A 551,213-nucleotide genomic window follows, 5' to 3' on the forward strand; every position below is an offset into this window, starting at 1 on the left:
ATCAAAGGAATGAACCAGGATTACCAACTCATATGTTCTTTGGCGAACTTTATGGTTCGACCCCATATGGTAAAAAGGCGATAAATCACATATTTTAAACGATCGAAGAATTGCCCCATTATGTTTAGGCTTGAAACAATTTGAAATAATAGTACTGGACTTCATAACTCACAACTGCTCCAGTTACATATCTGATACTTATCACGGTTTCATGCCTAAATGGTCTACGTCCACAAATCTTGTCTCATTTACATCTTATATAATCCCATAATTGCAAGGCGCATCATCAAGTTGCTGCCATCTATACGGATTTTTCTGCTGCATTAGACAAGATTAACCATCAAATTTCAATTGCAAAGCTCGACAGGATTGAATCTAGCGGCTCTTTTCTGAATTGGATTGAATCATATCTCCAATCTGCTTCAATGAATTTTTCAGTATTTCTCGTCAGAAAACTCTCGAAAGTTGGCAAACTTCATGGAGCAATGGCGAACTGGGACGATGGCTGCATTCCATTATCCCTAGGGTATCGACGAAACCTTGGTTCAGGGGGATGAACGTGAGTCGCGATTTCATTCGCGTGATGTCTCGGCTCATGTCAAATCACTACACATTCAACGCGCATCTCCGGCGTATTGGGCTCGCAGAGAGCGGTCTCTGCGCTTGTGGTAACGGTTATCAGGACATCGAGCATATCGTGTGGACGTGCGTGGAGTATACTGACGCCAGGTTTTTATTGAAGGACTCCCTCAGGGCCCGAGGTAGACCACCTGATGTACCTGTTCGAGATGTGTTGGCAAATCGGGATATTTCATATATGATGCTCATATACAAGTACCTTAAACACATAAATATACAAGTGTGATCCGTTGCATCTGGCATAGAAAGTTCTCCTTTCCTTGGCGAGGTTAAGAATAATCTTCACCTACAGGTTCGGCACTAACATCCGCTCGATTCTCCCGATCCCCTGCCTGTCTACCATCTCTATCGAAACTAACAAGATCTTCTTGCTGTCACTAACTTTTTCGCATATCCCTTCCCCCGTCTCTTCACCATCTCGATGTAAACTAATTAGATCTTTGTCGTTTTTAGTCATTCGTTCCCATACCCTTTTTTCCACTCCGTTTTCCACAACATTTACTTCCCCATGTTTTTGTTTTTTTTTTCATTCTCTTCGGCAACATCATTATAAACGCACACGGAAAGCCGCCCCAGTCAACATGCGGGCCACCCGCCGGATTCTCGTAACCCGGGGGTGTTTACCGCGGACCCACAAAAGAATACGGCAACCTTTGAAATGTTTCCATGTCACGAGAATTATTCCCATGTTTCCATCATCACCGCCACGAAGAATCATATCTGACTGGTCAAACTACGAGGGTTATTACTTATGTATTTAGTCAAAAAAGTACATCGGGTTGTTCGAGCCATTGATGTGGAACAAAGAAACCAAAATTTCTAATGATCTACAATCAAACAGTTCAATCAATCGTCACTCTTTTGAATCCACAATTGCATGAGAGCTTTCGTTTTTAAACTGCATTACACCGGTGCAGTGCTCCAGTATGGCGTAAATAAACTAACAAAAATTACGAAAACATAAACACACGGAACGACCGAAATTAGCTCTGCGCCTAATTCGTATTACTGTTTTTGAATTAGTTGATTTTAACAACAAAATTTCCAAAATAACTATAAAATTAGTTAAAATTGAGAATTTACTTTGCTGAAAAAACTCTTATTTTTAGAGAATGTGTTTAGTTGGTGAATATCCTGGACACAAACCAGCAATATTTCAATCCAACACGAAATTCTCATTGACAACTAATTTTGTTATTAAAATCAGAAAATTTGTTTCTATTTATCTATCACCATCATTACTGAAGGACAGCACAAAGAAACCAAAACTGAAATGGGTATTATTAACAAGTTTATTAGCCAAAAACTCATGAGAAGTGTCAAAGCAAAACAATCCATTAAAAAGCTAAAAAGGACAATCTTATTGAAACTGCTTGAAAATTGTTTGTTGTTTTTCGCATGTGTTCGATATATCTTTATTTAAATTTCTAAACCGATATGTAAAAATGTCGTAAACTGTTAGTGGAAATCGTATTTATTCAGAATTTGTGCGCACTTGAAGCGATTGTGCGTAATAATGTTTTTACGCGGAACAGTGAAGTGAATTTCGAATGTTTCACTCTAATTGTGATGAAGTTTTTTTGTATCTTCAAACCTTCCGAGCTGCGCCGTCCGGTGTACTATTTGTATTCGGTTTTTGTTTTCCGAGTGCTCAAAGTTTTCAGTGAGAATGAAGAAAACAGTGATTAAGAAGAAAAAAATTCAAAACTATGTTTACGTTTCGTTTATGTCTTTTTCTCCAATACAACATCGTATTTATACCTGCCAATATAGAAAAGACAACCGCGTCTAAAATTTTTTCGGCAGTAGTGTGCCATCTAGTGGCTAGTAGTCATTACGGTGTTACCGTTTCGGTGACAGGGCGCCATATAGCTGCAGATTGCAGAAGCCAATTCAACCATTCATATTGGTTGAAAACAACATTATATTTCTTTAATTCAACTAAAAAATTAGTTGAATGGAAATGAAATGTGCCTTAGCTAAGAAATGACAGCACGTTTAATTTGTGAATTCAACTAAAAAAAATAGTCATTTCAACAAATATTTTATTATTATTAAGGGAATGAGAATAAAAAATCTAAATCAGCAAAAGTAAGATTTTTTTAGTTGTCTCAAAAAATAACTAACTAAAATCAGCAAATCAACTAAATTTTTCGCGAAAATGCTGATTTCGGTCGTTCCGTGCAGTAACCCTTGACTACAATAAACCATTCCATTGCTTAGAGCTACACCAAACTTTTGATGAGTGCTGCACCAGTGGTATAAGTGCAGAAAATGTGTAGCACTGGTGTAGTGCTATAGGTAAAAACGAACGGTTTCAGTGCAGCTTACGCTACACCGGTCTAGTGCAATTTAAAAACGAAAACGACATTATAGCCGACGAAATTACACCAATATCCCAAATGTATGCAATTATATCTTTGTATATACCTGCGATACGGATTTCGTTATTTAAGCCTTCCTTCGCCAAGCTTGTGTTCAAGTTTTGTATGCAAGCACTTAATTTTATAGCGTTAAGTTTATCTACCATTATTACCATTCTGCGATTTCGTTTGAAGCAATAAACTTTTTCTCATTATCAATGGAGTTCATCTTATATAAATTAAAAATTAATCTTAACTATTCAAAATTTACCCTGGGGTAGTTGTCAATTTCTCAGGCGAAACGACATAACATGGAATTTCATCCGAGCTTGCATGACACAAGATCATAGCATACCAATTAAAGCCTCAAATAGTTTATGGCACTTTTTGCCTTGAAACAACCTACCTCTAGCATGCTACGCGTAAGACTGAAACGTTAGCTATAATTTTGCTTCTTTTTATACATTCGCGTGCTTCCAACAGAATCGCTTTTGCATTGATTGACCAATCAGAGCGATGCTTTCCCTTTGATATATCGCTTACTCCTTCAAAACCGTCGTCTATGGCAGGGAAAACCGGTATGTCGGAGATTTTTAGCACATTTCCTTGAGTTCTGATTTGCACCCCTATATAGAAAATAAAGATGTGTTCCACATCAAAATGAAAGCAGTATTATATTTGATTAGAAATGGTTATATTGATTCTAAAATATTCCCCTAGATAATCAACACACTTTTGAATACGCTTGAACCAATGTTCATAACATTTTTCACTCTTCTTAAAGTAGGTTTTTGAACGCCTTAACAGCTTCTTCAGGAGTATTGAATCGCTCTCTAAGAGATATCCAGTTCTCACATTTCCCGAACAAATCATTGGCAACATGAATTATAATGAAAGATCGTAAAGTGAAGCTCCGTGAGATTGCTGAGATGACACAGATATCATATGGAAGTGTATTTACTATCCTTCATGAAAAATTGAGCATGAAAAAGGTTTTTTCCAAGTGGGTGCCGCGATTGCTTTCGATGGAACAAAATGCACCCTGCCACAAGTCGATGAAAACAATGGCGAAATTGAACGAATTGGGCTTTGATCTGCTTCCCCACCCCCCATACTCGTCAGATTTAGCCCCCGGTGACTACTGGCTCTTTGCTGATCTTAAAAAAAATGCTCCAGGGAAAAAGATTTGGCTCAAATGAGGAGGTCATCGCTGGAACTGAAGCTTATTTTGAAGCGAAAGATAAATTTTTTTATAAACATGGTATTGAAAAATTGGAAAAACGTTGGAACCATTGTATCACCCTAAAAGGGGATTATGTTGATGAATAAAAAAAAATTTGCAAAAAAAATGTTGTTTCCATTGTTAGTCTCGGGACTTATTGATCCATGTGTTAGAACATGGACTGATCAAAAACGTAGATGGCCACGCAGGTCAACATGAAAAGGGAAGGAACGCCCGTCTCGAACAACGTTGAACTATTCTCTGCACGAAAGATAGAAGGGTGGAAATTAATGAGCAATTATCGTAGAGAATTCGAATCTACTAATATATTATTCGCTGTTGTTATACTTCGTGCCTGTGCGTTTTATACATCAGTTTTTCATTCGTTTATTTACTTTACTCCTCGAATTGGTTCGAATAGCGACACTGTGATGATCGTTGAATTCCATTCTTCACGGAGCATTCTTCATCTAATGAATTCATCATATCTCCTTGAGTAGCAGCAATAGGGGAGTGCTGGGATATGGTTTATCATATGCACATAACACTATGGTGCTGACACAAGGTTAGCGGGGTGAGGAAATGATCAGGATTTATCTTGGATAATTTGATCATGTGTTTATTGCTCTGGGTAGCCGGCTACCGAGAATGCTTTGCAATTTTATCGCGTTTTGTATTAACATGTGCTTTCTACTAAAATGCGAAATTTCTTCCGAAACTCGTAAAACTCCGGACAGCCGGCTGTCGGGAGTTTCGTTATAAATTCATGTATTTAATTCATTGTGTTCTGTTTTTTTTTTGTAATAGACAGCCGTAATGCATCCGTCCTAGTCGCAGACACGCGCACGTCTTAAGCTTAGCTTTTAACCCAAAGAGAAACAGATCAAGCGTTCCCCGAAAAATCGAAGGAGTTTAGTCTAGCCCGATTTTTAGTAAGGAGAAGTATAACAAGATTGTAAACGAGAAAAAATATCTCTATGGAACGATCTCACCAGAATCCAGCTTCTGCTATACACATTGCTGTAAACAACGCGAGATGACACACCACACAGATCGACAAAGTCTTGTGATTTTACATCTCATAAGATGATATTTCACATAAATTTATATTCAAGAACATGTGAGATTGTGTGTTTTGAAAATTATATGGTTCGAAATCGAATGAAATAAAAAACAAAAGACCGTTAGCAACAGCGCGACTATAATCGAGAAACATTAGATCATAAAGTACGTCAGTTAACACTCCTAATACCAAGCCTAAAAAAGTTACGCGAAGCACAAAGCCTTAAAAAAAGTTGGAACGGTTACTTTGAGCTATCATAGCTCAGTTGTTACTTGACCAATTTCGATAAATTTTACACCCTCGAATTTTGTGAAGTTTGTAGACTATTTTAAGTATATCATTATTGGCAATCTTTTAGGAAAAACTAATGAAAATCAGATTTTTCCCGTTCCAAGTTTTTTTTCGAGCTCAAAACGTGCCCAATCTGCATTCATGCGGCACCTGCATCGCGAATCGGATGTTGAGAACTTCAACTTTACCGAGTCATAACTTTGTTGTTAGTCAACCGATCTTCAAAATTTGTTCACCATTGGAAAGGTAATACTACCAGGTAATACTACCAGAAATCAGGTACTTATGAAACTGGAATCGCCCCGAATATTGGCTTTGCAGCAGCATTTGCGATTAGCACAACCAACCAATCTATTTGCAGCTTACAGTTGTCTTCGTCTCGAAAAACAACCTCTTCGTTTGAATGCTTTTTACTGAATGAAACCCTGCACCTATGTTATCAGAACTAATTGGCTCAAGTGGCACGGTTACGGCAAACCTACAACAAAATCAGAATTTTAGTAGTTATCAAATGCGTTTGGGTTGTGCATAAAAATTGTTTAGATCGTTTGTCCAATACAAAAATATTTTAAGAGTTTTAGGTTATTCACTAAAAATTTTAAAATTTTCAGTGAAATCCAAGTTTCAGTTTTTATTTGTAAATTTTGTTAATAATAAATTTTGAACTAAAATATTAAAAAAATATATGTCATAAAATTTAAAAGTTTTGATTTCATGTTGTTTGGCAAAATTTTCCCAATAACACAAATTCTCTGTATTAGTACCAAATTTCTTGAGATTCTTAATTTTGATCATCAATACATTGTTTCTGGTAATGATTCCAATATTCTGAATCAAAAAAATGTACATGTCATCGCTTTAATTTTTGAGTTATATACAAACATGTGAAAAAAAAAATGAAAATTTCATATATATTTATAAATTCATCGATTGTTTAATGTTTTATTTTGATTGTGCAGGAATGGTAGTTGGGCGAAAATTGTAGCTGGTATCACTAGCAATCGAATGATGTATAAAACTATATAGATCATCGCTTTGAATTTCGAGATATTTACGATCATTGTAAAAAGTCTCATCTTTTCTTAGGTCATCTATCTACAGTTTTCATTATAACTTTGGGTAGACAACCCTATTTTTAGTTTTTTTCAGTGCATTTTATTTGTGGAAGTAGTACCTTTCCAATGGTGAACAAATTTTGAAGATCGGTTGACTAACAACAAAGTTATGACTCGGTAAAGTTGAAGTATTCAATATTTTCTATGCGACGTTTATGCCAAAGGAAAGAAAATTTGTAAGCAGATAGGGCATATTAAGCGCGTGAAAAAAACTTGGAACGGGAAAAATCAAATTTTCATTGGTTTTCCTTTGCCAATCGTCTGCTACAAAGTTTTGAAATCAATCTACGAACTTCAAAAAATTCGAGGGTGTAAAATTTATTGAGATTCGTTGGAAAACAGCTGAGCTATGACAGCTCAAAGTTACCGTTCCAACTTTTTTTTAGGCTTGGTATTTGGAGTGTTAATTGACCGAGCCACAGAAACATACATTCTGTACGAATGAAATATTGCGTCATTTGACACGTTAAGTAGTTTTCAATTGCATCGTTTGTAGAATTATGTCACCTATAATATTCATAATTTTTTTCTGTACACTACTGAAAAGTAAATCAAAATAAACACTCGCGGATGGGTTTGCTGCATACCAATTTTTGATTTTCAGTTTGAATCACACGATTTACTTGTAAATTTTCACACAGGTTAGCTTGAATTTTACTGGTTTTGACTGTAACTTGTATTCTGGTAGCAGGTGCGACTGTATGAATGTAAATACAAATTTTACCACACACTTTAAAAAAACCCTGTGATTTTACATCTTATTAGATGCACATAAATGAAGCGTCGCAGTTCACGCAAATTTAAGTGGAAGAACATTTAATATTGTGTCTAAAACTCCATGACATGAAATTCATTAAAATAAAAAAAGGAACACTGATAGTAACCGCCGCGACTTGAACCGAAAATCATTGGATCGCAAGTACGTCTGTTAATCGACTGAGCCACAAAAGCATGCATCTGCTTGGCTGGTGAAAGGTGTATTTAAATTCATACAGTCGCACCTGCTAGCGCAAGTTACAGTCGAAACCAGTAAAATTCAAGCTAATCTAACATTAAGTCATTATAAATAAAATTTTCCGTCATTTGACATATTAGGTCTTTATGAATTACATCGTATGAGGGATTAAGTCACCTGTAAAATTCAAATTTTTTTGGAGTGCAGTCTACAAGATGAGTGCCTCTGTGACTCAGTCGATCAACAGACTTACTTTGCGATCCAATGATTCTCGGTTCAAGTCACGGTGGTCGCTATCAGTATTCATTTTTTTTTGTTTCAAAGAATTTCGTATCATGCAATTTTAAACACAACATTAAATGTTCTTCCACATAAATTTGCATGAACTGCGACACTCCATTTATGTGCATTTAATGAGACATCACAAAACCACAGGATTTTTTGAAGTGTGTAAAAGAATTTCATATGCTATTTCAAAATTACATGGCTAGAAAATCAATGAAATATAAAACAAAAAAATTAGAAACGACTAAGAATTGTACATAGAATCAGTGAGCCACAGAAGCACATATCAGATTGGCAGATAAACGGTGCAAAGAAGCTCATACAGTTGCAGTAGCTACACTCTTCAAAAAAATTAAATTTACGCTTGACGTAAATTCAAGCATGCCGTAATTTCTTCGATGATGACACAATATTACAGTGTGAAGTTAATGATATGCCCTATTTTCACATACTTTGAATTGTGAATATAAGAGAATCACGACGCTCCTTTTGTGTGCATCTATAAAGATGTAAACTTTTCCAAGTGTGTAGCTGGTGCGAAAGCGGCAAATGAAAATTACGTGAAAATGATGTAAAACTCAATCAGGCATGACGAGAAGTACAGTTAATAGATAGAAAAAATGTTATAGAAAGCTAGAGCTTTTTATGTCATTGGTAGGCTAGGAAGAAGTAAAATGTAACCAATATTTAAATATCGAAATCAACACCGATACAATATTTTATATCAGCGAGATTTAACAAATCTGACAGTCCGACCAGAACAAGCTGTAGGGTGCTGCAGAATGTCTAAGCACCTTTGTTGTTTCCATATGACTTTTCAATAGTTGATGATTAGTGTGTATTATTGTTTACATTTCAATCTGCGAGTTTCAAGTAACGGAGCATTTAGTTTTCACCAAAATGAATAAATGGTTCACTATTTCCAACGTTTTACTGACGTTTCGTAACGCTATCTGGAAGTATGATGGGCAGTTTACCATTCTGGACAATAATGTAAATTTGGCCCTGTGAACTAAAACCTGGACCAGAAAATCGTGCAAGCTTTCATCCGTAAAAAGGGTGTTTCTGAACGAGATGTGGGCGGCGAAAAGCTGGGGTCCGTCTGTTCCTTTTATTCGAGTTCAGGAAATTTTTTTTCGAGCTCAGGAAAAAACTGTGGCGTTATTAAATATCTTCAATCATTCTGATTTTCTTACAATCATTGTCCGCTTGAGCCAATATCAGTTCGCGAACATATTTCTAAATGAGAACGGTAATGAAGACAACTGTTCTTCCCGAGAGATATTTAGTGGTGCACCATTTGTGCACTGTCATTGTGAGTTAAACTATATGAAGCAATTATTTCGAAATACCAGATTGATAGACCCAAACTAATAGCACTAATTACGACAACATAAATAACATAGCAGAACAACGTCAGGTACAATAAACTTCACAGTCTTTTGTTTGTGCCGGTCCGGGCTGTTTCACCCGCATGTATGCATGGGGCGAGAAACCGAAACCCCCAAGGGTGAAAGGCGCCCGCGAGAAGTCGTAAATTTTACTACCGGTTATCAAAGATGTTGAATCTGTAAGCCATTCTGTTGGCTACCGGCAGAATGTACCACTCCTGGTCACATCACGAGTGTCCGTGAAAGGCTAATGGTGTGTTCCATTAATTATGGTGTTTAAAAAGTTTTCCAATAAAATGAAGCTACGTGGTTTTCCAGACCGCCGGTTTGTTGTTGTGTCTTTTTCCAAATGGCAGCTGTTCAGGCACTTGCCGAGTCTATTCAAAATAACCTGCGCTCTCGAATGCTAAGTACTCGAAAATAATTTTCTACGAGCGTCAATAAATATTTTATGGGCTAAAAGTTTAGCCACAGCTGCTTTCAGCGAAGCTAATGGTGGCGAGGGTGAAATATGTGCAGCAGCAACTACTTGCAGTAGCAGCTACGTGCAGTAGCGGCGAGTTTGTATTTCGTTGGGATTAGCGTTGATTTCAACAGCTCAACTTTAATCCACTTTACATGTATTTACTCTACAGCGTATGGATTTGTAATGGGCAGTCGAGAACCCGTCGAGCGAAGAAATATGTGTTCGAATGGCTGAATTTATTACCCACATCGAATAAAAGTAAGTACAACAGTCACGGAAGTTTTCACCAATCGTCCAAGCAAAGCAACTGAACACCACTTTCGCTTAAACCGATGTTCTTCCTGGTTGATCGGCCCAGGTTCCGAGTCCCCTTTAGATAACGTTCAAATGTGCGCGAATAAATATAGCTGAAACAATAATGTCGATGGCACATGTGTTCGAAAACGAATTGCCATAATTTATGGTGCCATGCTAACCATAGTCTTACGGATTGTTCTAGTTTCTGATCCTCATGCTACGAAAGCACAAAACGACTGACAATGGTGCCGGTTCACGGTTCACCCGGTATGCCAGTCAAGGTTGTTGGCTCGAATGCCAACGAAAGTCAGACGGTACTGAAAAATGCTTATAGACTGCACGGAAAAACGTTCGCTATTGAAGGTTAATGTTACGCTATCAATAAGCTAAGATTTTGTTGAAGAAATGAAAACTTTTGATTGGAACGAATGCATTAGGATTCTCCAATGCATTCGGACTAATAGAATGCTCTAAGAATTTCCAGTGGATCAAATCTATCAAGAAATCTGCCACTAAACTGTCGAATAGTTTAAAGATGTCCAAGCTTGGTTTGGAATAGGAATTTACCCAAACTCAATCAATTTCATGAAACTATTCGAATCCGATCGAGCAGTGTTTGCATGAATGTAACATATAGTACATAAGCTGAAAACTTGCTGGCATTTTGACCCATATATTACCGACATGTTGAGAGATAAGTAACATTCTAAGAACATTTCCCCTTCCCATCGTCCCGGTACATCAGGTACCTATCGATCTACACGAAAGCCGAGCCAGATTTGTTTGGTTGTTATCTGCATTGGGTGACAAGATGGAGTTATCCATTCATCGACATGAAGCCAGAGCAACAGCGCTTTATGTGCAACCGTGTACGTAGCTCGGAGTCTGAACGTGTTCCGGCTAGTGTCGCAGATGCACTTTACTTCATCATGATAAATGCAATCGATTGATTGGATTCGGACCATTGCATGCTCAATCGAATGAACAGATTACGGATCTACTTATGCTGTCAGTCACAAAGAAACATACCCTCCAATTTAGGAGAGACTGGAGTGCGTGGGATTTGATCCTGTCAGTATTTGCTTTATTTTTTATGAAATTTTTACGATCTGGACAATACGAATGGTACATCACAGATAACGAATATACATGCTCGAGCAAGTTTTCCTTTAAAAATCTGTGCAAAGCTTGAATTTGATCTCTACAGCCCTACTCAATAATTCGCCTCGATCCACAGTGGTCCAAAACTGGAAAAAGACGGTCAAAAGTCTGTACTGACTTTCACTGATTTTTAAGAGCTAACGTGTCTTCGTAGAAGTTGTACAAGATTATATTACGCTTCTTTTAAAAGTGGCACCAATTTCGAATAAAAATAATTTTTTTTTCACAAAAAAAAATATTGCCTTTCTCATTTAGAAAGGCTATGCAATCACTGTGAAAATCGACTTTCGAACGGAGCCTCGGAGACCCATAGTGTTATATACCATTCGACTCAGCTCGACGAACTGAGCAAATGTCTCTGTGTGTGTGTGTGTATGTGTCCGTGTGTGTGTGTGTGTGTGTGTGTGTGTGTGTGTGTGTGTGTGTGTGTGTGTGTGTGTGTGTGTGTGTGTGTGTGTGTATGTGTGTGTGTATGTAACAAAAATATGCACTCACTTTTCTCAGAGATGGCTGAACCGATTTTCACAAACAAAGATTCAAATGAAAGGTCTCATAGTCCCATAGCCTGCTATTGAATTTCATTCCGATTCGACTTCCGGTTCCGGAGATATAGGATGATATGTACCAAAAAAGTGAAAAAAATATGCACTCACTTTTTTCAGAGATGGCTGAACCGATTGTCACAAACTAAGATTCAAATAAAAGGTATTATGGTCCCATAGCTTGCTATTGAATTTCATTTGAATGTGACTTCCGGTTCCGGATTTATATGGTAATATGTAAAAATTTGAGAAAAAGTTTACACTCAAATATCTCTGGAACAACTCATCCGATTTTTGCAAACTAAGATTCAAATGAAAGGTCTAATAATATCCTAAAAATATGTGAAACATTTTATTACGATCCTACTTCCGGTTTCGGAACTAAAGCGTGATAAGTGGGAAATTGCCTGATAAATTCTTCTAGTTTGCAGAGTTTGTTAGTTTGTGGGCATGAAAACTTAATTCGGCACTACTGGTCCCCTCTTTTTCTGTTCCGAGAGCACCGAAAGTGGAGAAGAGAAACTCCTAAAACTAAATTCACTTCGATTTCTCTGCGATGCTTGGACCGATTTTCACAAATCTTGATTTGAATTAAAGTTCATACTGTCTTTAAACCTACTGTGAAATTTCATCCGGATCCGACTTCCGGTTCCGGAGTTACAGGGCGATGAGTGTCAAAGTTTTCAAATCGCCATATAGAGTGACAATATGTACAACACCGAAAGAAGAAGAAAACACAAAACGAACAAGGCGTGCTTTGTTCTATTTCGTACACGTTGTCATAAATTAAATAAACATAGATTTCCCAGTGCAATACTAATGTAGTTGAGAAACCCGTGACAGCAAAAGCACCGTCTGGTGGAGAATGGGTGCGTAAATGCTCCTAAAATGCATGCATAAAGTTGCCTGCGCATTTAACAAAACCACAGTAGCTAATGGAAAAAAGTACACCCGTTTCTCACTAGAGGTGCTGTTAGTGTCACCGTACAGTCGGAAATCTATGTTTATTTGATTTATGACGTTGTGTAGTGATGTCAATAATAATAATAACAATCCTACTACATGTTTCATGCTGCTAATTCATGCTGTTTAGCACGCAGTAGTAACAGAAACGCAGGTTCGTTTCGTTAGATTTAGTTTAATTGGTTTAAACGAAATAGAGCATGAGATAGTAAGTATAAGTTTAACTACGTTCAAAACTGTTCCAATTTGTAGGTCATATTTGTTGGTAGTAAACGAACCAACTTTGGCTATTCCGTTTATCTGAATCCGGTCTCGGAAGAATTGGAAATAGTGATCAAAAACTGTAAAAGGATCTCACTCACTTTTCTTGGAGATGGCCAAACCGATTTTCACAAACTTATAGGTTCAAAAGAAAAGTCTTACAGTTTCATACAGAATTCCTTAATTTGTTGTGGATACTACTTTCGGTTCCGGAACTACAGGGTAAACAGATTTTATAGAGTTTGTCAGATTAGGTTCGAACAAACTTTCCTATTTCTATTCAATAAACAGTTGTTTTTGCGAATTTCACGGTTATATTTATGATGTAATGAGTAATATGAGAAAGGCATCATTACACCACTAGGTGGATTAAAATAGGTTTTTCTTTCTCATTTTGAAGAAAAAAAACATTTGAAGTATTTTTGCTGAAGATATAAATAGTGTGAAAAAATTATTTTATGGGATATATTAATTTTTTTTAAAGCAATTTTTTTTCGATTTGTCTACGTAGAATCTACTTTTATTACCTAAGTATCCACTACAAAGTGCGCGTAAACACGCATAAACATGCTTATGCTTGCACGCGCAACTTAAGCAAATTGTTGGGATTTTTATTTTGTTTACTTTTTGACAATTAACAATATTATAAAAAATCTAAGTGGAACTCGATGCATTTTTTTAGGCCTTTTCAAAGTGGGTTTTAAATATTGAAAATTCGAAAAATTAGCTTAAAATTAGCAGCTCATACCAGTGAGCAGCTCCGAACCGATCAGTTTACTAAAGATAATCTATTCAATGTATCAGCTGATCAGTTCATTTAAATTGAACTGAAGGTTTGTTTTGAGCACCGTTTTTTTGCGCCGTTTTTCTTTCATGATGAATTATTGATGCACAAAGAACAATGCTATGCGAACTAACTTGTTTGCGAATTATTATTATGTCATATTTGAGAATATCTGCAAAAGTGGCATCTCTGAATGTACCTTAGCCTACTGAGTGAGAGGTAAGATTTCTTATTGACAACGGCTCATTCAATCTGTTAAAGAAGGATAAATACACATTTGGAAAAACGAACAAAAGCTTATGCACACATTTCTTCTCATTTATAACTCGCTCTTCAAGAGCCGAAAATCCGTTCAGCTTGTAGCTTGTTTCCACTTTACCAGCAGGGATGCGAGGTCATTTTTTAAAAAATCTGTGATCAAGCCAAAAACCTGTATGTGCAAAATCTGTGTACGTTTCCCCGTTTCCATAATAGCTGATCGGAATCATTTTGGTAAGCAAAAACAAGGTCTCACAATTTCCTACAGCTCTGTAATTTTTGGTGCTAAACTGTGATCAATTTCAAAAATCTGTGATCGATTTCAGAATCTGTGTAAATCTGTGACCATTTTCAGAAATCTGTGAAAATCTGTGTAACTTTTAAATCTGTGCAAAAGGTTGATAATATGTGGAACACAGATTAATCTGTGAACCTGGCATCCCTGCTTACCAGTGCGGTGAACTGGTGAGCTGCGGTTCTTTTAAAAAGAGCTGTGAACTGTCAGCTCTTTCTAAAGATTCGATTCACTGGAATAGCTCAGGAACGAATTGCCCATATCTACGCTCACTGCAAAAGTGAGTTACAGAAATAGCAGACGCGTGACACCCTCCGTTTCTTAATCATGCATGGTTTCAGCACGGCCATAGTGAAAATAAGTCACACGAATAGTACTCAGAATATTCTTATTATAAAATAAATTGGATTAGGAATATAATTTCCTAAAAGTATTGTAAAAGTTTGCTGCATTAAGTTGCATATTTCGCTTCAGTACAAGGATTCCTAGGTAAAAATAGGTAAAATGATGTATAACTTTTTCAGAAAAGAATAAACCTATGCATTACCTTGTACAAAATTATGGGATTTTATATTTTCTACAATTATTCCAAGCAAAATATGTAAAAAAATAACTTGAAACAAGTTATGATTAGAAAACTAGTTTTAATGGGGTTGTCATAATTCAATAACTAAAACTAACTTTGGAATGGCCTAAAAAAAAAAGTTCCATCGAGTTCCACTTAGAATTTTTTTTGTAGTATTGGGCATATCTTTTCCTATAAATTTTGTAAAGGTTTAGTCATAGGCAAAAAAAAGGTAAAATGTTGTATAACTTTACCAGGAAACAACAAACCTATGCACTACCTTCAACAAAAATATGGGATTTCTTATTTTCTTCAATTATTCCAAACAAAGTATGCATAAAAAAAAACTTGAAACTAGTTATGAATAAAAAATTGATTTTAAGGGGGTTGCCACAAAAACGCTTTGTATATCCGAAACGGTGCGACCTAAACTCTTGGTATATTTGACAAAGTAAATTATATTCAATAGTTCTAAAAGTTTGTCGAAGAAAAAAATTTTCTATCTCTTCATAAAAAAGTTATGGTTATATTTTTTGCCAAAGTAGGCCATGAACAATTAGGGATAGAATCAAATTACGCGGTATATATTTGTAAAAAATTTCTTCAAAGCAACTATATGCATTAAAAGAACGGTTTGGCAGCTACTGATTTATGTCCACGTTTTTATTGATTCGAACCACTGTGCGATCTTTCAAAACGTTTTACTACGTTCCAAAACGATATCCAAGTTCTACCGCCTATTATAAACATATTTCAACTACAACATTTCTCACACGATTTTCGTAAGTGCAAAAGACAACATTAGTTCCATGTCTTCACGTAGTTTTAAATCATAATCATAAATCGTGAATTCAGTCGAAGTAAGACAAAAATAAACTTGTGATTTCAACCAACAGCAAAACAGAAATCTAGCATGGAGTGAATGTAGCACCCAATGTAGCACATCTGCGATTGTGCGTGTCCTTGATTTTGTACAGGATCCGGCACTCGAAGTGTAACCAACTTCAGACCGATCGCGCAGCTGACGCACGGGCATCAGCTCTCTAGAAATTTGCTAAATGACAATTCGGAGTTGTATTGTTTACAAGCGCAAGAAAGCATTTTGCCAAAAGTGAACGCGATAAAAAAATCTTGACTTGAGCAAGCGAAGGAGTTGCTTCGTTTGGCCGAAAGTGGTCAATTTCCGAACATTGTATTTTCTGACGAGAAAATTTTTCCAATTGAGCAATTCGTAAACTCTCAAAACGATAGGGTTTACTTGACCGACCGTTCATACGAGAATTTGAGTCATCGATTGGCCACCAGTTATAGTTATTGTCCGCGAGTGGGCCTAAATACCTGCAAGTCACATTCGGCAACTTGCGATTCGTTTTTTGACCGTCTCAAGGTCATAGTCAAGGCAAAAGGTGGTCATATCGAGCAAAAGTGAATTGATTCTGAATTTTGTATTATTTTTACCGATTTTGTACTTTGAATTAAGTAAAAGTAATTTTCCAAACTGAATTTATGGCCTTTTTAATTGGTTACACTTCGAGTGCCGGACCCTGTACTATTTTCAAAATAGGATTGAATTTGCAACAACGAGTTTTATTTAATTTTTGCGTTAAAAACGGTTTCAATGTTGCGACGACATTGCAAATGTTAGAAGAGTCTTTCGGCAACGATACTCTGAAGAAAATTTATTAAAAAGATGGCTTTTTGGTCAAGTGTTGCTTTACAAAATATTTATTTTGCGTTAAAGGTCGACGTTTCGAAGGAATATCCCTTCATCTTCAGGGTAAAACGACAACAAATATTTTCCGTCAAGTGGATTGGAACATTGAGAATGGTCAAAAACGGGAACGGCTTCTCTACAACAGTCAATTCCCCATAACGCAAAATAAATATTTTGTAAAGCATTTCTTGACCAAAAAGCCATCTTTTTAATAAACTACAACAAAGTGGTCGTACCGTTTTGATAATCTGAAGAAAATAGTCGTTTATCAGTGGTACGAACGTGTCAGAAGTGGCCTTGAATCTGTGAGTCGTTTTCAGTCGAAACAGAAGACTGACAGTTTTAATTGATTACAAGGATGTTGTGTATCATGAATTCCTTCCACAAAGCCAAACCGTCAACAAAGAATATTATTTGGGCATCATGAGACGTGTGCATGAAGCAATTCGCCGAAGAAGACCAAATTTTGGGGGCAAACAATTCGTGAATCTTACACCTTGATAACGCACCGTCCCACAATGCGATCGTTATCCGTCAACATTTGGTTAAAACCGAAACGAATACCATTCAGTAACCACCGAATACACTCTATTTGGCTTCCAGCAACTTTTCCTTATTCGGTCAACTCAAGAAACCGCTCAGTGGAACGCGTTTCAGCACCCGAGATGAGATTATGGAAAACTAGAAGATGGCTCTGACACTGAAAACTTAATAATTTTTTTTTCGACAATTGTATCAAGCGCTGGCATTAGTGTGTTGCAGTCGACGGGGAGTTTACGTCCGGACCAAATTAAACGGAAAAAAATTGAATATCCTTAGATTATCTAAAGACCTGACCTCGCGATATTCTACAATACAAAAGATTGAAAAATTTATCCCCAGACAAGCTTAGGGTCTTGTTAGTCAGTGCAAAACAGGCTAACGAGATCATTCAATGTGAGCTCTTCACGCGAAAGCATCGCGTATACATTCCAGCTCGCGAAGTCGAGATAGACGGCGTGATCACCGATCCGAGTCTGACTTGCGAGGACGTTCTTAAGCATGGGGCAGGCGGTTTGAAAAACCCCTACTCAAGAATGTTAAGATACTGGACTGCAAGCAATTGCGCTCAGGATGGGACTAAGTCCTATATCCCATCAGACTCGTATCGAGTGACTTTCGCTGGCTCGGCTTTGCCTAATTACGTGCTCCTGGACCGAGTTCGTTTACCTGTTCACCTTTTTGTACCGCGGGTCATGAGCTGCACCAATTGCAAACAATTGGGACATACAGCATCCCATTGTTGCAATAAATCCCGTTGTATCTAGTGTGGAGGAAGACATGCGGATAACTCCTGCGGCGGAGACATTGAAAAATATCTCTGCTGTAAGAAGGGACCGCATGACCTCTCGAAATGTCCCGCGTACCAACTGCTGCGCAAAGACAAGATCAGGCGTTCATTCAAGCAACATTCCAAGCGTTCTTTTGCTGAAATATTGAAGAGTGTTACGCCTCCAGTAAAGCTTTACGCTTGTTTGTCAGCTGACGAGAGCGATGCTGATGATCCCCTTGAAGGTACATCTTCGGCGGTCCCTCATAGCTTCAGAAAGAGAAGAAATAAATCTTCTAGTAAGCTCTCTAGTAAGGGTTCGAAGGTATCTTCTTGTGGGTCTCAAAAAATTAAAACAACTGGATGTGATGGCAAAAAAACGGAGAAAAAAAAATTTGCTTACTTTTGAAATTATTTCAGGAAATAGCAAATCATACTTTAAAACTAGATAAATTGCAAGGCGTTTGCTCCAACAAATATCAATTGACAAGTTCTCAAAGGTGTACTTGAATTTACCTAAATCAGAAGCCTAGAAGTAACATATTGAAATCTATTAATTGGTTTGTGAGAAAAAGAAATAAACATATTCGATATCAAACTTTTCTTCTTACACATATGACGAATTTCGCGCTAAACCGTATTTGTAGTTGGCAGCAGTCTCTCAAATTTGAATGCAACTTTCTGGACATGTAAGCATCGTCCCAAAATTTCTCTTTGCTTATTAAAAATTGTTCTAGACTGTCTTTTGAAAAGGGCCAACTCTTTTAACCAATGATTTTTTTAAGTTTTATACTAGTGATTTCATTCGGGTTTTTGAATAAAATACTAAAAAAAATCTTTATTCAGTCCTACACTAAAAAAACTAATTCACTTTGAAAATTTCAAAATCGATTTACAAAAAAAAAACATTTCGTGATTTTGATAAAATTTTGTCCCAAGGTGAAATGGGCACTTTCAAGAAAAAAACAATTGTTCCAACAAAAACTTTTTCTTATCCGAATTGATTTTTTCTTAATGCCTTTTTACGTAAACCTAAACTAATCTAAAAGTCACTATAATCCAAGAACTCAATAATTTATAGCTAGTAATATGAGTAATGGACAAGAAAAAGTCTTAGTTAGTAACACTTTTTTCTCCGAAAAATGTTTGGTTGACAAAATTTCAATGAATTCGAAAATCGTGTTTTTTTAAGTATATCGACTTCAAATTTTGAAAATCGATTGTTCTCAGTGTAGGATTCGAGTAGACTAATTTTGCGCCAAATCGTATTCAGGGTTGGCAGCGTATAGACTTTACTACGAAAAGGTGCTTTGCTTACTTTATTTTACGGAACTTTTCAATTAATTAAAAAAAACTACAAGGATCAGCCCCATGGGATTGTTCGAGCCATTGGTGTGGAACAAGGCAACCAAATTTTCTAATGATCTACAATCAAAAAGTTCAATCAATCCGAACCAACACCGAACATCATTTGTCTTGATTTGCATTTGTTTTATGACCGACGAATTATCCCAAATATATGCAATTATATCTTTGTACATACTTGCGATTTCGATAATTAAGCTTCTCTTCGCCAAGCTTGTGTTCAAGTGTTTTTATGCAAGCAGTTTTTTAGCGTTAAGTTTCTCTACCATTCTGCGATTTCGGTTGAAGCGATATACTATTTCTCATTATCAATCGAGTTCATCTAATATAAATTAGAAATTAATCTTAAGCACTCAAAATTTATCCAGAGGTAGTTGTCAATTCCTTATGGGGAAACGACATAACATGAAATTCCGAGCTTGCATGACACAAGATCAGAGTATACCAATTAAGAGCTGAGGCCAGTGTGTTTTAGGGCATGTTAAAGGGCTATTTTCACGCTTCAAATCTGATTTTCTCAGAAACGGTGACGAATATCAAAAAAACCCAACAGACAATCTCCTCAAAATTTAGTTTAGATTATTCTGTGAAAATTTCAGAATGATCGTTTGACTTTAGCGGTCGGGAAAGTCTTTTTTCTGAAGGAAGAGTTGCATAGCTGAAAACGGCAACTTTCAACTTGTTCATTGAATATCTCGCCTTCAAAAGCATGGATCAAAAATCTATCCTGACAATGTCTAGATAATTTAGTTTAGATGCGAATAGTGCATAAGAACATATATATTGTCGCGATAAAATTAAGTGAATGTTATTTTTGTAATGGTAAGTACGTTTCTATGGTGGCACCATTGTTTTCTGCTCTTGTGTCCTGGTAACGTAACGAAACATGAGAGAGAAATAAAATCGGCTCATCAAGGCTGCCAAACAAACGGTAGCTTTATTGGATTTTATGTGATGTAGTCAAACTTGTAACCGAAAATATCAAAACTTTCTTGGCCACCCGGCCACATCGAGAGTCATTTTACACATTTACGAGAGAGCATAAAGAGAAATGTAATACGCACAGCGAGCGACACGGATTTACGCTAACAACTGGCATCAGCCCTTAAAGCTTCAAATCGTTTTATGGCACGTTTTTGTCTTGCTGCCTAACAACAACCTACCTCTAGCATGCTAGGAATAGGACTGAAACGTTAGCTTTAATTTCGCCTCTATTTATAGATTCGCGTGCTTCCAACAGCTTCGCTTTTGCATCGATTGACCAATAAGAGCAATGCTCTCTTTGATACATCGCTTACTTCTTCCAAACCGTCGTCTATGGCAGGGAAATCCGGTATACCTTTAGATTTTTAGCAGCCAAATAGGACACTGCTCGCTACTAATCAAAATTTCAATCATATATAATTGAAAATACGTGGCTTGATACATTCAAATCGAAACATAGAAATATTTGCTATCAAATGATGAAATAATATTAATAATTGATTCAAAACAGACTGAGCTGTAAGTGTTTAAAACCTGACCACATTTCTACGTGTAGTTTTTCTTGAGTTGTTTGACCGTCTACTGATAAATACTATCCATTGAAAAAGATTTGAGGTCGATTTAGAAATTTTTTAAAGGTTTTTCCCCATTTTCAGTGATGGTATACAATTTTTAACCCACTCTATCCTATATTTCCGTGTCCGGAAGTCGGATCCGCATGAAATTTAGAAATTTCTTATGGGACCACAGGACCTTTCATTTGAACCTAAGTTTGTGAAAATCGCTCGCGCCATCTATGAGAAAAGTTAGAACACATATTTTCTTTTTTTTGCACATTTTACCCCATAACTCCCGAACCGGGAGTCGGATTCAAACAATATTCAGGAATTTTTTATGGGACCTCAAGACCTTTCATTTGAATTTAAGTTTGTGAAAATCGGTTCAGCCATCTCTGAGAAAAATTAGTGCAAAAAAACGTTACATACACACATACGCACACACAGACATTTTGCGTACTCGACGAACTGAGTCGAATGGTATATGAGCCTCCGGGACTCGGTTCAAAAGTCGGTTTTCACAGTGATTACATAACCTTTCTATATGAGAAAGGCAAAAATAGTTCTTGTCGAAAAATTACGACGCCAGAAATTGTAGTATTTGTCATTTATCAATAATAACTATTAAAAGAAGTTTGGACCTTTTAAAAAGACAGTCACAATCAATTTTTGTAAAACAAAGTGTGGCTTTTTGTCACAAAATCTATATGTCTAGAAAGTTTCATTCAAATCTGAGAGGACACTGCCAACATTTGTTCCAGTTGGCCCGAAATTCGTCTTATAGAAAATTACAAAATACAAATCAATGTGCTTAAAGGAATTTGACAATTCAATTTATATGGTCTCTTGCTATTTAAGCCCCATGTATGAATATATTTTCCATATTTTATCAGGTCAATCAATTTGCCTAGTAAAAGAATACTTGGCACTTCGAAACTTCCAAACGGATCAGGTTCAATAGGATGGTACCATTAGTCAATATCTGTCAAAAGCTGTTAAAACAGAATACTCAAATTTTTCACAAAGGTGCAATCCAGAAATGGATTGAAAGTCGTTAGACATGACCTACCCCAATTCAGATGAAATCTTGCTCGTTTCAGTATGGAAAACCACGGATGGAGAGATGCTTTCGACTCAAAATTGATTTTTATAAAATGTGGATTTTTTCACATGCCCTACGGAACCCATTGAGCAAAAAAAAGTCTGTCAGATAATTAGGGGCACACTAAGATGTGCCCCCGGGCCCATTAATACGTAAAAGCAGCGTATAAGCCCTTTCTTTAAATCGTTATACAGGGTTGCTCAAAGGAACCTGACACATTTTATTCACCAGTTATACTGAAAGAAGAGAGGAAGAAACCGAACACGGCAGTAGAAGAATGAAGGTTTTGTTTTCTTCTAGTAGGTTTCTATCATGACGCACCATAATGTCGCTCACCACGCTTTTATTAATAACACATTTTTGAAAAATCAGTCGTAGGTTACAATTATTTGTTAAAAGAAATGACTGAAAAAATCACATGCGAGATTTTCATTCATGAAACAAGCATCCACAAAACTCTGAAGCTTAAAGTTCACAATTTTTGTGTCAGCGAAACTTAATGGCGAATTTGCACCCACAGCAATACCACTAAAGAGATAATCGAAAGGGATAAGAATCACCGATGATTTTTTGATGCTACGCTTTAGTTCGACACCGAAGTAATTTGAGCAAGATTTATTTCTTATATTTTCATCAATAAAAAATCTCTAATGAATAAATTCGTATTTGCTTTGCAACTGAGAAATAACGACTGCGATGTTTTCGATGCACGTATGTTGGTTAATGTGAACAACAATGTTTTTTCCACATTCCAAATAGTGATTATAGCGACAAAAGGCTGTTTTAATTCCAGCTGGTTGAAAACATTGCACTATTTAGATTAAACCGCTATTAGGTATGAATTTGATTTATATAAGTAATAGGAGCGCAGCACTTTTCATATCTTGAGCACACAGTAGGTGCAGCGTTTGAATGGCGCGTTTTGATTGGTGTAGCGATAGCGTCTGTTACTTTTGCGTATGATAATTGTGTAATATTTTTTAATCAGCTGCTTATCAAGCCTAGTGATTGGTTTGTTATTACTCCACCATCACGGTATTGCTGAATAAATTTCGAATACATCACCACCTGTAAACAATTTTAGTAGTTCAGTTTTTTCTCATTTCAACCAACCTACGCGCACTGGACATTTTCAAAAAGGTTCAGTTTTTATTCATCGGCGAATTTCTTCATATTGTATTTAGCAAAGGGTTGAGCTTTAACGGTTATGAAAATTTAATTGCAAAAATCTTCTGTTAAAGTTTCAGATATATGCAATGTACGAACTGTTTTCTTAAATAACATCGAGGAGAATGTTCGCTAGTAAACTAGTAGTATCGCGTTTGAAAATAATCAGGAGTAAACTTTTCTTCGGTTTTGTTTCTGAAAATTTTTGTAAAAAATTTCAGTGGTGATTTTCAAAATTTTGGGAGTTTGTTTTTGATGAAAAATGATTACAAATGAATTTCATTTGAATTTACAATAAAACAGAGTAGATTAGGGTAGTTTAAATAAATTCATTTTATTTTATAGCGATTCAGATGGCTCTTCACATTGAAAGAAATAAATTTACCCATAGTAACCTTGCTTCTGGCAGGTTGGGGCTCTCGAGATATTTGGATATGAAATTCAAAGATGTCAGGTTTTCGTATCGTAACTGTGAAGGCCTCTCAACAAACAAGAATGAAAATAGAATTTCATCTTTCGTGCACAGTCTAGAATTTAAGTCAGTCTATTTGCTGTATTCTTTAATCCGTCATTTGGTGAAAATGTACAAATGAAACAAGAATCAGTACGAAGTCGCGCGTCGCAAAAAAAAGACGCTTATTAATTTTCTAATCTTGAAAGCGTTTTATTCTTTAGTATAAATTTATTAATTTCTGTCGTCATGACCGTAGGCGAATTTATATTGTATCTAGCAAAGCACAATTGCAGTCTGCTGATAAGTACACTCTTAGAAAAAATGAAATTTACGCTTGACGTGAATCCAAATATGCCGTAATTTCTTTGGTGATGCCATAATATTACATCTACTAACATGTAACAATTAATTTAGCGTTTGTATTGATGTAAGCTTCAGCTAAATTAACTGTGAAGTTAAAGATATGACCCATCTTTACATGCTTTGAATTGTGAATTTTAGTTAATTGCGACGCTCCTTTTATGTGCATCTATAGAGATGTAAATTTTTCTAAGTGTGTAAGTGAAGTTTTTGGTTGACATTTTGAAGATTTATTTCGTGAAATAAAATGCTGCTAATCTTTATTTTTTAGAAATCGAACCGATGATCGTGTCTTGTTACAATGATTGAGTTCATTTATCTCAAAGCCACGTTTAATCGTTTGATGGAAATTTTTCTAAAGTTCAACAAAAACGAAGGTACAGCGTCCCATACTTTAGCAGAAAGTAATTTATGAGTGTAATCGATATATTTTCCGATATATCGACGCACATGGAGACATTTTGAGATCTCGACAAACTGATTCGAATAGTATACGATACTCGGTGCTGCGGGTCTCGACTCAAAAGTCGGTTTTCACAGTAATTTCATACACACCAAAAAAATCTGAATTTTACAGGTGCCTTAATCCCTCATACGATGTATTTCATAAAGACCTGATTTGTCTAATGACGGAAAGTTTCATTTTTAATGACTTAATTAGCTTGAATTTTACTGGTTTCGACTGTAACTTGCATTCTGTTAGCAGGTGCGACTGTATGAATTTAAATGCACCTTTTATCAGCCCAGCAGTTGAATGCTTCTGTGGCTCAGTCGATTAACAGACGTGCTTTGCAATCCAATGGTTCTCGGTTCAAGTCGCGGCGCTCGCTATCAGTATTCATTTTGTTTATTTAAATGAATTTCATGTTATTAAATTTTAGACACAATATTAAATGTTCTTCCACGTAAATTTGCGTGAACTGTGTCGCTCCATTTATGTGCATCTAATAAGATGTAAAATCACAGGATTTTTTTTCGAAGTGTGTAGCTTTTCTTCATGAACTTGGCAACAACAAGTTTTTTTCTCAGGTTGGAAAATTATTTCGTTGTAGTGCTTTTCACGCCACGAGTAAAATATAAAAACAGAAAAGTGAAGCTATTTCCACCTCCAAGGCAAAAACAATCGCAGTAATTTACACCCTCTGCCACTGTTGACTGTACAGATCACCGCGTTTAGCGACAGCACTCTTATTTTCCCCTTTGTTGTATATTCCGTTGGTACACCAAATCATTTTTACATGACTCCACGTCAGCCAGGACCCGTTCCGTGTTGAGTGAGAGCCTGGTTCAAGCAGCCGGAAAATCGAGGTTAACAGTGCAAGATACGAAAAATCTCACCCGTAGCATCGTCACTGTCGCTACTTTCACGGTTCGACTAACATCAAATCAAACGGCGCGACAGAGACATATTCCCTATCCGTATATCGATGTAAGCGAAGGAACCAACCGTGTCGTGATGGGATGAGGGTTTCACATCTTCTGCCACAACTTTTGCTCCCTGGGATTCTGTTCTGGTTAGTCCATGCCAGGTGCACTCTCTGGATTCTCGAATCAACGTTAGCGAGTTGGACGAGGGCACAGATCAAGAGTACCGAGCGCCTCTACACGAACCTTTCGAAATTTTGTGCCTGTGTAGTTCAGCATGTGTAGGTGTGTGAGTGTTTTACTATAAAGGAGGGTATCCGGGATGTTGGGTTCCTTGATTCAGGAAGCTATTCCCGGGCGGTCGGCACTGATGCTGCCAACATTCGGAAAAAGATGAGATGAAAGATTGAAGCAGAATTACAGACATCCTATTACACTGAATAATTTCCTTTGGTACTTTAGAAGAACCGACTGCTTTGAACTTGGCTAGACGGGCACGTTTTATTTTTCTTTCGAGTTCATAATCTTTCTACCATAAGCTGTGGATAAAAAAGTGCTTTTTAAACGGTGAATCAAAGTTGATGTAAAACTATGCAACCGGATATGTTCCGGAAAAGCAGATCTAGCTGCAGTTAAAATCGGTGCAGTCCACAAAACGGATATGTCAAGTCAGATAAATCGAAAAGATAGAGACATCATCGCTGGAATTATGTTTTTATGTTAACGAATGAACGTAGTTAAGCCATTTGTAATTTCATCGTTCATTCCGACCGGACGTTTTTTCTCGGTTTAGTGCAGGTGTCAGCAACCTATTGAGTTGAAAGAGTCGAACATTTTAATTTACATGATATCAAAGTTTTTAAAAGAGCCACAAAAATTACTTACCAACGACAAATAGTATATGCAAAACCAACTTCTACTGCTGGAATAGGGGAAAAAGTCGCTTACACAAAAATATCGATATCTCCGTTAAAAATGGACGAATTTAAACAATCTATGGCTTGTTGGATAGGTATTACCGTGCGGAATCTAAGTCTGAAAATATATTATGATTTCAAAATCAATTGTGACAGATACTGTCAAAAAACAACACACATACAGAAACACACACATACACACAAGGACATTTGTTCAGTTCGTCGAGCTGAATCGATTGGTATATCACATTCGGCCCTCCTGGCTTCGGAAAATTTTTCTAAAGTTTGAGCGAATTCTTTACCTATTTTTTATATTTATAAGAAAAGGTAAAAAAAACTACTATACTTCAAATGGTTCTAAGTGGAGTTGCCATTTGTGTTGAGAGAATTCACTATCAATTTTACAGTGGCTCTGTTGTTTTGCTGATATCTGCGGGAAATACAATTTTAGTTTTACCTTTTTTTATATATATAAAAAAAGGTGTAGAATTCGCTCAAACTTTAGTAAAATTTTCCGAGGCCCGGAGGGCCGAATGTCATATACCAATCGATTCAGCTCGACGAACTGAGCAAATGTCCGTATGTGTGTATGTGTGTGTGTCTGTATGTGTGTTGTCAACAAAAAGGTCGATATCTCAGGGATGGCTGGACCGATTTTGATAGAACTAGTCGCAAATGAAAGGTCTCCCCGTCACCCAGAACACTATTGAATGATTTTGAGATCGGATGTTTACTTTTTGAGTTATACGGAGCTTCATGTCAAAATTTTTAGTTTTTTGACAGTATCTGTCATATTTGACCTTGAAAACAGAATATGTTTCCATACTTAGATTCCGCACGGTAAAAGCTATCCAACAAGCCATAGATTGTTAAAATTCGTTTATTTTTAACGGAGATATCGACATTTTTGTGTAAGCGACTTTTCCCCCTATTCCAGCAGTAGGAGTTTTGAGCGCTATATGATAAAGAAATGGTTGGGAGCAACGAAAAACACGATTTTTTATACTGTTATATACAATTGTTTCTAAGTACCAAGAAGACTGTAAAGCATCCTTTTTCTTGACATTTTGCGTGGGACCGATTTTAGCACGGTTCGTTTTTGGCAACATAATCGTTCGAATATGACATATGTAAATCAGATGATGGCAGCATTTTCGAGTTGAAAACAATTATATTTATTCATACTACTTACAGCAATAAATGCTGGATGAACATAACACCCAAATACCATTCAAATCAGTTCGTCGAGATCAGCAAATGCGTGTGTGACAAATAATTTCACTCAACATTCTCGGAGATGGTTGAACCGTTTTCTACAAACTCAGATTCATATGAAAAGTCGTATACTCCCAAACAAGGTTCCTGAATTACGTTTGGATCCGACTTCTGAGCCACAGGATGATATGTGAAACAAAATTGAAATAATGCAACTCATTTTTCTCGTAGATGTCTGAACCGATTTAAGATTAAAATGAAATTTAAGAACCGTCTGAGATTTAGATGAAAAGTTTTAAGATCTTATAAAACATCTTGCTTTTTGTCATATACAACTTCCGGTTTAGAGGATACAGGGTGATTAATATAAAAATGTCTATTTCACATAAATTACTCAGGTTTATCGGGTTGGAAGATTTTAATAGTCGATAATCAAATAAACTTATTTCAGCTTTAGCGGTATTCAATTTTCGATTCGGAAGGTATTTAAAAATGTAATTCGCTGAACGATTTTCAAAAGATGTCTACACTGAATTTTAAACATTTTGAATCAAATGTGAACGGTACAACTTCTCAGGTGAATTTAACTGACTTCAGCTACAATGATATTAGAATTCCGGTTCCAGTATCGAATCGTTTCTCAAAGTTCAATCGTTTTCTCAAAAAAGGCCAAATCGAATTTCAAAAACAAAAATTCAATTTGAAAAATTTATGGTCCCATACAAAATCCAATTCTGACTTCCGATTCTGGAATTACATGGTGATGAGTTTCTAAAATTCAAATCGATATAGAAGATTACCATCCCAGAAAAGCTTAAGAGTTGGACTCAAAACTATTGCAATTAATTCGTCATATTAATTTATGGCTATACGAATCCTTTTAGGTTATGCTGGTTCCACCGGCTCTAGAATTACCGTAAATAACCGTAAACTCCAAAGTGGAACTTACTTCGACAGCTCATGGAATGTTCAATCGATTGTCTCTGAAATCTCAAACTGTGTCTTAAAACGACGGTTATTAAAATAATGTCATGAGAACTAAAACACCGAAGAATATTCATGCAAAAAACACATTCGGATTGATAAAAAAAGGTATCATCTCACTGCTAGGTGGATTAATCACGTTTTTTTTTTACTGTACTGAACAAATTCTTTTTCATACACGGAAAGAAATCCGTTACTGCTGTCATGATTAGAAAATCATGAAACCAATCATTTTAACTTATCATGAAATTATGAGCAATAACTCTTCTCCCATGAAAATTAATCATGGTTCGAAAATGCGGTACTTGGAGGATGCATTTCTTTCAAAGCGTAACTCTAATTTTCTACCCGTATATCCTTTTGAACCCTCTGCCTCAAGTGATGTGGAAGATTAATAGAATAACGGTGAATCAAAAAGCAAACATTGAAAAGCAAGACCTACTGAAAATGTTTACTTGATCCTGAAGCATGTTCATTTAATAATCGTGTTGTTTTACCCACTGGCTGATAGAGAATTAAACATAACATACAAATAAAGATAATGAACCGAAAATTGACATCATAAGAGACCAAGCACGGCCACGCTTTTTATTTGACAAACATCAATGTTACATTTTGTTTGAATGTATTCTTACATATTTGATGTGACCGTTGTTGCTAGAATAATATTCCGAGAGCTCTAATCCGTTTAATTCGATTGTGAATTTGGAACACCATCTTACGAAAATCAGAAAAATATTTTGTTCAACCACTTTTAATAATTTGTTATATAGATATAACAACACAAGCTGTATTGATTCACCTAAATATTAAAAATATGGCGATTTTTTTTGCAAGAATTCGACATAGAGTTTCGTTTTTAAGAGGTTTGATTCACACGTGTTTTTTCATGCAGTTCGTTTAAGTGTTTAAATTCTAAAACACAAAATCAAACGTTATCTCTTGCGTCGTCGTTTTTCAAAAACAGAATATTTAAATTCAAAAGAAGTTGGTCGTGCTTTTCACTGAATTTATGTTGCAAAAATGACCATCGTTGCAAAAATCACACACAACTCCTGAATTTATGTTGCAAAAATTACCATCGTAGCAGAAACACGCCTGAAGTTATACCCAACAATGTCAAGTTCAAGAGAAATTTTAATCATGGTGTATTATCATAACATGAAAATATATAATTTCCCCAAATCATGACTCGTTTTGCTCATTTCTAGAATCGGAATTTTGCCCGTGTAGTGGTTATTTGTAACGAGTTTTTTTTAGAAATTGAAATTGATGTAATGTATCGCATTAAATATCAGCTGCTAAAATGATTATTTCCACTTCGTAAAAATTCAATGCCTCTACTAGAAAATCACCCTTCCATGCAGTGTCAGATTCAACTCATTGGATTTCACCGTACACACTTGGATTATGCGAGTTTGTACCGAACGATCTCAAATTGCCGAATATACTTAAATTTTAAGAGTTTCTGTAAGCTCTATATTGACTGATAATGAACCAGTTGAAAAGTATATTTTCGTTCTTAAAAATTTCGATCAAATACATAACCAGATCAGCAGCCAAATTCCGGTGGTAGAAGAAATTCAAAACAATTTGTTTTTACGAGAAGAAAATCTTAAAATATCTTTCTCTTCACAAAACGGTCTTCTATTATCAACGCATTCAGCTGCTGAGCTATGGTAACAATATTTCTTTAATTTTCTTAGTTTGGAATTGCCGTTAAATTCAAAATGAAATTTTTTGACAATTTTTTAAGAAGATAAAATTTAGCAAATTTGCTAAAAAAAATATTACGTAGGAGCAATGCATTCATCATTTGTGCAATATTATCTGAAAAAAAAACTATTCTTAATACAATTCTAACTCCACCTAAATTCATTCGGGTAGATAGCAAAAGTAAACTTCTGCACTTACGTCACATATTCGGCAACATTCATCAAACCAAATTGATTGGAAATAATACATTTGAACTTAATTATTGGTCAAATCTGATGAAACTGTGCGGATAGAAGATAGTGCTATTTGTCAGTTGCGTCACTTCTACGATTAGAACTGCAATACCGAAAGAGTTAGTCATATGATCATGAAATTTAATCAATAATCTAATAGCAGTTTTCCAATTAATATAAGCTTGTTGAAATCGGTTTTACCATTCCGGAAGCGGGAATGCCAGCCATTCGATCTTTGAACTTGATCCACAATCTAAAAGTATAGATTTAAAGCAGAGGCGCGAAATAAGCCCATTTTGCGCAGGAAAATGTGAATCAAGATTTTCGATTGTGAATCAGAAATCCGAACACCGTGAATTAAAAAATTGGGTAACAAAACTAAAATGGCGATTAGTTTTTAAATGGTGGGAGCTGTATATTACACAGAGTAGCCGCAGACCTTATCCATACGCGCTCTTTTTATTGCGAGACAAATTTGTTCTCATTCTCAGAAGACAACCATGCACAGGCGAAGAGCATTGGCTGCTCTCAAAAACACGTTCGCGCCTGTACCGCGGTAGAAATGGATGTTCAACGTTTCGTTCGTTCTCAGCGCATTTAGCCAAGAACGGAGTTCGAGTGCTCCATTCGCATGAGAACAGGTGTAGCAACTTGTGCTAATTAACTCTCCGACAAGTCCCCGATGACAATGTAATATTCATACAATTTTGTTATAGTATTAAATCCTACATTTTTTGGCAATTTTGTTTTCTTAGACTTGTTCAATTACTTTCCTTGGCGTACGGCACAATTGTTAATAATTAGGTTTTCAGAAGCGGGGGAAGAGATCTGGTAATGTTCAATCGTTCTAAAGTTTTTTTATCTACTTCTTGATAATTCTGATGCGATCTTGCTCAACATCACCTTAAGATTTATTTAAAATTGTTTACGTGGTCATACATAAATACTATTCAAATACGATCTAGAATTAAATATAGTGATCACGTAAGTCATTTTAATTATATTAATCTATCTTTTCAACCTGAAAATATCGATAATTGAAGTAATTTTTGACACTTTTATCAATTTTGATTCCGAAAAATATTTTAATAGGCATATATTATAGAATTGTGATATTTCCCAATAAAGATCACTACTGATCTAATTTTTTTAAGATCAGTTGATCAGTGATCTTTGAATCACATCGATCAAAATCAATACTAATCTGTGGTGATTTTGAACTACTGTATGATTCGGTCAGCTTTGAGGATTTTGTAAGAAAATCACATACGAGCAAAATCAGACATGAGTGCCGATAGATTTACATCTAAAATCGTTAATCCTAATGAGGGACGTGAAAATTAGTGACACCAGTAATCCTACAGTAATGTCAATCAGGCTGGAAAATTACAAATTGTGCATCTTTGGGAAGTTTAGTGATTGGTGATAAGGAATATTAAAGGAGTTTGTACATCAACTCGTTTAAGTCTTCAACACCAGAGTTGAATGAAAGAAAATGAATGCTAGATGAAGGTTTTATGAAAATAATCAGATTGGATCGTAATCCAATTCATAATGTAAATTTTACAGCTTTCGCTGCGCAATATCAACACGCAATGCAAAACTAGTAAAAAATATACCTTACCAAATAGTGATTATAGAGACAAAAGACTTTGTTTTATCTCCAGATGGTTGATGCTGATGATGATGATGATGCGAATGCACTATCTTGATTAAATCCAATGAAACGCTATTTGACATGAATTTGATTTTAAGATGTAACTGAAGCGCAGCATATGACGTAGCGTTTCAATGGTGCGCCTAAAATTATTGATATCGGATAATCCATATCCGATAAAATTAAGCGGTAATCAGTTTTGACATTAACGACACTTATACCACTACATCACAGGAACTGTAAGTGACAGCCATTTGAACTTCAAACCTGCTTAATGAACACAGAGTAGCATTAAAACGAACCGAACTTTGTTGAAATGTTGATTCCAAATCAGACAGTAATACTGATAACGATGAAGACATTTATAAATTCTAGTTGAAATCAAAATTTATCTTATCAAAAATCATTCGCTGCAGAATTCATTACAATATCTACAATAAATATGTGATATGAAACAATAATACTAACTATTTTTATTTACTGTGAATCAAAAACTTTAATTATTTCCACCCCTGCTTTAAAGGGAGCCCAAGTTTGTGAGTTTGTGTTTGTTTCCGGTACTTCTGGAATCGGGAACAGGAAACCGGTATAACTGAAATCGATTTGTTTGGCCAGCAACAAGCATAACCTATAAATTGAAATAATTTTTAGCCAAATTTAGAATATTTTTTTCGTTTTTTTACATCGCTCTAAATGACGGGTTGCAATATAATACTCTGCATCTTGTATTTCCGGAACCGGAAGCCGGTTCTGGATAAAATTCTCCATCAACTTATGGGAACATAATACCTTTCATTTGAACCTAAGTTTGTGAATATCGGTTCAGCTGTATTTAAGAAATTGAAATGATTTCCGGTTTAAAGTACTCGATCAAGTTTTTGCGGAACCCAGGATAAAGATCCGTTATAGCAAAAATCAATGTATTTGGTCATCAACTAACCAAACCTATCCAATTGAAGAATTAAACGACTAGTTAAAAATATTTGGCTCAATTTTATCGAGTGATGTATAAAAATACTCGCTTGAAAGTAAAATTTTTATACTTATCATCCTGTGATTTCAGAATCGGAATTCGTATCCGGATGAAATTCGGTTGGATTCAATGGAATTGTAAGATCTTTCATTGGAATCTAAGCTTGCAAAAATTGGTCGCGCGTTTTCTAAGAAAATTTACCTCGTAATTCCAAAGCAGGAAATCGGATACGGATGAAGGTATGGGACCAAAAGACTTTTTGTTTTATTCTAAGTTTATAATCAATAATAGTAAATAAATAAATAAATAAATAAAAATCGGTCCAGCAATCCCCGAGAAAATCGAGTGCACATTTTTGTTACATACGTACATATATACATATACATACATTCACAGATACATACACACATATACACATATACATACACACAGACTTTTTCCAATGAGCCGAATGTCATATAATACTGTGGGTCTCCGGAGCTCTGATCAAAAGTCGATTTTTCCAGCAATTCTCTTACCGTTCTATATGCATAAGCTGTTTCGCATACTTCGATTTTTTAGGGATATTAGCAATCCGTTCCATGTACCGGGTGGTGTCTTTGAGAAACTATTTCGAATGCCTAAGTTCTTGGCTGAAAAGTTTATTACCATGTTGGAAAACCCCTCCAATGCTATTCCTCTGAAAGATAAAAGAACTACAATAAAACTGGTCAATTTATAACAAATTAAAATTTTACAATTTATAAAGTTCTTACAACGTTAAGCTATATTGGCTCAGGTAATATTCCAGTAGCGCTTTTGTACCAAAAATCAGCTCATCATTACCTCTGTTATAACGCCGCGAAAAGTCGTAGCGAATGCACTTACGACGGTTGTTGCTTGTGTATTTAGCCTTAACATGAGAACAGTATTATATTCGATCGGAAATGTTTTCATTGATTTATATCGTATAAAATGTTTTTATTGTTTTTCAAAACATTCCCGAAGCTAATCAATACACTTTTACATACGCTGAATTCATAACATATTTTACGAAAAACTTCTGGCAAACAAATGGTGGTATACCAATCCGAATTGACGGTCTTACGATCATCTAAAGCTGCGGTACCGATATGTCCGTTTCTATCGAAAAAACAAGTTACCATTTTCTTTTAAGTGTTTCGAATGCGAACAACTTTTGTTGGATTTGGTTCTTCTTGAAACACCCACACAGTCGACTGCTGTTTGGTTTCGAGCTTATATGAGTAAGTCCATGTTTCGTCACCTGTGAAGATGTTATACATCAAATTTAGAGCACCACGATTGATTTTTTTCAGCATTTCTTTGCACCAATCGACACAGTTTTTTTTTAATGTGAGATCCAACCTGCACAAATTTTTTTCACGACTGAATGTTCAAGGAAAATAACATATACGCTTTTCACACTAATGCCCAAGGCTGCCTCCATTTCAGGGTACGTCACATGGCGATCTTCCATTATCAGAATTTTCACAGCATTGATGTTTTCTGGCAAAACTACTGATTTTGGAACGACCTTCTTCGCATTCATCGGCAAACAAAGTACGATCACGATTGAATTCGATATACTAGTTTTTTACAGTCGCATAGGTTGGTGCTATACTGCCAAAAGTCGAACTAAGTTGTAAAAGATAAGTATTTGTTAGGAGAATTTGTATGCATGTTTTATGAGTCCCATTTTTTCGGTCGATTTGGGCTAACTAACGTATTCGAAAAAAGCCGAAAATTTGATAAAATCACGACTTTTTTAAAAGTAACGTACAAAATTGTCTTTACAAAACTGGCTTTTCTTCTCGACGAATTCCGAACAAACGACGAGGATAAAATTAAATTGATTTCAAGCAAATAGAAAATATAATTTCAAGATTTGGCACTAGATAACTTGAATAGTTTCATCTAGTTAAACGAAACAAAACATCCTTTGATCCACAAAAAAATATAACTAAAGTGTGGATACTCATACGTTGCCGAGCGAAAGGAAAATATTCCAAATGCGGCTTCAGTTACGTACCAAACTGAGGTAAATGCGCTTAGTTTTGGATAGGCCAGCAAATCAAGAGAAATCGTATTAATAGGTTTATCTGACATGGTAAAAAACTTCTCAGCATAACATTTAGGTATTCGCAAAAACTTCTTAAAGTTGGCATTTGGTATTCTGTACGGTTTACTAGTATCCCCAACAAAAAAACGAAGGTGGAGAAGCAGTTTAATTTTCTCTTGTCGGCATTAACACCTTCTCTTTTGCTGATAGAATTGAACAAATAATAATCCTATGTAAAAAATATTTAATAGTTTAGCTGAACTCTATCGCTATGAGAACTGTTCTTCGGAATTTATTTCTCAACACGTGAATATTTTCTTTTTTAACTACCACAAAATTTCTTCAATTTTTTTCTTTCTCAAGTTTGAGGGTGACCGGAACGCTACTTTCTTCTTCAAGGTTATTCGTTTTCCCGGGCGAAAGTAACCAGCAGCCGGGGTTAACGTATTCCTACGACTTACTTTACTAAGGGCTTCAAGATTTGCCTTCTGAGAGAGTGATAACTTTTAGTTGTATCTAACGTATTTACATAATTTTTGCTAGATGCCATCGGAAATATGATCATCAATTTGTGATAACATTTTCACTTTATTTTTTTATTTAAAAGATATTTTTATTCAGGCCTATTTGCGTACAAGCTTTACGTGACCGAATTAGCCGAATTTCCAAATAAAGCATTTTTTGAAGTGGATCTCGTTGTCACTCTTTTTCTAGGAGGAGAAGAGCTTCCATTTCTCTCCTGCGAGGGTTGAGGGGCACTTTGTTCGTGTCTCGTCTTTGTTCGATGCGGCGGTTTTGTTGTTGATTTCCGTCTTCTTTTCGTTTTCCTTGTTATTCGCAGTCTTGAGCTCGTTGCTAGTTGCTGTAGAAGCGCCTTGTTGTACATTGGTTGCAGTTGTTGGCTGGTTTGATGGTAAAACAGGAGTACTACGCTCACTAGTTTTCGTTGTTGAACGGTTGACCTTGTCTTTGGTTGAAGATGTTCTTTTCGCAGTTTCAGTGCAAGGTTTACCGTAGTGTGCAGGTTGTTCACAAAACTGAAATGTAACCAGCTGATTTTCATAGGTAATCAGCGTTTTACACGGATGTGTCCCATCTTGACCACAAATGATGTAAAATGGAATTGCCTTACGTAGTTGCATACGTACCATTCGCACGCCATTCCGTATAACCGGGAAAAAATTCCGCCATACTTCTCTTTCGATGGAAAGAACTTCACCGTACTGCGGCATGATCTCCCGAACGGACTGATCGGTGGCCTGCGGGGGAAGGTCATGCACGCGTACTTGTATGGCATTGTGCACCATGTGCACAGGAATTTTGTATTTAATGTTGTCACACTCAACGCTGTGCACCTCGTTGTTAACCGAAGCGAATGCAATTGCATCGCTTTCACGTTTAAACATAATGTACACACAGTTAGACGCCTTGTTGAATTGAATCTCACTTACATTATTAGCGTCTATATGCATTCGTTCTTTAAGTAAGATTTAAATTTCATTTGCTGCTGGTCTAACTTTGCAACGCTTGAAATCTATACAAATTGAATTCGGTCTTGCAGGCCACGTTTCAGGCTTTGTTAAATAGTATTTGACCATTCCGTACACTCTATTGTTCACTGCACTGTATTGTCTTTGTTTCTTTTGCTTTGACCGCAAACGATTTTCGACTGTGTTGGGTGAGATGCGAGCACGAACTGACATTTTCACTTGTATAACATAATCAAAAATAATCCAAAATTATAGTTTTCTGAAATGTTTGGTATCAACTAGTATCAAAGAAGACAACTAATGACAGCTTTTTCGTACCTAGGTGAGGATGAAAGGTTAACACTGGATATATTTCGTTCATTCTAGACTGAGCAGGTGTAAAGCAAGTGCAACATCTCGATTAGTTCAAGTCCAGAGCTCAGTTCCAGTTTCAGTATCAAGAATTCAGTTCAGTATTGAATCAATTACGGGACATTCGCGGAGCCAGTTTCCCTTCAAAGACGATCAATTACGTCATCCTGCTGCATTGGAGCAAAAGACATCGGAAAGTGTATAACGATGGGAAACATTATGCAAAATCAGCCCTTTTGATGGCTACAAATGTTATCTAAAGAACTATAAAGATTGCTTCTTTGCAAATCAAAAATAAAAATCATCAGTTTAGTGCAAATTTCGAAGAATTGGTTAAAACTAGAATTTTACTGCATTACGTTAGAGAAAAATGCTCTGAACAGTGTTTAATATCGTAGATAATTTCAAAACTTGGCCCTTCTGAATGTCTGAAATAAATCCCGTACAGCATTTCGATAGTTTCTTTCACTGAAATATGCAAATTGGAAATTAAAAAATTTTTCAACTCTCATTTGTTTCGCGTTATTTAATTGTGTGGTTGGTTATTCGTTTCAAATAAGTTAATTTAGATGTCCCGGGTTGGCGGTTCAATGCATAGGGCACTGATCTTACAAACCAGTTGTCGTATGTTCGAGCCCCGACCAGGAAGGATTCGTAGTGTCAGTAGAATCGTAGCACCAGTCATGCAATGGTACACACTGAATCGGCTGCGATGTCTGTTGAAACAGAAGGTCAAATTCCACTACAGGAATATAATACCAAGGCTTTGCTTTGCAAGCCAATCTAGAAGCGAAGCAGTAAAAGTTGCAAAATTCACACAAACACGAACGATTATCATTTTTTTGTGTTCTTCTCCAGTTATGTATGTGACATTACTCATCCGCCTTTTCTTCAATTTATTTATTTGACACGGCTCAAGATCCTCGAATCCTTAAAAAAGAGAGCCGGTTTATCTTATACAGTTCTGAAGTACACGGAAAGACCGAAATCAGCATTTTGGCGAAAAAATTAGTTGATTTTCTGATTTTAGTTAGTTATTTTTTGAGACAACTAAAAAAATCTTACTTTTGCTAATTTAGTTTTTTTAATTCTATTTCCCTTAATAATAATAAAATATTTGTTGATATGGCTATTTTTTTAGTTGAATTCACCAATTAAACGTGCTATCATTTCTTAGCTAAGGCACACTTCATTTCCATTCAACTAATTTTTTAGTTGAATTAGAGAAATAAAACGTTGTTTTCAACCAACATAAATGGTGGAATTGGTTTCTGCACTTTGCAGCTATATGGCGCTCTGTCACCGAAAAAACGTTAATACCGTAATGACTACTAGCCACTAGATGGCACACTACTACCGAAAAAAATTTCAGTCGCGGTAGTCTTTTCTATATTGGCAGGTATAAATACGATGTTGTATTGGAGAAAAAGACATAAGCGAAACATAAACTTCTTTTTGAAAATTTTTCTTCTAAATCGCTGCTTTCTTCATTCGACTTCGCGAAATCGACTGAAAACTTTGAGCACTCGGAAAATAAAAACCGAATGTTGAAAGATACAAAAAACATCATTTGACATATACAATTAGAGTGCAACATTCGAAACTCACTTCACTGTTCCGCGTAAAAACATTATAAATGGCATAATCGCTTCAAATGCGCACAAATTCTGAATAAATATGCTTTCCACTAAGAGTTTACGTCATTTTTACATATCGGTTTAGAAAATTTATGTATGGATATATCGTAACACATGCGAAAAACATCTAAACAATTTGCAAGCAGTTTCAACAAGACTGTCCTTTTTAGCTTTTTAATGGATTGTTTTTCTTTGACACTTCTTATGAGTTTTTGACTAATAAACTTGTCAATAAAACCAATTTCATTTTTGTTTTCTTTGTGCTGTCCTTTAGTCATGATGGTGATAGATAAATAGAAACAAATTTTCTGATTTTGATAACAAAATTTGTTGTCAATGAGGATTTCGTGTTGGATTGAAAGGATTAAAGAAAAATAAAAATAAAAATTGTAAAGTAAACTTCATTGAAATCAGCAAACCGCTTAGCGATAGAATTGTTGCTAAAATATCATTTTTATTGAAAGCCGGTTTGTGTTAGAAGATACGCTCTACCATACAGTATCGAAAACCTATAGAAAACTATGCTGGTCTTAAGTCAGTTATAAAGAAATGAAATGAGGCCTACATAGAAAGCTGTTCCATAACTTCAAAGAAATGTATTTTTAAACAAAACTTTAACTTTATGATTACTGGATTATTTCGTGATTTTCCTTTATTAAATTGAAGCAAAGCAAAGCCTCGGTATTACATTCCTGTAGTGGAATTCGACCCTTTTTTTTTTTTTTTTTTTTTGTCGTGAATACGACTTACTTTACTATGGGGTGCCTTTTCAAAATTAGCCATATGGAAAAATGGGCAGAACTTAATCGTGAATATCTCGACTTGTATTAATGGCAGCAACATAATTCTTTCACTATTTCATCAAAAATATGATCAGGAATTTAGGATAATATTTTGAACAGTGTGAGATAACCACAAACAACTCAAAAAATAAGTTTTCTGAAAATTTGAAAACAACGCGGAAAACTCTTTATTTTCGCTTGGGGTTTTCGCGCAAGGACGACGATTTTTAGGGTAGTCAGGCACATATCTTCAACTGAACGTTATTAAAGGGGAACCGTGGTCGAAAATCGATCATTTCTTCTTGTGCGTTGGATGGAAGCAGACGTCGGGCGAGAATACGTATTCAAACAGCGGCATCGGAGAGCGCCCTTCTGCGTGATTAAAAACCTCAAACGCTCAGGTCGTAGTTCTCATTTGCCTTCAGGTCGTCACGGCAAGAAGCCGCATTAAACCAATTTCGCATCATTTGGCACTGCGAGCGGATGTGTCGGTTTGTTCGCAAAGCTAGTTTCAATACAAGCAAGAACGACTGCATCAACTGCTGATGGTTTGCATTGGAGAGAAAGAAAACAAGAAACGAAGAGTGGACAACATTATATAAAATCAGCCGTTCTAATGGCTCTTAATGTTATCTAAAGAACTATTACGATTACTTCTTTGCAAATCGAAGGTAGAAATCATCAGTTTAGTGAAAATCCAAAATAATTTGATTTGCTTCGTTCACTTTTCGCTGTGCGAAAATCGTTCGAGAAAAATGTTCCGAACTGTGCTAAATATCGTAGAGAATTCCACAATTTAGTCCTTCTAAAAAGCAGAAATGAATCCTGTACAGCATCTTGATAGTTGCTTTCAATGAAATATGCAAATCCGAAATGAGATAATCGATGTCAAAAATCGTTGAAAATTTTAGTAGTGAAAAGGGGGAAAGTTTCGCAATTCATACAATCGATCTACTATCAATTCGAATTCGGAAGTGTAAAGAAATTGTGTCAGTTTTATTCGTATTCACGACATCCAGTTATGTCTCGGACATTACACACCCGTACTTTTTTTTTTTGCCCACCACACTCCCCCACACCAAAAAGCTTCAATTTGAAGCCCCCTGGTTGTGGACGCAACTAGTCTCAGCGGAAAAACAAGAAACAAATAGACACTGGCAATAATAATACTAGAAATACAAATTTAATTTTGATTCAAAGTCCGCTGAGATTCTATTTATTCATGGTTTGATGTGCAATTTATTAAAGTGGAATCCCAGTGGAAAAGATTTCCTTTTAAGGGATCCACAATTTAATTACTACGCTATGTTGGAAAGAAAGTACAAATTAAATTAGGTAATTAGTTATTAATATGAAATACTGTTGACGATAAATACATTACATTATAAAACAAAAAACTAAATTAGCTAAATATCTCGTTCAGTCTGTGCTTAAAATGGTACTTTAGTCTAGCCGCAAATGTGGCACGATTGCTTATTCCTCGCATGTCAGGCGGAAGTGCATTATATTTAGTTGGACCAACAAAAAGGATCCGTCTTTGACCAAGGCTTGTAGCTGCTCGAACACGAAACAAATTGTTACTACGGCGTGTTGTTCTAGAATGGGATATAGTTGGGAACTGTAGGTTATGGTGTACTGTGGATTTATACAAATTATCATGGATGAATAGCAACGTTTGGACATCACATAAGTATGTTATTGGTAAAACATTATGGTTTCTGTCAGAGTATAACAATAGACTCGAGAATAGTAAGGGTTTATTGAAAATGATTTTTAGGCATCTGTTCTGTAGAGTTTGGAGTTTCTTCAGATGAGAACTAGCGGCTCGCCCCCACACCGATACCAAGTAGTTGAGCTGTGAATGGATATAAGCAAAATAAAAATTTAACAGCACACGCTGGGGAACAAAGGACTTGACTCTCCATAAAACACCGCAGTACGACGCCACGTGCTTGGCAACAAACTTTATGTGGTGAGCCCAGGTTAATGTGGGGTCGAAATATATGCCCAGATACTTGAAATAGTCAACTTTTTCAATAATATTGTGTCCAAGCTGGGGATGATTATGCGTTGGTATAATTTTCCTTGTGGAACGGAAAATCATATACTTAGTCTTTGTGGCATTTAATGATAATAAGTTCGCATTGAAATATTGATCAAGAGTTCTTAAATCACTTTCCATTGAGTTAATAATAGCATTGATGTCACTGTCAGGATAGAACAGAGCTGTGTCGTCGGCGAATAGTCGTGGAGTTCCTTTAAGATGTAAATTATCTATATCATTAATATATAAAAGAAACAATAGTGGACCAATATTACTTCCTTGTGGAACACCAATGTTTATTGGAGCAAGGTTGCTACTGTCACTTTCGATGGATACAAATTGTTTTCTATTAGTCAAGTAACTACGGATAATTGATAATTGACCTTCTGTTTCAACAGACTTCGCAGCCGATTCAGAGAGTACAGAACCATTGCATGGCTGGTGCTACGATCCTATTGACACTACGAATCCTTCCAGGTTGATTGAAAGAAGCTGTGATTACTTACACTTTCTTATACTTACGATTAACAAATCTATAGCGCCAAATTAAAAATCTTAAAGTCCTTGCTCTATACTGATTTTTGTTTTGTGAGAGAGCTTTCCCTAAATGCGAACGCACACATTGAAGAGCGGAATTCTCATAAAACCATGGACAACTGTCATCTGGAGAAATTATGATAATGATTTCAAAAACTAGAAAAATTGGAAATTGTTCGTTATTAATTTAAGTTCTGGTCACCAATTATCTAACATATTTAATTTTATATAAAACATATTTCCATGAAGGCGGTATAATGATACCTGTTTGAAAAAGAAATATTTTTTTTTGTATTTTGAATTTGCATCCTTTAAAGACGTGTTCCTAAATCATATATCTTTTTTCAATTGGAACATTTGGCTTGTTTTCTAAAATTAGCGTTCTCATCTAAGCTTGAGAATAATTTCTTCTCAAACGAAGGCATATAGTTAGTTATCACATGCTTTAACTTTATACCCAAATGCTTTCACTCACGTATCTACTAGCAAACCGAAATTAGCAGTTGGCACAAAATTGTACACGCATTTTTTCACGATTGAAGCATAGAATTGGGAAACAGTCGTGTGAACGAATGAAATTATTCTCAACGGAACATCGAATCTACAGCTTCTCGACAGTGTTGTACTCGATTGCAGAGCTGGGAGGGCAGTGACCGTATCCAAATCTCGACAAAAATGCGGTTCAATCGGAATTGGTTCTACTGATTGCATTCCTATAACGAACGGAGCTGGCTTTCGTTCCGTTTCAGCGCTACCAGACTCGGGGACAGGTCAGCGCAAGCTGAATGGAAAAGTGAAGGGCCGTGGTACCCGTAGTTTACGGTACCTCATGACCACACGTTTCGATTATCCAACCTTCGGCACTGAATTTGCTCATTCATGTATCCAAAGGTTATTACAGGCGTGCTTTGTTATTTATTTTACCACAAACATTTTTCTCCCCACCAAACCAATACAAGCGCTAGCGAATAGGAATGCCGCATGAAAACAAGCTTTTCACTAAATCCTGGTGAGGATGATCGAATGGTGCACAGTGGGATCTGTTGCACAAGTGGCTGAATTTTTATATGTTTTATTGTTCCCATGCGACACGGTCAATGTCGAGGGACTAGTTTTATTAAACATGATTCGAAATTTTCAGGAAAGTTGTCATTCCACGGTTCCAATGAATCCATCAGAATAAATATTTCATTTGTTTTTCAAGTGAAAGCTATATTTGCTACAATCGGCACCACTGTTTAATACCGAAAATGTGCGTGGCACACAGAAAAGCAATCCAATTGATACGATTGTGTAATGCAATATGTCAATGATCAAGATTGAATCTAGGCGACGCTTCGAAATGTGGTACATGTTTTGTCTGTTGCGATTTGGACCGAACAATGATTTTGGGATGCTTATTTATTGTTGCCGAAATTGAACCACATTAGCAAGGTTCCGACAGTATGGTTGTTTAATGCTTAAAACGTAAATACAGCATCTATATTGAATGAAATTGCCTAGTTTTAATTTTATCATTTTGCTTAGTAATTTGTAGGAATGAATGTCATTTTTTCTACGGTTTCTGAACTTCTTTAATAAATATAATATGTTGCATTCGCGTCATCGATTTTGATAAAATCTGTTCTACGTTTCGCCTTCAATTCATTAGTGCATTAGCGGTTTGTCTTGAACCGCGAGGAGGCATTAGCAGTGATTCAATAGTGCATTGATGAGTCTGAAAAGAAACTTAATATAAGTAAAATAGGTTTGTACACTTTCACAAATCGGTAACCCTTTAGGTACATGCCTTACAACAGACTCTAAAACTTTTCAGGTTTGTTTTAACAAATCGTAATCCTTCAAATTTCTACAATATCTTAATGTTTCTGCTGTCAACGAAACTAAGGCGTCATGTATAAATTACGTCATTTGGGTATCGAAAGTCAAAGCGACCAATTACACTTTGGTTAGTCATCAACGAAACGAGAGCAGTACAGAACTTCAGTTCATGAGATATTTTTGAGAAATCGATCGATTCCACTATTAACTCTTTGGGCTACTACTTCCGGAACTTCTGGAACAGGTAATTGGAAGCCCATGGGGTTAACAGAGCCTCAGCCAATCACCTTTTGCCAAGACCTACAAATTGAAGAAATCGACTTTCCTTTTTGTATTGATTATCAAATTGATATTTCTAGCCGACCTAAATCTCCGGAATCCGTAGTCGGATTTTAACAAGATATAATAGCAGTTATTGTACTACCCCATATATAACCTTTAATTTGAGAAGAATGGGGCCCAATAGGTGATTGATAATACCGGTTATCTTTCTCCGAATTACTCCAAATCTACTCCCTCGAGCTATTAGGAATAGTCTAATCTAAAATGTGTTTCATCTTTTATGTTTTATTTAGTTTGAAAACTCAATTCATAGCTTAATTTAGTAGTCTAATGCATATTGTGAGCTTTTAGTGTACACTTTTTCGAATATGACTATTCGTCAGCAAGAAAATTGTTCCATTAACATAATTGGTCTTCAATTAAAATGATTCCATATTTATCTCTCAGTATCCGGCTGTCTAGAGATTGGGGAAAAAATATATAGGTTTAAAAACTTGTAACATTCTCATGAAACTTCTTATAAACTTCTTATAAAACAATTGTCATTGATATCGTGTTTCGAAGTAATATTGGGGATTCGGTTGGTTTCAAATGGATTGGCAACCGTCCTAAGAATTCAAACTGTACGTAATTCATTACAGACTGGGTGAAATACCAAAGTAACATGTCAAGTGTTTTAAATTTAATGGAAGAGTTCCCCCCACTTGAAGAATATGACTTCCTCGTTTGATCGATTCTGGAGGCCGCAGAACGAGCCCAAACCAAACGATTTCTTGGTCCATCGTCTAACAGAAGGCCTCCAAACCCTTGGTGGGACAAAGATTGCTCAGGTTCCAAACACGCGAAACAAAATGCTTTCGAAGCGTTTTTAAAACGAGAAGGAGGAACTCCTCAGAATTTTGAAAAATTCTTGATTATAGAAATGAAGTACAAGAACATACTTCGGGCCAAGAAATGCAGCTATTGGAGACATTTTGTCGAAGGTTTGTCAAGAGAAACCTCAATGAGCGCTCTTTGGAATACGGCCAGACGAATGAGGAATCGTAACGTAGGAAATGAGAGTGTGGATATTTAATTTTGCGAGAAAAGTTTGTCCAGATTCTGTTCCTACGCAGAGCATTATTTGGTAGTCTTCTCCAAATAATGGTTCCCTTGATAGCCCCTTTTCAATGATGGAATTTTCCATAGCACTCATGTCTTGTAATAATAATGCTCCTGGGTTGGACAGAATTAAAGTCAACTTGGTGAAGAATCTGCCCGACCTTGCAAAACGACGTTTGTTGGAATTGTTCAACAAGTTTCTTGAGCAAAATATTGTCCCACCTGACTGGAGGCAAGTGAATGTTATCGCCATTCAAAAGCCGAGGAAACCAGCTTCCAATCACAGCTCATAAAGACACATTGCACTGTTGTCCTGCATCAGAAAATTGTTCGAAAAAAATATTCTTCGACGTCTCGACACTTGGGCCGAGACGAACGGTTTGTTGTTAGATACTCAGTTTGGCTTCCGTAGAAATAAAGGGACGAATGATTGCTTGCATTACTTTTGTCTGCCTTCGCTCAAAAACAACAAATGGCATCTGTATTTTTAGACATCAAAGGAGCATTTGATTCAGTTTCCATTGAAGTTCTTTCAGACAAGCTCCATCAACATGGACTTCTAGCGATTTTAAATAACTAGCGGACCCCTGCACACTTCGTTGCGCAATAATATTAGATTAGATGTAGAAAATCAAAACGACTTATCAATTTTGATGATTATTGAAGAAAAATATCATTATAATGCTCTATGATAGTGTCCCCAACCTTTTTATATCGCGGACAACAGGACAAAATATATAAAACCGATGGTTTGCCGAAACGCAAACAGGCAGCGTACAATTTACCATCCGAAAAAAAATCTCTGAATTCACGCTACAGACTCATAATGATTATTGACGGTAATAGAAAAGTTAAACGGATGAGAAAATGACGTTCAAATTGAAATGGCATCATTGAATTGCGTGAAATGAAAACTTTTTCTTCTTCTAATTTGCCATTCAAAATTGTTGTCTCGACAACATCTGCGATTAAATTTTGAACTCCTCTATTTTCTGCACTTTATTTTGTACTTTGTGTGCTTGTTTCTGTAATTTGTGTGTTTGTTCCTGTACTTTCTGTACCTGGTCCAGTATTTTCTGTATTTGGTCCTGTAACTTCTGTACTACCATCTGCACATTTTGTAAGTTTTTCTGCACTCAATTGTGCCAGTACTTCTTATACTTGTTTCCCTCATTTCTGTACTTGGTGTTGTACATTCTGCACTTGTTCCTGTGCCTTCTTTATTTTCCCTGAACTCTTTTTCTGTGCTTGTTCCTTTTATTTCTGTACGTGTAGCTGTCTCTGTGAATTTCTCACAGCTCAAAAATTATCTATGGGTGGAAATTATTTCGAATACTCTTAAATTAGAATAATCGAACGATCCTCATGATTGCTCGAGATTAGTGAAGTAGAATGGTAGAGTGTTCTGTAAAAATGAATCATCTGACAATTGTTTTTTATTCGATCTCAACATTTGTCCCCAATTCAGGTACACACGTACACTTTGCTTTTTAAAGCAGTTTTTTCCTGCTCCTAAAAGTCCCAAATGATTCAAGCAAAATACAACAAAATCAGTTTGACGGTGTATGAGCAAGAGAGTGAATCATTCGAATAGGTAAAACGTGTCGATGAGTTCCCAAATCTCCGTTCAATCGATGTAATTTAAAAACCAGAAGGCAAACGGGATTTTCGAAGTACTCTGGGTTGATATAATTCGAATCGCGTTTGGGCCAATTGAAGACGTTTGGACTCAAATAAATAACCGAACTTGCAATTTGAAGCAATTTGGAGGTCGTTTCGAGAAAAATCTACACAAAATCCCGTCCAAAAAATGCTTCAAAGGTATAGCATGGGAAATGCTTATGAAAAATTTAAGCCGAGAAAATTTCCTTCTAATTCGAATGGAATTGTTCCTAAAAGTAGAGAGCCGAACAGTTTTGGTGTTTGAGTTGACGGTCTTAATTTGAAGTAGCACCTCATTCTCATTCGTCTGGCCGTATTCCAAAGAGCGCTCATTGAGGTTTCTCTTGACAAACCTTCGACAAAATGTCTCCAATAGCTGCATTTCTTGGCCCGAAGTATGTTCTTGTACTTCGTTTCTATAATCAAGAATTTTTCAAAACTCTGAGGAGTTCCTCCTCCTCGTTTTAAAAACGTCTTGAAAGCATTTTGTTTCGCGTGTTTGGCATCTGAGCACTCTTTATCCCACCACGGGAATCGAACAAACGAGGAAGTCATATTCTTCAAGTGGGGGGAACTCTTCCATTAAATTTAAGACACTTGACATATTACTTTGGTTTTTTATCCAGTCTGTAATGAATCATGTACAGTTTGAATTCTTAGGACGGTTGCCAATCCATTTGAAACCAACCGAATCCCCAATATTACTTCGAAACACGATATCAATGACAATTGTTTTATAAGAAGTTTATAAGAAGTTTCATGAGAATGTTACAAGTTTTTAAACCTATATATTTTTTCCCCAATCTCTAGACAGCCGGATACTGAGAGATAAATATGGAATCATTTTAATTGAAGACCAATTATGTTAGTGGAACAATTTTCTTGCTGACGAATAGTCATATTCGAAAAAGTGTACACTAAAAGCTCACAATATGCATTAGACTACTAAATTAAGCTATGAATTGAGTTTTCAAACTAAAAAAAACATAAAAGATGAAACACATTTTAGATTAGACTATTCCTAATAGCTCGAGGGAGTAGATTTGGAGTAATTCGGAGAAAGATAACCGGTATTATCAATCACCTATTGGGCCCCATTCTTCTCAAATTAAAGGTTATATATGGGGTAGTACAATAACTGCTATTATATCTTGTTAAAATCCGACTACGGATTCCGGAGATTTAGGTCGGCTAGAAATATCAATTTGATAATCAATACAAAAAGGAAAGTCGATTTCTTCAATTTGTAGGTCTTGGCAAAAGCTGATTGGCTGAGGCTCTGTTAACCCCATGGGCTTCCAATTACCTGTTCCAGAAGTTCCGGAAGTAGTAGCCCAAAGAGTTAATAGTGGAATCGATCGATTTCTCAAAAATATCTCATGAACTGAAGTTCTGTACTGCTCTCGTTTCGTTGATGACTAACCAAAGTGTAATTGGTCGCTTTGACTTTCGATACCCAAATGACGTAATTTATACATGACGCCTTAGTTTCGTTGACAGCAGAAACATTAAGATATTGTAGAAATTTGAAGGATTACGATTTGATAAAACAAACCTGAAAAGTTTTAGAGTCTGTTGTAAGGCATGTACCTAAAGGGTTACCGGTTTGTGAAAGTGTACAAACCTATTTTACTTATATTAAGTTTCTTTTCAGACTCATCAATGCACTATTGAATCACTGCTAATGCCTCCTCGCGGTTCAAGACAAACCGCTAATGCACTAATGAATTGAAGGCGATACGTAGAACAGATTTTATCAAAATCGATGACGCGAATGCAACATATTATATTTATTAAAGAAGTTCAGAAGCCGTGGAAAAAAATAACATTCATTCCTACAAATTACTAAGCAAAATGATAATATTAAAATTAGGCAATTTCATTCAATATAGATGCTGTATTTACGTTTTAAGCATTAAACAACCATACTGTCGGAACCTTGCCAATGTAGATCAATTTCGGCAACAATAAATAAGCATCCCAAATTCATTGTTCGGTCCAAATCGCAACAGACAAAACATGTACCACATTTCGAAGCGTCGCCTAGATTCAATCTTGATCATTGACATATTGCATTACACAATCGTATCAATTGGATTGCTTTTCTGTGTGCCACGCACATTTTCGGTATTAAACAGTGGTGCCGATTGAAGCAAATCTAGCTTCCACTTGAAAAACAAATGAAATATTTATTCTGATGGATTCATTGGAACCGTGGAATGACAACTTTCCTGAAAATTTCGAATCATGTTTAATAAAACTAGTCCCTCGACATTGACCGTGTCGCATGGGAACAATAAAACATATAAAAATTCAGCCACTTGTGCAACAGATCCCACTGTGCACCATTCGATCATCCTCACCAGGACACACACTTTTTTCGCTATTATTTTATATATATATATATATATATATATATATATATATATATATATATATATATATATATATATATATATATATATATATATATATATATATATATATATATATATATATATATATATATATATATATATATATATATATATATATATATATATATATATATATATATATATATATGTATATATAGGGTAAGGGCTCCCTATTTCATCTCATTTGCAAGGACGTCGCCTTCAAACCTCGATTTAGCCACTAAAATCACTATAACTATTTCATATTACTGCTTCATTCGCCTTGCTCCATATTGAGATTTGATTCACATTCCTTGGAAATTAAAAAATAATGTTCATAAAACAACAAAAAACACTTATGAAATGTTCACTACTCTGCTCCTAATTTCATCTCAATGGATTTTTATCCATCCTATCGTTGATCCTTTATTCATCCTATAAATTAGCAATGGCGACAGCAATCAAAACAAAATATTCCACTATTACACTCTCAGGTTCAAAATATCAGAATTCTTCTTAAAAACGGCCTAATGCCAACTATGAGACAATATACGATATTTTTAGAACCAGTTTGAAATCATTTCAACGTTTAAAAATTTTTCAGTCGTTTCCGTTACCCCTCGCCTTAAATTTAAAATTTTACTGAAAAGTTAATTTGGTGAACTTTAAATAAAAACAAAGCTGTGATTGTTACTATTTATTCATTAGCCCTTTTTAAAACAAAGTGTAGAGCCATCCATATTCCATCATATGCCATTTATACAGATTTATATGTGTTGTATAGATTTTTGCGTTCGCATACTGGTTTAAACCAAAGTACCGATTTTGTAAAGATTTTCTAAATTTAATACAGATTTGTACAGGTTCGTAGAAAGAAAGAAGTAAAAAATTTGACTTTTCTCTCTGAGTATCTATTAGTATTTGATTGCAGTGATTCTTTAAAAGTTTATTAATCAAAGGACAAATCACATGTTAAAGTGGAAATCTTTTATGTAGATAATTGATTATGAACACTGACAAACATTTATATTAAAATTTGGAACCAATTTTAACTATTTGAAGCCAGATACTTTCATAGAATATGTATTGCGTTGCATAGAAAGTCTATATCTGATCTATCTGTTTTCACTAATAAAATGATGTTAACAGATTTTATTAGTGAAAACAAATTTAACATCATTTTATTAGTGAAAACAGATAGACCAGATATAGAGTTTCTATGCAACGTAATACATATTTTCTATGAAAATATCTGGCATCTCTGTGCACAGCCGATGAAACACACACACTTCACAGCGTTATGTTGCCGTATAGCGGAATGAAACCAGTGCTACTAAATTTGCCACAATGGTTATTTCATTAGTATTTAACATGCTCTTCCTGGTAATATTCGAAGCCAAAAGTTTTATTGAAATATTAATATCAATAATATAATTAAACTAATGTCACGGATACCAAAAAACATACTTTTTGATGAGATTTTGAAGAAGAAAAACAATTTTTGTTTTGTAACATTATGAGATAACTTGGCAACTTTGCGAAACCAAATGAGATGAAAACAAAGCGCAATCAAGTGAACTAAGTGAAAAACTTTCATCTCATATTTTTAAAGACTTTTATTGTTTGTCGGGTAGTTTTTGAAGTATTAAATCGTTAATTAAACAAGTAGCAAGTGAACATTACTAATTATGAAGTCATCCGGCATTCAATGGTAGTGTAATTGTGCGAAAAAGTGATCATGTTTTGAGACGAATAGATTAGTAGATATTAGTAGAAACATGACGAACTGTAAATCTGGAGACGAAAATGTGTCCTAAATTGAAAAGTGAGTTTATTTGAAATGAAAAAAACGATAACCGAAGAACTTAAAACCATTTCTTTCAATAGGAAAGTGTGACAATAGCTTTTATAATAATTTTAAAACATTTCACAGTTTGGTTCAGGTAGGTTTTATAATATTATTCATGTTCAAAGTAATGAGGTGAAGGGATGAGATGGGAATAGGAGTTCAGATGAAATAGGGAGCCGTTACCCTATATATAGATAGAGGTATATAGATTATTTGCACAACCTTTTGTCAGAGAAATGCATGTATTTTTCACATGGCGATTTGGCAACAATCAGAATTAGCTACATGGGTCTCCCGCAAGGCTCATGCCTCAGTCCGTTCCTGTATAATTTCTATGTAAACGACATTGACAGTTGTCTAGTAATTCCATGTAAACTAAGGCAATTGGTAGATGATGGCATGGTTTCAGTTACTGGACCCAAAGCTATTGATCTGCAAAAACAATTGCAAGATACCTTAGATAACTTGTCCGTTTGGGCTGTTCATCTGGGTATCGAATTCTCTGCGGAGAAAACAGAGCTGGTCGTCTTTTAAAGAAAGCATAATCCCGTGCAGCATCAGCTTCACATGATGGGAAGAATGATCCAACAGGTTATGACTTTCAAATACCTCGAGGTGTTTGATTCCAAATGCACGTGAGGAGGACACATTAGGTATCTGATAACAAAATGCCAACAAAGAGTAAATTTTCTTCGAACAATAACAGGACCTAGGTGGGGAGCTCATCTGAAAGATCTAATCAAATTATATCAGACAACGATACTTTCAGTGATGGAATATGGATGCGTTTGTTTTCGTTCCGTTGCAAACTTTCATATTATCAAACTTGAGCGAATTCAGTATCGTTGTTTGCGAATTGCCTTAGGCTGCATGCATTCGACACATACAATGAGTCTCGAAGTTCTGGCGGGAGTTCTTCCCTTTAAAGGTCGTTTTTGGGAGCTTTCATCGCGACTGCTAATAAGATGTGAGGTACTGAGTTCTCTGGTTATTAACAACTTCGAAAGGCTAGTTGAGCTTCAATCTCAAACAAGATTCATGACAGTATATTTTAACCGTATGTCACAGCAAATCGTTTAATAAAAACAGTGTTTAAATTTACAAATGAATGCCAACATGCTAATATGATATTCGAAATGTAATAGGTTTAAAGTACTATGTATTGTGGATGCCACGGTGAAGAAAAAGTTATGTATGTTGTCTACGAAATAAATGTATTTATGGAAAAAAAGTTCTAGAAATTAACAGCAGAATGGTGTCAATATGAGGATCGACTTCTTCCGATTTTGATAAAAAATAACACGTCTTCTGTGCAAAAAACATGCTTAACCACCTAGCAGTGAGATGATGTCTTTTTTTTTATCAATTTGCTTATCAAATCATTCTTTTTCGAGTGCTAGAATATCCAATAGCAGAATAATTCGTCGTCTATAAATATTTTGCTCTCGCTTTTGATATTACATTGACAGAATTTGATATTTTCTCATGTAGACTTTGTTATGGTTTTTGATATTTTAACTCTTAACTAAATAATGGTCATTTCTACTATTGAGATGTTTGGTTTTAATAAAAAAACTGCTATTGGTTTGCCAATCACTTCTTCCCGGGATGTGCTCATAGGGAAAAGAGTCACAGAATAATTTCAACTGAGCATGCCAAACCTATAGTTATTCTTGCTGAAAAGCCAATAAATCAAACGATGGCCTCCCTCATGAAATGAACACAGAACTACAAAACTAAAGCTCAAGTAGGGTACGATTATCACATTTGTGCCATTTCCTTGTAGAATAAGATTATCAGCCCACTCCAGTTCAGAAAATCATTTAGCTTAACCACACAAAACAACAGCAACTAGTTCCTACTGCCATCCTATTTAGAGTGGCTCGTCGAATCCTCGTTCTACCTTCACTTTGCTAAATCAATTCTTTATCCAATTACGGAAAACCTACGAACAACTTTCTCTCCCATCCGTTCATGTTAGTCGGTATCACATCTTTATTAGGTTAAGGCTATGGAAAGTGAGATGATGGCTCACTGGTGCGTATGAAAACAGGCTAGAACATAATAGCGGAGGTAAGGGGAAAACTCCTAATGATGATGGCTCTGTTCATAAGAAACCTGCATTCAGAGCACTCTCATAGGTAGAAAATATTCACGATTCGCCAGGCACTCTAGCGATCATTCAGTGCGAACGCTGATTGTGCACGTTTTGGGACGTTGTTTGGGCTCTACTCCATCGAGGTCCCTTACTTCTCAATTAGATTAATTCATCAAACCATTGCCGGCCACGGCATGCGGTCCATGAACGTCAATTTACATTCATCATGGCATAATTTATTTGATCCGGGTGGCAGTTGATTTGGAAAATTGATTACGGTTAGCAGGAGGAAAACCCGAAAAACAGGGAAATAAGACGGTACATAACACTTCCTGATGACGAAAATGTCCCCACGTTCGTCAGGCAGAAGATGATTTGGAGCCGTCGTGCACATGAAATTTATCCCGCCCTGTTTCACTGGCTCAAGCTCAAGGTGCTGTGTTGCTTCGGATCGATCTGCATGATAAATTGACGGTGCTGCCTCTGCGTGACGTTGCAATTAGTGTCTAGCGTCAGCACGTAACATGGCGACTCTGTTTAGGACGGTTTCTTGACACCTGTGCGGATTTGTCATGACACCGCCGATGCCAAACGTTGAGATTGATTCAATGGTGGAATCGATAAAGGAGCTCAAATGTGGAACTGTCAACTACAAATTGTATGGTGCTTTTCATTTTGTGGAACTGGTTTTCATATAATTCTGGTTACAAAATTAGCATGACTCGTTGAGTGTGATTAGCTATACTAATGCAAGCTGGACGCCGAGTTTCACTATATATGTTACTAGGGAATACTTTTTTTCTACAGATTTTCCAGCTTTAAGAGTCATCCACTGGATACAACTAAAAAAAGGTGGATGGATAATGTCATAGACATAATTGGATGCCTTGAATACGAAAAAATTGGCACACTTGGCTCTTGGCTCAGTTAGGTGATCGATTGTGTGCATTGTGCAAGCTTTCCCCTTTTTCACTACTAGAATTTGAGACGATGCACCTGCACTAAAGTACAAATTTGTTAAATTAAACAGCTTCTATTCTTAAACTGTATATTCTAAACTTGAAATAATTCCTTCTAAATTTGCTAATATAAGCTAGGTACAACAAATTTGTGTTTTTTTTTTGAAAAATATTCAGTACAAAGGTATCTGATTCTTCACGAAATTTTAGTAAGAGACAGTTGCAATGATAATAATAATAATAATAATAATAATAATAATAATAATAATAATAATAATAATAATAATAATAAAAATAATAATAATAATAATAATAATAATAATAATAATAATAATAATAATAATAATAATAATAATAATAATAATAATAATAATAATAATAATAATAATAATAATCGGATCCGGATGAAATTCAGAGATTCCGTATGGGACCGCAGGATTTTTCGTTCAAACCTAAGTTTGTGAAAATCTATGAGAAAAGTTAGAAAACATTTTGATATGTTTAAGTTTCGTTTTTGACTCATCAGTGCATAGCAGTTCAAATTGATCTGCTTTATGCAAAACTCGGTGGTTCAATTTGAACCGCTAAGCAGTTACCAAATTCAATCAACATTGATGATAATAGATGTTTGTTTTACATTTTCCAATATATTAACTTACACGAAAATGTAGATTTTTTTAGTTTTTGATGTAAATATAAGCTTTTACTCCTAAAATTTTACAAGTTGCTAAGTTCATTGAGTTGGTAAGCAAAAAGCACTTACGTCAAATCCATGTAAGTGCCTAAAACTTCTTCAATTTTAAAAATTTCTGTAAAAGTATCGATTTTTTTAGATTTGTGGTAAATATAAAACAAAAATTCTTGAAATTTTAGCTGGAAGTAAATTTAGTCGGTTGGTACACGAACATTCTTGAATGCGTGCTTAGCTGAGTCACAAAAAAACTCTAAAATTAAAACATTTTGGAAAAAATACAAAATTTCTTAAGGTTTTTAGTAAACATGATAGAATTTTCTGTTAAAAATTTCAATAGAAGCAATATTCAATCGAATGGTGATCAATAATGCCTAAATTTTCGATATGAATTTCATGCTAAGTGTAAAACAGGTTTAGTTTTATTTTAATTTGAAAAACTTCTGTGAAATATCTTATTTTTGGAATTTCTTCAATAAATTTGAAACTATTTTTCCCGTACATTATAGCTGGTAATAAATTCAATCGATTGGCTTACAAAATGCTTAGTAGTATTTAGCATTCTTCAAATGCTTCTAATATTCTAAAAATTTCTGTGAAAATTTTGCATTTTTTGAGACATTTTCAGTAAAGTTGAAAATGATTTCTTTCAAAACATATAGCTAATGCCAAATACAATCTTTTGGTATATAAAAATGCATGTGTCGTCGCTTTGAATTTATAATTTATGGTTGGAACCTGAATCCGAAGCCAGTATAGCTAAAGTAAATTTGTACGACTATCTACTAATATGAACAATGGCGTACCGAGGAAATTTGACGCCCGGGCCAAAACAAAATTTGTCATCCCCATCGTTGGTTTAGCTGAACTCCATTTCCGGAAAGATTAATTGGGCGAGAGAAAAAATTGGATTGGTTTGCCGCCCCCAGTCTCACTAGTCTTGTGGATAGTTGTGCTATATAAATATTTAGAAGGTCTTAGACATGTGTGACTGAAATAACATGACAGGAAACGTAAAGAAATGTAATGAAATAACCTTCTCTCGGGCACAGTCACAAGTTTTATTTGAATACTCCATAATGATAGTTCCAGTGGAAAAGTTTTAAGTATGTGTCATAAGCGCCGGTAAAAGGCACACCGAGAATTAGGAACATACGTAATCTTTAGTAACAGGCCCCTCCCGAAACGAAATCCTGGGTACGGGCCTGAAACAAGGGGTAATGATATGTGAGCTATTATTGCATTTGTATTCAAAGACTATTTAAGACAAAGTTTTCGTTCCGTTGTTAATTATTTCCTGCATGGTGGTGCAGCTTAATTCGTCCGTCTTCTGTTTCGCTTTTTTGTAACGTGGTGATCATTGCACTTTGTAATGAATTCCCCCTGGTTCAGATGTGGATGGGGATTGTTTCTTACTAAAAGCAGACCCATGCGTGGAGCTGCACTATCAGCTACTAGTAATACACGACGTTTGTCAGTGGACAAACCTTGAATGTTATATTTTTAGTGGCCCACTGGCGTAAATAACATCTAAGTGTAATAATGAGTGTGGGAAGTGGGGTTCGATATAGTGTTGCAACACGTAGTTGATTGATTGTTGGTTTATCCGGGTAGTATCAAATATCATGAATTAATTCTGATCAATAATGAGGTATCACCAAACGATTGATCTCCAATGAGGAATTCTCGACAACCTAATTGAAATAAATATATGATTACAAGGTTGAAGTTGATCGTTACGTCAGAAACTACATTTCGTTTTTTCACAGCTGGTTCACATAAAAGTCTATTTGCACTATTCCGGGACGGGACCGTCCGGGACGATCCGGGACGTTTCTCTCGGTGCCGACGGTGCGAAAAACTCGGCGAGAAATATCAGTGGCAGCCAAATGGATTTTATGCCGGATCCGGCATTCCAATAGATGTACACGCCGGCAGCTCAGTCATCGCCGATGAGGAAAAAAACGTCCCGGATCATCCGGGATGGTCCCGTTCCGGAATAGTGCGAATAGACTTCAAAGCTAGAATTGGTGGTTCAGGTTGAATTGCTTTGAACTACTAGCTGACGACTCTAAGACTAATAGCTAAGAAAACGTTATTATGAGTTTTAGTAGGTCACGCATTATTGCATTATCGCAGCTCAAATTGCTCATAATAAGCCGTGCTTTGATTCAACTGCTATTCAATGACTTCACACAACACTACCCTGCAATAATAATTAGTTGTTGTTCATCTTTCCTCTCAATCAATTACCCTTCATTAACACAATGTCCGATGCTCGTAATCCATGGGAAATCAATCGGATTGAAATTGTCCAAATCCTTGGAAGCATTTCACATTATTACTCAAGCGAGTGGAATCGGTTTAATTGGCTGTAACCTCTATAGCAAACCGCACTATTTGCCAAGCCGGATAGACATCAAACAGGTTCGCTAACGATTATCCTTGTTTTTCAAATTCGCTTCCCGCTGTCAACAATCTAGACTGCTTCCACTTCACTTTATCTCATCATAACAACAACGCTGTAAGTGCCATCAACAACATCACAAAGTCCTTTCCGTTCCATCTTAATCCTTATGGTCCCCTTCAGTTAAAGTGAAATAAACCGAAAGGAAAGCGGAAAATCGTATAATATTACCGCTATTGTCATTCGGCCAGTGTAAGTGTCAACAAAGTATCGGTAGAATATGGTGTATAACTCTGCGGGCATATGTACTGTTTCCCCTGTGCTTCGGGGTGTTTCACTTTGTATCCACTAGCATTTTGTTGCTATAACTATCTAGTATAGCAGTTAGAAGTAGCGTTTCAATTGGACTCTTTGTATGACGGTGTACGGTTTCCAGCGGTTAACAAGCGAGTGCATTTTCCGCAGTTCCGTTGATTTGATGAAGTGGAGTGTTATAACCTGCTCTAGTGGTATTAAGGATAGGTGAATCTTAATTTTATCTCATCCAATAATCTGTTGGGTTTATGTTAGTGATTGAACATACAACTAACAGTCGCTAAGAATACTTGCTGATGACAGCGTCAGACCCAAAGGTGCTGACTAAAAGGACCATTATACGATACTTTGAATAACTTTTTCACCTTGGCTCTCTGGGTCGGTATCGAGCTCACTACGGAGAAAACTTAGCTGGTTTTGTTATCAAGGAGACGTGAACTAACACAACAACTGTTTTAAAAAAGTGTAGAAACTGGAGTGCCTAAAACCTATAGTTGAAACCATTACTCATGTCTTCATTTGTCATCTTGCACTTGTTGTGGGTAGTCAAAAACCTTCTATGACTAGTTTCCCTTTGGCTTTTTTTCTATATACACTGCTGCCCACTTTTCCTGCGTTTTGAGTAAAATGTGCTATAGATTCGAAAGCAACCGGTACGATGCTCTACCAGTCGACGTCGAAAAGAAACAAGAGAAGAAGAAAAAAATGTCACCTGTCTAACCGGAGCACTTCCCGTCGACTCTACGCTCGGATTTCAACAGACTGATCAGCAAAATAACTTCTCTATGCTCGGATTTCAACACGCTGATCAGCAAGATACAACAGGCAGAACACGCAACTAGAATATAGCGATCAGAGCCGGATAAGGCGTAGGGGATTGGTCAATTGGTTTCTCTAAATTGTATAAGAAGACCGAAAAGAGAGAATTCGCGAGCTTACCATAGTTGGCCTACATTCTGCAGATGAGCAAGGAATCCTTCCGCTGGATCCCGCACATACTTATTTAGGACTAAAAAGATGAACGCAAGCGCAGTTCGAGTACATGTTTGGCTGGATCCATTATTATACCCCAGAGAACAAAATGATTGCCCGACAATTGACTGAAGACGTGATTCGAAGCGGCAAGAGTGCCTGGAAAGAAGACTCAATGGGTCGGAAAGATCATGATACCGGTTTTCTGGGATTGTCATAGTATACTTTTGGAGGACTACTTCAATGCAAGTAATTAAGTGCATTAATGGCACCAATAATAATAGAAATCGCTGTAAAATGGCCTTGCATGAAGCACATGAGTATCGCTACCATGGTTAAAATCAACGGTTTAGGGTTCCAATTACTTGTTTACCTGATTTGGCCTCCTATAACTATTATCTGTTCCCGAATCTCAAGTCATCTCTGAGAAATCGATGTGAGTACCGTTTTGGAATTTTAGACCGTTTCTTCCGGAACCTGATACCGAAACCTGGATAACCAGAGTAAGTTTATATAGCCATGAACTAATAAGATCTACAAATTTAAAAAATGTATTCAATTCTCCACGAATCGAAGTAAGGAGGGGATTTTTGTGCTCTAGAAATGGACATTTAGAAGGTGCGACTGAAAGAGCATGGCAGTAAACGTTAAGAATGGTAGTACAATAACCTTATCGCGGTCGCAGTCACAAATTTTATTTAAATACTTAATGATAGTAGCAGAAAGGATTAAAGTATCTGAAAATTATGTACATAAGTATTATTCAGTAACAATACTTTTTTATCTAAGGGCCCCTCCCGAAACAAAATCCTGGGTACGGGTTTTATGTGAAGTCACCATAACTATAAGCTAAGTTATTTGCAATGGCTGAGCAGAAAAATATAGGATAAAATCCAGAGCTGTAGTGAGCATATCTGGCGCGAACTCAAAAATAGCCGCCCCCGACAATTTTCAACAAACACCAAGAATACGAACAATCATTATTTCATTTTTCTGTAAGGTTTCCAAAAATAACATTTTCAACGTTAGTAAAAACTTGTAGCTCTCTTGAATGTTACAGAGCCATGAAGAACCAGCATACCCCTGTGATAAATTTTTTTCGGAATGATTCAAAATTCAAGAAACTTTTGAACCTGCTTTACGATCAACATTAAAATTACTCGGATGAATGCCATAGTAAAAAAAAAACATTAGATTTTATTTACGACTTTGAGTTTTTTCCGAAGTAAAAAATGCGCTTTCATTTTGATCGTGAATGTATAGATAAAAATAAGAATTGATTTATCGTACTTTTGATACATATTAGCTACATTGCGTCGAAACTAGTTCCAGAGTTAGAAAACGAAACAAAAAAAACTAGTTCAAGCGTTCAAAAGCGAAACATAAAAATGAATCGTATACGTATTATTCTGAAATTTATTTGATGTCAATAAATGCATCGATAGAACATCAAAATGACGGACATGACATTTTTCTTAATGGAAATTACATTTAATCTAAAAAATATTCAATCCTATAGCCCACAACATACATACTTTTCAGCCCACATTGACACGAAAGTAGTTTTGTGAGAGAATTGAATTGTTTAATTCTCGCTCTAGTTGTTTTATTTTCGGTGAGTTGTTCTTGCTAAGTTATTAGACCATGCAAAAGTTTTTATGAAAACTTCAAAACGACCTGAAAATAATTATATTGCATGTAAAAAGAGAAATTCATTATGGCTGTCATGAAAACATAGGAGGGGGTCCATGAAATTTCCGAAACCAAAAAAATATTCACATTGTAATACCACATTCGAAAGGTCATAGACTGGAAACAATTCTCTTAAAGTTTCAACCTTTTCACTGTCATATTGATGGAGCTAGGGTGGTTCTTTTGATTTTTTTTTGATTTTTAAAGAAACCGCTCCTCTGAAAAATTTGAAAGAAATCAGGTATATTTAAGGCATTATGGGAAGGTTTGCATTTATTTTTTCAAAATTTTGAAATCATAAAAAATACTACAAAATTGGGAAACAGTTTTTTCCCTCTTCCAATTTTTGCACCACCCTGGATATTTTAGTGAAAAAAAATTTTTTGGACATGCTAATGTGGTATGTTTTCATATTTTTGAAAAATGTTGACGACCAAAATGTTTGATTTTTCTAAAAAATAAATAACCGTCGACCATGCGTCCTCATCAAAATCTGAGAGAAGGAAACGCATGGTGCTTTGTTCTAGCAGTTTCTAGTAGTAGTCGACCATGCGTTCCCATCAAGTTATGTTAGAAGTAAACGCATGGTGCTTTGTTCTAGTACACGGAAAAAAGAAATCCTATAAAAATCATTAACAAGATCACATGAGCCCGTTTTGATCTTAAACCTATTCAACTTATAATACATATATGTGTATTCGTTAAAAGTTATGTACAAAACATGTACCATTAATTGTAAATCTCCGATAATATTCACTAGGTACAACCAATACGTATTTATGTATATGTACGTGAATGAATTTTATCTGCTTGAGCCAGTGAATGTTATGTGCTTCAAACATATGAAAAAGCAGTTGTGTTGTTCGCAGCTTTAATATGGCGAGTTTTAGCGATCAGTCGTTTGCTGTTTGGGATTAATTCAAAGAATCTCCTGTAGTATTAGCAAATACAAATTAATTATTTTTATTTGTAATATGAAAAAATGCTCCTATCAGTTTTAGGGAGTAGTGAATATAGAAAAATATGGTCGAGATGTCAAAAGTTTATGAGTCATCCAAATGCAACTAGTTACACGAATTACTACATTTTACTTCTTCAAATGTGGTTAAGTGTCTGGAAAATATCTGAAAAACATTGTGTTTAAGTGTGTTTAAGGAAGATCTGAATAAATAAAAAAATCAAAATATGCCCATTTGTTTGTCCACAATAAAAATGAATGCATTAAAAATAAAATCAACTCTACTGAGAATCAATAAGAAGCAACATGTCTTTCTTTATCAGCATCAATGATCCTCATTGGTGTTACACATAAAATATATTAACGAACCCCAATAATTCTCATTGACATTTCATACGAGCAATAATAAGAAAAAATGTATAATGCAATTAGATTCGTCTTTCTTAAATTTATGTAAGTGATTTGCATATAGAAACTATATTAAAAGCTACATGGAAAAATATTATATTTTATAAAGCTTTAAATCCAAAATTGCTTGGTAGAACATCCTTTTCAAAAGCTTCTATTCCAGAGCTACTATATTCCGATACTTGTTGCACTCGTTCTAATCCAAGGATTGATGATATTACCTTATTACAACTTCCCGTTCGCAATTTGAAAAAAATACGACCAAATCTTTCTCATTGACACCAGCATATCACGAAGCTCAATGATATTTGGCAGTGTTAGACCAGTAAAAACCTGGAAGCGTTCCTCTGAGAGTGAAACGAAAAATAAAATCACTATTTTTTTTATATCTGTTGTTGTTTCAAATTTTAGACAAAATATGAAAATATATAGCGCTCTCAGTTTACAAACCATGAAAACCATCATAAAGATATTCTGTTGACGTTTTCAAACACAAAATTCCAACTTTTGCTTTATCAGACATTTTTTTCAGAAAACTATAAACATCCATCGATAACATATCTTTATGATAACTTTTGACACTGTAATGAAATTTTCCTTCTGTCTTTCATTATTCTTTCATTACATCTATCAGCAACACGTGAAAAACTGACACCCGCTCTAGTTCTTGACTGCCGCAACCTAATTTCATATGTGTGATACTCGCGACGTTCATATTTTACTACCATTGAGTTTCATAAACTAAACAAAGCACCATGCGTTTCCTTCTAACAGAACTTGATGGGAACGCATGGTTGACTGTTATTTATTTTTTTTAGAAAAAATCAAATATTGTGTTTTTCGCCTTTCTCATATAGAAAGGTTATGCAATCACTTGAAAAACCGACCAGTAAAAATTGGCCCGGAGGGCCAAGTGTCATATACCATTCGACTCAGTTCATCGAGCTGAGCAATGTCTGTGTGTGTGTGTGTGTGTCCGACTTCCGGTTCCGGAATTATAGGGTAAAGTGTGTTCAATATTGTACACCGTCACTTAAACAGGCGAAACAAAAAACGTAAAAAAAATTCTAAACTGGTCTCAACACTACACAAATCGATAGTCATTATCAGTAGGCAACTAAACAAACCGATTCCGGCTATCCTGGTTCCCGGTATCCGGTTCCGGAAGTACCGGAAATAGTGGTCATATATACCAAAATGGATCTCACTCACTTTTCTCAGCGATGGTTTGACCGATTTCCACAAACTTAGATTCAAATGAAAGGTCTTCCGGTTCCATATGGAATTCCTGAATTTCATCCGGATCCTACTTCCGGTTCCGGAATTATAGGGTAAAGTGTGATCAATGTTGTACACCGTCACTTAAACCGGCGAAACAAAAAACGTAAAAAAATTTCTAAACTGGTCTCAAAACTACACAAATCGATAGCCATTATCAGTAGGCAACTAAACAAACTGTTTTCGGCTATCCTGGTTTCCGGTATCCGGTTCCGGATTCCGGAAAGTGCATATAATAGTGAACCCATTTCGTTTTCTTAAGGATGGCTTACGCAATCAAAGCACTGTTTTATTCTGTATGTTATGCATAACCAATCTCTTGGTTTCTTTCAAAACTCGAAGAGGATTTTTTTGAATAGAATACCGCAATATTATATGTACATGAGAAAGGCATCATTGCACCACTAGGTGGATTAAAACAGGTTTTTATATATGAAAAATAGGTATAGAATTCGCTCAAACTTGAGAAAAAAAAATCCGAGACCCGGAGGGCCGAATGTCATATACCAATCGATTCAGCTCGACGAACTGAGCAAATGTCCGTGTGTGTATGTGGGTGTCTGTATGTGTGTTGTCAACAAAGAGTTCGAGATCTGAGAGATGGCTGAACCGATTTTGATCAAACTAGTCGCAAATGAAAGGTCTCCCCGTCACCCAGAACGATATTGAATGGTTTTGAGATCACACTACTAAAATTTTATGTGAACATTTTTGTTTTTTGACAGTATCTGTCACAATCGTCCTTGAAAACAGAATATGTTTTCAGACTTAGATTTCGCACGGTAAGACCTATCCAACAAGCCATAGATTGTTAAAATCCGTCTATTTTTAACGGAGATATTGAAATTTTTGTGTAAGCGACTTTTCCCTTTATTCCAGCAGTGGGAGTTTTGAGCGCTGTATGGCAAGGAAATGCTTGGGAGCAACGTAAAACACGATTTTTTATACTGTTACATACAATCGTTTCTAAGTACCAAAAAGACTGTGTACAGCATTTATTTTCATGACATTTGGCTTCGAACCGATTTTAGCACGGTTCGTTTTTGGCAACATAATCGTTCGAATATGACATACGTAAACCAGATGATGGCAGTATTTTCGAGTTGAAAACAATTCCATAATTATATTGTTTTAAACTACTTCCAGCAATAAATGCTTTAATAACATAACTCCCATTTACCATTCGAATCAGTTCGTCGAGATCAGCGAATGCGTGTGTGACAAATAATTTCACTCAATTGTTTACTTTTTTTTCGAAGATGAGTCAACCGTTTTCTACAAATTCAGATTCGCGTAGATGGCGGAAACGATCTAAGATTCAAATGAAATCTAAGAATCACCTAAGATTCAAATGAAAAGTTTTAAGATTCTATAAAACATCTTGCTTTTCAGTTAGATCCAACTTCTGGTTTCGGGGATACAGGGTGATTAGTATAGAAATGTCTATTTCACATAAATTAAACCGATAATTAGCAGATTTGGATAGTCGATAACCAAATAAACCTATTTCAGTTTTAGTGGTATTCAGTTTTTGATTTGGAAGGCAGCCAAATTTAAATTTGTACTACGATTTCTCAAAGATGTCTACACTGATTTTAAAACAAATATAAACTATACAGCTACTCAGGTGAATTAATCTGACTTCGGCCATACCGATTTTCGAATCCCGGTTCTAGTATCGAATCGTTTCTCATAGCTTAATCGTTTTCTCAAAAAAAGCCAAATCGAATTTCAGAAACAAAAATTAAAATTAAAATAAACTTATAGTCCCATACAAAATTAATTAATTTTATCTAATTCTGACTTCCGATTCTGGAACTACACACGGAACGACCGAAATTAGCTCTGCACCTAATTCGTATTACTGTTTTTGAATTAGTTGATTTTTACAACAAAATTTCCAAAATAACTATAAAATTAGTTAAAATTGAGAATTTACTTTGCTGAAAAAGAAACTCATATTTTTAGAGAATGTGTTTAATTGGCGAATATTCTGGACACAAACCAACCATATTTCAATCCAACACGAAATTCTCATTGACAACTAATTTCGTTATTAAAATCAGAAAATTTGTTTCTATTTATCTATCACCGTCATTGCTGAAGGACAGTACAAGAAAACAAAAATGAAATTGGTTTATTAGCCTAAAACTCATGAGAAGTGTCAACGCAAAACAATCCATTAAAAAGCTAAAAGGGGCAGTCCTGTTGAAACTGCTTGAAAATTGTTTTGATGTTTTTCGCATGTGTTACGATATATCCATATACAAATTTCTAAACCGATATGTAAAAATGACGTAAGCTCTTAGTGGAAAGTGTATTTATTCAAAATTTGTGCGCATTTGAAGCGATTTTGGGTAATAATGTTTTTACGCGGAACAGTGAAGTGAGTTTCGAATGTTGCATTGTATTCGGTTTTTGTTTTCCGATTGCTCAAAGTAGAGAGAGAGTCGATTTTGCGAAGTCGAAAAAAATTTCAAAACGAAGTTTATGTTTCGCTTATTGCTTTTTCTTCAATACAACATCGTATTTATACCTGCCAATATAGAAAAGATAAATTTATACCTGCCAATACAGAGAAGATTTTCGGTAGTAGTGTGCCATCTAGTGGCTAGTAGTCATTACGGTGTTAACGTTTTTTCGTGACAGCGCCATGTAGCTGCAAATTGCAGAAACCAATTTGAAAACAATGTTTTTTCTCTAATTCAACTAAAAAATTAGTTGAATGGATATGAAGTGTGCCTTAGCTAAGAAATGACAGCACGTTTAATTGGTGAATTCAACTAAAAAAATAGCCATTTCAATATATATTTTATTATTATTAAGGGAACTAGAATTAGAAAATCTAAATTAGCAAAAGTAAGATTTTTTTAGTTGTCTCAAAAAATAACTAACTAAAATCAGAAATTCAACTAATTTTTTCGCCAAAATGCTGATTTCGGTCTTTCCGTGCAGGATAATGAATTCCTAAAATTCAAACCGATATAGAAGATGACAATCCCGAAAAACTTTAAAGTTGGAATCAAAACTATTGCAAGTTATTCGTCATATGCTATACGAATCGGCTGGTTCCTGAATACCGGCTCTGGAAGTACCTTAAATTACCGTAAACTCTAAAGTGGAACTTACTTCGACATATCATGGAATGCTTAATCGATTGTCCCACTTTTAGATTCAAGTTCAATTCAATTTGTTGTTTCGACATTACAGAATAATGAGTGATTAAAATCTCAAATTGTCGCTTAAAACGACGGTGTTTAATATAATGTCATGAAATCTGAAACACCGAAGAATATTGATGGAAAAAAACACATGCGGATTGATAAAAAAGGTATCACCTCACTGCTAGCGGGATTAAGCATGTTTGCAATGGTAGAAATACATATTCAAAAGTTTTGAACAAAAATCTAAACCTTCCCCATAATGCCATAAACTTATCAGATTTTTTTTTTAATTTTCGGAGAAGCGGTTTCTTAAAAAATCAAATAAATCAACCAGATCAACCAATATAACCAATTAATAATTTTAATAAATATTTAACATAATAAAACTACCTTTACTGAAATTTATATTAACAATTATCCTTCTTCCGTGACACTCGTGGAGTGGGCAGTAGTATATGCGGCCTCTAGTGTTGGACTAACATCCCTTGCCATTCCTTAAGCGAACTGAAGCTCAAGTTTAAGCTCAAGCTCAAGGCATTGCATATATCTCTTTTGTACTTTAGTATACTTGGAAGTGTGAAGGAAGTATGTCGGTTTATGTTTGGATTTCGTAACAAAATATTCGACGAAATATTTTTTACTATCAAAAGTATTGGATGTACATTAGTGATCAAATAGTCAAATATAAAGGTTAACCAAGAAGTTCAACGCTAACTGAATCGACCTATGCCATCGCCAGACACCTGGATGCTGTTTTAATGCCAAATTCCAAAAAATAAAATAAAAAATATAATAGTTGCTATGCCAAACATCACCAGTCATTTGTCAACCGAAATTTATCCACTTCCAAATAGAGACATATTGCGGAACGACTCCATAACTCTGCATCACGTCCGCACTTATCCGGAATAGAAAATTGCTTTCCACTTTTCAACATATTTCCGCCGAACGGAATGAAAATGAACAAATGGTGCCAATGATTCATGCCGCGATTAAATTGCAAATTCTATTTCTCCCTTTTCTCGTTCGTCGGAATTCGAACTCGGCCGCGTCTAAATTCGCATTTCGGAGTGAGCGTGTACCGAAGCCGGGGTCACTTTAAGAAAATCCCGAAAACTCACTCGCCCGTGATCATTCGCACCCTTCTCTTTCTCGTTTGGCGGGTCGACGGAACCCCCGTCCATCGGATTCCAGTGGCGTAGACATCGGTCGCCGTGCACATGTGGTACAAGTTGAAATTTCAATTTATTGCCCCGGATCGATTTCTGGGAACAGCTGTTTCAGTGTGCTTTGGTAAAATCAGAAGTAAATTGTGTGGAAAATAATGTTGTTCTTCGATATTTTCTACACTTAGCTTTCCGTCGGTTGGCTGCCTTCTCGATTCCGAAGGCCGGGAAATGATTCTCCGTTTTCGGTTTAGGTGCTCGATAGCCGCCGGTATAGGCGTGATTATGCTGGAAAGCGACGGCGGAGCAATCACACGGGCAAAAGAACTCGATCTATCGGTTGCCTCGGCCAGCGAAAAGGGGTTGCGGCAAAATGGAATTTACCAAGAGTTTGTTCAACCATGCATGGACAGAAATTTATCAGGGCCTATTATGGAGACATTCAGAGCTGGCAGGGAGGATGATTTATGACATTAGCTTTTTTCGGCTGCGAAGGTGCAGGATCGGAACATATTCTATTTTTCAAACGCGTTTTTGCTGTATATGATTATGCTGGTGGAGTGTGTTCTCTGTGTGCGTGTTATCAGGTGCTGAACGTTGTTTATTTAGGAAAAATTCAAATTATTACGTATTAGTTGAGGTATCCGTTATTGTTCAAGAAAATATTTACATACAGTTCGATATACTGTGATGAGGGTATTACTCTCAACGTCAATGGTAGAAACCGTAAATTATTTTATATTTCCTGGGAACACCTGCTAGATTTTTTTCTTCAAGTACATTCACATAAACTTGCATTTAAGGCCATCGTCCAAGTACCATGCGCGCGGGTGGTTTTAGGAAATTTTCGATGGAAATTTCGAAAAATTTGCCAAAACCAAAAACATACAGACCTTTGAAATACATTTATCTATCTACAGGGTGAAAATGGCTGGAAAATTCGGAGGATTTTCCGAGTCTTATCAAAAATAGCTCAGAAAAATGAGTGTTTTTGTGAACGTTCAGTTTTGGAACGAATTTTGCTGCCACTGGTTTCATGCCCAAAACATTTGCAAAAATATGATGGCATGAGCAACTTCTCTAATAGTGATTCGGCGATCATCCATAATCATTTTTTCCACTTTTCCCACATTTTCATCGATTATTGACGTGCTGGGTCGACCGGAGCGTTCGTCGTCTTCAACGTCTTCGCGGCCATCTTGGAAACGCTTATACCACTCGTAAACACTTGTTTTTTTCATAGCAGACTCACCGTAGGCTCTCTGTAACATTTCGCACACTTGGTTACACTTTATTTTTACGAAACTAACTAACAATATTTACTAATTTATTTTTACTAATTTAAACTAACAAAAATCGCCGAGCTAAAAAAAACACGTCTACACCAGCCGCTACAAGACAGAATGTAAACAATGAATACAGCTGAAAATTTCACCATACATTAGGGACATATGTACCAACACAATTTAAAAAAAATTTGACCACCGGACTCTCCAGACGCGCGCAATTAAAAAATTCTGGGAACTTTTTGAACAGACCTCGTATTAGCTATCTTTTTAAAAGTTGGTTCATTCAACCCCTCTCTTTTTCTATTGGGCGAAGTTCAAGCGAGTTTTTCTGATTTGCCTCCTTCGGTACAAAAACAACAACTTTGGCTTCGTACCACTCCATCACCGGTTTCGTGTGCCGGGACAATACAAGTTCCGACCAAAACAGAGAGTCACCTTTGTGGAACAAGAAGGCGGGCAATAGGCGTTTCTGGATACATTCTTCTTTATGTATTTTTCCGTTGATCTTGTCGGTCGTAATGTAATGCTTGTTGGGTTTGCCACACCCACAGATTACCTGCCACACAAAGTAATTCTTGGACATTTCTCTTAAGCAACACTATTATTGAACCCTGACGCAATGTCTTCATTGACGTATTAGACGACTATTTGAACAACTATCATGTTTTTTTCGAATTTTATTACAGTCAAGCAAAAATATATAAGGTATTTGAAAATGATATCGTATGGTTTTTAGCCTCCAGAATATCGTATGCATATCATAAGGCCGGCTTATGAAGGTAATAAAATTGGTATTTCAAATAAAAACCTTTGGTCTCATGCGAAATTCTTAAGAATATCGTGCAAAGTTTCACTAACAAACATAACATCGCTAATGCAGTAAAAAATCGACTTTTTTCGGAGACTGATAAAAAAGCTAAGACAGATAATAGATTTCGTTAAACTTCCCATGGAAGGTAAAGTAATATAACTAAATTTCTTTTTGAGCTGTTAGCAGAATATTCTCACTAATAGTACTGTTGTTGTATCGTTTAATTCCACTTTGTCACGTCATTAAACACTCACAAAGTCACTATTTTCACGAAGATGTATCAAACGTTATAATACAGATACGTATTTCGGAATGTTATTTACTTTAGTTTACCTTCTTTAGTGTATCGGTTTTATAAATTTATTGGTTGTTTTATTTATCAATTCATTTATTTATTCTTTTCGTCAAACAAATGCAGACTACATACAAATAATTTACAATGTTGACTTATACTATGCATTATTTCTACAATAAAGTTGGTTTTTAATGTATTTTTTTGATATAGTAAGGTCGAGATGATTAGAAAATTAATTATAGTGACGCATAATTCGAATGACTGGATTATTCTTTGCAGCATCATTTCTTCTATTTTGTCTTTCTAAAATTAATTTCTGTGTTTGTAATTGACGGACAGATACATAAAAATTTAATTGCGATTGAAGTGAAGATTGTACGTTTTGAGAAATAATCTCGTTAATAAAATAATGCATTGAAAGATTACGACGTTCTTTAAGTGTTTGCATATTGATAAACATGCAGCGTGCTTCATACGATAGCAGAGGAAATGCTGTCCAGCTCAATTTACGAAGTGCATATAAAAGAAATTGTTTCTGGATCGATTCAATACGTTCTTCGTGAATAACATTATTAGGATTCCATACTAGGTTGCAATATTCAAAAACAGGCTTGACATATGTGAAGTATGGACGCACTTTGATTTCGCTGTAAATAATTCACAAGTGTTAGATATTCAAATTTTATTCGATATACTGATAATATTAGACTACAACAACATAATATTATTCTCAACATTTGCTACTTAGCCATTGTAGACTAGCTGGTGCACCTTCTTGCGAACGTTCCTCAATAAATTAAGTACAGACTTCTTGGTGACAAGTTTTGACACTTTTTTCCAATCTTTTTCGAACTGTTGAATGGTTTCGGCTGCCGAGACATATTTCCTAAGATGTGCCTTCGTTAATGCTCAAAATTCCTCAAAATCGAAACCTTAGCATTCATATACTCACTTCGGAAGTTCCGAATCTACTTGGAAAGTATTCCGTTCCGCATCGTGACAGATTGTAATTCGCTTACGATGACGATGAAGAGCGTTAATGCTAGGATCGCTCGATGGGCTTTAGAGTTAGAGAACTATCATTACAGTATACAGCATCGCCATGGCAGGTTCATGAATCATGTCGATGCTCTCAGTCGCCTCCCTTCCCTCGCTGATCCAACTATTTCCGCCATATATTCCGATGACATCGACTTCCAATCGACTTTGGTGGATTCATGTCATATACATTCCTTGATGTATATTTCGCTATTCATTGAAGCAGTGGTGAAATCTTGCCGCAGCTACAAACTGATTGCCAGACCATAGATTTTTTACCAAATTTTTCGACTTCAATCGATATCTCGGACTGGTTTAACACTTGCCCTTCTCGCACCGTATAATATTGTGGTCCCGGCAAGGATTTGTAATCGAGTTGCACGTAGGTTTCGTCGTCCATGATTATGCAGTTCAAATTTCCAGCAAGAATCGTATTGTACAGTTTTCGAACCCTCTGCCTGATCGATGCATTTGACTTCGAAGTGCCCACTTTTTTAGCCATATCCCGAACTGAAACCTCCTTTTTTTTGCTCGAACGCCTTCAGTATACGTTTATCCAACTGAGGGTTAGCAGGATATTTTTTTCGATCCGTTTTCGGTTTATCCTCAAAGGTGTTATCCTCACCGAACTTTTTGATTGCATTCCGCACGGCTTTTTCACTTACTCCTTCCATTTTTGCTATCTTTCTCAGTGACAGTCCGCGTTCTGTGCACTATTTGTACACAATTTTTTGACGTTGTTCTGCTGAAAGTCCACGCATTTCGAAACAAACTAATGAAAACGAATAAACAACTGCACAAATGGTTAGAGAAGAGTGTAAACAACAGGACACAGCCATAAAAATTGACAGATTCTGAACCATTGCGAAATGGCAGCGGTTTTTGGTTGCGTCCATACTTTTTGGGACAGTCTTTACTATATAATAATTTAATTGTGAATTTTGGAAGTTATTATTGAAGCGTTTAATAAAACCCAAAGTACTATTTGCTTTATTGATTGTTTATTGATGGTCTTTGAACGTGCACACTTCTGAATGGAATTGCTTCACTATTTTTGCCATCATGGTTAGAGTGCGACTGATACAGCTGTCAAATGTTGTCTGCTGACTCATGGGTTACTGTAATGGGTAGTTTCGTCGGTGCAGCAATTTTTGTTAATTTTCTTAAATGCAAACGTTATTGTCGAATCCATAATTCGTTCGTATGAAAATTATCATAGTGATTGATGAGATACATAAGTCATAAACATTTTCATAGAATATAGTTTTCATATCAGCCTTTACAAGTTTTGGATGTTTTCTGATGAATCCCGAGATGTGCCTTATGATTTTCAATACTCATTTTGTTTTAGTGTAGGTGCTGATGATAGCTTCTAGAACAACTCTAGTTTAAATGTTTATTATTTTGGATAGCGCATTATAAAGAATTGTTTCTATTAATTGCTAACACATTGGTTGAAAAATCTCGGACGTAACAAAGAGAACATGATTTTTTTAGTCCAAAATCAACTTTATTTATCACCATAATCTCCGTCAAGAGCAATGTAATCATTCCAGCGCCGCTCTTACATTTCAGTATCACTTTTGTAGAACGATTTATCTTTTGCCTAAAAATATGCCTCAATTTCAGCCATAACCTCTTCATTCACGTGAAATTTCTTACCAGCAAGTATTTTTATGTTCTGCAAACAGCCAGCAGTCGCTGGGAGTCAAATCTGGAGAATACGGTGGATATGGGAGCAATTCGAAGTTCAATTCATGCAGTTTTGCCATTGTTTTGTTTGACACGGTTCGTTGTGTTGGTGAAACAACATTTTTCTTGATGAAACAAAATTCGAACGCTTCAATAACGCTATATACTATTCACTGTTAATGGTATTTACTTTTTTAACCCTTAATTGCATGATTTTTCAAAAACAGCCGGAAATTTCTTTTCGATAGTTTAAGTGGTCCAGAACACGGGAAAAATAGTAAAAAAATCCCCCTACAATACTACCTCTTCATGGGTGAAAAAACAATCTGTCCCATGTATGGGACATTGTGCATTAAATTATCAGAAAATCACGAGAATCAAAAGTTTTGTATTTTTTTTTTAATTATTAGTATGGTAAGTTACAAAACCACAAAAAAACTCAAAACTTCAAATTATTTCATAAGTATAGAGAGCTTCTGGATTTTTTCTGGACTAGTAGAAATCAGCTATGTACGAAATTCTTGTTTTGTATTAGGTGGATGGCGCTAACTTCTCTAGATATGAAAGGAATTCTATGAAAAGTTGTTTGTGAGTTGAGAATGCGTCCCAAATATGGAACATCATGCAATCGGTGAAAAATCTACATTACAACGCTTTGCAGATTTTTTTGTATTGTGTGTCCCATATTAGGGACTCAATGTAATTAAGGGTTAAGATAGTTGATAAATATTAGATCACGCATATCCCATCCACATGTCCCGGCTTGGCGGTTCAATACATAGGGCGCTGGTCTTACAAACCAGTTGTCGTGTGTTCGAGCCTCGTCTTGGAAGAATTCGTAGTATCAGTAGAATCGTAGCACTAGCCATGCAATGGTTCTGTACACTCTGAATCGGCTGCGAGGTCTGTTGAAACAGAAGGTCAAATTCCACTACAGGAATGTAATACCAAGGCTTTGCTTTACATCCCATAATACCGAGACCATAACATTTCCAGCCGATCGTTGTGCTCTCGGGTGCTTTGGATGAGGTTCACCAGTTGTTGTTCACTCATATGACTATCGTTTTGATTCCGGAGTGAAATGATGAATCCATGTTTCATCCATTGTCACATATCGACGCAAAAATTCCGGTTTGTTACGTTTAAAAATGGCCAAACACTGCTCAGAATCATCAACACGTTCTCGTTTTTGGTCAACTGTGTGCAAATGCGGCACCCACTTTGAACAGAGCTTTCTCAAGTCAAATTCTCATGAAATATGAAGCCAATAAGTTCTTTTGATATCTTTACGATGTCAGTTAACTCACGCTACTTCACTTTTCGATCATTCAAAACGTTTTTGTGTATTTTCTATGTTGTCTGGTGATTGGTTTCTCTTGGACCACGTTTGAAGCCATTCAACGTTTTGTATTTGTTTCTGATGGAGGGGAGTTCTGAAAATAACAAAGGTACAAACTAATGAATATAATATCATGAAATTTTAACAGCTGTCTTTCAAAGGTTAATAATGACTAACAAAGGTGACTGCAATGAAACGAATTACGAAACTCGTTTATTAATTCATAAAGTCGTATGAAGTTTCAATTATTTTATTTCCCTTTTTCAGATTGAATCATCCACTTCTGGTATGGATGTTGCAGAGATTCTCGAAAAGGCTAAATTTTTGAGAACAGTTGAAAATAAACATTGTTCGATCAAGAATGGCATCAGGTTGCCAAAAAAAAGCGTTTTAAAAGTTAATCGTGTGATCCCGGAGCAACCAACGGGCTGCTTTCACAAATAAACGATAGCAGAGCGAATGTCAATAATCAAAGTCACACCCCTCACCAGTTTTTGCAACCATTGCTTATGCGAAGAAAACGAGTTTGATTAATTCGATTGAAACAATAACAAAACGGAAGCACAGAGAAAACCTAGTGCGTAATCGAAATTAGCTCGCAATTTCCGTCAACTTACTTTTCCATTGATCATGTGCAAGCATTTAACGTTTGTTCCGGAAAACAAAATAAATCTCAAAACTCCCCCAGCCGAGCAGACATAACTACACATTCGAGGCACGTGCCCAAGACATATGAGATCCGAAGTTGGAGCGGAATTAAATTTTTCCTCGGTCCCTCTACCGACCTCCCCAAGCAACTGTGAAGAACGCCAACAAGTTTGCGAAGTGAAAAAAAATATGGGCATAGGTTGTGAAAACAAACGAGCACAAGACAAATTGTACTGGCTGTGTTCTCGTTCTAGGAACATGGTGGTACAACTTATACAGTGCCGGATGTTAGTGGGAACGTGGGGCCAGTTGCTGTTTGTTCGTTATTTTCTACCACGTCGTCAAAATTATTAATCAACCTCACCTGCCGACACACTGTACATAAGTTATCCGGGGAGAAGATTGTTTTCTCAGGTCGCAAATCCCGGAACGAAGTTCATCAAATTTTATGAAGCAATTGAACAGCGATTCGGGAGGCAATAGGCGGTACAAGGTCTCCATTAACACTCTATTGCGTTGTGAATTATAGCGCATAGAACACGGCACGTCTTCGCACTTTGGTACTTTACAAAACGCAAATTAGAGAACCCGAGCTGCCGCGTGTCGAACGTGGTCGATTGATGATTGTTCTTTATACTGTTAGTTTATCGTGTCGGGTTGAAAGGGATTCACTCAAATAAGTTTGTTTTTCTTGAGAATATTCCAAATTAATTTAATTTAATTTAATTTACTGCATATACTATCAATGTCACATCAGGTCTGACTTCCAGGCCAAGAATTTCAATAGACTTCACTTAAAACCAGACCATAAGACCATAAGACCATTGTTTGAATCGAAGTTTGGGAAAAAAGATCCAGCCATCTCTGCAAATCGAAGTGGGTTTCGTTATGGAATATTTGATCTCTGTTTATGGTTCTTGGATTTGGATTTCGGAAACTGGGGACAGGTAATACCGAAGTCGGCTCGATTGACCATCAATCAATTAGACCAACAAATTGGAATAGTTCTTAGCACAGCTCCGAAGTCATGATAATTCCATCATTCATCATGGACTTCAGGGGCGACGGAAGCGTTCACCTGGAAAATATCTGTATTACACACCTGGAAATGCGGGTGCATTCGTGGATGGCTTCCTCTACGGAACATTTCCGAGACTCAATTTTTCGTGCATTCGTTAGGCTTAGTCGTAGTCCATCACTTTCCTCAACAATCAAACCCCTTCCCCTCACCACTCCACACCTGAGTGAAATCTGTTCCACCGACCCTGATGGGCTTATAGTAGGGGAGAGTCGGCAACCTTGGGCCACACGTGTTTTATTGAAAAGTAAGGAGTGTATCGAAAATAAGCTATCCACATACATTTGTGTTGTACGCATGTATTTGTGATGGTTTTTTATGCTCAGATCACAGCATGCTGTGCGTTTGGTTTTCAGCTGTTGCGTATTGAAAAGAAAGTGAAAATTAAGGTTCTGGACACATGGCTAAGTGAGAAGGGTATTACTATGCGAAAATTGGCGAAGCGGTTTGGAATTCATCATAGCAGTGTTAAAACCATCATTAATAATTTTGGGGAACACTATTCTTTGGATGAGCTACCAGGAAGAGGCAGAAAACCCGGGTCTTCACACCCGAAACGGGACCAGAAAGTCTTATCTCTAACCATGATGAACAAATCAATGTCAATACGTGGTTTGGCCAAAAAAGCAGGAACGAGTGTCGGAATGATCCAGCGCATCAAATGAAGACCTACAAGAAGCAGAAAATCTCGAAACAAAGTGTAGAATAGAAGAAGCGAGCAGCAACAAGGGCCCGGAAATTGTATTTGCGTTTTTTGCAGTGTCCGAATGCATGCGTTTTGATAGACGATGAGACTTATGTAAAAGATGACTCAAAAACCCTTCAGGTCCACAATACTTTACAGTCGTCGTGGTGAGCAATGCGGACTGGTCATTTCAAGTGGAGAAATTCGGTCTAAAGGTACTGGTATGGCAAGCAATATGTTCCTGTGGTTTGAATTCAACCATTTTTTACACTACCGGAACTATAAATGCAGAAATCTATCGATCTGAGTGTCTCCAGAAGAGATTGCTGCCTTTATATGAGAAGCATAGTACACCTCCACTATTTTGACGGATTTTACGTCGGCTCACTATGCAATCGTGAATATGGTCTTCAAGAAGACTGGTAAGGCAGCTGGGAACATGCAGGAGTTAAAAAAATTGGGCTCAAGCGTCCAAAAAAATGCGATGCAACACTTGTCCGGAACTTGATGAAGAGCGTTCGATCAAAAGTTGGAAAATTTGTGAAGGAATAACTTAAATTTAATTCGGTTTTCATTATGCTTAAGTTTAACCTCTTACGATAGAGGATCAATTTTTAGTTTGAATAAAATATCGTTTTTTATCATAATTTGAAAGAAAAATTTGTCGATAGCTTATTTTCGATACACTCCCTATTGATGGAAAATATTTGATTTTTTTTATTGTAAGTAAAATGACTAGTTTTAGTGATTTCTTTTAAAATTTTATTAAAATCATTTGTTTATTTCAAAAGAAAAAAATCCACAATCGAGTGTCATGAATAGAGGAACAAAGAGGAAGAATCAGCGCGGATGGTCAGCATGTTGGTCATCGACTGGAGCGGTTTTTCGTGAATGATGATGGTGAATGTTGCGGAAGAGAATATAAGAAACATAGAGAAGAAAATGTTGTTGAAAACGGGTTGAAAAAAGGAGTTCCGGGGGGATCAAGGCAAGATGTCCAAGGTGTTTTAGTGGGTAAAGTCCCACTCGCTGGTTCACAATAGCGGTAGCTTGACAACTACCGAGCGCGTGAGCTGGGAAAGTACATAAGGTATTTCACCTTGTAAAAAAAAACACACACACACTCACACACACATACACACATACACATACACACATACACATACACACATACACATACACACACTCACACACCTAAATGCCCCGAGCAAGGAGATAAACCCTTTCGCAAGAGGGGGTTTGAGGAGGTCTCCATCCAGAACGGGTGCGAGAGAGGAGAGTGAGGCGGTAGCTGAGGGGACGAGCGACAGCAATGTCCATGTCAAACCAGTGGACCGACCTGAGTCCCAGGAGCAAGTGAAGGAAGTAGTCAAGTCGAGTATGACAGCGGTCATAGAACAACTCGACGCGATTATTGAATTCGCGCAGGAGAAATCCAACATTAGCAAGGAGCTGAAGATGAACTTGCTGAAGCTACGTAAGGCCGTGAACGTAGCTAAAAGGGACCAAGAGGCGTTGATAGCGCGGCTACAGGGTGGCGGAAAGTCGGAGAAGTGTTCCCAAACAGAACCCTTCGATACCGATAAAAAACAGGAGGCGGTCGACTATGCGCTCCGGCTCACGATTGAGCGGAACAAACAGCGCCGGAAACGCGCCAGGGATTCTCCAGGAAGTAAACGCCTGACTCCCAAGGCCAAAAGGAGCAAAGTCCATGGCGGAAATGATGGGGCGAAGGAACGTGGCGAAATGCTCAACCCAAACCTCGGCACTCGACCCCCGGATCCGAGTCAAGTAAGCGAACCCGGCGAGAATCCGTGGGTGAAGGTTGCCAAGAAGAAAAGGGTCCCAAAAGATGCTGGGCCCATTCCCGCGAGGAGGGCTAGGGACAAAGGTGAGGCTTTGTTGGTTAAGGCTGACAAAGAAAAGTACGCCGATGTGCTCAAGGCCATGCGGAGTGAGGCAAAGCTAGCCGAGCTTGGCAAAGAGGTTCGCAGCATCCGTCGTACGAAGACGGGAGAGATGCTGCTCGAGCTTAAAAAGGGAGCTCAGGTGGGCGGAACGGAGCTTGTTGCGCTTGCCCAACAAGTCCTGTGCGCTACGGCCGAAGTTAGAGCCCTGCGTAACGAGGTTGCACTCCAGTGCAAACGGTTGGATGAAATCGCCACCGCAGAAGAACTGGCTATGGCCATCAAGGAGCAAGGAGGTGCGGATGTCCCACAGGAATCCATCCGTTTGAGAAAAGGACCACACCCAGATAGCTACATTTAAGCTATCGGCCACGGATGCTAATAAGGTCCTCAAAGTGGGCAGGCTAAAGGTCGGATGGTCGGTATGCCCAGTGACCGCCTACCAACCGCCGGCGGTTGACATGTGCTTCAGGTGTTTCGAACCTGGCCACAAGTCGTTGAACTGCAAAGGCCCAGACCGGAGCAACCTCTGCAAGCGTTGCGGCGGCGAAGGGCACAAGGCGTATGCATGCGAAAGAACGCCACGTTGCATGCTATGCGCGAGCAAGAAGAAGGCCACAAACCACGTCATGGGCGGACCTACTTGTTCAACAAGTGGAGGGAGTAAAACAACATGCAAGTAGTACAGCTGAACCTAAATCACTGTGCAGCTGGCCAGCAATTGCTGCACCAGTCAGTGACGAATCCAAGACGGTGGCGACCTTGACGACTGGTCGATACCCAGTGCAAGAGGTGGTGAAAACACAAGCGGAGGGAGTAGCCATAGCTAAGGTAAACGGAGTTTACTATTGTAGTTGCTACGCTCCACCGAGATGGTCAATAGACCAGTTCACTCGGATGGTCGATGTGTTGACCGCAGACCTGGTGGGTCGGAAGCCGGTGGTGATAGCCGGAGACTTCAACGCCTGGGCAACGGCTTGGGGCAGTCGCTTCACCAATAGGAGAGGACAGACGTTACTGGAGGCCCTCGCCAAGTTGGACGTCGTGTTAGCGAATGATGGACTGAAAAGTACCTTCCAGCGGAACGGAGTCGAGTCGTTTATCGACCTGACTTTCTGTAGCCCCGGCCTAGCTGGAGATCTTAATTGGAGAGTTTATGATGGCTACACCCACAGCGACCATCTAGCCATTCGCTACACGATCGGTCACTTGGCGAGAAGCACAAAGAGGAGTAATATTCCCAAAACTCTATGGGATTGGGAAGGTATGGGTACGAAATGATCAAGAATGAGATAGATCTAATTTGTTGACATCGCGCGTGTGTGTGTGTGTGTGTGTGTGTGTGTGTGTGTATGTGTGTAACAAGAATGTGCACTCGAAGGTCTCTCGGTCCAATAGCCTGGTATTGAATTTTATTCGGATTGATGCTCTGGTTCGAGAGCAACAGAGTAAAATGAGCAAAAAAGGCACTTGATTTTCTCTGAGGTGGAAGGCCCTATAGTTCCATAGCCATGGTATTGAGTTTCACCTTGATCCGACTTCCGGTTCCATTTAATCAAAAACTGTTCAACGTAATCTTTTTTTCACAAGCTTAAGTTCAAATGAAAGGTCTCACAATTCCATAGAACCCAATCAAACTTCTTCACGATACGACCTCCGGTTCCGGAAGTACAACAGGTTCAGTTGAACAGGTTTGGTCAGTAGATGGCCGAATACACTGGTTTTTGTTATCCGGAAATTCGTTCCAGGTTCCAGTAGTAACGGAAATTGTGATCGTGTGCTCCAAACCGAAAGTCACTCTAGTTTTCCAGAATCTCCGACTTCCAGATCCAACTACCGGGAATTATTGGGTTAAGTATGTATGAAATTGCAAACCGTCTTTTAGAGCGATAATGCAAATTCATCTAAATTTGGTTCAAAATTGTTTCAATTTGTAGATTGTGTTGGTTGCTAGTCAAACGAACCGATTTTACCAATGGCTATTCTCAGTTCCCGATTCCGGAAAACCCGGAAATATTGGCCGAAAACTCAGAAATGAAACTCTCTCCAATTTCTCCCAGACAGCCGAATAGAGTTTCACAAATTTAGACTCAGATGAAGATTTTATGGCCTTATAACTGCTATTGAGTTTTGTTCGGATGTGACTTCTGCTTCCGGAACAACAGGGTGAAGTGTGTTTAGAATTTATACCGTCATATACAGCGAAAACATGGTAAAAACTTTTTATAAATTGAAAAGGTTATGCTAGTGTGAGCATATTCTTATGCTCTAATTCGGGATTCAAATAGTTTTTTTGAGGAATTCCTTAATGATATTTATGAAAAATTATTAGTTATATGAGAAAGCCATCGAAACAGACTGTAGATTTAGAAGTAAACATAAGAATAAAATTAGGAAATAAGTTTGAACCAGACTTGAAAGAAGATTTCAGACTGATCTTTGGAAAGGACTTTAGTCAAGACTTTGTAATTGAATTTGGAATAATTTTAGACTAGTCTTTGGACCAAACATCGGTATAGAAGAGCCTATAGATTATGTAGAATGCGTTTTTAACTAAAAAAGTAGACTGGACTTTTCACTATGCTAGGCTGTAGAATCAACTTTTCTTCAAGTAACACGTTAAATTACACATGATTATTAAAGCAGAACTTGACTAAGGATTAGACATAAGACGAGAATAGTTTAAATCCAAGGTTCTACTACGCTATACTGTGAACTGGAATGTACTTCAAATTATAGGTATACTTAGACTTATTGGAGATTTTCTACCTATTTGATATATAAACAAGACACCAAATAAAACTGGACTCGAGTTTTAATCAAGTAAATTAGACTAGCTTTTAGACAATCATTGCTCAACCGGAGAAATAAAGTGAGATCGACTGGTAGAGGAATGAAGTTTTTGAGTACGTAATTGGATCACAGAGAATTACCTAAAATGTTAACTTAACCGACCGTGCACAGTCAGATCAAATACCAAGTTTTTTTCTAGCGGGAAGTCTTCTGAGTTGTGTATTATAACATCAACTGTAGTTCAGTTGGCGGAACGATTTCCCCAAAATTGGAGAAGGTTGCGGACGGATTTATAGCTGTCTCTGAAAGTTTATGACGCCAGTTTATGGATTTCAATATTTTCATTTTACCAATCATAATTTCAGGCTGTCTTTTCGATGGGTAATGCAGAAAAGTTCTGCATTAGGCGTGTTTGCTTGGGGCGTATGTGGACAACACTATGATTTATTTTAAGAGCCCGATCAAAAGTAACTTTTCTAGTCGTTTCTAATTCTGGTTTTACTTTTTGTGTAAGGGACGAAAACGAAAACATTTGAGGTCAAATAGTTTATTTGCGACTTTCCACAGGGGAAATTACAACAAAAACATTTGTTAGTATTTGGTTCTATCATTGTTAGAAAAACTCGCAAGTCCTCTTACCCAGTAATAACTAAGTGATATCTAGATCTGGATTCTGATCCTGAACACTGGATTAGAATACTGAACTATCGAACAAGGTTTCGTGATCAGAATACTGAATCTGAACCTGGATTCTTTAAAAAGATTTTTTATCCGAATATGGATTCTGAACTTGAAGCAGAATTCAGTACTTATATTCGGAACATGGATTTGAATTCAGGACCTAGAATTCTGTTTTCTGAACTTCTGACAGAGTTTTCGAAACTAAACTTTGAACCTATTCTGCACTTGGACTGTGAGCCTGGATTGGATTCTGGGCCGGAGTTCTCTAGAATTCCTCAATTCTAAACTTGAACCACGGGGGGCGGACCTCCCGGGATGTCGACCACGGCCTCAATCACAATCACCAGCGAGGAATACCGGAGCCCCTACATCCACGACCCACCCAGAAGCGGACATCCGCCGGGGTGTACCCCCGGGGATGTTCACCGCGGCCCCGTAGACGACAACACATGAACGGATTCTGCCAACACCCGCTAGCGGCCATCCGCTGGGGACGAGTCCCCCAGGGATGTTCTCCGCGGCCCTGAATGATGTCAACCCATACCCGAACCCCCCGAAGCCTGGAGTGGAGTCTCCAAGAACAGCAAAAAAGATGTTCACCACGACCTAAAACTTTCTTGAATCAATAAACTGTAAACGCACTTCTCCCTCTCTCTTTCTCCTCTCGACTCTATGAAATGTAAATTACTACTCAATGTAAACTCACCCCCTCCCCCAACCTCACCCCCCCCCCCTCAACTGATACAAACCCGGTGAAAAGACCAAACTTAGGTTAAAATCGGGTATAAATAAAAAACTTATAAATAAAAAAAAACTTGAACCTAAATTATTGACAGAGATTCTAAATCTAGACCAGAATTTTGAATTAGGACCCCGGTTTTGGATATCTGATAAGGTTTCTGGATCTGAATACTGAATCTTGACATGATTTTTGAACCAGAATTCTTACAGAGATTCAAGCCTGAGGCAGAAATCTACAGTTGGATACTGAGTATGGATTTGGATTCTAGACCTGAATCTGATTTCTTGGCTTGAACTCTCGATGAAGGTTTTAGGTCTAAATCTGGAGTAGGATTCTGGAGCTGGATTCATGATTCCAAACAAGATTTTTACTCAAAAAAATTGGCAGAGATACGGAAATGCACCAGAATCGTGAGCCTGGAACTAGATCCTGATTTTGGATTCTGAACCTTAAGCTAGATTCAGAAACATAACTCTGGACTTGGATTCTGGGCTGGTTTCTGCATTTGAGTTCTGGTCCTGCATTCTGACCTGGACCTGATACAGAATTTTATATTTGGATTCCAGGATTCCGTATTATAAATGGAACTCAGATCTTGGGCCTGAATTGAGTAACTTGACCTAACCTCTGAACATGAACTTGTGATATGAGTGCAGAATCTGGAAATTGGGACTTTTATTCTGGACCGGACCTTAATTTTGGTTATATGAACATTAACTCTGAAATTTGACTCAGATTCTTGTCCAAAATTCTTGAAAGAGATTTTTTTACCTGAACCTGAATTCTGCATCTGGATTCTGGAATTTAATTTTCAACATGGACTAGGCCTTTGGTTCTGGGCCAGAATTCTGACCCCAGAATTCTTGACAGAGTTTTTGAACCTGAAACTAGATCCTGAACCTTGACTCAACACCTGAGTTCTGGACCTAGTTTCAGAACATGGACCTTGAGCGAAAATCGGGATTCGAATTCTCGGCCTGCATTTTGGGTTATAGACCTGATCTTCTGACAGGAATACATAGGTTTTCGTGTGTTTTGGACATGAGTTCTGATCCCAGGCCTAGATTCTGGGTCTGAATTTCTGACAGTACTTTTGGATCTGAACCTAAATTCTGTACCGGGAAGCAGGATTCTGAACCTGAATTCCGAACATGAATTTGAATTTTGTGTCTGACTTCAGGATTCTGAACAAGATTTTGGACTCCAATTCTGAAAATCATTTTGACCATCTGGATTCTGAACCTGGACCTGATTTTTTCTGTATTTTGTATGAATTGAATTTGGAATATAGACATGATAGGAATTTTCAATGAAACATCAATTCTTGGTCGTAATAGCACTTAACTTTTTATCTTCTCATTTTCGTTTTCTTTCTCATAAATCTCAAAAGAATTGAATTAGATTAGTGCAATTACATTATTTCTGCAACTGATAGATTGGAATGGAATTGTTTTTCGCAACAATAGTTTACTACCCACTGAAAATTAGCTAATGCCCACTAGTGGGCTGTAGGGACCGATTTGGGAATCACTGGTCCAGATCTTTTAGCGCACTGTAATTATAACTAAACTTTAGATTTTGTAAACCTAAACATACAACTTCAGATTAAACTGTAGGCCAGACTTTAGATTAGATTTTGAGGTAGACTTTTGACTTGACCTTAGACTAGAGTTTAGAGTTGACTTCAGGCAAGAGTTCTGACTAAACCCTAGAACTTAAATTTCGACTGTGTTTTTCGCAAGACTTTTGACTCGACGGCGCTGCCCTTGTTGGCGGTTCAACGCATAGGGCACTGGTCTAACAAACCAGTTGCCGTATGCTCGAGCTCCGACCTGAAAGGATTCTTAGTGTCAGAGGGCTTTAGACACAACTTTAACCGTTGTGCACTCGAAAAAAAAAACACCTTTAACCACCCGAATGGGTACCCGGGTACCCATTTTTTTAAATCGCTGTAAGTTGAGCATTTTTCAACCGATTGAAGTAATTTTAGCACTGTTGGATTCAGGAACTTAAGCTCTTTGGGATTGGTACCCATAAAGATGGACATGGTGCTCCTGGTTCCCAGGAACCCGGATATCCTAAATGAGTTCCGACATCGAGGCATTTATACACGGATTTCACGTATTTTTGTAATCTTATCTAAGAATTGCTATATGAAATCAAGTGCTATGCTGAGTTGTTATGTTTATATATTTCAGGGGGCATCCGTTATGTACGTAACATAAAATTTTGAATTTTTCTACCACTCCTTTCCCCCTTTGTCGAGCATTTCTCAATCTATTCACCATGTATTGTCACGTATTTTTGAAACCTCTCCCCCCTAAACGCGTGATGTACTTTATGTATGTTCCCTTATATACTTCACTTTCTTATCTTCAGTTTGAAAATTATTATGTACTTCAGGCCTATTGCGAGGAGCACGCAATACAATTTTTAATTCTGGCAACAAACATTTCGAAACATCACGAAGTTACTTCCCAAACAGTTTCGTTCTCATTTATATTTCCTTTTTTTCGTTCTATGAGAGTAAGTCCAGAATAGGCCAACTACCCTTTAGATGACGTCATTTTTCTACAAAAGGTTCATTTTGGTACGGCCTTTCTCAAATAGCTGGTTTGGAAAAGTTTCAAATTAGTAAATGACATTTATGGTGGAAAACACAAGTGTCGGAACATTCTACGGAAATCCGGATTAACGGGAACCAGAAGAACCTACTACAGCAATATACACGGCCATCGAAAAGTGGATAAATTTCTGAATTTACCCGTACTGAAAAAATTCAAATCGGATGGAATTTGCCTTAGTTACAAGCATTTTTATTTGTGGGTACCCGGGTACCCATTCGGGTGTTTACGTAATAAAAAAAATTTGAGCCCCCCCATTCGACCCCCCTTACTGTAAAATGAAAAGTCAAAGCATGAGAAGTTATGGTCCAACTAGTTCTTGGAATTGACCGAATTGCAGAATCTTAGTTTAAACCTAACTCAGAAATTTCTTATTTTGAAATTCGAAAAGGTACCCGGGTACCCATTCGAGTGCATAAGGGTTAAAAGAGGTTTTTCTATAAACTACTGATTAAACTTTAGACTACATTTAATATTGGACTTTAGACTAGATTTTAGCGTAGACTATAGACTTGACCATGATTCAGGAACCTTTCAACTAGGAAAAGTAAAAAATACTGAAGTCTTTTCTCTACGCGTTTCTTATGCGGTTTTATGTGGCTTTTTCAAGCAGATTTTCGATGTTACGCGTGAAAAAATCCGCGTAAAAACCACGTAATTTCAAAAATCTGCTTAAAAGGGCAGATATCTGAAGATACGCGGAATTTTATACGTAAATTTTCAAAGTTATCCGGTTTTCTTGTTTTCTCTTATCCCGAATTTTTTTTCCAACTGAGCTCTCTGACATTTAGAATACTTGTTGAAATTACACAATTACATTTTGCATTTTTAAGACATTTAGTATAATAAAAGTCGATTTCGGAAATCTCAAATCTCCAGTCCTAAAGTCGATTGATCAGATTTAAATCAGATCTGGACGTTTCATGCATTTCTAAGACATTGGCCATAAAAAATTCTTTAGTTGTGCGGTTTTTTACGTGTTTTTTAATTCTGAAGTTCCACGTAAGAAAGACCTCATTGTAATTTGCAAAATATCCATGATTTTAAAGAGCCACAAATGTTTTCTTGTCGTCTACATATGGTAATTAAAATTGCCATATGTAGCTGATTTTAGGCTAGACTTAAGGTTAGACTTTTGGTTAGACTTCAGATTAGAATTTAGACTAAATTTTAAACTAGACTTTAGACTAGACTTTACATTATTTTTTAAACAAGGCATTAGACTAGACTTTAGAGTAGGCTTTCAACTATATTTTCGGCCGAGATCTAGAGTTAACTTCTGACTAATCCTTAGAATAGACTTCTGACTGGATTGTAGACCAGTTAAACAAAAGTTTGTCCTATACTTCATGCTAGACTTTAGACTGGACCGAGCAAGTTTTCTCGGAACAAATATTAACACACTGCAGGTATACTGTTTATATATTGTTTACTGTATTTAGTTTTGTTTGGCAGACCCCTGAAAACTTTTCTTTTCCGTAACGGTGAAAAATTAATTCGTTTGAAATATTCTTGTTTACTTTTTGTTCGAATTAACGCCGTTCTTGAATGTAGTTCACTGTAATAAAAGTTTCCACAGTCGTGCGAAATATTTCCAGAGTGGTGAGATCCTTTGTATCGCTGCTCCTAAACCGAACATCATCCTCACATTTATCCTGAAAATAACGCATTTCATTTCGGAGCATGTCATTTATGACAAGCAAACTGCCCCTGTGGCCTCTTAGATGGAATTAAATTCATACCGGCGCGAATTGCTCGTAAAAAGTTTTGTTTAATGAAATTGTACAGCAGAAGTTGAACGTACCTAAGAACACGTGAGGGAGTCATGTTTTTCATAAATACACGAGAAGTAATGACATGCTCTGTCTCAACTGCTTCGGCATGAGCGTACATTCGGTTCAGGATAACCGGCAGGTACAGTTAAAGAACCGACATGGCGTCATTAAGATTTTCTTCGTTCGCACCTACATGAGTCAAATAGATAAGCTCACTGAAACCGTCATTGTCACAGGTATGCAGGGCAATATTCCTTTCCTTTCCACATCGAAAGAAGGATGTGATGCTAACTGAATGAGACCTGAAGCACGGAAGGAGAAGTATAAAATAATTTAATAGCGGTGAAAGGTAGCATTTTACGGTTTCCATTAGTATCTTTATAAGGAAATAAAATGAAATTATTCACGCTTATTTAACTGATAGGTCACAGAGCAACGCAAAAATGGAATTGGACCGCTTCATCTCATGGGATTAGTTTCGGAAAAGGATCGACCAGTCCATGGGTGTTTTTATCGTTCCCCATCAATAAACACTCTAACAAGCAAACAGTAACGGGAAAGTAGATGAAAGTTATGGGTGTATAAAGTTTTCTTGGATTTTGATGGTAAAAGGAACGGCTCACCTTTACCGGTCGTTCGGAAAGTTTATGTAAATAGTAATATTAAAACGACTTTCAAGGTAAACTCATTAAGCGTACTTCAATTTTCTTAAAACTTCGAAGAAATTAGTGGTTTGGTAAGTGAGCTGTGTTTTCTGGTTCTAAGGGCCGTTTCGATAATCGATGCGGAGCTCTTATTTACCGTATTTTCTGTTCCGATTTCTTTGGACAATTTCAGAGTTTCCAGCATGAGTTTTTTACGTCTCTGTGTCGCGATTGAATGCAATGTTTGTTTGAAAGCAGATTTGAATAGAGCGTGAGTTGCAATGAACTGATTTTTTTTCTCAACAGTTTCCAAATTTGATGTTTGGATGTGGAGGATTCTGTAGGATGCACGGATCACGAAATATCAGAGGAAACTTCGACGCTAACAGCTTAGAATGAACACGTGATATCAATTACCTCAAACTCATTTTTATTCAGTGTTATGATCAAACGAAAGTTACTCGCTTCAATCGACATCGAATATGAAACTACTAACAGCTGACTAGTTAGCAGTGCTGTTTACTAGGGAGATCTCGATTTGGGTAATATGTGTGCCATCTCTTGGATTTTCTAAGGGCTTTTTGAATGACCCTCTTATATCCGTCTCTCTATTTCACGACTTCATCTTCTCGTAGACATACCATTTAAAGTATCAAGTAACCCTGTTTGAATTAGTTAATTCGATTATTTATTATTGTCGGAGCTCACGCAATTAGACATTTCCAAAGTCATTGGTTGCAGTGATCTAATTCATCTGCCTTTTTTCACTATGACACAGAAAAACCTTTGGTCCTGATTTCTGCAGTAACATATCCTCCTAGCAAATCTCAGAAATCACCCTCTGCTGTGCTATATCTGTCATCGGATTTTTCTGTCATGTTATCACAACTCACATGGCAGAGTCATTCATTGCTAGAGGCTTAGTTGTTCCTGGACTATCTGAACTTCTTTTTCAGATGCTCAAAATATGCTGCCTGTTGTGCCTGTTACTGTATTGATTTTTATGTTGCATCGTTATCTAAGGGTTAACCCGCACTAGGCCGATCCGACCAATCCTTTCTGCTTTAGTTATGTGTGCCTAGTACGGATTTCATCTGTCAACCACCTTACAAACCACGTTCGAACTTACCAGTCTGGGTCATGTTGATTTCAGGAAATCAGTTTTACTAGTTAAGCAAAATCAAACACTGGAGATGCTAAAAAATATTCGATACTTTAAAAAAACGTCGTAGTGTGAAAAACTTTTACCGCCCGGGAACTTCGTAATCGTTTAATTTCCATTATTGATGGAGATATAATTATGTCGTATAAATTATGTCATCTCATCGACACGGAATCTTCTGCTCAGAGCAAATTGGATACCACATTGGAAACCATCAATTATTTTCTTTCTTTTCAAATGCAACAAAAAAGTTTTTTCGGTCTAATCCCTAACTGAACGGGCGTAACACGAATGAGAAACTCAGTCGGTGAAGAACAGTTCAGAGATTTCATTTGCAAAGATTCGAATGTTTTTCACAGTGACGTGAGCACAGATTTGGATTAAGCAATTTTCAATTAATTTCCATTGCCGTGCATGCTTTCCACCCACTCAGCGATGTTCGGAGCTTCTCCTGAACTCATCTGACAGTTCGTTACGTTTGAAGCAGTTTTGAAGCATGGTTTTCTGCCACTAAATTATCCATGGAGAAAGAAAACTAAACGGAAGTTAACTTTTCAATTGAATAATTGATGCAACCTCTTTTGTTCTACTCTGTGGGCAACATTTTGCTATTCCGTTGCTTTTTGAAGTGGTTCTCACTTAACTTCGGTCTCGATTCGACCCCATCAGCGAGTACCATTGGAAGAAAACGGAAATCAACTTTTGAAGTTCCGAGTCACGCTCTACATCCTCGAAACCGTATACAAAGGCAAAGTGACATAAATCACCGAGAAGTAATATAATTGAACAGTATTTTCAATTAAAAAACTTTGAATGCTACCGCAGGGGACAGGTTTTTCAGTTATTGCTTAATTCGTGACTTGCGGGAAAGATGTGGTTGATAGGGACGGGAAACTTTCCATTCCAGATCCAGTTCCGATTGCGCCGCTAGCTAATTGTGAACCATGACGGACTTCTTTTTGTTCCGGCGCTGCCATTCAACGCAAACTTACTTCACTGTATTTGCTTGCAGTTGAGATCTTTCCCTATTGACATTGAACGATGACCGTGGCAATCCGAGTTTTCTGCGGAACTTGAGATTAATGACGCTATCCACAGTTTCGAAAAGAAAAAAAGTTGGGCGCTTTTTTGTGAGAGTTTATTTTCCTACTGAATAATAAGAAACCTTAAAATATATTGATGCGTTGCTGTCGGGGATAGACAATTTTCTTGTTTTGATTGAAACCGTACGATTCATGAAGGTTTCCCATTTTGGGGTGTAGTTTGCAAGATAGCTACAAATGAACAATACAATTTTCAACCTCATTTCAAGTTACAGAAACAGTTGAATGGTACGTATCGTTACAAAAAGTTTGCTCATTTTTTAGTGTATGCATGATTAGGTTTGAAAACTGATTAGGTAGCAATATTTCGGAACATCCAGAACAGCATTGGACAAGGGGACGGGTATAGCGTGATGGGTAAGTCGATGCCTTTCATGCAGCCCGCCTGGGTTCGATTCCCAACCCCGCACATAGGGTCAGAAAGTTTTTCTGGCCCGAAGAGGCGAATTACATTAATGTTAAAGCCTCTATAACCGAAAAAAAGAACAGTATTGGATAAAGCACCAACAGAAAATATGTTTCAAAATATAAATAGTTTTAAATACTACCAAGACTTAGAGAAATCGACTTTAGTTTAATTTACGAGACCGTTTAGGAACACTAACTACATAATTCTCTATTAATTTCTGTAGTGGATGATAATTTTGCCTTAAAGTCTATGTAGGTATAGCGCAAATTTCACAGCTGGCGGTATCGATTATTGCGGACATTGTTTATTGTACGCACAGATAAGAAATAGCTGCATCACTTCGTCTTCGATTTGTTGTGTGTTAGTTTCGATTTCAACTCATTAGTTCAATTTGAACCCTTATACACCGACGTACAGAAAATGAAATAAGAAAGAAAATTAAAATTTGTAATGTGCTATTACCAATATTTACTTCCAAGCCATTAAAACCCTCTTCACATATTTACCCAATTCAGTCTAAATAAGATTATTTTCAAGTATGATTATGAACTACAAAATTAAATTACATGCTGCTGTATGGAAGTAGTTAAATGAAAGTAGTTTTTTGTATCACTTAAAGAATTTTCGTAATGGTGAGCTCAAATCGTCCGCTTCCCTTGTGGCTATTTTTTTCATCGTTTCGTCTACAATGATGTTATTGAACATATTCTTTTAAAGCCATGTGTAATGTGACACTTATTTCTATAAAAAAATGTTTGTCGATACCGACATATTCGAGCATCAACAAGACATATTTTTACAGTTTATTCAATACACGATTCATGCAAAGCTGAAAGGCAGGCTTTAAAGCTTTTACTGATTTAAGTTTAGGCAAGCTATGATTGTTACTGATTTGTGGCGAGTTATAATCTTATGAATCATGTCATATGAGGATATGCATCACATATAAAATTCATTCATCCACAGAAAACTTATACACACCTCGTATATGAATAGTGTGTTAAATTTTTGAATGAATATAATATATAATAATTTTGAACGAATACATTCAGATGTCACCGCGATCGACACTATTTTAGGTGTCGCATTCGAACCATGACATTATTTTGAATACTATCATGGTAAATTTTGGTCGTCAAAAGGTGAGATAACTAAATGCTCACAAGTTCCTATCTCAGGTCTTCCCGTGTTCCGATTATCAAGCCGTAATAAGTTTATAACAAAAAACTGTTTTTGAAGCAAGTGCTTACATAAGTTTGGTCTCGTTAGTAGTTAAAATATCAAAATTTTCTAACAAGTGTCAAAAAGAATATAGTTTAGATACGATATGTTGACAGGGGTGTCTATGATAACATTTGGTAAATAGAATGGCATCCACTGGGTGCTATCGTCTTCTAAGTTAGTAGCAGAATGAGAGGGTATGCTTGTATGTAGTAAATCTTTTAAATGCGAAAATTATTTTGAATTTTTCGAATAGATCAACTATTTCGGATTATGTCGGTCAATTTGTTTTTATTGAATCGTCCTTACATTCTCTAACAATTAGCATTTTCATCTCATCCTCACATGATTCGAAATATAAAGCAAAATTAGTCTAATGAGTAAGAGTAACTAATTTGTACGAATAATATTTCTATTCTTATTTAAAGCGTTTCAAGTAGGAGCGTCTATATAAAAAATATCGAGATGTGTGCAATATCATATTGTGTCCCAAAAGTGCAATTGGCTGGTTTCGAAGACTGAATATTTGGATACGATTGGTAAGAAATAGACTATTGGCTGCAAGATCGGAAAATGGTAATTATTTATACAAAACTGAAGAACATAAACGAAATACGCTTCGATTGCTTGCTATTTGCAAGGGATCAAAGTCTTTCTGTAATGTTTAAATCCTTTCGATGGAAATATTTCTTTGAGGCAGGGCTGGTTGATAGAACGAACACCTCTCGGAACACGATTTGCTCTGTATACGAAATGGGTCATCGGAATTCGATTGAGCTAACAACTCCCTGAGATTGGACTAAAGTTATTTTGCATGTATAATCATTCACACACATGGGAACATCCCATTTTTGCCAAACCGCGGCCAGACTTGGGATGTGGCTTGGAATAAGTTAAACACACACATACACACTTAATTGCTTCACAGGTTGCTATTGTCACAGGTTTTTGAATATGTTTGGTTCAGCCTGTATAAACTGCTAAGCACTAATGAGTCAAAGACGAAACGTAAAATCAAATCAAAATGGGTATGTGCACCTAGCATAAATTTAGGAACAAAATAGAAAAAAAAAAGTTCCCTGAAATTACCACGTTTTTTTATTAGTTTTGTATTGTAGCTTTCAGGAAAAAAAGAAACATTGTTTGTTTTGTACGAGAAAGACAAAAAAAATTGACTCAGGAAAACCTGCAATTCTGCGCCGATAGGTAAAGGGAAGATTTACGTCATGCGCACGGAACGACCGAAATTAGCTCTGCGCCTAATTCGTATTACTGTTTTTGAATTAGTTGATTCTAACAACAAAATTTCCAAAATAACTATAAAATTAGTTAAAATGTAGAATTTACTGTGCTGAAAAAAACTCTTATTTTTAGAGAATGTGTTTAGTTGGCGAATATTCTGGACACAAACCAGCAATATTTCAATCCAACACGAAATTCTCATTGACAACTAATTTCGTTATTAAAATCAGAAACTTTGATTCTATTTATCTATCACCGTCATTACTGAAGGACAGCAGTGTCAAAGCAAAACAATCCATTAAAAAGCTAAAAGGGACAGTCTTGTTGAAACTGCTCGCAAATTGTTTAGATGTTTTTCGCATGTGTTACGTAAACTGTTAGTGGAAAGTGTATTTATTCAGAATTTGTGCGCACTTGAAGCGATTGTGCGTAATAATGTTTTTACGCGGAACAGTGATGTGAATTTCGAATGTTTCACTCTAATTGTGATGAAGGTTTTTTGTATCTTCAAACCTTCCGAGCTGCGCCGTCCGGTGTACTATTTGTATTCGGTTTTTGTTTTCCGAGTGCTCAAAGTTTTCAGTGAGAATGAAGAAACAGTGATTTAGAAGAAAAAAAAAATTCAAAAAGATGTTTACGTTTCGTTTATGTCTTTTTCTCCAACACAACATCGTATTTATACCTGCCAATATAGAAAAGACAACCGCGTCTGAATTTTTTTCGGCAGTAGTGTGCCATCTAGTGGCTAGTAGTCATTAAGGTGTTACCGTTTCGGTGACAGGGCGCCATATAGCTGCAGATTGCAGAAGCCAATTCAACCATTCATATTGGTTGAAAACAACATTATATTTCTTTAATTCAACTAAAAAATTAGTTGACTGGATATGAAGTGTGCCTTAGCTAAGAAATGACAGTACGTTTAATTTGTGAATTCAACTAAAAAAAATAGTCATTTCAACAAATATTTTATTATTATTAAGGGAATGAGAATAAAAAATCTAAATCAGCAAAAGTAAGATTTTTTTAGTTGTCTCAAAAAATAACTAACTAAAATCAGCAAATCAACTAAATTTTTCGCGAAAATGCTGATTTCGGTCGTTCCGTGCGAGAATAATATCTTTCCCTTCTACATCGTATGAATCTATAAATATATGCTATTTTACATTTTCAACTTTAGTCGGTGGCTGGCTGTCAACGAAACAGGTTGATGACAAAATGAGTTACATCCACTCGCACGCTGGATACTCGCTTTTGTGCTGTGTGTGGATGCCATTTTCTTCCGTCGGCTGCACACCGTTTTTGCGGACCTAATTAGAAGAGCTTGTGTCTCGGTGATTTGCTGCTAGGGAATTCATTTCATTTTCAAATTACCGTTTGAATTGGAAGCGTTAAATTACGGTATTTCTGAGCATGATCATCGAAATTCAATAACCGGTAGGTTTCAAAACATTTAACCGAAACAAGCATAGCAAAAGTATTTGTTATTCATAATAAGTATTTATAATAAATGGGATTGAATTGACTGATGTTCGAACGTGTCAATCAGAGCAGGTAAACCAGCTAGATGAGTGGATTATTATTGTCGATAATTTTTCAAATATCTACATATGGGTATTTTGGAATTGAACTCAAATCGGCGACTTCCACTTTATCGAGGTTATTGCAATTTATATAGGTATATAAAAATGGATGTAAGTTTGTTTGTTTGTAACGCCATAACTTCGGAACTACTGAACGGATTGCCATCAAACTTGGCACAGGTACTACTCGCATTTCAGAGATGGTTTAGAAAGAATTTTTATAGGGGAGAAAGCGTAGCAAGTGTAATTAACAGCAGGCTTCTTGATATAACTTGTCCAGAATTCATATAACTTGACCAGAATCGCTACATTTTGAAGACCATAGAAACATTTTGCATACATTAGATATGATTTATCGTGGGTGGATGTAGCAAGTGACTTTTAAAGGGGGGGGGGGGTGTAATGTTTGAAACGGCACAATTCCGAAACTATTGAACGGATTGCCACCAAACTTGGCACAGATACTTCTTGCTCTTCTGAGAAAGTCACAAGGGTATTTTAATGGGGGAGGGAGCGTAGTAAGTGTCCGTAACAGGGAGGGAGTCATAACAAAATTGTCTCATTTGACGAGAATCGATACTTTTTTAGACCATACAAACAGTTTGCATATATTAGATATGATTATATGGGTGGTGGATGTAGCAAGTGCCTTTAAAAAGGGGGGTGTAATGTTTTTAACGGCATAACTCCAAAACTACTGAACGTATTGCAATCAAACATGGCATAGGTACTTCTTGCTCTTCAGAGATGATCATTAGGACATTCTCAGGGGAGAGAGTGTGTAGCAAGTGTTCTTAATTTGAGGAGGCCATGTCAAAATTTATCTTATTTAAAGAGAATACTTTTTAAAACCATACATACATTTCGAAAAACTCAAATATGGTTTTAAGGATATTTGTGGGGGTGGATATAATGAGTGCCTCTAAAAAAAAAGTTTAATGTGAAGTTTATTGAATTTTCCATTAAACGATACTTCTTGCTGAGTACAAATATTATTTGCGCTTCAGATGATTCTAAGAGCATTTTTAAGAAGAGAGTGGGGGCGGGTGGATAAAGTAAGGGTCTCATCCAAGTGAGGAGCAACGTTCAAATTGTTAATATAATCGAACGTAACTTATTCTACGAGAAACGATGCATCTTGACAAATACAGATACTACTTTTATGTCAATGTAGATTAAAAGGTTATTTTAAGGGAGAGGGAGTGCAGCAAGTGCCCCAAACATGGGAAGTGTAAGGTAAAATTGATTGAATAGCAACATAAAACTGCTCTGAGTATTACACTAAGTAGGACAACTTCAGGAATTTTGTTAAGCCTTTTCTTCCCGAAACATTTCCGAGCAACGCCGGGTCATTCAGCTAGTTTCAAATAATATTAAATCGTTCATTTCTTCTAGTGCTTTAGATGGAACTAAACGGGACCACCCGCGATCCCAATACAACCAAGAAATTAGTTGTTGTTTTATTTCGATTGGTTGAAATTTAGTACAACTAATTGATTTTTGTTTTAACCAATCTGTCAGTTTCGTTTTTTGATTAGCAGAAACCATGGTTGAAACAACTAATTTTGTTGGTTAAAAAAATGTTGTCAGTTAGTAACAATTTCAACAACTATATTAGTTGAAACGATTGGCGCTGTTATTGAAACAAAATTCTGTTAGTTGAAAAACAAATCGGATTTAGCAGTTTCAGACATTGAAATTAGTTGAATCAATTCGAGCAATGTTATTGATTTGCGAGATAAATCAAAATATACTTATTGATATACGTCATAATCTCTTTGAAACAAGTTCGGTATGTTGAGATACATGTCATCAATATCGTATGTTTGATATGAATAGTGTTTTTTATTGAAATGTAATATGATTAGTTATGAATGTATTCTTAACTGCTATTTACTATAGGTTATTGTGCGCTTATGTCTAATTTTGCGAGTAGATATTCTACGCATTGGAGTCGTCGATACACGCAGAGAAATTGAGCTTGTTTAAAATAACAAAACAGTCAGTAGATTATAAAATATGATTTCTGTTGATTTCAAGCTAGAATATGATTTTTTTGAAGGGAGAACCCTTTACATCAACAATTGTATCTATTTGATTTGAAGACAAATTCTCATTCTGGTTAACGAAAAACTTGTTTGGTTTGGCAGATTTTATCGGTGAAATAAATCAGCCATTTATTACATGTCAATAAAAGTAAACGTATTTCGCAATCGTGTTTTACATTTATATCAAGAAAAAAATTGATTCATTTTATCTATGATCTTATTTTTGTAATGACAACTGAGTTTTTTTTTGAATTAACCGTATCAGTTTTGTTTCTTAAAAACCGGAGAATTTTCCTCCCGTGGATAATCGAAAAAGTTTGCACGTATTTTAGAAGGAAAATTTAGGTGTTACGGTTTTTACAGAAAATATTTGATGCAGGAATTATATCTGGACCAGATTAATGGAGCACCGAATCATTGATTGTGGCATGTGAAAAATTTGATCGTCCCACGACAAAAGGGCCCAGCTGCTATTTGAAGCAATTAACAATTTGAAAATCGATAAAAATCGAAATAAAATTAGTTTAAAAAGTGACCTTGAAAATTAGTTTGAAAGCAATATATTTTTAAGAATAATGACAAACAAGATGCATGATTTTAACAAACAAGAACGTATGTTGAAATAATTATTATTTTAGGTTTGAATCTTATCATTCATTTCAACTGCCAAGTTTATAAATTCAAAGAATTAATAATATTACCTTTATCTAAAGCTAGTTTATTTTAAACTTATTTTTAAAGTTGAATTTACCATGAAATTGTTTATCAAGAAATTGACAGCCACGCAATATTTGTTATTTTGAACAAAATATTTTTTGAAACAAACTAACGCACTGAGCAAAATCAAATATCTTATTTTGTGGCTTCAAGCAACGATCTTTGCAATTTCAAATCAGATTTTCTTTTGTCACTATTTTAACAACTTAAATCGTTGCGTGAAACCCTAAATTTAGTTACTTTTACAATATTTTTCTCTGCGTAATCGTGACCGGAAGTGATGCCATAAAAACAGTTGAATAAACGTCCAAACAGACCTAGCTTCCGGCGGATACGACGGATCAGTCAACAAACACATTTTAAACATGATATTGATTACTTTAACCATAGAACTCATATTAAACATCATTCCGGTATCTATGTACGCATAATAACTTTTTATCTGTTGAAACAACAACCATCCTTGGCTGTAAAGTAATATTAAATTCAGCCAGTTGTTCGCGATGTTTTTCAAGACATCGGTACAGATCGTTATCACTCTGGAAATGTACAGAAAACATTAAAAACTGTTCTAATATAGTAATCCTAAAAATATATATGCGTAAATCTTTAAACTTTATATATATATATATATATATATATATATATATATATATATATATATATATATATATATATATATATATATATATATATATATATATATATATATATATATATATATATATATACACGACCATACATACGTAGATGTATATAAAGATATAAAAACAAGTTAAGAAGAATTACCTCTGCAAGTAAAAAAAACTTTTTTCAACTAGTTGAATGCAAGGTTTAAGGACTATTCACACATTTCAGTTCCGTGACGGTTCAGTGAAAGTGCCTTCAGTGCGCCGTCAGTGTTCTTTTTTATCGGTACCCTTCCGTTCCGTTTCCGTGCTGTTTCTGTTCCGGCACAGCCAATGCAATGACATACCGACTTCAGTGAAAATGAAAAATATCGGTGACGACGAATTTAAGTTTGCCGGACGGACGCGACACTGACGGCGAGCTGCACTGAAACGGCACTGTGCCGGATAGGTGTTAATGCGCGCATAGAAAACGAATGAAATAATATCAGTATCCGTGCACGGTGTCGTACCGGCACTGAACCGGACCGGATATGTGTGAATAGTCCTTTAAGCTTTTGTTTTACAAGTCCTGGGTGAAGTAAGCATATCATCAAATGCGCGGAAAAAACTTCGTTTATTTTTCCATGTGTCCAAGCATGAATAATGCAACATCTTTGTATGACGAGGACTTTTCAAATGTTTTTTCGCCAATGTTAAAATCTTTCCGATAAACAGTTGGATAAACGTATACTGAAGGCGTTCGAGCAAAAGAAGGAGGTTTCAGTTCGGGATGTGGCCAAAAACGTGGGCACTTTGAAGTCAAATGTTCTTCGTGCTAAAGAACGTTTGAATCTTCGAAGCAGAAACAACCAAAACGTAGTCCGAAACAAGATGCATCGATCAGGCCGAGGGTTCGAAAGCTGTACAATACGATTCTTGCTGGAAATTTGAACTGCATAATCATGGACGACGAAACCTACGTGAAACTCGATCACAAATCCTTGCCGGGACCACAATATTATACGGTGCGAGAAAGGCAAGTGTTGAACCAGTCAGAGACATCGATTGAAGTCGAAAAATTGGTAAGAAAGCTATGGTCTGGCAATCAATTTTTAGCTGCGGTAATATTTCGAAACCCTTCATCACCACTGCTTCAATGAACAGCGAAATATACATAAAGGAATGTTTACAAAAACGACTTCTGAACATGATTCGAAGTCACAAGGATCCTGTTGTCTTCTGGCCAGATCTTGCTTCTTGCCACTACTCGAAATCAACGGCAGAATGCTATACTACCAGAAATGTCACTTTCGTCCCAAAAGACATGAATCCACCAAATTGCCCACAACTTCGACCAATTGAGGAATTTTTGGCATTAACGAAGGCACATCTTAGGAAACATGTCTCGGCAGCCGAAACCATTCAACAGTTCGAAAAAGATTGGAAAAAAGTGTCAAAACTTGTCGCCAAGAAGTCTGTACGAAATTCAATGAGGAACGTTCGCAAGAAGGTGCGCCAGCTAGTCTACAATGGCTAAGTAGCAAATGTTGAGAATAATCTTCTGTTGTTGTAGTCTAATATTATCAGTATATCGAATAAAATTTGAATATCTAACACTTGTGAATTATTTACAGCGAAATAAAAGTGTGTCCATACTCTCTGGGACAGTCTTTACGTAGTCGATTTTTAAATTCCCTTCCAATCTGCGACATATGACACTTCATCCAATTATTGCAAAAATACCATATAGACCTAACTAAATAATGAACAATGAATGAATGAAAAATGAAAGAACAACAAAACAATACTAGTACCAGTAGTTTGATCAATGATCGATCCACACCATTATTGGGAAGCTTGTGAATAAATGCTTTGATTTTCATTTTTTGAACCAAAGCAACTGTTTGTTATAAATCATGAAAGATCGACATTTATCTTTTAACATTGAACTAATCGTTTAAAGAATAAAATTTGGCACATACCTTGAAGATGACGAGATGATAATTCTTTCAATGGGTTTAACGAAAACGATTAGCTATAGACGAAAGCATACACATTTGATTGAGGACATTTCGTTGTAAGCAATCTATTGCATTACAATATCTTTGTACAGGAGTGCAAATGTGTATAAAGTGTTCGATTTTTGTAACAATAAATCAGTAAACATTTTTTAAATTTCCACCAAATCTTTCTCATCATAAACAAGGTTAAACTTATCACTACACCGCTGGTCGCTAAAGACTTGTTATGGAATTATAAATTTCTTCGAACAAAACACAATTTTTTCAAACGCTGTAACCATCGATGTCGTTTCCGGATAAACTGTCGCGATTGGTCAAAACAACGATGGATAGAGTGATGTGCTACGTCCGAGTCTTTTCGAATTTAGTTTTATTATTCTGTTTCATAATTTAGTTCCAGAATTCCGAGCCTGCATGCTGGAACTGTATTTCTGAGCTAAATTCAGTTTCGAAATTCAAACTAAGAATTCAATTCTAGAACTAAAACGCAATCGAATTTTGAGCCTGATTGGTTCTTGAGGATTGCGTCAGATCGAGTTTCTAAATTCTATAAATCGGTTCTTTTTAGATATGTTCTATTAATATGTTCCCAACGAACTATACGATGCTTTTCTACTATGTTAATCTATCATACTGATTGGTTCAGGTCCAGAGCTCAGTTCCAGTGTCAAGAATTCAGTTCCGTATTTAATAAATTGCGCGACATTCGCAGAGCCAATTTTCCTTCAAAGAAGATCGTCAGTTTAGTGCAAATCTAGAATAATTTGATTAGCTTTGTTCAAAATTCACATCAAACGAGTGCGAATAAAGCAAGCATTTGACTGCTTAGCGTTCGGGAAAAAATCTCCGAACAGTGTTTAATATCGTAGAGATTTCTACAATGGGGCCCGAAATGCCAGAATTTAATCCTATACAGCATTTTGATAGTTCCTTTCACTAAAATATGCGAATCCGAATTGAAAAACCTATTTTAATCCACCTAGTGGTGTAATGATGCCTTTCTCATATTACTCATTACATCATAAATATAACCGTCAAATTAGCAAAAACAACTGTTCATTGAATAGAAATAGGAAAATTTGTTCGGACCTAATCTCGCAAACTCTATAAATCCTGTTTACCCTTTAGTTCCGGAACCGAAAGTAGTATCCACAAAAATGAGGAGTTCCGTATGAAACTGTAAAGTTTGTGAAAATCGATTTGGCCATCTCCAAGAAATGTCAGTGAGATCCTTTTTGCAGTTTTTAATCACTATTTCCAAATCTTCCGAAACCGGATTCAGATGAACGGAATAGCCGAAGTTGGTTCGTTTGCTACCAACAAATATGACCTACAAATTGGAACAGTTTTGAACGTAGTTAAACCAATACTTACTACCTCATGCTCTATTTCGATTAAACCAATTAAACGAAATCTAACAAACGAAACGAACCTGCGTTTCTGTTACTTCTGCATATGTAAGTCAAGCAAAACATCATGAATCAGCAGCCGTAGCAGTTATTATTATTATTGTTATTATTATTATTATTTTTATTATTATTATTATTATTATTATTATTATTATTATTATTATTATTATTATTATTATTATTATTATTATTATTATTATTATTATTATTATTATTATTATTATTATTATTATTATTATTATTATTATTATTATTATTATTATTATTATTATTATTTTTGACATCACTACACAACGTGTACGAAATAGAATAAAGCACGCCTTGTTCGTTTTGTGTTTTCTTCTTCTTTCGGTGTTGTACATATTGTCACTCTATATGGCGATTTGAAAACTTTCTTCATTGTATTGAATGGCGAACATGGTAACTTGTGCGTCTTTAGTGCTGAGTCAAATTGTGATAAATTTCGTGTGAAATAGGTGGCTTTTTGCGAAAATTTTTTCGACTAAGCAAGTGACTAATTGTGCTTTAAATAGATAAGTAGAAAGTGTTTTGTAAATACTTCTATTTTGTGCTGTAAATTGTGTCAGTAATCGCCGTGCGGCGATCGCTCAAACAAAGCGGCGTCGTACCGTGGTATATTGAATGCATTGTCTATTGTTTTTGCATGGTTCACTTTGCTTTAATTTCTCCCCCAGCTGTGTGTCGGGCCGGTTTGGTTTGTGCATGAATGATGGGTGAATGTGTGAAGTGTAAGGAAAAAATAACCATATCAGATATTAGAATAACATGTTCAGTTTGCGAGAATGGCTATCACCAGCGCTGTACTGGGCTTACGAGAGTCATGGCCGGTTGGGTTTCAGATACACCGGCGCTTTTGTTTAAATGTGCTGATTGTTTGGAAGGTGCCGCGGTGTCTAATATGATGCCAAAGGATGATGTTCTTTCGCTCATTAGTAATATGAAGAAGGAGATGGAGAAATTCAAATCCATCACTGATTCGTTTGCTGCTGTGCGGGAGAGTATCGAGGCACATATTAATATCGCGATAGAGAGTGGAATCGAGAGACTGATCAGATCTTCCAATGATGCTCTGGAGAGCAAAATGGCCTGTTTAGAAAACAGTGTGGCCAAAAAGTTGGAAGATTTGAAAAGTTTCGTGATTAAGAATAATCAGCGCAACGATAATGAATTGGTCGTAATGAAGAGAAAGAAAATTGTTGCAGATAGAAAGACTCATTCGGAGTCAGATGGAAATCCCAGACGCAAAAGAAAAATTATGTCTAATACTGATGATGAACCACATGATAAAAATATTGATAATGATAGTAATGACGAAGTTTTTGATAAAAATAATAAAAAGTCATACGCGGATGTTCTTTCTGGTAAATTAGCTAGAAATAGAACGAAAAGTAACAGAAAACGTAAGACTCGCTCGGTTATTATGATTGAACCTATTGAGTCTTCGCAAACAAGTGATGACACGAGACAATTTTTGAAGGGTAGGTTGAATCCAAGAACACATAAAATTAGTAATTTCAAAAATGGTAAAGATGGCTCGATTATTGTTGAGTGTGCAGCAGGAGAGGATATTCAGTCAGTGAAAGAAAACATTGAAAGCAATTTAGGTACTGAATACAATGCTGTTATACCCAAGCCCGGGAAACCAAAACTGAAAATAGTGGGGATGAGTGATCGATATTCCTCTGATGTATTTATTGACCTATTGAAAAGCCAAAATCAGGAAATTTCGATTGAAGATGTAAAAGTTGTTGCTGACTTTGAGAATCCACGCTTCAAATATAACAAATTCAGTGTTATAATTGAGGTTGATAAAAATACTTATTCTAGTTTGATGGCCGCCGGTAAGGTTTGCGTCGGCTGGGATAGGTGTTCGGTTTTCGAGTCGTTCAACGTATTGCGCTGTTTCAAGTGTGGTGAGTTTGGTCACAAGAGCACCGAATGTTTAAACAGTGAAAATTGTTCCAAATGTAATTCCGCACATAGAACATCTGAGTGTTCTTCAACTGAATTCAAATGCGTTAATTGTCTGAAAATGAACAAAGAAAGGAAATTGAATTTAGACATTCACCATCCAGCGTTTAGTAAGCAGTGTCCTGTATATCTGAGATTGCTTGAAACGAAAAAGAACAACATTATGTCAATGGAATAGCAACTAATCGATGGGAGGCATTCAGATATTTTGTATTTGAACATAGCCGGTTTGTCTTCTAATTATGTCGCAATGCGTCATCTTATAGAGGATAGACATCCTTCATTAGTTTTGCTCTCAGAGACACATATTGTTGATTCTGACGCTTTCGATCAGTTCAGTGTTCCGGGTTACACTGTTGCTTTTTGCTTGTCCCATTCCAGGCACACGGGTGGAGTTGCAATTTACGCCAGAGAATCAATTAAATTCAGCATTCAATCAAACGAAGCAGTTGGAAATAATTGGTTCTTGGGTATATCAGTTGAAAGAGGCATGCAGATGGGACATTATGGAGTCGTTTACCACTCTCCAAGTTCAAGCGACCGCCAGATTCTGGAAATTCTAGAAAACTGGTGGGAGAATTTCGTCGATTTTGGTAAACTAAATATTATTACTGGAGATTTTAATATTGATTGGCTCAGTGATCAAGGCTCGAATCAATTGAAACAGTTAGCAGAATTCTTCAATTTGAGGCAAACTGTGAATGAATTTACAAGAATTTCGAGATACAGTAAAACATTGATAGATCACGTGTATTCCAATTTCGACGGTGTTTATTCAAATGTGGAATCCGATTGCAAGATTTCAGATCATGAAACAATTGCAATTTCCGTAACGAGTAGCTCTAGAAATGAGGAAGATACGGTGAAAATCAAGTGTTGGAAAAACTATTCAAAGCAAACCATATCTCGACTTGTATCAAGAAGCTTGGGTTGTACACAGTTGACTGGAAATTTGGATCACAGGGCATCTATTCTTACTGACATATTAAAAAAGTGTACTAATGAATTAGTAACTGAAAAGTATGTTAGTTTGAACAGCTCGAGTAGTTGGTACTCAATAGACCTCTTACGGTTAAAACGGGAGAGGGATAAACAGTACAAGAGATTCTGTAGAACTAACAATGATAGTCACTGGAGTAGATATACACAAGCACGAGATATTTATTCACGGGCCATGAAGAAGACTAGATATGAATACATACAGAGGAGAATCGATCAAAATCAACAAAACAGTAGAGAGTTATGGAAAATTCTCAAACAGCTTATCAATCCTACACATAGTGCATCGAAAAGTATAACTTTTGACGGTATAGAAGAACACACAGAACAAATTATATCTGAAAAGTTCAACAGTTATTTCATAAATAGTGTTCAGCAGATCAATCAAAGTATTGAATTGGTAGGTGAACCTGTTGAAATAACACAGCCGATGAATAACTATTGTAGACTTGATAAATTTCAACCAATCACTTTTGAACAATTGAAAAATATTTGTTTTAATTTGGGAAAATCGACGGGTATTGACAATGTAAACTCAAAAGTGATACAGGATTGCTTTCATGTTATCGGACACGATCTACTGGATTTGGTAAATGAATCGTTGTACACGGGGCACGTGCCAAAAGTGTGGAAAGAATCTCTGGTTGTTCCTATCCCCAAGGTTACTGGAACGGATAAAGCCGAGGAGTACCGTCCCATTAACATGCTGCACACGCTGGAAAAAAATTTGGAACTTGTTGTTAAAGATCAGCTGATTAACTATTTGAACTCAAACAGTTTGCTAATACCGGAACAATCGGGATATCGTAAGGGTCACTCTTGTGAAACCGCTTTGAACCTAGTATTGGCAAAATGGAAGGAGAAAATCGAAGCCAAAGAGAGTATTTTTGCTGTGTTCTTGGATCTGAAGAGAGCCTTTGAAACAATTTCAAGACCTTTATTGTTGCAGACATTGTGGCGTTTTGGCATCGGGGGAATGGCACATGAATGGTTTGAAAACTATTTATGTGGTAGATCTCAAAAGACTGTTTTTAACGATGTAATGTCTAGTTCCCTCGGCAATTCACTTGGTGTGCCTCAGGAAAGTGTGTTAGGTCCTATTCTATTTATCATGTATATTAATGATATGAAGCGAGTCTTACGTTTCTGTGATATAAATTTGTTTGCTGATGATACTGTTCTGTTCATTACGGCTAAAGGTTTCAATGAAGCTGTTGCACATTTAAACGAGGATCTAAGTTCGCTGGTTCGATGGTTAAAATTTAAGCAACTGAAACTAAACGTCGCGAAAACTAAATATATGGTTATTTCTTCTGTTAGCACCGGTCATGACGCCAATGTGGAAATTGATGGTGAAATTATTGATCGCGTTAGAGAAATGAAGTATCTTGGAGTCATAATTGATGAAAAGTTAACATTCAAATCTCATATCAATAACGTCATCAAGAAGATTGCCAAAAAATATGGTGTATTATGTCGTTTGAAAAATGACTTAACGACCCATAGTAAGATTCTTTTGTATAAAACAGTCATTTCACCACACATTGACTTTTACCCATCCATTCTGTTTCTTGCTAATAACACACAAATCTTGAGATTACAGCGACTGCAAAATAAGATCATGCGATTAATTCAAAAATGTAGTAGATATACCTCCTCAGATTTTCTACTGAACGCATTACAATGGCTTTCAGTGAAACAGAGAATTTACTACTTAACCATGGTATTTATTTTCAAGATATTAAATGGCATGCTGCCTCGATATTTGTGTGATCGAGTTGAAAGAGGAACTGATTTGCATAGGTACAATACTAGAAACGCGTCTGATGCTAGAACACCAAGCTTTTTGTTAGCCAGATCGCAAAACTCATTGTTTATTTTGTTTATTTTGGGGAGCAGGGAAAAGCCCGATGGAGATGAAATATAGCAATTTCTCTCTCCAGCAGGCATAAAACCTCCTCATCTTTTGTATCAACAGATTACAATGATCCAACAGATACATTTGCGTTGTACAAGGGAATAAGTTTTTTCAATTCGATGCCAAGAGAGATCAAACGCGCGGCGACATTGGTGGAGTTCAAAAAGTTATGTATTTCACACATAAAGTCCGCTTTGTAAGCAAATATTTAGTTAGTTAGTTCAATTTTTTTAGATTTTTTATTTTTTTACGTATTACGAAGATTGTATTTTTTTTTTGTTTATATATATTATTGTGAGACGTATTAAGTTACTATGTTCGGTATGATGATGATGGATTTTTAGTTTTATTGAGAGTTAAAAATAATGAGCAGTCTACAAACGTTTGAGCCTCGCGCGCGAAGCAGGTAGTGACTATTTGGAAAGCGAACAGGACTGGCCGAAGAGCCTTAGCATTCAGTGTGTTAAGTTTGCTCTTGACCTTGATTGCAAGGTTGGATAATAATTTAAGGAATAGATTCGGGAAACTAATTGGGATCGACAGTTGTTGATGGAATTGGGCTTGGCTCTGCTCATCCGCAGTCTCGTTACTCCATCGTAGCTGATGTGTGTAGCGATGAACTGGTCCGGCGGGAGGGGCCAGGTGAATTACTGTCTGATACTGGTAAAGATATCGGGTTCGATTCCTGATGTGATCAAGGATCTTCCCGGGTTGGAAATTTTCTTGATTTACCCTGGATAGTAAATCCGAGATATTTGAATGTTATTTTGTGGTCAGTCGTTCTTTTGAAGAAAAATCTATACCTGCTAGATTAATCAGATCGTTTTCTTTTGTTTACTGGTTAAGATATGTGCAAAAATATTAATTATCATTTAGATAACTCGTTCTGCTCACACCTTTGTAGGGGTATGAGGTGGGACCATCATCATCATCACTTTGACACTCATCGCCCTGCAACTGCGGAACGGGAAGTCGGATCCGGATGAAATTTCACAGTAGGTTTAAAAATAGTATGAACTTTAATTCAAATCCAGATTTGTCAAAATCGGTTCAAGCATCGCAGAGAAATCGAAGTGAATTTAGTTCAAGGAGTTTTTCTTCTTCACTTTCGGTGCTCTCGGAACAGGAAAAGAGGGGACCAGCAGTGCCGAATTAAGTTTTTGTGCCCACAAAATAACAAGCTCTACAAACTAGAGAATTTATCAGACAGTTTTATGGTATTTGTACCTATTTTTAATCATCGTTCGTGGAAAAATACTAATAAAATTAGTAATTTTCCACTTATCACGCTTCCGTTCTGGAACCGGAAGTCGGATTCAGATAAAATATTCTACAAGTTTTTAGGATATCATAATACCTTTCATTGGAATCTTAATTTGCGGAAATCGGTTGAGTTCTTCCAGAGATAATTGAGTGTAAACTTTTTCTCAAATTTCACATATTACCATATAACTCCGGAACCGGAAGTCACATTCAAATGAAATTCAATAGCAAGCTATGGGACCATTATACAATAGCAAGCTATGGGACCATTATACCTATACCATTATCTTAGTTTGTGAAAATTGGTTCAGCCATCTCTGAAAAAAGTGAGTGCATATTTTTTTCATTTTTTTGGTACATATCATCATATATCTCCGGAACCGGAAGTCGGATCAAAATGAAATTCAATAGCAGGCTATGGGACTATGAGACCTTTCATTTGAATCTTTGTTTGTGAAAATTGGTTCAGCCATCTTTGAAAAAAGTTAGTGCATATTTTTTTCATTTTTTTGGTACATATCATCCTATATCTCCGGAACCGGAAGTCGGATCAGAATGAAATTCAAAAGTAGGCTATGGGACTATGAGACCTTTCATTTGAATCTTTGTTTGTGAAAATCGGTTCAGCCATCTTTGAGAAAAGTGAGTGCATATTTTTGTTACATACACACACACACACACACACACACACACACACACACACACACACACACACACACACACACACACACACACACACCCGTACGAACGCACACACAGGCCTTTGATCAGTTCGTCGAGCTGAGTCGAATGGTATATGACATTCGGCCCTCCGGGCCTCGGTTAAAAAGTCGATTTTCACAGTGCACAGTGGTCCGGATCCACAATTTAGGGGGACAAAAACATTTGTGGCTTAGCCTTATACTTTAGAGTTTTGATGTCTTCGGAACAAATGATCAGTGAAAGATAAGCCATTTTTTGAAGTATAAGTATACTCTATTCGATAATGCTATTACAGGATCAGACGTTAATAGAAATCGTTTGAATACATTTTCTAGATTCACTAACTCTCTTGCGCTTCCTTACTGTACATACCAATAGGAAGCAAAGCATGTTTTATAATTGCAGTCCCATGCACCAGAAGTTTATGCACGGTTGGCGACAGAGCATACCATCCATACAGCTCCACAAAACGAATTCTTGTTTGTTCAGTAAACTCCTGGAAAGCAGGTACCGAAATCTTCACATTGCTGTTTATCAACGTTAAGATTATAAAAAATCGTTCAAGTATATTTCCATTTAACTCGATGATTTGCGCTACTGTGTTATATTCTTTGAAAAATCTACGGGCCCATATATCATCATTCGAGTTGCCGCCTCCAAGTAGTGGTTCACCAATACCAGACCCTGTCAGCTTGGAGCGAAATCAATCTTCATTATAGGAACGCCATCGCACGGCATCACTTTCAACATATCATGTCAATTGTGTGGGTGCGCAGTGCTGCTATTTTTGCGCGCAAGAATTTGACATTTCTCTTCCCTACTTCTATGTACGAGATTCGATGCGGACTCACCTGAGGGCACCATGCTCGCGAAAAAGGATGTTTCCAATGAGTTATTCTGGAAATGTGCGAGCTGGATATCTTGTTAATATGATGTCTTTGCTAATACGTAACCCTAGCTGCTCTTTTAATGCCGTTAGTATGTTTGTCTCTTGTTCCTTGACATGCTGATTTTGTCGGTTTCTCAATGTGCAAACAATAACTCACTTTTAGCCAAAGTTCCATAGATCGAATCATTGCGTGTAGAGGCGAAATTCCAAATTGATATTTGTTTGGATTATTCTCATTTGTTTCAGTTCTTGAAAAATTCAGAGCTTTTCCTGAGCGCTTGCTAATGTACCAAGCTTGGGAGTGTATGCCTGTTATGTCGTTTAACACTTTCGTATCGTTCAGGCAGAACACTAGCTTCGTTGATACAAATACTTTCCCCAGTACTGTGAGAGAAAGCTCTGCAATTTCTGCATTTACTTTGTCCACTTCCTGCTGTTAGTTCCGTGTTTTCCTTTTGAAAGATTATTATTTTGGGCAGCAAAGGGAAACAGATGAAGAATAATTGTTGTTCCAGATTATTCAGCCTTCTTGATCAACAATCAATAGCGCAAGAGAGTTGAAATAAATCAATTCGCAAGTATAGGCAGTTCCATCCGCATAACTTCAATTGTTTAGTGAATCTAGAGGATGTATTCAAACGATTTCTTTTAACGTCTGATCCTGTAATAGCATTATCGAATAGAGTAACAACCAACGTGAGTGTACTCCATCTTCCCGATTATGCAGCTGAATTAACATTTTTAATTTTAACACGCTAGAATACAGCAATACCTTATTTTAATATGTATAGCTAATAAATGTCTTACATGAAAGAGCATTTTTCATGTAAAAAACCCAATGTTTGAACACAATTTAAAAAATTTAAAAAAATATCTCCTCCGCCATTTTTTCTATAAACATGCTCGAAAGTATTTTCTATCAAATGAAAGAAACCGATTTTTTTTTCGTTTGCTCCAATGTTAGATATAGCAGTTTAAAAATTATCTGTTTTTGAACTATTTTTGCTCATAACTTCGGTTCAGAAAACGCTACCTTAATGCGCTAGTCATGAAAAAATTGGTTTCAACAAACTCTAAAAGATATTCAAAGACACCAAAATCGAGAAGTGAATATTAAGAAAGCTAGAGCAAAAAATCTGATTTTTTTAGGAACACCCTAAGTTGATCTATTAAAATAGCTGTAACACTAAAACCGTTAGAGATACTACAATAGTGTTTTCGGCAAAGTTGCTTGATATAAGTTTTCCTATAATTTTGCCGAAGGATGCAGTCCTCTATCTCAACACATACGGAAAATAATTTTTGGATCACCCTAATAATAAGAACCACCCTAATACCATATACTTCAAAAAATGGCTTATCTTTCACTGATCATTTGTTCCGAAGACATCAAAACTCTAAAGTATAAGGCTAAGCCACAAATGTTTTTGTCCCCCTAAATTGTGGATCCGGACCACTGTGCAGTGATTGCATAGTCTTTCTATATGAGAAAGGCAAAAATCAACATCAAAATTCTGTATGTTGCTATATTTTTTTCCCTTTGTTCCGATGTATATAGTTGTGTGGTTTAAAACATTTCTCGCAAACAAGTCAGTCTCTAGTATAAATGCATCATTACAATTCTGGAAGTGAAGGAGTTAAAGTTGCGAAATTCACACAATCAACTAATACTAACGATTATTCATTCGTATTTCCGCCCTTCAGTTATGTCTGTGAAATTACTCACCCGCCCTGTTTCATATAATAATATATGGGGCATTCAACGCAAAATCAGCCACCCAACTATTTTTTTTCGGTAAAGAACTCGAAAATATTCGGCACGTATTTTTTTATTTCAATATGATTTTTTTTTAAATTTTGCGTTTTCAAAAAAGAGCCTGTAAACTGTAAAATTTAATAAAGATACAAAAATTCGTCCAACACATGAAATGTGCGTCTTTTCCTTAGCTTTCAAAAAGCGATTCCATTAAACAACCTTCAAAGTTAATATAATGAAAAAAGTTATTAAATTAATAAACAAATAAAAAAAAATCAAACTTGGGCCTAATTTTTTTTTGTTTAAAAAAAGGCGGGTGGGTAATGTCAGAGACATAACTGGATGTCGTGAATACGAAAACAAATGACATGTTCCTTAACACTTCCGAATATCAATTAGTTGATCAATTATATGAATTATACAAGCATTCCCCTTTTTCACATTTTTCGCAAAAACAAAGAAGGCTTCACTTGATCTCGATTACAGTGAGTTTCACACAGCGAAAAGTGCAAAAATCTAACCAATCTTGTCGGAAGCGAAACTAGCTGTGCAGGCGACACAAAACACATCTGCTCGCAGTGGCGATAGAATCCAAACTGATTCAATTTTTGTTAAGAGATTTCCTTTTATGTGATTTCGTTTGTAGCTTTTTCACTAATGGGCGGTTCTAACGGCTATAAAAATAGCCGCATATAGAATTTTAAAGTCGATTATTTCATTTCGGATTTGCATAATTTATTGAAAGAAACTATCAATATGCTGTAGGGATTCGTTTGTAGCATTCAGAAGGACCAAATTGAGGAACTCACTACGATATTCACCACTTTTCGGAACATTTTTCTTGAACGATTTGTTGTACAGCAGCAGCTATTTTCTTCTCTTCCTCAGAACGCGTTCTGATTGGCTGGTGTTGACATGGGTCAAATGAGATAGGTTTTTCAATAGTGTACTATTGAAATACTTCAATGCTTTTGCTATACACGTTTAAGTTGAATAATTTCGATTCTATTGGTAGTTAGATTACATAAATCCTTCCACAGATCACTGAGCTATGAGCTTTCAAAATACGAGGAAGGCAAACGCGCCTTATGAATTATCCTCTTTGATACTCGTTTATACCAAACATTTCAGAAAAGTTTAATTTTGAACTATTTGAGATTATGTCACACAACTGAAAATTTTAATATAAAATTGTGATCCTATTTCCGATGGCATGTAGCAAAAATTATGTTGATTCGTTAGATACAACAAGAGATATTCACGATCAAAAACTTATCACTCTCTCAGAGGCTAAATTTTGAAAAGGCACCCCATAGTAAAGTAAGTCGTATTCACGACAAAAGAAATTTTAGGGGTTTGACCTCAATCTTGGCAAAGTTTCAGAATGGAAAGTTCTATACTTTCGGAGCAGTGAATTTTTCAATCACGACCCGCACGCGCGGAGCATACCGCAGCGCAATTCGCTCGGATACGGGCTTAAAAGGCTATCCGCATTATTCCGATCCGACCGATCCGAGCTCTCTGGCGTTGACTTTTTCCTGCTTCGGCTGTGGCTGAGCTGCACATGCAGCTGTGTACATGTCCAGCTCAACCATAGCCGAAGCAGAGAAAAAGTCATCGGTCGGGTCGGCATAATGCACCGAATCGATACATTTTGGTGAGCTGATCGGTTCTGAGGTTCTGTTAGCAACGTTTCAGTTAAGATCGCGGTGTGAAAATGAATTCCAAATTCAAAAATCGTAGCTGCAATCCATTTAATTTTGAGACTCATATTAGCAAAAATCAAAAACATTCATTGCATCGGGTTTCTTCTTCCCTTCTTTAGAAATTTTTGCAGGCAAATGATGTTTTGTGTGCATCGTGTAGGCAGAAAGCGAATAAAATTGGGGCAAAGAATTTACGTGAGTATTAAAATAATGATAATGATAATAATATTTCAGTCATATACAAATTTTCGGAAGATTATGTAAAAGCAGAGAAATTTCTTCAAAATCTTTTCGAAAAATGTAAAACTATTTCTGGAACACAATCGTGTCACTATGTTGAGCCGCACGGACACAAGGAATTAAAAATGAAAGTTTTCTCTTCCCAGGACACGTTTGAAGTGTTGAGTTTTTGTAAACCAGAAAAACCAAATCATAGAAAAATTGCAACTGTGCAAAAACTTTAATTTGTTTTATTTGTTTATTAGTTTTTTACTTTTTTCATTATATTAACTTTAAAGGTTGTTTTATGGAATCGCTTATTTGAAAGCTAAGGAAAGACGCAGAATTCATGTATTGGACGAAATGTTGTGTTTTTATTAGATTTTACAGTATAGGTTGTTGAAAAAAGGCTCTTTTTGGAAACACGAACCTTGAAAAAATCATATCTCGAAAATTCCACGTAGCAAAGCAAAGTCTTGGCATTACATTCCTGTGGTGGAATTTGGCCTTTCTGTTTCAACAGACTTCGCAGCCGATTCTTAGTGTACAGAATCATTGCATGGCTGGTACTATGGATCCTACTGACACTAAGAATCCTTCCAGGTCGGGGCTCGAACAGACGACAGCTGCTTGTAAGACCAAAAATTCCACGTACCATATTGAAATAAAAAAATACGTGTCAAATATTTTCCGAAACAAAAAAAAAATGAATATGTTTAAAGGCACACTACTTAAACTCTAAGATGCCGAGGGCATTTTCATATTTTAAATAAATATTTACTTTGGGGTAACGGTGATCTACTTTGGGGAATCCTGCTTCCAGGTGGTAGTCTCACCGTTGGAAGTTTTCATATAGGCTTGTCGGAAACACCAATCTGTTGTGGAATTCACGTACACCCATTATTCAACGTTACCCAACAACATGCATCAAACATATCAGGTTGCGCTTGTCGTGAACAGAAATCTCAAAATACAAACGGAAACGGAAGTTTGCCGAAAAACTTGTGTTATGAGTATTATTATAAACACTTCTTGAACTTGACGCAGCACTTGACGATGATATATTAGTAGCTGTAGGTTCTAACTTCCAAAAATAAGCTTTACAATCCAATATAGTGTTGCATAATTATTTGCCTATTTTTCAAATGTATATCTGTTGATGAGAAAGTCAAGTTTACAAACTCTAATTGTCCTTTTTTTTCGATTATGAACCTCATTTTCCTATTTTCGTCTTACTGCAACTTGTGGTCTATGATTAGTCGATTCTAATCAAATAAAAATAGATCACTCCAATCAATTTTACTGTACTCTAATCACGTTCAGTTTTATGTCTCTGTAGCTTGATTAGTCGAAAATTCACTTCTTTATGCTAGGACGAAAATAATTTGGTTTTTCTAAATGCTGCCCAAAGTGAAAGTCAACTTGTTATCGTCGTACGCCCACCATCAATCAATTCTCAGTTACACATCACTTATTAATTGCTATATAATTAAACGCAATTGCCTACCACTTCGTTTTATTTGAGTTAGCCCAGTAGAATAGCGATTAGATTTCCTATTATGAAGGTTACCACAGGATACAAATACCACCACGGCTATTTGAGTAATGCACGCACATGAACCGAAAACAATAGTGCCACTATTGTCCATTTCCGCGGTAGAACTAATTCAATAAACCGCGCTCATTACGAAATAGTGAGCTGCAATGCTGCATTAGCGAATGGTTTGCATAGTACCGACGTTTTAGCGCTTCAGTTGAGCGGACAGGATTGCGCTCAAACTCTACTGTAGCCAGGAATAAATCATTCGTTACGGAACAATTTCGGGTGCCTACAAGGTACTCACCATCGCTCGGTCGATTCTATTGATGCCGAGTGAACCGAAGGCCATATAAATTCTCAAATCATTGATTTAATAGCTGGCTATCATTTTCGATTCGGTGAAATCTAAAAACCATAAATAGCCAGTGGATGGAAGGTGGGTGGGAGTATTGTAAGCACACACCACCCAGTTCGTTGCTCGGACAAAAGATGCGATGCACGGTTCAAGTGGCTACCAAATGCTAGGTTCCAGCTCAGGGTGCTTTTCTACAAGATCATATGGGTCTCGTCGGATTTTATCGGAACCGGAAACCGGTATTTATCACATGTGAGGTTAGTAACAAACCGTGAAGCATTTCGAAACCATAAATAAATTAGTGGAACAAAGATTATGCTGCCGTGAGCCATAATTGACCCCGGGCGCACGAAATGTCGTTTGTTGACGTGAATGTTCGGAAGTTTAGTATGGATGAGTCAATGGAACGACCCAGTCGTCTGACTTCCTGGCGGGAAAAACGTTTGCTACTGACCCTTGCGGTGCAGCGAGCGGCTCAAATCAACTAAAAATCAGGGTCGTATTTCTGTAGCTTGATCCTGAAAACGAAACTGAGCATGAAAAACGGCTCCATTTCGGAACCAACGATTCCCAGTTTTGTGTGGGCTCGATAAATGTGCAATCAATCTTAATAGAAAGTGATGGTTTGTGATTTTAGCATCCCGATAGCAGGGCCATTCATCTTTTGTTCGCCTGTTCCTACGGGAGTGAACAACTGAGTGATAGAATACGGTACTTTATGGTGGTTCCTTGATAACTGGTCTAAAGATTGAGATTTATCGGCAAACTGGTAACGCTGGTGACTGGGTTGTGGTGGCTTTAATTATGTTTTTGTGGCCAGACAAAGTTCGGCTCGGCTAGGGCTAATGTGATTCGAATCGTTCCAACATCTGGGTCGGAAGCTGTAAATCAAGATCAGGAGGTGAAGTGTAGCTGAAGTTTTCTAAGTGGGTCTCGATAGTGGAAATCGGTTTGCTTACTTCTGCTTTCCTTTCGTTTCATCTTACGTTAGAAAGACTATACATGGATAATGGTGTTTCCGTCATATTGAGAAAAACTGGGTAGAGTTGTTTGGGAACTTTTTGTAACTACTTTTCGTTTTCAAGAATGCATTTTGAGCTTTCGTTACTACCCCGAATATTTATTCTGTTAACTGGTTTCTATGCAAAATATTTCCATTCCCTGCAAATGAGATATTGATTGAATATTTTTTCATCCTAGGACCATTGTTCCAATAGTCATCTCATTGGCAGTGTCGCTATTTTATTTTGCTTATTATTCGACTTTCAATCAACGAATTATGATAAAATCAAATACAATATCATTGTTTTGGTTCAAAGAAGCAATACCGCAGAAAAAATAGTTATACAATTGTGCAATACTTATGTTAAAGCGACGCGAAAACTCGAAACGAATGCTGCTATTTTTATCTTACCCTTAAAGTAAATTTATCGAGCAGAAAAAATAGAGGTTTTAGCATATGACATGATTAGTGGAGCTAAAATAAATGAGGGTACTGCTACCCTTTTAACATTTGCTTTTCGGACATAGCAGTGTGCCGAAGACATATTACTAATCTGGTTACAAATTTGTGAATAGTTTTTTTAAAAAAAGCTCAACTGCTAGATTAAAGGTATATTTGAGACTAGTTTTCGTTTAACATGATCGAGTACGCAAAATGCCTCTGTGTGTGTATGTCTGTCTGTCTCTGTGTGTGTGTGTTTTTTTATAGAGGGTGGTAAGGCGAATCAGCAAGCCATACACCTGAGAAGATGGCTCTGGTAGTGTCCGGTTCGACGGACTAAACCCGCTCAAGTGCCTTCACGGTCACTTGATATGCTCCCTCTGTTAGCCCAACCAACACCCCCGGAACTACCTTATGGTATTACTTCGGAGGGTGGTTCACATGCAAACTGCACCACACCGATTAGTTACACTATGCTCCATGCTGAGCCCTTTGGCTCCAATTAGTTACACTACAAGGAATTATGCTCCTTGCTGAGCCCTTTGGCTCCGATTTTATATTAATTCCTGTCACATGCTAAGCCCTTCGGTTTCCGTTAGTATTTTGTTGGTTACTGCTACTTTGTTAATTATCCCTTCTACTGAGCTCTTCGGCTCTATCAAAATGCACGCACCGAGCCCTTCGGCTCCCAATTATCCATCCTACTGAGCCCTTAGGCTCCATCAACATGCATGCACCGAGCCCTTCGGCTCCCAATTAATCCGGTGGCATTTATTACCCGTGCCCGCGCATATGCGGTTATCGTCTGTAATCTGGTAGGATGCCGAGGTTGGTCCAACGATTCCGGTGGAGCATGGCTTCCGGTTCGTAGGCGCCCCGACGACCCGAAACCAGTGTTCGGCGCACTCTACTCGACTAGTCCCCGACCGTGGATGTAGTCTACACCGACGAAGAGTTCCCCGGCGGTGGAACTTCTTCCGAGACCGATTCTTCTTTACGGGCCTATCGGTAGGGTGCCGGAGTCGGTCCAGCGATTCCGGTGGAGCCTATCGTCCGGTTCACTGGTGCCCCGACGACCCGAAACCGGCGTTGCGTCGCGTCTACTCAACTAGTCCCCGGCGGTGGACCTAGTCTACTCCGGCAAAGAATTCCCAGGCGGTGGATGTTCTCCCGTTACCGATCCTTACGCTGCTGCTGCTTTTCTACCTGGGCCGACCGGTAGGATGCCGGAGTCACTCCAGCGATTCCTGTGGACCCTAGCTTCCGGTTCCCTGGCGCCCGAAGATCCGAAACCAGTTTACGACGCGCCTACTCAACTAGCCCCCTGTGGTGGGTCTAGCCTACCCGACGGAGAGTTTCCCGGCGAAGAGACCTCTCCCGAAACCGAGCCGAAAACAGTCCGGCATTCTTCGTCTTTGAACCTAGGTCATTTGGCGCTGCTCTTCTCGCCATCTCCCCTGCAGTGTGGACATAATCTGAATAACTGTCCGGTTCACCGCGTTCCATTTTCCTTCCTCACTGCACATCCTTTGAACGATGTTCTCCACGCTGACATCGGCGCCAACGATGGCAGTCATTTCGCTACGCGGCTGAATAAACCTTGGGCAACTAAAAATTACGTGCTCCGGCGTTTCTTCTGTGTCCTGGCACTCAAGACACAACGGCGACCTTGCGTGGCCAAATCTGTGCAAGTATTACTTAAAACAGCCATGTACAGACAGGAATTGCGTCAGTTGGAAGTTTACCTCACCGTGCACTCGATTTGTCCAAACCGACAGGTTAGGAATAAATCGATGCGTCCACCTTCCCTTCTCCGCGTTGTCCCACTGCTGTTGCCATTTAGTGAGCGTGTTGGCTCTCTCTCTGTTCCGGGCTCGTCCTGTGCCTCGATCCCTGTAACATAAGCTATCCTCTTCCAGTAGCAGACAGATGGGAATCATTCCGTCTATCACGTGCACAGCGTCTGACGACATTGTTCGGTACGAACTTGTCACGCGCATTGCCATCAGTCTGAAAGTGCGGTTCAACTGGGCTCGGTTCCTTCCTGTTGTCAGTGCCATCGACCACGCTGGAGCTGCGTATCGTACGGTCGATGATGACACGCTCGCCAGTAGCCTCCTCTTGCTACTGACAATCGCGGAATTATTGGGCATAATCCGAGATAACGCCAATATCACCTTAATTGCCTTCTTGCATATGTAGTCAACGTGACTGTTAAAGTTCAGTCGATCGTCCAGTATCACGCCCAGGTGCTTGACCTCACGCTTCGAGTTGATGATACACTCGCCGACCGAGATGCTCGCATGTTGCACCGCCTTTCGGTTGCTTATGATGACCATTTCAGTCTTTTCATGTGCCAGCACCAGCTTCTTCTCCCGCATCCAATTCTCAACGACGTCTACTGCATCCATGGCGAGAACCTCCACCTCTTCTCGAGATTCGCCGATTACTAGGAGCGCCACATCATCTGCAAAGACGACAATCCTAACTCCCCTGGGCAGATTCAGCTTCAGCACTTCATCGTACATAATGTTCCACAACGTGGGACTCAGGATGGATGCCTGTGGAACGCCCACCGTGACAGACATATTTTTGTATCCGGCGTCTGTCTCGTATATCAGCGTCCGGTTATGAAAATAACTTTTCAGAATTTGACATAGGTACTCTGGTGTCTTCCTGTGCAACGAGTCGGCTATTGCTACCCAGCTGGCACTGTTGAAAGCGTTTTTCACGTTCAATGTGACCACCGCACAATAGCGGTTTCCCCTTTTCTGCTGCTTCTGGGCCTTTTCCATGGTTTCCATTACCACTCGTATGGCTTCTACAGTGGACCTGCCTTTCCGGAATCCGAACTGCATGTTCGACTGATCGTTCTCGCTCTCAGTGTACTTCGTGAGCCTGTTAAGGATCACTCCCTCCAGCAGTTTTCCGATTGTGTCCAACAAGCATATCGGCCTATATGCTGATGGATCGCCGGGTGGTTTGTCTGGCTTTGGTAGCAGCACCAGCTTCTGCCGCTTCCAGATATCAGGGAAACTACCTTCCTCCATGCATTTTTGGAATGTAGTCCTGAACATGTCTGGATTCTCCAGAATGTGGCCCTTAAAACATTTGGGACCCCGTCCGGACCTGGAGCCTTCTTCACCGGTAAGGCTTTCGCTACCGCAAACAGCTCCTCGTTTGATACTCGGATATCATCGCCGCGGACATCCTATACGTCGTACAGTACTGGCGGCCAGATCGTAGGCTCATGCTTCGGGAACAGGGTCTCGATGATAGTTTTCATTCTTTCCGGGCACCTATCCGGTGGAACTGCTGGGCCTTTCATCTTTGCCATGGCCATCTTATAGGCTTATAGGATTCTCGTTGGCGTTGTTGTACAGCTCTTCTAAACACTTTTTCTTGCTAAGCCTGATTGCCTTGTTGAGTGCGCCTCTTGCCACTCTATAGGGCGACCTTCTTTCCTCCCTTTCGCCGCTGTTGCTAGATCTCTGCATCCTTCTCCTGGCATGGAAACAACGTACACGCAGGTCAGCGATCGTAGATTTCCACCAGTACGCCGGACGTCGCCCATTTCTGGGTTTTCCCATTCTAGGTATGGTTGAATCACACGCACCTGATAGTGTTGCAGTCAGCTCTTCCGCGCTGAGGTTTATTGGGTTGCGCTCGAGCCTCAGTGCTTCCACAAATACGTCCTTGTTAAAGTTCGCTGTTTTCCACGTTCGCTCACCTAACTGCGTTCTGCTTGATTCCACCTGCGAGTCGCGTTCAATACAATACCGGATCGCTGTGGGTGCATTCTTCTCACACTTTCCAGTCCATGCTCCTTATCATTCCCGGGCTGCAGAAAGTGTCATCTATGATGGACTCTCGACCATCCTTACGGTAGGTGGTGGTGGTACCGTCATTGGTGAGATCGACGTTCAGATTAGCTAGGGCCTCCAGAAGACTGCTTCCCCTTGGGTTCGTGAGGCGGCTGCCCCATTTGACCGCCCAGGCATTGAAGTCACCAGCTGCTACTACTGGTCTTCGGTCGGTTAGCTCTTCCGTTAGTTTGTCCAACATCTTGTTGAACTGTTCGATCGTCCATCGTGGAGGTGCATAACTACAGATGAAGACTCCGTTGATTTTGGCTATAACAAACCCTTCATCTGCGCAGTGCACCACTTCTTGAATGGGGTATTTTCTCACTCCCCATATCACTGCTGTTTTGGCTCCGTCTGATGTCCAGTTTCCATCTCCGGGTGGAATTTGGTATGGCTCCGAAATTATCGCAACATCGCATCTATGTTCCGCAACAGATTGCCGCAGAAGATGTTGTGCCGTATCACAGTGGTTGAGGTTGATTTGCACTACCTCCACTGGGACTTCGTTGCACTCGCTCCTTTGAAGGCTGAGCATCTGTTACTGCCTGTAGGGTGTTTGTTATCCCCCGTGGCAGCGCAAATTAGGCATTTCGGAGGCTTCGTGCAATCCTCTGCCTGTGTGCCTCTTCCTCGCTACACCTTCTGCATAGTTTGCTCCTATCCTTGACAATTCCGTGCGAAGTGACCAAAGCCCAGACACTTGAAGCACACGTCCGGTTGGTGGGAAACACTCAGCGGGCACACAGACCAGCCCATCTATTGGCAGCTTAATTGAGGCTACCTTGGTGCCGTCAGGTACATTCCTGATACGGATGGTCATCTGGACCTCTCCTAGCTCGCATTGCTCCTTCAGGGAGCAATTTTACATCCTCCTCCGTGCTAATCACGTCCAGATCTTTACACCGGAGAGTCGCTTCCGGGCACAAGACTCTTACTTCCACCTTGTTTCCGAGATGCTGCCTGACTTGGGGTCTCCTTTCAGCTCGAGGAGCATCTCTCCATTACGAGTGCGCCTGACCTCTTGCACGTCTTCCCCTAGCTCCTTAAGATCCGGGTTCATCCGCATAGCGCGTAGAACTTCGACGTACGAGTCGTCGCTCGCTTTGACGTTGAGAGCCTCGCTCTTATTCCTCGTCCTGACGACCTTACGTTTTTAGGGCGGTTTTTTCTTACTCGCTTTCTCCTTCTTTTTGTTATTTTTGCCGACGACCTGCCATTCAGTGTGTCTGTTTACCGGGTCGGTTGCTTCTGGTGGTGGTTTAGCTCCAGTGACACGAGCATCTTTGTATCTCTTGGGACCACCTGGTCTGACATCTCCAGGCGATGCCCTTTGCCTCTTCGGTGTAAAGAAGGGCGTGGACTGCACCCCAGGGGGGATACTACTCGCCGTGTTGACCTCCCTTGTAGCTGTGTCGGCTACTGCCCTTCGCATTTCCGCTGCGCAACATGCCTCTAGGGCAGTTTTCGCCGCTAACAACTCCTTCTCCCCTGCTTCTGCTCTCTGCACTACGTTTTTCCACTCCTTTACAAGCTGCTCTTTCGTGTGCTGCTTTTGCACCTGCTGGGTTTGCGGCGGCGGTGTCCTCACCAAACCACTCTTGACAAACGGATTTGTCACTTCTTCCTCAACTTCAATTTCGCTTACTTCCATTCTTCAGGGTCCCCACTCCGGGCCGCTATCTCCACTCGTTGTAGTAGTCGCTTATGATCCCTAGGTTATCTTTGCGAGCAGGGAGGCCTAGCGAGGGTTGAACACGTACCTTCATAGGGTTCGTGTCCAGAGCCGGATCAGCGTAGGCCAGGAGTGCTCTCAACTGGGCCTACTACCCACCTTAATTGGTGCGAGTGTTGAACGTTCCCGGAGGCCTGCCAAGGTTTTAACGGGACGGAGAGAGACGTACTGTTGGCCCGCTCGCCGTTTCAAGCCGGTATCACCATTCCTTAATCAGTGAACAGAACAGCATGAATGTAAGCCCATCATCGTCATCCAATCCGTTATCCGCATCATGTCCGTTGTTGTTCGCCGTGGCCAGTATATAATAATCAGGGTCTTACTGGTATCGAACCTGATGTGCCGGTTGGCACTCTTGCTGGGGCTTGTGTGCTTTGAGCGGTACACAGTCGCTTTGCTAGGGCCTACTTGCGGACACATGCAGCTTTTTATAGAAGTTCAACAGAGCCCACTGCCGAACCCCACCACATCCTAGGCAGGCCCCCTAATTCGCAGTGACCATGGGGAGGGGTCGTGTGTGTGTGTGTGTTTTTTTTTTTTTTTTTTTACAAGGTGAAATACTTATGTACTTTCCCAGTTCACGCGCTCAGTAGTTGTCAAGCTACCGCTATTGTGAACCAGCGAGTGGGACTGGCTGAACCTTACCCACTAAAACACCTTGGACATCTTGCCTTGATCCCCCCGGAACTAAGCTAAGCTCAATACTTCGGGGGAGGCTGTGCTCATGCACTTCTTCGTTTAGGAGAAAACGAGCTCCTGCTCTCTATATACATCTCGGCTGTGCTCATGCACTTCTTCGTTTGGGAGAAAATGAGCTCCTGAGTTTCTATCTTTATCCCTCTCGATCCACCTTTGGCGCCTCGACAACCCAATGCCGCTACGTCGCGCCGCACTACTCAACTGATCCCCGACGATGGATCTAGCCTACACCGACTGAGAGTTTCCCCTTTTACGCCATGCGGGACACCCGAAGGAGTGCCGAGGTCTGCTCTGCGATTCCGGTTGGAGCATGGCGTCCGGTTCGCTGATGCCCCGACGACTCGAATCGGTGTTGTGGCGTCTGCTCGACTAGTCCCCGGTGATGGATCTAGCCTACACCGACAGAGAGTTCCCCGACGATGGAAGTTCTCCCGAAACCGACGTTTTCGATACCCGTCTACGGCCCGACCGTAAGGATGCCTGGGTCGATCCAATGATGCCGGTTGGAGGATGGCTTCCGCGTGTGTGTGTGTGTGTGTGTGTGTGTGTGTGTGTGTGTGTGTGTGTGTGTGTGTGTGTGTGTGTGTGTGTGTGTGTGTGTGTGTATGTGTGTGTGTGTGTGTGTGTGTGTGAGAGAGAGAGTGAGTGAGTGAGTGAGTGTGTGTGTGTGTGTGTGTGGGAGGGCGTGGGTCTGTGGGTGGCGTGTATGGGTGTGGGTGTGGGTGTGTGGGTGTGGGTATGTGTGTGGGTGAAAGGTGGTTGGGTGTATGTATGTATGTATGTATGTAACAAAAATAAGCACTCACTTTTCTCGGAGATGGCTGAACCGATTTTCTCAAACTCAGATTGATATGAAAGGTCTCATGGTCCCATCGCCTGCTATTGAATTTTTTTTCAGAGATGGACTGAACTGAACTAAATGAAAGGTCTAATACAGGGTCCGCCATCTAACATTTTTTAAACTAGCGATTATTTCGACGTTGGTAACCTTAATGTCCCTTCTGATTTGAAAGAAACTTAGTTTTATCCTTTCGCTGAACGAAAATGGTTGTGTATATGCTGGAGGAACGCATGAAAATGGTCCAGTTTTACTTTGAATATCATGGTAATGAGTGCCAAGAAATCATCCTCTAGTATGAGGCACATTTTCATCTCGGCGGGTATGTTAATAAACAAAATTGTCGCATCTGAGAGACGGAAAACCCGCACGTTATTATGGAGAAGCCGATGCATGCTCAGAGAGTGACGGTTTGGTGCGGATTTTGATCTGGCGGCATCATTGGACCATTTTTCTTCTAAAATGAGGCAAGAGCCGCCGCCACGGTCAATGGCAAGCGCTACCGCACCATGATTAGCGATTGGTTCTTCTCGTTACTTGAAGAGGAAGACTTGGACACCATTTGGTTCCAACAAAACGGCGCTCCGTGCCACACAGCCAACGCTACGATCGATATTCTGCGCACAGTCTTCGAAGATCGAATTATCAGTCGAAATTCGGATGTCGTTTGGCCGCCTCGGAGCTGTGATTTGACACCGTTAGACTTTTATCTTTGGGGGGCTGTCAAAGATAGTGTTATGTGGACAAGTCAGAGACAATTCAAGCCTTGAAGGACAACATTCGTGCAGCCATAGCTGAAATAAAGCTGCATACAATCGAAAATGTACTAAAAAACTGGACCGACCGTATGGCGTACTGCAAGGCTAGCCGAGGCAGCCATTTGAATGAAATTATATTTCACAATTAACCGGAAGGGTTGTACTTTAATATGAAGAAATAAATTTCGAAATCGGATGAACCGCTTGTGTTTTATTGCATGTTAAAAAAGTTACATGGCGGACCCAGTAGTTTCCTAAAAATTTCTAGAACGTTTTATTCGGATCCGACTTCCGGTTCCGGAACTAAATCGTGATAAGTGGAAAATTACCAATTTCATTAGTATTTTTTCACAAACGATGTTCAAAAACAGGTACAAATCCCATGAAACTGTCTGAGGAATTTTTCTAGTTGGCAAAGCTTATAAGTTTGTGGACATAAAATCACTACTGGTCCCCCCTTTTTCGGTTCCGGAAGCAACGAAAATTGTGAAGAAAAACTCCAAAAATAGAACTCACTTCGATCTCTCTGCGATGTTTGAACCGATTTTCACAAAACTTGATTTTATTTGATGCTCATATTATCTTTAAAGCTACTGTGAAATTTCATCCCGTGTCAAAGTTTTCAAATCGCCATATAGATTGAAAATATGTACAATCATCTATAAATGGTTGATCACCTTAATTCGCACCAATAATCGACAGGAGATTTTACGTATCACACTCTAAATTTCATGTTAACAGATCAATATTTCTTTCTCGGTAGCCGGCTGCCCAGATCAGCCAATATATAACCAATGGTCTGATCCGCCAAGCTTCGCTCTGCTGTCCGATGTATGTTTCCACCATCATTTCAAAGTTACGTGTTACAAAGTCAACGTTGTCTGCGAAACCAAAAAGCGGTATGTACAGACTTTTTGATTTGAAATGACTCTAAAAATTCCTTAGTCATTTGTGATACTTGATGGATCGCCTTTTCCCAAATTTTTCGACATCATCGAACCGGTAACTTCCAACAGAAGCATTGTCTCAGTTTGAGGTATAGTTTGATTAAATTAGACTATTTAAGAAGCTGAGTTGCATGTGAGAACGCTAGTTCACACGAAATAGCTGCTCTGTATTGTACTCAACAATAAAACAGTAACAACAAGTAACGAGAAGAAATCGTTTCACAAAATTTCACAAAGAAACAGAAATGAGCGAACAGGCTACAGTTACAGTAAACCACCTGCCCGCCCGAGAGTAATTTAAACTACCATGTTCTAAAGAACACAGGCGTAGGAAATTATACAGCAATTAAGATTCATTTTGACCGCTTGGAATTAAAAAAAAAACATAAAAAAAATTCACTACCTATTAACTGCAAAATTTAATGTCGCAACGATTTACCCACTCCAAGGGAAGGTATTCATCGAACAACGTATGTTGCTTAGAATTTTCTTTTGTGTGTTCGGGGAGAACAGCGTAGGAGTAGTGCCAACGGAAAATGCATGTTCTGCTCAAGAGAGTAAGAGTGAGAGCAATGTCCCACGAAAGGCTCATATTTTTGCTCTCTGCCAGCATACTGACAGCATCGACGATGGGGAAAATGAGAGTTCTCTCTCTCTCTCTCTCGCTCTCGTAGCTCTGGTGGTTAGCATCCTGCGACTGCACAAAGCTCAGCATATAGTAGCACTTTTCACGCAACAAGGATGTTAGTTTACGACGAGGTTTTGATTTCGAAGGATGGAAAAACCGCCGGCCGTTATTTTCACGTTCGGATAAAAATTGTGATGCGTGAAGAGGCAAGTTGCTTCCATGGAAACTGTTTATATCAAAGCACTACAAGTGGTGCACGAGCTCTGTTTGCGTACGGTCTGGCGGAAAAAAGCGTTTGTTGCCTTTTGTGGTCAACGTTCGCCGACGCTGCGGCTGGCGGGTAGAAAACTTCAATAGTTACGAAACGGATGTCTGGGAAAATTGTTGGAAAAGCGTGCGGTGTAATGTGATGACGATGTGATAATTATACTGTGCTGATAGTGCTCGGATAGCGGAGAGAGGATTATACTTGCATAGAATAAGGTCGAGGAGAGGAAAGAATTTCAAGTGAAGGAATTGTTTTAAAACATGTGTGACCTCGACCTACAAAGAAATTAACGCGGATATTGACAGCGTTGTTGGATGCTAGGACTAACCTGCTAGCGAGTAGCGTGGCATTCTAGCGAATATTTTATTTGCGTGACATCGAGCCTGAAGAGTAACAGTGCATACCAATGAATACATGATTAGTGCTGGCTGGTTTCAACTGAATCTACACTACCAGTGCTTCGCGGTATGCAAATGTTGTGGTTGGAATAGTGAATGACTATCGGTGATTTATATTGATTGTTAGTGTTCCTAATGCTGCGTGAACACCAAAGGAAGAACCGTACATTATAATCCGGATTTATTCATGCCGGAGGTTGAACCCGCGTATGTATATTCTATATGTGAACAACCGCATGGTTTCAGTTTTGTTGCCATTCAAAGTTTTATGGGCCAGGAATATCCTAGCAGTATGTGTCGGTGGGCCACTGAACCCACCCTGTTGCATTCAGCGGGAAAAAATAGCATTCACGTTATTACGATTTGACGCTGATGGAAGCAGGCACCGTGTGACATTGTTATGGAATAATCAAGCATGCATTAAGCATTGGTACGAAACCATTCTGCCAGCATGGAAAACAATAAGCGCTCCCGTTTTCCATGTGCATTTGGCGGTAACACTGCTAATAGTATTCTGCAAAATAGAGTGCAATGGTGTGAGACTAGTTTGTAACATTTTGAATGTGTGAAATGAATGCCTTCTTGTTCCAATTACATTTCGAAATGGTTTCAGCAATACAACTTGGAATGGCACGAAGCAAATTGTGGCATTGTTTGGAATAAAGAAAGAGTTTCCGCTATACAGTGGTTTGAATTGGCCATGAACTAGAAAATTGTATATTTTTCCAAGCTTTAATTTATTTCACGATTTTGATTAGCACTAATATTGGGGAAATATTGAAAACCGATGCTTTTTAATTTTATTGATTACTTGAAAACTGAATTTTTCTATACAGGGTCCGCCATGTAACTTTTTTTTTAACATGCAATAAAACACAAACGGTTCATCGGATTTAGAACTTTTTTTTTCATATTAAAGTACATACGGTCGGTCCAGTTTTTTAGTACATTTTCGATTGTATGCAGCTTTATTTCAGCTATGGCTGCACGAATGTTGTCCTTCAAGGCTTGAATTGTCTGTGGCTTGTTCACATAACACTTATCTTTGACAGCCCCCCAAAGATAATAGTCTAACGGCGTCAAATCACAGCTCCGAGGCGGCCAAACGACATCTGAATTTCGACTGATAATTCGATCTTTGAAGACTGTTCGAAAAAGATCGATCGTAGCGTTGACTGTGTGGCACGGAGCGCCGTCTTGTTGGAACCAAATGGTGTCCAAGTCTTCCTCTTCAAGTAACGCTCGCCATTGACCGTGGCGGCGCTCCTGTCTCATTTTCGTAGAAAAATGGCCCAATGATGCCGCCAGACCAAAATCCGCAACAAATCGTCACTCTCTGCTTCTCCATGATAACGTGCGGGTTTCCCGTCCCCCAGATGCGACATTTTTGATTATTAACATACCCGCCGAAATGAAAATGTGCCTCATCCGAGTAGATGATTTTTTGGCAAAAATCGGCGTCTTCTTCAAGCTGATCGCAAGCCCAGTTGGCCCGTTCCTCAAGCGTATACACAACCATTTTCGTTCAGCGGAAGGATAAAACTAAGTTTCTGTCAAATCAGAAGTGACATTAAGGTCACCAATGTCGAAATAACCGCTAGTTCAAAAAAAAAAGTTAAATGGCGGACCCTGTACATCTAAGTGCTTGAAACGTAGGGTAGTCACCGGAAGTGGATTTTCGGAATGGATCACATAGTTTTTCTTGGCATTAAAAATGCCTTACTCTTCACTATATGGGGCCGGGTGTCAATTTAAAGTTTAAAAAATAGTCGCGTAACCTTTTTGTGTCATAATTTTGAACGTTAATAACGCGGTCATTTGTTGATGGATTGTTATAATTTAACAACCAATCGATTCGGAAACTTTTAACTTAAACATGAATGACGACGTCGTTTCAGTATTTCAATAGTATACTATTTAAAAAATGGTTGGAATCGACCTATGCTTTCATCCACCAATCCCTGTTGTACAAAATGACGTCAACTTCTTGTTCGGCATAGGAGGCTTTGAGTCATGCATAAAAAACACCGTATCGTTATGCGTAGTATGAAGAGAAATCTATAAATATAGGCTGCACAATATTTCTTTGCCTAGTTGATGTTTGACTGTGAATGAAACAAGTAGCTCATCCAGTGAGCTGATGACTGGATTGTATATGCGTTCACTTGCTGGATTGTCGCTTTTGCATTATGTGTTGGTGAAATTTTCTGTTGTCTGCGCAACACCGTGTTCGCTTGAGTATCTTATTTATCATCTAGCTATTGAGGAACCGAATCAGCGTGGTTACAGATTCTTTTGAAATATCCCTTGTATTTAGCAAATTTTTGGTCGATTTTGCCATTAAAAATGCCTTACACTTCGCTTCCCGAGGCTGGGTGTCAATTTAAAACATGCAAAACTAATCGCGTAACATTTTTCTGCCATAATTTTGAACGCTTATAACTCAGTCATTTGTTGATGGATTTATTTAATTCAACAACTAATCGATTCGGAAACATTTAACTTAAACTTATGATATAACGTCATTTGAATACTTCAATTGCATACCATTGAAAAATTGGTTTGAATTGAGTATTTTATTTTGGTTCTCTGGTAACTATCAGGCCAATTTAGAATTATCGGCGATAGATTTTTCGGATCTAATTTGCAGCGCTTGTTCCTCGATGATTTGTTAATGGATTTTCCTAACTTAAATGATTCTAAAGCTTCAATACTGTAAGCTTAAAAATGTTTTAATTTGTCAACGGATCGGTTTGCATACCTAAATCTCCATTCCCATACGAACAAAACGTGACAATGTGACTGAACAAGTTGCTGTTCCACCAGGAATTAAACGCTTCAAAAGATTCAAAATTAAATTCTAAAACTTATCTTAAAGCGGCCCCTTCGGTTTAGTAGTATAAATGAGTTCCACAGGCTCACATATACAGTACAATTAGATGCAATATCATATAGTATCAAAGATAAACTCAAGGTAAGTTTACCTGCGATTTTACATGTATCGTTTGAATAGAAACCCTCGTAGAATTTGGTTAACCGCCAGTTTCAGTTCAATTATTATTTGCTTCAAAACAATAAGCGTCTGATGGCTACACGCGTTGTAACTATCACAATGTTCATTCATGTGTTAATAACATCAAGTTACAAAATGAACAAAATTTCGGAATTTTGGTGCATATCTGTTCCGTATATTCCTAATATGCCAAAGCGAAAATCAATGTAAGTAACTAAATATTTTATGCGGACTGTTTCACATGTTTTCTTCCTCGTATTGTTACCATATTATTTACCGACACTTTCCGAAGATTATCGACGATTTTGAAGGATTAATAAAATTACACCATTACTGAGATTACTGGTACAACATTCTCTTGGATCGATTAACTGTTTATAAAATTAATAAGTTCACCCAGTGAACGACCATTATTAGGTTAAAACTGGGGGTAAATAAACGATATAAATCAAATCAAATTAATAAGTTTGTACGTTTCTCGAAAACTATCATCATAAAATAAAATAATTTCATTTGTTCAGGCTTAAATCTTTAGGTTGTCTGTATCTAAAACTGAGCTTTCAAGTAACTTTGAAGTGTAGTGAAGTTTAGTGTATCATCATCATTATCATCTTTATTTTTGTATTTATTATGAAGACCCTAGAAACGATTCATTTTTAATGTTATTGTGCTCGGTCGTGTCTTGAATACAACCCTCTAATTTTTTGAACTATAATATCAATCGTCGCAACATACGGTTAAACTCTTTCCTCAAAATCCCTGTTGCTAAAACAAACTTTGGATTTTAATGAATCATTTTCCATTCGTCATTCATTCGTCATTCGTCACGCAACACTATAAAGCACCTATTTTTAAGATTTTTTTACCAGCTAGCTTTCATTGTGAATTGCGTGTTTCGAAATCATAGTTATTTATAGAAGTTAGTATGATAGATTAGATTACGATAATTTGTAAGATGTATCATTTGGATGAATGTAATTTGTTGGCAGAAAAGATGAGAAGGTTTTATGCCTGTTGGAGAAGGAGAATTAAAATCTCAGCTCTACTGGATTTTTATTAACCTGATTATAAATCATTATGCAAGAAAAGATGAAATGGAAAATGTTGGATGATGAGATTGAATTGCGACAATTATGAAATTTTTCTTAGAAGAAAGTTTCGTATTTTTTAACCTTCTCCTCAATGGTACTGGTCTACCAACTTATTTATCCTGAGACGTGTCTTAACACAACTTAGCACGCAATCCGATCGTTTAAATATCACCCACGTGTCTTCATATCACGGTAACAAATAAACGACTTTAGCCTTTGTCATATAGAAAGGTTATGCAATCACTATGAAAAACGATTTTTGAACCTAGTTTTATATACCATTGGACTCAGTTTATCGTGTACGCAAAATGTCTGTGTGAATATGTATGTAACGTTTTTCTGCACTAACTTTTCTCCCGTTCCGAAAATATAAAAGTAAAAAGTGCAAAAAATTGTTAAAATAAGTGCAACAACTATTCACGGAGATGGCCGAACTGATTTTCACAAACTTAGATCCAAAGAAAGGGTCTTGTGATCTTATACAAACTTCTTAAATTTTGTTTGGATATTGGTTCCGGAATTATGGGGTAAAATGTGCAAACAAATGAAAATATGCGTACTAATTTTTCTCAGAGATGGCGTGACCGATTTTTACCAACTGAAATAAAACTGAATGGTCTTATGGTCCTTTACAAAACTTCTGAATTCGACCAGAATCTAACTTCCGGCTCCGGAATTATAGAATGATTAGTGTAAAAAATTCAAATTCAAATTACTTACCCACGTTTCTCAAAGATGGCGTTATCGATTTTCACAAACTTAGATTTAAATTTGAATTCCATATGAATTTTACTTCCAGTTTCCGGTAAAGTGAGTTAAAAATTTTATAACATCACTGATTCCCGGTTTCCGATTCCGGAGACACCGGAAATAATGGACATATTTTCCCAAATAGATCTCTTTCACTTTTCTCAGCGATGGTTTGAGCGATTCTCACAAGCTTAGATTCAAATGAAAGGTCATGTGATCCCATACGGAATTTCTGAATTTCATCCGGATCCGACTTCCAGTTACGGATAGTTATAGTGTGTTACAAATTTCATAGCATCCCGATTAACAAGGGATAACAAAATTGTATCTGGGGTTGTTTCGTTTTTTCTATCTAAATTAGTCATAATCTTGGCCTCGTTAATAGTTGAAATAACAAAAATTATAACTTAATTGTTACAAATTTAGTACGACTTTTCAGCTGTTATTACCCATTTTTTGGGGGAAAAGGCTTTATCGTGCAAATCTAAAAATAGATTTCGCGTAGTAAGATGAAATTGCATACCTTTAGGCGATTTGATTTGTGATAAAAAAACATGAACAGTTCAGCGACTGGTTTCGAACCGGGAAGATTAGAGTTGCCAACATACGCTACGATTGTATCGGGGCATGAGAACCAACCGAGGTTGGGAGGATATATTGGCATCATATAATAACTAGTGTAAGTCCATATTGCTACAAAAATAATCTATCGCTCTCCACCTCTTTCGTCGTTTCCTTCCAACCGGCATAGGAATGACAAAGGCTCTATTTTAGAACTATGAGCAAGCTTTTTTTTGGTACTGAAGAATAGTTGTAAATGAACGGAAATGATTATCGTTATTCAAAAACTACTGAACCAATTTTTTTCAAATTTTGCACACACTTTCTACATATAAAAAAAACAGACCCCAACGTTTTCTTTTTCGTTGTTTGTTACTTTGGGGAGGTTTTACAGCTACAAAATGACGGAAAAATCGTAGTTTTCACTTTGAATAACCCAAAAATTTAAAAAAAACTACAAAAAATTAAACAGAAACGTTGGGGTCTAGAAAAACTTCTACTCTAACTATGGTGCGTTCATTTGTTCACTTCTGATTAGTCTGCGCTGAGATACAGTGGACACCGCAAATCATGATTTTTTTATAAGCGTTCTCAAAAATTCCTCTTCACCGACTTATTTCAGAATATTTTTCCACGAAAAAATTACAAAATGTTCTTCGAATGATGCTTTTTATTATGCAAAACATTTGAATTTATTTTGTTGAACGATAATTCTAGTAAAAATTCGCAAAACGATGATTTTTTTCATCGTTTAGAATCTACCCCATTAGGTATGTGAAATAGGAAAAAATGTTTGTTACTGCACTTTATTGAAGCATAGCATTTTTCGGATTGAAAGTCAAAAACATGATTGACAAAAGTGTTTGAACTCTTTTTTTCAATTCTCTAGTATAGTTCTACCTGATATGTAACGGCCCTTAATATAATATCTGGACTTGCTATAATCTTAATAAAATCTGAATGTTTGCTTCTGATTTGGAATCATATTTATAAGATTATGAGATATAAATATTTAGATCACATATAATTTGGTAGAGTCCTGTTATGCTCTGTTGATCGGGATCACTTAAAGGGACGATACAAAAAACGGTTAAAAAAATTTAAATCGATATCAAAATTACTCCAATCGGAAGTCATTATCAGTAAACGGCCAAACAAAGAGATTTCGGTTATTCGTTTAAGAATCGAAAAAAAATATTTTCCCTAGGCTTTGGATGATGAGCTACAGGGCGCGTACCCCCCTTTGGCGGATGGGGGTGGGAGTCAATTTATACTTTGTATTGACAAAGTCGGACCATACCGAGATCGATCGTTCGCTTATAAATGTAAAAGATGAAAATTATTATGTTGTCTGGATCGATCACGGAGTGGACAGGACTAATAATGCTTGAAATTGACAATAGGTCATTAGGTGGTTTCGAGCATTCTTATGCCTGGAATTGGTCACCAATTTGAATTATCTTGATCCAGTTGGGATGAATATTAATATATCATATTCGTCCTGAACTTGGTAAATAGGAGGAATAGGAGTAAATTGACATCTTATGAACCTTTAAGGAACTCTCAAACCTTTCCAATCCGGTTCGGTACTAGCATCTACAAGTTGCAATGACGGCGAAACTGTTTGATCAGGTATAAATACACGCTCAAATCGGGAAAGGTTTGAATGTACCTGAATTTCTCCAACTTTGACACATATTTCACCTTTTAATTGAAAGTGTGAGATGTGTGTTTCTGGAAGAGAGCGGTTCACGTGGACTATTTCATACAACAACACCTAGTATTTCTTTATGAAATACATGTAGTTCTTGTTTCCTGGATGCGTGCTCAACAATAGAAGGCCCAAAACTTAGTATAGACCTAAATTACTCAAAAGCAGTCAAAATGATTTGAAGAAAAAAAACTGTGATAAAATAACTAAGAGCTAGTGCAGCACAATTAAGCAATCCTTCCATTGTGTACATATAGCGTCTTTGATGGACAATCTAGTGTTAAATGCGCATCCTTACATTATATAACTTAACAAACTTACTAACACATGACTTTATTTTATTTTCATCACGAGAGACTATCGAAATAAAAGATTATAGACAAAAACGAAATGGAACGGAATAATCCTAGGGTGCCACAGGAATACCAAAACGAAATTGAACAAAAACCCAGAGCCCCAGTAAAACGACGGAAAATAGGTATTTTCATGTAATAACTCAATATAATATTAACTTTTGGTAAGTAACAATTTTTCTATTTTTATTATTACTTTTATTATTGTCATTATTGTTGTTGTTGTGTTATTATGAGTATTATTGTTATTATTATTGTTGTGATTTTCACTATTATTATTTTTATTGATATTATTATTGTTATTGTAATTATTATTATTTCTTTATTCTTGATAAATTATCAGCTTGAGATATTAACAGGTTTCTCCGGCATAGTCAAAAAACCGATGCAATGGGGAAAAGGAAATGTAACGTAACTTCGACAAAGATAGAAACAATCAGAACAGATTAGAATGGATAGTGTTAGTAGACCAAACATATCTACATTGATTTAAGAACCTTAAAATAATAATCGTAAGTACCGCTTCAGACATAAAAGACTATATAGGAAAGCAGGGCCAAGACCGAAGCGGATACAATGCGAAATTTTTCAAAGTCTCATCGACGAGGACATCTACGACACAGAAGTAGTTGGTAGGATGACAAAATACCAATACGACAGAGACGCAAGACTCAATGATTGACTGGTTACAGGGTGAAGCACACACTTCCTGTCCAAGTGACAAACTCTCTGGTGAACTTGCAATAGAAGATATTCGTATCTTTCGTTGCAAATTGATAACCGTAAAGGAATCTGTCACTTGGGTTACATGCTGGAGGGTTTCCTCCTTCGTTACTAGTGTTCATTTGGGCACTATAGCCTAGTTCGTCCGGTATGGAAAGTGCGGATCGTTGTAACCACCCCCCTCGACCAGAGTAGCCCATAAAGGAAAAAAAAGATCGAAAAAAAATTATTTTGAAGAATACCACAGTATTAGGTGGATTAAAACAGCTTTTTTCTGTTCTATCGTTTGTCCGATAAACATATTTGACGCAATGAAATCTGTACTATGTTCTTTCTGCTATGGTCATTTGTTAATAAGACCTGTATTTTTTTAACGATATTTTTACGTATTTTTCATTACCAGTTTGAATGATAACTTGAAATTTTAAACACTCTTCAGCCAATGATTCCGGAGCCGGAAGTCGGATCTGGATAAGATTTCGATGAGACCATAGAACTCAAGGGACCATTAACAGGGGAGTGGTATAGCAAAATTTTATTTGATTGGCCATCATAACGGTTTAAACCAGATGACCAAAATGACGGTTTGAACCGGAAGTCGAATCCGGATTCGGATGGTGATAAAAGAAACAGCTAAGACAGATAATTAGTTTCAATAAATTTCCCACAAAAGGTAATTATTTAAGCCAAAATTTGCATGTAAGCATGATTTTGAGTTCTTGTTTCTTTTTATTTATCAATTCCTCCTCAGTTTTCGCGACAAAATTGTTGGAGTAGTTCTTCAGAACTAATTGGCTCAAGTGGATCTTAAGCTTCAGGTTGGCACAGAAATTACCGATGGGATGCAACTGGGGGACGCGGGTTCGTCGACTTGGATACCAAATTGATACTCAGCCCCTCGTGGGACGACGCCAGATCCGGCTAGAACACCGCGCATTCGCCCTTATGATATTTCTTGATGAACGACGCAACTTTCGGTAGACATTTCGTACTATAAATTTTCCCGTTTACGGCCAGTCCGGAGCGAAAGAAGAACGGCCTAGCCATTCTCTTCTCGATAATTATCAGCCACAGCAGCATCTTCTTGGAGCAGAATTTTGTGGGCGAAAGAAAATACGATGTATCCTTCCAGTCGTTGCCATCCAGGGTGAGATAGGTCTCGTCGTCCATCATCACCGCCACGTTACGGTTCGCCTGGAAAATCGAGTTGACCATCCTACCGCTGCGTCATTACCTGCAGCACCGAAATCAGTGGACGCGACTTCCACTTCCTGACATGTATGTTCATGTTTGCCAGGTACTTTTTCACAATTTGGCCAGTTGCACCGACCTCTCGGCCATCGGAGCGCACGTTGCGATGTAACCACTTTTCCCTCGGTCTACCTCTTCAGCCTCAGAGTTTCTTGTCGTTCAGGGCCATCGGCCGTCCTGAACCGGGCTTTCTTACGATGCTCTGGTTGTTGTCTAATAATTCCAAGATGTTGTAAATTCCCAAAGAACGTATCCACAAAGTGCCGTACGATGTCCGTTTTCTACACGGCCATTCCTTGAGCGCGCACACTTCTGAACGGAGTTGCTTCACTGTTTTTGTCATCACAGTTTGAGTTCGACTTTTATAGCTGTCAAATTTTGTCTGCTGACTCATGGGTTACTATGATTGATGCTGCATGAATAGTCTCGTCAGTGCGGATAAACTCATTAAAAACCGGCAATCTTTGCTCATTATTTTTAATCAAACGTTTTATTACCATACTTACCTCACCTATCAACCTAGTCCTGTTGTGTTCTTTGCTGTATGTAACAAATGTTTCCATGTAGCTCGATCCATGGCCACTCTTTGCAGCCGCTCAAGGCCCGGATAGCTCCTAAATCACTAGGTGTCCGTCCGGCATCCTAATGTGGTTCTCTGCATTCCGCCGCACCTTGCTTTCGAAAACACTAAGCGCGCGTTGGTCCTCTGCCATCATAGTCCAGGTCTCGTAGCCATAAAGAACAACCGCTCTAATTGGCGTGTTGTAGAAGGTCAGTTTCGAGCGGTAGCTAACTTTATCTGATCGAAGGGTCTTTCTGAGTCCAAATTACGGAAAACTTCCTGATAATAAACGCCTCTGAATTTCTTTGCTTGTATCATTATCAACGGTCACCTCGATATCGTCACCGTCTATCAATATTCGTACGTCTAGCTTCAGTTTTCAGTCCGATGTATGTTTCCTAAATCTTCTCAAAGTTACGTGTCACAATATCAACGTGAAGCCAAAATGCTATTCCAAAAAAGCTAAAATGCTAGTTCACCTTACCGTAGTCTTCTCCGAGATTCGAAGGGACTCTAGATACTCGGACGTAGCACATCACTCGATTCATCGTAGCCTTGACCAATCGGTTCAGTTTATACGAAAAACCGTATTCGTGCATAATCGGCCATAGCTGTTCTCGATCGATTGTATCGTATGCCGCTTTGAAGTCAATAAATGAGTGATACAAATACCTCAGCTTTTGGACATAGACGACGGTGAAGGATTTGGAAGAGTACCTTGCTGGCGGCGTTCAGAAATGTGATTGCGCAGTAGTTTTTTTTTAGTTTTTTCGTCTTTTACACATTTTACCCTGTGACTATGAAATCTTTATATGTTCATAAGAATCGGTAAAGCAATTTATGAGAAAATCGAGGAAACTGTTTTATGCATATTTTACTCCGCTATTTGCACATTTTATTCCGATACCCGGGAACCAGAAATCGAATCTGGACAAAAATCAATAGTCGATTATGGGACTATAGGAACTTTCATTCATAGCTACATTTATTGATATCTGTTGAGCGCGCATTACCCCCCCCCCCCCCCCCCCCGTTACTTCGGGATTGAAAGCCGGATTTGAATAAAAATCAATATGCAGAGCAATGAATCCATCAGGAAATTGCTCCCTAACTTTTTGTCATTTACTGAACTGAAAAGGAACAATAAAAATAAATTTCGACGAGATTGACCAAATTATGATCTTTGCCAAAAACAGCAAAAAACATTTAAAGGAAAGTCCAATACGTTTGCTTCAGGAGTCAGAGCTAATTGGCTCAAGTGGCACATTGTTCATTGTTAGTTGGTACTATCAATTATATTTTTTAAAAACCTGTTAACTTTCATTCAATAGGCACACATATTTTAACACTGAATTCGAAAGTGGATTAAGCAAAATACGACAACAAATTAAAAATCACTCAGAGATGACAGATTAAATTAGTAGTGTTTATTAAGAAAGTGCGACAAACAAAACGTTAACGTAAAATTGATTTTGTACATTTTAACAAAACTTTGAATATTAGCATAATCATACTGAACAGTTGTGGTATCAAGATTTCCAGTGAATTCGTGTAAACGTCATCCCTGTTTATTACCACAAAATCATCGAACCCAATCAAATGTCACTTTGCCACATCGAGACCTACACGCGAAACATATTTGCGATAGAAATGACAATTGTACTACACTGAAAATCGAGTTTTCTCTCTACATTTCTCATATAGAACGGCTATGCAATCACTGTGAAATCCGACTTATGAACGGAGGACCAAAAGGGCCTAGTGTTATATACCATTCGACTCAGTTCGTTTAGATCACAAAATGTCAGTGTGTACATGTATGTTCTTTAGAAATCCCCGAGAAGTTAATTCAGGATCCGACTTTCGGTTGCGGTATTACAGCGCGATAAATGGAAAAATTTCACTTTCATCAGTATTTTTACGCAAGTGATGCGAAACGAGGTGCAAATTTTTATAGAACTTCCTGATAAATTCATCTAGTTGGAAGACTTTGTTAGTTAGTCGATATATAAATCTACTTTGGGACTACTGGTTACCGGTTTCCGCTTCCGAAAGCACCGGTAATAGTGAAGCTCTAAAAACGGAACTCACTTCGATTGCTCAGCAGAAATGTGATTTTTGAATGATTTGCACAAATCATAATACAAATTAAAGATCTTATTGTCTCAAAAGATACTGTGCAATACGATAAGACTTCTGGTCCCAAAATTAGATAGCGATAAGTGTCAAAACTTTTAAACTTTCATACAAAATGATGCAAAAACGGGTACAAATCGGTACGTGCTGGTACGGAAGAAAAAAACAACACCGCCTAGCACACAACGTGCTTCGCTCAATTTTCTATAGCGAGCAGGGTTGCCACATTTAAATCTATATTAACTTGACATAAATGCTTACAAATTGAAAAGGTTATGGTAGTTTATACCCGGAGAAAGTTTTTGATATCATACAATTTTAAAAGAAAAACCCTGTTTTAATCCACCTAGTGGTGTAATGATGCCTTTCTCATGTACAATATTGTGGTATTCTATTTAAAAATTTTCTCTTCAATTTTTGAAAGAAACCAAGAGATTGTTTGGGCATTAACTAGTATAACATACAGAATAAAACAGTGCTTTGATTGCGTAGGTCATCCTTAAGAAAACGAAGTGGGTTCACAATTATATGCACTTCCGGCACCGGAACCCGAGAACCGGTATAATCAAACTAACGGGCGGTCCTAACGGCTATAAAAATAGCCGCATACAAAATTTTAATGTCGATTATTTCATTTCGGATTTGCATTTCATTGAAAGAAACTATCAGGGTGCTGTACGGGATTTATTCCTACCTTTCAGAAGGACCAAATTCTTGGAACTTACAACGATATTAAACACTGTTCGGAACATTTTCCTCGAACGATTTGCTGTACAGTAGCATTGCATGTACATTTTGTTCTCTTCCTCAGCATGTACATTTTGTTCTCTTTCTCGGAACGCGTTCTGATTGGCTGGTGTTGACATGGGTCAAATGAGACAGGTTTTTCAATTGTGTACTATTGAAATACTTTAATGCTTTTACTATGCACGTTTAAGTTGAAAAATTTCGATTCTATTGGTAGTTAGATTATATAAATCCTTTCACAGATCACAGAGCTATGAGCTTTAAAATACAAATACGAGAAAGGCAAACGCGCCTTATGAATAATCCTCTTTGAAACTCGTTTATATCAAACATTTCAGAAAAGTTTAATTTTGAATTATTTGAGATTATGTCACAAAACTGAAAATTTTAATATAAAATTGTGATCATATTTCCGATGGCATATAGCAAAAATTATGTTGATTCGTTAGATACAACAATAGATATTCACGATCAAAAACTTATCACTCTCTCAGAGGGTAAATTTTGAAAAGGCGCCCAATAGTAAAGTAAGTCGTATTCACAACAAATATACTAACTTAAATCAAATTCTGCTTAAAAATGATTTCGTGTATGGAGGGTTGGGTGTATTGAAAGATAAATTCAATAGTATCATTTAAATATAACAAAATCACGATAAGAAAAGTATCGGTAAACCAACCGATCATTTTATATGAATCTCCAGAAGAAACATCGTGGGATTCAAGTGCGAATGGAATAATTTATTCACTGGAATTTACAACACTAAAAACAAGTAAACCAATACATTTGTCAATCGAATCTGTTGCTTGGTTACCCTACATGTTCATACAGGTATTCAAACAGCTCTATACAAATGTTGGCAAATCCGGCTTTTCGAATGCGTCATGCACCGTGAAGCATTCTGCTCTGCGTCGCATTCCCTATAGGAAGATAGATTGCACCTATCGGTGCGTGCATTTATTTTGTTTTTATTTGCATTTATACCGCATATGGCACTATTTTGTCCGCATTTTATCACAAATATTTGGAATTTTATTGCGGTAAACATTGGAATTGGAACGTAACACATTTGACATTTATCACGCAAGTGATGCTGCCCGAGAAGAGTTGAAATCAATTAAGCCATGTTCTACGTATTTCAGATTTGCTAGTTTCCGGTGAGACAGCATTGTCCGGGATTTATTGTGCTAGTGTCACACGGTTTTAGTGCTCGGAATCGTTACTGGCAGGGCAGTGTGCTCGCATGCATAAAAATGCCATAAATTCATACATTATTTTTCCCACTCTCGCTAGACGGTGCATCCTACGATTTTCTGACCATTTGCTCACTGCTGGAGAATAAGCGCACCGGGTTAGCCATTCCGTATGTGTTGCAATCTCGTGTTCCGAGACCATTTCCGTTACCTGGCATCTAGCATCCATCACGATTTGCCATAGAGATAGCACAAAAAAAAGTTCCCACGTGCAAAAAAATAAGCAGTACACGAACCATCTCATAACATGGAAATACCATTGCAACATCCTTCAGACCTATCCTAGCATCCCTTTTTCATATAGCGCCCAAGGTGAAGCACTGACCGCCACACATGTCGTCGTATCTGGCCATTCGGTGCCGTGCCTGCTATTGCTACTGTCGGATCCACCTTGGATAAGCCTCGCATAGGATTAAACACTAAATTCTTCTTTTCATAAAACACAGACACACACCAGCACACACACACACACACACACACGAAGGGGACGTTTCCTGCTTGACATCACAAACAAGGAGTGGGAAAAAAACGTACGAAAATTTGCCATCCCAACCGTAGCACGAGCATAAAACGAATACTCTTATGCTTAATTGCGCGCTAAGCTCGGTGTAATTCCGCATGTCTCATTCAAGACATTTTCCGAAACTATGATGTATTGCTAGAAACGTTGTATTTCAGTTTTTTTTTATTCTCACATTTTTATTATTTCGGTGTGGTTTCACGTATGGATCTAGTTTCGTAGGTAAGTTTGTGACCAGTTGTGGTGTCATTTTATCTCTCCGGTTCTTAGTGACCATAGCCGAGCACAGTGGTGAAACCAAAATTTGGAAGTATCGAATATTCCAGAGTATTGCTACCTTTCTGTACCTTTACTAATCCGCATAGATCCTAAGAGATGTACACAAAAATACTGCAAAACTTTCTTTTGTGTACACTTTTCAGTTGCTGTTGAAAATTGACGAAATTTTGGATAGAACTAATTTAGAGTGTAATGTTTACACGTGCAAAATTTCATCCCAATCTTTCAAGTGATTATCGAGATGTCTTTGAAGCAAGAAGTGCTTTGACAAAAAATATGGAAACATTTGTGAAAAATTCTGACCAGCCCCACAGGTGTCCAGTGTGATAAAATCCTTCCCGAAGACTAAGCGGTGAACTGGCAGCGTTAGGCATATAATGAAGCGGATCGGAATCCATGTTCTCAAGATATTATTATTATTATTATACCGTTTATTTATCCCCGGTTTTAACCTAATTCTGGTCGTTCACCGGGTTTGTAACAGTTTGGGGTCGGGATTTGGGGGTGGTTGGGAAGTATAAGGTGAGGGATTTATAGGGAAGGAGGAGTTTTTACATCGAGTCAGTACATTACATGTTATACATTTCATAGATTTGCTAAGCTTAAGGCAATGTTCTCAAGATACGGAAAGCATTTAACACAACCATAGAAAGCTGTTCCGAGAAAGTTTGGTGCAGCCAAAATGCGACGTAATGGACGATGAGACGTACATTAAAGCAGACACTAAGCTGATCTTCGGCTTGCAGTATTTCGTCAACTAGTTGTGTTAGAAGAAGTTTCAGAAGAAGAAAGTCAGCAAGCCTTACATAATGACCGACATCTTCCGAAGCGTCTGTTGTCCCTCTCCCAGTCCCACGAAGATGATACTTTATTTTGGCCGGGTTTGGCATCGTACAATTATGCGACGTCAATGATGGAATGGTCGTCAAAACTTCACCTAATAGAAAAACTTGGGACGATTATAAAGCCCCGAAAAATAGAGACGGGTTTGAAAAAAGAGTGGATGGAAGTACGTAAGAAAGATGACGAAATAATTGCACAGGATTTGATTGGTAGCGCTAAGCTCAAGGTGCGGACATTTCACCGAGTATAGGGGTTGTGAACCTTTTACACCGAAACCTCCATTAACGAACTAAACGGGGGTTCGTAAAAAGAGGTAGTTCGTAAAAAAAATTTACGTTATTTGGGATTTGGTTCGTAAAGAAAGTTTACGTTATTTTAAATTGACTTCGTAAAAAAGGTTTTGTCTAATGAATGTGGAAACCGCCCACCATATGACTATTTTCGGAACGGATGTGAAGAGTAAGGTTGATGTCAGAGTGACTTCCGGACTATTGATATTCCTTGAAAATACTCACAATATAAATATTTTCAGAGCATATTTGGTATGTAGGTGCCGAAAAAAAGATATTTGTGGTTGTTCTCAAATCCAATTCTTTCCGAAAATACCCATATTGTAAGGGTTTTCAAGGATATAAAAAACCTAAAGTCTCCATCTTGGATTTTAGAACCACCTACAACAGGGCCGGTGAAACATGTTAAGCCCAGGTGGGTAATTTTTCGTACCGGGACAAAGACATCATATTAACTTGATATCCAGCTCTCACATTTCACGAACAAATCATTGGCAACATCCCTTTTTGTGAACATGGCACCCTCAGGTGAGTCCGCATCGAATCTCATACATAGAAGTAGGGAAGAGAAATGTCAAATTCGTGCGCGCCAAAATAGTAGCACAGCGCACCCATACAATTGACATGATATGTTGAATGTGATGCCGTGCGATGGCGTTGCTGAACTGAAGATTGATTTCGCTCCAAGCTGACGGGGTCTGACAGGGGGAAACGACCCACCATTTCGAAGTATTAATTTATTAAAATTTTGTTTCGGTAGAACTTTGCATGGAACGCGAAAACTCGAAATCTGAAGCGTTTTAGGTATTTTGTCTTGATACAAAATTGCGCATATGACATAAAACTACTGTGGGGTTGTTCGAGCTGTTGATGTAGGACTACATAACTAGTTTCAAAATCACTGATGGAAGGTGCTGAACTCGTTCATCCAGTACTTCATAATCGAAAAGTAATGCCTTGGTATTACATTCTTATTGGCGTTCTCGCCAGATTTTTCTCGCTTCGTCAGACACTCTAACTAACCAGATCTTTTGCCAGATTTTCCCAGATTTTGTCAGATTTCCCAGTTCTTTATGGGTTTTGGCTTCTATACGATATGTGGTGAGACCGTTTTTTTTTTTTGCTCGCTGAAAATGAAGCCCGGTCAAGAGTCCCGGGACTGACCAAAAGATGACATTTGTGATGTCAAGCAAACCTTATTTTTCGAAAGTAGCAACCATCAGATGACATGTGTTAAATTTTTACGTCAATCGTTCCACAAATACAAGGTGAGATGAAAAAACTGCAACAAAGTAAAACGCCATAATTTTTTCATTTTTTTTTAAATTTTATTGAATGAAAGCAAAAAATGTCGGAAATAACATCAAATTTGAGAATCGGTTTAGATTTGTTCGAATTGGCCACCTTTGGCACGAACTATGGCCTTCAAACGGCCAATGAAACCATCACACGCTGCCCGAAAGTGGCTCTGCGGTATTTTGTCCCATTCTCGGCGAAGCGCTTGCTTGAGATGATCGACACTTTGGTATTTTTTAGTGCCAACCTTGCTTTCCAAAATACCCCAGGCACAATAGTCCAACGGATTGGCATCCGGAGATTTTGGTGGCCATTGTGCGGTGGAAATGAAGCGAGGAACCTCATTTCTTAACCATTCTTGGGTGGCGCGTGCTGAGTGCGATGGTGCTGAGTCCTGTTGGAATGTCCAAGGTCTGCGGCCGAAATGTTTGCGTGCCCAGGGCTTCAGAACTCCCTCCAAAATATTTTCGCGATAGATTTGCGCATTTATTTTGACCCCACGGTCGATGAATACGAGCGGCGAGCGACCATCGGCTGTTATGGCGGCCCACACCATCACCATGGCCGGCTTTTGAGTTCTGGTGGCCAACCGAAGTTGCAAATTTTCAGCTGACCTCTCTGGCAAGTAAACACGATCATTTTGTTTGTTTACAAACTGCTGGATAACGAATGGTTTCTCATCGGAGAAAACCAAATTCGGCAGTTCACCACTTTCGGCCAAGCGAAGCAACTCTTTAGCTTTTTCGAGTCTAACTTTTTTTTGCGCATCAGTAAGATCTTGCACTTTTTGGAACTTCAATGGCTTTAGTCCAAGCTCATTTTTCAATATTTGCCGAATGGCATATTGCGATATGTTCAGCTCACGAGCCATTTTTCGGCCACTGCGACGCGGATTTCGTTCAATTCGCTTCTTTACTTTTCGAACCATTTCTGCCGATGTTGCTGTTTTTTTTCGTCCACTTCCTTGACGTCGGGCTACGCTACCAGTATCACGGTAACGAGCGATGGTACGAGACACAAAAGATTTATTCACTTTTAAATGCTGGAGGGCTCTAACGATAGCCACTTGTGGTTTTCCAGCCAAATGCAAAGCAATCACACTATCACACTTGAATTCCATCACAAATAACTTTTTTTCTGAAAAATTCCCACCAAAATGCTTTTGTGCGCTTGTAAATAATATAATGAGCTGTCACTAGAATAAATCTGACAGCTGTGGGACGAGCGGTTTAGAAATGGCAGCAGTCTGAAGTTGGTTGCAGTTTTTTCATCTCACCTTGTACTAAGCCTACCGATGTATAAGTTACTTTTACGTTAGTTACGTTATTTTTTAATTTACGAAAACATGGAAATAACGAAGTCCTTGTGTTGATAAAATATTTCTTCTTAAAGGGAAAGTCCAGCACTCAGCAATGAGTTGAGAAGTGTTACTCGCACTCGGATTCATTGAAAACAAAGATTTCTATCATCCGGAAAAAATTAGGCAAGTTTTGATAATCGTATTGGATGAACGCAAAATCAAAGCTCGTGAGATTAGGTGTGCTGAGATGGTTAGCACATCAACAGAATATGCTTTTTCGATCTTACGCGAAAATCTGGGCATCAAAATGGTCTTTTACAAATGGGTGCCATGTTCGCTCACAATAGAACAAAAGCAACAACGCGACAACGATCCAGAGCTGTTCGGCACTGTTTAGGCGCAATATAAAAGATTTCTTGCGTTGGCATGAAACAATGAACGAATCATGGATCCAACATTTTTCGGCGGGGTCGTATCCGCATTCATGCGGAGAAAGTCATCCGAAAACGCAACAGGTAGCTGGGACAATCATGGCGTCAGTTCTTCGATGCTCGAGTATAATTAACATCGACTATTTTAAAAAGGAAAGTACCATCAAATGTGATTATAATATTGAATTACTGATGCATTTGAAGACGGTTTTCCTAGTTAGTTCCTGAACTTTTAATAATAATACGGCAATATCGAACGCCGCAGAGTGCAAGTCGATTCGATGCTGAATCTTGATTTGTGTGAGTGATTTTCGTAAATGCGAGCGCGCTCATTGAAGAGCAGAAATCTTCTGGAAACCGTGAACTTGTGTATACAAATCTGTCGTATCTGTTAGCGGAAACAATGACAATGGTTTGGAAAACAGAGAAAACTAGACATGGTTCATTATTAATTGAAGTTTCTATATCTATATAATATCAATATCAATGCAAACTGTTATATTATATTATAGCATATTATTTCATATATTATCGCCTTACATGTTTTTTGTCTTTCATGTTATTATATAATATGTTGTATGATATTATACTGCATTGCATTATATCATATTATATTGTATTATATTATATTATAGGGTTTATTATGAGTAGTACTACGTACCTCTGCGCAAAATATAAATTTGTTTTCCTTATAAGTTATCATTTTTAAAGTAATCTTTTAACCAAATATCAAGGTCGTCACAAGGTGAGCTTGGTCCTCACTGGTTCCTGTTTCATGCTTACACGTGTGTCTGTGGTGACAATTGGTCGATGGAATGCGTTGATGGCAGAATGAGAGGATGAGAAATGACATATAAATTCATGTCATATAATACCATAGCATATCGCAACATATCATTTTATTCATGCTATTATTTATAATATATTTCATTGTGCTATATTATATTATTTTTTATTATTATTTTCATTATTATATTTATTGTTATTATTACTGATTTGTCATCAATAATAATAACATATATTATTTTTATAGATGTGGATATTATCATTGTTATTAGAAGATAAATATTCTACTTCCTGCAGTATTGCGAAGATAGAAGAGCATAACTGACACTCTACATTAACTGTTATTTTATATATAGTTTTATATAATATAATTATATTATATTGTATGACATTGTATTATATTATATTATATTATGTTAAATTATATTATTTTTTAATCTGTTATATAATTTTATATTATATTAATTTCAGGGAAGGAGCATCAGGGCATCGGACGAATTGATGACTGGACGAGGGATTGTGGATAGCCAGCCCAAGTCACTTGAAGGAAACTTGTTTCCTTCTGAAGGTTTGAAATGAGTCTGGCGCGCCCTTCTCAAACAAACCATCAGGCGGGTTCAAGCATGTATAGCGATATGTTTCATCCATGCACTGGATATTACGGTTGGAAGAGCATGTTTTATTCCCGCGGAATACGAGTAAGTGACTCTACTTACATATCCGCCCAACCCTTTTTGTTCGCTTTTCGGTAACAGCTATAGTAAGAAGGTGAATGGATGTGTCATATCGGAGCTACTGTAAGTCTACCCGCATCCACTGGCAAGTCCTTGAACTGATGGTGGCTTCACTTCACATCACATCACATCACTATATAATATCAATATCAATGCATTTCCAAGCAGTATGTATAATGATATCGAAAATCAGTTAAACATGGTTGAGTACGGTTTCATTTGCATTGATGAGACGCTTAAGCTTGACTCATCGACTAGAAGGTGAATGTTAAGTTACTAAACGACTTCTGCTTGCTCAATTGAACCTTGTCACGTCTCACCATACTGTTGTATATCTTCAAATCCTGACTCTACCTTGAGTACTAGCATTCTATAATTTTGATTTCATTTATTATTTCGAGTTGCAATAAAAATATTCTTATTTGTATAAACAATACTAATATTACCATAGTTTTTCGCTTGAAACTTCAGGTGGGTAATTACCCACCTTTGGAATTTTCGGGTGGGTAGTACTACCCACCGTACCCACCTCTTTCACCGGCCCTGCCTACAACATAGTTTTCCGACATCTACTTATAAATCCCGTTCCGGAAATACCCATGTTGTAAGGGTTTTCAAGGAATGTCAAGAAACCGGAAGTCGCCATCTTGGATTTCAGAACCACCTCAAACATCGTTTTCCGGCATCTACTCATCAATTCCGTTCCGAAAATACCAACATTGTAAGGGTTTTCAAGGAATATCAGGAAATCGGAAGTCGCCATCTTGAATTTCAGAGCCACCTCGAACATCATTTTCCGGAATCTACTTCTTAAACCAAAAATATCCATATTGTAGTAGTTTCCATGGAATATAAATGAGCCGGAAATCGCTTTCGATGTATGCCACAACCTCTTTTTACGAAGTAGGTTCGTAAAAAAAGTTTACGTCATTTGGGATTTGGTTCGTAAAAAGGGGTAACGTATAAAAAGTGTTCGTAAACGGAGGTTTGGGTGTAACTCGGAAAAGTAGAAAATTATAATTTAAAAAAAGTCATAAATATAATATTGTTGTCTCAAACGTTCTTTTTCTATATTTATTTAATTAACTCCAGCTTTAACCTTATTATGGTCGTGCACCGGGGTGGAAATTAATGGAAGTTACATTTTGTTTGGTTACAGAGTTTCAAATCTTTTTCGATTATGTCCAGTTGGGTTAGTCGTTGTTGATTTCTGGGCCGCCAAGGACATCCCAGGCGGAGTGATGGGCGGGGGCTGTTGTCAAAACTTCTACACTACATAATAAATACAATAAAATTTGTATATCCCGCTGTCCCTTGCCGTATTCAAAAAGTCGCATGTCCTATGAGGTTAGGTAAAAAAACAGCTTTGATGCAAAAACATGATAATATATGTTTATTTATTTCCGGGAAATTTCAGAAATATCGATTTCGAGTACAGTCTGTTATCTTCACCTTTCTCAGTTTTATTTTTGTTTTCATTATTTCCTTTTCCCATTTCCAAATGATATCTGAAAAGTCAACCGTTGAGTAAATAAATGTAGTTTCGTGTTTCCAGTAGTTTTTTAAACTCGTGTGAAGCCATTTTCAAAACTGTCATTTCAACAGAGTAGTAAAGGGAATTGCCGATCTGCAAAATGTTGTAAGAATGAGAATACGAGTTAGATCTAGTGTACCCAGGTAACCAGTAAGCACTAATAATGGCATTAAATTAGCCTTTTACAAGCACTAACAATTCTTAAAGCTCTATATCAGCAATCTGAAAGCTTATATGTTGTAAATCAATCAGAATTCAGTTTTTATTATGCACACCAGCAATGACAAACAATGACAAACGACGAATTATGGAGCCAGAGACTGAACAGAAGCTAACTGAAAATGTGATTCGAGACGAGCATAATATGTTGCTCAACAAGTACCCGGTATGACAAAGAAAACAATACTTTTTCCAAGTTTGTTGATCAATATTTTTTTTTAAGGAGAAATATAATTGTTCCAACGGCGTTCCAAAATTTCTACACCACTTTTACACTATGATTACTTCTTAAATTCTATGCAAATCGTTCTCCAGTAAGCTTCTTTTTGAAAACTGAGAACAAGGAACGGTTTCTGAGAACTGAACCTGTCGAAAGCGGTGGATTCAATTCGAATTTAAATATACGAGGTGTGACAAGTAATGAGACTGATCCCATAAAAACCGCATATTGTAAAATTTCCTCACAACTCTACCATACCCTTCGAAGTAGTCACTTTGGACAACTATGCTACGATTCCAGTGCGTTTTCCATGCTTGATCACAGCGAGTACGGTTGCCTGGATGTCTGTAATCGACACAAAATGGGTTCCTTTGACCACTGATTTTGTTCTAGGGAATGAATAACGGGCGAATGAGGCGGTTGTTGCAATACGACGACCCTTTTAGATACAGTGGGGTCTCGCACAACGCGGATTCGGTTTTGCCTGATTCGATGTTGCCGGAAAACCGCGATATATGAGACCCAGAGATTTCGTGGCTGTGAACGGTTATCTCGTTTCGGTCGACAGATAGAGCCACACAATCTTCGGCGAACTTGTTCTGGATACTTAGACAAACAATTTAGTGTAGTTTGACAGACAATTAGTTGAGAACTGCTCCGCCATTAGAGCTTTGATAAATACATGATATAAATCATTCGTTTAACACAGACAAAACGATTTGAGCTTCAAGTAACTCGCAAATTATAGTATTTTGGAGAATGCGGGAATTCAAAGTTTTTCAAACAGCAAATGTTTCAACTCGGAATCTCTCCCTCCAGGTGTAGTTAGCGTGCTTTAATTTTCATTTTAATTAGAAGAATTATGCTCTTATCAAAAAACTTAAAGTTTTTTGAGCGATTTTTTTATTGGAAAGTTGTTAGGAATGTGATACCTCTAAACCCTGATGATATAGCATGTTGGTGTTTTTGGGAAGAATGTTCCGGAGTTCAAAGCAGATCAAACAGTGTAAACAGTATCTTCAAATTCTCCAATTGGTGGCCCTAGTGTGCAATTCAAGGTTGGAATTTTATGTTGACTCATTCAGATGGTTTCTTCGAGAAGTTGTTCTAGGGTTTCAATACCTATTGAATGATTGACTAAACAGTTCTTATTGTATCTACAAGGTAGATTTCAGTAACTGAAAATCAGAATTGTTTGCGAGAATAGTGTTATCGATCAGTTTTTCAATAAATTGGTGGAAAAAAAAATTAGCTCACTAACAATCCACCTCATCTCGAGTAAAAATATGTTTGCGACATGCTGGGAAGTGTATGATCATTGCGGCAAATTTAATTTTTACTGAAATTAAATGAAAATTAAATTTATGGCCATTCACCGTCAGCCATCAGAAAGGATATTCTCATTCTTTTGACTTTCGTTGTCACACTCAAATGAGACTCACACAATTTATCGTCAGTTGAATAATCGTGCTCAGTTTCAAGTGCCAATGACTCTGCCTGTTACATTGTCTGAGCTGAGCATGCATATTAACTCGATGACAGAAATTATCTCCGGCCAGAATTACAAATAGAAAGTGGTGGTTTGAGCTTTCGATTCTCTCCAGCAAATTTAAATCAATAATTTTCGACTGTTCGGAATGAATTGAGATGTGTTCCGAAGCATGTAAATGAAAACTAAAAGAGGAAACAATATATTTATGCATATTCTGTAATTGATACTCTAGCTATCATGATTGGTTTATTCTTCATGTATTATCTAGAATCAATTTAAATATTTACATGAACCTCATTTGAGAGGCGCTTTTCATTCAATTGAAAGTGATATTTGTTATTTCAAGAGATCAACTGACGACGGATAAACTGAGTGTCGATTGGAAGAGAAACGAATGAAAGGCTGAAAGCTGCTCATTCGGTACGTCAGTGAACGTCGTGTGTGTGAGTGTGTGTTGAGAGTGAAATTTACTGAAGCACAGTGATCGGCAGTGTATGTTACATTCGGCTTTGATTGAATGGAATGCTTTACTGTACTGCTCACCAGACATAGGCCTATGTCCACCTCTTTGCAATCAAATTTTGCTGTTAAGATTATGAGTGTTATATATTATATATTGTCTGAGCTCGATGATAACAATAGATGTCAGAAAAAAAGCAGCAACTCGTTCCTCTGGCAAAAAGTAGACTTGTCGATTAGTTCATTTATAGTAGAAGCGACAGCCAGAAGGAACCAGAAGTGACAGCCATTTGGATTGCAAAATTTCGTTCATTGATCCAATTTTGTCGGTTATGTTCCTTATACCATTACAACTCCGGAATCAGAAAAGATAATCACTTGAACTTCGATCCTGTTCAATGACCCAATATTAATTTTTAATCGAGCCTAAGCTTATAAAAATTTGTTTAGCAATCTCTGAGAAAATTTTGCGTTAAAATTGAAAGTTTTTGAAAGGTGATATTACCATTCCATGAGAAAACTGCATTCGATCTCTCAGATATTCGAAATGTTTTAAACATCGAAAACTATTGGACCCGTTCTTTTTTTCATTATATCGTTATAGGGTTAGGGTTAATGTAAGAGTGATTCAAAATATCGATTTAATTTTTATTTTTTGAGAAACTGACCTTTTATGTAAAATTTATAACTGGGTAACAATTGAACCGTTTTATTGAATTTTTGTAGATGTTGTGTAAAAAGCCAAATTGCAAAGTACCAAGTTATTTTTTAAAGACATTCTTATAAATATGCAATGAACGGCAAAGTCAAATTCTTTCCCCAGAACTAGCAAACTAGCAAAGATTCCGCCCTACGACAAAAAATTTTGTTGCAATACTTTGAATTTTCATACTAAAATATTTCAACAATGGCTGCTTCGAAGAGAAATGTTATTGCGAGCATATTTATTGCTCTTAAGCTGTAAAACCATATTCTAGTCCAGGACTCAGGATGGTATTAACTTGATCACATTCCGATGACCCATTTCGTATACATAGCAAATCGTGTTTCGAGGTCACAGTTCAATCGACCAGCCCGGCCTCAATGCAATGTTTGCATCAAATGGCAAACAATTGACGCGTATTTAGTTTATGTTTTTTCTGTTTTGCATACATTATTACATTTTTCGATTTTACTCTTCTATGCATCCAATGTTCTATTTCGTACCAATCGTATCTAAATACTTAGCCTTCGGAACCAACTCTTGGGGCATAGAATGATATTGCATACATATGAATAATTTTCCTATAGACGCTTTTATATGAAACACTAACATTGAACATGAAAAATATTTATATCGAAACAGTTGCTCTTACTCATGAAAAGCATTTCGAATTATTTAAGGATGAGATGAAAACTGTTAATCTACGAATAATGCAAGGAGTGTTACAGATGCTTTTTATTGAAACAAGTGGACTAAATATCTGACTAAACTGAAGACAATTTAAAGCCACATTAAAGAATTCAAATACACTTCAGTAATAGGACTTCAAACTAATAATAGGACGTGATTACATAAAAATCAATTCACACCATCCCATTCTACTACTAACGCAAAAGGCGATAGTATCCAATCGACACCGTTCTATTAACCTAATGTAATCATAGACTCGCGGGGAGGCATTTGAAAAAGGCGTGTCAGTAAAGTCAGAGACATAACCGGATTAACGTGAATACAAATAACAATGACTCGATGAAACTCAAAATGTGCCCTTATAAAACACAATATTAAAACTTGGCTATATAAAACTTATACAGCTCGAAAAAAATCTTGTGATTTTACATTTTATAAGATGCACATAAATGGAGCATCGTATTTCATACAAATTTATATTCAAGAGTATGCAAAATTGTGTGATTTGAAAATTACATGTCTTGAACCGAGAAACATTAGATCACAAGCACATAGATTACTCGACTGAACCGTTGCGCTTAGATCTGTTCCTTGAATATTTGATAAATATACAGCGGCACTTGGTAGCCGAGTGCAAATTATACTCGGGCATGTAATTCTGCGCGAGTGGAATATTGCGTCATTTAAAAAATTAAGTAATTGTGAATTGTACCGTTTATAGAATAATAATAATAATAATAATAATAATAATAATAATAATAATAATAATAATAATAATAATAATAATAATAATAATAATAATAATAATAATAATAATAATAATAATAATAATAATAATAATAATAATAATAATAATAATAATAATAATAATAATAATAATAATAATAATAATAATAATAATAATAATAATAATAATAATGATAATAATAATAAAAATAATGATGATGATGATGATCAATATCGCGATAACCTTCGCCACAAGCACAGTGATTAGTCTCGGAATGTCCAATTCGAAGGAGATGTGCATCTAACGTGTAGTGATTGGACATGAATCTGGACATCACACGAATGAAATTCTACACACATCCAGTCCCCTGAACCATGCCTTTGTCGATATTGTAGGAATAATTTAGTGCACCCACCGACCCAGATCATCATTATTTCAAGAAGCTTGCCAGCTGGCAAGTGTTCTTTGGCGGGACGCGCTATAGAATTCGTTGAAAGCAATCGGTCTCTCATAAATTTCACCCTCAATAGCACCACATTTGGCTAAAATATCGGCTTTTTCATTGTCTGGAATAGAGCAATGAGCCAGGACCCAAACTATTGTGATTTGATAATTATTATTCAATATGACGTTCTGGCACTCTTTTATTATGCTTAAGAAAAAATGTTCATTTTTGCCAGCTGCGTTTGTGACGATTACACTCAAACTATAATGAACTGCATGGATGTGTCGAAAAATAAATTTGAGTCAGGAACATTTAGGAGGCTATCACGGATAGGAATATATCTTGAAGGGTCGATTTCCTGTGACATATGGTTAAAATTTACTGTCATGAATCTTGTTTGAGATTGAAGCTCAGCTAGCCTTTCGAAGTTATTAATAACCAATGAATTCAGTACCTCACATCTTATTAGCAGTCGCGATGAAAGCTCCCAGAAACGATCTTTCGATGGAAGAACTCCCGCCAGATCTTCAAGACTCATTGTATGTGTAGAATTCATGCAGCCTAAGGCAATTCACAGACAACGATAATGAATTCGCTCAAGTTTGATAATATGAGAGTGTGCAGCGGAACGGAATCAAACGCATCCATATTCCATCACTGAAAGTATCGTTGTCTGATACAATTTTATTAGATCTTCCGGATGAGCACCCCACCAATATCCTGTTATTGTTCGAAGAAAATTTACTTTTTGTTGGCACTTTGTTATCAGATAACTAATTTGTCCTCCCCACGTGCATTTGGAATCAAACCACTCCCCGAGGTATTCGAAAGTCAAATCCTGTAGGATCATTCTTCCCATCATATGAAGCTGAAGCTGCCCGGGATCATGCTTTCTTGAAAAGACGACAAGCCTCGTTTTCACAGCAGAGAATTCGATACCCAGATGAACAGCCCAAACGGACAAATTATCTAAGGTATCTTGCAATGCTTTTTGCAGATCAATAGCTTTGGGTCCAGTAACTGAAACCACGCCATCATCTGCCAATTGTCTTAGTGTATATGGGGTTACTAGACAGCTGTCAATGTCATTCACGTAAAAATTGTATAGGAGCGGACTGAGGCATGAGCCTTGCGGGAGACCCATGTAGCCAATTCTGAATATAGCCAAATCGCCATGTAAAAAATACATGCATTTCACTGACAAAAGGTTGTGCAAATAATTATTTATAATCGCTGAAAGTCCATGCTGATGGAGCTTGTCAGAAAGAACACCAATGGAAACTGAATTAAATGCTCCTTTAATGTTTAAAAATACAGATGCCATTTGTTGTTTTTGAGCGAAGGCAATTTGGATGTCAGACGAAAGTAATGCAAGGCAATCATTCGTCCCTTTATTTCTACGGAAGCCAAACTGAGTATCTGACAACAAAACGTTCGTCTCGAACCAAGTGTCGAGACGTCGATGAATATCTTTTCGAAAAATTTTCTAATGCAGAACAACATCGCAATGGGTTGTGATTGGAAGATGGTTTCCCCGGCTTTTGAATGGCGATTACTTTCACTTGCCTCCAGTTAGGTGGAACATTATTTTGCTCAAGAAACTTGTTGAACAACTCCAACAAACGTCTTTTTGCAAGGTCGGCAGATTATTCACCAAGTTGAATTTAATTCTGTCCAACCCAGAACATTATTGTTACACGACGTGAGTGCTATGGAAAATTCCATCATTGAAAAGGGACTATCAATGGAACCATTATTTGGAGACGACTCCCTAATAATGCTATGCGTAGGAACAGAATCTGGACAAACTTTCCTCGCAAAATCAAATATCCATCGGTTCGAGTATTCCTCACTCTCATTTCCTACGTTACGATTCCTCATTCTTCTGGCCGTATTCCAAAGAGTGCTCATTGAGGTTTCTCTTGAAAAACCTTCGACGAAATGTCTCCAATAGCTGCATTTCTTGGCCCGAAGTATGTTCTTGTACTTCGTTTCTATAATCAAGAATTTTTCAAAATTCTGAGGAATTCCTCCTCCTCGTTTTAAAAACGTCTTGAAAGCATTTTGTTTCGCGTGTTTAGCATCTGAGCACTCTTTGTCCTTGTTTGTTCTGATAGACGATGAACCAAGAGATCGTTTGGCCTCTATCAATTTTTGTAAAACCTTTTTTAATCTACTTAGTGGCGTAATGTTCGAGTTCTGACCTGAAAGTTAGTGTATCGTAGTATCGTAGCACTGGTCATAAATAGTCCTGTACACTTATGAGGTGGCTGCGAAGTCTGTTGAAACAGAAGATCGAGTTCCGCATCGGAATGTAGTACCCTGACTTTATTTTGATTTGGGTTTGCTTTGCTAATGGTATGATGACTTTTTCATACAACTCTTATTCTTATATATATTGCAGTGAAATTCTTCGAAATATTTTTCTCTCGTAAGAAAACAGGAGTGATCGTTTAGATATGCCTATTTGCAATATATTGTATTTTATTATATTATAATATAATATATTACATTCTATTATATTATATTATATTATATTATATTATATTATATTATATTATATTATATTATATTATATTATATTATATTATATTATATTATATTATATTATATTATATTATATTATATTATATTATATTATATTATTTACTATAGAATAATTCCAAAGTTTTTTGTATGATCGCACTTAACGACAATTTGAGATTTCAAACACTATAATTCCTGAACTGTATTCGGATCAGAACAAAATTAAAGAATTCCTTATGGGTTAATGAGACTTTTCGTTTGAATCTGAAATTGTAAAAATTGTTAGACATGAACTACAAATTGAAATAATTTTGAATCCAGTTCAGAATTTACTAAGTTTCTGGCACCGTCGCTCTAAATGACAATTTGAAATTTTAAACACTCTGTAACTCCGAAACCAGAAATCGGACAAACAAATATAATGAATTTTGTATGAGAACATAAGACCTTAACTAAGATTTAAGTTCTATTTATCGATTTAAAGATTTTGGACATTCCTAAGAAAATAAAATTTGCTTCGCTTTTGAATGTTTGAGCACTATTTTCGATATTTTCGAAGCCATACTAATATGATCGACAAATCGGATATCAAACATTGCTTAGCTCGACGAACTGAGTCGATTGCATAACCTTTCTATACAAAAGAACAAAAACGATCTTTTAATTTTTCAATTTTATTTGCCACAATAGCAGCAGCATTTAATTGGAAGTGGCATATATGGAGCATCAACTAACGGAAAGGTTTCACAAAGGTGAGCTCTGGGATTTTATACAACAATTCAATGAAAATATCGAAAGATTAATCAATGCTCGATTCTGCATGAGCAACGTAACTTTATGTTTCGAACAGCAAATATCGTATTGAAAGTCTGAATAATATAAAGAAGAATACAATCAAAAAATTATTCTATGCTTCTGAAGCTCTTCTAATTTCGTCAATTAACTTATCTTTATAGTCGAACGGGAACATCCGGTGATGGGACTTTCTAAAATGCACAATTTTAAATCGAAAGTTCGGCTCGTACTACTTGATAGCATCAATTCAAACGACAATTGTTTATAATTGATAGGTATTTCTCGCTCACATCCGTTTGGCAGCTAGATCACCTTAACAAACCTAACAAACAGGGCTTAATGCGATGACGAGTCATGCTGTTTTGACTAGGGTGAGAACAACCAATACACAAACGTATGCAATACCTGTTTGCATTCTATGAATTTGTGCAACAACCCTTCTCCTGCACGGACCTCGAGAGCCACTCAGACAAAGTTGTTAATTGCTCTTGCGCCAGTCTCAGATTGCGTGTAAACATTTGTTTCCAGTGCACACCCGACTGTTGCGATAGGCTAATGATGGGAAGCTTTTACTTTCCAGCAGGATACCTTCTACCGAAGGCCACCCAAACGTGCTCAGTCCTAAGTACCGACTGACTAGTTAGCCGTCGTTGTCAGTTTCTAGCTCTCCCGCTTTCGTGACATGGTTTGCAAGGCTCCGACTGAACGTGTGGAAAAGTGTGTCTTGTTGAAAGGCAAACTAAAAATCAGCATGTAAACAGTCGTTCCGTTGAGTATACAAATGTACAATGTGCGGTGCATGTCAGCAGGTTAATTTACCTCCGCAAATTGAAACGTTCATTAGGAGATCCGGTTCATGACACAAAAAACGATGGAATACTAAACGGTTTGATGTCTTATATTTCATGTGTTTTTTGATACAATCAGTTTCCAAATAACGTTTGGAAGTTGAAGGTACTCAAATTGGCTGTTCAAATGCTTTGTTGTTATTTATGTCATGCGTTGGAGTTTTACTTGAATTTCGAAAGAGAGGTACGACGTTTTGCTCCTGAATTTTGGTATGGAGAACATTTCGAAAAAGATGGATTTCTAATGATGATGGGCTGATGTTTGTTAAGATAATTTCCGAACCCTTGTTGCATATCTAACACATTCGGATTCGCCTTAAGGGGCGGGTAGGGTCTAACAATTTAGAAAAATCCTTTATTTTTGGTTTGTATTTTCCATCGTCATTTAAAAACTGCTTTACCTATTAGTTTTCAAATTTTGCTCATACATTCTTCATATAAAAACCTGCTTTAACACGTTGACTGCCACGACCATTCGTTTCCGAACGGAATATACGAGTTATCTCGTAGGTTGGCAGTCAACGTGTTAAACTAGTGGTGTAATGATGCCTTTTTCATATATCACATATTCTCATATATAAAAGTGTGGTATTCTTCAAAATAATTTTCTTTCATTCTGGAAAAACATCCCATGTCCATGAACTAGTATAACCTATAGAATGAAAGAGTACTCAGGTCGATTAAGCCACCTCTGAGGAAACGAAAAAAGGTACTTCCGAAACCGGAATCTGGAAACTGGTATAATCGAAGTTGGTTGGGGAAAAGTGACTGGGATCCGTTTTTGAGTCTATGGCTACAATCTTCGGTCATTCATCAAAAACCCAAGAACAAGGAAAGCCGAATTAATGTTTCTGACAATGACTACCGATTGGAATAGTTTCGAGGCAAGTTAAGAAATTTTTAAGCGTTTGTTTCGCCGCTTCAAATAACGGTATCCAATTTTCAACACACTTCACCATATAATTCCGGAACAGGAAGTCGGATCCGGATGAAATTTGGCAGTTTTGTGTTGGACGTTTTATTTGAATCTAAGTTTGTTGAAATCGGTCGTACTCGACGAATAGATGGTATATGAAATTCGGCCTTCCGGGAAAATAGATTAAAAAATTAACATGTGAATACAATTATGTAATGAAAACTGCGAAAATGTTACCGCAGAGACGGAACTCGAACTCATAGCCAACTTCTAGCCGTGGGAATTGTTTTGTTAATTAAACAACTCTGCATATATGTCGGCGCTAATGTAGAGAGGAAAATATATATATGTTTCTCTTAAGTTTGTTTCCGTAGATATACGACTGTAAAGTGAATGCCGTGGTGACCAAGTACAGCCAAACATGCTTGGTTTCGACTACTCAATTGGACTTTCTCTTCATGTGTTTTCATATGCATAATTTCTCCGGTTAGGAGTTAGCTACGGATTCGAGTCTCGTCTCTGCGGTAACATTTTCGCGGTTTTCATTACATAATTGCATTCACATTCACATTTTTCCAATCTTCTTCCCGTTGAATACTGATCATATTTATGTTACTTCAATTTGTTGAGTTCTGATAATTTACACTGAAAGTACTTCTTCACCGACTTATTTCTCAATATTCTTCAACGAAAAAAAAAGGAAAATGTTCGAATAATGTATGTTTTTTTCATCCATTAGCCCCTAAAACCCTATGACAGAGCCTCCTTCCATTTTATTTCACATGTTCTAGAGCTGTATGATGAGTGATTTTTGGTTCTAATGGAATGGAATGGAGAATTGGGATAGTCTGATCGAATGTTGTTATATATGTCCTGACAGATGTAATTTAACTCAACAAATTCTTATGTTAAATTCTTTATAGTTTAAAATCAGATTAACCTTAAAAATCTAAAATTTAACTGGGCACATTTTCAAAATGTCACAACATAAGCTTGTAACCAAATTAGTCCATTCCCTTGTAACTATATTTCCTGTTTTATTGTTTTCTTTAATAGTTTTACCAAACAAAAGAAACAGAATGTAAAATGGGTGTCAATATTACGTCTATTACTTTATTTTTCTTTTCTTTTCGTCTTCGACTCGTCAGTGCAGTGCAGTTCAAATTGAACTGTTTAGTGCAAAAACTTAGACAGTTCAATTTGAACCGCTAAGCAGACGTAAAGTTAACGCTATTTGCGAAACACTTTTTTAAATTGCGTTAATGTTGTTTAAATATTGAAAAAATGGGTCTAAACACAAAACATTGAAGCAACTGGTACTTGCGTTCAAGAAATATACCATCAACAATGTTGAACGAAAGGAGATACTCCGTAGATCGGACAACCAAGAAGAACTTCCTCGAATCAGTTTAGTGTACAATTCGATAACAATACACTGAACAATGTTGAAAAACGGCGCAAATTATAAAAATTGGTCCTTCTAATCTCAAAAAACCATAAGAAATACTCTTGAAATATGCAAATCAGATATAAAATAAGCAGCACTGTGCGCAGATCGCAGTGCGAACTTTACTTGAAAAACGTGCTTAATCTACCTAACAGTGAGATAATACTTTTTTTAAACAATCCTCATGTGTTTTTTGCGTGAACATTCTTCGATGTTTTTAGATTTCATGAAATTGTTTTCAGAACCGTCGTTTTAAATGACATTTTGAAATTTCAATAACTCATTACCATGTAATTTTGGAACTGCAAGACGAATTGGAGATAGAAATTGTATGAAACCATAAAATTATTCCTTTCAATCTAAGCGTTTGGCAATTGAAAACGCATTCCATAAGATGTAGAAGTGAGTTCCTCTTGAAGTTTTTGTCATTATTTACTGTACTTCCAGAAACGGTATTCATAGACCAGCATAACCCAATATGTCCATGAATTAGTATGACGAATAAATTGAGATAGTTTTGAGTCCAAATTTGAAAATTTTTTGGGTATCGTCATCTTCTATGACGGTTTGAATTCTAAAAACTCATCATCCTGTGATTTTAAAATTGGAAGTCAGAATCGGATAAAATTCACCAATTTTGTATAAGACCATAAGTTTATTTTGATTTGAGTTTTTGTTTATTAACTTCATTTTGGCCTTCTTTTAGTTTATCTATTCCCGATATTTTCAGAAACAGAATTCGGGAATCGGTGTAGCCGAAGTCAGTTAAATTCGTCTAATGGATTGTTAACCGTTTCAACAGATTCGAAATTTATGCGAATCAGTGCAGCCATCTTAGAGAAATCGTAGTGCGTTCCTTCCGGGATCGAAAACGGAATACCGGTAAATCTAAAATAAGTTTATTTGGTCGTCGATTATCAAAATCTATGAATCCAATAAGTTTATGTGAATTTCTTACACTAATCACCCTGTAGCTACTGAAATAAAAAAAAATAAATAAATCAATAAATAAATGAATAAATAAATAAATAAATAAATAAATAAATAAATAAATAAATGAATAAATAAATAAATAAATAAATAAACAAATAAATAAATAAATAAATAAATAAATAAATTAATAAATAAATAAATAAATAAATAAACTAATAAATAAATAAATAAATAAATAAATAAATAAATAAATAAATAAACAAATAAATAAGTAAATAAATAAATAAATAAATAAATAAATAAATTAATAAATAAATAAACAAATAAATAAAAAATAAATAAATAAATATTAATAGGCAATTGTTTTAAATTTGAAAATACTGCCATCTTTCTAATACATAAGTTACATTCGAATGATCATATTGCCAAAAACTAACCGTGCTAAAATCGAAACGTCGTGGAAAAGAGTGCTGTGAATAATTTTTTAGCTGTCAAAAAACAATACCATGAAACAGTTTTGAAAATCGTGTTTCACTCTGCTCTGAAACATCGCCTTATCATCAAGCGCGTAAAAATCCTACTACTGAAATAAGGCGAAGACAAAAATATCGATATACCCGTTAAAAATGGACGAATTTTGACAATCTATGGCTTGTTGGATAGCTATTACCGTACGGAATCTAAGCCTAAAATAATATTCTGTTATCAAGGTCAATTGTGACAGATATTGTCAAAAAACTGAAAATTTTGACATAAAACTTCGCATAACTCAAAAAGTAAACATTCGACCTCAAAACCATTCAATAGCATTCAGGGTGACGGGGAGACCTTCCATTTGATCAAAATCGGTCCAGTCATATCTAAGATCTCGACAATTTTTTGATATCGTTATCTTCTATGACATGTTGTATGTTTTAAAACTCATCACCCTGTAATTTCAAAATTGGAAGTCAGAATCGAAAAAAATTCATCAATTTTGTATAGCACCATAAGTTTATTTAAATTTGAATTTTGATTTACTAAATTCGTTTTGGCCTTCTTTTAGCTTCTATATTCCCGATACTTTTGGAAACGGAATTCGGAAATCGATATAGCCAAAGTCAGTTAAATTCGCCTAATGGATTGTTAATTAGATTAGATTTTTTACAACATCAGTGTAGCCATCTTCAAGAAATCGTAGTGCGTTCCACAAAAAAATTTTTGGTTCCTTTCGGAATCGAAAACCGAATACCGGTAAAAATTAAATAAGTTTATTTGGTCGTCGACTCTCAAAATCTGTGAACTTGATAAACCCGATAAATTTAAATTTAATTTTTACACCTATCACCCTGTATCTCCCGAACCAGCAATCGGATATGATTAAAAACAAGCAGTTTTTGTGGTACCTTAGGACCTTTTATTTGAATGTTAGATGGACAAAATCGGTTCAGTCAACTACTATCAAAATGAGTGACATTATTCCAATTTCATTACATATATCATCCTATAGTTCCGGAATCAGAAGTTGGATCCAAGTGAAGTTCCGAAACCAGTGGGAGCAAACGACTGTTTGTAAGAGTCAAAGTTTGTAGAAATCAGTTAAGTCATCGCCGAGAAAAATTAATAAAATTATATTTCACACACAAATTTGCTTATCTCGAAGAACTTCTCCGAACGGCATAAAGGTGTAAGAAGTTGTGCTCTTGCAGCAATTGTTGTTACAAGCAGTATAAATCAATACTGCCATCTTTTTAATACATATGTCATGTTTGAACGATAATGTTGTCAAAAACGAACCGTGCTAAAATCGAAAAATTGTATCATGAAAAAGGGTGCTGTGTATACTAGTTTAGGTGCTGAATAACTGCATAAAATAGTATTTAAAACCGTGTTTCACTTTGCTCCGAAACTTCGCTTTATCACCAAGCGCGTAAAACTCCATACTACTGGAATAAGACGAAAAGTGGTTTACATAAAAATATCGATATCCCCGTTAAAAATGGATAGATTTCAACAATCTATGGTTTGTTGGATAGCTATTACCGTGCGGAATTTTCACTAAAAATTTTGACATAAAACTACGTATAACTTAAAAAGTAAACATCCAATCTCAAAACCATTCTATAGTGTTCAGGGTGACAGAGAGTATTTCATTTTCGACTAGTTTGATCAAAACGGTCCAGTAATCTGTGAGATTTCGATCTCTTAGTTGACAACACACATACAGACACACACACATACACACACAGACATTTGCAGTACAGTTCGTCGAGTTGAATTGATTGGTATATGACACTCAGTCCTCCGGGCCCCGGAAATGTTTTCGAAAGTTTGAGAGAATTCTATACCTATTATTTATATTTATAAAAAAAGAAAAAAAAAGAAAAAAAAGCAAAATCGTGCATTCAAAAAACGATACGAAATTGCTACGCTGGTCTTGGCGGATTGCACTCCGATTTCATCACGTTTTTTGCTTTAGAGTTACTTAGGAAATTTCTTTAGGAAGTTAATTTAAAAAAAACCTGTCGCTTTGTCTTGATCGGAGAAGGATAATGGATAAAAATAAAGGAAATTATGATACTTCATGTATAGTACTATAGTACGGAAGGTTGACGACTCATCAGTCTCTTCCATGGGTTTCTCGGAGTTGGTTATTTGGACAGGACTAGGATTCACTCTAAGCAAGTGATAAGACCTGATAATAATATTTACCATCTATCAGTTCAAATATATAGTAACTTTTATACAAACGAGAGTGCAGAATTTTGATAGTTTTTTGGATAATGCGTTATGAAGCATGTCTCCGCTCTCTATTTTCCTTCATAAAATTATGAAATAAATACAAAGAATTGAAACGACCTTACTGGTATACAACATGCTGCTTCTCTCGTTGCGAAATATTGAAATGTAACCAGACTTGTTTCTTTCACTGCTTCACTATCAGGTTACTTTCATCCTTTGATTGACCAGTATTGTGTAATCCGACATAAGGGAATATCGATTCGCTTTCCTAGTTGACTGTGGGAAACAACCAGACCCCGAACAAATACACATTCAAGACGATATGATACTTAAGCAATACAAAACATGAATTGCATTATTACTGTACAATTTTAAATGGACGTTCAAAGGATGAAGTGAAACTACATATTAAATTTTTAAATGTAACCATATTTTGTTGCAAACAAGAAAGTAATGTGTTCTATTAATACATTTACTTTTAAAGTAAACTAAAAACAGAGAGGATCAGAACGTAAATCATTTAATGACTTTTCACATGCTAGATATGGTAACAGATAATAACGAGCGACTAATGGGACTATAATAGTGGAGAGAATTAATAGCTGCGATCTGTTTTATTATAAATGACAAAAGGATATTGAAATAACCTCGTCATATTAATTGGTTTCTACATTCGACTGAATTCATCATTGATGAAAAATTTATAGTTCACGCAATTATTTTCACGCAACGGTTGTCCTAGGAAAATTGGAGACATCATTTTTAGTCATAAAAAAGAGGAACCAAACTTATTCTTCTAGAAAATTGAGCAGTGGCTGTCAGCACGCGATGAGAGCGAGAAATGATCTCGACCGACGGCTTGACACGACAGAGGAGTCTCATATAAACAATAACTCATGCACTTTATGTGCTTTTCATCATTCGTATATTTCATTTTCTCCCTTGACAGCAGGTAACACTGATGTGTTTAGCCCAACCAACCAACCAACCAACCACAGGCGAATCATAAATAATAAACTTCCGACGAGGCAGGAAGCAGACCATGAAAACGAATCCGACTGGGAAAAACGGATGATTTGGTCGCACTCATCGCCATGGAATGACATAAAGTTTGACACAGGTTACGATGACACGGAAGATTTATTCAGTGTACCCGGAATTAGTTCCAGCCGGAAGACGAAGTTCTACGGACTGAATTGGTGCTACTATTTATCGATTATGGGATGAAAATTTATTACCAGTACACCATCGGTCGAACTCGAGAAAGAGTTACTTTTACAGCTTATACTAACGCAATATGGAGCGTATCAGTTTCAAAGTTTTATATCCAGAAGCAATCAATCAGTCAGTCAGTGTGAACATCGTCTGCCTGGTTGCTACTCGAGTTCGCAATACTGCCATGCTCTATTTTTCACGTTGCTTGGCTACTTCTTACGGTACAGGCCGCTCGTTTTCCGCACCACCTGCAAGCTGAGTCATCCAAGCGTTGAAAGTTGCAACCATAAACTTTCCTTCGAAACGAGCTGTTTTTTACCGAAACTTTGTAAGAATCAACAAAGGTGCAATAAAAATACAATCCAGGCGATATGTATAAGACGCTCCATCCAAAAGTCTTTCATGCTTCCTTCATCCTGCAGGTTATACAAGAGTTTGTTTTTCTGTAACTCCTTTCCTCCAGTTGGTCGAGCTGCGGTTTTTTCGTCCTCATTTAATACACAAACTTCAGCAACAACGAGGCCTACAGAAAGTTTTCCACGATCTTCTTTTCGGTTTCTTTTGGAGAATGCAGATCCAAGCTGAAACTATACTTTCCAAACTAAAATCCAAGGGAATGCACATGGTGCGGTATCTGATTTCGCTATATTTGTTTGTTAGATTTGTTTGGTGTGTCGGAACCTTTCATCAAGACATTACTGGATGAAGGAATTTTGTTTTCCTTGAAAGGTTTTCTTTCACTTATTCAAGATAACTAGAATGATTGGCAACCTTGAACTAACTTTCGCAAAGATAGACACATGCGAGCATTTAAGAATATACCTATCTTTCAATATTAGAAGTATCTTCTATAGAACCGTAACGTTAAAACAAGCCTAAGGATTTGGACAAAGTGAACACGATTTATATAGTATATATACGATGTACTGTTAGGGAGCAGCCAGAGTAAGCGCGAAACACAGAGCGAAGTACAGCGAATCATTATGAAGCAAAGCGAATGTACTTTCACTTTGGCGACCATGATTACATGCATGTCGCTTTGATTAACTGTGAAATGCTCACCTGTGCGTGTTGATGTTTCTCAAACTTTGTTCACTTTGATAGCACCATAAAATTTTTAAACTCGATTCAGTCATCTCCGAGAAAATTGAGTGCGTAGAAGAGTGCGCGGTTTGTTGGTTAGGTGACTTTTACGACTATATCTCCAGAACAAGAAGTGTTTATCATGAGCCTTTCGAAATTGATCAATGAATTATCTTCGAATTCGAAGTGGTAACCCGTAAATTTTTATAATTAAATCAATTGTAACTATCTTCAACACTCAAATATATTCATGGCAATATGTATGTATATATAAAAGGTTTTTTATCGACAAATTTTGTTCAGCGATGAGGCTCATTTCTGGTTGAATGGCTACGTAAATAAGCAAAATTGCCGCATTTGGAGTGAAGAGCAACCAGAAGCCGTTCAAGAACTGCCCATGCATCCCGAAAAATGCACTGTTTGGTGTGGTTTGTACGCTGGTGGAATCATTGGACCGTATTTTTTCAAAGATGCTGTTGGACGCAACGTTACAGTGAATGGCGATCGCTATCGTTCGATGCTAACAAACTTTTTGTTGCCAAAAATGGAAGAACTGAACTTGGTTGACATGTGGTTTCAACAAGATGGCGCTACATGCCACACAGCTCGCGATTCTATGGCCATTTTGAGGGAAAACTTCGGAGAACAATTCATCTCAAGAAATGGACCGGTAAGTTGGCCACCAAGATCATGCGATTTGACGCCTTTAGACTATTTTTTGTGGGGCTACGTCAAGTCTAAAGTCTACAGAAATAAGCCAGTAGCTATTCCAGCTTTGGAAGACAACATTTCCGAAGAAATTCGGGCTATTCCGGCCGAAATGCTCGAAAAAGTTGCCCAAAATTGGACTTTCCGAATGGACCACCTAAGACGCAGCCGCGGTCAACATTTAAATGAAATTATCTTCAAAAAGTAAATGTCATGTACCAATCTAACGTTTAAAATAAAGAACCGATGAGATTTTGCAAATTTTATGCGTTTTATTGTTTAAAAAAGTTCTCAAGCTCTTAAAAAATCACCCTGTATAAAATAAATAAAAAAGGAAACGGGTATAGCGTGATGGGTTAAGTCAATGACTTTCACGCAGCTACCAGGGTTCGATTCCTAGCCCCGCACATAGGATCAGAAAGCTTTTTTTTCAGAAGAGTGGAATGATCATAAGAATGAAACTTCTATAATCGAAAGAAAAAAATTTATATATATATATATATATATATATATATATATATATATATATATATATATATATATATATATATATATATATATATATATATATATATAATGTCCTTATTATTTTAATAAATATTTCATCCGATTTATTTACAACAAAGAAGCAATCCATTGGCATTCTTTCTAGTCACAATTTTTGAGAGACAAACGAATATTGATCCAGAAAACATGTGCAGCGATAATAAAAAGTATCATTTCACTATTAGGTGGATAAAGCACATTGTTTTTAAATTCTATTGATGTAATTATGTTCATTTTTTTCGATATAAAGCACAAAACATTTTGTAAAGCTCAAAAACAGTCAAGTCAAATTTATCTTCTCGATATCAATTTGTTAGTCATACATTTATTTTTGATAACGTTTCTAGGCGAGAATTCTTTTTTATTTAATAATATAAATTTAAAAGCACACTGCTTAAGCTCTAAAATGCCGAGGGTCAGACGAGGAATTGTTTCGTTTTGTTAGCTCAGCTTAGAATTTCTGTTTGAAAAAGGATAACAACATTTAATGTAATAAATGGTTGATAAATCGGAGGATTCTTCAGCTTGGGGATGAAATCGATCTAGTAGGCACCATACCACTCCAGAACTATCTTGAAGTAGTGGCAGCTGATCAAATCGACCAAAAACATTACCTTGTTCCTATGCTTACGGAAGAACTGTATGAGCATTGTATCAGCTTCGGTCTTGGCCCTGTGTTCTTATATAGTCTTTTATGTCTGAAGCGGTACGTACCTTCATTATCTAGAAATGATATCGAAATGATTGATCTGCTAACACTAACTTTTCTAATTTGCTTTGATTATTTCCATCTTTGTTGTTTTTTGTATTTTTTGTATCCACTTAGTGGTATATAGATGGTGATTGAAGAGTGAGTGTAGCATTAGTGAAGAACTGAGTTAAAGCAACGTACGTCAAAGAAAGTACCAAGCATTCTATAAAGCAATCTAAGAGAGAGCTACATTTAACATGCAATCAAACTACTAAGTGTGCAGAATTTGAACGATGTTATCCACGCTGTTTGGGGCTCTCAGAGATAACAAAGAGAACATGATTCTATTCTTCTTTCTAAGTCGAAGGACAGAGGAAACAGAAAACATACATACCAGCAGTCATGGGAGATTTGATAAGCATATTTCATATTTCCTTCCACAGATCAGAGGGTGGTATCCGTTCTGCCTTTATTATTGCAATGTGCGAGGGCTATGAGCAGTTTTCTGGTCTTTTGAGGAATATATTTGGTATTTTATTAATCGTTGTTCCGTGCTGTGAGTGATGAAGTAAGTAAGGAATAAGGTATTGTGGAAAGGGAAACTACAACGTATTCTACAATCGACAACATTGCTGTACGTAACAAGAATTACACGTATTTCGTATAGATGTACTAGGTGTTATTGTATGAAATGGTTCACGTGAACCGTACTATTCCAGAAACACACATCTCACACTTTCAGTTAGAAGGTGACATCTGTGTGAATAACATCAGTGTCTGCACCGAACCGGATCGGAAAGGTTTGAAAGTTCATTCACGGTTCATAAGATGTCAATTGAGTTTTATTTCTGATAATGATAGTCCTTCTTTTCGAATTAAATTCACCAGCTCAGGACGAATGTGATATATTAATATTCATCTCAACTGCATCAAGTTAAGGATCAAGAGTAAACCAAGTTAACTTGTGTTGGTAATTTGTGTATTACGTACATTTTATTTAGTAGTGTATTCATATATGCAGTGCACCGAGTTTTCCAAAGTGGATTGCACGATTTAGTTTCAAACAATCTTTTTTAACAATAATTTATTCTCAAATGAATGTTAAGCCTGACATCTTTTTTTTTTTATTCATTAATAATATATTTAAAGGCACACTGCTAAAACTCTAAGATGCCAAGGGTATTTTCTTATCTTGATTAATGACTAACTTAAAACTAGGGTATTATCATTAGGGTAGTGACGTATTCCGGTCGCAATGGTCGATTCTGGCAGATTCAGTTGCAGTTGCAGTTGGCGATCGGCAATGGTCGATGGATTGAATGTAATACGAGTGTCTTCCAGATGACGATTCTACGTGGGTCCGCGAGAAACACCCCCAGGCCACGGATACCCGGCGGGTGGTCCGCATGTTGGTCATCGATTGGAGCAGTTTTCCGTGGACGATGATGGTGAACCTAAGAGATTGAAAGAAACATGGAGAAATAATTTTGTGGAAAACGGAGTGAAAAAAGGGAGTATGGGAACGAATGACTGAATACGACAAAGATCTAATTAGTTGACATCGAGATGGTGGAGAAACGGAGGAAAAGGGAACGAAAAAATTAGTGACAGCAAAAAGATCTTGTTATTTTCGACAGAGATGGTGGACAGACTAGGGATTGGGAGAATCGGGCGAATGTTAGTCTCGAACCTATAGGTGAAGATTATTCTTAGCCTCGACAAGAGAGAGGATATTACGAGTTACACTTGTATATTAATGTGTTTAAGGTACTGGTATATTAGAAGCATATATAAACTATCCCGACTCGCCAACACATCCCGAACCGGAACCTCAGGCGGTCTACCTCGGGCCCTAAGGGATTCCAGTAGCTTCGACCTGGCGTCACGATACTCTACGCACGACCACACGACATGCTCGATGTCCTGATAACCGTCGCCACAGGTGCAGAGACCGCTCTCCGCGAGCCCAATACGCCGGAGATGTGCGTTGAAGGTGTAGTGATTTGACATGAGCCGCGACATAACACGAATGAAATCGCGACTCACGTTCATCCCCCTGAACCAAGGTTTCGTCGATACCTTAGGGATAATGGAGTGTAGCCATCGTCCCAGTTCGTCATTGCTCCATGAAGTTTGCCAACTTTCGAGAGTTTTCTGACGAGAGATTCTGAAAAATTCATTGAAGCATATTGGTCTTTCATAAATATCACCTTCTAATGCGCCCACTTTAGCCAATGAGTCTGCCTGTTCATTGCCTGGAATGGAACAATGCGAAGGGACCCAGACTAACGATATTGAATAAGACCGTCCAGATAAAGTTCTCAAATGTTCCCGTATTTTCCCCAGGAAATATGGGGGATACTTTCCTGGCTTCATTGCCCGAAGAGCTTCTATTGAGCTTAGACTGTCCGTGACAATGAAGTAATGGTCTTTGGGCAAGGTTTCAATGATCTCAAGAGTGTACTGAATGGCAGCTAGTTCTGCGACGTAAACTGAAGCTGGATCACTGAGTTTGTAAGAAGCGGTGATGTTTTGATTGAAGATGCCGAAGCCTGTGGACTCGTTGATGTATGATCCGTCAGTGTAGAATATCTTTTCACAGTTGACTGTTCTGAATTTGTTATAAAAAATATTGGGGGCCACTTGAGGGCGTACGTGATCCGGAATTCCACGAATCTCTTCTCTCATGGATGTGTCGAAAAATACAGTGGAATCAGAAGTATCCAAGAATAGGACACGGTTGGGCACCAACGAAGAAGGGTTAATATTCTGAGCCATGTAATCAAAATACAAGGACATAAAACGGGTCTGAGAATTGAGCTCGACAAGCCTTTCGAAGTTTTCAATCACCCTCGGATTCAAGATTTCGCATCGGATTAGCAATCGATATGAGAGATCCCAGAATCGGTTTTTCAACGGTAAGACGCCCGCCAACACTTCGAGACTCATCGTATGAGTTGACTGCATGCAACCTAAGGAAATACGCAAGCAACGATACTGGATTCTTTCCAGCTTGATGAAATGAGTGTTCGCCGCGGATCGGAAGCAAAAGCATCCATATTCCATAACGGACAATATCGTTGTTTGGTACAACCTGATCAGGTCTCCTGGATGGGCACCCCACCACGATCCGGTTATCGTACGAAGAAAGTTGATTCTCCGTTGGCATTTTTGTTTCAGATATCTAATGTGACATCCCCAGGTGCCTTTGGAGTCGAACCAGACCCCGAGATATTTAAATGTGAAGACCTGAGCTATGGTTTCACCCCCTAGTTGAAGCTGTAATTGTGCTGGTTCTCGCTTCCTTGAAAATACAACTAGCTCAGTTTTCTCCGTAGAGAACTCGATACCCATTTGAAGAGCCCATATCGACAAGTTGTCGAGGGTATCTTGTAATGGTCCTTGGAGATCGGCAGCTTTGCGTCCTATAATAGACACAACGCTGTCGTCGGCAAGTTGTCTTAGCGTGCAAGATGTGTTGATACATTCATCAATATTGCTTACGTAAAAATTGTATAAAAGGGGGCTTAAACATGAGCCCTGAGGAAGACCCATGTAACTGAATCGTATTGTCGACAAATCACCATGCGCGAAATACATGTGTTTCTCGGACAATAGATTATACAAAAAGTTATTCAAAATTGGTGAAAGACCATGCTGATGCAACTTCTCAGATAGGATGTTTATGGAAACTGAGTCAAAGGCCCCCTTGATGTCGAGCAAAACTGACGCCATTTGTTCTTTACGAGCAAATGCCATTTGAATTTCTGTTGAGAGCAACGCAAGACAATCGTTCGTTCCTTTGCCCCTGCGGAAACCAAATTGTGTATCTGAAAGCAAGCCATTAGTCTCCACCCAATTGTCAAGACGAAAGAGAATCATTTTTTCGAACAATTTCCGGATGCAGGAAAGCATAACAATCGGCCGATACGAATTGTGATCGGAGGCTGGTTTTCCTGGTTTTTGGATGGCGATCACTCGCACTTGTCTCCAGTCGTGTGGGACAATATTACCCGTAAGAAACTTGTTAAATAAATTCAACAAGCGCCTTTTCGCAGGGTCAGGGAGATTTTTCAACAAGTTGAATTTAATTCTGTCTAGCCCCGGGGCTTTATTGTTTCACGACAAGAGTGCGAGTGAGAACTCTACCATCGAAAACGGTGTTTCGTTTGTATTTGATGTCGCGGCGCGGGTGGTCTTCTGTTCCGGAACAGAGTCTGGGCATACTTTTTTAGCGAAATCGAATATCCAGCGGTTGGAATATTCCTCGCTTTCATTCGTGGCGTTTTGGTTGCGCATTCGTCGGGCTGTGTTCCAAAGAGTGCTCATCGATGTTTCTTTTGATAATCCTTCAACAAACCGTCGCCAATAACCAAGTTTCTTTGCTTTGACTAAGTTCTTCATTTGCTTGTCTAACGCCGCGTAATTCCGATAATTATCGGGTGTTCCATTTTTTCTGAACTTTTTGAACGCTAAAGATCTTTCCGCGTTCAGTGATGAGCACTCTTTGTCCCACCACAGGTTAGGAGGACGGATGTTGGTTTTCGCGCCAGGTACACGTTTCGTCTGAGCTTGAGTCGCGGTGTCGAGAATCAAGTCAGCCAACAACGTGTACTCTTCCTCCGGAGGAAGTTCTTGTGTTGATTCTAGTTTCTCAGATATCGAATTTGCGTAGTATTTCCAATCAATATTTCGTGTGAGGTCATACGAAACATTGATTGTCTCCGATGGTCTTAATCCGTAGGCGATTGAAATTACGATAGGTAGATGGTCGCTACCGTGGGGATCGGGGATCACCTTCCACGTGCAATCCAACCGTAGCGAGGTCGAGCATAAGGATAAATCCAGCGCGCTTGGTCTTGCTGGTGGTGCGGGAATCCGTGTCATTTCTCCGGTATTCAAAATAGTCATATTGAAGTTATCGCAAAGATCATAGATCGCGGTTGATCTGTTGTCATCATGAAGACAACCCCATCCCGCACCGTGAGAGTTAAAGTCTCCTAAAACTAACGTCGGTGCGGGAAGAAGTTGCATGATACTGCTGAGCCAGTGGTACCCAACTGAGGCTCTAGGGGGAATGTAGATGGAAGCAATGCAAAGGTCCTTACCTTTGATTGTAACATGACATGCGACAACTTCAATACCTGGTATCGATGGGAGGTTAATTCGATAGAAGGAGTAGCACTTTTTGATCCCCAAAAGTACTCCTCCGTAGGGATCGTCTCGATCCAGGCGAATAATGTTAAAATCGTGGAAGTTCAGGGAAACATCAGAAGTTAGCCAAGTTTCGCACAATGCAAATGCGTCACATTTCAGATTATTCACAAGAATTTTAAAAGAATCTATTTTTGGGATGATACTTCTACAATTCCACTGTAAAACAGTGATTGAATCCGTGACCTCGGTGGATGAGTTAGCCATCGAAGGATACGATCGCTGAAAGAAGGGGCCATTTTGCAGTCAACTGCTTCAAAAAAGTTCTAACTGTAGGTATCAAAGCCATAAACAGGCTTTTAAGGGGATCAGAGATATTGAAGGTGGTAAAAATCCAGTCCACAACATCAGAGAATTTTATGAGCCCAGCACCCAGCTGATTCTCTGTTGGGTTTTCAGGGGCACTTGGGGATTTTGGTGTCCCGGGAAGTGGTGGGAATTCCTTCTCAGAATTGAGTTTTCCGAAACCAGGAACTTTTTGCTTCGGAGCTTTTTCTCCACTACTCCTAAATATAAATGTTGGAGGCCCATCGGAAGACATCTTCGAACCCTTACTTGGGAGCTTATGAGAGGATTTGTTTACTCTTTTTCTAAAGCTATGAGGGACCGCCGAAGATGTACCTTCGAATGGGTCGTCAAACTCGCTCTCGTCAGTTGACAAGCAGGTATAGATGTTCGTTGATTGTTTAGGGGGTGTGGCAGTCTTGAGCATGTCAGCAAAGGAACGCTTGGAGTGTTCCTTCAGGGAACGCTTCATGTTATCCTTGCGCATTTTGTACGCAGGACATGCCATTAGGTCATGCGGACCCTCCTTACAGTAAAGACACTTTTCAGTGCGTTTACCGCAAGAGCCATCCGCATGAGACCCCCCACAGTTAGCACAACGGAGCTTATTGCAGCAATGGGATGTTGTGTGTCCCAGTTGCTTGCAGTTGGTGCAGTTCATTAAACGCGGAACAAAAAGACGAACAGGGAGGCGCACTCGGTCCAGGAGGACGTAGTTAGGTAAAGCCGAGCCAGCGAAGGTCACCCGATACGAGTCTGATTGGGGATATGATTTGGTACCATCCCCCGCGATCGACACTGAATGCAATCGCTTGCAATCCAGTATCTTTACGGTCTTAAGTAAGGGGTTTTTAAAGCAACCCATCCCGTACTTAAGAACGTCTTCGCATGTCAAACTGGCATCGGTGACCACGCCGTCAATCTCGACTTCACGAGCGGGGATGTACACACGATATTCCCGCGTAAAGAGCTCGCATTGAACGATCTCGTTAGCCTGTTTTGCACTGGTTAACGAGACCCTAAGCTTGTCTGGGCGCACCTTGTCGATACTCTTAACGGTAGAGTATCGCTTTGACAGTTCTCTCGATAATTGAAGAGTGTTCAATTTTTTTCCATTTAATTTGGGCCGGAAATAAACCGTATACGGTCCGGCCGGGAGTGCAAGTCCGTCGGGATAATTTTTAACGCGGGGTTTGTTGCTATTAGCAGTTGTATCCATTTCATTATCTGGTGGATCAGGATTATGTTTCTCAATGTTTTTTTTTTTTTTTCATAAATACGTTTATTTCATAGGCAATATACATAAGTTTTTCTTCGCCGTGGCATCCACAATACATAGTAGTTTAAACCTAATACATTTCGAATATCATATTAGTATGTTGGTACTCATTAGTTAATCTAAACACTGTTTTTATCAAGCGAGTTGCTATTTTAAATTACATTAAATAAAATACATTTATTTTGTACATGATCTTATAACTATTTCAGGATTGTTTGTATCAGTTCACCACTTATATTCAATATCCTATAGTTGGCTATTGGTTGAACTCATGGAAGAGAAAACAGTTTAACATAAAATAAAATTTAAATTGGAACTCCAATGGATTTAATGAAATGATAAAGAAGTTTCATGTATGGAAGGTCACGACAAGCAAGAATGTCGCGAACTGGGACATTGGATAGTCTACCTTGGGTACGCAAGGAATTTATTAGTTGAGATCTGACATCACGAAACTCCACGCATGTCCAAACAACATGGTCAATATCGCGGTAACCTTCGCCGCAAGCACAATGATTAGTCTCGGAAAGTCCAATTCGAAGGAGATGTGCATCTAACGTGTAGTGATTGGACATGAGTCTGGACATCACACGAATGAAATCTCTACTCACATCCAGTCCCCTGAACCATGCCTTTGTCGATATTTTAGGAATAATTGAGTGCATCCACCGACCCAGATCATCTTTATCCCAAGAAGCTTGCCAGCTGGCAAGTGTTCTTTGGCGAGACGCGCTATAGAATTCGTTGAAAGCAATCGGTCTCTCATAAATTTCACCCTCAATAGCACCACGTTTGGCTAAAATATCGGCTCTTTCATTGCCTGGAATGGAGCAATGAGCCGGAACCCAAACTATTGTGATTAGATAATTATTATTCAATATGTCGTTCAGACACTGTTTTATTTTACCCAAGAAAAACGGTTCATTTTTGCCAGCAGCGTTTGAGCGAATGGCTTCAATTGCACTCAGACTATCTGTGAAGAGGAAATAATGGTTTGGAGATAATGTGACGATTACATTCAAGCTATAATGAACTGCTGCTAACTCTGCTATATAAACAGATGCAGGTTCTTGAAGCTTGAATGAGGCCGAAACATTATTGTTGAACATACCAAACCCTGTCGCTTCTTCCATTCGCGATCCGTCCGTGTAAAACATTTTCTCAGAGTTAATATGCCTGAACTTACTTGAAAATATTTTTGGGATTTCCATAGAGCGTAGGTGGTCCGGGATTCCACGCACTTCGCGCTGCATGGATGTGTCGAAAAATAAAGTTGAGTCAGGTACATTTAGGAGGCTGACACGGATAGGAATATATCTTGAAGGGTTGATTTCCTGTGACATATGGTTAAAATATACTGTCATGAATTTTGTTTGAGATCGAAGCTCGACTAGTCGTTCGAAATTATTAATTACCATGGGATTCAGCACATCACATCTTATTAGCAGGCGTGATGAAAGCTCCCAAAATCGATCTTTTAATGGAAGAACTCCCGCCAGAACTTCAAGACTCATTGTATGTGTCGAATGCATGCAGCCTAAAGCAATTCGCAAACAACGGTACTGAATTCGCTCAAGTTTGATAATATGAGAATTTGCAGCGGAACGAAAACAAACGCATCCATATTCCATCACTGAAAGTATCGTTGTCTGATACAATTTTATTAGATCTTGCGGATGAGCACCCCACCAAGACCCTGTTATTGTTCGAAGAAAATTTACTCTTTGTTGGCATTTCGTTATCAGATACCTAATGTGTCCTCCCCACGTGCATTTGGAATCAAACCACACCCCGAGGTATTTGAAAGTCAAAACCTGTTCGATTATTCTTCCCATCATATGAAGCTGAAGTTGCGCGGGATCATGCTTTTTTGAAAAGACGACCAGCTCTGTTTTCTCCGCAGAGAATTCGATACCAAGATGAACAGCCCAAACGGACAATTTATCTAAGGTATCTTGCAATGGTTTTTGCAGATCAATAGCTTTGTATCCAGTAACTGAAACCACGCCATCATCTGCCAATTGTCTTAGTGTACATGGGGTTACTAGACAGCTGTCAATGTCATTCACGTAAAAATTATAGAGGAGCGGACTGAGGCATGAGCCTTGCGGGAGACCCATGTAGCTAATTCTGATTGTTGCCAAATCGCCATGTGAAAAATGCATGCGTTTCTCTGACAAAAGGTTGTGCAAATAATTATTTATAACCGCTGGGAGTCCATGTTGGTGGAGCTTGTCTGAAAGAACATCAATGGAAACTGAATCAAATGCTCCTTTAATGTCTAAAAATACAGATGCCATTTGTTGCTTTTGAGCGAAGGCAATTTGGATGTCAGACGAAAGTAATGCAAGGCAATCATTCGTCCCTTTATTTCTACGGAAGCCAAACTGAGTATCTGACAACAAACCGTTCGTCTCGACCCAAGTGTCGAGACGTCGTAGAATAATTTTTTCGAACAATTTTCTGATGCAGGACAACATCGCAATGGGTCTATATGAGTTGTGATTGGAAGCTGGTTTCCCCGGCTTTTGAATGGCGATAACTTTCACTTGTCTCCAGTCAGGTGGAACAATATTTTGCTCAAGAAACTTGTTGAACAATTCCAACAAACGTCTTTTTGCGAGGTCGGGCAGATTCTTCACCAAGTTGAATTTAATTCTGTCCAATCCAGGAGCGTTATTGTTACAAGACATGAGTGCTATGGAAAATTCCATCATTGAAAAGGGGCTATCAATGGAATCATCATTTGAAGAAGACTCCCTAACAATGCTATGCGTAGGAACGGAATCTGGACAAACTTTCCTCGCAAAATCAAATATCCATCGATTCGAGTACTCCTCACTCTCATTTCCTACGTTACGATTCCTCATTCGTCTGGCCGTATTCCAAAGAGTGCTCATTGAGGTTTCTCTTGACAAACCTTCCACAAAATGTCTCCAATAGCTGCATTTCTTAACCCGAAGTATGTTCTTGTACTTGGTTTCTAAAACCAAGAATTTTTCAAAATTCTGAGGAGTTCCTCCTCCTCGTTTTAAAAACGTCTTGAAAGCATTTTGTTTCGCGTGTTTAGCATCTGAGCACTCTTTGTCCCACCAAGGATTTGGAGGTCTCTCAATGTTTATCATGACACGGAATTGTATCCGTGCGGGTAAGAGATCTGGGGTACTATCAGGTAATTTAAACGACAAATAAAATAGGAAAAGAGAATATTACTTATCTTAAACAATAGCCACCAATGCCTGGCCTTGGTTAATCGGTGTGATCCGTAGCAAAGCTCGGCCGCTGGGGCCACGCGTTGATTGAATTGTAACTGTGCCCGTGTGCAAAAAAACCTCTAGGAGGAAAAAAGCACACAGCACCGGGTCACGGCACCACTCCAAACGTTCGATCACTATTTAAAGTCTACAGACTTGCACTAGCACTTGAAATCGCCTAACGGTATTGTTTCTATTGTTTCGTGTTTGTCTGGTACACTGCTCACAGTAACAAAAGATTAATCTTTGATTGACCTTGAAGCGGATTAGCACGGCTATATACACACTTGCTCTACCACGAATTAGCATCCGAACGGTACGACGGTCGCGTTAGGAATCATGCCTGACATCTTGAATGAAATATCACTTTTGATCAATTTTTCACCAACGTTTAATGGAAAATTACTTACATTTTATGAATGTAGATTTAAATTCCCTAATAAAAAATTAGAGGGTTTTATTCAAGACACGACCGAGCACAACAACGTTAAAAATGAATCGTTTCTAGGGTCTTCATAATAAATACAAAAATAAAGATGATAACGATGATGATACAGTAAACTTCACTACACTTCAAAGTTACTTGAAAACTCAATTTTAGATACAAACAACCTAAAGATTTAAACCTGAACAAATGAAATTACTTTATTTTATGTTGATAGTTTTCGATAAACGTACAAACTTATTAATTTGATTTGATTTATATCGTTTATTTACCCCCAGTTTTAACCTGGGTTCACTGGGTGAACTTATTAATTTTATAAACAGTTAATCGATCCAAGAGAATGTTGTACCAGTAATCTCAGTAATGGTGTAATTTTATTAATCCTTCAAAATCGTCGATAATCTTCGGAAAGTGTCGGTAAATAATATGGCAACAATACGAGGAAGAAAACATGTGAAACTTACATTGATTTTCGCTTTGGCATATTAGGAATATACGGAATGGACACGCAACAAAATTCCGAAATTTTGTTCATATTGTAACTTGATGTTATTAACACATAAATGAACATTGTCATAGTTACAACGCGTGTAGCCATCAGACGCTTATTGTTTTGAAGCAAATAATAATTGAACTGAAACTGGCGGTTAACCAAATTCTACGAGGGTTCCTATTCAAACGATGCATGTAAAATCGCAGGTAAACTTACCTTGAGTTTATCTTTGATACTATATGATATTGCATCTAATTGTACTGTATATGTGAGCCTGTGGAACTCATTTATACTACTAAACCGAAGGGGCCGCTTTAAGATAAGTTTAAGAATTTAATTTTGAATCTTTTGAAACGTTTAATTCCTGGTGGGACAGCAACTTGTTCAGTCACATTGTCACGTTTGGTTCGTATGGGAATGGAGATTTAAGTATGCAAACCGATCCGTTGACAAATTAAAACATTTTTAAGCTTACAATATTGAAGCTTTGGAATCATTTAAGTTAGGAAAATCCATTAACAAATCATCGAGGAACAAGCGCTGCAAATTAGATCCGAAAAATCTATCGCCGATAATTCTAAATTGGCCTGATAGTTACCAGAGAACCAAAATAAAATACTCAATTCAAACCAATTTTTCAATGGTATGCAATTGAAGTATTCAAATGACGTTATATCATAAGTTTAAGTTAAATGTTTCCCAATCGATTAGTTGTTGAATTAAATAAATCCATCAACAAATGACTGAGTTATAAGCGTTCAAAATTATGACAGAAAAATGTTACGCGATTAGTTTTGCATGTTTTAAATTGACACCCAGCCTCCGGAAGCGAAGTGTAAGGCATTTTTAATGGCAAAATCGACCAAAAATTTGCTAAATACAAGGGATATTTCAAAAGAATCTGTAACCACGCTGATTCGGTTCCTCAATAGCTAGATGATAAATAAGATACTCAAGCGAACACGGTGTTGCGCAGACAACAGGAAATTTCACCAACACCTAATGCAAAAGCGACAATCCAGCAAGTGAACGCATATACAATCCAGTCATCAGCTCACTGGACGAGCTACTTGTTTCATTCACAGTTAAACATCAACTAGGCAAAGAAATATTGCGCAGCCTATATTTATAGATTTCTCTTCATACTACGCATAACGATACGGTGTTTTTTATGCATGACGCAAAGCCTCCTATGCCGAACAAGAAGTTGACGTCATTTTGTACAACAGCGATTGGTGGATGAAAACATAGGTCGATTCCAACCATTTTTTCAATAGTATACTATTGAAATACTGAAACGACGTCGTCATACATGTTTAAGTTAAAAGTTTCCGAATCGATTGGTTGTTAAATTATAACAATCCATCAACAAATGACCGCGTTATTAACGTTCAAAATTATGACACAAAAAGGTTACGCGACTATTTTTAAAACTTTAAATTGACACCCGGCCCCATATAGTGAAGAGTAAGGCATTTTTAATGCCAAAAAGTTTGCAACACTGCTTCAATGCATTCGTATTAGATTGCGGTACACAAAATAAACCAAACTAAATATTTTCTGTTACAAAAGCAGAAAAATAAATAGTTTTACGACAACATTCCATATCCATTGCCTTTCGCGTGTTAAATTAAAAGTTCCTTTTTTGCGGGTTTACTTATAGAAGGTACGTAAATCTTTATATCGCAATAATTTCTGCAAGAGGAAATCCATATAGGAATGTGTTTGTTGCTAATCAAATGTGTAAGTGGAAGTAAGCTGAAACTGAAATAATTTTTCTCGAGCAGTTTTAAGGAAAACGGAAGAGTTTTAGACTAACATTTTCGCATTTCTTGAAATGCAATTTGAAGCAGTATGAACCGATTGGTTTATTTTTCAACCATATGGGAGATTTATTGAGTAAAATCAGGAATAGAAGCGCCGGAATTTGTTTTTACGCACACATTGTTGGCATAACTCATACGCTTGCAAAGAGTCTTACTCCTTAATCCGAATAGGTGATCAATTCCAGGTATAAGAATACTTCTAAGCACTATTTGTCATATCCACTCCGTGGTCGATTCAGAGAACATATCAATTTCTTTTATTTTAACATTTATAAGCCAACGATCAATCTCAGTATGATCTGACTGTTTCCAAATTCTTTACCTTGTGATAGGTATAAATTGACTCCCACCCCCATCCACCAAGCGGGTGTACGCGCCTTGTAGCAGCTCATCATCGAAAGCCCAGGGTACCCGCATCCGTTCTTCAAAGTTCTATAGCGCATCTATGGTTTCCAATTGCCAATTTCAGAAGCTCTGGAAGTTGTGTGTGTCTGTATGTGTGTTGTCAATAAAGAGGTTGAGATCTCAGAGATGGTTGGACCGAATTTGATCAAACTAGTCGCAAATGAAAGGTCTCCCCGTCATCCTGAACGCTGTTGAATGGTTTTGAGATCGGATGTTTACTTATTGAGTTATACAAAGTTTTATGTCAAAATTTGTTTTTTGACAATATCTGTCACAATTGACATTGAAAACAAAATATGTTTTCAGACTTAAATTTCGCACGGTTATAGCTATCCAACAAGCCATAGATTGTTAAAATCCGTCCATTTTTAACGGAAATATTTTTGTGTAACCGACTTTTCCCCCTATTCCAGCAGTAGAAGTTTTGAGCACTGTATGACAAAGCAATGCTTGGGGGCAACGTGAAACACGATTTTTTATACTGTAGCATACAATTGTTTCTGAGTACCAAAAAGACACAGCATATTTTTTCATTACTTTTTTCTCGGACCAATTTTAGCATGGATCATTTTTGGCAACATAATCATTCGAATGTGACATGTAAACAATAATATGAACATGACAAGATGATGACAGCATTTTTGCGTTGAAAGTAATTATATAATTATATTTATTTCAACTACTCACAGCAATAAATGGTGGAAGAACATAACACTCAATTTTTCTCGGAGATGACTCAATCGTTTTCCACAAATCAGAAGTGGAAAGTCGTAAACTCTTAAACAATATTCCTGAATTACGTTTGGATCCGACTTCTGATAGCGGAACTACAGGATGATACGTGAAACGAAATTGAAATAATGCAACTTATTTTTCTAGTAGATGGCTGAACCGATCAAAGATTCAAATGAAATCTAAGAACCATCTAAGATTCAAATGAAAAGTCTTAAGATTCTGTAAAACATCTTGCTTTTTAGTCAGATTCAACTTCCAGTTTAGGGGATACAGGGTGATTAGTATAAAAATGTCCATTTCATATAAATTAATCAGGTTTATCGGGTTTGCAGATTTGGATAGTCGATAACCAAATAAACTTATTTCAGTTTTAGTGGTATTCAGTTTTCGATTCAAAAGGTCCCAGAAATTGAATTCGCACAACGATTTCTCAAAGTTGTCTACACTGACTTTCGCACATTTTGAATCAAATGTAAACTATACAGCTCCTCAGGTGAATTTAACTGACTTCGACTACATCAATTTTCGAATTCCAGATCCAAGTATCAAATCGTTTCCCAAAGCTCAATCGTTTTCTCAAAAAAAAAAAAAGAAAATCGAGTTTCAAAAACAAAAATTCAAATTAAAGAATTTTTAGTCCCAGTTAAAATAATAGAATTTTATCCAAACTGACCTCCGATTCTGAAATTACAGGATGATGAATTTTTAAATTCAAACCGATATAGATGAGTACCATCCCAAAAAAGCTTCAAAGTTGGACTCAAAACTATTGCATTTCATTCGTCATATTAATTTATGGTTATACGAATCCGTTTATGTTATGCTGGTTCCTGAATACCGTCTCTAGAAGTACCGTGAATAACCGTAAACTCTAAAAAAGGAATTTACTTCGACATCTCATGGAATGTTCAAATCGATTAAATTCAAATTCGATCCGTTTTGCAGTTCGGCCAGTAGAACATCGGACTGAAATCTCAAACTGCTTCCTAAAACGACGGTTATTAAGATAATGTCAAGAGAACTAAAGCACCGAAGAATATTCATTCGAATTGATAAAAAAGGTATCATCTCACTGCTAGGTGAATTAAGTACGTTTTTTGACTAAACTCTACTTTGTTCCGTCAAGAGCAATACCATCTGTGCTGCGCTTCTTTAGGATTTCAATAACTTTCCTGTAGAACGTTCTATCTTTTGTCTCGGGCTTATGCCTTCAATTCTGCAAAGATTTCCTCGTTTGAGTATAATTTCCTACCTTGGAGAATATTTTATGGCTGCAAACATGGAAGTAGTCACGCAATTCGAAGCCCAATTTGTGCAGTTTCACCATGGTTGTCGTTGTCGTGAGCAAACGCGGCCTCCACTTTAACTACAGCTTTCTCTTTCTTTCTTTTTGTCGTGAATACGACTTACTTTACTATGGGGCGCCTTTTCAAAATTTACCCTCTGGGAGAGTGATAAGTTTTTGATCGTGAATATCTCTTGTTATACTTAACGCAACAACATAATATTTTCTCCATGCTATCAGAAATATAAACAGGAATTTGTGAATAGATTTTCAACAGTGTAAAATAACCATAAATATTTCAAAAACTATGTTTTCTCAAACTTTTGGAAAAAATAAGGAAAACTCACCACGTTTGCTTGCCTTTTTCGCATCAGGACGACGGTTTTGAGACAGTTAAGCACATATCAGTTCCGATGTTCTACTGGCCGAGTGTAATAGGTAAATCTTGACCGAGGATTGTTATTTTTTTTCTAGTAAGTCTGATGGAACTGAATATCGTGCTGAAATTCTTTCACCAACATCAGTAATAATGGGGTGGTAAACCTAGATTCTGGTTCACCTGATTTCTGAAGTTAATTTTAAGTTCCAAATTTAGTTTCATACTTCTATTTCAAAATTTAGTTCCAGATTACAGGTTCAGAATTTTAACTATGAATCCTATTTCTTTGATTTTGAAACTGGTTTCAAATTTAGTTCCTTATTCAGGGATTCGAATCAATCCAGAGGAATTAGGATTTGATCATCAGAATTAATAAACAAAATTCAGGATATGAATTTTAGATTCTGAAACTAAATATTAGGTCTGAACACCGAACCTTCATTCAAAAAATGAATTCAAAATCAGAGTTTAATTTCTAAACAGAATTTAATTATGCAATTCAGTTTCAGCATTCATTTCCAAAATTCAGAAACTACATGTTGGAACAGTTAATTTTGAACAAGATTTCTGGAACTAGATGCTGGAACTGAATTCAGTTCCTATATTAACACTTGGAATTCAAGTTTAGAATTTAGTTCTATAACGCCATTCAGAAAATTCTAAAAATAACTTCAGTTCCTTACTTCTAGAACTAGATTTATGATCTGAGTTTTTGATCTAGATTTGCAGCTGAATTCGGAGCGTGCCCCAGATGTCTATATTAGTTCTTGATTTTCAACAGTTCTAAACATTAGACAAATTACGCAAAGCGGTTTTTTAGAACCACTAAAGTATTTCCAAAAGAATTTAAAGAAGTTTATTTCTACTGAGTATCTAAATCTACAAAACTGTATTTGTTCCGTATTATTTAAATGTATGGTAGAATATGTTTGCGGTCAATTAATTAGTCATACTGTAGTATAGATGCATCGTTAAAATTCTGGAAGCGAAGCAATGAAAGTTGCAAAATATACACAATCTAATACGAATGATTATCTTTATCCGGAAGTGAGAAAGAAGCATGTCAGTTTTATTCGTATTCGCGTTCTCCAGTTATGACTGTGACATTACCCATTCGCCTTTTTTTCATGCCAAATAGTTGTCATCTATCTCACGAAAATTTTATTTACAGTTGTTAAAAACAATTCGATGGAATTTTTTAACGATTCCTAGCAATGACAAATCTACACACGAAATTATTTCAAATCTGCTGTTTTGAGAATTTCAGGACTAGCGTCATTTAAATTGCGTGGTCCATCAGAATGTCATAAAATCTGAACAGGCATCCTTTGCAGGTTGGAACTTAAGAAAAATAATACGTAAATAGATTTTTTGGCAACTTAATGTATGTATTCGTGCCGGAACTTTTTAACTCAAGTTTTTAAGGGAATAATTAAGTGCGATTGGCTATGAAATTCCCACTTGAGACATAAAGCAAAAAATGCTGAAATTATGTGCAGTTTTTGTTAAGTGGCGACTAAATAAAATGCCGTTGGTCACGACGGTTTTCATTTAACTATCATATTGATAAGTCTGTTTTCAAACAGCTTTTGAGTTTTCTGATTCAAAAGTCAAATAAGAAATCAACAGCTGAATTGAAACAGGTTTTCAAGTATGGTGGCTGATGAATTCACAACATCGACGCCCATAAGCTATCGCTAAATAATGAGTGATAAAATGTTGAATACCTACAAAATAACTGACTAATTGACATTCAATCCCTGCTCATTTTTCAGTATTTCTACGATTCTACATTTTATAATAAAAGAACCTTCCATCGAAATGAAAAAAAAAAAATCAAGGGAAACTAAACTAAAGGCATTGAAATTCATTGACCTCATCCTAAAATTCCGACAAAATTGAATCGATTTTAGACGACACGTATTCGAATATAGTAAGCGTGAGAGTCACGTACCCTTTCTAATCAGTATCAGTGTTTCCATTCTTGCATTAAAATGCTGATGTAGACGTTTCGAAAGCTGTCACTCTTTTTTGATGGACATTTTCTCTACTATGGTGCACTTTCAATAACAAAGCAGTGACATTTTCTTTGTCTACACGTCTGTATAGGAATTACATCCGTTTACGAGGGAAACATACGAAGAAGATTTTGCCACAAAGCTTTGAATCGCTTCAACAATCAGCCCAAATTGCAATGACTAATTGCTCCGGAGAATTAAAACTAATTACGATATTTCATTTCTCTTGCAGGGAAACCCATTTACACGCTCCAAGTTACTGGGCCGCAAGTCGCACGGAACGAAGAATCAGATTGTACCACAAAATCACCACCTTTCGGTACGAGTGAGAATGGCAAAGTTCGAATGGAAAACCTCCCACATGTTCTGGGTAGCGAAGCCATACTCCCCCCACAGTGAACTGATACAGTGGTGAACGACTGCACGAAGACTCGCTTTCCGCTTCAAGTCGAACCGAGCGTAGAAAGGATTAGTCAAGTGAACTGTAAAACTTGCAGGCAAACCGCCCCCGGGAAAGTGCGCTTTTGTTTTTTTTGCTTTCGCTTAGACCGACTCTTTCCGCATTGTACTCAGAGACAGTCGGTAGCTGGGAAAAGTTTTCCTCCCAATACCACCAGTAAATTCTAACAAATTCGCATTGATCCCGTATTGCTGCCGAAAGCGTGAATACAATGTGCAGCGGCAGTAGCAGTGCCAGTTGCAAACGATAATGACGATGAGCTCGACGACACCCGTTGTACAAGTTGCAGCTGCGATTTTAAAAAGCAAAACGTTGTATCGATGGAACTCCGTGCAGGGTAAAGTTTCGGACCGGGAATGAACTGAAAATGAAACCGACAGTAGTGCCATCGTCCTCACCACCCCACCAACGGCACTCGCAATAGCAGTGCAAGTGACGCCACGGTGCAAGTGAGGATGACCAGCTAAGCCGGAACTTTTACCACACTATCAATTCCAGCGAAGCCTGGAGTGGAACAGCGTCGTGCGCCGCGCTCTGATGGCTGTCCCTATTTCGGTTGTGGTGTCACTCATCTATTCTGCCTTTGGCGAAGAACAAAACTCGTAAATTGAGTGTGCTTTCAGAACGCAATAGAGAGAAAGAGAGAGAGAGAGAGAGAGAGAGGGTCAGGCTAAGCCGAGCCCGATTCAGTGTTTTCGTTTTGTTAGGTCTAATGATCTGAACTAGAGCTTTCTCCTTATTCAGATTATCAATGAATGGACATGTCGGGGGTATCCTTGGTGAGCGGATTACGTTCTGCTTCGTGCGAGCCGGGAGGACCCCTGTCATCAACATTAATACTGAAAAATTGTTCTCAGTCATGATAAGACCAAGCGGTGGGAGCGAGAGATGGCTTAGATTAAACATTTTCCTATCGAAACGAAATGGAGAAGACCAGTGGGTAGCTTTAGCTGTTCAGTATTTCCGGAAATTTTACTATGGAATGTTTCTGGATCAAATTTCTTTAAGCTTGAAATGTATTTTTTAACAAGCTCGCTGTTGAACGTACAATAAATTTATAAAGACGGGTGGGTAATGTCTGAGGCATAATCCAATTAACCAGAATGAGATTTATTTTAGTGATCATGTTGACCAGTGTTGGTGATTGCCATTGACAGAGAGCGGCTCGATATTTCTCTACATTGTTTACAACATCGTCAATCTGGTAGATGTTGCTACTAGAACTCGCTGTCACTCAATGCAAGAACCGTGAAAGAATTTTTTTACATTTCTTCGTTCCACCTCATACTCTAACTATTTCACGGCCCTTACCAAAATAGATACAGTCTTGCAATGAACGGCGCTGTGTAGAATTCACCAAGAGAGTCGCAAGATGTCAATTATCGCAGAAAATTGAATCGATGATTCGACTTGATGATTCTCATACTAGGTTACAATATTTTAAAATCCTTGTCTGGAGCATTCACAGACATTTTCATAGACACAACTTATACAAAGGTTATATGCACATAGTTAGAATAAGCGGCAATAGTAAAGTGATTCTGTCGCAACTATCCACTGCCCGTATAGAATCGGATTGCAAAACGACAACAAGCGACCGTTTGTTGCTTCAGAGCGAATCTCCACAGAAGCGTGCTAGCCCGTGATGCTTTTCCGTTCCGGATAAATGATCAAAAAATGCTTCGACTTGAATAACAAACCACTACAGGGTCAATCCTCTTTGAGAAAATTATCTCCTGAAAGTAAAATAATTTTTCATTTTAATTTTCCTTCAAGGTGTCAGATTAGACATTGCACTTCAGTACAATTAAGGAAAGTGTTTCTCAAATAGCGCTAACTTTACGTCTTCCTAGCGGTTCAAATTGAACTGCCAAGTTTTGCATTAAGCAGTTCAATTTGAACTGCTCTGTACTGACGAGTCCAAGACGAAAGGTAAAGAAATGTTTTTCATTTTAATTTTTTGGAAAATATTCATGACGAACGATATCTTGCCGAACAAAGTGAAAGCCCCGTTTTAATTCACCTATTGGAGTGATGTTGTCTTTCTCATAATTGTTTACATTCAAAATTGATGCACATTTAATTTCAGAGTAGAGCAATAAATTTGTATCACCGTCAGTTAACAAAACCAATATACAATTTAAACGATTTATTACATAGTCTGTATCGTCTTTTAAAGTACTGCTTTTTTAAATTTTTACCCTATGGGGTCGGAACTGGAAGTTGGATCCATCATAAAATTCATGATAACTATAAATCCTATAACTTGTGTCTTAGTTTGACAATCGATTACACTATGCCAGAGAAATCGATAAAAATTACGTTTTTTTAGACTTTTGGTTTCTATTTAAGGTAGTTTTGGAACTGGAAACCGGAGGGTATTGCCAGAATCGATTCGTTTGGTCATCAACTAATAAAATCTATATATAGGAAAACTTTTTAGTACAATTGCACCGAGTTTTTACGGTCTCTGCATTGTCGCCGTAAATGACATTTGGAAATTTGTTACACACTTTGCCTTAAACTGTTATAAAAGTCTAGTTTTTCTGAAAAAAATGAACAATCAACTATGTGGATTCACTAAAGTTCTGTTGGAAGAAAAAGCGTGGTGCATGAACTACTTGAACTAAGCATCGTACGTTTCCTCCTAAAACAGAATCAATGGAAACGCATGGTTGATTTATTATTTAAAAGATATTTTATTCAGGCCTATTTGCGTACAAGCTTTACGTGGCGATTTAGCTGAGTTTTCAAATAAAAGATATTTTTCTGTATTGGATCTCGTTATCACCCTTTTTCTAGGGGGCGAGGAGCTTCCATTTTCCTCCTGCGAGGATTGAGGGGCAGTTTGTTCGTGGTTCGTCTCGTCATCCATTGCCGTGGTATTGTTGTTGATTTCGTTGATAGTTGCTGTAGATGCGTCTTGTTGTACATTGTTTGCAGTTGCTGGCTGGTTGGATGGTAAGTTGTTAACTGCAGCTGGTGTACTTTGTTCTATAGGGGATACGTTGGATGGTTTCGTTGAAGAGGATGCTTCACTGTTGTTGGTGACTGTCACAGATGTACTGGGGTTGCTTAGGGTTGGTGTGTAGGAAGCACCGTTGCTTTTTGGGATAGTTGTCTCCTTGTCCGGTTCAGCACATGGCTTACCGTAGTGAACAACTTTTTGGCAATATTGACATGTAGCCATCTGATTGTCAAAGGTAACAAGTGATTTGCACGGTATTCTTGTATCCTGACCGAATGTCACATAAGAAGGTATAGGCCTCCTCAAGCGCATGCGTAACAAACGTACGCCATTTAGAATACCGGGGAAAAAATTCTTCCACTTTTCTTTTTCGATAGAGAGAATCTCTCCGTATTGGGACATGGTTTTGCGAATATAAGGATCGATGACGCTTGAGGGAAGATCATGTACTCGCACTTCTATAGCACTATCTTCTATATATACTGGAATGTTGTACTTGATGTTTTCATGCTCCACATAGTGCACATTATTATTGTCTTTAGCGAATTGAATTGCATCCAACTCTTTATAGAACTGGATATAAACAACATTATTGGTCTCATTGCATTGAAGTAAATTCACACGTTTAATGTCAAGATGCATTTGCTCCTGAAGCAAACTTTGAAGTTCTCGTATCGAAGGTCGAATTTCGCACTGTCTGAAGTCAACAATAATTGTATTCTTTCGTACCGACGGCAGCTTTTGTTCGTTTGGTTCACTCATTTTCGAGGTCTATTGTTCACTACACAATACTATACTTGGTTTCTTCTGTCCCCAACCTAAGCGGTTTTGTTTGTCGACTGACTTGGATGAGATGTAAACCCGAACTGAGGCATGGTTGATTGTTCATTTTCATTTGGAAAAAATATTTTGGTCGTCTTCATTTTCAAACAATATGAAACCGAAACACTTGACCGCGTTAAAAATTTTTTTGTTTATATCTGAAAAAATACAGTGTGGTACCATATTCGAAATTGTAAATCAATATGTTTCAAAAATTTTAAAATTTTTGAAAGTTGCGAACCTCCCCGACAATGTTTTAAACCCATTGCATTTTTCGCGGTTCTCATTACATAATTGCATTCGCATATCAGTAGATACTGATCATATTTATCCCATTTAAAATTTTTTGGTGGAGCGGTAGTTTCAAAAATCAATTAAAATGACTTAACAACTACATCCGTCAATGTCAACGTCAATGTTAAAGATAGAGGTTAGAAATTTTGGGGAAATTGTCTCCAGTCTAAGCTCCTTCAAATATGGTATCACAATAAAAATTCTCTTTGGGAGAAGATTTCACATGCTTATCCGCCTGTAGTCTTCCGTAAAGACTGTCCCAGAAAGTATGGACGCACTTTGATTTCGCTGTAAATAATTCACAAGTGTTACATATTCAAATTTTATTCGATATACTGATAATATTAGACTACAACAACAGAATATTATTCTCAACATTTGCTACTTAGCCATTGTAGACTCGCTGACGCACTTTTTTGCGAACGTTCCTCATTAAATAACTTACAGACTTCTTGGCGACAAGTTTTGACACTTTTTTCCAATCTTTTTCGAACTGTTGAATGGTCTCGGCTGCCGAGACATATTTCCTAAGATGTGCCTTCGTTAATGCCCAAAATTCCTCAATTGGTCGAAGTTGTGGGCAATTTTTTGGATTCATGTCTTTTGGGACGAAAGTGACATTTTTGGTAGTATACCATTCTACCGTTGATTTCGAGTAGTGGCAAGAAGCAAGATCCAGCTAGAAGACAACAGGATCCTTGTGGCTTCGAATCATGGGTAGAAGTCGTTTTTGTAAACATTCCTTGATGTATATTTCGCTGTTCATTGAAGCAGTGGTGATGAAGTGTTTCGAAATCTTACCGCAGCTACAAATTGCTTGCCAGACCATAACTTTCTTACCAAATTTTACGACTTCAATCGATGTCTCGGACTGGTTTAACACTTGTCCTTCTCGCACCATATAATATTGTGGTCCCGGCAAGGATTTGTAATCGAGTTTCACGTAGGTTTCGTCGTCCATGATTATGCAGTTCAAATTTCCAGCTTTCGAACCCTCGTCCTGAACGATGTTTGTTTCGGACTACGTTTGGGTTGTTTCTGTTTCTTATAGGTTCGAAAATTCAAACGTTCTTCAGCACGAAGAACATTTGACTTCGAAGTGCACACTTTTTTGGCCACATCCCGAACCAACACCTTCTTCTTTTGCCTGAACGCCTTCAGCATACGTTTATCCAACTGAGGGTTAGCAGGACCTTTTTTTCGACCCGTTTTTGGTTTATCCTCAAAGGTGTTATCCTTACCGAACTTCCTGATTGCATTTCGCACCGTTTTTTCACTTACTCCTTTCATTTTTGCTATCTTTCTCAGTGACAGTCCGCGTTCTGTGCACCATTTGTGCACAATTTTTCGACGTTGTTCTGCTGAAAGTCCACGCATTTTGGAACAAACTAATGAAAACGAATAAACAACTGCACAAGTGGATAAGTAAGAGTGTAAACAACAGGACGAAGCCATAAAAAATGACAGATTCTGAACCATTGCGAAATGGCAGCGGTTTTTGGTTGCGCCCATACTTTCTGGGACAGTCTTTAGCAACCTCCCAAGTAACACTTTTTGTTACGTTAGCTTATTTGTGACTACTTTTCAACAAGAAATTGGAGTGATTGTTACCAACATCTAGCCAATTGCGAGACTAAAAAGTTTCTTGTAGTTACTAGTAACGTACTGGAGATCGATCGAAAATAAGTCGTTACGTTGCAATGCCATGCTGCAATGTCTTATCTTTCCATGACTTGAAAATAACTTGTTTTTCAAGTAAACATTGTGAACAATTAGTGAATCTAAAATACATGTCTGTGAACAATAAAAAAGCAGCATAGTATTATAAATTACACACTTGATGTTAAATTTTTGAACTGTCGAGTGAAACTGTTTTTTGATGGGTCTTCAAAAATATCTGCCTATGAAGATATGAAAAACAAACGATGAAATTACCCTACGTTCAAATGCTCATAATCAATCCATGTGCACTAAATGCTCATTATTTTAAAGTCATATATAATAAGAATTATATTATTATCGTCATCGATATTCAATCGCTATTTCGTTTTCTACGTGTTCATGATAGTCGAAAAGTAGCTTTGAAAACAGTTATTTTCTTTCCTTATTTATGTTTCGTACACTTCTTGCGATTCCATAGTGTGTTCGTCAAATTAAAGCCAGCATATAGATTCTAGGTTGCATTTTCGTTATCATTACACTTCGAAAACCAACCGATAACTATCTGAATCAGTGCAGATATTGTATGTTATAATCTTGTAATATATCTGTTGTTGCTATATCAATTCACAATTAAGTTAATTGTTACGCAACGGCAAATAAACTTATTTTCAACTAGTAGTTAAAAATATATGTTTCGATTAAATAACGATAACTTATAATTGATGATTGGTTCAATATGACAAAATGATCATCTGGTGACTAAAAATCTAAATAAGTATTTGATAACTAACTATGATATGAAGAAACATTGCTGTCACATTGTTTTAACTAGAGTAATATAAAAACATGTTCGTGCTCTTGCTGCTAGGTAATTGAGCTTAGTCGTATTGGAATTAGTTGCAGATTGCTACTTATACTATCAGACCATAGGACCTTTCGTTTGAGCCGATGTTTGGGTAAATCGGTTAAACTATTCCTGGACCATCGAGACGAGTTCTGTTTTAAAAGTTTTTGGCCATCATTTCCGGTCATCACTCAATCTATATATTGGAATAGTTTTTAGCACAGTTTCGTTGAGTTTGCGAGGGCCTTTGCATCGTTACCGTAAATGATGTAAGAGATTCGAATTTTTTAACACTCTCTATCTGATATTTCTGGAACCGGTAGTCGGATCCGGATAAATTTTAACAGCAGGTTATGTGATCAGAAAGTCTTACATTGTATTTAAAGTCGGCAAATAGGGTGCAGTGGGTCAACATTTTACATATTTTACTCCGTCAATCCGGAACCAAAAGTTGGATCTGGATAAAAATGAGTACATAAAACGTTTGATTTGAATTTAAGTATGCGAAAATTTCCGAAAAAAAATCGAGTGCACTTTCTTCTAATTTTTTCATACCTAACATCACATTACTCCGGAACTGGATGTCAGATCCGGATGCAATTCATAAAGACGCTATTGCAAAACTAGACAAATTTGATTTTGCCAGAGTCGAACGTTCTCTGCTGGATCAAGGCATTGTTAAGTGTATCAGATAATATTTGTGCTTCATCAGGAATTCCACAAGGAAGCCATCTAAGGCCATTATTTTTTTGTTGTACTTTAGCGACAGTAATTTTACTCTGAAAGGACAACGGCTTTCATTTGTGGATAAATTTATAATTTACTACGTAATCCAGAAAATAGGAAGTAGCTAATTTTCGCTGGAGTGATATCAATCAAATGATTATAAATCCCGAGAAATGTTCGATCGTTGAATTGCATTGGTGATAATTCGTGTTAAAAATATTGGCGTTTTCCTCGATGAGAAACTGTCATCAACTGGTTCGTAATAAGAGCAACCAATATTTTTTAGGGATTTTCACTGCCTAAACTCTGTGTACTGTTGGCTGGTGTGCTCAGTTCTTGAATATTGTTCAATTGTATGCAACACATACCACCTCAATGGTGACAATCGGATCGAATCGTTGCCAAACAGATTTATTCGTTATGCGCCGAGGTATGAATGTCATCCGATATTGATTGGAATTTACTCATTGCAAGTTCGAATAGGTTTATTTCGAGATATGACAGCTGGTGGCATTTTGACAAATGAATCCGCGCTTCTTAACGAAATAAACATTAATATTCGACCATGTGCTCTTCATAACAATTTATTTCTTCGCTTTTTTTTGGAACTGACTTTAAATCGTTAGTTATGCAACGCTCTTTGATACTCTTCCTAAAAACCATACTTCTGCAGTTGATTTTATTCGAGTTTTCGATTAGAGTTCATGATCTTTTTAATTATTACGATTCGAATTGCGTTTTTGATTACCATCAACCATTCCCAGGGCAGCTGGTCAAACCCACGAAAGCTGAATTCCCCTATGATGACATATTGGAAGTGAAAATGCTCACTTGTAACCTCTAATTCGGTTACTATTGAGTAAGGTGAAATCATGTGGCATTATTCGACTATTTTTATGACTATCCCTTATCCATAGCACATGTGCATGTTAGATTAAGATGTGAGTTATTTAATAGATTACAGATTATCTTTTAATATAAATCCGTTGAATGCATTTGGTTTGAATTCTCCACGCAAGCCTCGAAACAAAAAAAGTACTTGGATCGATTAGGCCATTTCTGAGGAAACGAAGTGAGCTCCACTATTGTAGATACTTCCGAAACCGGAATCCCAAGACCGGTATAATCGAAGATCGGTTCGTGAAAAGTGACTGCAATCCATTTTTGAGTCTAGGGCTACAGTCCTCGGTCGTTAATCAAAAACCGGAGTCCGGTAAGGCCGAAATTAATTTGTTAGGCTGGCTACTGACAATGACTACCGACTGGATTAGTTTTAAGACAGTACATAAATTATTGTACGTTTTTTATTTCGTCGCTTTTAATGACGATATAAATATTCGAACAATCTTTATGCTGTAATTTCGAAACCGGAAGTCGGATCGCAATAAAATTCAGGAATTTTATATCCGATAATTGTACCTTTCGTTTGATTGTAGGTTTGTGAGAATCGGTTCATCCGTCTCTGAGAAAAGTTAGTGCATTTATTTTCCTTATTTTGCACATTTCACCATGTAATTCCGGAACCGCAAGTCGTATTTGAATAAAATTCAGGAATTTTGTATGGGTCTGCAAGATCGGTAATTTGAATCTAACTTCATGAAAATCAGTCCAGCCATCTCCGAGAAAAGTGAATGCAAAAAATTATTACATACATACATACACACACATACAGACATTTTGCGTACTTGACGAACTGAGTCGAATGGTATATGACATTCGGCCCTATTTCATAGCCTTTATATATGAGAAAGACAAATCAAGCATTTTTATGTTTTCCGCTAAATTTTTATGAAAAAGTTGTAAAACAACGTTATCATGCTCCTTATTTAGTTGAACTTTATTACTGATTGACGAACGATTCGATTCCGGTTTCAAGTCTAAAATATCTCATTCACTATCCTAATTGATGAAATCAGCATTGATTGATGAGTTGTATGAGTGTCATAGCGATGTAAAACATGAATTTATATATACTACAATAAAACTATTTATTCTGAAAGTTACTCTGCCTAAATTCCGCAAGCATATCCATAGACACTACGATAAACAATTTTAGCATCACCGAGCAAACGGACCATGGGTGAAAATTTGTTTGAAGTGTTATTGCGTTCGATTGAAATTTGAATCGCAAACGACAACGACAATAAAGTCATTGAATCGGACACACTGATTTTAAACTTTATGGTATCATTGCAAATGGAAAACGACCGAGAGCACTTGAATTGAATCGATCAGCTATATTGCATTGCATATCCCAAGCAATTCTTGCGATTTTACTAGCATATGCAGCAGCGTTTAAATGGGCTTTACGTAGCAAAAATAAGTTAATTGTATTATTATTCATATGTGAACGTTTCGCTCCAATATGTCCAGTTTTCACATAATGGTATGACTTTTAGGAAAATAAAATTTCTTGGGGCTATGCATTTTAATGATCAAATAGAATCTAATTATCAACACTTGGACAAAAATTAAAAACATTAAAATTTTTCTAGACAACACTGACTCTGGACTTATATTCCCATACAATTTTTTTTTCAAAGATGGCTACATCAATTTTCACAAGCTTGGTTCCAAATGGAAGGTCTTCTGAATTCATAACGAATTTTCGCTTTCCATTCGCATTAAACCTTTAGTCTTCGGTGGTGTTTTACACGGTGGTGCAAAAAATGCACATAAAGAGCACCATATTTTCTTGGGGACAACCTAACCGATTTTCATAAACCTAGATCCAACATTCGGTTTCGGAGTTTTACATATTTATTTATATTTTAATCAACAGACAAAATAAAGTTCTAACGATTATTTCTTAGAATATTCAAAGGCTTTGGGGGGATAAGCGATAAAAAATACAATTTTAAAAGTGTGCTTCTATAACTGACAATAAGAAGAGGAGCGAATTTATAAGATCGGTTTAAACTATAAGATTTACAAAACTTTTAATTTGATGACAGAAAAAAAACACTCATCCAAGCCATTTCGTTTGAAGAAGTACCGAAAGCAGTTTTCGAATAACATTGGAATGGAACTCACTTCGTTTTATCAGAAATGCATAACGCACAGAAATTCTCTAGAACTGGGCTCAAAACTGCTCTCAAATTACGGTTCCAAGCTTTGCTATAAAATTTTATCCGGATCTGCTGAAAACAAAGGGTAATCAGTTTTGAAATTTCTACACTGTCCTAAAGACTGTCCCAGTGACTATGGACGCACTTTGATTTCGCTGTAAACAATTCACAAGTGTTAGATATTCAAATTTTATTCGATATACTGATAATATTAGACTACAACAACAGAATATTATTCTCAACATTTGCTACTTAGCCATTGTAGACTAGCTGGCGTACCTTCTTGCGAACGTTCCTCATTTAATTCCGTACAGACTTCTTAGAGACAAGTTTTGACACTTTTTTCCAATCTTTTTCGAACTGTTGAATGGTTCTGGCTACCGAGACATTTTTCCTAAGATGTGTCTTCGTTAATGCCCAAAATTCCTCAATTGGTCGAAGTTGTGGGCAATTTGGTGCATTCCTGTCTTTTGGGACGAAAGTGACATTTTTGGTAGTATACCATTCTACCGTTGATTTCGAGTAGTGGAAAGAAGCAAGATCTGCCCAGAAGACAACAAGATCCTTGTGGCCTCGAATCATGGGTAGAAGTCGTTTTTGTAAACATTCCCTGATGTATATTTCGCTGTTCATTGAAGCAGTGATGATGAAGGGTTTCGAAATCTTACCGCAGCTACAAATTGCTTGCCAGACCATAGCTTTCTTATCAAATTTTTCTACTTCAATCGATGTCTCGGACTGGTTTAACACTTGTCCTTCTCGCACCGTATAATATTGTGGTCCCGGCAAGGATTTGTAATCGAGTTTCACGTAGGTTTCGTCGTCCATGATTATGCAGTTCAAATTTCCAGCAAGAATCCTATTGTACAGCTTTCGAACCCTCGCACAGTGATGCCAAGGTGGCAGAAATCCAAGAAATAAATTTATTTTTTTCCTGCACTGTATTAATTTTTTTGAATTCTTGAATAAGTGAAGAATTACAGTTTAAAGTTTAAAAATTTTTGAATAAGAAATAATCTCTCCATATCCTCTCAAAGATAGGATATTGTAAACTTTCTTTTCATCCTTCCATACAAAATATATGGCGCAATGACGATGTTTTGCGATTAGAGTTCTATATAGGTAGGAAAGGGCTGCCACTGTTCAATAGTATTTGATTTTATAGCATTTTTTCTCTACTTTTCAGAAAACACTATGCGATCCTGCACATTTCTGCACCTTAAAGGTTATTTTCAATAGTTTGCGGGGTCGACAATAAAAAATCACAGAAACAAGGGCCAGACTTTTGTCGGTGTCAGTAAAATTTAAATAAACGGTTTTATGATAAATAAAATCAGAATATCCATAACATACATAACATAAAACACCTATATAAATGTCGTTATATAAATCTATTTATAATATACCAGGTAGTGAGAGTATCGTTGCAAAGTATAGTCCATCGTTATATACCACCACTAAGACTCGGATACCACGTTTGAAAAATTCTTTTTCCTCAGATTCGACAAATGAATCGATCCAATTTTTGGTGGTGTCGTAGCTGACCTGACAAGTTATGCGCCATGGATGGGAGCAAATGGCAACCGTATGGAACAATGCCAGGTAAAATATGGCGGCTTGGGCAGAACTTTTCATTGCAGCGATTATGAAAATAAGCTTTTACAACTTTCGAAGCATGGAGTCTTGCATTGTCATGAAGCAAAAATACTATGCCATGAAGATCTTCATATTGCGTCCGCTTTTCATGCAATGCTTTGTCCAAATGCATTTGAGTAGCTCATAATAAATAGCGCCCAGTTGATCCCACCACATGCACTTTTTCTGTTCTCCGGAACTATCTTGTAGTCCATATAAAAATTCCCAAATTTGAACCACGAAAACCACTTTATGCATGTTTGCTCGGAGTAATTTTTTTCGTCGTTTTTCATTTTACATAGTTTAATAAGATACTTTAACATAATAAAAATCTACTATTATTAGAAAAGCGATAGGGTTCAACCAAATTTTATTTTGTACTTGGGTTTGTGTTTTTTCATAAAGTCTAAAAACTTAAAAAATGCCAAATGCAGAGCATTTTCCAAAAATTAATATTTTTGTTAAAAAACAAAAAAGCAACACTTTTTTGATTGCTACTCTCCCATCTTCAATCATAGTGCAATAAACTACATCAATTCTATGTTACAACATATCAGAAAATAAAAATATTAAGATAAGAACTTATGGAGAAAATTGATGTTTTCAAGATATAAGGAAAAGTTTTTTTTTCCCTGTTATACATTTTCCAAACAGGTTTAATCATTATTTGAAACATTAGTTAAAGCTCCTAATTAATCACGAAATAAATAAAAATACACAAGTTAATTTATTTAAAAAAGTCGTCATTTTCCGGTCCATAGCGAACGGTGCATCAGGTCACTTTTAGGTGGATCGAATATTTTTATACATTATCAAGATGGAAATATATTCAGAGACTTCAAATTATTAATAAAAAATCATCCAGCTGACGTTTCTCGACGTATTTATGGTTTTTGCCAACTTTTGTATGGAGAGGCATCACTGTGCCTCGGCCTGATCGATGCTTCTAGTTTCGGATTACGTTTTGATTGTTTCTGCTTCTTATAGGTTTGAAGATTCGAACGAAGAACATTTGACTTCGAACATGTACATGTTTGGCTGGATCCATTATTATACGGCAGAGAACAGAATGATTACCCGAACCCGGCCCACGATCGTAACTAGATTAAAGCCTTGTATAAATAAACGATATAATTAATCAATTGATGATTACCCGACAATAGACTATTGCCAGCACGAGAGTTTCGAAGCGGCACAAGTGTCTCGAAGGGTGACTCAACGGGACGGATAGATCACAATGTCGGTTTTGTGGGACCTTCATAGTATACTTTGGGAGGACTATCTCGAATAAAAAAATAGTATGCGTGCTTTATTGAAGCGATTGAAAACCGAAATCGTTGTGATATGGCGTTACATGAAGACCATGAACATCGCAACCATGCACAGTGGTTTGAATCGACAAAAACGTGAACTTAATTCTATAGCTGCTAAACCGTTGATCCGATATACATAGTTCCTCTGGGGAACTCATTCACAAAAATATAATTAGTGATTTGATCACAATAAAAAATGTGCCAAGCCTACTTCGATAAAAGTTCATTTCATCAACTTTTTTCCCTTAAGAGATAGAAAGATGATGCCTTTTACGAAGTTTTAGAACTTCTAACGAGAAAAAACTTCGCCGAAGAAACTAAAGGTCTAACGCATATAGCTTCGGATAAATGAAGCATTTTCTTTTGAAACCACTTAAAATCAATTTTTTGTACATAACTTTTTTCGCAATTATTTTTAGTGTCTGCTATGTTCAAGACAATTGCTTAAACCGTAAAATTACACATTTTTGTTTAAGACTGTGCACGGTTTAGACTTTTCCTTAAAAAGGTATTTAACATTTAAACTTTTATATACACTAACTTTAACTACTAATAGGAAGCAGGGTCGCAGACAAAAAGGCACATACATATACTTTTTGGAAAGCTTAAATCAAGTAATATGAAGATACGAAGTGAGTAACGTGGCTTTTTTAAATTGTGTAAATAAGACAACGAAATATAGAGTGCTTTTTTGACCATTTTCTTAGCAAAAACATTTACTAAAACGACTATTTTTGGTTTATTAGAAAGAGCTTTGTAGGAAATGTTCAAAAATTGGAATCGGTCGTTAGTGTAGCGTTGGTGCAATGGTGTAATGATTGAATATAATTTGATAACTTACACCATTGCCAGTACGCCCAAATACATAGTTTAAATTTAAGTCTTCTAAGATTAATTTTTATGTGTTGAAATGTGTAAGTGTAGCCTGCTTGAAAGGCTGAATCCTTTTTGTAAAATCATGTCATTCTACGAAATACGTTCTTATGAATTAAGCCATACACTGAAAAAAATAATGAAATTCACACGATTTCTAAATAAATTGTACTATGAAATGGACATCATTTGAATAAAAAATTCGATTCAAAACCATCCTCGATGTAAAACTTAATTGGAATACATTAATTTCAATGAATATGACCGTTTATTTATATTGACGATTGGTTTTACTTTTAAAGTATATTTAAAAATGAAGCACAGTGAAGCAACTTTATGTTAAATTTCCTGCTCCAAATATGCACTGTTGGTGTTGGTGAGAGCAGCACTGCATATTATTTTTTAGAACACAAAAGAGTAGGCTGATAATACAAATGCTGGAGCATTTAATCAATGAAAATATAACGTTACATACAGGCGTACACGGTACAGTATCAAATAAAATTATGTAAATGTAAATGAATCTAGACATTTTTCTAAAAGAGAAATGCCTGAACTCGAGTATAAAAACGTGCACAGACTAAGAATAAAGAATAATAATTAACCAGAAAAGTTTGTTTGGTTTTAGGAAATTTGTAACTAATCGGTTACCTTACTGCAATTCTATTACATTTTCTACTGGAGTCGTTTATATCTCGCGGTTTTTTTTGTGATAACGGTCAATAAGACACCTATCAACATTCACTTTGAAGAGGAATTCCGAAAGACTCGGTACTCGCTGAGAGTAAGTCATAATAATAAGCTATAAGTGAAAAGTCTTCTCTTTCGTCTGGTGTTAAAACTAATGCTCGACTGCAATTTCTTGCACAAGTTTTTGCCTAAAGGTAACTTATCGGTCGATATCACAAAAACGCGTGATATGAAGATATACAATTTTATTAATGTACGTTTTTCCTAAGAAAATGATATTTTTACCTGGAGCTGTTAGCGGAATATACTCAATAGTTGCACTATTTATGTACCATTTAATTCCACTATTTAACTGTCACGTTATTACACTTTCACAAGGTCACTATACTTTAATGAAGCATAACAAACGTTACAATACAGATACGCGTATTTCGGAATGTTATATACATCCTTCTTCAGTGTATTGGTTTTATAAGTTTGTTATAAAAAAAAACAAACTTATAAAACCGATACACTGAAGAAGGATGTATATAACATTCCGAAATACGCGTATCTGTATTGTAACGTTTGTTATGCTTCATTAAAGTATAGTGACTTTGTGAAAGTGTAATAACGTGACAGTGAAATAGTGGAATTAAATGGTGCAACTATCTAAGAAAATGGTCAAAAAAGCACTCCATATTTTGTTGTCTCATTCACACAATTTAAAAATGCCACGCTACGCACTTCGTAACTTTATATTACTTGATTTAAGCTTTCCAAAATGTATATGTATGTGCCTTTTTGTCTGCGACCCTGCTTCCTATTAGTAGTTAAAGTTAGTGTATATAAAAGTTTAAATGTTAAATAACTTTATAGGGAAAAGGCTAAACCGTGCACAGTCTTCAACAAAAATGTGTAATTTTACGTGTTTAGTAATTGTCTCGAACATAGTAGACACTGAAAATAATTTCGAAAAAAGTTATGTACAAAAAATTGATTTTAAGTGGTTTCAAACCAAAATGTTTCTGAAACTATATGCGTTAGATCTTTAGCTTCTTCGGCAAAGTTTTTTCTTGTTAGAAGCTCTAAAACTTTGTAGAAGACATTGTTTCTGTATCTCTTAAGGGAAAAAAGTTGTTGAAATGAACTTTTATCGTAGTAGGCTTTGCACATTTTTTATTATGATCAAATCACGAGGTATATTTTTGTGAATGAGTTCCCAGAGGAACTATGTATATTGGATCAACGGTTTAGCAGCTAGAGAATTGAGTTCACGTTTTTGTCGATTCAAACCACTGTGCCATGGTTTAAATCAACGGTGTAGGTTACAATCAGGGCATCACCCTCATTCACCTGATTCGGCTTCCTCGTACTATTATCTGTGCTCAAACGTAAATTTATCTCTGAGAAATTTCGTTTTTCGTTTTGGAATTTCAAAACATTACTTCCGAAACCTGAATACGAAAACAGTATAGCCAAAGTAAATTTGTTTGAATAGCTGCTAATATATCCTATAGAAGATGTTTTCCGTTCCGATCGGATGTGCTACTCTATGTAATGAATTGTCGTTATTTAAAGTAGGAATGTGAATGATCTTAGAACATGTGGCATCATCACAAGTCTTGTGGATTGTTGTACTCTATAAATATAAAAAGGTCTTAGACATGTGTTACAAAAATCACATGACAATGAACGTTAACAAATGTAATACAATAACCTTCACTGGGGCACAGTCACAAAATTTATTTTAATACTCCATAATGACAGCCATGAAAAAGTTTAAAGTGTTTATTAAAAACACCGGTAATACCGAGAATTAGGTATATAAGTAATCTTCGGTAACAGTATTTTTTTATCTGAGGGCCCCTTCCGAAACGAAATCCTGGGTACGGGCCTGATAGACCGTGAACAATAATTTCGATAATGCACTTTGCTACGCTGGTAGATCTTAAGGCATATAATCCAGGTAGTCCCATTAATTGAATGTGAAACCACGAGTATTGACCACCAAAAAGAAGCTAATGTCATCGGTTACGTTGGTAGACCTTGAGGCCTTCATTCCAAAGAGGTTTTCAGGAATCGACAACATCTTTCACAGACATTTTCACAGTAACAGTTCGGCTGAAAAGTTCGTATAGTTTAATAGAAACACACATTTTTTGCCAAAATTCGTTTTTATTATTCAACATAATTGCCATCAGAGGCGATACAGCGAATATAGCGATCTTCCAACTTTTCGATACCATTTTTGTAGTACGATTTGTCCTTTGCCTCAAAATAGGCCTCAGTTTCAGCGATTACCTCCTCATTGCTTCTAAATTTTTTACCAGCGAGCATTCTCTTGAGGTCTGAGAACAGGAAAAAGTCACTGGGGGCCAAATCTGGAGAATACGGTGGATGAGGGAGCAATTCGAAGCCCAATTCATTCAATTTCAGCAATTCAATTCGTTGTTGCTTTTGATCGATTGTGAGCTCACGCGGCACCCATTTTGCACAAAGCTTTCTCATATCCAAATATTCGTGAATAATATGTCCAACACGTTCCTTTGATATCTTTAGGGTGTCAGCTATATCGATCAACTTCACTTTACGGTCATTGAAAATCATTTTGTGGATTTTTTTCACGTTTTCATCGGTAAAAGCCTCTTTTGGACGTCCACTGCGTTCATCGTCTTCGGTGCTCATATGACCAGTACGAAATTTTGCAAACCACTTACGAATTGTTGCTTCGCCTGGTGCAGAGTCTGGATAACACTCATCAAGCCATCGTATCTTTTGAAGGTTGGTACTAACTGAAAATGGTATGGATTTAATTCTAGTGGCGCCCTCTCATAGAAACGATACGAACTTTTCAGCCGATCTGTTATGTCAATTTGTTAAATATAGTACTACGACAATATATGGCTCTCAAAAGTCATGCAAAAGTCACTAGTTACGCATTTATATACTAATTTCTTTTCTCCAGGGAGTTCTTGGATTCCCATGATCTTCTACGAAACAAAACAATTTGATAATGTACAATTCGTAATATTTATTGCACTGAAGCATGTTGAGTGCCAAAATAAACTTTGTATCGTTTTTTTCTTGTAAACGGTACTGAGAAAGGGATCAGATTCATTTCGCACAAAGGGTCATTTCACCAAATGACATTTTGCCGAATCATGCAATTGTCTAAATAATTAAAATTGATTTAAAATAAAGACAAATGAAAGATAATAGCGTTAATGCCCATTTCTTACCTTCTTGAATTCGGTGAAACAACTTTCGGTGGAATGACCCGCTTCCCTGAAAAAGGCATAGTTTCTCCATTAGGTGGATTGACATATGTTTTTTTCATTAAAGTTTTTCTATGCATATTAAATTTTATTCCCAAATGTACATAATTAGGTTGGTTTACCCTTTCCATATAGACGCGATAAGCGATCAATGTGAGAATCAACTTTTTAACAGAGACCCGGATGGTCGAGTTTCACATACCATTCCATACAATTCGTTGAAATAGGAAATGAAAATACCTGTTTATGTATTGAGGGTAAAAATGCAGAACTGATTTTAATAAACTTATGTGGATTCGAACGAAAGATGCTCTTCACCTATCGTTTACTGTGTGTTTTACTAGATCAGACATGTGGTTCATATCGAATTGATTCCAGCCAATCGAAATAATAGTATAGCTTCGATCCAATAGAATTTTTTTCCACAGCCTCAAAAAACAAAACAAAAATATTTTAGAAATTTGGATCAAAATTTTTAATTTATTTTGAAAGACTTGGTGATGCCTGGCAGTACCTGATGCAAATGTAATGTTTAGTATTTACTATGTTTCGTCTTCCTTACATTTAGCTATTAGGCACTAAGACCTATGTATTCTATGCAGATTTGCATTTCTATTGTAATCCTCAGTAGTATCAAAATATATCTCTTGTTACATTTAAGCTGAACAATAGCTTATAGTGTTTATCAAGAAGCTAGTGTACTTGAGAGGCATAAGAGATACAATCAAGATCTCGCTTGTCAGCATCCAGAGGGGGATGAAAAGTAGCATTAGATGGATTGATTGCGTTTTGAGCGTTCTAATGGCACTGGGGTGGGTTGCCGACTTTATATACACGAAATAACGACGGATCTTGGCACAATTGGGTTATCTTCTGAATTGTGTTTTATCATATACAGAATAGATCAATTATTTATTAAAATTTTTCTCAGGATAAGCGAAAGTTACAGGTTCGAGCTCCGTCTCTGGGAAATTTTTTCGTAATTTTCCAGTTATTTATCCTCTCAATCGTTTTTCATTCGTCATGATGTTCAGTAATAAGTAGAATCGTAGAATAAATCTTAATCACGACTCCTCTTTAGGATTCGATTACCAATTGAATCGAATACTGAATCAATTTTCACTCGTTTGGTGTTCATTCAAAGAGGTTTAAATTTTGTGATAAAATTTTGAGCAAAACACACTAGTATATGGGACGGCAAGTCTGAACTACTACTTATATCTCGACCACTATCCAGATAGCTGATTTGGTGGTAGAATTCTCGATAGCAGTATCATCATTTGTATTCTATTAGCCATTCGAATAGCAGAACAAGCTCGAATTCCGCCCTGGCAACGCCTTGGCTTTTACCATAAAACCACTAGCGATGTTGTTCATTCCTGGAAAATTCTTGCTTCGATTTTAAGGGCAAAAAGCATTCGTGACATCACAACCGAGCGAAATCTTTTCAAAATAGTCCTCCTTTCTTCAATCCCCTTCCGAACCAAATGCTATACGAAGTTCAATTTAGTCTTTTGAATTGCAGATTACGATTCGCCCGGAAGAGAAATTCCATTTCACGTGTCGTTTAAGGATTAAGAATTCCACTATAGCACGTACCGCCGTTTGCAGCACTGAATTTGGTAGCCAAAAATAGATTGAAAATCCTTGTAAAACTGTTAGTTCATACGTGGAAGTCAAGATCAAGAGTGAGAGTGTGACTGAAATGCAAATCAGAACAGCACAAGCGAATCGGGCGAGTGAAAAGTGTTGTTTATGTAAGTTGCATTTACATAAAAATCGCATCATGAAGAACGACAGTGCTACATTTATCCCTAGTTCGGATCTAACCCGGCACGCGCTGGAATTGTGGTCGCACCGTGCCACGACAACTATTACATTCTGCTACCGGCAGTAGCTGGAGGGCAAACGGCTAAAAGCTAGTGACGCGAAGACAGCATGCAGCGTATGAACATCCTTTTATGTTTAAGTGGAAGCAAACAACGTGGTCTGGTGGCAATCAGTGGATCGGATAAATTGTTTTCACAGTGCGAAGTAGAGTTGAAGTAAGAAGTGAACTGTGTGCATTGCCAGCATATCAAGTGGAAGGGGAAAAGCAAAAAAAGAGCGAAAAAATAGCACAAGTCAATATCAACAATTCAACGTCAGACTGGTATCGAAACGAGCAGGATTTGCCCGGCAAAAGGGGAGGCCAACAATGGAGATTGTTTACATGCAAATTGTGATGGTGCTCACATTGGTAGTGAAATGCTTGCAAGGGTCGTTGTCTACTGCGCTGCAAGGTGAGTGTTTTGTTTTCCGTATTATTCGATTATCATTGATTGTTACTATGTACGGTGCGCGGTCGTCTGAATGGATTCACAATGGTTTAATCCAATTATAATTCCAATATCACAAATAATCAAACATTATGAATAGTAACTGTTCAACCTGTCATGGGTAAAATTTTCGTTTGTCGGATTTGTAATGCGCAATATATGGACGGTGTCATGCGTATAATGTTAGAGAATATAGGACTTGCAGTTGCGATATTTGAATTCAGATTGACGACCAATTCAACAATAAGTGCTGTAATGATTACCTTTTGATGGTAATGAATTAGACACAAAAATGCTGATCAGTGATGCGAATCATCCGAGTCTCTGATATGTCAGAAAGTAAAGATAGAGGTCGTTTACCATTTACTATCCGTTTACTATGCCGGTTCGGATAGTAAATGGTAAACGACTTTTATCTCTACTTTCTGATATGCCAGAGACTCGGATGATTCGCATCGCTAAGATGCCTAAGTTCGACTCCTCTGGAAGAAGGTAAAAGTTTAGGTGCGAGAAGCTTTCTGCTTACTTAAATGACCCTTGTCACGTCTCACTTTTCCGCACTTTATTTTCACATTCTCGCTCATCCTTGTGGACTATGACTCTATAATGTTCATATTCTTTCTCCTCTCACAATCTCCAGTTAGTTTGTTATTATTAAAAAACCGAAAAATAAAAAAATACTCACTGACCAAACGTCATAAATAAAAAATACAAAGTCGCTACTAAAGTGCAAAGTGTCCTTCCTATGAACAGTTCCTTTGCACAATTCTGCTGCTCACTTCTTCTCAAAAGCATGAGGTTTACGGCGTTGTTTTCCCATATGTCTTACACAGAAAACAATGGGAAAAAGATAAAATTCTCATCTTTTATACCCATATAATTTTTCCGCAGCAGTGATATTTTGTTCTCTTCCTCGGAACGTATTCTGATTGGCTGGTACTGGCGTGGGTCAGTTCAGACATGTTTGACAGTGGTGTACTATTGGAACACTTTAATGTTGTTATGGTGCATGTTTAGAATAGAAAATTTCAAATTTATTAGTAGTTAGATTATTTGAATCCTTCTACAGATCATTGAACTATGAATTGTCGAAATTATGTCAGAAAATCTAACGCAAAAAATTTTAGCTTACTATCTCAAAACTGTCATCTCGGGTACGAGAAAGGCAAGCACGCTTCATGAGTTTTCCGTTTAGATACTTGTTTTAATAAAACATTTCAGAAAAAAAAATTAATGTGAAACTAAACTTAAATTCATTTGAATTTACTTTATAACTGTTACATCACTCACATTTTCGTATTCAATGCTGCTGTATTCTTTAAAACAATTCTCTTTGACTTTTGGAAGAAAAAACCGGTTTTGTTTGGGTACCAGCTACCGTAACCTACAAAATAATACAGTTCGATAAAAAGTTATTAGTTCTCAGATCGATTTAGGGTGACTTTCCATGAAAAATCAATTTTTGCTTTTCTCATATAGGCTATGCAATCACCGACCGACTTTTGAACCGAGGCGCGGAGGGCCAAGTGTCATATACCATTCGACCCAGTTCGTCGAGTAGGCGAAAAGACTGTGTATGTATGTGCGTTTGTGTGTGTGTGTGTCACATTTTTGAACTATTTTTTCTAGGAGATGGCTGGACTGATTTTCACAATCTTAGATTCAAATGAAAGGTTATGCGGAAATAGTGATCATATTTTCTTAAATGTATCTCACTCAATTTTCTCAGCGATGGTTTGACCAATTTTTATAAACTTAGGTCAAATGAAAGAAAATCCTGAACTAAAAAACCTGTTTTAATCCACCTAGTGGTATAATGATGCCATTCTCACGTACATATAATATTGTGGTATTCTATTCTAAATTTTTCTCTTCGATTTTTGAAAGAAACCAAGAGATTGTTTATGCATAGCATGTTTGTTGCATCCGAAAATATTTTAAGCGACGGTGTACAATATTGAACACACTTTACCCTATAATTCCGGAACCGGAAGTCGGATCCGGATGAAATTCAGGAATTCCGTATGGGACCGGAAGATCTTTCATTTGAATCTAAGTTTGTGGAAATCGGTCAAACCATCGCTGAGAGGAGTGAGTGAGATCTGTTTTGGTATATATGACCACTATTTCCGGTACTTCCGGAACCGAATACCGGAAACCTGAATGGCCGGAATCGGTTTGTTTAGTTGCCTACTGATAATCACTATCGATTTGTGTAGTTTTGTGACCAGTTTAGAAATTTTTTTACGTGTTTTGTTTCGTAGGTTTAAGTGACGGTGTACAATATTGAACACTCTTTACCCTATAATTCCGGAACCGGAAGTCGGATCCGGATGAAATTCAGGAGTTCCGTATGGGACCGAAAAACCTTTCATTTGAATTTAAGTTTGTGGAAATCGGTCAAACTATCGCTGAGAAAAGTGAGTGAGATCTGTTTTGGTATATATGATCACTATTTCCGGTACTTCCGGAACCGGATACCGGGAACCAGGATAACCAATATCGGTTTGTTTAGTTGCCTACTGATAATGACTATCGATTTGTGTAGTTTTGAGACCAGTTTAGAAAATTTTTTACGTGTTTTGTTTCGCCGGTTTAAGTGACGGTGTGCAATATTGAACACACTTTACCCTATAATTCCGGAACCGGAAGTTGGATCCGGATGAAATTCAGGAACTCCGTATGGGACCACAAGACCTTTCATTTGAATTTAAGTTTGTAAAAATCGGTTCAGTCATCTCCGAGAAAGCCTAGTGAGATTATTTGACACATACACACACACACACACACTCACACACACACACACACACACACACACACACACACACACACACACACACACACACACACACACACACACACACACACACACACACACACACACACACACACACACACATACACACACACACACACACACACATTGCTCAGCTCGATGAACTGAGTCGAATGGTATATGACACTTGGCCCTCCGGGCCAATTTTCACTAGTCGGTTTTTCAAGTGATTGCATAACCTTTCTATATGAGAAAGGCAAAACACGAAACAAAACGGAAAACTTATTTTTTTTCTAAGCTGGCTTCTAAACTACTCCAATCATTAGTCATTATTAGTAGATTGCCAAACAAATCGATTCCGGTCATTCTTTCAATAACTAAAGAAAATTATTTTGAAGAATACCGTAGTATTAAATATGATAGTATGATTGACTCAATTTTTCCCTCTATTTTCTCAGAGATGGCTAAACCGATTTTCACAAACTTAGATTTAAATGAAAGGTCTTATAGCCATATACTAAGTAACTGAATTTCATTTGGATCCGATTCCTGGTTCTCCAGAATTACAAGGAAATATGTGCAAATTTATAAAAAAAATACGTACTCTATTTTTTCGGAAATTTCTTAACCGATTTTCACAAACTAAGAAGCAAATGAAAGGTCTTAAAACTCATTAAAAAAAATCCTGAAAAGTCCAGATCCGACTTCCGGTTCCTGTTTTACCGTGCGATTAGTGAAAATTTTCAATTTCGTGAGTATTTTTTCACATGCACATTTTTATAAAATTTACTGCTAAATTCATCTAGTTTACAAATCTTGTTAGTTAGTGAGTATATAAAATTACTTTGCTACCACTAGCCCCCGGTTTTCGCTTCCGAAAGCAACCGATTTTCACAAATCATGTTTCGAAGTAATGCTCGTATTCAGTTCGCTTTCTCATCTCATTGAGGGAAGATCATGCACACGCACCAATCTCATCTCAGTCAGTCGATAAAACAAAACCGCTTACGTTCGGGACGAAAGAAACCAAGTACAGTATTCTGTAGTGAATAATAGTACGAATTCGAAATGAGTGAACCAAACGAACAAAAGCTACCACCGCTGCGAAAAAATACAATTATTGTTGACTTCAAGCAGTGCAAAATTCGACCTTGAACCTTGAGAACTTGAAGGTTTGCTTAAGGAGCAAATGCATCTTGACATTAAACGTGTGCATTTACTTCAATGCAATAGGACAAATAATGTTTTTTACATCCAGTTTCATAAAGAGTTGGATGCAATTCAATTCGCAAAAGACAATAACAATGTGCACTATGTACATTAATTACACAGAACATTAAGTACAACATTCCAGTATATATAGAAGATAGTGCTATAGAAGTGCGTGTGCATGATCTTCCCTCAATCGTCATCGATCCTTATATTCGCAAAACTATGTCCCAGTACGGAGAGATTCTCTCCATCGAAAAAGAAAAGTGGAAGAACTTTTTCCCAGGTATTCTAAATGGCGTACGTTTGTTACGCATGCGCTTGAATAGGCCTAAACCTTCTTATGTGACTTTCCGTCAGGATACAAGAATCCCGTGCAAATCACTTGTTACCTATGACAATCAGATGGCCACATGTCAATACTGTCAAAAAGCTGTTCACTACGGTAAGCCATGTGATAAACTGGACAAGGAGACAACTACACCAAAGGACAACGGTGCTTCCTTCACACCAACCCTAAGCAACCCCAGTACACCTGTGACTGCCACCAACAACAATGAAGCATCCCCTGCCACCAACAACAATGAAGCTTCACTTGATCTCGATTACTGTGAATTTCACACAGCGAAATGTGCACAAATCTAATCAAACTGTTCTAGATTTGCATTAAACTGAGGATATTTCCTTTCGATTTGCGAACAACAAATCCTAATAGTTCTTTAGAAAACTTTTGGAGCCATTAGAACGGCTGATTTTGTGCAATGCTCTCCACCGTTGTTTTTTCACCAATGCTAATGACTGGCAGCTGTGACGTAATCGCTCTTGTCGAAAGCGAAACTAGTTGTGCAGACGACACAAAACACATCTGCTCGCAGTGGCGATACAATCCAAACTGATTCAAGTTTTGTTGAGAGGCTTGTTTCTACCTGATTTCGTTTGTAGCTTTTTCACTAATGGGCGGTCCTAACGGCTATAAAAATAGCCGCATACAGAATTTTAATGTCGATTATTTCATTTCGGATTTGCATAATTTATTGAAAGAAACTATCAATATGCTGTAGGGATTCGTTTCTAGCATTCACAAGGACCAAATTGAGGAACTCACCACTTTTCGGAACATGTTTCCCGGACGATTTGTTGTACAGCAGCAGATATTTTGTTCTCTTCCTTAGAACGCGTTCTGATTGGCTGGTATTGACATGGGTCAAATGAGACAGGTTTTTCAATAGTGTACTATTGAAATACTTCAATGCTTTTGCTATACACGTTTAAATTGAAAAATTTCGATTCTATTGCTAGTTAGATTATATAAATCCTTTCACAGATCACTGAGCTATGAGCTTTAAAAATACGAGAAAGGCAAACGCGCCTTATGAATTATCCTCTTTGATACTCGTTTATACCAAACATTTCAGAAAAGTTTAATTTTGAATTATTTGAGACTATGTCACAAAACTGAAAATTTTATCATAAAATTGTGATCATATTTCCGATGCCATGTCGCAAGAATTATGTTGATTCGTTAGATACAACAATAGATTTTCACGATCAAAAACTTATCACTCTCTCAGAGGGTAAATTTTGAAAAGGCACCCCATAGTAAAGTAAGTCGTATTCACGACAAAATATCTTTTAAATAAAAAATAATGCTCTTATTGTTCTAGAAGATACGGTGCAATTCTATCCAGATCCAACTCTCGGTTCCGTAATTATATGGCGATGAGTTTAAAATAAACTGGACAGCATTTCCTCTACCATATGCAGCGTGCTGCAGCATGCTCATCAATATACAAACACTTAAAGAACGCTGCGACTTTGCAATGCTTTATTTTATCAGCGACATTATTTCTCAACGCATTCAATCAACTCAATTATTATCGCAATTAAATTTTTATAAACCTAGCCGTCAACTACGTTCCAGGAAATTATTTTTAGAAATACATACTAGAACAAATTATGCAAAATACAGTCCAGTCAATCGAATAATGCACCATTACAATCAATACTGCGAACATCTTGACCTGACTATGTCAAAAAGTCAAATAAAATTACATTTTTGTCGTAAAAATAATTCGTACTGTGTAAGTAAACATTGTAAACAATTTATATGTAGTCAACGTTTGCTAGACGAAAATAAATAAATAAAAACTGTCGTATAAAATGTCGATGCAGAACCGGTACGCATCGGCACGCGAAGTAGAAAACACCACCGCCTTTCGACGGAAGCACACAACGTGCTTTGTTAAATTTCGTATAGCGTGTAGGGTTGCCACATTCAAATCTATATTGTTCAGGAGGAAAACATGTAAATCTGTAAATCTTTTATTTAATTTGTACACTTTATTAATATTATAACAAAATCATGGTAACGATGCTTTTCTATGAAAGTACACTTATTGACTTTCTTATATAGAAAGTTTAGGCAATTACTTGAAAAATTGACTAGTGAAAATTGGGTTGGAGGGTGTTCTACACCATTCGACACAGTTCATCGAGCTGAGCAATGTCTGAGTGTTTATGTATCTATGTGAGCATGTGTCAAATAATGTCACACAAAAATAATAAATCTCGTAGTCCCATAGGCTATATTGAATTTCATCAAACTTTCAAGCGTCATATTTTTGATATTTTTAAAAATATAAGTAATAAGAGAAAGATGATGACACCAAAACGGATTCAAAAAGGTTTATTATAGTTACTTGCATCATATTGTACATCATAATTCACGATATAACAAATACCGCCCTAATTATTTGTTTACTAGAAACAGTATTATTCAAGGTTTTGTCAATTGAAATAATTATAAATTCATATAAAATAGTTGTTGATAGTTGTGGGCCAACAAATTTTCAAGTTCAATTTTGAAGTATCCATTACAAAAGAATCTTTCAACAAAAAATTCACTATGAAGGTAGGGTTCTATATTAAAATGCCTAAGTAAAGAATTTTTAAATACCTTTCGTTTACAGTTATAAAACATTGTAATTCGGTGGGTAGTCGGCTAGGCGACCGTCTTTTTAAATTGGTGGCGTAACAAAAACATCGGCGGTGGCAAACAGAGAGGATTCTGTTTCAAATGTTTCTTTGAATTCATAATCATTTTGACATTTATTGACGTTAGACTATGTCTTTGTTTTCTATATTGGGATGTGAATTCTCAGGGGCGCAACTAAACATTTACCTTCCTTTAATATTTATCAAAAAATTCACGATGTAGGGTTTGATACAAGACCCTGTACAACATACAGTCTTTCATAATTTATCTTTCGACATTTTGTCGCGGTCCCGCAAAGTTCAGTGCCTTGAATGCCGCCGTCAGAAGTCTCATTTCGTTTGTCTGTCTGAATAGTTCTTTTCAAACTAATTCAAAAGCCAATCTTTAACCATTGACAGTAAAGTACAGTAAAGAGTTTATTTATATAACAGACGTAGAAAACCTTTCTCGCCACGGAACACGGAAGCAACAGATGGAATCTATTCGAGAATGAAGTAACATGGCGTCGGATTCAGTAGCATGGTCGTGGAAAACACCTCACCTGGCACCAGCAGTTATGACTTGTGCAATCAGAATTATCGGTATCCAGATGCGAATCAATCAATATTCACGTACCGTCATATTCTGTTTCATCGAATACCCTGTTGCATATCCGGAGTTCTAATTAGTACTATTTATTATAGAAGGCTATCAATAGAGTTGATTCGTTGACATGCTTCCCATCCATTACCGGCCGCAACATGGCCCCCTTCAACCTTCAACCGTCGCCCGTCGGATTCATCAACTAGGACTAGACTAGGAGCATACCAACGTCGCCTTTCTTTGTACGGAATTCTGAAACGACTTCGTTTACTAGCACAGCTGGATTACTTGCAACAGATTATTAACATTCCTCCAATCAAAAGGACTCACCATCAATGAGTCTTCAACATCACTCGTGTTCAGTGGGCAGTGTGTACGAGTTTGGTGCATTCAATCAGCACCGCAGGAACACAGGAATGAGCGAAAAAAATGGAACGAACCTAGCTTTCCTAGCTTGCGTCCTGTGGCGAAGAGACGAAAGACCGTTACGTGAATGAAAATGGAAAATCGAATAGCGTACGTTCGTTGGGAGAAATGTAAAGCACAATCGCACGTTGATTACATACTAGCAGTTCAGCCTCGGTCGTTGGAAAAACACAGGCAGACAAAAAAGCGCTATGAGTGTGTGTTGCTGTGCACTGTAACCGACGGAAAAGTAACGATATTTGTGCGGACCATGCATGCATGCCTTACTTCCATCGCATCTGAGTGGAGGCGCAAAAGTCTGCAAACGGTCTTTGTCTGTGAAACGGAGCTGATTAGAAGAGGATATCTCGAATTTGGTATTTCCCAGCGATTGGTGCGCAGAGCATTCGACGGGGAATGCTTCCGAAAAGTGTGCTCGAATTTAGCCGTCCCGATGTGCACTTAGTCTGTGCGGAGTGGCGTGGCGTGGCCAACACCATGCGAGTATGAATTATTGCGCTGTAATAATTGCTGGAATTAGCAATTTGTTATAACATGTTCGGATTAATATAACAATAATTTATGCAAATGAGAAAGCACAACAAACACTGCAGAAGCAGAAGCAAACCCCCACTGAGCACGGTTTGTAGTCAAGTATCGTTGTAGGACATGGCGTGCTTCAAAGGGAGACTATTTCCCCAGAATCGTACATGGCAATCAACAAAATTAGGCATTTATCAGTGCGCGTGCACTTCCGGTGAAAATTAATCAGCCGGAAAACTGTTGCTCGTTGCTCATGCAAGGCTGCGTTATATTAAATAATTATATTCCATTGTGCGTTTTGAGTTTTCATTGCACGGCGAATTAAAGTTGGAGTTTGAATCAGCAATGCAATCAGCAGTCCCCTTTTTAATTTGATTTTTCCATGGAAGCATAATCCCTTTCTAAAACTGGTTCAATATAAATAGAAAATTTTAGGTTTAGTAGGTGTCGGAATATATATCAATTTCAATTTAAATCATTTGTACCAATATTGCGCAATAGTCTTAAATCGAAAAAATACAGAAATTAATTTAAACAAGTCAGGGTGCCAGAGAATCTAATATTTTTTAGCAATCGTGGAAATCGTGGACAGATGATGAAATCAGGAATGTCTTGTTCCAATTTGAATGAAACTTCGCACGCGTTTTAAGAATGGCCGACCATTAGTTTGGTACGGATAGAGGTCTCTCGACTCAATAGCGATTTTCAAAAAGGGCGGATGTATTTTTATATTAACTTTTTTCAAATCGTGATAACTCTAAATTGTACAACTTACATGTACAAAAATGGTCCAAGAAGAAATGGTAGGAAATTAATATAGTCTCCGATGATATTTCGATGCAGAATTTCCACTACGCTTCAGTTCAACACCGAAGTGATTTGTGTAAGATTTAATTATTATATTTTCATCAATGGAAAAACCTTTACTGATTAAATTCGCAACTAAGAAATGATAGCTGCGATATTTTCGATGCACGTAGGATGGTTAATATGAATATTTCCAAACAGTGATGATAGCGACGAAAGGCTGTTCCAGCTGGTTGATACGCTTAACTTTTCAGATAAAACCGAATAAAACGCTATTATTTAGTATGATTTGATTTATAGAAATAACAGGAGCGCATTGTCAGCATGTCTCGATCACACAGTAGGCGCAACGTTTGAATGGCGCGTTTGCATTGGCATAGTGGTAGTCTGCGCTCCTGTTACTTCTGCGTACGTTATTCATGCTAAATTGGCTAATATTTTTTAATCAGCTGCATGACATGATTTGTGATTGTTTTTATTAATGTTGTTATTATCATTACAACTATTATTAATCAGAGCACTTGCTGCTTTTAATAATGATATTACTTCACCACCACGGTAGTGCCGAATAAACAACAAATACATCACCATTATTGATTCACTTATTAACCACCATACGTACACTGCATATCTGTTCGAGAATCATATCAGATATATTCAATGTGCAGTTCCAGTGAGAATTGCTTTTTCAAAAAATCAGTACTGAACTTTTCTGAACTGAGTCTTCTGATCGGTGATTTTGTTTGTCTAAAAATCACTTATTAAAAATTTCCCAGCACTGATTATATAATATTGTGTTATATTATATTATATTGTCTTATATTATATTGTATTATATTATATTATATTATATTATATTATATTATATTATATTATATTATATTATATTATATTATACTATATTATATTATATTATATTATATTATATTGTATTATATTATATTATATTATATTATATTATATTATATTATATTATATTATATTATATTATATTATATTATATTATATTATATTATATTATATTATATTATATTATATTATATTATATTATATTATGTTATATTATATTATATTATATTATATTGTATTACATTATATTATACAATATGCTCAATTATATCAACAAAAGGGGAGGGACTGAGAGTGCATCAGAATATATTACAAGTGAATGACTGGATGAAAGAGTGGACTGCCAACCTGAGTCACGTGGAAGAAGCTTTGTGTTTCCACTTGAAGGTCTGAAATGAGTAAGACGCATCCTTATAACAAACAAACCATCAGACAGGTGCAACAGTATAATATACGACGAACTAAATCCTTGCAATTTCGACGTACTAGCGCTGCAGGAGCTTTGCTGGACGGGACAGAAGGTGTGGAAAAGCGGACATCGAACGGCTACCTTCTACCAAAGCTGTGGCACAGCGAGCTGGCAACTGGCTTTGTAGTGCTGGGCAAGATGCGTAAACGAGTGATTGGGTGGCAGCCGATCAATGCTAGGATGTGTAAATTGAGAATTAAAGCCCGTTTTTTCAACTACAGCATCATTAACGTGCGCTGTACACACAAATGGAGACTCGTCGACGAAAAAGAAGCGTTCTACGTGTAGATGGAACAAGCTCATGACAGCCGTCCACGTGAAAATGTACACTAAAAAAAATCCTCACGTAAATCTTATATACAAAACTACGTAAATTCCAAAAATGGCTTCGTTATCGGAGTTTACGTGGTGTTCTTAACAACCATCGGATCCTGATTGAATATAAAATGGGCCGTATGTCAAAATTTTTGCTGTTGCTACATCTTTTTAATGTGTCACGTACTTATTGAAATCATTATGTCAACCATATGTTCATTTTTTTATTCAATCATATAAATTTTTTGTTTTTAATTAACAACTAATTTAAAACTAGGATAGTATAGTTGGATAATGTCGTATTGGGGTCGCAGTGGTCGACTTTGGTAGATCCAGCCTACAGCTGGCGATCGGCACCGGCCGGTGTATTGAATGTAACACGTTGGTAAGTATCTATGTTGGCCGCTTCCTTCGGTCCGTGTGGGTCCGCGGGGAGTGTTTATTTTGTGCTCGGATGCAAATGCAATATGACACAGCATTGAAGTGAGGATTTTTCTGTGTGTAAAATGATCAACAGCCCAGGTAGGAAGGGAGGCAATGTACCGACCGTTAATCGAGCCGAACAGACCGAAAACCAAATCGATCACGTTTTTATCGATGGAAAATTTTTGTCGGATATCAACAATGTTCGCATCTTAGCAAAGCCTTGATATTGCATTCCTGTAGTGGAATTTGACCTTCTGTTTCAACAGACTCCGTAGCCGATTCAGAGTATACAGAACCATTGCATGGCTGGTGCTACGATCCTACTGACACTACGAATCCTTCCAGGTCGGGGATCGAACATACGCCAACTAGTTTGTTAGACCAGTGTCTTATATTCCGTGACCATTGCGAATATAGATTCCGACCACTACTTGGTTGCTACATGCAGCAGTTGCTGGGAGGCCCAACCATCGTCCAAACAGACAAGGTCGGGCGGTTACGGTGGGCCGGGCATGTTGCTAGAATGTCGAAGAACAACCCGGTTAAAATGATCCTCGACAATGATCCGACCGGTATTAGAAGAAAAGGTATGCGGCGGACAAGCTGGATTGATCAAGTTGAGGACGAGCTGCGGACTCTTCGCAGCTACCGACGCTGGAACAGTCTTGAAGCCTCCTGTATACAGTAGAGACCCGCGTGGTCTACGACTGGAGGAGTATCTACTGTAAGTCTATTTGCATCCACTGGTAATGCCTTTAAATGATGGTGGTTTCACACATCCATACAGACTTGATGAAACAATAACCGAATATTTCATCTATTCGAGAAGGGAAGAATAATCTGAATGTGAACCGAGCTCGTCATGGTAATAAAATAACTTAACACAATACCTAGCCGTAGAACAATTATACTTAAAAACAATAATTTCGATTTCAACCTATCCTCGAGAATCGGTATATCTTGATCAGAATGAAATTATGTTAGAAAGAAAAATACATTCTTACAATAAATCTTGATTGTCTGTTGTCAAGCATAAATCGCCTTATAAGCTTTACTACATGCTTTGTTATATCGTTTATTTATACCCGGATTTAACCTATTTGTCGTCGTTCACCGGGTTAGACTATATGCTAAAACTTTTTGTAAATGCTCTGTGAATCATCGTCTCTTTTTCTGGAGAGTTGGCATCACTGGAAGTGCGATGCTGGAAGTGATGCTGCTCTCAAAAAAGTATAATTTCAATGTGTTGTTTGATATGTATAGTTAAAATTTTTGTTGAAATAGTTATTTTGAGTGATAGTTCAGGTGTGACAAGTATGTGTTTAGTAGTGAGAGTGCTATTTATTGAATAATATTGATCTGCAAAGGTAAAGATGCTCAAGCGGCGGATACTGTGAATTTTCCGCCCCAAAATTCAACGATGTTAACCTGTTAACCGATCGAAGCGCCGTCTGCATGTCATTGTCGGTGTTGTCGGATTTCTATGGAATGTGTGAAAGTTTACAAGTCGATCGTGTCATTCAGACTGAAGGTCTAGGGTTGGTCTGCAGCGGACCCATTCGCGAGTGTTTTTATTTTATTATTTCAGTGATCGTGCTTCATCGCGTTACTGACAGCAGAGCGAGCAGAAGAAAAGGAATACTGGTGAGATCGTTGCTTGGAGATATTTTATATTTTTCTTATTATATTTCTCCTGAGTATCGAAAGGTTTTGTTGAGATCATATTGTTTACCAAAACATATCCGGATCTCTTTCCCTCCCTACTAACAAATCTTCTATCCCGTGATCCCGTGGAGATACAGTGGTACCTGCGGTCTCTAGAAACAACGAGTATCTAACATTCCTTTCTTTTCCTCAGTAGCACAGCCTTTGATCGTAGCCAGCGTCGTTATTGATCATTTAATGAAAAGTTAGGAGTGAGTGGGTATGTACAGTGAAAATGATTTGCTTTTCCCAAGCTTCATTTTCTTGATTCATTGTATAGTTCCACTCAATCGGTCAATCACGAAGTGCAACTACGGGCGATCTACTTCAGCTCTGCTCAGCTCAGCTGTGAGTCATCGTCTCTTTCTCAAACGTGAGTTGATGTAGCAGACTTTCTATTCTATTTTTCATTCGGTTTCTCATGTAATGTAGCCGTCATTTAATCACATTATCCTCCTGATAGAATTTCCATATAGGAATCCCACTGTGGCTATCATATTTGTCTTTTGGGACGTGACGACAGGTGCAATAACAAATGAATCCGTTAATTTTGCTATTCAAAAGCATTCTCTACTTCGTCTCTTTAAATTTAAATGTTCAAACCTTCACTGCGGGTAGAATTCACTGCCTACTTGAAACACTGCGCTGTGGGGATAAAAGCATCCAAAACACGATTTTACTCAATGATTTCTCAAATAAGGGGTTTTCGTATATCAAAAAGCCAGTAGAATTGACTAATGTAAATGTAGCCACAATATCCACTGTCACGCCCGTGTTGTCAAGAGATTGTTCCTAGGATTACTATCTGATTGGTTTTAGTTTTAGTTTGTTTAGAAATACTATGTTTAAGTGAATCTGTTGATGCAAAATAAGAGGAGGTTTTATGCCTGCTGGAGAACAATAAAGGCAATGTTTTTTTTTTCAACATAACCTCAAAGAACTCAATCCAGTTATATCCCAAATCACCTCCTTCAAAAAATTCAGAACACAAAAAATCGACTGATGGGTTTTTGGGCTCACAAAATAGTTTACAGACAGTCTCAGTGATCGTAGGAATCATGATATACCGTTTTTCATAACTCGTATCTTTAGTTAAATTTTCATCCATATTCCGAATCAACGGTTGTCCTAAATTAATTAATATTGCGTAAAAAACTATCATTGAAACTATATTTAGTTTTCTGTTTTGAGGTTTCTATGTTTTATAAATCGACTTGGTTTAGCCGCAATTTCCTAAAAAATCGGATTTAGTTCCGTTTTATAATATTTGATCACTATTCCGCTCCCAGCTGTCAACGTAATTAAAAACATCATATTTTTTCATTGTGTCAAAAATTCGAGTTTTTTACCTGAAAGTGATTATTTGCGGAAAGTTTTAATAAAGTTCTTCAGAAGCGCATCGATTGCTTGTTGAAGCATATGGGGATCACGCTCTATTAGAAGTAACATGCAAAAGATGGTTCAAATGGCTCAGAGATTATGAGTTTTATGTGAGAAATGAAAACCGTGAAAGACCATAAGAAATTGAAGACAACGAATTGCAAGCAACATTGAATGAAAATGATAGTTCTAGTCAAAAGTGAAGAACAGCAATGTTGAACTTTGTTTCGAAGACACAAATAAAAAACCAGTTTTGCATCGAATTGTTACTGGCGATGAAAATTGGATTTATTTCAGGGATCCTAAACGAAGAGGATTAACACTTATCCAAGACAACCATCAACATCGACTGCAAAATCAAATCGATTCGTCTATCGACAAATCTCTGTTTGGTAAAAAAACCAGAAAGGTGTGGAGTATCATGAGCTTCTAAAACCAAGTGACACTGTTAAGACCAATCGTTACAGACAGTAAATGTTCAATTCGAATCATGAATTGATCGAAAAAACAACCACAATGAGCCAGATGACACGGCAAAGAAATTTTGTTACACAACAATGCACCGGCGCACAAAACAAAACTGGTTTAGGATACAATCATAGCACTTGACTGAGATATGCTGCCGCACCCACCGTGTTCACTATAATTAGCCCCTTTCGACTGCAATTTGTTTTCATCTACGAACCACGCATTGGCTGTGCAGTACAGCGATTCCAACGAAGAAGTCGAAATGGGTGCCTGATTGGTTTGCTTCTAAAGACGGACATTTCTATTGGCGTGGTATTCGTTAGTAATTGCCAGAAAGGTGGTAAAGATATGTAGAAAGCAATGGCCAATACCAAAACAGGCTCACTTTATACCGATACATCTGGTAACCTGATTGGTAATAAATTTCTTAACTAAATAAGTAATAGTAAAATGTTGTAATAAATTTCCTATGAGTTGAAATAAAAAGAAACTGATTAGGAGTTTAACAATGACCGAAATCCAACGGATAATACATAGGCCTTATTATTGATTACGTAACATTATGTTTATCATACTAAGGATGTATCAAAGGTGTCAAAATTTGGGAAAGCCCCTAGCCTCAATGTGTTGTAATAATTTTCGAATTTAAAAAAAATAGCTGGTGATTATGAGTTCCTCTACTCCCTTTACGTTCGCTCCAGATAGCAAGGAATGCATCAGCTTTAATTTATTCCGGATCACTGTACATCATCCGCCCAGCACCGTTGTTCAATAAAATTACAACCAACGCTGGAATTGAATATGTTTTGAATAACTGAATATTTAATTACCGGAAACAAAGTCAACTCTTTGTACATCGAAGTTGTATTCGTCTCCCTGGATACCACCGCCACTAATTTAACGCACACAAAAGCCAACAGGGTATCGTTAGTTCCTCATTAATTTATTCACGTTGTGAATATTGAACGTAAATGGAATATCGATGTAAAGTACGTGCCCTGACCTTTTATTGTGTGAATTAAGCCGTATGTGTGTATTCTTTTTAGTGTGGTTACTGCTCTAATAAGTATTGCACCAAATTGCTTTTTTGTCACGTCCACTTCATTTCTGATTATATTCATTCTGGTCGCCGTTCCTGCGAAGGAAAACAGAGGACAGCACCTTCAGCCCCTATTCGGAATTACCATGTTAACCTGCAAAAGAGTTGTCAGTTCTCAAAACCGCTGGTGGCTTTGGCGTGTGATTACGTTTTCTATTCCTTCTTCTCCATGGTACAAATTTAAATTTTCTGCCAGCATACATGCATATGTACTTGGTGGACCAGTAGCAACTTTCCACACTAATGCCGGCGAAGGGACCTGGGAAGCACGGAGTACGGTGCGGTTCACGGTACTAGGAGTAACTGTAGGACCACTGGCTATGCCATGCCATGCCAAGTAAGCACATTGAGGGTGATTTGTGGCAAAAAAAGAGATAGAAAAACGAATTCAGCCACTCATTTTGCTACACAAAAGTCGGGTCTTGTTTTATGTCTGAATGAAATTTAAATAAGAGTGGCTTTTGCTGATGACTGCGCTTCTATCGCTTCATTTTATGTAGGTTTTTACGAGCACACGGAAGTGGAAGGATTGCCGTCGGTGCTGGGATGAAAATGTTGCACCTAAGCAGCATATTGTTCGCTTGGAGCTTTCCGAGAATGCAAAATTTGGAACATAAAATGCTTTAAGTATTTTGTGTTGCATAGCGAAAGCACTTTCGTTTAATTGAATTGGATTATTCAAAACTGGTAACTGTGGGAATTAAAAATGTGTATATTTCGTGGAAGAGTCCTTTATTGATGGGTCTGTTTTGTGCAGATCCCTTTTATCTTCAAAAGTTTAGAACATTCAAACAGTTGGCTCTAACAGTTTAGCATCTTCAAAGTAGATACTATGGATTTCACTACGCTGATAATGATTCATCTCAACATATTCGTTCGAAAGCTTGATTAATTTGAACGTGTATTAATAGTTCGCTTCGATAGATATGGAACATTAGAAATGTACGGTTCGACTCATAAAAATACGCAAGAATTTCCGAACCGAGGTTATTGTTTACCTTGTTATATATTTTCCTTACGATTTTGACCCAATTCATTTACTCACTCATTCAGCCAATACTTCAATCGTGTACAATTATACATGGAACGGCCGAAATTAGCTTTGCGCCTAATTCGTATTACTGTTTTTGAATTAGTTGATTTTAACAACAAAATTTCCAAAATAAATATTAAATTAGTTAAAACAGAGAATTTGTTTTGCTGAAAAAAACTCTTATTTTTAAAGAATGTGTTTAGTTGGTGAACATTCTGGACACAAACCAGCAATATTTCAATCCAACACGAAATTCTCATTGACAACTAATTTTGTTATTAAAATCAGGAAATTTGTTTCTATTTATCTATCACCATCATTGCTGAAGGAAAGCACAAAGAAAACAGAAATGAAATTGGTTTTATTAACAAATTTTTAGCCAAAAACTCATGAGAAGTGTCAAAGCAAAACAATCCATTAAAAAGTTAAAAAGGACAGTCGTGTTGAAACTGCTTGCAAATTGTTTTGAAGTTTTTCGCATGTGTTACGATATATCCATATATAAATTTCTAAACCGATAGGTAAAAATGACGTAAACTCTTAGTGGAATATGCATTTATTCAGAATTAGTGCACATTTGAAGCGATTGTGCATAATAATGTTTTTACGTGGAACAGTTTATGCCTTTTTCTCCAATACAACATCGTATTTATACCTGCCAATATAGAAAAGACAACCGCGGCTGAAATTTTTTTCGGTAGTAGTGTGCCATCTAGTGACTAGCAGTCATTACGGTGTTGACGTTTTTTCGGTGACAGTACGCCACATAGCTGCAAATTGCAGAAGCCAATTCAACCATTTATGTTGGTTGAAAACAACGTTTTATTTCTTGCAATTCAACTAAAAAATTAGTTGAATGGAAATGCAGTGTGCCTTAGCTAAGAAATGACAGCACGTTTAATTGGTGAATTCAACAAAAAAAAAAGCCGTTTCAACAAATATTTTATTATTATTAAGGGAATGAGAATTAAAAAATCTAAATTAGCAAAAGTAAGATTTTTTTAGTTGTCTCAAAAAATAATTAAACAAATAAAATCAGAAAATAAACTAATTTTTTCGCCAAAATGCTGATTTCGGTCTTTCCGTGTAAGCAATTTATCTGAAGATTGATGATTGAAATTGTTTTTTACTTTGATTTTTTTTCCTGAATTTCTGTACAACGTCACTAAGATTTGCCTAGCATAAACTTTATAACTACTGAAATTCTACCGGTATTTATAATCTGGCAGATAATTTTCTTTTGACTTAATTTTCTTCGGTTTTAAAAACAGAAAGGAGCAAAGTTATCGGTATTAATAATATATCAAAATATTACTATTGAAAATTTTTAGCTCTGAAATTTTACTGTTTATTTAGTTTTAAATAACATTATGAAATTTTACATTGCAAATCATCAACATATCCGAGAATTGCATTATTGCTTTCAAATCAGTGTTTGGTGGCAAAGCAGAAAGTGAACATATAGTGGTGTGACGCGGTGTGTGTTGTGTTTCTGTCGGGTGTGTTTTCATAGAGTTAGGACTATAATTGAATGCTATGGCGGCCAAGTAAAGCAGAGCATGATTGGTTCTCCTAGTCAGTTAGACTGTTTCTTCATGTGTTCTTATGTGGAGGGTAGTTTAATTGGCAAAACAATTTATTCGGCTAGAAGCTAGCTACGAGTCCCGTCTCTGAGGTAACATATTCGTGGTTTTCATTACATAGTTGCATGTAATTTTTTCAATCTGTTTCCCCAGTTACGCAGAAAAAAACCCTTCTTAATCCACCTAGTGGTGAGATAATGCCTTTCTCTTTCTTCAAAATAGTCTCATGATTTTTTTATTCTTTTTATAAAATAATTTCTGACACTAATTTGGGCTCCTTTCTGATTTTGTTTTTTGACTTTGAAGAGAGTGATGCTACTCTAAAAAGCCCTTCTTAGTCCACTTAGTAGAATTGTCATAGATCTTGAAATATCACCAAAGGGAGAGGTACATCAAATTTCCGAAATCGAAAAAAATTGTTGATACCAAAAGTCTTAGAAATGCATGAAACGACGAGATTTAGTTTCATCTCAAAAATTTTTTTTTCGAAAGATCAACTTTCTGGGAGTCTGGGAGTTTACAAAAAAATTTTTTTGAGATGACACTAAATTTCGACGTTTCATGCAATTCTAAGACGTTTGACATAAAAAAATCGATTTCGGAAATGTCATGTACTCCCCCCTACGGTAGTTTTTCAAGATCGAAAATTTTCATACCTTTACCGCCTGGTAGCACCCCTTAGCTATGTTCGATTTAGCTCAAATTTTGCATGGGGACTTTTTTCGAGATGTTTAAACTTTTGAACAATAGCGCTTAACGAAACTAAAGGTGATCCCAAAATATTGGCACCCTTATATACATTAGAGCGGTAAAAAACAACGTGTTTTGTCGGTTACGTCACTTATGCCATTATATCTCCGGAAGTCACAGCCATTTAATCTTCGAACTTGATTAATGGCCCGACAGTAGCTGTCAAACGAGTATAAGTTTGTTGAAATCTGTTCAGCCATCTCTGAGAAAATTGAGCTCGTCAAAATACAACACGTTTTGTCGATTACGTCACAATTATATCTCCGGCGCCAAAAGTCACAGCCATTTGATCTTTGAACTTGATCAATGTTCTAATAGTAGCTTTCGAACGAGCATAAGTTTGTTAAAATCAGTTCAGCCATCTCAGAGAAAATTGAGCGCGTTAAAATATCTTCGAAAGGTACACACACACACACACACACACACACACATTTCCGATATCGTCGAACTGAGTCGAATGGTATATAACACTATGGGTCTCCGAGGCTCCGTTCGAAAGTCGGTTTTTCCAGTAATTCTAATACCTTTCTATAGAGAAAGGCAATAATGGAATTACACGTCATTTAATTCAATGATCTTTTAAAATAGACTTCAATTGAATCTAAAACTTGATTGAAATCCATCTATGTAAAAGTAAATTAGAATGCCTTGATTTTTCAATGAATTATACAATATATTTTAATTTACTCTTAGTTTTGCTTTTAAAGTATATTGAAAAGTTAAGATCTGAGGAGTAACTTTATATTCAATTTCCTGCTCCAAATATGTTTATGAAAATAGTTGTAAATATTTTTCGTCCCGGGTTGGCGGTTCAATGCATAGGACACTGGTCTTACAAGCCAGTTGTCGTATGTTCGAGCCACGACCTGGAAGGATTCTTAGTGTCAGTAGGATCCATAGTACTAGCCATGCAATGATTCTGTACACTAAGAATCGGCTGCGAAGTCTGTTGAAACAGAAAGGCCAAATTCCACAAAAGGAATGTAATGCCAAGACTTTGCTTTTTTGTAAATATTTTTATCTGTGTTGAAACATTTTCAAATTTAAAATGAAACGTTTTAGTTTTATGGATGACTACATGTAGTCATAATTATTCTCATAATTACTAACAAATACTTGCTGTATGCATTGAAATATACATAAAATGTCTCAATTTTCCTTGAAAATAAATGTTTTGCCATATATGTTAAGATAAACGCCTGATTGTGGAAAACTAGAACAAAATTCATAAAACAAAATTTTATGTCGATTATTTATACCCGGCTTTATGTTAATCATTTTAAATTACGAAAATCATAAATATCTGAACACCCGATCAACTTATAACAAAACAACGGGGAAAAACGCATGAAAACAACGGAGCAAAATAGGGGAGAGGTGGCATGAAAGGGACATTTTTGATTTTAAGATCGTTGTAAGAGATTAATGATATATTTAGATTAGGTTAGAGTCGAATAGAAAGCATTTATCATTAAACTATTAAAGTGAAATGCCATAACTGCCAATAGTAAAAAACCTTGGTTTTTGAATTTCGCATTTTTGAAATATGTTTATTTTGTCCCTTTCATAAATTGACCGTATTGAAAGGGACGCAATAATTTATGAAAGGGACAGTACGTAATTCGAGGGAATATGTTGCAATAATTACATAAAAATCAAACTTAAAAGTGGCTGGCGCTAATTGTTATGCACACAAACACTTTTTTATAAACTTGAACAGAAATCAACTTTATAATACTGTTTTTCTCAGAAATAATGAAAAAAAAATCTCCTTATTGTATAATGAAATATATTCAAAATAAAAGACTAATCAACAGTATCATACCTTTTTTTAGATGTAGAATGCACTAGAAAAATATTAATTGTATTTTTCTTTGAATTATAATCAACAGCCTCCATAAAGTTTAATTTACAGTCTTAAAAAATAAACTAAGAATCATTGTATTTCTTAATGACAGAGTGAGCAAAAAAAATTGAAAACACCTTTAACGCCACAGGTTTTGTGCACCCATTTCGAGCATAATTTACATTGAAACCATCCTTCAGTGCTTTCTGAATATTTTTTCTTGCAAATATAACATTGATTATCATGTCCTGTTTTATCTTTTGCTATGTTACGTTTTCTCAATATTGGAGTGGCTTCTACATTATCTAAAATATCATCTATTGAGTCAGAATCTTTATCTACATTTGACAAAGCTTCGCTGCTGCTGCAACTGTTTGCAATTTTTCGTGCAACTTTGATCTTTTGGCTAACTTTAGGATTTTTTTTAATAACGGTTTTTGTTTTTTTATCTTTTTTGTTACTTCTGGGTTTGTTTGATTCCTTATCGGTTATATAGCTTTTAAAAATTTGTTTCACATGTTTTAAGGTTCGTTTCTCAGTCTTGGATGTTTTTTTCTTTAAGATATCCATCATGTTTTCTAAAAGCAATCTATCCTTTTCAGGGGTTTCAGTTATAATTGTGGTTTTACCTCTACGTTGCTTTTTGGTGCTTTTTCGAGGTGAAGCTTTAGGAAATGGTCGACAGGCTTCCGGAGATATGAGAACTGCAGTATCGTAATATCCAGCTTGTGATTCATTCAGAGTAGAGGGTCGTGGTTCATTGAAAGCGGAAGATCCAAGTCCTGTCCCTTTTACGGTAGATGTTTCAGGTTGCGGTCGAGCATTTGAATCAAGTTCAGGTTGATTAATAAGGTGAGATGATCTATGTGGCAGTTCTTCTTCACTTAAGATAGTCTGAGGTCAGTCTGTTACGAACGCAGGTAAAAAATCTACATCTGAGAAAATATTTTTATTAATTGGCCATGTCCCGGTGCTCTTGAAACCAGAAGTTATATTATTCATATTAAAAGCAGCGTAGAAAGCATCTTTAGCGAATTGAGCCACATTATAAATTGTGACAGTTTTGCCAGGGTTCGAAGTAATCCAGTCATTCATGCTAGCTCTATACCGAGCTTTGAAGGGTCCGAACACGGTCACATCGAGGGGTTGCAGGCGGTGACTGCAGTGAGGCGGAAAGGTTAGTATCATTATATTATTTGCTCGAGCATACAGCACTACATTAATAGTGATATGAGTCTTATGATTGTCGAGGACTATTAAAGCAGGTGATTTAGCATTAGGCTTGACAAAGTGAACAAAATGTTTTAAAGCTTTCAAAAAGCAATCTTCGGTTATCCAACCAGACACATTTGCGAGGCCTAGAGCACCCGTAGGACCATTTTCAAGCATATGTTCCTTGAAATGAACACGCGGAAATATAAATACAGGAGGAATACTTCCGCCAGCGGCATTTGCGAAACCCAGCATAGTTACAAGCGAGGCACGTTCTGTTGAGCAGATTTGACCAACTCTTTTAACACCTGCTTGGGCAACTATCTTCGGTGCATTAGTAACTGTCGTGCATGCAGTTTCGTCTAAGTTCTATACCATACTTGGAGGGAAATTATGCTTTGAGTAACATTTCTCTAAGTTATCGAAAAAACTTTGAACGTTGTGTCTATTGAAGCTCGTAGTTCTTGCTAGTGAAGGATTTTCTGGTTTTCTTACGCTCAGCGAATCGTGCCTTTTTAAGAAACATTTAAGCCAATCTAGACTAGCTGTATTATTTTTTCCCCAAGAAGATGGTATTGTAAGATTTAATCGAACAGCATACTGATAAGCTAGTTCTCTTACTTGTTTAGTCGTCAAGCCATGGCACATTTTTGCAGATATCTTTAAGTAACCTGCCAAAGAGCATTCTTGGTTTACCGTGAAAACTTTTTTATTGCCAATGTTTGGTTCATAAACAAATGAAGTACATCCCGAAGCTTTTGCTTTTGTGACCAGTCTGTGCAAATGGGATTTGCTTATATTGATTATCTTCGCAGCCGATCTCAAAGAAATGCTTTTTGTAACACTTCATTCACTGCCTCTTCAATTTTGTGTGCATCAACCCGAATTCTCTTTGTAGGTGGCATTTTTAATCTTAAAGGATGCAAAAACTTTATTAGAAACCATGTGTAAAAAGCAGTTTTGGAAGGGACAGCTATGAAGGGGACGTCCCATTCATAGCCGTTTGATGTGTCCCTTTCATAAATATCGTATTAAATTTGAAAACTCAACCACAAAATCTACAATATTAAATCAATGTTTACATACCTTATGTTTTCGTATATGTAGATGTTCAGCCTATTTTAAACAGTAATTCATAGGTAAATAATAAACTTGCAGCACTCGATAAAACGTTTCACAATAATTACAGTAAAATTACTTTTGATATTATTTATCAACACTCGCAGGAATTCGCCATGTTTGAAATGACAGAAATATAAAGTTTACCGCGAACGATCCTGTGTCAGGGTTGCCATACGATAGAAATAGTGTTGTTTTAAAACTGTTTTCATTTTACGGGTTACTCGAATTGTCCCTTTCAATACGTGTCCCTTTCATGCCACCTCTCCCATACACCCTCAAAAATCTTCTTCTTTAAATTCAGAAAGGAGTTTAGTTTTTCGTGGAAGAAATACTTTTCAGATTAAAGATTGTTTCATAATGTTAGTTAACTTGGGAATTTATACATAATTTTTCAAGCATATTTCTCCAATTAATGCTAGTCATTTTGACTCCGTAATCATCAGACGATGAATTTGACGATTATTCAATTTAATTGGAAATGTGTCATCTGCAGTAGAACAGATTTTTAAATACATTATTTTAACAAAATAATTAGCAAGCCGAATTTGGTTCAATTTATGACATTTTGTTTTGTAATTAAGAATGAAAAAATAGTTTTGAATCTTCGAATTTAGGTGCATTTGCCCAATTATTTTGATTAATTTTGACCCATCGTAGACAATCAGCCTGTCTCTTTGTTCAGATACGTGTGGTTTTGTGTAATGTAGTATGATTATTTCTTGTATTTTTCACGATCGCGCATCTTTCCCTGCATATATTGAATGGAAAATATTTTATTGTTGAATTAAATAAGACATTTAATTAATTTTTTAAATGAGAAAATTGCTTGAATTTAGTCATGCATGAAATTTTTACGTTTGATTTCCTCTAGGCAAGATATTTCAATATTTCTTTAGGGGGAGCGTTTTACCACTTCTTCCCCTAATCTCATAACTGACGTAAATAACAATGAGTAAGTGGTTTTCGAAGCTTTGTCTGGACCGATTTCGAGTATCTTGGATGCATTTTGAAGCCATTATTATGTTCAAAATGCTAAAGGCAAACACATTTTATTCCGAAAGTTTAATAGTATATGCAGACCCGTGCGCTGGGTAGTGGGGTTTGGGGGTTTTAAGCTCCCCCTCTCCTATGGAAGATTTTTCAACATTAGGTTCCATAAACAATAAAGTACTTATTATCAGAGATTTTTTTTTTATTCAATAATATAATATAATTTTTCAGGCACACTGCTTAAGCTCTAAGATGCCGACTTTTTCTAATTTTAGTTAACGACTAACATAAAACTGTAATATTGGTGTTGAAATTGTCTATTCTCGAGAATCCAGCCTACTTGAATCCGCAGCTGGCAATCCGCAGTGGTCGATGAACTGAATATAGCGTGAGTCTTCCAGATGACGTTGGTAAATATTTATGCTGGCCGCATCCTTCGGTCCGTATGGGTCCGCGGAAAACACCCCCAGGCTACGAAGACCCGGTGGGTGGCCCGCATGCTGGTCATCGATTGGAGCGGTCTTCCATTGGGGTTTTTTTTTTTTTTTTTTTTTTTGTTTTGATTATAGAGGTTTTAACTTTAAGGGCATTTTGACCCTATGTGCGGGGTTGGGAATCGAACCCAGGTGGGCTGCGTGAAAGGCATCGACTTACCCATTACGCTACACCCGTCCCCCTTCCATTGGGGTTGATGGTTATGTTACGGAAGAGAATGAAAGAGATATAGACTAGTAAATATTGTAGAAAAACGGGGTAAAAAGGGGATATGGGAACGAAATGCCTAGAAAACGACAGAGATATAATTAGTTGACAACGAGATGGTGATGAGACGGGGAAAGGGGGAACAGAAAAGTTAGTGACAACAAAAAGATCTAGTTAGTTCCAATGAAGATGGTGGACAGGACGAGGGGTCGATAGAATCGGGCGGATGTTAGTGTCGAACCTGCAGTTGGAGATTGTTCTTAGCCATAGTTAAATGTCGTCGAGGAACGGGGGAACTTTCTCTGCAAGATATAATAGATTACACTTGTATATGAATGTGTTTCAGGAATTGGTATATGAGAAGCATGTATGAACTATCCCGACTCGCCAACACATCCCGAACCGGAACCTCAGGCGGTCTACCTCGGGCCCTAAGGGATTCCAGTAGCTTTGACCTGGCGTCACGATACTCTACGCACGACCACACGACATGCTCGATGTCCTGGTAACCGTCGCCACAGGTGCAGAGATTGCTCTCCACGAGCCCAATACGCCGGAGATGTGCGTTGAATGTATAATGATTTGACATGAGCCGCGAATGAAATCGCGACTCACGTTCATCCCCTTGAACCAAGGTTTCGTCGATACCTTAGGGATAATGGAGTGTAGCCATCGTCCCAGTTCGTCATTGCTCCATGAAGTTTGCCAACTTTCGAGAGTTTTCTGACGAGAAATACTGAAAAATTCATTGAAGCAGATTGGTCTTTCATAAATATCACCTTCTAATGCGCCCACCTTAGCCAATGAGTCTGCCTTTTCATTGCCCGGAATGGAACAATGCGAAGGGACCCAGACTAACGATATTGAATAAGACCGTCCAGATAAAGTTCTCAAGTGATCCCGTATTTTCCCCAGGAAATATGGGGGATACTTTCCTGGCTTCATTGCCCGGAGAGCTTCCATTGAGCTTAGGCTGTCCGTGACAATGAAGTAGTGGTCTTTGGGCAAGGTTTCAATGATCTCGAGGGTGTACTGAATAGCAGCTAATTCTGCGACGTAAACTGAAGCCGGATCACTGAGTTTGTAAGAAGCGGTGATGTTCTGATTGAAGATACCGAAGCCTGTGGACTCGTTGATGTTTGATCCGTCAGTGTAAAACACTTTTTCACAGTTGACTGTTCTAAGTTTATTATAAAAAATATTAGGGGCCACTTGAGGGCGTATGTGATCCGGAATTCCATGAATCTCTTCTCTCATGGATGTGTCGAAAAACACAGTAGAATCAGAAGTATCCAGGAAATGAGCACGGTTGGAAACAAACGAAGAAGGATTAATATTCTGAGCCATGTAATCAAAATACAAGGACATAAAACGGGTCTGTGAATTAAGCTCGACAAGCCTTTCGAAGTTTTCAATCACCATCGGATTCAAGATATCCCATCGGATAAGCAATCGATATGAGAGATCCCAGAATCGATTTTTCAACGGTAAGACGCCTGCGAGCACTTCGAGACTCATCGTATGAGTCGATTGCATGCAACCTAGGGCAATACGCAAACAACGATACTGAATTCTTTCCAGTTTAATGAAATGGGTGCTCGCGGCGGATCGGAAGCAGAAGCATTCATATTCCATTACGGACAATATCGTTGTTTGGTACAGCCTGATCAAGTCTCCTGGGTGGGCACCCCACCAAGTTCCGGTTATTGTGCGAAGAAAATTGATTCTCTGCTGGCATTTTTGTTTCAGATACCTAATGTGACATCCCCAGGTGCCTTTTGAGTCGAACCAGACCCCGAGATATTTAAATGTGAAGACCTGAGCAATGGTTCCACCCCCTAGTTGAAGCTGTAGTTGTGCTGGTTTTCGCTTCCTTGAAAATACAACCAGCTCAGTTTTCTCCGTAGAGAACTCGATACCCATTTGAAGAGCCCATGTCCACAAGTTGTCGAGGGTATCTTGTAGTGGTCCTTGGAGATCGGCCGCTTTGGGTCCTATAATAGACACAACGCTGTCATCGGCAAGTTGTCTTAGCGTGCAAGATGTGTTGATACATTCATCAATGTTGTTTACGTAAAAATTGTATTGAAGGGGGCTTAAGCATGAGCCCTGAGGAAGACCCATGTAGCTGAATCGTATTGTCGACAAATCACCATGCGCGAAATACATGTGTTTCTCAGACAATAGATTATGTAAAAAGTTGTTCAAAACAGACGAAAGACCATGCTGATGCAGCTTCTCAGATAGGATATTTATAGAAACTGAGTCAAAAGCCCCCTTAATGTCATCTGCTTCAAATATGTTTTCACTGTAGGCATGAATGCAATTAAAATGCTTTTAAGAGGGTCAGATATGTTGAAATTTTTGAAAATCCAGTGCACAATATCTGAGAACTTGATAAGTCCAGCACTGAGTTGGTTCTCAGATAGATTTTCGGGGACGCTTGGGGAGTTTGATGTCCCAGGAAGTGGTGGGAATTCTTTCGTAGAATTTAGATTTCCTAGACCAGGAGCATTTTGCTTCGGTTTTGCTTTAGCACCACTTCCTCTAGCTGTATCCCTTCTGAGGATATCTTCGAACCCTTACTAGGAAGCTTGTGGGAGGATATATTTCTTCTCTTTCTATAGCTTTGAGGGACAGCCGAAGTTGTACCTTCCAAAGGGTCGTCATAATCACTCTCGTCATTTGACAAGCAGGCATATGGGTTCGTTATTTGTTTGGGGGGAGTGGCACTCTTCAGCATATCGGCAAAGGAGCGTTTAGAATGTACTTTCAGAGAACGCTTCATTCTGTCACCGCAAAGTCTATACGCGGGACATGCCGAGAGGTCATGCGGACCCTCCTTACAATAGAGGCACTTTTCAGTATCCTTACCGCAAGAGCCATTCGCATGTCCTCCCCCACAGTTGGCACACCGGGGCTTATTGCAGCAATGAGAAGCTGTATGCCCCAATTGTTTACAGTTGGTACAGTTCATTACTCGCGGTACAAAGAGACGAACGGGCAGACGAACCCGGTCCAAGAGGACGTAGTTGGGTAAAGCCGAGCCAGCAGAGGTAACTCGATAAGAATCTGATTGGGGATAAGATTTTGTTCCATCCCCGGCGATCGATATTGAATGCAAGCGTTTGCAATCCAGTATCTTGACATTCTTAAGTAAGGGGTCTTTAAAACAACCTGCTCCGTACTTAAGAATGTCCTCACAAGTCAGAGTCGAATCGGTTACCACGCCGTCTATTTCGACTTCACGAGCTGGTACGTACACGCGGTAGTCCCGCGTAAAGTGCTCATTTCGAACAATCTCGTTTGCCTGCTGAGAGCTGGTTAGTAAGACCCTGAGCTTGTCTGGTCGTACTTTATCTATTCTTTTTATAGTAGAATATCGCGAGGAGAGGTCACGAGATATTTTCAAAATATTCAATTTTTTGTCATTCGATTTGGTCCGGAAATAGACCGCGTAAGGCCCGGCCGGTAGTGCGAGCCCACCCGGATAGCTCTTAATGCGAGTCTTACTGCTGTCAGCAGAAGTCTCCGTCTCATCATCGGGAGGGGGAGGATCAGGTTCAGAGTTGCTCATGTCCTCACGGATAGTTGTGAGGATAAAATGATGAGGAACCGATAATAGAAAGGCGGGAGAATAAACAATGAGAAGACAGTACTTATCTTTAAATCTAGCTGATCGTCCACCAAGTTCTCGCTTTTGCAGATCGGTGTATCACCGCAGATGGTAAAAATCCTCCACGAGGAAAAAAAAAACACAATTGTCTATAATATTCAACGAATAACGGCACTTTTCACCAGATCACAATATACAGTGATATCACAATAGCACCCGGCACTGGCCAACTGTGCCTATTGATATTAACACTCGCTAGCACACAGAGAGAGCAAAATGACCTTGAGAATGGATTAAACGCTCGACTGGACAAATGTTAAGAGAAACGTAAATACGCATCCGATCACATCGACTGTTGATTTGGAACTGGTATTATCAGAGATGTCCATCTCCTATGTGTGACGAAGAGCAAGCAAAATTTCTCCCCTCGCACTGACAACTTCAACGAGAGTTCTTCTCTTTCACATATATACACCACTGTTGTATAAAGTGTGCACACATCATGAGTGCGTTTGTTTATTTCCTTTTACCTCTTCCACTGAATCGCACCAAAGTGCTAGGGGCTGTCCATAAAAGACGTCACGCCGCAAGGGGGGGGATGTTTCACAAAACGTGACCTTTTTTTCAGTGAGCGCTATTTTGAAATACCTAATTATATTACTGCTTTGCCCTATTTCCTGAAAAAATCTCCACAATAAACGTTTACATTCTATAGGAAAACGTGTATTTATTGATGTAAAAGCTTCTTCTTGTAAATTTGGAAATGAATGATGCAGGAAATCATTTCTGTTGTGATCAGCAAAAGTGCAAGGAGGAGCGAGTAAATTAGCGAAATTAATAAATTTTGCCTAATATGAATAAAAAAGAAAAAGATGCCTTCAAACGGTTCAACTTAAGTTATGCACTGACAATTTTTTCAGCAATTTGATTTTCTAGCATTGATAATAGTATATCATAAGAATTTCTCTTATCTGATTATGATGCAGTTTACTCAATTGTACTCCATTTGAAAAAGGGCGGGAGATCAACGATTTCAGACGTAGATCATGTCATGTCTTATCTTGATCATATGTGATTTTCCTCCACCAACTTCAAAAATTATCGAATCATTATCGAATTATTATATGATTGAACTTACATAAATCAAGAATCATTTTAGTTCAAAATCACTACTCATTGTGTGACGGAAGATCAGTACCGATATTGATCAATGTGATTTAAAATTCACTGATCAACTGATCTTGAAAAGATTCTGCGACAGTGATCTCGTTTTGATGAGGTTTTGGTCTTTATTTTCTCAGCCCTGTATGCTACACTAAGGAAATATTATTCTTTACCTAAAACAATAATATATCTGTGTACCCCTAGGAGGAATGAAACAGATGATTTAAATGTTTCATCAATTCCAACCAAATATTTTTGTTAATTTATATAATTGATATTAATAAAATAATTTCGATGATTTTGTAGTTTTAGGGATATTTTTTAATCTAATGACAGCATGTAATAAATCGATTTTTCCCTCATATTTTTTTGTTTGAGATGAATTTTATTTATTTTGAATTCGTGATATGTGACATAGGGGGGTGAGGGGTCTTTGCTTCTGTGACAATTTGTGACAAAGGGGGGATGGGGAGTCAAAAATCGTCGAAAAAAGCGTGACGCCTTTTATAGACAGCCCCTAGAGCATTAGCTAATAAATTCTCTGAGGTGGATGCAGATACTTTCACAGATCTATACGCCGGTGAGCACTCTGGTGTATGGTTTGCATAGAAGAAGCGTGGGGCACGCAAAATCAGCAAAATAAAACAATTTATCGTTGAATTTTCAGTTATCATTGCAAATTTTTCATAGCAAGACCAGATCTACTCTTTATTAATTGGAGTTCACAGAAGTGTTCGCTCACCATCACGCGCCAGTGATCACTTGGGTGTATTTAGGCGAGAGCACGTGAGAGCGATTCGTGCGAAAAGAATGTTATTCTCTCGCACCAGGTTCTTTCAACAAAAGCACGCACTCAAAGTTTGTCTGTCTGGACACTGAGAAGAAGAGCGCTTTCCTCTTTGTGTGGAGCGGAACAAATATATCCGCAGTGTATAATTGAAACCTACGCCCTGGTGTATCACTCTAGTGGAATGCCATCTCTGCTTATTATATAAAAGTGAAATAACTTGACAATTCATACTTCGTTTGCAGAATTGCTTTTGCAGTGTCAATATTGTGAATGAGGCACTTTTCTTTAAAAATTTTGCGCCTTCCCCACCTTTTAAACCCTTACCGCCCTTTCACCTCCCGTGAACCACCACCCCCTTTGAACACTGAATCTACCTAAATTCGCACAAAAAATTAGCTAGATGAAGAAAAATGTTTCAATGAAACTTTTTAAGTGGCAAGAGAAGGTTTTGCCTTTCTCATATAGAAATGCTCAAATAAAAGGTCTTATAGTCATTTGGGGGTTTGGAACCTCTTGGGTTTCAGTTTGTGCTAAAGTGCACATGACTAAATTGAATTATTTACGTTTCGCATTCAGCTCATCAGTGCATAGCAGATTATGTTGTTCTATCCGTTCCGGTATTATGGGATGATGAGTGTTGGAAATTTTTAACTATCATCTTTATTGGAGTAATTGTTGCAAATGTTAATAAAATCCTTGGGAATTGTATTGTAAACAAAGACCTCAACATCAAAACCCTTCCTAATCCACTTAGTGGTGTGATAATGCCTTTCTCTTTTTTCAAAACAGTCATAAAAACATTTTTTATTTAATAATTTGTGACACTAATTTGGGCTCATTTTTGACACCAATTTTTTTTTTATTCAATATTATAATATAATTTTAAGGCACACTGCTTAAGCTCTAAGATGCCAAGGATATTTACTAATCTTAATTACGACTATATTAAAACTAGAATAGTATCATTATGTAATGCCGGTGAATTGGATATTGCATGAGGGTCTTCCATATGGCGTTTGCAAATATCCATGTTGGCCGCATCCTTCGGTCCGTGTGGGTCCGCGGGAAACACCCCCAGGCTACGAAGGCCTGGCGGGTGGCCCGCATGCTGGTTTTCGACTGGAGCGGTCTTCCCTGGACGATGATGGTGATGTTACGGAAGAGATGAAGAAAAAAAAAAGTAAATATTGTGGAAACGGGGTAAAACAGGGGATGTGGGGACAAAATGTCTGAAAACGATAGAGATCTAATTAGTTGCCATCGAGATGGTGAAGAGACAGGGAAGGGGGAACGAAAAAGTTAGTGACAAAAAAAAGATCTTGTTAGTTCCAATGAAGATGGTGGACAGGGACGGGGATCGAGAGAATCGGGCGGATGTTAGTGTCGAACCTGTAGGTGGAGTTTATACTTTCTGAACGAGGATAAACACATTATACTTGTATATCAATGTGTTTAAGGTACTGGTATATGAGAAGCATATATGAACTATCCCGACTCGCCAACACATCCCGAACCGGAACCTCAGGCGGTCTACCTCGGGCCCTAAGGGATTCCAGTAGCTTCGACCTGGCGTCACGATACTCTACGCACGACCACACGACATGCTCGATGTCCTGATAACCGTCGCCACAGGTGCAGAGACCGCTCTCCGCAAGCCCAACACGCCGGAGACGTGTGTTGAAGGTGTAGTGATTTGACATGAGCCGCGACATAACACGAATGAAATCGCGACTCACGTTCATCCCCCTGAACCAAGGTTTCGTCGATACCCTAGGGATAATGGAATGTAGCCATCGTCCCAGTTCGCCATTGCTCCATGAAGTTTGCCAACTTTCGAGAGTTTTCTGACGAGAGATACTGAAAAATTCATTGAAGCAGATTGGTCTTTCATAAATATCACCTTCCAATGCGCCCACTTTAGCCAATGAGTCTGCCTTTTCATTGCCCGGAATGGAACAATGCGAAGGGACCCAGACTAACGATATTAAATAAGACCGTTCAGATAAAGTTCTCAAATGTTCCCGTATTTTCCCCAGGAAATATGGGGGATACTTTCCTGGCTTCATTGCCCGGAGAGCTTCTATTGAGCTTAGACTGTCCGTAACAATGAAATAATGGTCTTTGGGCAAGGTTTCAATGATCTCGAGGGTGTACTGAATAGCAGCTAATTCTGCGACGTAAACTGAAGCCGGATCACTGAGTTTGTAAGAAGCGGTGATGTTTTGATTGAAGATGCCGAAGCCTGTGGACCTGTCGATGTTTGATCCGTCAGTGTAAAACACCTTTTCACAGTTGACTGTTCTAAATTTATTATAGAAAATATTTGGGGCCACTTGAGGGCGCACGTGATCCGGAATTCCATGAATTTCTTCTCTCATGGATGTGTCGAAAAACACAGTAGAATCAGAAGTATCCAAGAAATGAGCACGGTTGGAAACAAACGAAGAAGGATTAATATTCTGAGCCATGTAATCAAAATACAAGGACATAAAACGGGTCTGAGAATTGAGCTCGACAAGCCTTTCGAAGTTTTCAATCACCATCGGATTCAAGATATCGCATCGGATAAGCAATCGATATGAGAGATCCCAGAATCGATTTTTCAACGGTAATACGCCCGCGAGCACTTCGAGACTCATCGTATGAGTCGACTGCATGCAACCTAAGGCAATACGCAAACAACGATACTGAATTCTTTCCAGTTTAATGAAATGGGTGTTCGCGGCGGATCGGAAGCAGAAGCATCCATATTCCATTACGGACAATATCGTTGTTTGGTAAAGCCTGATCAGGTCTCCTGGGTGGGCACCCCACCAAGTTCCGGTTATTGTGCGAAGAAAATTGATTCTCTGCTGGCATTTTTGTTTCAGATACCTAATGTGACATCCCCAGTTGCCTTTGGAATCGAACCAGACCCCGAGATATTTAAATGTGAAGACCTGAGCTATGGTTTCACCCCCTAGTTGAAGCTGTAGTTGTGCTGGTTCTCGCTTCCTTGAAAATACAACCAGCTCAGTTTTCTCCGTAGAGAACTCGATACCCATTTGAAGAGCCCATGTCGACAAGTTGTCGAGGGTATCTTGCAATGGTCCTTGGAGATCGGCAGCTTTGGGTCCTATAATAGACACAACGCTGTCGTCGGCAAGTTGTCTTAGCGTGCAAGATGTGTTGATACATTCATCAATGTTGTTTACGTAAAAGTTGTATAAAAGGGGGCTTAAGCATGAGCCCTGAGGAAGACCCATGTAACTGAATCGTATTGTCGACAAATCACCATGCGCGAAATACATGTATTTCTCGGACAACAGATTATACAAAAAGTTATTCAAAATTGGTGAAAGACCTTGCTGATGCAGCTTCTCAGATAGGATGTTTATGGAAACTGAATCAAAAGCCCCCTTGATGTCTAGGAAAACTGACGCCATTTGTTCTTTACGAGCAAATGCCATTTGAATTTCGGTTGAGAGCAACGCAAGACAATCGTTCGTTCCTTTGCCCCTGCGGAAGCCGAATTGTGTATCTGAAAGTAAGCCATTAGTCTCGACCCAATTGTCTAGACGAAACAGAATCATTTTTTCGAACAATTTCCGGATACAGGAAAGCATAGCAATCGGCCGATACGAATTGTGATCGGAGGCTGGTTTCCCTGGTTTTTGAATGGCGATAACTCTTACTTGTCTCCAGTCATGTGGGACAATATTATCCTCAAGAAGCCTATTGAATAAATTCAATAAGCGCCTTTTGGCAGAGTCAGGCAAATTTTTCAACAAGTTGAATTTGATTTTGTCTAACCCCGGAGCTTTATTGTTACACGATAAAAGCGCAAGTGAGAACTCGACCATCGAAAAAGGTGTTTCGTTTCTGTTAGATGAGGCGACGCGCATGATCGTCTGTTCCGGAGCAGAGTCAGGACATACTTTTTTAGCGAAATCGAATATCCAGCGGTTAGAATATTCCTCGCTTTCGTTCGTGGTGTTTTTGTTGCGCATTCGTCGGGCTGTGTTCCAAAGAGTACTCATTGATGTTTCTCTCGATAATCCGTCTACGAATCGACGCCAATAACCGCTTTTCTTCGCTTTAATCAAGCTTTTCATCTTAGCGTCTAATGCCGCGTAGTTTCTAAAATTATCAGGTGTTCCGTTTTTCCTAAACTCGATAAATGATGAAGTTCTCTCCGCGTTTAATTCCGAGCACTCTTTGTCCCACCACGGGTTGGGAGGACGGATGTTAGTTTTCGCGCCGGGTACACGTTTCGTCTGAGCTTGAATCGCGGTGTCGAGAATCAAGCCAGCCAAAAACGTGTACTCTTCCTCCGGAGGAAGTTCTTGTGTTGTTTCTAGTTTCTCAGATATCGAATTTGTGTAGCATTTCCAATCAATATTTCGTGTGAGGTCATACGAAACATTGATTGTCTCCGATGGTCTTAATCCGGTGGCGATTGAAATTACGATAGGCAGATGATCGCTACCGTGGGGATCAGGGATTACCTTCCACGTGCAATCCAACCGTAGCGATGTCGAGCAAAGGGATAAGTCTAGCGCACTTGGTCTTGCTGGTGGTGCAGGAATTCGTGTCATTTCTCCCGTATTCAAGATTGTCATATTGAAGTTGTCGCAGATATCATGGATCATAGTTGATCTGTTATCATCGTGAAGACAGCCCCATCCCGTACCGTGTGAGTTAAAGTCTCCTAAAACCAACGTCGGTGCAGGAAGGAGCTCTACGATATCACTGAGCCACCGATGCCCAACCGAGGCTCTTGGGGGAATGTAGATGGAAGCAATGCAAAGGTCCTTACCTTTGATTGTAACATGACATGCGACAACTTCAATACCTGGTATCGAGGGGAGCTTAATGCGATAGAAAGAATAGCACTTTTTGATCCCTAAAAGTACTCCTCCATAGGGATCATCTCGATCCAGACGAATAATGTTAAAATCGTGGAAGTTTAAGGGTATTTCAGAAGTTAGCCAAGTTTCGCACAATGCAAATGCGTCACATTTCAGATTATTTACTAGAAATTTGAAAGGATCTATTTTTGGGATGATACTTCTACAATTCCACTGTATAACAGTGATTGTATCCGTGACCTCGGTGGGTGACTTAGCCATCGAAGGATACGATCGCTGAAAGAAGGGGCCATTTTGCAGTCAACTGCTTCAAGAATGTTTTAACTGTAGGAATAAAAGCCATTATCAGGCTTTTAAGAGGTTCAGAAATATTGAAAGTAGACATGATCCAGTCCACAATATCAGAGAATTTAACAAACCCAGTATTTGGTAAATTCTCTGACTGATCTTTAGGGACTTTCGGGGGTTTTGAAGTCCCAGGAAGTGATGGAAATTCTTGCTCGGAATTTAATTTTCCAAGGCCTGGAGCTTTTTTCTCTGGTTTTTTGCCATCACTACCAGTTGTTGTAATTTTTCGAGACCCATCAGAGGACATCTTCGAACCCTTACTAGGGAGCTTTTGAGAGGATTTATTTCTTCTCTTTCTAATTGATGAGCTATGAGGGACAGCCGAAGATGTACCTTCGAGGGGGTCATCATATTCGCTCTCGTCAGTTGACAAGTAAGCGTAAGGATTTTCGGTAGGTGGCGTAGCACATTTCAACATTTCCGCAAATGAGCGTTTGGAATGTTGCTTGAGTGAACGCTTCATTTTATCCTTACGCAATTTATACACGGGACAATCAGAGAGGTCATGCGGCCCCTCCTTACAGTAGAGACACTTTTCATTGTCTCCACTGCAGGAGTTATCCGCATGACTCCCTCCACACTTTATACACCGGGATTTATTGCAACAATGGGATGCTGTATGTCCCAATTGTTTGCAATTGGTGCAGTTCATGACCCGCGGTACATAAAGACGAACAGGTAAACGAACTCGGTCCAGGAGGACGTAATTAGGCAAAGCCGAGCCAGCGAAAGTCACCCGATACGAGTCTGATGGGATATAGGACTTAGTCCCATCCTCAGCGGTCGATACTGAACGCAATTGCTTGCAGTCCAGTATCTTAACGTTCTTGAGTAGGGGGTTTTTAAATCCGCCTGCCCCATGCTTAAGAACGTCCTCGCAAGTCAGACTCGGATCGGTGATCACGCCGTCTATCTCGACTTCGCGAGCTGGTACGTATACGCGATACTCCCGCGTGAAATTCTCACTTTGAACGATCTCATTAGCCTGTTTTGCACTGGCTAACAAGACCCTAAGCTTGTCCGGGCGTACTTTTTCAATTTTTTGTACAGTATTGTATCGCGAGGACAGGTCATTAGAAAGTTTTAGAAGGTTCAATTTTTTACCATTCGCTTTGGTCCGGATGTAAACCGCATACGGTCCGGCCGAGAGTGCAAGCCCATCGGGATAGCTTCTAATGCGCGATTTATTGCCATCTGAAGCATCCATCTGATCATCAAGGGGAAGGTCGCCTGTCATGTCACGGACTTGTGTCCGTGCGGTCAGATTCGGGGTGCAATTGAAGTGGTATTAAACAACAGAGAAAATAAAGTTTTACTTAGCTTAAGCTCCAAAACGGTGAACGGCTGCCAATACCCAGTCCGAGGCAATGGGTAAATATTCCTTCCAGTAGAGTGCAAAAAACCTCTTTCAGGAAAAAGCACTTTTTTTTGTCTCTCACTACACTGTCCAATGAAACGTTTCTCTTTTTATCAGTATATATATTTGAACCACTTTTTGACACCAATTGATTCAGATTGAATCGAGTAGTTCAAAAAAGCATTCTTCAGTGTTTATATCACATAGTAGGCATCATTTTTCCAACCAAACCTTTGACTTTTGCGTTGCCTATTTGTATGAGAAGAGTGATGCTAATCTAAGAAAACCCTTTCTTAGTCCACTTAGTGGAATTTTCATAGATCTTGAAAAATCACCGAAATCGATTTATTTTTAAATCGACTTTCTGGGACTATCAAGATCGAAAATCTTCAAACTTTACCCGCTGGGCAGTACCCCTTACCCCAATTCAGCTCAAATTTTGCATGAGAACTTTTTTCGAGGTGCTTAAACTTATGAGCACTAGAGCTTTACGAAATTAGAGGTGATCCTAAAATATTGGTACCCTTATATACATTAGGTTACATTTCCCGGGTTGGCGGTTTAATGCATAGGGCACTGGTTTAACAAACCAGTTGTCGTATGTTCGAGCCTCGACCTGGAAGGATTCGTAGTGTCAGTAGGATCGTAGCACCAGCCATGCAATGGTTCTGTACACTCTGAATCGGCTGCGAAGTCTGTTGAAACAGAAGGTCAAATTCCACTACAGGAATGTAATACCAAGGCTTTGTTATACACATTAGAGCGTTAAAAATCAACGTGTATTGTCGGTTACATCACTTATACCATCATATCTCCGGAAACAGAAATCGCAGTCATTTGATCTTCGAACTTGATCAATGGCCCGACAGTAGCTTTCAAACGAGCCCAAGTTTGTTAAAATCAGTTCAGCCATTCATCGAAAAGTGCACACACAGACGATCTCGTCGAACTGAGTCGAATGGTATATAGGACTATGGGTCTCCGAGGCTCCGTTAGAAAGTCGGTTTTTCCAGCAATTCTATAGAGAAAGGCAAAACCAATGTGCTGGGTATCTTTTTAATGAACTATCAGTAGCAAATTCCTTGGTTGGAAATAATTTTGGAGATAATCTAAATTTAGTGAACAATAAATCTAGTCCTTTTAGATTATTTATTTCAACAATAATAAACATTTCAACATCATTTCTACCTATATTCAGTCAACTATCTTACAATCTAGCAGTCAAATTAGTTCCAGAAAGATTTCTTCTGGTGCTTCTTGATGTACACAGTAACTGGAACGGGTTTTTCGACGTAGATCGGTTCTTTCACGTACACTGGATAAGGCTTATCAACATGAACTGCGTACGGTTTTGGAACCTCTACGTACTCTTTCTGATAGACTGGAACTTCAACCTTGACCGGGTATGGAACGGGTCGGTCAACTTCGACGGGGACTTTCTTTTCAACGTACACTGGATATTTTTTCTCCACTATCACTGGAACCTTCTTTTCGGTGTGGACTGGGTACGGAACACTCACCGGCACTGGCACGTGCTTTTCCACTTCAACCGGATAGGGAACGGGGATCTTTTTAGTGACAATATGTTTAACCTCTTTTTTCGGTTCCCAATCGTGACTTAAATCCTGATGGTCATGATGATAGTCGTGCTCATAATCATCATGGTGCTCGTAGTGATCCCCGTACTGATGGTCATCCAGCAGCTGACCTTCTTCTTGGATATAACGTTTGTCCTTCTGGGACGAGCTGACGGCCGTGCAGCTGACAACGGCGACGACGACCAGAGAGAATACAATAAACGCCTGAAATGAATCCGATTAAATCCTGTCTAACCTTTTTTTCGGTGCCTCGTTGAATCTTACCTTCATGTTTGCCTTTCCGAGATATCACTGAAACAACCGATCACGACCGAATGATGATTGAGTTTTGATAACTCGCACTTTTTATACCCAAAATTTTCCAACAGTTGCCTTTCATCAGCCCAAACATTTTATCGTTTTATCGACTGCCGTAGCGCGTAATGAAGTCACTGCTTATCTCATCTCCGGACAATTGTTTTTTTCTGCTCGTGCCCAGCTCCGAACGCAGCGAGCGGAAATCGCTGATGCGTTGCGACCGTTTTCGGGTGCTTGTAATCGGTGCTCAACTTCATTGCTGTTGGAGAAATTTCGAAATAGAAGAAAAGTTTGGATGAGTTTTATATTCAAGGTTACGATTTTGTACGACGATGAAGGTCGAGCCCGTCAGCCCGTAGCCATTACGCAAAATACATAAAGTTGGCACGAAATTTTTCGTCAATAATTATACGCTGTGCAGGCCGGGAAAGGTTAACAAAACTGTAACGTGCAACCCGAGCCCCTATAGCATGCGGTCATTTACCTTCCGCGAAGCGCTCTGTCGTTCTTCCAGTAGCAGGTAAAATTTTACCGCTCTGAGTTATGACCTGTTTCTTTTCATCAGGAAGTCCGCAGGAACCAACCATTTCTGTGCGCCTGATGTGCCTTGTTGTTCTGTAATAATTTTTCTTCCGCACCAGTTATCAGTTTATGATAATGAGAAAGTTTGGGATGCTGCGCTAGCGGGGTGATGGGATTAAATGCACTCTCTGATTTTTTTTAAAAGGTTTACGAAGATGTTTAAACAAACAAACTAAATTGTATTATGATAAATCTGTTTCAATCCGCGAAACCAAATTGGATTTCGTTGAATTTTCAATAAATGGAATAAATTGAAATATACAGTCAATTAACGCTTGGTTTTGCGATTAAAATATATTGAAACTAGGCGCGGTAACTATGGGGAGCAAAGCACTTTTTGCCCCCCCCCCCCCCCCCCCCCCCCCAAATTTTATTGGAGGGCCATGCCCCCCCATTATTTTTGGCTACTGGAATGTTTGAAGATTTGGTGGAGATAATTAATGATATCACACTTTTTTTCTGCAACCCCCATAATTCATTTCCGTAGTCTAAATATTTCTTAACTAATGTAGTACAATTTTTAATCCAATTATCTACAATTTCCACATTGATTATTGATTGATACGCTTTAGTCAAAGTCAAAGTCTTGGCATTACATTCCTTTTGTGGAATTTGGCCTTTCTGTTTCAACAGACTTCGCAGCCGATTTTTAGCATACAGAATCATTGAATGGCTAGTACTACAATCCTACTGACACTAGAACCCTTCCAGGTCGAAGCTCGAACATACCAGAACTAGCTTGTGAGACCAGCTCCCTATGCATTGAACCGCCAACCGCTCTTTTTTTTTACTTAATTTGAAACGAGTCTTGAGACCATGAAATGAAAATACTGGTATATTGAGAAAAGAAGTCTTGCATATCATATTTGGGAGTGCAAAAGCTATGTTATAACATTTCAGTTAAATTTCGGATAAAAAAAATAAAACCAAAGGCGCTAAAAATGAAGAACTGATCCAAAACGATCCTGCTGGTCTTGTATGGCAAAAATCCGGCATTAAACATTTCTCACCAACCCGAAAAGAAAAAATCGTTCAACGGGAGTACTTCGTTGGTTCAATACGTTGCAAGTTGGTCTGATGAATGACCTCATTTCTCAATGGGAAGTGTCTTACCAGAGTTGCCAGGTCACGTTTTCAAAACTCTGTATAGGGCGTAAAAATATATCTGTACCACATCTGTACCAAAATCTAGGCTACCTATGTACTAGGAAATTGTGGCTGGGTTCAGTTTAGTGAGCAAAAAAAAAACACAATCGAAAATCGGATGAGAGCTGCTAAAGCTAGTGAAAGATTTTACTTTTTTGAGTGTCTCGAAATGAGAATAATCTAGCAACTTTTGCTGTCTTACGTAAACAAACAAGTTGAAGTAACGTAACCAAAAAGTTAAAAAAATATAATTAGTTCATAAGATGAAAGAGTTCGTATGTGTAGTACTGAACGTTTGATTTTTTTGATAAAAATGGATCGTTTCGTAGTACGAATACCACCCCCATCTCATCAAACAACACGTCAAAGTAATCTACGAGAAACCGTTAGTGCCGTGCAAAATCGTTCCGATATTTCGAAGATATCTGAATCCAACCCGAGTGTCTCCGATTCTGACAGTGATATGCGAAGTAGTTCAAAATGATCTGATACAATTAGTAAATCTAGACGTCGTTTTAGAGAGGATTGGAAAAAATCATATCCGTGGCTAATTTACGATAAATACAAGGATTCTGCTTTTTGCGGTACGTGCAAATCTTCTAAGAATAAAAATATGTTGTCTTTAAGCACAAAATCCGATGATGCATTTATTAGCACTGGATTCTCTAACTGGAAGAAGGCAATAGAAAAATTTCGAAAACATGAAAGTTCTGGCACACATCGAGAAGCTGTATTGAAATTTACGTATACCAAACATAAAATCAATGTTTTAGAAAGTTTATCCAACGATAAGGTGAGACAAAACCAAGAAAATGGCACGTGCCTTATGAAAATTATTTCGACTCTACGCTATCTTGCGGTTCAAGGTATTGCAATTCGTGGGCATACTGATGAAAGAAGTAATTTTAATTGTTAATTGCAACTAAGAGCCGAGGATTCACCAGAATTACTGAAGTGGTTGAAAAGAGATACATACAAATGGTTTTCTAAGGAGGTGCAGAATGAGTTGCTGCAAATTTTGAGTCATGAAGTTTTGCGCTCACTGATCCAGGAAGTGAAGGAAGCAAAGTATTATTCTTTGATTGGCGATGAAACTCGCGATGTAGCATTTAAAGAACAATTCAGTTTTTGTGTCAGGTATTATACTCAATCAGTAAATATTGAGGGAGTTTTTAATAAAAACGAAAAATTACCTAATTATTTTTGAGAAGTATTACAATTTATATTTTCTGCAGTCACTTTACGAATAAAAATGAGGATTTCTACCATATTTTATTTTGAGTGCAGCATTGAAATTTACATAAACTCATCAATGATTCTTTTTCAGATTTCTTAATGATGTATTCGAAATTGAAGAGCTATTTCTCGGTTTTTATTCTACTGCTTCCACAACAGGGAAAGCACTGTTCGATTTGATAATTGATGCTTAACGTCGTTTTGAACTCGATATTCAGTTAGCCCGAGGCGTTTGTTTTGACGGAGCAGCAAATGTTTCTGGGCGATTCAACGGAGTTCAAGCTTTAATTTCCGAAATTGAAGAAAAAGCCCATTTTGTGCACTGTTCAGCCCATAAATTGAATCTAGTCATCCAAGATTCGGTAAAAATGATTCCTCAATATCGTGATGCCCTCGGTGTTGCAAAGGATCTTATTTATTTCGTGCGAGATTCACCACAAAGACTGGACGCTTTTTCCGGTAAAATATGATACATTTTTGAAAGAACTTTAAATATATATTTGGTTTCATATTTGATTCATTGTCATTTTCGTTTCATTATTACCAAACTAAATATTTTGTTTTTTCCTGTTCTAGATTTACAAAGTGTGGATAGTATGAAAGAACATGCAAATTTGAGACCCTTTTGCCCAACTAGATGGACTGTCAGATTTACATCTTTAAATTCCATTTAAAAAAATTACAAGCGATTGATAACTTACTTTGAAACTTTGTCACTACAACCGACTGAGGCAGCTACTAAAGCGAAAGGTTTTTTAAAATCAATGAAATCTTTCAATTTCTTTTTTTCAATATTCATTTTATGCAAAATGTTTTCGCATGTAGATGTCGCTAACACGGCCATCCAAAAAAAGCAATTCCATTTCGGTAATGTCAAAAAACTAATTGAAAATTTGAACGAAACTATTTCGAATTTGAGAAAAGAATTCTCTGTTATTTGGGCTGAGATAGAAGAAGATAAAATTGCCAAGGATATATATCCTCTAAAAGAGAATCGCAAAAGAAAAATTCCTACACGGAACGACCGAAATCAGCATTTTCGCGAAAAATTTAGTTGATTTGCTGATTTTAGTTAGTTATTTTTTGAGACAACTAAAAAAATCTTACTTTTGCTGATTTAGATTTTTTATTCTCATTCCCTTAATAAAAATAAAATATTTGTTGAAATGACTATTTTTTTTAGTTGAATTCACAAATTAAACGTACTGTCATTTCTTAGCTAAGGCACACTTCATATCCAGTCAACTAATTTTTTAGTTGAATTAAAGAAATATAATGTTGTTTTCAACCAATATGAATGATTGAATTGGCTTCTGCAATCTGCAGCTATACGGCGCCCTGTCACCGAAACGGTAACACCTTAATGACTACTAGCCACTAGATGGCACACTACTGCCGAAAAAAAAATTCAGACGCGGTTGTCTTTTCTATATTGACAGGTATAAATACGATGTTGTGTTGGAGAAAAAGACATAAACGAAACGTAAACATCTTTTTGAATTTTTTTTGTTCTAAATCACTGTTTTCTTCATTCTAACTGAAAACTTTGAGCACTCGGAAAACAAAAACCGAATACAAATAGTACACCGGACGGCGCAGCTCGGAAGGTTTGAAGATACAAAAAAACTTCATCACAATTAGAGTGAAACATTCGAAATTCACTTCACTGTTCCGCGTAAAAACATTATTACGCACAATCGCTTCAAGTGCGCACAAATTCTGAATAAATACGATTTCCACTAACAGTTTACGACATTTTTACATATCGGTTTAGAAATTTAAATAAAAATATATCGAACACATGCGAAAAACATCAAAACAATGTTCAGGCAGTTTCAATAAGACTGTCCTTTTTAGCTTTTTAATGGATTGTTTTGCTTTGACACTTCTCATGAGTTTTTGGCTAATAAACTTGTTAATAATACCCATTTCAGTTTTGGTTTTTTTGTGCTGTCCTTCAGTAATGATGGTGATAGATAAATAGAAACAAATTTTCTGATCTTAATAACAAAATCAGTTGTCAATGAGAATTTCGTGTTGGATTGAAATATTGCTGGTTTGAGTCCAGGATATTCACCAACTAAACACATTCTCTAAAACTAAGAGTTTTTTCAGCAAAGTAAATTCTCAATTTTAACTAATTTTATAGTTATTTTGGAAATTTTGTTGTTAAAATCAACTAATTCAAAACCAGTAATACGAATTAGGCGCAGAGCTAATTTCGGTCGTTCCGTGTACAAAATTAGACAATTCGTATAACGTTGTTAAAGAGTGTTTTGAAAATTCCGAAGAAAAGTATAAAAGTCTATATTATGAGATCATTGATAATATTGTGAATTGCTTGAAAGATAGATTCTATACAAAAGTGCACACTTTTATTGGCCAGGCGGAGAGTTTTATTTTCGGGGATGATAAATTTCAAAAAGAAATATTGGAGTTTGTTGGTTCCGATATCGACGAGGAACGACTTGTTCTGCACAGAAACATGTTCTTAGACATTTTACGAGCGAAAAAAATGCTGCCCCAAACTAGTTGTAACAGCAAATGCTTAATGAGAAATTTTGACGACTTCTTACTCTTTTTAAAAAGTGAAAGCCACATTCAAGATTTATTACCAGAACTCATGAAATTTACGAAATTGATATTAACATTACCTGTAACAACATGCACAGCCGAAAGATCGTTTTCTACCTTAAGAAGATTGTTGACATACATGAGAAGCACTATGACCCAAGCTCGGCTCAATTCTTTGAGTATTTTGCATGTTCATCCTGAAGTTGTGATGAATGTGGATTTAAAAGAAGTAGCGAACAAATTCATTGAACGTTGCGAAATGAGACGCAAAACATTCACACTGTCATAATATTTCATATTTTTATTCTGTATATTTTGTATAATAAATTTTTGTATATTGTACATTATTTCTCCAATTTTTAATAATTCCTCTACCATCTCCATTCGCTTAGAAAAATTTTTTGTGCCCAATAACATGATATATGATAATATTTTTTTGCCCCCCCAATATTTTATGGAACTTGCCCCCCCAATATTTTTTGGAACTTGCCGCCCCTGAACGTACAGAATTGTAAAGAAACTTTATGTAAATTCACAAAATATTTTTATCTGTGTTGATTTGGCCCTAAGAAGTATAATTATTTTGAAAAATAACCGATATTTATGTTACAGTAATGCGAGAATTCGAAGCCAATGCACCATAAATCTTATCCTTCGGCCTAAAGCAATTAACAGGTGTAGATGTTGTCAATGTAGCTAATATTTAGTATGCGATAAAGGCGTAAGATACGGTTATCACATTTTTGACCGTCTATTATTTATATAAGAGAATTTCATTTAATCAAAGCAGAAACTTTCCACACATCTTCAGTATGGAAAATTAATGTTTTCCAAAAAAAGAGAAATAAATTCGACTCAATTCTATTTTATTTGTAGAGGAGTAGATGTATTTTTTGTATGCCATCACTTCAAATCGGTGTAGTTCGGTTTAGTTTGTAGGTTTATCCGTCAATTTAAGGTACGTTTTACTTACATTTCAACAAAAAACTTCGATGGATAGCGCAATTAAGAAGTTTTTTTTTTTTTATTTAATTACATATTTTAAGGCACATTGCGTTAAGCTATAAGATGCCGAGGGCATATGTTTAAACTACTTAAACTAGATCTTTTTTATTTTCACACCATACGAGCTTTGGGAGATCCGGTCTTCAACGGGTGGTCGGCAGTGGCTGGCTGGATCTTGTACGCTGGAGCAAACCGGCACGACGCCGGTACGCATCACTGTTGGTCGCATCTTTTCGTTCGTGTGGGTCCGCGGAAAACACCCCCGACTACGAGGAGCCGGCTGATGGCCCGCATGATCATCGACTTGAGCGGCTCTCCGTGGTGGTGAATTTTGTGGAAGAGAAGGAAAGAAACAGAGAGAAGTTTATGTTGTTGAAAAAGGTGGTAAGGGAGCGAAACTACTTAGGTCAGCGATAAGATCTAATTAGTTGACATCGAGATGGTGAAGAGACGGGGACGGGGGAGCAAAAATTAGTGACAGCAGAAAGATCTTGTTAGTTTTTCGATGAAGATGGTGGACAGACGACAGTTGGGGAGGTTCGAGCGGATGTTAGGGTCGAGGTTGAAGGAGGATGTTGTGGAACCCTTCAGCAGATCAGACTTGTAAGTTAATGGTCTTTATGAACTGATATAAGAGCAGCATATAGGGAAGGTCTCGATGGGCCAACACGTCTCGTACTGGGACCATGGGTGATATACCTCGGGCCCGAAGGGAGTCAATTAGCTGTGATCTGGCGCCACAATACTCGGTACATACCCAGACAACATGTTCAATGTCGTGATAACCCTTACCGCAAGTGCAGAGACCGCTCTCCACGAGGCCGATACGCCGGAGGTGCGTATCCAAGGTGTTATGATTAGACATGAGCCGGGACATCACCCGAATGAAATCCCGACCCACATTCATCCCTCTGAACCAAGGTTTCGTCGATACCTTTGGGATAATGGAGTGTAACCATCGTCCCAGTTCCCCATTACTCCATGAAGTTTGCCAACTTTCGAGCGTCCTTTGACGAGATACACTGAAAAATTCGTTGAAGCAAATTGGTCTTTCATAAATTTCACCTTCTAATGCGCCCACCTTAGCCAACGTGTCTGCCTCTTCATTGCCTGGAATGGAACAATGTGATGGGACCCAGACTAAGGATATTAAATAAGACCGACCAGATAAAGTTCTCAAGTGTTCCCGTATTTTCCCCAGGAAATATGGGGGATACTTTCCTGGCTTCATTGCCCGGAGAGCTTCTATTGAGCTTAGACTGTCCGTGACAATGAAGTAATGGTCATTGGGCAAGGTTTCAATGATCTCGAGGGTGTACTGAATAGCAGCTAATTCTGCGACGTAAACTGAAGCCGGATCACTGAGTTTGTAAGAAGCGGTGATGTTTTGATTGAAGATACCGAAGCCTGTGGACCTGTTGATGTTTGATCCGTCAGTGTAAAACACCTTTTCACAGTTGACTGTTCTAAATTTATTATAAAAAATATTTGGGGCCACTTGAGGGCGCACGTGATCCGGAATTCCACGAATTTCTTCTCTCATGGATGTGTCGAAAAACACAGTAGAATCAGAAGTATCCAAGAAATGAGCACGGTTGGAAACAAACGAAGAAGGATTAATATTCTGAGCCATGTAATCAAAATACAAGGACATAAAACGGGTCTGAGAATTGAGTTCGACAAGACTTTCGAAGTTTTCAATCACCATCGGATTCAAGATATCGCATCGGATTAGCAATCGATATGAGAGATCCCAGAATCGATTTTTCAACGGTAAGACACCCGCGAGCACTTCGAGACTCATCGTGTGAGTCGACTGCATGCAACCTAAGGCAATACGCAAACAACGATACTGTATTCTTTCCAGCTTAATGAAATGCGTATTCGCGGCGGAGCGAAAGCAGAAACACCCATATTCCATTACGGACAATATCGTTGTTTGGTACAGCCTAATCAGGTCTCCTGGGTGGGCACCCCACCAAGTTCCGGTTATTGTACGAAGAAAGTTGATTCTCTGCTGGCATTTCTGTTTCAGATACCTAACATGACATCCCCAGGTGCCTTTGGAGTCGAACCAGACCCCGAGATATTTGAATGTGAAGACCTGAGCTATGTTTTCACCCCCTAGTTGAAGCTGTAGTTGTGCTGGTTCTCGCTTCCTTGAAAATACAACCAGCTCAGTTTTCTCCGTAGAGAACTCGATACCCATTTGAAGAGCCCATGTTGACAAGTTATCGAGGGTATCTTGTAATGGTCCTTGGAGATCGGCAGCTTTGGGTCCTATAATAGACACAACGCTGTCGTCGGCAAGTTGTCTTAGCGTGCAAGATGTATTGATACATTCATCAATGTTGTTTACGTAAAAGTTGTATAAAAGGGGGCTTAAGCATGAGCCCTGAGGAAGACCCATGTAACTGAATCGTATTGTCGACAAATCACCCTGCGCGAAATACATGTATTTCTCGGACAATAGATTATACAAAAAGTTATTCAAAATTGGTGAAAGACCATGCTGATGCAACTTCTCAGATAGGATGTTTATTGAAACTGAGTCAAAAGCCCCCTTGATGTCTAAGAAAACTGATGCCATTTGTTCTTTACGAGCAAATGTCATTTGAATTTCTGTTGAGAGCAACGCAAGACAATCGTTCGTTCCTTTGCCCCTGCGGAAACCAAATTGTGTATCTGAAAGTAAGCCATTAGTCTCGACCCAATTGTCTAGACGAAACAGAATCATTTTTTCGAACAATTTCCGGATACAAGAAAGCATAGCAATCGGCCGATACGAATTGTGATCGGAGGCTGGTTTTCCTGGTTTTTGAATGGCGATAACTCTTACTTGTCTCCAGTCATGTGGGACAATATTATCCTCAAGAAGCCTGTTGAATAAATTCAATAAACGTCTTTTAGCAGAGTCAGGCAAATTTTTCAACAAGTTGAATTTGATTTTGTCTAACCCCGGAGCTTTATTGTTACACGACAAGAGCGCAAGTGAGAACTCTACCATCGAAAAAGGTGTTTCGTTTCTGTTTGATGAGGCGACGCGCATGATCGTCCTTTCCGGAACAGAGTCAGGACATACTTTTTTAGCGAAATCGAATATCCAGCGGTTAGAATATTCCTCGCTTTCGTTCATGATGTTTTTGTTGCGCATTCGTCGGGCTGTGTTCCAAAGAGTGCTCATCGATGTTTCTTTTGTTAATCCGTCAACAAACCGTCGCCAGTAACCTAGTTTTTTTGCTTTAACTAAGTTCTTCATTTGCTTTTCTAGCGCCGCGTAATTGCGATAATTATCAGGTGTTCCATATTTTCTGAACTTTTTGAATGCTAAAGATCTTTCCGCGTTCAATGATGAGCACTCTTTGTCCCACCACGGATTGGGAGAACGGATGTTAGTTTTCGCGCCGGGTACACGTTTCGTCTGAGCTTGAATCGCGGAGTCGAGAATCAAGCCAGCCAAAAACGTGTACTCTTCCTCCGGAGGAAGTTCTTGTGTTGTTTTGAGTTTCTCAGACATCGAATTAGCGTATTCTTCCCAATCAATATTTCGTGTGAGGTCATACGAAACATTGATTGTCTCCGATGGTCGTAATCCGCAGGTGATTGAAATTACGATAGGTAGATGATCGCTACCGTGGGGATCAGGGATCACCTTCCACTTGCAATCCAGCCGTAGTGATGTCGAGCAAAGGGATAAATCCAGCGCACTTGGTCTTGCTGGTGGTGCAGGAATCCGTGTCATTTCTCCCGTATTAAGAATTGCCATATTGAAGTTATCGCAGAGATCATAGATCACGGTTGATCTATTGTCATCATGAAGACAACCCCAACCCGTACCATGTGAGTTGAAGTCACCTAAAACTAACGTTGGTGCGGGAAGGAGCTCAATGATATCGCTTAGCCGCCGATGCCCAATCGAGGCCCTTGGAGGAATGTAGATGGAAGCAATGCAAAGGTCTTTGCCTTTAATTCTGACCTGACATGCGACAACTTCAATACCTGGTATCGATGGGAGGTTAATTCGGAAGAAGGAAAATTAAGAAGTTGTTAGAACTACATACAGCATACAGAAATGTTTTCAAATTCACTGTAATAGTTTTTGTTTCGAATATTCAAAAAGTTTTGTATTTTTGTGTACCAAATATTATGATTCGAACTCATGCGACATATACAGCTTTCGAACATAAGTATTCCATAGAATTCTGGTAGCTCCGACATAAAGTTTGTAAATGCTTATGATGAAGGATACAAGATACTCTAGCACTCAGCGATGATCTTCTACCCTTGCCACAGGGTGTGCCATTTAAAGTGAAGCATTTGTTTTTGAACAAAGTATATGAAAAAACCCTTCTTAATCCACCTAGTGGTGTGATAATGCCATTCTCTTCTTTCATAACAGTCTCATGAAAATATATTTCATACTTTTATTAAATAATTTTGGATACTAATTTTGACACCAATTGATTCAGATTGATTCGAGTAGTTCACAAAAGCATGCTTCAGTGTTTATGTCACACAGCCAATATCATTTTTCCAAACTAGTGCTTGACATTTGCGTTGCCTATTTGTATGAGAACAGTTATGCTAATCTAAAAAAAGCCTTCTTAGTCCACTTAGTGGAATTTTCATATATTTTGAAAAATCACCATAGGGGGGAGTACATGAAATTTTCGAAATCGAAAAAAAAATTTATGTCAAAAGGCTTAGAATTGCATGAAACGTCGAGATTTAGTGTCATCTCGAAAAAATTTTTTTTGAAAAAGTCGACTTTTTGGGACTTAGAAAAAATATGAAAATTTTTCTAAGTCCCAGAAAGTTGATTTAAAAAAAAAAATTTTTTTTGAGATGACACTAAATTTCGTGTTTCATGCAGTTTTAAGAGTATCGGCATCAAACAAAATTTTCGATTTTGTAAATTTCATGTACTCCCTCCTATGGTGCTTTTTCAAAATCGAAAATTGTCAAACCTTTACCACCGGGCAGCACCCCTTAAGCATGTCCGATTTAGGTCAAATTTTGCATGAAGGCTTTTTTCGAGGTTCTTAAACTTTTGAGCACTAGAATTTAACGAAAATAGAGGTGATCCGAAAATTTTGGCACCCTTATATATATATATATATATATATATATATATATATATATATATATATATATATATATATATATATATATATATATATATATATATATATATATATATATATATATATATATATATATATATATATATATATATATATATATATATATATATATATATATATATATATATATATATATATATATATATATATATATATATATATATGAGCGGTAAAAATCAACGTGTTTTGTCGGTTACGTCACTTATACCATCATAAATCTGGAACCAAAAATCACAGCCATTTGATCTTCGAACTTGATCAATAGCCCGACAGTAGCTTTCAAACGAGCCAAAGTTTGTTCAAATTGGTTCAGCCATCTCTGAGAAAATTGAGCGCGTTCTAATATCTTCGAAAAGTGCACACACATACACACACACACAGACATTTTCCTATCTCGACGAACTGAGTCGAATCGTATATAACACTATGGGTCTCCGAGGCTCCGTTCGAAAGTCGGTTTTCCCAGCAATTCTAATACCTTTCTATAGAGAAAGGCAAAAACATTTTCATTTATTTTCAGTGTCATAGAACCGACAATTTGGCTGATTGACATCCATTCAACGTGAAATGTGCCTCGTCTAACATGATGATTTTTCACCAAAAGTTGACCACGTTTTGAATGTAAAACTAATCAATTTCAGCGCCATCTTTTGATGTATACTGTTCCATGGTAAAATTATCTTGAAATGACGCTTCCAACGCGGTATCTCATTAGTCAATCTGACAATTCTGTCAAAGGTTATGCGGTTGCCCGTGCTACCACTTCAAATGGCTTGCCATGAATATCGATGATGGTTGTAAATGAGAGCAATTAGTAGAATTAACTGAATCGAAAAGAAAAAAACCTCTTTGTTCAACTATATTTTAATATCATTAATAATTCATCTCTAATGTCACGAAAAAGTAAAAGACAAAAATACTATTGTTTTAGACTTCTTCTAGAGTGCAATTAGAAGAGTTTTGATGTGGAACACATCTTTATTTTCTATACAGGGGTGCAAATCAAAAAACTCAAGAAAAAATACACGTAGAAATGTGGTCAGGTTTTAAACACTTACAGTTCAGTATATTTTATATTAATTAATAATATTATTTCATTATTTGATTGGAAATATTTCTAAGATTCGATTTGAATGTATCAAGCCACATATTTTCAATTATTAATTATTGAAATTTTGATTAGTAGCGAGCAGTGTCCTATTTTGTTTGCTAAAAATCTCCGGCATACCGGATTTCCCTGCCATATACGACGGTTTGGAAGGAGTAAGCGATATATCAAAGGGAAAGCATCGCTCTGATTGGTCAATCGATGCAAAAGCGAAGCTGTTGGAAGCACGCGAATCTATAAATGGAAGCAAAATTATAGCTAACGTTTCAGTCCTACGGGTCGCATGCTAGAGGTTGGTTGTTGCTAGACATCAAGACAAAAAGTGCCATAAAACGATTTTAAGCTTTAATTGGTATGCTCTGATCTTGTGTCATGCAAGCTCGGATGAAATTCCATGTTATTTCGTTTCACCTGAGAAATTGACAATTATCCAGGGAAAATTTTGAGTGCTTAAGATTAATTTCTAATTTATATAAGATGAAGTTTATCGCTTCAACCGAAATCGCAGAATGATAGAGAAACTTAACGCTATAAAAACAACTGCTTGCATACAAATCTTGAACACAAGCTTGGCGAAGAGAAGCATAAATATCGAAATAGCAAGTATGTACAAAGCAGAGATGCCATTTATACAGATTTATCTGTATTATACAGATTTTTTCATGCGCATACAGATTTAATACAGAGTACAGATTTCTTACAGATTTCTTAAATTTAATACAGATTTATACAGATTTCACCAAAAAGTATTAAGGAAAAAATCAAACTATCTATTAGTATTTGAACTATCTATTAGTATTTGATTGCAATGACGAGATAAACGTTTAGGAATCAACATACAAATCACTTTTCAAAATATATATTTTTTGTGAAGATATTTAATGAAGAACACTGAAATCTATTTATATTAAAATTTGTAACTAAATTGAACTTAAAAGTTAGACAAGTCTTGGCATCATGAAACATTTGGAAATCCATCTAAACTTATGAAGTGAACATTTTCAAATTAGACAAGTATATATGGCACCATAATTCAATTGTTGTTGATTGGAAAAAAACTATAAAATTTCGTCGATAACATAAGATATGAAATATAATAAATTTCACTCTATAACCATAATCTATTGGAATAACACCTTTTAACATAATTGTATTGTAGAAATTTCATTTTATTAGCGAATACAGATAAATACAGATATTTTATACGAATCAATACAGATTTTCTATGAAAATATCTGGCATCTCTGGTACAAAGATATGATTGCATACATTTGAGATATTGGTGTAATCTCGTCGGCTATAAAACAAACAATATTCGGTGTTGGTTCCTAATCAAGATCAATCTAAGCAGACTCTCGTGCAATTGCGGACTCAAAAGTGTGACGATTGATTGAACTGTTTGTTTGTAGATCATTAGAAATTTGTGTTCCCTTGTTCCACATCAATGGCTCCCTTGTTCCACATCAACATATTTGTAGTCTACGATCCACACGTAGTGCAAATCGATTCAAAACTAATGATGGTTGTGTGATATGATAGGACTAAACTTCTGTTAAGGAAAGCCATGATAGTGACTTGGAAAACGGAAAAAAGTGACACTGTTATCTATAAATTGAACTTCCAACCACTCATCCAAAACGAAGCGTACAAATATTTCTAAGCAGTAGATGATCTCAAGATATGTAAAACCTGTTCAAAGTAAGCCGATTTGTTGGCTTACAAAATCTGACCACTTTATATGGAATATGAATAAAGACGAAATGATTGCCCAGGTAGCAAACATTGTTCTAGTACTGAATATATGCACTCTTCTCGCAACGATTATGCGATTGGAAAAGCGCACTTCTCTTGTATGATGTGCAACAAGTTCCTTGTTTCATATGTTTCACAACAGTAATATTTACAAATTTCCGGAAAAATAAGTAGTTTTATGACAACATTCCATATACATTACCTTTCGCGTGTTAAATTAAAGGTTCCGATTTTGCGGGTTTACTCGTAACAGGTACGTAAATCTTTATAACGTAATAATTTTTGCAAGAGGAAATCCATATAGGAATGTGTTTGTTGCTAATCAAATGTGTTAGTGGAAGTAAGCTGAAACTGAAATATTTTTTCTAGAGCAGTTTTAAGGAAAACGGAAGAGTTTAGGACTAAGATTTTCGCTTTTCTTGAATTGTAATTTTAAGAAGAATGAACTAATTGATTTATTTTTCAACCATATGGAAGATTTATTGATAAAAATCAGGAAAAGAAGCGCCGGTATTTGTTTTTACGCACACATTGTTGGCATTGTTCGTACGCTTGCAAAGAATCTTGAGTTGGTTTCACAAGCAGTAATATAAATGAATTTTGCATCCCTTCCAAAAACGTGTTGAATCAATTGTCTAACATATCTAACAATAATAACCGTACTAAGGCAATTGTGAAACATGCCAAATGTAACAAGTTTTAATTGCTACTTGGGTGATGATATGAAAGCTTTTGTTAATAGTGTATTTTCATAAATAAGAAAATACACTATTTTCCCGATATCATAACTCATTTTGCTTATTTGCAGAATCAAAATTATGAAACCGTAACAGGATTCTGAATGTCGATACCAAGTACATTTGAGACTGTGATCTCTCGCATATAGTTTGATTATAAAATGTGAAATGTATGTGTATATGCGTGACACAAATGTGCACTCATTTTTTCTAGGAGATGACAAAACCTGTTGAGATGATTGAACCAATTTTCACGAACTTAGATTCCAATAGATGACCCTTCTGGATCGGACTTACGGTTTCAAAATAGCGAGGATCTGCAAAATTTGAGAAAAAATTGTATTCAATTTACTCGGAGATGGCTACACCGAGTTCCATTTTAAATAAAAAGATTCTATTTAAAATTTCTTAAACTCAGTTCAATCCTACTTCCGGTGCCGGAATTTCAGGGTGTTAGTGTTAATTTTCATGTCTGTTTTGTCATAAGGTACCATGTAACGAGAAGCGGTTCTGGAAGTACTGAAAATTGTGATCAGTGCTGTAGTGAAGATGAGGCGATCGCTTCGAGCGCCAACATCCAGGGGGTGCCAAAACATGATGGAATTATTTCTTCGCGAATCGCCTTCGGCTCATCAGTGTTTAAGGTAGCTCAAATTGAACTGCCATCTCGCGCCTAACAGTTCAATTAAAAGCGCTAAGCAGAAGCAAAGTTTGGACTATTTACACAACCCTAAAATAATACTGCACAGGTTAAATATTATTCCGTAAACGAGTGACGGCTTATTACTGGCCGTCGCAGATTGGGAGCATTTAGGGATTTATCAAAAAATAAATTTCTTTGGAATTTTTCCGGGAAAACTTTAAGATTAGTATTGTACTGTTACATAAATCCGATAGAATGTCACTGTAATCATAATCATTTATTTACATTAAAGTGCAACTCTATAGCCATTTAGAATACAAACCGCCATTCAGGGACGATCGTAACAATTATATTTCATGATGGCTCTGTATCGGATGGTCGTCCTGCTGCTGATGTTTACTGTCGTGAAATATGTTAAGACTAGAGCAGTCTCGTTTACTTGGTGGACACTTTGCTGTGTTCCAAGCAGAAATCTACGCGATTCTGTGTGGGGTACAATCGGGACTTCTGCAGAGAATCTGTGGTAAACGACAGAACTAGTTTTTTGACCAAACAGCGTTATAATCGAGTATTCGAGTATTACGGGAAATTCATTATGTGCATAATTGTGTACCACTGCGTCCTATTACATTACCCTTGCGCAGAGATGGCATTTCACTAGAGTGATACACCAGGGATAGGTTTCAAATATATACTCCGGATTCATTTGCTCCACTCCACACAAAGAGGAAAGCGCACTTCTTCTCAGTGTCCAGACAGACAGACTTTGAGTGCGTGCTTGTGTTGAATGAAGCTGGTGCGAGAGAATAACATTCTCTTCGCACGAATCGCTCTCACGTGCTCTCGCCTAAATATACCCAAGTGATCACTGGCGCGTGTTGGTGAGCGAACACTTCTGTGAACTTCAATTAATAGAGAGTAGATCTGGCCTTGCTATGAAAAATTTGCAAGGAAAACCGAAAATTTTACGATAAATTGTTTTATTTTGCTGATTTTGCGTGTTAGAAAAGGCCTTTGGTGAACCGTGTCTAGGAAAAAACACAGGCATACGAGTGGTATAAACGCTTCAAAGGTGGTCGTACAAGCTTGGATCATGATGAGATCCCTGGCCGCCCAACAACATCTGTTACTGAAGAAAACATTGAATCGGTGAAGCAAATCGTGTTGCAAAATCGTTCTGTACCGATTAGAGAGATTGCTGTATTGTTGGGCATCTCTTATGGATCAGCCGAACACATTTTAACTGATGTTTTTGGTTTGAAACGCGTCGCTTCTCGGCTGGTGCCAAAACAGCTGAATTTCATTCAAAAACACAGCGTTGGTTGTGTCGCAGTTTTTGGCCAAAAACTCAACCAATATCATCAACCAAGCACCGTACTCTCCAGATATAACCCCGTTTGACTTTTTTCTCTTCTCCAGACTCAAATTGCAATTGCGGGGAACGCGTTTTGAGACCATAGAGACCATAAAAGAGAATTCGCTGCGTGAACTAAAGGCCATACCTTCGGCGGCCTATAAAACTTGTATGGAAAATTGGATCAAGCGTTGGCATGCATGTATTGCCGCAGGAGGAGAGTACTTTGAAGGCGATAATAAAGAAATTTATAAAAAATTGAAATTTTGCGTTTTGCCTTTCTCATATAGAAAGGTTATGCAATCACTGTGAAAACCGACTTTTGAACCGAGGCCCGGAGGGCCGAGTGTCATATACCATACGTCTTGTGGTCCCATACAAAATTCCTGAACATTATTTGGATCCGACTTCCGGTTCCGGAATTATGGGGCAAAATGTGCAAAAAATTGTGAAAATAAGTGCACTAACTTTTCTCAGAGATGGCTAAACCGATTTTCACAAACTGAGATTCAAATGAAAGGTCCTAAGGTCCCATACAAAATTTCTGAATATCATTTGAATCCGACTTCCGGTTCGGGTGCTATGAGGTAAAATGTGCAAAAAAAAGAAAATATGTGTTCTAAATTTTCTCATAGATGGCGAGACCGATTTTCACAAACTTAGACTTAAATGAAAGGTCTTGTGGTCCCATACAAAATTCCTGAATATTATTTGGATCCGACTTCCGGTTCCGGTATTATGGGTTAAAATGTGCAAAAAATTGTGAAAATAAGTGCACTAACTTTTCCCAGAGATGGCTGAACAAAATTTCACAATTTTAAGTTTAAATAAAAGATCTTGAGGTCCCATAAAAAATTCCTGAATATTGTTTGGATCCGACTTCCGGTTCGGGAGTTATGGGGTAAAATGTGCAAAAAAAGAAAATATGTGTTCTAACTTTTCTCATAGATGGCGCGACCGATTTTTACAAACTTAGATTCAAATGAAAGGTCCTGTGGTCCCATACGTAATTCCTGAATTTCATGCGATCCTACTTCCGGATCCGGAAATATAGGGTAGAGTGGGTTAAAAATTGTATACCAAGACTGAAAATGGGGAAAAACCTTAAAAAATTTAGAAATTTATCGATCTCAAATCTTTTCCAATTGATAGTTTTTATCAGTAGACGGTCAAACAAACCGATTTCGGTTATTCGTTCAAGAATCGCAGAGAATTATTTTGAAGAATATTACAGTATTATATATGATAGTATGATTGATATGAGAAAGGCATCATTACACCACTAGGTGGATAAAAAACAGGTTTTTTAATAAAATTCCGGTTCTTTTTTGATCATAAGCTATACCCAAGTAACAATTCAAATGCCTTTAAGTTTTGTTTAAAATTCATAAAAGTAACGATAAAACGTCAGTACGTTTGCTTGTTATTAAGTTACAGTTTCGGTTGAGTTTTATCATAGTCGTTATAATCCAGTTTAGTACGTTAGTCAATCATCTTCGTCAAAGTTAAGTTCTGTGTTAGTCAGTCCAAGTTTTTGTAGTGGCCGTCTCCATAATTAGGTTAAAATAAATGGGTTAAATAGGTTAGTTAGGGTTAAATACAGGCCCGTACCCAGGATTTCGTTTCAGGAGGGGCCCAAAGATAAAAAAAATGATGTTACTGAACATTGCTTATGTACCTAATTTTAGGTGTGCCTTTTACGGGTGGTTTTGACAGACAGTAAACTTTTCCACTGAAACTGCTATTGTTTTACATTTCTTTACGTTTACTGTCTTGTTATTTCTGTAACACATGTCTGAGATCTTCTAAAAAATTATATATATCTCATTTTTGGATTTCGGGAGGGGCCAGGGCACCTCGCCCCCCCCACCTCCCCCCTCGGGTACGTATCCGCAAGCTAATATCCAGCTCAGACATACTGAACACTGTCCGGTTATGTGTAATATGCAACAAGGGAAATTTCCCCAAGTAGCAATCAAAGCTTGTTAAAATTGGCATGTTTTACAATCGCTACAGAACGGATTTTCGTGTTAGATATATTAACAATCATATTATTGCTTGTGAAACCGAATCAAAAACCTAAAAGGATTAAGGTCCACATCCGTTTATTTAGCTGCTTTTACAATAAATTCATTTGAGCAGTTTCATTTTCGGTTTCCACTTAACAAATATTACTGCTATGAAACATATCAAACAAAAAACTTGTTGCACATCATAGTGAAGAAATACAATGAATAGTGAAGAAAAACAAAGCTAGAACAATGTTTGCTACTTGGGTCATGTTCATCATTTTGATGTTTTGACGCAACGAAGCTGAAACTGAAACAAATGCGTTTCTAACGGAAGTCTGCATGGTTTAAAACGATTTTTATTATGATTCATCGACATTTTATATCAAAACTACGATAAATCACAAAGAAATGTTTTTATTGTAAATCGTGCAGATTTTCGCGCCTTGAATTCAGTGCTTAAAGTCGTTAAGGAAATTACAACTATGAAATTTATAATCTCTTTGCGACAGATTGTCCCGAACAAGTTTACAGAGCAAGAAACCGTGAATACTGTGATCACCGGGTCGACTTGCTACTGGGTAATTGGAGGGGCTACGCGAGTGAAATTTGTGCACGAAACTATTGTCTTCCTATGGCTGTGTTATTATATGAATTTACAAGAACAACAAATGTGCAAAACACTGGGTGTTTTATTAATTTGAAATAAAGAAAAATATGTGTTGGCGTGTCTGGTGTTTATTGACTATTATTGTTAGGGTCTATTTTCCACTGCGGTACGTACCGACGATGATGCGACGTTATCGATGACGAGCGCCCGTTGTTGCTTCCAGATGAGGTTGGTGGGCCACGGATGATACCGTATTGGCTTCACCGAGAAGAGCCCTCCTTTACGTTTAGGGCACACCGCCCGAGGGTTGCAAACGGTTTACCTCCTTTACGGTTAGACGTAGGTAGTTTCTACTACCTAGGTCGAATCGTGTGCGAGGCGAATTTGGCATATGAAATACGGTTTATTTATTTATATTTTCAAAATCTAGATTAGCCTATTATCCTACTATTAAAATCTATAATTCACAATCAAAAAACACAGAAGCTTGAAGAAATTATATACACTAGCACATGAATAAAAATCTAGGACATTGTAACAACAGTTACAAATTCACCCGAATAAATTAAATGTTGATCGTAAAGCCGGTTTTAAAAATTTCTTGAATTTCATAGATCGAACTGGTTAAATTGGTTTTCAGTCAGCTTTTGTGTTACTTGGGATTACCTTACAGAAAATAATCTCAGTTCGACTTCATGGAGTCGGTTAAAAAATTAGTTGGGGTTAATATTCTTGAGTTCATCTCGGGCATCAGAAACGCCTACTACGGCTCTGATTGTGATAAAAAACTACAAAACGAAACATATTTCGATTTGCTAAAGATAGTTGAGCAGATTACCATAAATTTGAATTCAAATAAAAGGTTTTGTTGCTTTTTCATATGTGACTTTTAAATTACATCCGGATCCGACTTTCGTTTCTAGTGTTAAAACGTTCTTTATCACCTAGCAGTGAGATGATATTTTAATTAGGGGCTGTCCATAAAAGACGTCACACTTTCATAAATATTCATAAACATTTATTTCAGCTGTACCCATTCCTGGATCCAGTTGCTGCAATACCGGAAGTAGTGATCTTATTTGGAATTTGTACCGAATTTTCATATTAACAAATGTAAGAAAGGCATCATTACACCACTAGGACGTTTCAACAGGTTTTCATCTATCGTCTGTCTGTGTGTGACTATCAGCTGAACATTTACACCTGGTAAAATAAATGTTTTGCACTTTCTGCTGTACCGGCTAAATCGAGCCATTTTGTTGCATTTCCACAAACGACATCATCAATAGTTAAACTGCAAATGTTGCTGCCGGGCGACGGGTGAACCAACGAAGCTAACGGATAACAATTGACCGCAAGTTTGTTCGCTCTGGGCAGTTATCTGCTACTACACCATGGTCCTTCCCGCTATTCGCGCTGTCGTACTCATCGGAAGCTGACGTTCGTTCATTCCTTTTTCATTTTTTTCCCCGGCGAATGAATGCTTCCAGTGTATTCGGAAGCACCGTCAGTGAACGGTCAAATTATAATGATATTGCCACGTGGGCAATGCCAGCAGTTTATCCAATACGTGCCCGGATGGGTTTATTATGGAAATGTTTAGCTTTTATTAAAATTTGCATACATTTTCAATAGCGTTCGGGTAATTGCACAGCGCTGAATCGATGAATTGTTAATATCAGGATTCGCTAAACTATCGTCGGGGGAATCATTATGCAGGTGGAAGAGTCCTCCTCTTGTATGTTTACGAGCGGTTGGCCATGATATGGCTAATGCGATACGCGGACGGTTCGGTTGCTAATATGGATGGGACGGGACTACTGCATCCCACGATCAATTTATGATGACATTCTCCCAAGTACGTTGAAGTGTGCCGTCAGGCTTTCGATTGATGATGTTTTGGGCTTGACAGTGACAGTCAAATGCATTTTCAATGTGTTTATCAGGCACTGATACCATTTCATGTATGCAAATTTCATTTGCTTCAGCTGTTTCAAATCAGATTAGCACATTGATTAGAATTTGAAAGTCATTAATGGGGAACACTCACGCATATATATTACAAAGCAAAAGCTATGATTCCTGTATCAGTTGTGCTTCAGGTAGCGTAGCAATTGAGCTATGGATAACTTTGATTATTGTGATAATCTATTGATAATTAGCTAATTTGCATACATTTCCAGGTATTCTTGAATCGAGAAGGAATCCTCTTTAGCCTGTTGTTTAATACTTAGATGTATTCACCAAACACTAGAACCAAAACTACAATTTATAAGCTTTACGTGTTTACTAAGCCTTAGTTAGTACCGCAGAAGATTGGGTCAGTTCTAGTAGTGGAATGAGCCTGAGCTAAATCTTGGATTCGACCTCGAATAGAAGTAAAATCTGATCTTCTGTGTCGATAGCCGGTTCATTGTGGGCATGACAATTGCTGACCGGTGAAACAATCCTACTAATTATAAAAACCCTTGCAGGTCGAACTGGAACATGCGATATCTGGCTTGTGAAGCCCGTTTGGCAGGAATTCCTTTAGTCGACAGATTGTGTTGACAAACAATACAATTCGAGAGATACAGATTGTTTTGAGATTATTATTTATTGTTTTTGGTTGAGTAAATGTTCTTTCAAATAATACCATAAAACGATTTTCTTATATATTAAATATTTATTTTATTACACAAAACGTACCGCAACTGTTTAACTGATTTGAAACGTTTTTGTCTGCCGAGCTATGATCAAATAGTTAGAGACGGAAGTGTATGTATGTATGTATGTATGTATGTGTGAAGCCACCATCAGTTCAAGGCATTACCAGTGTATTTGGGTAGACTTACAGTAGATCCGAATTTGATTATCAGATAGCTTTCATATAACTGCTGTTAAGAAGGCCAAAATGGGTTTTGAGGACCCGGCGCCTTCCAGCAAGAACATCCGGCCATATAATAAAGAATTTCACTGTACCAGCTTAAACCCGCCTGATGGTTTGTTTGTTAGAAAGATGCGTCTTACTCATTTCAGACCTTCACTCCATCATCCAGTCATTCACTTGTAAGATACCCTGATGCACTCCCTGCCCCTCCCCGCCCCTCCCCGTTGTCGATATAATTGAGCATAATACAATATATTATAATATAACATAATATAATATAGTATAATATAATATAATATAAAAAAATATAATATAATACAATACAATATAATAGAATATAATAAAATACAATTCAATATAACATGATATAATATAATATAACTACAGAGAACAGACATCCAAGCTAGTACAAACTTTTTCGAAAAGCTAAGTAAATCATACAAGTGAATATCCGTTAAAAACCACCGTTGCACACGAGTTGTAATATAATATAATATAATATAATATAATATAATATAATATAATCTATATATATAAAAATGCAGAGATCATTCTTTGTAATCGTATCAAGTAAGAACGGATGGACGGATTGAGATGCTTTCTTTTGTTTGATCAGTTTTTTCCCCCACCGGGTTCGTACATCAAAAAAATTAGGAAAACTTACCGGAAAAGTGGGAAAAACCAATAAAGTTATTTTGTATGGACAATGGAATTTTCCACTGAAAAAGTCGCCAATGATTGCTAGATCATCGATAGGTGTTTTGAATCATTTGGCGCGCAACGAGTTGTTTTGTGTGAATTCATGTGGTTCGTCATTTCGAGCCACGTGCTCAATTGGGTATCAACATTATTGATTGCTAAATGATTCAGTGATGGAACGCATATGAGTATTCTAGCTATACCGTAAACATGATCAAAAGTTCTGATACTGTTTACCAGAAGATGCATTGTGTGCAATGTAATCAGTTAGTTGTTTATTGTTGGCCATCGTAGGCGTGAGTTGAACAAATCACCTTATAGAACGATTTTTGTACGAATCAATGATAAGATGCTGCTGTTTAAATAATGAGATCAATCATAGAGGTTTGCTTTGAATTTAGCATGCTGAAGTTCGTTCGCGTCGGGTAAATTCTGGTGGATTGAAAACCATTAGTTGTGAGATTTTATGCATTAATTCGAACGATACCCGAGTAAAGTCTAACATCAAAATGAGAACAAATTGAAATCTGATTATGATAGCAACATCAGATTGAAATCCTTATATGATATCGACTCACCAAATTTTCAATCAATATCACATTATGTTATCATTTTGCTGTTTAAAGGCAATAGTTTTGTGAAACTCAAAAAATGAGAATATTAAAATCAACAACTTAGTGAATCCATTGAAATTGAGCGAATTTCAAATGGCAACACAAAATACAAAGTTAAGTTTCAATGGAAGAATTATTCCTTCAATCCTATGTTGCCTTTTACAAAAATGCTATGACATCCTGCCGAGATCCTGCAGTTGACCGCAACCATAACCGTGAAGCAATTATTTTTTTCAACATTTTTTCAGTTTTCACGCCAATAATGCTCCTTTTATTTGCCACGAGAATATTGGTGTAGAACCACACATCTGGGAAGTATTGGATAAATTGGCGATCATCGGTACCACGTTTGTCTGAAGCAGGTAAATCTGAGTAGTGGCTTTGACATTCCCATCTCGCTGATCGCCTGCCGTAGATGGAGCTTATTTCAGAATTTGATATGAGAAACATATTTGACTTCAACGATTTTCTTCTAGATACGTATAGTATTTTCTTCTAGTATCCGATCCTGTAACAATTTTCCCGTTCAGTTTAAAAAAAAATGTTTCCATATTTGTTATCATACGACGACACGAAGTTCATTCCAAAGTTTTTAGACCATTATTTTCAGTCCATCCAGAAATCGGGGACCTGGATGGCGAAAATAATCTACTGGCCAAACCCGTTCTGAAAATACCCATAACTTTATATTCAACAGTATGGAAAAATTCATTGTTTACGAAGTTCGAACATTGAATGTCTCAGATTTCAGAACCTAGAGCTAATTCTTAAGAATACTTTAGTGGCCACTAAGAAAATATATGTTTAATTTGTATATTCCTAAGTAGTCCACAAACTGCGTCGAAGACATTCTTCAAAACAATTCTCATTCCTAGTTATAAATGCTTAGAACTTCATATACTCACTAACGCTAGATACTATGAGAAGTATTTTATCATCGGAACGACCGAAATTAGCTCTGCGCCTAATTCGTATTACTGTTTTTGAATTAGTTGATTTTAACAACAAAATTTCCAAAATAACTATAAAATTAGTTAAAATTGAGAATTTACTTTGCTGAAAAAACTCTTATTTTTAGAGAATGTGTTTAGTTGGTGAATATCCTGGACACAAACCAACAATATTTCAATCCAACACGAAATTCTCATTGACAACTAATTTTGTTATTAAAATCAGAAAATTTGTTTCTATTTATCTATCACAATCAATACTGAAGGACAGCACAAAGAAAACAAAACTGAAATGGGTATTATTAACAAGTTTATTAGCCAAAAACTCATGAGAAGTGTCAAAGCAAAACAATCCATTAAAAAGCTAAAAAGTACAGTCTTGTTGGAACTGCTTGCAAATTGTTTAGATGTTTTTCGCATGTGTTCGATATATCTTTATTTAAATTTCTAAACCGATATGTAAAAATGTCGTAAACTGTTAGTGGAAATCGTATTTATTCAGAATTTGTGCGCACTTGAAGCGATTGTGCGTAATCATGTGTTTACGCGGAACAGTGAAGTGAATTTCGAATGTTTCACTCTAATTGTGATGAAGTTTTTTTGTATCTTCAAACCTTCCGAGCTGCGCCGTCCGGTGTTCTACTTGTATTTGGTTTTTGTTTTCCGAGTGCTCAAAGTTTTCAGTGAGAATGAAGAAAACAGTGATTTAGAAGAAAAAAAATTCAAAAAGATGTTTATGTTTCGTTTATGTCTTTTTCTCCAATACAACATCGTATTTATACTTGCCAATATGGAAAAGACAACCGCGTCTGAAATTTTTTCGGCAGTAGTGTGCCATCTAGTGGCTAGTAGTCATTACGGTGACAGGGCGCCATATAGCTGCAGATTGCAGAAGCCAATTCAAACATTCATATTGGTTGAAAACAACATTTTATTTCTTTGATTCAACTAAAAAATTAGTTGAATGGAAATGAAATGTGCCTTAGCTAAGAAATGACAGCACGTTTATTTTGTGAATTCAACTAAAATAAATAGTCATTTCAACAAATATTTTATTATTATTAAGGGAATGAGAATAAAAAATCTAAATTAGCAAAATTAAGAATTTTTTAGTTGTCTCAAAAAATAACTAACTAAAATCAGCAAATCAACTAAATTTTTCGCGAAAATGCTGATTTCGGTCGTTCCGTGCAATCATCTAATAGATCTTGGAACTTTAATACACTTTTCTAAAGATACCGTCTAACTAAATCTTCATAATTTTAAGTCACAGGACTAATTCTGCATCAAATGATTGTAAATTATAAGTCTACACAAGAACTAAAAATTTACTGAAGATATTATGGTTCTATCTGTGATCAGAAGCAAGATAATCGTTCATTGTCCCAATTAGTCGAAAAAACAAATGATCTGGGATACCTTATTGCCGGATTCCTAATTCACGTTCCATGTGTTGTAGAAGACTTCACTGTAAAATGTTCGGTCTTCAGAGCCTCTAAATTCATATTTCAAAGTGATTACATGTGCGAGTTGTGTGAAATCTAGTAGATAACTCAATTTAATGTTATAATGTTTGAATGCTACAGCTTTGGATATGAGAAGGACAAAGAGAACATTTTTATACTGTGCTCAAATAGCCACACTGCTATTCATGGTGGACGCGGGATGGAAGCGACGCAACGAGTGTGCACTGACAGAAACTACCTGCGTACAACTTTGTGAAACAACACTACTTATCATATAACCGAACATTTTCCGTCTTCGTATAGCTAGCGCTTGCAGTCCATAGCAATCGCAAAAAGTTCGCATTCCAATTTACTTGAGTTCGAAACCGGATTCTCTCCGCGATAGTGTGGGGAGATTGCATGAAATCTTATTTCTTGCTTGTGACTAATATGAAGATTGCATAAAATCTTTTTTCTTGCTTGCGAGTAATATCGCCTAAATGTATACTATCCCGGACCTTTTTTGGCTGTTCTATTTTTAGATTATGCTCGTGACGTGTCATTTCGAGAAAATCAACATCACATTAAGTTTTCAATGTGCTTTCACTGAGAGCAAAACTAGTATTCAGTTTGATGTCACACAGCATTTTTTTTGCTTTCGATTTTGATCTTTTAACCGTTAAAACGACCAAAACGATAGCAAATTAAGTAATCGATATATACGAACAGCATAACATCAAATTGAGTTTTCTTTTTAATCTCACACTCTACTCGGGTAAGCTGAATACTGGTACAATCACTCCTCATCTTCACTCCTCTATAACAGAAGAACTGCACATTATCTATATATAAAAATGGATGTAAGTTTGTATGTTTGTAACGCCATAAATTCGGAACTACTGAATGGATTGCCACCAAACTTTGCACAGGTACTACTCGCATTTCAGAGATGGTTTAGGGAGCATTTTTATAGGGGAGAGAGCGTAGCAAGTGTAATTAACAGGAGGGGGTCATGAAAAAATTCATATAACTTGACGAGAATCGATACGTTTTGAAGACCATAGAAACATTTTGCATACATTAGATATGACTTTACGGGGGGTGGATGTAGCAAGTGGCTTTAAAAAGGGGAGTGTAATGTTTGAAACGGCACAATTCCGAAACTATTGAACGGATTGCCACTAAACTTGGCACATATACTTAATGCTCTTCTGAGAAGGTATTAAGGGTATTTTAATGGGGGAAGGATCGTAATAAGTGTCCTTAACAGGGGGGGTCATGAAAAAATTTGTCTAATTTGACGAGAATCGATACTTTTTTTAGACCATAGAAACAGTTTGCAAATATTAGATATGATTATATGGGTGGTGCATGTAGCAAGTGCCTTTAAAAAGAGGGGGGGGGGGTTTAATGTTTGTAATGTAATAACTCCGGAACTAATTAACGGATTGCTATCAAACTTGGTACAGATACTTATTGCTTTTAGGAGATGGTCATAAGGGTATTTTTGTGGGGGAGGGAGCAAGTGTCCTTAACAGGGGGGGGGGGGGTCATGAGAAAATTTGTCTAATTTGACGAGAATCAATACTTTTTGAAAACCATAGAATCATTTTGCATTCCGTAGGTATGATTATATGGGGGTTGGATGTACCTTTAAAAAGGGGGGGTGTAATGTTTTTATCGGCATAACTCCAAAACTACTGAACGTATTGCAATCAAACTTGGCATAGGTACTTCTTGCTCTTCAGAGATGATCATTAGGACATTCTCAGGGGAGAGAGTGTGTAGCAAGCGTTCTTAATTTGAGGAGGCCATGTCGAAATTTATCTTATTTAAAGAGAATTGATACTTTTTAAAACCATACATACATTTTGAAAAACTCAAACATGGTCTTAAGGGTATTTGTGGGGGGTGGATATAATGAGTGCCTCTAAAAAAGGAAGTTTAATGTGAAGTTTATAGAATTTTCCATAAAACGATACTTCTTGCTGAGTACAGATATTATTTGCGCTTCAGATGATCCTAAGAGCAAAGTTCCATAACAACTCAGTAAATTATCACCAAACTTGGCACAGGTACTTTTTACTGTTCAGAGGTGGTCACGACAAGCTTAGATATTCATGATAAAGGTTTATTGTAACACTTTCTTATTCGTCGTCAAACAAGATAGGGGGGCGGATTCAGACTAAGAGAAGGGGATCTTGAAAATCAATTTTCATCTTGAATTTTTTATAAAATAAGAGAGGGGCAAGAATGTCAAAATTGTGCTAGATAGTATTACTATCGTTAATTTGAATCAAGTAGTACTGCTATTGTTAATTTTAATGAATTAATCGATTCTTTTTGAAGAGCACAGATACTTCGTACACTACTAAGAGGTGGTCATAAGGGTTATCATGGAAGAGAGCTGTAGTAAGTTCACTAATAAAAGGGGAGTTCAATATAAAATTTATTCTACGAGAAACGATGCATCTTGACAAATATAGATACTACTTTTATGTCAATATAAAGGGTGATTTTTTAAGAGCTTGAGAACTTTTTTAAACAATAAAACGCATAAAATTTGCAAAATCTCATCGGTTCTTTATTTTAAACGTTAGATTGGTACATGACATTTACTTTTTGAAGATAATTTCATTTAAATGTTGACCGCGGCTGCGTCTTAGGTGGTCCATTCGGAAAGTCCAATTTTGGGCAACTTTTTCGAGCATTTCGGCCGGAATAGCCCGAATTTCTTCGGAAATGTTGTCTTCCAAAGCTGGAATAGTTACTGGCTTATTTCTGTAGACTTTAGACTTGACGTAGCCCCACAAAAAATAGTCTAAAGGCGTCAAATCGCATGATCTTGGTGGCCAACTTACCGGTCCATTTCTTGAGATGAATTGTTCTCCGAAGTTTTCCCTCAAAATGGCCATAGAATCGCGAGCTGTGTGGCATGTAGCGCCATCTTGTTGAAACCACATGTCAACCAAGTTCAGTTCTTCCATTTTTGGCAACAAAAAGTTTGTTAGCATCGAACGATAGCGATCGCCATTCACTGTAACGTTGCGTCCAACAGCATCTTTGAAAAAATACGGTCCAATGATTCCACCAGCGTACAAACCACACCAAACAGTGCATTTTTCGGGATGCATGGGCAGTTCTTGAACGGCTTCTGGTTGCTCTTCACTCCAAATGCGGCAATTTTGCTTATTTACGTAGCCATTCAACCAGAAATGAGCCTCATCGCTGAACAAAATTTGTCGATAAAAAAGCGGATTTTCCGAATGGACCACCTAAGACGCAGCCGCGGTCAACATTTAATTGAAATTATCTTCAAAAAGTAAATGTCATGTACCAATCTAACGTTTAAAATAAAGAACCGATGAGATTTTGCAAATTTTATGCGTTTTATTGTTTAAAAAAGTTCTCAAGCTCTTAAAAAATCACTCTTTAGATTAAAAGGTTATTTTAAGGGAGAGGGAGTGCAGCAAGTGCCCCAAACATGGGAAATGTAAGGTAAAATTGATTGAATAGCAACATAAAACTGCTCAGAGTATTACACTAAGTAGAACAGCTTCGGGAATTTTGTTCGGCCTTTTCTTCCCGAAACATTTCCGAGCAACGCCGGGTCATTTAGCTAGTATAATATAATATAATATAATATAATATAATATAATATATTATAATATAATATAATATAATATAATATAATATAATATAATATAATATAATATAATATAATATAATATAATATAATATAATATAATATAATATAATATAATATAATATAATATAATATAATATAATATAATATAATATAATATAATATAATATAATATAAGAAGATAATATATGAAATAATATGCTATGATACAATATATAACAGTTGATGTCGCAGTGTAAATTATGCTATTCTTTCGTCACATTACTGCAGGAAATATAATATTTCTTTTTTAATAATAATGATAATAATAATAATAATAATAATAATAATAATAATAATAATAATAATAATAATAATAATAATAATAATAACAATATATAATGCAATGTAATGTAATTCAATTCAATATACAACAAATAATGCAACAAACAACATAGCCACATGTTTCAATATACTATGATAAATATTGCACTTTACGATGAACTTTAAACTACAAGCCATTTCGCACCCTCTCATTCTGCTACTAACGCAGAAGGCGATAGCATCCAGTCGACGCCGTTCTATTGACCAAATGTCATCATAGACACACGGGGAGGCATGAGATAGGAACTTGTGAGGACTTAGTTATCTCACCATTTGACGACCAATAGTTAGAGACAGAAGTGTAAGCCATAAACCTTCGAAGGCGTGATAATGGAGTCTAAGATTATCTGAATCGATTTAGTCATCTCCGACAAATTTGAACGATTTAGAAAAAGTGTGATGATTCAAATTCAAATTTTAGCATTCAAATGAGTGTATGTGTGTTTTCAGCAGTTCAGCTATATCTGAAAATTGAGCGTAGAAAGTTGCCCATACATTAACACTCACACACATACACACACACACACACACACACACACACACACACAGAGAGAGAGAGAGAGAGAGAGAGATTTTATCATATATCGCCAACTGAGTCATAAGGTAAAAATCAAAGTATGTTTTTTCTATAAGTTTAATTCAAACACAATAAAGAAAAGAAAAGAAACAATTATTGTCAAAATCAATGTGAATTTTAGCTTTGAATATTTAAGCAATAATTTTTGTTTTGTATTCCGCGTATGTTCGTTTAAATCTATATAAAATACACATTCGAAAAGAATAGTTGAAGAATTTGGGAAGTCCTGAAAACATCAGTTTGCTTTCACTTCTCATCCAAGTCAGTCGATAAAACAAAACCGCTTACGTTCGGGACTGAAGAAACCAAGTACAGTATTGTGTAGTGAACGATCTCGAAATGAGTGAACCAAACGAACAAAAGCTACTGCCGCTACGAAAGAATACAATTATTGTTGACTTCAAGCAGTGCAAAATTCGATCTTCGATACGAGAACTTGAAGGTTTGCTTAAGGAGCAAATGCATCTTGTCATTAAACGTGTACATTTTCTTCAATGCAATAAGACAAATAATGTTATTTACATCCAGTTGGATGCAATTCAATTAGCAAAAGACAATAACAATGTGCACTATGTGGAGCACGAGAACATTAAGTACAACATTCCAGTATACACTGAAGCCATTTTTTATGCGAATTTACGTACCGCATAAAAAAACGCATAACTCTGAAAATTCGCATAAAAAAACAACCCAACTCTGAAACTAAGCATGAAAAAACCGCATAACTCTGAAAATTCACATAAAAAAGTCGCATAAAAAAACCGCATAAAAAAAGACCTCAGTGTATATGGAAGATAGTGCTATAGAAGTTCGTGTGCATGATCTTCCCTCAAGCGTCATCGATCCCTATATTCACAAAATTATGTCCAAATACGGAGAGATTCTGTCTATCGAAAAAGAAAAGTGGAAGAACTTTTTCCCCGGTATTCTAAATGGCGTACGTTTGTTACGCATGCGCTTGAAGAAACCTATACCTATGACATTTGGTCAGGATACAAGAATTCCGTGCAAATCACTTGTTACCTATGACAATCAGATGGCCACATGTCAATATTGCGCAAAAGCTGTTCACTACGGTAAGCCATGTGATAAACTGGAAAAGGAGACAACTACACCAATGGACAACGGTGCTTCCTTCACACAAACCCCAAGCAACTCCAGTACACCTGTGACAGCCGCCAACAACAATGAAGCATTCCCTTCAACGAAACCAATTGCAATTGCAACCAATATACAACAAGGTGCATCTACAGCAACTAGCAACGAAAAGAAGACGAAAATCGACAACAATACCATCGATGCGGCAATGGATGACGAGACGAACCACGAACGAAGTGCCCCTCAATCCTCGCAGGAGGGAAATGGAAGCTCCTCTCCCCCTATAAAAAGGGTGACAACGAGATCCAACTAAAAAAAAAAATTATTGAAAAAATCGGCTCAATCGGCCACGTAAAGCTTGTACGCAAATAGGCCTGAATAAAAATATCTTTTAAATAAATCAACTATTCGTTTCCATTAACCACGGTCGCAAGAAATATCTGCACGGTTATAAATTTCAAGCGTGCGTCTTAAACCGTTTAACTTGAAGAAAAATAGATCCATTAATCAAACGTTCCCCGAATAATCGACGGAGTTTAGTCTAGCCTGATTTTTACTAAGGAGAAATATAATAAGGCATTGAAACTAATTAAAATATCAAATAACTTTAAGGAACGATCTCACTAGTATCTCCTATTCGCATTGCTATAAACAGGCGAGATAACATAAGATAACGAGATAACATGTAGACCAGCTTTATATTTTCGACTTGAATCACACGATGGACTTGTACATTTTCACACATTCCATATAAATCTGGTAACGCTGTCAATTATATGGAGATGTCGCTTCGATCGGTTAATACCGTTTACTTTTGGGCGGTAAATTCGTCCACTTATCAACACACAAAATACTTTAAAATTTCCGACCAATTTCGACCAATTATTTTACTTCTAGTTGTTTGATACACCTTTTAATTAGACTTTTTTGAGAGCAACAATTAAGCACATCACCTAGTGATGTCCTTTACTCTTATAACCTGATTCACGTAAATATAGATAAAACTTTGTTACGGCAAATTTCTACATTTAAAATTACAAATAGAAAAATATTTCGCAAACAGTTCGTTGGGATCGATTTGGTCCAAAAAATGACCAAATTGTTGATTAGTGCAAAAATGCCGACATCAGAGTGTTTTTAATAAGCAAACATGGTAAGAGAAGCGGGTTCATTAAAACTGATATGTGAAATCTTCTTGGTGGCAGATCTTGTTCGTTGATGGAGAAACAAACTTATTTCGGTAACACCGGTTCCCATTAATTTCGAATTACAAAATAGAACTCATTTTGAACCTCATAGAAATGATTTGACAAATTTTACAAATTAAGATTTCTTGTACTTTAAACAAACCGGACACTATACTGGTCTAGAATCCAGTTTCCGGTTACAGAAGTATCTAAAATAGAAATTAAAAACTCCAGAAACTTTGGTTTATTGGAGATTGTTAGACCGATTTTCACAAACTAGGATTCAAATAAAAGATCTTTTGATCGCATACTATACTATGTAGTGTTATTCAAACTAAAAATTGATCCTTTAGTGTACGAGGTTAAACTTGAGTATAATGAAAACCGGATGAAATTTAAGTTATTTCTTCACGAATTTTTGAACTTTTGATCGAACGATCTTCATCAAGTTCCGAACAATTGTTGCATCGCATTTTTTGGAGGCTTGAGTCCAAATTTTTTTGGACTCCTGCATGTTCCCAGCTGCCTTACAAGTCTTCTTGAAGACCCTCTTCCCAATTGCCCAGTAACGTTCGATGGGTCGAAGCTGAGGGCAATTTGGTGGATTGATATTTTTCTCAACAAAATTGATACCCTTTTCCGCAAGCCAATTGAGAGTGGTTTTGGCCTAGTGAGTCGACGCTAAATCCGACCAAAACAGTTGAGGTGTACTATGCTTCTTATATAAAGGCAGCAATCTCTTCTGGAGACACTCAGATCGATAGATTTCTGCATTTATAGTTCCGGTAGTGTAAAAAATGGTTGACTTCAAATCACAGGAACTTATTGCTTGCCATACCAGTACCTTTCGACCGAATTTCTCCACTTGAATCGACCTGTTCGTATCGCTCACATCCTCCTCAACGACGACAGTAAAGTATTGTGGACCTGGAAGGGTGTTTGAGTTCTCCTTTACATAAGTCTCATCGTTCATCAAAACGCATGCATCCGGACACTGCAAAAGACGCTAATACAATTTCCGACCCTTGCTGCTGCTCGCTTCTTCTGTTCTACTTGTAGGTCTTCAGGTGATTTCGCCTCTTGATACGCTGGATCATTCCAACACTTGTTCCTGCTTTTTTGGCCAAATCACGTATTAACATTGATTTGTTCTTCATGACTAGAGATACCACTTTCTGGTCTAGTTTCGGGTTGGTAGCTCATCCAAAGAATAGTCTTCCCCAATCTTATTAATGATGGTTTTAACACTGGCACGATGAATTCCAAACCGCTTCGTCAATTTTCGCATAGTAATACCCTTCTCACTTAGCCATGTGTCCAGAACCTTAATTTTCTCTTCCTTTTCAATAGGCGACATTTTGAAAACGAAGAATTTCAGCCGCACAAACAAGTAAACAAACGAAAGCTGACAGCCAAACGCACAGCATGCTGTGATCTGAGCATAAAAAACCATCACAAATACATGCGTAAAACACAAATGTATGTGGATAGCTTATTTTCGATACACTCCTCAAAGACATGTGCAAAGTTATATACGAATCAGAATAATAAGGGGAGTTTGATGACTTGTTACCCATTCCTGGAATTGTTCTGAAGCATTGGTAGTGTGCGGGTGAACTTGTCAGAAGGAAAATACCACAACCGAAACATATTATTTCTTTCTGATTTAGTCTTCCACCCATCAGTGCATTAGAGGTTCGAATTGAATAGCCTAAAGCTATTCTACGAATCAACGAATGTCAAAGATTCATTGGACATGTCTTGTACACAACCCTGTAATTTTGTTATACGCCTCAATAAGATTCGTTTCCTTTCTGGCATCAACAAATCGTACAAATATACAATTCACTCAAAACTCAAATAATACACTTCAAAGATGATATATATGAAAGTTGAGTAATTTTTATCTAATGGGCAGAAAATTACAGCCAATTTGTAAGTGTAGCAATAATTTCCGTGCGACTAATTGGCACTCAAAATGTAATAATATGACAGGCGTGTACCCTGAAATATGACATCGAAATGAAATCCCTCGAAGGCATGTTAGTTCAACATAATCATACCTTTTTTTTTATTTTCTATTCACTTTCAGAAATCAATCAACAACAGCAACCGGCAGATCCAGAGCCAGAGTTCGAAGGCACCATCCAGAACGTGACATTCCCGGCCGGGCGGGAAGCGGTGCTAACCTGTTCGGTGAAAAATCTCGGTCGGTACAAAGTTGGCTGGCTGAGGGCTTCCGATCAAACAGTACTGGCCCTCCAGGGTCGGGTCGTGACACATAATTCTCGCATCAGCGTGGTGCACGAGGACATGCGAACCTGGCGCCTGCGGATACGACAACTACGCGAATCAGATCGCGGCTGCTACATGTGTCAAATCAACGCGAGCCCCATGAAGAAACAGATCGGCTGCATCGATGTGCAAGGTAATTTTCCTGCAGTGTTTGATTTGCAGGATGGCTTTGATGCGCGAATGTTAACTTTCGCAGTAAACTGTAGGGAAACTGTTCTGATATGAAGCGAGATTCACACTCATTTTAGTTGCCAGAATAAGTCACAGTCACATTAATAATTTCTATCCTGCTCTAAATTAAGGCACAGAATTGTTCGTAAAAAAATTATTTTAAATTTTTGCAACACAATATAATTTTGTACCCAAAATATCAATGATGAACATTGTAATAGTATTATTTATGTAATCGTTAGCAATGTGTGAATTACAAGTAACCCTGCAGCTGTTATTTGGAAAATGGATTCAAAACTCGATTGAAATGTGATTCCCGAAAACAAGCGGAACATCCGAAAGAATTTTTCACCAAATGAACTGTAAATCATTATGGAAATGCTGAGAATCCATATTGGATTACGATCAGTGTGTTAAAATGGTTAAAAGTGCAATCATTGTTTGAGAATTTTCGATGGAAATGGAAAATGAATCATTTCTCATTCGATTCCAGACACGAAATAAACTTTTTCGGTCGGCGCTTTCGTGTGTTGGTTTTTCTCTCCCAAGCATTTTTGATGAGTGCTGAATTCAGTTTGGATTGGAATGCCATTTGTGTTTCCGAATTCAAACTATTTGCTGCTGTTGAGTGTTCTTGTTTCTCTCCTTGTTTAGAGCATACTGAAATCGCCATACAGCGAATGAAAATTTTATGCTTGTGTTTGAATATTCATTTTGTTCTTTGTGAATTACATAAACAGTTTTATCAAACAGTTATTCAATTGTTGCGCGAAAATGTTCACTTGTACCGAATAAACTCCCATTTCCGTTTTTATTATCCACCTGTAAACAAACAAATCACGGCCAATTCATACCATTCGAAAGTGCTCTTTTCACGACGCAGTTCCATTGGGACACAATAAAAACGGAACGGTACACGGCATCAGGTTATTAACACTCTGGCTGGAGAAAAACATTCAACCAGAAATCCTGAGCCGCCAGACATGTTGCCTTCCTTTTTACTACGCGTTGCGACCTATGAGCCGACCTTTACGTGGTAAAACCCCATAAATCGTTCACACTACCTTTCCAACAAACCGGACCGGGTTCCACACTGCACGGGACTGTATGAGGCAATTGACGCCTCCACTATCTGATGATCTGGAAACACTGTGTTTTCATACACGTTTCAATTGGGCATTGATTATCAATTAAGTTTAGCCGGGAAACTGTCTACAATGAACGATTTTTCAAAAGATGCTAATTTTCAATATATTAATTACACTTTTCCACACTCAAAGCTCTGAACTTATTTATAATTATGTTTTTGTTGTATTCTCGCATTTTGCAGAAAATCTCTAGCTTACTTTTGAGAAGCAAAAATTTCGAGAAAGTAAGCACTGTGAAAAAAAATGTTATGTTCTTATTTTGTTCTGAAAATAAAACTTTAAGCTTTCTCAAGAAACATTTTTTTTGCAATTTTCTATAGGAACGTTTCAGAATTGCTGAAATAAAAACTTTTCAACTGAGCCCCTAGTATTATATCCCATTCGACTCAGCTCGACGAGATCGGAAAATGTCGGTGGGTGTGCAAAAGATTATTTCACCACTCAATTTCCTCATAGCTAGCTGAGCCGACTTCTACAAGTCTAGGCTCTTTGGAAAGTATTATTGAATTTTGGATGAAGCTAATAAATCAAATGATTGTCACTTCCGATTCTGAAGATATAATAAGTGATGTAGCAAGTGACAGCAGAGTTTTCATCGCCTGAATTTTCTCGAACATGATTCAACAAATTATATAAACTTTGGTTTATTTATAAGCTAACAATACCAATCAAATTTGGAACGGTTGCGACGAACATTTCCGGCGCAATCTTATATGTGACGTAACCGACAAATCCCAGAGTTTTTGTGTAAATTTGTGAGATGAAAGAATCGGTTTCGAAAGGCCTGGACTAACTTGACAGCTATTATTAAGTTATTTGTTAAGCTCACAATACTGCAGACTGAGACTATTTAAATGACAAAAGAAAGGCATTATCGCATCGCTAAATAGATTAAGAAGAGATATTTTTATGTGTTGTAGTATTTCATGTAGAAAGGTGTTCAAAATTTTCGAATTTATTTATTCGCACTTACAATTTTGGTTCAGGCATAACATCAGACTTCTAAAAAAAAATCAATCTAAAAACCATGCGTCTCCATCTAATTTTCATCAGATGGAGACGCATGGCATTTAGGTCTGAAATCATACAGCACTCGCCTTCAGAACTCAATACCATGCGTTTTCATTTACAACTTCAGTTAGGATCTTGGGTATTGAAGTAATTAAGGGCTGAGGCTAGCGTGTTTTAGGGTGTTTTAGGAGGCTATTTTCACGCTTTAAATCTGATTTTCTCTGAAACGGTGATGAATATAAGAAAAAACAACTGAAAATCTCTTAGAAAATTAGTTTAGATTATTCGGTGAAAATTTCAGAATGATTGATTGACATAAGCGGTCGGGAAAGGCTTTTTTCTGAAGGAAGAAGTGCTTAGTTGAAAACGCCGTCTTTCAACTTGTTCATTGAACATCTCGCCCTCAAAAGCATGGATCAAAAATCTATCCTGACGATGTCTAGATAATTTAGTTCAGATGCGATTAGTGCGTAATGTGCGTAATATGTTGTCGCGATAAAAATTAAATAAATGTTATTTTTGTGGAGGTAATTCGATTTCTTTGTCGGTGCCATTTTAGTTCCCTGGTAACGTAACGAAACATGAGAGAGAAATAAAATCGGCTCAAAAAGGCTGCCAAACAAGCGGTAGCTTTTTTGGATTTTCTGTGATGTCAAACTTGTAACCTTTCTTGGCCACTCGGCTACATCAAGAGTTATTTTGCACATTTGCGAGAGAGCATTGAGGGAAATGTAATACGCAGAGCAAGCCACGTGGTTATACGCGACCTACTGGCCTCAGCCCTTAATGAAGCTAAAAAAAATTCATTTCTTATGTCATTTACACACATCCGCACGTCTGCCACGATTTACCTAGTAATAATGTAGGGAATGAACTAGTGAACATGTCCACTGGTACGGACGTTTGTAATTCATATAGAAGAACCAGTGAGAAAACATGAATCTGTTATCATTATTAATTACTTCAATACCCAAGGCCTGAACTAAACTTGTAGATTGAAACGCATGGTATTTAGTTCCGAAGGCGATTGTGTATGGTGTATGATTTCAGAACTAAATACCATGCGGCTCCATCTGATGATAATTTGATGGAGACGCATGGTGTTTCTATTGATTGTTTTTAAAAGACTGATATTATACCCATTCACATTTTTTAAAAAGTACAGCGTAATGTACTCACGAATGTTTTATTTTCGATGTTAAATTGTACCAGAATTGTAAGTGCAAATAAATTTTTTTTTCGAAAATTTTGACTTTTTTTACATGAGATACATTTTGAAAAACTCCTAAATCGAATTGTAAACAACTGCCAGCTGCTTTATTCTCGCATTGCATGCATGACACTACTGTCCTCTGTGTTAAAAAAAAATCACACCATTCCACTTTACCGATCGCGTACAATCGTGACCACGCTCTTAAGTTATAGACTGTATATGTAATAGTTGTAACAAGCAAATAAAAAATTCCACTAAATTTTAAAATGATGTTGTAGTTAAAAAGATAAAATACTACATCAATTGATCTGAACAGCAGCCAGGGGTGAAAACGAAAAATTTCCAGTGAGATCACGTTTATCGAAATTGGCAAACAGATTTTTCCAGATCATGAATAGTTGGAAAAAATAAATAGCTGAACCCATCTGTTAGGGTTAAAGCAGTATTCAAGTCAGCCTTAGTGGCTTGGCTAGTTTTATCTATTCATTTTCGAGCGCCTGGCAGTGACGAAATAGTAAAGTTTTTTTTTAATATTGAGGAATTAAATAGATTTTTTTTTAAAGAGACGTTTGACTTGTTCAAATGATACAAATCAACAAAAACTCGTGTTTTTAAATTCCATGTTTAAATATATTTTGAACGGCTGCTTCGGAGAAATTGTCATGAGCAAATTTATTTCCTATAATCTTTAGAATTGTCCAAATGGCTATTTTCAATTAAAAACTTGAAATTTTGCAAATGTTTTTAAATTATTTTAGTTGTAACTTCGTCATATTTCAATTCATACTAATATTTGCACCCAAATAGTAATGCTAAGGTTTAAGTTAAAGTTTAAAATAAAATTATTTAAACAAATAATGAGAGCTTTTTTTTTAAATTTTAGTTTTTCGGATGGTGTTCTAACTTTCAACTTTTTCTTACAGTGTTATTTTTTTTCTAAGAATGCACAATCGATTTCCTTCTTTTTTATAGGTGTAACGGATGAAAAAAACACCATTTTCGCGAATTTTTTCAGAGCTATCGTTCAACAAAATAAATATAAATTTCTTACATAATTTAAAGCATCATTCGAACAACACTTTGTAGTCATTTAGGTTTTGGTACCTCATGGGTACCGGTTTGTGCTGAATGAACTCGCCACCATTTTTGATTTGATTTTGAACCACCTCAAACATCGTTTTCCGACATCTACTCATCAAACCCGTTCCAAAAATATCCATATTGTAAAAGTTTTTAAGAGAATATGAATAAACCGGAAGTCGTCATCTTGGATTTCCGAAATACCTCAAACATAATTTTCCGGGATATACTCTTTAAAACTGTTCCAAAAATACCCATATTGTAGTAGTTTCCATGGAATATAAATTCTTGAATAATTGGTCATTTCTAAATAACGATAGGCACGGACTTTTGAAACTTGCTTTCGAGAAAAACGCGTTAAATGTTTTTTGTATATAAAATCGAAGAAAATAATTTTTCTAAAATTTAATCCCTTAGATGAAACTAAACGATAGTATATATTCCACTTAGGGCCGATAGAGACCAACCATAAAATCAAGATTCTAGCTAAATCTGAAAAAGAAATATGCTTCCAGTTTATTGAATTTAGTCAGCAGGAGAAATCTACATCTACACGAATTCTTGTAGTTTGTTTGTATACATCGTTTTTGCCTGTTTCCTAATAATAACTAAGCCTAATAAGTTGATGAAATTGAATAAATTGGTAATCGATGGAAGTAGATAAGTTTATTTTGGGAAATAAAAATTCCATTGCGAATAAAGATTGGATTCAAACACTGCTTATTATTTTGGAATAGGATGCCAAATCCAGACAACATAAGGATTTTTTTTACAGTATCATGAGACGTTTTGATTCTATCAAAGGTAGAGCAAATCGAATGAATCATCTCTGAGATAAGTGAGTGAGTTCCATTTTGGAGATTAGATCCACTTTTCCGGTACTTTCGAAATCTGAGTTCGTACAGACATCTACCAAGATGACCTACAATTTCTAAATAGATTTAATACGTATTTTGCATCACATCATCGCTCTTTACGATGGTTTGAAATATAAACATTTTTAACATCGTAATTCCGGTATCCGGATAAAATTCAGGAATTCCACATGAAACCACGACTTCTTTTTTTAAAACCTATGTTTGGGAAAAAATCGGGTAAAGCATCTCTGAGAAAAGTAAGATATTGCTAAACTTAACGAATCGTATCGATTGGTACACGACCTTTCTATGAAAAAACGCAAGAATGGGTTCGTCTAAAAGAAAATTCAATTCTCATACGCATACAATTTAGAGATATCAGTATTTGATTTCACCTTGAATTTTGTTCATTTTGTCCATCTGCAATCAACCCAAATCAAGGTGATCTTCAATCATGCCTAACGCATTTCTGTTTCACGTCACGCAACAGTTCGTGACGGGACCGGTATTCGATATTGATAGTCGATTGTTAGTAATGATTCTAGTTTACGGTTGATTATTTCTGTCAAGTTTAACCCCAAGTTAACTTTAAATCAAATAAACGGATGTGTCTGAGTCAGTCATATCGCCCGGTGTCAATTTTTCGCGAAAAACAAATCAAATTTCAATTAACTCCCCTCTTAATCGGTGCCTGCTGGTTTTGACGCAAAGCCAATTAATTTTGATAGAGTTGAGCTACATGAAAGCAAGTGGAGTTGATGCAATCGAGCAAACTGTGAGGCGGGTCCGCAAAAGCTTGCTGGGTGAGCGATAATGTGTCAATTATTGGTTTGTGTGAGCAAGGCATGCCGTTAGTTATTGTTCCAAAATTGAAATGATTTTTTTTCCATCCAAGGTGCAGAATAAATCGATTTATCGAAACTCGTGCGAAAAACAGCTGCTATATAATCAACTCTTTTTTCAGGATGATGTTTGTATGTGTTATTATGATAGTTGTGCGTTGTTGAAACTGTGAAAGTTTTATAGTTTTGCACAATTAAATAAATATTTTTATGCACCGACCTCATAAGCATATGTATTACTCGGGGACTTTCCAAAATCTGTTTCTGGATCCTAGATAAATAAGCCACCTAGTGGTGTGATAATGCCTTTTATTTCATCGACACAGTCATAGTCATAAAAATATTTTTTGCCTTCTCATTAGGATAATTTTGTTTTTTTTCGGAGCAGGTTAGACTAAGGTCAATAAATTTCGATTATAATAAAAATTTGTAGAGTCCCAAAGTATTTAAGTAGGTTCCGGAGCAACGCGGTAAATGGTGCAAAAATGAATAACATTAGATCTCAATTTTATCTCAAAAGTTGTATGGTGCTGAACCTTGTTATTGAATTTTGTCCAAATCAGATTTCTGGTTACGGAGTAACAGCGAGAAATGTGCGAAAACAGGCATTCCCTTTTTTATAAAACCGCTGGATCGATGTTCACCAATTCGGATTCAAATCAAAGATCCAAGCGTCCCTTATCCTTTGAATGAATTTTATCCGGATCCGACTTTCTGTACAGGAGCAAAACTCTATAGATGAGCAAAATGAGTCATAATTCCGCATTTTCAAGTAATGATAGAGCACCATGATGAGTCCAATTTAGATTTGAACTATTTGGACTTTTTTTGCTGAAATTTATAATTCCTGGAATATTTTTATTTTGATGGTCTTCTTTGTTGTATAAATTCAGCCTAATGTCTTAAAATACGAAATAATTCGAAATATAAAGACGTACGATTTCAACATTTTCCGGAATTTTATTACCATCACTAATATTTGAAATGATATGGCTTCAAATGACAAAATGGAAAAAAAATCAAATTGCCATAATTTAAAAAAAAATTCAAATACACTATGGTCTTTTTTATGCGGTTTTTTAATGCGACCTTTTTCATGCGAAATTTAAGAGTTATGCGGTTTTTTTATGCGAACTTTCAGAGTTATGCGGTTTTTTATGCGGTGCGTAAACTCGAATAAAAAAGACTGCTAAGGTCTTTTTTTATGCGAAGTTTCAGAGTTATGCGGTTTTTTTATCGCGAATTTTCAGATTTCACTATTGAGATGTAATAGAATTGCTGAAAAACCTAACATTCGAACGGAGCCTCGAAAACCCATAGTGTTATAAGCCATTTGACTCCGCTCGACGAGAGCGGAAAATGTCTGTGTGTGCATGTGCGAGCACCGTTAAATGAATTTTGGATTATATTTATTGGTTTCATATGTCGGTTGGTAAACGACTGGACAATGCGTAATTCAAGCCCCAGTGTGACTCTTAGCCTCTTATCCAGTAACTCCTATCTCTACCTCCCCGTGGTGCCGGCTGGGGTACGAGCAACCATAGGAAAGATCGGGTAACCAATCCCGGTGGGACCTTGATCGTGTGCTGACAGGGAAGGGGGTCCTCTTTAGAGGATGTCGGAGCGTCTGTACTCCATGTTAGGAGCGGCTTCAAACAGCGTCTGTTCTGGTATCCAGCGGCTGAGTATGAAATGCTGCATCCCGTCCAGCTAAATCCAAGGTGCAATCCCACCAACGGGATCGTCCTAGTGCTAGTTGGGACGTTAAACAAAGCAAGCACGATGATTCTCCGGTGAGACAGGGGGTTGACATAGGCCTAATAAGCTGCCCGTAAAATAATCATTACAAATAATACAGGAGAGAATACGACCCGGAACAATCGCCATAGACCCACGCGACGAAATAAGGACTACGATTGGAAACTTGGAACATGGAACTGCAAGTCGCTAGGTTTCGCAGGTTGCGACAGGATAATATACGACGAACTAAATCCTCGCAACTTCGACGTCGTAGCGCTGCAGGAGCTTTGTTGGATGGGACAGAAGGTGTGGAAAACGGACATCGAGCGGCTACCTTCTACCAAAGCTGTGGCACAACGAACGAGCTGGGAACTGGCATTATAGTGCTGGGCAAGATGCGTCAGCGAGTGATTGGGTGGCAGCCGATCAACACTAGGATGTGTAAGTTGAAAATTGAGCGGCTGTTTTTTCAATTACAGCATCGTTAACGTGCACTGCCCACACGAAGGGAGACCCGATGACGAGAAAGAATCGTTTTACGTGCAGCTGGAACAAGCATATAACGGCTGTCCACGCAGAGACGTAAAAATTGTCATCGGTGACATGAATGCCCATGTAGGAAGGGAGGCAATGTACCGACCGGTAATCGGGCCGAACAGCCTGCATGCCGCATCGCATAACAACGGCCAACGATGTGTCAACTTTGCGCCCTCCCGAGGAAAGGTAGTTAGAAGCACTTTCTTTCCCCGCAAGGATATCCACAAAGCTACCTGGAGATCACCTGACCAACAGACCGAAAACCAAAACGACCACGTTTTGATCGACGGAAAATTTTTCTCAGACATCAACAATGTTCGCACCTACCGCAGTGCGAATATAGATTCGGACCACTACTTGGTTGCTCTATGCATGCGCTCAAAACTTTCGACGGTGGCTACCCAACGTCGAAACCGAACGTCGCGGCTTAACATCGCGCGGCTCCGGGATGCTGGAAGAGCCCAAGATTACGTGCAGCAGTTGGCAATGGCACTACCAACGGAAGAGCAGCTTGATGCAGCTACTCTTGAAGATGGCTGGAGAGCCATCCGTTCTGCCATAGGTAGCACTGTATCAGCAACGCTAGGTATGGCGGCTCCGAACGTAAGGAACGACTGGTTCGACGGCGAATGTGAACAGTTAGTGGCCGAGAAGACCCAAGTAACAATTTTTGTTACGCTAGCTGGTTTGTGACTAGTTTGCAACCAAATATTTGAGTGATTGTTACTAACATCTAACCACTTGCATGACTCAAAAAGCGCAGTTTCTACTAGTTGTTAAGTCGGCTAAAAGTATGTTGTCGTTACGTTGTAATGCCATACTGAAATAAGTTATCTTTTCATAACTTGAAAAAAAACTTGTTTCCAAGTAAACTAGTTTTTTTTTTTTATAAAAAAATTTTTTATTCAGGCCAATTTGCGTACAAGCTTTACGTGGCCGAATGAGCCATGTTTTTATTAGATAAAATAATTTTTTTACCGTTGGATCTCGTTGTCACCCTTTTTCTAGGGGGAGAGGAGCTTCCATTTTTATCTTGCGATGAGTGAGGGGCACTTTGTTCGTGGCTCGTCTCGTCCTCCATTGCCGCATCGGTGGTATCGTTGTTGGTTTCCGTTTTTTCTTCGTTTTCCTTGTAATTCGCATTCTTGGGTTGGTTGTTAGTTGCTGTAGACGCGCCTTGTTGTGCATTAATTGCAGTTGTTGGTGGGTTTGATGGTACAACAGGAGTACTGCGCTCACTAGTTTCCGTTGTTGGGCGGTTGTCCTTTTTTTTGTTTAAAGATGTCCTTTTTGCAGTTTCAGTGCAAGGTTTGCCGTAGTGTGCAGGTTGTTCACAAAACTGACATGTAACCAGTTGATTTTCATACGTAATCAGCGTTTTACACGGATGTATCCCGTCTTGATCACAAATGATGTAAGATGGAATTGCTTTACGTAGTTGCATACGTACTACTCGCACGCCATTCCGGATACCCGGAAAAAAATTCCGCCATACTTCCCTTTCGATGGAAAGAACTTCACCGTACTGCGACATACATTCCCGAACATACCCCTCGCTGGTCTGCGGGGGAAGGTCATGCACGCGTACTTCTATGGCATTATCCACCATGTACACAGGGATTTTATATTTAACATTGTCATGATCAATACTGTGCACCCCGTTATTAACCGAAGCAAATGCAATTGCATCTTTTTCACGTTTGAACATAATGTACACACAGTTAGACGCCTTGTTGAATTGAATCTCACTTACATCAGTAACGTTTAGATGCATTCGTTCCTTAAGCAAGATTTCAATTTCGGTTGCTGCTGGTCTAACTTTGCAGCGCTTGAAATCAATACAAATTGAATTTGGCCTTGTAGGCCAAGTTTCAGGCTTTGTTAAATCGTATTTGCCCATTTCGTACACTCTATTGTTCACTACACTGTATTGTCTTTGTTTCTATCGTCTCGACCGTAAGCAATTGTCGACTGTGTCTGATGAGATGCCAGCACGAACTGAAGTAAACTAGTTGAAACTTAGTCATAATCGACATTATAAACATTGAATGAATCCAGAATACTTTTCTATCATCAATAAAAAAGCAGAAGAGTACTTTAAGTCACAAACATGATACAAGGTACAAATTTCACAACGATCCAAAAACTGTCGAGCGGAATTAAATTTTACTTAACTGTTTTTTATGCGCCTTCAATCAAAATCTGTTTATAAAGATATAAAAAATAAACAACAAAATAACCCTATGTTTAGAATGCTCAAAATTATTCCGAGTAGAGTGATTTCTCATCATTTTAAATTCATATATCATGAGAACTATAATATTATCACAATCGATGTTCAATTCCTATATTATTTTCTTCGTGTTTATGACAGTGCATAGAACAAAAATGACTATTCTGCCTTTCACCATTTTCGGCAAAAAGTAGTTTTGAAAATAGTAATATCCTGGTTTTATTTACGTTTCATATACTTCCTGAGACCCCATATTGTGTTCGCCATATTCAAGCCAACAAAGGTTGTTTTGTTTGCATTTTAGTTGTCATAACGTTGGGAAAACTTACCGATAACTATCTGAGTTAATGAAGAAATTATATGTTATAATCTTATAATATCTAAGTTATTGCTATATCAATTCACAGTAACGATTCACATATACGTTAACGTATTTTTAATGGTTTCGCAACGGAAAGTAAACCTTTCTTCAACTAGTAGCTTAAAACATAGCTGTGATTAAAGATATGTTAGAATCAAGTAACGATAACTTACAAATGATAGTTAGTTTAATGTTTACGTTATAAAGAAACACTGCTGTCACCTTGTTTTAACCAGTATAACATAAAAAAACATGTTCGTGCTCTTGTTGCAACACAGTTGGGTTAAGCGGTATCAAAACTAGTTATGGGTTGCTACTATTGAAGTCAAATAAACTTATTTTCAACTAGTGGATAGAAGCATTGTTGTGATTAAAACTATGTTTGGATTAAGTAACGATAGCTTATAAATTATATTTAATTCAATATGTCACAAAGATGTTATGATTGGAAACCTAAATAACTATTTCGTAACTAGTTATGTTATGATGAAACATTGCTGTCACCATGTTTTAACCAGTATAACATAAAACACATATTCGTGCTCTTGTTGCAACATAGTTTTTTTTTTATTTTTTTTTTTATTTTTTTTATTTTTTTTTTTAAATGCCCTCCACACTCCCCCGCACCAAAAAGCTCACTCAATCGGAGCTTCCTGGTCACGGACACATACATACCTCGGCTCAGAAAAAAAAAGTTCTATCAGGAAAGATAAACAAAAAATCGCGACGTTGACAGCTGAGGTATTTACATTTAACGATTATATACTAACAAAGAAGGGAACATACTATTTACAATATGAGAGAGCACCCAGTGGAATGTAAGATTCCTTTTAAGGGGCTCTTAATAAAATAAAATTAATCAATTAACAAAATTAACAAAAAATTTTTAAAGCAAAATCTAATAAATTATCTATCGGAGAAGGAAAAAAACCCTCTTGAGCTGACTGTGCCACCAGTTCTCGCTCAAGAGGGCACAAAAACCTCCTCCTTTTAATATCATAATCAATAGCAAAAACTTAAAATGAATAAAATGAGTTTGTGAATGGTGTTATGAATGAGTGGATGAAAAAATGAGTGGATGAGTAGATGCGTAGATGAATGGATAGAAGAATGGAACGAGTGAGTGAATTAAAAAATGAAAGCTTGAATAATTGAATAAGTGAACGAGTTAATGAAACTGAAGTTGATTATTGTATGTTAGATAGAAGCATGCAAACAGTTAATACAGCATGACATCGCTACACGTATAACGATATAACGAGCGTTAACCCACCGCAGATACTCACACCAAAAAGCTCACACAGAGAACTTTCTGGTCAATATCACAGTTTGACTGTAGCTTGCTGCAGTGACAACACAATTGAGAAAAAAAAAACTAACAAACAAAAAAAAACTAGTTACAAATCGGTGAGAACATTCAACAAGACAAAAATGATAATTAAAAAAAAACTATATATATATATATATATATATATATATATATATATATATATATATATATATATATATATATATATATATATATATATATATATATATATATATATATATATATATATATATATATATATATATATATATGTAATAATATCTTGTTTACATTTATTCTAATCGAGAGCTACATACGGTTGATACACATTACAATATATAAGTTACTATTCGTGTTTTCAGGTAATACTTTAATTTTGTTTTGAATAGATTCATATTCGTAATTTGTTTCAATTCGTTTGGAAGAGCGTTGTAAATTGTTGGGCCGTTAAACATGATGCGGCTTTTACCTAAGTTAGAGTATGCTCTTACTCGCAATAATGAGTTCGACTGCCGTGTATTTTGCTGCCGAAGACCAGTGGATATTGAAAGGTTATTATGAAAATCTGGTTGATGAAGAACATTGTGAACGAACGTAATTGTCTGCATATCGCGAAGTGCTAATAGTGGTAATATACCATGGGAAGTATCAGAGTAAAGTTGTAAAGTAGGGTGCAAGCAGGGTAGCTTGAAGATGGTTTTCAGACATCTATTTTGTAAAGTCTGTATTCTTTTCAGCTTGGACTTTGCCGCCAGACCCCAAACAATTAGAAGATACTGGATGTGAGAGTGTATACAAGCAAAATAAAATTTAAGTAGAGCTTTCCGTGGCATGAAATAACTTAATTTTCGCAGTGCTCCAGAGAGTGACGAAAGTTTATTTTCCATACTTTTGATATGACTATCCCATAATAATAAAGAATCAAGGTGAATACCAAGGTATTTGAAATTAATTACTTTTTCGATGACTGACTGATTATACATGGGACTTGGATGGTCTTGTATTTTTTTCCTCGTAGAATGGAATATCATATACTTTGTTTTGGAAAGATTCAATGACAGAAAATTTGAATTAAAATAGTGCATTAGGACACTTATATCCTGTTCTATTGAAGCTACAATCGTCCTTGCATCTATACATGGATAAAACAGAGCAGTATCGTCTGCGAAGAGTCGAGGTATTCCTTTTAACTTCAAGTTTCCAATATCATTGATAAATATTAGAAACAGAAGTGGACCAATATTACTACCTTGTGGCACTCCTATGTTGATTGATCGATACGAACTATGTACTCCCCCGACCGCCACATATTGTGTTCTATTTTTTAAGTAGCTGGCTAGTAAATCATTGGCAATTCCTCTTATGCCACATCTATCCAGTTTTCGTAGGAGAATATTGTGATTCAAGGTGTCAAACGCTTTTCGCAAATCAAGAAATAACGATCCAACAAGTTTCTTAGAGTCAATATCTTTAATAAGACAGTCCATCAACTCTACAACAGCAGTCGTAGTACTGCATCCTTCCCGAAAACCATACTGAAAATCGTACAAAATTCTGTTGGATTTGAAAAAACATAGTAACCTCGCAACAAGAAGCTTTTCTATTACTTTGCTAAACACAGACAACGTTGAAATTGGACGATAGTTACTGGGATCACGATTAGTTTGGACTTTGTCGTATCAGAACTAGTTGCGGATTGCTACTTGGGGAAACTCGGTATCCCGGAGAAAAAAGCGCCAACAGGAAGACCGAGATCGAGAAGCGATGGAACAGCTGTTCCATGCTTATGACACAAGGAAGTTCTACGATAAGGTGAACCGTTCGCGCAGAGGCCATGTGCCACAGGCCGATATGTGCAAGGACACCAACGGGGATCTTCTCACGAACGACTGTGAGATGATCGATAGATGGCGGCAGTATTTCGACGAGCACCTCAATGGCGATGTGGAGGAATACGAATAGACTGCCGGTCCTCCAAGAAGTCGACTGCCGGACCTCCAAAAGTCGAGGAGGAGGTAAGCCGGTTTAAAAATAATAAGGCCGCTGGCGTTGACCACAAAAACACGGTGGTAATGCACTAGTGAAAGCACTGCACTGGGTCGTTATCAAGATCTGGGAGGACGAGATTTTACCGGAGGAATGGATGGAATGGACACACAATTCCCATCTAAAAAAAGGGCGATAAGCTGGATTGCTGCAATTACCGCGCGATAACTCTGCTGAACGCCGCCTACAAGGTACTCTCCCAAATCTTATGCCGTCGACTTTCACCGATTGCAAACGAATTCGTGGGACAATATCAGGCATGATTTACGGGCGAAGTGTTCGCCATCCGCCAGGTGTTGCAAAAGTGCCGCGAGTACAATTTGCCCGCACATCACTTATTCATCGATTTCAAATCAGCCTACGACACAATCGATCGAGATCAGCTATGGAAAATCATGCACGACTACGGATTTCCGGACAAACTGATAGGATTGGTCAAGGCTACGATGGATCGAGTGATGTGCGTTGTTCGAGTATCGGAGATAAACTCGAGTCCCTTCGGTACTCGCAGAGGGCTACGGCAAGGTGATGGCCTTTCGTGTCTGCTATTCAACATTGTTTTGAAGGTTGTGATAAGAAGAGCGAGGATAGACACGAGTGACACGATTTTCAGAAAGTCTGTCAAGCTACTTGGTTTCGCTGATGATATTGACCTTATAGCACGCAACTTTGAGAAGATGGAAGATACGTACATCGGACTAAAAGCTGAGGCCAAGCGGATCGGACTAGACATCAATGTCAAAGACAAAGTACATGAAAACCAGGGGCTCGAGAGAAGATAATGTCAGTCACCCATTACGAAATCTGATAGGCGGTGATGAAAACGAAATGGTCGACGAGTTCGTGTGCTTGGGCTCACTGGTGACTGCCGATAATGACACCAGCAGAGAAATTCAGAGACGCATATTGTCAGAAAAAACGTGCTTACTTTGGACTGCGCAGGACGCTTTGATCGAGAAAATTCGCCTTCGTACGAAGTTAACTATCTACAAAACGCTGATTAGACCGGTTATCCTCTACGGCCATGAGTACTGGACAATGCTTGTGGAGGATCAACGCGCACTAGGTGTTTTTGAATGGAAGGTGTTGCGAACCATCTTCGGCGGAGTGCGGATGGAAGACGGTACGGAAGAAGAAGAGGCGCGCAGCGGGCAAGATGGATCGATCAAATTGAGAACAACCTGCGGACCCTTCGCAGCTACCGAGGCTGGCGGCGAACAGCCATGAACCGAGTTGAATGGAGACACCTCCTGTATACAGCAAAGACCCGCGTGGTCTACGACTGAAAGAGTAAGAGTAAGAATGTTATAATAGCATTTTTGTATCTAACCATTATTCCTCATCAAATTAACAAGATCTCGCGTTTCTCGAACAGATCATTGGTAACATCCTTTTTGCGAGCATAGCGCGCTCATGCAAGTCCGCATCAAATCATGTACATACAAGTTGTTGGAAGAAATGACGAATTCGTGCGCGCGAAAACAACAGCACTGTACACTCATACAATTGACATGCTATGTTCAATGTGATGCCTTGCGATGGCGTTACTGACCTGAAGATTGATTTCATTCCAAGCTGATTTTGGAAATATGTAACTTTTTCAAACATCATTGCTCCATTCTAGAAATTTGACATTATTTTACTGTGGACTTTAGCAACAACATATCAAAAAACCCTTCTTAATCCACCTAGTGGTGTGATAATGCCTTTCTCTTCTTTCATAACAGTCTCATGAAAATATGTTTCATACTTTTATTAAATAATTTTGGATACTAATTTTGACACCAATTGATTCAGATTGATTCGAGTAGTTCACAAAAGCATGCTTCAGTGTTTATGTCACACAGTCAGCATCATTTTTCCAAACTAGTGCTTGACATTTGCGTTGTCTATTTATAATCAGTGATGCTAATCTAAAAAAGCCTTCTTAGTCCACTTAGTGAAATTTTCATATATCTTGAAAAATCACCATAGGGGGGAGTACATGAAATTTTCGAAATCGAAAAAAAATTTTTGATGCCAAAAGGCTTAGAATTGCATGAAACGTCGAGATTTAGTGTCATCTCGAAAAAAATTTTTTTTGAAAAAATCGACTTTTTGGGACTTAGAAAAAATATGAAAATTTTTCTAAGTCCCAGAAAGTTGATTTTTTCAAAAAATTTTTTTTGAGATGACACTAAATTTCGATGTTTTATGCAGTTTTAAGAGTTTTGGCATCAAAAAAAATTTTCGATTTTGGAAATTTCATGTACTCCCCCCTATGGTGCTTTCTCAAGATCGAAAATTGTCAAACCTTTACCACCGGGCAGCACCCCTTAAGCATGTCCGATTTAGGTCAAATTTTGCATGAAGGCTTTTTTCGAGGTGCTTAAACTTTTGAGCACTAGAACTTAACGAAAATAGAGGTGATCCAAAAATTTTGGCACCCTCATATATATAGGAGCGGTAAAAATCAACGTGTTTTGTCGGTTACGTCACTTATACAATCATATATCTGGAACCAAAAGTCACAACCATTTGATCTTCGAACTTGATCAATGGCACGACAGTAGCTTTCAAACGAGCCCAAGTTTGTTAAAATCGGATCAGCCATCTCTGAGAAAATTGAGCGCGTTCAAATACAACGCTTTTTGTCGGTTACGTCACTTATACAATCATATCTCCGGAACCAAAAGTCACAGCCATTTGATCTTCGAACTTGATCAATGATCCGATAGTAGCTTTTAAACGAGCCCAAGTTTGTTAAAATCGGTTCAGCCATCTCTGAGAAAATTGAGCGCGTTCAAATACAACGCTTTTTGTCGGTTACGTCACTTATACAATCATATCTTCGGAACCAAAAGTCACAGCCATTTGATCTTCGAACTTGATCAATGATCCGATAGTAGCTTTCAAACGAGCCCAAGTTTGTTAAAATCGGTTCAGCCATCTCTGAGAAAATTGAGCGCGTTCAAATACAACGCTTTTTGTCGGTTACGTCACTTATACACTTATACAATCATATCTCCGGAACCAAAAGTCACAGCCATTTGATCTTCGAACTTGATCAATGGCCCGACAGTAGCTTTCAAACGAGCCCAAGTTTGTTCAAATCGGTTCAGCCATCTCTGAGAAAATTGAGCGCGTTCAAATATCTTCGAAAAGTGCACACACATACACACACACACACAGACATTTTCCGATCTCGACGAACTGAGTCGAATGGTATATAACACTATGGGTCTCCTAGGCTCCGTTCGAAATTCGGTTTTTCCAGCAATTCTAATACCTTTCTATAGAGAAAGGCAAAAATCAAAAATACCTTTTTTGAGATATTTGAATTTTAATGAAACGAAAATTTTTTACATCGGTACTAATTTTTTTACATTGTCCTTATAATTTCCTAAGGCATTGCAGAAGACACCAAATCGATCGGACCCACCGTTTCTGAAAAATATAGAATTGAAAATTTTCAAGGGATTTTTTCTTGGTCCCTTCTTAAAATTAAGGCTAGAGTAAAAATGGCATATTGATGATCGAAATTATTTTGTTTGGCCATGAATAATATTTATGCAAAATTTGAGCAAAATCTAAAATTACAAAAAAAATTTAAAAAAATCTTTCATTTGCAGTGGACTTACTCAGATGTCTGGTTCTGTCCTATATGCTGTTAAGAAACTACCTTGTTTCAAGAACTTTTCACCCAATAGAGGGGTTATGTGCAGGAACTTAAGTATTAAATAAATGAGGTCGATGTGGTTTCCACTTGGTCCCATGTAAAGAAGTACTCAACAGCAAGTTGGTTCTACTCAGGAGTTGAGTTCTTTCTCTTCAACATTATTTGAATGTGGTTTACCTAATTTTAGCTCCCCGCATTAAACTCCCGCTGTTGGGTGGTTTTGCTCTTTGTTTCCTGATAAGAATCAAAAGCGCGAATGAAAGGCGACAGCTATCAAAACTCTAAAGTTGGTAAAAAAATCAACCGTTGCATATTATTCCCTCAGCATGTAGGTTTTGCTATGGGCAATCTAACGTAGTGTTTCACTACTAGAGGCGCTCGTGTGCTATGATGATAGTTGCAGTTTCATCTGTAATAATTTAAGGAAAGACGAATTTCAATTCAAATAACAATTTATGGTCCATTCCGCTCATAGTTACAATGTTTATAGATTTTTTCATCCATTTGATTCTATGTCACTGATCATAGATTTTATTGAGTATTCCGAGAAACTAACAGTTTTTCAGACATTTCAACTACATTTTTTCATAATTTCGCTTGCTTTTTGATGCGCTAATGGTGGAGATTTTTTATTCCACACAAATTTTCATTTGGCAGCTCTGATTCTGCTTAGAATAATCTGATCGATTAATTGCATTAATCGATTAGTGTTGAATGGTTATCGATTACACTAATCGACTCCTGTTTTATTAATCGAAAACCTAGGTGAAGAATATAAATTGTTAATCGCGTTTAATAAAGGAATAAGTCGCTAATTTCAAGTAAAATGGATAAATGGATGGATTACAGGTTTACGTGCAAGAGGTCGACGCTTACGGCAAGAGGCGTGCAGGCGGCTTGACTTTGCTCAGACGATTTAGTACACTTATTTTGCTATGTACAATACAAACAGATCAGTTCCCGAAGAAAATCTAAATAAATTTGAACCAACTTGAACGAGAAGCAACTACTATTTTTTTAATTGACGATAGAATACATCTTTAATCCATTTTCAATGCTCTTCAGTAATTCGACGACAAGCCGAATTAATAGACTTGCGCAAAGGTTACGCAACCACTGTGAAAACCGACCTTCGAACCGAAGCCGAGTTTTCAGAGATGTCCATCTCCTCTGTGTGACGAAGAGCAAATATAATTTCCTCCCTTGCACTGACAACATCAACAAGAGCACTTCTCTTTCACACATATACACCACTATTATAAGAAGTGTGCACGCATTATAAGAGCGCGTGTTTATTTTCTTTCACCTCTAACACTGGATCACACCAAATTACTAGAGCAAAGCTCTAAAATTCTCTGAGGTGGATGCAGATATTTTCACCGAAGTGTGCATTCCGGTAAGCACTCTGGTGTACGGTTCACATTATAAAAGAGTGGGGCACGCATGTTCTGCAAAAACGTAATCTATCGTTGAAATTTAGTTTTCCTTGCTGCGAAAAAGATGTTTCAGTGGTCACTTGGGTGTATTTAGGCGAGAGCGCGTGAGAGCGATCCATGCGAAGAGAATGTGGTTTATCCTATTTCCTGCTTTAACCACGAACACACACTCACAATTCCATCACAGCGAGTGTTATATTCCATTCGGTTCGTCGAGAACACATTCAATTTTTTTTTCTGATTTTAACAAACAAAAATTTAAATGAAAAGTCTCGTAATCCCATACATTTTATTTTTTTAAATCTGACTTCCGGTTCCGGAATTACTGAATGATGTGTGCAAAAAAAAAGAAAATATGCGCAGTTACTTTTCTCAGATATGGCTGAAGCGATTAAACTTGAATTTAAATGAACGATCTTTTAGTCCCATATAGAGCTACTGAATTTGAGTTTTAACTCGACAGCCGTTTTCGGATCAGGGTGATGAGTGTAAAATTTTCAATTTCAATCTACTGATTCACTCACTCAGAGATGGCCTGACCGATTTTTGTAGATTAGGGTTCAAATGAACGATTTTATGATCTCATACAAATCTGGATCCTACCTTCGGTTTCGGATTTGTAGTGTGAAGAATGATACAAATTTTACACCGTTGCTTGAAACGGTGGAGCAAAAAATGTTCAAAAAAATTAAGAAGGAGTTAAAATTCAGAACCAGCAGAAGACTAATTAAACTAATTCCGGCTATCCTGTTTCTCGGTTTCCGATGTCAGGAACCCCGGAATTTGTGGTCATGTACTCAAAAATGGAACTTTTTCGGAGATGGTTTGATTGATTTTCTCAAACTTTGACTCATTTTGGCTATAACACTCAGACCAACTCGCAACCCAATAATGCTGCTACTACGCAGAAGGTGATAGTTTCCAATAAACACCATTTTATTGGCTAAATGTCATCATTACCATTGGCAATCATCTTTTTGCCTTTCTCATAAAGAAAGACTATGTGATTGCTGCCATAACCGACTCTACAACCGAGGCCAGGAGAGCCGACTGCCATATAACATTCGACCGTCCGTCCGTCCAGATCATAAAATGTCTGTGTGTATATGTATGTATGTGTTTATGTGACCAATAATGTCACTCAATTTTCTCAGAGACGGCTGAACCGATTTTCACAAACTCAGATTCAAATGAAAGGTCTTACGGTCCCATAGACTACTATTAAATTTTATCCCGATCCGACTTCCGGTTTCGAAATACACCAAAAAAGGAAAATAAATAGTCACACACGTTTCTCAGAGATGACGGAACCCGATTTTCACAAACTTAGAATCAAATGAAAGGTCTTATAGACTTACATAATTTTCTTGAATTTCATTTGGATCTGACTTCCGGTTCCGGAATTACAAGGAAATAAGTGCAAATTTATGAAAAAGTGCACACTCAATTTTCTCGGAAATTTCTTAACCGATTTTCACCAACTAAGAAGTAAATGAAAGGTCTAAATTTTTTTTAATTAGTTTCCGAAAAGTTGATCCAGATCCGACTTCCGGTTCCAGTGTTACAGTGCGATTAGAGAAAATTTTCAATTTCATGAGTATTTTTACACAAGCGATAATGAAACGAGGTGCACAAGTTTATAAAACGTACTGCTACGTTCATCTAGTTGGTAAAACTTGTTAGTTAGTAAATATATAAAACACCACTAGTCCTCGGATTCTCAGCAACGGTTAAACCGATTTTCATTAATCATGATTCAAACTAAAGCTCTCATTGCCTTAAAAGATACTGTGCTATTTCATCCAGATCCGACTTTCGGATCTGAAATTATAAGGCGACGATTGTCAAAACATTTAAGTCGTCATTCAAAATAACGATACAAAACTGGTACTCGTCGGTTCGTTACGGCTTTGCTCCGTTCGCAGCGTGCTTTGTTCAATTTCGTATAGCGTGCAGGGTTGTCACGTTTAAATCTATATTTTTCAGTTGAAAAAAAATGTAAATTTGTAAATCTTTTATTCAATTTGTACTTAGTGTTATTACAAAATCATGATAACGATACATTTCTATAAAAGAGCACTTGTTGCCTTTCTCATATAGAAAATTTATGCAATCATTTGAAAAATTGGCTAGTGAAAATTGGCCAAGAGGGCTAAGTGTTCTATGTCATTCGACACAGTTCATCAAGCTGAGCAATTTATGTTTCTGTGTGTATGTGTGTGAGTATGTGTCAAATAATGCCATAAAATAAAAAAAATCCATAATCCCATATGTTGCTCCTGATTATCATCATGCTTTCATATGCTAAAGTATGTTTAAAATTGCACACCGTCATTTGGAGGGACGATGCAAAAATGGGAAAAATTCTTCCAGAACTGATTCAATTTGTAAGCTATATTAGTAACTTACTAAACGAATCGACTGCGGCTATACTGATTCCAAGTTCTCAGCTCCAGAAGTACCGGTAATAGTGGTCAAAACTCTAAAACGAAACTCACTCATTTTCTCAGAGATGATTTGATCGATTTTCACAAACTCATAGGTTGCTGTTTAGTTTCATCCTGGTCCGACATACGGTTCCAGATCTATTAGGTAAAGTGTGTTTAATCAGTGCGACGATGCAAAATAAAGAAAAAAATTTATTAACTTGACATAACTGTTAACAAATTGAAAAGGTTATGTTAGTTCATACCCAAAGAAAGTTTCTTATTTTATTGAAGATAGAAAAAAAAATCTTGACATAATCTTCTAGTGATATTTTTCGAAATATAAGTAATATGAGAAAGGCATCATTACACCACTAGGTGGATTGAAACTCGTTTTTTTGAAACAGCTTTTCAAAAGATCTTATCGCGATAAAAAATTAACGTGTTAACCATTTATAAGCTGTAAATTTGTACGTGCCAACCTGCTTTAGTTTTCAAATTTCTGTGTTGATGCCCTGTTGAGAGCTCGAATGTCGTATGAAGGAATATGCTTCCGGAAAGCTATTGTGTGAAATGTTCGCTCCATGCAGAATTTGACCTCCAATTTTGTCGATATGGAGCGATAATTCGGTAGCGTGGTGAAAACAGAATAAAAATGATTTAATTTGAGGTTAAATTTTGAATTTTCATTATCATCCAATTACTCTTTTATATCTCACAACGACATTCCCTGGATTAACAGGAAATGAATTTTGTTTCACTTTCATAAAACCGTACATTTCCAAATCAATTTCATAATGCCCGAATGAACTTCATAATGGAAATCAGAACAGGAGCAGCTCTAGAATGCCATCATGCATGCATGATGCATGTGGAAATTGAATATTTCAATTTTCGTTTGCTCAATCGGATTCTGTACATTGATGCTCATTTACTATCACAAAAATGAAATCAATCACCGCACGCTCGCATACAACAATTTACACCTGCAGCCACACGCTTCGCGTATTAATTTGTAGGAAAACTTTTCATTTTCTTCCGATGAAATAACCCAATCCAATAAATGTCACTAAGTATAAAAATGTATATTGAAGCAGCAGTGTAGCGTGTGCTTTCACTGTCGGAAAGGTTAAAAAATTTCAATTTAAACACAAAGAAAGCAGAAAGAGAAAACACAATGACAATTACAGCGGACATGGTATTAAAACGACAAGAACACAAAGAAAGCACCGTCCTGCGGGGAAGCATTACAAAAACTGGTAGCTGCACATTTTACTCGGAAAAATATCCTACTGCGAGGAGAAACTCCATAAAAATGCATTCGATAAAGTACTGACAAAGATTAAGATACAATATTTATCTCGCAGACGTTGTATTCGTTCTGGCGTAATTATTTTCGTTAGGTGTAAGAGTAATTACAGTGAATCCTTCCATTGTCAAACACTACCATTTCCGCTTTGAACTACAGCGAAAAAGCGGTGACTTTGAAGCGTAGAATTTTTCTCCTGGTCACAGTGGTGATGTTCTGGCTTTTGGGAAAATTCTGTGGCTGGGATGCATGTGGGGAAGCCTCAGCAGTACCGCATATATGTACTACTTTTACCGAAAGCAACGCAAGACCACTGCAGTGATGAGTTGCCCACTCGCTACAGCTTGCCTTATTTTTCTTCTTGTTTCACCATTAGAGTCTGTTTTCCTTTCATTTCCAGTCCCTCCGGACATAATCAACGAAGAGTCGTCAGCAGATATTGCCGTGCAGGAGGGCGAGGATGCGACCATTGTGTGTAGAGCAGTCGGCCATCCCACGCCGCGAGTCACATGGAAACGGGAAGACGGCGAATACATGCTGCTAAGAAAACCGCAAAGCAGAGAGCTGATTAGAGGTAAGCTGATACTTTCTGTTCGGATGAGTGACGGGGACAAAGGTGATGACGAAAGCTTTGTGGCCGTGCCGTTGCTCCTGCGTCGGTCGGTTGATTGTGGCGTAAATTTGCCACTGCCGTTCTTTTTTTTTTCTTCCGTGAAACGATCAACGTTGGTACTTTGGAAATAATGAAATAAGCGGCTTAGTTTGAGATCCATTAAGCATTTAGTTGGCATCCTTAATGCTGGGCAAGGAAGCCGGAGTGTGGAGACCGTTTAAAGCTACTACTTTGTACTCGAGCAATCAGTGAATCCTAAGCGGTTTTGCAGATTTGAATATCCACTGGTCAACTGATGTAAAAAGTGCTAGTGGTATGTTGTATTTTGTTTCAGAAAAAATATCAAATCAAAAATGCTAATATATTTCCATACTTGTAATTACCTTTCTGTGTGTTTGTCTCAGATTCAATCGTTCATCGCAACTGTACACGGAGATTTCATCAATCATGCAAAACTTTTGCAATTTTTGTTTCTTGCCTTGACTGTTTTAACAAGAACGTTATTGATTCAACTAACATGGTTGTTGATTTTATCACAATCAGACTGTGGATCAAGTTGTTTTCATACGCTGTCGATTGCCACACGCACACAATTTAAAATGAAACAATTCGAAGGTTCTCATAATAAAAACAAAAATAAAAATGATTGTTTACGAATGTTAAAGTTAAAAATTTTGATTCCTTCAGATTAATTGTTTTTTTTATCCTTCCCACAATTTCTTGTATTGTATAGTTTTTGAAATATATTCTTTAACTAGAAGTAACAAAAAACGATCAGATTATTCATTATTTTTAACTTTCAGACAAAATAAAAATCCATCATCATACCGAACACAGTAACTGAATATATCTTACAATAATGAATGAAAACGAAAAAAATAAAAAATCAAATTGTACTAAATAACTAGAGATCTACTTACAAAAAAGATTTTATGTGTGAAATACATAACTTTTTGAACACTACCAATGTCGTTGCGCGTTTTTTCCATAAAGTTTTTTTTATTACACTTAAATTTAACGCGGCCGTTTTACAGTAAAAATTTTTTTTTTGCTAGAACTAGCAATTTTTTTACTTGGAGGAGAGGCGCTTTCGCTGTTATCTAGCGAATGAAGGGGGAGCAGTGGTTCGCTGTTCACACTCCCGTCCATTAGTTCAGCATCACTGTTTTTCACAGGCGTTGGGTGGATTATTAGCTGCAGCTGGTGTACTCTGTTCTATAGGGGATACTGATGGTTTCGTTGCATAATTGTTGTTGATGGCTATCACAGGTGTGCTGGGGTTGCTTGAGGCGGGTGTGAAGGAAGCACCGTTGTCCTTTGGTGTAATTGTCTTCTTGTCCAGTTTATCACATGGTTTATCGTAGTGAACAGCTTTTTGGCAATATTGACATGTGGCCATGTGATTGTCATAGGTAACAAGTGATTTGCACGGGACTCTTGTATTCTGACCGAAAATCACATAAGAAGTTATAGCCCTTTTCAAGCGCATGCGTAACAAACGTACGCCATTTAGAATATCGGGGGAAAAGTTCTTCCACTTTTCTTTTGGCATTAAAAATGCCTTACTCTTCACTATACGGGGCCGGGGGTCAATTAAAAGTTTAAAAAATAGCCGCGTAAACTTTTTGTGTCATAATTTTGAGCGTGAATAGCTCAGTCATTTAACTTTTACATTTAACTTAAACTTATGCGGTAACGTCATTTAAGTATTTCAATTGCATAGCATTGAAAAATTGATTTGAATTGACCGATGTTTTCACGAGCCAATGACAGTCGCAGTGAATGATGTCAAACTCTCGTCCGATTTGCGCAGTATGAACTATAGCACAAAAGCGCTTGTATAGTTAATTGATTTAATCTTATAAAGCATAATATTTTGGTCTAATATTGCTTCCAAGAATCTTATAGAAGGGATCCAGGCTAACTGTATAGAGATGAGAAAATATCAACACAATGAAACGCATTGTGTGAGAAACCGTCGTGGGCAGAATGTGACAACTTCTCGTAACTTCACTTTTTGCCGGTTCGGACAGTAAATGGCAAACGACCTTTGCCTTTTCTTTCTGACATATCAGAGACTCGGATGACTCGTATTGCTAAGATGCCTAAGTTCGACTCCTCTGGTAGAAGGTAAAAGTTTAGATACGAGAAGCCTTCTGCTTACTTAAATGACCCTTGTCACGTCTCACTTTTCCGTACTTTATTCTTCACATCCTTGCTCTTCCTTGAGTACTATGGCTCTATGATTTCATATTCATTCTCCTCTTATAAACTATAGTTAGGTTTATTCCGTTAAAAACCCGAAATAACAAAATATGTACTGCGGACTGTGTCACATATTTTCTTTCTTGTATTGCTGCCATTCCATTTTCAGACACCTTTCGAAGATTATCGACTCTTTTTAACGAAGAATCATTAAAATTACACTTAACTGAGTTTATTGGTTGACGGTTATTCACATTTTTCACATTCACATTTTTCGATCAAAATATATAAAATCTTTTCTAACAGCTGTTTATAAAATGATTAAGTTTGTACGTTCTATGTTTTGAAAATTATTATGATATAAAATCGTTTCATTTGTCCTGATTTATATCTTGAGGTAGTTCGTATCCAAAATAGATCTTTTGAGTAACTTTGTAATCATCATAATTGACTTTCATTTAAAGGATATTTCCCAATAATTTTCAAATGTTAAAAATCGTTGAAGCCATCAAAATAGAGTAGAATCAATTGTTCTTAAAGAATCTAGTTGTAAATTTAATCATTCGCAAAAAAATCTAAACACTAAAAGTAGAGCAAGTTTGTTATTAAACAGTGAATCCACCATCATCTTTATTTTTGTATTTATTATGGGTACCTTAGAATTTTTTCGTGAAAAATCGTAGTTTTCACTTTGATACCGCAAATCATGATTTTTAAGAAGCGTCCTCAAAAATACCTCTTAACCGACTTATTTCTCAATATTTTTCCACGAAAAAACTTCAAAATGTTTTTCGAATGATGATTTTTATCATGCAAAATATTGGAATTTATTTTGTTGATTGATAGTTCTGGAAAAAAATCGCAAAAATGATGATTTTTTTCATCGTTTAGACCCTGCGTGAAATCAACAATAATTATATTCTTTCGTAGCGGTGGTAGCTTTTGTTCGTTTGGTTCACTCATTTCGAGATCGTTCTATTGTTCACTACATAATACTGTACTTGGTTTCTTCCGTCTCGAACGTAAGCGGTTTTGTTTTACCGACTAACTTGGATGAGATGTGAAAGCGAACAGTCGTTGCTCGTTTGAGCTGTCTTAACATTGAATTGAAAAACTTAATCCCTTGTACAATAATGAGTTTTGCGATCTGGTTAACAAAAGGCTTGGTGTTCTAGCATCAGATGCGTTTCTAGTATTGTACCGATGCAAATCAGTTCCTATTTCAATTCGATCACGCAAATATCGAGGCAGCATACCATTTAAGATTTTGAAAATGAGTACCATGGTTAAGTAGTAAATTCTCTGTTGCACTGAAAGCCATTGTAATGCGTTCAGTAAAAAATCTGGGAAGGTATATTCACTATATTTTAGAATTAATCGAATGATTTTATTTTGCAGTCGCTGTAATCTCAAGATTTGTGTGTTATTAGCAAGAAACAGAATGGATGGGCAGAAGTCAATGTGTGGTGAAATGACTGTTTTATACAGAAGAATCTTATTTTGAATCGTTGAGTCATTTTTCAAACGATAGAATACACCGTACTTTTTGGAAATCTTCTTGATGACATTATTAATATGGGATTTGAATGTTAACTTTTATCGATTATGGCTCCAAGATACTTTATTTCTCGAACGCGATCAATAGTTTCACCATCAATTTCAACATTGGCATCATAACCGGTACTAACCGAAGAAATAATCATATATTTATAATTTCACAACATTTAGTTTTAGTTGCTTAAATTTTAACCATTGAACCAGCGAACGTAGATCCTCGTTCAATTGTGCAACCGCTTAATTGGCTGTAATGAATAGAGCAGTATCGTCAGCAAACACATTTATGCACAAAAACGTAAGTCTCGCTTGATATCATTAATATATATAATAAGAAGAATAGGACCTAACACACTTCCCTGAGGCATACCAAGTGAATTACGATTTCTCCTTCCAATACTAGGTTTAAAGCGGTTTCGCAAGAGTGAAATTTTCGATATCCCGATTGTTTCGGTATTAGCAAATTGTTAGATTTTAAATGGTAAAAGCTGATCTTTAACAACAAGCTCAATATTTTTTTTCCAGCGTGTGCAACATGTTAATGGGACGGTACTCCTAGGTTTTATCTGTAATAACCTTGGGGATTGGAACAACCAGCGATTCTTTCTTAAATTTGGGTGCGTGCCCCGTGTACAACGATTCATTTACCAATTCCAGTACATAGTGGCCAATAACATGAAAACAATTCTTTATCACTTTTGAGTTAACATTGTCCATATCAGTCGATTTTCCATCAATACTTTGAATGATCTTTTAAACACTATTTATGAAATAACTGTTGAACTTTTCTGATATGATTTGTTCAGTGTGCTCTTCTATACCGTCAAAAGTTATGGTTTACGATGCACTATGTAAGGGCATGATCAACTGTTTGAGAATTTTCCATAACTCTCTGCTGTTCTGTTCATTTTGATCGATCTTCCACTGTATGTATTCATGTCTAATCTTCTTCAAGGCTCGTGAATAAATATTTCGTGTTTGTGTATATCAACACCGAGAGCGGTTCGTTCCGCCGAAAGCCGTTTCGCCAATTACTATTTCACCGAAAGTCGTTTTGCCGAAAGGGCCATTTTGCCGAAAGGCTCATTTCTTACGAAAGGGTAATTTTGAATACATAACATAATTTATTAGGAAACTGCAAATTCTGGTTACTCATTAAAAATATCTATTTGTTTTCATATCTCCTGGATAATTGATGTGGCGCAGCTACATAACCGAAGCTAAGATGGTTCGGCGGCACAAAGCCTTGATGGTTCGGCGGCCGAGGCAACGCCAGCAAAGTTGGCCGCCGACCTGCCGTAGGAAGCGGCGGTCTCTTGCATACACACCTGTAATCGCCTCGATTGCCCGGCCTACTCAAACCTAGAAACCTAGGCTTCAGTTAGGTCCGAACGAGCGGTAGGGAGGTCGGATAGCATACGAAAAAAACGATGTGGCGAAGCCGCATTAGATATTTTTTCACCTGCACTCAGTTACCAAAAAATACCGCAAACAATTGCCTGATAGGTACACTACTAAAGTCCACAATTTTTTTTAGGAATTCCTTCGGCGAAATGGCATTTGGCGAAACGGCTTTCGGTGAAATGACTCTGATCCATCTATACAAGTGAAAATCATTGTTAGTGGTACCTCTAACAGAACCTCTTGTACTGTTTATCCCTCTCCCGTTTTAACCGTAAGAGGTCTATTGAGTACCAACCTTTTAAGTTGTTCAAATCAACGTACTTTTCCGTTATTAATTTATTGGTACACGTTTCCAATACGTCGGTCAGAATAGATGCCCTGCGATCTAAATTTCCAGTCAACTATGTACAACCCAAACTTCTTGATATGAGATATGGTTTGTTTTGAATATTTTTCCAAAACTTCATTTTCCATACAAGTTTAAGTTAAATGTTTCCGAATCGATTGGTTGTTAAATTATATCAATCCATAAACAAGTGACTGACTAATTATCGTTCAAAATAATGACAGCAAAAGGTTACATGACTATTCCGACAAAAAATCGATCTTCAATTGATTCGATTCGCTCTCTGTATTAGTTTATAAGTTAGTATATAAGTTCCTTTTTCCCATTACACAATACAAGTAGGTTTACAATTTTCCGTACACAAAAATCACAACTGAAGCAAATTATGCTTCATGGTAATAAAAAAATCATGTATATCATAGGGCTGAAAAGTCACCACTTGTGGCTGAACACCCAATTTAAATCTTAATAATTTAATTTCAACTGATATTCCAATATATAGTTATTAAAAAAAACTGTTTTAATCCACCTAGTGGTGTAATGATGCCTTTCTCATATCAATCATACCATCATATATAATACTGTGGTTTTCTTCAAAATAATTTTCTTCGATTCTCAAAAGAATAACTGAAATCGGATTGTTTGACCGGCTACTGATAAACACTATCAATTGGAAAAGATATAAGGACGATTTAGAGAACTTTTCAGTTTTTCGCCCTTTTTTCAGTGATGTTATAACATTTTTAACACACTTCACCCTATATTTCCGGATCCGGATGAAATTCAGGAATTTCGTATGGGACCACAGAACCTTTCATTTGAACCTTAGTTTGTGAAAATCGGTCCCGCCATCTATGAGAAAAATTAGAACACATATTTTCATTTTTTCGCACATTTTATCCCATAACTCCGGAACCGGAAGTCGGACACACACACACATACATACATACATACACAGACATTTTGCGTACTCGACGAACTGAGTCGAATTGTATATGACACTCGGTTCAAAAGTCGGTTTTCACAGTGATTGCATAACCTGCCTATATGAGAAAGGCAAAACAGGTTACGTAGCTAGTTTTGAAACTTTTATCTGACATCTGGCCCCGTATAGTGAAAAGTAAGGTATTTTTAATGTCTTCCTATTCCGGTTCCGGAAAAAGGTATTCAAAATGTCCAATATGAAACTTGCATCGATATCTCGTGAAATGTTAATAAGAAAGGCACTATTACACCACTAGCTGGATTAAAATAGGTTTTTATTATTGTCATATTGTCATTTCTCTCTGCTGATTGTGGAGGTGGCGTAACTAACAAACGTCACTTTTTTCTATACACTCAATTTTCTCGAAGATAACTGAACCGATTTCAGCAAGCTTAGGCATATTCGAAAGCTACTATTACATTATTGGTCAAGTTCGATGATCATATGACTAACTCTTCCGGTTTTGTTGATGTAATCGTATTAGTGACGCAACCGATAAATAGCACTATTTTCTGTTCGCACAATTTTATCAGATTTAACCAATCATCAAGTTCTAATGTATTATTTTCCATACATTTGGTTTGAGCATACTTTTGTTATCTACTCGAATCAATCTGAATGAATTTATATCAAAAATGAGCCCAAATTAGTGGTAATAACTATCCTTATGAATAAATGTTTCAATTAGACTGTATGAATGCCAAGAGAAAAACATTATCACACCACTAGGTGGATTAAGTCCCGATCTGAAAGAATTCTTAGTGTCAATGGGTTCGTTTGTCTGCGAAGTCTGTTGAAACAGAAGGTGAAATTCCACAAAAGGAATGTAACACCAAGGCTAGGTGCATTAAGAAGGGTTTTTTGGTCATTTTGCTGTATGTACTTGTTAAATGATAATCTTTGGAATAGACAAAAGTGATAATATGGTATCACTGTTCAGCAGTACGCGAACATCGTACATGCATGGCGTTCATTTGTGTAAACGAACACCAGTACGCGTTCGTGTACAAATGAATTCGTGAGGGTTTTGTACACGACTTGTCAGTTTATATGAGTATAGGACTATAGCGTGCATGGTGTTTGGTGTTAATTTGGGAACAGTGCCACCAACTGAATAGGCCAGAAGCTGGTGGCACTGTTCGAAACTTGCATACGTTCGGGTTGTCGGTGTATTTTCGAAAAACTGCAGCTCTAGTAGAGTTTGAGCTTCATTTCTGTTCAGCGGTTTTTGTTAAAATGCTAGGTGGCATAAAAGTTCAGTATCAACTGTTATTCACTGACGAGTTCAAGACGAAACGTAGAGATAATAACAATTATATTGCTCTTCCAGAAGAATACATTTTTTTTTCAATTATAGAGGTTTTAACATTAATGTCATTCGCCTCTTCGGACCAGAAAAACTTTCTGACCCTATGTGCGGGGTTGGGAATCGAACCCAGGCGGGCTGCGTGAAAGGCATCGACTTACCCATCACGCTATACCCGTCCCCAAGAATACATTGATAAATATCATTTGAAACATTTGGAACAAAATGTTTGATTTTGTCCCTAATAAGGACTTGTTGATCGAAATGACGAGCTTCTTGAGAAATGTCAGCGTTTGGAAACATTTTTATTAAACTCAAGAAAAAGGATGGTGGAATCAACAGAATATTAGCTAGAGCAGCAAGACCAATAATCAACAATTGTAATATTATTTTATGACTGACGTGTTCTCCGTGCAGATTTTCAAGTGATCAACTGATGTAAAAAGAGGTTGTGATTTGTTATTTTCTCTAGAAAAGATGTTATAATACACATTCGAACAAACATAAAATCGATCGGAATCACATAGCAAATGCTAATATATTCCGAAAGAAGCGGTTACTTGAACGAGTTGCTCTTTCCTGTGGGTGTCTCAGATATGTTCATTTCTCGCAACTATACATTTCGCGACTGACGCAGTCACGCACGTATTCCGCCAACATAACCTACGAACGAGTGGTTAATTTTGCTTCAGCCTCAACCATGTTTTCGACACCCGGCACTGCGCTCAATTCATCCCACCCGAAGAACGTCAGTCTAGCGTAATCCCAAATAATACACCCGGATATCAAAGGAGCAAAAGTTGTTCAAACAAGAACGGAACACACCACCATCGGCGCTCGTTTGCAGACTAATTCCATGGCCGTTTCAGATTCTGTTGGCAAGTGACTTATTAGGCACATGTGTGACAAAATAATACTAGAACTAGGATGATGTCCGCATAAACATGACATTGGGTAATTAGGGGTTTGCCTAATCGTACGAAGCTCAAAGGCCCGACAGATAGAGAACATTGAAGAATAACATGTTACAAATTTAACTGGTTAGAAGGGTGAGTGTGTGGGACGGGATTTCCTAATGCTATTTTTTCTCATACACGAGCCAGTCGAAATGTTTCCAACCACGATGGTTTTCCAATATTCCGTTTCCAATAACTACAGTAGAGATGTGGGACGGCTTTTTCCAGCGATAAGTCTGAGCGAGTTTCCACATAGACACTAATCGGATTACCATGGTTTGAAATGACATCGCTAATTAAAATCCTTTGATGTTGTCTCAACCATGGAGCGGGTATTCAGTGGGATGATAATCCCATTTTCAGGCGACCTGGATGTCCACTTGGGCAATGAATTAAGTTTGTCGTATCCGACAGAGAATGCTGTAATTGTTTGACCGTAAATTGCGTGTAGGTTTGATAACAACTTTGGGATAAGCTGTTGAACGCTGGAACGTTGTGGGGATTGCTGTGGCACCGATATCATTTTCTTTTTCTCTCATATTTTGAGTGCCCTGAAGAGATGTTTATATCCTTTCTTAGATATCTTTCGGTTATTGCATTTAACGCTAAATGCTGGCCGGAAATTGTGAGGTTTAATACAGTCGGTCGGATTGCTCATGGACTAGTAATTGTGGAACCGGAACTATGATCAACGTTCAATATAGTACCAGCCGTTGGCAAAATTGAATCCAAATTTTCGTTCAAGCTTATGTGAAATCAAGGTGAATTTCAGTTATAAGTAATTGTATATTTTATTTAGAATAACCATTCTTATTCATTTTCACTTTATAAAACGGTACAATTTAATACTATTTCCACAGGAAGGAGTAAAAATGCAACATCCAAATTTTAACTGAACACAATTCCCTAAGTTTGATTATTTCTCTACTATTATTTTTTTGACTTTTCTTATACGAAAATGTTTCGACGATTATAGTGGGCTGTGAAGCGTTTTCAAAACAACTGTTTGAGAACGGATCAGAGCTAATGAATTCTTGACAAGCTTATGAAGATTATTATAGAATAGTAAACCCTTTTTGCTTTTCTCATATAGAAAGGCTATGCAATCACTATGAAAACCGACTTTTTAACTTTTTTTCATATACCATTCGACTTATCTCGACGAACTGAGCAAATGTGTGTGTGTCGTGTGTGTGTCCATGTGTGTGTCCGTGTGTGTATGTATATTACAAAAATATGCACTCACTTTTCTCGGAGATGATATTGAATTTCATCCCGATCCGACTTCCGGTTCCGGAGAATGGAAATTAAAAAAATATGCACTTACTTTTTTCAGAGATTCCTGAACCGATTTTCACAAACTAAGATAAAAAAAGGTATTATGGTCCCATAGCCTGCTATTGAATTTCATTTGGATCTGACTTCCGGTTTCGGAGTTCCAGAGTAATATGTAAAAATTACAGAAAAAGTGTGCAAGTCAATTTTCTCTGAAACAGCTCAACCGATTTTCATAAACTAAGATTCAAATGAAAGGTCTATAATTTGCTGAAAATTTCTAGAACATTTTATCACGGTCCGACTTCCGGTTCCGGAACTAAAGTGTGATAAGTGAAAAATTACGAATTTCATTAGTACATTTTCACAAACGATGGTCAAAAACAGGTACAAATCGCATAATACTGTCGACAAATTCTACTAGTTTGCAGAGCTTGTTAGTTTGTGGGCATAAAAGCTTGATTCGGCCCTACTGGCCCCCCTTTTCCTGTTCCGAAAGCACCGAAAATGGTGCAGAACTCACTTCGATTTCTCTGCGATGCTTGAGCCGATTTTCACATGTTTTGATTTGAACTGAAGCTCATATTATATTTAAAGTTACTGTGAAATTTCATCCGGACCCGATTCCGGTTCCAGAGTTACAGGGCGATGAGTGTCAAAGTTTTCAGATCGCCATATAGAATGACAATATGTACCATACCGAAAGAAGATGAAAACACAAAACAAACGATGCGTGCTTTGTTCTATTTCGTACACGCTATGAAGACATCGAAACGGTTACGGATGTCTGCTACTAGTGTGTAATATTGCGAAAAGACGGTGCTGCGGTTGATAAAAATTATAGCTATGTTATTATCAGTACGACCAAAAGAACTGGTGTCCCGGGATGGCGGTTCAATGCATAGGGCACTGGTCTTACAAACCAGTTGTCGTATGTTCGAGCCCCGACCTGGAAGGATTCGTAGTGTCAGTAGGATCGCAGCACCAGCCATGCAATGGTTCTGTACACTCTGAATCGGCTGCGAAGTCTGTTGAATAAAACAGAAGGTCAAATTCCACTACAGGAATGTAATACCAAGGCTTTGCTACATGTTTTATGCTGCTTATTCATGCTGTTTAGCTTGACTTACATATGTAGAAGTAACAGAAACGCAGGCTGGCTTCGTTTGTTGGATTTCGTTTAATTTATTCAATCGAAATAGAGCATGAGATAGTAAGTTTAGATTCAACAAGGTTCAAAACATTCCAATTTTTAGGTCATATTTTTTACTGGCAAACAAACCAACTTCGGCTATACCGGTCATCTGAATCCGGTTTCGGAAGAATTGGAAAAGAGTCTCACTCACTTTCCTTCAAGATGGCCAAATCGATTTTCACAAACTTATAGGTTCAATGAAAAAGTCTTACAGTTTCATACGGAATTCCTTTATTTTTTGTGGATACTACTTCCGGTTCCGGAACTACAGGGTAAACAGGATTTGAAAAGTTTGTTAGATTGAGTCCGAACAAACTTTCCTATTTCAATTCAATGAACAGTTGTTTTTGCGAAATCCACAGTAATATTTTTGATGTTATGAGTAATATGAGAAAGGCATCATTACACCACTGGGGGGATTGAAACAGGTTTTTTAGTTAAGGACCTTTTAACCGACTGGTTATTTGGGCCTGTAATAGTAAACCTTTCAATTAAGGTGAGATTTATAAGAATGAAAAGAAAAGCTGGCACAAAACAATGTTTTACTATGTTCACAACTTAATCGGATGATTCGTTTTGAAAATAAAATCTGGTGTTTTGAATACACTGGACCCTCAATTTACGCGCAAAGTCGTAAATTAAAACTAGAAAAAATTATATAAAACACCGCGTTATTTTAAATTTTTCGCGTAGAAAAAGGTTTTTTCAATTCCTTTCGACTTTAGTGTAAATAACGCAAAAATCTAAATACGTTCATACGCAAAAGCGTCTTAGATCATCTGAGTATATTCTGAGACTATGGAAATCCGTAAGAGCTATTCCATTATATAAGAACTACTTGGAATGGATCAGGGTCATTTCGCCGAAACCATTTTGCCGAAAGCCGTTTCGCCGAAAGTCATTTCGCCGAAAGGGTTATTTCGCCGAATGACATTTCGTCGAATGCCATTTCGCCGAATGCCGTTTCGCCGAAAGGGTCATTTCACCGAATCCTGAAATCGTCTTGAAATCGTAATTAGAATTGATTTGAATTAAAGACAAACGAAAGATGATAGCGTTAACGCCCGTTTTATTAGACTACTATTGTACTTCTTGAATAATCATTGATTGTTGTACTCTTGAATAAAGATTGATTCATGAACCTCAGAAAGTAGTTCCCAAGAAAACTTGTTGACTATTAGCTAGTAAGCATCAAAGTGAAAATGAAAAAATACTAATGCGGCTACGTCACATCGTTTTGGTTCATGTGCTGTCCGACCTCGCTACCGCTCGTTCGAACCTAACTAAAGCAAAGAAACCTAGCTTTGAGTAGACCGGGCAAACGAGGCGGTTACAGATTTATATGCAAGAGGTCACCGCGTCCGACGGCGGGTCGGCGGCCGACTCAGCTGTCGTCGTCGCCATCTTGGTTTCGGTTATATGGCTGCGCCACATCAGTTATACAGGAGATATAACATGCAGGAGATATGACCCTCACGGCGAAATTACCCTTACGGCAAAATGACCCTTTCGGCGAGATGACCCTTTCGGCGAAATGACCCTTTCGGCGAAACGACTTTCGGCGAAATGACCTATTCGGCGAAACGTCTTTCGGCGAAATGGCTTTCGGCGGTATGACCCGCTCCCCTTGGAATATTGCCATTAGGGATTTCACTGTGCCACAGCAAGAACTACAAAGGCTAATATCTATTTTTTGTTCGCTGTTCTTATTTTTAGAGCTACTCATTGCTTACTCGTCTATTTATAGCTGTTCCAGATATCTTCTCAGCAGTCCAAGAACTTCAGTGAAAACAGGTCTTAAGATCCTCACGAACAATCAGCAGCTTATGCATAATTTTTCAATGCTGTTCGTAGTCGTGGCGCTACATAGTGCCTACTCTCAAGGATTTTTGTGAATCGCGAGTGTGAAGATTAGGTTTTTTAAAGCACTTTGTTTTTCTGGTGGATCAGGTAGGCCTAAACTGTAGGTAGTTTTTGGATGGCGTAGTTCATTCACAATAGGCCTATTAACTGCATGTGGTAATACGAGTATGGACAGAGAACAAAAAGTTTATTAACGCAATTGCTTGTACTGGTAGATCTTAAGGCCTGAACTCCAGTTTTTGGATGCCCTAGAATATTCACAATAACTAATTTATGAATCCGTAATTTTGAGGAAATCGAACCTGTCGTTTCCGAAAAAATGTAAGGGAAAATAGAAATTTTTAAGCCATGAAAAATTTCTAACTGTTAGTCTTATCTGTCATTATTTGTAATTAATCCATGCGAAGTTTCTGTCAATGCATAATTTCTACATTATCTTATTTTTTATTAGCAGTCGTGCCAATCAGATATGTTTTGTCCTTTTTGCGAAAATCAAGTGATTTTTGAGATTCCAAAAATGTGTTTGTGCCATTGGTTTTCCAATACTTTTGTGGGGAATGTCGAACCCCTCTGTGTTTTTATGCTCAATCGTATGTTTTATCTGGTTCTAAATGATCTTGCATGCGAAATATCATAGACAAAAATATGCTAAGGTGGTTTTTCAAACTATTTCAGTATTTTTCTAGAATTTCTTGTCAATATGCCTCAGTACATAGCAAAACGTTCTCAGTCAGAATCGAAGTATAGTTCGAAATTCCTCACTTCCTCTAGTGCTCGTTTTTTCATACTTTTTCTGATCACCCTGTAACCCTGAAACAGGAAGCCGAATCCATTTGAAACTAACTATGGGACTACAAGACCTTTCAGTTGAATTTGGGTTTGTTAAAGTCAATTATGCTATTTCCGCACGGAAAAACCAGCGATCGCAAAACAACGAAAATGTTAGATGTTTTTCTAAATTTGATTTGTTAAAACTCGGTATAACTAAACGATTGTTGTTTTAACTAAACTGTCATTTTTAATTTACCGTGATGGCAGTTTAGCAATGACATCCATCAAAGACACGTACCCCAAACGGGTAATGAAACGTTACAGTTGAGCAATGACATATACCCTAAACGGAAAATGAAACGTTTTAATGAGGTGTCACTTGTGCAACTGAGCAATAACACACTCCCAGTAAAGTTACCTGAATGCATGAAAGCAAAAACTGTCTCAGTTGGTTCAACCAATTATTCAGTGAATTTAAAATATTTTTTTTTACTGTTAGTCTCTTCGGGAAACAGCTAATCGTTCACATTTAAAACTACGAAATATTGTCTAAGTATCTGCTTTTTTTTTTATTCAATATTATAATATAATTTTAAGGCACACTGCTTAAGCTCTAAGATGCCAAGGATATTTACTAATCTTAATTACGACTATATTAAAACTAGAATAGTATCATTATGTAATGCCGGTGAATTGGATATTGCATGAGGGTCTTCCATATGGCGTTTGCAAATATCCATGTTGGCCGCATCCTTCGGTCCGTGTGGGTCCGCGGGAAACACCCCCAGGCTACGAAGGCCTGGCGGGTGGCCCGCATGCTGGTTTTCGACTGGAGCGGTCTTCCCTGGACGATGATGGTGATGTTACGGAAGAGATGAAGAAAAAAAAGTAAATATTGTGGAAACGGGGTAAAACAGGGGATGTGGGGACAAAATGTCTGAAAACGATAGAGATCTAATTAGTTGCCATCGAGATGGTGAAGAGACAGGGAAGGGGGAACGAAAAAGTTAGTGACAAAAAAAAAAGATCTTGTTAGTTCCAATGAAGATGGTGGACAGGGACGGGGATCGAGAGAATCGGGCGGATGTTAGTGTCGAACCTGTAGGTGGAGTTTATACTTTCTGAACGAGGATAAACACATTACACTTGTATATCAATGTGTTTAAGGTACTGGTATATGAGAAGCATATATGAACTATCCCGACTCGCCAACACATCCCGAACCGGAACCTCAGGCGGTCTACCTCGGGCCCTAAGGGATTCCAGTAGCTTCGACCTGGCGTCACGATACTCTACGCACGACCACACGACATGCTCGATGTCCTGATAACCGTCGCCACAGGTGCAGAGACCGCTCTCCGCAAGCCCAACACGCCGGAGATGTGCGTTGAAGGTGTAGTGATTTGACATGAGCCGCGACATAACACGAATGAAATCGCGACTCACGTTCATCCCCCTGAACCAAGGTTTCGTCGATACCCTAGGGATAATGGAATGCAGCCATCGTCCCAGTTCGCCATTGCTCCATGAAGTTTGCCAACTTTCGAGAGTTTTCTGACGAGAGATACTGAAAAATTCATTGAAGCAGATTGGTCTTTCATAAATATCACCTTCCAATGCGCCCACTTTAGCCAATGAGTCTGCCTTTTCATTGCCCGGAATGGAACAATGCGAAGGGACCCAGACTAACGATATTAAATAAGACCGTTCAGATAAAGTTCTCAAATGTTCCCGTATTTTCCCCAGGAAATATGGGGGATACTTTCCTGGCTTCATTGCCCGGAGAGCTTCTATTGAGCTTAGACTGTCCGTGACAATGAAATAATGGTCTTTGGGCAAGGTTTCAATGATCTCGAGGGTGTACTGAATAGCAGCTAATTCTGCGACGTAAACTGAAGCCGGATCACTGAGTTTGTAAGAAGCGGTGATGTTTTGATTGAAGATGCCGAAGCCTGTGGACCTGTCGATGTTTGATCCGTCAGTGTAAAACACCTTTTCACAGTTGACTGTTCTAAATTTATTATAGAAAATATTTGGGGCCACTTGAGGGCGCACGTGATCCGGAAATCCATGAATTTCTTCTCTCATGGATGTGTCGAAAAACACAGTAGAATCAGAAGTATCCAAGAAATGAGCACGGTTGGAAACAAACGAAGAAGGATTAATATTCTGAGCCATGTAATCAAAATACAAGGACATAAAACGGGTCTGAGAATTGAGCTCGACAAGCCTTTCGAAGTTTTCAATCACCATCGGATTCAAGATATCGCATCGGATAAGCAATCGATATGAGAGATCCCAGAATCGATTTTTCAACGGTAATACGCCCGCGAGCACTTCGAGACTCGTCGTATGAGTCGACTGCATGCAACCTAAGGCAATACGCAAACAACGATACTGAATTCTTTCCAGTTTAATGAAATGGGTGTTCGCGGCGGATCGGAAGCAGAAGCATCCATATTCCATTACGGACAATATCGTTGTTTGGTAAAGCCTGATCAGGTCTCCTGGGTGGGCACCCCACCAAGTTCCGGTTATTGTGCGAAGAAAATTGATTCTTTGCTGGCATTTTTGTTTCAGATACCTAATGTGACATCCCCAGTTGCCTTTGGAATCGAACCAGACCCCGAGATATTTAAATGTGAAGACCTGAGCTATGGTTTCACCCCCTAGTTGAAGCTGTAGTTGTGCTGGTTCTCGCTTCCTTGAAAATACAACCAGCTCAGTTTTCTCCGTAGAGAACTCGATACCCATTTGAAGAGCCCATGTCGACAAGTTGTCGAGGGTATCTTGCAATGGTCCTTGGAGATCGGCAGCTTTGGGTCCTATAATAGACACAACGCTGTCGTCGGCAAGTTGTCTTAGCGTGCAAGATGTGTTGATACATTCATCAATGTTGTTTACGTAAAAGTTGTATAAAAGGGGGCTTAAGCATGAGCCCTGAGGAAGACCCATGTAGCTGAATCGTATTGTCGACAAATCACCATGCGCGAAATACATGTATTTCTCGGACAACAGATTATACAAAAAGTTATTCAAAATTGGTGAAAGACCTTGCTGATGCAGCTTCTCAGATAGGATGTTTATGGAAACTGAATCAAAAGCCCCCTTGATGTCTAGGAAAACTGACGCCATTTGTTCTTTACGAGCAAATGCCATTTGAATTTCGGTTGAGAGCAACGCAAGACAATCGTTCGTTCCTTTGCCCCTGCGGAAGCCGAATTGTGTATCTGAAAGTAAGCCATTAGTCTCGACCCAATTGTCTAGACGAAACAGAATCATTTTTTCGAACAATTTCCGGATACAGGAAAGCATAGCAATCGGCCGATACGAATTGTGATCGGAGGCTGGTTTCCCTGGTTTTTGAATGGCAATAACTCTTACTTGTCTCCAGTCATGTGGGACAATATTATCCTCAAGAAGCCTATTGAATAAATTCAATAAGCGCCTTTTGGCAGAGTCAGGCAAATTTTTCAACAAGTTGAATTTGATTTTGTCTAACCCCGGAGCTTTATTGTTACACGATAAAAGCGCAAGTGAGAACTCGACCATCGAAAAAGGTGTTTCGTTTCTGTTAGATGAGGCGACGCGCGTCTGTTCCGGAGCAGAGTCAGGACATACTTTTTTAGCGAAATCGAATATCCAGCGGTTAGAATATTCCTCGCTTTCGTTCGTGGTGTTTTTGTTGCGCATTCGTCGGGCTGTGTTCCAAAGAGTACTCATTGATGTTTCTCTCGATAATCCGTCTACGAATCGACGCCAATAACCGCTTTTCTTCGCTTTAATCAAGCTTTTCATCTTAGCGTCTAATGCCGCGTAGTTTCTAAAATTATCAGGTGTTCCGTTTTTCCTAAACTCGATAAATGATGAAGTTCTCTCCGCGTTTAATTCCGAGCACTCTTTGTCCCACCACGGGTTGGGAGGACGGATGTTAGTTTTCGCGCCGGGTACACGTTTCGTCTGAGCTTGAATCGCGGTGTCGAGAATCAAGCCAGCCAAAAACGTGTACTCTTCCTCCGGAGGAAGTTCTTGTGTTGTTTCTAGTTTCTCAGATATCGAATTTGTGTAGCATTTCCAATCAATATTTCGTGTGAGGTCATACGAAACATTGATTGTCTCCGATGGTCTTAATCCATAGGCGATTGAAATCACGATAGGCAGATGATCGCTACCGTGGGGATCAGGGATCACCTTCCACGTGCAGTCTAACCGTAGCGATGTCGAGCAAAGGGATAAATCCAGCGCACTTGGTCTTGCTGGTGGTGCAGGAATTCGTGTCATTTCTCCCGTATTCAAGATTGTCATATTGAAGTTGTCGCAGATATCAAGGATCATAGCTGATCTGTTATCGTCGTGAAGACAACCCCATCCCGTACCATGAGAGTTAAAGTCTCCTAAAACCAACTTCGGTGCGGGAAGGAGCTCAATGATATCACTGAGCCGCTGATGCCCAACCGAGGCTCTTGGTGGAATATATATGGAAGCAATGCAAAGGTCCTTGCCTTTGATTGTAACATGACATGCGACAACTTCAATACCTGGTATCGATGGGAGGTTAATGCGATAGAAAGAATAGCACTTTTTGATCCCTAAAAGTACTCCTCCATAGGGATCATCTCGATCCAGACGAATAATGTTAAAATCGTGGAAGTTTAAGGGTATTTCAGAAGTTATCAGGCTTTTAAGAGGTTCAGAAATATTGGAAGTAGACATGATCCAGTCCACAATATCAGAGAATTTAACAAACCCAGTATTTGGTAAATTCTCTGACTGATCTTTAGGGACTTTCGGGGGTTTTGAAGTCCCAGGAAGTGATGGAAATTCTTGCTCGGAATTTAATTTTCCAAGGCCTGGAGCTTTTTTCTCTGGTTTTTTGCCATCACTACCAGTTGTAATTTTTCGAGACCCATCAGAGAACATCTTCGAACCCTTACTAGGGAGCTTTTGAGAGGATTTATTTCTTCTCTTTCTAATTGATGAGCTATGAGGGACAGCCGAAGATGTACCTTCGAGGGGGTCATCATATTCGCTCTCGACAGTTGACAAGTGAGCGTAAGGATTTTCGGTAGGTGGCGTAGCACATTTCAACATTTCCGCAAATGAGCGTTTGGAATGTTGCTTGAGTGAACGCTTCATTTTATCCTTACGCAATTTATACACGGGACAATCAGAGAGGTCATGCGGCCCCTCCTTACAGTAGAGACACTTTTCATTGTCTCCACTGCAGGAGTTATCCGCATGACTCCCTCCACACTTTATACACCGGGATTTATTGCAACAATGGGATGCTGTATGTCCCAATTGTTTGCAATTGGTGCAGTTCATGACCCGCGGTACATAAAGACGAACAGGTAAACGAACTCGGTCCAGGAGGACGTAATTAGGCAAAGCCGAGCCAGCGAAAGTCACCCGATACGAGTCTGATGGGATATAGGACTTAGTCCCATCCTCAGCGGTCGATACTGAACGCAATTGCTTGCAGTCCAGTATCTTAACGTTCTTGAGTAGGGGGTTTTCAAATCCGCCTGCCCCATGCTTAAGAACGTCCTCGCAAGTCAGACTCGGATCGGTGATCACGCCGTCTATCTCGACTTCGCGAGCTGGTACGTATACGCGATACTCCCGCGTTAAATTCTCACTTTGAACGATCTCATTAGCCTGTTTTGCACTGGCTAACATAGAGCTTGTCCGGGCGTACTTTTTCAATTTTTTGTACAGTATTGTATCGCGAGGACAGGTCATTAGAAAGTTTTAGAAGGTTCAATTTTTTACCATTCGCTTTGGTCCGGATGTAAACCGCATACGGTCCGGCCGAGAGTGCAAGCCCATCGGGATAGCTTCTAATGCGCGATTTATTGCCATCTGAAGCATCCATCTGATCATCAAGGGGAAGGTCGCCTGTCATGTCACGGACTTGTGTCCGTGCGGTCAGATTCGGGGTGCAATTGAAGTGGTATTAAACAACAGAGAAAATAAAGTTTTACTTAGCTTAAGCTCCAAAACGGTGAACGGCTGCCAATACCCAGTCCGAGGCAATGGGTAAATATTCCTTCCAGTAGAGTGCAAAAAACCTCTTTCAGGAAAAAGCACTTTTTTTTGTCTCTCACTACACTGTCCAATGAAACGTTTCTCTTTTTATCACTATATATATTTATCACTGTTTCTAATGTACAACGATATATACGCAGCGCCCAGCGCTGGCGCTGGCTAACGGTACCGCACGCAGTGCTGCTTCACACAAGCTCACAGTCGGCCTTGAGAACGGATTAATTCGAATTATCACTGATGCAAACAATAGAATACGGAATGACCTTGATAACGGAATAAAACAATTCACCACGCGATTGGAGAAAGCCGAATTTACGTCCGATCGATCCGATAGTCACGGCACGAATGAAGTATCTGCTTATAGCTTTAACACTATGATGTAGGAATGCATCAATATATTTCAATTGCGAAGATGGAATTAATCAGCAAAATGTCCACAAGGCATTAAGAAATGTTTACTCCACTTGCCGGATGGCTCGCTAAAGAGCATTTCTAATTCCGTTTTCTAGAATGTAGCTGTTAAGCCAAATGCTAGAGGTACACTTTCATGAAAATATAAATACGATCGCTTCACTTTAGCAGTAATTTTTAAGCATTAAGCGTAGTTAATTACATTGACATTAACTGTCCGATAATACATAACACGCATGAAATGGCCACTACGTTACTGACATATGACGTTCAATTGCCATTGAAAATTTTCAACCAGAAACGTTTCTGGTGAAATGAAGAGATTTTTTTAGCGTTTTGCCGTTTTCGTTCTTAGCCAAGTAACAGCATTCGAATACATCGATTTCGTTTACCTGAATGGTTATGACAAAATCAATTAATATGTTAGTTAAATCAACAACATTTTAGTTGAAACAACCAGGGCGTGAAACAACAATAGTAATACACCCAAACCTCCATTTACGTAACTTATATATGTATATATGTATTAAGATACGTACACATGTGTGCAAATATTTGTATTTCCTAATACATATAAATATTGGTGAAGTAAAAGCGATCATTTATATGTATAAATATTTACTTATATATGTAGATGAGTGAGTGCACGGAACGACCGAAATTAGCTCTGCGCCTAATTCGTATTACTGTTTTGGAATTAGTTGATTTTAACAACAAAATTTCCAAAATAACTATAAAATTAGTTAAAATTGAGAATTTATTTGCTGAAAAAAACTGTTATTTTTAGAGAATGTGTTTAGTTGGCGAATATTCTGGACACAAACCAGCAATATCTCATTCCAACACGAAATTCTCATTGGCAACTAATTTTGTTTTTAAAATCAGAAAATTTGTTTCTATTTATCTATCACCAGTTTATTAGCCACAAAATTCATGAGAAGTGTCAAAACAAAACAATCCAATAAAAAGCTAAAAGGGACAGTCTTGTTGAAACTGCTTGCAAATTGTTTAGATGTTTTACGCATGTGTTACGATATATCCATGTATAAATTTCTAAACCGGTATGTAAAAATGACGTAAACTGTTAGTGGAAAGTGTATTTATTCAGAATTTGTGCGCATTTGAAGCGATTGTGCGTAATAATGTTTTTACGCGCAACAGTGAATTGAGTTTCGAATGTTGCACTCTAATTGTACATGTCAAATGATGTTTTTTGTATCTTCCAACCTTCCGGGCCACGCCGTTCGATGTACTACTTGTATTCGGTTTTTATTTTCCGAGTGCTCAAAGTTTTCAGTGAGAGAGTCGATTTCGCGAAGTCGAATGAAGAAAACAGCGATTTAGAAGAAAAATGTTCAAAAAGAAGTTTATGTTTCGCTTATGTTTTTTTCTCCAATACAACATCGTATTTATACCTGCCAATATAGAAAAGACAACCGCGACTGAAATTTTTTTCGGTGGTAGTGTGCCATCTAGTGACTAGTAGTCATTACGGTGCGTTATTTCGGCGACAGAGCGCCATATAGGTGCAAATTGCAGAAACCAATTCAACCATTTATGTTGGTTGAAAACAACGTTTTATAAAAATTTTTATGAAAAACTAGTTGAATGGATATGAAGTGTGCCTTAGCTAAGAAATGACAATTGGTGAATTAAACTAAAAAAATAGCGATTTCAATAACTATTTTATTATTATCAAGGAAATTAGAATTAAAAAATCTAAATTAGCAAAAGTAAGATTTTTTTAGTTGTCTCAAAAAATAACTAACTAAAATCAGAAAATCAACTAATTTTTTCGCCAAAATGCTGATATCGGTCTTTTCGTGTGTGTAAGAATACATACATACATATATATGGTTCGTAAAAGGAGGTTTGGGTGTATTGAGTTTTTGTGATCGCGGGTTCTCCATGCGAGGAAATCATGTTCAAATTTTTGTCTTACATGCATATATGACAAAGGGATAAAGTTGAACTGAGTGGAGAAGCGTATGAAAACGATTTCCACGAAAGCAGTAACCGTCTAGCGAGTGTACGAGTGAAGCGTGCCTGGTTTGGAAACAGTACCGATTTGGATCAACGTACTGTCAAAGATCCGGTGGACGGGAATGCTTTTCGAAAGAGTTTGGTTGCTTGGAGCTTTTCATGCAGAATTTGAGTATCAGATGAAGAAATGTTTGGATCTGATTGAATAAAGTTAGGTTCTTTTTTATTTTGATAAATGTTGTAACATGTTAACATATAAAACATACCAAATGGTTGTTGTACAACCTAGATATGGTATATTGCAGTTTTTTAAGTATCTAACATTTTTCAATAGTCCAACAAATCAGTTTGCATTCCATGTCACCTACGACGGTAGACCATAGACCATGATTCTATGAAAGGAAGAGTTTTCATGGAACACATTGCTCAAAAGTATGAAGAACATGTCGCACCTCTCGACAGCATAGGGAATCATATTTCCTTGTTTCTCTAGAATCAACCTCGGAAATATAGTAGAAGTTGTGCGATTAGACACCGGAATTGCGCTGATGGAGCAACACATCTTGTCACAGAATTTATGTGCAACAGTGAACACATTTGAGAGCGAGCAGTCTTCTCTTTAAATAACTTTTGAAAATTTCGAATAGAATTATTCGAGAAAATCTATCTGGGCCTTATGTGGGGTACAAGTTTCAGAAAAATTAAGCAGAAAAAAAAATTCAAGCAAATATTTGCCTTCTGATTGTCTCAAAAATAATTCAAAATAGCTATCATCTAAATTGTTTATTCAAATTTTCACTGTAATCAGAAGTTTCATATCCTATATAATTGCTATCTAACTCTAAATGTTCTAAACCTAATACGATTCTATTCAGCTGTCTACTTATTCAAGCTGCTCGTTGTCTCTTCAAATTATTTTTGAAATAATTACATACTAACGCTTCGTAGTTGAGTGTTTCTTGTACTGGCACTCAACAGTAAATTGAATGTGGCAAGATCGAGATAAATTTCTATCAACTATGGTGCAGTATCAAGGGGAATTTGTTGCTTTGTTTCTGCTTGCAAAATGTGCATATGCACGACGCTAAAGTGTGGCGCAGTTGGATTCAGAAAATAAACAACAAGAGACTGCCCTATGTGGTTGTTAACGTAGGGCGTAGATTTATTTCGAAAATCTGTTCACTATCTGGTCACTGTTTGCACAGTTCTATTTTCCGAATTGTGAATTGGCCCCTCTGGAATCAAATCAAACCACTGCCACTGCCAATTTCAAAGAGAAAAACAAAACACTAAGCATAATAACGGTCCACACTTTAGCTCATAAGTGTCCCACAAATGATGTACATACCATACATTGGGGAAAATCGGAATTCCGTTTCCAATACGACCACTAGCTAGAGAGACGATAGCTCCGATCCGAGGTATGCAATCTGAACCAAAATATTGAATTATTTATGTTTAATGTGGCAAGAAAATAATATTAAATCCTGCCGCGTCGTGTATTCTCATTCTAGCTGTGATTACGTGCTGCTCTGTGAAGTCAAGGAAGGATTGGCGTTGAACAGGAGCAGAATTCACTCGCTTACTGAACTAACTTTTCAGTAGTTGAAGCATTCGGCAGCTGAACAAAAAATGAACAAAACATGAAAGAACTGCTTGAACTGGAAATCCTATCAATTCTCGAAGCATTCGCCACCCCCTAATTTCGTTCAGTGCAATGATCAAAATGAATTTCCCTTGAACAAATAAAATATTTACACAGCAGTGCCGGCGATGCTTATTTCACAGCATTCCGTACACCATCATGAATACGAGCGTGTCGTGAACGAGCAAACAAAGTGCCATGATTCCTTGCTAAACACAGCGAATTCAGCACGGCACCGTACTGTGCCCGGGAAGGAACCTGCTGATGCTGGCTGTGCTCTCCAAGAATTATGCAATAACTCTCGACGTTACGCACCGAAAAGGAAAACGATACGAAAATATTTTCGCGCATTACTTAGATTTTCAACTGGTACGGCAACATTCAGGCGCTACCGTTCACCCGTTGTTGTCACGATCGCTGTACTAAATCTTAGCGCACAGGTTTCAGAAATTGCCTGAAATTTCACTTTTTATTTTTTGAGGCTCAAAGTTCTAACGATTTATTACCTGTGTTAAATATATTTAAGTAACATTCGTGGGAAAGTTTCTTACAGCTGCAATTGTTTGCAATACGAATTGAACACAATCAAAACAGTTTCACACATTTTTCGATTTTCGCTCACGATTTTACAAATGTAATATTATTTGAAAAATGCAAAAAAAAATCTGCGTATTAGATATGAGCTTGAAGACATTGCAAAGAGCTAGATCTCTAGAGCTTGAGTGACCACCCCAAGTTTTTTTCTCCGTTACTATTCGGGATTAGTTGAAATTGTACAGATGATTCAGGGTTACCAAATAGACGGATCTTTCTGTATTATTCTGATTTTAAAGTATGCTGGTAAAATTAACTGAATTTTATACGGATTTCGCCAAAAATACTGATTTAATACAGATTTTGAAGAATATCGGATTTTTTCACCAACATAAGTAGTACGACAGAAAGTTTATCCTATTTTATCATATATGTATATAGATGAACATGGTCAAGCGGTTCGAAAATAGGACCGATTCCGACCAATACATTTCACTGGGTTAAATCATTAAAAATCAACGCAAATTGAACTCAGTCAAAGACGTCATATTAACAAGATATTAGCAGTGTTGGTGATTGCCGAAAATTTGACAGAAGCTGCTATATTGCTATCTATATTGCATACAACATTTTCAATCCGGTAGAAGATGCTACAAGAACTCGAGTCTCTCAATGCATGAACCGCGAGAGAATTTTTCTACATTCCTTCGCTCCACTTCATACTCTGAGTATTTCACGGCCCTTAAAAAAAACTACAGTCTGATAATGATCGTTGCTGTGTGGAATTTCCCAAGAGAGAATCGCAAGTTGGCAATTATCGCAGAAAATCGAGTCGATGATTCAACTTGATGATTCTCATACTAGGTTGCAATATTTCAAAACCCTTGTGTGGAGCATTCACATACATTTTCATAGACACAACTTATACAAATATTATATGCACATAGTTAGAATAAGCGGCAATAGTAAAATGATTCTATCGCAATTATCAACTGTGCCTGTAATCGGATCGCGAAACGAGAATAAGCGACCGTTTGTTGCTTCAGAGAAGATCCCCACAGCAGCGTGCTAACCTTTGATTCTCAGAAATGTCATCGAGAGAAATTCGCTCTCGCACTGGTGTAGATTCTATGTTAAATGAGCCATGTCGGGTTTTTGTTGTTGCGATGATTTCCAACTCTCTTTGATGGCACTGATTCAATCGTTGAAGAGTTGCCAGTGAACGTTCTTTGATACGATAAAAGCCATCCTTGGATATTAGGCTCTCATATTTCCCGAACAAATCATTGGCAACAACATCTTTTGGCGCCCTCAAGCGAGTCCACATAGCATGGCGCCTCAAGCGAGTCCACATAGAAGTAGGGGAGAGAAATGTCAAATTCGTGCGCGCCAAAATAGCATAACTGCGCACTCATACAATTGACATGATATGCTGAATGTGACACCGTGTGATGGCGTTGCTGAACTGAAGATTGATTTCGCTTCAAGCTAACAGGGTCTAACTCAGTAGAATTTATCAACTATAGAACTTTCAGAGTGTACCCAAAGTTTGCAGTACATGTTCTAAGTATTAATCATGTTATTAATACTGTAAACTGTGTCATATTTGCCTTTCTCATATAGATAACATAACATTGCATAACCAAATCGCTGTGAAAACCAACTTTACAAACGAGGCCCGGAGGGCCGTGTGTTATACACCATTCGGCTCAGTTCGTCGAGATCACAGAATGTCACTCTCGGTTCACTGGCGCCTCTACGTCGCGAACTATTCGGCTAATCCTCGATGATGGATCTAGCCTACACCGACGGAAAAGTTCCCCGACGATGGAAGCTTCCGCTACCTACGTTCCCTAAACCCGTGAACGGTTCGAACGGCAGGGTGCCTGGGTCGGTCCAGTGATTCCGGTTGAAGGATAACTTCCGGTTAACTGGTGCCCCGGCTATCCATACCAGAGCTGCGTCGCGATCTACTCATCTAATCCCCGTCGAAGGATCTAGACTACACCGACGGAGAGCCAGTGTTGCTAAGCTCATTCAAATTGCATACATTCTGCTCTCTCATGTGTCACCTAAAGACTACTCGCTCTTTCGTTCCCACTCGCTCTTTCGCTCCCACATGAACTCTTATTCCCGCTCGAACTCTAAGTTTTATTATTGCGTTGAGGTTCCATTCGTTATCGTTATCATAACGACAATAATAAAAATCTAATCACAAAGCATGTTTCATGCAGCAGTTTCAACCATATTACCGCTATTTACTTGAATTTCGTACAGAGAATAAACAGGTGTACAGGACTAGAGCGAACACAAATAATCGTTCGAACCAGCCCCTCACCGGAGGGCTGTTTCAAACACTGCGCAAAACCCTGAACTCCTGTTACTTCGATAAATCAAATCTTTACATTAATTAGGTTTAATCCAATTAGACCATGAGAGTAAAACAATCCTGGAATTAAAACGATGTTGTTTCTCGGTAATCGATATTCAGAATGTTCTTTTACTGTATTTGCATTGCATGCTGCTATTGGGTATTGGACTTTCGACATGTGAATTTTATCATCTGCTAGTGAAAATCGTATCCGTCATTTTTATTTCTTCGAGGAGCTGTGAAATACATCAGCAACGTTTATCAGTTAATACTGTACGTACAAACAATAACTGGGGTCAAGTTGTAGGACACTCCAGCGACTATCATGTTGCTCGCATAAGCTTCAATTTGCCAAAAAAAAAAATTACCGTGCGCAGCACAATGCCAGTACAATGGAAGAGTGCTCACACTCCATGTGTGTAGATGTGGACTCGCTCTTGGAGTGATTCCTAACATAATGTGAAAGATTGTGGGCTGACTCGCAGCAGTAACCCACTCGCAGTAAGTGTTTACTCCTGCTGACTCTCACTCATCGCACCCAAAAGAAAATACCACTCGTGTGCAAAATATACCTTTTTACTTTTTTATTTATGACTTCTGGTCAGTCAGTAATTTTTACTTTTTTCGGTTTTTTAGCGATATCAAACTAACTACAGATTATAAGAGGAGAAAGAATATGAAATCATAGAGCCATAGTACTCAAGGAAGAGCAAGGATGTGAAGAATAACGTGCGGAAAAGTGAGACGTGACAAGGGTCATTTAAGTAAGCAGAAGGCTTCTCGTATCTAAACTTTTACCTAAACACGCAAGTTATAGATGTTACGAAGCGTTACAAGCGTTACTTTTTTGTAAGTTATAGGCGTAACGTTTTATTTATAGGCGTTACCATGCGTTACTTTTCTGTGAGTTATAGGGGTTGTGTAGTGTTACATGCGTTACTTTTTTTAACCTTACGAAGCGTTACATACGTTACTTTCTTGAAAGTTATAGGCGTTACGGAGTGTTACGAATCGTTACTTTTCGACGGTTAAAGGCATTACGAAGCGTAACATGTGTTACTTTTTAGTAAGTTACAGGCGTTATGAAAAGTTGCAAACGTTACTGTTTTTTAGGTTATAGACCTTATAAAGCGTTACATGAATTAGTTTTTTGTCAGTTGTAGGCGTTACGTGCGTTACTTTTTTTATGAATTACAGGCGTTACGAAGCGTTACATTCGTTACCTTAAATAATTTATAGGAATTACGAAGCATTACTAGCGATACTCTTTTTTAAAAGTTCGTACCTTTTTTGTACGATTAAGGTGTTACAAAACGTTACATATGTTACATTTTTAAACGATACAAGCGTTGCGAGTTATAGGAGGGGGGGTTTGAGGTTTGGCGGTAAAAGGCACACCGAGGATTATATACATAAATAATCTCCAGTAACATTACAATTAGTAACATATCAGAGAACCCTTCCCGAAACGAAATCCTTAGTTCGGACCTGACGCTTTGCAATTCCGAAACGGGAAGTCGTATTTGAATAAAAATGTATTAACTTCGTATGGGACTATAAGACCTTTCATTTGAATCTTCATGAAAATCGGTTTCGCCATCTCCGAGAAAAGTGAGTGCAAAAAAGGTTACATACATACATACACATATATAGACTTTTGCGTACCCGACGAACTGAGTCGAATGGTATATGACACTCAGTCTTCCGAGTCTCGGTTCTCTCAGAGATTGCATTTTGAGGTAGGAAAATCGGGGCTAATCTGAACACGGGACTACGTAAGTAACAATCCACAATGACCGCGAATGACCTTAAGGATAAAACCTCTATAATCGAAACGAACAAAAAAAACTACAGCGTTCAGCCCCATGGGGTTGTTCGAGCCATTGATGTGGAACAAGGCAACTCAAATTTCTAATAATCTACAATCAAACAGCTCAATCAATCGTCACACTTTTGAATTCGCAAATGAACGAGAGTCTGCTTAGATTGAACTTTATTAGGAAGCAAAATCGAACACGCGAACCCAGAATATAGACTTTATTTGTCGTGATTTGTATTTGTTTTGTAGCCGACGAAATTATGTATGCAATAGCCGAAATAGCCCAAATGTATGCAATTATATGTTTGTACACGATACGGATATCGATATTTAAATTTGCGATACGGTTATTGATATTTAAACTTGCGATACGAATATCGATATTTAAGCTTCTCTTTGCCAAGCTTTTGTTCAAGTTTTGTATGCAAGCAGTTATTTTTATAGCGTTCCTCTACCATTACAACCATTCTGATTTCGGTTGAAGCGATAAACTTTTTCGTAATCGAGTTCATTTTATAAAAATTGGGAAATAATCTTATGCACTCCAAATTTACCCTGAGGTAGTTGTCAATTTCTCAGGCAAAACGACATAACATGGAATTTCATCCGAGCTTGCATGACACAAGATTAGAGCATATTAATTAAAGCTTCAAACCGTTTTATGGCACTTTTTGTCTTGCTGTCTAGCAATAACCTACCTCTAGCAAGGTACGTGTAGGACTGCAACGTTAGCTATAATTTTGCTTCTATTTATAGCTTCGCGTGCTTCCAACAGCTTCGCTTTTGCATCGATTGCCCAATCAGAACGTTGCTTTCCCTTCGATATATCGCTTACTCCTTCAAAACCGTCGACTATGGCAGGGAAATCCGGTATGCCGGAGATTTTTTGCAGACAAATAGGACAGTGCTATTAATCAACATTTCAATGATATACAATTAAAAAAAAAATGGCTATGAACATTCAAATCAATACGTAGAAATATTTCCAATTCAATTGTGACATAATATTAATAATTGATACGAAATTGACTGAGCTGTAATTGTTCAAAAAGTGACCACATTTCTACGTGTATTTTTTTTGAGTTTCTAATTTGCACCCCTATAAAGAAAACAAAAATGTGTTCCTTCTTATTCTAATTTTGTGGGCATATTTGGGGATAAACCGGACACATAATTGTCGACTAGAAATTGTTAACGGATATCTATATATATATATATATATATATATATATATATATATATATATATATATATATATATATATATATATATATATATATATATATATATATGTATATATATATATATATATATATATATATATATATATATATATATATATATATATATATATATATATATATATATATATATATATATATATATATATATATATATATATATATATATATATATATATATATATATATATATATATATATATATATATATATATAATAGCGAATAAATAAAACATGAGTGGGTAATGTCAAAGATATAACTGGATGACGTGAAAACGAATAAAACCAACACGGTTTTTCACACTTCTGAATATCTAGATGATATAATGGCACACTTATTTTAATACATAAATTAATAAGACCGAGTAAAAAAATGTTCACCTGTAGAAGTACACACGGTACAAATTACAATAATATCCATGGAAGATAGTATCAAACATTTCATTTATAATTGATTTACTGATACTAAAATTCAACTTCGATGGCTAGAATAAGTGAAACGTATCAATTTTTACGTCAGGAGATTTTCACTTCAATACTCGTTAATTGCTGATCGTATTTCCGAAAGCATGGAAAAAAAGTTCTGTTGTTGGGTTGAGAGATTTTCACGATTGAGTTCTACCCATTCGTGTACAAGATAAATTTTGGAAATGCATCCCATAGTAAAGTAAATCACGACAAAATTGTCTTCAATATAGACTCTAGAATCGGTTTCAGCATCAATTGCCTGACAGTACGTATATTTACGGGAAGCAGGATTATGTCTTTCGAAACGTTGAAACACACATAAAGTCCATTCGAACATGGATTTATTTTCTTTGCGCTAATCAATTGCGCTAAATTTGTCGCCCTACTGTTTTCGTTCTTCTTTAACTTAATGCATATTTTTTCCAAAACACAAATTGAGAATTGTAGTTGAAGATTGAAGCTACATAACGGTATAGATAACTTGGGTAAAATCTACTTCTAATGGGTGTTTCGTTTTCAATTTCCAATATGTGTCCGGTTTTGTCCGGTCTCCGCTATTTAACGTGCCTGCGTGAAAGGTTCAGTATATTTGCAACAGATTTAAGTTATTACTGTAAAAATCATTCTTTTGAGGGATTACGTTTTTTATGAATTACGTCATGTGACTGTTTCCGTCACCTCTAAATTGCGTATTTTTCTGCTGAGATATTCGTGCTCAAGTTAGTATATTCCGAACTCAAGGTGCTCGAATGCACAATAAAACTATCTGAATTTCAACAATATTTGACAAGGGAGTGCCGAGGTTTCTGGTTACACAGTTATTATTTATTTATAGCGGAGTGAACAGGGACTTCTACAGTAGGAATTAGTGAATTTGATTTTTTTAAACCGGTTGATTCATATTGATTACATTCCAGGTATACTCCTAATTCATTTTCGGTTTCAACCACAGACATAGCTCTGTGTTTTGTGTTGCTATATGCAAACCATATGTGTCATTTTGTTTAGTTGAATTTAATAGTATTGTAATCTAATGATCAAATATCTCCAAAGAAAAAAAAGATATGCTGGATCTTCAGCATCGATTGTAACTATCCGCAAAATCAGCAATAATTATATACTCTAAGCAAATACGTATAAATAAATTTCATCCCGTTCCATATCACAATAGTTCATTAATTTTCACTGAGTATGACGACATTCAGTGAGGTAAGCGGTGAGGCAGTAATATTGTCAATAAGAACAGCAAATAATATTTTCATACATGCTGTGATTATTGACAATTATAATGACAACAATACCATTAGTAACAATCCAATCACAAAACATGTTTCATATTGCTGTTTCAAAAATATTACTTTATTGAATGTCTTACTCAGAAGTAACAGGAACACAGGATTTCGCTTGCCTAACAAATTCAACAAATACAATGATCACAAACAAGCATTCATGTCAAAACTGATTGATAGTCGAAACTGTATTGAAAAACTAATAATCGGTATATCTCGAAAATCAATACAAATGTGGTGTCCTATATAGAGGTGAAATTAAATTTCACTTGAGTAACATTATAATTGCACCCTGACGCAATATCTTCAGTGACGTATTTAACGAAAATTGGAAACTACCTTGCGTTCTTCGAATTGCTTTCGTATCATTTATTTAAACCCGACTTTAACCTAATTTTTGTCGTTCACCGGGTTTCTTCGAATTTCAATTTAAAGGTGCTGGCAAACATCCACCAAGCGATTCCAATTCAAATGACATTAAAAATGAAACAATTCAAACATTTAAACCAAAATTGTGTTAAAAGTTGATGGTCACGATTCAAGGCTCTAGACACAGGAAATAATACTCTTCATAGTATATTTTTACTGATTTGCAACACAACTTTACTTTAAATGTTAATTATTTTGGATAATTCATGCGTTATTATAAAAAATATTTCGATTATACTTTATATTTTCATTGTGTGCTATCATATTTGATATTGGACTTATTACATGTATTTCATTCAACCCCAATTTTAACCTGTATTTGTCGTTTGCCGGAATTGAAATCGTGCTTTATATAAGCACAGTTTCGGTTTCAGCTAGAAAATTTTATTCATATTCACGTCAATTCAGTTATGTCTCTGACATTAGCCACTCGCCTTTCTTATTAAATGAATTATGAAAATTTTTCCCCAAAATTTGGTTTTGTTTGAAAGAATAATTCATGACAATTGTTTTTCGAATATGATTTCTGGCATATAACCACCTTCGGCTATTCCAAAGTGTCGGAAGCAACTTTACATATCCCCAAAAAAGTAAGCAGGAAGAATTAGATCACACGATGGGATGATGTTGAAACCAAATCTCTTCAGTTTTGATGTCTTCGATGTTTTGAAAATAATATCCTTGAATATGGCACAGTAACGGGGCTCATTGATCGTGACATTGGCTTCATCCTCATATTATAACCAGGGGTGGAAATACGCATTTTTTTTTGATTCACAGTAAATAAAAATAGTCAGTATTATCTTTTCATATCTTATATTTATTGTAGATATTATAATGAATTTTGAAACGAATGATTTTTGATAAAACAAATTTTGGTTTTACTTAGAATTTAAAAAGGTCTTCAATTTAATTTCCCACTATTTAAAACATAATCGCAAATTTAGTTTTGTTATTGATGTTTTTAATTCACACACGGGCAAAATTCTGATTCTTGAAATGAGCAAAACGAGTCATGATTAGGGGAAAATAATATATTTTCATGTTATGATAATACACCATGATTAAAATTTCTCGGATCATGATCCATTCGGACTGATTCCAAAGAAATTTAAACGTAACGCACTTGAAGTTGTTGGGTATAACTTCAGGTGTGTTTCTGCTAGGATAGTAATTTTTGCAACATAAATTCAGGCGTTATGTGTGATTTTTGCAACGATGGTCATTTTTGCAATATAAATTCAGTGAAAAGCACGACGAACTTCTTTTAAAATGAAAATATTCTGTTTTTGAAAAACGACGACACAAGAGATAACGTGTTTACTTGCGTTCATTACTTCATTTTTGATTTTGTGTTTCAGAATTGAAACACTTAAACGAACTGCTTGAAAAACACGAGTGTATCAACCCTCTTAACAAGAAACTCTATGTCGAATTCTTGCAAAAAAATCGTCTTATTCATAATATTTAGGTGCATCAATACAGCTTGTGTTGTTATATCTATGAAACAAATTAATCAAAGTGGTTGAACAACATATTTGTCTGATTTTCGTTAGATTGTGTTCCAAATTCACAACCGAATTAAACGCTAACTCTCGGAATATACATTCGAACAAAATGTAACATTGATGTTTGTCAAATGAAAAGTGTAGCCCTGCTTAGTCTCTTATGATGTCAATTTTCGGTTCATTATCTTTATTTCTATGTTAGGTTTAATTCTCTATCAGCCGGTGGGTAAAACAACACGATTATTAAATAACTATCACATCACTTGAGGTAGAGGGTTCAAAGTGATATTCGGGTAGAAAATTAGAGTTACGAGCTTTGAAAGAAATGCATTCTTCAAGTAACGAATTTTCGAACCATGATTAATTTTCGTGGGAGAAGAGTTATTGCTCATGATTTCATGGTAAGTGAGAATGATGGGTTTCATGATTTTCTAATCATAACAGCAGTAATGGATTTCTCTCCGTGCAGTGGCCGGTTTTGCCTTTCTCTATAGAAAGGTATTAGAATTGCTGGAAAAAGCGATTTTCGAACGGAGCCTCGGAGACCCATAGTGTTATATATCATTCGACTCAGTTCGACGAGATCGGAAAATGTCTGTGTGTGTGAGTATGTGTGTGAGTATGTGTGTGTGTATGTGTGTGTGTATGTGTGTGCACTTTTTGAAGATATTTTTACCGTTCAATTTTCTCAGAGATGGCTGAACCGATTTTAAAAACTTAGGCTCGTTTGAAAGCTACTGTCGGGCCATTGATCAAGTTCGAAGACCAAATGGCTGTTATTTTTGGTTCCAAAGATATGATGGTATAAGTGACATAACCGACAAAACATGTGGATTTTTACCGCTTTTATATATATATATATATATATATATATATATATATATATATATATATATATATATATATATATATATATATATATATATATATATATATATATATATATATATATATATATATATATATATATATATATATATATATATATCACATATATCACATTCTGTCAAATTTTGACGCATATCGTACGATTAGTTTTTGTTTGGCGTGTATACAAAGAAGTTGAAAAATTTTCGTGTGGCGATTTTTATAATGGATGAAACGAGCGCGCATCAAATTTTGTGTTGCAAATGGATTTAAGTGTTCCGAAACGTTGAAAATGTTAGAAAAGGCCTTTGGTGAATCGTGTCTAGGAAAAACACAGGCATACGAGTGGTATAAACGCTTCAAAGGTGGTCGTACAAGCTTGGATCATGATGAGATCCCTGGCCGCCCAACAACATCTGTTACTGAAGAAAACATTGAATCGCGAAGCAAATCGTGTTGCAAAATCGTTCTGTACCGATTAGCTCTCTAATTGCTGCGTTGTTGGGCATCTCTTATGGATCAGCCGAACACATTCTAACTGATGTTTTGGGTTTGAAACGCGTCGCTTCTCGGCTGGTGCCAAAAAAGCTGAATTTCACGATAATGTGCCGGCTCACACAGCGTTGGTTGTGTCGCAGTTTTTGACCAAAAACTCAACCAATATCATCAACCAAGCACCGTACTCTCCAAATGTGGCCCCGTGTGACTATTTCCTCTTCCCCAGACTCAAATTGCCATTGCGGGGAACGCGTTTTGAGACCATAGAGACCATAAAAAAGAATTCGCTGCGTGAACTAAAGGCCATACCTATTGCCGCAGGAGGAGAGTACTTTGAAGGCGATAATAAAAAAATTAATTATAAATTTAAATTTTGCGTTTTTACCTTTTTTACCTTTTTTTATTTATAGGTACAGAATTCGCTCAAACTTTGGAAAAAATTTCCGAGGCTCGGAGGGCCGAATGTCATATACCAATCCATTCAGCTCGACGAACTGAGCAAATGTCCGCGCGTGTGTGTGTGTGTGTGTGTCTGTATGTGTGTTGTCAACTAAGAGGTCGAGATCTCAGAGATGGCTGGACCGATTTTGATCAAACTAGTCGCAAATGAAAGGTCTCCCGGTCACCCAGAACGCTATTGAATGGTTTTGAGATCGAATGTTTACTTTTTGAGTTATACGAAGTTTTATGTCAAAATTTTCAGTTTTTTGACAATATCTGTCACAATTGACCTTGGAAACAGAATATGTTTTCAGACTTAGATTCCGCACGGTAATACCGCGATTTTTTATAATACTGTTACATACAATTGTTTCTAAGTACCAAGAAGACTGGGTACAGCATCCTTTTTCATGACATTTTGCCTCGGACCGATTTTAGCACGGTTCGTTTTTGGCAACATAATCGTTCGAGTATGACATATGTAAACAAGATGATGGCAGAATATTCGTGTTGAAATCAATTCCATAATTATATTGATTTAAACTACTTACAGCGATAAATGCTGGAAGAACATAACAGCCATATACCATTCGAAGCAGTTCGTCGAGATCAGCAAATGCGGTTGTGACAAATAATTTCACTCAATTTTTTACCTATTTTTCGAAGATGACTCAACCGTTTTCTACAAAATCAGATTCATATGAAAAGTAGCATACGACAAGGTTCCGGAATTATGTTTGGTTCCGACCTCTGGTTCCGGAACTACAGGATGATATGTGAAACGAAAATAAAATTGTGTAACTCATTTTTCTCGTAGATGGCTGAATCGAGCTAATATTCAAGTGAAATCTAAGAATCATCTAAGATTCAAATGAAAAGTATTAAGATTCCATAAACATCTTACTTTTCAGTCAGATCCAACTTCAGGTTTAGGTGAAACAGGGTGATTAGTATAAAAATGTATATTTCACATAAATTTATCAGGTTTATCGGGTTAACAGATTTAGATAGTCGATAACCAAATAAACTTATTTCAGTTTTCAATTCAAAAGGAACCCAAAAATTTAATTCGTACTACGATTTCTCAAAGATGTCTACACTGATTTTCGAACATTTTGAAACAAATGTAAACTATGCAGCTACTCAGGTGAATTTATCTGACTTCGGCTACATCGATTTTCGAATTCCGGTTCCAGCATCGAATCATTTCTCAAAGCTCAATCGATTTCTGAAAAAAAAGCCAAATCGAATTTCAGAAACAAAATTCAAATTAAAATAAACTAGTCCCATACAAAATAATTAATTTTATCCAATCCTTACGTCCGATTCTGGAATTGAAGGGTGATGAATTTTTTAAATTTAAACCGATATAGAAGATGACAATCTCGAAAAGGTTTAAAGTTGGACTCAAAACTATTGCAATTTATTCGTCATATGGCCATACGAATTCGGTTTGGGCTATGCTGGTTCCTGTATACCGGCCCTGGAAGTACCTTAAATTCCCGTAAACTCTAAAGTGGAATTTACTTCGACATATCATGGAATGTTTAATCGATTGTGCCACTTTTAGATTCAAATTCGATCCGATTTGCAGTTTCGACATTACAGAGTCATGAGTGAATAAAATCTCAAATTGTCACTTAAAACGACGGTCATTAAAATAATGTCAAGAAAACTGAAACACCGTAGAATATTCATGCATAAAACACATGCAGATTGATAAAAAAAGGTATTATCTAGGTAGCTAGGTGGATTAAGCACGTTTTTAATAAAATTCCGGTTCTTTTTTGATCATAAGGTATACGGGTGCCAAAATTTTGGGCCTTTAACATTTCACCTCTATTTTCGTTAAGCTCTAGTGCTCAAAAGCTTAAGCACCTCGAAAAAAGCGCTGATGTAAAATTTGAGCTAAATCGGACATGAGTAAGGGGTGCTGCTCGGCGGTAAAGTTATGAAAATTTTCAGTCTTGAAAAAGTACCATAGGGGGGAGTACATGAAATTTCCAAAATCGAAAACTTTTTTGATGCCAAAAGTCTGAAAACTGCATGAAACATCGAGATTTAGTGTCATCCCAAAAAACATTTTTTTTTGGAGAAATCAACTTTCTGCGACTTAAAAAAATTTGGATACTTTCTCTCAGTCCCAAAACGTCAATTTTATCAAAAAAATTTTTGTTCGAGATGACACTAAATCTCGACATTTCATGCAATTCTAAGCATTACGGCACCAAATCCCCCCCCCCCCCCCCTCTCCACCCCTATGGTGATTTTTCAAGATATATGAAAAATTCCACTAAGAGGGCTACGAAAGGTTCTTTAGATTATCATCACTCTTCTCATATAAATAGGCAACGTAAATGCCAAGCGAAAAACGATACCGGGTATGTGTGTGATAAACACTGACGCATGCTTTTGTGAACCACTCAAATCAATCTGAAATAATTGGTGTCCAGAATGTGCCAAAATTAGTGTCAGAAATTTTTTCATAAAATGATAAAAAATTCATGAGGTTGCTTTGAAGAAAGAGAAAGCCATTATCACACCACTATTTTAGATTAGCATCACTCTTATCATACAAATAAGCAACACAAATGTCAAGCACTAGGTTGGAATAATGATGTCGACTGTGTGACATAATCACTGAAAAATGCTTTTGTGAACTACTCGAATCAATCTGAATCAATTGGTAATTTTGACACCAGTGTCCGAAATTATTTAATAAAAGTGTGGAATATATTTTTCATGAGACTGTTATGAAAGAAGAGAAAGGCATTATCACACCACTAGGTGGATTAAGAAGGGTTTTTTATTCACAATCGGAAATCTTGATTCACATTTTCATGCGCAAAACGGGCTTATTTCCACCTCTGATTTAAACCCAAAATTCCGTAAATTTCACACCAAAAAGAAACCTTTTATAATTGACGTAACCGACAAAACAAACTATTTTCTCTCCGCTCGACTCTCTTGGATGTGGATGATTTGATTTAGACAATCTATTCTCGTTCGAGAATAATACTGTCTTGTGGATTTTGTTTGAAGATCATATGACTGACACTTTCGGTTCCGGAGATATAATCGTGTAAATGACGTATCCGACCAATCGCATTTTTTATACGCACAATATTAATAAAAAAGACTATGATCAGGCTCAAATGTATTATTGGTGATAGTTTTGATTCCAGGAAAGTTGCAGGCTGAATAAAGTTGTGTCCGCCCAAATTCGTGTCAGAAATTATCTTCTAATGCAAGAGAAAGTCATTATCACACCAATAGCTGGATTTAGAAAAGGTTTTCATAATTGGAACAACATATTGCATCTAACTAATTAGCATGGAATTAGCACATTGTTTGGATTTATAACATAAGTCTTGAGCCATTGCAAAAACGACACAATTTATCATGCAAAATGGCCTTCCTTTCTCTATGGCAAGGAAAATCGCCACCCAAAAAACAGTCGGTATCTGTGACGCAATCGGAAGCGATTCCTTTAAGCGACCGCAAAATATTTGTTAATGAACAACAGTTGAAAGGTCTGGCCACAATCCGTTCATAACTAAACCCAATCTACCGAGTAGCCACATCCCGTGCATTGTGCAGCAGCCAGACAAATCTTGTTCTTCCCAAACCACAAACCGCAGAGTACAGACTTGTTACCCGGCACATCCGGTTCGGCCGTTTCACATCCGAAATATTGCCACCATTTCCCTCCGACACACAAGCAAGCTCCGAGATCCCTGCTGGAAGACGGTAAGAGCGGCATAGCAAACAAACAAGAGCACACAGCTGAGGCTCAGCAGAGGTTCTATAAATTTTTCCCAATCATAATTCCAACGAAATGGAGTATGTCGTTCTACTGGTGTGAACTCGGAATGAAACTCTTGAATGAAGTTTGCACTTGCTGCCTATTCCCTACTGCACCGAGCTGGTGCAGTCCCGGTCTTGGTGTTCGTTTGGCTTGTCTACCCGACCGCCTTCGTTATTTCTCTGTCAGTCTAGCAGTGTGCAGCTGCCAGAGAGCACAGGATCCATATGATGTTGCTGTTAAAAGTTTCAACGCTCCGGGGAAAATCGACTTGTTTTGCACTTTTATTCCATTCGCTGAAATGCACTCTGCCAGAAATATACGAGTAACACCGGGGCACATCCACTAATTTGCAGTGCTGTTTCCTACATGTTTATTTATATTTATTAAATTTCTTGGGACAGTTATATGCTACTTTCTGAAGTTACTTATTCGGTACTCTGATGTGCATACGGTATTCAAGAAAAATAATCCGATGAAGTACACCTTCCAGTGCAAAACGGAACTCCGGAAACGTTAATGTATAGCCTATTCATTTTCTTAGATTCAACAATCATTTCATTAGTTTCCTGTCTGATTTGAATAGAGCTAGAATTAGGAAAAAGGCCACTTTTTTCCTGCCACTTGACAGTAGATCATTGGTGCTGCCTCAACCAGAAACCATCCGTCACGTTGTTATCTCTCAGAAAGATAAAAAACGATACGGTTCGCCAAACTTGAGAAAAGATTTTCGGATGCTAAAGGCTCTTTAGTAACGGGGTTTCCGCCAATGGTTGCGTAGGTAGTTTTCAGTTCTGCTGTACTACACTGCCTGGAAGGTATCGTAAAATTTAATATTAAAGTTTGGTTTCTCGAGCACTTATTTTTTTTTTTTGCACCGTTGGCTAGAGCAGATCTTTCACTTCAGTTGGATAAGTTTGCATTGTGGAATTTAATAAAGCCCGTCGCTGCAAGCGCATACGGCAACCGGTGCGGGGAATGAGGAGAGTTGCGAACTGAAAGAAAGTTGCATTTATGGGCGATGTTAAGTTTGGAAAAATTGTGCCTAGGGTATAGAAGAAAAACAGCATGTTGTCCTATTTACTCTCGTTTGCATTTTCGCTCCGTGGCGTACACAATGTTATTGTTATGGGTGGGTTCGTTTTATAGCATCATAGTCAGCCCGAGTTGTATTGCCGAAGAATTTTGTTTTTTGCTGTGCTGCAATATATTTATCGCTTGTATCAGCAGGATAACATTACGAACTAGGAAATCACGCCGCAAGGGCATATTCTGAAATTACAACGGAGAGGTAGAGCTACAGACCGCTTCGAAACGGAGTTGGATCCGAACATGAACTGAGATCAACAATTAATTTGAAAAAAAAATTGATGTTTCCTAAAAATAACAATAGTAGATGAGAATTCTCATTACAATATAATTGATTCATAGTACAGACTGTTTTAACAGTTTTAACAGTACTATACAATTTTGACGCGAGTACGTCCTACTTTAGTAACATCGCTCAATAAGTCCCCGGTCTGTCAGATGGATAGCATCACTAATTCATAATACCTCTAGCGTTCAATAGAGACATCTGTTAAAATTTCATGACATTATATTCATTAGTGTGTCGGTCAATGTGCTTTCAATGACATTCCTATTAGAATAAATGACAAATTAGAAACAATAGATTTCATGTGTTGATAAACCACTGTATTTTCAAATAAAACGTGCCTAATCCACCTAGCAGTGAGATGATACCTTTTTTTATCAATCCGCATGTGTTTGTTGCATGAATATTCTTCGGTGTTTCAGTTTTCATGACATTATTTTAATGACCGTCGTTTTTAACGGCAATTTTAGATTTAATCACTCATTACTCTGTAATGTCGAAACTGCAAATCGGATTCAGTTTGAATTTAAAAGTGTGACAATCGATTGAGCATTTCATGATATGTCGAAGTAAGTTCCACTTTAGAGTTTACGGTAATTTCAGAGCAGAATATATGACGAATAACTTGCAATAGTTTTAAGTCCAACTTTGAAGCATTTAGGGATTGTCATCTTCTATATCGGTTTTCCTGTTATTCTAGAATCGGAAGTCAGAATTGGATAAAATTAATTCATTTTATATGAGACTATAAGTTTATTTTAATATAAATTTTTGTTTCTGAAATTCGATTTGGCTTTTTTTGAGAAAACGATTGAGCTTTCAGAAACGATTCGATACTTGCACCGGAATTCGAAAATCGGTGTAGCCGAAGTAAGATAAATTCACCTGAGAAGCTGTATAGTTTACTTTTTTTAATGTTTGAAAATCAGTATAGACATCTTTGAGAAATTGTAGCGCGAATTAAATTTTTGGGTGCCTTCCGAATCGAAAACTGAATACCACTAAAACTGAAATAAATTTATTTGGATATCGACTATCCAAATCTGCAAACCCGATAAACCTGATTATTTATATATAAAAGACATTTTTATACTAATCACCCTGTATTCCCGAAACCAGAAGTTGGACCTGACTAAAAAGCAAGATGTTTCATAGAATCTTAAGACTTTTCATTTGCATCTTAGATCGGTTCAGCCATCTACGAGAAAAATGAGTTACACAATTTTTATTTCGTTTCACATGTCATCCTGTAGCTCCGGACGAACTGTGCAAAAATCGGTCCGAGGCAAAATGTTCTGAAAAATGATGCTGTACACAGTCTTTTTGGTACTTAGAAACAATTGTATGCAACAGTATAAAAAATCGTATTTTACGTTGCTTCCAAGAATTTCTTTGCCATACCAAAAGTCACCACCATTTGATCTTCGAACTTGATCAATGGCTCGACAGTAGCTTTGAAACGAGCCCAAGTTTGTTAAAATCGGATCAGCCATCTCTGAGAAAATTGATCGCGTTCAAATACAACGCTTTTTGTCGGTTACGTCACTTATACAATCATATCTCCGGAACCAAAAGTCACAGCCATTTGATCTTCGAACTTGATCAATGGTCCAACAGTAGCTTTCAAACGAGCCCAAGTTTAATAAAATCGGTTTAGCCATCTCTGAGAAAATTGAGCGCGTTCAAATATCTTCGAAAAGTGCACACATACATACACACACACACACACACATACACATACACTCACAGACATTTTCCGATCTCGTCGAACTGAGTCGAATGGTATATAATACTATGGGTCTCCGAGGCTCCGTTCGAAAGTCGGTTTTTCCAGCAATTCTAATACCTTTCTATAGAGAAAGGCAAAAAGGTAAAAAATGGTGCAAGCAAAGAAAATCATCATCCATTCAATGTAAGCTGAATTTAAACGTTGTCGTGACAAAAGCCGATGACCCACGTTCCCAATGAGGCTGTTGTCTCAGAAATCGTCTCAAAAGTTCTTTTCAACGTCATGGAATATCGAAAAGAGAAATTTCAGGAGATACATATATGGGACATTTCACGCAAAATCAGCCACACTTTTGTTTCCATCTACCTTTTTATCGGTAAAAAACTCGAAAATATTCAACACGTGTTTTTTTATTTCAATATGGTACGTGAAATTTTCGAGATATGATTTTTTGAAGTTTCGCGTTTAAAAAATAAAAGCCTTTTTTCAACAACCTATTCCATAAAATCTAATAAAGATACAAAAATTCGTCCAAGACATGAAATGTGCGTCTTTTCCTTAACTTTCAAATAAGCGATTCCAATAAACAACTTTTACAGTTTATTTAATGAAAAAAATTAAAAGTTAATGAACAAATAAAAAAAAATTCAAACCTGGTCCTAATTTTTTTTCTTTTTTTAGTTGAAAAAAGAAGCTTTAGGGGTTTAACTCAATCTTGGCAAAGTTTCAGAGTGGAAAGATTAATACTTTAGGAGTAGTGCATTTTTCAATCACGACCCGCACGCGTGGAATGTGCCGCAGCGCAACTCGTTCGGATACCGGCTTAACTTGTCGACACTGATCGAATCTTAACTTTGACAGTTCAACGTTACAATTAAGATCGCGGTGTAAAATGAATTCAAAAATAAAAAATCGTTGCTGCCATCCATTTAAATTTAAGACTCATGTTAGTAAAAATCAAAAACATTCGTTGCGTCGGGTTTCATCCTCGCTTCTTGAGAAATTCGATTTTTTTGCAAGCAAATGATGTTTTGTGACTATTCAAACAGTGATGACATAAAGTTTTGAAATCCATTTTTCAGTTCTAGTATTTCACGAAGATTAGTGTTAAAATTAAATTAGTGCAGTGTTAGTGTTGTCCATCAATGTCAACCTCTCTTTTCTAAGCAGCCTAGATAGCCGTGTAGTATCGGTAGCGGTTACCAAACTGGCTAAGAATAATGCTTCGGTCCACCTGTACCGGTGGTATAAGTCCAACAAACAGGTAAGCCGTGTGGCATCCGGCGGAATTATTTTCTACCAAGAATTGATCCACTGATTTCCTGTTCCATGTCGTAAAAGGCCACTAAAATAGGAACTCCAAAGTCAAGGTGTATTTCCGTGCCGATGACTGAATGGCTGCAGGAGGTCAAACAATGCAGTCGTGAACGGAATATCTTGGGTTTTTCCCTTACTGTCTGTGGGTGTCCTCAAGGTGGTGTACCATCCACCAGATGTTGGCATGGTTTCAGTTACTGGACCCAAAGCTATTGATCTGCCAAAACCATTGCAAGATACCTTAGATAGATTGTCCATTTATGCTGCTGAACAGAGCTGGTCGTCTTTTCAAGAAAGCATGATCCCGCGCAGCTTCAGCTTCATATGATGGGAAGAATGAACAACAGGTTTTGACTTTCAAATACCTCGGGGAGTGGTTTGATTCCAAATGCACGTGAGAAGGACACCAGAGCTTAAAATTGTCACGCATTCTCAATGAAAGCAACCATTCCAGCAGTCTCATTTTCAATGTTTTACTGTCTTATTCGTAAATGACCGACACCAGAACAAACGAAGAGAGACGAAGCATTTTTGTTTCTCATCGAAAAAATGAGAGAGCATAATTGCCAACGTCACTCTTTCCTCTGTGACAAGACGAAACCAAACTAACGTCTTCATGTAGCAACAGCGGAATTTCAATTTTCATTCTTTCATCGATGTATTGAAAATATGTGACGCATGGCTATAAAAAGTGACTAAAATATGGCAAATCGAAGTAATTACATCCCAGAACTTCTTTGGAAACCAAAACTACTACAAATTCGAGCACCAACAATTAAAACTTATTTTCTCACAGCTTTGGTTGAATATCGACACTGCATACTATGGGATTTTCACTGAAAACTGCAAATGACTGAAAGGGCAAATGAAAGAAATAACACAATTTTGAAGCTACTCTCCCGCTTATGTCATTGACTGGACATGGATTTCGTTCTCATAGTTTGCAAGCGAAGCTGAGAGTGACAATAATTTCTTGTCATTTTCGTCTATTTTTCAGTCAATGAAAATGACTTTAATTAGCCCTGAAGGACACATTAGGTATCTGATAACAAAATGCCAACAAAGAGTAAATTTTCTTCGAACAATAACAGGATCTTGGTGGGGTGCTCATCCGGAAGATCTAATGAAATTGTATCAGACAACGATACTTTCAGTGATGGAATATGGATGCGTTTGCCTTCGTTTCGCTGCAAACTCTCATATTATCAAACTTGAGCGAATTCAGTATCGTTGTTTGCGAATTGCTTTAGGCTGCATGTATTCGACACATACAATGAGTCTTGAAGTTCTGGTGGGAGTTCTTCCATTGAAGGATCATTTTTCGGAGCTTTCATCACGACTGCTAATAAGATGTGAGGTACTAAATCCCCTGGTTATTAATAACTTCGAAAAACTAGTCGAGATTCAATCTCAAACAAGATTTATGACAGTATATTTCAACCATATGTCATAGGAAATCAACCCTTCAAGATATATTCCTATCCGTGTCAGCCTCCTAAATGTTCCTGACTCAACGTTATTTTTCGACACATCCATGCAGCGCGAAGTGCGTGGAATCCCGGAACACTTACGCTCGATGGAAATCCCAAAAATATTTTCAAGTAAGTTCAGGCATATTGACTTTGAGAAAATATTGTACACGGACGGATCACAAATTGAAGAGACTACTGGGTTTGGTATATTTCTCTATTCCTTTCTCTTCACAGATAGTCTGAGTGCAATTGAAGCCATTCGCTCAAACGCTGCTGGCAAAAATGAATCGTTTTTCTTGGGCAAAATAAAACAGTGCCTGAACGACATATTGAATAATAATGATCAAATCACAATAGTTTGGGTCCCGGCTCATTGCTCCATTCCAGGCAATGAAAGAGCCGATATTTTAGCCAAATGTGGTGCTATTGAGGGTGAAATTTATGAGAGACCGATTACTTTCAACGAATTCTATAGCGCGTCTCGCCAAAGAACACTTGCCAGCTGCCAAGCTTCTTGGGATAAAGATGATCTGGGTCGGTCGATGCACTCAATTATTCCGAAAATATCGACAAAGGCATGGTTCAGGGGACTGGATGTGAGTAGGGACTTCATTCGTGTGATATTCAGACTCATGTCCAATCACTACACATTAGATGCACATCTCCTTCGAATTGGACTTTCCGAGACTGATCATTCTGCTTGTGGCGAAGGCTATCGCGATATTGATCATGTCGTTTAAACATGCGTGGAGTATCGTGATGTCAGATCTCAACTGATAAATTCTTTGCGTACCCAAAGTAGACCATCCAATGTTCCAGTTCGAGAGATTTTTGCTTGTCGTGAGCTTTCTTACATGAAATTTCTTTATCATTTCATAAAGACAATTGAAGTTTCAATTTAATAATTGACCCTTTTGAGACTTGGTTCTGACTCCTACTGTGTTCATTAGTTCATTCAATAGCAAAATTCTAATAAAAATGTTGTGCTGAAACAAACTCGAAATAGGTTATGAAATCAACAACAAAATGTATAAAAATTTCAGCCTATTTCATAATTTATAGCAGTTAATCGTGTGGTGCAAATAATGTGATATTTAAAAATAAGAGGAATATGTTTTATTAAACTCGAATCGTTGTTACCATATTAGTTTTATAAGAAGATTTCTGTGTAAAAGTGATGCTACGGCGAAGAAAAACTTATGTTAATTGCCTCAAGAAATAAACGTATTTTATGTAACAAAAACTAGCTCAAGACGGTTCTACGTCCTAAAAACCTATTTTAATCCACCTAGTGGTGTAATGATGCCTTTCTCATATTACTCATTACATCATAAATATAACCGTGAAATTCGCAAAAACTACTGTTTATTGAATAGAAATAGGAAAATTAGCTTGGACCTAATCTCACAAACTCTATAAATTCTGTTTACCCTGTAGTTCCGGAACAGAAAGTAGTATCCACAACAAATTGAGGAATTCCGTATGAAACTGTAAGACTTTTCTTTTGAACCTATAAGTTTGTGAAAATCGATTTGGCCATCTCCAAGAAAAGTGAGTGAGATCCTTTTTTTGCAGTTTTTAATCACTACTTCCAACTCTTCCGGATTCAGATAAACGGAATAGCCGAAGTTGGTTCGTTTGCTTTCAGCAAATATGACCTACAAATTGGAACCGTTTTGAACGTAGTTAAACCTATACTTACTATCTCATGCTCTATTTCGATTGAACCAATTAAACGAAATCTAACAAACGAAACGAACCTGCGTTTCTGTTACTTCTGCATATGTAAGTCAAGCTAAACAGCATGAATCAGCAGCAAAAAACATGTAGTAGGATTATTATTATTATTATTATTATTATTATTATTACTATTATTATTTTTATTTTTATTATTTTTATTAGTATTATTATTATTATTATTATTATTATTATTATTATTATTATTATTATTATTATTATTATTATTATTATTATTATTATTTTCGACATCACTACACAACGTGTACGAAATAGAACAAAGCACGCCTTGTTCGTTTTGTGCTTTCATCTTCTTTCGGTGTTGTACATATTCCCGGTGAAATTTGTCGACCCGCATAAGTCCGATCATCGGCCCGATTATCGGACCGATTGAGCACGATATGGGGCCGATCGTTGCTCTTCGATCGGCCCGACAATTCTGCACCATTTGCATCAACCGCGTCGATCTAAAAAAGCTTTATGTTTACATTATGTATCGCTAGAGAAACAGAGCAAAGGAATATCAAACAAGGCATTTTCGAGCCGGCTTCTCCGTTGAAAGGATGTGAAAGAGTGTTCAACATTCTTTGTTTCGATCATAGAGGCTTTAACTTTAAGTTCTTTCGCCTCTTAGGGCCAGAAAAACTCTGGCCTCTGGGTTCATAGATCTTGCTTGAAAATGTCCAAATAACCTCACCGCAACTTTACCGGTCTCCAATTTCTGGTTCCGGAAATACTGGAAACAGTGGTTCAATATTCTCAAACGGAGCTCTCGTCCATTTTTTAGAGATGACTGATCCGTTGTTCATAAGCTTAGATTCAAACGGAAGGTATTTTAGATATACGAAAATCGTGAATTTTATCTGGATCCGACTTCCGGTTTCGGAATAACACACTGATGTAAGGGCTTAAACTTTCAAATCGTCGTTTAAGAGCGACGCTGCGAAACACGGAAAATCTTCCTAATTCGGTTCAAAACTGTTTACAAATTGAAAAGGTTATGGTTTTTTTACCCAAAAGAACTTTTTAATTTGTATTTAAGATTCAATTAATATTTTCCTTTTTCATATAGAAAGGCTATGCAATCGCTGTGAAAACCGACTTTATAAGTCCCGGAAGGCCGAGTGACATATACCATTCGACTCAGTTCGAAGAGATCACAAAATGTCTGTGTGTGCGTATGTGTGTATGTGACAAATAATGTCACCTAATTCTCCCAGAGATGACTGAAAAAGTTTTCACAAACTCAGATTCAAATGAAAGGTCCTATGGTGTTAAATTTTATCCCGATCCTATTTCCGGTTTCGGAATTACAGGGTGATATGCACCAAAAAAAGTAAAAAAATAGTCTCACACGTTTCTCAGAGATGGCGTGACCTATTTTCACAAGCTTAGATTCAAATGAAAGGTTACAATTTTGCTTAGTTTCATTTGGATTCGGCCTCCGTTTTTGGAATTACAAGGAAATATGCGCAAATTTATGTAAAACTGCGCACTCAATTTTCTCGGAAATTTCTTAACCGATTTTCACACACTAAGCCGCTAGTAAAACTAAATAACCGATTTTAACATAATAAGAAGCGATTAGTGAAAATTTCGAATTCATGAGTATTTTTTCACAATCGTTGACGAAATGAGGTGCACATTTTTATAAAACTTACTGCTAAATTCATCTAGTTGGCAGATCTTGTTAGTTAGTGAATATATAAAACTACTTCGGGACTACTAGTCCCGGCTTCCGCTTCCCAAAGCACCGATAATAACGGAACTCACCTTGATTTCACATCAACGGTTAAACCGATGTTCACACATCATGATTCAAATTAAAGCTCTCATTTTCTTAAAAGATACTATGCAATTTCATCCAGATTCGACTTCTGGTTCCGAAATTGTTAGGCGATGAGTGCCAAAACATTTAAAACGTCATTCAAAATGACGATGCAAAACTGGTACGCATCGGTACGTACGGCTTTGCTCCGTTCACAGCGTGCTTTGTTCAATTTCAAATAGCGTGCAGGGTTGCCACATTTAAATCTATATTTTTCAGGTGAAAAAAAATCTAAATTTATACATCTTTTATTGAATTTGTGCCTACTTGGTGTTATTTCAAAATCATGATAACGATGCTTTTCTTTAAAAGTACACTTATTACCTTTCTCATATGGAAATTTTATGCAATCACTTGAAAAATTGACTAGTGAAAATTGGCCTATATCATTCGACACAGTTCATCGAGCTGAGCAATGTCTGTGTGTGAGTATGTGTCAAATAATGTTAGTCATAAAATAAAAAATCTCATAATCCGATAGGTTGCTATTGAATTTCATCAAAAGGGTAAAATTCTTCTATGTTTGGCTCAAAACAGATTCAATTTGTAGGTCACATTAGTTATTTACTAAACGAACCGACTTCGGCTATACTGTCTCGGTTCCTGAAGTATAGGAAATAGTGGTCAAAAACTCTAAACTGTGACTCAACAAATTTTCAGGTGATTTATCGTTATTCACAAACAAACGCCAATGGAAGTTCCTATAGTCTAATAGGTTGCTATTTAATTTCATCCGAGTCCGACTTCCGGTTCCAGATCTATAGGGTAAAGTGTGTTTTATCATTAAGTGCGATGATGCAAAATAAAGAAAAATTCTTATTAACTTGAAATAACTGTTTACAAATTGAAAAAGATATGTTGGTTCATACTCAAATAAAGTTTCTTATTTTATTCACGAATGAAAAAAAAAATCTTGACAGAATCTTCTAGTGAAATTTATGAAAATATAAGTAATATGAGATTACACAACTAGGTGGATTAAAACAGGGTTTAGTGTTCATTTTACCCAAGCCCATTTTCGTGTAATTTTAGCACCGGAAGAAGGAAATATTTGACCAAGTCTTGAAATTAAAAATCTAATTAATTATTATCTTGTCTATTCCGCAAGGACCAGTTTAGGTAGCTTCGGAAGCCAGTTTTTTATGTAAACATGAATTCATAAAAAAAAATTATAACGTAGAATAAATTTGAATTTTCGAGGATCGCCGCTGGCAAATTGCAGTGAACTTTTCTCGCGAAGTGAAGCGATAAAACAAGAAAATTCATCGTCCCGGCACAGTCGTCAAATGACGCTTATCGCGACTAGCGTCATTCAAACGACGATGACTTCATTCAGTTGCAAATTCATATTCTTCGCACTGCCGGTTCAGATCCATTCCAGCAGCCTAATTAAAATATTCCGCCGCAAATGGTTCCATCAGACGGAGCAGATACATGCATAGCTCAGTCCTGGTCCATCCGGTAGTGGCATGGCACGAGATAGCTACGAGCTCAAGTGTATAAGTGTATACAGTAGGATGCTGTATCACGCCCTCCCATCGGCACCCGGCCATTGTGATGTCCAATTGCTATCAGCATCCTGAACCAGTGGGCAGCAGGAACGCGCGTTAGTTGCACCAGTTTACCTCCTGCCACAGCTTCACCGTGCTGGAATAATTTTATTTGTTGAACTTAATTCATTTGCATAAAGCTAGCAGACGACAGGACCACAAAGACTCAACTTTCCTAGCAGAATTTGGCACGAGGCACTGTGGGGCAGGATCTTGAAAAAACATTAGAAAATTATCGTTCATGAATATAGTCGTTATCTAACATTTGTAAAGTTACTAACAGAGCTAACGGGGACATCTTCCAACGATCCTGCTATCTCCAGGGAATTAATATCTCGGAAAAATTTCACAATTCTGTCCTAGTATAATCGCGCAGGACCCACAGTGACTTCGTGGCATGGCAGAACTGACGGTAATGGTGGTAACTGTAGCACTATGCTGCATATAGCTTTCGAGTGACAAACAGCCCGCCAAAGGTAGACTGGAAGGAGTAAAAGTGATGCACGAAGATGGGAGTCAACCCGGATTGCAGTTTATAACAATCCATTCAACTTAATCTTTGAACGACAGTTCTGCAGGGACTTCAGCTTTTTTGTCCCGCTCGGTTTTGCAGCCCCCATTCCGGTTGGGTTGCTAATAGCAGTTAGTTTGATTGGGCCGTTAGAGACAGTTTTTAATGGCTATTTTTGAATGACGCCAAGCGACTTCGCCTGAATGCTTTCTGATAAGCATAGCATTCTCCCAATAAAACCCGTACTGCAAGATTAAGCATGACCTCACTGTCGAGCATTAGGACTTGAGACACAATGGCTTTGGGTCTAGAATATAGTTTGACTGGATAGCGGCATTTAAGAAGTTTTAGTATTCTAGGTTATTAAACAAAAAAAATAACCGAAATCCGATATGTTAAAATAATTCGTACTCCAAGATCCTTCCATAATCATTCTGCAAAACGGAATTTGATGTCTGTCAAAATTGGATTAACCATCGGCTTTTGTTTTCAAGCAGTTCTTTTTTATTAATTCTAAAGCGAGAGTGAAATACAACTCCATTAGCTGACACACAATGCGACATTGATTTTATAGCTGGTGCGCAGGAAACAACCGGGAATAAAACAAAATCCAATCTTTATCATTCCTGACAGATTACTTGATAGCTGTCGAAGCAATGCGAATCGTTTGTCCCCTTGTATACAATATTCAAGGACATCCCGTCAAGAGTTTGGAAGCAAACCGCAACCGCACTCACCGCGTCCGTCCAGACAAACGTAAATATATTTCCTTGTTTCTGTCGCAAAACATAAAAGACAGTAATAACAGAACAGAAAAATTGATGATATTTACGGTATCCCCTGTTGCCATTGGTAAGCTTCGACTTACGGTCGATCTCAGAGAAGCCATTATGTTTGATTTAAACTTCGCTCCAAAACAAAAAACTGATGCCCATTTTAGAGGATCCTAACAGTTGAAATATTATCTCTTCTGATGGTATGCGGCAATAAACAGGAAATCCCTGGGTGTTTGAAGATGAGTATATAGAGTTTACTCGGTAGCGTAGCGTATATACAGATAATTTTTCGCCTTCCTAGCGTAGATTTATGTTGCAATGTTTACGATTCCGGAAAACTTCGAACGATCAGTTGAAGTTATGCTGAGGCTGTTTTTGTGTTGAATAAGTTGATAGGCAAAATAAAGAGCCCACCTCATCATTTTTCGAGTCGCTTGCATTCATTTGGTTCACATTAACGTAAATAGACTTTAATTTTCTAGATTTATTCTTTTTCTAGTATTATAATGATAATTGCAGCAAAAAAAAACTAACAGTAGGTAATACCAACAACATTACCACAGGGTCGAGTATTTCTCTTGTTAAATGCACTAGCTCATGAGTTTGGAACTTGGAGATTAATTTCAGCAATATAGTTAAAGTGTGGCATATCATACACTACCAATCACGACTACATAAAATATTTTAAAGTCACACATAACGCATTTAAATTTATAGCAAATAGAAAAAAGGGTTGGGATCCACTGGGAGTTTGATTACCTATTATTCTCAATGTTCTTTCTCAGGACAGGCCGTGTGTGGAATTCGGCGCAAAAAGCATTTCCTAAAAGGCGACCATTGAATAAGTTTCTGTTTTCTTTTTAGATTACCAGATACTTTCAACAGTTCAGATTTTGTGACTCTTTTTCTAAACTATCACTTCGTTAAACCAACTATTTTTGTTTTAATGTTTATTCTCTATTTTTACGAATATATTCTTTATTAACTACTAGCTGATTTACCTTGAGTTGCTAGTAAATGTTTCATGAAGGCAAAACCGAAAAAATTGTAGAAATTGTCCTTTCCATTGATACTCTGATTGTAATGAAACACAACTTAGACGACAATCTGATGGAACAATACTCCGTTCATGTTCAGATTGCGAATGATCAGTGTTCCATCTCAGATCTCACAATCATAATTTCAATGGTATTCTTGAAAAATCGGGTCAGTTTTATATTTGAACCCTTTTGTTAGAAACATTTAAAACACTTTTCTCTCTATAAATACCTTCTTAGTAACCTCCGAGTTTCATATGTATACTAGCTGACCCGTCGAACTTCGTCTCGCCCAAAAATTTTGGTCGAATTTATGTTTTCGGACAGCAGAATTTTCAAACGACTAAGTGCTTCTCGTATGCCTCCATTGTTTTACAATCGACGGAATGCGACACACATGCTTTAGCTCAAAAAAGGAGTATCACAAAAAATTAATGTGGAAATGTGAAATACTTATATTAAAATTAAGCAAATGCATAGATTGTCATTTCATTCTTTGAGTCAATGAACTGAGCAGAGATCCTTCTCTAACGGCTTCGACGGAATGGATATAAGGTGCCAGGTTTTATGTGACTCTTACTTCCGGTAATCGATAAAAATGCTCACTAACCATAATGTTGGATTGATAAACTTAACACAATGTTGAAGAGTTTCTCTTCTAGAGTTGTTCATTCGGTAGAGTAGGATATATTTACAATTTGTTTTTAGCCCAAGTAACAAAAGTTCTTAAAAAAGGATTTGGCTTAAGTAGCATACAAAACATTCCCAACAGTCCGTTTTTTAAGAATTGCTCAAAGTTGAATGTTCACCCGACGCAACAGAAGTTCCTTGTACAGCTTTAAAGCAGCGAGAATGTTTTCTGGGAACATTTTCTGTACGTTCTAGTTGCTAAAAAGTACCACGCGTACATTAAAGCTCTAATAAAGTCGATACTTTTCAGGTACTGTGGCACTTTTGGTTGCATGGAGAGACGACGCTTAAATTTTAATTTGATGTTTATCTTACCGATTTTAACATTCTTCACAGAATATGAAACAGAAAATGGCAGTCTCAATCCATTATGGTAATCATCTTGAACATTGATCTAATTGTCACTTATTATGTGTGCTTAGTGTAATCTAAAACATTCGAAAGTAGAATGCAAGAAGATTTCTTAGTTTGACCTTAGCGCTTCTACAGCACAATCTTTTCATTGATTCATTCAAAAATGTTCTAATTTTTCAAACTCGCGCTCACAAATTACATACAATTCTTCAACTGGATATCAGAATTTTTCTTCTACCTGCAGCGGTCATACAGTCATATGCATTCTGTCATTAATTTATTTACCAAGCAATAATTTTGATATCCAATTAATCACGTATGCCTGTGAAATCTCCACACACAACTATTCGTTGCGCGCCAAACCATTTTTTCTACGATCTAGTATTCGTTTCTTCGACGACCAAACACTTATGCAACTCGTTGCACGCCAAACATCAATCGTAGATCTAGCAATCATTGACGACTTTTTCAACGGAAAATTCCATTGTCCATACAAAACAATTTCATGGATATTTCCCACTTTTCCTGCAAATTTTCCTATTTTTTATGTACGAACCCGGTGGGGGTAGAAACTGATCAAACAAAAAAAGATTCGTGTAAATCCGTCCATCCGTTCTTAACACATGGATCAATAAGTCCCGAGACTAACAATGGAAACAACATTTTTTTTATTCATCAACATAATCACCTTTTAGGGTGATACAATGGTTCCAACGTTTTTCCAATTTTTTAATACCATATTTATAAAAAAATATATCTTTCGCTTCAAAATAAGCTTCAGTTTCAGCGATGACCTCCTCATTTGAGCCAAATCTTTTTCCCTGGAACATTTTTTTAAGATCAGCAAAGAGCCAGTAGTCACTGGGGGCTAAATCTGGCGAGTATGGGTGTGGGGAAGCAGATCAAAGCCCAATTCGTTCAATTTCGCCATTGTTTTCATCGACTTGTGGCAGGGTGCATTGTCTTGAACCCGGCACCCACTTGTAAAAAACCTTTTTCATGCTCAATTTTTCATGAAGGATAGTAAATACACTTCCATATAATATCTGTGTCATCTCAGTAATCTCACGGAGCTTCACTTTACGATCTTTCATTATAAGTTTTGTCACTTCACTCATATTTCCCGAGCGTTCCGCGTCATTCGTGTCGGTACGACCACGTTTAAACTCGGCGAACCACCGACAACTCGTTGCTTTTGATGGACAAAAGTCCGGATAACATTTTTCAATCCATTGTTTCGCTTGCACGGTGTTTCTACCCATTAACAAACAAACTCGGTTTTTTTTTCCATTTTTTAAACAAACTACAAAACGACTCTACTCCAACCTCGATAACTCAGCTGTTTCTGGTCAGATCGACTTAAAATTTTGATTCGTTTCAAGCAAAGGTTAGTACTTTAGAAAGACGTGGTTACTGGTTTACTACGAGCGCCATCTCTGCTTTAGTGTCGGGACTTATTGATCCATGTGTTACGTGAAGCGATTACAAAGAATGATATCTGCATATATATATATATATATATATATATATATATATATATATATATATATATATATATATATATATATATATATATATATATATATATATATATATATCTCTTTGAATTTCCCGGCAAAATGAAACCAGATCCTTTGAAATTATTTAAAGTAAATTGCTTTGCATTCGAATTAACAACAGCAATACTATCTATTACGGCCTTGAAATTCTTACCACTCTATTGTTTTACAAAAAATGGGAGATGAAAATTTATTTTCAAAAACCCCTCCTTCTAGTCTAACTGTCGATTCTCTTCAAATTATATAAATTTCGTCATTGACCCCCTCCCCCCATGTTAAGGACACTTGCTACACACTTTTTCCTCCGAAAATATCCTAATGACCATCTGTGAAGAGCAAGAAGTATCTGTGCCAAATTTGATAGCAATCCGTTCAGTAGTTTCGGAGTTATGCCGTTACATCCCCCTATTTATATGCACTTGCTACATTCACCCCCCATATAATCATATCTAAGGTATGGAAAATGTTTGCATGGTCTTCAAATCTTATCGATTCTTGTCAAATTTTAACTTTTTCATGACCCCCCTGTTAATGATACTTGCTACGCTTCCCCCTATAAAAATAGCTTCATGACTATTCCTGAAGAGCAGGAAATACCTGTGCCAAGTTTGATAGCAATTCGTGCAATAGTTCCGGAGTTATGTCGTTACAACCGTTACTCTTCCTTTTTAGAGACACTTATTACACCCTCTCCCCACTGAATATCCTTATAATCATATCTAAGTTGTGCGAAAAGTATCTATGGTCTTCAAAAAGTACCGATTCTCGTCAAATGAGAACACTACGTAGCTGCTCGAGATTGAGTCCCGGCGTTCCTGTGCGACAAGTGTTGTGCACAGTCGATAGTTTCGAGCGCATACAAACCGCGACAAGTTAGTAGTCAGAATCAATGTTGGCACTGCGGTAGGTGCGGACATTGATGATGTCGGAGAAGAATCGCCCGTCGATGAGAACGTGGTCGATTTGATTTTCCGTATTTTGATCAGGTGATCTCCAGATGGCTTTGTGGATATCTTTAAGGGAGAAGAAAGTGCTTCGAACTACCATTCCTGGATAGTTGCAAAGTTTACGCATCGTTGGCCGTTGTCGTTTGTTGCCACGTGCAAACTCTTCAGTCCGATCAGAGGCCTGTACACTGCCTCCCGGCATACCTGAGCTTTCATGTCGCCGATGACGGTGGACAGCTGTCGTAGGTTCGCTCAAGCTGCGCGTAAAAATGCTTCCTCCTCGTCATCGGTTCTCCTCTCATATGGGCAGTGTACGTTGATGATGCTGTAATTGAAGAAACGGCCCTTGATCTCCAATACGCACATCCTATCACTGATTGGCTGCCACCCAATCACGCGCTGGCGCATCTTGCCCAACACTTCAAATCCCGGTCCTAGAACGCTGGTTGTGCCACAGCTCTGGTAGAAGGTAGCCGCTCGATGCCCACTTTTCCACACCTTCTGTCCCGTCCAACAAAGTTCCTGCAGTGCTACGACATCGAAACCGCGGATTTGAGGCTCATCATGTAGCATTCGGTCGTACCCTGGGAAACCAAGCGATTTGTAGTTCCATGTGCCAAACTTCCAATCGCAGTCCTCCTGTCTCACCGGAGGGCTATCGTGTCAGCACTGTTTAGTGTCACACTGACACAAGGACGGTAATCAGCTGCTCCTAACATGGAGAACAGACGCTATTTCGAGCCGCCCCAACATGGAGAACAGACGCTCGAGTAGGCTCGCTCTCTGTAAAGAGAAGCAAGCCCCCCCTTCCCTGTCAGTATACGACCAAGGCCACACCGGGGTTAGTTACCCGATCATTCTTATGGTTACTCGTATTCCAGGTGCTACCGCGGGGAGGTAGGGATAGGAGTTACTGGATAAGAGGCTAAGAATCACATTGGAGCCTGAATTGCGCATTGTCCAGTCGTTTACCAACCTAAATCAATAGATAGACATCCTTTAGAAATCATCTATCAAAATTTCATGATATTCAGTTGATGAGTGTGTAAGATCTCATTCCTACAAAGACGCTATTGTTTGGAAAATTAGAGACAATGGCGGAAAAAGCATTTCATGTATTGATGAAACAGTGATTTCTAATAATAGCACGTACTCTTCCAGCAAAGAAATGGCTTGAAGCTTTGTACGGGTTCTGAAGGAAGCAAATCAACCATTATTGATTTGAATACTGAATATAAACATAATCTTGCAAACACCGATGATGCATTATTATTATTATTTACCGTTCATTTAGACCCGACTTTAATCACACTCTGTTCATCGCTATGGAAAATCTAAAAATGAAGTTGTAGGAGATAGCTGACTTCATCAAAAATCAAAAAGAAGTGTATTCATAATTTTACATGAGCACTACGTGGGTACCGTGTTTTCACATAATTGATCAAATGCATCGTGTTTCAAGTCGACTTTTGCGTTCGCTCAATGCAATGAAATGCATTTCGAATTGCTGTTTCACCCTTCATATTCATCATATTTTGCCCTTAATAACTATTTTCTGTTCGCTGAGACTGAAGCAATTTTTTTGGTTAATGAGGAATCGTAGTATAAAAATGGTCTAGAAATATTGGAACGCCGTTGAAACAATTGTATTGCTCTTCAAGAAAAATAATCGAACATTGAAAAAGTGTTGCTTTCCTCGTTAGACCGGTCACTTTTTGACCGGTGTATTGACAGTACTTCTATTTATTTCTAAATCAATGGGAACTTATATATTTAAATTTTAAAACATGTTTTTAAATTTTCGCGTGAAATTCGCTCTAGGACGCTTTACTCCACAGGGTGTTCCCCTACTGAATTCTGTTAACGCTAAAAAGTATTTTATTTCAATTCTAATTTGTAGGATTATGGACTATTAAAGTTGATTCATATAATTATATTTTCCGTAATGTACTGTCGTAATATGTTGAAAATACAAAACAGTTATTTCCAATTATATTTCAGGAGAGGTATTTACTCATAATTTCAACTTCAAAACGGATGTTCGTCATTTTTCTATTCGTGCCCAAGTTTAAGCTGGCTTAACTTTGTCTCTCCTGTTTCGATTTAATACTGTAACATTCACGTTGGGATTTTTCCTTCCTATTTTCAGTGGAAGCATTCAACGGGACCCATCTGCACCTACCGAAGCTGGAGCGAAGACAAATGGGGGCGTACCTGTGTATAGCGTCGAACGATGTTCCTCCAGCCGTTAGCAAACGAGTTTCACTTAGCGTGCACTGTAAGTATCTGGGGATTATACTCATGAAACAAAGTGGGATCGAGGGTTCATCGATTTATTTTGTGGCAACTGAAAATCAGTGGAGCTTATGGTTCCATCAATAAAAATATATTGCAAATTGTATTCACGTTCATGGATTTATGGGAAACATTTCCGGCTACATTCCCACGCTGCAGGGCTGATAGAAGACATTGTTTTTATTTTTTTTTATTCAAGCCAAAGTTTGTAGAAGTGATGGATTTGTTTCATCATTAAGAATTCTTAGAAAAAGTGAAACTCTCAAACTCAAAACTGTACACAGAGCCGAGCTCGTCGTGTGATTCAGACTGTTTTACAATGTTGTAAATCGTTTTCGCCATCGCAACCGAAATCTAAAACGATACAAAATATCTCACGTGAACGCAGATAGTAAAACGAACAGCGCGAACCTTTCGAACTTATAAATAATTGGTTAAGAGCATTGGCTTATGAATGAAATATGAGAGTCTCTCATGTCGAACTCAGATTGGGCCTACCTGTTTCGATTCTGGCAAACCGCTGGCAATTGCTGATAAAGGATTCCCGATCTGATTTGTTCCCCCCTTTCCATTGCACACATCTATCAACTTACATATGCACACGAAGGCTTGATTTAATAATGAATGTTCTCTCCCTATTTCACGCTTCTTCGATCCATCGCCGGCTACAACTCCGATGCCACCCAACACACACTCACACATTCACTGACCAGTTGCACCATCGGTACGTCCAACAAGTCAACTGCTGGGAGCTCCGCTGAGTTCGGATGTGCAGCTTGAGTGCTCCGTTGAAGCTTCACCGATGCCGGTGTCCTACTGGTTGAAGGGTGGTCGAGTACTGCCTGCCAGTTTCACCGGAATCACCAACAGTAATTACGAGCAAGGTCAATCGAGACCAGAAATGCTGCTGGATGGGTAAGGCCAAACGTTCCCGCTTTCAGCGATGGGTTTTTCACTTTTATGATTGCGATCGATTTGACTCACCCTATTTGACGCAGCACTTCTACTTCCGTTCCACCCGTAGGCCAAAGTACGGAATCACCGAGGAGCGACACGGATTCCGGACGAACATGCGGCTAGTGGTGCGATTCTTTTCGCCGAGCGATGTCGGCACCTATCATTGCGTCAGCACAAATTCGCTGGGGAGAGCCGACGGGACGATGAGACTGTACGGTGAGTTGATGATGGCAGCAGCCAAGTTGTTTGTAATCGACCAAACTTTACTGTTTTCGTCGCTTTGGCATTTCCTTGATGTCCTTCCGTTACATTTTTTTTTCTTCCTTTTTCGTTATTTGGCTCTCCGAATCCGCTTTATGCCGGGGCTATCTTACGGTCGTATGATATTTTTTATTTTCCTGTCACGTCCCATATTGGTAGCCCACCTAGCCCGTGGGCAGTGCGTTAAAAGATCTTACCGGAGATTGAGAGAGTATAATTTGTAAGTGTGCCTTAAGCGTAACAGTCATTATCAATGTAGGTTCAGGTGGAAAACGTCCAACAATATTAGTATTATTTTTATCGCTATTCCGATTTGTGGTTTATCGTTTTTCTCATCAACATCTTTCAGATGAATTTAGTCTTTTTTGTTTTGATGACGATTTATTACATGCAATAAAAATAGGTGCAATATTTAAACACAGCACGTTTAACTGAAGACTGAGTATTGATATGTGTCGGTTGCAAGAAAAATTGACGTTGATTGCAGTGTGCTCCGACATATGAAATGATTCACAATTTCAAATAACACGTTGTGTCACACTTCACTCAATATGTCGTATGACTGACACACAGTTGGCGCTATAATTGTTAAATCCATATGACGTTTATGAACTAACTACTTTCAGCAGATTACATGTGATATTTCATGACATTTCGATTAGTCAGAAAAAGTGACGAAAATGTAAGCAAAACTACATTTGTGGTTTTCGAAACAATAGTTTCGACTATTTTATTTGAAATTTGTCTTCGATTAATATAAAATTATCGCACAGACTATTACTATATAACTGCACACATTAACTTAACATAATTATATTAATTTTAAATGTTTATTTGTTCATAGTAAAATCGAATATATGATAAACACTCTTAAAGCGAAGCATCAATAAGATTATTTTGACCGTACTGTGTGCGATGGACTGATCGTCGAAAAAAGTCCAAAAAAATTTCGTGTGTTAAGTTATCATTGCTCCTTCGAAGAATAAAGATAAGAACCATCTGTTTGGGGTTTTGTGCTAAATGCACATAAATATGTTCTGCGGGGGCGGCCCGTTTGGCATAAGGTCATTTGGCATAATACCGTTTGGCATAATGGTTATTTGGCATAACAGTTATTTGGCATAATGGTCTTTTGGCATAATGGTCATTTGGCATAATGCCATTTGGCATAATGCCATTTGGCATAATAATAATGGGATTTGCAATATTTTAATCTAATGAAAATTGTCGTATGTGTTTCGATCGATTGATGTTGTGCAAGGGAAACTCCAACGAAATATGTGAAACCTTTTTATATAAGCAACTCACTTAGTGCCAGCACAATATTCTGTTCGTCATAGATGATTCAGGTCGAGACGGCCGAAGGCCGCGAGTGCGCCGGCGACCCGCCGTCGGAAGCGCCGGCCACTGCGGGGGGGCAGCGCCCCCGCAGAAATCACCTCTGTCTAGTTGCGGGCGTTTGCCCGGATTACCCAAAGCTAGGAGCTATTCCTCAGTTAAGTCCGAACGAGCGGCAGCGAGGTCGGACACCAGGTCATTAAAAACGATGCGGCGTAGCCGCATTAGACTTTTCAAAATTGCACTAAATTAGAACAATTTCTATTAAGCAGCATGTTCATCTGTTATGCCAAATGACTGTTATGCCAAATGACCATTATGCCAAATGACCATTATGCCAAATAACCATTATGCCAAATAACCATTATGCCAAACGGCGTTATGCCAAACGGTATTATGCCAAACGACTTTATGCCAAACGTGGTAGCCCCATGTTCTGCTTTAATTTAAGTGGCGTTAGCAGTTCAACATAAACTACTTTATTTATTTATTTCTTTATTTATTTCTTTTGGAGCAGGGAAAAGACCGATGGAGATGAAATTTGGCAATCTCTCTCTCTCCAGCAGGCATAAGCCTCGTCATCATTTGTATCAACAGATTACAATGATCCAACAGATACATTTGTCCTTAACACTAACAATTAAAACTAAATCTATAACCCTATCTATAACTAGTTGATGACACCAAGCATTACAGGGCAGTAATAGCGCTCTTGCTTAAAAGGTGAGAGAGAAGAACAAAGTGTTAAAGTACATGTTATATAAGGGTTGGTGAGGGGGTGGGGTGGTAAACGAGAGTGAGCTAACGCGGTGTTAGAATCGGCATGTAGATCTAATTAGTGACCAAAAAGATGCTGAATAACAGAGAAACGACGGGGTTAGAATCGGCATGAAGATCTGGTTAGTGATCGAAAAACGGATGGTGAATGACAAAGAAAAAGTAGAATGGAAGACCGAGTTAATTTCGACGAGTGAATCTAGTTAGTTTCCAATGGAGGTTGTGAAGAGACGGAGTGGGAAAGATCTCAATAATCCAGCAGATACCATGTCATACACTTATTACTGATAATTAAAACTATCCCTATTACTAACCTCAATACTCAAGAAGTAGAGAAGTAATTCAGAAACAATTTTTTCACGGTGCTGCGAGATAAGTGAAAATCGAACAAGTGAGAACATCGATTAAATATACTGCACATACTAGAAAACGGTTCGTTATAGCCGTAATTAGTGCGAGCAGATTGAATTCTGAGAAATGGATGAGATCGGAGATTGCGAAAATTAATAGCTAGGTTCAGTTTATGTAACAATTCGGGACAATCAGTTTGAGATTGTAACAAATCCGCCACGAAAATAGCTCTACAGATGTCTCGGTGTACGGATAACAAGTTTAAATCGATAAGTTTACAGCGCTCACTATAGCTGGGAAGGTTGTTGGGATCCCTCCAAGGAAGACTGCGAAGGGCAAACCGAATAAATTTATGCTGAATAGCTTCTATGCGTTGGATGTCGAGCTGATAATAGGGAGCCCAGACGACTGCAGCTTATTCGGATATTGAGCGAACCAGTGCACAATATAGTGCTTTAAGACAATATATGTTATTAAAGCTCTTCGTAATGCGAAATATGAATCCTAGCATTTTGAAAGCCTTAGAGATCGTATACTCTACGTGATTCTTAAAATTAAGTTTTGAATCCAACAGTCGATTCTCGTTTGAGAAGAGTCTGGGAAATGGTATAGTCGAATACAACTACTATGCGTTTACGCGAGAATGAAATTACGGAACATTTTGAAGCACTCAGGACCATTCTATTGAGGTCGCACCAAATGGAAAAGATATCTAACTGTTTCTGCAGGAATCTGGCATCTTCCAGGTCTTTAATAGTTCAAAAAAGGACCGCAGAATCCAAGTCTTCCGAGTTTAGCAATAGCTATTTGGTGATTTATTTTATCAAAAGCAGCGGAGAAGTCAGTATATATAGCGTCAACCTGCTGTCGCGCCTGTAACGACTGAATGACATAGGAAGTATAACACACAAGATTCGTAGATGTAGATCGTTTTGGCATGAAACCGTGCTGAGTTGAAGATATATAATTAAAGCAATTGTGTATGATAAAATCCAAAACGACTAATTCAAAGAGCTTAGATACAGCACACAAAGCGGCAATTCCAATAGGGGAGCGTAGTTGGACATTATTCGCAGCTTCAAGAATGTGATGATTAGACAATGATTCTTGGCAAAAGACGCTGCTGAATTGTTTGCAAAAAAGATCACAAATTTATATGATTAGACAGACCAGTTTCTTTTCTCTGATCATTTACGTGGTTTAAAAACTTTTTAGGATGAGTTGTAAGATTGTTCTGGATGCGACGGTGATAGGCATAGCAGAGCGCTTTATTTAATCGTTTGTAACGATTGTTATGAAACAGGTAATAAGACCTTAGTAATACAGATGGATGTTTACTGTACTTTTTTAAAGCAGTTCGTTTGGCTCGTTTAAAACGTTTAAGAGTTTGGTTTGACCAGGGTGGATAACTAGATTTTTGTTGTAATTTCTCAGGTACAAATTGCTCTATAGCATCGGAAATGATCTGCGTCCAGAGAGAAACAGCATAGTTACAATCGCAGTTCGTTAATAAGGAGTTCCAATCGAAAGCTAATAAACACCTATTCATTGCTTCAAAATTTCCATTCCTGTAATCGTAAAAAAAATGATTCAGAAACTTCGTTGAATACAACAGGCGGACATTCATGAATGGAAATATGGAGTGGGGGATGGTGATGGCAGGTTTTAACAAGCGGAGAAGGAGCAAGAATAACAGAGTGTTTCTGAGTTCTTGACTAATGAAACAGAGATCAAGCAAACGATTGTTACTATTGTGATTATGGTTTAACTGAACTAATCCAGCAGTATTATAGCTGTCCAAAAGCATAAGGGAGGAAAGGATTTTAGACGAATGGGCTATATCGGGGAATAAATAATTAGAAGAGGAGCGAGACCATTTAATGCCGGGGAAATTATAATCACCCACAATGATAATTTTGTCGTGAAGAGCCATTTGATTTTCAACTTGCGAGAGTGAGCTCAGATGTTGTTCGAACAATGATAGATCATTGATGCGATCAGGCGGGAGATAAATAACGCCAATATATAGCGTGTAGTATGTAAACCTGAGGGCAACCCAAAGCTGTTCAACGCCGGAACAATTCGAGAGAGATAACTAATGGGATGTAAAGTGTGAGCGGCAAGCGATCAAAACACCACACCCGGGCTTTTTATGGCTGTTCTGCTTAGTACGATCTTGTCTGTATACAGAGAATGAGTTACCGAAGATTTGCTTTGAGAGTGTATTACTGTTTAACCAAGTCTCCGTAAACACGTATATGTATATGGTTAATTTTGGTTTGTCTTTGAGGGATGGAACTGCCTATGGAATTAACTATAGTGTAAGCTGGGGAGACTGTCGGAGTGGGGCCAGTATAAGGGATGTTTGATAAAACTGAGATGGTAGCTTGCCTGTTATTAGTTGCTGAATGTTGAGACTGGTGTGATTGTTGTGAGCTGGACGTTGCTGTAGTTATTGAACTGGTGAGGTGCGATGCAGCAAGTGATGTTGATTCTTCCATGATGAAAGCGGCGGGAGTACAGTTGATCGCGCTAGTTGGGACGGTGGCTGACTAATTTCAATATAGAAGTAGTACGCTGGAGAACCAAATTCATCGTGTCTTGTGTCGAACTGTTTCTATTTGAGGACACACAGCATTTAGGGCAAACCCAACATACTCCAGGAGAGTCACGAATGGACTTGAAGAGCGAATTGTTCACATTGGAGCACTTAAGATGAAAACTGTCAGAACAGTGTTCACAAGTTATTTTACTGTTTCTCGATCCAGACGAACCGAAACAGGGCTCAGCATCGCATTTACTTCTTGTCATGTTTACATTCGACACAGGCTATTGACAGATACGTGAGTGCGCGAGAGTGTCGTGAGTACTAATGGCTTCTATATACTAGGTCGAACAAAGCGAAACAGGAACTCCGATGAATAATGATTTGCGATTTATATTACGAAATCGTTGTGTAGAGCCGATATAAATACACTACAATATAGGAATTTCTTAATATCACTTCACACGACGCAAAGTAGGGTGTTCGCGGCTTGATCGAACGACTTGTAATAGCTTGGTATGATACAATCGAAAAACTGACGCACTGATGAGCCGAAGACGAAACGTAGAAATAGAAAATAGTTATGTGCACAATAGTGTTTGGTCATGTTTAAAAGTAATAAAACAGATGTTTTGCATCGATATGTGACAATGGATGAAACACGGATACATCACTTGAAGTCCGATATCAAAACGATATCATCATCTGAGTGGACTTCTGCAGCGCCAAAGGTGCAACAGTCAGCTGGGAAGGTTATGGCTTCAATATTTTGGCATGCAAATGATAATCTTCATAGACTATCTTGAGAATGGAAAAAACAATCAATAGCGAATACTATACAGCGTTGTTAGATTGTTTGAATGTAAAATTCAAGGAAAAACGACCTCATATGTCGAAGAAAAAACTACTGTTTCATGGAGACAATGCACCGATTCACAAATCGAAGGCAATGATGGTTAAATTCAACGAGTTACACTTTGAATTACTTTATCATCCACCGTATAGTCCAATTATTAAATGTGAAGCCTTTTTTGAAGCAAAAGACAAATCCTGCTGAATGCACGGTATAGAAAAGTTAGAGAAGCGTTGGAATGATTTTGTTACTCTTGAGGGAAATTACATTGATGAATACAATTGATTTTTGGTAAAATTTGGTAAATGATATGTGACATTGCGAAACAGATCATGTTCAAAATGTATCGAACCAAATGAAACAGTGCTCATGCCAGGACTAACGACCAAGAAGGAACAGAACTACATTTGGAGTAACTGGAATGAATTCATATATCATGAGTTGCACTATATGATCCAACAATAAATTCAAATTTTTCGATACTTTCAAAATTTTCTAACAAAAATCCAATATGGTCGAAGACTTTTATGGGAGAGACATTTGGTTTTTTTTTATTTCTTCGCGTTTCGCTTTTGGCTTATCAGTGCTTAAAGCAGTTCAAATGGAACTGTCATCTCTCGCTTAGCAGTTCAATTTAAACCGCTGATCAGACTCAAAGTTTTTTTTCCATAAGTACATTTATTTCTCAAAGCAGTTTACATAAGTTTTTCTTCGCCGTAGCATCACTTTTACATAGAACTCTTATCCTAATATAATTGTAATATAGTCACAACGATTTGAATTTAATAAAACATATTCCTCTCATATTTTAACATCGTTTTAGGTATTTCGTCATTTATTATTAAATCTGCTCAAGAATATTATTTGAATCAAACGATTAACTGCTATAAATTACAAAATAACTTGTTATTTTTATACAATTTCTTGATTGTTTCACAAACTATTTCGAGTTTGTTTGTATCAGTATATCATTAACATTCAAATTTAACCAACCAATAAACGCAATTGGAGTCAGAGCCAAGTCTTAAAACGGTCAATTATTAAATTGAAACAATTGTCTTTATCAAATGATTAAAAAGTTTCATGTAAGGAAGTCACAACAAGCAAGAATGTGACGAACTGGAACATTGGATAGTCTACCGTTGGTACGCAAAGCACAATGATTAGTCTCGAAAAGTGAAAGTCGAAGGAGATGTGCATCTAACGTGTAGTGATTGCACATGAGTCTAGACATCACACGAATGAATTTCCCTACTCACATCCAGTCCCCTGAACCATGCCTTTGTCGATATATTATCAATTATGCATCCACCGACCCAGATCATCTCTATCCCAAGAAACTTGCCAGCTGGCAAGTGTTCTCTGGTGAAACACGCTATAGAATTCATTGAGAGCAATCGATCTCTCATAAATTTCACCCTCAATAGCACCACATTTGGCTAGAATATCGGTTGAAATTGCCTGGAATGGAGCAATGAACCTGGATCCAGACTGTAGTGTTTTGATAATTATTATTCAATATTTCGTTCAGGTATCGATTTATTTTGCACAAGAAAAACGGTTCATTTTTGCCAGCAGCGTTAAGCGAATGGCTTCTTTTACCCTTGGGTTGCTGTCAGATTGAAAGCGTCACGCGTAGCGTCGAGGCGCGCGTGCGAGCTAGTTGCATTTGATCAAAGCAAACCTGTCAGAGTGAATGCGATGCGGTAACAGTACATTGCATTGAATCGCTTCGCATTGCATCGCGTTCCGCGTTCACTCTGACATCAACCTTAGACTATCTGTGAAGGGAAAATAATGGTTTGGAGATGATGACCCTCAATAATATTGCACAGGTGCAATATTATTTCTGACGTCTCAGGCGTAAATGAATGACGGCGTGTTACAGAGGGCAGTTCCACTGCGTTAAGCACTGATGAGCCGAAAGCGAAACGCGAAGAAATAGAAACAAAACATGTACTTTTTGCACAAGGCAGCAAAACTCCTAAATGTTAACAAATTTTAAATAGAGCAGAACGCTGATTAGTTGACCTAAGTTAGACATCCTGGAACTTGTCAAATGCAGTCTTGAAGTTAACATAAAAATAATGGATTTCTCTTTAATAAAACTTACATAAATACACAAGGTTTCGAATTAATTTGAAATTTACATACATTATTATACACAGGAAAAAATTATGAAATTTTCACGAAATTTAAATCAATAATACTATGAAACAGATTTCCATTGAATCGAAAATCGTTTGAAAACCATCAACATTGTAGACCTCAATTATAATGAACTGACTGTTAAAAGAAAAACCTTTTTTTATTCACCTAGTAGTGTAATGATGCCTTTCTCATAAAGCTTGCTTCAGATAGAATTGGAACAAAGACAATTGCCTATGTTTCAGTTATTTATTATTGAATTCAAGACCTTTTTGTACAAATGTAGCGTTTTCTTTAAACTTTTAAGAAAAAATACGGATAAAATTATTCGTCACGGTTTCGAAGGAATTCTCGAATTTTTTTCTGTAACACGGCTCATTTGGCGGCGCACACCTTCTTCTTCCATCGTTTTAGTTATCTTATTCCACCAGGTCGTCATCTGATTGATGTCTTTGACAACCTTTCCCTTTGCCTTGAGTCTCCTCTTCATGATTGCCCACTATTTATCAATAGGGCGGAACTGGGGGTAGTTGGGTGGGTTAAGGTTTTTCAGAACAAACTGGACCCCTTTCTCTGCACACCATTTTTGAACGACTTTGCTGTAATGACACCTTGCCAAATCTGGCCAAAATATTACGGGATGGTCGTGGGATCAAAAGAACGGCAAAATTCGTTTTTGAAACATTCTTTTTGGTATAGTTCCGATGTCATTGTCTTATTTGTAACGAAAACTTTCGTTTTTTGCCACAGCAGCAAATGCCCTGCCAAATCATAAATTTTCTAGCAAATTTGTCGACAAAAACAAATTTAAATTTGGCTGAAACATCCCCTCGAGCCGTTGCCAAGTACAAATTTTGACCTGGGATTTGCCCGAAGTCAGCCTTGACATAGGTTTCATCGTCCATCAGAAGAAACCCGTCGAACTTGGTCAGCACCTGGTCATATAGTTTCCGAGCACGAATTTTGACCACACTATTGCTAGCTCGATACGACTTGATTCCTTCCCGGAGTCGAGTTCTTTTCACAGTACTATGGGCAGAACTAAATTTTCTGGCCAAATCACGGTCCGACAGATTAGGATTCCTCTTAATCGTCTTCAAAATTTTATCACGCAGTTTCCGGTTGACAGTTCCACTCCGACGATTGGCTTGAGGCTTCCGAATCGTCGTCAATGTTTCCTTATACCGTTTGATAACGCGCCATACGGTATTTCTGGCCAATTTTATCTGTTTAGCTAGCCCAGATGCAGACCACAATGGATTTTCCAAGTAACTGTCCACAATTTTTCCCTTCTTTCGGCTTCCATGTTGATTGTTTACAAAGTACAGTCGATTTGCGGAATGTCAAAAATCATACGTGAAGCTGACAAAATTTCCGACACGTGGGCGCCAAGAACTTCCAAATCCGTCCACCAGGAGCGCCACAATATAAGCAAAAGTTTGTTCCTATTCTAAATGAAGCAAGTTTTTTTGCCTACATTTTCAAAAACATCACTAGAAGATTCAGTCAAGATATTTTTTCAAACTTGAATAAAATCAAAAATTTTCTTTGGGTTTAAACTTCTATCAACTTTTCAATTTGTATGCAGTTATGTCAAGTTAATATTGATTTAAATGTGGCAATCCTGCCATACAAACTGGAACAAAGCACGGTGGTGTTTTTTTCTTCCGTACTAGCACGTACCGATGCATCCTTTTGTATGACAGTTTGAAAGTTTTGATACTCGCGCTATAATTTAGGAACCGGAAGTCGGATCTGGGTTACCCAGTAGACAGTTGTTGAGACACTGTAACCTTTATGTTGAATCATGAATTGTAAAAAACGGTTCAACCGTTGCTGAGAAATCGAAGTGAGTTCCGTTTTTCTAACTTTTCTTCACTATTATCGGTACTTTCGGAAGCGGAAACTGGGGAGTAGTGGTCCCAAAGTAGATTTATTTATCCACTAACTAATAAGGTCTTGCACCTCGTTTCGCTATCATTTGTGGAAAAATTATCATGAAATTGAAAATTCTTCACTTATCACGCTGTAATACCGTAACCTAAAGTCGGGTATAGATTAATTTTTTTGGGGACTTTATAAAGAATTTCAAGACCTGCACCTTATTTGCATCTCAGTTTGTAAAAATCGTAATTTCCGGGAAAATTGTGCACGAGTGCGAATTTTCTCACTTGTATTTTCGGGACATGAATTCGGATGAAGATATAATTCAATATCAATGGGACCATAAGACCTTCCGTTTGAATCTAACTTTGTGAAAAGCGGTCACGCCAATTTTTTTCAATTTTTTCAGAAGTCGGATCGGGAAGAAATTTAATAGCGATATATGGGACCATAAGACCTTTCATTTGAATCTGAGTTAGTGAAAATCGGTTTAGCTATCTCTGAGAAAATCGAGTGACATTATTTGTCACATACACATACATAGTACATATACTTAGAAATACACACACAGATATTTTGTGATCTAGACGAACTGAGTCGAATGGTATATGACACTCGGCCCCCCGGGCCTTCGTTCAAAAGTCGGTGCATAGCCTTTCTGTATAAGAAAGGCAAAAAGGCTGTAGTTTTAAATTAACGTTTAGTTTTGCATCTAAAGTATTTTGAAATATGACGAACTACAAAGTAACTTTGAATTCAATTTTTTGTTTCAAATATGTGAAGAAAAAATGTAAATTCATAAAATATATTTATCTGTATAAGCATATTTCGACATTTTTCATTCTTTCTTTCTCATTCCATGAAACTAGCTTTTTTATTATTTCAATATTTCAATTTGAAATATATCTTCAGTTATTGTACAGTAATTCTGGTCTGCAACGAGAAAATACACAACAAATCTCTGAAATTTTTCGGTTTTCCGTAGGATGGAAGTTGGGTTTTAAATTAATTTTTTTAATCCTTTTCACAACCGATTGTGCAAACTAGTAGTCCAACCAATTCTCTAATTCGATACAGAAACGACCACTTTTTATCACCTTTTAAAAATTATTGTATTTAAGATAACGGAATTTGCATGTTTGTGGCAAGGATTCTTGCGACGAAAAATAAACACAAGTTAAACCCATTGTCACCGTCCAGATTGGCAAATTGAATCTCTACGTCGCTATTGAGCAGTCGCACTCCGAACGAGATTTGCCGTCGATAGTCAATCTTCCGTTACCTATTTTTGATTGTACAAAGTACAGCTACCCCATTGCAGACACGATTCCGTCGACAATAAATCCGTTTTCACGGAGGAAATCAAGTGATCAGTATTTTCTGGCATACAAAGTGGGGAGGAAAATATTTGTATTGAACATCGTTACCGACTAGACCAGAGCGCCGTCGGCGAGATTTTATAGGCACGAAATGATCTCACCGCAAGTTTTGCTCGATTTATTATGATTGTGCCAATGAAAAATTTATCCATCAATAAATTTTATATTCTTCAATCATTTTGAATAAGATTATCTGATGTATATATTGTTTGTATGGAAGTTCTATTATCGAATGAAATGAAACTTTTAACTGAACAGCCGCTAGCGTATGGTAAAAGATTATGTTCTCTCAGTTCGGACTAACAAAAAAAAAATTAAGATACATTTGATCGATAGGGGCTATAAAATTAATGACAACAAAGGAAGTTTGTGAGGTTTTCAACTAATTATTTTCAAATATTGGTAACGAATTAGCTCAAGCTATTCCTAAAAACACATCTTTTTGTCCCATAAGTAATGTTCGTCGTGTTTGTGAATCTATATTTTTACGCCCTTCTTCTATAAATGAAGTGATACTGCTGATACAAGGATTGGATAATAAAAAGAGTAACGGCCCTGATAACGTTTCTGTCAGTCTACTAAAAAATAATTCATATGCATTCGCCAAAATACTCTTCCAGTGCTTCAATGCAATTATTCAGAACAGTTACTACCCTGACTGCCTCAAGGTGGCTAGAGTCATTCTAGTGTTCAAATCTGGTGACCGTTGTGATTGTAATAAATACCGTCCTATCGTTTACTTGGTCCGTCTCCAACAGAATATTTGAAAAACTTCTAGTCACTAGACTTATCGAAATGTTAAGTAAGCATAATATCCAATATGACTTCATATAAATTCCAATATGGCTTCAGAGAAGGTTCTAGCACACATTCCATTATTTCCATTAGTTGACGAAATTGTGAGCGAGATTGACAATAAAAATATAGTTGGTGCTTTATTTAACACCTTAAAAACCTGTTTTAATTCACATAGTGGTGTAATGATACCTTTCTCATGTATATTACAGTAGAAATTCTTCGAAATACTACAAGATAAAAATGTTTAGAAAATAGTTTTGGAGATTTCTGTGTAAGAAAAAGAAGTGAGCTCCATTTTATCACTTTTGATTATTATTGTCAGTACTTCCGGAACCACATTTCACCTTTGAATCTAACCTTTCATTTGAATTTAAGTTTGTGAAAATCGGGTCAGCCATCGCCGAAAAAAGTGAGTGACAATATTTGACACACACGTTGATAACAAATTTGCATTGAAATATTGATTAATAATTCTTAAATCACTTTCCATTGAGTTAATAATAGCATTGATGTCACTGTCAGGATAGAGCAGATCTGTGTCGTCGGTGAATAGTCTTGGATTTTTTTTTAAATTTAAAAAACCTATGCCATTAATATATAAAAGAAATAATAGTGGTCCAATACTACTTTCTTGTGGAACACCAATGCTTATTGAAGCTATCCCTTTCGATGAATACACATTGTTTTCAAAAAATAGCCCTGATACCATAGCAATCGAGTTTGCCCAAAAGTATACTATGATCTAATGTGTCAAAAGTTTTTCCTTTCTCATATAGAAAGGCTATGCAATCACTGTGAAACCGACCTTTTAACCGTGGCCCGAAGAACCGAATGTCATATACCATTCGACTCAGATCGACGAAATGAGCAAATGTCTGTGTGTGTGTAACAAAAATATACACTCACTTTTCTCGGAGATGGCAGAACCGATTTTCATAAAATAAGATTCAAATGAAAGGTCTCATGGTCCCATAGCCTGCTATTGAATTTTATCCCGATCCGACTTCCGGTTCCGGAGGTATAAGATTATATGTATCAAAAACATGGAAAAAATATCCATTCACTTTTTTCAGAGATGGCAGAACCGATTTTCATACACCTAGATTCAAATGACCTGCTATTGAATTTCATTTGGATCCGACTTCCGTTTCCGGAGTTATATGATAATATGAGCAAATTAGAGAAAAAGTGTGCACTCAATTTTCTCTAAAACGACTGAACCGATTTTCACAAATTAAGATTCCAATGAAAGGTCTTATAGTTTCCTAAAAAATAGTGGAACATTTTATCAGGACCCGACTTCCAGGTCCGGAACTAAAGTGTGATATGTGGGAAATTACCAATTTCATTGGTATTTTTTCAAGAACGATAGTCAAAAACAGGTACAAATCCCATAAAACTGTCTGAAAGAATTCTTCTAGTTTTCAGAGCTTGTGAGTTTGTGGGTACATAAACTTAATTTGGCACTACTGCTCTCTCCTTTTCTTGTTCCGGAAGCATCGAAAGTGGTGAAAAAACTCTAAAAATAGAGCTCACTTCGATTTCTCTGCGATGCTTGCACCGATTTGCACAGATCTTTATTTGAATTAAAGCTCATATTATCTTTAAAGCTACTGTGAAATGTCATCCGGATCGGACTTCCGGTTCCGCAGTTACAGGGCGATGAGTGTCAAAGTTTTCAGATCGCCATATAGAATGACAATATGTACCACACCAAGAGAAAAAGAAAACACAAAACGAACGATGCGTGCTTTGTTCTATTTCGTACACGCTATGAAGAAATCGAAATGGTTACGGATGTCTGCTACTGGTGTGTGATAATGTTAAAAGGTGCTGCGGTTGATAGAAATTCGGAATAATAATGATGATAATAATAATAATAATAATAATAATAATAATAATAATAATAATAATAATAATAATAATAATAATAATAATAATAATAATAATAATAATAAAAATAATAATAATAATAATAATAAAAGAAATAATAATAGTAATAATAATAATAATAATAAAAATAATAATAATCCTCCTACAGGTTTTATTCTGATGAGCAATTCCAGGAATGAGTAGACGAAAAAGTGACAAAATCAGAATCGACCTTCTCCGATTTGGATGAAACTTTGCACATGGCTTCAGTATGGCAAATCATTAGTTTTGAACCGATTGAGAGATCAATCCGTTTTCGAGTCGTTGTAACTCGGAAACCGTTAAATGTACAAAAATGGCGTTCAGGAAGAAGTTGTAGGGAATCGATCGGGCACTCTAAAAAAAAATATACACTCAATAATTACAAAATAATCCGAAAAAATTTCTTTTAATGGTTTTAATTCTTTTTTTTTTGATAATTTTTATTTTAAAGCTGTTGTTAAAACCTACAGATTGATGGCTATCCAATCCGTGCCTTTTGAAAAATGAAGAAGTTACAGCTGAAACAGTTTACGGGTCTCGTTATAATTCGGAAACCTTTCATCGTTCAAAAATGGCGTCCAGGAAGAAGTTGTAGTTAATCAATAGGGCACTCCAAAAAAATATACACTGAAAAAATAAACCAAAAAAAAATAATTAAAAAAAACAGGGTTTCGATTTTTTTTGATAATTTGTATTTTAAAGCTATTATTAAAACCTACAGATTGATGGCTATCCCATCCGTGCCTTTTGAAAAATGAAGAAGTTACAGCTAAAACAATTTACAGATATATTCGAAATTTCAAGTTCTCGTTGAAAGATAATCATTTAAACAGTAGAATATTATTTTACAGGTTAAAGGCAATAAATTTGTTCATGATATCCTTTTTTTCAAAAGTAGCTGTTTTCGAGATACTTGGATATTTACTTATAACACCATTTTTTATATTTCCATGAATTGTTTATTTGCTTGCTATATCTACAATTATTACATGTACATGAATAAGTTAAGGAAATATAATTTATATTGGAAGGATATTTTTTATCCACAGTTTCCAGCTTTGAATCTCTATTTTCATTTGTTTTAATATTCTACTAATATTTGTTTAGTCAATATTAGTAGAATATTCAATTCCGTTCATAAAAGGATAACGTTTTCAAACATACAATTGCACATTGCTCTAAGTTGAAATTACAACTAGACCAACTTACCCCAAAGAATTTTTTCGAGAACAATCACGGTTAACAAGTTTTGTTAGCAGTGATATTACACTGGAAACCGATATACTATTTTGTAGAGTGTTGAATATCCTTTTAAGCAGTATCACTTTTTTGGAAATCGGATGTAAATTTATTTGCTTTACACAAATTACTTTACAAAAAAGAAATTCACTCTCCAGCGCCGCAGAATGGATAAACATACTCCTGTACAAATGACCAAACAAAAACACCTGAAATGACATCGGTACATGAGCAAACTAGTACTTCACCAAAATCACTATAAAGGTCACTACTGTGCATAATAGCCTTTTCGGGAAAGCCTCTCGGCCAACCAGCCCCGGTCTCCCCTACAAATATTAGATGCAAAAACTGAGCTTTTGGTGTATATCTAAAGGCCATTCAACGGACGTTGGCTACATGGGTTGATTTTTGAAGAATTAATCACGTTAACACTTAAACAGTCACACTATATCTCAATAGAAGCTATGACGTGGGCAGCGGTAAGCGGCTGCTATGAGTCAGTATTGTATTAGCAAATGTATTACAAAAATCGAAGTATAAACAACCAGTGAAACCCGTAGTAAAGAGTTATTTTTTTCTTTTCTTTTGACTTATGATCAGAGCTGCTAAATGTCACCATCAGCTAGCAACTTTGCACGGCGACGATTGGAAAGTTTATGTCACTGGACTGCTGCCAACCAGGCTCTACCAATCATCATATACTGAGTGTCTGAGAGCCGATCTGTCATAACTTAAATTCTCTTGATATTATACTCACCAGGACGCTCATTGATTGCCGATGCGATTGATATTATCTTCATTTCTCCTGTCACTGCTTGTTTACGATGTGACTAAATATTAATCCAACAGCATAAACATTGAATTAAATCCATGTACGCCAATAAACTCCCAAATCCGATAACTTTTTACAAGCAACAATGAACTTTATCAATTTATGTTTATGTTAGTACTCTCATGGAATTTTTTTACTTTAACAGGGAATAGAAGAATGAGAGAGAGAACAAAATGCGTCACCTGTCTTTGACTGAGTATACTTCTACTTGGTCATTGAACTATCGAGTATCTCATTTGACAGACACTTTGACGTCGCTTTGACCGTACCGATTACAGTTGACGATGATTTTAGTCAGTCTGTCAAGGTCATTTGAAATGACTGACAATTTGCAGCTCTGCTTATGATATATAAGAAAGAATTTAAATAATATTGAAATTCTGTTCGACAAAAAATACATCCCACTATTGAAATTTCCGGCCTACTATTGGCTAACAGTTCCAGTCGGTACAGTTAGTGGTTAATATTCCGCGGATAAATCTAGCTGGCGGTACAAATAAAGCTAGCGGTCAAGATAAATGATGATGTTTTTAAGCAGTTTATTTGTTTTTTTTTGTTGGTATTCCTCGAGGGAGTCATCTTAGACCACTAATTTTTCTATTGTATTTCAACGACGTGAACTTTTCACTGGACGGCCCACGGTTATCTTTTGCTGATGACCTAAAAAAGTAAAGTCTTGGCATTACATTCTTTTTATGGAATTTGGCCTTTCTGTTCCAACAGACTTCGCAACCGATTCATAGCGTACATGATCATTGCATGGCTAGAACTACGATCCTACTAACACTAATACCGTTTTCGTTTTTGAACCTATACGCGTGCGACTCTGACTCAGAGTAAAACGAACACGTGGTACGCGTCCTAAAAAACAACTCATGAAAAAAAGAAAAAATAAACAAACTCGCATGGATGCGTGGTGCGACCCGAGAAAATTTTCAGAGCGAAACTACTCGATTAGAGTCCGATCTAGAGCGACCCCAGGTTGCTAAAACAAACACATCAAAAGTTGTTTGGGCGACTCTGCGTCAGCTCTCGGGCTGCTCTGATCAATAAACGAAAACGGCATAAGAATCCTTCTGATGATGACCTAAAGTTGTTTCAAATTAGGTATTATATAAAGATGCTCTTTTCCTTCAGACGCAATTCCATACGTGACTGCTTTTTTAATTTTATTCCTGTAATTCACATTTTGCAGATCCGATAACTCCGGCAATCTTGTACGTTTTGATAAATGACAAAACGTGGTCCTTTAGTGATACACTCATTGTATTGGTAAAAAGAAAACTGACGGACTGAATGTTTAACGGAATGAACATTAGTTGCATGAATCAGGAATCAGAACAAATTGGCACAAATGGCAAGTTCCCCGCGCCAATCACTTGACCGGATTGAACATTAATTTCAGGTATGACGTCGAACATACAAAAACTGAAAGTGTATGGGGCCTCTAGACTTTAATCAATACAATGCAATTTTGTTGTTCTATAAAAAGAAAAATTATACTTTTATTCAGTCAGCCTACACCAAACAACTCAATGTCAAATATTTTATCAAAAGATGTTATGCCATAGCCGATCGAAAATGTGCGGACGCCGCCGTTGGTTCCGATATTTTAGATCGGCACAGAGCTCTACTGTCAATACTCTTTCCCTGTCTCTCGTTTGGTTGACTCGTAACCGAAGAAAAACGGAACTCGTTTCGAATGGAAAATATGCTACAATATTTTCATTTCAAATTTCGACATCTTTTTGCATCCTTCGAATCATAGCTGCCATATGTATCTCACGATCATACGTGTGGACTCGTGGGAGGGGTTGCAGGAGAAGGGTTATAAACTAAACCAGAGACCTTCTTGCGCATCCAACGTCAGCTGACTGTCGCCGATTCCATGATATATGTATATTTACCCAGTTACGAACAACTGCTGTAGGTTCGACTGGTAAAAAGAAGGATTGAAGCAATAGGAAAGTTGTGCCGGGGTTGTCCAAGTGAAACACGATTGAATGGCTTTTCCCACTCATTCTTTTGATTGCTTTTTACTCTTTTTCGCTCAATCCGTTCGTTACATGACACAAGCTGGTGTGCTGAGTGGTGTAAAAAATGGCACTTCTTCGTCACCGTTTCTGTGTTTTTCCCTTTCCAAAAAGACGTTCACCTTCCTAGGGGACGAGTCCAATCCAGTTGGTTTACTGCACGGTGCCGAGTCCTAACTGGTTTGTACGAGGGAAAGACATAAACATTTCGCATGTAGCAAATCGGTATTCGATGATGGAACAGGAAGTACGGGGTTTGCGTATTAGTTTGTACAGGTTATTTTCTCAGACTGCAATCTATCGTAATCTGTTATGCTTTATTCAATTTCCATTCAAATCACGCTTCTAGTATATTAATGCTTTTATGATTCGCGCCCTCGTTGAGTCCTGATCATGTTCTACCTGGCTTAGACTGGTGTTCTCTTATCGCTGAACATTTAGAGCATTGATTCGAGTTAGGTCACCGCTCCAATGGAGCGCATTACGCGACTGGAATCCTACCGTGCAACTATTCCATAGCGGTACAGATTGCAGGAAAGCCTGGCATATTTCTTCATAACTGAAATATGTATATTTGCAAAGAAAACTAGCTTTCTACCGGAAAGGGGAAAGGAATGAAAAGTAAGCTGCTTTCACAGCATTTCCTGAATACGATTCTCAACCAAAATAGCTCATTTCCACGTTTCATCCCTGAAAAGGTTCTCCATAAGTGTCACTCCAGTTCTCCAAAGTCGACACTTAAACCGAGTCATTTTCACCTTGACAGAAATCTCCATTGGTATGGAAATAAGCACTTTTCCTGGACCAAGCGCTATCCACATAGAAAACGACTCGGAAAAGTTTTTGAACGGTGAGGATTCCAATATGTACGACCAGTGAGAAGCAATATCTTGCTTTCGAAAACCGAAGACGCAAAAAAATGCTCTTATCTGATGGAACTTTACCTGGCTCAAAATAAGGTGGCTTTCCACCGGAGTCAGGACTCTCGAGAGCTCTTCTCTCTGACGAAGGAATGGGTGTATTACTTTAGTTAAATTTATTCTTTTTAGCCGAACATTGAAAAAAGTGACAGGAGGGTCGGCGGCGCTAGAGAGCTTGTTTATCGAACAGATCATTGAACTGAAATTTGAGAAGATGCTTCAGTTTCAATTCACCCCGGAGTCCCGTTGAAATCGATTATTTTCACTGGTTGTATCTAACTTTAAACAGCCTTCACGCTAGCAGAAATGCAGCATCTGTATATTTTGTATTAATTGTTAATCATGTCAGAATTTTCAAGTGTTGCAAATCAATATACACAAGCCTTATTTGCATATTCTGCAGCCATGACAACAATGACGGTAACATGTCACTGATCACTCTTATACCGTTTTCGTTTATTGATCAGAGCAGCCCGAGAGCTGACCCAGAGTCGCCAAAACAACTTTTGATTAGTTTGTTTTAGCAACCTGGGGTCGCTCTAGATTGGACTCAAATCGCGTAGTTTCGCTCTGAAAATTTTCTCGGGTCGCACCACGCATCTATGCGAGTTTGTTTATTTTATCCTTTTTTATATGAGTTGTTGTTTTGTGCGCGTACCACTTGTTCGTTTTACTCGGAATCAGAGTCGCCCGCGAGTAGGTTCTAAAACTTAATCGAGATTAGGTTGATGTGAGAGTGAGCGCGGAACGCGATGCGAAGTGAAGCGATTCAATGCATATACTGTTATCGCTTCGCGTTCACTCTGACAGGTTTGCTTTGATCAAATGCAACTAGCTCGCTCGCGCGCCTAGACGCATCGCGTGACGCTTTCACTCTGACAGCAACCGTATGCTGGCATGGCAAACTTCTCTTGTTGAATTCAGCATAGCTGGTAGTCATTCATTTTAAAGTTTTCTCGGCTCATTAGGCGGTGCACACCTTCTTCGTCCATCGTTTTAGCTATCCTATTCTTTGACAACCTTTCCCTTTGCCTTGCGTCTCCTCTTCATGATTGCCCAGTATTTCTCAATAGGGCGGAACTGGGGGCAGTTGGGTGGGTTAAGGTTTTTCGGAACAAACTGGACCCCTTTCTCTGCATACCATTCTTGAACGACTTTGCTGTAATGACAGCTTGCCAAATCTGGCCAAAACATTACGGGATGGCCGTGGGATCGAATTAACGACAAAATTCGTTTTTGGAGACACTCTTTTTTGTATAGTTCCGATGTCATTGTCTTATTTGTAACGAAAACTTTCGTTTTTTTACCTTAGCTGCAAATGCCCTGAAAAATGATAAATTTTCTTGCAAATTTGTCGGCAAAAACGAATTTAAATTTGGCTGGAACATCCCCCCGAGCCGTTTTCAAATAAAATTAATGACCTGGGCACGAAGTCAGCCTTGACATATGTTTCATCGTCCATCAGAAGACACCCGTCGAACTTGGTCAGAACCTGGTCATATAGTTTCCGAGCTCGAATTTTGACCACACTATTTTGTTTTATGGTCCGATTTGGCTGTTTGCTAGCTCGATTCGACTTGATTCCTTCCCGGAGTCGAGTTCTCCTCATGGTACTATGAGCAGCACCGAATTTTCTGGCCAAATCACGGTCCGACAGATTAGGATTAATCTTAATCGTTTTCAAAATCTTACCACGCAGTTTCCGGTCGACACACAGTGGTTCGAATCAATAAAAACGTGGACATAAATCAGTAGCTGCCAAACCGTTCTTTTAATGCATATAGTTGCTTTGAAGAAATTATTTACAAATATATATCGCGTAATTTGATCCCATCAATAATTGTTCATGGCCTACTTTGACAAAAAATGTAACCATAACTTTTTTTTCTGAAGAGATAGAAATTTTTTTTCTTCTACAAAGTTTTAGAACTATTAAAAATAATTTACTTTGTCAAATATACCAAAAGTCTAGGTCGCACCGTTTCGGATATACAAAGCGTTTTTATGGCAACCCCCTTAAAATCAGTTTTTTATTTATAACTTGTTTCGAGTTAGTTTTTTATGCATACTTTCTTTAGAATAATTGAAGAAAATAAAAAATCCCATATTTTTGTTGAAGGTAGTGCATAGGTTTCTTGTTTCCTGGCAAAGTTAAACAACATTTTACCTTTTTTTCACCTATCATAAAACCTTACACAGAAGCGAAATATGCAACTTTATGCAGCTGATTTTTACAAAATTTGTAGGAAAAGATGTGCCCAATATCATAAAAAAAATCTAAGTGGAACTCGGTGGAACTTTTTTTTATGTCTTTTCAAAGTTAGTTTTAATTACTGAATTATGGCAACCCCCTTAAAACTAGTTTTCTAGTCATAACTTGTTTCGTGTTATTTTTTTATGCATACTTCGTTTGGAATAACTGTAGAAAATATAAAATTTCATAATTTTGTAGAAACTAATGCATAAGTTTATTCTTTTCTGGAAAATTTATGCATAATTTTACTTCTTTCCTAGAAAACCTTGTGCCGAAGCGAAATATGCAACTTAATGCAGCAAACTTTTATAATACTTATAGGAGAACATGTACCTTATCAAATTTATTTTCCAATGAGAATTTCTAGAGTAATATTCGTGTGACTCATTTACACTATGGCCATGCTGAAACCATAAATGGTTAAGAAACAGAGGGCGCACAGTGGTCCAAAACTGGAAAAAGACGGTCACAAGTCTGTACCTTTCACTGATTTTTAAGAGCTAACGTGTCTTCGAAGAAGTTTTACAAAATTATATAACGCTTCTTTTGAAAGTAGCACCTTAATTTTTGTTAAGGGGGTAGTACCGATTTCGAAAAAAAATAATTTTGTTTTTGACGAAAAAAAATTTTTTTTCTATCTCATTTCAAAGAAAAAAACATTTCAAATATTTTTGCTGAAGATATGAATAATGTAAAAAAAATATTTTTTGAGATATTCGCTTTATTTCAAAAACAGTTTTTTTGGATTTACCTACGTAGAATTTATCTCTATTACATAAGTATCTACTTCAAATTTAGCAAAGTTACTCATTTAACTTTTCCCAATACTTTTCACAACCTAATCAATCAACTAGGTAGTTAATGTTACCTAATAAATCATTACAATATGTCACTTAGTCGCATTGCATTCGATCAATCAGTATCAGTCACGCTATTGTCCGAGTTTTCCGTATCGCTAATTTCTTGTTCTGTTGTAAGTTCTAGCATATTAATTGCTTCCAGTGACAATTTCTTTCCAGTTTTGATAGGTTTGTAATAAATATTCGAAATCAGTGGGTCAGACGCTACTAGGAGTCGAAAAAAAAAATTTGTCATCGTTTTTTCACGGCTGTTTTTCCTCGTGCCCAAGTTTGGATTTTTTTTATTTGTTTATTAATTTTTAACTTTTTTCATTCAATAAACTATAAAGGTTGTTTTATGGAATGGCTTATTTGAAACCTAAGAAAAAACCGTACATTCATGCCTTGGACGAATTTTTGTATCTTTGTTATATTTTACAGGCTGTTGAAAAAAGGCTTTGTGCGAAATACCCCATGGATTATTACTTTGTTACTTTTTACAATTGAATATTTTGTTACTTTTTACAATTGACAATAATAGAATAAATCTAAGTGGAACTAGATGCAATTTTAGGCCTTTTCAAATTTAGTTTTAATTATTAAAAATCCGAAAAATTATCAAAACTTCAACACATATTTCAAAAATGGAAAAATGTTTTCTAGACAAAATATGATAAAGTATTGTTAAAGTACAAACCTTTACGAAGAGATTTCATGTTTAAACGTGTAAATAAATTGAGTTATAGCGAAGCAACACGATTTTTAAGACGAGATGTTGATCGGGCGACTGCAAAAGTGAGTTACAGAAATAGCAGACGCGTGACGCCCTCTGTTTCTTAACCATTTATGGTTTCAGCATGGCCATAGTGTAAATGAGTCACACGAATATTACTCTAGAAATTCTCATTGGAAAATAAATTTGATAAGGTACATGTTCTCCTATAAGTATTATTAAAGTTTGCTGCATTAAGTTGCATATTTCGCTTCGACACAAGGTTTCCTAGGTAAAAAAAGGTAAAATTATGCATGAATTTTCCAGAAAAGAATAAACTTATGCATTAGTTTCTACAAAATTATGAAATTTTATATTTTTTACAATTATTCCAAACGAAGTATGCATAAAAAAATAACACGAAACAAGTTATGACTAGAAAACTAGTTTTAAGGGGGTTGCCATAATTCAGTAATTAAAACTAACTTTGAAAAGACCTAAAAAAAAAGTTCCACCGAGTTCCACTTAGATTTTTTTTTATGATATTGGGCACATCTTTTCCTACAAATTTTGTAAAAATCAGCTGCATAAAGTTGCATATTTCGCTTCTGTGTAAGGTTTTATGATAGGTGAAAAAAAGGTAAAATGTTGTTTAACTTTGCCAGGAAACAAGAAACCTATGCACTACCTTCAACAAAAATATGGGATTTTTTATTTTCTTCAATTATTCTAAAGAAAGTATGCATAAAAAACTAACTCGAAACAAGTTATAAATAAAAAACTGATTTTAAGGGGGTTGTCATAAAAACGCTTTGTATATCCGAAACGGTGCGATCTAGACTTTTGGTATATTTGACAAAGTAAATTATTTTTAATAGTTCTAAAACTTTGTAGAAGAAAAAAAATTTCTATCTCTTCAGAAAAAAAAGTTATGGTTACATTTTTTGTCAAAGTAGGCCATGAACAATTATTGATAGGATCAAATTACGCGGTATATATTTGTAAATAATTTCTTCAAAGCAACTATATGCATTAAAAGAACGGTTTGGCAGCTACTGATTTATGTCCACGTTTTTATTGATTCGAACCACTGTGCGACAGTTCCACTCCGACGATTGGCTTGAGGCTTCCGAATCGTCGTCAATGTTTCCTTATACCATTTGATAACGCGCCATACGGTATTTCTGGGCTATTTCAGCTGTTTAGCTAGCCTAGATGCAGACTACAATGGATTTTACAAATAACTGTGCACAATTTTTTCCTTTCTTTCGGCTTCCATGTTGATTGTTTACAAAGTACAGTCGATTTGCGGAATGTCAAAAATCATACGTGAAGCTGACAAAATTTCCGACACGTGGGCGCCAAGAACTTCCAAATCCGTCCACCAGGAGCGCCACAATATGAGCAAAAGTTTGTTCCAATTCTAAATAAAGCAAGCTTTAGATGAAGGTTTTCGTTTTCTTCATAACGTGTACGAAATTGAACAAAGCCCGCTGTGTGCATTGTTAGTAAAGGCGAGTTGTGTTTTCTTCTTTCGTTCCAGCTCATACCGGTGCGTACTGGTTTTGTACCGTCATGTTACATAGCGGTTTGAAAGCTTTATCACTCCTGTCAGATTTGGATTAAATTTCACAGTAGTTTTTGAGATAGTATGAGTTTCAATTTAAGTCAAGATTTGTGAAAATCGGTTCAAGTGTCGCTGAGAAGTCGACCTGAGACCTGAGATCTCTTATTTGAATCTAAGTTTGTGAAAATCAGTTCTAATTGGGCTCAACACTGTTCCAATTAGTAGTTCCTGTTGTTGTCAGAAATTCAAAACCAAACACACTTTGACATTCTATAGAATGCCCAACCAATTTTCCTACGTTTACATTCAAATGGATGGTTCCATACAAAAATATAAGGTAATGAGGGATTGAAATTGCAAACCGTCATTAATTTGAAAAGTGAAAAAAAACTAAAAAATTCTTCTCAATTGGTATCACGAATATTTCAGTTTTTTGTTTCAAAGATCTTTTGCGTCTGCTTTAAGATGCCAGGTGAATTTTCTTATAGTTGCCTAAAACTAGAACAGTTTCATTAGAAATAGTAGATGTTGTTAAAGCTGTCAGTGAGCTGTGACAGGAGGCGGTGTTTCCATTTATAATTTACATTGGTTGATGGTAAAATAAACCGAATTTCATTATACCGGTCCAAGGTACCGGTTCCGGTAGTAAAATCTTTAAAATTGAGCTCATTTCATTTTCGCATATATGACGGAACCGGCTTGTACTGGTCGTCAAATGGTGAGATAACTAAGTCCTCACAAGTCCCTATCTCATGCCTCCTCGAGCGTCTATGATGACATTTGGTCAATAGAACGGCGTCGACTGGGTGCTATCGCCTTCTGCAGAATGAGAGGGTGCGAAATGGCTTGTAGGTTGAAGCCCATCCTAAAGTGCAGTGTTTATTATAGTATATTACAACATATAATGCTGTTGTTTATTACATCATGTATTAATATTATTATTATTATTATTATTATTATTATTATTATTATTATTATTATTATTATTATTCTTATTAGAAGGGCGTAACTTACACTGCGACATTAACTGTTATATTGTATCATAGCATATTATTTCACATATTATCGTCTTACACTATTTTATGTTATTATATACTATGTTGTATGGTATTATACTGCATTGCATTATATCATATTATATTGTATTATATTATATTATATTATGTTTTATTATATTATATTGTATTCTATTATATTATGTTATATTGTATTGCATTATGTTGTATTATATTATATTATATTATATTATAAGCTTTATTATGAGTAGTACTACGTACCTCTGCGCAAAAAATAAATTTGTTTTCCTTATAAGTTATCATTTTTAAAGTAAATTTTAACTAAATATCAAGGTCGTCACAAGGTGAGCTTGGTCCTCACGGGTTCCTGTTTCATGCCTACACGTGTATCTGTGGTGAGAATTGGTCGATGGAATGCGTTGATGGCAGAATGAGAGGATGAGAAATGACATATAAATTGAAGTAATATACATAATATCAAAGCATATCGCAACATATCATTTTATTCGTTCTATTATTTATTATATAATTCATTGTACTATATTATGTTGTTTTTTATTATTATTTTCATTATTATATTTATTGTTATTATTATTAATTTGTCATCAATAATAATAACATATATTATTTTTATAGATGTGGATATTATTATTACTATTAGAAGAGAAATATTCTACTTCCTGCAGTACTGCGAAGATAGAAGAGCATAACTGACACTCTGCATTAACTGTTATTTTATATATTGATTTATAAATTACTATATTGTATTATATTATATTAAATTAAAATATATTATACTATATTATGTTATATTATATTATTTTGTAGTATTTAGTATATTTCCATACTACACATTTCACTTTACACATATATTATTAAATTGTATCATATTATATTACGTCATATTTTGTGGTATTATATAATATTACATTGTACTATATTATACTATATTATGGTACAATGTTTGGTATTGTTTTATATAGTATTGTAATGCATTTTGTTAAATACACAATTATAAGTGTATTATATTGCAGTGTGATGAATTACATTTTTATATTTTATGCAAAATAATATTTTATTATATTCAGTGTCGTATAGTGACCAAACTATATTATAATATATTATGGTATATTTTACTATATTATGTCACATAACATTATGATACTATTATATTCATCATAAAATGTACCATACCATAAATCGAATTATGACGTAAAAAAAGTTTACGTTATTTGGAATTTTCGACGTAAAAAAAGTTTACGTTATTTGGAATTTTTGACGTAAAAAAAGTTTACGTTATTTGGAATTTTCAACGTAAAAAAAGTTTTCCTTATGTATATGTATTATTAGATATGTATAATATATTGGATAGTTATGGAACGAAAATTACGAGTATTTACAGGAAAAGGATGTTCTAAGCAGCATATATTTCCAAGATGGCGACTTCCGGTTTATTGATATTCCTTGAAAACTCTTACAATATGGGTATTTTCGGTACGGGTTTGATGAGTAGATGTCGGAAAATGATGATTGAGGTGGTTCTGAATTCCAAGATGGCGACTTCCGGTTTTTTGATATTCCTTGAAAATCCTTATAATATGGGTATTTTCGAAACGGGTTTGATGAGTACATGTCGGAAAACTATATTTGAGGTGGTTCTGAATTCCAAGATGGCGACTTCCGGTTTATTGATATTCCTTGAAAACCCTTACAATATGGGTATTTTCGGTACGGGTTTGATGAGTAGATGTCGGAAAATGATGATTGAGGTGGTTCTGAATTCCAAGATGGCGACTTCCGGTTTATTGATATTCCTTGAAAGTCCTTACAATATGGGTATTTTCGAAACGGGTTTGATGAGTACATGTCGGAAAACTATATTTGAGGTGGTTCTGAATTACAAGATGACGACTTCCGGTTTATTGATATTCCTTGAAAACTCTTACAATATGGGTATTTTTGGAACGGGTTCGATGAGTACATGTAGGTAAACGATGTTTGAGGTGAATCTGAATTCCAAGATGGCGATTTCCGGTTTATTGATATTCCTTGAAAACTCTTACAATATGGATATTTTTGGTACGGGTTTGATGAGTAGATGTCGGAAAATGATGATTGAGGGGGTTCTGAATTCCAAGATGGCGACTTCCGGTTTATTGATATTCCTTGAAAACCCTTACAATATGGGTATTTTCGGAACAGGTTTGATGAATAGGTGTCGGAAAATGATATTTCAGGTGGTTCTGAATTCCAAGATGGCGGCTTCCGGTTTATTGATATTCCTTGAAAACCCTCATAATATGGGTATTTTTGGAACCGTATCAAAACGAATGTTTTCGGAACGAGTTTAAAGAACAGTTCTTATTAAACGTTGTTTGAGTAATTATGACTTACTGTCGAATATTTTATAATATTGTTACTTTTGGAATGGATTTTACGAGTCAATATTTGGAAGAAAGTTGTTTAAACTAAACTTTAGGAATTTTATTCCAAATTCAATATAATATTACTTGACACTTACAATCGAATTGTCAAACAAATGCATAAATTGATGAATATGCTTCGATGTAAAAATTTTAAGGTTCATTCTTTGGTGAAAGAAATGTTAATATTTTATTTTCAGTATTGTAGTAAATATGATTTATTTGAATAGATTCAAGTTTTGAACTGCTGTTAAAACTGTTGTTTTCGTTGACTGATTTCAATACCTGAACTGTTATTCATTCTTATGCACGAATCGGTCCATATCAGCATGGCCACGCTTCAAATATAATGACACTCACTAATGGCATATGGCGACGCACTTTCATACGCGAGACATTTGAAACAAAAATAGTGTGCCGTTTTTTTTTTTGACACACTTTACCCTATTATTTCGGAACTGGAAGTCGGATCCAGATGAAGTTGAGAAAGTTTGTAATGGACTATTAGACCATTTGAATCAGTTTGTGGAAATCGGTCGCGCCATCTCTGAGAAAAGTTAGCACAAAAATTTAATTTTTTTTTGCACATTTAACTCATAACTCCGGAACCAGTAGTCAGATCCAAACAAATTCAGGAATTTGTATCAGACCTGAAGAGTTTTTTTTTAACTGATCCAAGTGTGTTAAAATAGGTTTATTCAACTCCGGAAAATGTTCCGGAAATAGGGCGTACTTATTTTCACATTTTGTATGAGACCTCAAGACCTTTCATTTGAATCTAAGTGAGTGAAAATCGTTGCAGCCATCTCCTATAAAATTCAGTGTAATAAAACGTTACATACACATGCGCACATACACACAGACATTTTGCGTACTCGACGAACTCAGTCGAATGGCATATGACACTCGGCCCTCCGGGCCTCGGATAGAAAGTCGGCTTGCATAACCATTTTATACGAGAAAGGAAAAACACATTTAACAAAACTGTTTTCAATTCTAAAGTTTTCTAATTTTTAGCTGCATATTTTACTCAGCCGGCAGGTTTTTTGCAAATGTTTCAATATTCTTTACGGATTTAATAGTACACAAAAAGTGATTTTTTTTTCCAAATTTTGACTCGAATTCCTGTTATAAAGGCGGTGAGGCATAAAACAATCTCACAAGTACATTTCCTACACTTAAACAATAAAGCTCCGGTTTAGACTGACCGATTTAAGAAAACTTACATCATATGGTTTGGCACTGTCAACCATATTCAACATCTATTTCGATTTTGATCACTATTGAGTCGTGTACATTCCATTATTTTTGCATTTCTCTATAGAAAGAGTATAGATTTGAATGAAAATAAAAATTTGTTTGAAGCTCGGAGACACTTATCGTTATATATCATTCAACTCAGCTTGATGAATGATGAACTAAGACATTTTAGTTTTATTTTCAAATAACCACAGGTTTCCATCCACAAGCGTTCGGTATATGTTTGAAACGTCGACGACCGTATTAGAGAGTAAACACAATAATCAAATTGATTTTGGCAAAAACTCATTGAGGATGATTTTCGGATCTACCTTCCTGTACAAATTTTGGCTATATAAAAGGTTTACATTCACCTCTTTTCGGGTGTAACACCTATTACCAGTCACCATGTGTTACATATATAGATAGTGGAAGGTATCAATGGAGTACTATGACTTAAACAATGAAAACCTTAGTTATTAAATAAATTGAGAATTAAATTCAATAATATTTGCAAAATATAGCCAATATAATTTCGCATTACATTGGACGGATTACAATAAATTTTTTATTCATCAAGTGTGAAAGTACTGGAGTACAGAGTGAAACACTTGGAGTCACAGTATATCACGTGATTTTTAGAGGCACAACATAGTTTGTTTTAAGAGACTCTTCCCATTTCGAAAATATTAATACAATATAGGATACGATAAGCAATCCACTAATATTCAAACATTATTTTCTACGAAATATGCACTAAACCAGCTCCAAAAATACCCATATTGTAAGGGGTTCAAGAAATGTCAATAAACCGAAAGTCGCCATTTTGGAATTCAGTTCCACCTCAAACATCGTTTTCCGACATCTACTTATCAAACCCGTTCCGAAAATACCCATGTTGTAAGGGTTTTCAAGGAATATCAATAAACCGGAAGTCGCCATCTTGGTTTTCAGAACCACCTCAAACATCGTTTTCCGACATCTACCCATCAAAGCCGTTCCGAAAATACCCATATTGTAAGGGTTTTCAAGGAATATCAATAAACCGGAAGTCGCCATCTTGTAATTCAGAACCACCTCAAACATCGGTTTCCGACATCTACTGATCAAACCCGTTCCGAAAATACCCATATTTTAAGGGTTTTCAAAGAATATCAATAAACCGGAAGTCGCCATCTTGGTTTTTAGAACCACCTCAAACATCGTTTTCCGACATCTACTCATCAAACCCGTTCCGAAAATACCCATATTGTAAGGATTTTCAAGGAATATCAATAAACCGGAAGTCGCCATCTTGGAATTCAGAACCACCTCAATCATCATTTTCCGACATGTACTCATCAAAGCCGTTCCGAAAATACCTATATTGTACTAATTTCCATGGAATATAAATGAGCCGGAAATGATTTTCATTGTATGCAAAAACCTCTTTTTACGAAGTATTTTCAACGTAAAAAAAGATTACGTTTTTTGGGATTTATGTCGTAAAAAGAGTAACGTAAAAAAAGGTAACGTAAAAAAAGTTTACGTAAACGGAGGTTTGGGTGTACTATATTGTGTTTTATTGTATTATACTGCCGGAAATTATATTAAAGTGTATTATGTTACATTATATAATACTATGCTCAAGTACATTGTAAGGGAAGAGGGATGGGAGTGCATCAGGGTATCTTACAAGTGAATGACTGGATGAAGGAGTGAAATGTCAACCCGATCCACAGGGGAAAGCTGTGTGTTTTCCCCAGAAGGTCTGAAATGAGTAAGACGCACCCTTCTAACAAACAAACCATCAGGCAGGTTCAAGCTGGTACAGGGAATTCTTTAATTATATGGCCGGATGTTATTGCTGGAAGGCGCCGGGTCCTCAAAGCCCATTTTGGCCTTCTTAACAGCAGTAATATGAAAGTTATCTGATAATCAAATTCGGATCTACTGTAAGTCTACCTGCATCCACTGGTAATGCCTTGAACTGATGGTGGCTTCACACATACATACATACATATGACGGAACCGGCTTGTACTAATTTAGATTCAAACGAAAGGTGTTGTTCTTATACTTTTTTGATAATCAGCGTGTGTGTTTGGGGGCAAATCAATCCTCGGGACCTTTTGCCTTTCTCTATAGAAAGGTAATTCTAATACCGATTACAAGCTGGAAAAACCGACTTCCGAACGGAGCATCGGAGACCCATAGTGTTGTATACCATTAGACTCAGTTCGACGAGATCGGAAAATGTCTGTGTATGTGTGTGTGATATTTGAACGCGCTCAATTTTCTCAGAGATGGATGAACCGATTTTAACAAACTTAAACTCGTTTCAAAGCTACTATTGGGCCATTGATCAAGTTCAAATATCAAACGGCTGTGACTTTTGGTTCCGGAGATATGATTGTATAAGTGACGTAACCGACAAAACGCGTTGTATTTTTACGCGCTCAATTTTCTCAGAGATGGCAGAACCGATTTTAACAAACTTATGCTCGTTTGAAAACTACTGTTGGGCCATTGATCAAGTTCAAAGATCAAACGGCTGTGACTTTTGGTTCCGGATATATGATTGTATAAATGACGTAACCGACAAAACGCGTTGTATTTATACGCGCTCAATGTTCTCAGAGATGGATAACCCGATTTTAACAAACTTGAGCTCGTTTGAAAGCTACTGTTGGGCCATTGATTAAGTTTAAAGATCAAATGGCTGTGACTTTTGGTTCCGGATAATAAGTGACGTAATCGACAAACTTTTGGTGACTTTTGGTTCCGGAGATATGATTGTATAAGTGACGTAACCGACAAAAAGCGTTGTATTTTTACGCGCTTAATTTTCTCAGAGATGGCTGAACTGATTTTAAAAAACTTGGGCTCGTTTGAAAGCTACTATTGGGCCATTGATCAAGTTCAAAGATCAAATGGCTGTGACTTTTGGTTCCAGATATATGATGTTATAAGTGACGTAACCGACAAAACACGTTGATTTTTTCCACTTTTATTTTGGGATCACCTTTAATTTCGTAAAGCGCTATTGTTCAAAAGTTTAAGCACCTCGAAAAATGTCCTCATGCAAAATTTGAGCTAAATCGGACATGCGTAAGGGGTGCTGCCCGGCGGTTAAAGTTTGAATATTTTCGATCTTGAAAAAGCACCATAGGGAGTACATGAAATTTCCGAAATCGAAAATTTTTTTGGATGCCAAAAATCTTTAAATTGCATGATACGTCGAGATTTAGTGTTATCTGAAATAAATTTTTTTTGAAAAAATCGACTTTCTGGGACTTGATTTTGATATTTTTTCTAAGTCCCAGAAAGTCGATATTTTCGAAAAAAAAATTGTTTGAGATGACACTAAATCTCGACGTTTCATGCAATTCTAAGACTTTTGGCATCAAATTTTTTTTTCGATTTTGAAAATTTCATGTGCCAAGCCTGAATCGTGAGACACCATCATTGCTACGTAGGAATGGTAACAATCGCTTTTTCAGACATTCTTTATGGTATATTTCCATGTTGGTCGTTCCGGTTATGATGAAGGTTTGTCTGCCAAATCAAATATTGTTTGCAAAACATAAGCTTTTTATTCGTTCTGAAATGCACCTCTACGCCGTTTCGTTGCAAGACATTCCGGGAAGTTGCTTAAAGTATTCCAGGACATTATTTTCATCGTCCATTATCACGCAGGAAGGTTTCGCGATACAATTTTCGAGCCTCGTAGTATCACGAAAAATACATACTTTTATAGAACTGTGAAATATTTCACGGTGGGATTTAAATGATAATAACATTTAAAAAAATCCTTACATGGTTCGCTATAGGCGATTATAAGCCAATATATTTGGTTTCTTGTAGTTGTTGTACGGTTGGTGCTGGAGGTGGAATGTTCGTTACTCTAATTTATAATGGTTAGAGTGGCACAAATCAATCTTCAGCATAAACGTACAGCAACTATGAATCTATCCAGACTTCTTCAAGAAGGTAAAGCTTCTATAGCTTTGGTTCAAGAACCATATTTCCAAAAGGGCAACTTCTACGTTGGAAAATTGTTAAACCCAGTCTTTGTTGCCTTTAACAAGACCGGAATGACTAATCCACGTGAAATGCCTCGAGCATGCATACTTGCAAATAGTGCTCTCGATGTCTCTCTCATATCGGAGCTCACAACTCGGGATATTTGTGCTGTCACAGTTGGTATGCCTACTGATGGCATAGACAGGAAATATGTCTATTGTTCGGCATATTTGCCGCATAACCAACCTTCGCCAAGCGATGACTTCAAAAAGGTTGTATCATACTGCTGCAAAAGTGATTTACCGCTTGTAATCGGCAGTGACATAAATGCTCACCATATCATTTGGGGCAGCACAGATATAAATTCGAGAGGCTCTGATATGATGGAATTCGTGAGCAGTACAAACCTGCACATAGTCAATGCAGGAAACCGCCCAACTTTTGCGAGATCTGGAAGAGAGGAGGTTTTGGACGTAACTCTCTGCTCTGATAGAATTGCGCATGAGTTGGTGAATTGGCTCGTCTCCGATGAGCTCGAACCTCCGTTGTCTGATCATAAGTACATATTCTTTGATCATTCAAACGTTAAATTTGATATTATCACATATCGTAATCCCAAATCTACAAACTGGGACCTCTATGAAGAGGGCTTGGCGACTAGATTTTACGGGTACCAACCAACAATTGAAACCCAATTGATTTGGAAAATGTTGTCGACGAGACAAATTCACTCATAGTTGCAGCATATGAAGAGGCTTGTCCACTTCGGATTGTGCGAGCTACTAGAGGAACTCCTTGGTGGAATGCTGAACTTGCTAGACTAAGGAAACTATGCAGAAGAGCTTGGAACCACCGACGCAGAGATGGGTCGGAGGCATTCGTGTTGGCTCGAAGGGCTTACAAAAATGCTCTTCGATCGTCTGAGCGAAGTGGTTGGAAAAGCCTCTGCACAAATGTCTCTAGTCTCAACGAGGCTAGCAGATTAAATAAGTTACTTTCGAAGTCTAAGGACTTTAATGTCAGTTTCTTAAGAACTTCAGATGGTGAACACTTGTCTGATGAAGGTGATGTACTTCACTGCCTTTTTAACACTCACTTTCCAGGATGTATGGATCCATCACCGACAGCTCTTCCCGAGACTTTTTCAGGTAGTTACGATTCTTGGGCCCTTGCTCGAAGCGTTGTGACGATTGAATCGGTCAAATGGGCAGTTGAGAGTTTTGCTCCGTACAAATCTCCTGGAAAGGATGGAGTTTTCCCAGTGTTACTGCAGAAAGGGTATGAACATTTCAAACATGTTTTGAAGAAAATACTCACTTTTAGTCTTGCGACAGGATATATTCCAAGAGCCTGGCAGGAAATAATTGTCAAATTTATTCCCAAAGGCGGTCGCGACACTTATGAGGAAGCGAAGAGTTTCAGGCCTATCAGTCTTAGCTCATTTCTTCTTAAAACAGTGGAACGCATAGTCGATCACTATATCAGGAATGTTAGTCTGGGCGTGCAACCTCTACATGGAATGCAACATGCTTACCAGCGTGGAAAGTCCACTACAACCCTGTTACATGATGTTGTGTACAACATTGAAAAAGCTTTCTCACAAAAGCAATCTTGCTTGGGAGTTTTCCTAGATATTGAAGGTGCCTTTGATAACGTGTCTTTCAATTCAATTCTGGAAGCAGCCCGTGGTCATGGCATACCTTCAAGTATCACAAATTGGATACACGAAATGCTTAGCAATCGACTTCTTTGTTCATCGCTTCGGCAAGCAGAGATTAGAAAGCTGAGTGTCTGTGGGTGTCCTCAAGGTGGTGTGCTATCCCCACTTTTATGGAACCTAGTCGCTGATGGTTTGTTAAGGAAACTTAATAACCTTGGATTTCCGACTTATGGTTTTGCCGACGATTATCATATATTGATGACCGGTATAAGCATTAACACTCTCTTTGATTTAATGCAGCAAGCCCTGTTGAACAATGGTGTTGTCAGGTTTGGATTATCTGTAAATCCGGGCAAAACATCAATGGTGCTTTTCACTCATCGTAGGATAATCACAGGAGCTCGTCCGTTACAGTTCTTCGGTTCAGAGGTCACTGTGGTCGATCAAGTTAATAACGTCGGGGTTATTCTTGACTCAAAACTGAATTGGTCTGCTCACATTGACTTCAGGATTAAGAGAGCTTGTATGGCTTTCGGCCAATGCAGACGAGCTTTTGTAAAATCATGGGGACTCAAACCCAGATATACTCATTGGATCTACACAACTATTGTTAGACCAATTTTAGCATATGGTTGTCTTGTATGGTGGCAGAAAGGAGAAGTCGCGACAGTTCAGTCAAAGCTAAATCATCTCCAAAGGATGGTCCTAATGGCGATGACAGGAGCATTCACGACAACTCCTACTGCTGCTCTAGAGGCGCTACTGTGCATTAAACCACTACATGTGTTCCTAAAACAAGAAGCATTATCTTGTGCATACCGTCTTAAGGTTACAGGGCTTTGGAACAGTAACCCATTAGATTATGCTACCAGCCACACTCGCTTGTGGTCTCAAATGGTTACATGGAATGAGTATTTACTCGCGCCTAGTGACCTAACTCTCACATGCAGTTTTCCTTTCAAAACATTCCATGTGAGCTATCCTCTTCGTGAGGAATGGTTGTCTGGTTGTCTGGAACGACAACTTGATGAACACATAGTTTGTTATACGGACGGTTCTCTGTTGAATGGTCGTGCTGGTGCTGGTGTCTACTGTCGTGAAATGAGGCTGGAGCAGTCTCATTCACTTGGTAGATACTGTACTGTGTTCCAAGCAGAAATCTTCGCGATTCTGTGTGGAGTACAATCGGCACTTCAGCAGAGGATCTGTGGTAAACGAATTTATTTTTGTTCCGACAGTCAGGCAGCCTTAAAAGCACTCCGTTCGAATGACTCACGGTCGAATCTAGTGATCGCATGTCGAACTCAAATTGAAGACCTCAGCATTTCAAATGCTGTTTACTTCTTATGGGTACCCGGCCATTCTGGTATTACTGGAAATGAATGGGCTGATGAGTTGGCTAGAGCTGGTGCAACGAATGATTTCGTTGGTCCTGAACCAGCTTTACCACTTTCAACTAGTTGGATAAAGCACAAGATTCGTTCTTGGGCTGCATCCAAACATGCCAGCTACTGGCGCAGCTTGCAAACTTGCGCTCAGACAAAAGCATTTCTACCAGATTTAAATCTGAAAATGTCAAAGTGTCTACTGCATTTCTCCAAGCAACATTGCAGTATTCTGGTCAGAGCTCTGACTGGACATTGCAAACTCAATTATCACATGGCTACTATTCAACGTGCTGAGTATTATTCGTGTGATTTGTGGTACTTGGTACTTCATATCATCTGATATGTAACTGTCCCGCATTGACGCAGCTACGTATCCGGGTTTTTGGTTCTCCATACATGGTTGAGTCTGTGTATGCGGAGCTAAAATTGAAGGATATTCTCTCGTTTCTCACCAAATGTGGTAAGGAGCTATAGTCAGAAGGGTTCATCGTTCTTCCTGGAGTGAATGAATCCCTTCTGTATTCACCTTAAATAGGGTTTAGCAGATTGTTTGGCATCCTTTAGGGGGTGCCGAATTTACTTCTGCTCGTACATACTGCGAATCGTTCTGCATTCTTCCGGGAGTTCAGAATGGTGTCGCTTTTGTAAGATCTCTAAATCCTCTCGGGGGTTGGAGGTTTTATTAACAGCAGACTGTTCGGGACCTCGTAGAGGTTCAGAATTTACTTCTGCTTCCACTAAATGTGATCCTCAGCAGATTGTTCGGCATCCCTTAGGGGTGCAGAATTTACTTCTGCTTTTATGTGTTTTTGTGTCGTCAATTTTTCCCATCCTCCTAGTCCAACCCTTACCATTTCCTTTCAATCCTTCCCTCTTATATATCGGGAAAATGATGCTAAAAACAAATTGATGGCAAGGCACAAATCTCCAAATATCAAGGGGAACGTGCCATTTCAGCCAATTTGTTCTGATTCCTGATGGTATATTTCCATGTTGGTCGTTCCGGTTATGATGAAAGTTTGTCTGCCAAATCAAATATTGTTTGCAAAACATAAGCTTTTTATTCGTTCTGAAATGCACCTCTACGCCGTTTCGTTGCAAGACATTCCGGGAAGTTGCTTAAAGTATCCCAGGACATTATTTTCATCGTCCATTATCACGCAGGAAAGTTTCGCGATACAATTTTCGAGCCTCGTAGTATCACGAAAAATACATACTTTTATAGGTCTGTGAAATATTTCACGGTGTTCAATTTTTTTTGCGAACAAGCCTTACTATATTAACAATAATTATTTGTTTTGTTTGATTTTACTGATAGCCACTGCTAGTAGCAATGAATGCAATCGATGCTGAATTATAGTATTAAAACCAATAACGAACGAATGACTTTTTGTAACATATTAATAAGATTAATTCTCAGTATCGCAATCGTCCGTGTAGCAAAGAGCTTATCATCGCCAACCAGCCAAAAGCCGATTAAATTCAGCTTGATTAATCATCTGCGCTGTATTACTAGCAAGCTTAGCTGCTTCCGTTGGCTTCAGCTCTAGCAACACAATGTTCTCACGGTTAACAAAAGTCACCAACTGTCTCATCTCCACTGAGCTGGCGGTTGTGCAGTCAGTAAAGTGTGATCTGCTGCATTCATTGCTAGCACCGACTACCTACAGGGTGCAACATCCCTGCTGTGGGGGTGAAAAAAAATCAACCCATCATAGAACAGAACAGAACGCGATTGTGCAGGGAAGGAGAAGCGAACACGGCGAAAGGCACCAGGAAACGAATTATGTTCGGGACGCTTTTGTGTTGTTTTTCTGCTTCAGCCATCCCCGGCCAACTGCACGGTCGGAAAATTCTGCTCAGGTGCAGAAAAACTGAAACTCTTTAAACTGTTTGCAATACGGAACTGGGCAAGTGTCTATTGAGACAACGCCCTGCCGGTTGGAAGATGAGTTTAATTCGTGTCAGTGTATGAAAACCGACAATGGTGACTGAGGACTCTTCAGTTCATGTTTACTAACACAAATGGTGCTGGTCAGAGCTGCTCAGATGGAAACAACAAACTATAACTGGAAAGATGAACAGTTTTTACTCGGCTAGTTGGCAATACACGAGCTATAACATTAGCAGTTGAACTGCGCCAAGTGCAACTAATGTCAAGCTTTACCGGACTCTCCGAACTTCTACCGACGAAGCTGTATTGCAACCAATGGCACTGCTTTATGAACCGTATTATATACTAGTTTTTCTTGGAACTATTGCTTAGTTTCCAGTTCGTTATGATCGGTTAACACGTTTGACGAATAATAACTTTTTGCATTGTAATTTGGATGAGCTTGTATTAATTGCATGGTTTTTATTATAATATTTTATTTTTGACACAGTTAGAAAGAAAACTGTAAAATTCCGTTGAATCAGTTGTAACAAAAAGCATCCATCAGAAATAACCGAATTTTACGTGCGGTTCAAAAATTACATTGATAGAAAATCAATGAAATATTACACAAAAATGAATGGGAATAGCTGGGACTTTAACCAAGAATCAACGCTCTTTGTGATGCGTATGTGAGCCCATTGAGTTGGTCAGGTAAATAGTATATGGGGCATTCCACACAAAATCAGTCACCAAGTTCCACATTCACAAAAAGAGCCTTTTTCAACAGCTTATACTAATCTAATAAAAATACAAAAAGTCGCCCAAGACATGAAATGTGTGCCTTTTTTTTTAGCATTCAAATAAGCGATTCCAGAAAACAACATTATTGTTCAATGAAAAAAGCTTAAAATTTATTTTAAAAAATTCAAACTTGAGCCTAATTTTATTCTTTTTTTTTGTTGAAAAAAGAAGCTATAGACGTTTGACTCAATCCTGGCAAAGTTTCAGAGTGGAAAGATTAATACTTTTGAAACAGTGAATTTTTCAACCACAAACCGCACGCATAAAGCGTATCACAGTGTAACTCGCTCGAACTTGTGCAGTTTTCCAATCCTTAAGGTGAAATGTAGTGAAATGCACTTTTCGCGTTTTCGATCAATTATTAAAAAACTAGACCGATTTTCGAAAAACTAAAAACACTGAAGTTTTCGCAATGAAATTTATCACAACTAAGTATTCTTAGAATTTTTACATTTTGCTTTGCCGAGCCGTAATTGGTTTTTGAAATGTATAAACGGTTACTGTTCCGTTCTACGGGGATGGTTTTAGAACTGGAAAGTAGTGTTTGTAGCAGAATTTCACAAAGAATCTGAAAATGCAACTCAAAATTATAAAATTTTAGCCAAAACAACCGAAATTTGGAAAAGTTTACATAAACTTTTCCGCATTTTTTACATTGCTTGCGTGCTGCTGTTTTGTATTGAGATGGTGTGAGAAATGCACGGTGAGCACGGTGGCATTTTATCGTAAGCGAAAATTATTACGATTACGATTACACAGCTAGTGACACGAAGAAGAATAACAATATAACCACTTTCTACTTATTCGAAGATGACAACGAAAGTAAATTATAATGAAATATATTGGCAGTAATTCCAGTCCAGTAATTTATTTTAACAGTGTTTTATTCGATAAGAAAATTCGACCGCGCTCTATCATGCGTGTCAAGTGAGTACTTTCACATAAATTTCACCTTATCGGCGTGAAGGGTCTGGTAAACTACTGTCAAAGATTCAAAAATCCATTACGAATCAATGAGTCATTTTTACTAGCCAACAAAACGAGTGATAAGCCCACTGCGCTCAATGACTGAAAATATTGCTGGTTCCTATGTGTAAGTTTTTCTTGTTATGCTTTGTGCGACGATTCGGTCAACTCAAGCGGTTAAAATTTTGCACGCCTTTTTGCCTTTCTCATATAGAAAGGTTATGCAATCACTTGAAAAACCGACTAGCGAAAATTGGCCCGGAGGGCCAAGTGTCATATACCATTCGACTCAGTTCATCGAGCTGAGCAATGTCTGTGTGTGTGTGTGTGTGAGTCAAATAATCTCACTAGGTTTTCTCGGAGATGGCTGAACCGATTTTGACAAACTTAAATTCAAATGAAAGGACTCGTGGTCACATACGGAATTCCTGAATTTCATCCGGATCCGACTTCCGGTTTCGGAGTTATAGGGTAAAGTGTGTTCAATATTGTATACCGTCACTTAAACCGGCGAAACAAAACACGTAAAAAATTGCCTAAACTGGTCTCAAAACTACACAAATCGATAGTTATTATCAATCGGCTACTAAACAAACCGATTCCGGCTATCCTGGTTCCCGGTATCCGGTTCCGGAAGTACCGGAAATAGTGGTCATATATACCAAAATGGATCTCACTCACTTTTCTCAGCGGTGGTTTGACCGATTTCCACAAACTTAGATTCAAATGAAAGGTCTTCCGGTTACATACAGATTTCCTGAATATCATCCGGATCCGACTTTCGGTTCTGGAGTTATAGGGTAAAGTGTGTTCAATATTGTACACCGTCACTTAAATCGGCGAAACAAAAAACGTAAAAAAAATTCTAAACTGGACTCAAAACCGTTATTTCCAATTTTATTCTCAAATGAAAGGTCCTGCCACAGATTACTGCATATTTTCGAACACAACAAATATTTAAATAGTCATTTAGAGTGCGATGGCAAAATTGTATAAAATCTTCAAAATTTGAATAAAAACTAGTGGATTTTGTACGTCATGTTAGTTGGTGGCCGTACGAACCGACTTTGATTATACCGGTTCTCGGGTTCCGGTGCCGGTAGTGCATATAATAGTGAATCAAAGCACTGTTTTATTCTGTATGCTATGCACAAACAATCTCTTGGTTTCTTTCAAAAATCGAAGAGAAAAATTTTGAATAGAATACCACAATATTATATGTACATGAGAAAGGCATCATTACACCACTAGGTGGATTAAAACAGGTTTTTCAGACTACATTTCACCTTAACATTCCGACTACTAAACCTCAAAAACTGTCGGAACGGTATTTTCAAATGGCTGTATCCTCGTTGATATTTGGATTTGAGCATCGGAGCAAGTACTGTAAAATGACCATCGCAACAAGTGTTAAGAAACTTAACATTTATCGCGATAACCTACACTTTTTTATTTTAAATCGTTCATATTGACACTAGTGATGAGTTATCAAATTTTTATTCGAATTTTGACTTCGAAGGAATCAAATATTTAATTTATTATATCAAATTACATGTACAGGGTCCGGCACTCGAAGTGTAACCAATAAAAAGGCCATAAATTCAGTTTGGAGAATTACTTTTACTTAATTCAAAGTACAAAATGTGTAAAAATAATACAAAATTTAGAATCAATTCACTTTTGCTCGATATGACCACCTTTTACCTTGACTTGATGACTTGAGAGAGCGAAGGAGTTGCTTCGTTTGGCCGAAAGCGGTCAATTTCCGAACATTGTATTTTCTGACGAGAAAATTTTTCCAATTGAGCAATTCGTAAACTCTCAAAACGATAGGGTTTACTTGACCGACCGTTCATACGAGAATTTGAGTCATCGATTGGCCACCAGGAGGCAGCACCCGCAATAGATAATGGCTTGGGCCGCTGTAACCGCAGATGGGCGCTCTCCAATCGTTTTCATCGAGCCTGGCGTCAAGGTAAATGCGACATATTATCGGGAAAGTATTCTGGAGGTTGCTTTGAGGCCGTGGGCAGACAAACATTTCGGTGGCAGACCATGGACGTTTCAGCAGGACTCGGCACCGTCTCACAAAGCTCGAGTGAACCAAGAATGGCTGAAAAACAACGTTCCGAACTTCATCACGTCCACACAATGGCTCTCGAATTCACCAGATGCAAATCCAATGGATTATTCTCTTTGGGCCATTTTGGAGAGCAAAGTCCGAACTAAAAGATACACCAGTCTCGAGGCGCTGAAAAAAGTTATTGTCCGCGAGAGGGCCAAAATTCCTGCAAGTCACATTCGGCCAAACGAAGCAACTCCTTCGCTCTCTCAAGTCATCAAGTCAAGGCAAAAGGTGGTCATATCGAGCAAAAGTGAATTGTTTCTGAATTTTGTATTATTTTTACACATTTTGTACTTTGAATTAAGTAAAAGTAATTTTCCAAACTGAATTTATGGCCTTTTTAATTGGTTACACTTCGAGTGCCGGACCCTGTAATTCAGTCAATTTCTGCGTTTTATTATATTCATCATATTAATCAGCAATTGCAATCAAAACAAAATATTGCACTATTACACTCTCAGCTGCAAAATATCAGAATTCTTCTCAAAAGGGCCTAATGCCAACTGTGAGACAACACACGATATATTAAGAACCACTTTGAATCAATTGGTGGTATTGTTGTTGATTTCCGTCTTGAGTTCGTTCCTAGCTGAGGAGATGCGCCTTGTTGTATATTGGTTGCATTTCCTGGTTGGTTGGAGGGTAAGTTGTTAACTGCAGTTGCTGTACTTTGTTCTATAGCGGATACTAATGGTTTCATTGAAGCGGAAGCTTCATTATTGTTGGTGACTGTCACAGGTGTTCTGGGGTTGCTTGGGGTTGGTGTAAAGGAAGCGCCGTTGTCCTTCAGTGTAGTTGTCTCCTTGTCCAGTTTATCACATGGCTTACCGTAGTGAACAACTTTTTGGCAATATTGACATGTGGCCATCTGATTGTCATAGGTACCAAGTGATTTGCACGGGATTCTTGTATCCTGATCGAAGGTCATATAAGAAGGTATAGGCCTCTTCAAGCGCATGCGTAACAAACGTACGCTATTTAGAATATCGGGGAAAAAGTTCTTCCTATTTTCTTTTCGATAGAGAGAATCTCTCCGTATTGGGACATAGTTTTGCGAATATAAGGATCGATGACGCTTGAGAGAAGTTCATGCACACGTACTTCTATAACACTATCTTCCATATATACTGGAATGTTGTACCTAATGTTTTCGTGCTCCACATAGTGCACATTGTTATTGTCTTTTGCGAATTGAATTGCATCCAACTCTTTATAAAACTGGAAGTAAACAACATTATTTGTCTTATTGCATTGAAGTAAATGCACACTTTTAATGTCAAGATGCATTTGCTCCTTAAGCAAGCCTTCAAGTTTTCGTATCGAAGGTCGAATTTTGCACTGCCTGAAGTCAACAATTATTGTATTCTTTCGTATCGGTGGTAGCTTTTGTTCGTTTGGTTCACTCATTTCGAGATCGTTCTATTGTTCACTACACAATACTGTACTTGGTTTTTTCCGTCTCGAACGTAAGCGGTTGTGTTTTATCGACTGGCTTGGATGAGATGTGAAGGCGAACTGACACACACACACCTAACAGCCTTATATTGACATATATCAGTATTAAACTAGTGCTACTAGATTTGCCATAATGGTTTTTTCTTTAATATTTAACACGCACTTTCTAGTAATATTCTAAAAAACCCTTCTTAATCCACCTAGTGGTGTGATAATGCCTTTCTCTTCTTTCATAACAGTCTCATGAAAATATGTTTCATGCTTTTATTAAATAATTTTGGATACTAATTTTGACACCAATTGATTCAGATTGATTCGAGTAGTTCACAAAAGCATGCTTCAGTGTTTATGTCACACAGTCAGCATTATTTTTCCGAACTAGTGCTTGACATTTGCATTGCCTATTTGTATGAGAACAGTGATGCTAATCTAAAAAAAAGCCTTCTCAGTCCACTTAGTGGAATTTTCATAAATCTTGAAAAATCACCATAGGGGGGAGTACATGAAATTCTCGAAATCGAAAAAAAAATTTTGATGCCAAAAGGCTTAGAATTGCATGAAACGTCGAGATTTAGTGTCATCTCGAAAAAAATTTTTTTTGGAAAAATCATCTTTTATGGACTTAAAAAAATATCAAAAGTCCCAGAAAGTTGATTTTTTCAAAAAAAATTTTTTTGCGATGACACTAAATTTCGCTGTTTCATGCAGTTTTAAGAGTTTCGGCATCAAAAATAATTTTCGATTTTGGAAATTTCATGTCCTCCCTATGGTGCTTTTTCAAGATCGAACATTGTCAAACCTTTACCTCCGGGCAGCACTCCTTACGTATGTCCGATTTAGGTCAAATTTTGCATGAAGGCTTTTTTCGAGCTGCTTAAACTTTTGAGCACTAGAGCTTAACAAAAATAGAGGTGATCATAATTTTTGGCACTCATATATATATATATATATATATATATATATATATATATATATATATATATATATATATATATATATATATATATATATATATATATATATATATATATATATATATATATATATATATATATAAGAGCGGTAAAAATCAACGTGTTTTGTCGGTTACGTCACATATACCATCATATATCTGGAACCAAAAGTCACAGCCATTTGATCTGCGAACTTGATCAATGGCCCGACAGTAGCTTTCAAACGAGCCCAAGTTTGTTCAAATCGGTTCAGCCATCTCTGAGAAAATTGAGCGCGTTCAAATATCTTCGAAAAGTGCACACACACACACACACACACATACACACACACATACACACACACACACACACATACACACACACACAGACATTTTCCGATCTCGTCGAACTGAGTCGAATGGTATATAACACTATGGGTCTTCGAGGCTCCGTTCGAAAGTCGGTTTTTCCAGCAATTCTAATACCTTTCTATAGAGAAAGGCAAAAACATAAATATCAATAATATAATGATACTAAAATTTTAGATTCCAAAAAAATACTTGTTGATGGTAATGTACAGAAGAAAAAAAATTTTTTTTTTCAAAACATTATGAGCAAACTTGTCAACCTCGCGTTATGAGATAAAAGCAAAGCGTAATTATGTAAATTAGGTGCAAATTTTTTTCTAATATTTTTGAAGACTTTTATAACTTAGTGACTAATTTTAGTAGTTTTCAATCGTTGATTAAACAAGTGATGATGATGATGATGATCCCACCTCATACCCCTACAAAGTAGTGAGCAGAACGAGTTTTCTAAATGATAAATAATATTTTTGCACATATGTGAAAAGTAAACATGACTAATTAAGAAATCTTCCAACATTGTGTAGTGGTGTAATCATGTGAAATAATGATCATGTTGAGACGAAAATATTTCTCAAATTTATGGTGATTTTTTTATATGGCAAAAGCGATCACAGAAGGAGTCGACGAAAAACGATTAAAATCTAATATCAATCAAAAGTTAGCCCAAATGTATGGTTGTTTTTGATGGTTCAATGGTGAGACACGGGAAAAGGATTGCAAAGGAGCAAGTGTGCTATTTTTTTAATTAAAATCATTTTTGTGTAACCTGATCTTGCCTTTTACATAGAGAAAAGTTTTGCAATCATCCGAACTTCAACTACCGTATTCTTGTCCAAAGTGTACGTTTTTTTACTGATATTTTTCAATTTTAAAATTTGTTGGGTAGATTTGATTTCTGTGCCTTGCAAGTTGCAAGGACGGTCTGGTTAGTGCATTAAATGTTCATTTCGTGCTAAATACAGTGATTGATGAGTGCTTTCGTTTACATGGAAAATGATATTATTATTGTGTCTCGAAAATGAATTTCTATGCGGGGCCAAACCGAACAAAAAAAGTGGAGCTCAATCGGACCCACAATTCTCAACGGAAACTTGAAATATACCTAAATATTGATATCTATATATCAATTCTATTTCTTATTGCTTATTAAAACTAGATTTACTATAAATTAAATCGAAAGCGTTCATTATATGTAGCAAAACAATAAAATAGTTTTCAATAGCGATTCCAAAGTCAGTTTCAACATCAATAATTTAGTACTGCAGGACGTGGAGTTTCGAAACAATACTTATATTCCCAGCGAGCAAGTATACGTCTCACGCAAGGTTGAATCTAACAGACAATCTGTTCGAACCCTTTTTTGTTTCAATTGGTTTTAATTTTAAGGTCATTCGTCACTCCAGACCAAAAAAGCTTTCTGACTCTATGTGCGGGGTTGAGGATCGAACCCAGGTGGGCCGCGTGAAAGGCATCGGCTAATCCATCACTCTATACCCGTCCCCATTCGAACACGATTTCATTTTTTTTGCGATTTGGTGCCCTACTGTATTCGTTTTTCACTTTTGTATGAAACTTTATGGTCCGGTTTAGCCCCGCAGTTCATAAATATTGGATTTGGAGTTGGTCACTTCATGGTAACTTGGTACAAAATCTAATGGATGTTTATCCAAGTCACAAATTGGGAATTCTAGCTGAAGGTTTAAGCTTCACTACGGTATAGATAACTTGGGTAAAAACCTAGTTGAAATAGATGCTATTTGAATTTCCTAAAAGTGTCTGGCTTAGCTCCGGTCTCCCCGAGTGAGTAAAACTTGATGAACACTTGAAAACATCTGGTTAGAAGTGCAATGTTTACATGAACAATATTTCGTTAAAATTTGTCAAGAAATGAAAGCAAGAAAGATTAGCAAGCAATTCAAGCAGCACAATGCAAACCTTTTAACTCATCCGATTGATCCAACAAACGTCCACATTTTTTGTTAAGACGCTTCTTACCCGGAAGTCATATAGATATTTATTCGACCGATTATGACGATATTTTGTGCATGTAAACATGATACTATGAACTAATTTTGCCCTAAATTTCATAAATTCTCACCCATATAATAAAAAATTAAAAAATAAAAGAAAGTGTTGCATTTTTTCGGGGAAGATCGTACTACTTGTGTCGATACTCTACACTGGTATACCTCTCAAAACCTGAAGGAATTTTTATATCAATTGATACAAAATTGACCTACAAACGAGCTCATATTTTCACCGGAGTGGATTCAATTTTTTATGCGAATAAATCACCAAATAAAGAAATCGAAATGCACATAGGAAAAAAATTGAATCCTGATATCAACTTATCCAATAGAAAAACAAACGCTCTCGAAACGAGAACAAGTTTAAAATTTTAGCTGTCAGACTAAAAATCAGCTTCCGAATAATGTGTTTGTGTGTTCTGTGTACTTTTCGTTACCAATCCGCTGCTGCCAGTCAGTTGCTGAGCTCTCTATGGGCCCGATACCGAACCGGTAGAGACTGATGATGCAATAAAACGAGCGCAGAATAGTTGCAGCCTAGCTAGGCGACACCATCGCTAGTACGGTTTGAACGTCCAGAATCCGGAACACGGAATCGCTGGACGAAAGAACACAAACGAGTAGGACTAATTAGATTCTGCCTGAAGCAAACAATCACTTTCATTCATTCAATCAATTCATTTATAATTTTCCTGTTCGTTTCCCTTCGCTTTTTGCATCATCGACCAGCAACCGATGCAAAGAGAATTCGACATCGTCGTCATCATCGCCGTCATCATCTTGTTTGATTGTTATTGTCATCCGTGTTCCGGTGCTGTTGTTTCCACTCTATTATGAACGCTATAAGTATGGGTATCTTCCTAACCCGGTCTCCAAACCCAACAGGGCGAGTTGATTTCGATTGCGACGAGTAGGAAAGTTCTGATTTTGCCCCTTTTGTTCTTCTTAGAAATGATTTGTTTGACGATTTATTCATTGTTTTGTGTGCTCTCTTTCATTCCAGAAATAAAAATTCATCCGGGTGGAGTGCAAACAAGCGACGATCAATTAAATATAATTGGAGGTAGGTGACGTTCGCAAGTAATCGCTAGTAGATTCATTGAAATGAAATTTCCTATTTTTTTATATACATTAGTAGAATAGAATAAACAGGGTTGTTACGGTCGCGCGGATTTCGCGGTTTTCGCGGATTTCGCGATTTTCGCGGATTTGGCGCGGTTTCTGCTAAGATTTTGATGCTATGGCGCGGATTTAGCGCGAATTTCAGAAAACATCATTCCATAAAATTCTTTGCAAATTTTTGAAACTTGTGAGTTTTATGAAACCCTAAAAAATTAAAGATGGGCGAACGTTTCAGCAATTGGTCGAGATGGCCGAATTTTCCCTTGATAAAACTAAAATTTACTAGAAGGAGGTTCTAGCCAATGTTTTCTTCAGTGGACAAAATTTCGATTTTATGCTTTTCGATCTCGAGTGATACAAGTTGCTATTTCAACATTTTGCACCCAAGGATATTGATGTCAGATGGAAGATATCGTCTCAGTGATAATACATTCAATAATGCAAAGATTGCGATTTGCGATGCGATTCTTCAATAATATGGTAACAAATTTTGTGTATGATAAAAATCGAATTCTTAAAGCAAAATTTACACGACATGCTTACGAAGCGAAGTCTGACAATAAAAGAAACGAAGAAGTTCTGGGATTCTATTCGTGGTGATAAGAAAGTGTTCTAATAGTTAGTTGGTTCCACTATCCAACATTTTCAATTGTTCTTTCCGTTCTGGAATTTTTCCTGAAAAATGGAAGAAATCATATGTGAACAAGGGTATAGTATCCAACTACTTTGGAATTGTTGCTTTGTGCGCTGTATCGAAGCTGTTTGAAATTATAGTTCTGGATTTTATAACACATAGTTGCTCTGACTACATGTCAGAGACTCAGCTTGGATCCATGCCAAAGCTTTCAACTTCCCCTGCTGCGTTCGACGAAATAAATCATCACATAACGATCTCCAAGTTAGGTAGACTGGGATTAAATGGATCATTTTTTAATTGGCTTCGATCATATCTAACTGGTAATGAAATGATAGTGAAAAAAGGAGCCTGTTCAACCTCACCAAGTGCTGTTACATCTGGAGTTTCTCAAGGAAGTCACCTTGGACCGTTCATAATTTTATTGTATCTCAACGATTTAAATTTTTCGATCAAGTGTATGAAACTATCGTTCGCTGATGACTTTCGTATTTCATATTTCAAAATTGTTTAAATGCCACTAAATGCTCCGTCGTCTCTTTTTGTAGCAAAAAGTCTGTATTCAAGTTCGACTATAATATGCCACAAACTGTTCTCGAAAGCGCATCGTCTGTTAAGGACCTGGGTGTTCTGGAAAGCAAGTTAAATTTTAAAGAGCACATAGAACTTTCAATTGTTACAATTTGACATTCGACGTCGTAGTTTTCCTATTTTTTTCTTCGGATTCCCTATGTTAGAACTAATTATGGATATAACGAGCTCATTGCTAGCATGTTCCGCATATTTAACAAATGTTTCAATTCTTTCGACTTTCATTTATCACGTAATGTTATCAAGAAATCGTTTCTTATGTTACTGTCTCATTAGATGTAGTTACTATAGAAGCACTAGATTTAAGCAAATGTATCATTTGGATGATTTTGATCTATTGATGCAAAAGATGAGGAGTTTTTATGCCTGCTGGAGAACAAATTTGACAGAAACTAATTCCAGTGGGCTTTTCCCTGATTCAAATAAAAGAAGAAAAGATGATTTCCTCCTCAGACATTCAGAGTGAAATCTGACAACAAAAGAAGGCGCTATTATAATTGCAACTGATACTAAAAAGAGTGAATCAGATCATCCTGATGTGGTCTACCTAAAAATTCTTCTTACCAAGAAGGAAATGTTTGCCGAGCAAAAAGATGTCGAAACAAAAAACAAATATCTTCGATGAAATGTGTAAGCATTTTTATTTTTACTGTAACATTTTCCGTACATCAGAGAGTATTAATTAAGGATCAAGAATAAACCAAGTTAGCTTGTGTATTACGTACAATTTATTCAGTACGTATGTTATAGATTAATATATGCAGTGCAACGAGTTTATTAAAGTGACTTGCAGGATTGAGTTTCAAACAATCTTTTTTAACAATAATTTATTCTCGAATGCATGTTAAGCCTGACATTTTGTATGATATATCAGTTTTAAACAATTTTTCACCAACGTTTGATGGAAAATTGCTTACATTTTATGAATATAGATTTTAATCCCTTAATAAAAAAAGTTGACAACACTGCTTCAAATCATTTGTATTAGATTGCGCTACACAAAATAAGCAAAACTAAATATTTTCTGTTACAAAAGTAGTAAAAATAAATAGTTTTACGACAACATGCCATTTCCATTGTCTTTCGCGTGTTAAATTAAAGGTTCCTATTTTACGGGTTTACTTATAAAAGCTACGGAAAAAAATTCTGCAAGAGGAAATCCATATAGGAATGTGTTTGTTGCTAATCAAATGTGTCAGTGGAAGTAAGCGTTAACTGAGACAATTTTTCTCGAGCAGTTTTAAGGAAAACCGAAGAGTCCTAGACTAAGACACTTTACTTGAATTGCAATTTTAAGCAGAATGAACTGATTGGTTTATTTTTCAACCATATGGAAGATTTATTGATTAAAATCAGTAAAATAAGCGCCGGAATTTGTTTTTACGCACATATTGTTGACATTACTCATACGCTTGCAAAAAGTCTTGCTCCTTAACTAAGGGCATCGAAAAAGATGAAGAATAAAAATGAAATCGTTTTCATTGGGTTTCTCGAAGTAACGTGCTGTATGCGGACTTATTTATTGTGTTCATATGACAAACTTATGCAGATTTTTAAACTATATTTAAGTGAATTTTCAAGTACTGCGGAAAGTATCACCTGCATAAAAATAGTTGTCTAACGCTTCACTCGAATTTTAGTTTTCAACTTCGCGCGGATTTCGCGTGTTTTAGTGTTCGACTTCGCGCGGATTTCGCGCGTTTTGATTTTGAAATTTTTCGTAACAACCCTGAATAAATTAAAAATTCGAATGTTTATTCAGTTGATTACCCAAGTGAAATGAATTAAATGGGCTCCAGTCATGAGAAACTAAGGTACTTCAGAGAACCTAATGGAACAAACGCCTGTCGGAATATTCCGGCTGATTTTCAATACATTGAATTTGATTCTGCAAATCTCCAGGATACTAATTACTATTAGTACCAGGATCGAACCCGAAAATATTTTCTTGCCAAACCCGAACCCAATCCGTACTCAATAAAAAATAAAAATCTTCATTCACCCGAAAAAGTTTTTTTTCAAACCCGAGTCTGTCGTTTTCGAACTAGAGATGTTCAGGTATGCATTATTTCAAAACCGAACCCGACTCGCACCCGATCGAAAATAAAAAAAGTTTTAACCGTACCCCAACCAGAAATTAATTTTATTCCCAAATCCAACAAAAGAGAGTAAAAAATTGTTCGCATGCAAAAGTACACACGGTACGAATTACAAAAATTCCAATGGAAGAATATATCGAAAAGGTGGTAATTAATTTATTGATATTAAAAATCAATTACGCAGGCTAAAATAAATGAAACGCGACAGTTTTTACATTTTATACCTACTTAGTTGGTAGCCCGAAAATGCAATGTCGCTTATTGCATCAAAGACAAACAAAAGTCATGAGCTTTTCTCTTTAGTACTCGTTGAAACTAAACATCTTGAAAAACTGTAAATTTTGAGTTATTATTGGTTATTTCATGCTACTGAGAAATTCATCATAAATTGCTGATCATATTTCCGATAGCATGGAGAAAACATAATGTTCCTTGGTTAAGTACAACAAAAGAGATCCACGTTTAAGTTCTACCCATTCTTGTACAGGGTAAGTTTTGAAAAGGCGCCCCATAGTAAAGGAAATCGTATTTACGACAAAAAAAAATCACAAGCACAATGAAAATTCGGAGCGAACAATTCAAGCAAATAATATTAATATTAATATTAACATTAATATTAATATCAATAATAATATTAATATTAATATTAATATTAATATTAATATTAATATTAATATTAATATTAATATTAATATTAATATTAATATTAATATTAATATTAATATTAATATTAATATTAATATTAATATTAATATTAATATTAATATTAATATTAATATTAATAATAATATTAAAATTAATATTAATATTAATATTAATATTAATATTAATATTAATATTAATATTAATATTAATATTAATATTAATATTATTATTAATATTAATATTAATATTAATATTAATATTAATATTATTATATTGATTTGATACCGTTTGACCGATTGAGACTTTTTAGTCCTAAAAAGGACCATTCGGTTTCGGAAGATTGCGTTGGTATTCTAGGAATGCAGGTGGCAGTTTAGGACAGTTTTTTAAATAAATTCTTTACGTTACTGTAGGACCGCTAATGGCGTTGGAGTATTGGAAATGACTTTTGGTTACGGATTGTTACGTTTGTATTCCAGGAAGTAGGGCGTAATTCCACGTCATCTGTAAGTTTGGGCCTTGACCTAGAAGAAACCGTTACATAAATATAATCGTAACACAAGTAGTACTTACACAATATTTCATACATCTCAATATTTGAGTAAAAGAGCCTATCAAAATGCTGTACGGGACTCATTTCCAGCTTTCAGAAAAACCAAATTGTGGAATCCTCTATGATAATAAACACTTTTCAAACATTTTTCTCGATCGCGAAGTAGCCAAATGCTATCTATATTTGCGCTCGTTTGCTGCAAATTTCGCACAAAACTAATCAAATTATTCTAGATTTGCACTATACTGATAGTTTTACCTCCGATTTGCAGAGAAGTAATCTTAATAGTTATTTAGATAACATTTAGAGCTATTAGAATGACTGATTTTGTATGATGCTCCCCATCGTTGTTCACTTTTCGTTTTCTTTTTCTCCAATGCAAACGACCAGCAGCTGGATGACGCAATCGCTCTCGTTTGAAGTGAAACTCACACTACGAACGTCCAACAGCAGATATGCTCACAGAAGAATTAGTTTTTAACAATTTTTAGTTGGTTTTACGTAATGTCGTCATAACTAAGTTCAGTTTTTGCCATGACTGAGTGGAAACATATATTGGAGAAGCTAAATGAATCAAAAACTCACAGAAAAGATGATTTTTTTTTTGGAAAAAAGATAAGCTCAGAGAAAGAACACGAACCTGCGTTCTTATGCATTCCGTGCAAACCAGGTGGCGACCCTAAGCCTTGTGATAGACACAGCTCTAACACACGGCTAGGTATGGTAAAGCGTACATCAAACATGGTACACATCCTAGCCGCCTCACGACGGTATCCCATATCCAATCTTCTCTGTTCATCAGACAACAAACATTAAATGTCAAATAATCTAAACAAGCCACGAGCTGGGAAAATAACTGTGTACGTCTGCATGATTGTACTTAACGAAGAGGCGTTGAATTCAATAATGGCTAAGCCGATTTTGATCAAACTAATCGCAAATAAACGATCATCACCCGGTGCGCTAATTGTTCTTTGACAATATCTGTCACAATCGACCTTGGGAACAAAATATAATTCAAAGTTTCGACACCGTATGGTAATACTATAATTTAATAATAATAATAATAATAATAATAATAATAATAATAATAATAATAATAATAATAATAATAATAATAATAATAATAATAATAATAATAATAATAATAATAAAAATAATAATAATAATAATAATAATAATAATAATAATAATAATAATAATAATAATACCATAATTTAATAAGCCAAAATAAAAATTTTTGGAATCTGTCCACTTTGAACGGAGATATCGATATTTCCTCCCTATCTTCCAGGAGTTCGGCATGTTTGAAGCTGTTGTGTACAATTGTTTCTAAGCACTTTTTCATTATTTCTAAGCAATTTTATATAAAATTTTGCTACGTTGCGATGTTAGCACAGCTCTTTCTTGGAATCATATTTGTTCGAATATGGCATAATATGAAATTGGAAAGCTTTCAGTATTTACAAATTCATCTTATTTTTATATCAAAATGGACTCAAGGTGAACATAATTTCAAACACCCAATTCTTTTTTCCCACGCAATGTTAGCAAAGTTTTTTCCAACACATTTTACCATACAACAAAATAATACGGAACAAATTATAGTCGAATAATGCAACAAACAATGCGAGAAACACTTCGCATAGTTTTTGGCATATTTGAATGGTTTTTAAAAGAGACACTTTGCGGAATGTATTTGATGTTTACATATGTTGAGTGCTTTTCACGAACATTTATTTATCTACACCAGAACCAAAATTCTGGACCAGGACTCAGGAACAGAAACTGAATTCGAAATATGGAACAGACTCAGAATTTAGTAGCTAAATTCTGGTTTGCAATCCAGATCAAGAATTCAGTTCATGAATTTAGTTCTGGAACTATGAAAGTGAACTCATTTTCGGAAGCCAGAAGATCTAGAACTGAGTTCAGAACTTAAATTCCGAACTCGAATCTAATCTCAATCGAAAATGAACTCTAAAACTGAATTCGAGAATTAAATTCTGAAACTAAATTCAGGAATTGAATTCTGTTCCGGAAGTCGGTTTCAGCCAGATCATGCTGCTGTAGTGCTTTCGGATTAAGAACCAGAGTGGTTGACTGGTTTTTCAATAATGAATGTGTATTTTCATTTCTACTTATCTCTAGCCGTACAATTATTCTTACCGTAACTTATCGTTTCCTACCGGACGTACCTGGAGCGGGAGAAATCGGAAAAAACCATAGAGAGGGAGAGAATGTCATGCTAATAGAGAAGGACTGGTAAAAACGCTCACAGCTGTGGCCCAGCTGTGATGTCATAGATTTGGTTATCGACCTCCGCTTTATGCAGGGCAAGTAATCACGAATTATATTGCTAGCTGCCTGCGCGGTGGACTTAGGTCGAGGTAAATGCGAACGCGCATTTCTGTAAGGTGTATGACCGGGATATCCAAATACGTGGAAATGTCGTATTTGGTTTGGGATTGAATGTAAACTGTATGTAGAATGGATCATGCTAGGATGGGATAATTTGTTATATTACACTGCATCGACCGAGACAAATAATAATAGCAAAGAACAATATCTGGGTTATATGGTGAGTGGAGTAGGACTTCCCATTTGAGCGTTTCTAAGTATGTTTTTACCGGCTGTGCAACACGTGCGCGAGCATTGTCATGTGGCAAAATTACTTTGTCGTATCTATCGGTGTATTGTGGTCTTTGCAAAAACGTTGGTGTATTGTTGTTCGATGCAAAACCCCTTTTCGGTTATGCCGTTAAAGCAGTTGCACACACGTGATAAAACGGCGTTCGACGTCCCTTGGCTTCAATTCATACGGCACCCAATTGCTTACCTTTAGAACCATTCTTATTGCTTTTAAATATTTGCATATGGCTTGCGAAGCAATTCCGAGTAATTGGAGTAGATGCGCTCGGGTTCGTCCTACGCCTTCCCAATCAAAATTGCTACTTTCAAGTCGTGCAAATCACTTCTGATACGTTCGCACAGCTAGATCATGGCCACCATACACTTCCACCAATACACGACGACTTTTGGCAGCTGTTTTCTTCGTATTGAAATAATTCGGAAAAACTCCATGCGTAAACACTTCATTCGCCCCAAAATTCGAGCCTTGGCCCCACCTTAAATCAGAAACAGTAATAATAAAAAAATTTTGAATAGTGGTTTTAAGAGTTTCGTGATGGTCAAAACTCTTCTGCCACTGACAGTGTCAAAACTACAAAATATGGAGATTAAAACCAGGGTAAAATAAACGACAGTGATAATAATAATACATAAAATTGTACTGGATGACCAGAAAGAGAAGGTGCGCTAGCATGCCATAGTTGGGCAAGATTCTGCAGATGAGAAAGATATCTTAACGCTAGATCCCACACATGCTTATTTAGGACTAAAATTTTGAACGCAAGCACTCTTCGAATACATGTTTGGCTGATTCCATTATTACATGCCAGAGCAGAATGATTATCCGACAATGGACTGAGGTCCGTAATAATTCTTTCAAGCGGCTTTCAAAAAAGACTGCCCCAGAAAGTATGGACGCAACCAAAAACCGCTGCCATTTCGCAATGGTTCAGAATCTGTCAATTTTTATGGCTACGCCCTGTGATTTGCACTCTTCTCTAACCACTTGTGCAGTTGTTTATTCGTTTTCATTAGTTTGTTTCGAAATGCGTGGACTTTCAGCAGAACAACATCGAAAAATTGTGTACAAATGGTGCACAGAACGTGGACTGTCACAGAGATAGATAGCAAAAATGGAAGGATTAACTGAAAAAGCCGTGCGAAATGCAATCAGGAAGTTCGGTGAACCTTTGAGAATAAACCGAAAACGGGTCGAAAAAAAGGTCCTGCCAACCCTCAGTTGGATAAACGTATACTGAAGACGTTCGAGCAAAAGAAGGAGGTTTCAGTTCGGGATGTGGCCAAAAAAGTGAACACTTCGAAGTCAAATGTTCCTCGTGCTAAAGGACGTTTGAATCTTCGAACCTACAAGAAGCAGAAACAACCGAAACGTAGTCCAAAACAAGAAGCATCGATCAGGCCGAGGGTTCGAAAGCTGTACAACACGATTCTTGCTGGAAATTTGAACTGCATAATCATGGACGACGAAACCTAAGTGAAACTCGATTACAAATCTTTGCCGGGACCACAATATTATACGGTGCGAGAAGGGCAAGTGTTAAACCAGTCTGAGACATCGATTGAAGTCGAAAAATTTGGTAAGAAAGCTATGGTCTGGGAAGCAATTTGTAGCTGCGGTAAGATTTCGAAACCCTTCATCACCACTGCTTCAATGAACAGCGAAATATACATCAAAAAATGTTTACAAAAACGACTTCTACCCATGATTCGAAGCCACGAGGATCATGTTGTCTTCATGCCAGATCTTGCTTCTTGCCACTACTCGAAATCAACGGTAGAATGGTATACTTCCAAAAATGTCACTTTCGTCCCAAATGACATGAATCCACCAAATTGCCCACAACTTCGACCAATTGAGGAATTTTGGGTATTAACGAAGGCACATCTTAGGAAACATGTCTCGGCAGCCGAAACCATCCAACAGTTCGAAAAAAAATGGAAAAAAGTGTCAAAACTTGTCGCCAAGAAATCTATACGGAATTCAATGAGGAACGTTCGCAAGAAGGTTCGCCAGCTAGTCTACAATGGCTAAGTAGCAAATGTTAAGAATAATATTATGTTGTTGTAGTCTAATATTATCAGTATATCGAATAAAATTTGAATATCTATCACTTGTGAATTATTTACTTTCTGGGACAGTCTTTAGGTCGGAAAGATCATGATGTCAGTTTTCTGGGATTGTCATAGTACACTTTTGGAGGACCACCTCAAAATTGGAAATGCAAGTCTATTAAGCTGTCTCTTCATGTGTTTCCATATGCAGAGTAGTTAAGTTGTTAAAATCATTTCCCTGGTTGGAAGCTAGCTACGGGTTCGGGTCTCGTCTCTTCGGTAACATCTTCGTGGTTTTCATTTTATTGTTAGGTTTTACTTTTTTATTCATGACTTCTGGTCAGTCAGCTATTTTTTATTTTTTGTTTTTTAACGATATCAAACTAACTAGAGATCGCGAGAGGTGAAAGAATATGAAAACAGTAGAGCCAACCAAGTACTCAAGGAAGTGCAATTAATGCTGTTTTTCTTTGAGAAACACTGGTGGCGTAGATTGCTCTGGTTTTGCAATTTCGAGCAGAAATACAATGTTCTGGTGGTGTTTCATTGTCATTTCTACTCGAAAGTACAAAACCAGAGCAATCTACGCCACCAGTGTTTTTCAATGAAAAACGCTATAAGTAAACAGAAGGCTTTCTGCATCCAAAATTTTACCTTTGACCAGAGGAGTTGAACTAAGGCATCAGCGAACCGGTTTGGATAGTAAATGGTAAATGAGCTTTACCTTTACTTTCTGACATATCAGAAACTCGGATGATTCGCATCCGTACCCCTGTGCATGTCAGCGTATAACAACAAATATACTGAAATCAGCAAATCCCATATTTCGAACAGTGTGTTAGCTTTTGTAGAAATTCGGCACGTGTCATCCAATGTCACCAGTCAAATTTGAACAATATATAATTTGAATAAAGGATCACGATAGATTCGTGAAATGATAAGTGAATAGAAAAACTATATTTTATTATATATACTTATAAATATCAGATTTTTATGGGATGAAGGCGTTCAGGAGCACTATAAACAAATTGTTTTTGGCCGTTATATTTTGTTTCGGAGTTTGCTTTTTTTTTTTTTGTTTCCTGAATTAAACTGAGCAGGAATAAAATACCTTCTTTCACCAAGCCTAGCTTTGGTGATAATTAATAAAGCAAAACCCTTTCTACACTCGATTACTAATGACTCGGTAATTCATGATTCAATCCTGATTACTTTTACCGAGCAGAGCGAAATTCCAACCGACAAGCTCGGCAATAATTGTCAATAAACAAATTTCCCAGGATTCTCTTTTACATTTTGAGAATCTGGGCATTTTTTTGCCGAGATTCAGCAACAAAGGTATTTTGGCCCGCTTTAGGATCGATTTTATTTTGGCCCACTTTGTAAAAATATCTACCAAATGTTTTAATATCTTTGAAAAATCCTTCCGCAATAGGTAATTTAATGTGATTAGCTTCAAACTGATGCAACATGGGTCACCTAAGATCGATTGAATCCATATAGTTTGTTAGGTGGGCCAAAATATATGAAGTGGCCAAAATATCTCTGTTACCCTATGTGGAGATAATGAACTCTATGCTTCTGCGAGGCACAGTTGTTATCTAAAATAAAGTTTTAACAAACACTTTTTGTTTCTAATTGATAATGTAATATTTTTTCACTATTAGATAATTTCGGGTTTTGTTACTTTCACGCTGCTATTATTTCGAACATTCCATTTATAAGCAGTTATTTTCGAATTTCCCCCTTTTACTCACACACCAAATTATTGAGCACGGCACTGATCTAGAATATATACTCTCGCTGCTAGTATTTCGAGCAGTACTGTACTGCCGGAGATTCGCAGGCTTGTTTGACATTTGCGTCGTTCCTGAATGGGGGCTTTTTTGCCCATCGTAGGGTGAAACGAAAGTCCAAACAGTGTCAATAATTGATAGTGTTGAAACCTGTCGCACGCATTCCATCTGATCTCACGTCTGGTTTTCTTCTCCTTCTTCTTCTTCTCCTTCTCCCCAGGTCTGGCCGAGGCAGCCCGAGGACGGGGCAACTCGAGTGCCAATTCATTAGTGACCGGCAGCAGCCCACAGTGTATCGCTCTGGCAGTCCTGTCGGTGCTCCTGGTTCTCGCTTCAACTATCAGATGACAGCAAACACTTACGCTGGGATAAGCGCTCATCCTCGACATCGTCGTCAGTAGCGAAATCATCGTGTTTGCATAAGCATTAAACTGATCCGACGGAACCTCCCGGAACCGATTTGTTCGGTTGTTCGGCGGAGGACCCAAGTGTGAGCAAAATGGCCCGGATCCCGAAACATTGCGTCGATTGTGGAATTGTAGCTGGGTGCGATGGGGGAGTGTTTGGTGGTGCTTGTGTTATATTTAGGTTCCATGTTCAACCGGAGACCGGAATGTAACTTTCAAAACAATAACGATGGAATATTGAAATAGGATAATAACCGATTCATAATAGCCTAACGATAACGAACATACACACACAAACAATCTATTCTCCTTTTCTGTGCGTAAAATGTGAATGCCAAAAAGCTGCTTGTAGTGATTAAAACGGTCGTAATCTGCCGGATCGAATGTATATTTTAGAAATAGATACCATACATACACAGATCAAATGCTACGTAATGCTTGAACGCTCATATCAAGGAAAATTTTCATACACATCAACGAAGTGGAATCACTCTTAAGGGGAAAAGTTAAGTAAAAAATCATCAAGCATAATCAGCTGGAAACGGTAGACTGAAAATTGAGTGTGGCGCCGAGCAAAGAAGGAAATTCAAACAAGGGGATTATAAAGGATTATAAAATTGCTAAGCGGAACGAACTCGATAGGTTGAAGTGAAAAGTGAGCAAAAGGCACCGTTGCTTTTATTATTCTCTATCTTACCGTTAGCTCATTTTCTCTCTCTCTCTCTCACTCTGATGGTTTTTGGCTATGGCTATGATTTTTTCCGTCATAGAAAACGGTGTTGAATGATGAAACTCTGAATCAACTATGATTACAAAGCATCCATCAAAATGCAATAAAGTTGGTTATGGCATGCGGCGATGAGTTCATTGAAATGTGCAGGCATGCAAATTAAAAACGTAGGAGTATGGAGCAAGTCGGAACGAAAGTTTCGGAATCTATTTGATCCTGTGTAAACCCAACCAGAACGGAGAAAAACTTCTTCCGAGGAGGATGCTTCTTAGGTGGATAAGCGATCCAAAAATGATCATAATTGAGAACAATGCCATATCGCTAGGAAGAAGCAGCTCTTTCGGGAAATCATTAAGTTATGTAATGAGCTTTGAAGGTTGCTCGGATGGTATTTGAATTAGTGGAATTAGCCGTTGTGAAGCATTTTGCAAGCATCATAATTAGAACTTAAGTATTAAAGTTCGGAGATCAGTTAATTTATTTTCTGACGTAGAACTATGTCTTAGTTTCCTTTAGAGAAGTATGAACTCAAAATTCGGAAAAGAAATCTGCTTTTGAACATCATATTTAGGATATAATTACGTCTACTGCTTCAAAATATTTATACGAATCGATTGGAATCGCTCAAACTATTCATATTAAATCGCTGGTGGAAACTTTAATCAATGACGAACAATGTATAATTTTCCCTGTTTTCCAAACCATTAGCATGGTTTGCTCCAACAGAGATGACAATATCGAATACACAAGTTTGCAGTTCATATGAATTCCGCTCTTCAATGTGTCTGATAACATTTAAGAATACGCTTCCACAAAACAATAATCTGTGTCGAACTGACTTGCACTGTGTATGGATTGTTATTGCCGTAGAAGGTTACTGTGCACATCAGCAACCGGACCATTTTTGGATTTGTTTTGTGCGCCGCTCGCCTCGCACCAGCGATATTTTCATCTTAATTCTGCTGGTTCTTCGCATTCGAGAAAAGCACAGGATGCCCTCGATCTTGGAGTTCTAGATGATCGTGATCAGTACATTTCTTTACAAACTGAACGGTTTTTTCAGAGCATCCAGCATTCTCAAATGATTATTTTCGGAAAGTATTTCATCTAGATACAAACAAGTTTAAATGGATGACGAGAAAACTACTGCCGTAATAATCAATACAAATTGTAGCATTTATTTTGACAAAAGTTATGTAGTCCTACGTCAACAGATTGAACAACCGTATGTGGCTGTCCCATCAACAATAAATATCAATCGCTCCTTGTAGAATAATATTATTTAATGCTTTTGCCTCTCCCATGCAGAAAGGCTATGCAACCACTATGAAAACTGAACTGGAGTCCGGTCGGTCTACCCGAGTAAAGTCTAACATCAAAATGAGAACAAATTGAAATCTGATTATGATAGCAACATCAGATTGAAATCCTTATATGATATCGACACATCAAATTTTCAATTAATATCACATTATGTTATCATTTTGCTGTTTAAAGACAAAAGTGAATCCATTGAAATTGAGCGAATTTCAAATGGCAACAAAAAAATACAAAGTTATGTTTCAATTGAAGAATTACTCCTTCAATCATATGTTGCCTTTTACAAAAATGCTTTGACATCCTGCCGAGATCCTGCAGTTGACCGCAACCATAACCACGAAGAAACGATTTTTCAACAATGCTCCTTATTTTTAACCACAAGAATATTGGTGTCAAACCACACGTCTGGGAGGTATTAGATAAATTGGCGATCATCGGTACCACGTTTATCTGAAGCAGGTCAATCTGAATAGTGGCTTTGGCATTCCCATCTCGCTGATCGATATTCGATATTTGTAGTCATACGACGTCGCGAAGTTCATTCCAAAGTTTTTAGACCATTATTTCCAGTGCATCCAGAAATCGGGGACCTGGATGGCGAAAATAATGTACTCGCCAAAACCGTTTTGAAAATACCCATAAATTCATGTCCAAAAGTATGGAAAAATTCATTGAAAGTCTACACAAGAACTAATAATTTACTGAAGAGATTCTAGTTCTATCTGTGGTCAGAAGTGAGATAATCGTTCATTGTCCCAATTATTCGAAAAAACAAATGATCTGTTATACCTTATTGCCGGATTCCTAATTCACGTTCCCTGTGTTGTAGAAGACTTCACTGTAAGACGTTCGGTCTTCAGAGCCTCTAAATTCGTATAAGTGATTACATGTGCGAATTGTGTGAGATCAATTAGATAACTCAATTTAATGTTATAATGTTTGAATCCCGAGTAGAGTGTGAGATCAAAAAGAAAACTCAATTTGATGTTATGCTGTTCGTATATCGATTACTTAATTTGGTATCGTTTTGGTCGTTTTAAAAATTTTAAAATTCTGTGTGACATCAAACTGAAAACTAGTTTTGCTCTCAGTGAAACCACATTGAAAACTAAATATGATGTAGATTTTGTCGAAATGACACGTCACGAGCATAATCTAAAAATAGAACAGCCAAAACAGGTCCGGGATAGTATACATTTTGGCGATATTACTTGCAAGCAAGAAAAAGATTTTATGCAACTCCACACACACACACTACCGCGGAGAGCATCGAGTTTCGAACTTGGGTAATTTGGATTGCGAACTTTTTGCGATTGCTATGAACTGTAAGTGCTAGCTATAAGGAGATGGAAAATGTTCTGTTATATTACAAGCAGTGTTGTTCCACAAAGTTGTATACAGGTAGTTTCTGTCAATGCACACTCATTGCGTCGCTTCCATCCTGCATCCACCGTGAATAGCAGTGTGGCTATTTGAGCACAGTATAAAAATGTTCTCTTTGTCTTTCCATATCCAAAGCTATAGCATTCAAACATTATAACCAGTGTTGGTGATTGCCGAAAATTTGACAGAAGCTGCAATATTGCTGCTATTCTATATTGTATACAACATTTTCAATCCGGTAGAAGATGCTACAAGAACTCGAGTCTCTCAATGCATGAACCGCGAGAGAATTTTTCTACATTCCTTCGCTCCACTTCATACTCTGAGTATTTCACGACCCTTAAAAAAATTACAGTCTGATAATGATCGTTGCTGTGTGGAATTTCCCAAGAGAGAATCGCAAGTTGACAATTATCACAGAAAATCGAGTCGATGCTTCAACTTGATGATTCTCATACTAGGTTGCAATATTTCAAAACCCTTTCATAGACACAACTTATACGAAGATTATATGCACATAGTTAGAATAAGCGGCAATAGTAAAATGATTCTATCGCAATTATCAACTGCCTGTATAGAATCGGATCGCGAAACGAGAATAAGCGACCGTTTGTTGCTTCAAAGAAAATCCCCACAGCAGCGTGCTAACCTTTGATTCTCAGAAATGTCATCGAGAGAAATTCGCTCTCGCACTGGTGTCGATTCTATGTTAAATGAGCCATGATGGGTTTTTGTTGTTGTGATGATTTCCAACTCTCTTTGACGGCACTGATTCAATCGTTGAAGAGTTGCCAGTGAACGTTCTTTGATACGATAAAAGCCATCCTTGATTATAACATTAAATTGAGTTATCTACTTGATCTCACACAACTCGCACATGTAATCACTTTGAAATACGAATTTAGAGGCTCTGAAGACCGAACGTGAAGTCTTCTACAACACGGGGAACGTAAATTAGGAATCCGGCAATAAGGTATAACCGATCATTTGTTTTTTTTTTTGGACTAATTGGGACAATGAACGATTATCTCGCTTTTGACCACAGATAGCACCAGTATCTCTTCAGTATTTTTTTTAGTTTTTGTGTAGACTTATAATTTACGATAATTTGATGCAGAATTAGTCCTGTGACTCAAAATAATGAAGAGTTAGTTAGACGGTTTCTTTGGAAAAGAGTATTGAAGTTTCAAGATCTATTAGATGATTGATAAAATACTTCTCATCTAGCGTTAGTGAGTATATGAAGTTATAAGCATTTATAATTAGGAATGAGAATTGTTTTGAAGAGTGTCTTTGGCACAGTTTGTGGTCTACTTAGAAATATACAAATTAAACATATATTTTCTTGGTGGCTCCTCTAAGCCACTAAAGTTTTATTAAGAATTAGCTCTAGGTTCTTAAATCTGAGACATTCAATGTTCGATGTTCCAACTTCGTAAACAATGAATATTTTTAGATATAAAGTTATGGGAACGGGTTTGGCGAGTAGATTATTTTCGCCATCCAGGTCCCCGATTTCTGTATGCACTGAAAATAATGGTCTAAAAACTTTGGAATGAACTTCGCCACGTCGTATGATTACAAAAATCGAAACATTTTTTTAACTGAACGCAAAAATTGTTACAGGATCGGACACTTAACGTAGGAAGAAAATCGATGACGTCAAATATATTTTTCATATCAAATTCTACGGCAGACGATCAGCGAGATGGGAATGCCAAATTCAGATTGACCGGCTTCAGACAAACGTGGTACTGATGATCGCCAATTTATCTAATGCCTCCCAGACGTGTGGTTTGACACCATAATATTCTCGTGGTTAAAAAGAAGGAGCATTATTTGCGTAAAAGTTGAACAATGTTGAAAAAATCGTTTCTTCGCGGTTATGGTTGCGGTCAACTGCAGGATCTCGGCAGGATGTCAAAGCATTTTTGTAAAAGGCAACAAAGGATTGAATGAATAATTCTTCCACTGAAACTTAACTTTGTATTTTTGAGTTGCCATTAGAAATTTGCTCAATTTCAATGGATTCACTAAGTTGTTGATTTTAATATTTTCATTTTTTGAGTTTCACAAAACTTTTACCTTTAAACAGCAAAATGATAACATAATGTGATATTAATTGAAAATTTAAGGAGTCGATATCATATTAGGATTTCAATCTGATGTTGCTATCATTATCAGATTTAAATTTGTTCTCATTATGATGTTATAACTGCGAAAAAAAACATATTCTTTGTCGTTTGATTCTATTCACATTGCAAGTTTTTATTCAATATGATATTTGGAAGCTGTAATTTTGAAAATAAAAAGACATTGAAAATTTTTCCTGGTCCTTCTTTTCTTTTCGTTAGAAGAACTTTTTTCCCTAAAATATTCACATGTTGTAATTTATACACTTTTCAAAAGACAGTGCAGACAAATTCTAGAAAAACAAAGTATGTCAAGTGACTGATACAGTCTATATGTCCAGAAAGTTCGATTGAAATCGGGGAGGATGCTACCAACATCCATTCGAGTTGGTGCGAAATTCATCTGAAACAATATTTGACCAAACAGTTCTCTTTAAATAAATAATTTGGAATTCAGCTTGCAGTTGTGGTATGTTCGAGCCCCTACTAGAAAGAAATCTTAGCGTCATTAGGATCGAGTTCTAGCTGCGGTTTTGTAATTTGAGAGCAGATTCTCAAATTACAAAACCGCAGCTAGAACGAAGAAGCGAAGTATGTTGTAATCAATGATCAAATTCTACAAAATAAATGGGGATGGACTCTATGAACAATTTTATGTAGAAAGGCAAGTATTATTATATTCAGTTTTCAAGTATTATTGATCTCATGGAATTTTTTCCATGCTGAAACTCAAGGTTTTTGTCGATTTTATATTTTCCATGAAATACCATATATTCTTACAATGTCTGCCTTAATGGTCATTTAATACTTGTGACCTTTGATTGAGTTATTTCAAATCAACGATTTATTTATAAGGGCTTTTTTGAAATCATTCATTTATTCATTCGGTTTGAAATTGTCATCATACATCTAATTATTTTATCTTTACATAACAGTTCGGCTGAAAAGTTCGTATCGTTTAATAGAAACACACATTTTTTTGCCAAAATTCGTTTTTATTATTCAACATAATTGCCATCAGAGGCGATACAGCGATTATGGCGATCTTTCAACTTCTCGATACCATTTTTGTAGTACGATTTGTCCTTTGCCTCAAAATAGGCCTCAGTTTCAGCGATTACCTCTTCATTTCATCTAAATTTTTTACCAGCGAGCATTCTCTTGAGGTCTGAGAACAGGAAAAAGTCACTTGGGGCCAAATCTGGAGAATACGGTGGATGAGGGAGCAATTCGAAGCCCACTTCGTTCAATTTCAGCATGGTTTTCGTCGACTTGTGACACGGTGCATTGTCTTGATGAAACAAAACCTTTTTCTTCTTCAAATGAGGCCGTTTTTTTGAAATTTCGTCCTTCAAACGTTCTAATAACGGTATATAATAGTCACTGTTGATGGTTTTTCCCTTTTCAAGGTAGCCGATGAAAATTATACCATGCGAATCCCAAAATACAGACGCGACCTTACCGGCCGATTGTTGAGTCTTTCCACGCTTTGGGTTCGGTTCATCGCGTGCAGTCCACTCAGCTGACTGTCGATTGGACTCCGGAGTGAAGTGATGGAGCCATGTTTCGTCCATTGTTATATATCGACGAAAAAATCGGTTTTATTTCGATATAACAGCTCCAAACACTGCTCAGAATCATCAATTCGTTGTTGTTTTTGATCGATTGTGAGCTCACGCGGCACCCATTTTGCACAAAGCTTTCTCATATCCAAATATTCGTGAATAATATGTCCAACACGTTCCTTTGATATCTTTAGGGTGTCAGCTATCTCGATCAACTTCACTTTACGGTCATTGAAAATCATTTTGTGGATTTTTTTTCACGTTTTCATCTGTAACAGCCTCTTTTGGACGTCCACTGCGTTCATCGTCCTCGGTGCTCATATGACCAGTACGAAATTTTGCAAACCACTTACAAATTGTTGCTTCGCCCGGTGCAGAGTCTGGATAACACTCATCAAGCCATTTTTTGGTATCGGCGGCACTTTTTTTCATCAAAAAGTAGTGTTTCATCAACACACGAAATTCCTTTTTTTCCATTTCTTTCACAATAACAAAAGTAGCTTCACTCAAAATGCAATATCTCACAAACTAATAATCAGACAGCTGTCAAATTTATACACGTATCTTTTGAAGGTTGATACTAATCGAAAATGGTATGGATTTAATTCTAGTGGCGCCCTCTCATAGAAACGATACGAACTTTTCAGCCGATCTGTTATTGTTATAATGTTTTGCTTATAACGGTATTTTTTTTATCACTGCCAACGAGAAACTTATCGAAAAAGTAATAATAAAGTAATATAAAAATGTGGGCTGGACTCGAGCTTGCAACCTTCTCCTTACATTGGAGCTATGCTCTACCAATAAAGCTACTCTAGTACTTCGGATTCCAGAAGATAAAGCAGGATAAAGCACGAAACAACGTGCATGATATTAATTCAAAATTATTCATGAAAAATATATTCAACAAACGATATATATTTTAAAACAGTCAGAGCTCCGGCATCATTTCAGTCAGGCTTCATTTAGAAACGAGTTGACCATTCCGAGCAATCAGTGCAAAGCTTCTGTAAATACAAATAAATAATCAAATGAAAAATAACACGTACAATGAACAAATCAGTTTACAGTAGGGCAAAAGAAGTGTACATACAGAAAGGTACCTAATAATTTATGACAGCATTTAATTCCGAAGGCATGTAATTAATTATGAAAATTAATGGTGTCTGTGTTGCAGCTTGCGCACAGTCCGAAAAGTTTTTCTCTGGCACATCAGAAGCCCTGAGATACGTTTCACTTTGTTGGGTCATCTGTTTTGCCCTACCGATTTCGAAGTGCTTCCGATGCCAGGCATTTAAAACTACGAACTCCAAATCGAACAAACGATCACGTTTTACAATACATCAGAACATCAGAGCCGGAACAGCCAATCAGTTTAGGATGAAATGCTGGATATCTTTAGCCTATACTATAATTCTGTTTTCAAAATATTTGAACTGTTGTAAGAGGAGATCACATATCTCACACATCACATTGGATAAAGCAGACAACGTATTATATGTTTTTTTAACAATGTTAACACATGTCTTCCCAAAAAATTGATAATCGAACAATTTCATTCAGTTGTTTGTAGGCTGCGGAATGAATCGAAATGAATTGTTCTGTACTGTGAGATAGAGAATTTACTGTTTGCAAAAATATAACGTGCCACTCCAACAAAGCAATTCCATTCGATTGACATTTTATTTCACACATAATTTGCATCAAATTTCGAATTCGCTATTGTACCAGAAGTAAAAAAAATCGAGCTGCAAACAAGTTAGTAGAATGAGCACCGGATGGGAATTGATAACAAAAAAAAACAGAGAAAAAAAGCTTGTGTTCGAATTCAATGCACTTCTGAACATTGCAGCAATCCACACTGCCATCGGAAGCACATCACAACCAGCAACAGCGTAACAACATCCTAGGTATGAAAGCTATGTACATATTATATAGAATGTTATAAACTGTTTCAATAAATCAGATGATGAAAGTAAAAAAAAGTACCAGCCTCCATGCATATTTGATGTGAATGATAAATGATCAAAAGTCCCGCAACATGGCGTTCGAGAATCCTCCCACAGAACTGCAACGTTGCGCCGTCGGGTTTGTACTGTCTGTCCACCAAACGAAGAAGTTTTTAGGCGTGTTTCGGTTCGCGATACATCATTTCTAGCGAAGGCCCACAAGTCAGTCAGTCAGCGCTGCTGATGGACACATTCGTTCTGCGTTGGATGGGCCATTTGCAGGCGATGCCTCCGGTGTCCAAGTTTCGATTGTTGGCCAATTTTCAGGTTAACGAATTTTCTGGTATTTGTTTTCGTAGATTGGTTATGAGACAAAACTAGGGGAGCTGAAAATGACTATTTTTTTAAATAAACAGAAACATTTTTGCGCGGAATTGATTGAGTAGATAGATAGGAAATAATCATTCTGACAGTATTTAATAAACTTTTCTTCTATTTCAAAAAACTAATAAAATTTATTTCACTATGTGTAAATAGTACAGTATAAATTAACCGTCACGACAAACAGATTAGAAAACACTGCACACCTCTTCAATATGGCAATCTATTTGTTTCGTACAAAAAGTCGAGTTCAGAGATACCAATTATACAGATTTATTTGTTTTATACAGATTTTTTCCTGTGCATACCAATTTTATATATAATACAGGCATCATTTAAATTTTCTAAATTCGACACAGATTTTCAAAGATTCAACAAAGAATAGGAAGGAATAAATTAAACTTTATCGTCAGAGCAATCTTATAGGATTTGGTATCAGAATCTAGATCAAGGTTTCATTATCAATGAATTAATTACACACTAATTTGAAAATCTTTGTGCTAATCTATCTGATGATCAACACTGCATTCTATTTAGATTGAAATTTGAAACATAGACAAATGTGAAACTAATGCTCATAGCATTATAAAACTTTATTATCATACTAGCAGCTGTATTATCTGACCTGAGGTTTCGTATTAAGGCCTGAGGCCAGTGTGTATTAGTGTGTTTTAGAGGGCTATTTTCACGCTTCTAATTTTCTCAGAAACGGTGACGAATATAATAAAACCCAACTGATAAACTCTTATATAATTAGTTAAGATTTTTCTGTGAAAATTTCACAATGATTCATTGACTTTCGCGGTCGGGAAAGTCATTTTTCTGAAGGAAGAACTGCATAGCTGAAAACGCCGTCTTTCAATTTGTTCATTGAATATCTCGCCTTCAAAAGCATTGATCATAAATCTATCCTGACAATATCTAGATAATTTAATTTAGATACGTTTATTGCATAAAAACATATATATTGTCGCGATAAAAATGAAGTGAATGTTATTTTTGTGAAGGTAAGTCGATTTCTATGCACGCGCCATTTTTTCTGCTTCAGTTTCCTGGTAACGTAAAGAAACATGAGAGATAAATAAAATCAGCTCAGTAAGGCTGCCAAACAAGTGGTAGCTTTATTGGATGCAGACACATTTTATCCAAACTTGTAGCCGAAAATATTGAAACTTTGCTGGTCACCTGGCCCATCGAGAGTCATTTTGTACATATGCGAGAGAGCATGGAGAGAAATGTAATACGCAGAGCGAGACACGTGGTTATACGCGACCTACTGGCCTCAGCCCTTAAGCGCTGAAGTCCTATGCAAACTTATGAGCTCAACAGTTTCAAAACATATAAGTAGACTAAATAAAATTAAATTTGATTCAGAATGCTGACGAAAATTAAAAACATTAAATTACGCCGTTGTATTTTTTGTAAGCGCAGTTGTGAAATATCAAGATATGAACAATGAATGCTGTATAAACTTCTCATTATTTAACCATAATGCTGTGGTACAAGATTGCAATCCTTTGAATGTCATATCATTGTGAAAATTTCGTTTTATTGGGTGATTTTTTAAGAGGAAAAAGATTTAATTTCCAAAAAAAACAAAAAAAAATTGAGAAAATTGATAAAGTCTTCATGGGAATCGATAGAACGATCAATATAATTTAATATATCAATATGATTTCATGCAAACGTTTGCCGCGGCTCTGCTTTTGATGACCCTTGCACAAAACTCAATTTTGGTACACTTTCCCCAACATATCGACCGGTTTTTACGAATAATGCCACCGATCCATAATCCACACCAAATAGTTACTTTTTGGAATGTATTGGCAGCTCTTGTAATGCTTCAATTAGATACCAAACTGAACAAGTTTGACAGTGGCACAAGACACCATTCACGCGTGATCTTTCGAAAACAGTGTTACCAAAAAGATACAAAAAAATCACCCTTTATTAGTGGATACAGAGATATACGGGTTTTTAATACAGTGTAAAACAGGCTTTCTTTGAAAGTATCTGGAATCTCTGGACGAAATATCTGGAATCTTTTGACTCAAAACAAGTTTTTCACAAGCGCGATTGTATTTTACAATACTTTTTCTTCAAATCTTTGTAACTCAGTAACCTGTTTGCGAACTACACGCAGAAAAATGGACCTTGTTTGAAAGAACAAGACAGTTAGTAAATTTTTTAATTTGATTTATGTTAATTTCTATCTGGAATATGATTGTTTCAAACCACTTTTCCCCTTCAACATTAATAATGATTTCTGTTTGATTTGAATCAAAATTTTGGTCTAAACCAATGAAAAAAATTGCTGTTCCAGCTGATTTTATTATTGAAATACACGACAAATTTTTTGCTTATCAACAAAAGCTGAGTTGACCTTATTGGCAATATCTATGTTGATTCAGTTCGAATCTTTATGTTTATGTTAAAAAAAAATTGATTCCTTTCATTTATTATCTAATTTGTATAATGATACAACACAGTTTATTGTTGAAATGAACCATGTCAGTTAGATTTCTTATAAACCAGAGAAACTTTTTCCACAGTGAATAAGCAAAATAGTTTGTACGTGTTGCAAAAAGTTAAATTTCATCTGCTCATTTCGTTTTCGTGGGGCATTTCAACAATCCAAGCGTAAGTATTGATAATCAATAATATATGTGACTTTATAATATTACATAACACGTTTTCTTTATAAAAAAATTTGTTACAGGATATCACTATTTTGACCGATCTGCAAGGGCATCGCGTCATGATTGTGCTTTGGAAATAATTGTAATTTCATCAATGGTAGTAATTAGAATTGCTAAAATAAAGCAAATCGACAAACAATGTATCAAAAATAAACCTCGAAATAATTTTGAAAGAAATCATTTTGCTGTTAACAAAAAAAATGATTTTAAGAAACAAAAAGTAGAAATAATAATCATTTTAGGTTTATTATTTATTTATTTTTATTATTTATTTCAAATGCCAAGTTTATAAATTCAAAGCACTATTAAGATTACCTTCATCTAAAGTTAGTTCATCGTAAACTGATTTAGCAAGTTATATTTACTATGGAATTGTTTGTTAAGAAACTGACAGGAATGCACAAGTCAAATGTTTGTTATTTTTACCAAAATATTTATTGAAATAAACTAATTTACTGAGACAAATCAAATATCTAGTTTTGTAGTTTCAAGCAACAATATTTGCTATATTAAATCAAATTTTCTATTGTCACTATTTCAATAAAATAAATCGTTGCGAGAAACCAAATTTTAGTTACTTTTACAATATTTTGCTCTGCGTGTAGTTGTAGAAGTTCGATTTACCCGGATGTAGGACCATATTCAACTTTTATTTCAGTGTATAAGTTTTTTGAAGTACCTAGTCGGTTTATTACAACTTCATAGATACATTTTTGTTCAACTAACAGCTTCCGAGTTACAATTATGTAACGAAAATTCATGCAAAATGCATCCACAGCCTTTTTCAAAATGCATCAGCTCAATCAATGCTCATTTTTCTTGCATTTCCAAAGGCGAACTAGCAAGAAGTCGAAAAATCGTATGACATAGAGCACAGTTTTCCGTAGGTTACTGGTAAAGAAGAATATGCTATCAATGTCATTATTTGCATAGCTATTGATAAAAGTGTACAGTATTAGTAAAACTTTTTATCAGTAGAGTAATTCCAGGAATGATTAGCATGTCACTAGACTTAACATCAGAGCCTAAAATTTTTCTCTATTGTCTCATTCGTAAATGATCGTCTGTTCGTCTTACATCGAAATCAAAGAGAGTATCAATGCCAACGGCTCCCGTTCCCGTATGACAAGACGAAACTAATGTACCGTCTCCAGGGTGAATCAGTTGAATTTCAATTCTCATTCTTTCATCGATATATTGGAAATCTGTGATGTTTGCTTATGAAAAGTGTCTAAAATACGATAAATGGAAGTAATTACACCACACTACTGTGGGTAAAACGCACGAAGACTTTTGAATTATATTTTGCGAGGAAACCTTATTCGTCGAAATTTTTTTTTTCTAAGATGATATCACTTTCAGTGAAATTTGTGCCAAGTGTCACTTCAAAATATTCATTAATGATTAGTATACTTAGTGTCTTTTAGAAGTATTAAAAGTGCAATCAGCGGTTTTTAAACGAGTGAAAATATTTAACAAAGAAGTTCAATTAAATTTTGTGTGCGGAATCAAATTCTGGAGCCGAAACGTTCAGAATGTTGCAAAAGGCCTTCGGTGATAATTGTATGTGGCGAGATAGTTTTTTTGTTGTGAATACGACTTACTTTACTTACTTTATCTGCCATCGAAAATATGATCACAATTTCATGATAAAATTTTCAGTTGTGTGACATGATCTCAAACAATTCAAAATTAAACTTTTCTAAAATGTTTGGTATAAACGAGTATCAAACAGGATAATTCATAAGGCGCGTTTGGCGCGTCTCGTATTTTGAAAGCTCATAGCTCAGTGATTTGTAGAAGGATTTATATAATGTAACTACCAATAGAATCGAAATTTTTCAACTTAAACGTGTATAGCAACAGCATTGAAGTATTTCAATAGTACACTATTGAAAACCCTGTCTCATTTGACCCATGAAAACACCAACCAATTAGAACGCGTTCTGAGGAAGAGAACAAAGTATCTACTGCTGTACAACAAATCGTTCGAGAAAAATGTTCCGAACAGTGCTTAATATCGTAGTGAGTTCCTAATTTGGTCCTTCTGAAAGGCAGGAATGAATCCCTTAGTTTTTTTCAATGAAACGCAAATCCAAAATGAAATAATCTGTTTGCTAACATGATCAGCCACCTTCAACTACAACCCTGAGGTCTACTGATTATGCTCCATATCAATGTCGATGGAACCACAAATGAAGACATCATCTAGTGCAGCACCGTGAGATCACTACAACAGAGATAACCTGATCATCTTTACCATAGCAACTATAGGTAGCAAATCGATTATTGTATCCGAACGTACGTGTGATAAGGATGATCATCGATTCCGTATATAAAAGAGATGAACGTCTAGCAGCATCCTGCTCTTTTGGCCGATAAAAAACATCGCACCAAGGCGGCGAAGGATGATGATAACCAGATTTCGGAGTAACAGTTAGTAGTTTTAAGCCAACTCACCGGAAGGCATGTGCGGTGGACCGCATGATAATTAAAATAGTTTAAGTCAAACCGTTTATTGTTTAAGGAAAAATACAGTAGTTGTTGCATGATGTGTGTACTTTTAATAAAGTTCGTGTTTAATTAATAATTAGTGTCGTGTGCACCGAATCAATTTACCCGAACGGCACTGGTTCTACGCTATTTGTACCTGGGAGAACAATTTTGGTTGTGCTGTGGCTATTCTGCTACAATACCCCTTCGATGCGGGGGATTGGAATACCTCTACGCTACCACTGCTTGACCTATCAACGGATAGGAGGTAATTGGCCGCTCCCCAACATTTTGGTCCTTCGAACCGGATCGGAACCTTGGAAACGGACTTGATTCGACACAGGGTCGACGCTGGTACCACACCGACGCTCAAACCGCCATTGGATAATTGAATCCGCGCCATTGGCCTATTGGACACCGCTATTGTTATATTCAACATTGTCCACAATTGGTCTATTGAACACCGCGCTGCAGAGTTGGCGTTACTTCGGTTGGGACGCCATTTTTTCTGGTTATTTCCACGTAGCTTGGACTTTGTGGAGTGGATTTTTGTCCAGGTTAGTGAACCCTTGCATGCTATATGTCCAGCCAAGCTTCGATAATTCCACAAGCTAATACATGTTTTTTCATCTGCTAATGTGATCTAAACTGCTTACGGGAGTGGTTGTATTCACCGTTGGATTGAATACGAATTGTCTGAGGTTGGCAATTTGCCTCGCGTTTCGATCATACAATAATCGGAAGGCATCGGTACAACTGAAATATCACAGGAGCTATCACTCATCACACAACTATCACGAGGACATTCGTGTTACGAAAAGGTGGCATCGCAGTATTTTTTCAAAGGTAAACTTACATTTAGTATACTGCCGAAGCTAGGCGTACAGAAATACACAATTTTAATTTTGCATCGATCCTCTTCGTTTTTTATCATTATTTTGGAGCCCTGGTTGCCATTTGGGCAAAAACAAGCCTACGATTTGTTGGCGGAGTTTTTTAATTTGGCTTAGTTGGAATTTATTGGCAACTGGTGCCGTTTACTGTTTTGGTGGTGAGTTGCCATGGTATATGCCCGGCCGAAGCCGGAGTTATTCAAATACTACACCACATACTTTCCTCTTCACTCATGTTTATGTAATCGAGTCTAACTACTCACGGACGGTTATTTATGTCAACACGGAACCTGTAAAGATAATTAATCTACAGCGCCAATATATTTTTGTCGGGTCAGTAACTTCATGCAGTATATGCCTAGCGAAGCTAGGTCTCTTCTCAGATAACTACACCGATTATCCCTCTCTCTGTTCATCGTTACATCGTAACATACACAATGCCTGCTGCTGGAACATCCACAACCAGGAAACCACCGTCAATGCGGGCGTTGACGGCAAAACTGAAGGAAATTCAGCTATCCTTCAGCGATATTTGGCGGTTTGTTCAGTCATTCAAGGAATCCTGCAAGGTTACCGAGGTAGAGGTACGCCTTGGTAAGTTGGAAGAAATATGGGAAAGTTTTAGTGAAACCTTTGTCGAAATCCTATACCATGACGACTATAATCCGGAAGGATCGGCCTATGAGAAGGAGCGAATGGAATTTAGTGACAACTATTATGAGGTCAAGGCATTCCTAATGGAAAAGGTCAAAATGCTTCAAGAACCACAAGCGTTAGAACAGTCTATGCGATCAGGTGAAGCGATGCAGTTGGTCACAGATCATGTTCGCCTACCACAGATTAAGCTTCAAACATTCAATGGGAATGTGGACGAATGGTTGAGTTTTCGAGACCTATTCACTTCCCTGATTCACTGGAAGGTAGACTTGCCAGAGGTGGAAAAGTTCCATTACTTAAAGGGTTGTCTCCAAGGTGAACCTAAATCCTTAATCGACCCTCTTCAAATTACGAAGGCAAATTATCAAGTGGCATGGGAAATGCTGTTGAGGCGATATAACAACAGCAAACAATTGAAAAAGCGGCAGATCCAGTCACTCTTCAATTTACCTACGCTTTCCAAGGAATCAGTAGCCGATTTGCATACCCTAGTGGAGGGTTTCGAGAGAATCGTACAAACGCTTGATCAGATTATTCAACCGACGGATTATAAGGATTTGTTGCTAGTTAACATTCTGACTACTAGACTGGATCCAGTCACACGAAGGGGGTGGGAGGAGGTTTCAGCCACGAAGGAGAATGATACATTGTCGGATATGTCAGATTTCTTGCGACGGCGAATGCAGGTTTTGGATTGTTTGCCGCTGAGAGCTGTTGATAATAAAGATTCACAAAGGTCATCTCAGTTGTTAAGGCAGAAACAAATTATGAGGATTAGCCATAGCTCGTCGCAATCGTCTGGAGGACGATGCGTAGCCTGTTCATCGGATCATCTTCTTCATCAGTGTAACGCGTTTCAACGAATGGTAGTGACGGATAGAGATGCACTTTTGAAAACTCATGTACTTTGCAGAAATTGCTTTAGGACAGGACATCAGGCAAGGGAATGTCAATCCAAATATTCTTGTCGCAATTGCAAAGGCCGTCATCATACCTTAGTTTGCTTTAAGCCGGAAAGGAATAAGAATCCAAAGGCTGCAGTAGTTGCTGAGGACAATGGAGCACCTGCAGCCGAATCACCATTAAATCCCTCTCCCACTCAAGTGGCTAACTTGGCAGCCAGTGATATGTTGGTAACGGTTGCGGCGCACCAGTATGCTACGCAAGTTATTCTAGCAACAGCGGTCGTCTTAATAGAGGATAACACCGGTAATAGATTACCAGCTCGGGCTCTACTGGATTCTGGTTCAGAAAGCAACTTTATAACAGAGCGGCTAGCACAGCGGATGCAATTTTCTCGCGATCGTGTAGATATTTCGATACTAGGAATCGGTCAAACGAAGACCAAGGTAAAGCACAGGATACGTGCGGTGATACGGTCACGAACATCTGCATTTTCTCGAGAGCTAGGATTTTTGGTTCTTCCTAAGGTTACGGTAAACCTTCCAAGCACCACCATCAACACGGATAGATGGTCGATTCCGACAGGAATTCAACTGGCCGACCCAGCGTTTTTCGAGTCGCAGGTAGTGGACCTCGTACTTGGAATTGAACCATTTTTCGAAATTTTCGAAACCGGTCGAAGAATTTCAATTAGTGAAGGATTACCAACATTGAACAAATCTGCATTCGGATGGGTGATATGCGGTGGTATCGCGAATCCGAGCCAATCCTCACATATTAGCTGCAATGTGTCCACATTGGAAGGTCTCGACGAAATGTTGTCTCGATTTTGGTCATGTGAGGAGGTCGAATTAAGCAACCCACTTTCACCAGAGGAAAAACGCTGTGAGGAACTATTTTTGCAATCTGTTCATAGGAATGCTAACGGTCGATATACTGTGACTTTGCCAAAGCGAGAAGACATATTCTCTAGGTTAGGCGAGTCTAGAGACATATCTTATCGACGTTTACAGGGAACTGAACGTAGGCTGGCGAAGAACTTAGGACTACGTGATCAATACTCGGCATTCATGGAGGAATATGTATCATTGGGACATATGCGCAAGGTCGATGATGCTTCATCCGGTTCGGTTAAACGGTGCTATTTACCACATCACCCAGTGATCAAAGAGCCCAGCACGACTACTAAGGTTCGTGTAGTATTCGATGCCTCCTGTAAAACGTCTTCGGGAACCTCACTCAACGATGTGTTGCTGGTGGGACCAGTGATACAGGATGACCTACGCTCAATCATATTACGGAGTCGGACCAAACAGATTATGCTCGTGTCTGACGTGGAGAAAATGTTTCGTCAGATCAATGTTTGCCAGGAAGATCGTGCATTCCAATGCATTCTTTGGCGGGAGAGGCCTACGGATAAGGTTGACACGTATGAACTAGGCACAGTGACATATGGTACCAAATCCGCGCCATTTCTAGCTACCAGGATACTTCACCAGTTAGCATTGGATGAAGAGGAAAGGTATCCACTCGCAGCAAGAGCGGTAATCTATGATACATATATGGATGATGTGATCACGGGTGCAGACGATATAGACATTGCCATCAAACTGCAAGCACAGCTAGAAGCTATGATGGCCAAGGGAGGATTTCGATTAAGAAAGTGGGCATCGAACTGTTCGTTAATTTTAAACGGTGTTCCCGAGGAAGATCGCGCGATTCGAATATCGGAAGGAATCGATTTAGATCCAGACTCGTCGATAAAAACCTTAGGATTAACATGGATGTTAGTGACAGACACGCTCAAGTTCCAATTCACGGTTCCCGCGTTAGAAACTGGAAAGGCACTCACAAAACGCTATATATTATCTACTATTGCCACACTGTTCGACCCATTGGGGCTGCTGGGAGCAGCTATTACTTCCGCGAAGATTTTTATGCAACAATTATGGGCATTGCGAGACGAATCGAACAGCAGAGTAGGTTGGGATCAACCACTACCCTCAACGGTGGGTGAGTCGTGGATACGGTATCATGAACAGCTTCCGGTTTTCAACCAATTGAGGATTGATCGCTGTGTGATAATCCCAGAAGCAGTAAAGATTGTGATTCACTGCTTTTCGGACGCTTCAGAGAAGGCATATGGTGCATGTTTGTACTTACAAAGTCAGAATGCGGAAGGAAAATTCAAGGTGCGATTACTTTCATCCAAATCCAAGGTTGCTCCATTAAAGTGTCAAACCATACCAAGACTGGAGCTATGCGGGGCACTTTTAGCAGCTCAGCTTTACGGGAAGGTTAAAAGTTCTATTGGAATCAACGCGGAGGCTTTCTTCTGGACAGATTCGACGTGTGTTTTACGTTGGATTCAGGCCATCCCTACCACGTGGAGTCCATTCGTTGCTAATCGTACAGCAAAAATTCAAACGATTACGGAGGGTTGTCAGTGGCGGCATGTACCAGGAATTCAAAATCCTGCCGACCTGATATCCAGAGGCATTAATCCCAAGGATATTATCCAAAACACTTTCTGGTGGCAAGGACCGGACTGGTTGGAAAAGGGGCAAGATGATTGGCCTGAAAGCATCAAGGACAATCCGTCAGACGAGGGAGAGGCAGAGAAACGGCGAACGGCAGTTGTTGGTACAGTTTCTGTTTACACTAATTTCAACCAAGAGTACATCGGGAAATTTTCATCGTACAACAAGCTCATTCGTCACACAGCATATTGGTTACGATTGATCAAGTTGTTGCAACTGCCAGCAAAGGATAGACATAACGAAGGATTTCTTACCACAGAAGAATTGAAACAGGCGGAATGCACACTTGCCCGCAGAGTACAGAAGGAGGTTTTTCTAGATGAATGGAAAACTTTGTCTATGGGAACTGCACTTAAAAAGGGATCACCTTTACGATGGTATAACCCATTTATTTCTAAAGATCAGCTGATCAGATTAGGAGGGCGACTGAAATATGCTCACGGATCAGAAGATACTAAACACCCAATTGTTTTACCCGCACGGCATCAATTTACTTACTTGATTCTGCTACAATACCACGAACGACTGCTGCACGCTGGACCGCAGTTATTATTAGCTGCAGTACGACTGCACTTTTGGCCACTAGGAGGAAGGAATGTAGCGAGACACATTGTGCGGAAATGCCTGAAATGCTACCGTTTAAAACCAACACCGATTCAGCAGTTCATGGGGGACTTGCCACCTTCGAGAGTTACAGCATCTCGCCCGTTTACCCGTTCAGGAGTTGACTATTTTGGCCCCGTTTATGTCAGAACCGCGCCACGGCGAGTGGCTGTCAAGGCCTATGTATCGATTTTCATATGCCTCTGTACTAAGGCGGTTCATTTAGAGCTTGTTACAGATCTTTCAACGGACCGATTTCTTCAAGCTCTTCGACGATTTATAGCTAGAAGAGGCAGATGTGTGGATATGTATTCCGACAACGGAACTAATTTTGTGGGTGCTCGAAACAAGATGGAAGAATTCCTTAGACTGCTGAAGAATCGCAATCACCACGAGGTAGTGTCAAGAGAATGCGCCAAGGAAGGAATTCAATGGCACTTTAACCCACCAAGCGCACCACATTTCGGTGGCCTTTGGGAGGCAGCAGTTCGATCCGCCAAAAATCATCTGCTCAAGGTTGTTGGTGAAACGCCGATGTCGTCAGAGGACTTTAACACCCTGTTAGTACAGGTGGAAGGCTGCCTCAATTCTCGCCCCCTAACACCAATGTCCGATGATCCTAACGATCTGGAACCATTAACACCAGCACATTTCTTAATCGGTTCATCAATACATGCCTTACCTGAACCGGATCTTACTACGATACCTATTAATCGACTTCAGCACTGGCAACTAACTCAACGTAGGTTGCAAGATTTTTGGACCAGATGGCGTAGGGAGTATCTCTGTCAGCTGCAAGCGAGGACGAGACGATGGAAACCAGCGGTTCAAATTGAAGTGGGAAAGCTGGTTGTGATTAAGGACGATAATCAGCCCCCTCTGAAGTGGAAGATGGGAAGAATATGTGATACTCATCCCGGAAAAGACGGAGTTGTAAGGGTGGTTACCTTAAGGACAGCCACCGGACTACTTACCCGACCCGTAGAAAAAATTTGTTTCCTGCCGATCGCAAATGAAGAAACAAAAATCAACAAAAGGTCAGCGTCAACCTAAAATCCCTCCTTCCCAATCCTATCCCGTCGAAGAGGATCTGCTTTATTTTTCAGAAATTGACCAATTTCTGGGTGGGTGAGGATGTTTGCTAACATGATCAGCCACCTTCAACTACAACCCTGAGGTCTACTGATTATGCTCCATATCAATGTCGATGGAACCACAAATGAAGACATCATCTAGTGCAGCACCGTGAGATCACTACAACAGAGATAACCTGATCATCTTTACCATAGCAACTATAGGTAGCAAATCGATTATTGTATCCGAACGTACGTGTGATAAGGATGATCATCGATTCCGTATATAAAAGAGATGAACGTCTAGCAGCATCCTGCTCTTTTGGCCGATAAAAAACATCGCACCAAGGCGGCGAAGGATGATGATAACCAGATTTCGGAGTAACAGTTAGTAGTTTTAAGCCAACTCACCGGAAGGCATGTGCGGTGGACCGCATGATAATTAAAATAGTTTAAGTCAAACCGTTTATTGTTTAAGGAAAAATACAGTAGTTGTTGCATGATGTGTGTACTTTTAATAAAGTTCGTGTTTAATTAATAATTAGTGTCGTGTGCACCGAATCAATTTACCCGAACGGCACTGGTTCTACGCTATTTGTACCTGGGAGAACAATTTTGGTTGTGCTGTGGCTAGGCTGCTACAGTACCCCTTCGATGCGGGGGATTGGAATACCTCTACGCTACCACTGCTTGACCTATCAACGGATAGGAGGTAATTGGCCGCTCCCCAACATAATCGATATTAAAATTCTGTATGCTGCTATTTTTATAGCCGTTAGGACCGCCCATTAGTGAAAAAGCTACAAACGAAATCACGTAAAAGGAAGCCTTTTAACAAAAATTGGATTCTATCGCCACTGCGAGCAGATGTATTGTGTGTTGTTTGCAAAGCTAGTTTCGCTTCCGACAGGAGCGATTATGTAACAACTGCTAGCCGTTTGCATTGGTGAAAAAACAACGAAAAGAGGACAACGGTGGGGAGCATCACACAATATCAGCCGTTCTAATGGCTCTAAAAGTTTTCTAAAAAACTATTAGGATTTCTTGCTCGCAAATCGAAGGTAAAAAACCTCAGTTGAGTGCAAATCTAGAACAGTTTGATTAGATTTGTGCACTTTTCGCTGTGTGAAATTCACAGTAATCGAGTAAGCCTTCTTTGTTTATGCAAAAAATTTGAAAAAAGAGAATGCCTGCATAATTCATACAATTGATCAACTAATTGATATTCGGAAGTGTTAAAGAACATGTCAATTGTGTTCGTATTCCAGACATCCAGTTATGTCTCTAACATTACCCACCCGCTTTTTTATTGGCACAAGTTGTTCAAAGAGGGTCGATTTTAGTGTTATGCGTCATTTGCGTGAAGCTATTCGTAAAAATAGGCCGGAATTATGGGCCGACAACTGTTTGTTTTTGCATCACGATAATGCACCGTCGCATACTGCATTGATTCTTCTTTATATTTTCACCAAAAATTCAACCAATATCGTTCCGCAACCACCGTATTCGCCTGATTTAACTCCGTATGACTTTTGGCTATTCAGTAAACTAAGACAACAGCTCCGGGAAAACCGTTTTGGGTCAATTGAAGACATCAAACTTGAATCGCTACGTGCATTGACGGCTATTCCGGAAATTGACTTAAACAACTGTCTCGAGGATTGAAAAAAACGTTGGTGTGGTAAATTCCACCCATTTCTTTTTTTTTTTTACTTTTTCGGGAAATATTTCGAGAGAAGAAGCCGTGTTTTAAGCGAAAGTAAAAAAAACAAGAATTAGGTGGAATTTACCACAGTTGACACAAGTGTACTGGGGCCGGAGGGGATTGATTTGAGGGGGACGAAATAGATTTGAAAGAATAAATAAAAAAATTTGAAATTATGAACAGTCTGACTTTTTTTTCCCACAGTAGTAGAACCTCTTCAGAAACCAAAACTACTCTAAATACGAGTATAAACAGGTAAAAATCATTGTGTATAGTTTTCTGTCATTATCGATTCTTGAACTTTCGGGTTAGTATCGACACTGCACAGAATACGATTTTCCCTAAAAACCGAAAATGACTGAAAGGGTAAATGACGGAAAGAGCAATTTTGAAACTACTGTTCCGCTAAAGTCGTTGACAGAGATTTGTCGGTGGTTTGCCGAGTTTAAACGCGGTCGTACCGACACAAATGACGCGGAACGCTCGGGTAGACCTGTGGAAACCGTTCCACCGGAAAATGTGAGTGAAGTGACAAAAATGATAATGAAAGATCGTTAAGTGAAGCTCCGTGAGATTGCTGAGAGGACACAGATATCATATGGAAGTGTATTTACTATCCTTCATGAAAAATTGAGCATGAAAAAGGTTTTTTCCAAGTGGGTGCCGCGATTGCTTTCGATGGAACAAAATGCACCCTGCCACAAGTCGATGAAAACAATGGCGAAATTGAACGAATTGGGCTTTGATCTGCTTCCCCACCTCCCATACTCGCCAGATTTAGCCCCCAGTGACTACTGGCTCTTTGCTGATTTTAAAAAAATGCTCCAGGGAAAAAGATTTGGCTCAAATGAGGAGGTCATCGCTGAAACTGAAGCTTATTTTGAAGTGAAAGATAATTTTTTTTATAAACATGGTATTGAAAAATTGGAAAAACGTTAAAACCATTGTATCATCCTAAAAGGTGATTATGTTGATGAATAAAAAAAAATTTTGCAAAAAAAATGTTGTTTCCATTGTTAGTCTCGGGACTTATTGATCCATGTGTTAGTAAGAATAAGCGGCAATAGTAAAATGATTCTATCACAGTTCTCCACTGCCCGTATAGAATCGGATCGCGAAACGAGACCGTTTGTGGCTTCAGAGAAAATCCCCACAGTAGCGTGCTAACCTTTGATTCTCAGACAGGTCATCGAGAGAAATTCGCTCACGCACTGGTGTCCATTCTATGTTGAACCATGCCGGTTTTAGGTTGCTGAGATGATATCCGTCTCTCTTTGATGGCACTGATTGAATCGTGTGAACAGTTCTAGAAAGCGTTCTTTGATACAATTAAAGACATCCTTGGCTGTAACTTCTTCAATTCACACTCATCAAATTTGCATCGAAGCGAACTTTAAGTAAAGGTTAAGAATAAGATTATGCAAAAATCCATTAAAAAGCCATTTTCGTTTTATCTTTAGTTCTTAGGTAAAAGTTTCTGCTTTTTGAAAATTTTTACAACTTATTTTTCAGTGTATATTTTATTAGGAGTTCAACCGATTTGCAACTATTTCTTCCGGGACACCATTTTTGCACAATTTACAGTTTCTGAGTTACCCCGATGCAAAAATACATTCTCCCTTTTTAAAGATTAATATTGAGTAGATTTGATCTCCTCATCCGTGAAAAACAAATGGTTTGTCAATCTGAAAACGTGTGTAAAGTTTCATACTTGTTGAAGAAAGCCGATGTTTATGTTTACACTTTTTCAGCTGTTATTTATCTGGAATTGCTCAGACTGAAATAATACAAACAAATAAAACTGAGCACAAGTGAAAAATCATCTAATGTGGCTTTACCTCATTGTTTATGGGCTGTCCGACTTCGCTCCCGTAAACTAGGTGGTTGTAGGTTCGTATGCGGGTGACCACCGCTTCCGTTGAGGGAAGACTAAGGTTAATTTGTATGAAAAACTGTATGTTTGATATTTAGTTGTAACGACACAGTCAAATGCCTTTCATGAACATGAATGGCACATCAAAGTACAACCTTTGATGAATATTATGTAAAATTTCCTCAAACAGATATTCAAAAATAGGGCAATGGCAGCAATTATTTATTTCACTTTTCACTTTTCGGAAACGCGATATTTTGCGATAAAAGTAGACCAATTTTTTATTATTAAATGGAAATTATTAACATCTCTGAAAAAACTCTCCAGTTTTACTCCTGGAATACTGGATAGAAATAGTGTTTGAAATACAGAAGGATAGCTGTTCATAACTAAGTTATGATTTAAAAACGTGAATTGTGAAGAAAACAGCTTTCGGTAAAACTACAAGGTCCTCAGTAATATCCATAAGTATATCTCAACGTTTTATGTTAGATTTTTCATTACATTCTTTTTGTCAGATCATCTCTTACAGCTGGGATTTGCAGTGTCTACAACCTGGGAGCTCCTTGTGGTGGACAAAATAAAAAAAAGTCGCCATCATTATTTATTCATTTAATATCCATCATATTCTTGGCTTGGTAGAGATATCCGTTAGTTTTTATTTTGTTTGTTTTGCTACTTACAACACACAGACACTGCACAAGTCATGAAATGTGCACCCGGAATGCAGTGTTTAAACAGTAATATATTTAATGATTTTCTTTTACAATTTGACAATAAAAGTTTCAATGGATTGTTATCTGAAAAAAAAAACATCTTTTTTTTAATTTACGATTACAAACTTGTCGCACCTAGATCTGCATGTAGTGATATTCTAATGTATTTACCTGGTAATATTGATTTCCATCTGTTGAACATACAATTTCCAGCGTGATGACTACAACAATAAAATGCTGTTTGCCATTCGAATCGGCACGGTCTGATGCAATGAATTGAATTGATAGAGCACTTCCCGCAATTGACGACTGTCTGTTTTCCAAAATCTGAAGGCCTATGACCATGTGTGTTGCAGTTTCCAACAATTCATTCATTCACCCTTTTAGTCCGCATGTTCGAAATCCAGAAACCAGAACCAGAACTGCATGGATTATTCATCACTAGATGGTCATCTGCGTCCGATTTTCGCCAATGCTGCTACTGCCTTCGTGTCCTGTATGGATCACGGATCAACAGTAGCTAGCTACCACCGTTCGGATCCGAGATTCCAGCAGGCAGGCTGACTGCTTCGTTGCATCGACGATGGATTTGTTTGGTATTAGTAGTAGTTTTCGCCATCCGACGGACACACCCGTTAGATGAGGGATGTTTTTTTCCGTTTCTATTCGTTGGCTTGCAGCATTGCGCGACTCCAACACCGATGTCAATAGCGAATCTGATTGACCAAACCGTCACGTTTAGAAAACCGAACCGAAAGTGGGTCGGTCAAAGCTGGTCGTCAATTCTGGATGGGTAAATGAAATGCTATAGTGAATTATCTATGAGTGCATATCCGAAAAATTTGAATTATTCTTTGCTAATTGATTTTTCACAAACAATTAATATCGATCGGACCGATCTGACTGAGTATGGGTTGTGGGGTTTTCTAATTTCTTTTCTTTTTTACCTTCTTTTATATATATAAAAAATAGGTATAGAATTCGCTCAAACTTTAGAAAAATTTTCCAAGGCCCGAAGGGCCGAATGACATATACCAATCGATTCAGCTCGACGAACTGAGCAAATGTCCGTGTGTGTGTATGTGTGTGTGTCTGTATGTGTGTTGTCAACTAAGAGGTCGTGATCTCAGAGATGGCTTTACCGATTTTGATCAAACTAGTCGCAAATGAAAGGTCTCCCCGTCACCCAGAACGCTATTGAATGGTTTTGAGATAGGATGTTTATTTTTTGAGTTATACGAAGTTTTATGCCAAATTTTCAGTTTTTTGACAGTATCTGTCACAATTGCCTTGAAAACAGAATATGTTTCCAGACTTAGATTCCGCACGGTAATAGCTATCCAACAAGCCATAGATTGTTAAAATCCGTCCATTTTTAACGGAGATATCGAAATTTTTGTGTAAGCGACTCTTCACCCTATTTCAGCAGTAGAAGTTTTGAGCGCTATATGATAAAGAAATGCTTGGGAGCAACGAAAAACACGATTTTTGTCGTGAATACGACTTACTTTACTATGGGGCGCCTTTTCAAAATTTACCCTCTGAGAGAGTGATAAGTTTTTGATCGTGAATATCTCCTGTTATATCTAACGAATCAACATAATTCTTGCTACATGCCATCGGAAATATAATCACAATTTTATGATAAAACTTTCAGTTGTGTGACATATTCTTAAATAGTTCACAATTAAACTTTTCTGAAATGTTTGGTATAAACGAGTATCAAAGAAGATAATTCATAAGGCGCGTTTGCCTTTCTCGTATTTTGAAAGCTCATATCTCAGTGATCTGTAGAAGGATTTATATAATCTAACTACCAATAGAATCGAAAATCTTCAACTTGAACGTGTATTACAACAATATTGAAGTTTTTCAATAGTACACTATTGAAAAACCTGTTTGGTTTAACCCGTGACAGCACCAGCCAATCAGAACGCGAGATGTCTGTATCTATACAAGAGCATCCATATAAAAGTTGAATGGTTCACTTTTTCTACCATTTGCTGAGCAACTAGTGATGTCCGATTTTTCGTATTAATCGATTATTAGGTATTCGATTAATAATAGAGGAGTCGATTAGTGTAATCGATTACTATTAAGCATTAATCGATTAGTGCAATTAATCGATCAAATTATTTTAAACAGAATCAGCTGTAGCTATAGCTATACAGATTTTTACATGCACATACAGAATACAGATTTGATATAGATTTCCCATATTTAATACGTATCTCCCAAGAAGAAAAATAAAAACTTTTTCGTATAAGCAATCTATTAGTATTTGATTGCAGTAACGAGAAGCAAAGTCTTGGTCTCATTGAATGTACCATTCTACAGCCATAATGTGTTGGAATAACATCTTTTAACATCATTTTATCGTTGAAATTTAATTTTGTTAGTGAATACAGATAAATACAGATTTTTTATAGAGAGTAATACTTGGTATTATCTGGCATCTCTGGTTGAATATCAAATCTTTATCATTAGTGTATCATACAGTAAAAAAAATATGAAAAAATGTGGTTTAAATGTGTAGAAAATTCAATAATATATATGACCAAACGGATGGAAAAATGTATGAACATTGTAACCGTAGGCAGAATGGATCAAAAATCATTATTTAAATTGAAATTCGTATTTCCTTGAATTAGGACAGATGAAACTGCAACTCTCATCATAGCATCGTTTAGACTTATGCTGCAGACAAAGTGAGCGCGAGAAGCTGAGCCGAGCTTGGTGCTGACCAAAGCAGGAAACGTACTTACAGCAAGACAGAGGGACCCTGTCAGAGTGCAAGTTGAGCCGATTTCTCACTTGTACTCTAAAAGAGTCCTTTTGATTAACTATTCGCATCATCATCGCTTTTGATTTGTCAATGTTAGTCACCAGCTTGGCTTCGCTTCTCGCGCTCACTTCGTCTGCAGCCTAAGGCTAAACGTTATCTACTAAGGCTGTGAACCATTTCGCTTTTAACTATAACTTTTGGTTGATATTTTTCAGTGTCGGAAAATAACCATGGACATGTCAAAAATAATCATGATCTCGAACAGAGTTATTTTTGACAACATCAAAACAACCACTAAAGTGTCAGATTTCAACCAAAAGTTAAAGTTAACCGCGAAATGGTTCACAGCCTAACTGATATAAATCTCGATTAATTTATTGCTATTAATCGATTAGCTCGATTAGTGGCACTGTCGTTAATCGATTACAAATACTCGATTACTTCAGCCTTTTAATCGATTATTTTGATTAATCGAGTAAAAAAATACATCACTATGAGCAACTCTTCCCGAAACAAGACACACGACAGCAACATCGAGGACCTGTCGTCTCATTGTTTCCCGATATGAATGCACGAGACTTCGTCAGCACAATGACACCGAAAAAGGCAGCCAAAAAGTCCAGCAAGGCCCATTGCCGAAACAAGACACACACGAGAACCATCTCAGATCTCAATATTTCCTACCAAAAGATTCATCAAGATGGGAGTTAAAATAATTTGCACTGTCACTAACACATTCAATTACGAACGGCAATGCGAAAGCGAAAGTGATGATGTTGAACACATCTTTATACTAGGGTTGCCATATATACCGGTTAATCTGTATTATTATTATTACTATCATTATTATTATTAGAATCACTCTTGCATACCGAAGATCGTAGATACATTTCAGACCAGGCCATTGCAATTGTCTCGTACTGAAATTTCGAGAAGAATCAGATATCTTCGAACTTCATAGCTTCAATAAAAATAAACTACAAATTTGTCGTACCTAGCTTCCTATATTAGCAAATTAAAAAGGAATTGTTTCAAGTTTGGAATATATAGTTGTAGAATAGAAGCTGTTTAATGTAACTAATCTGTACTTTAATGTAGGTGTATCGCTTCAAATTCTATTAGTGAAAAAGAGGAAAGCTTGCACAATTCATACAATCAATCAACTAACTGATATTCGGAAAAGTGATGGGAGCGTGTCAGTTTTTTCGTATTCACGATTCACGTATTCCAGTTATGTCTCTGACATTACTCACCCGCCTTTTTCGTATTCACGATTCACGTATTCCAGTTATGTCTCTGACATTACTCACCCGCCTTTTTTATACTGTTACCTACAATTGTTTCTAAGTATCAAAAAGACCGTGTACAGCTTCCTTTTTCATGACATTTAGCCTCGGACCGATTTTAGGACGGCTCGTTTTTGGCAACATAATCGTTCGAATATGACATATATAAACCAGATGATGGCTGATTTTTTTTAATTATATTGTTTTAAACTACTTACAGCACTAAATGCTGGAAGAACATAACATCCATAAACCATTCGAATCAGTTCGTCGAGATCAGCAAATGCATGTGTGACAAATAATTTCACTCATTTTTTTGGAGATGACTCAACCGTTTTCTACAAACTCAGATTCGTATGAAAGTCGTATACTCCCAAACAAAGTTCCTGAATTATGTTTGGTTCCGACCTCTGGTTCCGGAACCACAGGATGATATGTGAAACGAAATCAAAATTGTGTAATTCATTTTTCTCGTAGATGGCTGAACCGATCTAAGATTCAAATGAAATCTAAGAATCATCTATGATTCAAATGAAAAGTTTTCAGATTCTATAAAACATCTTATTTTCCAGTCAGATCCAACTTCCGGTTTCGGAGATTATTATGATTAGTATGAAAATGTCTATTTCACATAAATAAATCAGGTTTATCGGGTTAGCAGATATGGATAGTCGATAACCAAATAAACTTTTTTCAGTTTTGGTTGTATTCAGTTTTCGATTCAGAAGGCACCTAAACATTTAATTCGTGCTATGATTTCTCAAAGATGTTTACACTGATTTTCAAACATTTTGAAACAAATGTAAACTATACAGCTACTCAGGTGAATTTATCTGTATCAAATAGTTTCTCAAAGCTAAATCGTTTTCTCAAAAAAGCCTAATCGAATTTCAGAAACAAAAATTCAAATTAAAATAAACTTATAGTCCCATACAAAATTAATTAATTTTATCTAATTATGACTTCCGATTCTCGAATTACATGATGATGAATTTTTAAAATTCAAACCGATATAGAAGATGACAATCCCGAAAAGCTTCAAAGTTTGACTCAAAACTATTGTAATTTATTCGTCATATGGCCATACGAATCGGTTTGGGGTATAATGGTTCCTAAATACCGGCTCTGGAAGTACCTGAAATTACCGTAAACTCTAAAGTGGAACTTACATATCATGGCATGTTTAATCGATTATCACACTTTTAGATTTAAATTCGATCCGATTTGCAGTTTCGACATTAAAGAGTAATGAGTGATTAAAATCTCAAATTGTCGCTTAAAACTACGGTCATTAAAATAATGTCATGAAAACTTAAACACCGAAGAATATTCATGCAAAAATCACATGCGGAATGATAAAAAAAAGGTATCATCTCACTGCTAGGTGGATTAAACACGTTTTTTTATACAGCATATGGTTCCGAGATTAAAGCACGTACAGCAATTTTAAGGATCCATCATTAGAGCTGACATTTTCTTATCCTGGTCAGATTTTGAGAACGTTTTGTTTTGTACTTCAAATCATTTAGAAATTTAAGCCCAATTAAATATCTAGTACAGTTTTAGTTGTACAATCCTTAAAAAATATATTCATATTAAAAATTTGTCTCAGAAATGTCTCGGAACATTTAAACATGATTTCACAAAGCACAATGGTCCAAAACGGGAAATTAGCAAGACAAAAATATTGTTGCTATTAAAAATTATTTTTTTGTAGTTGGTATCTTCACAAAAGTTGGTTGTATTTAACTGGCGCCTGGTGGCGTGGTGGCGTGCATGATGCCCGTTCGACTGCTCATCAAGGAGGACGCAGGTCATAGTGCTAGTTGGGACGTTAAACAGAGCAAGCACGATGATTCTCCGGTGAGACAGGGAGTTGGCATAGGCCTAATAAGCTGCCCGTAAAATAATCATTACAAATAATACAGAAGAGAATACGACCCGGAACAATCGGCATAGACCAACGTGACGAAATAAGGACTACGATTGGAAACTTGGAACATGGAACTGCATGTCGCTAGGTTTCGCAGGCTGCGGCAGGATAATATATCGACGTCGTAGCGCTGCAGGAGATTTGTTGGATGGGACAGAAGGTGTGGAAAAGCGGACATCGAGCGGCTACCTTCTACCAAAGCTGTGGCACAACGAACGAGCTGGGAACTGGCTTTATAGTGCTGGGCAATATGCGTCAACGAGTGATTGGGTGGCAGCCGATCAACGCTAGCATGTGTAAGTTGAGAGTTAAAGGTCGTTTTTTCAATTACAGCGTCATCAACGTGCACTGCCCACATGAAGGGAGACCCGATGACGAGAAAGGCTGCCCATGCAGAGACGTAAAAATTGTCATCGGTGACATGAATGCCCAGATAGGAAGGGAGGCAATGTACCGACCGGTAATCAGGTCGAACAGCCTGCATGCCGCATCGAATAACAACGGCCAACGGTGTGTCAACTTTGCGGCCTCCCGAGGAATAGTAGTCAGAAGCACCTTCTTTCCCCGCAAGGATATCCACAAAGCTACCTGGAGATCACCTGACCAACAGACCGAAAACCAAATCGACCACGTTTTAATCGACAGAAAATTGTTCTCCGACATCAACAATGTTCGCACCTACCGCAGTGCGAATATAGATTCGGACCACTACTTGGTTGCTGTATGCATGCGCTCAAAACTTTCGACGGTGGCTACCCAACGACAATATCAGGCAGGATTTATAGGCGAACGCGCTACCACGGACCAAGTGTTCGCCATCCGCCAGGTGTTGCAAAAGTGCCGCGAATACAATGTGCCCACACATCACTTATTCATCGATTTCAAATCAGCCTACGACACAATCGATCGAGAACAGCTATGGAAAATCATGCACGACTACGGATTCCCGGACAAACTGATACGATTGGTCAAGGCTACGATGGATCGAGTTATGTGCATTGTTCGAGTATCGGGGATAAACTCGATTCCCTTCGAAACTCGCAGAGGACTACGGCAAGGTGATAGCCGTTCGTGTCTGCTATTCAACATTGCTTTGGAGGGTGTGACAAGAAGAGCGAAGATAGACACGAGTGGCAAGATTTTCAGAAAGTCCGTCCAGCTACTTGGTTTCGCTAATGATGTTGACATTATAGCACGCAACTTTGAGAAGATGGAAGATACGTACACCGGACTGAAAGCTGAGGCCAAGCGGATTGGACTAGACATCAATATGTCAAAGACAAAGTACATGAAAGGCAGGGGCTCGAGAGAAGATAACGTCAGCCACCCATTACGAGTTCTGATTGGTGGTGATGAAATCGAAATGATCGACGAGTTCGTGTACTTGGGCTCACTGGTGACTGCCGATAATGACACCAGCAGAGAAATTCAGAGACGCATACTGTCAGGAAATCGTGCTTACTTTGGACTGCGCAGGACGCTTCAATCGAGCAAAATTCGTCGTCGTACGAAGTTAACTATCTACAAAACGCTGATTAGACCGGTTATCCTCTACGGGCACGAGACCTGAACCATGCTTGCGGAGGATCAACACGCACTAAGTGTTTTTGAACGGAAGGTGTTGCGAACCATCTTCGACGGAGTGCGGATGGAAGACGGTACGTGGAGAAGGCGAATGAACCATGAACTGCACCAGTTACACCAACTCTCATCCGAACGGCCAAGGCCAAGGTCGTAGATGTTGTTAGAATTTCGGAAAACAACCCGGTTAAAATGATTCTCGATAATGATCCGACCGGTATAAGAAGAAGAGGCGCGCAGCTGGCAAGATGGATCGATCAAATTGAGGACGACCTGCGGACCCTTCGCAGCTACCGAGGCTGGCGGCGAACAGCCATGAACCGAGTTGAATGGAGACGCCTCCTGTATACAGCAGAGACCAGCGTGGTCTACGACTGAAAGAGTAAGAGTAAGGGGATGTGCCACAGCGAGGATAATTGGAACGCAGTGTCGACTGCAACCTCCCAGATCGCGGAAATCTTGCTGCGGAATTTGAGCGCAGAACTTCGAGGCAGCCGCGACCGCTGGCCGTTAAAGAGGAATCAGCGAACAAGCGTGGTTCGGGAATTTTTCCGTTGGCCTGGTCTAAATCCTTCGACGGGGATTAGACGAGTAGATTGCGACGTAGCTCCGGTATGGATCGTCAAGGCGCCAGTGAACCGGAAGCCTTCCTCCAACCGGAATCATTGGAGCGACCCAGGCATCCTGCTGATCGATCCGTTCAAGGGTATCGGAAGCGACGGTTACGGGAGAACTTCCATCGCCCGGGAATTCTTCGCCGGTATAGGCTAGATCCATCGTCGGGAACTAGCCGAGTAGAAGCCACATCACCGAAGTCGAGTCGTCGGGGCACCATTGAACCGGAAGCTATGCTCTAACCGGAATCACAGGATCGACCACGGCACTCTCACGAGTGTCCTGGTCCGTAACATGAATGGACGGTGTCGGGAGAACTTCCTCCGCCAGGGAAATCTCTGTCGGTGTAGGCTAGATCCTTCGCCGGGGACTAGCCGAGTAGGAGCCACAGCATCGAAATTGAGTCGTCGAGGCGCCAGTGAACCGGAAGCGACGCTCCAACCGAAATCACAGGATCGACCTCGGCACTCATTCGAGTGTCCCGTGTGGCAAATCACGACGATGCCGATGACATAAGTCCGGGAAGGGTGCTTTGAGCACCGATTGCCTTCCACCCCGACGTAATACCTAACGGTAATTCTGGGGAAGTAGGGTTGCAGATCCAAGGTGTTTTAATAGGTAGTTCCAATTATACAGTGGTAGTCCTGTGGAGAGACCCACACCCTGTGCGTAAATGCATTTCACCTTGTAAAAAAAAAGCACACGCACACAAACTCTCACGAGGATTGTTCAGAAAGTATCGCGAATTTTTGAATTTTCTCGGGCTACGTATGTTCGATTTTTGATCTTCTGGAGGCATTATGTCGGAAACATCTAAATTTTATTCGGATGCGATTTGCGGTTCTGGAAGAACAAGGTGAAGGTTGAAAATTATAACCTACTTGCTTTACTTACCACTCTGTACTCACGCTGCGCGCACATCTTCTTCGATTGCGCACACCCATCGAGTGCGAGGTCTACCCCGCAATCGACGACCTCTCCTAGATTCTCTGCTGAGCATCACGTAGGTCATTCTCGCTTCAGGGCATTTTTTGCTACATGTTCAGCCCACTGTAGTCTGCCGTGTTTTATAAGCCTTCCAATGTCCGCATGTTTGTATATTTGGTACAGCTCGTGATTCATGCGGGGGGGCACAAAAGCCTCTTCCACAGCTCTACGATCCACACCAATAATACCAATATCCAATCGCAAAACCAAGTAGCATGTAAGACTTATTGATGATAGTTCCGTTTCTCTGCATGTCAGATCTTCGTATCGCACGTCCGAGCGCTATATTGAACAACAAATTTGAGAGCGCATTGCCCTGCTTCAATCCATTTAACGTTACGAAAGCATCGGATTGTTCGAAAATTATAAACCGTTAGATAAACATGGATAATTTTTTTTAATATTACCATTTAATTCTGTTATAAGTATATCACGTCACTATACAAATTCACTATGTATCTCACGACACTAGAAATCTTGTATAATAAACGTCACATCACATATACGCATTTCGAATACAATTTATATTCTTCTTCAGTGTGATAGGTTTGTTTAAACCTTCGAACAAACCTATCACACTGAAGAAGAATATAAATTGTATTCGAAATGCGTATATGTGATGTGACGTTTATTATACAAGATTTATAGTGTCGTGAGATACATAGTGAATTTGTATAGTGACGTGATATACTTATAACAGAATTAAATGGTAATATTAAAAAATTTATCCTTGTAAAATCATTTTGTTCAAACACTCAAACGAAAAGTCGTTAGATAAAGTAAACTAGCCTCAAAACTGCAACTGTTTCCAGATTCCGGTTCCGATATCTTTTCGATATCTTGAAGATGATCAATTTTTACAAATTTGGATAAAAAATGATAGGTTAATCGGATTCGTAAAAAATCTTGAAATAAATATAGAATATTTTCAAAGGTCTAGCACCGCCTCTCTAAACGACGCACAGTGATTCGAATCAATAAAAACGTGGACATAAATCAGTAGCTGCCAAACCGTTCTTTTAATGCATATAGTTGCCGTTAAAAAATTATTTACAAATATATACCGCGTAATTTGATTCTATCCCTAATTGTTCATGGCCTACTTTGACAAAAAATATAACCATAAATTTTGTTTCTGAAGAGATAGAAATTCTTTTTCTTCTACAAAGTTTTAGTACTATTGAAAATAATTTACTTTGTCAAATATATCAAAAGTCTAGGTCGCACTGTTCCGGATATACAAAGAGTTTTTATGGCAACCCCCTTAAAATCAGTTTTTTATTCTTAACTTGCTTCGAGTTATTTTTTATGCATATTTTGTTTGGAATAATTGAAGAAAATAAAAAATCCCATATTTTTGTTGAAGGCAGTGTATAGGTATGTTGTTTCCTGGCAAAGTTATACAACATTTTACCTTTTTGTTTACCTATCATAAAACCTTACACCGAAGCGAAATATGCAACTTTATGCAGCTGATTTTCACAAAATTTATAGGAAAAGATATGCCGAATACTATAAAAAAAAATCTAAGTGGAACTCGATGGAACTTTTTTTTGCGCCTTTTCAAAGTTAGTTTTAGTTATTGAATTATGGCAACCCCCTTAAAACTAGTTTTCTTATCATAACTTGTTTCAAGTTTTTTTTAATCCTTACTTTGTTATGAATAGTTGCAGAAAATATAAAATCCCATAATTTTGTAGAAGGTAATGCATAGGTTTATTCTTTTCTGGAAAAGTTATACATCATTTTACCTATTTTTACCTAGGAAACCTTGTACCGAAGCGAAATATGCAACTTAATGCAGCAAACTTTTACAATACTTATAGGAAAATATATTCCTAATCTAATTTATTTTTCAATGAGAATATCCTGAATACTATTCGTGTGATTCATTTTCACTATGACCATGCTGAAACCATGAATGGTTAAAGAAACGGAGGGCGTCACGCGTCTGCTATTTCTGTAACTCACTTTTGCAGTGAGCGTAGAGATATGCAATTCGCTCCTGAGCTATTGCAGTGAATCGAATCTTTAAAGTGAGCTGATAGCTCACAGCTCTTTTTAAAAGAACCGCAGCTCACCAGTTCACCGCACTGGTAAACAGGGATGCCAGGTTCAGAGATTAATCTGTGTTTCAAAGATTTTCAACCTTTTGCACAGATTTAAAAATGGCACAGATTTAAAAAATGGCACAGATTTCTGAAAATGGTCACAGATTTACACAAATTCTGAAATTGATCACAGATTTTTAAAATTGATCACAGTTTAGCTTCAAAAATTACAAAGCGGTAGAAAATAGTGAGACCTTTTTTTTATGCTTACCAAAATGATTCCGATCAGCTATTATGGAAACGGGGAAACGTGCACAGACAGATTTAGCACAGACCATTTTTTGGCTTGATCACAGATTTAAAAAAATGACCTGGCATCCCTGCTGGTAAGGTGGAAACAAGCTACTAGCTGAACGGATCTTCGGCTCTTGAAGGGCGATTTATAAATGAGAAGAAATGTGTGCATGAGCTTTTGTTCGTTCTTCCAAATGAGGATTTATCCTTCTTTAACAGATTGAATGAGCCATTGTCAATAAGAAATCTTACACAATAGGCTAAGGTACATTCAGGGATGCCACAGATATTCTCAAATGTGACATAATAATAATTCGCAGACAAGTTAGTTCGCATAGCATTGTTCTTTGTGCATCAATGCATCAATCATGCATATGAAAGAAAAACGGAGTAAGAAAAATGGCGCAAAAACGGCGCTCAAAACAAACCTTCAGTTCAATCTTAATGAGCTGATACATTGAATAGACTCCCTTTAGTGAGCTGATCGGTTCGGAGCTGCTCACCGGTATGAGCTGTTTCGCACATCTCTAAGTGAGCGTCGCACGATCAACATATCGTTTTAAAAAACGTGTTGCTTTGCAATAACTCAATTTATTTCCACGTTTAAAAATAAAATCTCTTCGTAAAGGTTTGTACTTTTGCAATACTTTATCATATTTTGTTTGGAAAACATTTTTCCATTTTTTTAATATGTATTGAACTTTTAATAATTTTTTGGATTTTCAATATTTAAAACTAACTAAAATTGCATCGAGTTCCACTTAGACTTTTTTTAATATTGTTAATTGTCAAAAAGTAAACAAAACAAAAATTACTACATGTTGCTTAAGTTGCGCGTGGAAGCATGAGCTTGCTTGTTTTTGCGTGTTTACACGCACCTTGTAGTAGATACTTAGATAATAGAGGGAGATTCTACATAGCAAAATAAAAAAAAACTGTTTTAAAAATATATCTCAAAAAATATTTTTTTTACATTATTTATATCTTCAGCAAAAATACTTCAAATGTTTTTTCTTCAAAATGAGACGGTCTGAAGTTTTGATGACAAAAACATCATGCTTACGATTTTTTTCGGAACAATCGTTTAACAAAATAAATTCAAACATTTTGCATAATACAAAGCATCATTCGAAAACATTTTGAAATTTTTTCGTGGGAAAAACCTGTGAAGAGGTATTTTTGAGAACGCTTCTTAAAAATCATGAATTTTGCTTTTGTATTTTGTTATAAGGAAACATTTCAATAATGTTTTGTCGTGTTTTTAAGTCAATCGAAGCAGAAATCTTGGGCCTTTGTGACAAGCGCTTTCTTCTTCTTAATATGAGATAAGCAAAAATAAAGGCCCATAACTTGTTGAGTTTTGTTCCGATAGGCTTAAAAATTTCACAGAATATTCTTGAAATGTTTTATCATAACAAAATACAAAGAAAAAAATAAATGGTTTTTTTTAAAGTGTTAGACCCTACCCACCCCTTAAAGGCAGATTTCTTCAAACTTAAATTAAAGGCCTTATCATCATCTAAAAAATGTCTGATGTTTTTTTCGTATCCGACTTCCTATTCCGGAGTTACTGGATGATGAGTGTTTATAATTTAAAACCGTCATTTCTAGTGAGGATGAAAAAAAAAAATCAGGAGCTTCTTAAGAGACCATTTAAACATAAGTTTGTGATAATCGGGTAAACCGTTCCGGAGAAAATTTATTGAGATCATTTGACAGACATTATTCAGTTCGACGAACTGAGTCGAATGATATATCACACTCGGCTAGGCGGGTCACTTTTCAATAGTAGAGTTTTCAAGTGATTGCACAAACTTTCTATATGAGAATGGCCAACGATTCAATAACATGAAAATTGGGCTAGAAAAGTCCGATTTGTAAGCTAAGTTAGTTTCTGGTCACACAAGAACCGAATTTGGCTATACTAGTTCATGGATGTATCGGAAGTAGTTGTCAAAAATTCAAAAAACCCAAGGATTGTTGGGATGGTTTTCACAAACTGAGATTCAAATGAAAGGTTTTATGGTCCCATTCGATTTTCAATCAAATCATATAAAGTGATGATGCAACAAACATAAAAAATCGGGCTCACCGTCAATTAGGCTCCAATTTGAAGAACAGGGAAGTTAATGGTCAAGCTTACTATCTTGTTTTTATTCAAGGACCAAAGTCAATATCAGGTATTTTGAAAAATATATCAGAATATGAGTAATATAAGAAAAACATCATCTTATCACCTGGAGGATTTGCACGTTTTTCAGTATTCTGTATGCATCCATTGGTTAAAGGCATAAATTTTTTGGGCATATTTAATTCGCGAATATAAAATGCAAACTGAGTTTCTTTTTTCAACTCGATCCCTAAGGGTTTGCTCGGTAGTTATTATCTGTTGCATAACTGCATATTAGTTTTGTATTACCGAATTTCCCGTTCGTTTCCCGTTTCTATCCAACAAATTCAATAAAAGCTTCCATTTCCATTCAAATATTGAACATGTCATGCCACAATGAAAGCGTAAAAAGGAAGACACATACAAAATATAACTACAACGGCGTTTACCTAGCCAATGTATAGCTACCAAGATTGAGAGTTTTTCCATGTGTACGGAAATCAAAAATGTTTTATTCGTAATTTATTCAAGAACCCCTCGAGGACAGTTTTTCTGGCTACAACACAGGAATATTTTGCTCCTGTGCTGTGCAAATTTATCCCGTTTGCTGTATCGATAATGATCTATCAGGGCTGTTACGGAATACCAAAAACGAAACATATCCTAACTGCAGGGCATTTGAACCTGTCCAATACAAGCGACCATCCCAGCTCATGTTCGGCCAACATTTACCTCGGCTCAAGGATAATTTTGTTTAACGTTTGATTGTGGTACGAAAAATACAAAGAAGGTTCGCCTGGTATGCGGAGTGGCATATGTAAAACGAACTTAATCAGTGTAAGTTGTAATTATGCTATATCTTTTACAGAAGAGTTTTAGATATTCTTTTACAGAAAGATACTAATATTAATAGTGCTACGTTAAAGAGTTATTTACATTACGGTGCGAGAAAACAAGCATAATTGTTCGATTATTTTAAATGATGATTTTATTTACTGTTCATAAATGATTCTAAAAGCATTGAATAGTACAATGCTTTTAGAATCATAGTTTTTTGATATTTATAAAACTTGTTCACCGTAAAATGTGGCTTTTTTTTTGTTTAAATTGCTTCTGCCCACCTTTTGATGATTATTTGCAACAATAAATTATTTTCAACAATAAATTGATTTCCAAATTTTGAGGTGCTGTGCGGTCTTCATCTATCGCAAACCTCATTATCATTTAGTGGTTAACATAAAAAATGCTATTCTTGTGTTTGGTATATGCATGCAAATAACGTCAATCTTGGACTCGGGTAGGCTCAATCGAATTCCGATGACCCATTTCGTATACAGAGTAAATTGTACTTCGAAGTGACTATTCAACAATTCAGCCCCACTTCAACGCAACATTTGCATCAAATGAGTTCAAACATTGAAGAAAGAAATATGGTCTCTTGCTAATGGCTAGAAATCGACAAGTATTTAGTTCATACTTTTCAGTGTTTTGGACAGGGTATAAAACATCCAAATATCATTCCTATAGACGGTCCTGTATGAGGAACGGGAAAGATTTTCTTACCCAAAGATACAACAATACACGTCTCATTTTGTCTTCATTTTTGGTGTGAGAATGACTGAGAATAAGACAACTAAAATTTTAAGTTCAACAATATACAAGACGACAACCCCATCTTCTTGATTTATTTGAAGGACTTTGAATTGAATGCACAATTTGAATACCATACAAACCTTTTTGAACCTTTTCGATCTGCTATTAATGCACAGTAGGCTTGAAAACATTTAACTTAAACAAGCATAGCGAAAGTAAAATAACAAATAGCATTAAATTGACTGAACAGATCAGAGCGCGTCAACCAGCCTGATGATAATGATTATTGCTGTCAATACAGTTTCAAATCTCTATACATAGAATAGGTTCGACGAGAATGTTTCTAACATTGATTTCAAGTCACTAACCTTCATTATCAGTTTGGAATGAGTTCCGAATCAAATCCGAATGGGAGAAAAATTTTCATTCTCAATTCCATGTGGAATTCACTATGAAATCCGAATCAATGCAGACCCCGTGCAACAACCGATTCCAATTAAATTTCGCCACCAACTAGTTGAATCGAAAATCTATCGGATTTGAGTGAGAAGATGCGGACTGAATTGCAGGGCTTCCAAATCGAAGCAACTTATATTATCAAAAAAGTTTCACCCTCTGTGCTATTCACACACATTCGTATGTCGGGTCAAATTCAAAGCGCTACCCAAGCAAGGAGAGGTGCTTCGTTCGTTCATTAGTTCATGATTATGAGCTCCAGCCTATAACTATGCTTCATGTGGTTAGCATTTGATGAATGGTTCTCTAACGAGAAAACTAGATTCATAAATTTTAGTTCCGATTAATATTAATTTAAAGAACATTGCTTTTAGTCTCAGTTTGTACAAATCAGCTAAGAAATTTCCAAGAAAATTGAGTGAGTATCTTTTTATATATTTGCATGTATTGCCTTGTAATTCCGGAACCGGAAGTCGAATGAAGATAAAATTACATAGCGAGCTATTGTACCTTACGTTTGAATCTTAGTTTGCGAAAATCGGTCACGCCATCTTTGAGAAAATCGAGTGACATTATTTGTCACATGCACGCAGAAAGGCAAACACTGTAAACATTGCCTGTATGACCTTGCTTCGCGTTTTGTAGCCCGTCGTGAAGCAAAGTTCTTCATTCTCGTACAGAACTAATGAGAGCAAACCCTTCATTTCGTTGCATTGTCATGGATTGCCTTAGTTCATGTGTTATACCTTATGATCAAAAAAGAACCGGAATTTTGTTAAAAAACGCAAAATTTCAATTTTTATTAAATTTCTTTATTATCGCCTTTAAAGTACTCTCCTCTTGCGGCAATACATACGACCACCTTTGAAGCGTTTATACCACTCGTATGACTGTGTTTTTCCTAGACACGATTCACCTAAGGCCTTTTCTAACATTTTCAACGTTTTGGAACACTTATATCCATTTGCAACACAAAATTTGATGCACGCACGTTGTTCTAACTTTTCATCTATTATAAAAATCGCCACACGAAAATTTTTCAACTTTTTTGTATAGACGCCAAACAAAAACTAATCGTACGATATGCGTCAAAATTTGACAGAATGTGTATAAAAGTGTTGCCAACATTGAGAGAATAAAAGTTTACCGATTGGACAAGCGCAGGAATTCCTGTTCGTTTTTGATCATGAGGTAGAGCAAGACTCTTTGCAAGCGTATGAGTGATGTCAACAATGTGTGCGTAAAAACAAATTCCGGCACTTCTTTTCCTGATTTTAATCAATAAATCGTCCATATGGTTGAAAAATAAACCAACCGGTTCATACTGCTTTAAATTGCAATTCAAGAAAAGCGAAAATCTTAGTCTAAAACTCTTCCGTTTTCCTTAAAACTGTTTGGGAAAAAATATTTCAGTTTCAGCTTACTTCCACTAACACATTTGATTAGCGACAAACACATTTATATATGGATTTCCTCTTGCAGCAATTATTGCGATATAAAGATTTACGTACCTTTTATAAGTAAACCCGCAAAACAGGAACCTTTGATTTAACACGCGAAAAGAGATGGATATGGAATGTTGTCGTAAAATTATTTATTTTGCCGGAAAACTGCTTTAGTAACAGAAAATATTAAGTTTTGTTTATTTTGTGTAGCGCAATTGAAGCCATTGAAGCAGTGTTGCTAACTTTTTTATTAGGGAATTAGAATCTACATTTATAAAATGTGAGCAATTTTCCATCAAACGTTGGTGGAAAATTGATCAAAACTGATATTTTATCCAAAAAGTCAGGCTCAACATTCATTTGAAAATAAATTATTGTTAAAACAGATTGTTTGAAAATCAATCGTGCAAGCCGCTTTGATAAACTGATTTTGTGGCTTCGTTCCTTTGAGGATTTACAATACAAGCCCATGAACAGAGAAAAACCTATTTTAATCCACCTAGTGGTGTAATGATGCCTTTCTCATATTGCTCATAACATCATAAATATAACCATGAAATTCGCAAAAACAACTATTTATTCATTTAGGGGTTAGCCAAATTTTGTGCTAGGGCACATAACCGTTTTTATTATTTTTACGTTTCGTCTTTGACTCATCAGTGCAGAGCAGTTCAAATTGAACTGCTTAGTGCTAAACTCAGCAGTTCAATTTGAACCGCTAAGCAGACGTAAAGTTTCTGCTACTTACAGAACACTTTTTGTTTTGCAACGGAGTGCAATGTCTTTTCTGACGTGCCGAACGAAAACGTGTTTTCGACTATTTCTGGCCGATGCAGGTATGGTCATTTAGGGGTTAGCCAAATTTTGTGCTAGGGCACATAACCGTTTTTATTATTTTTACGTTTCGTCTTTGACTCATCAGTGCAGAGCAGTTCAAATTGAACTGCTTAGTGCTAAACTCAGCAGTTCAATTTGAACCGCTAAGCTAAGAGTTTAGCACTAAGCAGTTCAATTTGAACTGCTCTGCACTGATGAGTCAAAGACGAAACGTAAAAATAATAAAAACGGTTATGTGCCCTAGCACAAAATTTGGCTAACCCCTAAATGACCATACCTGCATCGGCCAGAAATAGTCGAAAACACGTTTTCGTTCGGCACGTCAGAAAAGACATTGCACTCCGTTGCAAAACAAAAAGTGTTCTGTAAGTAGCAGAAACTTTACGTCTGCTTAGCGGTTCAAATTGAACTGCTGAGTTTAGCACTAAGCAGTTCAATTTGAACTGCTCTGCACTGATGAGTCAAAGACGAAACGTAAAAATAATAAAAACGGTTATGTGCCCTAGCACAAAATTTGGCTAACCCCTAAATGACCATACCTGCATCGGCCAGAAATAGTCGAAAACACGTTTTCGTTCGGCACGTCAGAAAAGACATTGCACTCCGTTGCAAAACAAAAAGTGTTCTGTAAGTAGCAGAAACTTTACGTCTGCTTAGCGGTTCAAATTGAACTGCTGAGTTTAGCACTAAGCAGTTCAATTTGAACTGCTCTGCACTGATGAGTCAAAGACGAAACGTAAAAATAATAACTATTTATTGAATAGAAATAGGAAAATTTGTTCGGACCTAATCTCACAAACTCTATAAATCCTGTTTACCCTGTAGTTCCGGAACCGAAAGTAGTATCCACAAAAAATTAAGGAATTCCGTATGAAACTGTAAAACTTTTCTTTTGAACCTATAAGTTTGTGAAAATCGATTTGGCCATCTCCAAGAAAAGTGAGGTAGATCCTTTTTGCAGTTTTTGATCACTATTTCCAATTCTTCCGAAACCAGATTCAGATGAACGGAATAGCCGAAGTTGTTCGTTTACTACCAACAAATTTTGTTATGCAATCAACAACGACCCTGAAATGTGCTGTTTTGGACAAAACCCGCAAGAAGTCCCTAACACCCAGAAAATCTGTGAAAAAAACCTTTTCTCAGTCCACCTAGTGGTGTGATAATACCTTTCTCTTTCATCGACACGATCTCATTGAAAAAATTGTTTTACGTTTTTTATCAAGATAATTTCAGACAATAATTTGGGCTCGTTTTTGACATCAATTTATCGAGATTGATTCGAGTAGTTCACAAAAGCATACTTCAGCGTTTATGTTACAATGTCACATATTCGGCATCATTTCTCAAACTAAGCGCTTGATATTTGCGTTGCCTTTTTGTATGAGCAAAGTGATTAGCATAAACACACACACACACATTTTCCGATCTCGTCGAGCTGAGTCGATTAGTATATAACACTATGGGTCTGCGAGGCTCAGTTTGATAGTCGGTCCTGTTCGGTTCCAGCAATTTTAATACCTTCCTATAGATAGAGGTAAAACCCTTCTTAATCCACTTATGTCGTTTTCGTTTGATGCCAAACCTAACCCAGTTATAACTCTAACTGCTGTCAACTGCTGTTTGTGTAAAGCCAGTTTCGAACCTAGTTTCAACGTTGTTGAACTGAAAATCGAGTCAGTTTCGAACCTGGTTTTTATATCAGGTTTGCTCAAACCCCTGTGCGAAGTCAACACAGTTTCGTGAAAAGTGTTCGTTTGATGAAACTACCCTGGGTCAGTTTCAGTTTTCTCAAGCGAAAACGACATTAGTGTAATTTTCATAGATCTTGAAAAATCACCGTAGGGGGAGGGTGTTTAGTTCATGAAAGGGTGTAGCCGGGTTTGAATATAAAACTGCCCCTAAACAAAAATAAAATTGATATAAGCTTTTTGAAAGTGTTTGTATTGGAGATGATTTTCCCAAAATTTTAACTCTTCAACTACCATATTGGCGGAGTTAGGGTGGTTCTTCTGATTTTCATTTCATTTAATTTTTCAAAAACCTCTTTAGCAAAAAAATTGACAAAAATCAGAAATATTTTAGGAGTTATGAAAAACCTTTCTGATTTTTTTCGGAATTTTTCGACACGTATTTCATGTGCAAAAAACCTATTTTAATCCACCTAGTGGTGTAATGATGCCTTTCTCATATTACTCATTACATCATAAATATAACCGTGAAATTCGCAAAAACAACTGTTTATTGAATAGAAATAGGAAAGTTTGTTCGAACCTAATCTAACAAACTCTATAAAGCCTGTTTACCCTATAGTTCCGGAACCGAAAGTAGTATCCACAACAAATTAAGGAATTCTGTATTAAACTGTAAGACTTTTCTTTTGAGCCTATAAGTTTGTGAAAATCGATTTGGCCATCTTTAAGAAAAGTAAGTGAGATCCTTTTTGCAGTTTTTGATCACTATTTCCAATTCTTTCGAGACCGGATTTAGATAAACGGAAAGCCGAAGTTGGTTCGTTTACTACCAACAAATATGACCTACAAATTGGAACAGTTTTGAACGTAGTTACTATCTCATACTCTATTTCGATTAAACCAATAAAACGAAATCTAACAAACGAAACGAACCTGCGTTTTTGTTACTTCTGCATATGTAAGTCAAGCTAAACAGCATAAAACATGTAATAGGATTATTATTTTTATTATTAATATTATTATTATTATTATTATTATTATTATTATTATTATTATTATTATTAATATTATTATTAATATTATTGTTATTATTATTATTATTATTATTATTATTATTATTATTATTATTATTATTATTATTATTAACATCACTACACAACGTGTACGGAATAGAACAAAGCACGCCTTGTGCATTTAGTGTTTATTTCTTCTTACGGTGTTGTACATATTGTCACTCTATACGGCGATTTGAAAACTTTGACATTCATCACCCTGCAACTGCGGACCCGGAAGTCGGATCCGGATGAAATATCACAGTAGGTTTAAAAACAATATAAACTTTAATTCAAATCAAGATTTGTCAGAATCGGTTCAAGCATCGCAGAGAAATTTAAGTGAATGTAGTTCAAGGAGTTTTTCTTCTCCACTTTCGGTGCTCTCGGAACAAAAAAAGAGGGGACCAATAGTGCCGAATTAAGTTTTCATGCCCACAAACTAACAAGCTCTGCAAACTAGAAGAATTTATCAGACAGTTTTAAGGGATTTGTACCTGTTTTTAACCATCGTTCGTGGAAAAATACTAATAAAATTGGTAATTTTCCACTTATCACGCTTTAGTTCCGAAACCGGAACTCGGATCCTGATAAAATGTTTCACAAATTTTTAGGATATTATAAGACCATTCATTTGAATCTTAGTTTGCAAAAATCGGTTGAGTTGTTCTAGAGATAATTGAGTGTAAACTTTTTCTCAAATTTTCACATATTACCATATAACTCCGGAACCGGAAGTCACATTCAAATGAAATTCAATAGTAAACTATGGGACCATAATACCTTTCATTTGAATCTTAGTTTGTGCAAATCGGTTTAGCCATCTCTAAAAAAAGTGAGTGCATATTATTTTCACTTTTTTGGTACATATCATCCTATATCTCCGGAACCGGAAGTCGGATCAGAATGAAATTCAATAGCAGGCTATTGGACTGTAAGACCTTTCATTTCAATCTTTGTTTGTGAAAATCGGTTCAGCCATCTCTGAGAAAAGTGAGTTCATATTTTTGTTACATACACACACACGAACACATACACACACAGACATTTTCTCAGTTCGTCGAGCTGAGTCGAATGGTATATAACATTCGGCTCTCCAGGCCTCGGTTAAAAAGTCGATTTTCACAGTGATTGCATAGCCTTTCTATATGAGAAAGGCAAAAATGTTCAAAATTTTCGAAATTTTTTTATTCGCACTTACAATGTTGGTATCACTCTAGATTTTACATCAAAAAAAAATTATTTTTTTTCCAGACTAGTATAGTATCGAATTTTTGAAGAAATCATTCGGAAAGCCTTGCGTCTCCATCGAATTATCATCCGATGGATACGCATGCTATTTAGTTCTAAAATCGTACACCGTAATTAATAACGACAAAAGAATTTTATTCCTTATGTATCCGCAGGCCTGGCTCGATTTACCGAATGATGTAGGGAATGCATATGGTATGAATAGCCAAGTTGCCTGAAGACAATTGAAATCAAACGGTTTAAGCCACAGACGCACATGGAAATATGAGGGAGTAAATTATATGGTCTAGTGCAGTTTTTCATGAGGTGGTGTAGGAAGCCTCGTGAAAATCGACGGGAAAATTATGACAGTTTCTAACTTCAATATCTTGCGGGATAGTCTTGAGGTTTCGAGGTTGGCTATTAGCAGGCCTAAGAAATACTATAAAACCTGAAATCATGTCGAAGCGCCTGCAGCAAGTCCCGAAGATCCAAAACGTATTATTCGCATCGTCGATTTTCTATACAAACAACATTTTCTTCTAAACTCAATATTTTCAGTTTTTGCTATTATTTAAACAGTTACGGAAAATCGTATTGTTTTATTTCTATAATCGAAATATTAATGAATGAGAAACTAAGCTATGTATAGAAATCGAACTTCAAATGCTTTCACAAATATTGTTCATCGAATTTACTTGCACTTAATTTTTTTTTTCTGGTGTTTCATGGAGTATTGGTCTCACGTATCAGCTCAAGCCCGTCTATTCTTATCTAGAAGTTGTCTTCATACAGTTCAGACTATAACAACTCTTTGCCAGCCATTCAAGACTGAGATACTGCGTACTGCACCCTCCGTCCACCTTGCTCGCTATACTGCTCTTTGACTTGAGCCTGCCAAATCACATTGAAGAAATGTTTGCCGTCCGTTATCCTGATGACATGCCCAGCCGATCGTAGCTATCCAATTTCACCTGTACGAATGATAGGTGGATCTTCAAGCAGCTTTTTTAAACTGTGGTTTATACGCCGTTTTTTAATTTCTTGTGGTGACGTGTTACTTTTTTGTGTCATAAGTGATTGAATACACAAATTAATCAACCTCTACGACATCGTCGCCACGCCCCATTATTCGAGTAGGAGGGTGTTATTTTAAAGCATTTTCCTCTCAAACATTTTGTTTCGATGGATTTACTGTCAGTCTCATCTCAGTTTGATTTATACGTCTTTATGAGCTTAAGCCGCTTGATTTTAACTGTCGTGTTGAGCAATTTCAGACAACTTGGTTATTCACACCATGTGATACAGTACGTCGACGACCAGTTTACTCTAAAACTGATAGTTTTTTAGATTTCTTTTGGTTTCGAATTTTTCCTAATTTTGCGCTTGGGGTCTTGGAATACTTTTTTTTCAAAAGAACTATAATTTTGAAATTCTTTTGAATTTTTATTAAATATAGCAAAAAGTGAGATTAAAATTGACTACAGTGTGTTTATTGATTTATTTGATTTGAATATAAATGTGAAATAAATGTAAAATCACATCAATTCATGAATAAAATCTTTAAACCGTATATTAAAACTTTAATATTTGTCAATTCATTAGTTTGGATTCATGTTTCTCTCACTTCTTATGAAATACAACCGTCCGCTGGCAATATGTTTACTAAGGATCAGGGTCATTTCGCCGAAAGCCATTTCGCCGAAAGCCGTTTCGCCGAAAGTCATTGCGCCGAAAGGGTTATTTCGCCGAATGACATTTCGCCGAATGGGTCACTTCGCCGAATGCCATTTCGCCGAAAGCCATTTCGCCGAATGCCATTTCGCCGAAAGCCATTTCGCCGAAAGGGTCATTTCGCCGAATCCTGAAATCGTCTTGAAATCGTAATTAGAATTGATTTAAATTAAAGACAAACGAAAGATGATAGCGTTAACGCCCGTTTTGTTAACTTACCATTGTACTTCTTGAATAATGATTGATTGTTGTACTCTTGAATAAAGATTGATTCATGAACCTCAGAAAATAGTTCCCAAGAAAACTTGTTGACTCAGCTGGCGTCGGCTCGGCGGCTTTGTGCCGCCGAGCCATCTTGGCTTCGGTTATGTGGCTGCGCCACATCAGTTATACAGGAGACATAACATGCAGGAGATATGACCTTTTCGGCGAAATGACCCTTTCGGCGAAATGACCCTTTCGGCGAAATGACCCTTTCGGCGAAACGACTTTCGGCGAAATGACGTATTCGGCGAAATAAAATTCGGCGAAACGACTTTCGGCGAAATGGCTTTCGGCGATATGACCCGCTCCCGTTTACTAATGCGTTCAAACGAACTGTTTCCCTACATCATCAATCGAGACAGATGTACGGAAGTGTGTACTTTAGAAATGCAAATCTTTCTTAAGCCCTGAACTCAAATTGTAGATGGAAACACATGGTATTTAGGTCTAACGGTAAGTGATATATGATTTTAAAACTAAACACCAGCACCAATTTTCTAAACTTGTCTCAAAACTACACACATCGATAGTCATTATCAGTAGACAACTAAAACACTCAAACCCGGTTAATTAGTGATGTTATACTAGTTAATGCACAAACAATCTCTTGGTTTCTTTCAAAAATCGAAGAGAAAAATTTGGAATAGAATACTACAAGCTTATATCAATTTTATTTCTGTTTGGGGCAGTTTTTATATGCAAACTCGACTACACCCTTTCCAAAATCGAAAAATGTTGTTTGATGCCAAAAGTCTTAGAATTGCATGAAACATCGAGATTCGGTGTCATCTTGAAATGTCAGTGTTGCTTATTGCCGATAATTTGACAGAAGCTGCTCGATATTTATCTATATTGTACATTTTCAATACGGTAGAAGATGCTACAAGAACTTGTGTCTCTCAATGTATGAACCGTGGGAGAATTTTTCTACATTTCTTCGCTCACTTCATACTCTGAGTATTTCACGGCCCTTAAAAAACTACAAGGATCATCCCCATGGGGTTGTTCGAGCCATTGATGTGGAATATGGCAACCAAAAATTCTAATGATCTACAATCAAACAGTTCAATCAATCGTCACACTTTTGAGTCCGCAATTGCACGAGAGTCTGCTTAGATTGATCTTGATTAGGAACCAACACCGAACATTGTTTGTTTTATAGCCGTCGAAATTACACCAATATTCCAAATGTATGCAATTATATCTTTGTACATACCTGCGATACGATTTTGATATTAAAGCTTCTCTTCGCCAAGCTTGTGTTTAAGTTTGGTATGCAAGAAGTTATTTTTATAGCGTTAAATTTCTCTACCATTCTGCGATTTCGGTTGAAGCGATAAACGTTTTTCTCATTATCAATCGAGTTCATCTTATATACATTTGAAATTAATCTTAAGCATTCAAAATTTACCCAATTTCTCAGGCGAAATGACATTACATGGAATTTCATCCGAGCTTGCATGACACAAGATCAGAGCATACCAATTAAAGCTTCAAATCATTCCCACCGTATCTGTCGACGCGATCGGATGTGTATTCGCTTCAATCCAGTCCAGTACAGTCCGCATTAATCCGCTTTCAAGGTCGTTCTTTTGTTTTCGCAGTGTCTATAGTGATCGGACACTCGGGTGTGCGAGTGAGTTGAGTTTTTTTTGTGCACCGAGTTAGGTATCGTGATTTGTGCTTTTTCTTCGTGGAGGTTTTTTCACCGTCACACAGCCATAGATTAAATAGACAATTGTGATTGTGCTTTTTTCCTCACGGAGTTTTAAGCATCTATTGAAGAGGCAATCGACCAAGATAAGGTCTTGGTGGCCGTTTCTTTTTGCAGCCGAACAAGCTAAGTATTGTTTTCATTTTGTTGCTATCCTCTGATTATTTCACTTACACCTTATATAATCATATCTGTGCGGAGATAGCTCCGTGTAATAATAATGGTTCCCCCCCCCCCCACCCCCTCTCCGGATGAAAAAATGGAGACAGATCCAAAACCACCCCCATTTCTCCCTACCCCTTCAGCTGACAATAAGATTCCGAGGGTAAAGAAGTATCCCGATGAACCTTTGCTTTCGGCCGGTTCTTATGTGGTCTATTTCCGGACCAAGAATAACAACAAATTGAACCTTATTAAAATATCTCGTGAATTGACGTCTCGGTACTCTACTATTACACGCATTGATAAAGTACGCCCAGGCAGGCTTAGGGTTCTCTTAACCAGCTCAAAGCATGCTAACGAGATCGTTCAAAGTGATCTTTATGCGCGGGAATACTATGTATACGTGCCAGTCCGCGAAGTAGAAATAGACGGCGTAGTCACAGATGCGAGCCTGACATGCGAAGATCTTCTTAAGTACGGGGCTGGCGATTTCAAAGACCCCCTACTTAAGAATGTAAAGATACTGGATTGCAAACGGCTGCATTCAGTGTCGATTGCCGGGGATGGTACAAAAACCTATCCCCAATCAGACTCTTATCGAGTGACCTTCGCCGGCTCGGCATTACCCAACTACGTTCTCCTGGACCGGGTTCGTCTGCCTGTTCGTCTCTATGTGCCGCGGGTCATGAATTGCTCCAATTGCAAACAATTGGGGCATACAACCTCTCATTGTGGTAATAAGTCTCGTTGTGCTAACTGTGGAGGGGCTCACGCGGATGGCTCTTGCGGGAAGAGCATCGAAAAGTGCCTCTACTGTGGAGAGGACCATCATGAACTCGCGGCATGCCCTGCGTACAAACTGCGAGGAGATAAATTGAAACAGTCTCTCCAGTCTCGTTCCAAACGGTCTTTTGCAGAAATGCTCAAGAGTGCTACGCCACCTAAACTCACCGGAAACCTTTACGCTTGCTTGTCAACTGACGAGTGTGATTCTGACGATCCCCAAGAAGGTACATCTTCGGCAGTCCCTCACAGCTATAGAAAGAGGACAAATATTTCCTCTTACAAGCTCCCTAGCAAGGGTTCGAAGGTATCTTCTGAGGGTCCCCCAAAAGTAACAGCAATAGGAAGTGCTGGTAAAATAAAAAAAACCAAAGCAAACAGCTCCTGATCTTGAGAAACTCAGATCTAAAAAGGAATTCCCGGCACTTCCTGGGTCATCAAAATCCCCAAGTGTCCCAGAAAACCAACCAGAAAATCGACCGAGTGCTGGATTCATAAAGTTCTCGGATATTGTGGACTGGATTTTCACAACTTTCAATATTTCCGACCCCCTGAAACAGCTTATGATGAGTTTTATACCCACAGTCAAAACGTTTCTGAAGCAGTCAACTGCAAAATGGCCCCTCATTTCAGCGATTGTATCCTTCGATGGCTGATTCATGGAACGAGGTAATGGATCCGATCACTGTTTTACAGTGGAACTGTAGAAGTATCATACCGAAAATAGACCCCTTGAAAGTATTAATAAACATCTTGGAGTGTGACGCATTTGCATTGTGCGAAAGATGGCTAACTTCTGAAATACCAATTACCTTCCATGATTTCAATATAATCCGCTTGGATCGAGAAAACCCCTACGGAGGAGTACTTTTAGGGATCAAAAAGTGCTATCCCTTCTACCGGATAAACCTCCCTTCGATACCAGGTGTTGAAGTTATTGCATGTCAAATCACAATGAAAGGCAGGGACCTTTGCATTGCTTCCGTATACATTCCCCCAAGAGCTTCGATTGGGCACCAACGGCTTTGTGACATCATGGAGCTCCTTCCTACACCTACGTTAGTTTTAGGAGACTTCAACTCTCACGGTACGGGATGGGGCTGTCTTCAGGATGACAACAGATCAACTCTGATCTATGACATTTGCGATAACTTCAATATGACAATTTTAAATACGGGAGAAATGACACGGATTCCTGCACCACCAGCAAGACCAAGTGCGCTGGATCTTTCCATTTGCTCGACATCGCTACGGTTGGATTGCACGTGGAAGGTAATCCCTGATCCCCACGGTAGCGATCACTTGCCTATCGTCATCTCAATCGCCAGCGGATTAAGACCATCGAAGACAATCAATATTTTGTATGACCTCACACGAAATATTGATTGGAAAAGCTATGCAAACTCTATATCTGAGAAAATAGAATCAACACAAGAACTTCCTCCGGAGGAAGAGTATACGTTTTTGGCTGGCTTGATTCTCGGAACCGCGATTCAAGTTCAGACGAAACGTGTACCGGGCGCGAAAACTATCATCCGTCCTCGCAACCCGTGGTGGGACAAAGAGTGCTCAGAGTTAAACGCTAAAAAATCTGCAGCGTATATCATTTTTAGAAAAAACGGAACACCTGCAAATTATCGGAATTACGCGGCGTTAGACATGCAAATGAAGAACCTAATTAAAGCTAAGAAACGCGGATACTGGCGCCGTTTTGTTGACGGATTAACAAAAGAAACATCGATGAGCACTCTTTGGAACACAGCCCGACGAATGCGCAATCGAAACACCACGAACGAAAGCGAGGAATATTCTAACCGCTGGATATTCGATTTCGCTGAAAAAGTGTGTCCCGACTCTGTTCCGGACCAGAAGATCTCCCGCGTCGCGACAGCGAATACAAACGAAACACCGTTTTCGATGGTAGAGTTTTCTCTTGCACTCTTGTCGTGTAACAATAAAGCCCCGGGGCTAGACAGAATCAAATTCAACTTGTTGAAAAATCTGCCTGACCCTGCCAAAAAGCGCTTGTTGAATCTATTTAACAAGTTTCTTGAAGGTAATATTGTCCCTCATGACTGGAGACAAGTGAGGGTTATCGCCATTAAAAAACCAGAGAAACCAGCCTTCGACCACAATTCGTATCGGCCGATTGCTATGCTTTCCTGTATCCGGAAATTGTTTGAAAAAATGATTCTCTTCCGCCTAGACAATTGGGTCGAGACTAATGGCTTGTTTTCAGATACACAATTTGGTTTTCGCCGGGGCAAAGGAACGAACGATTGTCTTGCGTTGCTCTCAACCGAAATTCAAATGGCATTTGCCCGTAAAGAACAAATGGCATCAGTCTTCCTAGATATCAAAGGGGCTTTCGACTCAGTTTCAATACATATCCTATCTGAGAAGTTTCATAAGCATGGTCTTTCACCAGTTTTGAATAACTTTTTGTATAATCTATTGTCCGAGAAACATATGCATTTTGCGCAGGATGATTTGTCGACAATATGATTCAGTTACATGGGTCTTCCTCAGGGCTCATGTTTAAGCCCCCTTTTATACAATTTCCACGTAAGCAATATTGATGAATGTATCAAGACATCTTGCACGCTAAGACAACTTGCCGACGACAGCGTTGTGTCCATTATAGGACCCAAAGCTGCTGATCTCCAAGGACCATTGCAAGATACCCTCGACAACTTGTCGACATGGGCTCTTCAAATGGGTATCGAGTTCTCTACGGAGAAAACTGAGCTGGTTGTATTTTCAAGGAAGCGAGAACCAGCACAACTACAGCTTCAACTAAGGGGTGAAACCATAGCTCAGGCCTTCACATTTAAATATCTCGGGGTCTGGTTCGACTCCAAAGGCACGTGGGGATGTCACATTAGGTATCTGAAACAAAAATGCCAGCAGAGAATTAATTTTCTTCGCACAATAACCGGAACTTGGTGGGGTGCTCACCCAGGAGACTTGATCAGGCTGTACCAAACAACGATATTGTCCGTGATGGAATACGGATGCTTTTGATTCCGATCCGCGGCAAACACCCATTTCATCAAGCTGGAAAGAATTCAGTATCGTTGCTTGCGTATAGCCTTGGGTTGTATGCAGTCGACTCATACGATGAGTCTCGAAGTGCTGGCGGGCGTTATACCACTTAAAAACCGATTCTGGGATCTCTCATATCGATTGCTGATTCGATGCAATGTCTTGAATCCGACGGTGATTGAAAACTTCGAAAGGCTTGTCGAGCTCAATTCTCAGACCCGTTTTATGTCCTTGTATTTTGATTACATGGCTCAGAATATTAATCCTTCTTCGTTTGTTTCCAACCGTGCTCATTTCTTGGATACTTCTGATTCCACTGTATTTTTCGACACATCCATGAGAGAAGAGATTCGTGGGTTTCCGGATCACGTACGCCCTCAAGTGATCCCTAATATTTTTTATTATAAATTCAGAGCAGTTGACTGTGAAAGGATGTTTTACTCTGATGGGTCAAATCTCAACGGATCCACAGGCTTTGGTATCTTCAATAAAAACATCACCGCTTCGTACAAACTCAGTGATCCGGCTTCAGTCTACGTCGCAGAATTAGCTGCTATTCAGTATACTCTTGAGATCATTGAAAATTTACCCAAAGACCATTACTTCATTGCCACGGATAGTTTAAGTTCAATAGAAGCTCACCGTTCAATGAAGCCAGGAAAGTATCCCCCATATTTTCTGGGGAAAATACGGGAACACTTGAGAGTTTTATCTGGTCGGTCTTATTTAATATCCTTAGTCTGGGTCCCATCACATTGTTCCATTCCAGGCAATGAACAGGCAGACTCATTGGCTAAGGTGGGTGCATTAGAAGGTGAAATTTATGAAAGACCAATCTGCTTCAATGAATTTTTTAGCATTTCTCGTCAGAGGACACTCGAAAGTTGGCAAACTTCATGGAGCAATGACGAACTGGGACGATGGCTATACTCCATTGTTCCCAAAATATCGACGAAACCTTGGTTCAGGGGGATGGACGTGAGTCGCGATTTCATTCGTGTGATGTCTCGACTCATGTCAAACCACTACACATTCAACGCACATCTCCGGCGTATTGGGCTCACGGAGAGCGGTCTCTGCACCTGTGGCGAGGGTTATCAGGGCATCGAGCATGTCGTGTGGTCGTGCGTAGAGTATCGCGACGCCAGGTCGAAGCTACTGGAATCCTTTAGGGCCCGAGGTAGACCACCTGAGGTTCCGGTCCGAGATGTGATGGCAAGTCGGGATAGTTCATATATGTTTCTCATATATCAGTACCTTAATCACATTAATATCCAAGTGTAATCTGATATACCTCGCTCAGAAAGTATAATCTCTACCTACAGGTTCGACACTAACATCCGCCCGATTCTCTCGATCCCCGTCCCTGTCCACCATCTTCATTGGAACTAACAAGATCTTTTTTTTTGTCACTAACTATTCGTTCACCCTTTCTCCGTCTCTTCACCATCTCGATGGCAACTAATTAGATCTTTGTAGTTTTCAGACATTTTGTTTCCATACCCCCTTTTTACCTCGGTTTCCACAATATTTACTGTTTTTTTTGCATTCTCTTCCGTAACATCATCATCACCGCCTACGGTTCTACGCTCTAGTCGATGACCAGCATGCGGGCCACCCGCCGGGCCTTCGTAGCCTGGGGGTGTTTCCCGCGGACCCACACGAACCGAAAGGAAACGGCCATAGACGGCCGCCATCTGGAAGACCCATGCAACATACAATGGATTCTAGAAAATCAAAGACGACATAATCTAATGATACTATTCTAGTTTTAAGTTAGTCGTCAATTAAGATTAGAAAATACCCTTGGCATCTTAGAGCTTAAGCAGTGTGCCTGAAAATATATTATATTATTGAATAAAAAAAAAAAAAGCTTCAAATCGTTTTAGGGCACTTTTTGTCTTGCTGCCTAGGAACAACCTGCCTCTAGCATGCTACGTATAGGACTGAAACGTTAGCTATAATTTTGCTTCTAATTATAGATTTGCCTGCTTCCAACAGTTTCGCTTTTGCATCGATTGACCAATCAGAGCGATGCTTTCCCTTTGATATATCGCTTACTCCTTCAAAACCGTCGTCTATGGCAGGGAAATCCGATATGCCAAAGATTTTTAGCACACAAATAGGACACTTCTCGCTACTAATCAAAATTTCAATCATATATAATTGAAAATACGTGGCTTGATACATTCAAATCGAATCGTAGAAATATTTCCAATCAAATAATGAAATAATGTTAATAATTGATACAGAATATACTGAGCTGTGAGTGTTTAAAACTTGACCACATTTCTACGTGTACTTTTCCTTGAGTTTCTAATTTGCACCCCTATATAGAAAATAAAAATGTGTTCCTCATCAAAATTTTACAGTTTAATAGTGATCGGTGTTGTGTGGAATTTACCAAGAGAGAATCGCAAGTCGACAATTATCGCAGAAAATCGAATCGATGATTCGACTTGATGATTCTCATACTAGGTTGCAATATTTCAAAACTCTCGTGTGGAGCATTCACATACATTTTCATAGACACAACTTATACAAAGGTTATACACCCAAACCTCCGTTTACGAACACTTTTTATACGTAACCTCTTTTTACGTACCTCTTTTTACGAACCAAATCCCAAATAACGTAAACTTTTTTTACGAACCAAATCCCAAATAACGTAAACTTTTTTTACGAACCTACTTCGTAAAAAGAGGTTTTGTCATTCATCGAAAGTGATTTCCGACTCCATGGAAACTACTACAATATTGGTATTTTTGGAACGGGTTTAAAGAGTAGATTCCGGAAAAATGATGTTTGAGGTATTTTGGAAATCCAAGATGGCGACTTCCGGTTGATTGATATTCCTTGAAAACCCATACAATATGGGTATTTTCGGAACGGAATTGATGAGTAGATGTCAGAAAACGATGTTTGAGGTAGTTTTGAAATTCAAGATGGCGACTTCCGGTTTGTTGATATTCTCTGAAAACCTATATAATATGGGTATTTCCGGAACGGGGTTAATGAGTAGATGTCGGAAAATGATGTTTGAGGTGGTTCTGAAATCCAAGATGTCGACTTCCGGTTTATCGATATTGTAATATAACACATTATCCCATCCTAGCATGATCCATTCTAAGTACAGTTTACATTCAATCCCAAACCAAATACGACATTTCCACGTATTTGGATATCCCGGTCATACACCTTACAGAAATGCGCGTTCGCATTTACCTCGACCTAAGTCCACCGCGCAGGCAGCTAGCAATATATTTCGTGATTGCTTGCCCTGCATAAAGCGGAGGTCGATAACCAAATCTATGACATCACAGCTGGGCCACAGCTGTGAACGTTTTTACCAGTCCTTCTCCATTAGCATGACATTCTCTCCCTCTCTATAGTTTTTCCGATTTCTCCCGCTCCAGGTACGTCCGGTAGGAAACGATAAGTTACGGTAAGAATAATTGTACGGCTAGAGATAAGTAGAAATGAAAATACACATTCATTATTGAAAAACCAGTCAACCACTCTGGTTCTTAATCCGAAAGCACTACATGGCGAACCGTTGACAAGTGTCACGGGCCAGCAACGAAAATCAGTTAGTGAACATACTTTAGTGATTGTGAAGAAAGTAGTAGCTTGCTAAAATGAAATTATAGCATCGAACGAGATGGCAAAGAATACCATCCATTTGTGAAAAACTGTATACAGAAAAGACAGTGAAATTTAAGGAACATTACCATAAAGCCAGCTAAAAGAGAAAATAACCTAGTGCTACTGCAATGTGCAACACCCTAGACATTGAATTGTATAATATAAGCGGCTAGTGATTAATAAACGTGTCCATAATGGGAAGTAGTAAATCTAAACAAACACATCAAAGTGGAGATGCGCAGGTGAATGTTCTAAATGAGCTGTCGATGCACACAGAGTTTCACGAGTCAAACGAACTCAAGTTAACACTAATACTGGCAATGGTTACCATTCAACTGTTTTTCTCAGCTTATATGCTGATGAGGAGAGTAATGAGGCAACAAGCCATAAAAGCGGCACGATCCATTGCCAACATAGACCGTGTGTAACTGTGTGTGGCTGTTAAAAAAAAACAATAAAACATTACCCAGTAGGGAACAGTGGTCCTACGGGACAAAATACAAAAAAAAAAAATCTTACCCAATGAGGGAACAGTGGTCCTACGGGACGAAATCAATAAAGAAAAATTTTCCAGCCTTCAGAGCATCTTTCCAACTATTAAAGAAGGAAACGTGACAACAAAATTGAAAATTTGTATGTAACAGGGGAACTCCTTTCACACTCTTCGATGGCACACGAGATGAAATAAAGTCATAGGATATGAGCATGAGCAATGTGGGTTGTAATGTCGAAACAAGACGGACAAGAAAATGTGTAAAATTTAACACAATGTGAATGATTAAGGTTTAATCATAGACCATTTTGGTGGCAAAAAGGAAGAAATGAAACGCATAACTTACTCTACTATTATTATCATCCGTAATTGTATTCATTATTCAGAGAAAACAGCTGAAATACGATGCAGATTTCGATCATTGATTTGCTGAACAAAACCGTTTTCTTTGTCGGACAGTATAAACAAAAGCATAATATGAGATAAACAAGCAAAGCACTAGGATAAGGATAATACAATGATAATAAAAAACCAGAAAGAATAACAGCGAAATCATAAAGGAAAAAACAATGTGTGTGATTTACTACTAATTTAACAATAAGGGAAAGAAGTGAAAAATTAAAGAGTTTTATGTCTCTTTATTTTTTATGAATTATTGTAGATGTTTTGTGATTATAATTTATTTATACTTTATAATCGAAAGAAACGTGCTAATGGTTTGTATTTTTCCCTAAATTTCTTCCATTCTTCAGAAAAAAAGCACTCAATCATCCCTATTTTGTTTATATTCTATCTTCTCATTGAGCTACTTTTCATGAATGTCCTTTCAGTAAAAGAAAGAAATAAAAAAAAACAAAACAGAAAAACCAAAAATTAAGTAGTCTAGGTATAGAATCAAACAAAATGAAGATAATGACCGACGCAATATTTGACGTGAAGCAGGCGACTGCCATCGTACCCATGTACGATGGCTCTGCAGACTCATTATCATCGTTTACAGACGCCGTAAGTTTACTGGCTGAACTGACACCAGCAAACCAACTAGCAACGGCATTAAAATTCGTTAAAACTAGACTAACCGGTAAAGCCCGGCTAGGACTAGGAAACTGCGATACACTACAAGCGTTAGCAGACGACGTCGAAAGACGCTGTAAAGTAAGTGAGTCCCCGGACTCCATAGTAGCTAAATTGAATCAGGTGAAAAGCACTAAAACCAGTGAATTATGCGAAGAAAACCTTACATTACGGCTAAAATGTACCTATCTAGCTCAGGGAGTCCCAGAGCAGACGGCTAATTCGTTAGCAACCAAAAGCGGACTGAACTCTCTTATTAAAGGAGTAACGTCGCAAGAAATAAAAATCATACTAAAAGCGGGCAATTTTGCTGACATTAATGCAGCAACCCAAAAGGTAAGAGAGAACACTACAGAAACGAGCAACGCTGCTCAAATTTTTACCACACGACACACTAGTCGCGGGCGTGGAAGACCAAATACGTCTGGTGGACAATACTCACATCGCAATGGGCACCCCGGACATTACAATAACTATAATAATAGCAGAACTATTTCCAGAGGACACCAAAACTACACATACCGAAACAATTTTAATTCAAACAGACAAAACTGGCATAATTACAATAACAGAGGTTACAGTCGCGGAGCTTATAATAATCGAAACCCTCGAATGCTCCTCGTACAACCAGAACAACCGAATAATCAACATGCTGCCCCGAATGCACAAACTAACGGTAATATTACTGTTATTCCGAATAATTCTAACAATGCTCAAACACCACCACAAAATTTTTTAGGAAGATTTATTCAATGAACATCTGTGCATCAAATTTTGTAAAAATTTATGTACAAATGGCTAATTCATTGTGCAACTTTTTATTAGATTCCGGAGCGGACATTTCCGTCATAAAAATCAACAAAGTAAATAATAACCACCCACTAGACGCTAATAATAAAATAAAAATTACGGGCATAACAAACATTTCAACCGAAACCTTGGCAACAACCACAACAGAATTAAATTTTGGCAATGGACTTGTTACCAACCACACTTTTCACATAGTAGATAACAACTTTCCAATTCTAACTGATGGCATTTTAGGAAGAGATTTTCTGTCTTCTCATAAGTGCATCATTGATTACGAATGTTGGATGCTAAATTTCAAAATTTATAATAATATTATTTCATTACCAATTGAAGATACAATTTACCAAAAATATATTATACCACCAAGGTGTGAAGTAATAAGACAACTTCACAATCTCAAAATTAACAAAGATATGATAATAGTTTCACAGGAATTGACCCCTGGTGTGTTCTGTGGAAGTACTATCATATCACCAGAAAACACTTTTATTAAAATTTTGAACACCACAGACTCAACCGTTAATTTAAGCACCAATAATCTCAACCTAAAACTAGAACCTTTAGAAAATTATAAACACTTGAAAACAAATTTAGGTGATAACAACAAAGAGCAACGTACAAATGAAATTTTAAAAAGCATAGAAAAGTCGGATGTACCATTCTACGCAGCAAACGATTTCAAAAAACTTATAAACAATTACAACGACATTTTCTGTCTACAAAATGAGCCACTTACTACCAACAATTTTTATACCCAGGATATAGAACTGACTGATAACGTACCAGTCTATATCCCTAACTATAAAATGATTCATTCGCAGAAAAACGAAATCGATGGGCAGGTATATAAAATGCTAAACGGAAAGATTATCGAACCTTCCATATCTTCTTATAATAATCCCATCCTACTAGTACCAAAGAAAGGTGAGGATAACTCAAAAAAATGGCGTTTAGTTGTTGACTTCAGACAGCTAAATAAAAAACTTCTCGCGGATAAATTTCCGCTACCAAGAATTGATACTATTCTAGATCAACTTGGCAGAGCAAAATTTTTTAGCACACTGGATCTGATGTCCGGATTTCATCAGATACCACTAAGCGAAAATGCAAGAAAATACACTGCATTCTCGACCCAGACAGGTCATTTTCAATTTACAAGATTGCCATTTGGACTAAATGTCAGCCCGAATAGCTTTCAAAGGATGATGACAATCGCTATGGCTGGTCTGACACCAGAAATGGCTTTCGTCTACATTGATGATATCATTGTAACAGGATGCTCAATTAAACATCATTTATCGAATTTAATAAAGGTATTTGAACGACTTAGAAAATATAACTTAAAATTGAATGCAAGTAAATGCAAATTTTTTAGAAGTGAAGTAATATACTTGGGACATAAAATAACCGATAAAGGCATTTTGCCAGACGATTCAAAATTTGAAGCAATAAAAAATTACCCAGTACCAACAAATAGTGACGAAGTGCGACGATTCGTAGCATTTTGCAACTACTATCGTAAATTTGTTCCGAATTTCTCGATCATAGCTCATCCATTACACCAGTTACTGAAAAAGAACCATCAATTCATTTGGTCACCACAATGTCAAAACGCATTCTATACTCTAAAACAATATTTAATGTCTCCAATTATACTGCAATTCCCAGACTTCACGAAAACTTTTATTTTAACCACTGATGCTTCAGACATTGGTTGTGGAGCAGTTTTATCTCAAAACATAGATGGAGATGAACTTCCAATTGCATTCGCCAGTAAAACTTTTACCCCAGGCGAAAAAAATAAAGCCGTAATTCTAAAGGAGTTAACAGCTATTCATTGGGCTATTAACTACTTCAAATCATACTTGTACGGTACAAAATTTATAGTAAAAACGGATCATAGACCACTAGTATACCTTTTCGGCATGAAAGACCCAACGTCGAAGCTGACTAGAATGCGACTAGATCTAAGTGAATTCGATTTTGAAATACAGTATATTAAGGGTAAGGATAACGTGGGAGCGGACGCGTTGTCACGTGTTGTCGTTACCTCTGATGAACTTAAACAAAAGTCGATTCTAATAGTGAATACGCGATCAATGACACGAAGTCAAAGATCCAAACCGATTGGAAAAAATGAGGAGTGTGAAACCAAGCCTGATCAACTTGCGATGTACACCACCGAAAACCAATCAGAAACAAAAAAATTAGCCAAAATCAGCACAATAATCGAAAAAAATTGCATAACATTTTCAATTTATATTAAAGCAAAGGAAATAAGAAACAATAAACTAAATAAAGGCATACTGAAGTATGAATATAAAATAAATAATGAAAGTCAAATTAGCTTTGCTCTTTCAGACATTGAAGAAGATATGAAAGAACTTCAAATAAATAAAATTGCGCTGTCTCAAGAAGACGAAATATTTAAACTAATTCCCATGGAAGTACTCAAACAAGTGAGTAATAAAACATTAAAAGCCATGAAAATTATAATTTTCAAACCAGCAATTTTCATTAGTGATCTTTGCAAGGTAAATGAAATATTGAAAAGGCACCATGAAACGCCAACAGGTGGACATATAGGACAGCATAGACTATACCTCAAACTAAGAGAAATTTATGTCTGGAGAAAAATGAAACAGTCAATTTCACAATTCATCAAGGCCTGTGAATTGTGCAAATTGAATAAAATAACTAAAAATACTAAAGAGAACACACTAATTACAGCTACACCATCAAAACCGTTCGAAATAGTGGCAATCGATACAATCGGACCACTACCAAAGACAAACAAAAATAACCGGTACGCATTAACAATGCAATGCGAACTAACGAAATACGTAGTTTATGCACCAATACCTACTAAAGAAGCTAACATAATAGCAAAAACTTTGGTGGAAAATTTTATACTAATATATGGTAAATTTTTAGAATTAAAAACAGATCAAGGTACAGAGTACAAAAACGAAGTACTAGATCAAATCTGTAAATATTTAAACATCAAACAAACTTTCTCAACAGCCTATCATCCGCAGACAATTGGCTCATTGGAGAGGAATCACAGATGTCTAAACGAATATCTGCGATCCTTTGTCAACCAGCACCAATCTGACTGGGATGAATGGTTACAATTTTATGCTTTTACTTATAATTCTACACCACATACAGATCATGGCTATACACCGTATGAACTAGTGTTTGGTGTAAAACCGAAACTCCCACAGGAGATATACAGCAAAAACAAAATAGATCCAATTTATAATTTTGAGCAGTACAGTAAAGAAATGAGATATAAAATGCAATTATCCCACGAAACAGCAAAGCAAAGATTATTAGCAAAAAAGGAATTTAGACAGGATATCCTCAACAAAAATATAAATCCATTATCAATAAACAAAAATGACACAGTATACCTCAAAAATGAAAACAGGCGTAAGTTAGATTCCTTTTATTCTGGACCTTATAGAGTTAAAAACATTTTGGAGCCAAATTGTGAAATAGAACATACAATCTCAAAACAATCATATTTAGTACATAAAAATAGACTAATTAAACAATAAACATTGTATACATAGGCAGTAACTAATCATCATTATAACAAAATGACGTACTTGGAGGAAAGTTTTAGATGAATTCCACTTCGTTACATTCATCTCCCGAAGGGTGAAGGTGTAATATAACACATTATCCCATCCTAGCATGATCCATTCTAAGTACAGTTTACATTCAATCCCAAACCAAATACGACATTTCCACGTATTTGGATATCCCGGTCATACACCTTACAGAAATGCGCGTTCGCATTTACCTCGACCTAAGTCCACCGCGCAGGCAGCTAGCAATATATTTCGTGATTGCTTGCCCTGCATAAAGCGGAGGTCGATAACCAAATCTATGACATCACAGCTGGGCCACAGCTGTAAACGTTTTTACCAGTCCTTCTCCATTAGCATGACATTCTCTCCCTCTCTATAGTTTTTCCGATTTCTCCCGCTCCAGGTACGTCCGGTAGGAAACGATAAGTTACGGTAAGAATAATTGTACGGCTAGAGATAAGTAGAAATGAAAATACACATTCATTATTGAAAAACCAGTCAACCACTCTGGTTCTTAATCCGAAAGCACTACAATATTCCTTGAAAACCCTTGCAATATGGGTATTTTCGGAACGGAATTGATGAGAAGATGTCGGAAAATTATGTTTGAAGTGGTTCTCAAATCCAAGATGGCGACTTCCGGTGTGTTGATATTCCTTGAAAACCCTTGCAATATGGGTATTTTCTGAACGGAATTGATGAGTAGATGTCCGAAAATTATGTTTGGAGTGATTCTCAAATCCAAGATGGCGACTTCCGGTGTGTTGATATTCCTTGAAAACCCATACAATATGGATATTTTCGGAACGGAATTGATGAGTAGATGTCAGAAAACGATGTTTGAGGTAGTTTTGAAATTCAAGATGGAGACTTCCGATTTGCTAATATTCCTTGAAAACCCTTACAATATGGGTATTTTCGAAACGGGGTTAATGAGTAGATGTCGGAAAATTATGTTTGAAGTGGTTCTGGAATCCAAGATGGCGACTTCCGGTTTGTGGATATTCCTTGAAAACCCATACAATATGGATATTTTCGGAACGGGGTTAAAGAGTAGATGTCGGAAAATGATGTTTGAGGTGGTTCTGAAATCCAAGATGTCGACTTCCGGTTTATCGATATTCCTTGAAAACCCTTGCAATATGGGTATTTTCGAAACGGAATTGATGAGTAGATGTCGGAAAATTATGTTTGAAGTGGTTCTCAAATCCAAGATGGCGACTTCCGGTGTGTTGATATTCCTTGAAAACCCATACAATATGGATATTTTCGGAACGGAATTGATGAGTAGATGTCAGAAAACGATGTTTGAGGTAGTTTTGAGATTCAAGATGGCGACTTCCGGTTTGTTAATATTCCTCGAAAACCCTTACGATATGGGTATTTTCGGAACGGGGTTAATGAGTAGATGTCCGAAAATGATGTTTGAGGTGGTTCTGAAATCCAATATGGCGACTTCCGGTTTGTTGATATTCCTTGAAAACCCATACAATATAGGTATTTTCGGAACGGAATTGATGAGTAGATGTCAGAAAATAATGTTTGAGGTAGTTTTGAAATTCAAGATGGTGACTTCCGGTTTGTTAATATTCCTCGAAAACCCTTACGATATGGGTATTTTCGGAACGGGGTTAATGAGTAGACGTCCGAAAATGATGTTTGAGGTGGTTCTGAAATCCAATATGGCGACTTCCGGTTTGTTGATATTCCTTGAAAACCCATACAATATAGGTATTTTCGGAACGGAATTGATGAGTAGATGTCAGAAAATAATGTTTGAGGTAGTTTTGAAATTCAAGATGGCGACTTCCGGCTTGTTGATATTCTTTGAAATCCCATACAATATGGGTATTTTCGGAACGGTATTGTGTTTTAAAGGAATAAAGAGTTAAAGGAAAATGGCAAAAACTTTCAAAAGATAATAATCAACCGGAAGTCACTGTTTTGTATTTCAAGACCACCTCAAATATAATTTTCCGACGTCTACTTTTAAATCTCTTTCCGAAAGTACCCATATTGTAAGGGGTTTCAAGGAATATCAACAAATCGGAAGTTACCATCTTGGATTCAAGAACCACCTCAAACATCGTGTTCTGACAACTAATCATCAATCCCGTTCCGAAAATACCCATATTGTAAGGGTTTTCAAGGAATATCAAGAAACCAGAAGTTGTCATCTTGGAACTAAGAACCACCTCAAACATTGTTTTCTGACATCTACTCATCAATCCCGTTCTGAAAATACCCATTATGTAAGTGTTTTCAAGGAATTTCAAGAAACCGGATGACACCATATTGGATGTCAGAACCACCTCAAACATCGTTTTCTGATATCTACTCATCAATCCCGTTCCGAAAATATCCATATTGTAAGGGTTTTCAAGGAATATCAACAAACCGGAAGTAGCCATCTTGGATTTCAGAACCACTTCAAGCATCATTTTCCGACATATTCTCATTAACCCCGTTTCAAAAATACCCATATTGTAAGGGTTTTCAAGGAATATCAACAAACCGGAAGTAGCCATCTTGAATTTCAAAACTACTTCAAACATCGTTTTCTGACATCTACTTATCAATTCCGTTCCGAAAATACCCATAATGCAAGGGTTTTCAAGGAATATTAACAAACCGGAAGTCGCTATCTTGAATTTCAGAACTACCTCAAACATCGTTTTCAGAAATCTACTCATCAATTCCGTTCCGAAAATACCCATATTGCAAGGGTTTTCAAGGAATATCAACACACCGAAAGTCGCCATCTTGAATTTCAAAACTACCTCAAACATCGTTTTCTGACATCTACTCATCAATTCCGTTCCGAAAATATCCATATTGTAATTGTTTTCAAGGAATATCAATCAACCGGAAGTCGCCATCTTGGATTTGAGAACCACTTCAAACATCCTTTTGTGATATGTACACCTTAACCCCGTTCCGAAAATACCCATATTGTAAGGATTTTTTAAGGAATATCAACAAACTGGAAGTCGCCATCTTGAATTTCAAAACTACCTCAAACATCGTTTTATGACATCTACTTATCAATTTCGTTCCGAAAATATCCATATTGTAAGGGTTTTTAAGGAATATCAAGAAACCGGAAGTCGCCATCTTGGATTTCAGAACCACTTCAAACATCGTTTTCCGACATCTACTCATCAATTCCGTTCCGAAGATACCTATATTGTATGGGTTTTCAAGGAATATCAACAAACCGGAAGTCGCCATCTTGGATTTGAGAACCACTTCAAACATCATTTTCCGACATCTACTCATCAATTCCGTTCCGAAAATATCCATATTGTTAGGGGTTTTAGGCAATCTCAATAAACCGGAAGCCGCCATCTTGGATTTTGAAACGAACCCAAACATCATTTTCTTGCCCTTACTCTTCACATCCGTTCCGAAAATAAACATATGATGCGCGGTTTCCACAATAATCACACAAAACTTTTTTTGCGAAGTAAATTCCAAATAACGTAAACTTTTTTTACGAACCAAATCCCAAAAAACGTAAACTTTTTTTACGAACTACCTCTTTTTACGAACCCCCGTTTAGTTCGTAAATGGAGGTTTCGGTGTATGCACATAATTAGAATAAGCGGCAATAGTAAAATGATTCTATCGCAATTATCTATGCGCATAAAGAATCGGATCGCGAAACGTCATATACCAATCGATTCAGCTCGACGAATTGAACAAATGTCCGTGTGTGTGTATGTGTGTGTGTCTGTATGTGTGTTGTCAACTAAGAGGTCGAGATCTCAGAGATGGCTGGACTGATTTTGATCAAACTAGTCGCAAATGAAAGGTCTCCTCGTCACCCAAAACGCTATTGAATGGTTTTGAGATCGGATGTTTACTTTTTGAGTTATACGAAGTTTTTTGTCAAAATTTTCAGTTTTTTGACAGTATCTGTCACATTTGACCTTGAAAAAAGAATATATTTTCAGATTTCGCACGGCAATAGCTATCCAACAAGCCATACATTGGTAAAATCGGTCCATTTTTAACGGAGATATCGATATTTTTGTGTAAGAGACTTTTCCCCCTATTCCAGCAGTAGGAGTTTTGTGCATTGTATGACAAAGCAATGCTTGGGAGCAACGTGAAATATGATTTTTTATACTGTTACATACAATTGTTTCTAAGTACCAAAAAGACTGTGTACAGTACCCCTTTTCATGACATTTTACTCGGACCGATTTTAGCACGGTTCGTATTTGGCAACATAATTGTTGGAATATGACATATGTAAACCAAATGATGGCAGCATTTTCCAGTTGAAAGCAATTCCATTATTATATTGATTTAAACTACTTACAGTAATAAACGCAGGAAGAACATAACATTCATATACCATTCGAATCAGTTCGTCGAGATCGGCAAATAATTTCACTCAATTTTTTTCGGAGATCCCATTCATTGTTTTCATACTCAACCGTTTTCTACAAACTCAGATTCATACGAAAAGTCGTATGCTCCTGAACAAAGTTCCTGAATTATGTTCGGATCCGATTTCTGGTTCCGGAACTACAGGATGATATGTGTAACGAAATGAAAATGGTGGACACTTTTTTACTCGTAGATGGCTGAACCGATCTAAAATTTAAATGAAAAGTTTTAAGATCTTGTAAAACATCTTGCTTTTCAGTCAGTCCAACTTCCGGTTTAGGGGATACAGGATGATTAGTAAAAAAATGTCTATTTCACATAAATTAATCAGGTTTATCGGGTTTACAGATTTGGATAGTCGATAACCAAATCAACTTATTTCAGTTTTAGTGGTATACAGTTTTCGATTCGGATTTAATTCGCACTACGATTTCTCAAAGATGTTTATACTGATTTTCAAACATTTTGAAACAAATGTAAACTAAACAGCTACTCAGGTGAATTTATCTGACTTCGTCTACACCGATTTTCGAATTCCGGTTCCAGTATCGATTCATTTCTCAAAGCTCAATCGTTTTCTCAAAAAAGCCAGATCTACAAAAACAAAATTAATTTATATCATCCAATTCTGACTTTCGATTCTGGAATCACAGGATGATGAATTTTGAAAATTCAAACCGGTATAGAAAATGTCAATCCCGAAAAGCTTAAAAGTTGGACTCAAAACTATTGCAATTTTTTCGTCATATGGCCATACGAATCGGTTTGGGTTATGCTTGCTCCTGAATACCGACCCTGGAAGTATCTTAAATTACCGTAAACTCTGAAGTGGAACTTACTCCGACCTATCATGGAATGTTCAATCGATTGTCACACTTTTAGATTCAAATTCGATCCGATTTGCAGTTTCGATATTACAGAGTAATGAGTGATTAAAGTCTCAAATTGCCGCTTAAACCGACGGTCATTACAATAATGTCATGAGAACTGAAACACCGAAGAATATTCATGCAAAAAACACATGCGGATTGATAAAAAAGGTATCATCTCACTGCTAAGTGAATTAAGAAGGTTTTTTGTTTTTGCGATGATATCCGTCTCTCTTTGATGGCACTGATTGAATCGTGTGAAGAGTTGCTAGAGAGCGTTCTTTGATACCATAAAAGCAATCCTTGCTTGTTATATTTGTCTGTGCCTGTCGAAAAATGTAGATTTCACAGAATTCGAAATACTTTGCCTATGTTAGCAAACACTTACTACAACCCTTCATCTTGAAACATCTCTTAGAACAACCTACAAACAGTGACAATTACTTGCGCCAAGTTAGGTAATAATCTATTGAGTTGTTTCGGAGTTACGTTTGATCATATAAACAATTTATCCCTTATATGAATTTCACAATAAACCACCAACAAACATTTGAGTTTTACAAAAAGTATGAATGGTTCTCAAAACGTATCGATTTTCGTCAAATTAGATAAGTTTTGTCACAAAGTCATATTTCCGTATCTAAAATGTATAAACATTGACGGCTTGCGTTTTCAAGAGGTTTATAACCGATATTTATTAAACACGACGAATTAGAGCTAATGTAGTTTGTCTCAAATCGTGTCACAATTTTTTATATATGTTGCAATTCTCGCTGTTCAATAATGTTGTTTCGAAACGTGAAATATATGAAAATGGTTACAAAAGTTTGCATGATAACAACTGTAACCAAATTCTCCCCGTTAAAACAACTATCGATTACCATTAACCCATAGATTAAACCCAGTTCCTTCATATTCTATTAAAGAATCCCGTGTGGCTTTTGCCTGTGCTCGATGATAACGGTTCAGCGTTCGGTATTAACATACCTCGCAAGAAAGCAGCTGATTACTCCATCCTATGGTGCACGGGTGCAGCACCAGGGCACACGAGCCACAGTTGCATGTCTTTTCACCACCAGCCGGAACGTCTTTAGCATTAGGGATGTACACTTTGAGCTCATCCGGCTGCATAGGTGCACTACTGTTCATTTCCAGCACGGTACGTCTCCGGGGAAATTAGTTGAAGTGTGATCGTTCGACTGCCGGTATATGAGGCTGCAAAACAAAAATGAATGTTGTATTTTATGGAGCAGTACATTACCCCCCGCAGACCCAAATTCATTCCGTTTATTGCTGCGACCTACCAGTTCGATTCAAAAGTCTCCTACCAGTTCCGAAGAGCTTCAATAACTACTTTTTACTATCTACATACACTTGCCTCCTTGTGCTTGTTACATTTCTACCATCGTACTAGCAGTCGAGTTTCTACCTTATCAGTATGCGATCCGGACAGTCTTCCTGCTTAGAATTACAGCGATGCAGCAAGGAGCAGCATTATTTTCCAGTAGAAGAGTTTTCCAATGAAATATTCCACTGAATAAAACGTTTGTTCCAGTTTTCCTAAGTATATTTGAACTGATTGGCAAAAATCGTATCATTGTCTGGTGACGTTGTTTCTCGACAACCCTCAGCTAGTAAAATGGCTATCTCCAAACAAAGCTCCATTTTTAGATGCAACCCATTCGGCACCTTTCCACTTCAACTAGCTGGGAAACATGACGTTATTGGTTCAGAACCCTGGAAGACCTGATTCAGTCTGGATCGGAAATCAGCAAACACGGAGGAAGAACTTTGCACTAAGCGCAGTGTGGGCACATCGACGAAGTGGCACAAGAATAGCGGAAGAGGACAGAAAATGTTTTATTCCCCGAACGATATCGATCTTGGTAGAATTTTTCGTAGCATGTCGTGAGGGTGGATTATTTGCCGTCCTCATTCAGCATTCTCTCGACGAAAAGGGATTGCTCATTTTCGCCGGCATTCCCTCGGCTGCATCTCCCGGATGAATTATCCGGTACGATTTGCTGTTGTTTTATTACACTTGATTCTGGAATTTATTACCGTTGTCTACAATGTTTTACGATGCATCGCATCGGGCGGTCATTCCGAAGAATAGCTGCTAGGAGGATTGTATATATTGAGAAAAAGATCGCTGGAAGACTCTAACAATACTTCTGTTGAGAGGAATTTCTATCAATTAAAACAACAAATCATTAAATCGCATATCGTATTTAAGAACGATTGTTTTTTTTTTCGTTTCATTAAACCAGTGTCAAACCAGAACACGGTTGTTCTGTTGTTTCGAAGCACGAAAAAGTTTTTTCCCGAGACCAAAGCACAACGTCAAGAATTTATATCTTCACAACTCGGTAAATTGAAAAATTTTAACTATTCAAGGTGTGCCATCGGAGTCACGTCAAAGAAGAGGTTGGAATTCTTGGACAATTCTCAAGTGGCCTTCTTTATTGCTAATAGAATAGCGGGCACATTTTTTGGTGTTTTCCATCACATATAGAGACACTCATATAGTAGATATAGCTGCCATTTCGACTCGAATATAAAGGACTATAATGTAAATCGTACCCTTTGGGGTATCTAGCAAACGTCTCCATGTGAGTCGGTTTAGGGCCGCTTTTCGCCTGTCACTCAAGACCCGGATACTTAACAAGTCAAATCCATTGATGGCGGTCATCAGTGAGCCCGATTACATGAATTTGTCATTCACGTATGCGAAGTGTTTCTTCTTTTGAGCCTCTTCCTTCTGTACATTGTCTTCGACACCTAAGTAGTGAGTGCGACCCTCCTAGCTCTAAGTATGATGTATATTTTCATCATCTTCCCAAAGTTACGTGACAATATCTACGTCGTCGGTGATGCCCAAAAAGTTGTACAGACTTCCGGAAGATTGTAACACACTCTTATCGTTCCTCGCTGTTTGAATCACACCTTCCAAAGCCCAACACCTTGCCGTAGCCATCTCGAGATTTGGAGACACTCGAAACTGTATCACTAGCGTAACATATAAGGTTACTATTGAATTGGCAGTACGTACACTACGTAGCCGCTTTAGATTTCGTCTCGGCGTTCGTGCGTAACAAGTCGATAACTATGAGCGCATGCAAATTGTGGCTAGACAGAGATCCGAATCAATATTTGCAATGCGGTGAAAGCGGACCTTTATAACTATTGTATATCGTTTATTTAACCCCGGTTTAAACCGTGATAGCTAAAAGAACACATACATGTAGAGATTTTTAAGTGTGTAAGAAACACAATGGTTGAGTTATCACCAACCAGCAATTTGCCTCATGGATGGCTTTTATCGTATCAAAGAACGCTCACTAGCAACTCTTTACACGATTCAATCAGTGCCATCAAAGAGAGACGGATATCATCGCAGCATCAAAAAAACGGCATGGTTAATTTAATATAGAATAGACACCAGTGCGAGAGCGAATTTCTCTCGATGACCTGTCTGAGAATCAAATGCTCGCTGCTCGCTGCTGTGGGGATTCTGTATGGGCAGTGGTTAATTGTGATAGAATCATTTTACTATTGCCGCTTATTCTAACTATGTGCATATAACCTTTGTATAAGTTGTGTCTATGAAAATGTATGTGAATGCTCCATACAAGGGTTTTGAAATATTGCAACCTAGTATGAGAATCCTCAAGTCGAATCATCAGTTTGTTTCGAAATGCGTGCACTTTCAGCAGAACATCGTTGAAAAATTCAGTTCGCTCGTACATCTCAACCGCTTACGTTCGGGACAGAAGAAATCAAGTACAGTATTGTGTAGTGAACAGTAGAACGATCTCGAAAATGAGTGAACCAAACGAACAAAAGCTACCGCCGGTACGAAAGAATACAATTATTGTTGACTTCAGACAGTGCAAAATTCGACCTTCGATACGAGAACTTGAAGGTTTGCTTAAGGAGCAAATGCATCTTGACATTAAACGTGTGCATTTACTTCAATGCAATAAGACCAATAATGTTGTTTATATCCAGTGCTATAAAGAGTTGGATACAATTCAATTCGCTAAAGACAATAATAATGTGCACTATGTGGAGCATGAAAATAACAAGTACAACATACCAGTATATATGGAAGATAGTGCTATAGAAGTGCGTGTGCATGATCTACCCTCATGCGTCCCCGATCCTTATATTCGCGCAACTATGTCCCAATACGGAGAGATTCTCTCTATCGAAAAAGAAAAGTGGAAGAATTTTTTCCCCGGTATTCTAAATGACGTACGTTTGTTACGCATGCGCTTGAGGAGGCCTATACCTTTTTATGTGACATTCGGTCACGATACAAGAATACCGTGCAAATCATCTGTTACCTATGACAATCAGATGGCCACATGTCAATATTGCCAAAAAGCTTTTCACTACTGTTTTCACATATATAAGCATAAAACGTGTCTCCATCAAATAAAGATAAGGCTTGTTTTTGCAGCCTTACTGAGCCGATTTTATTTCTCTCTCATTTTTCGTTACGTTACCAGGAAACTGGAGCTGAAAAAATGGCGCGTGCATAGAAATCGACTTAACTTCACAAAAATAACATTCACTTCATTTTTATCGCGACAACATATATGTTTTTATGCAATAATCGCATCTAAATTAGATTATCTAGACATTGGCAGTATAGATTTTTGATCCATGCTTTCGAAGGCGAGATATTCAATGAACAAGTTGAAAAACGGCGTTTTCAGCTATGCAATTCTTTCTTCAGAAACAAGACTTTCCCGACCGCTAAAGTCAACGAATCATTCTGAAATTTTCACAAAATAATCTAATCTAATTTTTCAAAAGATTGTCAGTTAGTTTTTTTGATATTCGTCACTGTTTCTGAGAAAATCAGATTTGAAGCGTGAAAATAGCCCTCTAATACACCCTAAAACACACTGGCCCCAGTCCTTGAGGCCGTTGATTGTCAGCATAAAGACTGTACCAAAAAGTATGGACGCAACCGAAAACCGCTGCCATTTCGCAATGGTTCAGAATCTGTCAATTTTTATGGCTGCTTCCTGTTGTTTACACTCTTCTCTAACCACTTATGCAGTTGTTTATTCGTTTTCATTAATTTGTTTCGAAATGCGTGGACTTTCAGCAGAACAACGTTGAAAAATTGTGTACAAAAAACGCAGACTGTCACTGAGAAAGATAGCAAAAATGGAAGGAGTAAGTAAAAAAGCCGTGCGAAATGCAATCAGGAAGTTAGGTGAGGATAACACATTTGAAGATAAACCGGAAACGGGTCCAAAAAAAGGTCCTGCTAACCCTCAGTTGGATAAACGTATACTGAAGGCGTTCGTGCAAAAGAAGGAGGTTTCAGTTCGGGATGTGGCCAGAAAAGTGGGCACTTCGAAGTCAAATGTTCTTCGTGCTAAAGAACGTTTGAATCTTCGAACCTATAAGAAGCAGAAACAACCAAAACGTAGTCCCAAACAAGAAGCATCGATCAGGCCGATGGTTCGAAAGCTGTACAATACGATTCTTGCTGGAAATTTGAACTGCATAATCATGGTCGACGAAACCTGCGTGAAACTCGATTACAAATCCTTGCCGGGACCACAATATTGTACGGTGCGAGAAGGGCAAGTTTTAAACCAGTCCGAGACATCGATTGAAGTCAAAAAATTTGGTTAGAAAGCTATGGTCTGGCAAGCAATTTGTAGCTGCGGTAAGATTTCGAAACCCTTCATCACCACTGCTTCAATGAACAGTGAAATCTACATCAAGGAATGTTTACAAAAACGACTTCTGAACATGATTCGAAGTCACAAGGATCCTGTTGTCTTCTGGCCAGATCTTGCTTCTTGCCACTACTCGAAATCAACGATGGAATGGGACACTACAAAAATGTCGCTTTCGTCCCAAAAGACATGAATCCACCAAATTGCCCACAACTTCGACCAATTAAGGAATTTTGGGCATTAACGAAGGCACATCTTAGGAAACATGTCTCGGCAGCCGAAACCATTCAACAGTTCGAAAAAGATTTCAAAAAAAGTGTCAAAACTTGTCGTCAAGAAGTCTGTACGGAATTTAACGAGGAACGTTCGCAAGAAGGGGCGCCAGCTAGTCTACACTGGCTAAGTAGCAAATGTTGAGAATAATATTCTGTTGTTGTAGTCTAATATTATCAGTATATCGAATAAAATTTGAATATTTAACACTTGTGAATTATTTCCAGCGAAATCATAGTGCGTCCATACTTTCTGGGACAGTCTTTATCCCTTCTCATTTCATTTTACTTCTGTTGCCGAAGCTCCTAGAATTAATCGTCAACTGAATAATAGTACCCAATCACTTGAAGTTTTGCTTGCTCAGTTTATAGCGCCAAGTAGTCTACATATTTCATTGTCTTCACTGTGGGTAGTGAACAAGTGAGAATGAATAGACATAAACATCGACTCGATAGCCAAAACTCTCTCCGACCATAATGATATCACCTGCAAGTTAAAATTTATTTAATATTTATTTTGTAATTGATATTTACTTTTACTTTACTTTACATCCATTATCTTGAACCAATTCGAATATTTACACGAACCTCACTTGAAGGCTGCTCTCTCATAGAATTGTGAGAGATATTTTGTTACCTCAAGAGATTAATCTGAACTTCGGAGAAAGAGAAACGAATGAAGGACTGGATAATGCCCATTCGGCGCGACAGCGAAGGTCGTGTGTTAGAATGTGAAATTTACCGCAGTAAAGTGATCGTCATTGTATGCACACATTCGACTTCATTTGAATTAAATGAAATTTTACAGCACTGTTTTTGCGTTCGATTTTGCAAACAATGATGATTCATGCTTGCAACATCGCTCGCAACGATGATTTTCAATAAACTTTCTGTTGCACGCTTCACACAGCCTTTTTGCCGTTCTCATAAAAAAATAGACAATCACGGTGAAAATCAACTTTTGAACCGAGACTCGGAGGGCCAAGTGTCATATACCAGTTGTGGTCCTATACAAAATTCCTGAATTTTGCTTGGATTTAACTTCCAGTTCCCGAGTTATGGGGTGAAATGTGCAAAAAAACAAGCGAATGAGTAAAGTCACAGACATAACTGGAGGATGTGAAAACGAGTAAAAATGATAAGCGTTTGTATTAGTTGGTTGTGGGAATTTTACAACTTTCACTGTTTAGTTTCCAGAATTGTAACTGTGAATTTATACTAAAGTTTGACTCATTGGCGACAAATATTTTCTACCACACAAGTAAACAACGCAAAACAAATGAGAATGACAAATAACAGCAACATACAGAGTTTTGATGTCGATTATTTCCTTTCGGATTTAAATATTTCAGTGAAAAAAAGCTATTTAAAATCTTAACGGGATTCATTTCTGGTATTCAGAAGGGCCGAATTATGGAATTCTATAAGATATTAAACACTGCTTGGAGTATTTTTCTCGAACGCGAAGCAGTTGAATACTGGCTTTTTTCGCACTCGCTTAATGGCGTGATCGATATTTACAAACTTATATTCAAAAGAATTGTCTTTCGGTCCTTTACAAAATATCTGAATTTAATCTGGGTCCAAGATCCGGTTTAAGAATTATGGGGTGATTAGTGGAAAAATTTCAAATTACTCACTTTTCTCACGGATGATGGCCTGACCGATTTTTACACACTTAGATTGAAATGAATGGTTTTATGATTCTATACAAAATTTGTGAATTTCATCTGGATCCGACATCTAGTTCCGTAATTATAGGGTAAAGTGTATTAAAAATTTTATATCATCGCTTAAAGGGACGAAACAAAAAACGTAAACAATTTTCTAAATCGGCTTCAAAACTACTCCAATCGGTATTCATTATCAGTAGACGGCCAAACAAACCGATTATGGTATTCTCTCAAGAATCGCAGAAAATTATTTTGGAGAATAGTACAGTATAAAATATGACAGTATGATTGATATGAGAAAGGCATCATTAAACCATTAGGTGAATTAAAACACGGTTTTAGTAAAGATCTTAGTTATACACTCCAATTCCCGTAGTTGTTCAGCTCCAAAAATATACCAAGGGAGGAACACCTGGACTATTATTACAATTAATTCGAAACGTTTATGATAAATTTGCTGAAACCGAGGTCGGGAGGAATATTTTTAATCGAATTATACAAACCTCAGTTCAAAGGACAGTCCTTGCAATATTTTTCATGCTCTTGGCAAAAAAAACAGCAAACGGAGAGTCCCTATAATTAAGATAAATGGAAATTGAATTCAAAAATATGGAAAGGAGAAAGTTAATCATGGATCCATTATGGCTCCTGTGACATTGTACGAAATTCACTTTTGCACAATTATTGCTTCATATTACTACGGCTTACCAAAATCGGGCCTATCTTCAAAATCCTTTATTTATGGATCACCAGCCTTGTGCGTTCCCTACCGGAGTAAAATATTTTTTGAATCACCTGATCACCTCGGCGATTGTTACTGACCATTGAATATGTACGGCACAATCGAAACCGCTCTTTCATAAGCTTTTGGTGCTTATAAAAACGTACGCTTGAGAGCAGTAAACGATAAATTCATATTAAAAATGATTTATCCGACCCAGACAACAATTTCGATTTTCGAATTCACGTGCTTGGTTAAAAAACTACACACTTGGATAAATTTTTGTAAATTTACGTCTCTGAAGACCGATTTTTGCAAGCTATATATAACCTATTGTTGTAATAACTCACATTTAACTCACAATTTGTACGTTTGTATGATCTAGAAATTTACGTCATGATCAATCCATTACGTTTTAGCTATTTGTGTAATATATTTTACTGATGATGTAATTCTTCTTACGATCTATTATAAACATACTCGAAACTTGATGCATAATTATAGTATGTGAATACGTCGAATTTTACTATCGGGTGCCTATTCGAAATTCGCTCTGTGAAAGAAGGGATAGAACTTAACCGTGAATATCTCGAGTTGTACCTAACGCAACAACATAATTTATTCTCCATGCCATCAGAAATATACTCAGCAATTGTTGATTACATTTTTAACAGTATAAGATTTCCATACCTAACACAAAAATTAGGTTTTGTTTTGATTTTGTTATTGCACGAATTGTATGACCTACATAATATTTCATGGTTTTGTATCTTCGTTTTTTTTGTAGTGTATTTACAGAAATGTGCATCGAAAATAGAAAAGTAGTCGTGAAGTAACTTACACTGGGGAATCTAAATGTATTTTATTCGTGCTAATTCATATCAGAAAGGTTAATATTTATTTATTCAAAATACGAAATGAAATCAAGAGGGCGAAGAGCAAAGCTTTTCTTTTCGAAATGCACACGGAGCTTTCGGAAGCTTTTCACTACAAGTCTCACATAGGTGGCGCGATATCATCTTTCGTAACCATTTCTGCGCAGGTGTTCAATGCAAAAGTCTAGCATCGGACCAACATATTTTTGAAAAGAGCGAGTTTGAACTTTCAATTGCAACCATCAGCACCATTTATTGCATGAATGTCAAACGGGTGACCATGATGGTCTGTGCTAGCCTTCCGACGACAAACCTTACGTTGCATGCTGATAATATCTTTGTGTATGGTAATTATCAACCTGCAAGTAGATATCTGATAAACTTGAAAGACCACTTCCAGCGAAACTCCGAACGTATGAGTACCGTTTGAAGTGGTGAAATGCATTGGCGGTTTAGAAATGCAAACTAAAGCACTAAAAATCTTATAAAAAAAATTCCAGAACTTTGTTGAAATTCGACTTTTGGTTCCTGAATTACAGAGTGAAGGGAAATTCTCACTTTCAAGAGTTTGTTTTCGTAAGGGACCATGTACACTTCTTTAGTTTATAGAACAAGTTAGATGATGACCAAATTAACTGATTTTTTTTCTACCGGTTCCCGATTTCCAGTTACAGAAATACCAGGAATTGTAATCGAAAAATCTAAAATGGAACTCATTCCGATTTCTCAGAGATTACGATTTGAATAAAAGGTCTTATAGCTTCATAGGTGTCTATTCCGGATCCAGCATTAAATGTGTAATATTCCTGCAAATGGGTATTTAAATCGTCTCTTACAAAGCTGTTAAATTGTATTCGGATCCGTTCCAGTGTATTAAGTGTGAGTAATGTCAAACTTTCGTTTCAAATACCAATGAAAAAATGTATGTTCTTCAAAATTGTTCCAATGCATAGGATTCGATAGTTGATGCCAATAGAAACCTACTTCGGCTGCACCCATTCCAGGATCCAGTTCCGGAAATACCGGAAGTAGTGAATCTATATCAATTTCACATTTTAAATTTGCATGATGGTGGTTTTTGTATGCTCAGCTTCTCCAGCTTCTATCCTTTCTATCAGTCATGTACCCAGATGGGGGGCGGTTCGAGGGGTCCTGGCCCCTCCCGAAATCAAAAAACAAATATATAATTATTTAGAAGGTCTCAGACATGTGTTACAGAAATAACAAGATAGTTAACGTAAAGAAATGTAGTACAATAACAGTTCTAGTGGAAAAGTTTAAAGTGTCTATTAAAACACCCATAAAAGGGACACCGAGAATTAGGTACATCAGCAATCTTCAGTAACATCCTGGGTACGGGCCTGCTTTCTATAGAGAAAGGCAAAACCACTATAACATTGTTTCCTGTATCGCTTAACTCTCATTTACTCAGCGTGATGTTTGTCGTCAATTACACAGAGAACAGACATCCAAGTAGAGATTTCAATGTGTGTAAGTAATTTAACGGTTGTTTTAAAAAGCAACCACCAAGTAGCAATGCTCCTGTAGAGGCGCTTCGAGCAGCCCAGCAGTTGCTTATGGACTCTTGCGTTCGAGCTTCCATACAATGTTAATTAATGCGTGTAAAGTCGTACGCAACGTTGATTTTGAACGGATTTTTACTTGGCAAGAGTGAGTGCACACATTCCTAATGGTTTTGTAATTACGGAACCATGAATTTGAGAACATTATTATATTATTTTCATTTGAATTTTAATTTGTTAAAACCATTCCTGCAAACGCGAAGAAAAGTGAAGGCATATTTACGTCACTAAAATTTTGCAAACTATTTTTGCAAATTTTAGTTTAAATGAAAGATCTTATGGTGCCATACAAAGTTCCTGAATTTAATTTGGATCCTACTTCCGGTTCCGGAATTACAGGGTGATATGCATCAATAAGTGAAATTAATGTGTGAATTATAGCTTCTTTCGAAGATGGCTCCACCGATTTTTACTATCTTATCTTCCACCACCCGAAATTCAAAAATTTTTTAGACGAGATCGGAATTAGGTCGGGTCAACCGGACAGCTTGAATATCTCATAAACCTGCAATTATTCCGAGCCATGAATGGACGTAGTAAAAGCGCCTTCATGTGACAGACAGACGTCAGTTAGCTGAAGGTGTTTGGACATAAGTCTCACGAAAGGTTGAAACTAAGGTATTTCGAGATTTGGCATCCCATTGTATTCATTCTAAATTTTTGAGCGAAGCTCGCCCTGTCTGATTTTGTCCCATAACGAGTCCGGTTTAGCCCCGCAGTTCCAAAACTATTGGATTTTGGATTGGTCACTTCTATGCGACTTGGTATGAGTTGTAGCGTGGAATCTACACAACGGTAGAGATAACTTGGTTAAAAGCCTAGTTGTAATGTATGCTTTTCTTTAATTTCCAAAAAGTGTCCGGTAAGTGTCTCCCCTATATTATGAAAACTTTTCCTTCAGATATTTAGGTCAATTATGAAATGGATAATTTTTAACAAACGACTTTATATTCGAAAAATTCTCAAGTAATTATGTACACCTATTCATACGTATGGAAATTGATACATAGTTCTCAACCCTCCCGAAATTTTCGCATTTTTCAATCAGATCCGATTCCGATTCCGGAGATAAAGGATGATCAGAGTAAAAATGTCAATTTGAAGATTTTGATAGTCGATGACCAAAAATTATATTTCAGTTTTACCGGTATTCAGTTTTCAATCCCGGGAGGTACCAAAAATTTTTATTTGGATTGCAGTACGATTTCTCAAAGATGGCTACACTGATTTTTAAGAATTTCGAATCAAAACAAAAGTTTCCGAAAGTATCGGGAATATAGGAGCCTAATCGTTTTCCCGTTCGTTTCGTGTTATGCTGGTCCCTGAATACCGGTTCTGAAAGTATCGTAAATGATAACCACAAACTCTGAAATGGAACTCACATTGACATCTCATGACGTTTAGATTCAGAATATATTCATATCGAAAGGCTATGCAATCACTGTGAAAACTGAACTTCACTGAACCGTCACGGAACTGAAATGTGTGAATAGTCCTGAAAACTTGGAGTAGAGAATGCCAGAGACATAACCGTGCGATTGACGTAGGACTGCATTCGAGATGTGTATAGATATTAATTAATTTGATACCGTTTGACCGTTTAAGATTTTGTAGTGCTGAAATAGATCATTTGGTTTCCAAAGATTTCGTTTGTAATCCAGGAAGTAGGGCGCGATCCCAAGTTATTTGCAAGGTTGAGCCTTGACCTAGAAGAAATGACATAAATATAAGCGTATCACAAAATCGTACAATCGTTCATATATTTTCAAATTTCATATATCTCAATATTTGAGTGAAAGAAACTACCAAAATGCTGCTCGATATTGAACACTGTTCGGAGCATTTTTCTCAACTGCGAAGCAACCAAATGCTGACTTTGATTGCACTCGTTTTGTGTCAATTTCGCACTGCGAAAAGTACACAAAGCTAACCAAATTATTCTAGATTTGCACTAAACTGATGATTTTTACCTTCGATTTGCGAATAAGTAATTTTAATAGTTGTTTAGATAACATTTAGAGCCATTAGAACGACTGGTTTTGTATAATGTTCCTAATCGTCCACATTTGTTTTCTTTTTCTCCAATGCAAACGACCAACAGCTGGTATGCTCACAGGAGAACTAGTTGTTGTTTTTCTGCGTGTAGGCTTGAGGAACGGAACCTTATATTCGCCATTGGCTGAAATACCTGTTGAATAATGCCGGGTGTAGTTCCCTTGTCTTGATGAAGATGGAGGCCTGCGCACTCGATGTGTCTCCGTTCATGAATTATCACAGACTTAAGCTAGCAAACGAGACACAGGGTCTATTTATAGATTCGGTTGATTTTAATGTTTCGTTTTTGCACGTATTTATTCACTCTGTCAACAATGTATACATTATTGACAACAATCTTACACCTTCTTACATTCGTTTAGTGAAGAAATTAGAGACTGCACTCGATTTTCTTGGAAATGGCTTAACAAAAAATTTCCATAACATTTCATCCGGATATGACTTTTGCTTTCGAAACTAGAGTTTGATAAGTGGAAAGTGGCAAACACAAGTACAAATTCCATAAAACTTCTTTAGTTTGCAGAGCTTATGAATTTGTGGGCATATAAACTTGATTCAGCACTAATAGCTCCCCATTTCCGGAAGCACCGAAGGTAGTGAAGAAAAACTCCAAAAGTAGAACTCACTTATGCCGTTTTTCATTGAAAAACACTGGTGGCGTGGATTGCTCTGGTTTTGCACTTTCGAGCAGATATGCAACATTCTGACGGTGTTTCATTGCGATTTCTGCTCGAAAGTGCAAAACCAGAGCAATCTACACCACCAGTGTTTTTCAATGAAAAATGTCATTAGATTTACCAGCGATGCTTGAATCGATTTTCACAAATCGTGATTTATATTAAAGTTCATATTGTCTCAAAAACTACTGTGAAGTTTCATCCGGATCTGACTTCCGGTTCCGCATTTACAGGGCGATGAGTGTCAAAACTTTCAAACCATCTTAAAAAAGGACCATACAAAACCAATACGCACCGGTACGAGCTGGCACGGAAGAAGAAAACACAACTTGCCTTTACAAACTATGCACACAGCGGACTTTGCTCAATTTCGTACACGCTATAGAGAAATCGATAGCCAACAGATAAAACGGAATACTGACTAAATTTCCTCAGATAGAGCGTGACCGATTTTCACAAACTTAGATTCAAAGAGTATGGAAAAACCTGTTTTAATCCACCTAGTGGTGTAATGATGCCTTTCTCATGTACATATAACATTGTGGTATTCTATTCAAAAAATTTCTCTTCGATTTTTGAAAGAATTCAAGAGATTGTTAATGCATAACATGTTTGTTGCATCCGAAAATATTTTAAGTGACGGTGTACAATATTGAACAAACTTTACCGTATAATTCCGGAACCGGAAGTCGGATCCGGATGAAATTCAGGAATTCCGTATGTGACCGGAAGACCTTTCATTTTAATCTAAGTTTGTGGAAATAGGTCAAACCATCGCTGAGAAAAGTGAGTGAGATTTATTTTGGTATATATGACCACTATTTCCGGTACTTCCGGAACCGGATACCAGGTACCAGAATAGCTGGAAACGGTTTGTTTAGTTGCTTACTGATAATGACTATCGATTTGTGTAGTTTTGAGACCAGTTTAGAAAAATTTTTACGTGTTTTGTTTCGCCGGTTGAAGTGACGGTGTACAATATTGAACACACTTTACCCTATAATTCCGGAACGGGAAGTCGGATCTGGATGAAATTCAGGAATTCTGTATGGGACCGGAAGACCTTTAATTTGAATCTAAGATTGTGGAAATCGGTTCAGCCATCTCCGAGAAAACCTAGTGAGATTATTTGACACACACACACACACACACACACACACACAGACACTTGACCAATTTTCACTAGTCGGTTTTTCAAGTGATTGCATAACCTTTCTATATGAGAAAGGCAAAAAATCTCAACTGGGATCGAAACTATTCCAATCGTAAGTCATTGTTAGTAGACGGCCTAAAGCTTGCTTCAGATAGAATTGGAACAAAGACAATTGCCTGTATTTCAGTTATTTATTATTGAATTCAAGATCTTTTTTATACAAATGTAGCTCTTTCTTCATACTTTTAAGAAAAAAATACGGATAAAATTATTCAACACGGTTTCGAAGGAATTCTCGAATTTTTCCTGTAACACGGCTCATTAGGCTGCGCACACCGTATTCGTCAATTGTTTTAGCTATCTTATTCCACCAGGTCGTCATCTGATTGATGTCTTTGACAACCTTTCCGTTTGGCTTGAGTCTCCTCTTCATGATTGCCCAGTATTTCTCAATAGGGCGGAACTGGGGGCAGTTGGGTGGATTAAGATTTTTCGGAACAAACTGGACCCCTTTCTTTGTATACCATTCTTGAACGAACTTGCTGTAATGACAGCTTGCAAATCTGGCCAAAACATTACGGGATAGTCGTGGGATCGAATGAACGGCAAAATTCGATTTGGAGACTCTTTTTGGTATAATTCCAATGTCATTGTCTTATTTGTAACGAAAACTTTCGTTTTTTGCCACAGCTGCAAATGCCCTGCCAGATCATAAATTTTCTTGCAAATTTGTCCATCAGAAGACACCCGTCGAACTTGGTCAGCACTTGGTCATATAGTTTCCGAGCACGAATTTTGACCACACTATTCTATTTTATGGTCCGATTTTCCTATTTGATAGCTCGATACGACTTGATTCCTTCCCGTAGTCGAGTTCTCCTCACACATACCTAGATGCAGACCAAAATGGATTTTCCAAAAACTTGTGCACAATTTTTCCCTTCTTTCGGCTTCCATGTTGATTGTTTACAAAGTACAGTCGATTTCCAAATCCGTCCACCAGGAGCGCCACAATATGGGCAAAAGTTTGTTCCAATTCTAAATGAAGCAAGCTTTGTCAAACTAATTCCGGCTGTCTTGGTTCCCGATTTCCGATTCGGGAAGCATCGAAAATAGTGTTTGAATACTCCAAAATGCGACTTAGACTATTTTTTCAGAGATGGTTTGGACGGTTCAAACAACTGCAAAAAGGATCTACCTTACTTTTCTTCTAGATGACCAAATCGATTTTCACAAACTTATAAATTCAAAGGAAAAGACTTACGGTTTCATAAAGAATCCCTGAATTCGTTGTGGATAGCACTTTCAGTTCCGGAGAGTGTTTTGATTCGAACAAACTTTCCTGTTTCTGTTCAATGAACAGTTGTTTTTAGAACTCCATAGTAATATTTATGATGGTATGAATAATATGAGAAAGGCATCATTGAACCACTAGGTGGATTAAAGAAGGTTTTTTTTTGGTTTCGTATAGTTGCTCTTTTCGATCCGACTTTCAGTTCAGAAATTACAGGGTAATGAGTGATTGAAATTTCAAACTGTCATTTAAAACGACGGTCAATAAAATAGTTTCATGTAAACTGAAAACACCGAAGAACATTCATACAAAAACACATGCGGATTGATAAAAAATAGGCCGGAGGGTAATGTCAGAGAAACAACTGGATAACGTGAATACGAATAAAACTGACATGTTTTTTCCACACATACGAATACCAATAATAGCACGTACTTGATTGTGTACATTTTGCAAACTTACATAGTTGTAACGATACAACTACATAGCACACGAGACCAAAATTTTAAAATCCACAGCAAATTCTAAATTTAAGTTGGGAATTAATATGAAATTAATTGCAATATCATACTAGTTAAACCTGTCTCGAAAATACAAATTGTATAGCGATTTGAAAGAATATTCACAACCCTAAGTGAAGAATTTTAAAATATAAATTATTGATATCTACTCGCCAAATGTAGACAAAAAATAACAATAATTCCTTCAAAAAATCATGAGAACTACAAGACAGTTGTAATTCCATATAAAAAAAACTTGTTTGAATATTATTCAGTTTTTTATTAAAAAATGATACATAGTTAGAATCAGTTAGGTGAAGTGCCAAAAGATTTGATCTGTAACAAAGAACAAACAATTGGCGAGAAAACCTTAATTGACCATCTTAAGCAACAAGCACAAATGTGTCTCCCTTGTATTAGTCAATTAAAAACACCCATGTTTTATAAATAAACATAGTTAGTGTCGCAAGTCCACTACACTCAACCATTGAAAATATTCCTTATTTCTGTGTGTCGGTTTTGTAAGTAACGCGGTTGAAATTTTACGTGCCTTATTTTAGCACTGAATTTCACCTTAATTCTCGTTCATACGAAACATTTGAGAAAACTTAAATTTTAAATTTGTGGTTATTTCATACTACTGAAAGTTTGATTATACTTTACTGGCCATGTTCCGTTAAATACAATAAGAGATATTCGCGATTAAATTCTACCCATTCTTGTACAGGGTAAAGTTTTTGAAGTTTTGTCGCGAAAACGACTTATTTTACTATGGGGTCCCTCATAGTAAAATAAGTCGTTTTCGCGACAAAACGCGTATCATCTCACTACTAGGTGGATAAAGTACGTTTTATCTATTGCAGTTGATCGTAGAATATGAGATCCGCTTGGGGATTATTTTTACTATGATGAGGGAGCTGAATAAAGTGTGAGTGTGAACGGCATTCATGGAAACACATGGACAGTGATCATTTATTTTTGCCTGCCTGATAAGTTTGGCTTTGCCAGCTACTGTCCACACAGCTACTGATTGAAGTATGCATTCAATTTATTAGTGAATCAAATCAAAAGCTACAAACCATGAACACACACGTTTACATTCGCTTGCCGGCGATCTGCTGGTGCGAAACGATATCAGTAAACAAAAATGTAATTTTACGTGTCTCCTAATCTCATTCATTTCGGCTAGTCCTAGATCATATGTCGCACCAGTGAAACGATGGAAGAAGAACGTAAGCGATTTTACCTACAAAACGAACTTCTTCGGAAAGTGATAACCTGTAATGAAGATCTTCAAGATTTCGAAGTGATTGGATGTACTCTTGAAACGCCAAAATCTTTGGATGGCTTCATGGCAACTATGTACAGTTTAGAGGTTGCGGTTTGCAGAAAAAGTCACGAGTAAGCATCTTTAATAATCTTGTACTCTTCGATCGAATCGATGACGCAGTTCGTTTCAGTGAATCGACATACTTGAAGCTACTAGTTAAAGTGATGAAAGGTGACGACAAATTTCGACGGGAGTCGTTAGGATTGATCCTGTTTCCGAACGAAATCAATACCTATAAAAACATTGTTCCAGCATTTAAAACTTTGGTGGCCAACAGCAAAGCAAGAATCGATTCCGATAGCTGGTGTCCTCGGGTTTATTTCGCTGAACAGGGAAACTTTCCCGGTTATAGCGACCAATTCGAAACCATTCTTGTAATGCAGAACGTACTGCCGCTTGGTTTTACATCTGGACCAAGATTGAATCTGGATAAAACTCATCTGACGCTGATGGCGCGCAAGATTGCGCAGTTTCACGCCTGTAGTTACGCAATGCGAATATTGGGCAGTGATGTTTTGGATCAACTTGTTGCGAAAATTATTCCATTGAATTTCGTCCAGGATGGAAAGGTTTTTTTTGAAAGCTACGACGTTGTGTTTCGGCACAGCCAGAAGAGGCTGTTTAAATATTTCGATGTCAACCCAAACCTTTTATCAGATGCAAATGTTCGAACTGATATCGAAACACTGCGTGAAAAGTATAGCAGTATACCTTCGCAGTTAATGCAGAGGTGTTTAACAACAGACGATGTATATTCGGTGATTCTGCACGGTGACTACAATCGTAACAATGTACTATTTAAGTACGATGGTGCAATACCAACCGATGTACTGATGATCGATTTCCAAGAGAACCGATACGGATCACCGGCGCTGGATCTATCATTTTTCATGTACATGAACATGGACGATAATTCAAGAGAAACTTTGTGGAATCAAGTTCTCTTTTCTTACCACGATGAATTGTTCAGGTGTATTCAGGAGCTAACAGGCTTATCAGCTGATGACAGTCGACTAAAGCCGTACGAGTACGTGCGTTTGATTGATATATTAGTATGATAATGAAGATGTTATTTTTTTCAGCTACGAGAACATTTTAAACCATTTATCACGTTACTTCATCTATGGCGCGATGATTGCAGTGAAATTTGTTCCAACCATGATGGCTTCTCCCGACGAGATCAACCAGATTGTTCATTATTTTCACAACGATATCCATGCCGCGGGATTTGAGAAAATCTTGTTGGAAGCTGGTGGGGAACATGCCAATCAACGAATCGCAAATGTAATGGTGCATTGCTCTATGTCTGGTTATATGAGTTTTCTGAGGGACTGATTTAAGGTGTTGTTAAAATTGATAATAGAAATCAATGACAATGCATGCTTATCTAGTTTCAATTAGTAGGAAAGATTATGGTACTAAAATAACAGCCCACTATCGGTAGTCCATTCCAATGCGAGGCTTCACATTTAAATCAATTGGTCGGAAAACTGGAATCCTGCCTGCACAAGGTGCCAGTTCTGACAGTTCGATGGTTTGCTGGTTGCCGAAAGTAGGGTTGCCACCATGAACGCAACGCTATTTTGGTATGCAAAAAGCAAGCGCAAACGATTCCCGCAATGCAGTAATCTTAGCAAAAGGCCGTGATGTGACGTGACACCTGGTACAGAAAGTGCTCTAACGAAGCTTGCCACATATCCCTAATTTCAAGGGCAGTACATTTCAGACGTACGTTTTTGCCTTTCTCTATAGAAAGGATATCAAATTGCTGGAAAATAGACTTGAACGGAGCCTCGGAGACACCCACTGTATTATATACCATTCGACTCAGCTCGACATGACCGGAAAACGTTCGTCTGTGCATGTGGGTGCGGGCCTTTTAAAACATTTTCTACCACTCAATTTTCTCGGAGATGGTTGAACCGATTTTCTAAACTTCAAGCTCGTTCGAAAGCTACTATTGGATCATTGGTTAAGTTCTAACATCAAAGGGCTGTCATTTCCGGTTCCGGAGATATAATAGTATGAGTGACGTAAGCGACAAAATGCACAATTTTTCGGGGCTATCACCTTTGGCATAAAGTCGTTTGGCATAATACCGTTTGGCATAACGCCGTTTGGCATAACAGTCATTTGGCATAACAGATGAACATGCTGCTTAATGGAAATTGTTTTTATTTACTGAAATTTTGTAAGGTCCAATGCGGCTACCTTTCATCGTTTTAATGACCTGCTGTCCGACCTCGCTACTGCTCGTTCGAACCTAACTGAGGGATAGCTCCTAATTTTGGATAATCTGCCAAAATCAATTTGATTGTTGTGTTTACTTTCTAATACGGTCGTCGACGTTTCAAACATATACCGAACGCTTTTGGATGGAAAACTGTGGTTATTTAAAAATAGAACTAAAATGTCTTAGTTCATCATTCATCAAGCTGAGTTGAATGATATATAACGATAAGTGTCTCCGAGCTTTAAACAAATTTTTATTTTCATTCAAATCTATATTCTTTCTATAGAGAAATGCAAAAATAATGGAATGTACACGACTCAACAGTGATCAAAATCGAAATAGATGTTGAATATGGTTGACAGTGCCAAACCATATGATGTACGTTTTCTTAAATCGGTCAGTCTAAACCGGAGCTTTATTGTTTAAGTGTAGGAAATGTACTTGTGAGATTGTTTTATGCCTCACCGCCTTTATAACAGGAATTCGAGTCAAAATTTTGAAAAAAAAAATCACTTTTTGTGTACTATTAAATCCGTAAAGAATATTGAAACATTTGCAAAAAACCTGCCGGTTGAGTAAAATATGCAGCTTTAGAAAACTTTAGAATTGAAAACAGTTTTGTTAAATGTGTTTTGCCTTTCTCGTATAAAAAGGTTATGCAAGCCGACTTTCTATCCGAGGCCCGGAGGGCCGAGTGTCATATGCCATTCGACTGAGTTCGTCGAGTACGCAAAATGTCTGTGTGTGTATGTGCGCATGTGTATGTAACGTTTTATTACACTAAATTTTATAAGGGATGGCTGCACCGATTTTCACACTCTTAGATTCAAATGAAAGGTCTTGAGGTATCATACAAAATGTGAAAATAAGTACACCTTATTTCTGGAACTTTTTCCGGAGTTGAATAAACCGATTTTAACACACTTGGATCAGTTAAAAAAACTCTTCAGGTCTGATACAAATTCCTGAATTTTGTTTGGATCTGACTACTGGTTCCGGAGTTATGAGTTCAATGTGCAAAAAAAATAACAGTTCAGGTATTGAAATCAGTCAACGAAAACGAAAACAACAGTTTTAACAGCAGTTCAAAACTTGAATCTATTCAAATAAATCATATTTACTACAATACTGAAAATAAAATATTAACATTTCTTTCACCAAAGAATGAACCTTAAAATATTTACAGGGTCCGGCACTCGAAGTGTAACCAATTAAAAAGGCCATAAATTCAGTTTGGAAAATTACTTTTACCTAATTCAAAGTACAAAATGTGTAAAAATAATACAAAATTCAGAATCAATTCACTTTTGCTCGATATGACCACCTTTTGCCTTGACTTGATGACTTGAGAGAGCGAAGGAGTTGCTTCGTTTGGCCGAAAGCGGTCAATTTCCGAACATTGTATTTTCTGACGAGAAAATTTTTCCAATTGAGCAATTCGTAAACTCTCAAAACGATAGGGTTTACTTGACCGACCGTTCATACGAGAATTTGAGTCATCGATTGGCCTCCAGGAGGCAGCTCCCGCAACAGATAATGGTTTGGGCCGCTGTAACCGCAGATGGGCGCTCTCCAATCGTTTTCATCGAGTCTGGCGTCAAGGTAAATGCGACATATTATCGGGAAAGTATTCTGGGGGTTGCTTTGAAGCCGTGGGCAGACAAACATTTCGGTGGCAGACCATGGACGTTTCAGCAGGACTCGGCACCATCTCACAAAGCTCGAGTGAACCAAGAATGGCTGAAAAACAACGTTCCGAACTTCATCACGTCCACACATAGGCTCTCGAATTCACCAGATGCGAATCCAATGGATTATTCTCTTTGGGCCATTTTGGAGAGCAAAGTTCGAACTAAAAGATACACTAGTCTCGAGGTGCTGAAAAAAGTTATTGTCCGCGAGTGGGCCAAAATACCTGCAAGTCACATTCGGCAAAACGAAGCAACTCCTTCGCTCTCTCAAGTCATCAAGTCAAGGCAAAAGGTGGTCATATCGAGCAAAAGTGAATTGATTCTGAATTTTGTATTATTTTTACACATTTTGTACTTTGAATTAAGTAAAAGTAATTTTCCAAACTGAATTTATGGCCTTTTTAATTGGTTACACTTCGAGTGCCGGACCCTGTACATCGAAGTATTTTCATCGATTTATGTATTTGTTTGACAATTCGATTGTAAATGTCAAGCTAATATAATATTGAATTTGGGATAAAATTCCTGAAGTTTAGTTTAAACAACTTTCTTCCTAATATTGACTCGTAAAATCCATTCCAAAAGTAACAATATTATAAAATATTCGACAGTAAGTCATAATTACTCAAACAACGTTTGATAAGAACTGTTATTGAAACTCGTTCCGAAAACATTCGTTTTGCTACGGGTTTCGAGAAACACCATCTTGGATTTTGAATGACTTTAAACCAGTGCTGTAGTTGCGGTTAGTCACAGTTAGTCAGTGACTAACCAGCTCTTGAAACTGCAACCGAAAAATTTTTTTTTGAAAATTTTGTAATGACTGATTCAAGTAAACTGAAGGGTGCAAAAGAAATAATAATACAATTGAAAAAGGTGATTGCTCTCAGGGCGCAGGGTGAAAGTAATCTTGATTATAGTGAAATATCCTTCTGAGGGCACAAATCAATATTTATTTTCAATCTGAATAAATAACACCTTGTATGGATAATTTGGAAGGGTGCCTTGGAAATGATTCCAGGGCGCAGACTCGCGGTAGGAGAATTGATAAAAGGCTCCCACATATTTTCTTCCAGGGCGCAGGATGAAAGTAATCTTGATTATAGTAAAATATCTTTCTGAGGGCGCAAATCAATATTTATTTTCAATCTAAATAAATAACATCTTGTATAGATAATTTGGAAGGGCGCCTTGGAAATGATTCCAGGGCGCAGACTCACGGTAGGAGAATTGATAAAAAGCTCCCACATAATTTCTTCCAGGGCGCAGGATGAAAGTAATCTTGATTATAGTAAAATATCCTTCTGAGGGCGCAAATCAATATTTATTTTCAATCTAAATAAATAACATCCTGTATGGATAATTTGGAAGGGCGTTTTGGGAATGATTCCAGGGCGCAGACTCACGGTAGGAGAATTGGAAAAGGCGCCCACATAATTGCTTCCAGGGCGCAGGATGAAAGTAATCTTGATTATAGTAAAATATACTTCCAATGGCGCAAATAATTATTTATTTTCAATCCAAATAAATAACATCTTGTAATGATAATTTGGAAGAGCGCAATAGAAATTATTCTAGGGCGCAGAATCACGGTAAGATAATTGAAAAGGGAGCCCATATCATTAATTCCAGGGCGCAGGATGAAAGTATTTTAAATACATTAAATAATTGTAGTGAGGGCGCAAATTATAACTTATTTTCCAGCTAAAAAAATCTTGTAAAGATAATTTGGATGGGCGCCTTAGGAATAGTTCCAGGGCACAGAATCACGGGAGGAAAATGGAAATAGATTTCAGGGCGCATAATGAGAGTATTTTTGAATACATAAAATGATCCCAGTGAGGGCGAAAGATTTTATTTCTTTTCAAAGTTAATAAATAACATCTTGTATGGACAATTTGGAAGGGCGCACTAGGAATGATTCTAGGGCGCAAAATCACGGTAAGAGAATTGAAAAAGGCGTCCATATAATTAATTCCAGGGAGCAGGATGAAAGTAGTTTAAATACATTAAATAATCGTGAGAAGGGGGCACAAATTATTACTTATTTTCAAGCTAAAAAATAACATATCGAAGGATAATTTGGAAGATTGCCTTAGTAATAGTTCCAGGGCGCAGGAAATGGGAAAAGGCCGACCTATACAATATATTACAGGGCGCAGAACGAAAGTATTTTTGAAAACATTAATTGATCCAACTGAGGGCGCAACTTATTACTTATTTTCAAGCCTAATACATAACATCTTGTAAAGATAATTTGGAAGGGCACCTCAGGAATTATTCCAAGGCGCAGAATAACGATAGGGAAATGAAGGAGTGAAGGATGAAAGTATTTTTAAATATATTAAATAATCCTAGTGACGGCGCAAGTTTTTATTTGTTTTCACGCTAAATAAATAACATCTTGTAAAGATAATTTGAAAGGACGCTTTAGGAATGATTCCAGGGTGCAGGGTGGAAGTATTTTAAAATACATCAAATGATCCAACTGAGGGCGCAAATCACTATCTATTTTCAAGCAAAAAAAATCTTGTTCGCCTAATTTGGAAGAATGCCTTAGGAATGTTTTAAGGGCGCAGAATCACGGTAGGAGAATTAAAAAGGGTGCTCTTAAAACTTATTCCGGGTGTATGGTAGAAATCATTTTAAATACTGTATATAATTCTACTGAGGCGCAAATCATTATTTATTTTCAAGCTAAATATATAGCATAAATAAGGAGTGCCTCAGGATTGACATCAGGGTGCAGAACGATTTTTTTTACCTAATACTACAAAGCTTTCGAAAGCATAAATGGAGCGCAAATTATTTCTTTGTTTGTGAGTTCTATAAATAGAATCTCGGGAGGAAGCAATGCACAAGTCAGCTTTGAGCAGTGCTGCCTTATTTTATACAATTTTTCTAACAGTTATTATATTCAAACATAAAATATACTAGCATTTATAACTGTTTGTAATCTTCATTAAAAGCTTTTAATAGTTTTAAGTTGACTTTATTGAAAAATTTGACAATAATTAAGTTTTGAATAAGAAATGATGCATTTCAATAATTTTGAACGAGATGAATTAATAGGAATACTGGCATCTTCTCTTAAAACTCAGCCTTGTATAGTGGAAGGTCGGTATAGTAGAATTAATTACCACATGAATTCAACTGATGGGGGTTTCATTAGTATTTTACAATTTCTTATATGCTTCTGAGATGAGACTTTATGAGATTTTATCATTTTGATTAAAGACTCAATACATAGTGAGGTAGTTCACCATTCGATAACATGAACAAAAGCATTAAATTCACTTGTGAAGAAGCAAATAATAGCAGACTTCTTAGACATTTTCATCATGAGGAAGACGGAAAACTTATCCTTTTTGATATATAAAAAGCTAACTAATACGGAAAGTATTATACGTTATACTTCTAATCTTTCTCATCAGCATAAAATGGCAGCTTTTCACCATGATTCATTGAATGCATAACCTAGCTCATGGAGAAAATGCGGTAAGAAACGAGACAAAATACATTCTCGATATTGGAAAGCTTAATTAATATTCCAAGCAATTAATTCAAAAAAATTTTGATAAAAAGAAATACTGTTGAAAAACAATCACTTCCTACTTCAACCCAACCATCAGAATAATTAAAAATAGTTTTAATAGATTTCAGCCATGATATTACACATCTGCCCAAAACAAAACTAAAAAGTTTTGGTCTGGATTTGGTATTCCGTAAGAATAATACTAGGATTTACATAAGACCATAGAGATACTTTGAAAAAATCCGGATCATATAAACAAAGTGCACTTCGGAGAAATTAGATAAAGTTATCATTCCATTAAAATTATATGTTAATCATCTAACCGATGGAAACTACACGTAGCTGAAAGTTTAAGAATATATGTAAATATAAACATTCCAATCTACCTTTTATTTAAATGTAACTTATCAAAATGAGTTATCTGTAAGATGTAAAATGATTCACCTGTACTAGTACAACAGAGATAGCACCGCACTTTCCTCCCACTATTAGTATCTGTGTCTGTTACTATTTCGTGACATTAGTGGGAAATAGGTAGGAAATTTTCAATATTGTAGAAATAAATGGAATTTATTTTCTTAAAAAGCTATCCACTAAGCGCTAAAATAAACAATAAATAAACATGAATTTGATGTGATATTCGTATTTATCGGTTACTCAATTTGCTTAGTATTGGTCGCCTTAAAAGTTAAAAAATCAAAATCGAAAGCAGATAAATATTCCTATAATATCGAAAAACATACTGAAATCGAAAAGAGATATGGAATTTCTCTAGTTGATAACAAAACTTATTCTCAGTTTAATTTTACTGCCAAATAACAAAAACAAAATTGAAAAACATAATCAGTTATTGATCTGCTCTGACATTACTGAAAACACCGCTAACAAAGGCTAAAAATATAATGGGCAAAAAAAAATACAATCTCATCCGGGAATTTACATTTTAGTGATTTTATTCGCAACAATGAAAAAGAATTCTGTGATGGATTCATTTAACTGGTTTCGAACTTTGGATCTCCCGATTTCAGAATACCTAACTCATTTAACGCTATAGACTATGATAGCCACTTGAAGACTTCATGATTTTTTTCAATAATATGACAAGCTGTTTTAATTCGAAAAGCTGTTTGCTGGTATTTTCTGTCAATGTATACTCGTTTGTGTATAAGACGCGTAGTACGAAATTGCATACATTTAGGCAATTTGACTAAAATGGAAAATAATTAATCGCCAAAATATTGATAATGAACTAGAGTAGACTGGATTATAATATTGTGCCGCGTATACGTTAGCTGTACCAGGCATGTAAATGATATTTTTATGAATAAAGTTGTCAGTAGATAGATTCTACCGGCATGAGCTCCATTCGTCGTTGCCATTAGGGTATGAATAGATACTGTATTTCATGGATAGTGAGACGTGCTTTTTGTTTTTCTCATTTTGAGAACTATTCAATAATTGCATCAACCATCTTTTAAAACGAGGTTGAGTTTCATAGGGTATCTGTACCCTAGATCATCTCAGGTTTACCACTAATTTAACATTTAAGGATCATTACCAGTGCAGTAAAACTTCATTCATTTCAATTGAAACTGAATGTGGAACACATTGACGATCTCTCTAATGCAGTAAACTTCATTCTCTGACACACACAATGTTTGCTGACGGCTCGAACGGGCAGCATTCACTTCATCACTCGTTTCTCTTCAATCGAGGCTCAGTTTAACCACCGTCAGTTGATCTCTTGAAGTAACAAAATAACTCTTTCAATAGTGTGAGAGAGGCCTTCAAATGAGGTTCATGTAAACATTCGAATTGGTACAAGATAATAGATGAAAGACAAACCAGATAGCTGAAATATCAATCACAGAATACACATAAATTAATTGTTTCCTCCTTCAGTTTTCATTTTTAATATTAATCCATTTATAATTCTATTCGTTCGAACATGTTTACTACCAAGAGCGAAGGCAATGAAGCAGCTAGACTACTTGGCACTTGAAACTGAGCAAGCAAAATTTCAAATGACTAGATACGATTATTTAACTGACGATGAACTCCGGGAGCTTCACTTGAAAATGGCAGCAAAAGTCAAATGAATTAGTAGAGATATGCTGACGGTCAGCGGCCATAAATTTCATTTTCATCTTATATTATTCGATAGAAAATGAAATTTTACCGCACTGATCATTACTAATAATGATATCTGCTGTCTTTGATTAATACATTGCACTGTGGGGAAAAAGGATGAAAAACGCGACTTTACTCAATAATTTCATGGAAATCTTTGAAAATATTTTCAAAGTAGGTTTATCTTATGTAGAATTGTCCGTAGAATCGATTGATGACAATTAGAATAGCCACAAAATTCACTATCATGGCCGTTTTGCCCCTATTTTTTTCTTTTTTCCTACCTCACTAACTGTAAAACCCTGAAAAATGTATTCGACTAATGACTCCTGACATTTTTATTAGTTTTATAAATAGATTGCTGTTTGTCAGAACGATTGCAAAAAACTGTTTTCTGTCTTACTCCAAATCATTTTCTTCAATCAATTATGTTAAACCAAGATAGTTCGATGTTACGTACATAGCTCTACAAATTAATTAACAGGTAGTTTCCATGATCCCATGAATCGTGCAACATCGTTCTACCCCAATTTTCCTTCAAACTTAATTTTAAGTTCAATTCTGATTTACGATCCTGAGGCAGAATCAATGCGACCTAGCCATAGTGGTCCATATTACTTAGAAAACTTCAGTGATCCAAGTACATACAATGGGAATGACAATACTAGTTCGTTTAATCCGTTTTACTCCAATTAATTCCATAAATCGTAGCATTTATTAAACTTTCTTTCACATTGCAAAAGAAGGCTTACTGCGGTTGATCAAAACCTACTGATATTGTGTAGAATACCATGAAAAGTAGATTACAAATAGATTCAATGACCGCACGAATCATGCTATACCGTGTTACTCCAATTTATCCTATCAATATTGGTGTGAAACGGTATAACATGATTTTAATTTTAAGTTCTTTCTAGTTCTTCTTTTTTTTGACTGATATAATTTTTATCAACCGCAATAAGCCTCCTTTCGGAATGCGATAGAAATTTTAACCAATGATACGATTTATGAAATAAATTGGTGTAAAACGGATTAAAAGGGCTAGTATTACCAATCCTATTGTCTGTACTTGGATTTCTGCAGTTTCCTACGTAATGTGAACCAATATTGATAGATCGTATTGTATCTGGTTCTGGATTGTAGATTAAAAACGGTACAACGAGTTTCCTGCTGTCATTAAAACTATATGCCAATGATTTGTCAGACCTTTTTACATCAGAAACATTCTATTCGGTCTTCTGAAACTTCTTCTGTGATATGTTATATAGTTAAACTTAATTACAATCCAGTACAAAGAAAAGGGTGGGTAATGTCAGAGACATAACTGGATGACTTGAATAGGAATTAAACTGGTACACTCCCGAATATCAGTTAGTGAATCGATTATGTGAATTGTGCAAGCTTTCCCCTTCTTTACTAGAGTTTGAAACGATGCACTGCACTCAAGTACGGATTAGTTACATCAAACGTTCTGACATACAGTTCAATATTATGAAATAATTTATATAGTTCTTCATGATAAAAAAGGAGGACGTATGCGTTAAACTTTTTTATTCAATACGAAAAATTTTGAAATTTATATTAATGCAAATATAATGAACATTAAAACATGTGACACTACCAAAATCCAAATAAAAAAGTCGAGAAAAAATGCGAAAATTTATCAATTAAAATCAATTAAACTGTAAACCTTCATTAAACTGGTTATATTCACTTCTGATTTGCATATGTATTTCACCAGATAAGTATTTCTAATAGTCCTTTAGATAATATTTAAATCCATTAGAAGGGCTGGTTTTGCGTAATATTCCCCATCGTTTTCCACTTATTTTGTTAGAATACAAACGATAAGCAGCAGGATGACGCAATCAATCTGCTTTGAAGGGATGAAATACTGAACGCCATTGATGAAATATCGAACTGAATTCTTGATACTTGAACCTGAGCTGAACGAAATATATCAAGTATTAACGTTTTATACCTACCCAGGTACGAGAAAACCGTCATGACTTTTCTTTCGTTTATACCAAAAATTTCAGAACACTTTAATTTTTAATTATTTGTGATTATGTCATACAACTGAAAATGTTATCATAAATTGATGATGATATTTCTGATGGCATGTAGTAAAAATTATGTTGATACGTTAGATACAACAAGAGATACTCATGATTAAAAACTTACTACTCTCTCAGAGGGGAAATTTGTAAAAGGCGCCTTTTAGTCGACGACAAAAGGGACCTTGAGGTAAAATGAACATGATAGCATTTAGTGCGGTTCTTCTAAGTACGTAGAATCGATTTAACTAACCATTTTACACCAAAAAATGCTTTGTGGTCATCTGCCTCCAAAAAGTCGTAGCGTTTTTGATCCATTTTTCCCTACTGTGCATTGGTTCAAAGAATAAGAAGAAAATATATGCATTCTGCTCCGATTTTCACGTTTTCATAACAGAAGTATAGTTCGTTTTCACACTAATTTTGATTGTTAGGGCTGCTTCGGCGAAGATATTGGCTCCGAATGCATCATATGTGTACTGAAGACCGAGTAATCGGATAAATACTGTGATGTCCTGACTAATGAGACGACTATTGGTTCAACTGCCCTATATCATTTGAATTAGTCTAGATGGCAAAATGTTCGTGTAGGTGTGTGTCAAAATATTTGACAAATTTTTCACAATAATTGCTTGGCTAATTTGCTTAAATTTCAATTCAAACGAAAAGTATTCTAACAGTTTAACTGAAATTTCAATTGAATTTTATCTGAATCTTAAAACGGATTCCGGGATAATAGGGTGATAAGTGTTAAATATTTCAATTTCCACGAATATTTTATTTGAAAGTGACAGTGCAAAAATACGCAAAATCAATTTGCAGGTCTTGTTAGTTCATGGCTAAATACAATTCGTTGAAACAGCTGTTGCGTTCTTTATTCTTTAATTTCTGATAAATTTCTTAACCAAGAAGACTTCCGGATCCGGAAATATAGGGTAAAGTGGGTTAAAAATTTTATACCATCACTGAAAAAAGGGCGAAAATTTTCTAATTCCACCTCAAGTTTTCTCCAATTGATAGTTTTTATCAGTAGACGGTCAAACAAACCGATTTCGGTTATTCTTTCAAGAATCGAAGAAAATTGTTTTGAAGAATACTACAGTATTATATATGATAGTATAATTGGTATGAGAAAGGCATAATTACACCAGTAGGTGGATTAAAACAGGTTTTTGGTATCGCCATCACCGCAATCACTTTTTCAGAGATGGCCGAACCGATTTTCACTAACTTAGATTCAAATGAAAGGTCTTATGGTCCCATAGCTTGTTATTTAATTTCATCAGGAACCGAATTTCGGAGTTACAAGGTAATATGTGAAAATGAAAAACCTAGTGGTGTAATGATGCCTTTTTCATATTACTAATATTTTCAAAAACCTGACTAGAAGATTCTGTCAAATTTCTTTTGTTCAAACTTGAATAAAATCAAAAACTTTCTTCGGTATAAACTACCATCACCTTTTCAATTTGTAAACAGTTATGTCAGATTAACCAAGATCATCTTATTTAAATTAGAAATTAATCTTAAGCACGCAAGATTTATCTGGCGTAGTAGCAGATATCTTAGGCGAGAACGACATAGCAAAAAGTTTCATCGAGTTAATAACAATTGATCGCAGTCTTCACAGTTTTGCTTCTGCATTGATTGACCAATTCTTTCCAGCTTATATATCCGCCACTCTTTCAAAACCATCGTCTCCGTTAGGGGAAAGCCAGTAAGCCAGAATAGTGTCTTTTATTTTTAGCAGAAAAAACTGGTGAGTAATGTCAGACATAACTGGATGACGTAAATACGAATAAAACTGACATGCTTTTTATACATATCTGAATATCGACAATCACACGTACTAGTTGATTTGCAAACTTTCAATGCGTCACTTGCACAATTGTAACAGTAAAATTTTACGACAGACCACATGAGAATAATATAACATTAATTACAATAACTCACTTGTGAAACCTGTTTCGAAAACACTAATTGTATAGCGAGTTGATAAATATCCACAAACCAAAAGCCGTCATCTTGGATTTTATGAATTTTAAAATATATATTATTAATAACAACTTGTCAAGCGCGGAAAAATGCCAGTTGTAATTCCTGATAAAAAGATTTTTGGCCATGAACCGTGGAATTGAAACATATGCTTGATACAGTGAAGAACAATCCGGGACAGCTGCTAGGAATGAATGCCGTCTTCAATCTACAATTTTAAACAACCTAAGATTGAAATAAGTTTTCACAGAATTATCAAAACATGCACTATTTGATGCTTCACGCAAACTTATGTGAAAAACATGTAATGTTGTGAGTGTTGAAAATTATATGGCATGAAATTCAACGATATGAACAAAAAATATAAACTCATAGAGCAAACAATGGTAACTTCAACCAAGAATCATTAAATGGCAAAGTATGTCCGTTAGTTGACTAAGTAAATGGTCCATACAAATTTATATAGTCCCACTTGCTAATCAAGCTCAAATTAAAGTAAGAACAAACAAAATTCATTTCAATCCCACAAAAGTCATTGCAAAAGAAATTTTTGCGTCATTTGGCAATTTAAACAGTAAAAAAATCTGAAAATTTCTCAGTTCAAAAAAATCTTGTGATTTTACATCTTATAAGATGCGCATAAATGAAGCGTCATGTTTCAAACCGATTTATATGCAAGAACATGTAGAATTGTGTGATTTGAAAATTACATGGCTTGAAAACGAATGAAATAAATAACAAAACATCGATAGCAACTGCGCGAGACTTGAACAAAGAAGCATCAGATCTCAAAGCGCTCCAGTTAATCGACTGAGCCACAGAAGCACATATTTGCATAGTGAATAATTGATACCTCTAAACGCATACAGCGTCACTTGGTAGCCAAGTGCAAATTACATTAGGAGTCAGTAAAATTCTGCACGAGTGGAATATTGCGTCAATTGACATATTAAGTTGTTATGAATCGTATCGTTTGTAGAATTGTGTCACCTGTAAAATTTATAATTTTTTTCTGTGTTAATAAAATGGAATCTTAATGCTTACAAAAATAGTGAAAACGGAAATCTGCATTAGACACAATTTTCCATTAAATGTAACATAAATTTCAAAAAATCTATTCACATATTAATATTAAATTTGTTGCCGTTAAAGTTTTTATGCAGAGTGAACTTTAAAATAGATAATTCTCCATTTTCTTTCTATCAGTTGTATTTTCCATCATGATTGATTGAAATTAACATGTTTAGCGCGTAAATTTCACTTACTTATACTTACTTACTTTTTGCCTTTCTCATACAGAAAGGTTATGCAATCACTGTGAAAACCGACTTTTGAACCGAGGCCCGGAGGGCCGAGTGTCATATACCATTCGACTCAGTTCGTCAAGTACGCAAAATGTCTGTGTGTGTATGTGTGTATGTGCGTATGTGTGTATGCACTAACTTTTTTCGGAGATGGCTGAACCGATTTTCACAAACTTAGATTCAAATGAAAGGTCTTGTGGTCCCATACGTAATTCCCGAATTTCATCAGGATCCGACTTTCGGATCCGGAAGCATAGGGTAAAGCGTGTTAAAAATTTTATACCATCACTGAAAAGAGCGAAAAACCGTAAAATGTTTTCTAAATAGACCTCAAATCTTTTCCAATTGATAGTTTTTATCAGTAGACGGTCAATCAAATTTATTTCGGTTATTCTTTTAAGAATCGAAGAAAAATAATTTTGAAGAATACCACAGTATTATATATTATAGTATGATTGATATGAGAAAGGCATCATTACACCACTAGGTGGATTAAAACAGGTTTTGTTACATCTGATTCAATTCAATTTTACAGGTTTCTTCCAAACTGCGAAGTGGTATCGGTGCAAAAAATGTAGTACAGGTTTAGTGCAATTGGCAATTGGTTTCAGTGCATCCTCCACTACACACGGGGTCTTTGACGTTATCGATGAGTTCTAAATCAGTTTAGGTTGCACGTTAGGCATGATCTAATATTCTCAAGTATTATGCATTTGGTGCAATATGCAATTTCAAATGGTTTTTGATGATAGACGGAAACATTAGATCACAAAGCACACCAGATAGTCGACTGAGCCACAGAAGCACATATCTGCTTGGCTGTAAATTAGTAAGAATTATGTCACCTGTAAAATTCATAATTTGTTTCTGTGCAGTTTTGAAGAAGTAGATTTTGAACTCTATCTCAAAATCACACAATCGGAACTATTATTTGAAAGAATAATAAATACAGAAAGTGGAAATCTCAACACCTGGGTACTTAGAAACATTAACATTCAGATTATGATAACACTTATGTCTGTTGCAAATGAGTCTTCATGGTTGATTTGTGTGGCAATTGTAGAGCTTCAGGAAACTTACAAAAGAGTTAAAAATGAGTTGTTGAGGAAAATAAGCCGCCTCGCTCGCAACAAATAAGTCTGATAATAACTGTTGTATACAAAAATACGAAGATGAAGAAACAGCAAACTCCGTTAAAAAATCTAACTTCAGTCAATTGCAATGCGCCCCTGTACCACGGAAATCCAGGCGCCCCATCAACAAAGTCAACGACTAACCAATTAAATTTGAACAACTACGGCACTGCTTTAAACATCATTTTCCGACATCTACTCACCGTTCCAAAAATACCCATATTATGAGGGTTTTCAAGGATTATCAATAAACCGTAAGCCGCCATCTTGGAATTCAGAACCAACTCAAATATTATTTTCCAAAACCTATTCATCAAACCTGTTCCGAAAATACCCATATTGTAAGGGTTTTCAAGGAATATCAATAAACCGGAAGTCGCCATCTTGGAATTCAAAACCAGCTCAATCATCATTTTACGACATCTACGCATCAAACCCGTACCGAAAATACCCATATTGTAAGAGTTTTCAAGGAATATCAATAAACCGGAAGTCGCCATCTTGGAAATTTATGCTGCTTAGAACATCCTTTTCCTGTAAATACTCGTAATTTTTGCTCCATAACTATTCAATATATTATACATATCTAATAATACATATACATAAGGAAAACTTTTTTTACGTTGAAAATTCCAAATAACGTAAACTTTTTTTACGTCGAAAATTCCAAACAACGTAAACTTTTTTTACGTCATAATTCGATTCACATAGTCCCGATTATTACGTAAATGGAGGTTCGGGTGTATAGTGTTATAATTGAGTTAATAAGAATACTTATTCCTGCTTGATGGCAGCCGGCAAAGTTTGCGTCGGCTGGGATAGGTGTTCGGTTTTCGAGTCGTTCAACGTATTGCGCTGTTTCAAGTGTGGTGAGTTTGGTCACAAGAGCACCGAATGTTTAAACAGTGAAAATTATTCTAAATGTAATTCCGCACATAGAACATCTGAGTGTTCTTCAACTGAATTCAAATGCGTTAATTGTCTGGAAATGAACAAAGAAAGAACATTGAATTTAGACATTCACCATCCAGCATTTAGTAAGCAGTGTCCTGTATATCTGAGATTGCTTGAAACGAAAAAGAATTACATTATGTCAATAGAATAGCAACTAATCAATGAGAGGCATTCAGATATTTTGTATTTGAACATAGCCGGTTTGTCTTCTAATTATGTCGCATTGCGTCATCTTATAGAGGATAGACATCCTTCATTAGTTTTGCTCTCAGAAACACATATAGTACACCGGTGTAGTGCAATTTAAAAACGAAAACGACATTATTTAGATGTATTTTTTGTTTGTCTCGTTTTAACGCGCATGTAGTACCCGCATACGCATGGCTGCCAGACGGCTGACTAAACGCTGCCAGCTGGAAAAATATAGCTGGCAGACATTCTGGTGACCGACTGTCTCACCGCTGGCAGTTATACAACTCAAACGATACAACCGTATCCACCAGGATTTTTCCACATTGAAATCTTTGACATTTTCAGCGAAGGTGAGAAGATAAAAACGCTCGGCTAACTTAGATACAGGCGACATTGTTTTGTCAAATAGTATTTGACAACCGTCACTGAATCAATTTTGGTAGCCGTCTGGTGGCCATGGCTGCCCAGGTAGCCAAAACGCTATGCGGGTGAAAGCTGTGGCTTCGACCACGTGGGACATATTGTCAACATCAGCTGATGTACAATTCAACACTGTTGCCGCGCCTATCATAGTAACCAAGTGTGGCTTTCATTTCCATAGTTTCAAAATATTTTCCTTCGTTCGACAAGAAAAGGTGTATTTTTCTCGTTACGAAAGCCGAGGTAAGTAAGCTTTTTTGATAGCTTTGTCTGCTTTTGACAGTTGCTGTTTTGTCGTGAATACGACTTACTTTACTATGGGGTGCCTTTTCAAAATTACCAATAGGGAAGAATGGGCAGAACTTAATCGTGAATATCTCGACTTGTATTAAAGGCAGCAACATAATTCTTTCACCATTTCATCAAAAATATGATCAGGAATTTAGGATAATATTTTGAACAGTGTGAGATAACCACAAACAACTCAAAAATTAAGCTTTCTCAAATTTTGAAAACAACGCGGAAAACTCTTTACTTTTGATTGGCTTTTTCGCGCAAGGACGACGATTTCGAGGTAGTCAGGCACATATCTTATATCTGCGTATAAAAGGGGGACCGTGATCGAAAATCGATCATTTCTTTTTGTGCGTTGGATGCAAGCAGACGTCGTGGGACCAGCAGCTTCGGAGAGTGAACCTTCTGCGTGGTTAAAAACCTCAAACGCTCAGCTCGCAACTCTCATTTGGACTTCAGTCGTCAGGTGGAGCAGTCGTCAATGAAAGCAGACCTTTAACGTGGTGCCAAACCTCAAACGCTCAGGTCGTGCTCTCATTAAGACTTCAGTCGTCAGGTGGAGCAGTCGTCAATGAAATCAGACCTTTTGCGTGGTATAAAGCCTCAACAACGCACCGCATCCTTGGATGGAGAAAATCAGACAAAAGCTACCACCAAACCCGGGGCCCATTGAAGTGCATTGGACCTCAGCTCACACCAGCACAGCAGGCAATGATTTAGATAAACTCGTCAAACAAAGCACTGTCATACCAGCGGTAAATTAAATTAATACCTTGTTCAGTGACTTCAAAACAAAGAGTTTGGGATGTGTCCGAAAAGAAAATAAAGCACAAGTGAAAGACGACGAAAACAATAAAATTTATACCATAAATAAATACGTTATGTAAAAAGTTCAGTTCTGTCAAATGCGTATTTTGCTACCAGTACGTGTACCTTCGTGTTCGCAATTCTCGTTCAATTTCACCGATCCTTGGAGGATGCCTTTTCCGGTTGTTTTAAAAACGATGTTTTAAAAACAAACGATATTGCATTCTCCAAAGCGCTTTTTAATTGCGATTTCATATCTTGTTTACTAACGTTATATTTATTTTCCAAATACGTTTTAATACGGATCACCGAGACGCCTTTAACCGGATCGGCCGGAGAATTTCTTAGCGCGTTCATCAGTTTCTCCATGAAACATGAACTGCCGCAGTCGATTGGTGTGCTGGTGCACAATGGCGCAGTAGTTCTATAGAAAAGTTCGTACTCAGAATTCGTCTCCGTGAATCGTGACATTACGCGAGTTATGAAACTCAAATCGCTAAAAAAATGTATTCAATTTCATCATTTTTATTTCATTATGTATTACACATTTTTACTTACACTGACCTGCCTTAGATTTTGTTCTTCTCTGCATTTAATTGTTTAACAATGATTTAATTTTCGTTGCCAGGTTACATTTACACTTACATTTCTGGTTATGTTACTCTCGGCGCCTACTTTGACTGACTGACGAGTGAAGTTCTCGGCGATCACTACAATTAGGATTAGGATTATTTTTATGCTTTTGTCGAAGACGAAATACTCACAATTGCTATATTGCTATATGCTGTATCTCGAAGCAAACAATAATTCTTCCGCCATTCGATTGAAATATTTTGCCACCAATGTATTGTGAACAATAGTCTTCTGAGTCTGTTTGTAAACGGTAATAATAATAATAAGATAATTGAAATAGCCTTCTAACGGTTTTTATTGTCGTGAATACGACTTACTTTACTATGGGGCGCCTTTTCAAAATTAGCCATATGGAAGAATGGGCAGAACTTAATCGTGAATATCTCGACTTGTATTAATGGTAGCAACATAATTCTTTCACCATTTCATCAAAAATATGATCAGGAATTCAGGATAATATTTTGAACAGTGTGCGATAACCACAAACAACTCAAAAATTAAGTTTTCTTAAAATTTGAAAACAACGCGGAAAACACCTTACTTTCGCTTGGGTTTTTCGCGCAAGGACGACGATTTTGAGGTAGTCAGGCACATATCTTCAACTGAATGCGTATAAAAGGGGAACCGTGGTCAAAAATCGATCATTTCTTTTCGTGCGTTCGATGGAAGCAGACGTCGTGGGAGTTGAATCATCAACCAGCAGCGACGGACCAAATTGAGCTCCTCAATTTGGTCCTTGTGAATGCTAGAACCGAATCCCTACAGCATATTGATAATTTCTTTCAATAAATTATGCAAATCCGAAATGAAATAATCGACAATAAAATTCTGTATGCGGCTATTTTTATAGCCGTTAGGACCGCCCATTAGTGAAAAAGCTACAAACGAAATCACATAAAAGGAAATCTCTTAACAAAAATTCAATCAGTTTGGATTCAATCACCACTGCGAGCAGATGTGTTTTGTGTCGTCTGCACGCTTTCGACAACAGCGATTACGTCACAGCTGCCAGTCATTAGCATTGGGAAAAAAAAACAACGGTGGAGAGCATTGCACAATATCAGCCGTTCTAATGGCTCTAAAAGTTTTCTAAAGAACTATTAGGATTTGTTGTTCGCAAATCGTAGGGAAATATCCTCAGTTTACTGCAAATCAAGAACAGTTTGCTTAGATTTGTGCACTTTTCGCTGTGTGAAATTCACAGTAATCGAGATCAAGTGAAGCCTTTTTTTGCAAAAAATGTTTTAGAGTTTAATGTCGTAGAGAATTACGCAATTTGACTCTTCTGAATGCTGGAAACGAATCCCTACAGCATATTGATAGTTTCTTTCAATAAATTATGCAAATCCGAAATGAAATAATCGACAATAAAATTCTGTATGCGGCTAATTTTATAGCCGTTAGGACCGCCCATTAGTGAAAAAGCTACAAACGAAATCACATAAAAGGAAATCTCTTAACAAAAATTCAATCAGTTTGGATTCAATCGCCACTGCGAGCAGAGGTGTTTTGTGTCGTCTGCACGCTTTCGACAAGAGCGATTACGTCACAGCTGCCAGTCATTAGCATTGGGAAAAAAAACAACGGTGGAGAGCATTGCACAATATCAGCCGTTCTAATGGCTCTAAAAGTTTTCTAAAGAACTATTAGGATTTGTTGTTCGCAAATCGTAGGGAAATATCCTCAGTTTACTGCAAATCAAGAACATTTTGCTTAGATTTGTGCACTTTTCGCTGTGTGAAATTCATAGTAATCGAGATCAAGTGAAGCCTTTTTTTGCGAAAAATGTTCCAGAGTTTAATGTCGTAGAGAATTACGCAATTTGACTCTTCTGAATGCTGGAAACGAATCCCTACAGCATATTGATAGTTTCTTTCAATAAAATATGCAAATCCAAAATGAAATAATCGACATTAAAATTCTGTATGCGGCTATTTTTATAGCCGTTAGGACCGCCCATTAGTGAAAAAGCTACAAACGAAATCAGGTAGAAACAAGCCTCTCAACAAAACTTGAATCAGTTTGGATTGTATCGCCACTGCGAGCAGATGTGTTTTGTGTCGTCTGCACGCTTTCGACAAGAGCGATTACGTCACAGCTGCCAGTCATTAGCATTGGGAAAAAAAAACATCGGTGGAGAGCATTGCACAATATCAGCCGTTCTAATGGCTCTAAAAGTTTTCTAAAGAACTATTAGGATTTGTTGTTTGCAAATCGTAGGGAAATATCCTCAGTTTACTGCAAATCAAGAATAGTTTGCTTAGATTTGTGCACTTTTCGCTGTGTGAAATTCACAGTAATCGAGATCAAGTGAAGCTTTTTTTGTTTTTGCGAAAAATGTGAAAAAGGGGAATGCGTGCATAATTCATACAATTGATATTCGGAAGTGTTAAGGAGCATGTCAGTTGTTTTCGTATTTACGACATCCAGTTATGTCTCTGACATTACCCACCCGCCTTTTTTTTCCGTTTGTTTTAGATTTTGTCGTGAATACGACTTACTTTACTATGGGGTGCCTTTTCAAAATTAGCCATGTGGAAGAATGGGCAGAACTTAATCGTGAATATCTCGACTTGTATTAATGGTAGCAACATAATTCTTTAACCATTTCATCAAAAATATGATCAGGAATTTAGGATAATATTTTGAACAGTGTGAGATAACATCAAACAACTCAAAAATTAAGTTTTCTCAAAATTTCAAAATAATGCGGAAAACTCTTTACTATCGCTTGGGTTTTTCGCGCAAGGACGACGATTTTGAGGTAGTCAGGCACATATCTTCAACTGAATGCGTATAAAAGAGGAACCGTGGTGAAAATCGATCATTTGTTTTCGTGCGTTCGATGGAAGCAGACGTCGTGGGAGTTAAACCTTCAACCAGCAGCGACGGAAAGTGCACCTTCTGCGTGGTTAAAACCTAAAACGCTCAGGTAGCAAATTTCATTCGCTTGCTGGCCTTCAAGGCGAGCAGACTGCCATCGCGGGAGTTAAACCATCAACCAGCAGCGACAGAGAGAGCGCCTTCTGCGTGGTTAAAACCTCAAACGCTCAGGTAGCAACTCTCATTCGCTTGCTGGCCATCAAGGCGAGAAGACTGCCATCGCGGGAGTTAAACCATCAACCAGCAGCGACAGAGAGAGCGCCTTCTGCGTGGTTAAAACCTCAAACGCTCAGGTAGCAACTCTCATTCGCTTGCTGGCCATCAAGGCGAGAAGACTGCCATCGCGGGAGTTAAACCAGCAGCGACGGAGAGAGCACCTGCCATCATTTGGTTTTCGGTAGTCGTAACGAGAAGTTCAATTTTCAGATTTTAGTTCCGCAATATAGGTTTAGAATTCAGAGCCTGCGTGCTGAAGCTGGATTCTGGAACTGTATTCCGGAACTAATTTGAGTTTCGAAATTGCAATTCTAGAATTGAAACTGGATTCTGAGTCTGTTATTGGTTCTAAATTTAGTTCTTGAACTCAGGATCCAGTTCTTTATTCCAGACTTCTTCTATTCGGTTTTTTTAGAACCATAATAATACTCCTAAAGAATTATGCGGAAATTTACTTTACTGTACTCTATAAAACCCATTCTGGTAGTCATGGCGAAAAATCGTCTTCATGTTTTAGAGCTTAGTTCTGGAATATGGGTTTAGAATTGAGAGTCTGTGTGCTGAACTAACTCAAATCGTCACCATTTTTTTATTATAAAGAACTATACTGCTTATTTCATAATATTTAATTGCGTTTCAGAATGTTTAATGTAACTAATCTGTAATTTAGTCTAGGCGCATCGTTTAAATTTCTAGTAATGAAAGAGGGGAAAGTTGCACAATTCAAACAATCGATGAACTATCAATTCGAATTCAGAAGCATAAATAAAGCGTGTCATATTCGTATTCACGACATCCAGTTATGTCTCTGACATTACCCACCCGTACTTTTTTTATATACATTTATCCATTTGTTAGTTTAAAATTAAAAAAAATAATTTTGGATATGGGCTGCAGTTCATTATCCGAATAAAACTATTAAAATACTAAAAAAACCTGTTTTAATCCACCTAGTGGTGTAATGATGCCTTTCTCATGTACACATAATAATCGGATATTCTATTTAAAAATTTTCTCTTCGATTTTTGAAAGAAACCAAGTGATTGTTTATGCATAACATACAGAATAAAACAGTGCTTTGATTGCGTAAGCCATCCTCAGGAGAACGATATGGGTTCACTATTATATGCACTTCCGGCACCGGAACCCGAGAACCGGTATAATCGAAGTCGGTTCGTACGGCCACCAACTAACATGACACACAAACTCTTCTAATACGCACCCTATAACTCCGGATTCGGAAGTCGGATCCGGACGAAATTCAGGAATTTCGTATAGGATCGGAAGACCTTTCATTTGAATCTAAGTTTATGGAAATCGGTTCAGCCATCTTAAGTTTACGTTTCGTCTTCGACTCATCAGTGCGTCAGCAGATTATGCTGACGCAAACCCCCGGATCAACATAATCCGCTGAGAAGACGTAAAGTTAATGCTATTTGCAAGACACTTTTTTATTACACAAAGGAGTGTAACGTCTAAACTGACGTCTCGAACGAAAAAAACCATCGCTGAGAAAAGTGAGTGAGATGCATTTTGGTATATATGACCACTATTTCCGGTACTTCCGGAACCCGATACCGGGAACCAGGATAGCCGAAATCGGTTTGTTTAGTTGCCTACTGATAATGACTATCGATTTGTGTAGTTTTGAGACGAGTTTAGAAATTTTTTACGTTTTTTAGTTCGCCGGTTTAAGTGACGGTGTACAATATTGAACACACTTTACCCTATAATTCCGGAACCGGAAGTCGGATCCAGATGAAATTCAGGAATTCCGTATGGGACCACGAGACCTTTCATTTGAATCTTAGTTTGTCAAAATCGGTTTAGCCATCTCCGAGAAAACCTAGTGAGATTATTTGACACATACACACACACACACATACATACACACACACACACACACACAGACATTGCTCAGCTCGATGAACTGAGTCGAATGGTATATGACACTCCGGGCCAATTTTCACTGGTCGGTTTTTCAAGTGATTGCATAACCTTTCTATATGAGAAAGGCAAAAAAGGTATAATTTTTGGTGATTCTCACACAAAGCTTTCCTCCTAAATGTATCAGGTTCACTAAATATCAAAGCAAAAACATGCCACTGGATTGATGCGAGCGGTTTGGCAGATCAAGATGCGAATTTGCGCCAATTTTTTTTCTGATGAGAAGGATCGGTTTAATTATGCTGGTTAGAATTACTCACATGACATGGGTGGTAGTTTTAAGGTGTGCTATGTTGTTTCTGGCGTTCTCTACTTAACGTACAAGTAGAAATGATCAGTTCGTGCTCGCATCGCATCCGACGCAGTCCAAAATTTCTTACGGTCGCGACGACAGAAACAAAGACAATACAGTGCAGTGAACAATAGAGTGTACGAAATGGGCAAATACGATTTAACAAAGCCTGAAACTTGGCCTACAAGGCCAAATTCAATTTGTATTGATTTCAAGCGCTGCAAAGTTAGACCTGCAGCAACCGAAATTGAAATCTTGCTTAAGGAACGAATGCATCTAAACGTTAATGATGTAAGTGAGATTCAATTCAACAAGGCGTCGAACTGTGTGTACATTATGTTTAAACGTGAAAAAGATGCAATTGCATTTGCTTCGGTTAATAACGGGGTGCACAGTATTGATCATGACAATGTTAAATATAAAATCCCTGTGTACATGGTGGACAATGCCATAGAAGTACGCGTGCATGACCTTCCCCCGCAGACCAGCGAGGGGTATGTTCGGGAATGTATGTCGCAGTACGGTGAAGTTCTTTCCATCGAAAAGGAAGTATGGCGGAATTTTTTCCCGGGTATCCGGAATGGCGTGCGAGTGGTACGTATGCAACTACGTAAAGCAATTCCATCTTACATCATTTGTGGTCAAGACGGGATACATCCGTGTAAAACGTTGATTACGTATGAAAATCAATTGGTTACATGTCAGTTTTGTGAACAACCTGCACACTACGGCAAACCTTGCACTGAAACTGCGAAAAGAAACAAAACAAACAAAAACAAGGACAACCGCTCAACAACGGAAACTAGTGAATGCAGTGCTCCCGTTTCAAAAACACCTTCACCATCTAACCAACTATCAACTGCAATCAATGTACAAAGTGCATCTACGGCAACTGCAAATGAACCCAAGACGGCGATCAACAACGAAAACAAGGAAACGGAAACCGCTCACAACTCCAACGATATAGCAATGGATGATACGAGCAACGGACAAAATGACCTCCAATCTTCGCTAGAAGGAAATGGAAGCTCCTCTCCCCCTAGAAGAAGGGTGACAACGAGATCCAACAATAAAAAAATAATTTTATGTAACAAAAACATGGGTAAATCGGCCACGTAAAGCTATACGCAAATTGGCCTGAATAAAAATTGTTAAAAAAAAAAAAAAAAGTAGAAATGATGGACCTTGGGTAAAATGAACATGATAGCATTTAGTGCGGTCCTTCTAAGTACGTAGAATCGATTTTACTGACCATTTTACACCAAAAAATGTTTTGTGGCCATCTGCCTCCAAAAAGTCGTAACGTTTTTGATCCGTTTTTCCCTACTGTGCATTGGTTCAAAGAATAAGAAGAAAATATATGCATTCTGCTCCGATTTTCACGTTTTCATAACAGAAGTATAGTTCATTTTCACACTAATTTTGATTGTTAGGGCTGCTTCGGCGAAGATATTGGCTCAGAATGCATCATATGTGTGCTGAAGACCGAGTAATCGGATAAATACTGTGATGTCTTGACTAATGAGACGACTATTGGTTCAACTGCCCTATATCATTTGAATTAGTCTAGATGGCAAAATGTTCATGTAGGCGTGTGTCAAAATATTTGACAATTTTTTTACAATAATTGCTTGGCTAATTTGCATAAATTTCAATTCAAACGAAAAGTATTATAAAAGTTTAACTAAAATTTCAATTGAATTTTATCTGAATCTAACAACGGATTCCGGGATAATAGGGTGATAATTGTTAAATATGTCAATTTCCACGAATATTTTATTTGAAAGTGACAGTGCAAAAATACGCAAAATCAATTTGCAGGTCTTGTTAGTTCATGGCTAAATACAATTCGTTGAAACAACTGTTGCGTTCTTTATTCTATTATTTCTGATAAATTTCCTAACCAAGAAGACTTCCGGATCCGGAAATATAGGGTAAAGTGGGTTAAAAATTTGTACACCATCACCGAAGAAAGGGCGAAAGCCCGTAAAAAATTTTCTAATTCCACCTCAAATTGATAGTTTTTATCAGTAGACGGTCAAACAAACCGTTTTTAGTTATTCTTTCAATAATCGAAGAAAATTATTTTGAAGAATACTACAGTATTATATATGATAGTATGATTGGTATGAGAAAGCCATAATTACACCAGTAGGTGGATTAAAACAGGTTTTTGGTATCGCCATCACCGCAATCACTTTTTCAGAGGTGGCCGAAACGATTTTCACCAACTTAGATTCAAATGAAAGGTCTTATGGTCCCATAGCACGTTATTGAATTTCATCAGCAACCGAATTTCGGAGTTACAAACCTAGTGGTGTAATGATGCCTTTTCATATTAACAGATCGGCTGAAAAGTTCGTATCGTTTCTATGAGAGGGCGCCACAAGAATTAAATCCATACCATTTTCTGTTAGTACCAACCTTCAGAAGATACGTGTATAAATTTGACAGCTGTCTGATTATTAGTTTGTGAGATATTGCATTTTGAGTGAAGCTACTTTTGTTATTGTGGAAAAAAATGGAAAAAAAGGAATTTCGTGTGTTGAAGAAACACTACTTTTTGATTAAAAAAAGTGCCGCCGATACCAAAACATGGCTTGATGAGTGTTATCCAGACTCTGCACCGGGCGAAGCAACAATTCGTAAGTGGTTTGCAAAATTTCGTACTGGTCATATGAGCACCGAAGACGATGAACGCAGCGGACGTTCAAAAGAGGCTGTTACCGATGAAAACGTGAAAAAAATCCACAAAATGATTTTCAATGACCGTAAAGTGAAGTTGATCGAGATAGCTGACACCCTAAAGATATCAAAGGAACGTGTTGGACATATTATTCACGAATATTTGGATATGAGAAAGATTTGTGCAAAATGGGTGCCGCGTGAGCTCACAATCGATCAAAAACAACAACGAATTGATGATTCTGAGCAGTGTTTGGAGCTGTTATATCGAAAAATAAACCGAATTTTTTCGTCGATATAAAACAATGGACGAAACATGGCTCCATCACTTCATTTTTTCCTGTTCTCAGACCTCAAGAGAATGCTCGCTGGTAAAAAATTTAGAAGCAATGAAGAGGTAATCGCTGAAACTGAGGCCTATTTTGAGGCAAAGGACAAATCGTACTACAAAAATGGAATCGAAAAGTTGGAAGATCGCTATAATCGCTGTATCGCCTCTGATGGCAATTATGTTGAATAATAAAAACGAATTTTGGCAAAAAAATGTGTGTTTCTATTAAACGATACGAACTTTTCAGCCGAACTGTTACTTATATATTCTCAAAAACATGACTAGAAGATTCTGTCAAGTTTTTCAAACTTGAACAAAATCAAAAACTGTCTTCGGTATAAACTACCATCACCTTTTCAATTTGTAAACAGTTATGTCAGGTTAACCAAGAGCATCTTATTTAAATTAGAAATTAATCTTAAGCACGCAAGATTTATCTGGGGTAGTACCAGATATCTTAGGCGAAAACGACATAGCAAGAAGTTTCATCTAGTTAATAACAACACTTCACAATTGATCACAGCCTCCACAGTTTTGATTCTGCATTAATTGTCCAATTCTTTCCAGTTTATATATTTCCCGTTCTTTTAAAATCATCGTCTCCGTTAATTACAACTCGTCAAGCGCGGAAAAATGCCAGTTGTAATTCCTTATAAAAAGATTTTGGGCCATGAATCGTGGAATTGAAACATATGCTTAATACAGTGAAGAACAATCCGGGACAGCTGCTAGGAATGTAATGCCGTCTTCAATCTACAATTTTAAACAAACTAAGATTGAAATAAGTTTTCACAGAATTAGCAAAACATGAACTATTTGATGCTTCACGCAAACTTACATAAAAAACATGTAATATTGTGAGTGTTGAAAATTATATGGCATGAAATTCAACGATATGAACAAAAAATAAAACAATGGTAACTTCAACCAAGAATCGTTAAATGGCAAAGTATGTCCGTTAGTTGACTGAGTTACCCAAGCCGCTGATGAGTAAATGGTCCATACAAATTTATATAGTCCCACTTGCTAACCAAGCTCAAATTACAGTAAGAACAAATAAAATTCATTTCAATCCCACAAAAGTCATTACAAAAGGAATTTTTGCGTCATTTGACAATTTATACAGTAAAATAATCTGAAAATTTCTCAGTTCAAAAAAAAAAGATGCACATAAATGGAGCGTCATGTCATCAAACTAATTTTTATACAAGAACATGTAGAATTGTGTGATTTGAAAATTACATGGCTTGAAAACGAATGAAATAAATAACAAAACATCGATAGCAACTGCGCGAGACTTGAACAAAGAAGCATCAGATCTCAAAGCGCTCCAGTTAATCGACTGAGCCACACAAGCACATATTTGCATAGTGAATAATTGATACCTCTAAACGCATACAGCGTCACTTGGTAGCCAAGTGCAAATTACATTAGGAGCCAGTAAAATTCTGAACGAGTGGAATATTGCGTCAATTGTCATATTAAGTTGTTATGAATCGTATCGTTTATAGAATTGTGCCATCTGTAAAATTTACAATTTTTTTCTGTGTTAATAAAATGGAATCTTAATGCTTACAAAAACAGTGAAAACGGGAATCTGCATTAGACACAATTTTCCAGTAATTGTAACATAAATTTCAAAAATCTATTCACATATTAATATTAAATTTGCTGCCGTTAAATTTTTTATGCAGAGTAAACTTTAAAATAGATAATTCTCATTTTTTCTTTACCGCTTCCACACGAGTAACTAGTACGACTGTATGAATTTATATACATATACGATTTACCTGATCAGCAGATACGTGCTTCTGTGGCTCAATGAATAGACGGACGCTTTGTATGATCTAATATTCTCAAGTATCATGCATTTGGTGCAATATAAATATGCAATATAATGGTTTTTGATGATAGACGGAAAACACGCGTTATGCTACATTGAAATAACATGAATATCTCAAACGCACGGTGTGTGGTGGCACACATGACACAAACTGAAACTGATCGTGACCAGATACTTTTTCTCTTCTATATGGAAATCATCAATAGAAATTTCGCAACTTGCGCAGCAAGATGTTTTCAGTGTATCCAAAAGCCTGTAGGTTTTCCATGGATATATAAAAAGATTCACACAGTTCGAAAAATGCTTGTATGAATTTACATCTTATCAGATGTACATAAATGGAGCGTCATATTTTACACAAATTTATATTTAAGAACATGAAAAATTGTGTGATTTGGAAATTTCATGGCTTTATAACGAATGGAATAACAAAAATCTAAAGATCGAGAGCAACAACGCGACTTGAATCGAAAAACATTAGACCACAAAGCACACCAGATAGTCGACTGAGCCACAGAAGCACATATCTGCTTGGCTGTAAATTAATAAGAATTCTGTCACCTGTAAAAATCATAATTTCTTTCTGTGCAGTTTTGAAGAAGTAGATTTTGAACTCTATTTCAAAATCACACAATCGGACCTATTATTTGAAAGAATAATAAATACAGAAAGTGGAAATCTCAACACCTGGGTACTTAGAAACATTAACATTCAGATTATGATAACCCTTATGTATGTTGCAAATGAGTTTTCATGTTTGATTTGTGTGGCAATTGTAGAGCTTCAGGAAACTTACAAAAGAGTTAAAAATGTGTTGTTGAGGAAAATACGGCGCCTCGCTCTCAACAAATAAGTATGATACTAGAACTATACAACTGTTGTATACAAAAATACAAAGATGAAGAAACAACAAACTCCGTTTAAAAAATCTAACTTCAGTCAATTGCAATGCGCCCCTGTACCACGGAAATCCAGGCGCTCCATCAACAAAGTCAACGACTAACCAATGAAATTTGAACAACTACGGCACTGCCGTAAACTCTAAAGTGGAACTTACTTCGACATCATGGAATGTTCAATCGATTGTCACCCTTTTAGATTCAAATGTGATCCGGTTTGCAGTTTCGACATTACAGAGTAATGAGTGATTAAAATCTCAAATTGCCGTTTAAAATGATGGTCATTAAAATAATGTCATGAGAACTAAAACACCGAAGAATATTCATGCAAAAACACAGTCGGATTGATAAAAAAAGGTATCATCTCACTGCTAGGTGGATTAATCACATTTTTACTCTTATAATTTATGTATGTGTTAACATAAGTTTGTTGTGAATACTCGTACTTTATTAAACACGTTATGCCAAGCGTCGTTGCAAAGATCTCCACAGTAGCAGAAACGCGCCTGAAGCTATGCTCATAAATGTAAAGTGCGTTGCGCTAAAATTTCAGAGAAATCAGCCTCTTGCCCAAATCAAACTCGATTTGCTCATTTCTAGAATCGGGATTTTGCCCGTGCGTAGCACATAATCATGACATTGCGTGATATTGCGAATATATGACGTAACCTGCGCAAGTCTCTGGAATATTATCGCTCATTTCATGCGAACCATCCTGGTTGTGGTGGGTACCACTCTTAATGTGTAGGACACCAGCCCAGATTCCAGTCGCTCCCATAGGCTGGTAGCTGACCACAACACGCTTGTAGATTCATGTCGCGGCTTTGTCTGTATGACAAAGCAATGCTTGGGAGCAACGTGAAACACAATTTTTATGCTGTTATACTGTATACTGTTGTCGAGTTGAAAGATTTATGTACGATTCAGACGATCCGGCTTCTTCCATCACCGGAACGTCAGCCTCCGTCAAAATTAGTCAAATGAGTTTTCCCTTTGCGCATTCACACGATCCAGCCGAGATCCGGAACGTCAACGTTTGTCAACGGCAAGCTCCGTCAACATTTCTCCAAAAGAATATTTGACGGACTGTGATTATCGCACACATGCACGATTCATATGATTACGGTATTGAGCTGACGTTTGTTATGTATGTAATCGGTGTCAAGATCCCACTCTTAAACAAAATATACCACATATAAGTAATTAAACTTATCAGTAGATTTGCAAAGTACGTTACGCTGTTGAGTGGAACTGATTGTTTTGTTTTTTCCTCTTTTTAGTTAAATTTGAAAGTTATTTATTCGACTAAAAGGTGGGAAAACAACAGATCGATTGGCTTCAAAGGCTCCCAGATTTTGTACGAGTGGAATAAAATTGTGCGAAACTAAGTTCTTCAAATTCTGGGTGTAAGAAAATGACATGACGGACACAGATAGGAAACCGGATCGTGTGAATTAGAATGACGGTGACGGACGTTGACGTTCCGGTGACGGTGACGGAAGAAGCCGGACCGTCTGAATCGTACTTTAATCTACCACGTGACAGATAAGGCATCCGCATTCCGCCCGTGGTGGAAAGTTCTCACCACGTTGTGACATGCCCATCCACGGTGGCCTATTACCCTCGTATGATGGTAAATACGAGCAGTTTTGTTGTATTTCTGGTACCTTCTCCATTCGTGAAGATGAATTTGCATCTAAAAGAGAAATAGAAAAATACAATTATTGAAAAAAATAAATCTTAGCTCTTACCTTTACGATTAACGATGGTACGTTTAATGCTATCCGATAAAGGTTTCAATATTAATTTAAAACACTACAAGGATCAGCCCCATGAGGTTGTTCGAGCCATTGATGTGAAACAAGACGACCAAAAATTTCTAATGATCGACATTTTCAATCGCCACACTTTTTAATCCGCAATTGCACGAGAATCTGCTTAGATTAATCTTTATTTGGAACCAACACCGAACACGCGAACCCAGAATATAGACTCTGTTTGTTTTGATTTGTGTTTTTTTGTAGCCGACGAAATTACATCAATAGCCTCAATGTATGCAATTATATTTGTGCACATACTTGAGATACGAATTTCGATATTTATGTTTCTCTTCGCCAAACTTGTGTTCAAGTTTTGTATGCACGCAGTTATTTTTATAGCTTCATGTTTCTCTACCATTCTGCGATTTCGGTTGAAGCGATAAACTTTTTCTTAATAATAATCGAGTACATCTTATATAAATTAGAAATTTATCTCAAAATTTACTCTGGGTTATGTGGGATACACAATTAATATACTTGTGCAACCCTATCCTTTTATTGGTTCACCCGGGGAAATTACCGGTTTTTCTTATAGGGTGCCATAATCGCTCAATCCTATCGCTATATTCTCTCCTCTCAAGGGTTTTCAATTGATCCCTCAGCAAGCCGGTCGCCAACGAAGTGCACTCGTCTAGGGATGTGGGAAATTTCGAATTACTCGATCATTTAATAATCGAGTATAATTTTGAAACTAATCGATTGAAATTTATTCGATTATTTGGGTTATTAAACGATTACTCGATTATTCATTCGATTATTACTATGGGATGTTTTTGATTTTTCGATTAGCTCAATAATCGAATATTAGTTTTAAGTTAATCGATTAAATATTACTCGATTATCTGGGTTATTAATCGATTACTCGATTAATCGATCGATATTACGACATCCCTACACTCGTCCTCTTTCCAATTTGGACCTTCGGACGAATAGGAAGGGTAAGTGAATGGCTCTCTTCAACGATAGAATATAGAAGTTTCACAATGGCGACAGAATGGCGAATTCCTGCCAGTCATATAATTAGCATTTTCTTTTATTTATTTTTTTATATTGCAAAAAAAGAATAGTAGTCCATAATCTCGATTTTGATAAGTGAAAGTCGTGTATAATTAAGTGGATTGTTTCTTCATTCGCATGAACCTGTCTGATCATCGAACAGATTGTACTTCAGTGAACAGCCATTTTATATTTTTTCCTCCCGAAGCGGAAGTGAAAAAACGGAACTACATTATAAATGAAATTAAGTTGTGCAGTACAAAGTTGAGGTAGAAGTAATAGGCTGCGATAGTTGGCGAAAAAAAATGAAAAATATGCGTTTCATTGGTCACTTCAATATATCCTAAAAAAGTGCATTGAGTCAGTCGCTTTGGTGTGCTTAGACAGCTACCCCAACCATATTAGTGTGCTGTGGTAGCCAACAATCATGCGGTGCATCCACGAGTAATAACGTGTTCAATCTGCAGTATCGGTGCGCATTGACAGAAACTACGACAACTATAGTGTTTTTGTTTTCGACGGTGACATTACATCGGCGTAGAGCACAAAAGGGTGCCCTCATTACAAACCAAACTAAAACGATCGTTGCTGCACTCCGGTGCAGTGCTGAAAGCAAAAACGGCATAAGATTGTTGTGTTAACTAAATTATTGCGCTGTTGCAATTACTCAAATGCTAACATTGATTTTTCTTCTTTGTTATTGATTGCATTTTATTTAGACATTCAAATTTGTTTCATAGTGAAGTGGATCTTTGCTGATATGTTTTTTGTCGTGAATACGATTTACTTTACTATGGGGCGCCTTTTCAAAATTTACCCTCTGAGAGAGTGATAAGTTTTTGATCGTGAATATCTCCTATTATATCTAACGAATCAACATAATTCTTGCTACATGCCATCGGAAATATTATCACAATTTTATGATAAAACTTTCAGTTGTGTGACATATTCTCAAATAGTTCACAATTAAACTTTTCTGAAATGTTTGGTATAAACGAGTATCAAAGAAGATAATTCATAAGGCGCGTTTGCCTTTCTCGAATTTCGAAAGCTCATAGCTCAGTGATCTGTAGAAAGATTTATATAATCTAACTACCAATAGAATCGAAAATCTGCAACTTGAACGTGTTCTACAACAATATTGAAGTTTTTCAATAGTACACTATTGAAAAACCTGTTTGATTTAACCCATGACAGCACCAGCCAATCAGAACACGAGATGTCTGTATCTATACAAGAGCATCCATATAAAAGTTGATTGGTTCATTTTTCCTACCATTTGCTGAGCAACTCTTCCCGAAACAAGACACACGACAGCAACATCGAGGACCTGTCGTCTCATTGTTTCCCGATATGAATGCACGAGACACCGTCAGCACAATGACACCGAAAAAGGCAGCCAAAAAGTCCAGCCAGGCCCATTGCCGAAACAAGACACACACGAGAACCATCTCAGATCTCAATATTTCCTACCAAAAGATTCATCAAGATGGGAGTTAAAATAATTTGCACCGTCACTAACACATTCAATTACGAACGGCAATGCGAAAGCGAAAGTGATGATTTTGAAAACATCTTTATACTAGTATACAAATATGCCGTGCGAAACAGAGTTGCCACAGATCAATATGTATTTTTGTCGCGATTACTTTAGTATGCGGCCGAAAACAAATGTTTCCAGTTGATTTGCGCATTCTACTTTCCAGGCGTATCAGAACTGGTTAAACTTAAAGCAATTCTAAATATTTCTTTATCACAGTGATGTACTGTACTCCATCACTGCCGCCAGATAGACCGATGCACCAGCACTGACACGCTCGGGGTAGTTCCCCTTCCGAGGCAAACGATGGATTCTGCCGCCAACTGGGCACTTCAGACCAGCACTGTTTAAGCGGGACTTTGCCTTGCCCTTAACTGTTCCTCCTGTGTGCGTGTTTCTGCGTAAAAATTCCACAATACGCAGTTAACAGCTCGACGACTAATTCAGTACTGGCTGCCGCTCATTTTTTTTTTGCATAAATATCTGTTTATTAATCTTATTTTTGTGTATTACATCAACATTTTACAGTACAAGTGTTTTGACCCTTTGGCCTTTCATCTTTGTTGTTCATACGATTCGTTATTAATATTAGGTGTGTTAGTTACTCTTGTTTTACATACTAATGTTTAATCATAATATTTATTTTAATTATTTATAAAATGTCTACCTACTTATAACTATCCCTAACCCAATACGTACAAATTTTGAATTATTTGTATTTCAGAGATTGAGCACCTCTCTTCAAATTTCATGCAGTATTGTTCGAATTTCTGTTCTAGTATATCCAGTGAGGCCATCTCATGTACTTCACTAGTCCTTGTCCAAGGGGGTAGATTTAGAATCATCTTTAAGATCTTACTTTGAATGCGCTGAAGCCTAAGTTTGTGTGTTCGTGCACAGCCCCGCCAAACAGGGACTGCGTATTCAATTGCGGGGTAGATGATTTGTTTATAGACAGCCATCTGATTCTTCAGGCAAAGTTTAGATGTTCTACAAATCAGCGGATACAGAGACCGAATGAGTATGCTGCATTTTTGAACGATTTTGTCAACATGTGACCTGAATATCAGATGTCTGTCAAAGGTGAGTCCTAGATAGATAACTTCATCGGACCATTGAATGACCTCATCACCGAATCGTATTCTGCATTCGTCTGATGGAACAAGTTTTGGAGATCTTGAATGTGGAAACAAGATGACCTGAGTTTTTGCTGCATTGATCACAATTTTCCAGCTTGTAAAATATTCCGTTAAAGCGTCCAGACCTGTCTGGAGTTTATTCTTCAGAGCATTAATGACACGACCTTTGTAAAGAATGGCAGTATCATCAGCACATTGTGACAGAACACCACCACCCGGAAGAGGTGGAATGTCTGATGTAAAAATGTTGTATAGAATGGGACCTAGGATACTTCCCTGGGGTACACCAGCAGGAATAGTAAATCTTTCTGAAAGTGCATTATTCAGAGAAACCTGGAATGCTCTATCTGCAAAATATTTTTTGATAATTTTAATAAGATACATGGGAAAATTATACCGATGCAGTTTGAAAACCAGTCCATCGTGCCACACATTATCGAATGCCTTTTCAATATCCAATATTGCCATGGCAGTCGTTTTGGACACTGATTTGTTTTGCTGGATGACGTTGTTAACCCTTGTGAGCTGGTGGATGGTGGATCTTCCTTTCCGGAACCCAAACTGTTCTTCCAGAAATATATCCTGTTCATCTGCGAAAGCAAGAATTCGCCTTTGTATTGACTTTTCAAACAGCTTGGATAGGGCAGAGAGTAAGCTGATGGGCCGATAGCTCTTGGAAAAGGAAGGATCTTTCCCCGGTTTCAAAACTGGGATAACTTTAGCTAACTTCCACATTGAAGGGAAGTAACCAAGCTCCCAGCACCTGTTAAAAAGTTTAGCTAAGAAGACAAATGAGCGAATACTCAAATGTTTCAGCTCAATGTTGAATGTGTTGTCGAAACCGGGGGCCTTCATATTTTTGGATTTTTTCACAATCCAAGCCATCAGCTCATTCGCAGTGACTCTACTTTCCTCAGGAACCAAGCTGTCTGATTGGTCAACCTCAGCTACGCTATCAGCAACGGCTCTTTCATATGGACTAACAATGTTAAGTCGTAAATTGTGAGAACACACAAACTGCTGGCCTAGCGCATTTGCCTTCTCTACTGGTGTGATTAAAGGTATTCCTTCAGCTGCGTCCTGGGGTGACATCAGAGGAGGAATAGGCTTCGGTTTTTTCTTAAGCACCTTCGTTAAGGACCAGAAGGGCTTTGAATGTGGGAGAATTTCTCGAAGCTTTTGCTGGAAGTTCCTGTTGTGAAGCTCAGATATCCTTTCCTGGATTATCCTAGTTAAGTTGTTATAAGAAGTCTTCCTATCTAGGATGCCAGTTCGTTGATACTGCCTCCGGTAGATATTTCGAAGTCGGATGAGTTTCTTGGTGACACTGTCGATTTGAAGAGAGGAACTCGGCATATGTTGTACTGGAATCGTCCTATCACGAGCGACTGTGATTGAATGCTGGAAGGAAGATAGGGCTGCATCGATTTCCATCGGGGAATCAAGTGGCAAATCGATATTAATAAGTTGGTCGGCGATTTGTTGAAATTGGACCCAATCGGTGCGATAATAGTTCCTCCGAGGTTGAATAGGCACTGTTTCTGGTGAAGATCCCAACGTCAATATTACTGGAAAGTGATCCGAAGAGAGCTCGTAGAAGACAACCGGAGAGCTTTCTATGGCAATGTTGCTGATGAATATATCCAAAATGGAATGAACTCCCGATCTGGAAAGTCGCGTTGGTTGATCCGGTGCGAAGATGTTGTATTGTCCAGCTTCGTAATCTTCGGCAAGTACGAATCCGTTTCGATTCTGTCTTCTGTTTCCCCACAGCTCATGTCGTGCGTTCAGGTCCCCAGCAATGATTAATTTGTTCTGTCGTCGAGTGAGCATAGCCAGATCTCGCTTCAATGATGCACACGTACCATCTCGAAGATTGGTTTGTTTGGGGCAGTACGCTGCAATGATGATGATGGGTCCCATCGTCGTTGTAATCTCAATTCCGATGGCTTCTATTAGTTGCAATTTAAAGGCTGACATAAGCCTATGCTGAATGGATCGTTTAATGGCAATGGCAACTCCCCCTCCTCTGGTAGTTGTCCTGTCGAGCCTGTGAATCCTGTAATTGGAAATAAAAATAGAAATTTCAGGTTTAAGATGAGTTTCAGTTAAAATAGCAATATCGGCATTCTTCTCTTGAAGAAAGTCGGACAATTCAGCAGTTTTGCTCCTGAGTGAGCAAGCATTCCAATTTACTATAACCAACTCATTATATTGCATATTCGATGATGAATTTGCCTAAGGCGTTGATTTGATCCAACCGCGTTCTGCAGTTTCGTAGTTTTGTTGTCATTGTTTCAAAAATGACGATCAGTTGTTCAGCAGAAAATAAATCACCAGAGTCATCCTTTGCTTGTGGTTGATTATTGCCCCATCCAGGAGGGATTTTTGAGGAAGATTCTTTTTGTGATCCAGCGGCTGAATCTTTTGGATTGCTGCGAGGAAGTGGCGGCAAATTCGGAATATCCCTCTTCGGTGGGAGCCGTGGGAAATTAACTTCATCCTTCTGTGGAACATTCTTGCGCGTTGATTGTTTGCGGGACGCCTGTTGTCGAATTTTTGTGAACTCAGCACGTTTGGGACACGATTTGCTATTAGATGGATGGTCGCCATCACAGTTCACACATTTTACAGCGATATCATCTAGTAGGCAATCGTTGGTATTGTGACTGGCTGCCGCTCTGCTAACTCTCTCTTTTATATCGTTTCACTGTTTCCCGTTCTGCGTATAGGAAAGGAATTCTAACAAAGGGGACGTCCGTGCACCGCTACTACTAGCACGTATAAAAGGAAATGTGATGTGAGAAATAGCGTCAAATCTTCGAGATGGTACGTGTGCATCATTGAAGCGAGATCTGGCTATGCTCACTCGACGACAGAACAAATTCATCATTGCTGGGGACCTGAACGCACGGCATGAGCTGTGGGGAAACAGAAGACAGAATCGAAACGGATTCGTACTTGCCGAAGATTACGAAGCTGGACAATACAACATCCTCGCTCCGGATCAACCAACGCGACTTTCCAGATCGGGAGTTCATTCTATTTTGGATATATTCATCAGCAACATCGCCGTAGACAGCTCTCCGATTGTCTTCAACGAGCTATCTTCCGACCACTTTCCTGTAATATTGACGTTGGGATCTTCACCAGAAACAGTGCCTATTCAACCTCGGAGGAACTATTATCGCACCGATTGGGTCCAATTTCAACAAATCGCCGACCAACTTATTAATATCGATTTGCCACTTGATTCCCCGATGGAAATCGATGCAGCCCTATCTTCCTTCCAGCATTCAATCACAGTCGCTCGTGATAGGACGATTCCAGTACAACATATGCCGAGTTCCTCTCTTCAAATCGACAGTGTCACCAAGAAACTCATCCGACTTCGAAATATCTACCGGAGGCAGTATCAACGAACTGGCATCCTAGATAGGAAGACTTCTTATAACAACTTAACTAGGATAATCCAGGAAAGGATATCTGAGCTTCGCAACAGGAACTTCCAGCAAAAGCTTCGAGAAATTCTCCCACATTCAAAGCCCTTCTGGTCCTTAACGAAGGTGCTTAAGAAAAAGCCGAAGCCTATTCCTCCTCTGATGTCACCCCAGGACGCAGCTGAAGGAATACCTTTAATCACACCAGTAGAGAAGGCAAATGCGCTAGGCCAGCAGTTTGTGTGTTCTCACAATTTACGACTTAACATTGTTAGTCCATATGAAAGAGCCGTTGCTGATAGCGTAGCTGAGGTTGACCAATCAGACAGCTTGGTTCCTGAGGAAAGTAGAGTCACTGCGAATGAGCTGATGGCTTGGATTG

The 551,213-nt window shown here is 37.2% G+C and overlaps 4 protein-coding genes across 9 annotated transcripts; 3 read left to right on the top strand and 1 right to left on the bottom strand.

The window, feature by feature from the left end:
• Positions 1–125,047: 125,047 nt before the first annotated feature.
• LOC131432221 (lachesin) lies at positions 125,048–431,479 on the top strand. 5 transcript variants are annotated; one of them, XM_058598359.1, is made up of 11 exons: positions 125,048–125,795; positions 145,956–146,182; positions 184,987–185,551; positions 204,892–205,648; positions 280,410–280,745; positions 304,390–304,563; positions 362,851–362,979; positions 363,710–363,911; positions 364,021–364,169; positions 411,880–411,939; positions 423,241–431,479. In XM_058598359.1, exons 4-11 carry the CDS (start codon positions 205,564–205,566, stop codon positions 423,366–423,368), a joined length of 1,263 nt encoding a protein of 420 aa, XP_058454342.1. In that variant the 5' UTR covers positions 125,048–125,795; positions 145,956–146,182; positions 184,987–185,551; positions 204,892–205,563; the 3' UTR covers positions 423,369–431,479. The 5 variants fall into 5 exon arrangements, with proteins under 5 accessions (XP_058454342.1, XP_058454341.1, XP_058454343.1 ...); XM_058598358.1 differs by lacking the exon at positions 145,956–146,182; XM_058598360.1 differs by lacking the exons at positions 145,956–146,182; positions 184,987–185,551.
• On the bottom strand, positions 244,210–245,115 carry LOC131432222 (mantle protein-like). The gene is made up of 2 exons (XM_058598363.1): positions 244,937–245,115; positions 244,210–244,876 (listed from the first exon to the last, which is right to left on the bottom strand). Exons 1-2 carry the CDS (start codon positions 244,940–244,942, stop codon positions 244,301–244,303), a joined length of 582 nt encoding a protein of 193 aa, XP_058454346.1. The 5' UTR covers positions 244,943–245,115; the 3' UTR covers positions 244,210–244,300.
• A 7,930-nt stretch (positions 431,480–439,409) lies between the features above and the next one.
• On the top strand, positions 439,410–444,728 carry LOC131428764 (uncharacterized). The gene has a single exon (XM_058592807.1). The coding sequence runs from the start codon at positions 439,410–439,412 to the stop codon at positions 444,726–444,728; it is 5,319 nt and encodes a 1,772-aa protein (XP_058448790.1).
• Positions 444,729–510,717: 65,989 nt separating this feature from the next.
• LOC131432285 (uncharacterized) lies at positions 510,718–512,800 on the top strand. 2 transcript variants are annotated; one of them, XM_058598472.1, is made up of 5 exons: positions 510,718–510,820; positions 510,956–511,127; positions 511,282–511,493; positions 511,553–512,449; positions 512,505–512,800. In XM_058598472.1, exons 3-5 carry the CDS (start codon positions 511,312–511,314, stop codon positions 512,755–512,757), a joined length of 1,332 nt encoding a protein of 443 aa, XP_058454455.1. In that variant the 5' UTR covers positions 510,718–510,820; positions 510,956–511,127; positions 511,282–511,311; the 3' UTR covers positions 512,758–512,800. The 2 variants fall into 2 exon arrangements, with proteins under 2 accessions (XP_058454455.1, XP_058454454.1); XM_058598471.1 differs by lacking the exons at positions 510,718–510,820; positions 510,956–511,127 and having other exon boundaries at positions 511,142–511,493.
• The last annotated feature ends 38,413 nt before the right edge of the window (positions 512,801–551,213 follow it).

Source organism: Malaya genurostris, chromosome 2 (assembly GCF_030247185.1).
Source record: "Malaya genurostris strain Urasoe2022 chromosome 2, Malgen_1.1, whole genome shotgun sequence".
In the NCBI taxonomy this organism is placed as follows: domain Eukaryota; kingdom Metazoa; phylum Arthropoda; class Insecta; order Diptera; family Culicidae; genus Malaya; species Malaya genurostris.

Coding starts and splice junctions, on each gene's coding strand:
- LOC131432221 (XM_058598359.1), top strand. CDS start 205,564: ATGGAGATTGTTTACATGCAAATTGTGATGGTGCTCACATTGGTAGTG. Junction 362,980..363,709: donor AGTTTCACTTAGCGTGCACT/GTAAGTATCTGG, acceptor TTCACTGACCAG/TTGCACCATCGGTACGTCCA. Junction 363,912..364,020: donor CCAGAAATGCTGCTGGATGG/GTAAGGCCAAAC, acceptor TTCCACCCGTAG/GCCAAAGTACGGAATCACCG.
- LOC131428764 (XM_058592807.1), top strand. CDS start 439,410: ATGCCTGCTGCTGGAACATCCACAACCAGGAAACCACCGTCAATGCGG.
- LOC131432285 (XM_058598472.1), top strand. CDS start 511,312: ATGGAAGAAGAACGTAAGCGATTTTACCTACAAAACGAACTTCTTCGG. Junction 511,494..511,552: donor GTTTGCAGAAAAAGTCACGA/GTAAGCATCTTT, acceptor AGTTCGTTTCAG/TGAATCGACATACTTGAAGC. Junction 512,450..512,504: donor AGTCGACTAAAGCCGTACGA/GTACGTGCGTTT, acceptor TATTTTTTTCAG/CTACGAGAACATTTTAAACC.